General features: G+C 37.8%; 4 protein-coding genes across 64 annotated transcripts; 1 reads left to right on the top strand and 3 right to left on the bottom strand.

Annotated features, from left to right (window-relative positions):
* Window positions 1-113,477: 113,477 nt before the first annotated feature.
* LOC310892792 (uncharacterized protein) lies at window positions 113,478-445,562 on the bottom strand. 50 transcript variants are annotated; one of them, XR_014578431.1, is made up of 7 exons: window positions 429,475-430,103; window positions 429,291-429,382; window positions 428,878-428,967; window positions 427,090-427,206; window positions 348,346-348,469; window positions 334,374-334,431; window positions 332,999-333,732 (listed from the first exon to the last, which is right to left on the bottom strand). XR_014578431.1 is itself a non-coding variant. In XM_083821026.1 (5 exons), exons 1-5 carry the CDS (start codon window positions 445,111-445,113, stop codon window positions 344,313-344,315), a joined length of 768 nt encoding a protein of 255 aa, XP_083677152.1. In that variant the 5' UTR covers window positions 445,114-445,562; the 3' UTR covers window positions 340,904-344,312. The 50 variants fall into 50 exon arrangements, 12 of the variants coding, with proteins under 12 accessions (XP_083677146.1, XP_083677145.1, XP_083677147.1 ...); XR_014578428.1 differs by lacking the exons at window positions 332,999-333,732; window positions 334,374-334,431; window positions 428,878-428,967; window positions 429,291-429,382; window positions 429,475-430,103 and adding exons at window positions 340,904-344,347; window positions 346,028-346,083; window positions 346,200-346,239; window positions 444,570-445,562; XR_014578414.1 differs by lacking the exons at window positions 428,878-428,967; window positions 429,291-429,382; window positions 429,475-430,103 and adding an exon at window positions 444,570-445,562.
* A 43,054-nt stretch (window positions 445,563-488,616) lies between these two features.
* LIPI (lipase I) lies at window positions 488,617-510,791 on the bottom strand. Its single transcript, XM_083836493.1, has 10 exons — window positions 510,592-510,791; window positions 507,291-507,667; window positions 506,031-506,139; window positions 503,367-503,468; window positions 501,863-501,952; window positions 500,706-500,873; window positions 499,003-499,095; window positions 496,094-496,205; window positions 495,552-495,725; window positions 488,617-491,392 (listed from the first exon to the last, which is right to left on the bottom strand). Exons 1-10 carry the CDS (start codon window positions 510,668-510,670, stop codon window positions 491,305-491,307), a joined length of 1,392 nt encoding a protein of 463 aa, XP_083692619.1. The 5' UTR covers window positions 510,671-510,791; the 3' UTR covers window positions 488,617-491,304.
* A 4,529-nt stretch (window positions 510,792-515,320) lies between these two features.
* LOC310895701 (multidrug resistance-associated protein 1-like) lies at window positions 515,321-565,597 on the top strand. Of its 12 annotated transcripts, none has more exons than XM_083827311.1 (32): window positions 515,325-516,155; window positions 517,712-518,018; window positions 519,807-519,953; window positions 520,826-520,904; window positions 521,584-521,677; window positions 530,091-530,152; window positions 532,548-532,689; window positions 533,126-533,289; window positions 534,342-534,519; window positions 536,262-536,516; window positions 538,036-538,101; window positions 538,727-538,864; window positions 540,261-540,407; window positions 541,155-541,239; window positions 541,353-541,419; window positions 542,705-542,831; window positions 544,287-544,463; window positions 544,849-545,016; window positions 546,086-546,272; window positions 549,042-549,111; window positions 550,096-550,153; window positions 551,247-551,466; window positions 551,941-552,095; window positions 553,214-553,369; window positions 554,357-554,556; window positions 555,393-555,519; window positions 556,919-557,020; window positions 557,912-558,055; window positions 559,163-559,321; window positions 560,306-560,472; window positions 561,426-561,620; window positions 562,112-562,516. In XM_083827311.1, exons 5-32 carry the CDS (start codon window positions 521,633-521,635, stop codon window positions 562,221-562,223), a joined length of 3,873 nt encoding a protein of 1,290 aa, XP_083683437.1. In that variant the 5' UTR covers window positions 515,325-516,155; window positions 517,712-518,018; window positions 519,807-519,953; window positions 520,826-520,904; window positions 521,584-521,632; the 3' UTR covers window positions 562,224-562,516. The 12 variants fall into 12 exon arrangements, with proteins under 12 accessions (XP_083683431.1, XP_083683427.1, XP_083683437.1 ...); XM_083827310.1 differs by having other exon boundaries at window positions 519,807-519,969; XM_083827305.1 differs by lacking the exons at window positions 517,712-518,018; window positions 562,112-562,516 and adding an exon at window positions 564,875-565,597 and having other exon boundaries at window positions 515,321-516,155; window positions 519,807-519,969.
* HSPA13 (heat shock protein family A (Hsp70) member 13) lies at window positions 565,019-572,658 on the bottom strand. The gene is made up of 5 exons (XM_083827379.1): window positions 572,501-572,658; window positions 571,932-572,272; window positions 570,788-571,001; window positions 570,078-570,245; window positions 565,019-568,551 (listed from the first exon to the last, which is right to left on the bottom strand). The coding sequence occupies exons 1-5, from the start codon at window positions 572,523-572,525 to the stop codon at window positions 567,881-567,883; spliced, it is 1,419 nt and encodes a 472-aa protein (XP_083683505.1). The 5' UTR covers window positions 572,526-572,658; the 3' UTR covers window positions 565,019-567,880.
* Between the last annotated feature and the right edge of the window lie 4,058 nt (window positions 572,659-576,716).

Raw genomic sequence — 576,716 nt, 5'->3', positions numbered from 1 at the left:
ACTGAAGATCAACAGGCTTCTGTGGGATTTGTTAAACCGGGCATTTTTGCTGGAGGTAATGAATCAGAGATGGATGGGGGTACAGAGGTAGGCACTGAGTATAGTGGTAGAGAAACCTGTTAGAATCAATTCCGAAACAGACAAAGAACTATTCTGGAGCAAAGAGAATAAAGAGTGTTAGGATCATATGTGTATCTGCTAGAGATGGAGGGGAAGTGATGGTGAATGAAATCAACACACTTGAAAAAGTGCTGTTCCAAAAACCACCAGGAAGATCAACTTTCTCATCTCTGTGTGTGTGCATGTATGAATCAAAATGGCCACAGCTAATTCCGAAGACCTGTACTGAGAAAAAAAAAAAAAAAAGTCTAACCAACGATCTGCATCTGTAAACTTGAGCTTGAGAACTGTGTGCCGAAGTATCAATATGAATTTTCAACTTTCTGTGAATAGGTGATAGAAGGAGAAATTGGATTACTCTTTTAAGTAGAAGGAATTACATCTCATACATTCTGAGAGACACTCTTCAGTTACCTCATTTATTCATTCTTGCTAGTTCACATTGTCCCCCTTCCTGCTTGGCTATCTAGGGACCTGTTCAGATTTCACACTGAAGGATCAATTCACACAGCAATGAAATACCACTGTCTCTTGGGGGGAGAATGACATCTGTTAAATAGCACCCAACAACATTACACAACAGTTTATAGCATCAAATGTAGAACAATTATGAATTTAATTAGAACCAGAGTGGGATTTTAATGAGAAAGAATGCAATTAACACATGATGAAAATTTAGGGCTGGATTCCTTTATACTCACCCTGAGTTCTTTTACTACATAAGTATTTCCAAGAGTTTTATTGCAAGAAAGGGAGTATAACCTACTCCTGAATAGTCAAGGACCTGGCCTCTCATTCCCCTGAAAATAACTGTATCCTCAGCTTCTTTGTGCTACTAGTATGTTACAGAGAGAGTTTGTTAACAATCTGGAAACTCAAACACCATCAGCTGAACTGATGTTTCGATTTTTTGTTTTGATACTAAAAATACCTATTTACCACATGTTCAGCTGAACAGGTTACATCACATTATACAATGGCATGTGGGTTTGGATAAAAAATGATGTATGACTTAGGCCTGGAACCTAACTAGAATGACAAAGAAAGATCTCCAAGTGTCTGTGTAATATTCATATATAAAGTAATAATAACTGGCTGGAAGAGGGGGATAAATTAATTGTTATTTTCTTCTATAGTGCTTTAGGCAATAGCCTGCTTAACTGCTTGTGAATAACTGTCAACTGCTGTAATATTCTGACAACTGTTTTCAAAGTCAGTAACAGAGAAACTACAGCATTGCCATATTGATAATTAGGAATTTTCTTTTGCAAGTTGGCATTAAAATCTAATCGGAAACAGTTTGAACCAAAACATAGGATTGATTTTTGTGTATGACCGAGATATTTTTGTATCAGGAACTACACAAGCAATTAAAAGAGAAAGAGTCTTTAATTTTTCTTTAAAAAAAAGTTAAAAGTTTTCTTTAATTACTAAAACCAAAGCTAAGTAACAGGGCTAGAAAGATTCTGTAGTACTCCAGCAGTCATTTAGTCTCCTTCATGCTTTTTGAGGCTCAAGCTTGGAAAAACTGGTATGTTTCCATGTAGAAAAATACAATTGTAGAGTCATCTAGGTTGGAAAAGACCTCTAAGATCATCAAGTCCAACCATTCACCTAGCACTGCCAAGGCTACCACTAAAACATACACCTAGGCACCACATCCATATGTCTTTTGAATAGCTCCAGGGATGGTACCTGGCATTCTGGATGGTATTGAGGTTGGTACCCTCCTACCCTCAAGCAGAACAACACTCCCAACCAACTTGGTGTTGTCTGAAAATTTCCTGAGGGTGCACTCGATCCCCTTGTCTAGATCATTGATATAAAAAGAACTGACCCCAGTACTAAGCACTAGGGGACACCACTTTTGGCTGGCCTCCAACTGGATTTAACTCCATACACCACAACCCTTTGGGCCTGGCCACCCAGCCAGTTTTTTACCCAGCAAAACATATGCCTGTTCAATTCTTGAACAGTTCCTCCAGAAGAATGCTGTTGGAAATGGTGTCTGGAGCTTTACTATAAAGTCTATAGAGAATATCCATACCTTTTCCCCATCCACTAAGCATGCCACCTTGTCATAGAAGAAAATCAGTTTAGTCAAGCAGGACCTGCTTTTTGTAAACCCATTCTGAGTGAGCCTGATCACCTGGCTGTCCTGTATGTGCTGCATGATGGCACTCAAGATAATCTTCTCCATAACCTTCCCTTGCACCGAAATCAGACTGATAGACCTGTGGTTCCCTGCGTCCTCCTTCCAGCCCTTCTTATAGATGGGCATCACCTTTGATAGCCACCAGTCAACTGGGACCTCCCCTAATAGCCAGGACTGCTGACAGACGATGGAAAGCAGCTTGGCAAGCACTTCTTCCAGCTTCCTCAGTACTCTTGGGTGGATCCCATCTGGCCCCATAGACCTGTGTACATGTACATGGTGTAGCAGGTCGCTAATTATTTCCTCATGGATTATGAAGGCTTCGTTCTGCTCCCCATTCCTATCTACCAACTCAGGCGGCTGGGTACCTGGAGAACAATGGGTCTTACTACTAAAAACAGAGGCAAAGAAGGCTTAAGTACCCCTGCCTTTTCTTCATCTCATAGCAAGGCTGTAATTTCTGAAACAGTATATTTGCACAAATTTAAAAAACAAACAAACAAACAACAACAACAAAAAAAAACCACTGAGAAACAACAGCCTAACTATTCCCCCTAGCTGCAGGAACTTTTTTATGAAGGAGAAATGATTACTAGTGTTCCTCCGCCTTGGAAGAAAGATAGACCAGCCAAAGGGCAACAACAAGAATATTTTTAAGTGCTATGAAACACTTTCCCCACACACCCATGATTTAATATGTAGCACTCAAACACTCCAGTACAGACTTAAAATACCATTTTATACCAGTGGAAATGGCTAAATGCAATTTAATGCACATTTGTTCAGAGTTGTCATGGATTCTGTTAAAATTCATACTGGGTATTTAGAAAAAAAAATCATAAGCTATAAAAAATGAACACAGACAACTGTTCATCACTATAATATTTGCCTGTCACTGAGCAAAAGCGAAATTTGCATAATGATATCCACAGTTTGCTGTATGATGTTAAGCTTTTGAGTTTTTCTTTCTCAAGCTGTAGGAAGCATTGCCTACAATGAGTTTTTCCATTTTTTTTTCCTTAAATTCATTCTGGCTATGGTCAAGGGGCAAATTCCATATTATTACCATCTTATATAGTTGTCATTTTGATAGTTCATGTAAAAATGTTAAACAATAAAAAGACAATAAAGAATGCTAACCTTTTAAGCTACTGGTTGTTTTGAGCCTTATTGCAATAACAAAAATACATAAACAAATGTAGATTGTCTTTTCACATTTCAGCAAATGGTTGTAGAGTTATTTCATCATTTTCCAGGAATCTGATCATGCTTGGCTGAGTCTTCTGGAGTTAAATCAAATTCTCTGTTTAGTATCATATCAAAATAGATACACGTCCAACCAATCTGATGATAGGATATATATGCCCGATAAAAGGTGAATAAGACGTGCAAGGCAGTCTCTTTTAGCTCTTAGGTAACACTGGACTGTTCAGTGTCATTTTTGTTGTTTTGCTGGTATGCCTGTCAACCTAAATTTTTTTTCAGTCTGACAAGTTTCCCAAAATAGTATCTCTCACAGTACATTGATCTGACTTCCTCTCCCTCACCTAAGTGAAATGGTATACTCCTTTTAACTAACAGAAAAGCTAGTAACACCATGATCCAATCCAGGGTAAGCAGAAATATAATATATTTGATCCTGTTGTTGTACAATACAGACTCAACTTGGTTGCTGTGTTTCTTCTTTCTCACCACAACACTGATAGAGATAAAAATTTCTCTCTAAATTTAATACTAAATATTTTCTTTTAGATTTATTAGTACTAACTATAGATCACCAATTGTAATATGGTAAAAAGAAACACACTATTTCCTGAAAGGGAGAAAACATTCTAAAGAATTTAACACCAAGAAGCTTCTGGCAAAGATGAATTAATGTTAGGCTAGTCTGGCAGACTGCAGATATTAATTGTCTGTGTTAACTTATCCACATGGCTTCAGTTTTTGTCCTGTCCTCATGAAAGCTGAGATGAATAATATAAGATCATTCACCCCATTCAAATCAATCCTCACTTCATATATGTGAGAAAGCAAAAGACTATAGCTTTTGCTAAGAATCAGTCTAAATTCTCCTAGCCCTACATTGTTTATGTGAATTTCAGTGTAGTCATCAGGATCTGGAAGAAAAATACAGTAAAGCCTCTCCACTTTTTCCTTCCCAACAGTAGCTAGGAGAAGTAACTCCAGAATGCATGTACCTAAATGTCACCTTCTGAGATTTCCAAGACAATTTTAGAGAATTTTAGTATATTCAGGAAAGAGTGCTGGCGGATGATCTGAGGCATATACAAGCTTTCAGGCTTCCAGGGTTCATTCATCACTGGAGTCAAAGGATCCTTGCCTGGAGAGAGCACAGGCAGGGCAGTCAACCCTAAAACTAAGGGAGAGCAGGGCAGAATTGTTTGCAATACTGAGGAAATAATATTTGGTATGTGTTAGGGAAGCAACCAATATATCGTGACAGTGAGTTGAGGGTGACGAAAAGGAGGGAAAAGATGTCTTTAGAATTGAAAATATCTACAGTGATTCCAAAGGTGTAAAATACTTTCCTGGTGGGGAGGAAAAAATAATAAAAGAAGCTGCATACTGTATGTTGGCAAGCTCCCTAAAGCCACTGGCTCCTGAACATTCAATCACTGTGCTTGTTCTTAATAACAGATACCACTCATCTAAAAATAAAGACTAAGAAAAAACAAAAGTAAAGAATTTTGGCACTAAGACATTCTCCAAGTGTGAGAATTGCAGCTACTAAAATGGAACAATCAGATTAAGTTTTTTTCATTAAGGCCTCTGTCACTGCTTTTGAATGTGAAGTGAAATCAAAGCCATAAGAATTGTTAAGGGTCAGCAAGAAGGAAGGAAAAGAGGTGGGAGTAGGGCTAAGTGCCAAGAACATCTTTAAATGCATGATCCTCTTTCTAAGAACATGGGTTATTAACAAAAGAGAAAGACAGACATGGCTTAAACAACATAACGTTCTTAGAGGAAATCCTACAAACACAGATAATTATATATTTGATTTAGTTCTCCAAGCTGCAATTTTAGTGCTTTTATTATTCTAAAGCACAATACATCATCAGATACTTTCCACATTATAGTAATTCTCCAAATTACAGCCTACAAGCCAGAATCGGGGATTTGGTCTAAGTAGCAGAGTGGTAACTGCAGGAAATGCTGTGATGGATGTCAAGTGTTACAAGGTTCACATTACTGAACTAGACAGCACAAAGATGTTGTTACAGAAAAAGAGATGTTGTTACAGTTCTAAAACTTTAATCTGTCCACCTCCTACTGTTTGGAACTGAACAACCCTTTGAATTTTACAATAATAATATGATCACGTTGTTTTTTGTTTGTTTTGTTTTGTGTTTTTTTTTTTTTTTCTTCCTTTTGCTTTCCTCCCTTCTTCTCCCCAACTCTTTTTTATCTAGCTGTAACGAAGCCTGGGTGCCAGCTGGCTGGCAGGTTACTGGCTTTCTTAGAAAAATTGGCCAAAGATTCCTGGTGGAATGCTTTAATAAGTTGTGCTTGGGTCTCCAGTTACTTTTTAGACACTTTAGACTCAACGATGACTTCATATGCAGGATAGGGAAGTGCTCTTGATGATGTCATTGAAGGCATAGCAAATACCCATGTCTCTACCAGTGAACAAAAGGGTTTTTAAAAGAAAGGGTCAAATCTTTGCTAACTTTGCTCTGCAAGACAACGAAGTTATTCAGTGAGAAAATTTAACTCCAAATGTTTTCCTATACTACAGAGAAAAGTCCTCAACTTCACTGAAAATTCAAACAAATAAAAGGCTCAAGTCGAGGGGTGAAAAGTAAAACTAAAGAAAAACAAAATAATTTCTAATTGAGGAGGTAAATATTTCTAATTGTTATAGCTCACTGCCTCTTATTAGGGATTTCTTATTATGTCACACTAGTCTTGAAGTCAGTGTTCAGCTGCAGGCTGATTCAATCCTGCTTCTAAGTCTCTCAAAGAGGTGCACAAACCACGTATTATCAACCCTGAAATGCAACCATATAAGAGGAGAGCAGGAAACACAAGAGTAATTTGGCAGAGAGTAAGTTGTCTTTTGCTGAGAGCCAAGGATGGAGATGCGAGCTCCTGCACACTAACCCAGAATGCAGAAGACCTTCAGCGACAAACAGGAGTGATTTTACTCTTGTGTGAGAAAAACGCCTCACACAGAAATAATAAATGAGCACAAATACATAAGATGAAAGAACTCTCCAAAAACATACCATGGTTTCTGATGGCAACATCCAAACCAACCAACCAAACCAAACCAAAGAAAAACCCACAACATAGAAAGGAGAAGTTTGCTCTGGCCAGGAGCAGGTGGCTGCAATTTCTGATCCAATTTCCACAAAATCACAAGGATTTAGATGTTGTGCTTCCCTTACCCCTCTTTTATAAAATCTGGATACAAATTTAAAAGGTTTCTAACCCAAACGCAAAACCTAATTCTTCCCTCTGATAAACTTCTGAACCCAATAAAGCGGCAGTTAAACAAAGAAGATTTTGAGGAGAAACCAGAACAGGGAAGATGAAGAAAACTGCCCTGAAAATAGGAAGAATCCTAATTCTTACATACTGAGACAAACAGCTTGAATCCCTTCTGCTTGCTGCAATAGGGATGTCATAGCAGGCACTAATGACTACTTTGCAGCGCAAGAGAATGTCTCGGGGATCTGGCGTTTCAAGTGTCAACTACAGCACTACAGACACCTGAGCTTTGCCCTCAAAATATATCATAAGTACTGTGTTTGAAATGTTCCCTGTGAATCAAAATGAAAGACAAACCTTTATACCCATGACTTTTCACCAATTAATATCCCATCATACAATTTGCTTCCTCACCATGGGCATGAAAAGGCATGAACTGACTTCAATATATTACCAGTGGAAGATTGAGAATAAGATCAGAGATGGGACTAGAGACTTACCAACATGTCAGACTGGTAAGGATGAGGAGTATCAAATTCTGAAGCAGCTTCTCACCGTGGGGCTGTACCAGGATCAGGTGCCCAGCGGGGTGCTGTGGGGCCACTGAGCGAGGCAATGCTGGGGCTGTCCCATGCCGGCCCCAGCTGGCTCCAATGGCCCCACCGCAGTGCATGGCCAGGCCCTGCAGCCAAGATGGCGGCACCTTGCCTTGGGGGCAGCCTAGGGAAGGGAGGGCAAAAGACCCCTGACAAAGACAGGAGGCGCGAACAGAAGGAACAACAGAGGGAACAAGGGAATAATAACAAGGCAGGGGAGTAGGAGGTGCTCCAGGTGTGAGCAGGCACACCCTGTGGCCCATGAAGGAGCCATGCCAGAGGAGGTGGTTCCCTGTGAGGACACTGCTCATGGATGAGACCATGCTGGAGCAGGCATTCCCTGAAGGGACTGAAGCCTTTGGAGGAGCCACACCACCACGTAGGAAAAGAATGAGAAATGAGGAGTAACAGAGAAAAATCACTACAGGCTGACCCAGACCTCCTGTTCTGCTTATAGCCTCACTGGTGGGGCCAAGAGAAACCAATTGTGATAGCAATGTCAGAGGAGAGATGCTTGGAATGAAGTAGTAAAGTGAAACTAGAAAGGAGGGAGAAAAGGAGTTTGTAGTGAAGTTGAGCCTGTGAAAGTAGGAGGAAAGGTGCTTCAGTGTTTGTCTTTGTTTCCCAATACCCAAATAAGTATTTATTTATGCTAACTGGCAACAAAGTAATCTAGATTTCCCAAGTGTGTTTTGCCTTGTGGAAGTACTTCATAAGTGATTTGCCAGTCTTTATTTTAACTTAAGAGTTTTCCTGCTCTTGTTCTTTCTTCCCTATCCCACTGAGAAGGAAGAGTAAGAAAGAGTGAGTGGTTGTGTGGGTACTTGGCTTTTAGATGGGGCAAACCCACCACAGAACAAGCAAAATAACCATGCCAGAGCCTGAAACATCATCTGACTGACTCATCTTTATTTCAGTTAAGCTGACTTCACGGCTCTTGTAACATGATACCTTAACTGCTCTAGCAACTTGCCCTTACTGGAGGAGAAAACAGCAATATGTTTAATAGTAAGGGAGTTTTTCACAAAGTTGCAGTAAGTCTTTGCTATAACCTATTAAATCAGTGTCATTAATTTTTACAATCCTCTTATACTACTCCAAATGCAAATCCCAGCTAGCTTTCTTTATCCTGTTGCTGTCATTGCAAGAGATTGTGTTTGAATAGTATGGCTTTTTCATTACAGTTGAGCATTTCATTTGGTTTCATGCTGGTAAAAAGTGAAACTGTGTTTCTGACATCTATCTGGCCATTAAAATGACTGCCACAGATTCAACATTTAAAGACTGTACAGTGGAAATGAAGCAGAGATAAACAGGAAGACAAGGAGTGAGCACTGTTCAAACCATAATCAGCTTCAAAAGCTAGTAAATATATATATATATATATATAAAAATAAGTAACTTCAAACCTAGGTTGAAAGTCTGTAAGTTTTAGAAAGGAGTATGCAAGGAGGAAAGAATCATATGTAAGCTGAACAAAGCAGTAAAAGTAATAACAACTGGTTTTAGTCCTGGGAGATGTGTATCACTGATGTGTCATTCAGGTTCCTTGCCATAGTTTACAAACTCTCAGAGCAGTCAGTCTCCTGGCTGAAAAAAAAAAAAAAAAAAAAAAAAGCATCTTCAAATCTTCCTCTTGTACTGCTGGATAGAAACTTCGGGTAAACACAGTCATTTTTTAAAAAGCAGTCCTTTTTCATGAAAACAAGAACTGCCAACAGCCATTTTGAGAGTATCTGTCATGTTCTGACAAGATCAAGCTATGCATGAAAATATTATGATCTACTTAAATGTCTTCTGGAATTTCTGACCTCATTACAGAGAGCATACTAATTCACCAATCAGTCCGAAAATTTTCTGTTTTGAACTTACAGTCTTTTGATTTTAGAATACATTCAAACTGTATAGGCTCTAGCGATAATGTTTACATTCTTCTTCTTTGGTGTTCTATCACAAGTTCTGCTTTTAGGACACCAAATAATCTACATGTGGTTTGTTGACATAAAACAGAAATCAGTTTCTGAATCAGGACATTTCACAAACCAGTCCTTTTATTTGCCATATTTTCTTGTTTGAGCAAGTGAAGATACAAATACCAATTCCTCAGCCCTAAGACTACTATGCTCCACATAGCAGAATCAAATAAAAATGTCAAGAAAGAAAGACAGAGAAAAAAGGAATAGTTGGCTCTAACCAATAACACAATTCAGCTGCAGGAGAATGCCTAAGCTTTCTAAGAACTGTGTGGGAAGTTACTTTTAAAGTTAATTCAGGAATGTCCAAGTTCACAAGAAGTAAATTAATTTCTTTTGCAGCTTTAACACAGTAAGCATTTGTCATTACATATTTGTGTGAGATCTGAATTGTCCAACCTAAAAGGGAAAAGATTTATATCCCAACACTAATCTCATGGGCTATGAGGACTAAGAGCTCAATATGTTTGACACAGCAGTGAAAATAATCATCAAACCAGCTCAGATTACTGTCTATCAAGTTTTCTAAACCAAGAAACTGCATTTGTCCTGCATTAATAATCACACCTACTTTTATTAATCCTAAAATCCTATAGGCATGGAAGGCAGTAGCATATGAAGTTTTAAAATCTGCTCAAAAATTCTCAGTCTTCTCTGGGGAAGCAACACAGAAAAAAGCCAAGGAATTTTAACTTACAGAATACAAAAACTTTACACAATTGTGTATAAAAAAAATCGATGAGGTATCAATCCTTCATTTTAAATACAAAACCCACATAGTAAGTTCCATATTTTTCATTTTCAAGGACAACAAGTTAGTAAAATATTTGATCTTAGAACTAAAATCCTATTTTGAGAATGCTTTTCATTACTTTATTGTCAAACTGAAAGGAAATTCAACTGAGATTCAAGAGATATCTGTCCTGAACCCCTCTCTATTATGTATTTCCATTTACAGTGGCTAGATTTGTGGATATCCCTATGTCACAAGCACTCTGGACAAGTGAAATAAGGTGGAATTCAATAATAACAAATGTATCTTATGAAAGACAGTTTAATGCACAAACACAAAAGGAATAGAATAGGAGCAGAGAGCACTGCTGCACAAAAAAAAAAAAAAAAAGATCTGGGTGAATGTTAGATCCACTAGGAACCAACAATGTAATATTTTGGCGAAAAAAAAATCTTGCTAGGACATATTGATAGGAGTGGTAAGACCTCAACTAGAGAACTGTGTTTAGTTTTCAGCATTACACTAGGCAAACTGGAGATAGTCCAGAGAACAGCAATAAAAATGATAAAATGTATAGAAAACATGGCACACAAAAAGGCTGAACGATTGCTTTTGTTTAGTCTAGAAAACAGTATATTTAGAGGGAAAACATAACAGTCCTGAAATAAATCAAATTATTTTCCATATTCACAAGGAGGAAGTCAGGAAGCAGTTGATTTGATCTACAAGAAAAAGAAGAAAAGTCCTTAGCTGTAAAAGACAGTTATGTCCTGTAAAAGTCATCAAGAAAAGTTGTCAAGGGAGGACTTAGAATCTTTGAAGAGTTCAGGAACAAGTCAGTGGCGATATCAACATACTAGATAGGAGCACTGCTACTAACTGGTCTCATTGGTTGTTCAGTCATTGGTCATTGAACCACCGATTGTTGGATGCAGATCATTGTTTTCCTTAGATTCTCTAATGGCTAACTATATTTTTTGCACTAGTCCTGACTTTTTTTTTTTTTTTTTTTTTTTTTCCCAGGGATGACATTCAAATACCTGAATACCAGGAACAGGTATACCTGAATGCTGGCTTCTGAGTCTACATTGTGTTTGGAGAGTTTGGAGCTGCTGCTTCAGCAGAATCTTTTGGTGGGTTCAGTGTCCAGCCCTGAGCTGAAAAGATTCTGTATAGCTTACAGGTGTAAGCAAGGCCAAAATTCAACCCTAACAACGCTGACTACATAACTGGCTGTGAAATCAAATGAGGAAAGAGCTTGTTCACAAGGGTCTGATTCTGACAAGACCACCTTCTTCCTGCTTCTCCAGATTTTTTTTTTTTCCTTTTTTCTCCTTCCCCCCTCCCCCCGAGAGGGGAGGGGTATGAATTTATTTAAAACACTGAAATATTTAAAGACCTCCTGGAAGTGTTCAACTAAAAATCATAAAACTCAAAGTAGAAAAAAAGGAAAAAAAAATAGAAGAAGTATGTGCTGGAATTCAGGTGTGATTTTCCTTTTTTTAGAAACACAAAAATGTTGGTGGCATATGTATGCAAAAATCATAAGCAAATTGCTGTTAATAACGAAATGCTCTGCAAAAGTACAATGGTTCCAGTAAATGTCAGAACACATCTGCTCTATTTAAAAATTAACCACATCATTAAAGTTATACTACTGGTTAATTTCTAAACTGTTTAATTATTAGAGAGCTATCTTTTCAGCTTCCAGGGAAGAATTAGAAATACTGTTCTTTTGTGTTTAAATCTTCCTCTGCCAGGTGCTTTAAAGTTTTAAGAGGAATATAATTTAAGTTATTTGGGAGGTATAAATATAATGGCTCTGATTACTGTAATATAAAGCCAATGAACTTTGTGTCATTACAGATTTTACCTAATCTTATCAAGTGTCTTGAAACAGACTCTTTTTTTCCCCCCACTTTCTAAGGGAGATGACACTAATGGAAAGCTGCCACTTGTGACAGCAGCAAATCTGGCCCACAGTGCTTCTTCAGAATAGTGTTGCATTCGATTTCTTCCTCCTCCACATCATGTGTCTCTCTAGCTCTGGCTCTGACTGAGTCTAACAAGCAACTTTTAAGCTAGAAATGATTAACACAAGACTAACCTAACTTCAGCCTTATTACCTGTTCTTAAATGATTGCAGATTTAAGTTACATGAGGTTTCAGTTTGTTCTGGTTGCCTGTAGTTTAATTTGAGCAATTCTGAATCTATAACGAGTGGAGCCAGAAACATTAGAGACAAGCACTTAAGGGGTTTTCTACGAGCTTTGCTTTATGATTTCCCATAAACATTCCTCTAATAGCTCTTCAATCCACAACACAGTTTTTTTTTTTCCAAGAGACTTGCATATCAGCAGATGCAGGATGATGGTTACACAGAGTCAGAGCAACCTTAATTCAAGTGAATCAAGCCCTTTTAGAGCTAGCCAGGTATTCTAATAAAATTTTACTTGGCTATTTGCACAAATACATTCAAACAGTTAATTGCCTAATTTAATGCACATAGTAAACAGACATTACTCGCAACTGACAGCACCAGGTGGACTGAACATTTGTCATTCAAACCAGCCATACAGAATGAAACTGAAATGCAGAAATAAATGTATGAGAAGAGATAGCGTGGGGAAAAAAATGTTTCTTAATTATGCAGTGTCCACTTTCCGTAACAGATTGTCCTCCTAATTCACCCTAGCTCAATCAACCTGCCAGTTTGCTTTGGAAACAAACCAGCAGCTGCACACCCAGAGCTCTGCTTATCTCGTGTACAGGTGTTCTTGTTTGCATATTTTAGTTATCCAGTGGTTCATTCCTGGGTCAGAGGTTGTGCACTGGAGGAATCAAAAAAAAATCCTTATTTCACAGAAAGAAAATATTCTGTCTGTTGTGAAGAGTGACTGCAGCTACAGGTCAAAGGACTAGAGATTGTTTTAAACTATTCACCATAAACTTTGTAAATAATGAAGTAACATTAGAGACAGCTTCCTGAAAGCATCTGACCCAGTTATGCAGCTGGTACTACACTGGCTGTGATGTTGCCGTTCAAGGTACAGTGAAAGAAGAAATTGCAGGCTCTAAGGCTGTGTTCGGAGGTGAAGGTACAGGCCCTGCTCAGCATCACCAAAATGTTTAGAGAGACTGAAACATGCATGTTAGTATGTATTGCTATTAGTATTGCTAAAGTATTAACCATAACAAAACCACGTGTAGGTTAACGAGGTCCTAGCTAGATAGAAGAGCAGTAACAATTTGCTATAAATGATACTGAAACAAATCCTACCCAAATGTGGAGCTGAATTTTCATGAGATGAAATATTTTTCATTACTCAGAACCGCAGTTGGCTGCAGGGGACATTAGCCTTGCCCTCAGAAACAGCTCAGCCAGTGGTTAAGTTAAAGCATGGCAGTTGTACTACAGATCTCAAAAATATCAACCCTTAGAGAAGAAAACAAAGGGCTGATTAATTTTAGAAAAAAAAAATCTTAAATTTACGTGATCTTACCTAGACACCACAATTCTTACTTCAAGATTAGTGACTTAAACAGGTCACCTCTTGAGATAAAGCTAGAATACAAACTTTCATTTTGTCTTGTTACAAGCGAGTAGCATGTTTTGCCAGAGCTCCTATGAATATGTTTTGTTTTAGCCTGTATTAGAGGTGGTTTAATGAAATTTACTCTCCTTTATTTGTCCTAGTTATATGTTGAAAGACATAGTTATCTTTATTTTCAGTCCAATAAAATTGTAAGTACTTGAAGAACAGAAATGAACATTTTCAAAAATAATTATCTTACATATCTTATTATATTCTTATTTAAAATCAATGTTCAAATATTCCTTGAAGGATTATATTTAGTTACATTCATAGATTTCTAAAGCATAAAATTAAAGGTTCATAATCTGATATTCATTCATGTTTGACAGAAGTTGCTAATTTAATTCAGATAAACATCAGTTTAGAGGAAAGTCTCTTATATTTCAAGTTCATAATAAATCAGTCTTCTGACAGAAGATTTATTTCAGCACTCTGATATGTAGGTGTACCTTTTCAGAACTTAATTCAGTGCTCTGCTGGAGCAAATACAATCTGTGGTGGCTGAAGTGACTGTTCAAACCCCAGCCAACTGAAGTACTTGTTAAGGTGCCATCCCCCATCCCCTATTTCTTGACATGCTTCCAGCCCTCTCTGGGAGTTTCTCAGCACTGGCAGAAGTTGGGGCTGCTCTGCACCTCCCCAGCCATGCTTTTATCATGGGCAGGAATTGTCCACACCAGGAGGGTATTGAGATGCATAGGCGCAGTGCAGTAGGATGCACAGAAGATAAGAGGAGGAAAAGTGTTTTTTGTTTAGTCCAAAAGTTTTCCATATATTCTTGTAGCTGGACATTGCCATTAAAATCTAGGCAACTGAAGGCTGGATTTGAATTAAAGGGCTTTCAGCGGTAAGTATTATGCTTTTCTTATGTCTGTGCTTGCTTGGAAGTCCTACTTCCAGGTAAGATTGGGACTCTCACTGGGACTGTCTCTACAATTCTACAATAAAAATAGAACAATAACATGGATATTTTGAAAACAATTAAAATTAATCATTCAACCTCTCTAACTTCTCAGGTGGCTTGTATGACTGAAACCTTTACTCCTGGATTCAGTCACCTCATGCTTTGCACAGGCATTCTGTTTGTGCTCATTGGCTGTCCATATCCTGTGGTCCCCAGATTGAGATCTGTATCCTATTGTAGCACACTACTTAAATAAGCGCACAGTTCCTGCCCTACATTAGATCTTCCCTCACTAGTGAAGGAGGTCTCCAAGCAGTGAATTAAAGAGCTTTACTAAAGATCTACATGGATGACAAAGAATAGCCATATATTGAGAACGTAGAAATGAGGATAGCAAAGAAGAATATTGAATGGCAAATAATCACAGAATCACACAGAATCACAGAATCGTCTAGGTTGGAAGAGACCTCCAAGATCATCTAGTCCAACCTCTGACCTAACATTAACAAGTCCTCCACTAAACCATATCACTAAGGGCTACATCTAAACGTCTTTTAAAGACCTCCAGGGATGGCGACTCAACCACCTCCCTGGGCAGCCCATTCCAATGCCTAACAACCCTTTCAGTAAAGAAGTTCTTCCTAACATCCAACCTAAACCTCCCCTGGCGCAACTTTAGCCCATTCCCCCTCGTCCTGTCACCAGGCACGTGGGAGTATAGACCAACCCCCACCTCTCTACAGCCTCCTTTAAGGTACCTATAGAGAGCGATGAGGTCTCCCCTGAGCCTCCTCTTCTCCAGGCTAAACAACCCCAGCTCCCTCAGCCGCTCCTCGTAAGACTTGTTCTCCAGACCCCTCACCAGCTTCGTTGCCCTTCTCTGGACTCTCTCGAGCACCTTCATGTCCTTCTTGTAGCGAGGGGCCCAAAACTGAACACAGTACTCGAGGTGCGGCCTCACCAGAGCCGAGTACAGGGGGACAATCACCTCCTTAGACCTGCTGGCCACACTGCTTCTTATGCAAGCCAGGATGCTGTTGGCCTTCTTGGCCACCTGAGCACACTGCTGGCTCATATTCAGCTGCCTATCAACCAGTACTCCCAGGTCCTTCTCCGCCAGGCAGCTTTCCAACCACTCATCTCCCAGCCTGTAGCGCTGCTTGGGGTTGTTATGCCCCAGATGCAGGACCCGGCAGTTGGCCTTGTTGAACTTCATGCAGTTGACCTCAGCCCATCGGTCCAGCCTATCCAGATCCTCCTGCAGAGCCTTCCTTCCCTCGAGCAGATCGACACACGCACCTAACTTGGTGTCATCTGCAAACTTACTGAGGGTGCACTCGATCCCCTCATCCAGGTCATCGATAAAGATATTAAAGAGGACCGGCCCCAGCACTGAGCCCTGGGGGACTCCACTAGTAACCGGCCTCCAACTGGATTTGGCTCCATTCACCACAACTCTTTGGGCCCGGCCATCCAGCCAGTTTTTAACCCAACAAAGCGTACGCCAGTCGAAGCCACGAGCAGCCAGTTTCTTGAGGAGAATGTTGTGGGTCCTTCAAGAAACATCACATTTCTAAAACTACAAACAAGAAGCAGAAATGACTTGTGGTAGGAAATTGAAAGGAAAATGAATGGAAAGAAGGGCAGGAGAACAATTCTGGGTGGACTTTTCAACTATTTGAAGACGAATAGTGAAAAATATCTGATCAGCCTGAATCGTAAAAAGCTGGTATCCTGGAAGGATATAATTTTTCACCTAGATGAGAATAAGATCAGGATATTTAAGTTTAAACAGCATAGTACAGAATGAGGCCAGCTTGGCATGTTTAGTAGCAATCTGTCTCATAGGCAAACTGCAATTTGGAAAAAGCTACTCTGGACCTACTTTAGTTTAAGACTCAGTGTTAATCCATTTGTTTCTAAGACGAGAACCAAGCTGTTTTATTTCACATCTAATCCAAACCACAGAGCTGTTAAGCCAATACAAAGAGAGCTAGAAAAAAAACTCATTTATATTCATTTTTTTCTCCATACCTGCCAATGTGCTTATAAAATATTCACATGCACATACACACATGTACAGATATCTACTGTTTATACACGGGCATATGGTCTATGTGCCTATGCAGCTGTGCACACATATACATGTCTCTCTGGAATACTGCATGTGTCTAACAATAGCTGTGCAGTTTGGCTTTTTAGTTTGTTAGTTAAAAGGAAGCTATTTCTTACCTATTTAAAGTTATACTTGGGATGTAGATATGTTACAAAAAGTAAAAAAAAAAAAAAAAAGAATTATTATTAAGTGAACATCTGGGAGCTTTTCTTTGTGTTTTCATAATCTTTTTCCTTTTACTATTTGCTCAACTTGCAATTTTGTTTTACATGAAATTAAATATTTGCCTAAATATTTGCCTAAATATATATAATTTAAATTTGGTCTTATACTTATCCTGTACATTTTCTTCACAAGTGCAGAGTTACTTGCTGGAAACCACTAGCATAAAAGGGATCCCATATAAGGCCAAAACTGGAGATAAGGTTGAAATCTATTGTCATTGATAGCTGAAACTTGGATTCTGGAGGATAAATATTGCTTGGCAGTCTCTTGGTGGGAAGAAAGGTGCAAAAAGGAGGAGTGAAACTGTTCCCTTCTATTTGTTCAGGTTATACAATGTTGAATTTTCAGACTGGAAAATACAGAGAGAAAAAGAGTGTTTTTAGTGAATTAACAGTTAAAATTAAAATTTTAGTTTTTAGTAATTTAAACCCTTTTTTTTTTTTTTTTTCAAAATGCTATTTAAACAAAACCAATATGCTAAAGGTGGGTTCCACCCTTTGAGAGTGCATAACTAAGCCCACAGACTGGTTACCTTCTCACACACTAGGATAAACTTAAGATAGAGTGCAAGACTGTAAGTTCCTTTCTACTTAAAACCAATCTCTCCTTTGTAAATATAGATTTGTTTTAACAAAGGCTTCTTTCAATAATATAAATAGTGATAAAAATAATGGAGCCACCAGTGTTCAGTGTTGACTTGGTTCAATATCTGGGACAAGTATCCCCTCAGGTAAAGCTGGTAAGCCTTCTGAAGTTAGCTATTACATTATAAATCTCATCACTCATAAAATGCATTATTCCATTCATTACCCATGCCAGCATGCAGTCCACCTTCACACCTCAAGCTGGTGAGCTAGCATCAAGTATTCTTGAATAGAATTTAAGTGCAAAGGATTTAGTTTGCTTTGCTTAGCCTGTTGGAGTTATCTACATGACTTCCCATCCTCAGTTGCATACATGGATTGAAAAACCTTCCATATGGCTTGGAGAATAAACTGTTATCTTTGTACTTTCCAATATGCTACTTTGGAATATCTTGTTTTAAAGTTGTGGTTTCTAAAGAATTTTCTAAAGAAAACTGAATTATAGAAAGACTTTTCACAGATTTTTTGAGACTACATCCCTCTCTGCAGTGCTGAGGATACAGTATCAAACTGATACTGAATATGGCCTGAGAAAGAGTGATTTTTTTCTGAAGTTTCTATCCAGTTAGCTCTTTCTGATACAGACCTGGAGATATTTCTTCTCAAAATGGTAAGGAAGATACGTATTGTGCACTGCTCATGGGTTCAAGTACAGCTCCATGGTCTTTATAGTTACTAACAGAATCAAATTAATTCATTTAAGGGAATATTTAGTAGGTGAGCCACCCTACAGAGTGACTGCTTCCAGTCTCATGACAGATGAAAATTTGCTTAATTTCCCTCCTTGAAGATCTATTCTTGGGAGCAAGGACAAGTACATGAGGCCAGCAAGATCATCAGTAACCTTCTTCCTTGTGATGGCATTGATGAATCACCATCCAATAGTTTGAGTGGGTTTCTTAGAGGAATTTTTAGGACAGGGAATCACTGACAGCAGAAGCAGCCACGAGTGCATCTGTTCTCTCCCTTTGTTCTGTTTGACTCCATGCTTGCTACATGACATTTTTTAGATCAGTTCTTCAATGGGAAACACAAATGGGTGGCAACTGACAGTAATTATGTTGTGGTACTCATTAAATTCTTAGCCATAAAGGAAGTGGTGATACATTGAGATGTTTTCAAAGAAAGTATGTTGACATACAGCTCTGCAGAACATGCAGAAAGAAATGCTGGGCCAAACAAGAGTGAGCACAGTCTGGTAAACTCATGAGATTTTCAGGCACAGCTTTTGTTCCCTAAGTCTGCAAGAACAGAAATTCTACAGATGTTATCTTGCTTCAACAAATGAAAGCTTTAAGAAAATGCCAGAAGGGAATGTGCTTATCTTGGTCTTTTAATGCAGAATTTTAGTATCCCTAGTATAAATCCTGTGCAGGTTTGAAGTAAAGAATAAATTTATTTAAAATGAGACTTCCTCAAATCTGTGATAGCAGCAAAGACAGTGAAATTAAAATGGGTTTGCAAGTATTTCATTCAGTACTCAAAGTGGAATGTTTTATTACAATTTCAGTTATGTTTCAAGGTTTAAAAGACTGTTAAAATATGCTAATTGAGATGTTCAGAATAACAGAAGTTTCAATGGCGAAATCTCCTCTTTCTTTGAAAACTACTTAGAGTAAAGCAATATTTGGTTTCTCCTGATGTGGTTTTAGATAGTTAATATCAAATGCTAAATTAAACGTCAATAATCCTTAAGGAGCCCATCTTAGTCACACTTTTTTTAATCAAGGTTTACAATGTGATCTTAAGGTCCATTTATTCACAGAATATAATGAGAACTGTACAGATCGCATGCATTTCCAGGCAGAGTTCATTACCGGGGTTTCAGTTATGCTTATTTAAGCCATATTTTAAATGCTTTATATGAAGATTTCAATTCCAAGAAAGCACATAGAAGAAATAAGGGAGCGTGCAAGCTAAAGGATTTTTCAGTTGCAGCTTTCACAAATTAAACAGAACCAACAAACAAATCCCGAACCACACAAGTTAATAAACCATCAGCAGTTTATATTTTAAAATATTTTCTAGAAGAATGCCAGAAAGGAAAATTCAGGTTTTCACTGTGTAATATGTGAGTCAGTTAATGATCCATATTTTGAGTAGAAGATCACTTTTGAATGATGATTCATTAGTGTTATCTCAGAGAAGGAGGTTATTGAAAATTTGATACTGCATATCCATTGTCCTAATCATTATTGTCAGAAAGTCTATTAAAGATCATAGGTCATGGATCTAAGATTAAGTAAGCTGTAAAAAAGAAAAAAAAAAAAAAAAGAACAAGTTACAAGGACGGATATTCTTATAGATTAAGATTCGCACTAAAATGCAATGTATCAATTTTGCTACGATAGTATTTGGTAAAATAAAGCTACACTCTTCAATGAAACATTTCTCAGTTAAAATGAAAAAGAGTTGGGAGTCAGAATACTAAAACCCTCACAACTCTGACTGCCGTTTGTCCTGCTGTAGGTGAATCAGCCTCCAAAACACATTTTGCCTAAAGATCATGCTGAAGTACTCGACAAGGTAACGAGATAAACATTCTTTTTCTCTTTTGGCCTTGAAACACTCTAGTGTTTGGAAAACTCCACTCACTTTTCTTAACATTTCACCAAGTGGGAAGTTTGGAACTGCATGGCTAAATGGCATTTCAGAGCCACCACCGTGAAAAGAAATGCTGTTTGCTGGTACGAGGGAAGGGGCTGTACACTGAGTTCCAGGCTGCGTGAAGGAGAGCCTGACCCTAAGGACCAGCAAGCTGTACCAGATTTTATCTTGGCTGCTACAAGTGCAAGCCAAATCACACCGTCACTTCATGCAATAACCTTAGCCTGGGTCAGCAGACGTAGCAGGAATGGGACGTTCCCAGAAGCATCTCGGCAGGAATTAATTCAAAAACCTACTGTTACTGGGCACATCTTTCATACACATGCCTTTCTTTTAACTTTCAAAACTGGACTGTACAAATTAATGGAAGCATGCCGTGTTTTGGGGGATATTCTGAAGAAAGGCATTATCCCAGTGGCATTGTTCAAACTTCCTTTGTAAAGGTCACTATTCACACATACCTTGCTTTTTCCAAAACACTTAAGCTTAATGTAAAGTATGTTGAAGGCAAAAAAAAATCATAATAATAAATAAACGAGGTTTTATTGTTTTATTTTAAACACAATGAAAGGAATAAAATTATGATGTCTTTTTGTGTCTGTTAAGACAGAGATGATAAAGGAAACTATGCTTAATTCCAGACTAAAACCCAGAAGATCACCCTCTTCATTTTTCTATTTCAGCCATTAACCTATGTCACTTATTTAACCCACTTAGTATGGGACTCAAACTCAGCACATACCCTTTGGCACAAGCTGAATTCACAGAGAAGATTTTCTACCAATGCTTCTATGACAGCCTTGTTATGCCCTTCCTTCTTGGGATTCCCCACAGTTTCCTTTCATCTCCCAATCTTCTCACATCATTCCTCTCCACTATTTCCCTTACTAATTTCTCTTCCTTAAAATTCAGGAAGAAATTTGAGCTATCATCTCACTTCACCAGTGGTTGGCTCTTTTGGAAACGAGTGTGTAACCATGTGTCCAGAGAGAAGGAGTAATGGGATGCTAAGCTGTGACTCAGCTGGGCTGTAAACAGGCAAGGCAGAGAGAGTGGCTGAAGTGACAGCGCTGATATCCCTGAATGAGGCATTTTCACATTACAGCCCTGAGATTCTGCATAAGCATATACAAATTACAAATGTTACACAGTCACATTACTGGCATTAAAGACTGCAGCTGTTGTCTCAGTGTACACAAGGCGGTAAGAAATTCACTAACGGTATTAAAGTGCTTGAGTATGAACCAATTCAGTCTTTGAAAGGAACTGTGACAAGTTTCAACTAGAGAGGAGGCTTAACCACCAAAAATTCAAATAAGATCTAGCATATGTCATTGTACAGTGCTGTAAAAATGTTGTTACAGAACCCTGTTTTTCTGTATTCAGTGAGATAAAGTAGCTCATCAAAGTGCCAAAAGCCAGCAGCAAAGGTAGGAAGAGTAGAGGGCGCTGGAGACAAAGAAACCCAGGGAGGCTCAAACACATTCTGAAGGGCTGGAGAGGTAGAAGTAGTGGGGAAACCACCCCTTTTCTTTTTAGCAGTAGCAAGCCATTACATCAGCCTACCTGCAATCACATCTTAAGGGGGCTGAAAGGAGGTTGTATAATGTATAATCGTGTATTGCAGTCATCAAATATTACTGTTTGGGGAGCTATTAGTATTGTCCACTTGGATACGTGTTATGACATTATTAGGAAATTTCCATTTGAGCCCTAGTGGGACTGTAGGGAGACTTGCAGAGGTCTGACATGCTACGAGGTGCCAGTGACAGGAGCCATGCTGAACCCCACAGACATTTTGGATCCAGGGGGTTCTTACAAGACCACAGAGCATTCAAGTGAGGCTGGACCGAGATGCATAGCTCATGCAAAGTTAAGAAGTTTTTTCTCCTACTAATGAGTTTTAGAAGTACTTTGGAAACTAGTCTAGGGTCTCTGCTGCTGATTTCTCCCTCTTAGGTGTCACAAAGGTTACTGTTCTTCACCCGAGATGGGTGCCTCCAGCACTAGACTTGGGAATGCCAACTGTAATTAAAGACTTGGAAAAACAATGCCTTTAATGGCTTATTCAGGGTGACAAGTGTTGTCTTACCTTGCGAAGTCTATCAGCTTCATAGGCGTAGCTTTCCATTTGGCTTTCCCTTGCTGCATCATTTGATATTAGCTCTCTTTTGCAGGTTTTTGAAACCAACATTTAAGATATGCACTTGGTAATCTTCTTTTGAAATCATAATAAAATGTCACTCTAATTTATTCTCTGGGAATATTTTGCTAGCTTCTTGTATTAATTCCCCTCAAAGCTAATTTAGATGCTTGTTGTCTGTGTATTCTGCATCTGTCTATATTAATAATTATGCAAGTGTCTGAACAAATTAAGACATTTTACAGCATTTAAACATCTCAAAGATCTTACATTTTCTGTGAAAACGGAGAGGTTGTACTATAATTAATGGATGTTTTCCCATTAATCTCTGAATTGTTTTGGCAGCTAATGCCTAAAAACAGCAGCTACCTGGCAAGGACAGAATATCTGTCAGACCATGAAGGGTGCCTGCACTCACTGGAGAGATAAATGGGAATGCTGAAATAGAGTTAAGCCCAGAGAATGAAGCTCATCCTCAGACAGACTTGCCAAGCCTGTTTCATTATAGCTTATAGCTTTCATTGTGGCTTAGTGAATACTGTTAAGTATTCTGTCAAAATAAACATACTTTTCCAGACAAGTAGCACTGCAAAACCCTAAGGTGCCACCACTAATACTGTCACTTGTTTACTGTTTTTTCATGTAAGAAATACAAGTATAATAACAAAAAAGACAAGGTCCAAGTTTTATTAAAATGTAGTTTTTAATCCCAAAAGTTTAGGGACTTTATTTTTGTTGTTCTGTGCATTTTCTGTCCAGACATAAAGAAAAAAAAAAAAAGATTTCTTAAGGTATATCATTTATAAAGCATTTTCTTTTCTTCTCTTTTGAGGACAGAAACATATTGGTACTTTAAGTTCCTGTGATTCTGATGTTATTCTATAAAATCATAATTCATACTTATCACTAAGGACACATAACCTAGAAGGTCTTCCTGATTATAATTTTAATTTCAAAAACAACTTTAGCAACAACCATTTTATTTCTAGAATAAAAAATTATAGTGTCTGAGTTTATTTCAGAAGAAAAATTGAAAATCAAAATCAGAAGACTTTCTTATAAATACAATTTTAAATTATTTTCTTAACTACTTATTTAAAACTTATTGTTTTAGTTTCTTACTTATTTACTTAAAATATATTATTTTGTCAGTAGACCAGATCATGTTTATAGCATAATTGGAAAAAAAAATCATTACCTGAAATTAAGAAGTTTAATACTTAAAGGAAGGTATTACAAATATTTTCTTAGAGGAAAAGGAGAAAAATGGAAATCAAAACCATGACAGAGTTTTAAATTGTGTATTATCATATATTTTTCATTTTTTTAAGAAACATTCGACATTAAAAAACGGAAAACTTTCATGTCTACATATTACACTATGATGAGAACTGACAAAAACTGACTTCAGTTTTTGCTCTATGGAAAACAACATAACACCTCCAAAACATCAGATTGTTTCTATGCAGATTTAGTATCATGCTGGGTAGGTTTATTTTGCCTGAACTTTATTCAGGCCTAATTGGAGCTGGGGAAGCATGTTTTCTGGTTCCACTGTTATTTTTTCTCTGATCTTACCATAATGATTTATATTTGAGGGAAAATAAAACCACAGATTCTACTCATATGAATCTTGAGCATGCCACTGTGCACATTTGCAATCATATTTTTCCAATCATACTTAAATGATCTTTAGCTGTAATGCAATACACCAAGAACAGCTGCCCTGAGAGATTCCATTCCCATACTCATGTATTTACAATCCATATGCTTAATTGGATTTCATTTAACAACTGTATTAATGGACTTAGTTACTAAATATTTGTGGATCATCTGTTTTTTCATTATATGCTAAATGAAGCTTAGTTGTAAAAGTTGTAAACCTTAGATTCTTAATCCAAGATCAACTCTTCCAGCTCTACAGAAGTATTAGTTGCATTCTCTTCTGTAAGGATCATCCTGAGATCTGACTAGAGACAACAGTCCTTTGCCTTTGATTATTCTCCCTCCTCACTTCCAAGGAACTTCAGATGCCTTTTTTTTTTTCCACCAGAAGTCAGTGAAAGTTTTATTGCTTACCTTGCGTTCACTAGAAAGCGTACTAATTAGCAAGTCTAGTATTGCCTTTTCCCTAATACAGATTTGCAACAGTAAAGTGGCCTTTTGAACTGATGAATAGGCATAATAAAATCACCAGAAGAGAATGAACTGGTATGAATGAACTGGAATGAACCTAAGAGATCTTTTTCATCTCTAATTTCTATGAGAAAAAATACAAAAAGTATATTAACCTCATCTACAAAGTTCTCTGTCAAATAATGATCCTATTATAAGGTCATTACAGAAAATATTGAGACACATTGCAGCACTGCTTGCAAAATTACACAATAAGCTCTTTGCATTTGCCCGTTATATTGAACAGTACATTGTATAGAAGTATTTGTATTTAAACAGTTCACTCAAGAAGGCTCTATGAACACACTAAGTGCTTTGAAAGCCATTATGAAAATCACTCTCATTATATACCATGTAGTAACCTCAGACCTATCAAGATCAAGCATAGACTTTTTCCAAAAGAGATTATAAACAAAAATGAAGAATACCACTGAAGCTTATTTTAGTCAATATTTTGGAGATTAAAAAAGAGAACCCTATATGGATCAAATGATGGTCCTTAAAAGAAAAATAGAAAGCAATCATTGAATTGCATCCTGCGAGTGGAAATTGGGCCAAAATTGATCTGGATAGTCAAATTTATTATTATGCACTGAATGTACAATGAAATGTGATTAAAGCAAGTGTGCCATCAGTCCCTCTTGCAAGATCAAGCACAGAACAGAACAGCCTTGATGAAAGGAATCAATAGCATTGAAAGCAAAATTGGAGGGCTGTCAAATCATCTTAATTCCTATTTTCTGAATGAGTGGAGTGGGATCGCTTCATGCACATGCTAATAACGAAATTAGTGTGCTTTTGACTCTGTATAGAGTCAAGCTTCTATAAAACTTAAATAGTATTGCTAAAAAGAAGAAAAAAAATATCCCACAGAAAACTAGGAAATACCACAAAACACGTATGTTCCACTTTGAATTCTTAATTTACACAGCTGCATTTCGCTTATATTTGTAGTCATTAGGATATGCAAGGTACAAATTCATCTCTCTTAATATACTTGTTGGCTAGCAATCTTTCTTTTCCCCATGACTGGAAGGACAATCTACTCAATAGGCACACATACATACATGCAAATCACATAGCAAGGCTCAATCTGCATGTCTCTTCAAAATCCATTACTCCAAGAAGTAAAGATTTCCTTTGATATATTTCTCTCAAAATCTCCTCAGAAAGGAGTGATGGTGGTTTCTGGGTCAGCTTAAGCTCACCTTAAACTGAACTGCCCCCTCATACTATCCCCCACATCACCTTTCTTCTCAACTTCCTTCATGTACAGCAAATCAGTAGAGCTTGGTGATGTGGCTGAAGACTGTGGTGTTAAGGTTATGTGGCCATGTGCAACTACAGTTAGAGAAAAATTCAAGGCAGAGTGATAAATATACAGCTACTTCAGCAATTGTCTAAGTGCTTTTCTGGTTGTTTGTATCCCTTTTAGAAGATTTTTGGTGCCACCCTGAGTGGCTGTTCAGCTTTGTATGGTGTGCATGCAGGACCCTCATGAAGGTTGCCATAGGGAAGTTCTGAGGAAAGGAGATTCTCAGCAGTTACAGGTTCTTCCCTCTACCATTTTTTTTAAAAGGCAAATGTAAAGTAACATAGTTCCATTTCCAGGTTTGACTAGTGTTGTATTTTAAGACATACAGGCTTTGAGAAATGTATTCTTTATGTATAAGAAATCAGCCATGGTTGCAACACAGGCAAGTTTCAGGGCAAAACACAAAGAATAGCTCAGGAAGAGGGTTTCTTCCCATTTATCGCCAATACTACATAGTCACCCATCTTTAGAATAAATAAACAAATAAATAATTAAAATCACAACAAATGAATAATTAAATCACCCTGTTATAAAGGCATAGCAGCAAAAGAATAATGATTTGTTCTTTCTAGGTACTATATTTCTCTAATTGGTAGAAAGGTACACAAATGTTTCAACATTAGTTGAAACAACTAATCAACCCCAATAGTTGATCAACCCCAACTTTAAACACTACTAATGATGGGGCATCCAAAACTTCTCTGGGCAACTTGTTCCAGTGTCTCACTGCCCATCATAAAAAATTTCTTCCTTATTAGAAGAAATTGCTTGATGTTTCAAAACAGGAGGCATTTTACAGTAGTCCAGAAGATAACAAAAGGACCTTGCGTGCACAAAGTAACAGTTACAGAAGACAATACGGACTCTTGATTCTCCTTTTTGAAAAATTATAGGTTTAGTTTCTACTTAAAAGTGTGCCAAATTTAAACCTATTATTAACATACATTAACCGCCTTTGGTTTATATTTCTGCTGTTTCTTTTGGACTACTTGTTAGGTAGGCTTGTGAGTAACATAACAATGAACTTTAACACACAATGTTTCTTTACATCAGGAAACTGACTTTCTTAGAGTCTGAAAAAAATTCCGGAATGCTATTTCTGCCCCTACGGTACAGGAATTAATGTGTCAGAGCGCTGAGCACTATTACAGTCTAGCAGAGGGGGTCAATGCTGTCAATGCTAAGCTTTTCTCATGCTAAACCAGGCGAATGGACAGACTGTATTGCAATTTCTGAGACAATGTCGCCCTACTGCAAACCTGGAAACTTTTTAAAAAACACCTGGAGTACCTTTAGAGTTACCTTTCAGTCTTGGTCACCACCATGATGTCCCTGATGTTTTCTGTGAGCCAGGTGCTTGGTTTTTATTTGTTGTTCCTCTGTAATAACAGGTTGCTGGGTATAGCTAATAATGTATGACACTGTTATCTGTCTGAATATGCTGTCTGAATTTTTAGGCTGTCAGGAAGCACAGGGATTTATTTATTTATTTTAAAATAAGATATAGAAGCAAATAGTCTTACATTTGTTGCATTTACAGTATAGCAGTGCACTTCTGACCCATTCAGCTGTCTCCATGTGGGCGTTTAGTGACAAAGCCAACTTGTCAACTACCATGCTTTCAGGACTCACTTTGTACTCTTTTTCATAAATAAAAGAAAATTATCTTGTATAGCATTAAACGTGCATTACCTCTTGTGCAAGTCCTTCCTTAACAGTGTTCTCAAATGCTGGTGATCTGTATATAAACCTGCATAAAAAGGTCCTCCATTCCACCCACAGTTTATACAGAAGCAAAGATTTCTTTTTCTCTTAGTTTCTATAAATATTATCGATTCCAGTAGAGTGTAAATATTTTCTCCAAAGACTTTAGCTGATAGGACTCAAAGCCTGAGCTATTAGAAACCACTGTTGATAGCATAGGGTCTATGAGTATATGGGAAATCTCTAACTGGCTTCCAAACTGCCAGTATCTGGGATTTCACAGTCTCACATAGACAAAATAAATCATTCTAGAAGTTACAGAGATCATGCTTAGCTAGGAAAACATTTTCTGCATCATGAGGAGAAAAACGTCCTGCATAATTCTAACAATTCCTTGGGTAAAGATTTTTGGTAACTGAATTGACCCAATGGATCAGAACTTAAACCTGCTAGAAAGTACTCTTGACAAAAAAAAAAAAAATCTTTCTCTTTTTCTGCAGGCTGTATCAAATATATCAGGTGAGTTATCTAAAACACAGAATCGCTATTTGAATAATCCCTGGTTATTGAAGAACTATAGACACTGTTCCTCCAAAACAGTAACCATATGTGATTCCTTGAATCACAACTTCAAAAGTAAGAGCCTATCATGATCATTAACAGACATCTGTTAAGCTTCCATGTCCCTTAATAGTATTATTATTTTTTTAATTTAATGTGCCAATTTTCAGTAGAAAAATCTTTTTACTATAATGTTCAACAATATTTAGACTTGTAAGCAGATAGCTTTTAACTGCTTTGATGTTCTTTTCCTTCCTTACGTTTGGTTAAAAATTTCTGTTGTTAGTATTACCATTGCTTGCCATTCAATGGTAATATTGAATATAATTATATTTCAATATTTCAATTATTGAAATATACTAATTCAATTGAATATTATTCAATTATTGAAGAATAACTGAATATCATCGAGCCATTAATTCTCTTCACTAATTTAATTATAAAGTGCTTCTCTAAACCATAGTTTTAAAGCATCAAAAATAAGCATAATGAAAGTGACAGGTGAAGTAGTTTCTTTTGTCCAAAGTCGAATAATCAAAAAAAAAAAAATCAAAAAAGAATCAACTTTGTGGTCAAATCTTTCTACTGAATCAAATAACTCCTTGACTGCATCTCTTGCAATAGTTGAAATGAAAGGCTGCCTTTCAGTAATTACTGGTGGTACTGAAGTAGTGTACCCTTTAACTATATGCATGCTTATTGCTGCAGACTGATACTGATGTCTGCAGAAGCAATGCTATTCACAACACAAATTTCAATCCATATGCAAGATAATCGTATTCATATTTCCATATAGGCACTGACAAATACAAATGTTTCCTCTAACTAGTTCACTAGATGTAACTTGGGCTCAGTAAACAGAAAATCTCTAGAACATTGGAAATCAACAGATACAGATAATATGGAGGTTGTAGAACCCCTGCCCAATTTAACAGTAATTGGCTATTCTGCTACTGTATCAGAAATAGAAATAACATAAATTTTTGCAGGCTTCCTGTGTTCTCACCTAGGGGCAAAACAGTTTTGCTCTGGGAAAGTAACTTCAGGTTCCAGTTGTTTACACAGAGCATTGCTAGAGCCCTGGGGAAAATGCTCATTTCCCTCAGCTAGCTTGCAAAAGAATTTCAGTAAAGGCTGCAGTAATTTGCATCAGGTTGACCTCATGGCCCTGTGTTTGCAATATTATAGCTTTTCACTGGTTGTGGGCTAAAAATTGTATTGCTTAAGTGGTTTCAGCAATGCCAACAGTACTACGATTTATCTGTATTTATTTATTTATTCATTCATTCATTCATTCATTCTGCATTGCAAACTCAATCCTCTTTGACTAGCCATGGTTATAACCTCCTGTAATACTATGAATACTAACTGAAGCAGTAAATGCTCTCTGAGGATGGAAAAAATATTTCATGTGTATTCTGATATCTAATAATTTCCTCTGCTATATTTTCAGACACACTGATACTTTTAAAGCAGCTACCTATCATTTTGTTGTTTCACAGTTTTTGTCGTCAAGTCACCTAGCTTTTCCCTACAGATTAAACTGGTAACATTCAGTTACTGCATTTTTGTTAGGCCCCCAGAATTTCTGAGCCATGAACTAAGCACCATATTACATAACAGCATGGGAAATAGTATAAAATTCATGCTAGTCTTCGGTTACAGAGAGTCTTTCATTCTCTCATAAAGCTCACTGTAATTAACTATGGGCCTATACTTGCTGGTCAAGTGTACAGGTGAGCACTCAGAGCTCCTAAGTGCAAAGGAGCAGGAAGGACAGTGGAAGACAGTGGTTGCGACTGCAGTGAAAAACAGCAAAACCAATGCCTAGACAAGGATTTCTAATTCCCCTTTTATTTCAGAACATCTGAACATTCCAGTTATCTAGAGCCAATAATACACTACAGCACATGTTGCATTAAGAAATAAACAAAACAAAACAAAACAAAAAAACACCTTTTAAAACATTTAAGGCCTTTTAAGAGTCAAGACCTTCCCATATTTCCAACAAATTTTAAGTTATTATACTATTACTTTGCCTTGGTCCTTACGTATGGCTGAAAAAACAGTTTATTAAAGTATCACTTTAATAAACTACCCCACTTTGCATATAAGGAAAGTAATGCACAGCATGTCATACAAGCTGCCTCACTGACTTCTTCAGAAATGATCAGTAGCAGAACTGATTATGCTATTTATTCATGTCTTCAACATCTTAGTTCCCAATTCAGTACTTTACTGACTGAAAACAATTTCATTAACTGAAAGCACTGACTTCTTAATGTATCCTACGACTTTTCCTTTTAACTGGCCAGAAACTGTCTGCTTTGACCCACTTGCATTACTGCTAAATCTACTGAATACTCTGGAAATTGATGCATGCATCCAAACTTGTATTTATGCTAAAGTATGAGCATGATGAAAACAGCTACAATAACCATAAACCAGAATATTGGTATGAAACAAGTCACAGTGGCTACATTTAAGGTTTTAACTGTTCAAAAAGAAGATATGACAACAAAAAATATACAAATCCAAATATTTGTGTAAAAAATACAGAAGTACATAAAAGAATTTTAAGAGATTTACTGGTCAATCTTTTTGCTATTTCAGTTCCTGTTACTTAGCTATGCCTCAAATCACTCTATTTATTTAATAATTTACTTCACAGAAAAAGCCTTTGGGAGCACCACTCGTCTGTTCTCACCAAACCTGTCCACCAACCTGCACATTAAACAAGCATGTATCAGCAAAAACAGGCTTACTTTGTTAAAATTGTTAATCCAATTAACCCACAGAATTCTCAAGAAGATGAGAAAAAACTCAAACTTGTATATATTTTGCAGTCTTTCAGTCAATATTCTGAATTGCTCTAAGTACCAAGCCTGTGTCATGTCTTGCCAAGCTTTGCTCTACCATGGGGCTTCATAGTTAACATATTTTATATAGGAATTACATTGGCAACACACAAAGTTAAAATGACCATTTATATTGTAATTCTAAGAGGCAGCTAATATGATGTTCTGATAAAAATAGCTGTGTGTGTTTAAAAGACCTGTACATGAAAGAAAAAGAAACTATACTAGGAATCCAGATTTTCTTTTGTACTTATTTTTCAGTATCTTGCTCCTGAAAGCATTATACTGCTTTAACTGATTAAACTAGATCATTGGTAATACATATATCTGTGAGTATCATCATTATCATAAAATCATGGAATGGTTTTGGTTGGTTTTACCTTAAAGATCATCTAATTCCATCCCCCCTGCCATGGGCAGGGACACCTCCCACTAGATCAGGTTGGCCAAGGCCTCATCCAGCCTGGCTTTGAACTCCTCCAGGTATGGGGCATCCACAGCTTCTCTGGGCATCCTCTTCCAGTGCCTTGCTACCCTTTCAGTAATCCAAGACAATCATTCTTGGAGCTTCCTTAGTTTCATCAACAGGAAAAAGATCCAGGATCAGCCAAACTGCTATTCTTTGGTAAGTTTATGAAAGATTTGAATTAACTAAGTACACCGGCAGAGGAAAACTAATTTGAAGCAACTGAAGAAATAGACTTGGCTTTCATAGTAAAGAAAAGATCTAACTACCATGAAAAATATCGTCATGGTTTTCATTCTTGCAGTTACTTAAGCAGATATTATGGAAATCTTGAGAGACATTGTAATTTCCTTATCTATAGTCTCATGTGTGTGAGCCAGCCTCCTTGCTATTTAGGTTAAGTTTACATACCAGAGAATGCAGCTATTCACATATAATAATATTTATTTTCACTGTTCTACTTCCTTGTATTTATCATCATATCATTTTTCATTGCTGCTTGCTCTTAGCCTCACTGGTTGCACTTAGGATTAAAAAGTAAGGGATTCCTTAGGACAGAGATTTTGCTCATATCCAGTGTGTTGGGTCAAAAATAAATCCCATAGTTTAGTAATGATGTAACCCAGTTTAAGATCTTTTCTATGGTTTTCCTGTATTAGCCAAAACAAACAAGCCCAGATTAGAAGTTCTTCACAAAAACAGTGACTCTGTCTCCACTAGTACCCTCACCTAAGCTAGCTGATAACTTAATGCTACTGTTAATTGGTGAACATTCCAAAATATTTCAGTACAAGTTTAAATATGAGGCATTAATTGTGATTTGTCCCATATGGGAGTTGTCTCAGGGCCACAAGAGGAGAGAGAGAAATGAAAAGGCTTCTCTTCCATTCAAAATATGACCTCTCTTGGCTTATTTGGGCTCTTGATGTAACAGGCACTGAACTAGCTAATTAGCTTGGCACTGTTTCAGACAGTTGGATTACAGTCAGTGATAAAGTGCAGCAGAAGGCACCTCTTGGCACTAGTCACTATAACTCATCGTTTTCCACCCGCAACTCCAGTGGAGGGAAATTTTCAGTGAGGTTTGAACTGGAGAATTGCTTCAGAGTCAAGGGAAACTATTTCATTTATCAAAGCCACATTTAACTATGTGCTTATACAGCAAGCATAGAACAATATATCTAATACAAATAAATCACAGGACTGGGCCATGCTACTGTTAGTTACTCCCCCAGAGGTAAATATTTTTCCACTACTTGTAGAAAAGAAAGTTTCACAAACAAAAAGTTGCACAAGAATCCACAGATATAGTTTCAATTCATATCCTTTTAACTAGGACTTTCAAGAGCTTCCTTTACTTTATGTCACAGAACATGAATTTCATATGGATGTGTTTTAAACTAACTGGGGAACACACTTATGCTCCTTAAGTGATATTGGTAGCCAAAGTGCATGGAAATGTTTCAAAACAAAGAGAACAGAGTACTCAGGTAAAACACCAACATGAAATGTCTCTACATCTAATAAGTATAAATAATAGTGATGTTCACAAATGGTTTGGTTATTAAAAGAAATAAAAGTTACAACTATAGTCTCTTTGCTGACTTCATTGTAATATATTTCCTTGCAGAGACAAAATTTTAGAGTATTTTTTAAACAGTGCTTGAAATTTAACAACAGCAAGCCCTTTAGGTAAGCAGCAGTTACATGTAGTATCCCTGTATGCTTTACAAGACTTGTATTCATTTAAAATAGTTATGAACGTTATCAATATAATCACCACAACAACAGAGCAATGGAGCTTATTTAGTTATTTCATAGGGTTGAGTCTACTTTAACATTCTCAGGTTCATATACATATTCCTTCTAAATTGCCTGAGCAGCATTCTATCCCCCCACTCCCCTCACTTTTTCTTTTCTTTTTCACAGCCCTCCCACTCTATATCCTCCTTTGAAAAATGTTATCAGCATTAATATCATTTACTTATTTGCAGATTTTGTGCATACAACAACAAGAACATTGAAGAAAATTTTCCCACATCTGGGAGCATGATTTTCAACCTAACTTTGTAACTATATAGTCCCTAAAATATATAAAGAGATTTAAAATGTTCATATTGGAATACAACTGTCTCAGGCTTGCATCATTTCTAGTCCACACTACGTTCTGTATGATGTGAATGGATTTGCAGAGTTTTCTTTTCTGGTCTCATTACAGTCTTTGTCACTAAGAATGAGGTATCCAAATTTTAATGCCTCATATATTTTGGCAGCTGTAGTGATGTGCTATACTACTTTGACCTTTTTGATTGGCTTGCCATTTCAGTTCTTCCTATTTACAGCTTCATTAACCTGTGGGGGAGAGGTGGACTGGCTACCCAATCAACGGATGGTATATTGAAAAGGTCAGCGTGGTCCAGTTTATTTATAATACTTTCACAAACCACGGGCACATCAAAGATATAGAGTTCCCCATTTGGGATGGCAAAGTTGCAGCGGTAGAAAAAGTGAAGTGACATGAATTCATTCTGAATCCCAGACATTAGGAAAATGAAAGGAAGCAGAAAAAAATCCAACTCCATTACAGCGAAATACCACATTTGTCTACTTCTTAGCAGAAAACATTTTATCTCAACAAGATGACATTACCCAGATGAGTTCTACAATTATTACCATTTTGAATTAGTCATGAAGTCAACTTTAAGAACATTTCATTGCCTGTTTAATATTATCCTGGGAAGAAAGAATGAAAACTGAATGAACAGGGAACTTTTGTACAGGGAACTGTTATACAGGAAATTTCTGAAGACTGCCAACATTCTTTTCTATAGACTTCATTAAACTTCATCTTCTATATGAGAAAACATTAGTAATAGGTATATAATTAGCACCACTTTAAGATAAATAATTCAAAAATGGTTCAAACAAATTTCTATTTAGAGCACAAAGAGATACGACAAAATTTAGACTAAACATCAAGTTTGATAACAGCGGGCATTGTGCTGTAGGAGGTTCTGTCTTTCAGATAAGAAGAAAAACTAAACTAAAGGCCACTTATGATCACTGAGATTGTTTAGCCATGTTAATCTGAGTGACCTGGCTAGATTCCAGCTTCTGTAATTACAGGTCTCAGCAGTACCTAATTTTCCCTAAACCTAATTGTTTTGGGGCAGTGGCAGGCTGGGCGGAAAGATAACCTCTTTGCTTAGTGTCTGTGCACTCCTACATGAAGTGGAATAGCATTTTTGTGGTGAAAAGATGAGGAAATTATTTTACATGTGGAATTTTGAACACTAGTTATAAAGCTACCTGGGAAAGTAACATACAACAGAGAAATTTTAGAAAGCATGATTATTCCAACTTTCATGTGAATGAATAAATAAGCCAGGTCCAACTCATATCTTGTCTGCCTTTCTTGCAAGAGACTACTTCTCTGTCCAGAGCTAGAAAAAAAATTTAATTCATTAAATAAATGAATGAAATAGGAAATGCTTCATTTAGCTACTTAAGTTTATAAGGTTGCCATTGTATACATTTTTTTTTTCCTGCTATAACACTTTTTGCACACCTTCTCCAGTCTTTTCCACTACCCACAGTCACTATTGGTAAATGTCCAATGTCTGATGTTATTTATTTATTTACCTTTTATTTTTTTATTTGAATTATAGTAGCATTTAGGAAACAATTAAGTTCACAGCCATGTTGTAGCATACATGTGATCTCCTGCACCTGAAGAACTCAGTGAAAGAATTCCAATGTTTATATTTCTCTTCCTATTAAACACATTGAGAATAAAGTCTAGGTCTTAGCCATTTGGATACTGTTTAATGTGCTTATACAGTGGTGATTACCTTTTCCTTTTCTCAGAGAAACCAAGTCATCCTTTCATAAGAAAGTTCCACATTTGACGATGGAAAAAGACCATGTGTGCTGTGGAGGAGCAGAGCACAATAAAAATTAACTAATCTTAGGAGAGTGAGATTATCAGTGCAAACTATGAATAAAATATTAGGTTGTATTTGTATATCCTTTATATATATACACACGTGGATTTGAACACAAATCTTGTCCTTGCATGAATTCCTTTAGATGTGTTCCTAACATAAAAGAGTTTTGAGAAATGTTACACTAGGTGGTCATTTTCACCTTGTTTACCACAAAATTAAACTGCAAAACTAATCAGAAGGATTTCCTCCAAAGAAATACTGTGAAATATTGGTAAATTGGTAATATGTTAAATTTCTGTAGGCCAGTAATTTTTCTTGCCTTTCTCTACATAAATATCTAATAGGTAAATCAACACAGCTTTATTGAAGTCTGTGTTGATTTAAACCATCTGAATTTCTTGCTCAGTACTGAGAAGAGATTATTTGTTACTGCAAGCAAAGCATATGTAAAATGTAGGATTTTTTATCTTTAGAGGTTTGGCTGGAAATGTTGTTCTTGGGGGCATGAAGAAAACTGAAAATAAACATTTTGAACATGAAAAAAAATTCCTCAGATTTTATCACTTCTGAAGAAAAAAGTTGATTGATTTATATAATTTAATTTAATTGTGCACCCACGGTTTTATTTGTGCTGCTGCATATCAAACACACTCTCTTCCATTATAAACTAAGTCAAATCCTTGTTTTTATTAATTTATATGATGTATTAGATAATGCCAACAAAATTAAGATTATTATTTTTATTTAATATCATGTTCTTCACTAGAAATGAATGGGATAGACCAGAAACTCACAAACCTACTCAAGTATCTAGACTCCAAATAGTAGCCAGCAGCACTGGATTCAAAACAAAAGGCAAGAAAAAACATTACCAAAATAAATCCACGATAATTATAATTGTCAATAACAACTATATATTTTCTTCAGCTCTGCAAAAAGCAGGTAGCCAGTTGCAAAGGACACCAAAGCGGTCTTTGTTTTTTATCCTTATAACTGCTTTGTCTAGCCATACAGATGTTCAATATTTTTTGCAGGATAAGGATCAAATTAAAAAGAAAACACCAAAACATTTCCAGGAAAATAAATCAAATGTATACAGCAAACAATCATTCAGGAATTCAGCAATACCCTGGTGCGTTTTACCTACTTGATACAAGAACAGATTTTCAAAGTATGAAAATTACATTTTATTCTTGATTAGATAAATATCTAAACTCTAATGGTCTATAAATAAATGTAGATTTTATATAGCAAATAAAATATATTTTTATATATTTATTAAACATAAATATATATAATAGAAGTGACACATTTTTCCCCAAGATTTTTATCTTTATGTTTATAAAGACAGTAGAAATATCTCTTCATTTAACTTAATATTGTAGTAGCTACTGTTGTCAAAATACCTGTTTTGACTGTTTCAACAAAGATGTACAAATGTGATGGGAGCAGGGATGATGTTTGTAGGGATAACTGTATCCCAAGAATAACCTTTTCGGTCCAAGGAACCATGAACAACACAAAAACAAACAAACAAACAAACAAACAAAAAAACCCCTGCAAATCTAAATTCTTGGAAGAGGAATCCATTGCCATTAACTTACTCCCATTCCTGCATTCCTGGGCCAGTGTGGCCCATGTACATTTATATAATAGAATCATAGAATGGTTTGGGTTGGAAGGGACCTTAAAGATCATCTAGTTCCAATCCCCCTGACATGGCAGGGACACCTCCCATCTGACCAGGTTGCTCAAAGCTCCATCCAACCTGGCCTGGAACACTTCCAAGGATGGAGCATTCACAGCTTCTCTGGGCAATCTGTTCCAGTGCATCACCACCCTCTGAGTGAACAATTTCTTCCGAATATCTAATCTAAATCTTTTAGTTTAAAACCATCATTACGCTCCTTGACAAAGAATCCCTCCCCAGCTTTCCTGTAGGCCCACTTTAGGTACTGGCAGGCTGCTATAAGGTCTCCGTGGAGCCTTCTCTTCTCCAGGCTGAACAACCCCAGCTCCCTCACCCTGTCTTCGCAGGAGAGGTGCTCCAGCCCCTTGTGGCCCTCCTCTGGACTTGCTCCAACAGCTCCATGTCCTTCTAGTGCTGGGGGCCCCAGAGCTGAATGCAGTGCTCCAGGTGGGGTCTCACGAGGGCAGAGCAGATGGGGAGAATCACTTCCCTCACCCTGCTGGCCACGCTGCTTTTGATGAAGCCCAGGATATGGTCGGTTTTTTGGGCTACAAGCACATATATAGAAAAGCACCTATTGCCACATCGATAAACATTCTTTGGAACAACTCTGCTTTTCAGAATGGGGAAATGGTGCCAGTAGTATCTCAGCACTTCTGTTTCCAACCAATTTTAAACAACCAAAACCCAAACAACCAAAACCCAAACAAACAAACAAAAAACCCACAAGACAGTTTCATGGGACAGAGAATTCATTTGTTAATATTCATATTATCAGGAAGATAGGCTGTAAATTATATTTCCATACAGATACAAGTATAGTTAATCATATTTTTATATATGCATACAGTTATACATTATTTATATTCAGTTAATTATATATTTGTATGTAAATAAATGTATGTAAGTACAAGCACACTTTTTACCTAAAGTTATTCTGAAAGAGTTAGAGACTCATAAGTGAAACAGACAGATAGAATTATTTCACTTAATTTCAAATAACATTTTTTTCTTAAAGTTCCAGTTTACTAGGTAGGATTTTAAGGTCTAAGATGTACTTTAAAATAAAAAGAATAAAAAATATGTCCACTGCTATTCCTCCTTCTCTCCCATTCCCCAGTTCCAGAATAGTCCAAGAAGATCTGAGATGTAGAATGTGAGTTAAATAAATTAAAATATTTGCTTGATATGCCACAGATGTAGGAAACCAAAGGTTAAGCTCCCTTGTCCCTCCTTTTTCTTTAAGCTATGTGACTCCACAATACAGACAGAGTCAGTAAATTTATTCCACTTGCCATCCACCACAAAGGGCACAATCCCAATCTGCAATACAGAAAATGAGATTCGCATTCATACTTCAAGTTAGGCACGTGTAGGGACCTGAATGTGATTTACACATCCCAGGTACCTGACAACTCTTTCTTTCTCTGTCCTACTCTTCCCTACGCCATCCCTTAAAGATGCCAAGACAATAAATGTTAAATATTAGTGTATCTAGATGATTTAAAGAGGCCAAAACTTTTAGAAAATGCATCACAATTTAGGTAAATCATAGCTGTCGAGGGGAGAGATGTTTGCCGCAATTTTCAGTGCATCCAAGGATGTCAGGAAGCATATGAGAGCCAGAGAGAAGACACCTCTTAGTGGCACTTCAATTGCAACTTCTGAAACAAGAATAACCAGGACAAGGAAAATACTCTGTGTCAGCCAGCCTAAACTTACTCAGGTATCTCAGAAAGACAAGTTATGGTATCACTTGTTCATTCTGTTGAAATGTCACTTCTACCTGAAGACAATTTTTAACATTTCTGTAGAAATGAAAATAGTATAAAAAGAGACAGTTACTTGCTAAGGATAAAAAGATTTCTTCCTGGCCCATATAGGTGACTGAAATTAGCCATGGCGCATTAGTTCCACTAAACCTGTACACTTGTTTGATGTGAAGCTTCCTTTATGTTTTATGAACCCCCCAAAAGCAAGGCCAGGAATACTGTTCACTCAGTGGCCCATGAATAAAGAAAATGAACATGGCCATTCAGATTTTGAAGTTGGGGAGAACAACACAAGGAAACCTTTACCACATAAATGCACTTTTTTTTGTACACTCTCTCACATTTTGATGTGAGAGAGTCATCAAAACATACAGTATTAAAACTGACTTTATAAGAACCAGTCTTTTCAGCATGAGTCAGATCAGAACTTATAAGCAATTTTGCTTGCTTAATTGTTAAGTTCCCCATCCCTGATGTATTTTTACTTTTTTTTAAAGAAAACATACAAGTATTTTTCCATAATGATAACCTTCATTGTGTTGTCTGCAAATGCATATAGATAGTTTCATAACTCCTCTGACATCAACATGAAATTTTTCCCATAGAGAAGAATAAAGTAAGAATTACTAGAGCAATCAACTGAAAATCAGATAAAAATAATCATTCAAAATGAAAAATCCAATTAAGTTTAAGCAAAAACAAAACAAAAAACACCATCACCAACAAAAAACTCTTAATTGTTAAAAGAGTAAATGTTTCCTTTAAGTATGCCTATATGTTTCCAAGGCAATTTTAATAGTTAATATTTATAGGAGATAAAGGATGAGACAGAGCTCAGATGGTACAAGGTAGGGTGGCCAGCAGGAAAGGATTTGTGAAATAAAGCATTGTGCCTAAGGCTTTAAAGTGCACACCATAAGCATTTCAGGGCATTTTCCTGAGAAGAGCTCTAGTCTAGTCCTGTGGATCTTGTGGCACTTGTGGCCCAGTTCGTGTACTTCAAGACTGCTTTGGAAAGGGAGCTGAAGCACAGTAAGGGAGGAAACAGGGATCGTACATGGATGAGAAATGGCACATGCTCGTCTCTCTTCCACAGTGATGATGAAGTTAGTTGACAGGTTTGTCCAACAGCCATTGCCATGTTCTTTCAATTTCAATCATGTATATTTAATTGCTCCTAAAACATAACTCCTAAAATGCCTCATCATAGTTATACCACACTGTTTCTTTTTCCTTTGCTGAAGAGTTGAGTGCAACCTGAGGATACTGTGAGCTTTTGGATAGGCGACAGAAGCAGAATGCATTTCATACAATCCACATCAAAGTAAAATGTTGTGGGAGTTTGTCTTAACTGAAACATTTCATCAGTTCATTTATTGGAAGATGATTTTACTTGAAAGAATGAAATGTAATCACTGCTTCAATAGTTTGTCTTTAGGCCAAAGAATGATCTCTGCACTGAGTGGGCACAGCACTTCACATAGTTTATGATTAAATGATAATGGCAGCATTTCAACAAAAGCAATGTTAGCTGCTTATAGCAAAAGCAGAATCATATAAGAGGTGGAAATTGTGCTGGATCATGCTATGATTCCCAAACAATGAAGAGCATTTTGCTCATTCTGCCTCTCTATCACAGAGATGAAGTGAGAGAGTACTCAGCATCCGTCTTCCCACTTCTATGCTAAATTTTGTTTGTATCTCTTATTGATTTTGCTGTTTTGTACTTGCTCTTTGTATAAACATCATCTGGAAAGGGCAGGTGTTGTTTGGAATTTGTTAAAATATAGATGTCCCCAACATTAATAATAGCATGCCTGAAGTAGCCAAGAGAGTTAGAGTATTTTTACATCAAACTATGATAAAAAGTGCATCTTTGCAGGATTTCAGTGGGAGATCATACAATATTTTCTATTTCTATTGTATTTCACTTTATATTTGCATGTCCACATGAACATGAAAATCAAATCAAATTTTAGAGAAATAGGAGAATAACTATGCCTGAAACTGCACAAATGCTGCACGTGAAAGGCAGCATGAATTTGCGTTACCCACATTTGCAAGTAGATTCAGGAGTTCTGTACAACTCTACAAAGAACAAAGTGCTCATAATACTAAAGAAGTAAGAAAATCATGCCACAGATTTCACTCAAAAAGTGCACTTCATTTCATTTTAGACCTTTTCAGGCTTAAAAAAACACAAACAAAAAACATAAACAAGCAAACAAACAACAAAAAAAAACGGGTATTTTTCTGAATAATGCTCCACAGCTAAATTTTCAAGATGAGTCTATCCACAATATAACAGGCATTTACCAAAAAACTTTGGGGAGAAAGAAGCAAAGAGCGTCAAAAAACCTCTCCACAGATCTATTACTCTTCAAGCAAAGGCAGTCTAATTGTGAGACATTTACCACTACTTCCTTCACAGTCAGCAAATTTTGTTTCTCAAGCAAAGAAGCAAAACCAGGAGTCAGGAGCAGAACTCACTTTCATATTCATATAAATAGTATTTTAGAATAAACTCAATTGCAACATCAAATTTCTCTCCTTTACTCTTTGGTAGCTGAATAAAGACATGCTGAGATCTCGGCTTCATACAAAATTTTATGAAAGGCAAAGAAATAATCATCTAAGAATTAATAGACATCCCCAGTGATGCCTTACAAAGGCAAATAATGACTAAACCACTTATTTATGTGCAGTTTGTGATTTTACAATGCAAACAAATGTGAACTTATAGAAAAAAGATTGCAATGGAGCAATAAACTGACAAGATTTTTTTTTTCAGTGTAATCATGCTGTACACAACAGGGAGATATTATTTGCCCAGATTACATAGTTATTTCTAGTGCCTCCTGCCCCACCAAGTGGACTAATAGTGTTATTTTTTATCATAAATTTGTATATTCTTTTTCTTTGAGGACTAAATGAAGTATATGTTCCCATAGCAACAAAAACTAATTCTTTCCAAATTTAGGTTTGAGCCTTTAACACTGAATTCCATGGAATCTTACTCTTTTATGAATCTTTGAAATGTGCTATTATAGAAGCACAGTTTTAATCTACAAAGCTCAAAGATGGAGGGGGAAACATCAGTATTCTACACATGGCATAATATGCACATCCATAAATGTATTGTAAACTTCAATTTCTTAATACATCTTCTGAAAAATCTGTTCAATATGTTTACTGCTGCTTATTTTAACATTTTTGTTCCAAAACATAATGTATGTTAGTTTACAGTTGCCTAACAGAGACCCTTGTAAAATGCAATATACAGTGAATTCCAGCTTGTTACAAGGACAGATATTAGAAATATTTAATTTAGACAATAATTAAATACAGTCTCATTGCATGAAATTAATTAGAGAAGACTTCCCAGGACAAGAGCAACGGGGCAAAACAAACACCAACTCAGGTCCAAAACGTTAAAGAAGACAAACTACAGGATGTCTAGGACTGGGTAAGTTCTAGGTGTAGAAAAACTGCCATCAGTTCATCAAGAATTATTCATCAACCATTAACTCATGGCTTCCTTTTAAAAAGGTATGGTCCACACACACCCTCTCTCCCAAAGCGAGTCAGATTTCTTTCTCTTGTGGGTGCATGTTTGCATTCATTCTTCTCATAGGAAGTCTGTCTCATGGTTTGTCATCTCCCACCCACATATTTATACCAAGTTTACAAAGACTAAGGTACCTCTTTAAAACAAATTACTGAATTCTTGGCTGCATTTATAATGTTTTATTATAAAATCTTAAAATAGCTCAGAAAAAGACTAAAGAAGGCTCAAAGATAGCCTTAATTTAGAACTACACAAGTCAGAAAAAAATATCATTGTAGAAGCTGAAAGGAAGGTTAAACCAGACTAAGCCCCCATTCTTTGGCTACGGCGTTCTCATTAATTTTCCATAACCAAGCAATTTTCACTACATTCGTAACAGATAATGTCCTCCTATCTCTCTCTTGTATTACAGTGAGTTTCATAATACATCAGTTTAACACAGCATCTGTATTAAAGCTTCATGATCTCTCAGAAGAAACATCTCCTCTATGCCATTTACATTGTAATGCCCATCCTTTCCAGGGGCACCCAAAATCACTACACTTCTATCTAATGACCCCTGTCCACTGATATTTGAAATATTAATGTCACTAAAAAGCATCATAATATTTTGAAAATTATACATTTTAATCGAAGATGAAAGTATCTGTTAAATATTCTGGTAAGGTGCTAGTGCCATTGTGCCTCAGTTTCTGGACGTTAACACATTAATCACCAGTAACTTGGAAACTGCTTTACTTTACTTTCATTGGGACTTCAGTCTGTTTTTGCTTAGTTTGGCTTAACCCAGGAAGTGACAGATCTGGTAACAGCACCAAAGCTGCACAACAGCAGTAGATAATGGTGACAGATGTAGCTTCGCGCAACAAGGAAAAGACAAAATAGCACAGTCCACAGGAGAAAAACACTAACAGCAGGCTGCTTCACATATTTCTCTGAAATAACAAAAATATATATTTTTTCCTGATTAGAAGGAATGAAGAGTAGAGGCATAGCCTAGTCAGCATAAAATATGGAGCAGAATTCCCTTTGTGAGGCATTCTGTCTACAGAGATGGTATTTTTCCAGCAAAGCATCTAACCAAATTTACTGAACTGCAGACCAAATGGCCGTGTCATTTATGAGGTCCTGAGATTTTCCACAGCCATGGAAAAAGAGTGTAATAAAAATTGTGTTTATTGCAGTTCTGTAGAAGCAAAAAAACCACCATCTTCAAGATGTTTTCATATTCTGTATCTCACACCCGAAAAAAGAAGACAGTTTGAAAGCTCACCATGCCCCTAATAAAAATAATTATTGAGACATATAAAAAAGTAATTTCAGATTACAGAAATACTCTTTAAAACAAAATCTTTTCTCCTCTTTAAGATATGAAAGTCTTAGTCGTTCTGATTATAAGACTACTGCATTGTAATCTTATTCTAATCTTACATTATTCTAGCTATTCTGTTCATATAGCTCTTATATGAAGATCTGAAATATTAGAGATGATGGGCCCCGTACTAATGTCAAGCATCTAGATAAAACCCACCATTAATCACATAGCAAGGCTCCAATGTTTTTTTACAAGGTATTCCTCGATATATGCTTGCATTTCAGAGACCAATATGGGTATATGTATGCAACATAAGCCTTGAGGACAACCAGGATGTCTTCCAGGGTCATTTGATTTTTAAATACCTACACTAAGTTAGTCTCCTGGAATTAAAACCACGAATGGCCATTTCATAGCATCAGCTGCTTTAGCCGACAGCACTCAAATCTTTCTTACATATCACAGGGTAGCAAATCATGAAATAGGGACTGTTATATACTGAAAGCATTTTTGAGGAGTTAGCAATTCCTTAAGACCTGAAAATCAATATAATCCAAACTATTTCCTTAGTTACATTTCAGGTCTTCTGTGCCAATTAAACTTTCCAGAAAAACCATATAGAATTGCAAAGATATATTGCAGAAGCCTCTCATATTTTTATTCCCTTTTCAACATTCAGTCCTGAATTATGCATTTAATGCAAACTCTGAAACTCTTTAAATATCTCATCATCTTTTATTTAGAGATAGCTTAACTTGAAAAGTCCTGTTAGGAGGATTTGTTTTACATTTTTAAAGGGCAATGTTTCCTTTATAACCAAGCCTTAAATGGTCTTACTTAAAAGCAATCTTAGATTCTTTCAGGGGATTTTATTGGATTTGCACTAGTGGTAGTAAAAGCAATTTATAAATGCCTAAATAGTAGTAATACATTTTGTTCATCAGAGTTTGCCTCAGTATTAATAATTCTTCAAGCTAAAAAACATATAAAGCCCCCCAAACTTCAACAACCCACCATAAACATTTTTTTTTCTATGAATTTTTTTTTCCTTTCCATATACAATATTTCCAGAGATGATCAATATGGCAATTTCCTGCCAACCCAGAAGGCTAATTACCATTCATTTTCAGAGACTGTCAAGGCATAAGTATTAAAATGTTCTGAAAGTAAGTTACACAGACTCATTAAAGAGCCATGGAACATGTTTCTTTGTCTTTTCATTGGTAAAACAGGCACATCATTATATTTTATACGAATAAGCTGGGTGGTAGTATTAGTGAAATCCAAGTAGCTGTGGTGTAAAGGCGGTGAGTCTAAGAGTATATGGCCAAAAGCAGCCATCATATCATCATGAATATATTTTGTTTTGTGTATTTCTGACTAATTGTTCAGCTTAAAACAAGTTCTGCAGTGGATCTCTGTAGCAGGACAGATGCCTCTCCAATGAGCATATTCAGGATATCCCTTCCCACACTACTTATAGTTTAAGAGTTTACCTGTGGGACTATTTCTTAGTGCCTCTTAAGCATGAATAAAATAAAACTGTTCCTTCTGCAGTAAAATCATATGGAATGCACATGTTCATCAGTTTATTCTCCCAAATCAGATGGTCTGTGCTAAATCTGTGGATTTTTATTAGAAATCTAGGCCACCTGTGCAATCCTGCATGTGTTAGAACCACTCCTCACTGCTGGGGTAGCAGCAGATTTTTCTTCCCTTTATTGCAGAAGTTTCCTTAATAGAAAGGCTCATCTTCTGATAGCAACTGCTTAGCATTTGTGTGTTAGATATCCCATCCTTGAAAGAAAAAGGCGGCTAGTCCCATGGAAGAGAGATGTGTTACAGAAAGGATTTGGCTGGGAGGAGGTTGACAAGGCAAGGAAAGAACTTGTGTTGTGAATTCCCAATGAAGGTCTTTTTTAGGCTTCCTTTGAGGATCGGAAATGAGAAATAGGAGATGATTTAGCAGTTCACTCCTGGCAGCTAAGCACTTCGGTGCATCTTAGATTCTTGTGGAGTTTCTTCTGGTACACAAGTTTTCTTGGTGTCATGTATGCAGTTATCATGAAGGAATATGATCTGCTGGATTAAGCGCATTACATGCTTTTATCCTAAAATCTCAGATGCTGATAGCTCTGACATGGCAGATATTCAGACTACACTCAGGCACAGTCTAAATCCACTACGTATATTTTAGATAGCAAACTAGAAATTACATTTCCAGAAGAAAATACAACTTCCAACGTCAGAAATCTTGCATAGCTTTCTTAAAGAACTTCTTTATATCACTCAGATGTGTAGCCCATTAGAAAGCAGTAAAATGAAAGGCAAGATTTACCAAGATTAGAGAGATGGCAGATCTCTGGTTTGAAACTAGCAGTTTGGATCACTGAGAGAAAATATTTGATGAATTGGCAGGAGAAAAGTTTGAAGGAATGCTTATTTGGACTGATGGGAAGAACACTTACAGATTTTCTCAGATGAGTATTAAATCAAACTTTGCATTTAATTCTTGGTTTAAGATTTTACTTACGTGGTGTGTTCCCACTACATTGAGGAGCTTCTGAAGTGTCAGAGTCTATGCTGGATTAAACCAAGAATTAAATTTCTCCAAAATATATATGTAAACTTGCATTCTAATTATTTTGCAGTGATGTTCATCTGTTGAAAAAGATATGTTCATTTTTTACAATTAATTGTTACTTTATCTAGAAAAGAGATTAAGTTAAATTTAAATCTCAATTCCCACTAAAAAAATACCATGGGAGCATCCCAGCACAAACAAACAAACAAACAATAAGCTTGTCTTTATTATTTATAATTCTAACCAGAAGTTCAGTAGTTTTCTGAGTCTCTGTGACGCATCCTAAACCCCTTTACAGCAAAAGGGCCTCCTAAAGAGCTTCTTCAAGAGGAGCTGAAAACCCTGCTCACCTCACAGTAGCTACTTTACTGTCCTTTATAGGCTTAGGGTCACAGTTTACTGAGTATCTGGGAGCTGCTTACCTTGTACTTTAAGTGTTGAAAAAAAATTAAAATTAAGAAATGTGCCTCTCCCTTCCACAAAGATAAACAAGCTAAACCCATCTTCACTGAATCAAGTGCAGTCATGTACACTCATGTGAATCTTGCACATCCATTTGTATCCAGAAGAAAAAAAAAAAGGCAGAGGAAGAATTACTGTGAAATGCTATTGCTATACCTGTAATATTGGCATAGGTGTTAACAGCAGCCTGACCTGACACCTCAGACATTCATTTCCAACAAAGTACCATACAATTTAAGGTGTAGGGTTGACAACATCAAGACTTTCAAAATTCTAATAGCAGTAACATTTTGACAGATAGGAGATATTTCACTATGTGATAATACATGTAGGAGGGGTCATTGTTTTTTCGTTTGTGAAGTGAAATCCAGTTCAGTACACACTACTGATCCCAGTCAGTGCACCTGAGTTGGGATATAGTGAACCCCTCTCAGTGGTACCAAACACACTGAGAACACTTTAAAATATCCTTCAGGTCAGAGGAAATATGGCTAGAACTGACATCTACTGAACCCTGGTGAACTAGTCACATTGTACTTGCTTAAAAAGAGGAGTTATTCCAAAGATGAAAGCACGTTCAGTGTGGTCTGTGAAACATTTCTGGAAAAGATGGGAGAAAAATAATAATAAAAAAGAGAACTTCATGAAAAAATTCTCCAATCATTTGAACCATGTGTGTGTGTATTTCTATATATACATATGTGAGTATAAAAATATGAGCCAATGATATCTATGGAAAGGTAAAGCTTAGTGCCAGTACCTTCTGTCATGACAGTTTGTCAGGTGATGAGTTGCTATTCGGAGCAGTTCAGCTAGCCTAATCCCAGTCCCATGTGCTCAGGAGGAAAGGATTTTAGGTTACACTTATTCCCAGTTGGTAGCTGACCATCTGCTGTGGTCAAGGTAAGCCTCTGAGTTTCTGCTGGGAAGAGCCCTCAGATCACTGCTCCTCAGCTTGCCAGCTAAGGATCTGACTCTTGTTGTGAGCCCCTTGTTGCCTAACTATCGTAGTGACCCTTGGCAAGCAGCAAGTCTCTCACCATGCTTACTGAATAAGGTTTATGTTATCGTGAAGTGTTAAATTCCCATGGATGAATTAATTCTGAAAATTAATCTGCCTGATTACCTGAAAAACTTTTCTACACTTTCCTATGCTTTTTCTCTAGCTGGAAAGCCAAAAAAAAAAAAAGGGGGGGGGGGGAAATAGTTTAAGAGTTCTGCCTCCTTGCTTTTCTTTTGTGTGGAATTACCCAAAAGCAAGGATTTGAAATATGAAACCAGACGGTTGTTTTCTCCATCCTAAAAAATACTGGGTTTGGATTCAAACTCCAACAGTTAAGTTTGAAGTAAACTGATTTTTCGTGTGTGCTTTGCAGTAAAAATTGCCATAAGATAAAAAAGATTTTTCCTAAAAGATTACAATAGAAAGAAAAACAAAATCAGTAAAATATTACTGTCAGCAAAAGTCTAGTGACAAATTAGTGTTATCAGTTTATTCTTGCTAATTTAGCACAAAAAGAAATCACTTTAGTAGCAATACCTTTTCCTAGTAAAAAAAAGACATTATTTTAAGCCATACTTTTAAAACATGTAACACATTTCTGGCAAGCATATGGGCTTTGATTGTCAAACATATGCCATAAATTCATAGGCAGAGTCAGGGCAAATCATTTGACCTTCTTGTGGCTCAGACAATCCAGCTGTAAAATTACATGAAAGCAGAACAGAAAAATAGATGCTGCTGCATCCAGTTTGAGCTTTCTTGAACAAAAATCTTAAGAGAGCAGAATTAATGTCTTGTATAAACTGAAATATTTGATGCTTATTGGCAATCTGTAAACTAAAATGAAAAACATGAAAAATTGTGTAACTGCTGCATGTATTATATTCAATTTCCAAATTTATAAATTCATTACATGTTTGCAGAGACAGGCAGTAGCTACCTGAGAACTGAGCCTACTGGCCCCTGGCTAGGAAGGTTTGCTTGGCATGAGTTGGGTACCACTGTCTAAACCATCTGTCAAATCCACTCTGGGCCTGAGAGAGCTTATAGGGGCATCCAGAGAGAAGGCCAGGCCAAAGCACATGACATATGCACTGATTTAGTTCATTTTTCTAGGCAGCCAGCCACCCTAGAAGCTCTAGCTGGCATTTGAAAATTCACTTTCCTCTCATCAAGGCATACATACATACTTTTTGCTCGTATCTGTGTTGCCAGCTTATGTTGGGCTCCAGAGTGCTGGCAGCTGATAAAAACTAACGTACTGTACTGCCTTATCCATCAGGCTCTGTCTTCCCTGGAGGCATCAGTCATACCTATGCCATCCTGGGTGTGCGTTGTTTGCACTAGGTCTGCAGGTGGTGGAGCCCTTACAAAACTGAGCACCAGAGTTTGCTCTCAGGTAGACAGGTAGAAAGTGAGCAGTGGTAGTTGCAGGTACCCATATGGGAACTTGACTTTCCACCTTGCTCTTTATGGATTTATTATGAAGTTTATTCTAGGAAAATATCTAAAAATCCTAAGGTAAGTTACACGCATAAATACACAGACAGAAAAGCAGAATGAACACCCACAACTAACGGCTGCTTACTTCTTGACCTTGGGAACACACACTACTCCTACCACTACAGCACCTACATTTTATTTCAAAAACAAGTGATACAAGCATACCCGTGTTTGCACCTTTTCTGCTGACCTCACTTTTAGGAGGGGGAAATTTTATTTTTATTATTTTCAAGACCATAATTTGAAACAAGCAGATACACAAAAAAAAAACACTAAGTGTTTCATCTACAGAAGAATGAAATTAAGTCTGTTACCTGTTTTTGTTTGTTTGTTTGTTTTCTATCCTATTCAGCTATTGACTACATAAAGTAGTCAATGAATTTAGCCTGTGCTGGAAGCCATTTTTGCCTCCCTTGTGTTTCTAAACCAGAAACTATTCCTTGTTTAGTAAATGAATTGCCTTTCTCTGGCCCAGTGGTAGAGGATGCTTCGTAAGCCAAGGAGTCATAAACCAGGTTCTGATGTTGCTGTAGCTATTTTAGAGCACTCAGTACATTTGGTCCTCGTGGATGACTCTGGGTCTAGGACATAATTAAATATAACTGATCCAGTACAGTAATACAAGCTTCAACTCAATTTTTGAATGATGCCCACCTGTGTCAACACGTGTATTTCTCATTACAAACAGTATTTCTCATTACAAACAGTAAGGGAATGCTAGTACTTAGTGTACTATATTTCTGACGGCAGCAAGAAAAACAATTTCTTTCTAAATATATTACCTCTGTTTTTCCCCTACAGAACTAAAGCTGATGGAAATAGGTTTCTCCTATAAACACTTCCTCATACCTTTGGAGCTGTTTATGAGGAAGGAGTTATTATATTAATTATCCTGTCATTCCAAAATTTAATTCATGTAGCAATATCCAATATCATGTCCTAAGGGCATATTATATTTCCAGATAAAGACTTTTTATTATTATTTCAAAAAAAAAAACACCTTTATATTTAACATATTTGAATGAGTTCTTGTCATTTTATCTGATTTGGTTCTTTCATGGAACTAATCCATCATTGGTTACTGAGATAGCTTTTTCAATTGAACACTGCTTTGTGAGGGAATGTATGCGTATTTTATATCTTCTTGAAAACAGAGTTTACAGAATACTGTGAATTCCCTAGAAAGCAAGCTGTAGAGAGACAAAGCCAAATCCTTTGTTAATAAATGTCACAGTTTAATCAAAAAATAAAATAAAGGAAGGAAAATTACAAGCTATATAACAGCAACCAATTCCACTAGAAGGGCAAAGAACACATTATGTTTCACTGATGAGACAAAAATTATGTGTTTGTTCTTGCCTGTTTGTATTATACAAAACCTTACAAACCAACTTTATCTACATCCATGTATGATGTTACAAAATTAGTTTTGAAAAAAAAAAAAAGATCTAAGACTAGATATTCAAAGATACCTTTTACAGAGTCAATAAACAAAAAGACAGCACTACTTATTTTTCAGAAAACTTATTACTTATTTTTTCAGAAAAAGAAGACTGCAAAAGTTTCAAACAGGATTAAATTCATCTTTAATTCCCTAACACTTTGAGCATTATGGATAGTTAATACTTGCATGTTTCTAGCTATCTGTGAATTTTAATTAAACATGAATGTTTCTGTTAAATGGAGTGGAACTTCATTTGATATCCTAGCACAAACCTAAACTCTTAAACATCAGGTTAAATGTCTCAAGTAGTTCAAGGGTTCTCTAAGTAGAGGACAATAGAATTTAAAATCTTTGTAGCAATATTTCAGTAACAGGGACAGGTTGTTCAAATGGCAGACAGACTAGAGTAATGAAATTCTACTTCACGTAACATATAGCTATCTCTTTAGGGGGTATTCTTGGATACCTTGTTCTAGTTCAGCCATTTCAGCCTTAGTATCTTAGTTCAAATACTTATCTGAATACAGTGTGTTTGTGTAAGTTCTGAGGCACTACTTTAAAGCCCTTTCCCACAAGCCTTCACTGTTCTCATCAAAACATCTTCAGTCCCAAAAGATGTCACACAAGTCATCTCTTTGGAGGGCCAAGAAACAGCTTGTAGCTAAGAAGCCTAAATAAGTCTCAAAAGAGATCTGCCATAGCAAAACATGGATGAGCTTCACAGACTATAAGGCCACAAGGAACCAAGTGGAGAGTTTGCCCGCATCTTTCTCCAGAATAGACATTACAAAATAGCTAGTGTGCAAGGCAGGGATTGCTCCTTTTACTTGTATCTCCTGAGGTAGGGTAGAAGACAAGCTAAACAGATAAAGTGAAAAAACAATATGCTTCTTAAAGTTTTATCCATTAGGAAGTGGTGGTCATCTATAGAAAGCATATTCAGGTACTCCTTTCTGCTAGAGGAGGTAGAAAGGAGATACATAGCCCTTCAATAGTAGAAAAGCCATGGGTTTGTAGCAAAATGAGTTACATGGAAGAGAACCAGGACAAGCCTTTTCTATCATCTCTATTTTAGAGTAAAACATAAAGTGATTGTCATTAATGTATTTTTTAGTCCTGGAAAAGATAGTCAATAAAAAAATAGAAAATAAATAAATAAATCAGGAAGTAATAATACAAATAAATTGCTGATTTCATCAACTACGGCAGCAACCTTCAGTAAGCCTTGGATACCCATATGAGAGAAAGGAAAAGATGGAGAGTGACAAAGACCTCAGAAGAATCATTTTTGATATTGCATGCAAGGTTCCTTTAGGAATCTCCAAAAATTTCCATCTGAGGAGCAGCTCTTTTTTCTCAAACTCTTTACTTCCTTATGATCAAGCTGTTGTTTTGCACGTTCCCAGTTGTCTTGCAGGACAAAATGCTTCTAGTTTTTCTCCTAAATTTTAGCAAAACTTTTAGCAAAACTTTTAATTTATTATTAAGTTATTCTCAGAATATGTTACTGTACAATATTATAACCATTTTTCAGCCACCAAAAAAAAGAAAAAAGAAGTAGACCGATTTTAATGGCTAAGAGTTCATGTTGCTTTGTTTTTCCTTTTAATCAAAAGTGAAGTTTTTGGCAAAAGTAAATACAAATAAAAGATCCAAAACCTTTCATTTGAACTTATGATTGATTCCCATTAGATCAATAGTTAATAAAATCAGACACAGTCAGTATCAGTTCCTGAAGAAAGTGTAGATCAAAGCCTTCCTACATTTATAAAACATTGAGCTACATAATACTCCTGAAATGAGCAGTTTTTTGTCAGGAAGATAAGTTAATTGCTATTCTGATCTTTCACTTTTAATGCTGACCTGAGGCAAATAGGAAGGACAATGGTTCTGGAAATAAGTGTGCAACAAGATCTTAAAAATTTTATCATCTCCACTAGTCACCTTCATTCTTAGTCAAATAGCCTGCAACAGAATTAAGACTGTCTGTGGCTATCAAGTGTACTGAGACAATGTCAAAGGCCTCTTTTATTATTTATATATTTTTGTTCAATTTTGCGGATGTTTGTTTTGCTGAGACCTAACTGATCTCACTAGAAACTGTTCCATTTATCCAAATGCTGCAAAGTTCAAAGACCACACACACGTGAGGGGTGGCAATCAGCCAGCTGAGGAGAGTTTTGTGCCCAATCGATACCCTTGGCCCTGTCCAGCATGCTCCAACAAGCAGGATAAGCGTCATCTCCCCTTCCCCCATGCCCATTAAACGTACTTGCAAAATGTCACATACTGCGTACTCCAGAGATGGAACTGTTATCACAGCACAGGTCAGTAAACTATTGATGGGACTAAGCTATATCTACTGATGTTCAGGGAAAGACGTGTGGCAGTTTGATCTAGCAAGGGGACTATTTTGTATGCCAAACACATAAAAAAGTGCCAAACACATTCTCTGTGTTGTCTTTCTGGTTCACTTTACAATGCTTCAATGTCAAAGCTTCAGCAAACATGGGATTATCCTATAGGGATGTCTGCAGTAGATGTTTAAAAAAAGGAAAGAGAAGATATTTTTTGTATGCTGTAATGTTCTAAAGAATTAACTTGTAGTTTGTCACTCCTTAAAGCGCAGGAGCCTTCATGCTGCTGCAACTTCACCACATACACAAAACAATGACTTGCGATGACTAGATAGCTAAGTTTACTAATGTTCTAATTGTGTCACTGTGAATTAGATGTACAGTAGTTTAAATTGCTTTGATAATGCCTGTAGGGTGACTACTAGCAATGAAAGCAATATCAGGCCAGACATTTGGGTCACAGTGAGTCAACCTTTCCTAACAAAGCTGGACTTCCTTCATCTGATTTTAGCTTTGTCATAACATAAGTTTTAGATCAGAAGCTAGACATGTTTGGAGGAAAATACCAAAAGCATTGAGCATGTCCATATAGTATAGATTTATATAGTGTACAATTTATTTTTATTTTTATTTTATTTTTTTCCCTACCTATGTATGTCTGATTCTGCTTGTGTATTCAGTGTACTGCTCAACTATGGATAGAAACTACTTGACACTGCAGACTTACAGAATACATCCCACCACTGCAACATAATACAAGCTTGCAAGAAAATCCCCTTATCTCTTCATGGATGGACAAGGGTTAGTTAAAATGGAAGCTCATATTCTTGCTCTTGTTACTTTAATAGAGTAAGCAAAAATCATTCTGACATATTTCTGAGAAATGGGTCAACACTGAATATTTTGCTGCTCAAAAATTAATAATGCAGCATAGGTAGTCAAGGGACAATCTATGTTATCCTTGTAGACATTAAGAAGTCTACCCACCACATACCACAAGGAATTATCTTCCTTCCAAAACTCACTCCTCAGGGCAAAACAATTTTGCCACCCTCCTCATCAAATAAGTTTTCTGCAAATGCTACAGTCAGGACTTCTAAAACATGTACTATCTATACTATACATATCTTACACTTACATGCACATGTGTTAGTATGCATGTGTGCATGTATATGCATATGCACGTACTCACACTGTACATAAGCATTTCTACTATATATTTATGATAAAGACTAAAGAAAAATATGTTCTTTACGATATTTCCACTGGTTAGTGAAACTCAGCCTCCAAAGCTTGTTCACCTGTGCTGGCATGACACTGATCAGGCACTCCAGAAACAGCTCCTTGGAATGCGTATTCAGTCTGTGTAAAACCATACAGATGTAATATTAGCAGATCTGCTAATGAAAAGATAGTAGCAGATGGTATACTCCAAGCAGATGCAAGAGCTATACCTTCTCAGCTTATAGAACATAAGCCAATTTGAAAGCAGAAGTCCTGTGAATATATAAGTACAATCCTGAGCCTGAAATAATAAGCCTTCTGGATATTTGGAATGTATAAATTTCAGCTGCACCATGATTGCTACATAGTTTTTATTGCGTTGTGCAGCTTAATCTGTAACTAGAACTGATGTTGTGTCTATTTGTAGTCTCCCATATAGATGTACATCATAAAGCCTATGACAGCAAAACAAACAGGGCAGTACTAGGACATGATGATACATTCTACTGTTTTGTTGGTACTCTCTTCTCCAGGTGACACACTTCACCTGTAGCAACTAGTTTTTTTCCAGAAGATACTCAGGGAGAATTCTGGGGACTCTCATAGGTCAAGAACCACTCTTGAGAGGCCAAGAGACCAGGCCACTCTGCTCTAGGGGGAAGGGAGCATGGGAGGAAAGGAAGGAGATTAACCATATGGAAAAAGCTATGCTATGCCTTTTATCTGTAGGGCCAGATGCAAGGATCATCTCCATCTATTTGCTATAATAAACATAGACTCTGAGGTCTACCTTTCAGACTCTGACACAGCACTTACAGTGAAAGTATGAAGAATATGAAGATTCAGCAGTATGACAGTTTGCTTCCTTAAGAATGCAATATTTGAAACAGCTACTCAAGTGAGTACTCATGTAACTGTGCCAAAGGAAATAAATGAGAAAGAGTTATTTAAGAGAGCTACAGGTTCAGGTCATTATTCTGCTCTTGGATCCCAACTTCCCAACTGTACATTATTTTGCTGCTCTGGTTCTGAACCACAGGTGTCTCAGCTACTATCCTATATAAGATGAAGCTTACAAAATGACCCATAGAAAAAGAAACTAGTGAGTTGTTTTATTGAATTTGAACAGATGGTTAAAAAGGGACATGATGAAAACATTTAAATGCTCAAAAGGATATTGATTAAATATGAACCAGATACTTTTGAAGTCTTTGGGTAACGCAGGCTCATTTATTTATTTATTTATTTATATATAGTTTAGGGAATACAGAGAAAATAAATTCAATCAGAATATATCTGATTGAAAGAGTGGAAAACATTAAACTTAACTCAAATAGAGACAGGTAGAAAGAGCTTGCATGATATTGGAAATTTGCTGACTCAACAAAATTTAATAATAGTAAATTTGCCTACTGCCAGACACCACACCTGGAAATCAAGTACTGTGATCCAGAACATAAATCCCTCTGTATGAGCAATCAAATGGCAATGGTAAGAAATGTCCTAGACAGTAGTAACAAAATTGGACAGATGTTTTACTGAAAAGACAACCTCAGGATTTTGTTGGAAAGTAGAGAAGTAGCCTTTTCTGTGGCTCAGAAGATTTTTCACAATTACGTTTTTTCTGTTCTCAACCTTTTTTTCCCATCTGTTTCATTGGAATATCTAAATATATGTCAATGCCTCAAATATCTGGCTAACTGACATTTTGGAGTAGGTATGTGTCTAACTCAGAATAACTGCATAATTCTTCCTTGAAACTGAAAGCCTGCTCCCTAATTACTTAAACTAAAAAACTCAGCAAGAGCATGTTATCAAAATTATTATAAGCTCAAATATATAGCTCTGTTCAGATATCTTGGTTGATACAGAGAATATGTCACCTTTTGATGGAGAAGAGAAGATGGATCTAAATGTAGTTTACAAAGAAAAAAAAATATTGCAACATCTACTTGGGGAACCAAAAAAAAAAAAAAAAGAATGGAAAGTTAAAATGCCTGTATTAAATTCTGAACCACAAATAATTTGAGAACTGTTGAACTGTTTAGACATGAATTATGATGGATTTGTACCTTTGAACTATTTAGTATATGATGACCATAGGCTGTTACATACGTAAGGGAACCCTTATGATAAACAAGATAATTTATCAAACTCTGTCTTCAAGCTACAAGTTTGATATGCTTCTTTAAATAATTGCGAAGTAGACCTAGGCAATGAGGTTATGCACAACTCTTTGCGGGCTTGTAGGAAAAGGCCTCAGAGGCAGAGAAGGAAAGAATCACGACAATATACAGTAAAAGCTATGTAATCAATATGCTAAAAGGAGTTTTGAACTTGCTAATTGTCCATCACTTGGTACAATGCAATTATGATGTCTAAGAAGATTTCACTGGCAATTTTTGGTCCAACTGGTGCAAATTTGCATCTTGCATAGGGATTATCTCTAATTTCAGTGAGTATTTGGTATCACACTGCTCTGTGCTTCATTTCATATCAGAGGCCTGCACAGGGCTGCAAAAACCAGGATACAATTTATACACTTGCCATCTGTGCAGGGTATGACTATCATAAAAAATGCACAAACACCTTCTGGGGTGAGATTTCTTGGTGGATATAACATAAGTGATAGATGTTTAAATGTACACTTTAGTCTACATGGGTGTAATCCAGGACTGCATGAAGTCAGTTACAGAGTAATCATATTTTGCCAGGCCCTTATATTTAGCTAAAATTTTGCCCAGTCCAGTGATTTGGAGCCTCTATTCCCAGCCAGGCCCTTCTGTTCACTCCCTGCCTTTTATCAGCAATTGTCAGGACAAGTGTCTAAAAAATAAGATAAAAAAATGAAAAGAAAAAAAAAATCCCAGCAACCAGTAACAAAAACAACAAAAATCCACATCATAAGAATTCACTACAGAGTATATTTCCATATCAGCGTTAATCGTTAATTACATGAATATTGACCATGTTCCACTTCAAGGGGAAAAGGAGAAAGAAAGAACTAACTGTGCTGAGTACCTGGTCTTCTGCTGATCTTAATGCGGAGCTAACCAGAAATATATTAAAAAAAAAAAAAAAAAAGGACACTCAATTCCTCACAATTCCTCAGCATCTGGGGGTGTGTCACGGGCTCACTATTTGCACTCTTTGGAGAGATTGAGAAGAGATGTGCTGAGGCAGTTTACCTTGCTCATCTTCCCTGAAACATCCATATACCAGTGTTCACCACCCAGCCAGAATATGTGCTGTATGACTACAGCAGGACTGCTCCAGTGTCAGAAAGTGGAGTGTCTTCTGTAATTACCAGATAACTTTTCTTTGATAGCATGCCAAAAAAATAATAACTTTGCTATGGCGAAATGTAAAACTCTGACAAAAGGAGGCATCTATCTGTTTCCACAAGTCCCATGATTATTAGTTTGGCCCTAATTAACAGTAGCTTTCTAAAGTGAGAAGTAATTGCTGGCACACATAATGTAGACTTCAATAACTAAAATGAGCAATAACGAATATTCACTTTGAAGCTTGCCTGACAGACTGCTTAGACTACAAAACGTTATAGAAGTACCTTGAATATAACTGATAGATGGGATTCCTTTGCTGTCCTCCACTTTCCATCAGCATTTAAGCACTATCACTTTTAACGCTTCAGGTCTGGCGCTTTGTCTCTTAAAGTCAGAGATTTATAGCGAGTGAGAAATGTCCATATTAAAAAGGTAAAAGGAGATTCTGATTATATCTTTTTCTGACCATTATAATTAATAGCTGGATCTTCAGTTGTAACTAACTGAATGGAGGTCAGTGTGTTGCTATGGTAATGTCCTAGCCAAGCAATTTTACCCATTTTCCAGTCTACTGCCCCTTTGCCTAACTGCAAGTTATAAAATGTTTTAATTGCAAAATTTGCAAATGATGCAACATCTGGGCTTCAGATTTACATATAAAAGAAGAAGATTAATGGGATTATTAATATATCTGTGCAAACCCTTGAAGTGCTGAGTATAATTACTGTAGACCAGCATTTTCACTGATCGTCTGTGTGACGTGTTAGAAATCCATGCAGTTCATGAAGAAAATTGCAGATGTGTATTTTTCTTCCTCTATACCACTAATAAGTAGAAGTGCCATTCTGCAGCTGCCTTGGAATAATAAAGAAATATTTTTAGTCACTGCAACAAACCAAACCAATAATATAACTTTTTTACTTGTATTATTTTTTCATTTGATTAGGTTAGAAAACATGAATGTTAGTCACATTAGTGAATTCTTAAAATTCTGGTTAGCTTTTCTGACCTCCTTTTTCCAAAAGCAGATACCAATAAATAGCAAGCAAACAGCCCTTCACTCTATGTATATATAAATGTAGTAAAAATGAAACAGTTTGCTTCTTAGTAATCAAAATCTAAGGATTTCCTGAAAAACTCACCAACATATACAAGTGCTCAACTCCTACAGGAGTTGCATAACATAGCTCAAGTCCTACAGGAGATGCATGAGTAAAACAAAATTCTTTAAAAACAAAACACTTCTTTTTCAATAGTCAATTAAAAAAGTGTAAAATTCAAGGTTCTGCAACAGCTTCAGTTTTTGGGTACTGCGCTCTCAGATCTATTTAAAGGATAGCTGGAGGTGACGTTGTGCTGATACGCAAAATTTATAATTGTCTGTAATAGATTTGTTTTGGAATTACCATATACTTTGGGAAGACTTTTTCCACATTTACTGACACCAAAACTTTACGGCTCAGAGCAATATTTCTATCCAATGTAAAGATCATTTTTTAAAATATTTTTCACTCATATGACTTTGCATAAATGCCTTCTAGTACAAACTCTTCAAAATGCAAGAGCTAGTCATTTTTATTGAAGTAAATTAAGAGTCACTTCTGAGAAGTTTGAGGTGGCCTCAGAAGTAAGTTATCATAAACTACTTTTGTCTTGGCAAAGCTTCTTTGTGAGAAAAAGTCTCACACATAATTACTCTGTTCCAGCATCTTCAAAAGAGATGCTTTCACCCTCCTGAGTAGAGAAGTCTCTCACATATTTCTTTGACAAATTTTCAGGGTATAGTAAACTCAAAATAACATTTTTTCCTGTGTTTGCAACAGAGATCCTTAATAACATGTACACCCAATAAAATAGTAGAACGATTTGACATTTTATGAAATGTCCCACTGATGTAGATTTTAGTCACACCTTTTGGAGATTTCCACCAATTTCAATATATTGGTACCATACTTGCTTTAATTAGATCCATGAAATGCATTTTCTTTCACACAGTCCTTGGCAACATAGCGAAACTATTCTCTTCAAAATCGTTGAAAATTATGTGGATAGGTACAAAGTTCAGGAAAAGAAATTGGATGAATATTGGGTGAAACAGAAGAGAGTGAGATCATTGAATTAATAAAGATGAATGAAAATGATTAGAGTAACTGTTTGTAAAAAATAGTGATAAAAATAATTGCCAGAAGTCCTAGGAGTTGTCTAACGTGACGTAAATAATCCTGTACCTGCTCACAGTCTTGAAAAAACTTATGAGGGAAGAAACTTATGCCTAGGTAGCCTCCAATTAATCTGCATGTCTTTTTCCAGCTAAATTCCTTTATGTGTTGTACAATACAACACGAAATCTAAATGCTGTTGCTACAACTAGATTGTATGAGTCTTATTTATAACATATCTAGAGATATAAATGTTCTTAATTGTCTACAAAAAAAATAAAGATGTGGTACCTGTCTCAAAAACCACAAAACCCGCTTTGAATATGACCGGATAAGACACATCCTCTTCAATATCAAAAGGCCAGCCATGATATGTCACAGCAGATGGAACAAATATAGCAGATAAAAAAAAAAAATAATAAAAATAAAACACCAAAAGAAATCCAGCTCTGAGGCATGCCTTTTTCTCTTGTGCATCTCTCAGTGCATATTGCTTTTTACATAGAACTCAAAGCAAAACACAGAACATAATTATCAATTATTTATTATTTTGCTAGACTTTTAAATGAGAAAATAGAAGCCTACTCAGAAACAAGAGCCCAGACCCCATGCGGATTTGTCTGTACTAAAAATTGAATCTTCTCACTGAGAACGTGATGGACTGAGTAGCTTCTACTTACCTCTACCTCAACGTGGAGGATTATGACAGGTTCCCTATCCTGCTAATTATCAAGTCAGAAATAATTATGGAATTAATAAGCTCTAATTATAATCAAAACAGCTCTAAAATTAAACCAAACTAAAAAAAAAAAAAAGACAGAGAAAGAAACCAGGAAAAAACAGTGTAGAAATCTGCAGTATACAGTCATAGAGAATTTAGTCCTCTACTACTGTATTTTAAGTTTCTAATGCTTGTTAAGATTATTTGTTATTTGTTGGTTGAAACATCAACATAAAGAACCAACCTTGGAAGAAGTATGGCATAAATATCTAATAGTTTCCACACACAAAACTTTCTCTATTCTCACCAAAAAATGCTCTCTTCTGCTAAATTTGAAGTTTGTTATCTATAAGTAGATGCAGTGTAGGTTGTTTCAGTTAAATGAAACAACTTAAAGGACAGGAGGAGGTGTGTGTGCAGGGGGAGGGAGATAGAAATCAGGTATGCACAACACTGATACTGTTTATATGGTATTTAGGTACTCAAGCTTTTTGATTTATCATACTACTTTTGAAACCACTTTAAAATTACATATCATAAATGAATCTAATGAATCTTAATCGTATGGACCAAAGATTTTCTAGGTAAGAAAGAAATAATGTTTCATAGATGATTTTTTTCATATTCTCTTACAATGTTTTTGTTGTTATTGTGTTTTTTGTTTGTTTGTTTGTTTTTTTAACACGAATAATTACAAAAGAGAATGATTAATAAAATGTCACTGTTCTCCCACTGGCATTTCTGGCCTTATCAAAAGTGTTTTTTTTTTTTTTTTTTTTCATAATAGATTGACTCACATTTCAAGTGTGAAGCAACACTTGAAATTATCCATGCACATACTGATACACGTCCATATGTTTTTCCATCATTCTTTAAACAATAAACCAAGGGCAAAAAAATTATAGACTAGGAAAACTTCTAGAGTAATTCTAATGTGTATATTCCAGCAAGTTTTTGTTCCATGTCATTTGACATCATTAGATAACATGTAGTATATAAAACATATTTCAGAAACCATATTCAGCAGCACACAGTGACATTAAAAAAAAAAAAAGCATGAAATGCAGTAGAAGATGCAAGAAAGCTAATCATGTTGCTCCCTGTTTAGTTGAGCCTTAGGATTCTTTCTGTTATATTAATAATTGCTTACTTCATACTGTCTAGCATGAATTGAAAGTTACAGGATGAAGAAGTCCAACAGAAAAAAAAGGACAAAAACCTCTACCCTATGACATATTACAACAAGGATTTTGAAAGCAACCTCAGGTAAGCAATAGATGCAGACTGGCTTTAGAGTCTAATGGGAATGAAACATAAACTTGTCTGCTTACATTTATCCAATACTGTATTTACCAGGTAGGGAAAGTGTGATTTTTAATGATTTAGTGGTAAACATCAAAAAATTAACATTCATTTACTAGAGGAACAGCTGGCAGTACAGTATCACAACCAATACACTCATAATTCATTTTATTTTTAATCAGGCTATTTAATTTCAAGAGAACAGAAACAAACCAAGACTAAAATTAAATAGTAAATTAAAAGTTGAGAACATGGTCCATACATCAGTGTCCTGTGTATTAATTAGGAGAATGCATTTACTCTTAAGAGGCCTCACAACAGATTACAATACTTCTTTAATCTCATTTCTCATCCTGGTTTTCTGGAAGAGCATTTCCTAATCATAGTTCGCAGTTCAGCAGCTTGGCTGATTTACCAGGAGGCCACAAGCACTGGTTTTCACAGGCATGAAAGCAAACCCACCAGTGAGGTATTTGAGGCACACACTTCCACCCTCCATAGGTTAGAGAGAACTTGTCCTTTGGCCATGAACATGTTTGAAGGCAGCAGTGCTGTCCCAGCCCCATGCCCTTGGCCTCCTTTTTTCCCCTCACCTCCTGCTTCTCCCTTCTGATTTTGTGCAGGCCCAGCACAGCTCTCATCAAGGCTGCAGCACCAAGAAGGGGGAGAGGAAGGGAACGACCGGACCCTGTGTGGCTGCGTGACTGAGCCCCACCCAGCCTGGCTTCCAGCAGCTCACACTGAATTAGCTAGGAACCATACCTGTACAGCATATTCACGGTCTGGCCCTTGAGATGCAGAGAGCAAGTTCAGCTACAAGACTTTGGGGAAGGTTCATCATTAATTCTGTCTTTCAGTTCTTGCCTGCAGAGCTACTTTATCTTTGTCCCATGGTAAAACAGAGGAGGTAGGACTCCAGGTGTTGGCAGGTTTCTAAAGGTTAGGAGATTTCTGTCTAGTTAAACATACAGAATTCATTTTCTTTCTGTGACCCTTTAGTATGTCTTAAGCTCCTTCTGCGGCCTTTCTCATACTGTCCTAATTAAGCTTCTGGTTGTGCTGCATCTCCTGTGATGAATTCATTCTCTAGGGTGCTGATCCCAGCAAATTCAAATTTTACCTGTGCTGGCATATATATCTTACAAAGCAACATGTGCTTTCTATTCTACCTGACTGTACATTATTTAAAAGAAAAGTTGCTGCAGGAGCTAATAGTCCTGTAAAAATGGGATTCTTTGCAAAATCAGAAAAAAATACCCATCAGTGTTTTAAGGGTAGTATAGTCTAGTTCAGGAGTTAGAAAGAATTGAGTTGAGAAGGAATCACAGTGTTTGAAGACTAGAAACAGAAATAGCTGGAAAAAAATCCAAATAGATTGTTTAAAGCAAGAATGATGATTCGGGACAATTTCTGTTTTTTTCCATCAGTTTGTTCATTTCTGTCCAGTTATTTCACAAGGAAAGAACCAGCTACTACCAACGATGTAAGTGAAAAGGCTCTTAGCTAGCCGCTAAAAAAATTGCCGTGGCTTTCACATAAGAGAATCTGCTCTCGTGTGCAGTTGTGAACATTAACTGACAAAAAAATAAAGAGAATAAAATACACATAAGACTTCTGTAGTCACACTAGGATAGGCAGCAGCAATATCTTCTGAACCACTGACTGAAAAGAATGGGAATTATGAAATCTTTCTGAAAAATGTTAGCTCTTTATATTTAAGATGGACTATATCTCATCTGAATAGTCATTTACTGGAAAGCTGTCAGCCGTGATTCAAGAGTTTCCAGAACAGGTCATGTAGAATACAAGCAGGAAAAAAGACACAAAGAAAACTCAAAACAGATCTCCTGCTTCTCAGCAAGGCTACTTGAAGCAGTTCTTTACTGAGAAATACTGGAGCGAAGAACAGATTTGAAATATCTTAATCTTTAGTTTATTAGACTCTTTTTCTATGCATCACAGTGCTACCCTTATACTCTGCAACTGGCCTATATACAGCAATCACTTTAAAGTAAAAAACAGAAATGCATGCTCAACAAATCAGAACAAGAAATAAGATATCTCCCCATTGCAGCTAACAAAAGACTTGTGAACTCTCACACTGGCCACAAAATACTGGCCTTTCCACAACCTAAGCCACAGACATTCAAAACTCACATTGCTACAAAAGCACATGAAGGGAAAGAGGACAGAGTAGTTTTGCAAGTTAAGGATTAACTGAAGAGAGAGTTTCTATTCTATTCTATTCTATTCTAGGATGAAGAATAATTTTTATAAACCTTTAGAGAGAACTGTTGAAGACAAGAAAATACATTCTGGATTTTCAGAAATAACAAGCAAGCAAGCAAACAAACAAAAAAGTAGTTGTCCTGGTTTTGGCTGGGATAGGGTTAGGTTTCTTCCTAGTAGCTGGTACGGTGCTATGTTTTGGATTTAGGATGAGAATAACGCTGATAACACACTGATGTTTAGTTGTTACAGAGCAGTGCTCACACAGAGCCAAGGACATTTCTGCTCCTGGTGCTGCCCTGCCAGTGAGGAGGCTGGGGGTGCACCAGGAAGTGGGAAAGGACTCAGCCAGGACAGCTGGCCTGGGCTGGCCACTTATTATTATTATTGCTATTATATTATCTTTGTTATTATCCCTTCCTTTTTCTGTCCTATTAAACTGTCTTTATCTCAGCCCACAAGTTCTTACTTTTTTTTTTTTTTTTCCAATTCTCTTCCCTTTCTCACTGGAGTGGGGGGAGCGACCATACAGCTGTGGTGCTTGCCAGGTTAAACCGCAACAACAGTCTAGCAAATCTCCTGTGTGGTAGCTTAAAATTGTCATTTATAAAACTAGATTTTTCCACCAAAGTGTGGTGAGACAGACTATATCTATACTTAGATTGTCATGTCTGCTTCACTTTTATATTCTTTTTTTTTTTTTTTTTTTTTTCCTAAGAAGGCAGACGTGGTGAAACCAGAGAGCATACATGCATGGTCTAGGACAAAACCAGTGTGATCTCATTTATAATTGGGTGTACCAGTACACCTATATCTCTACATGCATGCTCATATGCCCATATTTGCATGTATGCCAGGTAAATTACCATTTTTTTCCTCTATATAAGTAGTTTGTTATGTTTGTAAAGGATATATTTGTATATATTCCACATTTGCACTTAACAAGCAATGTATTGAGACAATGGACAGAGAATTGCCTCACTGTGTCACTGTGAGACCCAGTATTGTGGTCTCCCACAACAGATGATGGAAAGGATTATGCTACAAAATGCTTGAACTATGTACATAGTCGTCTAGACTTTTTTTAAAGACAATGGAGGCATTTAAAAGGGGGTAAGATGATCTTGTACATCTGGAACGGCCTATTAATCCTAGTTGATGAGAAATGAACTATAGTTAACTATCTCAGACACAGGCACACAGATTTTAGACCTGTAAAATTAGGAAAGAGGAGTCCTACCCGAGACCGTCAGGTATAGTCAGCTCTATTATATACTTTTTCTACTCCACAGTGTATATTAAAGTTTGGTCATACTCCTTTCCCTAAAGGTAGAGTGCAAAATTGGTTTGTTTTAAATCCCTAGTGAGACTCCAGTTACAAGTAATTAAAGTTCATGTTACAATCTCATAAATGATAATGAACTTTGAAGACAGAAGAAAATTAAGCAATATTGGGAATGCAATAATCAGACTGCTTGTAAAATTTATGACATGGAAAAGAAAAAGTAGGCCATAGTATGACATCAGGTGTCCATAAAATTGAAACATCCCAAATTGTTTTTGGGGAGGAGGTAAGAAGAAAGCTGGTTTTTAAGTCTTGCACACTCCACCATGCAGCATAGCACAAGCAGCACACAGAAATATGACCTCAACATAAAGACTGCACCTGAACAGATATTTTCTTTATTATTACAAAATATCTATGGTGGGATTACTTAATAAAAAAAAAAAATCTAGATTGGGTTTTCTTCCTTTCTTCCTCCGTCCTTTCTTTATTCCTTCCTTCTTGTTTACTCAGAAGCACTATTGAGGAGTCAGCAATATTTTGAGATGGGAGATCTCTAGGTTTACCTTTAGTTGAAGATAATTCTGCACTCAAGTGCTGTAATATATTTCATACATTATTTCTTCAAAGAGCATATTCTCAAAACATTCTCTTCAGTTACAGCTTCTCTAGTCCTTTTTTTGAATAAAAACCCATTCTCGAAAGGGTTCTTAGTGAATGCAGTTATGCAATTATATTTGATATCTGATCAACTGCCTCTTCTATTTCTTAATCTCAAATACACATTCTAGTTACTGTCATTTGACAGTTTATCTACATCATTCTTTTCCAGTGTGGATTAAAATATTTCAATTTTAATATATATTTAATTCCATTGAGAGATCCATTTGAGATGGTGGTGAACATTACTTTTTTTCTCTTCAGCCAGGTATTATTTGAATATTGCGCCGTGAAAGAAAACATCTCTCTCAAGTTTTTTTCTTGCTCCCTGCTTTCGGCCTGACAATTTAGTCACGCACAGTCCTCAATAAATATTTCTCTATAAAATAAGAACTCAGATCTCTCTCTAACCACCCTATTACAGTGCAGCAGACTTGCTTATTTCACACCTGGAGACACCTGATAGAATAACTGGCTTCATGGCTAAATGCTTCATTAACTATTACAATTAAAGTTTACTGAGCAGACTTACGATCACCAAGAAGAATTAGCTTCCAAGCTGAAAATAAGTAAACTTGCAAACCTCACAGCTTTTCTTGCCATCTAATTTCTAGCCTTAGAGAGCAGACATTGCAACTCCTATGATACGATTGAAAAACACCTACCATTGACCTTAATGGAAAAGAACAGAAGAAACATGTTGTTAGCCAAAGGAAAAGTGAACTCTGTCATATGTAGGTTTTAATATTTAATGAATCTATATGGCTGCAATCCATTATGTGACAATTTAATTATATGGCAAAAAGGTTTGATAAGTAATATTGTGGTACGACATCTAATTCATTATTTAACGAAAAAATCAATACTTTCATAAATCATAGTTCTATGCACACACACATTCACATACACACTAGGTTTTTCACAGAGGCAGAAATCCAGACTCCATAGGCCATTTATTTTCTGGTCAGGACAAGTTCAAACTGAAGTTTAATCAGGTCTGGATGGGAATAAATTTAATATATTTTTAAAAGCCCATAGATCAGAAATGGTTGCTGTTAGACATTTTTCCTCTGATAGCTTCCTGAAAATGTACAAATAGAATGACTATCTTCTGTATTTAACAGACCAAGATGAAATACCAAATTTCACTATTCTTAATCACACCAATCTGCTGTTAAAGTCAGTGGGATCATTGAGGCGAGTACTCAGGCAGTCAACTAAGTGTTTTCAGGATTAGTGCTAAAGTTTAGACATAACATTGCAATCAATAACAGGCAACAAAGGAAGTCCCCCTGAATGAAGAGCCATGGTAATTAATTAACAGCCAAGGACTGCTTCTTACTCTGCAAACCATTCAGATAAAGGCAAAGTCAGGAGAGTCACTCCTGTGGCTTTGAAAAATTTTGACATGAGAAAATAAACAGAATGAGGAAGTCAACCTGCTTGAGCAGATGTGGGATACTAGGCACATGGCAAGGGAGAAGGGGATGCACCAGAGAGTGCAGTGAAGTTCAAAGTCCTGCATTCAAGAGCAAGGAGTAGGTAGAAGTGAGTGAAGAGGGCAGAGTGAAAGGAAATCTGGGGATTAGACACATGAAGAAGAATCAGCAATTAGCACATTTATGAGGTCACATTGTGTGGTTCACATAATTATTTTATTAAGACTGAACAACAACAACAACAACAAAGCCTCTTCCCCAATCACTCAAACTCTCCCCACACTTCTGTAATGTCTTGTATTGGTATCTGCTTATTTGTCATATTGTACCTGACATTTTGTGACTCCGGTCTATACGGCAAGGCTTAAAGGCACAATGCTTTCAAAACAGTCCTAGTTAAAAATGTTAAATTTGGGGAAAATATTGCTTTAAGATTTAGACCCAGTTCCTCTAGAGAGTTCTATTTGCAGGTGATCTTTGAACTTGGATACTGATAATTCACACTCTAGTGTTTTCAGGATATTTGTTTCTTAAACAAATGTTAAAAAAATGACCACTTTCTTACAGATGTCAAGTCTATTGTTTATATCAAATATATTTAACAAACACTTTAGAGCTGCCTAGTTTGATGCTAATGTACTGAAACTTTTTGTTTCATTATGACAGTATTGTCACTTTAATGCCTGTTTGTAACAGTGTGTCCCCCCCCCTTTTTTATTTTTTCCATTTTTTTTTGACAAATGCAAATAGGGAGTTCCTTCTCCCCTCATGAACTTCTGCAATTATGTTTTCATTATTTTATATCTTTGTATAGGTTGCTTGGGATTACAGAATGCTGTTTTTTTGTTTTTGTTTTTAAGTGAGGTCAAGGAATATGTTGGACTATGTAACAACAAATTAATGAATGAATGTCTGTTTCTCAAAGATTTTCTGAAGAAGCTACCCCGCTGCAAATATAAATATATTCACACACACACACACAAACAAGCCAAGTTCACAATAACAGAAGAGAAAAATATAACATTCACTATTCTTTAGTGTGTGAATTCTGAACAAAGCTGAATTCTGAACAAATCTTTACAAGCAATATTCTTCTGTAAAATGGAAACTCTGGAAAGATAATATTCTTGTTGAAAGCAAAATTATTCTCAGTCACCTATGTGCAGCCTGATTCAGCCTTTTCCCCCTATCCTGAATTATCCATAATGGCATCTGCATTTTGATTTAAGTACCTTTTTCAGGATATCACAGCCTAAAAGTAGTCCAAATGGAGTACTTACTACTGTAAGGATTTTAAATTATTGAAACAGGAGTTAACTGCTTCCTTGATAAGGATATTAATTGTGCAGAGCGCATGCAGTTTACCACAGGCCTATTTGGTTGAAATGTACACAGAAATGCTACAGTGATTCCTGCTTCCAGTCAGTATCACCACGTTATCCCATTGTATCCATGCCTTCAATGCCAGGAAGTAAAAAATCAGTAGTACTATTAAATGAAATAACTCTCCTCTAGCTTGTGGTTGGCGCTTTAAAACCAAATTATGCTGTTGTCACAGTGTATAAAATGTCAAATGAACTAATTCAGTAAGATATTTTTTTCTTTTTTACTTGATTATAAGTAAGAGAGGAAAATAAAAAATGATTTTCTAAATATAGGTTGCTGGATCTTTTGTGTTTAAAAATAAAACATTTGTATTTGGGAATACCCAAATACTTCAGATTTATGTATTGTTTCCTGAATATTTTTTAAACATGATTTTTTTTTTTCAGAGTTTTTAGGCCTAAGATTTTTCTTTTAGCCTTTAACCTACTTTGAATTTGGTAATAATATTTTTAAGTTTTCTAATGAATTCTCCTTTACAGCTTAGAATGTCGTTCATATGACAATAAAAAAAATCATTGGAAATTTATTGCAGTGAAATATTTATTTCAAAAGTTCGGTCTTTTCATAATCGCCATTTTCTGTTTGTAAGCTGTTAGTTCTGATTATTTCTTTGTTTATTAATTGATCTTGATCAGCTAAATTGCATGGTTCCTAGTATATGTCTGCAGCTCTATAGTTTAATTAGAAAAACAAAACTTACCACAGACAAAGGTGTCATGATAGTTTGCCACTGAAACTGTATCTCACATCCATAATTGGAAAGTTTTGATCTCTTTGCCATTGAAATAAAAGATGCGGGAAAGCTGCTTTTACATCTAAACAAATTGTCTTATGTCATGTACGTAACTAAATATGCTTCAATAGCATACTTCACACTGGTAGAAGCCATTTCCTTTTGCACCATATCTTGTTCAAAGTAATTATCAACAAACACCCTAACACCCTTCTGTGTATGTATTATGATGTTTAAAATTGAATTATTACCTAGATAACAAGTGATTAGTTCCCATTCCAGAACAATGGCATAGTTGCACTGTATTGTTTAAGGACAGCATATTGTTTTCCTGCAATCCAGGTGTTAGTGGCTGAGGAAGCAAGAGAAAGGGCAGTAATTGTCATCACACTGATTGACTGAATAGTGAATGCCATTACTAACAGCACTAGACTTATTTGTTAGTCTGGAAGTGAAAGCATTTTGAACCATACATCACATGAAAGGAAAAGACGAGGCCAATAGAAATGTTTTTCCATGCACCTCCAGTACTAACCACGTAAGTTATATATCAGGGAGAATAAACTGGCAAATGACACTGACAGCATAGATTTTTTTAAGAAAAAGAACAAAAAGAAGAGAGGCAAAACATTAAACGCACAATCAGATCTTTCAGGAAATGAAAAGTCAAATTCAAATTCTGAAGTATCCTTCTTGTGGAAGAAATTGATTTGTCCACATAAGCTTCTCCAGTCAATCAATACACCCAAAAGTAAAAACATTTACTGAATTGAGCACACTGAACTAGTGGAGCTTTGTGCTTCTGTACTTTGTTACTTCTGGAGGAGAGTTGAGTCTGGCCCACGTTCTGATCCCACTGACATACAAAAGGACCCAAGACACAAAGAACTAGATGTGACTCAACAAAAATCACAGCTGAGGTTAACACTTAGGGTGGGCTCACAGCTCCATTCACAATCAGTGAGGATTAATTCTCCCCTGAGTAGTTTACAATCCGTCTTAATATTATGGGTGACATGGGAAGAAAAGTGTTATTTTAATAAATGTTACATGAAGATTATATGTTATTCCTAAACAGAAATGTGTACTTTCCTGGGTTTGGCTGTTGGAATAACTGATCTTCACCAATGCCATTGCTAATCAGTTTAGCTGAATGTAGTTATGAAAGCTTTCCCTTCTCTCTCTCTCTCTAAAGAATATTATTGGGACCCTACCCCTATATCAGGTTTGAATAATCTGAGGTAATTTTGCATTATACTATATACAGATATATCCATAGATCCTTAGTGTCTGGTGAAGATTGGTATTAAAAGAACCTTTGTCACATTTGCAACTAGAAATAAAACAATCAAAGCCTTTCTGTTGTATTTGAACAATACTCCATTGATCATCTAGAACAACTTCAGAATCAATCTACTGACCTGAAACATCCATAAGTACTTGTGGGGGGAGGGAGGGGGTGGTGCTGACCCTTAAGATACTGATCTATTTCAAAAGTCCCTGATTCTCTGAGAGAGAAAATCTGGGTATACAGCACTAGAGAAAACAACATGTGCTTGCATTGGAAGGCTTCCTTTAAAGAAGTGCTGAGCATGCCTTTCTTCACCTGTGATACCATGTGTGACTGTAACATAGGACAAGTTTTTTGACCCACAATTAGTTGTTGCATTTCTAGATGATTTGATCCCACTACTGCATTTTTTACTCATTTCAATAGAATGTAAATTTTTGCTCTTTACAGAAAATGTCTGATTTTTATATTGAAATTTTTTGCTTCTCATTTGTAACCTTTCAAAATATATCTCTTCCTGCTTAAAATATACTCACCATGAATCTTGGCGGCCTGCTCCTTCACATAATGCAGGACTCTAACATGAAGCTGTTGATCAATCAGAGACCAATTATTCCAGGTATTCTATCAGATTTATAACTGGTTAAGGAAACAATTTTGTGGACAATATTCTATTTGTATGCTTAGCATGTGAATATTCATTTATATTCTGAATGGACAGTCTGGGTGCATTTCATTATTTCCTAGGCTAAATATTTATTGTGCTTAATTTGGCAAAGAGTCATATTTTGAAAATTCTGTTTCTATTTATCAGCTTTTGAAAACAATGTGTGGTCATAAATAAACTGTGCAAATTTGGCATGACAAAATTGCTGTTTTACTCAGCTCTGTGTCTGTAAGATGGGAAGGTGCATTATCCCTCACAAAGAAAAATGACAGAATATTCTTCAAAGACAAGTATTGGAAAGATGGAGATGTATTTAAATGTACTGTCTCCATCTTCACACACTGTGGTAATGAATATATTAGCACCCAATACGAAAATAAAAGCAACAGATACATATTAATGATGTTCAAATGCAGTAACTAAAAACTATAACTCATGTTTGGTACTTCATTTAGCATTGGTCCTCAGCAATTCCATATCATAAACATGGTAATAAAATGATATTAGATTTGTTTCTGTTTAGTTTTTAAAGACAGGCAATACATATCTACTTTCCAACAGTTAACATTTTATTATCTCTTTTATTACTTGTCCCTGAGTGCCTTACTCTTATTCTTCAACCTGCTTTGCCATAAGGAATAGATAGGAAACAGTACATGGCAACTTTATTTGTGTCATAAAAATGTAGTAGCAATGAAACAAAACATAAAACCAATTAAAATTTTGCTTATGATCACAGGACACTATTTTGGTAATTTCATTTGGACCATCATGGCAGGATTAGAAATGGTGAAAGCAACAGTGTTTAAATTAACTTCACTGAGACTGCAAAGGACACTAGATATTTAATTTGGGATTTAAATCCTCAATGTGCAGCTGACAAGCTGACCAATATGAAGGACTTTCTTGAAAATTACTGTATGTATCAAAGTTTTAAATTATTCATATGAAGAAATGAAATGATCAACAAAACCACTGGATAATTAATGAAGTTGTCATCTTGACAAGATAATAATAAGCTTCTCTTCGATAAATTGTCAGTGATTCCTTTGCACTAATCACAAAAGCAATTCTACTGTATGGTTACAAGCTAGTAGAATAAAAATAACAAAACTTAAAAGCCATTAGTTGAATTTTGCTGATTGCTCAATGATTTTATAGGATTGCATGAAAGTGGTTACCAAGTCAATATGTAGCTGGCATGGGCGTGAATTTACTATACAAAAGCTATCACAGAGTAAGGTAATTGGAAAATATTTTTTCCTGATAATATTTTTTAAGAAAAAATTCCTAAGAATCATCAGCAGCATTAACAAGATGCTTATACCTACTATATCTAGTACCACTGTAATGAGGTGAAGTGAACTGTATATTACTTATTCTTTAATTAAAGTTTCTGTTATTTTAACCATACAGAATCACAGTAATAATGCTAGACTGGATAGATGAAGACAAAGAGCATTAGCATAATGCACAGGCAGTCAGAGACTGCAATACAGCCCCATTACAACTCATCTGTACTGCTCTGTCTGAGCCTCCTGCATCTCCCAATCCTACTGATAGCAATATATTAAAGCTCCTTCAAATCTTCTGCAGAATATGCTAGGAAAAGGAATTTGCACCTTCAGGAGGAATCTTGACAGACACAGGGGGGTGAGACTTTGTGTAAAATCTCCATCAGCACCTGGAATAAGCAGAAGTGGCTGAAAAACAACAAAATAATGTTGGATCTCTTTCCAGATGCATAAAAATGGTGGTAGAAAAGCTTTATGTTTTCTTCCCTTTCTTGGTGTAAGAGCTGCCAATCAAATGAGAGCAAGCGATTTTTGTGTAATACATTCATTTTGAAAGTTATTAAAAAAAGTAGAGGCTTTCACAGGGATAGAGCAGATCAATGGAAGAAAAACCTATTGGAAAATTAAGTTAAGAAATCCTCAGTAGGATTTGGGTATTTTTGTGTTTGCGTTAACGAGCTGTGCACCTTTACTTTTCAAAGATCTAGTATCTACGTTTCCTCAGAGTTTCTGAAATAAATGCATGTTGAAGATTGAAACTTCCCTCAAAATAAACCCCCTATAATTCAGACCTTGTCTTCTTTATTGTTTCTTCTTGCTCATATTCATAGAGTAATATCACAATGTCATTTGTGGCTCTGCTTTTCTAACAGTCTAAGCAGCATATAGAGCTGGATAATTTCATCCCAAGAACCATCTCTTTGAAAAAGTTAGGTTGCCACCTTATTTTGTTAAAATGCCAAAGCAATAAACCTCCAGACTGTTTAGAACATCATTCCCACCCACAACTGTAAGTAAGACTCAGCAATATTGGTAGAATATGTGAAATATCCTGTACTGTCCTTCTTCCCCATTCTTTGGTAAATTTCTCTGTTCACGCTCAACCAACGTTAGGAGCTTTCCATACATGTAGGGAGCATCATATGTTTCTTAATTGCCTACTTTGTTACTGGTTCTGTGGGGTAATGACCCAGGCCCGAGCAGCTGCCTGCCCTTTCATGATGGCAGCCATCCTGGATGCGGGCAGCCAGGCACCTCTTGTGTCAAGCATCGTTGGGGCAAGAGGCAATCTGCGTCCCTTCGCAAAGCCAAATGACCACACAGCATTAACTAGGAGGAAATTGCTCCCTGAAGAGCTGAGCTCTGGGGTCAGCAGAAGCCTCTGAGGCTCAGCACACCCTTCTCCTCCTGTCTGCTGGTGCAGCAGAGCCCAGCGGCGGCACGCTTCTTCGTTTGCAGGCTGGTATGGCACGATGCAGGCACTGGCTGCGCTTCTTTGGCTGGTCTCTCTTGTTCTCAGTCACACTGTGCCTCTTTGTGTTCATCACGGGGAACTGAAGAAAGCAGCCACAGCTCAAAGCAGTTTTGACATCAGAGGCTGACACGATATCCACTTCAGGTGTGTGGGACTGATTCCTGCTCATGTAACCCAAAGGTCAGCCTTTTGGTTTCAGCGGAGTGACAATACGCAGGATTGAAGCAGTGATTGAAACAATCTCTATGTCTTTAAACAATAAACGAAAAGAGATAAGAAATGGTCCCAAAATTCAATCACTTGACTGTGGACACCTATAACCATAGAAAATCTGAAAGCCGTAAACCCTCTGGGCATTGGTATTTCCAGTTTGGTAATGGATGCAATAGATAGGAGGGTTTAGAGGGAGGGGGGTGAGGGGAAAGCATACTCTAAATATTTCCCAGGAAGAAAACCTAAAACTTTACAACCTTTTGTTTAAAGATAGTTTTTTTAAAACTGCAGCTTTATGCTTTTCTCATTGATGAAAGCAGTGCCAAGATTTAAACTCCTTACAATAAAACACCCACAATGGAGTCAGAATAGCAGAACCCATGCTTCAATCTCTGTAGACATTCCAGACATTGCATGCTCTCCCAGGAACATCTGCTACTTTCTTCTGGGTACAAACGTGTTGTTTGTAACTTGTCTTCCACCTGCCCAGGGGCAGTGATGCTTTTCCCTTCCCTTTTAACTCTTAAAGGGCAAGTTTCATCATCTTTTCTAGACCAGTCTAATAACTGCACCATATGCAATCAATCTAACTGTAGCTAATCATGTGAGCAGTTACAGACCCCATGAATTTATGTGCTGTTTATTGGTGCTTTGTGCAGCAGAATACTATGCAGACTATTTTAAAGACTCACATAGCATAACCATAACGTTACAACAAGGAAAATCCCAAACCATTTCTGGGTAGTCTTGGAGACTGAAAGAAAATCAGCTTCCCGTCAAGAGTGGCTCTGACTGGAGAGAGAAGCGCCAGGAAGGCTGCTGCTACATACACATATGAGGAACTCTGTGCCAAGTCCCCAGCAATGCTTTAGGAATAGGTCTGGGATCACAGACATATTTAGCATCCTACCTGGGAAGCTGCCATATACAGATTAACAGCTGTGATCCTGCTATACCAAAAATAAATAATGTGGGGAAATTTTGTAGCTGCTTTATGGAGAGGATTCTCTTTCTAGGTATATCTGCTCAGTATCTATTCTTGCTACAGGATCTTTTTGGGCTTTGAAATGAGTCCATTACCAGATTCTAAAGCAACATTTTATTTATTTATTTATTTTCTAAGCATACTATAAAAATACTGTTGGCTATATGCATTTATGATGATTATTCTTCTGAAACTGGAACATGCACATATACTACAATGCATTTACAGTGAGGTTAAAAAATCTTAGCAACATCATTGTGTCAGTCCTTTGTGCTATCAGATAGTCTAGCTGCAATTTAGAAATCGAGTTAAAGTACCTTTTGCTTGGGTATTTCTTTAGGTTTATTTGTGAAAACATATTCTAAGCATGCTTGCTAAATGTGATAACTTGGCATTGCATTGGCAAATCTGGTTCCATACCATTTGGGTCCCAGATTTCACAACACCTTACACTCTGTTCTTACGAGAAGCCGAAGGCAGTGTTTTTGTCAAGTAAGAGGGAATGATACGCTGTGAGACAGATGGCGGAGAATTCATAGCTGGCTAGCTGGCTAGCTGGCTGTTGTTTTTTATTATTTTTTTGGAGATAGATTGTGGGGATGAGGGTATGGGGTCTGTTTTTTTTTTTTTTTTTTTTAAGGAATGCAGAGGTCTAACAAAACCCGCCATTTCAAGTTTTATTTATTTCTTATATACAACAATAGTTTCCTGATTGCCATGAGACAGCAAGCTAAAGTGTGAAAATACTGCAGCAGCTGTGGTGGCAACACATGTCATTTCTGTGCATACGCTGAGATTTTTCTCATGAGACTCTTAAACATATGCAATGAAGCATTCAATACACGCAGTTAATATCTAACAGTAATTCCTGCATGTGTTTGTGTACTATATTGACAATGTCTGGAATGACTGCCAGCTTTTAAGGATAAAAGATAGGCATGACCACATCCTGCTAAGATTGCTATATCCCAATCAAAAGACTGATATGTCCCAATCAAAATAGACTGATTTTGTTTGTATAGTCATCGTTTGGTGTTCCTTATGGAGGAAGTAATTAATACAACCAGGCAAGTCTAGGACTGTCTCATGGGACAAAAAATCCTTCTGTAACTTGATTTGACTAACTTTTTTTTTCTAGCTATAATTCTTCAGTAAATTCCCCACCTTCTCCTCCTTGTATGTTTATTAAAAAAAAAAAAAGATAAACAAAAGAATGAACTAAAACATCAATTACATTGTCAGTGTGACTGCAAATTTTATGTTGCAAATTTGTCCTTCTGTGCTTTAAGCCAATTCCTGCTGGAAAAGGGCAGCTGATCATAGACATTCAGCAAGTGCCATTTGTATGTTTTTTCACTCCAACACGTGCTAGTGAGATAGATGATTAAAATCCTCCAAAGCCTTGTGCTCTGCCTAGACCTAGACTCAAATTCTGCTTTTGTTCTTTATTTTCAGGGAATTTCAGAATAAAACCAGAACAGTTGTGGATGAAAGAAATGAAAGCTGAGCTGGGTGTGGAGGGGCACTCTCTTTTTGGCAGGTAAAAGAGAGGATGAGGGATAACAACACAGGTCGCAGCACACACAGAACATTTCAATTCTCAGGGAGTGACCATTTCACTGAACTCAGGATGTGGCTCTAGCTTCAAGTGTTTTGAATCTCTTTTTAGCAATCTACTGGTAGCCTCTGTTCTGTGCTAAACCGATCTTTTTTTCTTATCTGTGTAAAAAATCAGATCCTGAGTTTAAAATGAAAATAAAAAAAAAAAAATCAAAGCTCCATCACTTAGATTTATCTGCATAAAAAAAGATACAGCTCCTGTCTCTGCTCAGAGATTTTGCTCTTTACAAGTACACTCTCATGCCTGCAGCTACACAGGTCCCACCCCATCCAGAGTTAAACCAATGCCTGTTATTTTTTTTTTTTTTAACTTCAGCTGAGTTTAAAACAGATAGAAAATTATTGCTTGAGTTTATACATGCCACCATATTTTTGAATTTACTTCTCATGTAAGGTTTAATCCATTTAATTGTCTTAAATCATTCAGTAGCTTCTCTGCCTCCCCACTCCTTTTTGAAAGAGAAAAAAGAATAAGTATTCAAAGTTAGCAATTATAAAAAATCCTGAGATATTTCCCCTGAACCAAAGAGCAGGTGAGTAACTGCTAAATCTAAGAATAATGTACTGTAATGGAACTGAACTTTCCTCTTTCTGATTTAAATTTGTAAAAGTCCACATGTAATATAAATGCTTATCATCTGTATTGAATTGATGCCAGTCCATTCACACCAAAAAACATACAGACACTTTGCTCACACTTCCAGCATCCCCTACAGATATGCACATTTCTTACAAATGAAAAAAAATCAAATTTTGTTATTAAATAACCAAACATGGATTGTCACAATCTAGAAAACGGTAGGTGTTTTAATAAACATCTTTAATATTTGGCCTTAATCTTGGCCCATGTAATAGACCCACATGCATCTGTTTTGAGAACCATGGAAGTCAGGCAGGCTCAGAGCAAGGTTAAATGCAGAGCTGGTCATTGCTGACTGGTTCAGGGTGTAAGACTTAAGAATTCAGTGCTAATTCACACTGAATACCATTATTATAGCTACCCTTATGCAATAAAAAATACATTTCTCTTATTATATAGTATGTTTGCCAATCATCTGTGAATTGATGGAGGCTATTTAGGGGAAAAAAAAAAAAAGAGTGAAGGGAAACAGAGCTGTCTAAGAATGCTGATTTAGTAAAGCCATAAAAATAATAGGCCAAGTTTTCTGTTTTTTTCTGATTTTTGGAGCTCGAAAAGCTCCCCTTGGTTTCAGTGGAGCAACACTGATTTTCATTTGCTATATATCCATTCCCTAATCATACACAAATCTTCTGTTATTCATCTGCATTTCTATCTTTTAAAGCTGAGTTGGGTTCAAAAACCAAACCAAACCCAATGCAAAGAAATTCTACTGAAGCCACTGAAAGTGCAATTCCCACTTTAATGTTAAATCTGTTTATCATTAAAAATATAAATGCTGTCAATAATTTTTACGATAAGGTTGAATTTGTATAACAATACATGTTCTTAAACATTTTCTGGTATAATTCATCTGCCTAGAATGATGTTTTAACTTTTTTATTATTCATATTTGTAGATAAGTAATAGATGAATAGATAGAAAAGGGTATTCATAAAATCTGTAATTTTACCCATGTAGTTCTGGGGGATTAGTGGGCAGTTAAAGAATAAATAATGTTCTTTCTTGGCACTTCAGTCTTGGAAGGAAATAAAACATTTCAACATAAGGATGCCAAAACAAACATCACAATCAAAACTGACAGTGGTTGTATAATCATTCCGCATATTTTATTGGCACAATACATTTCTGAGGGGTTTGCGAGGAATGCAGCTCGATGACAAACTGAGCTTTGCCTATGAAAAATCAATTATTTTGATTGGATTTTTAAAATGCATTTCAATATGGAACCACTGCACATCACTTATGATGCTTGAAATGCACCAGAGCACAGCATTTCCCATTTAGCAAGCCAAGAATATATCTTATGAACTGTAGAAAGTATTTCACCGCATATGCAACTACAGTTTTCAGCTGGGAGAAAGAGGATCATTGATCTGATTCACAGCCATCTCCTTGGAGCAATTCCATCCTTCGTGAAAGGTTCTTTCCCAAGGCTGCACATCACCTAGAGCTCACAAGTGTTCCAAAATCAGGGTCTTAATTCTGCGTACACATGCCTAAGTGCTAATTTTCCTGACAGCAATCCTATTGAAATAATTGATTAATCATACAAAGATTTTTCTTTCACTGACACTAGACATAACCCATGCAGGATTCTGCACGAATAAGATCAAGGTGTAAATAATTTGCAGTGGGATACATTTCATTTTCGACAGGGATTTAAGATTAAGGATATGCTGAGTCCACATAAAAAAAATAGGAGAGGACTAATTAAGGTCAAGTTCTGAAATACCCATCCTGAAGTATATATAGGAATTGAAATAAGATGTCATAGGCACTATTTGATAGTCAATAAAAGTCACAAGTTTAGCATTCCAATTCTGCAGCTCACTGTCTTCAACTCCTTGATATTAGTGCAATAAATCTTGCAGGTATTAAAATATATGTAAATGTGGCCCTATTTTCTTCATATGTATAACACCCTTGAAGTTCACATTTTCAAGCTCACTGAAATCATTAGAGGTAGGTAGTTACTGAAAGAACAGTTTTTCACATTGTTACAGGCCCTTAGAGATTTCGGAAAAATACCAGGTTCTGAAAGACTCCTGACAAAACCACTGGAACCTAGTTTGTGAAAGAAACTGGCAGAATGAAGTCCAATCCCCTGTTATTTCAGGTGGTCATATCATGAAATCTGTTCAAAAATAGGATTAATCTCCATCTTAAAACTAATTAACTTTTTGCCCCCATGACTCCCAGTGGGAGGCTGTATCTTCCAGCATCTCATGATTCTGCCAGTTAAACAATTGTTCATTTTCAATCTACATTTATCTGCAGACAACTTATACCTATTTCTCCAGTGATAGTTTCCCCTAGCTCTTTTTCCATTTTGTTTTTCCTGCTGCGGCATTTATAGGCAGCAATACTAAAGCCTCAGGTTTTTTCTTTCTAAGACAATATCCTTTATTTTCCTCTCATAGAATACTTCCTATCCCTAGTCACTCTAGTAGCTTTATTCCTATAGTCTGAGTCTCCTTTTCTGAAACTTGGTGAAGAGCACTGTACATTGGATTCCAGTAAGAGTCTACCAGTGCCCTGTACAATGGCTTTGTCTCTAACAGTCTGATACTTAGCCACATCCTAGGGTCTATTTCCCCCTCTCACATTGCTATCTCAAATATTCTGATGTTGCTCAGGGGAGTCAGGGACTTCTCTTCCTCACATATTTTCTTTTCATCACTGATCATGCTGGTCTTTCTATGTAATAACTTTGTCAACAGCAAATTTGGCAAGTACATTTCAATTTTTAATATTGAAAATATTAAAATATTTAATATCACTGAACCTAATTCCTGAAGAACTCCACAAATGAATGTGACTCTTCGTTCTAATTTCCCCTTTAATATTTGCCTTTCATTCAGTTTCTAACTGCTTTACAGTTGCTCTACTAAATCCCTGTCTTCTCATGCTTCACTAATTACGTTTTATCAAATGCCTTAGTGAATCCAAATAAAGGATGCAAGCATGTAATAGAACTTCTCCATTTATAAAATCATTACATACAGTACAGCTGCATAATATTTACTGTATTTCTCTTTAATTCTCTGTATTTTTTAATCTGTATTTGTTCCAGAACCTTACCTATACTGAGATGAAACCAGCAGACCTGTTTACTTTCATGTCTCTCCTACTGAGGTCTTGGCACTTTGTAGTTCATTTGTTCTCAAAAGTTAATTTCCTTCATTTTTCGAATTTCGCTTCTCTGAAAGTATTTATCTTTCCATTTAATTTTGGCTGAATAAATTAGTGACTGCTCAATTAGATACTACAGAGGCAACAGTAATTGGCAGTATTTAAAAAACAAAATCTTTAAAACTGATTGACAATTTAGTGAAGAAATCTGTTGGCTGCCACATGCAAGAATAACTGGGTTATCATTACTTTTAATAGTAGTATGCAATGTATTTCTGGGAAGTCAAGACATTTCACTGACACATTGGAATGAAACAGTTCCTAATATTTATCCTACTAATAACACTACAGATGATTCACGTCTGTGCTCAGATCTGTCCTGGGAGAAATACCAAAAACTTTCCTCCCACTATACTTCCACAAAGCAATCAACGTATAAGAGATTCCATTTTATTCAACCTTCCTAGTACTCTAGAATCAGTAATAAATTAAATTTTTACTCCAATACATTTATTTATTTCAGTCTTCCTTATACTCAACAGCACATCACACACCATATCTTTATTTTCCCTAAAGATATCCCCACCACACAGCATGACTGTGGTAAATCTGACTTTTTCTGCTCTTCAGAGTTGAAATCTGTTAGTCTGTTCCTAGGTCAATTACTAAGACAACTCAGCTGCACAACAACCCTTGGCTGTTTTTCACAGGAAGGGGGAAAAAAAATAGTTACTCTGAGAGTACCAGAATTAATGAAGCCCCGTTACCTAAGGATTTTTGCCTTTTTCTTTGCCCCTCCCGCCCCCTTCTCCCTTACTATCTCCCTGCTGAGAACTGAAAGCCAACTAAAAAAGGACTGTAGCCACAAGGGCACAGACAAACAAACAAGACAGCCTCCCACACAACACATCCCATTCTCTAGTTCACTCAGAGTATGGACATAACAGTTCTTCAACACAAAGCTAACCTCTCTCTTCTGATCTCATCTAAAATCCTGCATCATAAGTTCAAGTTTTGGCCTTCTGCTTTTCAGGCTTTGAGCAGAACATATTTCTGTTGTTTTTCTGACCCAGACTTCTAGAGGAAGTAGGCAGAGCACTTCAGCTCTGTTTTATTTATCCAACTACTGATCTAGTAAATTTAGCACTTTTTTTCTTATACTCATTTTCTGTTCTTGCATCCTAAACTAGATGAAAACATTATGCAGCCACTACTGAATTTCTCAACTCATTCCTTAAATTAAAGCTCTTATCAACATCAAAAAATTTGGCAGCAATGCTAAATCTTTAGACCTCTATCAGAAATTATCAGTTTAATTGGAGATTAAGAGATCTTCTAAGAGAATATAGTGCCACTGGGATTTACCTGTGAGAATTAATTATATTACAAATTGTGTTAAATGACATCAGGAGTCCTAAATTTTATATTTCTATGTTGAAAAAAATAGTAACACCAAAATACTTCATTCTTATAAGTTCTCAAGTGAATAAGAAGAGATAGGAAGCTCAGACGCATGTTAAAAGTGTATCTTCAGGAGAAAACATATAGGAGAAACTGTTTCTGAAGGTTACTTTCTTAATGACCTCTGAAGCATGTTTGCTGCTCAATGCAGAGTTAAGTAAATGCCATCTAGAAAATGGAACTGTTACAGAAAAAACATACAGTGAGACAGATGCACACTAGGTATTAATACTACCCCCCTATTTATAGCTTTAGAGGTAAGATCTCCCACGTAGGATAAACATGCCTCATCTTTGCTGAGTGCAGCAAAGACCACTCATTTAGCATATAGATATGGGAAGGGCTCCTGTAAGGACGGTCTCATTGCTTCTACCAGCTTTGCACTGAACTTCTCAGGGGTTCTTTGAAAGCACTAATTCTGATAGCAGACATATATTCTGCTAGATATCCGTTGAGAAAGAATGAATGAGCTGTTTAAAGACAGTATCATTTGAAGATGCTCATGTTTACAGGCCCCAGGGCTTGTGCAAGGACTGCAGAGGGACACCCTGTGCAGCTAATATGAACTTATTTTCATCATTTGTAAAAGGAAAATACGTACTAACTCTTTGAGAACGGCTGACTACCAGCTCGGAAGTGATGGAGTAATTTGAGTACTAAATACTCCACATAATTACACAAAATGTGAAAAGCAGGCTGGAGAAATGAAAAGAAAATATGGAATTTGATGCTGAAACCTGTTTGACATATTTTGAAAATGAACAGGGGCTGCACAGACCACACTGCTCCCAGAAGGTAAAATTGCAGTCAGGAATAACTGTATATGTGAAGAGACTTGTCCCTCACTAAGATTACCATCAAGCTTTCTCTGTTCAATGTGGTATTTGGGCCTGGTATGAAGATCATGTAGCTTGTATATCTTCAGAGACTACCCATATCCCAATATATGTTGCAGCATATCTACCACATTCTGATTGCAAATTGTCAATTTTGACACTCTAAAGGGGAGGAAAAATGTTACATTATATGTAACACTGACTGAGACACTTGTGTTTTAATCTGCACACATATTCTTACCAAATGATTCTTGTAAAATAAGGAAGACATTTATTCTGTCCTTTATTCATACATATATATTCATATATATTGCAAAGCTGCTAAAGCAATGGCATTTTATGATTATTCAGGCCATGTTATAAGTGGAAGTCATTTAAAATTTCTGGGTGCAAAAAGAGTAAAAGGAATCACTGAATCATAGAACCATACAACGGCTTGAGTTGGAAGGGACCTTAAAGATCACATAGTCCCAAAACCCCTGCCATGGGCAGGGCACCTCCCACCAGACCAGGCTGCCCAGGGCCTTGTCCAATCTGGCCTTGAACACCTCCAGGGATGGGGCATCCACAGCTTCTCTGGGCAACCTGTGCCAGTGCCTCAACCCCCTCTGACTGAAGAATTTCCTCTTAATATCTAATCTAAATCTCTCCTCTTCTGGTTTAAAACCATTTCTCCTTGTCCTATCATTATCTGCCCATGTAAAAAGTTGCTCTCCATCTTTTTTACAAGCCCTTTTTAAGTACTGAAAGGCTGCAACGAGGTCTCCCCAGACCATTCTCTTCTTCAGGCTGAACATCCCCGAACAGAACTTCCTTCTGCTGTATCAACTGCACCATTCAGCTTGGCATCATCTGCAAACTTGCTGGGGGTGCAGTTATGAAAATATATTTTCTTGTAACAAACTAATTAAATGTTTTATGTATTAGAATTTCTGTAAGGATACAAAAAAAGAACGCATCTGAAAAGTATAAGAACATTGTTTCCCTTTCCAGCTGGTCACCCTGGCACATAGGCAACAGGTCTGAATCCTTTGCAGTCAAGCAGTAACTCTGCTGAAAGAAGTATTATAACTCAACCGGGATTATTCCTCTTTAGAGAAGAGCCCTGGGTCATATCCTAGAGGAACTCCTTCCATTTAACAACTGGTAGATAAGAAAGGATGCCATGAGGAATCACTGAGATATAAGTAAGCTAACCCCTGCTGAAATAAATGGCCAGACTGACTTATGTCACTCTAGAGAGCTGTCATGATATGACTGTACCATCCTCAATGGGCTCTGCAGTTAAAGATACTGTCTAATGATGTGTGTCACCACATAATGATAATGGTCTTCATGGAGTTTCTCTTTAATGATGTGTATTACTTTGTAATGATAATGGTCTTCTTGGAGATAGTCTATAACTTTAATATCACAACCCCACTGAGGAGCCTATACTCAAAACATTACGACTCTTGTCCATGACCTCTGTTAGCAGCCCGTTAGTCAGCGGGTAGTCATAAGACGACAGAAAAAGCCTTCAAAGAGAAAAATAGAATTAGAGGGCATAAGCCTTCCAAGTTGATGGAGAAAATATTGTACAGAACAAAGATGCATACACATATATAAATTTGTATATAAATAGCACAACCTGTTTTTCCTCCATTTCCTCCATTATGCTTGCTTATTCTTCCTCAAAAAGTATTTGAAGAATTTTATTTTTCTTCACCACAGCAAAAAATTAGAGTTTGCAGCTGGGAGATGAAAGCAAATTTATATGTGCCTCCCAGGAAACCTGACCTTTTGTTTGTTGGAAAATCATAAAGTGTCACAAGAGATATTTTGTGCTGATTTCTCTCCTCTTCTGTCATTCATTGAACATTTTGGCCATATGTGAAGCAAGGCTCAATAGTTCCTAGTACTTTTTGTAGACTTCTAGCATCAAAAAATGCACAAAATAATTGTAATTAGCAGAACTCTTAGCCAGTATGATAATAAGATGGATTGCATCGCCCACAAAGACTCCCAAGTGTGTTTAATTTGACATGATTCATCTCCTATCATTATCTTGAAAAAAAAAAAAAATTCAATTCAAGGACACACACACAAATAACAACCATTCAAATCAGAACAGATAGCTAGACAAGAGAAAAAGTTTTGTAATTGAGCATTTCCTAAAATCCAACTTCAAAACTGAAATCTGCCCAACTTACCCTTAAATCCCAATTTTTATTTTCCAATGTTTGTAGGTGTCTGGCCTCTGGTAACAAACTGAACAATTATTATAATGCCTGGAAAATTATTTCATAGCATTTTTATACCAACCACATAGACGAAAAAAGCTGGACAATGTGCCTATAATAAATGAACTGAAGAACATAAGAAGTGACCTTAACTCTTGGCTTTGCCGCAATTCAGAAATAGTGTAGTCTTCTAGTCACACATTTTCATGCGAGAAAAGAAAATATCTGTCTCCCTCAAAATAGATATTGTACCATGTTTTAATTAGAAACTAAGAAGACAGGCACTGAAAACTAATTAAATGGGCAAAGACACTACAACTAATGTAGCTACTTTAATACCTTTACAGGCAAACCAAAATAAATTGGGCATCATCTTCACCATATTCATTTGGGTTTATGTGACAAGATTGTGGTAGCAGGGGGCTGCAGAAGTAGTCTTTGTGAGCAGAGCCCAGCAGCTGCCGCAGGTCAGCTCAGGGCAGGTCAGCTCCAAAAGAGACCCGCAGCTGGCCAGAGCTGAGCCAGGGAGCAACGCTGGTTGGGCCTCTGGGAGAGCAGATTTAAGGAAGGGGAAAATAAACTGCTGCCCAACAGCAGCTGGGAGAGAGGAGTGAGAACCAGCCCTGCAGACCCCAAGGTCAGGGCAGAAGGAGGGCAGGAGGTGCTCCAGGAACGCAGCAGAGGTTCTCCTGTGGCCTGTGGAGAGGCCCCTGGTGGAGCAGGCTGTCCCCTTGCAGCCCATGGGTCCCACATGGAGCAGATCTCCACACTGCAGCCCATGGAGGAGCCCCCGGTGGAGCAGGTGGATGTGGCCTGGAGGAGGCTGCGGCCCATGGAGAGCCCCTGCAGGAGCAGGCCCCGGGCCGGAGCTGCAGCCCGTGGAGAGGAGCCCACGCAGGAGCAGGGGGTCTGGGGGGAGCTGACTAATGTATCTGAGATGCCTACCTTAGGACTACACAAGACCTTAAATGAACAATGTGATTTTATTTTATAAATCTATTATCATATCTATTTTACTTACGGGAAATTCACTTGAAACTTTACTTTCTTTCCTGATAATACAGAAAACTAATTGAGGGGCTGAAAAGTTACTTGTACTCCAGTCATTTCTATGCAACTTCCTCTGAAAGTTTCAAACGGAATTGAGAATGAAGTTCCAGATAGACATAAACTTAAGACTGTGCCTCAAGATTCTAGATATGACAGCTAGAAAAATAGCAGTATTACTTGTAAACTAAGCAAATTCAGTAAGGAATTACTGACAAATAGCTGCGTATCATTTAATTTTTACATATTCATTCTCCAGAACTTTATAAAATGATTTCACTTATGATGACAAGAATGAAACTGTACCATTTTGCACAGCTGTTGCCAATGAAATGTCAACAGAGTGTAACAAATCCAGCATTATTTATTCCAAAAATTCAATATTGCTGCAATGTAGAAACTTTAACTTAAACACCCACAGAAGAAAATAAAATCTATCGTAACTATTTCTCTTCTGGTTTTGGTTTATCCTTTGTAGGAAAACCAAATGCATAATCACATCACTCTATCAGAGATATTCTCCAATATTCACTGTAAACTATTCAGGAAAAGCACTCTAAAGAGGATTTCATTATCCAGATAGCTTATTTTCTAAACTTTAACAGAAGCCATAATCAGTGGATGAGATATCAGGTTTCTAAACTGCATGTTAATTTTGAAGAACTATCATGGCTGTGATTGAATGCCAACTAATTTTGATAGATTTTGGAGAAGATTTTAAGCGACATTATAAGCAGTTCTACATAAAATACATCATACTTCATACACTTCCAAATGAGCCCTTATTGCTGTAAGCAAATAGCTTCTAAAATAGAGATGGTTAAAGTAAGAATTTTATATTTTATCCTGTTACCTCCTAGTACCTATTTTAATGCACATCACAAGAGGGAGCTATGTTTTGTAAAAATCCAGTGTTGCTTTGATGCTCTCTAAAACATAATCAGTGTGTCAAAATACTTTCAGAGTTTCCCAAGCAGAACAGAGGTTCAGTCTTATTCTCTGTCAGGTCAGAGTCAATATGTGCTCAAGGATATGAAGGGCACAATGCCATTTCATGCTGTTTTCTTAAGATTAGATAGACATCTATATAGAAGCAATAATAGTTATTAACACCTGTGAAAAACATCACTGCTTAAAGGATGCCTTTTTCCGGGTGGTGGCAATTAGCTTTTCCAGCAAGCAAGCTGAGTCACTGAGAGGTGCAATTTTTAATGCCCGTGGGAGGGTGAGGGGAGCTTGATCTGCATTCCTCACTTGCCCATTTCTGCAGAAAGAGCAGTTGGCCAGGGCCACTGCAAGAAGTCAGAGCAGCTCCTTCTCTTCCTGTTTTCGCAGTTCTGCCTCTCCTGCTAGGGCTCTGCAGGTACATGAAGGTCACTAGCTGATGCTCGCCACACCTGGAGAAAAGCATTCAACCTTGTAACGAAGCAGACAGCACTTCCATAACTTCTCTGGAGGGCACACAGTCACAACAAGGGAAGTTAGAGCAGAAAGAGCCTATTTGTTTCAGGGTCAATCTACTTCATCTCCCTACCCAAGCAATAACTTAGCTCCCACATTTCATCCTGCTACTCAGAAGGACTCCAAGAGGATTCTCCAGTAAAGCACTGCTTAATCCTCCTAATTTTTTGGGACAAAAGTCCTTCTGTAGCCAGACAGGTGAGACAGGAACTGCACTGGGCTAAGAAAAGGCAGATTAGACACAGTGGACCAGAAAGGCAGGGTAACAGTTGTTTGACAGCATACAAGCCTAGATGATGATTCTGATGTGCTTTTATTTTTGCAGGCCAGCAAGGCTGCTGAAAACATATCTGATTGTGTTGACATAGTTTAAATGGTTACACATACCCTATTTATGTGAAAACTAAACAAAGTTTTCAACACCTTTATATAAGTACATATCTGTGATGTATGTTCACTTCTATCCATGCAATAAGCTAAAATGGTTCATCACTTTTTTAACAAGGAATGTCATTACTTTTTTTTTTTTCTTCTTACTTTTATGTATCAATTTATATTTTGGTGTAATAAATACAACTTATGCCAAAATAACTCCACATGGAAGAGGTTGTCGTTACAATATCACTGTCTAGATCCTTATCAGTGTAACACAGATCAAGGCTTTGGTCAACAATAGTTTGGTCCATATATGTTCTCAACCCAGACAATTTCTTCTCAGGTCTCAGAAAGAGAGAGCCCCTTTCTGACCTCCACATTCCCATTCCTGGGCTAGGTATTGCAAAAGTGTTTCTTTAAGCTTCCTCCCACTATTAGCCCCTACTGTGCTCATTAAAGTGACTAAGAAGTATTATTTATTTGCAGACAGGCTTGTGCTTTTTGTTGGTTTACCCTCAGATTTGATTACATCCTATTAAATGTTTAGAGGAAACAATAAAATCTCTCACATGAGTCTCCATTGGGATTAAGTGTCACTGCGCAAACAGAAAGAAGGTACTTACTCCCAAAAATGCGAACCAACCCCTGCTTCACAGCAACTAAAAACTACTTTTCCTCTTTCTTTTTTTTTTTTCTCCTGCTCTATGTGCTACTGTTTTATTGAGATTTTTGTTTCACACCATGTAACTGACAGAAAGGAATAAAACATATGGAACTTGCCAGAAATCAGCACAAATACACTAGAATAAAATTGGCATAGAGCACTGAAAAATCAAATCCCATGAACAGACATGAGCTGCCATATGATAGACTAGAAACAGGTTCAAATTTAAATCAACAACTTAAACTATGTTCGAATACTACAGTCTTTCAATGTTAAGGAAGGGCGAAGTTAGAATTCATTCTCTTTATGTTACATCCAGAACAATTGATTGCGTCCTCTACAAAGGAATAGCATGTATCTTAAAGCTCTAGCATCTGAACAGTTCTGAAAAGTGATCTAAAACAACTTTCTCTCTTTCCATTTTTCCCTCAACAAAAAACATGTCAGACTACAAGGAAGATACTGCATTTGTGCATGTTCCCTGTACATAATAAAATAAAAATAAAATAAAATACTGGAGACATATTTTACAGAAATTACAATGTGGTTTCTATGAATTTCTACTTTTTCAGAAAGATGAACTCTACTGTAGATACTGTTATAGGCATCATAATCGGTATCTACAAGTTATACTTGTGCACAGGGTAGAAGTAATTTTTGAAACCCTATGTTAATAGTACCAGCACTATTGCACTATCTTTCAGGTATTCAGTAAGCCACAATCTGTTTTGGAGAAATACGTGCTAAAAAGAGCAAAACAGAAAGTTATTACTAAGAAAATTAGTAATAATTTCTTACAAACCCCTGAGAAAAATTTTAAGTTTTCATCTAAAATTTATAGTTCCACAAATATAGATGAAGACTTTTTCCCTCACAGATGGAAAGAATTAAAAGAAGGAAGTCAGACTAAGCCAACAATTAAAACAGCGTTAGCAGTAAATTAACAGTTTGCTCAGTAATGAAAACCATCAATTGCCAACTGTAATGAAATGCATTATTAAAAACATAACAATGCTGCAAAAAGACATAATCTAAAGGAGTTATGCAGTGTGGGAAATAATTAAGTCAGAGTAACAGCAGCAATACAAAACAAGCGAGACCTACCATTCTCGGCTCACGAGCTGTGGACCACCTGGAAAGGGAACACACACCGACTTCTTTTTCTACTTGTTGTCTGTGTGAATTCAAGATGTGCATTTCTGGGGTAGCTTGCAGGGTGGTGGGCAATCCAGCCACTGGAGGCAGCGACTGGATGATGGCTAAACTTTTGCAACCACAGTACAAATTGTGGAACTGAGGCCAAGAGACAAACTTTTCCCCATCAGTCCTGTGTGCTGTAGACCACAGTGGCCTCTACTCTACCAGAGTCCCAAAACTCAGAAATTTCTTTTTCCAATGGGCTAACATCTTCCCCACTGAGAAAGTTTCAGATAGGGGGCAGGTGTGGCTTACAGGCTTCTGTTAATCAGAGCTCGTTAAAACACACATTCACCTTCCTTTCCTACTCTTCACACATTCTAACTAAATCACAGCAACAAAAAGCTATTGAATTAAAGTGGATCATTGAGCAAAGCTATATTAAATGCCATTCAAGCCATGTTGCTATAATCATGATTATGGTAAGGCTGGTGCCCTTTGCATAGGAGTGGATGTTGAAAGCAGATGTTGGGAAGGAAGTGGTGTAGGAGGTAGCATGAGTCTCGCTTGAATAGAGCACCTGAACAGGTAGCCATGTTAACAGGCTATGGAGTGGAACAGGACACAAAAGAGAGCCAGCTCAAAATTAAAAGGGGGATCAATAGGGGGAATGAAGGAGGACAGAAATCTGAGACACTGACTGCAGTTTGTGTGAGGAATTATAAGTAAGGGAAATGAAAGAAAAAGAGAGCAAATGAAAAGAACCTGGAAAAGGGAAATGCTTTAACATAGTAAAGGTAATAAGCCCAAATAATGAAGACTCTAAAAATGTTTGGCTGGAATCTGTATATATGTATAATATGCAATTTGAGACAGTTACATACCAAAAGATTTAATTAAAGAACACAGCTCTGATAATGACTGCATATTTTCATCAATGAGGGTAAGTCACAGTCTGCTTATATTGATCTATTGTCTTAAGTATGGTCTAGTAAGCCTAACTTTGTAAGACGTTACTGAAAAATCAAACAGTGAAGTGTCACATTGAATCTAGGTGATCAATTCCCCACTAAACACCGAAGGGCAGTTGCAGTCTACAACCAAGTTCAGCCTGAAGCCAGATGAGAAATATATGAGGGCAGAAAGAGTGGGGAAAAGAAACAAACAAATTAACAAAACCAACAAACAAAAAAAAAACACACTAAAAGATATGCTGCCTGAAATAGGGATAGGTGGACAGTTTTATAGGCAGATTGCATCACCCAAATATAACATTTTGAGAAGTGGTAAATAAATAAATAAATAAATTTACAGGTAGCTCACTACTACCATTTTCCCAGGTGTATAGTCTTTCTCAAATATACATTATTAAAGGCATGTTTTGTCTAAATAAATCACTTAGTGCCCAAATAACCCTCAGTAAAGTAAGGTATTAACTGCTGGTCTCAGAGGAAGGTATTAACTATAAATTAAGCCAGCTGATACAATTCTGGTTAGCACTCAGCCTCAAGAGCAGCGTGGAAGAACAGATTCTGTGATCCCATGCTGGTTGTGTTGGTGGTCAAGGACTCTTCAGCATGAGGAAGGCAAGGCAGTTCAGAGACACCAGCTACCTGGACAACACTAAGAAAGAGCATACCATCTACATAAATTCAGAATCACGTCAGTACAAACATGCTGCTCTATTAACTCCCTTACTACACAGACGACCCACCTTAGCCTCAATAATTTCTTTCCAAGAGAGAAGGCAAAGATTCAGTGCATGAAGGTATGTACTAATACCGGTTTAAGCTGCACTGGCAACTTGCCCACCACACAGGAGAAATTAATAATCTGTGAAAATAAAGGGGTAATATTGTGTAGTTTCAAAGGGGAATATATCAAAAATGCTTCAGATTATTAATGCACTAATATAAACAAGCCACTAGTTAGTACAGTTAATAATCCATGACAAGTTTGCTTTAAATGAATGGGATATCTAAATTCGGTGTTATTTATTAGGCAATATCATTTTTTCTAGGCATTTATCCATCAAATATGGCGCCCTTATTGCACATGCATTATGCAATGTGTCAAATTAAAATATTGCTTATAAAAACAAACATCAGTTACTGAAATGATCCAAATGCTACCTTAGAATGTTATTTAGGGAAGCTAATAAATACCTTTAAAAAATCTTTTGCATAGAGAAAGTGAGAAAGCATATAATAATAATTTTGGGGGTCTTGCCTCCTTGCTAGTCCTTTCCTCAAGTAAACAATGATACGGAGAACTAAAAGTGTAAAGAAAAAGAAGTCTCATGGGAGCTAACAAACCAAAGACCACATTAGTAATTATGGCATCTGTCTTACAATGGGAAAAAGAATGCAGTAACAAGCAAAATGACCTCTGCAGCAATTAGAATGCAGAAAGTCATGAATGGAGAATGGATTATTTTTCTGGTTTGATTTGATTCCACATAATTATTTGACTTGTATTTTGCTACTGTTTTCAGTTGGAGCAGGCTCTGTCTCTGTAAATGCCCACTCATTAAGAACTGAAACCTGTAAAATGCTGAAAATGATTCATCCCCACAGGACTCAGAGGGAAATGAAGACAGTCGGTGACCTCATGACTTTTCAGGGAGAAAGAGATCAGGATCAAGTCTTTGAAACGGGTTAGAGGAGAGGCAAATTACTGTACATTCATAGCAGCAAATTAATCTTCCTACAAGCTAGGCACCATGGTATGTGTTTTTGATGGGGTGGTGTTTGTTTTTTGACTTTTCTGTACAGAGAAGACTCTAAAAATGCAAAGTTAAGTAAATTCTTTTAACATGAAATGCTGAGTTAATCACCTTGGCAAGGGCAATCCATCAGTGTCCACATGCAGCAGGGAAAAAAAAACAGAAGAGACTGAAACATAGCGCCCTCCATGAAACAGAAGCCTTCCTGCTTCCTTGACATGGTGGTGCTGCCCAGTGGTGTCAAATGGCACTAGGTGTGCAGCATTTGTTCAGGAATTGTTAGTTTTCCATCTGTTTGCTTTTACCATACTCAAGGGATTCAATTACACACCTACTGCCTTTGAAACTAATCCAGAAACCCAGACAATGTTCTAGGTCTGGAGAGCCTTCATGTTTCATGTTGAAGCTGGAAAACTGTGCAGAAAAAGATTCTTCTGCTTCATCTGGGGCCACATAGGGGAGTCAAGCCTGATTTGGTGGTGTTACAGGCATAAAGAGACCTCTGAAACTAGTATCCGGTTCTTAAAATTTCTGGTGTATTTCTTCTTCCCATTGGGGAAGGCAGAAGGAATTTCTCATATCACATTAAGCTTAGTGGGGAGTATAAAAAAATGAACAAAAATGAAAGAGGTATTATGGAGGCATAAACTGAGAAATGTGCATGGTGAGTTTATTGCATATATGCCAGTTGCTACTAGGATTACTAAATATATTTAACTGTATTAAACAAAAGTATTTATGCTGGGAAATTGTACAGTTTCTGAGCCAGGTAAAATGGTTTTCTTTGAAGTCATATGATTTATAGAAAAAGCACTCGCTTCACTTAAATATATATATATATATATATATATAAGTATAACAGTGGGGAGACTATTTTTTTCCTAAATTCCATTTTCCCTGAAATGGTTTCAGAATATAGTTGTATTTGAAAAAAAAAAAAGGGGGGGGGGGGATATGAATGAACAAGCAATGAGTGGTATAACTGAAGAAAAAGGAATGCTCTATTGCCAGAAGGATTATAAATATGTTACTTTAAAACAACAAAGTAATAGACCAAGCACAGGCTGGGTTATGGCACCAGTATAGATAACTAAACATGCAAAGCTTCAACAGTAGCAACTGTAATTTTGTGACTGTTTCCAAGACAGCTGCCAAACTGTTGACTAGCAGAATGTCATCCAATATTGCATCAGGACTGAAAACACATTGGCTTAAATTTTTAGAAATATTTGCACAACTCCATTTTACATTTCTGCTCTTAGTTGTTTTATGTGCAACCAGATTAACTGAAAAAGCCAACAAACAAGCTCTTTACATGCAGATTGCAATAAGCCTTTAAAATGACTTAAAGAATATAGTTGCATACACTAAACATGTTTGGATACAAGCTAAGCAAGAGATATAACAAGTATTTCTGGTCTAATATCTCAAATTCCAGAACAACATCTGGTCTACATAAGATTGCCTGGTAGACTGTTTATTGTGCTGGTCTTTAGATTAAGTAATTGGTTGTTAGATTGAAAACAGAAATAACCTTTGATTTTCTGGCATTTATCCTGCTTTAAACACAATCGGGGAGTAGTTAATGAAGATACACATTTCATATTGATAGAAAGCCATATCAAAAAATCCAGAACACATTAAAAGACTCAGTGGATATGCATATTTGAAACAGAGCATATGGATTTAGCCACAGTTCTCATTAAAATTAGCTGCAGGCAGGCTCCTAAAAATCATAGCATACTGTAGGAAAATCACTGTAAATCACTCAGAGCAAAGTCCTGCAGTCAAATAGGTATTTCCAAGATTACTAAATAAAACTAAATACTATTTTGAAAAATTGAAAAAAAGCATAGCTCCATTGACAGTATAACTCTATTGATTTTAGTGAGCTATGTGAATTTACACCATTTGAAGACTTTTCCTTTCCAGGAACAAATGTGAGCAAGCATATGAGGTTATGAATATTTTATTAATATGAAAGTCAAATCAAATCCGTTGAAAATTACTGATGAGGAATATTCCTTACATAAACCAAAGTGACAGAAAACCCTGCCTTGCTATCACTGTTCTTCAAGTGAGAACAAGATTTCTGTGTTAAATATTTCTCAGGGATTATCTCAAATCCCTATTTTCTTGCATATAGCTGCCAGGAAATCTGTACTGCACTTTTCTACCCTTATTTATTCAATCTAATGCAATGCAGAACACTACTATAGAGCCATACTTCATATTTTAGAAAGGTATGGACGGTTCAGTAGGCAATGTACACTCTGTGAGAAAGCACATGGCTTTCTCCATCTGAAAGATATGTGACCACAAAGAGCACACTGGAAAGGACAGAAATTACTTCCATCCTTCCTCACAGTCCTATTACTTTAAAAGATGTTTTGTAGAGGAAATACTCCAAAATTTTCATCAGTGGTACCACACTCTTATGGGCATTTCTTCTATGTAAAACATTTAGAAAAGATTAAGAAGGAACATGTTTCACAGAGGCTGAAAACCATCAGGGAGATTCTAGTACCACAATATACTGGGAATATAGTTGATAATAATTCAGAAGTTTGTTTGACTGTTTTAGTGATCATATGCTCAACCCAAGTTAATTTTATCTGAAGATAGATTTTCTACATACCATACCACAGAATATGTATTTGTTTCTTACAGTTAGAAAATAACACAAATAACAGTTCAAAAATAAGGCACAACAAGGGTCAGCAATGTTTTCTAATAGCAAATATTTTGCAAATAATTACTAATAACAAGTATTTACCAATAGCAAATTGCTGAAAAATAAATAAAAAAATTACTTATATCCTGCTAGTAGCAATAAATAACCTATGTCTCCTAACCAACTCTTATAATTTCCCTATGAATTACTCCTTTTTTCATCCCACAGTCGTTTTCATAAACTACACACAGTCTTTTCCAAAACAAATAAAAAAAATACAGATACAGTAATTTCCTTTTGCATGTGCATAGCAGGTGCAATTAAAAGATTGCCCTTTAAACCACTGGCCCAAGATGACACGTGGCTATTTAGGGTGAGCACTGCACAGAACTGTCTGGCAGAATGTTAATAAACTGCACCTGGATGCATTTCAAATGTGATTTAAAACACTTACTTTACAGAGAGAAAAATGGGGTCGGATAGTTTTATATACTGATGTGGATAGGTGTGAAAACACTTGGCATTCTCAGAATCTTTGTTCTGTGTGCTCAGCTCTGCTTCTCTGGCTGTCAACTTGAGGGCTGTATGGAAAGATCAATGCAGATACATCCAACTCTGACAAGAGCTTCACTGGTATTAGCTTACTTTCCTCATAAAACAACAACAACAACAACAACAAAAGATGCCTTCCTCATTTATCAGTCCATTGGTTTCAGTGGCATTGGTTCAGTCTTCCCAAAGGTGGTATCTTAGGAGAATCTGATCCTTGTCATTGAGAGGGTTTTATAATGTTCTGGCAGTATGCATTTGCTCTAAATCAATCTCAACTTGTCATCGGAGCTTCCTCTTCTGGCAAATCTTTATATGACTGAACAACTCTCCTAGTCATGTGTAACATACCAATACCACAGTCATACTATGATTTCTAAATCAGACTTCTAAATTTCTAAATCATACCTTCTAAATCATACCAATACCAACCAATAAAATACTAGCAGATTCTGATGGCACCGTTGTATCCCACATCTGTGAAAATGATCTTGTTCATTGCTCTGCCTGGCCTAGCAGACTAAAGCAGCTTTCTCTGCTGCTTCTCTCTCCCCAGCAAATATGCCACATTTTGGGCAACACATGCCTTCTGCCTTCTCCATGGCAGAAAGCAAGCTCTGATTCTCTCCTTGCCACTTCTCTTTCCTGGCCTGGTGTCAGGAGCAGAGAATTGCATACAAATGAATTTCCTGAGAGTTTGTAGCTTCTGGAGGATTTTCTAGTCAGGGTAAGTGCTAGCAGTAGAATATGTTGAGAGAAAGGGGTGTTGCAGAAGAGTATAAATTAGTGCAGCTCATGTTAAAGATCATTTCAGTAGCCCTAAAATGGTGCAAGATCTTTTCTACTTTCATTTTTTAAATTCTCCAATTATGTCTTATAGAATTTGAATTTTACCCTGCAAATAAATCTATCTCTTTTGTTTTTAATCACTTGAAAAGTCAGCTTTGTGTTTCTACTCTACCTGGTCTGTAAGCAGGATTTGGAAGCACTACCAGTTGTCTTCCAGTCTTGCTATACTCATTTTCTCCCTTTATTGTATTTATATTAACTAAACCCATCATTCCAAAACAGATTGAGATTCTATCTCATTCATTTTGTTCAACTGGTTGACATTCAAGACTATATCAATAGATTAAGAACGAAAAACTTTTCCTAGAATATGTGACTTTATTCCTTGGGAAGGTGGCTTAAACTCAGAGCAACTTTTTTCTCCCTTGACAGAATACTAAAAATCTATCTTTCACTGGATTATTTAGAATAAGACTTTCCAGTGCATAATACATTGCAATAACGAAGGGAAGCCTTGAAGGTCTAGCTGCCTTACTATAAATTTTTATTGATACATTTAAAATGTATATCAAATATCAGGATCTCATAGAACTTTTTTACTTCACTGTCACATCTTAACCTTAAAGCTTCTTAATAATACACTTTGCCTTTTACCCTCTGCATTTGCTGGTGGCAATTTACTGTCAGATTTTTCAAGATCTAAAATTGTAGATAGGCATTAATTAAAAATGAATGGGGTAACAGCTATGGGAAATATCATTAAGGTCTTTTTTTTTTTTTTTTTAATGCCTTAATGTGCCTGAACGTTAAAAGCTTAAAAATGTACCAGGTTTCTAACACTACTAAATTTTTGTAGTATTTTTGCATTTACTCATTCTGATCATAAACTTGGCACGACTAGGCCAGTATTCCTTACAGTGCTGACATAAGACATTCAGACTTCCTGCTAAAGTGCTGGATATGACCTTAAGCACCTTTTGAAAGGTAACTGAAAAGACCTACTAATGTATATATAAAAGCTCTTTCATATCTCACCTTAAACCTTTAGAGGGCAGTGCTCCCTTTGGTTACTTAGAGATATTCTAGGAAGAACATTACACTTCCACTACCTGTTAGAGATAAAAGAAATAACAGAAAAAAATCAAAGGAAAAGAACAATTCTTGCTTTGATGATGTGGGTAAGGGAACCAATGCATCATGTGCCACACAGTGGGTGAACCCTTTACACTCTTAAGGTCAGTAGGGCTAGAAGTCTTGGTAGCATGGGTTTGACATTGACACTCTATTGGCTGCTGAGAGAAGGACTCCTATAACCAAAAGGGCACAGGAAAGTAGTCATAAAAATGGAATGTATTACACTCCTATTGCAGTTCAATCACATTTTTATGCAAACACTAAAACACTGTCAAGGCCAGTGTAACTTCTATTGGAGGTATCAGTATACCTTGGAGAATCAATACTGTCTGCAGAGATACAGCTGTTTTTCCTCAAAGATTTACAAAGCCTGCCTCAGAGTGCTATGCAGGGCAACAATGCAAGATTAGAAGTGGAAGAAAGGCCAAGAATTCATCTACTGGAGGGCCTGCATTCTCTTCTTTTACATATTTCACCCGCTAGTACTAACAGTAAACATTATGAACAAGTTTTCAGCTATGATCAGATTTATTATTAAACAAACAAACAAAATGGTCAAGAGGCAGAAAACTGTACTGAGCCATGTAGATATTCTGATGACCTAAGAAGCACCTGTCGTATGAGAAGAGACTGAGAGCCTGGAGCAGCGAAGGCTCAGGGGAGTCTGATCCAGGTGTATAAATACCTGACGGGAGAGCCAGACTCTTGTCAGTGGTAGCCTGCAACAGGGCAAGAGGCAATGGGCAGAAACTGAAAAACAGGAAATTCCACTTAAAGATAAGAAAACACTTTTTTACTGGGAGTATGATTGACTACGGGAAGAGGTTGCCTGGAGAAGTGGTGGAGTTCCCCTACTTGGAGATACTCAAAGCTGACTGGACATGGCCCTGAGCAATCTCCTCTAGCTGTCCCTGCTTGGAGCTGCAGCCTGGACAAGGGGATCTTCAAAGATATATTCCTGCTTCAGCTGGTCTGTGGTAACAACATAAACTGATATGTTCTGGCTTCAACCTATCTGACTGTCTGTCCTGTCTTTAACAACAATCAGCCATGGATGCCAAAAGAAAAAGTAAAAGCAACAGATCAAACATATTTATTTTGAACCCATTTATATTTTTTGTTACCAAGAATATTTTCCCTGACAAAAAAATAAATAAAAAAAAAATCTGTAATTAGTTACAGGTTATAGTTAAAAATAACAACAACAAAAAAAAGTATAGAAGTTCATTACATTATAGCCCTATTACTGTAAGAGGAGATAAACAGCAATAATTACTAATTCACCACCTCCACGTCATTCATGATACTGCAGACACCGACAGACTGCTCGCTGGGTGTTGAAGGGTCCTCCTCTGTTATTCTGGTTAGCCTCTCCCCACACATGTATAAAGATTCTTCAGATGTTTCACCTGATGTGCAAAAGGAACTCGTGGGAACTTCCTGAAGTTCCTTCCTTTGCAGTGAAAACAAATGCAAGGAATTAGTCTTGCCCTCATCCATACAGGGCTGTCTGTCTGCTGGCAGCCCCACCACCTTAGAGATCACCAGTGGCCCCAGGGAAGGGCTGTGGGACACTGTGGGTCAGGGAAGGAGGCACCGCAACACCCTGGCAGCCCTATGGTCCCCACCCATGCTTGATCCTTATACCATCATTCCTGAAGTATTATCTGACCAACAATCTACCTAATTTTAGCATCTTTGAAAAGGGTTTTACGCCATTAACAAGCTACTTTTTTTTTTTTTTCCATAGATACAGCATATAATAAATGTCCTGAAGTTATTGTTTTTTCCTTTTGCTGACACCTGACACCAGGAACATTTTGAATTCTGTTTTTGTAATGGGTTCAGCTGAAGGGTGGAATCTGGTTGACTTCTTTGGATTTGACAGCAACTACATCACATCTTTGCAGTGTGTTACTTATAAATGGCAACTGGACATTGTAATACTTTAAATATAACTTTCAACAGGATTCAGATAGAACAGCACCCATTCTCTTAAAAATAGCTAAGTAGCACAAAAATACTTCCCTTTTCCTATTGTTCACGTGAACTATACAAAATAACTTGGACACACAATAGTCCACAATTTTTGCTGCTAAAATGTTCTTTCGCCGTCACTTATTTATTTTTCCAGGTATCTGTGCCTGGTGATCCAGGCTGAAGGGGATTCACGGGGTCTAAACTGTGTGTGTCAACATATGAGATGGTCATCTAAACCTGGTTTGTATTCGGTGGGGGGAAACAGGCACATCTGGAGTGTCTGTTCCAAGATAGGAGGAAGTGCATGAGCAGGTGGTCAGATACTTGCAAAGAAAGTGACTCTTTCCCTCCTCTAGCTGTAAAACCAGGACTAGATGAGTGATTCAGGTGTAGACAACTACATTCTTGAGCTCTTAAGTCAGGTGAGATAGACCTCAACAGAAAGCATATGCACTAGTGGATCTCAGGATCAGGTACAAAGGTACAAGTTATGTTCTTTATATGTTGTAGCATATAACCTTTTTCTTTTTGTCACTTGATATGTATATGTAAACTGAATTTATCATATGCTAATTTAATCATATGCTAGCCATTATCTACTGCCACTTACAACATAAGAACATAACATTTATAGTTTTCACATTTAGGATCATAGGGTAACTCATAGTGGAAGGGACTTCTGGAAGTCATCTAGTCTGACCTCCTGTTCAAATCAGGATGGCACTGGAATTAAATGAAACACCTTATCCATATTACTTAGTAGGTAAGCATTATCCTCACCAGACTTATTGAATGTAACTTCACAACCTTGATCCTAAAAGCATTTGTACCGTGATTGCTTTCACATTTGGACTGACATCTTTACTTTTTAGACATCCTTTGAATGTCCTTCCTCAGGTTAATAGATATTATGGGTGATCGCTCAATGATTTTATCAACAGTCATCAAAGGAAAGCTATTTTACTGGCATAACTTGTGTCCAAAGAGCTTTTTAAAAATCTTGAAAAGGTTCTACTAATGTTTAATTTGATAAGTAGCCACTAGCTATGACCTTGCATTCAGTCACAGAAATTCACATGTAAGATCAAAACTTATTTTTAATGAAAATCTTCTTAACTAAGTACAGTTAGATCCTTGGGTTTTATGAGAAGCATGATTTTAAGCATCTATGGTAATATGACCATTACTTTGATTTTATTTTTTTTTTAATTCTTTTGAAGATTTGTGATTGTTATTTGTTATAACAGGCTTGGTTCAAAACAAGTGAAAGCAAGGCAGTATGCTCCAAACCACAGCACATTTTAACTCATTGTGCTCATTGTGAGAACACTGAAAACAATCCATTTATTCATTAAGGAGTGCCAAAAATAACTCTACGGTTTCTCTTTCACTTTTATACATAGATTTCCTTCTTTCATGTTAATCATTTCTTTTAACACTTTGCAAATTGCAAAAGAAATTTAAAATATCTCAAATTATTAGTTGTTTACTGCATTCTCAAAATATAAATGAAAACACAATACCAATATCACTGTGTAGCAAGTCTCATATGATGAGATTGGGGCATTTGAATCATCTGTAATATGCCCTGGCATTTTGATTAATATCATGAATGTTAAAGTAATTTCAAGTTATGGCAATACTTGTATACAGATACATATCCAGATTCATGAAGACAAGGGTTATTTTAAGCATTTATTGTTTAAATGTGTAGTTGAAAGTCTTAATCATTATTCTAAATTAGCATGATAATAGTTGAATTTGCTTAGTGTATTTCTCGACTGAGCCTCAAAGGTGTATCCATTTATAAACTTTCAGGATTCCATTTCATTATTAAATGACTGACATTTGAATAAGAGGCTAAAATATTAAACCATAGCAAAAATTGAAACAAAATTGGTAACACTGACTTCCACTATAAATCCTGTCCCCAGGGTCTCTTTGAAGAGTACTGTAGCTGTTGTCTTCTAAGTGTTTACTGAAAAGATTTTATAGTAATGCAACAAATGAAATCCCATAGACAGCATCCTATTTCACACAAATACTAAAAAAATGATATGAAAATTTCCAGTGTCATAGTTTATGGTGATCTTGTCCTGAATAAACTCATAAACACTTTATTCTGTCATTCAGTTTATATGTTGCTGTCTCACATTTGGATTGATGGTTGACAGCAATGATGTATAAATTATGCATGCCAATTTAGTGAACACCATTAAACCAAAAGAGTATGGGTAATTTCAATAATTATACATATAAATAGTATTATTAGCTCTGTCAAACTCAGTACCTGGATAGTATGTCAGTATATGATATCCACTAGGGATTTTAAAGGTTCAAGATTTTTCATGAGAAAAATGAGAGGTTCCAACTTCCATTTCTGTGCAGCTGGTATCTATAATCTGCAATCTGACATCATGCTTAAGTATCAAAGCTTTGATGTTGGCTGGTCTGTCCAGATCCATGATATATTTTCCAGAGGAAGAAGGTAGCAACTGAAAAAATAATTATTTCAAGTAATTATTATACAACACCAGTGGCATTATATACTACAATTATCAAAGAGTTAGACAACCTTTTTCTCTTTTATTATAACTTTCTTTCAGGTACTACTTATCTAACAAAGCTCTTCTCAAGTGACATGGCTGGGAATGGATGCTTTCCAGTTACAAATTAAAACCTCTACTCTATTGTTGTTTACCAGCTTTACTTCAGTGCTGCCTTTAAGCTCTTGCATGGTAGATGTTCTACAAGCACATAATAAGTGACAGCCAAGGAAAGCTTCTGGTTTAAAGAGACAGGTCAAATAAAGGATTGGACAAACACCTGCAAACATTTTTGTTTTCATCAGTTAGTTCAATGTTTGGGATGCTTCAGAAGCACTGCACAAGCAAAGTAGAGTCAGACAATGCACATGCAATTCAATGTTTGTCTGGTATTTCCAAACGTCTTACAAATACTGTTGCTAAACTATAAGAATTCTACTTTCAAAAGCAGTAGGTTGCCACACAAGTGGCAGAAATAGCAGGTATGCCAAATTATTTTTTTAGTTTCAAAACTTGACAACTTAGACACTGAGAGATTAAGTGATTGACTTTTCACTCGCAGTGAATCAGCCTGGCCACTGGAAATAATGGTACGTAACAGATCAAATATAAGTAATATTGTGGTTATTAATCTCTGAGTTTAAAAAAAAATAAAATAAAACCTTCTGCAATTTTAATCCTTGAGCAACGTTCTCCAGTTTCTAATTGCATATTTAAATAAATGCTCTACCAATGCAGCATTCTTATTTTGTCTTACAATATCCAGTAGAACAAATATTTACATTATTTACTACAACAAAAAACATGCTTTTGGCCTTTTTTCCTTTTCTTTTTCTTCTTCCTTATCCTATCAATGCCTTAGTTTCATCTTCGTTCAATTTTAAGACAACTAGTAGGTACTAAGAACTCAGATAATAATTCAGAAATATGAAACATTAAGCATAGAAACTGAAGGAAAAATTATGGAATGTAACGTAAAACCTATAAAGGGAAGTTATTTTACAATATAATGGCCATGAGTGCTCTGTTATAAAATAATATAACTTATAAAATAATATAACTTATAATATAAATAATAATATATATAAAATAATATAAAAAAATAGCAACAAGTGGGAAAAAATTCCACGTAACTTGCAGACTGTCTTGTGGCTCTTGTTCTAATAAGAATGCATGAGGGAAGCACAGGAAGCTTTCTTTTTGGTTCCTTCTGTTTATACCTGACTCTTGTAGAAAAACAGAGGATTGCTTACTTTATGTGACCCTGAGGGGAAAACATGGTAGTCAATGAATGGATTCACTTCCTTTTTCTTCCAGCAATCCTCTGAAGTGTCTTCACTTAGCTGCCTAAATAATTCTTTAGTTATCCCATGCATTGGTAAACTCTGGGCAGCACAGAACTTCTCAAATTACCCATAGATGATGCTCTCTAGTGGTACTCAAGCAGACAAAGAAAAAAAATTCCTTTTTTTTTGTGTGTGTGTGTGTGTCATTATCTCACTAATTCCTTGGCTGGATTATACTGTCAGACAGGATGTGTTAATGAATTAAAATTAAGCAAATTTTACCACCTACTGTCAACTGATAGCAATCACTCATAATTAGTATAGCAAATGCCTTCATGCACTTGCACCATGGATATACCATACACAGCTGAACCAAATCAGCTAAACTCTCCAGCCACAAGGACTATGCTGTGTAACACCAGTTCTGGATTTCGCCCTGCTATTTGGATTTTGTCCTGCGTGTCATGACACATGTTCTGACCAAGACAGTTTGCACTTGCAGAACCATCTCCCAGATCTACTCTAGAAGGACAGAAACAATTTAAGGCAAAGTTTCTGCATCCAAAGGATCTCTTTGCAACATGCCAAAGCACTAGGTTAGAAGTAGTCCATCAGAGCCATTCTCACCAAGCTCTGCCCTCCATTCCCTCTCCAAGGATACCATTAAACACTGTACTGACCAGTAACAAGCTTTATAAGGTAGTGCTGTAGTCAGGAAATACTTCCATCTCTAGCTGCATGTTACACAAGTTATTATTTAGAACCAGCAAAGGAACAGACAAATTTGAAAACAGATCTGCTGGAACTATCACCTACAAGATTCATGGTTCCTGAGAGGCTGGTCATACCCCTCAACCCCTCAACCCCCTCAACCCCTCAACCACAGAGATACTTGCTTGACATGTAAGCAAGTGAAGAATCACGCCTAGGTTTCTATAAATCACACGAAAGACTCAAGCAACTTATTAGACTATAGCTTTGTCCTACCACTATTGAAAAACATGGCATAGCAACTGTTATTATCTGCCTACTTCTTTCTAGCTATATAAAACTAAGTTTTACTTGAATATTCCTGTAGTCACTTGTAGTACAATCAAATCACAGTAACAGTTTTACTTCAGTTTACAGTCAGTTTCAATTGGTTTCCTTAAGATTTCTCTCTGGATATGAATAATAACGATACTATACTGGATTTTAGTATAGTACTAACCATACTATAATAGTATATTATAGTATATACTATAATAAATATACTACTTGTATGCCTAATTTACTTCACTGGAACCTCACAACCAGGAACATGGTCAGGAGTAAAAATTGAATACATACAGCTGACAGACTGCTCTCCACCTCCCTATACACAATTACTAGCGTGGTTGTAGATCACTGCCCATTCTGTCCCTTCACAGCAGGAAGGTTTCTAAATGCTATTATCTGTTGAGAAGATGAGTACAATAACTCCACATGTAACTATCTGAATGCAAACACTCCTGCTTATAAGCATAACCACTTTTATAGTAAACTTGATCCAGCCAGGGCTGGGGCCATAAACTGCAAAATATTTACTGTGTTATAGAAGCAACTTGGGGAATGAGCAGCAGATCAGACAGGGAGGGCAGCACAGTATTTTTGCATGTTTATTCTTCACCATTTTGCAAGTTTGCATGATTATTTTACACATTTATAACTATCTATCTTCAGAAATGTTCTCTTTGGAAATGAAAATTTAAATTAGAAGAAAAAAAATCACACGTATGCACAGATTATTTAATGTCAGTTTTTCAGGTTACTCTAGAAATACTCCCACAGAAAAACACCAAGATGTCTGTGACCATTTGGAAGCCACTCAAGTTGACAAATTCCTGGACTGTTTTTCTGAAATGCTCAGTCTTCGATGACTTCCACGGTTCCTTGTGCCTTCTCTTGTGCAATGAGTGCTTCGGAATGAACCCCTATTGACTGTTTAACTCTACTGAAATATTTGTTTGGCGGAAAAGCCAGTAGCAGCAACACATCCCTGAATGACCAGTTTGGGAGGGTAAGAAATAACACTGGCTGTGAGATCCTACTTTTTCGAGGAGCTGGAGTCCAACTCTAATTTATATATATATATATATATTTTTTTCCCCCTATGGGCTTCTATTTAGCTGTACATTTAGGCTGCTGTTTTGACCTTTTTGTTCCCAGATATGAAAAGAAATAGTTATTTTACATTGCACAACTATTTTGAATCAAAAGCACTGACTGGAGTAGAAGAGGTTAAACAGGCCTGGAACCATAGTGGTATATGAAAAGACAAAAACTGCCTAATAACTTAATACACAGTTACCTTGTGGAATAAAACCTGACCCACATCTCCTCTCAGCAGCCCCATACTGGACCTGAACTGAATGACTTTAAAGAAACCTGAATAGGACTTTACAAGAGTTCTTGCCTCATGCACCAAGGAAAAAGTGATAGGGGGAAGAATAAGAAGGCAATTAAATAACCTTAAGCAAAATGGATGAGCCATGTGCAGCTGCAGGTTAAGTAAGGGGTTAAAGCTGCTTCCAATAGCCAGAGGCTCCATACCTGCTGACAGTATCTAGTTGTCAGGATCTTCTCTCACACCCATATTTATCAAGGAAAAATGGGAGAATGCATCTCATTCCTCTAGGAAAAAGCATACATATCTGTTTGTGCATACACACATATGTACATGTATGTATAAATAGATATATATATATACATATATATACACTTACATACACATGCAGGGAGGTAGCCTTGGGTGTGAAGCAGAAAGACAGCTTTAGGCTACTGAAGCATCTGTGCCTGACCTGCGCTTTTGCATTAGTTTCTTTCATTTTTACAACCAGGATTATATTTCCAGCCAGCATACCTCAAAGCTGACAGTTACTTACACAGAAATGTGAAAGACTAACTACACTGTCAATAAATGGACTGCACTAGTTCTACCATTTTTTGTTTATTTATTATACTGAATGTTGTTCCCCAAAGCATATTTAAACACCTCTGACCGGGATATTTGCATGCTCATTTTACTTTATACAAGTGCAGTATGTTTTCTGGTGCACATTTACAAGAAATCAGGTAAAGAAGATAAATTAGAAGCAATAAAATAACGCCAATGACCCCAGCTATCTTCCAGCCTCGCAAAAGACAATAAAAGGAACTCCCTTTGCTCCACCAAGTATATTTAAGAAAGTGGCAGGGTCATGGCAAGGCCGAACTACAGATTCCTCAGTTGCCATCTGCAGATTTACACCTTGCAGCTATTTTTTACTGTGTGTCCTGTAATCATTTTCACGGAACTAGTGAAAGTCACTACCCAAATAGTATTTGCACTTAAAGACCATCAGAGAAGGAAAAAAAAATGCTCACAAAAGGATAGACTAAGAAGAGAAAATATCCTCAGAAACAGGAAAGACTAATAGAAACACTTGCTAGAATTTTGCAATAGGGACCAAAATTGACCTGGGAGAATACTTTTAACTGACTCTGAACTGTTGTAGAACAGTTCACTTGATTTAGAAAAGAAATTAAATCTCAGATGACACAAAACCTGCTATAAATGTTTATAACCTGGAAAACTTCTTCTTGAAGGACTTGAATCAATGTTGCCAATCCCTTTCCTCCCATGCATCCAGCTGCCATAGCAAGCAGAATGCAGCAGCTTCCTCCTCTCAAAAACAAAACAAACAAACAAAACCCACAAAAAAACCAAACAACCAAACAAGAAAAAAGCCACCAAACACAACCATTCCAAGAGAAATTACAGTTGAAATTTAGTCAATGGAAAAGAGACCTTTTCATTTTTAGGAATACAAGATTTACAAGAGCTTTTGTTGTTGTTGTTGTTGTTGTTGTTTTTTGTTTTTTGTTTGTTTGTTTTTAAAGAACATACGGCTTTCCACTTGGTTGCAAAAAGAGGGAAAAATCTGGGAAAGAATATTTTATATGCACGAAATTACAGATGGAAAATACTTATTAGATCATTTGGCTCACTCATTTGCCAGTGTAGGATTGTTCTCTACTGTAACCTAACAGCAATTCTATTAAACTCATCCACTTAGTCACAGTAGCCAGAGCTTACAATTCCTGGGAGTGTTAGCATTGGTGGGAAAAATTGTTCCCTCGGTCATCTTTATCAACTGTTTTCCAAAGCAGATACAGACAGGAGTTGAACCATAGTGGTGGTGTATAACGGCACTAGAAAAACAAGAAAGATATTTTTGTTTTTTAAACTGTGTTTTTAACAGGATGCAAAAACACTCCACAGACCATGCAAAATGCAGGCACAGAATACCTGGGTTAACACACAGCCTGTTGTAGTTGGTGCACAAGGTGCATGTTGTGCAGATAAACTGAAACTGTAAAATGAGAAGCAAGAAAATAATATAAAAAGGATTAAGTAGATCATTTTTGCTTTTCACTTTCAGGGGGCTCTTTAGTTGCACAAGGTAGGTGCTTCCCTTAAACCTCTTGATTGCTTCATTAAAATTCTCCCCTATAACTCTCTCTTGCCATGAAAACGGCAAGGCACCTAATGCAACTGCCTGTCATCTCAACTAACATTATCCCACTGTTTATCTTGGTTCCCTCTTTGATTACTTCCTTCTTTATTTATTGTCTTACCATTTTTTCAGCCTTCCAGAGAGGAGGTGGCCTTCTAGGCCACCTTTTGATTCTCTGTGCAGACACCTGAAAATAATGTTCCGGCTAATCACTACAGTGTCTAATGACTAGAGTAACATGATATTTTAGGACAAGACTGAAGAAATTTTAGCCAATGAAGTAAGCATGCCTCCAGACCCTAGAAAATGTGATTTTGTATGCTGCAGGTACGACAAAGTCAAGGCAATCAAGAGTAGATGTTCACCAATCTCTGTCGACCAGCCTTTCAGTCAGACGAGGATTAAGCTGCTGCTGCCTGACCAGCTCTGCTCTCCAGAAGGAGCATTCTGTGTAGTGATACCTGCCACATTTTGACATGATATATCTGGAGACGACTCTGACCTCAGAGCAGTATTTTATGACCCAAACTAGGCAAAGAGAGTTTCCTCTTAAGTACATAAAAGTTGGATATTTCTCAGGCAAAACAATGGTCATAGCACTACTTTTCATGACTGAGGACAGACAGAATCTCACAGTAAACTTACATGAGATTAGGAACCTTGTTATGAATTTTGTGCCTTGCCTCTAAATTAAAATAAAATTTAAAAAAAGTATTAATTGATTTTCTTGCTTCTAGTTATTTGTAAAGCATATTATTATGACATTTGAATTAATCAAGTAATTTTTCTACTTAGATTGAATGTACCTAATTCTTTTTCTAGATCAGATACAACAACTGAGTTACATAAGTGGAGACTGAAAAATCTATCTCAATGAGAAGGAAAACAAACACAAATGGGAAACAGGTCATCACTTTGCTGTTAAATCCTCCTCTCTCCTGATCTTCAGCAAAAACCTGAACAACATAAAAGCTGCTTCAAGTTTTTATGAGACTCATGGCAGAACAGCACATGGCACCATAGTAAAACTGATTCATCTTGACCTCTCCTTTCATGACTAGATATGAAAATAGATTCTAATAAACCTCCAGCATATATCCATATTTATGCTGCATGCTTTCTGAAGCAATACACAGAGATGCTTCAGATAGCTACTACAATGAGATTAAAAGCGATACTTCAATTATATTTCAAGAGTATATGTGATCACATTTTGAATCTTTTGGCTCTTCACTTATCTTACATTAATAGCTTTATATCACTGATAAATTACTTTTTCACTCAAATACTGTTATGCATACATTAAATGTGAAACAAGATCACAGTATTTTTGCATAGCCTTGTAACCAAAAGGCAAGTACTGTGTGATGCAGTATCAGTGCAAAGTAACTAATGACGTGTATCTCTCTACCCTTCACATACATCTCTGACAGATTTGTATTCCTTCCGACACCAGAATTTTATTTGGTTCTCATTTTGGGTTCATTCTCAAGATGCAATGACAGCCAGCAATTCTATTGCCTGGTATATCCATGGTCCTTATCTTGGCCCCAGGACTACAGCTCCTTCATACAATGTGCTCTGCTTCTCTGCTCCAGTTAAAAACAAAGACTAGAAATAGCAAATCATTCATACAGAACTAAATAAACTGTGAGAGCACACGTTCATCATCACCCTCAACAAAAGCCCAAAATGCTCAGTGTGGCCCCACGCTTCCTTCTCACCCCCTTGGAGGTAGGGAGCTGTTAAGCTGCTATATACACAGCCCGCAGGCATGGAGGAAACTGAATATCGACAGAGCTCGAGGCTTCTTCCCTCCTCCTGGAGCAGCTCAAAGAGAGTACTGTGGATTCTCCCTTGCTCAAAGAAGACTGACATAAAGAGCATCAGTAGAGAAGTGGGGGCAGGAGGGGCTATAAGCATCAAATACTCACTCTTCTGTCTGTAGAATAGAAAGTGCACGAATAGCAAAGAAACAGAAGTGGAATATAATAAACCACTATCAAAATGTCAAAGGAGTAAGTAGGGCTCAGATGACTTTATATCAGATCATGTAGGCAACTTGGCAACCTAGAAATATCCAGGAAGCACAAAGGGAATGGGAGTGCTATAAACTACAAATTGGCACATAGTCTCAAGATATACTCACAGCTCCTTTTACACAGAGAGAAGCTCTCTAAGATAATTGCAGGCACCACGTGCCTGCTTACTTCTTGCTCTGTATTAGAGAGAAAGACAGGATTTCAGAACAGTCCAAGTGTTCATATGAAATCTCTCACATAAGTTAGTTCTTTAAAGTCCTACTACTCCTGCACTTAGAGCCAAAGAGAGCTGCGCTTTTATCCACTGAATCATGTTTTCCAGTGATTGTCTCCGGGCTAATCCATCCTTTCAGCATATATCTGCATACATTAGGAAATGTAGCACGTATGCTAATTCTCTATCATCAAGACCCTAGCTAGGTTGCTATCATCCAGTAATCCCCATTAAACGCTTTTTCATGGGTTCAGGAAAGCCTCTAAATCAAACATTTTAAGCATACAACAGACTCCACATTAGTTTTGCCTATGCATCATTAGCTCTTCTACCCTTGCAGCCACACCAATGAGCTAGGAAATTAAAACTGAGAAAATCAGAGGAGAAACAAAATGAGGTGGGGTGAGAGGGAGAAAAAAGTTTACATTTTTGGTAGAACAAAGGTCTTGAAAGCAAGTGCTCCTTTTTTGCCATGGGAAGTTCAATAAAGAAGACCAACAACAAAAAAAAAATCCCTAATAAAATTTGTCAAACAATAGCAAGAAGAGACAAGATAGATGTTTCCAAGTTATATTTGCTTCTAATTCCTCCTCAGTGTTTGGTAAACTGTATGCATGCACTTAACTTTATATTACATCAGTGAACATGGATTTTGAAAGCATTTGTAGAAACGGGTCCTTACTGTGTCCTGCTTTTAAATGACTTCCAAGTACTTTCTGATATATAAAATACAAATATTGCAACCTAGAATTGCTCTAGTTTGAAAAGAAAAAGATTAAGACTAGAAAGTTGCTAAGTATTCTGTACAATATCTTTTACACTACGATTATGAAGTCTTTTGCCATCAAAACAGAGCAAGAGGACCAAACAGCCATCCTGCCACTCATGCCTGACAGAGAGGGCTTTATTGAAAAGAGAGACAAGATAGATATTTGCTGTGTTTAAGGAAGTAGGTTCTTTCTCAACTCCTGATCAGCAAATGCCAGCAGATACTTTCTGAAGACAACTGATGTCAGCAAAAGACAATTTCCATTATATAACAAAAGAAGGAACAAGCCTGCTTTCCAGCTCCTCAAAACCACAAATCTTTGGTCCTCCCAGCATTACTTTCATGTCCCTCACCATGGCGGATGGGGCTCACATCAAGCTGGACCTGTGAGACCTGTTTAATTTTTTATCCCTCTCTGCAGGAGAACATCAATGTGTGACAGCTTCTGGGGAGCAGATGCCTGTTTGCACATATTAAGAATGACACAGGGTAGGAGGCTGTAATTCTCCCACCATAATGCATAAATTCCACTTTCTAATTATCTAAAGCCATTGAATCATGGAGCAACTACATTTGAGACACAAACTGTTACAGAATCAAGTTAACGCAAGCTTAAGGGGCTATAACGATGCATAAATTTTATTAGAAAAACAGATTATATGTAGGACCATGACACCACTTTATAAGCTATGCTATTTGGATCTGAAGTGATAAAATACTTCACTGTCATGTATTGCAAGTCCATTGTGTAGCAATTTTTTTTTGTGTCTTTTCCCCTTATATCCTTACTCCCTAATCTGTACAAATCCTATTGAATTCTATCAGTGTCATTTGGATTGTTTGATCTTAAATTCATTTTATGACACAAGTAAATTTATATTCTGCTCTTGATCCCATCTTATGAGTCATTTGTAAGAAATGATAGTGGTCCTAAAAGTAATCCCTGTGGTATGGCTATTAGTGCTTTTCTTACTTGAGAATGTTTCATTAATCGTACCACTCTCTCTCTTTTTTGCCAGGGACCTTTTTTGGTTTCCATTGCTATCTGTCACTTTAATCCTAAAATGGTTTGAAATGGCTTGCCTTTTTCTTTATTTTCTTAAGTACTACTGAGTATTGCTCACAATATTGTCTTCTGCACACTTCTAAATACAGTGGAAATGAAAATTAGTAAATTAGTGGGTTTTGTTTGTTTGTTTGTTGATTTTTTTTTTTTAGGTGGGAAGACTGCTGCTCTTCCCTTTTACATCATTTCCATCCAAAAAAATTTCAATATTGTTTTTTTTTTCAAAACCAAACACATATTAACCAGCCATCAGATTACTTTTTAGACACAGCTCCTCTTAAAAAGACCAGAAATTATACTCAGTTCATCATTCATTACATGTAACCTCAGTCTCTTAGCACAGAATTCTTTCCATGAAAAGTGTTAGGGAATATTTGTAGCAATAAGAAAAAAGGGATTTTTTTCCCCTTGTAGCATTTAACTTTAGTTCCAAATCGTTATGTCTGCACGGAAATCTTCTGAAGTCAGTAAGACTTCATGTGGCTACAAATATTCCTTCATATGGAGGTAATTTATATTGACTGCTTTTAGAAGAGTAACAGCTGTGTGTGAGAAGAATTCTTTCGAAACAAATTAATTGCGATCTTCAACTTTACACATTCTCCATGGGTGGTGCTGACCTGCCAACGGGAGAGTTTAATGTTGCTTTTATACAATTTTGCCATGAGGAGCTTCCAAGATTGCATCAAAAATATAACATATGATGTAAAGCCCACAGTCAATATAGAATCACTTATCTTTTTTTTTTTTTTTTCAGTTATCTTTAAAAAGAAAAAAAATCTTCATTTTGGCAGAATTTATTTGGGAACAAAATTGATTTCATACAATTTTATCACTGCGTCTCACTTAATCTAGATACTTTACCATCAGCTCCCTGTCTCTGAACTTACAGCCACTGAACGTTTCTAAGGTTAGCAGTTTAGGAGTAAGATGACATAGTCTTCTTTCACTTAAATTTTGTCTTGACACCTGGTGAACCTTTCTGTGCTTTCCATAAAAATCCCTCAACTTTAGCCATTTCATTGTACTGGGATTTCCTTGATAATAATGAAAGTGGTGTTTTAATACTTCTGAAGACAAAAGGAGGTTGGAAAGCTGGACTAGTTCCCATGTTTGGTCCTAGAACAGAGGGAAAGTTATTAGAGATGGAAAAGGTAAAGCATTTGTAACTGCTCACAGATAATCTGAACACTGGATGGCATGACACTGACTGGTCATTCCACATTTAAAACCACCACAACAAAATTAACTCTTCCCTGAACACCAAGGCCTACTTACCCAAACTTTGTTTGTTTTTGTGGCTTGACTCCATTATGTCAGTCAACATGGCCCAAACGTTAAAAAAAGGCCTTCTCAGTGAAGCTTACATCCAGGCTTAATCCTTTTAGTCCCACTGGGTTTTTATTTAAGTTGTCTTCTTCCCCAAAGAAGACTAAATGGTCTAGCAGAGGCCTCTGTAAATGTCACCTCTTCCATCTAGATGCTTTTTCTTCACCAGTGATACCACTGTGATGTTGGTAGCAACCTCTGCCAGTCGTCTTCCTGTGGAACCTGTACCTCTATGGCTGTGTGACCCACTTATAATATCCATGTTACACCTTTAATGCTATATTAGCCTATGGCAGCTGGTGACATTTTAGAAAGAATTGCTTTAATGAAGTGAAATAAGTAAATACATATTTCTAGGCACAACAGAGACATCTGAATTAACTGGAAAGGGATGAAGTTAGTATGTGTATAGGAAAAATAAAAGGTTAAATACATCTTCAATCTTTCTATATGCTGTTTAGTGCAGTTAAATAAGATTTCTGTTCATAGTCATATATTTACACACATTTTCAATGGAACATTGAAATTATGGAACATTCTATTACTAGTTAAATGTATCTGTCATTCTCTTTCTTTCTTAACTCTCAGATAGAAAGATTTTCCAGAAACAAGAAACCGATGGGCTGCTATGTGTGTACACTAGTATCTGCTGAATGGGCACTGACCTGCCAGGCTGCCTGGGCCTGCTCTAACAGATACTTAAAAGCCTCAAACTGGCAGCACAGCCAGGCAAATCCCTTTCTGAAAACAAATGGGGTACATCCCAAAGAGAAACATCATCATCCTCGGTGCTGCGGAGGACAATGTTTCCAATATGACTGTATTTTCCCTGTCTTACCGTTTCACAGAAATCAACAGCATTACACTTGTAAAGTTTGGTATATTTATGTTTTTAATTATTTTTAACTTCTGTAAGCTTTGTGGGCCACCTTTTTAGCTTCTTTTAATGCACAAAAAAAAAAAAAAAAAAGTTTTGTAAAACAATGTTAGTAATCAGATGAGATTGTCATATCTGGATGAACACCAGCATGCAGCTACAAAGGTGCACCTATTTTGATCGTAGCTGCCACATTGCACATGGTACTCTTTATGATATACTGCCTTCAATCTTAGGTTTTATTTTTTTCACCTTCTGTTTCTTTTCTTTCCTGCTGTGTTTTTTTATTCATTACTGTTGGCAGGCTTGCCTTCATTTTATTTTTTTCCTCCTGCTGAGGTGCAGTAAAATAAATTAGTTTAATACATTTTATAAAGGTAGTTGATTTAATTTTCCCTTTGGTATGTCTGAAGACACAGCTGCTTTAATAAATTGATATTAAGACAGTTGGGTTTAAATGGTTCACGATTTTCTACCTGCTGTGGAAGACGCCAAGTACTTTAGTCAAATATTTTTAAAAGTGCTGGAAATAATTTTTTTCCTCATATTGCTGCCCTGAAGATACACATTTGTCAAACTAAGGATTTATTTCTTCAGAATACAGGGAAACAAAGTAGTTTGGCTGGTTTGATTGCTTTGATTCTAAGCTGTTCAAAGCTTAGAAATAAATTCCAACTGGAAAATACAGTCATACTCTCAGAAACAAAGATTTTCGCATAAAATAACTATATCTAGGCCTACTTAAGATTTTTATAAGGGTGAGTTTTCTTCTGTCTGTGTTTTTACCTACTGGAATATTATATGCATCTAGATCACAAACAGTGAACAGCAACACAAAGAAGTATACAGAAATCCAGGTCTTATTCCAATGGAGATTTACATGTTTAGGTTATAAAAGTAAGTAATTCAGAGCTTTTTAGGTGTTCAGGCAAGACTCTTAGTCAACTAGCTCTGGGTAGCAGATGCTCAGTCACCACTCAAATACCCACAGCAAACAATGTTTTCAACAACAGTGCTACAAATGGAACAGATACAAGAGGTCAGATACCCATTTGGGATAAATACTCACAGCTTCTTGGCTTTAATGTGTCCAAGAACAATTAGTTTCCATTAGTGTTTGTCCTGGAGAGAGAAGCAAGTGTGCCACAAGTATTCTACACAGTATTCTACAGTATTCTACACAGAAATTAACTACTTTTGTAACATGACACAAGATAAGTCTTTTTATAGTACCATAAGAAAAAGCCGAGAAAAGTGTATGGTCTTTTTGAGTACTTTAATCTCAAGTTCTCACATTTGTGTACATTTAGAATAAAAATACACAAATATAGCACAGAGAATACTATGCTTTCTTTTGACTAAACAGGAGTATGTTCTGAGTCATTTAATAGCCTCATTACTGTTCTTTTTGTGGTGAAAATAAAGCCATTCATGTGGAAAAACAGAGTGTGGGAGCTTAGGTATACGATATTTCTGCTCAAACTGATCTACAGACAATATATTCTAGTGATGAGCTAAACTGATGTTGGCAGCCTGTATCCATGCTCCACCAGCATTTAAAAGTTGAAATCAATAACACAAGGGTCCATGAAGAACTATAATCAAGCAGAGGAAAAGAAAGGGGGGAAAAGAGAGAAAGAAATCAATTTCAGTAGCTTCACTGATATTTTTTTTCAATATTCTAAAATAATGTAAAATATCAGAGGATAAATAAAACAAAAGCCTGATAGAAAAATCCTAGAATTGAAATTTTCCTGAGAGAAATACACAGGTAAATTTAATTAAATGTGGTTTAGCATTTAAGACCATCAGAGAAGTGTTTATTTGGATCATTCTTCCAACAATTAAATCTAAGACACTTGAACGTATTTACAGCTGAAGAGTGGCTATGTAGAAATCCAAGCCATAAATTAATTGGGATGCAGTTTGAGGGACAAGGTCTAGCAGCAATTAACCAGCATCACCAGAGTTCAGTTCTCATGCTTCTGTCTATGCCACTTTCGTTGGGTAAATAATGAGTGCATTACATAAAAATGCAAAATCATGATCAGCTACTAATGGCCAAATACTGATAAACATTATTCATATATAAGCATACAAATATCATTGGATGACTAAGTGTAGTCTAAACTCTCTGTACTTAATGATTTTACTACAGCCCTTTTTATGTCAAATAAATAATTCTAAATGTTTGTGTACAAATATACGTCTCATATTCTTATGTACTTGTTTTAAATTCTATAGGAAGAAAGTTATGCCTTGACAAAGGATTTAACATGGCATAGTGACATAGGAGTTACTTCAGCTTCTTTCAGAAAAATGGAATAATTTTCTTTCCTGAACATGATTTCTCTTCCGCAGTAACAACCTCCTGAGATGCTTCTCTGCTGCCAACACCACCAAGACATAAAGTTGAAAACTATGCTCCAAATTTTTCTATGCCATCTGTCACAGAGGCCCTTTTTTGACCTTCCCTCTCTGTCACGACAAATACATTGCACTGAATAACCATTCTGTCTGGTCAAAGTTTCTAGATTCCTTATTTTTTAAAGGGCAAATATTTACCCCATCATAGCTATCATCTTCACACCACATGTCCCTGATCACTCTGGCAATGGGACCTGTGATGCCCAGGACCTTTGTTGCTCTCCATGGCCCAGCAGGTTAAGGTCCACCTGTGAAATAACCTGGCATGGACTGCTATGTTTTTAAAACTCTACTGGATTTGTGTACAGAGAAGAGGTTTGAAAACTGTTAACATAAGCAGAAGATAAACACCGCTTTAGTCAATTAAAAGCATATAAATATAATTTACCATCATTAAGTGTAAACCTAACTATCTAACAAAAATATGTCAACAAAGCAGATAAGATTTTATTTTTTTTAGCAGCAATGCCTGCTGTCTCCTGCTGCAAGCACATTGCTGATGTTCCAGCTATTCACCTCTTCCCTGTTTTGTTCTCCCCTCTACCACTTGTCGTACAAAGAGTGAAAAGAAATTGCTTTCTGGCTTTTAGAGGTGACCAAAAGAAGCCTCAGAGGCATGTAATTAACACAATCTATTAATGGCACAAAAAGTGCACTGCTGATGGAGTCTAGCTTCCCCACAAGCAATCAGATTGCCACTACTTCCTATCAAGAAGACAATGTAAAGATAAAAATTAAATAACAAGTTAAAAAAAAATAAAAATAAATAATTCTGAATGGGTAAGATCATCTCTTTTCTCATAACATTATTTTTCAAAGCAATGTATTTTTCCACCACTGCCCCTCCCATAATAGCTGTTCTGTTACTCTGATTTAACACAGTATCCCTGGGCTTTAGTGATAGCTTGATGGCTGGACTGCAGTTTAGTTTTAAACTGTATAAGCGGTGTAAATAATAAGAAAAATAAGGTCTTCTGGGAAACTGACATCCCAGAGTGCTTTACTGAAAATCAGATAGTTCAGTTTTCCTTTTGTGAACCCAAGAAAAAGGGCTGATTATGTTTTTCTAATCTGTTCTTTTCTCTAAAGACAGTCAAGGTCTTTTTAGGTAAGTGTTTCAACATAGAACAAAATTACCTTAGGTGAACAACAAAAAATATGCAAATTACAGTGGTATTAGCAAAGCTTTTGACACCAAAGTAATTAAATGCTTCTTTTTTTTTTTAAAAAATGTGCAAGTGCAAAGTCAAATCTAAGACAATCTTCCTTATTTACTCCAGTTGTTTTTTTTTTTTTAAAAAAAGAACTATAAATTGTACATATGACTGTTTTGTAATTCATTGGTCACTTTTTGTTCTTCTTTTTGTTCTTCATTCCTGCTAGTATCAGGAAGAAAAGAGTCCAAGTTTAAAGTGGGTAACATTTTAAACAATTCAAAATGCAATTTAGCTCAGTTTTTATCCATACCATAAAAGTAGAAAACAAATTGTGAAGTTTGTCATTCATTCTTCTTTTTGCTTAAAGAAAGACTTAGAGATCACACTTGGTATGACAACCAGAGACACAGAAGCAAATTATAAAATTCAGAGACAGGTCCAGTTTCAGATAATACTTCATCTTGCATCATCAGTTTCTATAAGTATTTATAGCGAAACATTTGCTTATGAAACACAATAATTCATTTTTCCATCTATCTTCTTATTTCACTGGAAATAATTACAAAAGGTATTTTGAGATCCCTAGGAGAACACTGGGAAATCTTCCTGCTGACTTTTGTTCACACCTTAGGAGTATTATAAGCACAGATCATAAGATGGTTTAAATGCTATTTGTGGAGGATGCTCAGACGTAGCATATAAACCAGTAACTATACGAATATTCATAATATTGATAAATAATGAAATTAAAGACATTAGGCAAAACAAGTTATTTTTATTAGTATCCAGTTTTTATATTCATTATGGCAATGTATTTGTCTTTTTTTTTTTTTTTTACCCCTCCTTTCATTGTAAGTAGATGAATACTCTTGTTCAGCAACAAGAAGCTGGCCAACAGTCACACTGGATGGCCAAGAGACAATATTAGACATTATCATTCTCATTACATAGTGATCGTTTTCCCTATTTCTCACTGCTTTTGTACAGAAAATATTTACCCATATAAGGCCTGATACTTCACAGGCAGTAAAAGAGCTTACAAAAAGCTACTAGTTTTCTTAGCACTGTAACTCTGCAATGGCAATATTCATCTTTTATTCATTAATTTTTAAACAACCTCATCTATAAACACCTAACTCCTACATAGGTGTTTCCTATATGACTTTTCACTTGCATTTTTTTTTGGATTATGACTGAAGTAAAGACAGTTGGCTTGGAGAGGTTTTTACATGTTATAAATCAGATAATGGTATAATTTGAGGATTTGCTTCCTTCCAGTGCAGCTAATACCACTTAACCCAGGCATACGGGTACATTTTCTTTCTCCCTGCCCCAGGCAGAAACAAACTGAAGATGAATTCCCTGTTTAACATACAGAAATAGGGAAATTTGCTGCTAATTACAGTGGTTAGAATTCCTGGTGGGTAGCGTGGCTGTCTCCCAGCTGCACTCAATTCCACAGACAATTCTCTTAGGTTGTTAAGTTACTCTGCTCTTTTTCAGCAAAATTCTTAACAAAATTACCAGCAGCTTTTATCAAGCTGATATTGTAATTACTTTTGGGAAACAAATGGTGTCTGAGGAAAAGAAAACCACATTTCCATGCTTAATTTGGTAATGGGAAATTTGGAGAAAGCGAGAGAGCTCTTAATAAATTCTCATCTTTTTCTCAAGTGGGATGAAATAGGACACTAAAAGCTCATTGATGAGGGTACTATTAAGAAGCAAAACTGTGACCTTAAATCCTAGTACCTTTACTCTTATGAGTCCTGAGTAAGTTTGACCACTCAAAAAAAAGAAAGAAAACACTCAGAAAGACAGCTGGATCTGGGGTAGAAGATTGTATGTGCTCAACTGTACTCTTCTAACATCTCACTGCACCACAGTCTTTTCTCTCTCTTCCTTGTAGAAGCAAATTACTTCTCCTCTTTTCATGTAGAAGCTCCCATTATGGCTGAAAAACTGTTAAAGATAACAAATAAAAAGAATAGAGTCTGAACTCCTATCATAACTATGCCCTCTCTTCTTATTCTAACTGTAGGGAGTGTGAGGAATTAATTCCTTGTTTTCTCACAGGCTTGAACAACAATTAAGGAGGAGAACTGCATAGTTAGCCTGTGAGATTCAAGCGCATGAGCAAGAAAGCCACAATCCCACTACAAAGTATAGCAGAGGAATTCTGCTTGACCACGCATCCTTGGAGCAGAAAATCTATAAATCTTTGCTTCCCTTCTCTCAGCTTTGAAAACCTACATATCCTGTTATATATGAAATTTGTAATCATTTCCATAACCATCACCTCCACTTCTCAATACTTAATGTAGAATCAATTAGAGGATAGTATCCTTACAATTTTTTTATTATTACAGTTTGAACTCCAAAATCCTGAGTAGTCAATGCACATAACAATAATAGATGAAGTATATAAAAAAAAAAAAAGCAGAACTTCTGCAAGTAATTGTTGCATTGTAAGCTTATTAAGTGGCAACTGTATGTTTAAAGTGGGTCCAAGTAGAGCACTGTCTTCTCCCACTGACAGTAATACTCTGCTTCCCATTTATTTAATATGAGCCCAGCCCATCATTGAGCGTTTTTTTGTTGTTGTTGTTGTTGTTGTTTTTTTTTACAAAAGATATTCACAAATTAACTCTGGATGCTTGAAGAGAACTTAGTGAATCTAAGAACATAGTGAAATTTTAAAATCAACTCAAGCTTTAAGCTTTCTCACTTAAGAAAGATGATGGTAAGTAAGTGTCAAATACCAGTTACTAGTCCTCCCTAGTATATATGTAAAATTCTGACCTCATCAGAGCTATGCTGATTCACAACAGCTGGGAGACTGGCATTTTCTGTTTTTAAGAGTTACACTGGGAGTTCTCTGGTAATAACAACTGCATCTCACTGGTAGTGCTAAAATTAAAGTGGGACCACATGTGAGCTCTGGGAAAGTATTGACCTTACATTTTCTAGTTCACAACTCTTTAAAAATGCTTTTAAATGTGCCGAAATATGACATTTCTCTACAATATTTTCCAAGATTCCTTTCAACGCATGTAGGATACAACTAAATGATTAAAATGAGCAACAGAAATTACCAGCAATAAACTGATCAATTTTAAGGGGACCATCATATTTGGTGCAAAATGCCTCTTTTTGTTATAAGCCAACTATTATTTTTTAAACACATTGCTTTGGTAAACACATAAGGATGTGTTATTTGAGTAGGCATTACAGTGAATCATTCTTGAAGTATTTTCCTTTAAAAAAAAATCACGTTTATCACCAAAAGTGTTTAACATCCTGCTTTGTATTCTATGTTATTAGAAGAATCTTGTGAGAATGAACAATTTGGAAATAAAAGAAGTAAACTCAAGCCTCTGTACTTGTGTGTTATTTCATAGTTTTAGTGTAGTTAGTGGCATCAATGCACTACTACCTACCACCACATAAGAAATGCACACTTGTGAATTCAGGACCTTTTGACTTTCAGGACCTTTTGAGGAGAAATAAGGACTTTGAGTTGATTTACATAGTCTACTGTAGCATTCAGCAAAATAAAAATCACTCGCATGCACTGTCATTTCTCAATACATTCTAGCTACTTTAGATACTACAGCAATCTGTTCATGGAGAAGAGCTTGAATCCATGTCCTTACCACTTGTCTCTGGAGAAGTGGAATTGTACATGTGGATAAAGAGAACAAAAGTCATTCTCTATTTTGCAGGCACAGTAGAATTTGCTTCAGATTCCAGTCAAGAACAATTATTTTGCTTTACTACTGTTATAAACATAACTGCCCTATCCCTTAAGATCACCATATATTGTTTATATTTACATTTAAAACAAATCATAGTGATATAAATATGAGTGAAGAACTGAGTATAATGTTTCTTTGCATGAGTATGGGTGAGAGGAAAGGGCCAGAACTGTAAAGAAACTCATCAATTTGCAGAATTTTTATAGCGTACTTACTGTCTGTGTAGCCAAACACTGTATGGCTTGTTCTACAAAGAACTGAACTGCTCAGTGGACACAACATTTCCACTATGATCTGAGTGTTGCTCATTTCACTGCTCAGGGTGTTTCTGAGTACTGAGCTGTTGATGTTTCTCCCATTTCAGCGATCACAAAACTGAATCCTTGCCTCTCCCAGGTGACTATTTTTTGAAAATTAAAGATCTGAATACCTCTTGTGAAAAGAGGACAGTATTTCCACAGAATTTCAGCTAACGTGTCAAATAAATTCATTTCATGAACCAAAGCTTGAAGAACTGCTAATGTCATGATTACCTATGGCCTTTCATCAGAGTATGATAATATCATTCTCTAATTACTTTCTGACACTCTCTGAGGGATGAAAGGTGCTATCTAAAAACAATTTTATTCCACCTTTAAAGTGGAAGTGAGAGTTCTGTAAGTCAGTGTTCAAGCAAGTAAAGTGTGATCTTAAGATATTCTTTGTTATTCTCAGTATGTTTGAAGATCCTCTTTACATGTTCCCTTTTTCTTACTAATTTTCAGAACATCTTACTGTATAGAATAACATTGGCATGCTTAAAACTGAATCACATAACAAAGACAGAATTATCTAGAAAATAGAACCACTATTCAGAATAGTTTCCCAATTAACTGCTTCTACTTTATTAGAAATAAGAAAACTGTAGATATAAAATCGAAACATTCGTCATAGCAATAATCACAAGAGAGGAAAGTGGAAGAGAGGTTAATAAGCTGTATTTGAAGTTACTTTAGCACACATTCTAGATGTAATTTAGAAGACCAGATTTAGGAGCTTTCATTGCCTAGGCAGTCAGTGGTGAAAGAAAAGGGTCTCCAAGAGAACCCAGAACCCAGAAGACTGTAATGTATTCTTTTGTAAATCTCAAAGCCCTCCCATTCCACCAAAATGATATTGCTAAAGACTCTTTTAATCATAGTCTGTTGTCCACAATTATGAGAGTAAGTTTTTTATTAATAAATGTGTTAAAATTAATGTTTTAAATATGCCACATTTCTATATTCTAATTATTGTCCTTATTGAATTCCTAGGAAATGATTGTTTTTTTCTCCCTACCACAATGCTACACATTAGAATATTCCTGTGATTGAATTGAGAGAGGAGAAACTGAAAACTCCCTACTGAGGCAAGCAAGGTGACTCCAACTGACTTTAATGGCGTTGGGATCAACCATCAATACACGACTTTGCAGGCATTCAATATATGGATTTATTATAAACTGTGATCTAATTTCATTAATGCTAGTATTTTATTCCAGGTTATTTAAAATTACTTGTAATTATGGTAAAATGCACCAAATTGTTTTCTTGGCTTTCAGATAGAGGTATAGTCATTAGTGGTAGATTTCACCAAACAGCCAGATACGAGCTGCAGCAAGCCAAAGACATCCGTTTTATGTGCTTTTCAGGCACTTTTAACACTGAGAAAAGGAGAAAAGGTGATTGATTTCCAGAATATGAAATGCTATTAAGGAGATTCTGATCTTCATCATGTGACTTATTTCACATGACATTAAAACAAATAATCCAATCATACTGGAGCTCTAACAGCAATCATGTGATGTCCATCACAGTAGATGTGAGGTTCCTATCCCCATAGCAACATCTGTAATGCTTATGCTAATCACTTTAAATTAACCTTGATATGAAAAAACGCCCTAGGGATAATGCTATTGTTGTGGCAGTTCAGATGAGTAGCATGATTTTCTAATAAAACTCAACAGCAAAAATGAGAGTGATAATAAGATGTCCTGTTAGGACATTTTTTTAAATACGTTTCGGTTAGACCAAGACATAAGTACTGGCATCAGGATAATCATAGTATCATATAAGTATCATAGATAATGAGCTGCCTTATTGATTACTGCCCTTTTATAACCCACAGTGGTTTATTCAGAGAGTGTACACAAACTGAACAATTTAATAGAATAGGAATAGGAAGCTGGCAGAGTATCTTAAAACTTACTTTAATGGTTTGCCTCTTAAATTACAGCAAAATAAGAACAAAAGTGTCTTCTGGTTTCCTTTGGTAATATTCTCACATTACGAACTCTAAGGTAAAACACTGTGGAACTTCACTCCTTGGCACAAGAAGTTGTCAGCTTTTGAGCTGAGCTTCCAAGGAGAGAAGTCATTGATTTAAAAGAGCAGAGCATGAGTCTTAAGAAGGTGCTTTTTACTCCTTCAGTTAAAGAACATTGGACTCTAATGAAAACTTTAAAATGAGAAGTCTTTATACAAATACAGGGCTCAGGCAGCTTTGCTACCAAACCCAGCTGGGGGAGCTGTTGGGGCCTCTGAGAAGCTGGGCCCCATCCTCAGCCCAGCCCAGCCCATGGGCTGCCTTCCTTGTTTTTCCATCCTGCTTTGCAGTTATATTTCAGTGTTTATTTTACATGCATTTATTGTTACTACATAAAGTTTACAAGTCTTTATTTCACTAGAGGTTTAAAAAGATGGTGCTGTGGTACCCAACTGTAACTACTCTTAATTAGAGAAGGAAAGTACCAGCATCATTTGTCTACCAGAGTAATAGTTACATTTCTTTCCATGAGAAAATACACATGCTTAGAAATACCAGCTGTATTAGTTTAACAGGAGAGTCCAATATAACCTAGGTAAGTACAACAATTATGGCAACCCAAAGTTAAAACTGTTCTTTTCAGTTCTTCCTCCATATTGCTAGCCTTGGAGCAAGCAAGGCTATTTAACAACTTTATTTCTACCCCAATAATTCCAGGCTGTGTAATTAAAATTGATTTTCTGTTAGCTCATGAAGATCCAGTGTTGGCTCTTTTTTCTCTGTTCTAAAGCCAGCAAACACTGCAGAGACTTCCCATAAACTTAACTGGACATTAAGTCAACACCTAAATGCACCACTGACAATGACAGGAAATGGAGACCGCAGCATTTTGGCTGTCAGTAGGGAATCTCAGAATAAGAAAGCAATGCCAAAATATTTTTATATTCCAGTACTGAGAAAGCAATAGGCACAGTGTGAGCTGGAGTTATTTGTTGTTAACGAACCATCTCTGTTTCTTAAAACACAAACTTCTGTAGAGAAATTACACAATCGGCAGCAATGCCCTGGAACTGCCGCCTGAGTAAACCTGAATTGCCAGCCAACCCCCCTCTCATGCTTTTCTCCTGCTGTGCCAGGAGACTATTGAAATGACTGAACTCCATGCTGCCCTGCCTCAGATCCATGACACATGAGAAACTTCACATTTTCGCTATGTCCAGTCTTTCTGCATCATGCAAGGAGTCTCAACAAACAGACCTTTCCACCCATTAAAGGAGCGACACTGGAGTGTACAGGGAATTTCATTCATATGCAGCTGAGCTAGGAGTCTTCTGGGCATGAAAGTGGTTGTATACTGAGATTTTGGACCACCATAAAGAAATTAACCACAGTTTTCCACATTTTCTTCACAACCTCCTGGAATACTCCATGTGCCTTGACAATGATCACACACAGAACTGATAACTACTGATGTCGGTGAGGATTTTTCAATGAAAAGGACGCTACCTGCTTTATTTTCTAAAAATGTCTAAAATTTCTGGACTGAACTTTTGATAAGGTTTCACTGTTTTCATGTACTGAAAAAAAAAAAACACAGGTTTTAAATTAGACACTGTTCCCTGGGTATGAAAAATGATAAATCTTTTGGTTTCATCCGTCTTACCTTCCATTCCTCAGGGGGAAACAAACAAACAAACAAACAAAAACAACACTTACTAATATCTACCAGAATAATTATTAATCTTAAAAGAAAAAAATTAAGTTTGTTTTTGGTTCTTAATACATACTCATAAAAGATCACGGATTTGATATAGAAAGCCAAGCTCTCAGATTTAAACTGTAAGCTACTTGGATACAAGACTTGGTCACATTTATCCGTAAAGCACCAGACATACTTCCCATGTTCAATAAACACCAAAGTAGTAATAGGATCTTTTGGAGGATTTGCAAGATATTTTTTTTTTCTGTTTTTTTTTTTTTCCCTATCAGCTTAAGACAAATGAAAACTAGAATAACTGAATTGCTTCCAAATAACAAAGTGCATGAAGTGCATGTTCAGACAACAAAACACACACATTTGAATAAAAATTTTTTAAACCCAAAGGTGTTTTCTAGCTTTTTTGAACTCCTTCCTCCATGCAGGGACCAATTCCAGTCCCACAGAAGACTGTGGAAAAGACTCTGAATGGGGCCTGCATCTAAAACAGATAAAGAACAACCGTCTTATTTGACCAGATTAGAACTTTGCAGGTGTTGATATGGTTTGTAAAATACAAATAAATCAAACTCTTGTTCTTAAAGTTTGTCAGCTTTTTGTAGCGCTTTTGCTTCTTCAAGCATGCAAAGCAATCGTCTTTTCCTCCTTTTCCATTACCTACAACACACATTCTCTGATAGATGACCTTTTAAAATTACTGATAATGCCACCATGGCTATTGTGACCTGCCAGAGGGACTGTCTAATTTGACAGGAATGAGAGATTTGCCATCACTGACAAAGTAAATACATTTTGAGAGAAAAACATGAATGTATGTTTACTTTGGCTTCAGGCAGACTCTCTAACACTTCAGATGAACACTATACGAAGCACTACTGAGTCCTTTTAGTGGAGTTTTTATTAATAAGTCCTTCCTGAGACTATTATGTCATGGAAAACTTGCCTGTGCCCTGAACAAATGCCAGTTACAAGTCACAAAGTTTTAAGCAAAAACAATATTTTTTTTTAAGAGCCATCTCTGATTTGTGTATATGTTCCCACAGACTCCAATACCAGAACTGTTTTTTTGCTGGGTGATCAGTGAACCGTTTGCAGGTCAACAGTTATGAAGCATTAGTGTTTGCAGAAACAGTCTGTAGGAGAAAACATTACCATATGCACTGCCAGTGGAAGAGTGAGATAAAAGTACATGCAGGTGAAAAAGTAGGACAGGAGTGGGTGAAAAACAGGACAAAAAAACATGGACAGCAACTTCATACTGATATAACTGAAGATGAAATCTAATCAGTCAAGGTTTTGTTTGTTTGTTTGTTTGTTTTCCCCTGTTTTTCTTAATTCCATGAAAGTAACGGGCTGGTAAATGATCCTGATAGAGGAAATAAGTGGTTAAAAGTCTGTCAAGAGTACCCAGTGAACAAAGTAAATAGTTTATCAGGCCAATTTTTAATAAATAAATACAACAGAAGATGAAATCTCAGAGGCTTTTATATGCAGTGAATCATTTCAGTTTTAGTGTACCTTATAAACCCTTTCCTGAAATGGGACTAGTTCATACTGAGAAATTCGAAGTTTCGGATTATTACGGTAGGAGAGATGAAATATAAAGGAATAGCCTCAGCCTCACTTCGAGTCTGTCTTTACAGTTACTAGCCAAATCATTCACTTCTCCATGCTGTTGCTTCCTGAAGTAAGCTTTACTGCATCAGCTTTGCACCACCCAAGGCTAATCTTTCGGACAGATGAAGCTTTTTTACTTAATATGTACTAATAAAACTGTTCAAAGTCATGCTCAAGCATTAGAAAATCTGGTGAAGATTTTATTCCTAGATCAAACAAATTGATACTGCATGCCAATTATTAATGCTTTGTTCTTAACTCTACATGGTGCATAATAATCACATATGCTATTGCTCAGTCTTTTGTCACAGCAAAAAATGGGTCAGAAATAGTACAGCTAGGACTGACAATACATTTGTCTGTGTCACCTTCACACCATATGTATGATCTTATTATTACTTATTCTACTTTAATAATTCTTGCTGAACTCCTTTCTGCAGATGTTGCAATTACTTCCAGAAGAAGAGTACAGATCTTTATGCTCTCCAGACTCCCCCCTCTAGGCCCCAAATGACAACAGTCACTAAGTACATGCCAGAACGTTAATTTTATCCCTAATGTGAGCCCCAACACATATGTTTCTTTAGCATCACTTCTCTACAGATGCAGTGATCAAAAGAGAATCTCAATCTCTAAGACCAACTTCCTTTCTTAAAGAAAATCAGCCAGGAAGGCAGATGATGGGATTATCAAAGGAATCAATAACCAGGTCTCCAAAATGCTTGAGTTATTTTCTTTTGATATGCTAGTGTGGACAAAATAAAGGCCATATGAGATGGTTTAGCTATTTATCGGCTGTTTGTAAGACAAGAATAACATTTTATTTCTAAACTGTTACTCACTGAAAAAAAAAAGAAGTTTATTTTATGTGGTAAATACTTTTAATTATTATACTATTATTATTATACTATTTAATATATATATAATATACTATTATTATACTATTATATATTATTATTATACTATTTAATTAATAGTATTAATTAATTAATTTAACCAACCCCCATTTTTTCCATTTTTTTCATTAAAAACTAAGAATTAACTCAAGAAAATAAGTTCTCAAACATAATCAAATAAGACACGTGAATGCCATTCCTCACCTGCTTTTGTATAGTTAATAGCAATGTAATTACCCATAAAATTTGGGACCTATATATTTTATAAACACACATTCTAGCCAACTCGCAGGCTTTTCAAAGAGTTGACCACCTGAAGAATTCTCTGTGAAGTCTTTCCTTTTTTTTTTTTTTGTTTTTGTTTTTGTTTTTTGAGAATATTGTCAGAAAAGACACAGTACAGTATAGATTACACTCATCCATAGACAACAGTTATTAAATGTACACACACACATATAATATATGAATGGAAAGGTGAACAAGAAAGGGTAAACATATTTTTCTACATCTTTAGGATGTTTGAATTAAAGAAAAAAGTCATCCTTAGAACTGGAGCAACTAGATTTTTAATTTACATGCAATATTAACATCCAGTCACTGTAAGAATATTTGAGATAATGGGAAACATAGTTCTCATTAGAGTTCTATTTCATACTGCAATAGAATAATAAAAAATAACTAATATAGTCTTTGGATACGATTTCCAAAAGTGTTTGAGCAGTGGCTTAACTTCCAAATGAGAGAGTGACTTTAGGAGAAGGTAGTTAGGTCAAACCTTGGAAAAATCCACTTATGCCACCCTTTTTTACCTTCTCTCAGCCAGATTCAGGGAATTAAATCCTGTTCCTATGGGAAATTTGCCAATGACTACAGTAGACAAAAAATTGACTCTACCATAGTCCATCTATGTTGAGAGAAATAATGAGACAAATATAAGGAAACTCCAGATATTTTAATATTTAATCTCTTCAGGAAAGATTGAGAAAACCAGGGCAAAAACTATTAAACTAATTTCTTGGAGACTGAAGATTTTACTGAATCAAATGATTTAAGAAAACAGAAGTTTTATTTTCTTTTCCTACTTATATTTCAATTTTTGTTGTTGTAGATTTGCTTTGTCTTTTTTTTTCCCTCCCATACAGGGGAAAACAATAATAGGAGGAGAAATATTTGAGTGGTTGATTTAATCTGTTTTACCTCTGGTGTCTCAACAGAAAGGGTACTGCAAGGAGGCTCATGGAGTCTGAATAAAACTGTCACAAGGAGGGATGTGATGAGAAGAATAATGAAGACCACTTCAGGAATATTTCACTTTTGGCTGTTTGATGGTATAAAACAGTACATTGTCAGAAAAGGATGGATAAAACTACTAAATAGCAGAGGTGAAAGAACTGCTGAAAAGGAGGCTTATACCTGGAACTCTCTCGAAGACACCTTTTTGGTGGAAAAAGAAATCAAAGCTTTGAGAAAAAAAAAAAATCCTGACATTTAAAATTTAGAGATGCTCCTCCAGGGGAAGAAATAAATTGGTCTGAGACACTGACAGCCAGTCTCTGATATTCCCTGTCCCCTAGGCTCAGGTATCACAGAGCCACCTACCCAAGAGCAGGTATCCAGAGGGATCTGGGTGAGGAGGGAGTCACGTACTCCCACCTGGCTGATGCACTCTAAGAGGCCCACCTCTGGGGAGTTCACCAGGCACATGCAGGGGGTATGAGGTAGCACCATCACTTTAATCAAGAAAACTGTTTAAAACTATGATAATTTAACCCTCACTGAAAAGAGAATTCTTTACATAAAATAGGAGATGTTCTAACAGCATACTACAAGATGGGTAAAAATCAGCTTGAGAGATAACTAGAGGTGATGAAAGCTTTTAGAAATTGCCAGTAGCCAAAGGAAGAAAGCACTTACAACAAAGCCAGGCCTGCTCACTGCTCTAGCTTTGCTGACAGGATCAAGTTGTAATCAGTCAGTTCCCTTACTACTGCACATCTAAAACAGAGATGCAAGGAGTCTGAATGTGCGAAAGATGGTTTATGAAATGCTCTAAAGTTTGATAGTATATAGTTGACTAATTGACTTTTAGTAAACTGATAGAAAATGCAAACACATTAAAGGAAAAAGGACAAAGTACTAAGTAATCAACAGACATGAACAGTTCCCAATATCTTAATCTCATTTCAGATCAGGTGGAACCCAATAGTCTTTCTCAAACAGAATTGATTTGAGTTGGACTAAATACTTTTTGCATGTTCTAAATCTACAGTATGACATACCATGAATTCAAGAAAACTCTAAATGCATAAATGGTTTGCTTGCATGGATCCTTACTGCAACATTGTGTGGTCTTTTTATGCAGTACTGAGGGCTCATAGAATAATTTAGGTTGGAAAAGACTTTCAAGATCAAGTCCAATCACCAGCTTGACCTACTGAGTCCCATCACTAAACCATGTCCCTTACTGCCTTGTTTGTACGTCTCTTAAATACCTCCAGGGGTGGGGACTCTATCACTTTCCTGGACAGCTCATTCCAATGCCTGATTACCCTGACAAATAATTTTATTTTTATTTTTATTTTTATTTGCTAACCAAACGCTGTATCAGGGAGCCTCACTTTCATCATCTGTCTCAGTTATAACTAGACTATTGTACACTTCTCTTAAATCAAGAACTGGACAAGAATAGGAATTTCTTTCTTACACTCCTGATTTGGGACATAAAGTCCCAATAGGCTTTTTTAAACAAAGGAAAGGTTCAGAATGCTTGTATGTCAGATCACTTCGTTCTGAATCAATTTAGAACCACTTGTTGAACATCAAGGGCTTGATGCTTAAGCTTCTTCATATGCCAAGCTCTTTGATCAAATTACATCTCCTATGCTGCATAAAATGATGCTTATGGCAGGTTAATTTCTCTCAGCAAGAAGACAGATATAGCATAGCCAGAAATGTATGCAGAATAGGATATGGGGCTCCTAAACTGCAGCTCATTGAAGAGCTGTGGCAGCTCCAACAGGTAAAAACAGTAAGTGAAACTGACACAGACAGAATATTTAACTTAAGTTTCCACAACAGAAAACAAAACAATCATGGCAAAACATTTTTTTTTCCTCAGAAAGCATCAACTTAAAAAGGAAACCACATATTCATAGTAGAAGAAAAACAAGTTCTCAGTAGTCCTACTAATGACATAATAAATAAAACTGTAAAATGCTATGTCACACTGTTGTTAGAATACAGGTACGTATCTGCATCCTATCAGATGTGCATGCTACTGACCTTCCTACACAGTCCCAGTTTCCATTAGGATTAATGAACACAGTTTATTGATATATTTTATTTCCTAGTGGTAGACTATAAATACAGTAATAGGTATTCTGACTTCTTATTTCATGTGGCTGCGATTATAAATGATCAATGAGCTTTTTTGTGTACTGACTGCTAACTTAAATTTGAGAAATCACTCGGAAATATACAGGCAGAACCACCAAAAAATAAATGACTAACTACAATATTTCTGTTGCTACTTTCAGATTTGTAACATATTCATTATAAATCTCTTTAAGGCTGCAAAAGTATTAACACCATTTTTAAGTGATTTGTTTAGTTAATTTAGGTTGTGAATTCTGTAAATGCCAGAGGAACATGACCCTTGATCTGTCTATCAAAAGACATTAGCTCTGGGAACACACCTTGCTGGCCTAATTCCAGGTGAAAATTATGGAATATATTTTAGCAGACAGACACACTCTAGGTCTGGAAAAAAATTCTTTTTTTTTTTTTTTTCATATAGCTTCATACATCTATTACTTATACTCCTAATCGGTTTATGTCATTTTCTCCTTCATATTATACTTTTTTTTTTTTTCATCTTCCTTAACTTCAGAGTACCAGTTCAACATTTGCCTTCTAGCCATGACCTTAATTGTCCATTTCAGATTGTGGGAATGTTTGTAATGCAATAATGCTCTGCCTCCTTTGTCCTTCTACCCAAGAACCTACCTAAGGATTGTGGAATCTCCAACTGGTGAGTTAAACTTTAGTTTAGTTAAACTTTAGGCTATCTTAAGACACCACAGGTCTGATGAAATAGTAGAGATAAGAGTCGGAAACATGTTTTATAGAAAAATACATATTAATCTGATGGAAAGAATTTCTATGTGTTTAGTAGGTGTCATGGTTCAAAAAAAAAAAAAAAACAAACAAAACAAAACAGAGGAAATCATACTTTTTCTCTCTCTCTTTTTAACATCATCATGACAGAATGACAACCACACAATTTCTCTTAAATCTGAGAACACCTTGGACCAAGCAAGACTCCAGTACAATGAAAGACAACCTTTCCATGTTACTCCCATGCTTAACAAAAAGAAACCTGAAGTGAAATCAGCAGAAGACTCTCCATTGCCTCAGTAGACCATGCAAGATGGCCACACAAACACCATTTTTATTTGTTTGTTACTGTAGTAAAAGATTATTTTATGTGTAGAGGAGGAAGAAGGAACTTGCCGAGGCGACCGGCTCTGGGGCAGACGCGTGCTGCAGCGGAGCGCGGGATCGGGACAGGCAGGGCTATTTTTCGGGCATCGAGCCTACGTGAGGGAGCCGCCAGCCACCGGCAGCCCTCGTGAGGGAGGCTGACGAGGCGTAGGTGGAGCCAGCAGCGTCAGCGACAGCTCCTCCCCCCGGCCGTTCAAAGGCAGCCCTTAGGGAGCGCGAGCGACCAGGAGCGCGGCGACCAGGGCCGGCAAACAGGGAGTGACGCGGGGGGAGTGACGCGGCAGTTAGCGAGGCAGTTAGCGCGGGCAGGAAGGGCGGAGCGCTCACACCCGCCCGTAGGGACAACTCCTCCAACGGCACTCTCCCGTCAGCTGGGCTGCGATGGTCTCCACCAGGCACGGTGCTTTCTCTAGGAAGTCAGTACACACCCAGACCGACTGCCCGTCCAAACGTGCGGCAGTTCAGGTCTCCGGATGCGGGGAGTGTCTGAGCCTCTTGCTGCCATCGGCGGGAGGCAGAGAGACTGCTTGCGTGAGGTGCGAGCAGGTGGACGACCTGGTCCGCATGGTGGTGGAACTCAAGGAGGAGGTGCAGAGGTTGAGGGATATCAGGGAGTGCGAGCGGGAGATAGACTGGTGGAGCGACTCCCTGCAGGACCGGAGGGAGAGGGACCAGGGTGAGACGCCCCAAAGGGGGGTGGACCCCCTGCCCTGTCGCCATCGGGCAGAGGGAGGGGACCTGCGAGTTGAGGAGGAATGGAGACAGGTCCCTGCTCGACCTCGCAGGAGATGCCCTCCCCTTCCGGTGCCGCCTTCCCAGGTGCCCTTGAACAATAGGTTTGAGGCCCTGGAGCTTGAGAGACCGGTGGGTGAGGATGAGGTAGGAAGCCTACCCAGGAGGATGCCTGAGGTGAGGAAGTTGACTCCACGCCTCAGGACTGCCTCCACCAAGAAAGAAAGAAGGGTGATTGTTGTGGGCGACTCCCTCCTCAGGGGAACGGAGGGCCCTATTTGTCGGCCTGACCCCACACATAGGGAAGTCTGCTGCCTCCCTGGGGCCAGGGTCAGAGACGTTACCAGGAAGCTTCCAAACCTGGTTCGCCCGTCTGACTATTACCCGCTTTTGATAGTCCAGGCTGGCAGTGACGATGTTGAAAAGAGAAGCCTCAAGGCTATCAAACAGGACTATAGGGGGCTGGGACGATTGGTGGAGGGAGCGGGAGTGCAGGTGGTGTTTTCGTCTATCCCTACGGGGGAAGGGAGAGGCACGGAGAGGACACGGAAAGCTCACGTGGTTAATAGGTGGCTCAGAAGCTGGTGCCAGCACAGAAATTTTGGTTTTTTTCACCATGGGGAGCTTTACTTGGCACCCGGCCTGATGGCCCCAGACGGGTCCCTATCTCCAAGGGGAAAACGGATCCTAGGCCAGGAGCTGGCGTGGCTCATAGAGAGCACTTTAAACTAGGTAAGAAGGGGGACAGGGCTTAAACAAGGCTTGTTGGAGCTGTGCTGGGGGAAACAATGGCTAGGCCAGGGAAGAAGGCGATGGCCCAGCTGAAGTGCATCTACACTAATGCACGCAGCATGGGTAACAAACAGGAGGAGCTGGAAGCCATCGTGCAGCAGGCAGGCTACGACTTGGTTGCCATCACGGAGACGTGGTGGGACCGCTCCCACGACTGGAGTGCTGCAATGCCTGGCTATCGGCTCTTCAGGAGGGACAGGCAGCACAGAGGGGGTGGTGGCGTGGCTCTCTACATTAGAGAATCTTTTGATGTTGTGGAACTCCAGGCTGGGAATGATAAGGTTGAATCCCTGTGGGTTAGGATCCGCGGGAAGGCCGGCAAGGCTAGCATCCTGGTCGGGGTCTGTTATAGACCGCCGAACCAGGATGAGGAGACGGATGAGGAGTTTTATAGGCAACTGACAGAAGTTGCAAAATCGTCGGCGCTTGTCCTCGTGGGGGACTTCAACTTCCCGGACATATCCTGAAAACACAACACGGCACAGAGAAAGCAGTCTAGGAGGTTTCTGGAGAGCGTGGGAGATAGCTTCCTGACGCAGCTGGTCAGTGAACCTACCAGGGGTGGTGCCCCGCTAGACCTTCTCTTCACAAACAGAGAAGGACTGGTGGGAGATGTGGTGGTTGGAATCTGTCTTGGGCAGAGTGACCACGAAATGGTAGAGTTCTCTATTCTTGGCGAGGCCAGGAAGGGGACCAGTAAAACTGCTGTATTGGACTTCTGGAGGGCTGACTTTGAGCTGCTCAGGATGCTGGTTGGCCGAGTCCCTTGGGAGGCGGTTCTGAAGGGCAGAGGAGTCCAGGAAGGCTGGGCGCTCCTCAAGAAGGAAATCGTGATGGCACAGGAGCAGTCCGTCCCCACGTGCCCAAAGACGAGCCGGCGTGGAAGAAGACCGGCCTGGCTCAACAGAGAGTTGCAGCTTGTGCTTAGCAGAAAAAAGAGGGTTTATAATCTTTGGAAAAAAGGGCGGGCCACTGAGGGGGACTACAAGGATGTAGCGAGGCTGTGCAGGGGGAAAATTAGAAAGGCCAAAGCTCATCTGGAGCTCAATCTGGCTACTGCCGTTAAAGACAACAAAAAATCCTTTTACAAATATATCAACGCGAAACGGAGGACTAAGGAGAATCTCCATCCTTTACTGGATGCGAGGGGAAACCTAGTTACTAAGGATGAGGAAAAGGCTGAGGTGCTTAATGCCGCCTTTGCCTCAGTCTTCAGCGGCAATACCAGTTGTTCTCTGGATACCCAGTGCCCTGAGCTGGTAGAAGGGGATGGGGAGCAGGATGTGGCCTTCGCTATCCATGAGGAAATGGTTGGCGACCTGCTACAGAGCTTGGATGTGCGCAAGTCGATGGGGCCGGATGGGATACACCCGAGGGTACTGAAAGAACTGGCGGAGGAGCTGGCCGAGCCGCTTTCCATCATTTATCGGCAGTCCTGGCTATCTGGGGAGGTCCCAGCTGACTGGCGGCTAGCCAATGTGACGCCCATCTATAAGAAGGGCCGCAGGGCAGACCCGGGGAACTATAGGCCTGTCAGTTTGACCTCAGTGCCAGGAAAGCTCATGGAGCAGATTATCTTGAGGGTCATCACGCAGCACTTGCAGGGCAAGCAGGCGATCAGGCCCAGTCAGCATGGGTTTATGAAAGGCAGGTCCTGCTTGACGAACCTGATCTCCTTCTATGACAAAGTGACGCGCTTGGTGGATGAGGGAAAGGCTGTGGATGTGGTTTACCTTGACCTCAGTAAGGCTTTTGACACCGTTCCCCACAACATTCTCCTCAAGAAACTGGCTGCTCGGGGCTTGGACTGGCGTACGCTTCGCTGGGTTAGAAACTGGCTGGATAGGCGGGCCCAGAGAGTCGTGGTGAATGGAGTCAAATCTGGTTGGAGGCTGGTCACTAGTGGGGTCCCCCAGGGCTCGGTACTGGGGCCGGTCCTCTTTAATATCTTTATCGATGATCTGGATGAGGGCATCCAGTGCACCCTCAGTAAGTTTGCAGATGACACCAAGCTAAGTGCGTGTGTCGATCTGCTCGAGGGCAGGAAGGCTCTGCAGGAGGATCTGGATAGGCTGGAGTGATGGGCTGAGGTCAACTGTATAAAGTTCAACAAGGCCAAGTGCCGGGTCCTGCACCTGGGGCGCAACAACCCCAAGCAGAGCTACAGGCTGGGAGATGAGTGGCTGGAAAGCTGCCTGGCCGAGAAGGACCTGGGAGTATTGGTTGATAGTCGGCTGAATATGAGCCAGCAGTGTGCCCAGGTGGCCAAGAAGGCCAACAGCATCCTGGCCTGCATAAGAAACAGTGTGGCCAGCAGGTCTAGGGAAGTGATTGTGCCCCTGTACTCGGCTCTGGTGAGGCCGCACCTTGAGTACTGTGTTCAGTTTTGGGCCCCTCGCTACAGGAAGGACATGGACGTGCTCGAGCGAGTCCAGAGAAGGGCGACCAAGCTGGTGAGGGGTCTGGAGAACAAGTCTTACGAGGAGCGGCTGAGGGAGCTGGGCTTGTTCAGCCTGGAGAAGAGGAGGCTCAGGGGCGACCTTATCGCTCTCTACAGTTACCTTAAAGGCGGCTGTAGAGAGGTGGGGGTTGGTCTGTTCTCCCACGTGCCTGGTGACAGGACGAGGGGGAATGGGCGAAAGTTGCGACAGGGGAGTTTTAGGTTGGATGTTAGGAAGTACTTCTTTACCGAAAGGGTTATTAAGCATTGGAACGGGCTGCCCAGGGAGGTGGTGGAGTCACCATCCCTGGAGGTCTTTAAAAGACGTTTAGATGTAGAGCTTAGCGATATGGTTTAGTGGAGTACTTAGTGTTAGGTCGGAGGTTTGACTCAATGATCTTGAGGTCTCTTCCAACCTAGAAATCTGTGATACTGTGATACTGTGAAGGAAGAGTTTCAACTTTATGAACTAAAGTAAAGATTTTGGAAGCTGCATAAATACAGATATCTGACCTTATTTTTATTTAATATAAGCATAAACTTAATCTCATAAATGCACTAAATGGAGAAAAAAAAAAAAAGCTTTGATCTTAAAACATGCTAGATGCCTCACAGCTTTTACTGATTTTTAATGTTTTTTTCCCAAATTTTAGCCATTCTGTAAGTTGTATGAATATAATATAAGAATGCAACACTAGACTTTCCATTTTGAAAAAAAATAAATGCATAAAAGTCATATTTGGACTTCTAAAATTTGTTGTCCTGATCTTCAAAGATGTTAAACACATATTTATTCACCTTGGAGCAACATGGCAAAGTCAGAATTAGCTGTGAATAATAAGCATTTATGAAGAACAGACTACTTATTTATATGCCTAGAAATAGATGGTGATTTAAATTAAATGTAGGTACCAACATTTGAAAATGTTGGCCCTGGATCACAAACATGAAAAAGACTATAGGGATGCCATTAACTGGATTGATCTCTGGTGTGCATAATTGGCACTAAAACCAAAGAAGCCAACAACTGCACCTTTGGAATTTTAATTTAGTAAGGACAGTATATGATGGTTTTGTTATGAATCTGTGATTATTATGAAAACACTGATTGCATGGCCTGTTTCCTTAGAAACTAATCAAAAGGTGACACGTTCTGTTGACTTTCGATTATACATTCATAACATCATCTTTCAATTCTGTGTCATAAAGAATTTATGTAGGACATTAATCATGCAAGACCATTAAATTGTTATCTCATTTCAGTGATAATTGTTTACTGCTATAAATGGTTCATGTTTTGTTCCAACAGTTGGACTGTGACTAAAATGTATCCTCAAAGCAGTGTTGGCAAATATTAACTTCTTTGGAGAGAAGGAGCTATGGAAGTAGGGGAGTCTTATTATTGCATATGAGAAAATATGACTTATATAAACTGTGTAACTCAATCACAAAGTGGGCCAAATGAAGCAGTGGCAATAAGAAACCTAACCTGCTTGGCGCTTTGTGTATCTAATCAAGAGTGCTTAGGAAAAGAGTTTTGCAAGATCCTCTTATTAATAGTGTAGTTGGCCTCTTTCCCAAAATATAATGAAGAGGGTATAAAATGTCTTCCTTTTTATAATTGCTTAAAACAACATAATATGTAAGCTGAAATGTAATAAAACTGAACTATGAAATACAGTATGCACTTATAGGGAAACTACAGACAGCAAAAAAATGCCAAGCATTAACAGAAAGGAACGTCCATAAAAAAACAACAAACTTGCTCACCGGCATAACTCATCTAATCAGAATTATGCTGTGCAATGCAATGATTTGTCACCTGCTTTTAGATTTCCCTATTGACTCCTGTGTGAAATAAGAATGGGATCAATATAGAGCGGTCCTTTAATCCCATGGGTGCCATCACTAATGCTGCTGTCTGTTACTGCTTTCTAAATGGAACTGAACAATATATTTTTCTGTAGCAAAGTGTCTACTTTATGAGCATAATAAATAGCAATGGCCCTTTAATGACAACTTTAGCTTTGGCCATTATGGTACATTTTAAGTGCTTAAAAACACTAATGGGAGCTATACAGTGTTAATTATACTTAAGATATGAGTGCTGTACACAAGAACTACTGCAACATTAAGTAAAACACTTCTGCTAATCCTAATTATAGCCTGTATAGAAGAGATAAGAGAAATCAAGTGCTCCTTCTACTGCAAGTTCTTAAAATAGCAGAGACAGGAAGGACAAATTGGCTGGAAAAACACTGGAAGCACCTTCTAGTGTAGAACTTGATCCTTCTTTGTACCGTTTACATAAGTAGCTACTTGCATGAGTTTTGCTGTGCAGAAGCATATATACATATGTACATATATATCCTGTCCCTGTAATCAGTCCTGTCGAAGGCTAATCAAAGCCTTGTGCCCTGTCAAAGCAGCTGGTCTCTGTATAAACATGGATCAACACACAAGCATTAATCTGAAAGAGCAGACTGGAGAGTTGAAGAATACAGGCATGAAGGGCAGATTGGGACAGTCAAGGTTCATCCTGTCTGTGTGTTTAACTCTGGTGTCCAAGTTAGGAGGGAAATTCTTGGGCCAGTTTTATACCCATTAGATTGCTGAGGATGATGCATATTTTCCTGCAGCAGCTATTTGTGCCTGCTTATTTCCACAGACTACAGAAAAAAATCCAAGGTACCTATGCTTCAATTTAGGAAACAATAAAATCCCTAAAACTAGGGATTCATTACCTAAAACTAGGGATTAATTTGGCCTAACTGCTTGCAATAAATAGTGCTCACATTTTAGGTGATGATAAGAACTTCCTACTGGCTATGAAAGCCAGGGACTGCATATTTAATCTTTTTTGAAGTATTTCAGCAGGGGTAGAGAGAAAGAAGAAGTAAGAAAATCTTGACAATTACAAGTAAAATCAATTCAGGTAAAGTTCATCATAAATACTTCACACTTGGGCTTTAGTCTTAATGCTGTGCAAGTTTAAATTTGTGTGCTAGCACTAGCCTTTTCCTGTCTGGGTTTATGGATGGCCCGAGTGATTCTCAACGATATCTAAAAAGAAAGATTGACTTACAAAGAGCCACGCTTTTAGATGCCTGCTCCGTGCTTCTTCACAGATCCTCTCTGGCACTTCACACCGTAACAGTCAACAGTGTTCCTCCAAGTGGCTACACAACCAGTCCTAAAAGTCTGTATCCAAGAGGAGTGACTGTTACCTTTAACTACATACGGTAGATATGAGAACGCATGATCTCTGCTTGCTGTCAGGATTATGGAGGAATAGGAGAGTAACTGTACAATGGCTGACTGGCATCATCACAGTTGTTAACATTTTTTGAAGTGTGGCACATACCTGTTTGTGTAAGGTGTTCGGTCCTGGCCTAGAACTTATTACAACAGATGATGAACCAGTTTGACTCCTGTTATAAGTAATCTCGGCAAACGTAAAACAACAGATAAGGCCAACTTAATTATAGTGACATACTGTGCTAACACTTTTAGAGATGCATATGAAGTGATTTACATCCACTGAAAGAAATAAATACAAGTGTTAGTGGAAAAAGGTAACAAACCCATCCTCACAGAGCTAACGTCCATTTATTTAGCCATTTATACATCCAGGGATGTATAAATGAATGACGTAGCTGTACAAAGAAGATTACAAAGCAGCCCTTTTTTAGAAGTTCATGGATATCTAATAAAAATTATTGAAAAAATACAGTAAAGCAACATGTTCAATGAAAGTACTTTAAAAAGTATTTTTTCTTCCGTATGATACAGTTAGGTGGTTTAAAGATTCAGTTTGCTTCTTTTCAGCCAGTAGAGGATTCAATTCACATAGGAAAGAGCACAGACCTAGAAACCTCTTATTCTTCTTACAATATTCTGAGTCTTCAGTTCCTTCCTAAGTTACAACAGCTTGCAAACCTATCAGAAGATGAAGTGATGAGACTTCAGCATATTGCAGTAGTTCTGAAAGGAACACCAGAAAACCCAAGCTGTCTCCTCACTATATCCTTCAAATATTTCTTTTGCAAGCTCCATTTATATTTTGAATTTTGCTAAATACTGCAACTTGTTTACTACATCAATGCTCAGCACTTAAAGTCATCTTCAGGATAACAGGGAAGTCCCTGTTAGCCTCCTCCTTTTAGAAAAGGCTCACAGAAGCTGTCAGCAGCTCAGTCATCGGGATGAACTGTGACTTTTGTGTCCAAAATGAAAAGAAAGAAATAAATCACTTTATGAAATAGGCAACCCACTCTGGCTGTCCCTGTTGAGCAGTGGGGTTGGACCAGACGACCTCCAGAGGTCCCTCCCTTAACCTTAACCATTCTGTGATTCGGTGATTCCATGAAAGCAACTGTGTTGCTTGAAGTGAGGTCAGTCAGTTTTTCATGGCTAGAGCTAAATGTTCTGTCTAGAACTTTGCCAACACTTGCTAAAAGGCAATATATTTAATAAATAATTCATAAATTTAACCATTAAATTAAAACTAGTTCAAGAAACTTCAGATATATGTACATTTAAAAAAAATAGAGAGGGGAGGGAAAGGGGAAGGGGAAGGGAAGGGTAGGGGAAGGGGAAGGAGAAGGGGAAGGGAGGGGAGGGGGGAGGGGAGGGGAGGGGAGGGAAGGGAGGGAAGGGAAGGGAAGGGAAGGGAAGGGAAGGGAAGGGAAGGGAAGGGAAGGGAAGGGAAGGGAAGGGAAGGGAAGGGAAGGGAAGGGAAGGGAAGGGAAGGGAAGGGAAGGGAAGGGAAGGGAAGAGGTGTGCTGATATCTATTTACTGTGGAAATAGACTGGTTTCCCATTTCATACACTTTCTTATTTATCCTACTGCTCACACTCAGACACAGCTATGTGGATGTTTGCAACATTACAGATTTTAAGGAAAATATAAGCACGGCCTAAGAGAACAATGGTCATACTCTGATGTTTTGGTAGGTTTGAGGCTGCCAGACATTAAGTCTTCACATCCAAACAGTCACAGCCTAATAGTAAAACAACATGCAGCAAGGAAAGAAACAGAAAAGTACTGGTAGTACTAAGTAGGACAGAGACAATAAAGGTGCACATTTTTGTTCTCAGTCTTGGTAACTATGATTGTGACCTATTGGGTAAGGCATGGAGAGTTTTACAGAGGATGTGTTACAAATATTAATTAAAGCTTTTAGAACATTTTGAATACAAAGCCTTTTGAAGATAGAAGGTGCTAAAACATGTTATTATTCTAAATAATAATAAAATATGTTCCAATATCCTGCAGAGACTGTATTGCATCAGCCTTGATTCAACACTGAAAAACAATGCACCTGTTTAGCATCTTACAGCATTATTCACATTGAGTATTCAGAAGAAAAGTTCTTTGAAGAATCCTTATCAACTCAAAATGAGTCTTTTATAAACTGCAAAGCTGTAAAAGCTGTTCTTTCTTTACCATCTTTATAGATTTATTTTTCAATTACACTGTCTTTCTCTTCAGACAGTAAGAGATTTCCTTTTTGTGCTGGAGCTGTAGCACAGGAAAAGATGCATATATTTTGACCATTGCAATTTGGTGTTCCACACTGCCTTCAAAAAATGTCAAAAATCATCCTCATAATTTGTAATCCACCTGGGATTATTTGGGTAGAACCTTCTTGAGACATATTTTATTACTGGTCTACTATTTTTTTTGGTACTATTTCTACAAGAATGCCAATATTTATTTGGCCATGGTTAGGTAACTCCTCTTATAAATTTGGAGAATATATGCCCCTTCCCTAAATCAACATTGACAGTAGATAATACTTAAAGAGAACTAACATCACCAGCTTTCAGTGTAGAGCATATTCAGGAGGCCTAGTGCAGAATGCAAAGGATTCAGATTAATTAGCATACAAAACTACTCTTGCCACTTTGCTCCTTTATTTCTAATAGAACTCATTATTGTGCCATCATATTTCAGAAGTAGTGATGCAGAAGCTGGATTTGACAATGATTCAGGAACGAGCCAGCCAGCAAATTATCTGCAGGGACTCACAGACCTTTCTATAATATCTGCCCACCTGGGCATCACTCCAACTAACTGCATTTTTATGTCACTCAAGAGTGCTGCCCACAAGTCAGAGTGCCAGATGATCTGTATTGCAAATGATGCAAATTGTTTCATTCATAAGAGACAGAATTCATCCCAATAAAGTCAGAGGCAGTGAGGGAGTGGGGACAGCCCCAGCTCCCACCTGCACACACAGACCAGCTTCAATGGGGCTGGAGGAAAAGCAGACAGGGGCCAGGGCACACTGGACCCTGCCCACAGGACCCTAGGGGTTATCCTTTTCTATACAGGGCTCATCGGAACAGGGAGCTTCCTCATAAGTTACACATGCTGAGCTGCAGCATTAAGTTATTGGGCACACTGCGGATGTGTGGGGGTACAGATGCACCACCTCATTTTCTAGGGGTTATCCCAGTTTAAGAGGCTTCTCATATCCATGGTCCTTCCAGCCTCAGTTTTCACTCTCAGTCTAGGGTTTCAATTCATCACCCTTTAAGCTGTGTCTAACCATTTGCGATGCTGACCAGTTAACTGAACAATGCTGTGAGTGAAAAGGCAGATATTCATTTATATTCTGAAGGATTACTTCTATACAGATCGCTTCAGTTGCAAACTGGCACAACCAAGAGAATGGTGAACTGCCTAGTCTGAAGGATCATCAGGAGAGAGGCAGGATGCTGGCTCATGCTGGCTTTCCACTTACAGAAAATGCCCATGAAGTCAGTACCTTTAGGGTGGCATACCAAGGAAGTGAGAGAGGCAGAAGCTAGAAGTGGCATATTGGAAGACGAGACTGAGATCACAGAAACTGGTCTCATTTGTGCACTCTTGTAAATAATAATGTGCCCAAAATATTCTTATCTTCTATTATCAATTTGCTTTGCTTGATAGCACAGCTGAGAGTCAGTAATATGTAGCACCTTGTTTAACCATAACTTATTGAAATGGCTAGTAACATAATAATTTTCTCCATCTGATCCACACTACCATACCGGTTTTGGTGTCAGTACCTTGGGAAAAAAAAAATACTCTCTTTCATTTGCTGTAGTTCATATACTTTATATTACACCATAACATTGCAGGCTTAGTAACATGCAGTCCCGTGCACAGTATCACAACAAGTAAAGTTCTACTGCTAATATATTTTAAGCGTAGCCTTCCTGGAGAATATATTTCATTTGGAATATATAAGATACGGTCTCAAATTGTATACAAGTAGTTCAATTCCTCTGACCAGGCAGAGCATGGAGATTCATCTCTCATTTTTCTAAAATAATTCTGCTGTGTGGAAATGCTGGCACATTTATAGTTTAGGATGGAAGTGTATTCTATGTGAAATACAATCTGTGAAAATGTTAATACAGATTTTAGTTAATATAGTTTTCAATAGGGTTAGTGATGTCTACCTTTTTTCACCAGGCAAGAAAAGAAAAAAAAAAAAAAAAAAGTGGTAGCTTATCCCACCAAGCTATCATTTGGCTGCAAAAAAACAACAGCAAATAAACATTAAATAATATATGAAATGCATGAACAATTATTACTTTATTAATAAGAAACAACACTCTTCTGAAAGAGCTGTCTTAAAGCACACAAGAAAAAATGCTTTTTACTGGCTTCCCTACAAGATTGGTCTTTTGTGCTTGCAAGTAATGGGTACAGTAATTTTGATACTTCTGGATATTAATGGCACTATGTTCTTACTTTTCTGGCCTAAATTTAAACGCTTTTGAGGTACTATATATTGAGACTCTGCTTTGTCAACACTAAATTTGGCTCCTTAAGTATAGAGAATGAGGACAGGATTTCTTCATTCTATATGGGACCCAAGACACAAAATGGGATAACACTTAAAGCTTGCATTTAAAAATCATAGAATCATTAAGGTTGGAAAAGACTTCCCAGATCATCTGGTCTAAACATCCCTCTACCACCAATGTCACCCACTAAACCATGTCCCTAAGCACTACGTCCAACCTTTCCTTGAACACCCCAGGGACAGTGACTCCACCACCTCCCTGGGAACCCGTTCTAATGCCCGATTACTCTTTCTGAGAAGAAATGTCTCCTAATTTCCAATCTGAATCTCCCCAGTGCAACTTGAAGCCATTCTCTCTAGTCCTATCACTAGTTATCTGTGAGAAGAGGCCAACCCCCAGCTCCCTACAACTTCCTTTCAGGTAGTTGTAGATGGCAATAATTACTCATATGTGTACTAAGCATGTTACAGCAAAGAGTAACAAGTACTACATATTGGTATAATATATTATGGCTAATGTATGATTAGCTAAAAGTCTTTAACATTTAGAAGATTTATTAATATACTTTTGAAATGTACTATGATGTTCAAAGCTTCAGAACTGCTAAGTGCAGAGTTGGGACCATAGATTAAAGTCACATGAAAATCAATGACAACAGTTCTCATGGATCTGAAAGCAATTGAACTGTCCACCTTTTCTAGGTTGTAAGGGAAAACAAACAAAGATTGATTCATCATTTAAACTTTCCTTACCATAAGTCAATATATTTGTGCTTGAAGATGTGCTACTGAGGTTGATCATAGACTGTTCCCTGTCCAGATGCCCAGGGAAAATGTTGCATTGTTGTCTACTGAAATTTCAGTCTGGATTATATGGAATTGGCTAACTGACCAAATTTGTTTTCTAGGGTGCAGCTGTAACAGAGTCAATGTCTACAAACTAGTTGGACTTGCTCTTTCTCACTCAAAAAGGTAATTACAAGGCATGATTATTTCGTGTTATTTCTATTCATACAACTGGAAATTGATGTTTTTCTTTTCACAGTTTTACAGGTGGAATGAAGACAACTTTTTGTTTGAGCAAGATCAGAGGCTTGTAGTTGCTAGAGCTCTCATCTTGTATAATACAGCTAATGTCTTCCAGCTAATCTACCTGCATTTTAATTTGTTGGCATTAGTTTATATTTCATTTTCCCCATTATGTTAGGATGCGCCACTGTGTCCAAAGAGTGATACCGGCTTCCAAAGATTTCTTCAGTAACTCTTGCAAATCTCCTAAAAATCTGATATCTGTATCTTATAACAAAGATCATAGACAATATCCTTGTGCTGTGTTTTTTTTTTATTGTTGTTGTTTATGCATTCATAGCTACATAGCCAAGGAATTTCTTGCTTTGTCTAGTCCCATCATGCATCTTGCAAGGGAACTGACCATTTTTTTCCATAGTGGGTAATTATTTACTGTTTGCTATGTAGTCTTTTTTTTTTTTTTTTTCCTCCAGTTCCATTACATACTATGTCATTAAACCTTGTTGTATTGCTCTATTCCAGCTGAAGTACAAGTCTCATAACAAAAAAATATACATACAGTGCTCCCATCCTGGATAACATTGGGTCCATTCTGCAAAAATATACCCTGTGCTAAAGGTTAGGGAGCTATTGAGAGCCCCAAGTTGGTAAATGGATACACTACATTGATGAATGGATACACGACAAGAACAGGCTACTCTGAATCTTGGTTACGGGGAACACCTGAGAGATGTGCTATTGGTCCTACCTAACATCACTAAATATTCACTAAATAATTCACAGATAGACTTTTCAGGAAAGCTAAAATAGGCACAGTTATTCTGATACCTGCTTACTTCTTGAAACACACCTTTATCTTCTCTTTTTTATATTTTATCATTCTTCTTCCCACCATTTTAGCTACAAATTCCATTTGTAATACATTTCAAACACATCTGAATACTTATCGCCACAAAAAACACTGCTTTAAAGTTGTTGTCGTTGTTTCTTTCCTAAGGCTATGTTGAAGTAGCCACACCAGTAAATTAGATCTAAGGCATTTCTGTCATGGGAAGGATATTTAACATAGTGAGGATTTTGCTAGTTTTATAGTTTTAACAGACTCCAGCTCACCAAACCAGAGCAAGTTAAAATGAGGAAGCCATATGGAAGCTCTGAAGGCACTAGGAGGACATTGTTCACCCCAGCAGTTACCCTTCTGGTACCCTTCCAAACCTTCAAAGGTAAGCTATATCATGCAAAGCATTGTTGGTATCTTTAAGGTCATGAGTGCTCTCTCAGTTCTCTCTCACTCTAAAATTCTCATGGCATTTTTGCTCCTAAGTCATTAAGAAACATTTGTAAGGGGAATGTAAACCCCACAATGTTTTTATAATTTGCATAATGGTACCTTGCATGTCATAGAGAGTTTCCATTTTTCCCTTTATTATTGATTACATGCAAAGTATATATTTTTTTTGCTTCCTATTCCAGGTCACTTGCAGGTAGCACAGCTATCGGGTGATTTGGCCCACTATTGAGTTAAGCTAAATTTCTCTGTATATTTTATTTATATGCATCAGAAACAACTACAAAAGTAATTGCATATGTTCATATAGTAAAACTGTCTTTAGTCTGTGCAAAGAATGAAGCCTTGCCAAAGTTTTTTTTTTTTTTTTTTTTTTTTTCAAAATATTCATTGTAAAGCTTATCTATACAGGCACAGACCCAAGACAGAAATACACACTATATCTGCCAGACCATGCAAAAAGCACTATCATAATTCTTATATTTCAGTACTTTTGTTTACTACATGAATTCTGCTAAAGTACAAACAGTAATGGTAGAGGATGGACGGATTGATGGATGGATGGATGATGAGTCTATAGATGGACAGCTAGTGGATAATGGGTAATACTGGTCCATAATGGAACTTAGACAGCATTTTAATAAACCCACAGTACACAGAACCTGCACATTTCCAGAGAAAGAGAAGAAAACAATCAGCTGGCATATTGTCACAAGTCTGTTGAGGTGGAACTGAATGGAATGATATAACCGTCATGCACTGGGCATACTATGACAGGTTATAGACAGTTGATAAAATGAAATTTTAAATAAAGGTGCAACCTTGTTCTATTGTATCCTGCAATTAAAGCCATTAGGCAAAGGAAAAACCATTTTGGTTTCCACCTTTATGGTTCTGGAATGTATCTCTTCATTGTGCTGATAAAATCTAATGTGTTATATATTTCACCGTGACAAAATATAATTGATGTCATGAACAGTTTTAAATTATTGCTTGTATAATGTATGCTTTTAGCAGAACTGTATTTATTATTTTAAATTTTCTGAAACTTGTTCTAAATTACCATGAAATGCATCAGGGTGGAAGAAAAAGATTTGTCAATGACAGGACCAGTTATTTGAAAGACTTTAACTTTCAAGTCAATTTCACAATACTTTCAGCTCCTTTTTTTTTTTTTTTTTTTTTTTAGGGGGAAGGGAAAAATAATGAAGAAGGGAAGAGAAAAAGAGAAATACCATAAATTTCTTAAACTAGTTAAAAAGGAACAATAAACAGAATGTTTTATGTAATAGCGATAAAAATTTAGATGAATGTAATTTCATGAAAGCTGCATTTTTAAAACAGAGAAAGAAGTAGAAAAGAGTTTCATCACCAATATCAATATGAAAAAGTCAAGGCACTGCAAACCTAATTAGACAATGCTATCTTCTATATTCATAGATGTGCCTAGCAATGATACATTATCACTCAAGCTTTAGCACTGGGTCATTAACTGTGCAGAAATGTTACATGCATTTGTGTATACAAGATTAAGTGCTATACATTCTTGCAATGTTCCATATTCTATTAGATCATTTTTAGCCACTCTTTTATCTCTCTGTCACTTTCAATGAACTGTAAATTTGGTAGCATGTTTACAGATATTTTTCTTTCACTGACTAAACTATCAAAAGCCTGTATGATGATTATATCATTTCCTTGGTCCCTTAGGAGCATAATGTACAATGTGCTATGTCCTAAAAGTGCATTTGTGTGGAATGCCTAATCAACATATTTTGCACAGTACTTTTGTCTCCTTTAGAAAGGCACCCCATATTTCTCATGCTCATTACTCTAGAGTATAATAAAATAGGACAGAAATTCATCAATGATCATTGTCACATGGAACAGTATTTCAGAGTAGGCCTGACTGAAAAAGCAAATGAGGGGTAAGTGTTAAATGAGAGACGATGACAAAATTATTCCCCAAATCCTGTAAATGCATTAAGAATTACAGCGAGCATTTTAGAGATGAATGACTATATGTTATATCCAGAGCATAAACTTTGGTGTCCTAATCGGTACAATTGTACCACGTTATACTGGCTTCCAGTTTAACAGAAGAGCCATAGGCTATGCCATGATTTACAAAACAAAATGAAAAATATTTACAAAGCGCATGAATTAAGTATGCTTTACTGCCAGTCCTAATGTTTTGATGACTCCTGAGCAAGTCTGAAATGAAAAACAATGCCAAACAGCTATACAGAGAGCAAACTGCCCTCTGCATATTGCTCACTATTAACAATAGCCTTTTCCTGGAATTTCTCACTTTGCCCCAGGGTATTCCATGTGGAGACAATCCCAAACAGATTTAGGTTCACACTTTAGTGCCTCTGCAGTTAAGAGACAGTAACACCAAATGAAGAATAAGACATTTATCCCATCTTAAAAAAATAAAAGAAAAAAAAAAGCCCTGCCTAACCTAGCCAAAACAATTGGATTCTTGACAGTGTGAACCAGCATTTTCATACAGTGTCAAGTGAAACCAAATACTTTTCCACATAGATCACTTTTCTTATTAGCGACTGATCACAGGACCAACCACAATTCATTATCTGGAAAACAGATAATGAAAGGTATTAGACTACTCAAAGCTTCTGTTTAATCAAATATAAAGCTGGGAATTATAGAATGATAATTATACTGCCATTCAGATTCACAGGTCACCACAGAAGTCTCCAGAGATCACACGGATAGCCCTTCTTCTAGCAAAAAGTAAGAAAAAAAAGAATTTAGTGACCACTGGAAAGATTTTAGGGCTAAATGTAGCCCCCCCAGCTATGGTGCAGAATAATGAGAAAACTCTGAATAAATGGGGAGAACAGCAAGAAATATTATCTGTCCAGTACAGGTTCAACAAGTTAGTAAGAGGACAGGTACTCTTTATTAGGAAAATATTTATATTTTAATATTTTATATTTATCAAAACATAAAGATGTTTAATGACATTTAGTTAGGCAACAGCAAAGAAGCTCATTGCTGCTTGCACATACATTATGAGTATCTTCAGCATCCTCTTCTATGAATAAAATGCAATATAATGGTGTCTGTACACATTTAAGACACCTTTTTAACTTACCCTTTGGGTTTTAAAAATCCTGTTAATCTTTTTGAAACATTTTACAAGATTTTTTTTAATTCTGAAAAGTAATTGTTAGTGTTAATGAATCACTGACTACTTACTATGGTCATTAAACTTTAAGGGTTAACATAAGATAAGCTCTGTGCCCCAAAGACACTGTAGTTACACAGTGAACTGAGTATCAGAGATTTATGTTCTATGTGACAAACCAAGGACTTGCAGAGAAATGCTGAAGGAAAAAAAAAAAAGTAATTTCATTAATCACTTTAAACACCAGAGCTCACCATCTTAAGCTGAATGTTTTGACGTATAACTTACTGTAATCATGCAGAAAAGGAACAACAGAAGGTAACAAAAAAGATTCCTATGGTGAAATTGATAAATGGAATAAAACTGATTAAAATACTGAGTTTAAAAGTATGTTATAATTTCAAACTTTTGTTTTAAAATGTATAAAATTCAAACCCATTTTTCTAGGCATACTTCAAAAGGACCTTAGATCCCTACAGTTTCCATTAAACCTGCATTGCCCTGAGCAATGGTCTTAATACTTGGCACACGCAGTAGTTAGAGTTCCAGCTGGGATGCAACTTGACATATTTAACATCAGGAAGTCTTTTCCTGTTTCTCTGTGAACAGACACTATGTCCATTCCTTTCATTTCAACAGTTGTCCTAAATTCCTTGTAATTGTGACTAACTCTGCAGTATTAGGTCTGCATGTTCCTGGTGATAAAGTTAAATCACCCTATTTGCGAAAACTACTTTTTCCTTAGTGAAAGAAATATGCACTCTCTGTTATGTGTAGGTAGACATATACAGAAGTGTTTGGAAAAGGTAAAAGAAGCAGTATAGCTGTGCCACAAACAACTAGGTCAACAAAAGGGGAAAAAAAGGTAGGGGGAGATAAAATTATCTTGCCCCTACTCCCCCCTCAAATAAAAAATAAAATAAAATAAAAATCTAATGCAGATAAGAACTGCATTCCCTTGCAGGGAATGGCTATTGTACAAACAGAAGAATATTTCAATGAGCATGAAGGTGAAAATACTTCCAGATTCTTTGGCAGAACATGCTAAATTTAGGTCGGAAATTTAAATCAGAGAGAAAGACATTGCTTTTTAACTTCCAAAATTGTTTTTATTTTGTAAGTACAAAAGGAAAACTTTTGGAGAAGAATATCACAGAAAGGGAAGAAAACAAATTCTTTCCCCCAAATATTTCCATTCTTTCCAGGACAAATCTTTGGCCCTTGAACAGTCTTGGGGTTTATGAGCATTTCTAGCATTGTTGCCATGCTAAAGCCATATTAACAGACTGGCAGTGATACTGTGTAACCCTGGGAAAGAGAGGAAATCCAGCTGCTGAGAAAACAAACCAGATGGCTACTGCCCATTTGGGCATAGCAGGGCTGGCAGCCCTGGGAGCCAACAACATGTCCGTTCCTCTTGGGCTGTCTGTAAGCTGCTTGTTCACCTTGTGGCTCACATTCAACAGAAGAGATTTTGGTATGAACCCTGTGGCTTCAGGTGACTGGACATTTGTGTGTGGTTAATATCAATGGAAAAATAATTCAACAGAAAAACCTACTTGCATTGAATTTGTTCTGATGTAGATCAGATTTTCTAAACGTTAAACAATGTATCAGAACTATTTTTGGCATCTGCAGTCTCAGGATTATAAACCGAAGAAAAACAGATGTTCAATTTCTTTTTTTTTTAGCATCTCAATGGACCAGGTAATTCTTAAGGTTTTGAGTATTAAATTATGAAAAGATTTATAAACAATTCAGGGAGTTCTAAAATCCCATTAACACTTCTTTGCTTATGAGGAAATCTAGTTTTCATCCCCTTAGACTCATGATATGGTGCCAAAGAGAAAAAGTATCTGTGAATGTAACAGACATAGCTTCTGTCTCACATTAAATATTTCAAAATATAAGTTACCAGTGAAAGGCACGGTAAGTTTGTTTGGTATCACTGCATTTCTCTATAACAATGAGAAGATGCACTCTCCTCATCATGGAGAAATCATGAGAATAAACACCACACAAAGTCAACTCTAATGAAAAAGCAGTATCAGGAGACTGACAAAAGTGGCTGTATTTCCATCAGTAGAAAAATCAAGGAATTTCAACAGGACATATAGTCACGGATTACCTGAGAGAAAACTGGGCTCGGAGTGGGAGATACCTCACCTTCCTATCCTTATGTAGCTGTGCTGGGTGCAGGTGCCCAGGTGCTGGCAGTGGGTGCTGTGTGGCCGCTGCATGAGGCGATGCCGGGCCTGCCCGATGCTGGCCCCAGCCGGCCCCAACGGCCCCACCGCAGGGCACAGCCGGGCCCCGCAGCCAAGATGGCGGCACCTCATCTCTGGGAAAATGGATTTAAGAAAGGGCAAAATGCTGCACAGAGAAGGGAACAACACAGGGAACACCAAGGTCAGAGGAGGAGGAGATGTCCCAAGGCAGAGCAGGGGGAAAGCTTGAGAAAGCCAAGTGGTGAAGAGAAACTGCTCTGTACTGACCACAACCATTCCCTGATTCTCCCTGCACTGCTCTGGGCAGGTAAAGCAGCCAGGAGTGACACTGAGCATGGGAAAGGGGGCAGGAAATGTGTTGTTTCACTGTTTGTCTTTGTTCCTCACTACCCAAATATATTTTAAATGACAGTAAATTAAATTAATTTTCCCCAAGCTGTGTCAGTTTTGCCCACATCAGTAACTGGTAAGTGACCTCCTTGTCTTCATCATGTCCCTTAATGTTTCTCATCCTATTTTCTCCTCCATCCCACTGTGAAGGGGGAGTGACAGAGTGGCTGGGTAGCTACTTGGCTGTTAGCCACCACAGTTGCTTTGACAAGGTATGTGCAACATTATGAAGATGCTGGAGCTGGTGCTAAACTCATCATGTAGAGATTGGTGTCCAACATGTAAGACTTCAGTCATTGAGTCATATGATGGAAACAAATCTCTACCATGGTGGGTTGTGTTACCTGACTCTGCATGTGCAAAGGATGATTGTGCTTCTCTACCTGGAATTGCTTCTTCCAACAGTATTCCCCTGAATGAGAAACCTTCAACGAATTACGTCCTGACTGAAGCACTGCATAGCCTGAAGATGCCTCATTCTATTTGCCTTCATGCCGGACACTGACTGATGGTGGATCTGTGTTGGGCAGTGCTGGCATCTACCACTGGGGAATCACATGGAGGAGAGAAAAAGCATCAGAAGCCCGCAGCATACAGAAAGTGAAAAGTGAAGCAGGGTGAGGTGAGTATGTCTCACACAGATATCAGTTTAGGCAATAACTATTCAAAGCCTTGACAAAGCCTGAGTCAAATTCTTCAAAGATAGTCACATCCCTGCTGCCAAAGTTTTGCTGTTTTCCTAGGTCTGTGCTGGAACTGAACAGACAGCATACACCACTAAAATATATTAGACCTGCTAATTCCTTGTATTTATTCATTTATTTATTTTTCACACTGCTACATGCAGGGTCTTGGAAATACTTCACAAAATATAATAAATTCTATTTTCTGAAGAGCACAGCTGATTTCTCCATTGCCTTGTATTTCCTATGATTGAGTACGTTTAAAATACTCCCAAATCAAGCATTTTACAGATAGAAAAGTCTTAAAAGCTTGAAAGACCATAAAGCCTGAGAAATGATAGAAAAATCAATTCAAATGATTGAGAATTCATGGCTTGAGAATGTAAACTTTAAAGATATCAACTGTAAGGAAAGTTCTGCTTATATGTCCAAGGCACAAAGCCAGGCGGTTGTGCAAACTGCAAGTCTTCTGAACTCCAAAAGGAACTTGAACCAAAGTACAATTCTGAGTGCATGAATTTTCAGCACAAAGTGAAAACTCCTAAATGAAGAAGTTAGGACTCAAAAATAAATGATCTGTCTAGGTTTATCCAAGTAAATAGGTTTATGGATTCTCACTACATTTATAATTCATTGGGATTTTAACATTTTCAGCAGTTCATTTCAAAAGCTCCTGCTATTTTGAAGGACCAGACAAACAAAATCCTCTTAAATAAGAAGAAACCTGCTTTTTAACACTTGAGTCTAAAATTACTATGTGAAACTATTTATTTTTTTTCTGCATTAGCTATAATACAACAAATTTCCTCAATTTACTTGCATGGATTTGAGTTTGGAGATTTGCTAAGTTTTTAAGCGGATCTTAAGTACAGGAAAGATTTTCCAAGTTCACAGATTTGACATACTGCCATGCTTTGCAAAAGAAATGATAATATCTTCAGTATGTATACTTAATAATGCTGCACATTTTATGGACATTGTAGTTTTAACATTTAGCCATAGGTATTTCCATGGGTTACACTAACCCTAAATCTAGATAGGGACTAAGTCACAGTACCTCCAGTTTCTACTGTCAAAAAGTGTTGAGTATCTTTATCTTGCTGTATATTTTCTGATGTGCATATTCACAATAGTGTATGTAAATGTACTTTGATTAAAAATTAGTGTAATATAGTAAGTCAGACTGTTTTGATTTCTCACAAATACAGCATCTCTTCCTTCATAGGCTGCAATACATTGCAGTAATAAGGATATAATCCTGAATAGCAATTAATTGGTAAAAAGCAAAAAGGAAAAAGAAGTCTGCAGTTATCTGGGCTTTATGGACCTATTTTTCTGTAGCTATCAAATTATTCATTTCCCAAACAGGTAAAAAGGCCTAAGTTGACAAGAACTAACGGTCCATCTAGTGTAAAATCTTGTCTAAAGCAGTAACCACTCAAAATACTGAGGATGAGTATATGATATAGGGCAATTAAAAGTTGGTATTTTCAAAATCATGGCAGTTGGTGGACATGCTCACTAGAAATTGCACCTAGCCGTCTCTTTTAAGAGCCATCCCAATGCCTAAGAAAGCTTGTTTTTTTCTTAGTCCAGTGATGAGCAGCTAGGGCTTCATCTTTCTCATATATAAGCCTTGACCTGGACTTAAGTCTCTTTCTGTCTCTCGGCAGTGAGGCTAGGGAGCATACATTAGTAACCATCAGCGAACACATACCTAAAACCAAATTGTGCTTGTATTGACCTATAAAACAAACAAACAAACAATCTACATAACTTCTCTGTTGAGGAGAGGTAAAATAAGAAATTAAGTTAAATTCCTTTTGGCTATTTAAACTGGTAGCCTTCCTTTCATTTCAGCCTTTATTTAGCTGGCATGCAGAAACTCCTTTTATGTTGAGTCATGAGGAGGTTGACCCTTTTTCATATATCCAGGATATGTACTTCAAATGCTACTATCACCATGGTATACATGTACATTTTAAAACACATTTCATCCTGTACATTCACCACTGCAAATACTAGTATTCAAGGACATTGCATGGCTTTGAAACCACCTGAACGATTTGCTTCTAGATATAACCTTACTCTTCATGTTTCCTTCTGAGAAGCAATTGTAACCATTCCTTGAGATTTTTGCAAAGGATTTTCAAAAGAAGACTCCTAGTTATTTAGGATTAAATCCAAGTATTTGGGCCCAATTCTCACTTACACTTCAAGTGGATGATTTAAACTCGCAATCCTTTGCTCTGTTCAGGCAATATAAGTGGGCCTTTGTGTAAATGAGAATCAGCTTCATATTTTTTATAATGATGTGTTATGCGTTACATTCTGACATTTTAGATTTCTGTACTGAACAAAGAGGCTTTCTCTTCTTTCCTTTTAATCTGGTATGTGAAGCAATATGTGAAAACATGGACAATGTTTATGAAAAATTTAACAACTGCAGCTTTTTATGACAAATAACATGCTATAGTTGAAAAGCAGGTACGTGGCATGACTTTTACTTTACTGACATGCATTTCCAGTGCCATATGCTACAGAGTGCTGCAAAACATACTGCTTTCTTTCAGGACATTACCTTGTTTTGATGGCAAACATGACTTGACAGATGCCTCAGCAGAGGAATTGCATGATATCTGACCTTTTTGTAATATGTCATTTCTAGAAAGCCTTGGTGCAGGTGCTCCATCACAGGGCACATAACAGAGATACAAAACAGAAAATGACATGATTCAAAACCTTTTACCTGTTTTTTGACTTCCCTGTATTATATTTGTTTTAGAGCATGTCATTTATTTGTCTTTGTAAAATGAGACTCCAAATCTCAGGATCTAAGGTTTAGGATCCCATTTAGATCTATTCTACTCCAGGAAATAACTCTTTTGGTTTGTTTATAGTTACCTAATGATTTAATTCAGGCAATGCTGGGCTTGAGTCTCAATAACTATGCTTCAGACAGACATAGATAACTTTAAGCACCTTCAAAGGCAACCATCTTGGAACTGTTCAAGGTCCTGTCTGCCTGCTGTACATAAATGCAGTACAAAAAAAAAAAAAAAAAAAAGTATGTCACATCTCCAAAAGACATGGTATGAGGGGCATAGCAATACTGTAATGTACTATGACCAGACATCTCCACACACCTTAACCTAAACCTTGCTTAAACAGCATTGATCAAGACAATTAAAGACACACTTTAGGCTACACCTTCACCATTCACATCCCCAAAGTAGATTAGCTCTTCTCTGGGGTACATTTCTGGCTCTCTTGAAATAAAGTTATGTTGTTATAAAGAAGTTTAGGACTGCAAGAATAAACCCATTCTCACTGATAGCTGGGCACACATTGGCTTAAATTCTGTTCATACAATGTATAAATTCAAGGCATTGAAGAGAGAATAATTACATGGTTTTGTTTTACCACAGAAAATAGATAATTATGGGTAATTCAAGGCTCAATTATGTTGTGGGATAATTAATATTCAAAGTAAGAAACACTGCATGGAGATTATGGGGTAATCTGAAAGGAATTCACACAATTTACTCTAGTGTACTCTATTTACTCACTATTTGTTATACATATGCCTTGGTCAGAGCTTAAAATATTCTTAAAAATGTGGCACACTTTTCTTACTATTTAGAAGCAGGAATAGAGGAAAACAATCCATAGATAATAGCTCTTCTATAATTCTGGGTTCCCAATTTAGCTAAATGAAATTAAATCTTTTTATTTTATATGTAATAGTGTTAGATTAAGTATGTCACCCCTATGTCACCCAAAAATGCTCCTGACAACATATATTAAAAAATAATAAATGCTGACTCAGTGTTGGCCTTGTAAAACTTTCAAGTTCAAGAAATGCATACTACGACTATTCCTGGAGCATGGATGTGTGTGCCCTGTAACATGGTCCACCACCTTGACCCATGAAAGAAAAAAAGTAATAATATTCTGGAGAAATCAAGCTATGGATTGGTAGCTGACTTGTATCTGGAACATTCACCAGGGTTTCCAGAACTGGCATTAAAGATATAAAGACTGTTATTTCAGGTATAGAATAGAAAGATCACAGAAGAAAAATCACTAGAAGGCTGTGCACAGATATAGTCTACAGAAAGGTACCTATGTAGTCACTTCAATATGAGTCGTAAGAAAATGAGTGTAAGTCATGCTCGTTTAGGTTTAGGCTTTGGCTAGATTGTTTAGAGCTGTCTCTTACATTAGCAAAAAAGACTGTAGGAAAGGTGATTATTTCCAGCCCTTGAAAGTATCAGATAAGTATCTAAAAAAAAAACAGGAACTCCAATAGCTTTGCTGGAAATAATGTGTTAATTCTAAGTAGCCAGTGGAATACACAGAAAATATATATACAAACAGTATGGTTTTATCTGAACACAATCTAATTTGTGCAAATTAAATACTATATGGCCTATGCTGATTCTATTTGATGATGTACTTCAATTTTTCTGTAACAAAGTTGAAGGGAAGGTTATCAAGCTTCTTGTTTAAAGAGCTGTTTATTATAGAGCCTTTTAAAGTGAAAGGTTTTATCATGATGTAGTAACACAAACATTTAAAATGCATGTCCATTGCATTGGAATTATTATTATTGTCATCATTATCATAATTTTAAGAAAGGGTAGGTCTGTGTACATGTCAAGCTGTTTAGTCCAGTTGAGTACACATTCCTGGGTCTACAGATGATGGAAGTTACTCAGTAGGCCTGGTTCTATAGCTCCCTGATTGCTGGTTAGTTAACTGTTTTTTTTCTTTTTTTTTTTTTCCTATGATATCATTCACAGGCTAGCAGGAAATTAAACAGTGCCTTGTGACACTCAGGATCTGGGACACAACTGTTTATACCTTCTTACTATTGGAGGATCCCTGGTGTGATTTTGGCCCAGGCCAGCTTGTACTCTCCCAACTGCTCTAGTGTACAAGTCTGGAGTTAACTTGGGACAGGTACAGCTCAACAAACAGTTTTCATGCAGCTAGCCTCTTGTGGAACCTAAAGACGGGTAAGTAGGAGAGATGGAGGTTGTTTCTCATCAGTTAGCCTCAGGAATCAGACCATCATGTTTGTAGCCATGTTTAATTTACCGATATAAACCACACTATTAAGACAGAGAAATGTTTCCATAGCATTAGGACAGAGTTTTGGATCAGAAATTTTTGGACCTAAATCTTGGAGGCAATCAAGACCTAAATTTAATTTGCACTTCTTTGACAGGGAATTACAAATCTCTCAAAGTTCAGAAAACTATGTCACATGGGGTGCCTCTTGGTTTCCCACACAGATGGGAAATCCTTGAGGATCTGGTGAAAAAATAGCCTGCAGAATGTGGAGCCAATCACAGAAGTGAACTTGTTATATTTAATTAACCTCATAGTCGTATTGAGAAAGTTAATGGTATTTTAATAAATTGCCATTGTACTCATGCTGTTTTAAAATGATAGTATATAGCACCCTAAGATATATCTGAGAAGAGACCCTCAATAGAGTCGACTCATTAACAGCACTGTCATGGAGTGAAGAATGGCGGCCTTTAATTATATAACCACATGTAGCGTTCTGACAGTTTGTTACGCACATGATAAACCAAAGACTTACATTTTTCTTTTTCAATCCAAATTTCAAGGCAATTTTTAACAACCTACTGTAAGTACACTGTGTATTGAAAAACTGTTAATGTGTCTACATTAAAATGACAATATGTACCACATGCAATGTCTTCATCCCTAGGGTATCCAGTTGGCTCATCTCAATTCCTCAGTGTATGAAAATTAAAAGTTGATAAAAGAAGGTTTGCACATTTCCACATAGATGAAAGTAACCTATGCAGAGACCACTGGGGTTAATAATAAAAGACCCTCACACTATAACTCTGGAACTCACAGAAATAAATGGTTATTGCTTCAGTGGAGCAAATGGCACTGCTGTGGAGTATTTATGCAGTTTCCTGCAACACACAGAATTTCTAGAAAGAAATTAACTTCACAAACTGATCTATGTTGCTCATACATTATTACAGGATTGCAAAGGAAGCAATATTTTATGAGTCTGTATGATATTAATAAATTGTTGCTTTCTATCCCTTCTTATTGCCCCTTTTTTCCCATAAACAAGAGATAGAACTGTCTGAAAACATCATCCAGGAGATACAAAGCATAGCTGTATGACCTCAGTGTGATGGAGCAGCTTGTATATCACTGGGCCAGAAGTGTGCTGTAGTCTGTGCCAGCACCTCAGCCACGGCATTTACCTGAATAATGCATGCAGATCTGCCATTTGTGGCTTAGGCAAGAGACAAAAATGTGGTGTTTGATGACAGCACATCTGTAATAATCTGTGGCAAATACTGTCCCCTGAGCCAGCTGTGCTATCCAGACATTCACATATGGTGGTGGTATTTTAGTGAGAGCAAAACATTCCTTGTGATTGTGCGTGTGGGTGATGAGCAAAGGGAGGATTGGGTGTTGCTGTTCAGTCTGTCAATACTCTTTCTCATCATTGCTCAGTAAGGTATGAGTTGCTGATCCAAATTCAGCCATGATTATTAGACTCTTAAAAAGTCTGGCTGGCTTGGCCTATGCTAAAAATGGAAGAGACGGAAAGGCAACCTTCAGAAAGGTTGAACTGTGTTGTGTATATCTGACATACTTGGGCTGCGTTTGCCTGTCCTGATCCAACTACAACTGAACCTGATAAAATCTCCTTGCCACTAACCCAGAAACAGAGGTAGTGACCCTTCACAGCAGCAGCACGACTTGTGTAGTTTCCTTCTAACTTGAGTCTATTAAAGTGATCCAGGCTGGCTCACACACTTCTAAATAGAAATATCTTTTTCACTGTGAAAGAACTGGATTTGGAACAGCACCTAAACCAACATGCCTGGAGATGGGATGAGCTTGGTGGTAGGAAGGGGACGTTCTCAGGAGCTGTCACTCATGCCTCCCAGGAGGGCAGCTGCTGAGGGAGCCTATTTACCAGCTTGACAACACATTCCAGAGCACACCTTGAGCCTGCACTCTTAATGCCTGACACTGAAAATTAGCCTTGCAAAATTATAGCTTAAATTGCATTTCTCTCAAATCAGCAGAATCAAACAAATTCAGTAAATCTCATCCATTCTATTGGTTTGATTTGATTGCTTACTTTTCTTGCAAAAAAACTTCTGAGTTGACCTGGAGCTTTCTACTCACACATATCCTTCAAATCGCCAGCCCTCATCATTATGAACTGACTCGGGCAAAGATCTGAGGGAGACTTTATGAAAAAAAAAATATCTTTTGGTTTATATATTTTCCATCTAACATCATCAATTCACTTTGAGAAAGAAGACAGTATGAGATCTTTTGTTTTATACAGACTTCTATACAGACTCCAGCCAACAGGGCATAAGACAAACCCATTGAAAAAAAAAGAAAAAAAAAAGAGGGAGAGAGAGAGAGATCAGAGACACAAACAAACAGGGAATATGTGTGCCACTCAGAGAAAAATGTCTTTATCTCTTGGTGAGCTTGTCTGCAAAACACTTACATGCACAGCACTTCCCTGTCCATCTATGAGAGAGACAAGTAATTCCCATAATCTTATGTTTCGGACCAAGTAACTATTGAAAAAAATCTTATTGAAAGACTATACTGAAAAAATAAACTGTGAACTGTTCTCATGACAGTTTGTGCGGGCTTTCAAGTATTTCTTAGTGCAGGCACGAATACTTTTTGTTATTTTGTCTGCCAACTTTTCCCATAAAGTCAGCACTCCTACATCCTGATGAGCTGTAGGAGCTCATGGATTAGCTTAATGCTCGAGAATCTGTATCTCACATTGCATGCTTGCTTTTTTGGCACTTTTTTGACTCTGGAGTAAAGGCAATGACCTATCTTACACATCACGTGATGGAAATCAAGAAAGAGCTTGTGCTTGACCCAGATGGAAACCAGCCAAATGCCTCACTCAGAGCCCTTCACTGAGCCCCTTCCACCTCACTGAAGCCATGGGGAGGGTGAGCACCTGGGTGGAGGGAGCTGGCAAGCCTGGAACTCATCATAGCTGGCAGGGGGGGCACTGCTTCCCAACAGCAAGCTTCCAATGAAGATCACATTAAAGGTCTCTTGGGCACTATTTTGCAAGTTTTCAGAAAACATCTCATTAAATACCTTTATCTTAAAAAGGAAAAAAGAAAGAAACAAACAAATAAAAATGAATAAACCACATCACTCAGCTTTCACTGGCTCATGGTAGCAGACACATTTGACTACAAATATACTCTGTTTAATAGAGATTAATCTTTTTTGTCAGTTTTAAGTGTCTTCAGATTGAGGAAGCAAGAAGGCCCAAGCCTTCAGCAGCAATTACTAGATTACTCTGCTTGTGTCTTTCAGAAAAAAAAAAAAAAAATGAGTGGCAGATTTTCATTTTCTGTTTTGTAATACACAACCCCCCAAAATTGCTATAAGTAAATACAGTATAATGCCTTTTGCCATGAAAAGGTATTTTATTTTATATAATTTTAACAGAATTTCTTTCATGATGACTTGTGATGGGTTATTTTTGTTTTCATCATACCATTAGTAAAAAGTGATACCTCTTTAGCTCTAATTAGGCCACTATCATAGAGCCCATTAATAATTCAATAACCCCTTTATCTATTTTCTTCCCCTTCAGAGCTCTTCAATCAGGGCTTATGCAGCAGGTTGCATTTGCTTTGAAAATCCATTAGCCTTCCGCCTCACTTGTGGGTTTTCCAAGGGACACAAATGGACAGACACGTAATTTTATTTATTTATTTGTTGTGCTTTTTGTTTTAGGCTATATGTAAAATGATGGTGGCAGTGGTGGGGGGCAGGGGGAAGGGGCACATAATAATCTCTGGTGTCACAGCCTTACAGCTTAATTTGTCATCATATTTTTCACATGCAAGATTCTGACAGCATCGATCACCTGAATCTGTTAAACAATTTTTTCATGAAGCTGACACACTGCCCCAGTGCTTGCATCTATCAACATCTCCCTGATTTATTGGCTTCATAACAGGAAATCATTTGGTAGCCTGGCTCTATTTTGCCTGAACACTGACCTGTGACCTTAATTTGCTGCCTTTTGAAGTTCTTTGTTCTCCCTTAACAGGTAGCTCACTAATCAGCAGAAGCAGCTTTATAAACTTATATAAATATTTAACTGAGATCTAGGAATATTAATGTTTAAATTAGTTCTTGTTGGAAAAGTATAAATAACCCAGACTAAACAGAACTATTGAAATCAAAGGCGTGCTAGCAGAAAGGATGGGATTTGGCACATGTTTAATATTTCATGTCTGTCTCTGTTCCTATTTCAAAATATTGACAAAGAGCTGTTATGATTTTCTGAAATAAAAGAAAGACTTCCCTCACTGTGAGTCTTGAAAACAAAATTTAGAAAGCAAAAACAGTAATTTTCTTTAATAGGTGCTGAAAATGAGGCAGTGTCGTTAGTTCAGGGGCAGGGATCTCAGATTACGGTAAAAGTTTGCTACTTCACCAGGACAGAAGCCTAACTTGGAACATATCCTTAAGTTTTATTTAAATAAAGAAAATCATGCAAAATGCTCTGCTTTAAGAATATCCTAAGTCTTAGCTGTCCATCCACTGACCAGCACTGCACATAAAAATTGCAAGCATTTTAGAAGAAATCAATTATTCTAGCATTTGATGTGAGACTTTATAAAAGCATAAAATGTATCAAAGTACTTTTCTTGCTAAACACTGGCATTCACTATCACTTAACCATGGTTAGGGAACTTCATCTAATATGTAATGTGACTTTTCAGTTGGAAATCATACTCACTTTGTGAAAAGAAAATCAGCAGTTTTCTTCAACCATTTGGAGAACAAATACTAGTGCTTTGAAGTCCTTGAAAAAGCACTCTACTGAGAGCAGCTCAAGAAGGTAATTTACAGTGGGGTTAATGGGTAGAATAAACACTCTAGACCCACTCCTGTGAGAATGCTTCTTCATTTCAAGACTTTTTTTTTTTTTTTTCCCATCTCTTCTTCCCCTGCTTCCTATCCTAATTTCAAGTGGAGGCATAGCACAACATAACAACCTGGGTTAACCATGGGAGCCAACACTATTCACTAACTATAGGAAAGGGACAGAGAAAGAGAGTGTTTTTCCCCCTTACATATATGAAGGAGTGGAAGAACCCGTCTAGTTACCAAGTTAGGCCTTAGAACACTTGCTAATGTCCATGAGAAGCAGATGTTTGTAGGAAGGCTACTTGGTCAGGAATGAAAAGACAGAAAAGTAGTTTAAAAGAGTAGAACCACGTTCACCACATCAGCGCAGAAGAATAAGCCATAAGCTTCGTATTGGACCATGAAGATCGTGTAGCAGATTTAGCCCTCTGAGAAGTAGGTAGTCTGTGAAACAATGAATGCCAATAAAGTGAAAAACTGAGCAAAAAAATTCAGCCTCTGTTTTAAGATGAAATTAAATTCTTGTAAATCACTGAGGAAGAAAGTATTTGGTTCTTATGTGTGCTCTAGTTTCAACAACACAGAATTATTCACTAACAACTTTGCATATATTAATTCATGCATGATAACAATTCACTTAATTCTTTCAGTAGGTTGGGATTTATATGTTTTAATTCTGAAGACAAAGGATACCTACATGCACTTTAAAGGTTTGATAAGCTGGATAACAATATATACTGTTTTCAATAACTTGAATATATTTCCAGTGCAAAACTTATTTACAGTGCTTCAATTTTAATGAGTTTAGATCATATAAGTATGGGAAGGAAACAACAAAGCCTAGTCTGGGCATCCATGTATTAGGGCACTTAAAGGAAAAAAAAAAAAAAAGCAACGAACCTTCTAACATTAACATCTTCAGAATTCTTCTTAGTTTATTTCTGTATTATAAAAGTATCATTTTCATGGTCTCTTGTCAGTCAAATTAAGAGCACATTATTTAACATGTGTCCTCTAGACAGCAAAAATAAGTGAAAACATCTTGATTCGCTTCTTTTAGTGTATGTCAATTGTGTGCATAATATTTGAAGGTTAATAGTGTGACCGTGATGTACCAAACCATGCAAACAATATCTTTCTAACAATGGACAATTTCCTTGTGAAATGGATTGGAAAGAATGTGATAGCATACAGAAGACTATATTAAAATGATGGCCCTTCAATCTGATGAACGGTGGAAATGTTACTTGCTCAAAGGCACCATTAAAATTAGAAACCTCTATCTATACATTGTCTTAATAACAGCTATACATGTTTGCACACACACTGAAGTGTATATTATTCTGTTTGTGAACTTGATTATAGTGTACTTATAGGATCTGCTTAGATAAGAACACAGAATTGGAAAAGCATTTGAATTCTTGCATTAAGAATGCTGCAGTCATTCAAACGCATTTTGTAAACAAACAAAAACCCTATGTCAAATAAGATACCCTGTAAGATCACCATTCTTAATAAAAATGTTATTAACAAATGAAATCTCCAGTACTTAAATGACAAAATATTGCTGCAAGATAGTCTTAATTGAGATCCCATCCTCTGCACAGTTTTTCTGTACTTAATGGAATCAGAAATATTTTAAGATTAATTAGGAAATATAAGAAGCATATTTGCTTCCCTAAGTATAATTTTTCTGATATCAAAAAAAAAGTACAAATATTTCTGAGGAGACTCATGGAGAATCAGTGTTGTACTGCTGAGGAAAAAAAAAAACACGTGCTTTTATTTATTCTAATGCATCTTCACTTAAGTTAGAGCTCTCTGTATATGTAACTGGGAAGTGACATAGAATCTACCTTGTCCTACTGAATATGTAATTGCATCTTCCTAAATACAGCAATATGAAATGATGCTCTTTAAATGCGGAGGCTCACTCAAAGTAAAATTTTACCTAACTTCTACATTAAAACATCATTCCACCAGTTGGCTGATAAATTCTTATAATCTCTAAAGGCTATGCTCCTCATATGAGGGAAATCAAGATGAAGGTCCAAACATGAATGCATAAATCGAAGAGAATTTAAATTTTTAATTATTTAAAAAATTAAGATTTTGTCTATCAACTAAATGCCAAGAAAAAGTATCATCTTTATTTACAAGGAAGTGCATCAAGCGGTGGTCTCATGAGAAAAGAAGCCCATGTCTTTCAAAATAGCTCTCTGAAATATTCCACTGCAGAAGTAAACATGCTTAAGCACAGACACTTGTGGGTGGCTGGAAATAGAAATTTTGCTGCTGATGGACACAATAGTCAATATATGTTCCAAACTGACATTCAGAGTGCTATAATTCTGTCCCAGAATTGCCTAGGACTTTCACATTGTTAATCACCTGGAAGTCACCCAGTGATTTCTAAAAGGACAACTAAATGCTAATGTTGACTAAGACATCAGCTGAGGAAACATCCAGATGAATTTGAGATTTTAAAATGAAACATCAATTAAAAAAAAAAAAAGAATTAAAAAAAAAAACCAACACTCAAAGCTTTTATACAGTTTCCCAGATGAACGTAGACAGTCCATATGTTGCAAAAGCAGTATTAACATCTAGAAGCAGCATTTTTATGTTATTTAATTTTTTGACGACAACTGAAATTAAGGCAGTGTGTGTCTTTAAAAGAGCAGAGATATACAAACACAGGGCCCAGGGCTCACAGTCCCATAAGTGCTGTTCCCCTGAAGGCATCTACCTTGGAGAGGTGACAGAAGTGCTTCTGTCATCAGGCGCTGAAGGGAACCAGAGTGAAATCTTCACCTTATGTTGTAAATGGGCTCTCCAAGGGTTGCCTGTACTTATGGGCTTTGCCAAATGTACAGATTATTAAAAGTGCTTCCAAAGAGAAGAATGGACACACTTAGCAAGGTGAATGGAGACTGGTATATTCCAAGCACTGGAAGCAGGGGGAGCAGTGAGTGGGAGAATAGCTAGAGAGTGTTTTACATTACCTTTCTAAAGCATAAACTTGAACTGTATGTGAAAGAGCAAAAGCTGCCTAACAATTTAGGAAGGAAAGAACTGTGATCACAGCAATGCATCTGATAATGATGTCAAAATTTGGATGTGTAAGAAGGGAGAACATTTGAAGCAGTGAAGATGAAATGAAAACCTACTGTAAAAGAAGGCTGAGATTTCAGCAGCAAAGATAAAAAAAGAATAAGAGAACTTGTGTACGGGGGAGGAAGAAAATGACAGGAGTTTGTGACGAAACAGAAAGCAAAGCAGAAAAATGTAAGTTTTTAGGTAAACTAACCAGTGAACAATAGTCATAAGATTGCTTAGCTTTAGTTTGTTATTGCTTTCAGATGCAGAAAGGACCAATTTTTACTCAAACAAAAAGTTTGTATCTTTCAGAGTGGAAAAGACCCATGAAATATCTGTAGTATTCAGAAACTAAAAAGAAGAGAAGTGGAAGGGAATTAATCTATTGAGTATTGACACCTGAGGGGTGGTTCACTCACAGACTTCAGTGATGCCAGGCTGGCGCACATCATGCTTTGTTTCCCTCATGTCCCCCTAGTAAATCCTAACTTTTATTGTGGATTAGACCTTATTTAATGACGGTAATATAAGGTCACTCTACAGAACTCTTTTAACTATGCTCAAAGACCAGAGCATACAAGATTTGATGTTCCCAAACTGCTGCATGTGGTTGGAGTGTTCATGAATAATGAGATTTTATGCTGCAAAACATAGCACAACACAAGTGATACGGATTACGTGCTTGCTGTGCCCTTGGCTCTGAACCAGTTCAGATGATCCTGTTCCAGCAGGGTCTTTCCTGTTCTTTTCTTTTCCTGTTTTAGTACAATGGATCATGTAAATCCCTTTATATTCTGCCTAGTAAAATTCCTTCTTCCTAGGAGGTACTTACCAAATGCATCCGGGGGAATGGAAAAGCAGACACAAAGACATGTCACTGAGACAAAGAAATTGAAGACTTTTTGAGGAATTCAGAATAGACTGTGTAAGGTTTTTGCAACCCAGAAAGCTGCTAAATGTTACTGGAGAGAAAGTAAATCAAAAGGATAGGACTTTTTTTCTTTTCTTTTTTTTTCTTTTCTTTTTTTTTTTTTTTCTGAAATGAAACAGCATGCAGGAAGATATTAATTTGCTAAAAACATTTTAATTTATACTCTTTCACTCAGATCTGAATTTTACCCTGATTTCCTGCTTGAAAAATGCTGTTTTATTTTGTGTTTAAGTAAAATCTTAACATAGAGTTTGAAAGCTATTTTAATGTTTTTAGAATTCCTCTGATAGCAAAGATGTAAAGGTCCATCCACTTTATAGCTGGGGCCCACAGAATACCCAGTCAGAGCAGCACAGGCTATGACAGCATTAACAAGTGATGCCAAGCAATGGAAGCCCTAAAGACAACTCCACAATGCAAATAAAAAACTGTTAAGCCAGATACCAGAAAACAAACAAACAAACAAAAGCCCTCAAATGTAAACTCCTGAACCAAACTGAGATGTTAATGTAGCTGCACCCATCAATACCATCTAGCGTCCTTCTAGTAGGAATTTCTGTTGTGCTACAGCAGGAGCTGATGTTCCAGAAATAAAATAACATTAGCTATGCCTCAGTGCAAGACTGACCTAAGTATGAATCAGTCAATACTAAAAGGAAAAGACAATTCAAACTGAAAATATATGAATTCCATGAAAGTGCTTTAGGTCTGTAACTAGTAAGATAAGAAAGGAAAATCCTAAAAAAACAAACTAGCAAACAAAACCCACCACCAAATAAAATTTGTTTTTGAATGCATTTTTGTCATTGAAAATACTAGAAATAAGAATTTAACATTTTGCTCACAAATCATAACTATTAGTGGCAATAAATGCTTAAATTCTAATTTTATCAAGAGAAAAAAAAAAGAATTTAAACATTAATAAGAAATGTTATCTTGTGCATTAGTGCTGATTAATGCACAGTTCACATGTGATGCAAAAACAAGGCAAACATCTAGAGTGGGTGTTAATCAGCACCACAGCGAAGTCTATCCTTATTGCTTAAATAATTTATTTTCAGGTCTCAAAATGAGATGAGGTGAGAAACTAGACCAATTCCTTGCCATGCTCCATTTACAACAACACAAAGTTTTAACCCTTAAACTAGTCCACAAGTCTGCCGCAGAAACAGCACTTAAAAACAAACAAAAATTTATGCAATATTCCTATAAAAGTCACAACGAACGCAAAGTGGTAACAAAGTAAATGAAATCCCTAGAAGAAACAAGCTTCTTTGACTTACTGTGCAATGCCTGTAAAGAGGCAAGCTAATTTATGGGAACTGGCATCTGAGATTAAGAGTGAGATGCTAGAAAAAGTTGGATGGATGGACTAGATAAATGGCTGACCTCAGAGTATGCTATATCTGGTGTAAATACACAAACTTTCGAGTACATTAGCTTTCAGATCTGAGGAAACAGATCAGAAAAGCAAAGTAACATTGCTATGCCTTCCAGCATCTAACAAACCACGTAATTACAAACAGATCAGAAATCAAAGTAAAGACAATTTGTAAGAGTAGATAATATTGCAGCAAGCCAGGTATTAGGGACTTGTTGGAAGACAGATATATTCTTTGCTAACTTGTATACCATTATATAGAAATTTGTCTTTAAAAGAAATCCCTCAACGTTATGTACTACACTTACTTCTTAATTATTGAACGCTCTCCTTTGTGAATATTACATTTACCCTGATTAAATTAAGATTATGTCATCATTATGGCATCACTAAACTGTGACCTGAGTTTTTTCTGCACAGCTTGAAAGGAATCAGCACTAGTCTTCTCTGCAATCTCATCTGTTCAGATGATTTGACATGTCCTTGTGCAAATCACAACTGAAAAAAAAACCTGTATGTCAGCAATGTAGAGCAACATCGGAAATTCTTCAGTCTAGACTCAGTTCTAACTTTTTTGTTCTATCTTTGGCATGGTTACCACTATTTAGAGAACCTTAACATTTAAATATATTTTATTTGGAAAGGTAGTTGTTAAGTAGCATCAGTAGAAGCATTTGCCTCCGTTTAGAAACTTGGTTTTAAACAATTGCAATTAGAATCATAGAATCATTTAATACAATCTATGCAATAGATTGCATATATATATATATCAGAGACATGTTAATATTTTTAGAGTTTTAACAGTGAAATATTCTGACTTGCCAGAAATGATTATGTAACTTCTCTTTGTGCTGCCAAAGTTGAAAAGGCAGCACACATTGGGTAAAAATGTACTTTTTCTGTATGGAATATGCACCAATGACCAAAGATTCTACCAGCACATCTATATGCCTTACTTTACCTTTGCTTGACAGCCACTTTCCTCATTTCTTCTTCTTAAACTTCATGGTCCTTCCATCAAACCTACTTCTCTGTAACACAATTCAACATCGAGCTATCTTTCAGCTTTTACACTCTTTACCTCACCTCAACACCATGGACTCCACTTAGGTATGTTCTTTTGCAAGGAGTTAAAGAGAATGGCCAAGAGCTGTGAGCTGCAGCCCCACGGAACAGAAGATTGCTTTTCATCAGCCGAATAATGATCACAGTGAAGGAGCAGCTACAGCATGCTCAGTTTATTTCTGGGTATTGCTGCCTGGAACGCACTCCTACACATCTTCACCATAGCATATATACATATATATATATTATCAAAAGAAAATTTGACAGTCACTAAGGATACATCTGAACTGACAACAAGTTACATTTGTCGTTTAGGATGCCTTTTTTTAAGCCCACTAAAGGATTTATATTTCCCCATTTAGTACTGTCACACAGGTCAAGCAAATCATTCAAATCTAATTTTGCTCTTACACTGACACTGTAGTGATATTAACATCATGCTTGAGATTCTGCAGAAACAAGATGTCTTGGAGCTCCCAGGAAGATATTCTATTTCAAATCTCCAGATTATCTAATACTATATGTACTACTTCTACCAAAATATTAAGCCATACATCACTGTTCATAGCTTTGTGGAATTTTCTATATTGCTTCTCTTCATTTCAATTACTTGTCTTTGACCTGATCTTTGACAGACCAGAAAAGGTGGTTAATTGAAATTTTTGCATATTCATTAAGTTGTAAGAGTAAACTGCAATTCTGGCAAGACCCATTCTGCTTTCATAGTGTGAACAGAATTGAAAAGCTATATTGCGCTCAATTTTGAGAAAAGTTCACCTCAGAAAGTGTATTTATCTGTTCCCAAAGAACTTCAAATTGATGTGAGATACATGCACATATTTAGAGGGATTTTTCCTTTTGAGTATGTGGGCAAAAACTGTTCAAGAACATGGTTTCATTCATGGGAAAATCATGTGGGTCCCTTCATTAGAAAGATGGCTCACGATCCAACCTGTAACTGCAAGATTCCACTTCTGCCTTTAACATTTGAGAGTCAACTAGAACTTTGTTCTTTGCTACGCTATCATTTGAGTCTCAAGGATATACATTTCACTGCTGATGTAAAAAACTAAGTGCAGTCAAAAGTTCCCATAAAAAAAAAAAGCCCCCAAACAAAACAAAACAAAACAAAAATCCAGAAATAGGCATCAACAACAACTGCTGTTGAGACTAGAGAAGGCAAGGCGTATTTCAACCTCTGAATGAAGTAAGAATGCCTCCTAATCCTGAGGCTGCTACAAAACTTCAAGCCCACAAAAATCTGTCCCTCTCTGCTCTCCTTTCCTTTCTCTGTGCTCTCTCCAGGGACAACGCTGATGCATGCAGGAGCTAACTAATTGCTGGTTTGGGCTTGATTTTGCTTGAAACTTAGCGAATAATCATACACTACAAACACCAAATAGCCAACCAGAGCCTTATGTAACTCTTCCTATCAGCCACTTCCTTTCATATATCTATTGGAGTATGACATCTGCAAGTAAAGCCTATATAAATTGCACAGATACGACTGGCCAATAGATCTAGAGAGCCCCACCTTCACCTAGAAAAACCTAATAGATGCGATAACAAACACTCTGCAATGGTAGAACTCAACAAGATAATACTGAATTGCACCTTCACAAAAATCTGTGAAATCCAAAGAGGAAATATCAGAAACTAGTAACTTATTCTTTGTAGCTGTAGCTATCTGTGGCTACAAGTTTAATGCCTTGTACTACAAACATATTTACAAAACATGTACAGTGATCATTCCAAGAAATGCTTTGTAAAATTCCTGTATTAATAAAGCCTGTCTAGCAACCTAATCCATAATGTGCATAATGAATAATAATGGCAGTCATCAATCAGCACACATAACTGTTAGCATAGTGCACAATGTACTTCACATAGCTGCTATACTAAGCGCACAGAAACACAAATAAATCTCAATGAATTTATAAACAAAGGCACACAGTGGAATTTTGAAATTGTCTCCCTTTTTCTCCTCCTCATATTGAACACACATGGCTTTTAAAAGACAGTTATTTAATAAATTACATAGGCTGAGCTTCTTCTGTGTGTGTCCATGTGTATCCACAATTAATGCCACAGAACTACTGAGTCACCAGTGTTAGGGCTGATGAACAAAAAGTGGGTCACTCTGTCCATCCCCCTGCCAGCAAAAGACTACAGTTTCTGGCATGTGGCACAGCCCAATCTGAGATGTCAGCCTTTTAGCATCATCGGCACCCCTGTTCAGAGAGAACTCCACAAGTTAATAAATCTAATTATCTAAAGGTACTCATTAAGATGCAGGCTGTAAGATTATCATTTTTTAATCTCTTGTCATTATTACTATTAACTAGTCCCTATAACATGATTTTTTTTCTCTTTTTTGATGTTTGGACTCCACAAATGGGTGTATACTGTTATCAAGCCTTGTCATGTTTTGGCCAAAATGTGTCTTTAGGCTCTTTGAACTTTGTCTTTAGAAGGAATCCTATTAGCTTTGTGATCACTCACACTGCTGTGATCTTTGAGTTTGTCAATATTTTTTTTGATTACAGCCTTTGCTGATAAGACATTTGAACTTAGATGCTGCACAAAACCTTTCAATACAGGAAAAAGCCTGCAGTATGCAGCAGAATTGTTTCCTACAGTCCAAACAGCTAACATCATTCATTACAGGAGAGGGCTGCTGTGATATTTGTTTGAGCAATAGATTAATGAGAGCAAGAAAGAACACTTTGGGGATAAGGAAGTCTTTGCATAAGAAAGAGCTGATATTTCAGTTACGTGGAATTTTGTTTCCAAAAAGGTGACCTAGCCTAGGGTTTCTTTTTTAGGTCCAACTGCAGCATGTAAGAGTGGATTTTAATATAATGTTATGTATTGTACTTGCACCTTCATTAAAAGCATTGCTAGAATGTTCTTGCTTTTAAATTTTTATTTAATATTTCAATAAGGCAAACTCATTTTGATAAGGCATACAACAACTGAGCTACATAATGTAGCAATGTAGCATCACCTGAAATCCCTCAAGCTTACTGGTATATACCATTCACATACAAAACACCATTTTTGTTAGTACTCCTTGTGTTTATTGTGGTTTTTTGTTTGTTTGTTTGTTTTGTTTTTCCCCTTCTATTTGTAATTGTGATTTCACTTTCACAACAAAAATAACTTTTTCACCTTCACTTATTACTTTTACAGAGGTGATAAATCTCTAAGAAAGACAAAGAAATGATACCAGGGCTCCAGAGGCTGGAAAGCCAAGACCAGGCTAGGAAATTTTAAGGTACAGTACATTTTTTTTCAGTAGGTGTTATAGCTAGTTTGGAAACTAACATTTCTAAATAGCCATGTACAAAGTTGCTGCCTTGACTTGCGCTAAGCAGAAAGCAGAAAGTGGTGCACCTGCCCATGCTATCCAAATGTTATTGAAATTTTTGAATTTTGTTTCCTAAGAATCTCATCTCCCATTTGTGCAGTGGTGAAAGCAGATTCTCTGAAAGGCTACCTAGGGTGGGACACAAGTTGACTGCTGCTTTGAAAGGTGTTTGTCTTTCAACTGAGCACACTCAGAGGCCTGTAGGGTCATATGCAAGGTTTTTCTCAAATATAAACTACAACGGGGAAATTTTTAAAAGGGAGAAAATTCAGAATAAGAACAGAAATAACATTATTTTTTTTTAATACATCTGGTCCCTCCCCATTATGGCCATGAAGGACATTTTATTTCAGTTAGGTTTCATCTTAGCCCAGCAAGTCAACAAATGTCTACTACAATTGCTCATCATTCTTTGCCCTAATAACCTCTGAGGACCATGGGTCCTGCCAGGTGAGTGTGCTGCTTGGAGAGTTCCCGCATTCAGCCTCTGCACTCTGTAGTGCTGTGTCCTGTGCTTTTGGGCTCCCAGGACAGGGAAAAACTTTTTTTTTTTTTTTTTTTTCCTGAATATGATTCACCTGACATAGCACAGACTAGCTAGGACCAGGGAAGCAACTGGCTTTCCTCCTTGCTCTACAGCCACCTACCCTTAATGAAACGCAACCACCATACCATACACACAAAGAAACAGATGCCATCTGCTACATATATCGTAAATCTTTCTTGGATTGCTAGCACCACTTAAGATAATTAATTAAAAAGCACTAGGGATAATTATTTAAAAATAAATTAATTCTAAATCATTATTTAAACATCATGTTAACAGATTTCCATTTAAAATAGTCATGAAATTTTGGAATCTTTATTTATTTATTTATTTATTTATTATTCCAACCAGTTAACTTTTTTTTAAGTACATAATAGTTGTCTCATTTGAATAAACTGTTTTTTTTTTTTTAATTATTGACAACCTCTCTTCTCTCTATAAATGGGAACTGATCGTTTTTCATTCATCAGAATAATTATTTTATTTAAAAGAGGATACAATTTAAATAATTTGCCAGAGAAGTAGTTGCAGATGAGCTTCTTAAAAATATCATATTTTCAATAATTAATTTTTATATAAAAATAATATATATTTTTTTCAAAATTGTGATTATAGCATTTATTTTCTGTATAAAAAATGGTCTGAAAGATTTTACAATTAATTTTGTTTGTTTTTTATAAATTCCAAACATATCCTTGGCATCTGACTTAAAACCAGTTTTCTTTGATAGAACTGGTTGCTTTTAAGATGGAGCATTAACACACTGAATGCTAAACCTTAAGAAAATTTCCTTCCTGCTCTAATTCCTTAAATTTCCTTAAGAAATTTCTAAATTTCCTTAAAAAAAATTCCTTCCTGCTCTAAGGAACCTGCTTTGGCAGGGGGGTTGGACCAATTGATCTTTCGAGGTCCTTTCCAACCCCTTCGATTCTGTGATTCTGTGAAATACATTGCACATAGGACTAAATAGAAAAAATCACTGAGGCCTGTGATCTCATTTCAGGCTTGCTTGCTAGGTTGTCCTGTTATGTCTCAATGGAAATACTGCTACAATTAACCTCCTTTGCACACACAAAATTTTATGAGAGGAAATGCTATTCAATTTTTTATTTTTTTCACAGCATTATAGTGGCCTATATATACAATCTAAATTAATAAAGTAATTTCATTTTGTAATTTTGAAATGTCTTTAATTGCTATACTGAAAACAAATACTATAAATTAAAGAGCATAAGCAATTTAAAGTGAAATTTATCCCTCCTTCTTAAATACTAGAATATTGTTCTTAGGATTTACTCATTAAAAAGTTATGCATCATTTACAGGTCCTTGCTTTTTTTGACTTAAGGTGCAAACCAGCACCGTGCTCACTGTGTGAACTTCTGCTGTCCATTAAAGAACCTTTCACCCCATGAGTAAGTGGTTTCATGCTGTGCCCCGAAGGTTTCTTCAAACTAAAAAAGTATGTTTTGCTAGAGGAAGGTATGAAAAGAAAAGAAAGTGGGCCTGGCCATAAGAGAAATGACACAGCTGCAGCCTGTGGCCTCACTACTTATGCTATTTCATATGAGTGCTGACTGAACTAAGCAATATTCAGTTAATAACTACATGTCATGGGAGATTGAATACAAATGTTTACATGACACCAAAATGCAAGAGTTATTCATAAAAGAACATAGTATGTTACCATTCAGGATTGGTGAAACAGTGTAGCTGCCCTCAAATTTCTGACTGAGATATATGTCTGGTTTTGTTTGTTTGTTTTGTTTTGTTTTGTTTTTTCAGAAGTTTGATCTGGAGATCAAACAGATCCCAAATGAACAAATGTTAACATGAGTACAGACAGTGAAATAGTGCATGTGAAATGGTGTATGCAATGGAACTATCACCTAAGCTACCAAATAGCTAAAACTGATAGTTTTTTTGAAGCTGAAAAAGTAATATCCATGGAGATAAGAGTGGCTATCTTTAAAAGTACCCCTGTAAGAGTATGCTCTTGTATATAGAGAGTATATGTATAAGTGTATGCTACTTACTGTATGTTTGGTAAGTTCCCAGAGGCTATGACAGAGCAGTTCAGGGCACTGATGTGAAAATGGAAGTAGATGATATATACATACCCAAACCCACTTCCACACTACATGAAGCACAATGTGTTCACTACAGAATATTTCCCAAATATATCGTGAAAAAGAGTTATTTCTAACTAAAGCTCAAGTAGATGTCCTTATTGTCTTATTCAAACATGGGATATTATTCTGTTCTGTCACAAGCCAGGGATAAGTCCCAAACCTATATAAAACAGTAAACTAGAAAACAGTGACCCAAAAATCTAAACAGTATTCTTTAGAAAGACAAAAGATGAACAAAGCTTCACAACAGAGAGAAAGCCTCATGTACAAGTGATTCAGATACTTCAAAAAATGTTATTCCCTGAACAAGATATTTTTGTGCTGATCAAATCTGTAAAGTGGAGTTCATTTGTAATGCTCCTGTTCTCTCAGTCCTCAGGCACAAGGAAGGAAATCTGACAGTTTGAAAAGAGATGAATGTGCATACTCCAACCTTCAGTAGTCATCTCATCTAATACCCTGACCTCTGAAAGAAAATTGATTAGAAAACAGAAAAAAAAAAAAAAAGAAAAAAAAAAAACACGACCGAAGTAATACATGGGTGTCTAAATGCAACTCTCCTCCCTTGGGATCTTTGGGTCTATTGCCATGAGAACAAATGAGTTACCATGGAATCAATGGAATCAACATTTAAAAATCTACAAGCTGAAAACATCTTGGAAAACTTTGCTCAATGTAAAATGAATTTCTTAAGCAAAAGGTTTGACTACATTTTACAGTTGTTGACAATTAATATTAGCTATTATATCACAGTTTAATGTAGAGCTTGGTCAGATAGTAGTTGAGATTTGAGCCAGATTATGCATTTCCATACCAAGTATTAGCCTAAAATAAACATATTTAATAGCTTGAGAGAATCCAGATTTAACAGGTTATATATGGAAAAAGTTCAGTATTTACAGATAAGAGAAATATCCAACAGAAGTTAAGGGAATTTTACTTGGCAGATTACGTTCATCTGTGGAAATGTTAACTTCTAATTTATCAAGCAGAAGGAAAGACATCATACTTTATTGGATTTCTGCTTCTGTTTCCAATCCGTCTGATGGTTTAATTTCTCTGACTCATAAATGTAGATTCTTATTTAAGGTATACCATGAAGCAGTGTTAATATCCAGAAAGCTTCTTTTTATTTTGTGCATCTTCTACACTATCTGCAAACCCAATCCTAACCATAGCAGAGATCAAGCACTGATTTGGTTTATATACTATGTCAATAAAATATCAGTGATAAAAATAACAATGTGTTGAAGCGCTCACTGCTGGCAAATGCTTCCCAGGAACTGTGGCTACTCGTGTTCTTTGTCCTCCGATGATTTGGAGGAGAAATGAAACGGCTCCCTCTGTCTTCCAGAGAGGGCTCTACAGGGGCTGGCAGAGTATCTGTGGTGACCACAGCACAGAGTCTACAGAAAAATCATAGGTGCAAACTCTGATTCTGGAAGCTATATATATATTATAACTTTATTGCTCTTGCTTTAAGACATTCCTTACACACCTGAGGTTCACATCAATAAAATAATGTCCATTTTTTGAAGCATGGAATAGCATCTGCAGAATGTTCACACCTAGATATATGCCAATATTACTTTACATTGCAGAAGATATATGTATATGTTTGTTTTGGGTTTGTATGAAAGAGGTTCTGTTTTACGTATTTGCTAACCAGTATTAAGAGTTAAAGGTCTTTCAGCTGAACATCTTTCATTTTGTAATTATTTTCCCTTCAATCAGGCTGGCTTTTTGAAGTTAACTGGGGAACAAAGAAAGGAGATCAGAATGACACTGCTCCTTCAACCCGTTTTTCCCCCTGAACTGAGGAGACCTACTGCAGTTAGCAACCAGACAGCAAAGAGCAGTTCTTGCAGCAGAGTCCAGGGCAGCTCAAGATATGTAGGAACAGATCTTAATGACAGTGTCTGAATCATGGTTAGCTTCACCCCTGGTAACATGCCTATATATGGAGCCTGTGTAGTTTCTTTAAAGGATTATCAAACTTTGAAGAAAGTTTGACTCTGTTGGACCTCAGGATTTGTAAATAAGGAGATAGTGAAGTAGGTGCCACTTGCAGAGAGGTTTATTTGGACATGACAATGAAGGGAGGAGTATGTAAATGGAAACTAATTTAATCTCTGAACAGGAGATGAGAACAGAAAACAGAGTAATGGTCAAAGGTTAGGGTTGTGCAATGGAAAGGAAAATTAGAAAAAGAAGCAACAAAAGAAAAGAACCTGAAGTCTAAGCAGAAGAGAAAATCTCAAAATGGCAGAAATATAGGACACCACCCAGGGAAAGCCAGAGATACTCATAGGTTATAAAGGACTAGAGGGGTTATTTAGCATATGAAAACTGAAAATGTAATTCCTATAAATTTTCCAGGATTTTGCTCCTTATCTTCTGGGTACACATGCCTGATCAGTAGATTTGAAGGGCATAAAGACCCTTATCAGTGCTCCTAGCATACCAAAAATTTTCTGTAACTCATCAAATGCTTTATTTGCTCCTTCATAAAATTCTAAGACGTCCTCTTGTTTTGAAGACCTCTTTAAGCAAATATCAATTTTAAAAAATTCAGTTTGATTACATTTTATTGTGATATCATTTGTTGTCTTTACAATCAACAACGCCTAAGTTCAAAAGCTTGCTTTGTGTTAACTTCAAAAAAAGTTGGGTTACTAAACTTGCACTGAGTTCTTTCTTCCCCAATTCAATGACAGAAATTTCTAAATAAAATAATTCAGGAATCAATTACTCAGGTCAGTTTCCTCTAAGATTGTTAATTAGATTTAATTACATTTACAACATAAAGTTGAAGTGGAGTTTATGATATGAAAGTGTTAGCAAATTTGTATCTGTTTCTTTTCAAGGATACCACTGGTTCATTTCAGAGTCTGCATAAGCTCAAGAGAGTTTTAGCAGCTTCATTAGAAACAGAACTGGTTACCTAAGCTTTATGTTTACCTATAGCCCTTGATTGTTCTCTAGTTTGATTATGGGATTTTGGAATACGTTTGGAAAGCAGTACTAATAAAACACTTTACTGCACTTAAGGTACTAAGCTAACAGAACAGTTTTTTTCTATTTTGAATGCAATGCCATGAATACCAATAGATATTGACCAGATCATTAAAAATAGAAGGTGTAACTAAGATGACTAGAGGAAAATGAGTGTTCTTAGATATAAAAAAAATAGTACTTACGACTCATTTGCTGCCTGAAGTGTCTCATATGTTATAAAGGATTATGGATGGTTTTTTATAGATGTGTCTACGCTCCTTACTATAGTACCAAAAACATTATGAGGACAATTAAAGCAACACTTGCAAACATCCAATTTTAAATACTTGCAATTTTTATTTTTATTTTTTATTTTTTTTTACCTTCTCCCCAGAGCAGATAATATTTTATTTCATTTTTATCATGAACATTCTCTGGCAACAAAGAAATGTGGTTTGGTATTCACCCTGGAATTTAGAAGATAATTAAGGTGGCCTGAAAGCATTGAGTATATTTTCCTGACTTGATATTCACTGTGTCTATGTTTAAAATCTGGATCTGAAGTGCCCATGTTGCTAAAATTATATGCTACAATAGTCTATATTCATCTGAAGCGTACAATTTTCCTAAGTTTAAATGATAAGCTTTCTATGCAGCTGGACACTGCTATAGTTCAGCTGATCTCTGTAATGAAAGTGTGCATAGGTATATAAGTCATTATCTTTCAGCGAAGGGCAGCCTCTTAACTAATGCATAGTGAATGTTTTGGGAAAAAAAATATGTTATAATAACACCTGCACTATCAGGTCTCAGTAGCAAAGAGATTACAAAGAGATAGATATACAGCTAAAGTACATTTAGAAGATAGTTTATTTCAAGTTTATCTTTTGTGTATGTTTGTAGGACAGTACCTACATTTGCACTTTATAGTGAATATTAAATATTATTGAAAAATAATGAAATTTTCAAATTCATTCAATAATGAATATTGAAAAATTAGTGAATATTAAAATTACTTAAAATATTGGCTTGACCTAGAGTTTTGAGAGTCAGATGCAGGGCACAAGATTTGCTTGGCTTGGATCCTGCTGTCATGTTCCATGTTCAACAAAGTTCCAAGTTTGCTTCCTCTGTGGTGACTTCGTCTAGTCATTCCCTTTATAACAGTTTCAGTCCGACCCAGGCCTTTTTATTCTACAAACAATATTGTTCCTCATCAAAATTCTGCTTTCATTTACAGGGTTATCAATTTATTTATGGTTATATACAATAGCATAAAACCCGAAAATTTGCACTGGAACTAAACAAAAGTAACACACCACTAGGGAAAGTAAAGAAGATGAAGGGAAAATAAATAAACAAACAAGCAAACAAACAAAAGCCCTACAGTGACTCTGCTGGTAGATACAAATAATTAGAATATTCAAATATTCAAGATATGGAACAAAAGGAGTGCTTAAAGTGCTTTTTTGTTTTGTTTTGTTTGTGTGTGTGTGTGTAGGTAACACCTATCCACCTTCACAACTATTCAAAGTCTGAATTATGTCATGAAAATTCTCAGCATGCTATTAGAGATTAATTGTAGGTTACAGAATCACAGAATCATCTAGGTTGGAAGAGACCTCCAGGATCACCTAGTCCAACCTCAGACCTAACACTAACAAGTCCTACACTAAACCATATCACTAAGGGCTACATCTAAACGTCTTTTAAAGACCTCCAGGGTCTCAACCACTTCCCTGGGCAGTCCATTCCAATGCCTAACAACCCTTTCAGTAAAGAAGTTCTTCCTAATATCCAACCTAAACCTCCACTGGCGCAACTTTCGCCCATTCCCCCTCGTCCTGTCATCAGGCACTTGGGAGAATAGACCAACCCCCCACCTCGCTACAGCCTCCTTTAAGGTACCTGTAGAGAGCGATGAGGTCTCCCCTGAGCCTCCTCTTCTCCAGGCTGAACAACCCCAGCTCCCTCAGCCGCTCCTCGTAAGACTTGTTCTCCAGACCCCTCACCAGCTTCATCACCTTTCTCTGGACTCTCTCGAGCACCTCGATGTCCTTCTTGTAGTGAGGGGCCCAAAACTGAACACAGTACTCAAGGTGCGGCCTCACCAGAGCCGAGTACAGGGGGACAATCACTTCCGTAGTCCTGCTGGCCACACTGTTTCTTATGCAAGCCAGGATGCTGTTGGCCTTCTTGGCCACCTGAGCACACTGCTGGCTCATATTCATCGGTTATTACCTTTTCTATGATTTTTACTTATATGCACTCAACTTAATCAATACTGATTTACTAGAAAAAAATGGTGATTTCAGAATTCTGACTGAAATAAATACCAATATAATTCAATCTATACCCAACTTTTCTCTGGGTCACCTAGTTCAGATATGTGAAAACCTAAATGGAGGAATTTGTTTTTCTGTTTAATTGCCACTGAGTATACTGAAACCTGGCATCTTTAAAAACTACCTTTAGAAAACAAAATACACAGTAAATATTGTGCAATGCTTCTAAAAATAAAGCCAACAAATGTCAAGGGAAAGGATAATCCTGCCTCCCAGTCCACCAAGCCCCAAGGAAAACTCATGTCTTAAAGCACATCAAGACTTGTAAACTATTGTTGTGTAGATATTGTCATTTTAACATATACATTGCCTTACAAATTGATAATGAAAATTGAGCAGTAAAAATGTAAACAAAAGCTATCCTGTAATATTACAAGGGCTCAGTAATTTTCTAGCAATTCCCATACAACAGTGTTGAGCGTGAGATTTAGTTTTATTCCATTACTCTGGTGATAAAGGTGTGCATTACAGTCAAAATGCTTAAAGTCTTCATGTATTTCTTTATTCATAGATTAACTCCTATGTAATTGTGTTGAATGAGGCTTGAGTGAAAACTGCAAAAAAGTTTGCAATGTTAGATATGTCATATATGGTTTGAAAAAGTATTGTATATGAAGCTTCTAATGAAATAATGTGCAGTTAATACGGTCCAGGAAAAAAAAAATGCATTGGAATTCTGTATGAATTCAGCAACCTTTAAAATGTTCAGATACTTATCTAAGCCTTGATTGACACTTTAAGACTTGATGACACTGAGGCTTGAGCCTGTAAAATTCTAACAGCACTCAAGGTTAAAGTTAATACCCTTTACGTTACTTGGTGACTCTTGAAACCTGTAATGGTGTAACTTTGAAAATATTTCCTGTTTATAAAGAAGAAATAAATTACTGCTCCTGAAAGTCAACCTTCTTTTGTTTTGTTTGATTCTTGTGTCATACTCCACTGGCTAAAAAGATTTGGCATCCATTTTATAAACAAATTTTCTGGGGTTAAATTTTGGTTTTGGTTTACCAAAAGAGAGTTGTGTAAAAGTTGTGTAGAGACTGTAAAAGCAGTCATTCTTCTTGTATATTAGCTTAAAACATATGGATTTGAATTTGTGTAAGGCTCCCTGTGGAGCCTTATAAACAAATAATCCAATCCCTTTGGATTTGTTTAAGGATCCCTGATTCCAAAGAGGACACTAATATCAATCTTGGAAGTAATTGTGTTTAAAGATATTCTGATCAATGCATAAACTAATACATTTATAACCATAATCAACTTAGTAGTCTAAACAAAATCTTGGTTTAAGGATGACCAGGAGATACTCAGAAGAAACTAAGGATATATACCCTGCCCATCACTCCCTTCCAACAAATCCTGGAAACGAATGTGGTTCCTTCTTCAGTGTGCAAGACTGCTGATGGGAAGGATGCCCAAACACATGTGCTGGCCAACATGGAAGAAGGCTTCTCGCTGGACAGCATGGAATAAGGCTTCTCACTGGCCCATGGTTTTTTGGAATCAACCTGAAGACACTTTGCACCAGCTTAAGAGAGACCTTTCTATACATAAAAAGCAGGCCAGTTCTTACAGGATACACACTTCCTAACATATTCAGCCAATATGAAAAGCAATAGATTCGATTTTCATCACCAAAATTGCAACTGTCATATTTTTAGCTGTAATTACATTTCATGCCATATAACCAATTATTTTTATAGCAACAGATAACAACAATTCTTTGGACATATCTTGGGATTTTCTTTCCAAATAATTCTTTAGCAAGTGTATTTTTCTTTTAAATATCTTCTGTGACATATTTCAACATTCTGGACTTCATGAAATCATTACTGTTAGGTTAATCAAAGAGGAAATGACTCTGTGCTGGAATACAGACTGTATTTAAAAAAAAAAAAAAAAGATCTAATTTATTTAAATATCTTAATGAGCATACAGGACAAAATATTTGAATATTCTAACAAGAAAACTTTTGTGCTCACTCTCTAAAGTTTATCAGGTACCGGTATATAATGCACACCAGTAACACACTTGTTTTTTTATTATTCCTTTGGACATTATAATGACCAGATTTTTCAAATGATGCAAAATTATAATATATGTGTTTACCTCAAAATGGCCATGATCTGTCTTGGTCATGCAAAATTACACTTAGCAAGTAACAGCAATACAAGTTTCCTCCCAAAATAAATGTTTATAAGTATATATGTCATATCCTACTGATTTTCACACTTCCATAGGATTATCCTTATATTGAAAATATGTCATTGTGATCTATAATTTAGGCATACGTTTGACAAAATATTTGTCTTATAGAAAGCCATATACCTTAACTACTCAAAGAAGTTAGTTAATTCATTGTTAAATATTATTAAGTATAGTTTTCTCTTGGTTACTAGTTATATTAGTATAATAGCACCATTGTAACAGAAAGCAGAATCTGGAGAGCCATGTTGGTGAAAGCATAGGGAAAAAAAATAATGTGAGATAATTCTCTAATAATTTACATGGTTATGATTACAATGCTCTGTTGCAATTGTTTAACTTTGCATATGACAGAAAGAGCCAACATTCCTAGAGCATACATAAAAATAAATTATTGTTATTATTTTTTTCTGTATTCCATAGTTGTAAGAAAGCTTATTTCAGCAGAAACAAAAACATAGCTCTTATCTGTCTTACAGACTAATAACTTTTCATGTTGTCAAGACAGCAAAATAGATATGGATATTCACTTAGATGATGATAACTTTCTATTTGCTCTGTACATAAAAAAAAAATACAACCAAACAAAACACCTGAAAAAAATCTATATTGTCGCTACCCCTGAACCATTAAAATAAACTGTACAGAGAATAACTGTAATCCAAACTGGCATTTTTTCTAGCTCTAATACAGCCCATTGAGGAAATTTATTTTTATTAAACAGCAACTCATTTTTCTACATCTATAGCTTTCTAGTTACTCTCTAAATCTAGACTTTCTTATTCATTATCTATAATGATACATTGATCGATCACAGTACATCTCATGTCTCTTTTATCTAGTTGTTCCATCTCAAGTTGTCATTTTTCAATTCATGGCCTTCTCAGTCCATGAACTTTATCACTTTACTACCATTATTGTTACTCTTGCATAACACTCAGTACTGTGACATTTTATTGACATGAAAGGATTTCATCTTAAATATTGGCAATCCCAACAGACAGAATATAAACCAAAATCAGAGAAGAAAGTGAAACTAGAGAAGCTATTTTTTCTAATTCAATCTCAGAATTATTATTATTTTTTTTCCATATAAATTAATAGTAGTTTGAAGGGGAGGAACAGCCTGAAGAAGAGAAGGCTCCGGGGAGACCTCATTGAAGCCTTTCAATAGGTAAAGAGTGCTTATAAAAACGATGGAAAGCAACTTTTTGCTCAGTCAGATAATGATAGGACAAGGGAGAATGATTTTAAACTACCAGAGAGGAGATTTAAATTAGGGGTTAGGAGGAAATTCTTCACTCAGAGAGTGATGAGACACTGGAGCAGGTTGCCCAGACAAGTTATAGATGCCCCATCCCTGGAAGTGTTGAAGGCCAGGTTGGACAAGGCTCTGGGCAACTTGATCTAGTGGGTGGCATCCCTGCCCATGGCAGGGGAGAACTGGATAATCTTGAAGGTCCCTTCCAACCCAAACCATTCCATGATTCTGTGAACAAAATTGCTGGTATTACTTTATGCCTGTGACTGCATGGCATGCAAGCATATGGAAGACACTGAGATGTGTTTGGGCCATCAGATATATTCGAAAAAACCTGTTCATTGCTCAGTCATTCCAGCTTTGCACCTCATGAAATCATGGCGCTGACAGTTTGGAATGTCTACTTCATTTCACCTTCACAGAAGAAAAAAACAAAACAAAACAAAACAAAACAAAAAACTGAAAATTTACCTAGAGTACCTGTTTCCCAAAAGAAGGGAGAGCTATTTCTTCCCGCTGTCATAAGTATTATTTACTGTCTTCATATATATAAATATATAAAAGTCTTGGATGAATGAGCGCCTATCAAATAACAAAAGGGACCTGACTGTTTTTAGAGCTTGGTTGTGGGAAAGCTCTTTAGAGGGTAGACCTAATTAATGATGTACGTATAAATACAAATGTATGTGTATGCATATTTATAAATACATACCTAATGTTTCTATTCATGGTAGAGAAAAAATTTAGATTGTATTCTGTAATGCATTTCCAAAAGCTGCTCTAAATTCAGCTAGCTATTTTAAAAGGCCACTGTACAGAATCAACTGATTTATATGCTCTGTAGGATGTTTATTTATCGTTAGGAAACACAAAACAGTTTTTATGTGTGTGTATGTGTATGTAAATATATATATAATGCAATTTAAAATGTAAATATATGCACAACACTGTGATGCTGCTTAACACTTATCAATCACATATATAATAAACACATAATATCTGCACTTGTCTGCCGAACTTCTTCCAGGTATAAGTTAAATATTGAGCTTTATGCACTTAGTAAAAGTCTTTTTGTAAATAGCTACAGCAACTGGCCAATTTTAAAAGGTTTTTCCTTTATACATTATTGAATAATTTTCTCTCTTTGCATTTTATACTAGTAACTGCAAATGAGAAACCCCCTCTTAATGTGTTAATACTACACCTCAGGCAGGTAGGTATTGGAATGATAGAAAGAATGAGTCTGGAGCTGGAAAAAAAAATAAAAGAGCACACATGAGCTGGAGGATGACTGATATCAAGTGGGGTGGACATACAGCTCTTAAAGCAGGGAAAAAAGCCGTAAGGCCTGTAGGGGTAGAGAAGACTGTGAGGGGAGTTCACAGTTCGAGGACACTTCTCTTGGCTTCACTCATTTGTAGTCTTCACGTTCACAAACTTTTATTCTAGCCAGTCCCAAAAATAGACCCATCTTCTTACCAGTCTGGTACTTGCGCCAAACACTCCTTGTTTAAAAGTCCCTCTCATAAAATTAAGTCCCTCTCACTTTAAAATGAGTTCCACTCTTCCAGACCCTGTTGTTTGACACTACTCTTGTTAACGTTTACCTGGAAAAGGACATAAAATGAAGACGCTGCAACTACCAACACAGCCATGTGTTACCTCTAAGACAATTCTCAGTCCTTTTGTACAATGTGGCTGGTATAAAAAAAAAAAAAAAAAAACTAATTGTACTGATACAGAGGGAGTCATATCTCCTCACTGAACTTGAACTTCTACAGCATCTTTATGTCTAATTAACAATAATTGTCAGTGATCTCAAGGACACCTCCGTAAGTCATCAGTAAAATTTTCTCCCATGAGATAAACAAACATATAGTACCACTCAGACTTAAATTCAGGAAAAAAAAGCTGTTCTTTGACTGTCTGATATTTCATTGTGAGCATACTCTTTCTTGGGACTCCCCTTGCACTCACAGGTCACTGAGACACTTCTGGAAGCTCCACCCAAACAGCATTTTACTGCCCACGTTTGCTGTGCAGTGCAAATATCCTAGAATTATTCCTGTAATTGTTACTTTTCTAGGGGGCATTAGTGTCTCTCTCTCTGTTTTTTATTCAAGTGTATGTTCAGCGCTGTAATGAAAAGACCTCATCTCATGTGAGACATATGCAAGTTACCCGGTGAACTGTTGCCTTTTTCAATTTGCTATGAGAGCTTTGGAAATTATTTCACATGAAATGATGCAGTTTACCACCAAACGTGGAGCTACTGACTTGGAGAGCGCACAAACATGTTTTGAGTTGAGAACAAAACAGATCATTCAGCTTTCATAGGCATTACAACATCAAGAATTAGAATTAGTAGATAAGAGCAATGCTTGGGGCTCAGAAAAATAGCATGATTATTCATCATTGGTATCCCCAAGAATAAAGCTCTCTGGGAACTTCTAAAAGAGAAAGTTCACTTGCTGGTTTGTTTCAGATACATTGATGGGCACATTAACACAGATAGGTGTTAACATTAACACAGATAGTCACATCAGGTGACTTTCATAGAGTACGAGGGCAATGGTTGTACTTTATTCTTTTCTGGCCAGATAAAAGGTATGATAAGCATTATGTTTAAACTCTGAAAACCCCATCTTGAAGGGGTGGTACGATGTAACCCAGAGAATTCTTGGCCATCCAGAAACAGCTGAAAAAAATGATTCTGTGAAAAGATGTTGTTAAATGTGGAAAAGACTAAGACTGAAATACCCATTATGCTTCCAAATAAAGCACACAGTGACAGTGCTTGAAAAGCGGAAGATGTGTGCAAAGAAAAGAACAGAATGAATAGCTGCATTTTTCAGGATTTCTCTAGAAATCCTGTTAGTATTTGCACACGGCAGAAAATGAAACAATATTTCCTAAAAGTGGGGAAAATGCCACTGTAACAGATGGTAGGAGTGCAGGCATGCAAGAGAACACATCTATGAATTGATGCATGGGCATGTTTTCTGTCCAGGAATGTTGAAACAGCAGCTTTTAGAGAATAACTTCAACTCCTGCATTTAGAGAACTATCATTACCATCCTAGCTTCAAGTTTGCTTAATATAGGCATGGATTTTATTTCTTGAAAGTCTTTGTTATTTTTAGTTATTTTGATAGCTAATGGTTTCACAAACTAATAGTCACATGAAATAAAAGATGCACTTTGATACTTTATTATTATATTTGTTATATATTATTTTAAGACATTTATGTTTAAACACCATTCATTAGGTTTGTATCTGTCAGTATACAGCTGATTTACATGTGAATCAATGAATTTGCACTGATTTCTATGATACTCCAGATCTGAGCATTATTTAAAAATAAAATTCTGACTGTATGTCCTAGAATAAAAAGTGTTGCTGTATATGCGTGAAACACTTAAGGGGACAAATCAACAAATGACTTCATTGTCTCTCACCTAGCATACCCCCATTAAGATAGCTACTCTGCCAGTTCACTCTTGTGAACTTGTGAGCTTCATTAACTTGTGAACTTCATCTTGTGAACAACATGAAGTTTTTTGTTTTGTTTTGTTTTGTTTTGTTTTGTTTTGTTTTGTTTTGTTTGAAGGTATGCATTGCTTTGGCAATCTTCTTTCTACGTCAACCTGTGACTTTTCTGTTCTGTGGAACAGAATGTTACTAGATGTGCTTTAGTGCTCCGATGTAAAAGTATATCTGCTCCAAAAGGGGAAAATCAAACAAACTAAATAAGGTTGTCTGAAATAACTAAGAACATGCTTTTTGAACATATCAAGACTGGTTTAATTACTCACTGTCTTTAGTCAGAAAATACAAAGTTGCTAAAAGAAACAATATGGACTGCAACACAGGTGTGATCTAAGTGCTGAAAAATCAGAAGTGTATTCTGAGAAGGAAGAGTTATAAAAGCCCTTGTGCGCATCCCTCTGAAGAATCTTTACAAGATCTCAACTGGGTAGCATGTTTGAGTTCAGCTGAACAGGCAGCACTTCTTAGGGACTTCAGTAAACTTACTGAAGATCTACCTCCATTGCATATAAAGACTGGCATTACTGTTTTAACTTCAATAACATCCTGCTTGCTTGAGCTACAAAAATTAAAAAAGCTGAAGTGGACCTCATCATTAGGATGAACAGTATGAATATGAAGACAATGTGATCCTAAAACAACAAAGGAAGAAATATGCAGGTTCAAACTCAGTGCTGAGAAAAGAGTTCACTTGTCTCAAAAACTGGAGGTGACTAATTTTTCCAGACTTACTAGTACTTCATGAAGAACACAAGAAAGAATAGAGCAGAAAGGAACATAGCTTTCTTCTGAACAAAAGTGAAATAAAATAACATTTTCTCTGAGACTTATGTGGTAAAATGTCACTACATGCTAATTTCAAGCCCAGCTCTAATTTTATCAGTCCACCTTCTTGAGTAAATACAGACATGGGAAAAAAAAAAAAAAAAAAAGAGGTAGTTATGGGAGAAACAAACAAAATGTCAATGAAATCTCTGGTGTGTATAGTTTCAGTTAAATATGAAAATAAGAGAGTCATGCTTAGCTTCTAGTTAACTCACACCAGTCAAAGGTGTGGCACTAGGATCTTTAAGAAACATTCCCACAACTCACCAAAATGACTAACAAAGGCAACATTAACTCCATGTCTAATAAAAGTACTGCTAAGCAAAGTACATCAAAGAGTAACTTACTGATTGATTTTAAAAGATCTGGAAAATAATCTTTTATTCCTGCATTTAACATGGCCTGGCAGCTTCTATTAACGTTAAAAAATAAATTAATTTAAAAACAGCTGAAAAGACCAAAAAAAGTGAAGGTGAGATATTGGTGAGAAAATGACACTTTAGTTAGCTGACAACAGGGAAACTGTTGTTTAAGGCCTTTTCAGAGTCCTTGGCACACCAGATAAAAATGTGAGGGGTAAAACCATGACCTGTTAGCTGCTAATCTGAATAACCAAATTCTGTCCCCTTGCACAGCGTGAAGCAATCATACAACTAGCAAGTACAAGGGCTGATGTCTGGAAAGAGGGTATTGACCTACTGCATTCTGCATTTCTTTTGGAAGTACTTTGAGATTGACAGTTATTTTAGGAAGAATTATGATTCAGTATTTCTTCATGCACACTGATGGTGATACAGAAATGTAAGAACAATTATCAATCTAAGTAGAATGATCATACTTGAAAAGCAGGTTGAATTAGTAATTAGGATAAAGGAAAATCACCTGGAATATGTAGAAGCAGAGCTTTCAATTAGCCATGGCCTGTTGGTTTAAAAGGAAGACAACACAGCAAATGACAACTGCATATGCAGAACTGATACAAGGGTCACTTTCTGTTCCCAAAGGCCCTTTTATATCTTCTATTGTAGCTGCTTCCTGCTGGAGTGCTTTTGTGTAAACAAAGGTGGCATTTGGTCTTCAAAACAGTAACAATGATGGGTAGCAATCTCTGCCAATTTATGATGATGATAATATTTGAGTCTAGGGAATTTAGGTTCCTGACACAGCTTCAATATCTGCACCTAGCAATTTCACTTTTTTTTTCTCTTTGAGCTTATTGAAGAATCAACCACTGATATCCTTTAACTTCCCCTCTCTATTAAAACTGCAGGCACAGTAGGTGCAACTATTGATCTCAAGCTACCTCAAGATTTCCTCTGTAAAAGTAGCCTTCCTGCTCAGTTTGCAACAGGTCTTTCAACACTGTGAAAGACCTTTCCCCATTAAAAATGAATGAATCTGTTATGATCAGTGACTCCACAATGAATATCAAATGACTCCTCCATTATTAACATGATTACAGAACACTAGAAGTAACTGTTCAGTGCAGTTAACAGGGGTTTAGTTGCATGATCCCTTTTATCTTAGTAGGATTTGTGTGACTGAAACCCCCCAAATCACACTGAATATTTAACCTGAGGTTCAGTGATTTTACAGTTTATCCTATAAAATATATTGGGAATCAATAGGTAAACAATATGTATCACTGTTTCTGAATGTGATCTTTTTGTGTATACCGTGCCTACCATTGCCATCAAAATAATGTGCTCTGAAGATCTATGAGTTAGATATTGTCTTAAGTCTAACAAACAGAACTACTCCTTTGTTGCTTTAAAAAGCCATTCTTTCTAACTTTGTTTTTATTTATTTGTATCTGCTTTCATAATAAATAATGCCACTGATTAAGCAATGAACATCAATCATTTTGCTTAACTAGATATTTCTTAAAGGTCACCCCACTTTGAAACATGGAGCTTTCCCTTGTTCTGTCCATGTGCCCTTGACTAACGGCGCATTTCCCTGCACTCTCTCCATGCACCTTTGGATCCCTGTTCTGTAGTTCTAACTTGCTTCTGGCTTCTACACGAGTTGCATGCCTGTCAAAATGACAAGAAAAATGACTGCATAACCTTTGCTGACGTTCAGCAGTTCCTAGTCTTTCAGTTTTCACCCTGCACTGCACTCCAAGAAGTTTGCTTTAGGTTTACAGTTTCCCAGGAAGAATTTGCAGTGACAGGAGAGAAATGATTGCTCTAGATTACATTGCCAACCGAGCTTTGACAAATGTTACAGAACTGTAACAGATCTTGCCTGAGATAAATACATATCAGTGGATAGTGTGGCTAGTTCTCGCTCATGCAATCTCAATTTTAAATCTGTGTTAAAGAATCAGCTCTAGTAATAGTATAGCAATGGAATATAGTATGGGAATAGGGATTTGATGGTGCAGTATGATAGAAGCATTGATGACAGCAAGGTTGAGAATGATCTGGTGTCTGCATTTGAGGCTTAAGTGTTGTGGGTTAAATGCTGTTTGTCAACAGATTTGCCTGGGTTTAATGGGGCAAGTTACCGAAGGTGAGACACCTGGGTCTCATTCTATCTATGCATTTGCTGTTTGTTTGTAAAATAGGTACGCTGAAAAAGGGAAATAATTTTCTTACATCATGAACAGATTTGAGAGATGGATACACACAAAAATCCTACATCTCAAAGCTATATCTATCTATATCTTACTATATGCTAAAAGTATTTCACATTTCAAAATACTCTCTAGGAGAGCTGCTAGCAGGCTGAGTTAGGGGAGATATTAGTTCTCTCCCTGGCTTAGAGGAAACTATGGATGTATCTCTGTGTCTACAGGACACTTTGCTCACACTTATGGGAAATCTCACTTTTTTCCCCAGACATGGGTGATCATTCTGTAAAGAGTAAAGCAGAAACACAAAGTTATTGTGATTCTTTCCAACCATGCAGGAAGCATATGGCAAACCCAGTAATTCAGTCCACAATGATCCTGTGCTCAGACACAAGGTGATGGTTAGTTACATGCAACAGAACTCTTTTGATGCAAGTTAGTACATTTACTCAGGTAGAGATGACACCATTAGCAATAACTTCTCCATCAACCTTTGATTCTGGACAGGGGTCATGCAGGATAGGATAAGATATTGTACTGAGGGCCTAGCTGTCTTCCTGTTCTCAGATCAACACACACTTTTCGTAAATGTGTATCACCTATCTATCTCTATATTTGCATACTGAAAAACATAGGTATAATTCCTGGAATTTAAATTTAAGTAGATTTTTCTCTAGTTGCTCCAAACAATTTTATGGTTTTCAGAAGGCAAAAAAAACCATACCCCCCCCCAAATGAAAAAAACCCACCCAACCCTCTAGGCAATTATAGTGATGTATCTCTGGGAACATCACAGTTCCTGGCTGACAGAACATATCATTGGTGTATACCAGATATCTTAAAGAGGTCAAGAATAGCATTTCAAAGGGAGAGGAAAAAAACAGAGAATTAGCCAAATTTTGTTTATGTTGACATGTACTCACATAGAAAGCATCTTTGTTTCAATTCCTTTATTGCTTTTACCTCAGTTTTATATTGTACAAGTGTGTCCAAAGGTAATTTGACAGAATATAACTGATTTTTCTTCTGGTGTGAGTATCTTGCTACGGAGAATATGCTCTAGAAATATGGGTACTGAGGGATGGCTTACTACATCTCCAATGTCAGCTACTAAATTTAGCAGGGTGGAAAAAGAGACTTAATAAGTACAAGGTACAAACAGAGAATAATTTAGAAAAAATAGCCACCACTACTACTGTACATGGAGGCCCTAATCTTGAGTCACTTAAAACGATGCTGGATGTACACAGGTTGAGTCTTGCAAACATTTTACATTTTAAACTCCCATCAAGGTTAAAGAGTATTGCACATAGAAGGTGATCATAGGATCTCTTCTTAAAAAATACACAATAAAGAATTACCCTTTAATAATAATATAATGATGATTTAAGCAACCTCACAAGACCTTCTCAACTCTCATTTCTACAGGCCAAATCCTGAGAAGTGCTGAATGCCTGTGGAACACTTAGAAGACACAGGTGCTGAGGCATTACTTATGACATTACCTGGGCTCACCTATAAAAAATGAGTATCAATGAAGTCCAAAAGTACAATTCAGAGGCCTACACTGCTACTACTACATGGTGGGATCCTTTGAAATTATGCAGTTACTGCTGAGATTAGTACCCAGAATACTATCTAGATGTTTGCCAATATGATTGATCACATTTAGAACAATTATGAAAAATATTTAATCCTAACTGAAGTTATGGGTTAAAAGCATCCAACCCCTAAACAAGACTCCTAAACATGAAGTATTATTTTGGGGCATATTTTCAAGGATTTACAATTTCTGAATATTTGTAATTCAGCTCAACTAAAACACTCTAAGCTTTATGAAAACAAGATTATGATCTGGAATCATGATCCAGAAAAGGTGCAAGTATAATATCGATATTTATAACTGGAATGCTCCAAAAGTTTCTTAAACTTTTCAAAAGACAGTAGAACTTCCTATTTCATCATTGAGTATGCCTTCCAGAAACTATGACATTAACTATGGAATATGAGGTTTATTTCATGGCATTGAAAAAGTAAAATAAGGGAAAATTGTGAATACACAATATCAAAGTGTACCTTGTTGTTTTTACAGTGTGCTTATGCTCTATGTATATGATCAATTTAATTTCAAACTTCATATTCACCACCAAAGTAAATTATATTTTTAGAAAAAAAATGTTATGTTCTAGAATATTTTTAAATATTTAATATTTTGTTTTCTAAAGAAAGACTTCATGGATCAAGTCTTGCATGCTGTTTGTATGCAAGTTTCCTACATTTTGCATTGCTGAATAATTGAGAACATTAGCTCCCAAACCATGAAAAATTCATTTTAACATGATGTATTATTAAACAATTTAATTTAAAGTGATCTGAAAAGTTCCACTTTCAGTTATGGTGCTTGAAGATATGTTTAGACAGTGGTTTGGTTTGTATTTTAGCTCTTTGTGTAACTCTTTCTGATCTGGTACACTTCTTAAAGTAGGTCATACTGCATACACATGATAATGGATAAAATGGATAAAAGAAAACCAGTTGACGTAATTTATTTGGATTTCCAGTTTGGATTCCAAATCTTTTTGACAAGGTCTCACATAGAAAACCACTGCAAATTTAAATAGTTGGAGGATAAATTATTTGAAATGATTGAAAACATTTTCATCAGACAGAAAATAATGCACTTTTAAAATTATTATTTTTACTACAGAAAGATATCATTGGTATGTTCCACAGAGTTTCATCTAGTCTTTTAGTTAATATTTACTAATATTTTACTACAATATAATCACAAAAAAAAAAAAGTTGGAAAACAGCAGCTACTATTCTAATTAAAAAATAAATGAATTATCTCAGAAAGGAAAATATTTATTTATATTGCATAAATATTTATTTAGTTTTCATTCACTATGTTTTTCTGGACATTTACCTGCACTTTAATACAAATTGAAAAGTGAGATTTGAGTGATATGGAAACTTCTGTGAGTCAGACTTCTTCCTCATTATTTTATGAAAAGTGGCTGAGTACTGAAGTCTATTCTTACTATGTCAGATGTGGTAATTATGTCATCTGGCCACAAATAGAAATCCTTAAAATACAGGCTAATAATCAAGAACTGCTGATGAATGATGGAAATATTTATAGATGTTGCAAAGTTATGCAGCTTTATCAGGATCAAATATTATTACAGACTTCATGCAAAACTCAAGTTTATAAAAAAGGTCAGTACCGATACAGGGACAGTAACGTATATTTGGATGTAAAAGCCTGGAACTCTTCTCTTCATATCTACATACCTCCATACACAGGAATGAGGTCTGCTAAATATGAAGTCGGAAAAACTTGAAAAAACACCCTGTGTGGTGAATACCATAAAGAATAATGAAAGACCTTGTCAGCCAGTGAATTCTCACTGGAGCAAAACATGATCTCTGCCACACCTAACTCAAATGGACAGTGGCTGAGAGGAGGCAACATGAATAGCCCAGGGCATGTATGAACTCTGCTGCAAAGAATAAATGAAAAGACCAGGATAATTTTGCTTAGAAAGGAGTTTAAGTGCATGGGCAAAACAGAAAGACTTTAAATAATACATAGTGATGAAAGAATGTGAACTGCTGATCTCCTGAATTTGTGGCTCTTAGAAAATGTTTTCCTTTTTAAAGGAAATTTTAATGTTAGATATTCAAGACCACAAATAGACTAAACCAATCTATGTAAATTACAGTCAAATGGTATAATCACCCCCCGTCAGGAAGGAGCTCAGGCAAGATTAAAATATGCACAATGTTAAAATATTTATATAAATAGGTTGGGAAATTTTTCATCAAAAAGCTGATAGCCTATCACAATAACTGCATGAATTAAATCATTAAACAATTTAAAATTTCATGCTTGCATGTCTGCTCAAATTTTGGGCAGGGTGGGGTGTGCTTGGAAGAGGGGGTACCTGTGCTAGTGAGGAGCCCTGCCAGTGGGGCTGTCTCCACAGCAATGTGGCTGATGAGGCTTCAGTGTGAGCTGAAAGCACTGGCAAGTGATCAGGGTTGAGAAAATCACTTTGAGGAAGTTTTGTTGCAAAAACAATGGGGCTGTGAGCCAGAAAACTGCCCCTCAAGGCAGTCCCTTCTTCAGTCAAAGACTGATTTCTCTCAGCTTCATACCTTCTTAAAATAAACATGCTGGCATCAAACACACCCAACTTGTCACTTCTTTCCTCCTAACAGAAATAACTTAGCAGGCCCCAAGCTTTCACTAGCTGCTTGTATTAAAAAGAAGAAGAACATATGGATATAAAATATGTGCTATAGATGGAAAACTGGAGTAGACTAAGTGACTTGTCAAAGGAAAATATCAGAGCACCTCGGGTATTCACAGGAGGTGCTCCTGAGTTTTGTCCCCATTTCTAGGAATGACGAGACCTCAGAATCTGTGAGGGATGGTCATCATTCCCACAACCTCATTCTCCTTTTTTGTGTCTCTGGATTTTCCAGCTTCACCCAACAGAACTGTAAGGCCACAGAAATGGAAGAGCTACAAACCAGATCTTGAGTGCAAATTCTTTTGCCTTTCTTTATACTCTTTCTTCTTTTGCTCTTCAAAAGATGTAGTGATACCCAGAATCTGGGGAAATGTTTCAGTTTAGATGTCTAAAAGTGAGTTTTTGAAGCAGTGGATATGTCTCAAAGCTTAGCAGCTGTATAGCTTCAGTGGGTATTTAGCACCTGCTTCATCTAAGATTCGGGGTCACCTTTCATTTTTTTCCTGTTTTTGACACAGAGATAAAATACAACAGACTAGTCCTGTAAAGAAAATAATGGGCATTAGCCTTATAGTAAAGTGTCAAAGGCCTGTGGTTATAAAAGACAATATGAGTCAAATACACTTTCCATGATTCATGTGTTCATAGCACTGTGTTCCCCAGAAAAGTAAAACAGTTGAAGGGCAGCTCCACACAAGGCAAATTTAGGTTAATCTCACTGCCTGTTTTGCAACTTTGTGTACATATTTACAAGTTACTTAAACATCACTTTAAAATAAAGTCCTGCATTTTGTAAAAATATAGTGAGCTCAATGTTGAACTATTTCCAAAAGCACCTTAGGTACACAAGCCCATGTCTGAGAAAGTATTACATGACATACCCTGGTGTTCTTTGCAAAGGTATACCATTTTCCTAGATTAGATATAACTGAAACTTGTGTTGCTCCAAGTCGTAGTATTCGTATCTATCAGAAGACTCTGCTTCTCCTCTCTTATTTTGTCATAATTTGGTAGCAATACAACCAGATGACACTATATACATATGATGTTTTAAAAGTATGTTATAACAGTAAGATAAAATTACATTTATAAAGTTACTTATTAGTAAAATAGTACAAAATGCCCACTGACACAAATTCTTCACTTAGTACCATGAAAAATAATGGTGTATAATGATGCATGATAAGCCTCCTACTGCCCCAGGCTGTAGTAACTTTCACATTGCCAAAAAAAAAAAAAAAACCAACACAGCACTGCAGCATTTTAATTACATCGCTGTAATCCCTACCACAATATATACTAAAAGTATGAACACAGATACATGCTTTTTCAGAGAAACAAAGCATCCCTTTCTCAAGAAAAGAAAAATCTCCGAATTTAATTCTGTGAGACAAGACAGATTATTTCCTGGTTATTGCCAAGAATCTGTTAGATTATATCCTTATCGACATTTTATATCCTTACTTCACTACATTGTGAAATAAACATAATTTCTAATTTATTCTTGTATTTCATTTGAGAAAACAAGTAGATTGGAGTCTGCTTGCAGTTCGTTATTACCCATAGATGACCTTGCAGGCTTCTGTGTCTGAAAAAGTGTGCTAACATAGTAGGCTGGGATTTATTTTTAGCAATACCATAACACAGCCACAATCTACTGGGAATTCTGGGACTACGAGACAGAAAGCACTCCAGAGTTGAAGGGACTATTGAAACAAAGCTTTACAATCTATTAAGTATTTCCCTTTTGGAGACCTTGTTGGGATCCTCCACAATGAAAAATGCCTCTGTTAAATTTAAGCTGCTTAGCAAGGACTCTACCTTATCTGTCACAGTCTGTCTGTCTAAAACGCTGCAGTAGAGATGCTCTCAGAGCAGGAAATAAATCAAGTGATGATCTGAGAAAGACTTTTCATGAAGGCCTCCAACTCTTCTGTTGTCCCACCTCCTTTTCCTTTGGAATAAAAATCTGTCAGGTAGTGTCCAATCTACAAGGCCTTCAGCTCTCCTCGTAGCATACCCTGAGAAAGGTCATGACCCAGAGACTTGAGAGAAAGAACGTGTCCTTTCAGCAGTCAGATAGCTTTAAAGCTGACAGGCTCTTTAGCAAGTGTGAACACCAGAACTGAGCCAGAGCTTGTCGTTCCAGCTCCTCACCCAGGCATCACCAGAAGCAGTAAGTGTAGCGATGTGCTAATCCTTTATCTACAATCACAGAAACGTTTACATTTCCAAATTTACGCCATCTTCTTAAAGTCCTGATTACTTCCCTTCCCCCCTAAAAACTGCTCCTAAATTGTACCGTAAAAAACCAATACAGTAGAATAGAATATAAAAATAGGCTGTAGCAGCTCAAAAAAAAGACCTATGCAGCCTAGCATCCTCTGTGGGGAAGGCAGCCAGTAATAAGTGCCCACAAGAAAAGATCAAGAGTATAACTTAAACACACACCCAAACACACTCTCCTGGTGTCCAGTAATGTGTGGCTGCAACAAAGCAGCACAGGGACTCATGGCAAAACAACAGGAGGGAAGAAAGAGAAGATGAAGTGAAGAGAAACTTCATAACTTCCACCATGATAGCCACTATACACTGTGTCTTATGGCCCCCAAACCCTTCTTAATACATATTCATATCTTTAGCCAAGAAGAAAAAAAAAAGGTGATTTGCCTACAGTATGGCAGATTTCAGGCAGATTTCCCATCAGGTTTTCCAAATAAGAATTGTTTTGTTTCTCTATAAAGAAACTTTGTGCCATTTATAGAATAACTTAATTTTCCTCCTAAATTCCACCAGTATTAGTTGTAGCATTGTCTTCTGCTTTTTCTTACTTTTTCTACTTTTAATAAGCAAATATGAAAGCTGGGAACTTATTTTTCCAAAAAGATGACTCTTTCTCTCCACCATCCAGAATGGACATTTTCACACATCATATATGAATAGAAGTATGATACATGTCATACAAATCAATGTAAGAAAAAGAGGTTTTCAGGAATGTAGAAGTGTTGAGGTCTATAAGAGTAATATAAGAGCAATATAATAAGTAATATAGTAATAATACTTATATAAAAAGTAATATGAGAGTAATATAATAAGTACAAGCTCTTATAGAGCTTGTACTTATTATATTATTATTATATTATATTACTCCTCCCTAAATATCTTAATGCACAATATATATTATATACTTATATACAGTATATATTATATACCTGTGTTATCAAATGGGATTCACCTTCTCATTTAACATATGACTTTCAGTTATTTAAGTTAGATATCTAAGCTAAATTAGCTTTCTGAGTTTTTTTATTTTTATTTATTTATTTTTTCTTCAGTGGGGGACATCTCTAGATGTGGTTCACCCTGAGACAGGTACAGGGGAGAGGTGAGTGCCCACTGGCATTACAGGGAGCCTAGATGCATTAGACATCTATTTCTCAGATGGTAAAAATCAAAGGAGATCAATACTCCACAGGGTCAGGTAGACAAAGCTTGATGCCTAAAATCCTTGTAGAGTCACAGCCATGGGAAGGTGCGTGTGAGTCAGTGACAGAATGAATTCTAGATGGGATTCTGCCAGGGATTAAAAAAAAGTGTCCGGAAGCTGAGAGAAGTCATACCTAGACCATCCCACAGCATGTTCTTTAATATTAAATATTTGAGCACTTCGCATGAAGACCCTCAGGCATTACCTCTTTCTGGCTTCTGCCTACCACAGGGCAAAAGGAGCCTCAAATCAACTGGCATCACTCACAAACACTGTCGGATTTCCCTCACCTTCCTCGTGTCATCCCTCACTGAATCCACACTGAACAGTGCTGTTGCACTACAATTTATGTAGTGCTTTCTGTAAAACGGAACTAACCCAAACCATAGTTCTAGTTACAATTTATCCCATGAAGTTTAGATTAGCACTGGCTGTAGTACTAACTGCAAATTGCCCAATGAAAAGTGAACGCTGAGAGCACCCCAAGCTACCTCCTTTCCTGGGGAATCTACTTGATGCCAGTCATTCACTAAATATGCAGTCAGAGTGATTAATAAAAGTTCCCAATATTGTTCCTATGTGCCACACTACCACATATCACTGTCAACTATGTATAACACAGAGCTGTATTTTTAATTCTCCAAATTATTAGGAAAAAAAAATGCTGAATCCCAGGTTTCCAGCTGTACAGGATTCTCAAAAGTGATGAGACATATTGAAAAATAATCTCAGTAGCACTTCTCAGAATAAGAAAAGAGCAGTAATGCAATGTTAATCTTAGGCTGGTATCGACCATTCTCTAGCCTTGAAAGTCATCTGACTTAAACTAGACATCCTAAGACCTTCCTATTGTTATAAGCAAATCATTTTCAAATTCTGAGAAACTCACCATTCTCACTAATAAATCTTCCTAAAAATGCACAAGAATAAATATTAATTCTTTACATTTTTATGTACCAAAAACAAGATTTAGGACACAGGCTGAGCTATTTTGGATTCAGCAGGTGTTTCTATTGGAATCAAATTATGAGAGTAGATGCTATTACTTCCTATACAAAATTGCATTAAGAAATTTCCTCCTTTCATTCCATTTTTTTCCTTTTGCATTTTTTTTCAGAGGAAAACTTCTGTTATCTTACAACACAATTTTCCTCATGTTCGGGTGGTATTTTCTGTGTTGCAGTTTGTGCCCATTGTCTCTTGTCCTGTCACTGGGCACCACTGAGCCCATCCTCTTGACACTCTCCCTTCAGATACTCATGGACATTGATCAGATCGCCCCTGAGCCCTCTCTTTTTGAGGCTGAACAGGCCCAACTCTCTCAGTCTCTCCTTATATGAGAGATGCTACAGTCCCTTAATCATTTTTTTTCTGTTCTGGGCCCCTCAGTTCAAGAAGGACAGGGAAGTGCTTGAGAGAGTCCAGTGCAGAGCCATACGTACGATTAAGGGAGTGGAGCACCTCCCTTACGAGGAAAGGGAGGGGGAGCTGGGTCTCTTTAGCTTGGAGAAGAGGAGACTGAGGGGTGACCTTATTAGTGTTTATAAATATGTAAAATGTGAGTGTCGGGAGGACAGAGCCAGGCTCTTCTCAGTGACATCCAATGATAGGACAAGGGGCAATGGCTGCAAGCTGGGACATAGCAGGTTCCGCTTAAATATGAGACAAAACTTTTTTACAGTGAGGGTGACAGAGCACTGGAACAGGCTGCCCAGGGGGGTTGTGGAGTCTCCATCTCTGGAGACATTTAAAACCCACCTGGATGCATTCCTGTGTGACCTGATTTAGGTGTTCCTGCTCCAGCAGGGGGACTGGACTAGATGATCTTTCAAGGTCCCTTCCAATCCCTAATACTCTGTGATTCTGTGAAACCCTTCATTGGACTCGCTCCAGGAGCTTCGTGTCTAGAAACCTCAAAGCTGGAAACCTTCTATTACAATAGCTCTCAGATTTCTATCAACTTCCTCATTCCTTCCCTATAGCAAAGATAAAATGAAGTACAATCACTTTCTCAATTTTGAACACAGTTGTTTACTGTAAGATGAAATAAAATAAATGGCAAGACAGGCTCTGGCCAAATTCAGCTTTGCAAGAAGCAGATACAAATCTAATTGAAATCACTGAACTATTCATATTTTAAGTCCATGGAGAAGAAAATGGAGTAAACTAACCACAGGAATCTTAATTTATTAGAGAGAGCTCACCAATTCCACGTGAAGATTATATAAAGAAATTCTAATTGGCCACAGGACATTTTACTTGCAGACAACATTTTAATTGTTTTGATGTTTACTGTTTAGCCTGATGCAATAAGATCAAGTTTGGAGATTGTTTGGAAGTCTGGAGTCTTCCCAGGTTTAAGTTGTAATACATTTTATGGATACAACTATGAATAAAAGACTGTAATAACTTTCTGACTGAGTCCATTTTTAATGCATTTTTATCTACAAACTTGCACACACACAGAGAAACCTTTATGTATAAATGATGTGATCCTTCAGTGCTACTGGCAGAATGAATACATTGATTCAGTTTTAGCTCTGCAGAGGTTGTGGAAGATGTGATGTACAGATATTGTTTTATATTTTTTCTTGTCTCTGATTCCAAACTATTGTTTCAAACAGTAGTTCCCAAAAAGATTTTACTGGTATAGCAGAGATTAGTTTACAAAGAAGTGGCTCTAAAAGAACTATCACACAAAATTTCATGAATCTTTCACCAATTTGGGAATAACCTACTCAACTCTCCTTTAAAAGGCTATGCTAATCCAAATGTAGGAATTGCTACTTTGTTTGCTACATTACAGACATCTAAATAAAAGAAAAGGCTTGGTTTCTGAGCTATATTGTGAGGATAGCTATTGAACTAAGTAGCTATTGATCTATGTAACACAAAAAAGCTATCATTAGCATGATATCTGGGCATGCATAAAAAAAAAAAAAATTCTGGGTCTTCCCAGTTCTCCCAAATTGGGAACGTAGGTGCATATGAATACCGGAGGCACAGTGGAAGAAGCAAAGCTCTGTGCATATTGCTATTGAGCAATTAATTTATCTATACCTCTTTGGGCTACCAGAATGCCCAGTGAGATATTATATATTTTCACTTATTATGGAAAAGGTAACCATAGTTCCAGGACTTTGACCTCAAAGTGATATCTATAGGTAATTCTCTGCCTTCAGGTCTTCTCCAGAGAATGAGATTCATCTATGTAAAAGCTGAATTATAGTGTTTAGATGAAATGTATTTTCTTGAAAAAGAAGTAAAAAAAAAAAAAAAAGAAAAAAAAAAAAAAGAAAAATGCCATTTTCTTCCAGATGATCTAAAGGTAATGCTTTAAAACTAAGGTCCTCCCTCAAGAGAATCTCAGCTGAAAATACACCGTGTCAAACCACAAATGGCAGTTCTGAGCTGCTGAGGCCTTGACACATCTGTTACAGAGATTTCTCCACAAAGCCAAAAATCTCCATAGAATATGCTTAAGCACATTTTTGAATCTAGCTCTGCGCTGCAGGTTGCTGAGTTTATTTGGGTACCATGTTTGGGAGAGCCTGGTTACTCACTTTGCAGTTCCTTCAGGGGAGGAAAAGGAGGATCTGCTGATTTGCAGTGGGGAACAGATCAGGGGCTGAGATAAACAGCTTTGCCACACAGCTAGTATCCTCAGCAGAGCCATCTTTGGGGCTCTGCTCAAACAGAAATGAAAGAGAACGAATTCTACTGAAGTACTTAACAATTCTGTAAGACCACTTTTCATGTCATATTTTCACACTTGATAGTCAACATTTTCCAAAGCCTTCTAACAGATAGGGGTGCAAATTTCCATAAATGGCCAGTGAGTAACAAAATCTCATGGTATACTAATATACCTAATATTCTAAAATACCAAAAATTGAAGGTTTAATATACTTCTGTGATCTAAAACTACTGCATCTCTGCAGTGTACACTACTTTACAATTTACCATCAAATCTTTCAAACTAATCCCACTGCTCATTTTCTAATGCAGCAAATCCAAAAAATTTTAAATCTTTAAATTTCAAGTGTTACAGGGCAGATCAAAAAACAGAGGAGATATCCCAAGAAATAAAGCATTTCCCAGTGCTCTGTTAGGATCCTTTTTTCCCAAACCATGTTACCCCATCTGTTAATCTAAATGTGCATTTCCATAATTAATAGAACAAACACAACAGATATGTGAACAAAACATACATCTCATGTTTTTTTCATTTCTCATCAATCAGATGTTGAAGAAATTTAGCATACCATAAAATTTGTCTGCATATTTATTAATTTATTAATTTCTAACCTTTGTAAGGTAATATATGAGAATATAAGAATATAAGTAATATGTTTCCATATATAAGCTAAAGGAAAGTTCTGAGACCTTATCTCACTAAATCTCAAAAAAACTCAGCTGAAGACATTGAAAGAAACCACATTTGTGTAGGTCCAAATTCAGGACCTACACTGCCTGCAGAGAAATTGGTGAATAATTTTATTTAGAACAGTTTAGTCATCCAGTCACATAATTTCTCTCACTGTTAGTTCCTTGACTGTAATACCACTAAGCAGCTTTTTACCATATAATTTTCTTTTATTGCCTCGATAAAAATAAAGACTGTCATAATATACTCTTGGTCTCTGAAAATATATGGCATTAAAAGAAAAATAAAAGCCTCATAAACACAGCACAGTGAAGCAGAAGTTTAAGGTCATGATTAGTGAGTGACATTAGTAGGTATACCTTAAAAATCGGTATTTTTACTGCTGAGCAATACATTGTACTCTTCTAAACTCATCACTTTTAAGTTTTAAAATATTACAAAGGAATTAAACTGAATTAGGTTAAATCAATATCCTTTTAATAAGAATTCTTTGTAGTTCTAAATTTCTAAGCTTTACATATTCTAGTAGTTCATGTTAAATGGGGATTTGACATTTTGCCAGTGAAAGTTTCATTAAATCACTAGTAGGAGAATCATGATCATCTCATATTACCTCAGTGCAATGATATAATATGTCTGGCTCTTTTAAAGACGAGAGACAGACAAACTGGAGAAAAGTTTCTACCACACCATAAACAAAGTGTAGATATTTATAGCTTCTTTAAAATGGAATTTCTCAAATACATATTATTTTTTTTCTACTTGCTTTCCTTTTATTAATGTTATTTTTTTTTCTTCCCACATTTGTATAAAATTTTTGACTCAGCTCAGTATTGTACTGATTGTGTTTCCAATTAAGTCAAATTTGAAGGCCAGCATGGAGAGCTTTTTCCTGAGCCTCAATTATTAGCGAAATCTCATTTCATCATCTCAAGTTCATCACTTATTACTTGCTTTTGCTACTAGATGTTTTGTCTTTGAGCTCCAAAATTTTCATGCACAGGAAAAACCTTCTTTGCTACTAACATTCTTGCTTTCTTCTAGCAAGATCCTGTTGTTATAATTCTGAGAGTAGTCCCTCTGGTGGGGATGGCAGCTGAGAACATGGAAGACTGAAGTTGGTATCTTTCCCCTGGTTCTGACTTCCCATACAACCCCAGGACAATCATTCAGTCTCCCCATCTCAGCACATTAAACATTATATGTACCGACAACTTGGAAGAGTTGTGAGGATAAATACAGCAAGAGCATTCAAGGCATGATAAATTTAGATGAAGCTAGCTACAGTTCCTCTGCGTTTATAAAAGGTAAATAAGATATATAGATTGTTGAACAACATGCTGCATATTCCTTCTAAAAGTTAAGCAAATTGCTATATTCTTCCTCTGGCTTCCATTTGAGATAACAAACTGGCAACATCTATGTGTTTCTTTGGATGCAGTTGTAAAATACAGACTGAGTAATGATCATCAGAAAAGGTACTTGGTGAGAGTATGGAAATTAACATTATATGAATCTGTAGATATTAAAAGAAAATGAACTTTAAACTTAAAAAAAAAAAATCTGTTTCCATGGAAAAACCTACATTCTTAGAATTATTTATAAATAATCAGGACATAATGAATACCCTAGCATTCCATCAGAATTTCATGATATTCTAAAATGTAAATCTCAAAATTGTGAATAATTTGTATGTAGGAATATTACTACAAAGTTGTTATTTACAGTGATTTTTGACATATCATTTTGAATCAGAAATGAGATAAATGGTAAACTGTTTTTGCCTTTTTGCAAACAGAAAAGACTTGGATGAATATAAAGTGATCATGAACAGTGTGATCAACTGCTCAAGAGTACATCCATGGAGCTAGCAGAAACATGGACTGTCTGTTCTGCAGGAAATTCAGCCAAAGCAGGTTTGTTTTCATTCCAGGCTTTGGGGATACTATAGGGTATTTCCTGACAGAAAGCATTTTTCAAAGTTAATCAGGATTTTTTCAACAAACGAACATGCATTCAAAACCCAAAGAGGTCTGTTTCTACTCTAGAGGGAAATATTCCTAACCGTATACCCATGCTATCACTAAACATTACTTTGCCAACTAAGAACTTGGTGAAACCTGACTTTCTCTTAGTGGGCATTGATTGTGTTGATATTCCAAACGGAAATATTCCTGTTGACTTCACACATCTAATATCACTTTAAAGTGTAATATTCATTTAGCAACAATGAAAGTTAGAGAATATACCAACCTTTAAAAAAAAAAAAAAAGACTGAAGGTTGACAGGCTCAGTGACTCAAAAATGTAAACTTTACTTCAGGAAGCCTTATCTGTGCTTCCACTTACTTCCACTATGAATTTTTAACAACAGAAACTCCAAGATCCAAGTGTTAGACACTTCAAAACTATGTTCAGTAGACATTGATACTGACAGAACAGGTTTATTTCATAGAATCATAGAAGGTTGTAAAAAAATCTCCAAGCTCATCTGGTCCAATCATCCCCCTACCACCAATATCAGCCACTAAACTAAACCATGTCCCTAAGTAGCACATTCGACCTGTCCTTAAATACCCCCAGGGACAGTGACTCCACCACCTTCCTGGGCAACCTGTTCCAATGCCTATTTCTGAGAAGAAATTTTATCCTAATTTCCAACCTGAACCTCCCCTGGCGCAACTTGAGGCCATTCCCTCTAGTCCTATTGCTAGTTATCTGTGAGAAGAGGTTGACCCCAAGCTCCCCACACCTTCCTTTCAGGTAGTTGTAGAGAGCAGTGAGGTCTCCCCTGAGCCTCCTCTTCTCCAGACTAAACAACCCCAGTTCCCTCAGGCGCTCCTCACAGGACTTGTGTTCCAGGCCCTTCACCAGCTTCGTAGCCCTTCTCTGGACACACTCCAGGGCCTTGATGTCCTTCCTGCACTGAGGGACCCAAAGCTGAACACACTACTCAAGGTGCAGCTTCACCAGAGCTGAGTACAGGGGGATGATCACCTCCCTGGTCCTGCTGGCTACACTATTCAATATTTCTAATTTCTAACACTTCTCATAGACTTTTATACTTTGAATTGAGAATGCCAAAAGAAAAATCAGAGTAAAAAATTCTAAAATTACCAGCAAAGCTTTCATGATTCTTATGCTCAGTTAATTTATACACAGGCAAGCTTCTTATATTTTTAATGAGAAAAAGGAGAGGGAGACTGAAATGTTTGCCAATGTATAATAGTTAAGAAATGTATTTTCAGGCTTATTAATACACATAAGCCCAATCACTCTTCCAAACAATAAGATCTGTACAGGTGTCTAAACAGGATTACTAATAAGCCAGTCAAGTTTATTATTCACCCTTACTGTGTAAAAAAAAAAATGATTTTGTAAGCCATGGAGCTGCAAAAAATTGACACAACACAAAACCTGAGATCCTCAGGAGACTGTTATCCAAATAATCTTACTCTGGAGAAAGACCGTGCAATAATGTAGCTTGGAGGGGTAACATCAATTTTCTAACAAGTAATTAAGATTTGCATTATTAATGCCATGTATATTCTTGCAAATTGTCTGAATATATGCAGATTTAAAAAAAAAAAAAAGACTATGCTGTCATTTTTAAGTCTAATAAAACTACAGATAAGAGCAATGCTGAGCTGACCATCTCAGACAGTTAATTTTAATCATGAATGCTTCTAAACTGACCAGATTTCTGAGTGCAGCTTTAGACTGTTATGTAGAACTGGGGAGCTTAACTTTCTACTGGATGCTTAATACACATGTATTTGAAATAACTTTCAAATAAAGTGAAATTTATTCCATTAAAAAAAAAAATATATATATGTTTAAATCTCTTCTAGATCATCATCAGCTTCATCATATTATTTGGTGTAAACAAGCTAGGAATGGTTCATGTCATTCTTAGTTGAGGCAGAATACAGGCAAATAAATTTTACCCACCTTTGATTCACATAGTCTAACATTTACATGCTTTAACCTAATTAAGATAAACACCAAATTGCTGAGTTGCTGAAAACAACCTTTTAAATCTACCTGTGCACCACCATTTCAGTGGTATTGAAATGGGCTGAAAAGCAACAAACTCCTACCTTATTTTTGGTAAAAGAAAACTTTTGCATCCCTGGAAATTGTACGTGATTTTTTTTTTCTAATAGATTTATCATGATTGATTACATTTTTCAAAGAAAGTGCACATACACACACAAGAAACAGTCACTTTGCTCTTCCCTAGAAAGTAAAAGAACACAGTCTAAGTGAGCAGAATTTTCAAAGCATTTCCTATGTGTCATCCCCCAAAAGTGAATAAGAAAAAAGCAAGCAAAGACAGGCAAAAAAAAGCAAGCAAAGACAGGCAAGGTTGTGGGTGACTATTTTAGAATACAACGCATTCTAAAATTTATACAACTTTTTGCATTCAGTTGATTGAATAAAACTCCTGGAAAGCCTACTTAAAGAACATAGGTGTAAATTTCTGTTTTAAGCCTGTCTAAAGATCAGGCCATGTTTAATTGGTTGCTGAGCTTAAGAGAAGATTTACAAGTCAATTCCCATGCTCTTGTATACATAGATGCATTATATCCATGTATGCATAGATGTATATGGGTAATTTGTTTCTTTGGCAATTGAACTGTATATGGTAACCCACTCTAGCCACTTTTTAGACTGCAGAGCAAAGTAATTAAATTAGATGCCCAGAAAGTCACAATATTTAGTCCTTCATTGCCTTCATATGCATCATTAGAGGCTACAGCAGAAGATAAGGGAGACAGGTTCATGTTCTCTCCTTTCTCAGCAGGCTCAAAGCCATGTCCCCAGCCTTGTAAGACACTGCTCTACCTCCCACACTGTGTTCAGCACTGAAAAAATCACTGCCCAACCTCCCTAAAAAAGTGCCGCAATATAGAATAATATCCAGGATATCTTGGGCCATAAGGAGAGACAGAGTATGAGTATTTTGCAGAGTAGCCAAGCCTACTGACCAGTCTTTTCCTCAAGAGAGGTGAGTTCTTACCTCCAGGGGAAGAATAGAAAGCAAGCAAGTGACATTTCCAGGCAACAGTCATTTGTGCTGTGAAATATTTTCTATAAACTGATAGAAGATCCACAAAACTTCAAGCCTCAGCAGGAATCCTTAAAAGATGAAGAACATTTTGAAACACAGAGGACATGTTTTCCTCTAACCTTTAAACCCATACAAAATGAAAGTATATTTTGCATGCATTTTCTTATTCTCCTGATTATCTAAGTACATTATTTTAATACAAATACATAGTGACAGAGATGAAAGGAAAAAGAGATTAGTGACCAGATCTGTCTGAAAGAATGCTCTAACATTTCTATTTTTACTTGTCTTCAGAACTGTCAAAATAGAAAATACCCCTGGCTTAAAAATGATATATTGCTTTAGTAAACAACTATAATACGAAGTAGAACAAAGTGATATTGGCTTGTATTTTATCTACAGCAATACAAAATGAAGATTCAAAAGCAACTACTTTGGGTAGATGGCACAGATAGTAAGAAACGTCACAGTAAAAAAATAAAAACTTAATAAATGCGTATGTATTGCCAGTGATACAATCTTTCCACAGTTATATTAATATCCACTTCTAGGAATAACATTTTTTCCTATTTTATCACTGTTGGAAGAAAATATCACTGAAAAGCTATGCCATTTGATATGTGCCCAGTTAATCATTGTGTTAGTTAGCTGAACGAAACTTGGAAAGACACTGGAAGTAACATGTTTGAAAACAGAAAAAAACAACCTTCAAACAAATGAAAAACAAAAACTGGAAAAAAAAAAACATGCCTTTGCTCCCCATAATAACAAAAATCTTTGAGATAAAGTTAGTAAGCATTTGCATACTTTGTCACAGCACCTATATCACATCTCACTGCTGCTGCTTTCTACAAAAGACATCAAAACTTCCTTCTTCACAGAATCACAGAATTGTAGGGGTTGGAAGGGACCTCAAGAGATCATCGGGTCCAACCCCACTGCCAAAGTAGGCTCCTTAGAGCAGGTTGCCCAGGTAGGCGTCCAGACGGGCCTTGAATATCTCCAGAGAAGGAGACTCCACAACCTCCCTGGGCAGCCTGTTCCAGTGCTCCATCACCCTCACTGTGAAGAAGTTCTTTCTCATGTTGGTGTGGAACTTCCTGTGCTCCATCTTGTGGCCATTACCCCCTGTCCTGTCCCCACAAACCAATGAAATGAGGTTGGCCAAATCCCTCTGTCTCCCACACTTTAGGTATTTGTAAACATTGATAAGATCCCCTCTCAGTCTTCTCTTCTCAAGGCTGAACAGACCCAGGTCTCTCAGCCTTTCCTCATAGGGAAGATGCTCCAGGCCCCGTATCATCTTTGTGGCCCTCCACTGGACTCTTTCCAGGAGATCCCTGTCTTTTTTGTACCAGGAAGCCCAGACCTGGATGCAGTACTCCAAGTGAGGCCTGACCAGCGCAGAGTAGAGGGGAAGGATCACCTCCCTTGACCTGCTGGCCACACTCTTTTTAATGCACACCAGGATCCCATTGGCCTTCAGAAGTCCTACAGAACTGTGATTCCTAACTTGGAAATTCCAGCCTCAGCTACTGTGTTATTGCCCTGCAACAGTCGTAAACGAATTAATTGTGGCCACAACTGTACTTATTCTCCGCGGTAATACTCCAGTTGAATTAACTGACTTCATATTGTCCAATTTTCTGCTTTTGCAGAAGTGAAGGACATTTTTGGTTGATGGTTAAAAATATGAAGCTAAGAATTTTATAGATAGAACATTTTAAAATATTTATATCACAAATATAAATAAATACTTATAATATATGTAATGCAATAATGCAGGTTTTGTTTTCATATTTACATAAATCTTCCCCAGACAAGAAACAAATGTAGCAAATGAAGTTAAAATCTGATTAGGAAAAATTGTTTTGGTAATCAGTTTGATAGAGAAACATGTTCAGCACTTCCATTAACTAATGATTTTACCATATAGGTTTCAAGTTAGCTCTGCAACATGCCAGAAATATGATGAGGTAAACTAGAAAAGAAATATTAAGAAACTCTAGTCCAAACCCATTCAGTGTTGAGATACATAGACATTGCACTTCTTTTCCAACTTCAAAACTTCATCATCTTTTGCTGAATTGTGTTTGGAATACCATTATATTTATATCAGTTCACTCAATCACAGGTTCATCACAAAAAAATGCAAGTTACTGAGTAACATTATGCTACCTCCAGCAACTTACTCAAAATTCATTAGAAATTTGTATCTTAAAACAGCCTCAGATACTATTGCTTTTAGGGCTTAAAAAGTTAAGCATGTTTTTTTCATCAGAAAGTAAAGCTTGAAAACTTTTACCTAGAGCAGAAACAGGTCTGAAGAAATAGTTTAATCTTAGACGCAATGATCTCCATGTAATAAACATAGAAAAAGGACGTTGTTGCCGGCTGTATGCCACCGATGGTCACATCCCAGCCTTCCAACAACCTTCCAAACTTCAGCAGATCATACCATAAAAAGAAATGCAAAAACTGATCATTCTCTTTTACAGCTCTGTTGGTGTATACCTGCTTCCCTTCTTCCCACCAAGCAGAACCACAGAAACCCAGGGATCCTGCGGAGGTGCACTGCCAGGCTGTAAGACCATCATCAAGCACTTCTTATGCACAGGTCAAATGAAAGAAAAACAAACAAACAAAAAAAAAACCCTCAGAACTCTCTACACTAGCATGAGCTAAAAATGGACGGTGGGATTCAGTACGTGAAGCACATGCATCTAGAACCATTTGGAGATGCTGCATAATGATTTTCAAACAGATTTCTGTAATTATTTAAAATTGGAACAAATGTTCCTAATCTTTTAGAAGCTTACTTCTGTCATAAATGTGAAGAAAGATACCTGAGTTATCTGTCTTAAAAAAAAAAAAAAGTTTTTTTGTGTCAAACTTGGAGAAAGGAATAGTGGCATGTTACTAAACTGAATAACGGAAAGTTAAGCGCTAATTCACAAAACATCAACAATGCATAATTCCTCAGTTTGTTTAAAATTAAATGAGAATGACTGAGATGAAAACCCCTAGGAGGAAACTGGTCCTCAAAATTCTGTTTTTAACATTTCTTAGATTAGGCATTGGAGTCTAATTCACTGCAAAAGCAAAATGTTTACCTTTTTATTGTTTTTATGATCACATAAAATCAATATTTTTTTAATTAGGATTGAATATAAGGGTGGAATAACACCACCATAGGAAGAAAAACAGAAAGATTTGCTGCAGAATTTAACAATTTGATGCATTTAATTTGGACCATGTTTCTCTCCTGGGAGGAAAGGTGGAACAGCACCCGCTCCCATTGCACAGCTCCAACAACAGGTCTGCAAGAGCCTGCGAACTTGCTCACAGCCAGGAGGTTAGCGAAGAAACATTCGTCCAGTGAAAACCTCGTGCAGTCTGTTGTTCAATAAAGATAGTGGGAAGAGCACTTCAGTATGTGCATTGGCCACTTCTGCAGCACAAGATGGCACCCTGGACTCCATAAACCATTTCTTCTCAGGGCTACAAAAATAACTTAGTTACCAAAGATGACAGACCTTAAAGCTGTGGGACATCATGAGTTCTTGATGTACACATAAGGTATAGGTCCTAGATCCAAAGTGATTATTTGTGGTGACAAATCTGAGTTGAATCCATGTTTGCAGGGGCCAGGGGAGCCCAGTTCTGATTTACGTTACTGCAGTTTTGGGAGAAAGAAAATAGATCTGCAACAAAGTCCCATGTAGATTTGACCAAAACACTCAGTACTAAAAAAAAAACACACTCAGTACTAAAAAAAAGTTATTTACATTTTTGGGTGCTAGGGGAACAGAGACCTATGAAAATTTGACCTTTAGCCCCAATTTGATCCTGTGCCTCAATTCCTCATCATTAAAGCCACTTAGGCTACATCAGTATCAGTATATTGTGGACATCAGTAGGAGTTGACCTGCAGATCAATATCACTTCTGTTAAAGTTTCCATATTCACATAAAGTCTATTTTTATTTTTTATTAAACCCATAGTAGCTCTAGTATGGTCCTGTGGACACAATGATCATCAGTGGCTAAAGATCACCTGTGCTCCTGCAACACGTATTTTTTGTCTAGTTTAATCCAAAAGAAATCCACTTAGGGTGTATTTACACTGTTGACTCCCATGGCATTAAGAGGGAAGGCCTAAGGTTCAATTTTATTGCATGGTGCTCTGGTCCTGAGATACTATGCCTGGACCAGAGGTGAAGTGTTCACCAGTGGCCAAGCTAAGGTGCACAGCACGTATGAGTGGAGCACTATCTCCTGGAAGGAAGGACTAGCAAGAAGGACTTTGCACCTCTGGGTGCAGGTGGTGTGCTTTGCAGCAGCATCCCAAGTGGAAGAAAATCCTCCAAAGCACTCCAGGAGTCTGCTTTGTGTCTCCAAGAACAAGCACAATGCCAATTAGCACCAAAAATAACTCATCTGGTACCTGTTAGAGCAGGCAGCCCTGCAGCTGCCACATGTTCTGAACCAGGGCATGGCATGTGGTGACTATCAGAAGACTCACTTCAATAACATTTTCCCAGTTCCAAGTAAAATACTAACATACAGCCTTCCTAAGATTTTGTCCTGCTGTGGAAATACACACAGACTTAAGACAAGTATATCTTTATTCAGACCTCAATATGCAAAGTTGTTGAACCAAGGCAATGAATCCTGACGTTAAGCATATGTGGTTATTGCTATTACTTACTGCAAGATTTGGTGCTATATAATTTACCCAAACAAATAATGGAAACTGTGTCCTGAGAAATTGGTGGTGTCAAGAACAGCTCCTGTAGCCAGGAGGGAAGATTTGTTTATGAATGTTTTTTATGAATGTTTGTTGGTTCAGAATGGAACAATATGCACAGTTTTGGTCTCAAGGATGAAGAGTCATTATTGTCATATGCATAAAGTATGTGAAAATTTCAGAAGTTGAGCATTTATATGTACAAATCCTAAAGAAATTGCTGCTCCCAGACAAAAATCTGTATGTGAAAACCCAACTATCTAAAATTAGGCAATTATATATATTTTTAGCCATCCAAATAAAAGTGAGCTGATTTTCAGACTGAAAAACCACTTTTAACCACAGTCAACAGCAGCTGTAATTGCTGAGATGTTCAGAAAATATAATCCACTCATGTATGCCTCAAAAGGATTTAAGTGTTTAACTTCACTCAAAAAGGTAAAAGGTTCACCTAAAACTTGAAGGGAAGTAAACCCAAAATTACATAGGCAAAGATGAAAACATATGTATATATACAGTACACACATCTTACCTAGAAGGCTAATTTTAGGATAAAAGCAGAGCTCCAAACAGAAATATTGGTTGAGTACAGGTATTTTAAGGTCTCATCCTGTGAACTGTTCTATGCTGATGCCATACGTTAACTTTACAGGGTATGGAACAACTGAATAATTGATAGAAGGCATTCAGCAGGCCAGTAAATTTATAAAATTAAAATCTGTAGTACACTTTTCTACTGGGAACACTAAGTTGAACTGAGGTAAAGATAAAATCTCAGTTTAAAAACTAAAAAGAATATATGTTGAGTTTTGAAGTTATATGATGCTGTACTACACTGATAAGCCTTCAAAAATTAGTGAGAATCAAATACAGGCAGCAGTGTTATTCATCTCTCCATGGACTATTAACGTAGGATTACTGGAGATATACAAGAATATTATTTATTCATCTGCAATGGAAAGTGCCCAAATAAACATAAGTAAGCTTCATATATAGATGGAGTTTATATATATATATATTTTCCATAATTGTGCTCAAAAGAAATTTTTTTTTTGGTTTATTTTAGATAAGATAGGAATAGTAGAATAAAACAGTAGAATTGTTCATAATTTTCTATTGCCAGTTTGCAAGTTAAACTATTAAATATTTGTCAATAAAGTTGGGTGAATTTGCATTTTAACTATCAGTTAATAAAACAGATTTTTAATATCACAGCCTCATTCAATTACAAAGGGAATTAGGCACTTAGGGTTCATCTGTGACCAAAACTATAAATACACATTTTTATTACATTACTGATACTGACTCAGAGAGTCACCAGTGACCAAGCCTCCTCAAAAACCTTTTCCAGCTTGAAACAATTAGTCTTTTAAGTCCGTAGTAACCAATAATACATGCTACTAATGATTTTGTTAAATCATAAATTTTGGGGAGCATATCCATACCTACTGCATATTCCATGAAAATTTTCAAGTAGCTTCAATGAAATTGGAACATTCTGACTTGAAACAGATTAAACATTTATTCCATACTGGAGAAATAAAAACTTCATAAAATGTTTTTAATAAGCATCTTATTTATTTATTTATTTATTTATTTTTCCTAAACACATATTTTGTGCTCTTTTATTAATTTGAGCAATTTTAATGCAGGTTTCATAGGATATGAATCTCAGCATTATATATTCTCTTGGCTCCTGGAGGGATCTGTTTCTATTTTTGTGAGTTATTGGCATAATTAAAACAAACAAACAAAAAACACTTGCGTCTTAAGTTATGTGTTAAACCAAAATTTTACCATTTTTTTCCAGCACGTTGGGGCTCTTTGAAAATTAAAAGATAGTTTCATCTATGTGCTCAGTTTTCTACAGCAGATTTAAATATCAGTTCCATGATTCTTATTTTGTTGGAAGACTGATGTGAATTATATGTGCTTAATGTGTAGTCTTACATCTAAGATTTCATCCATTTGCATTTATAATTAAATAAATACTTCTTGTTTGGAATTTTCACAAGATTGCATTAGAAAGCCATTTAAAAGTCCATTAATTTTTAATATGTAACTCGTTTCCAAAAGTAACACTGAAAGCTGAAAGTGAAGGGTATACATCATAAATGATACTATGGATCATAATCTCAAAACCACTTTGCAACCCTGTGCTCATGAAGTGTCATGCAGTAGTGCCTGTGTGGCTCCCATATTCAGCCATATACTATTCCTAAGCATGGGGACTCAACTACACTTAAATTAAACTAATATGTATGTTTGTGTGAAAATAAAGGAAAATTTCTCTACATGGCAATATATATATATATATATATTTTATAGTTGAGACTCTGAATTAATTTAAATAAGAAATAACACAGGCATATTAAGCTCTCCATATGGGGAACTTAGTTTAAGTATATACATATACATACATGCACTGCATGTATCTTTTATCTTCCATGAATGGTTTTGGCTCCTCTCTCATTTGTTGTGTGCCATTTGTTCCAGGCTTATTATTCCAACTCAGTCTTTTCTTCTAGCTATAACATAAATGAAATCAAAACCAGATTTGAATTAACATCTACTCATACAGACGTGGCAGTTCACAGAAACCCATTAGTTACTGGATATTAAACCTTGTGCAGCTAACAATTATCGGTGGAGCATCAGTACATTTTGACATCTTCAGAAATGTGTACATATGCATAACCACTCTCAAAGTTGATATACTAGTAAATTACAGACATGCCAAGTTTCCTCCTTTAAGGTTTATATACATTCGTGGATGCTAGTGGATGCGCTATAATCACAACAAACTGACCCCAAACCAACTAAAATTAATAGAAACATTGGATTTGGCCCAACTTTCCCCTACTATGTTCTGGAAGAACAAACTTTGGCATCAAAATAAAATAATAAGGACTTCAAAAATGCTAGGGAATTGATATGATGAGAAGGGAGAGGATTATGAGAAAAATAACTTGTGTTAAAATCCCTTCAGTCCATTATCCCTCTTAGACTGAACTAAATTCTTCCAAGATAGCACTCAATAGTCTTTTGATACATTTGAATTTTTACACTCTTTATGCATATAGCACTCCAGCTCTGAAAACGATGCTCATCTGTTGAAATAAATAAATAAAAAAAAGCAACCCACAACTGTCACAGTACCAGTACTAACAGTAAAAGGCAGAAATGCTGCAAGCAAGGAAACATGCTCTTCAAATCACTTGTGTCTTCTTGATTAATAACATGAAGTTACTGAGAAACTCTGTGAACATTCTCTTGCATACGTTACCTATCCATTTTAAGTAGAGTTTGCTCAAATAAACAAATGGATAGCAACATGCCTGGAAGATTTTCGCTTCTACAGGGAAGCTTTTGAACAGCGCTAAGCATTTGCCTTCTGTCTTGAAAGAAATGGAAAGATGACAACTTAGTATTCACAGTAGCATGGATTACCCAATGTCCAAAACTTATTAGAAATTGCTGTGCCTCTGCCTTGAGCTGTCCATTTTATGATTGGCCCATGCTATGTTTGCTACAGCAAACATGAATGTATGGAAACTATTCTTGAGAGCTCAGAAAGACTTTCCATATTAATCCCTTATTTGAAAACACGTACACACATGTAAACACTCCAAATACCCTTATAATACATTTTATTCAAGAGTCAATTCCTTTATCTTTAGAGCTATACCCACAAATATTCATAAGAGATATTGCATTTTAGGAAATGCAACTGTTCTGAGGGCAGAGAAGGTAATAGCTGAATTTAAATTAAATTAAAATAACTGCAGAAACTGTTACATATTTTTTTTATTATTATTCAATCTTTATAATTTTTGTCAGGCAGTATGTTATCTATAATCGACAAAATATGACACATTCTTCTTGAGATAATTTAAATTTTATCACCTCCATTTCCTCCTCCTTTTTCAGCTTTGCCTACATTTGGGATTTATAAATTCATAGAGATAACCAATCACCTTTTCTTACTGTTGGACACATTGTAGATGGTCGACTGAATTATTGCAAGAAAAATAAAATGAACAATCATACCCACTGTTTTTAAATTGGATAGGATTTTGAGTAGCCTATGTTCCAAAATTTTCCACAACAATCATAAGACTGTGTATTTTCAAGCTATAAAAAACATTTCCACAGTTAGAACACATCCTTGTCTAAAGTATGAGAAAACATTCTTTCCATACTGCTGAGTATTTGTGAGGCCTATAATATAAAATAATAAATAAAATTCAAGGTTGGAAGTGAGATCTCCTTAGACTATGCTCCCCAAGTTAGGATTAGTCCATGACTAAGTAAAGGTTGACTCATGGTAGCACAGCTACAAGCAATCCCATGAAGATGCCTGCCCATGGTGGCAAGAAACCATTGTGAGTAAACATTATCCAGGACACTGGTAGCATTTTTTAAAGTGGCTTAGATACTTTTTTTTTTAATTTTTTTTTTTTTACTTTTTTTTTTCTGAGCCAGCCTGCACCAGCAGTGGCAGATTTAAAATAAACTAAGCCCACGCATAAGTAAGCAGGTCAAAAAGATCCCTTAGCATTAGTTTTTAGCAATGGATAATGCTTGGTATGGCTTCATCTACTATTGTCTTGAAATAATACCACCACTATATGTCAGCAACTTCATCTAAGGATAGAAAGAAAAACAAATGGAGTTCACAAACTGTGAAATGAACAATGATGAACAAACCTGTCAGACTATAGCTACAACACACCCATCATACCCGGCACGTTAAAGCACAATAACGCATACAGTTTCTCTGATAAGAGAGAAAGAGAAGGAAGAATATATGGATTTTTTTCCAGTATTCAAGCCCATAAGCTTTCTCCACCTAAAAACAAAATAAAACAAAACAAACAAAAACAAAAATAAAACCTTAATCAAGATTTATTTTCTAAGTCCTTCTATTTAAAAAAACAAACGAACAAACAAAAATACACCTGCTTTATCATGACTTCTTTGGTAAGTTCATACTGCATCTTTTCATATTACTCTATTCTTTTCTTTAGACATCCCTAAAAACTTATTTCCAAACTTTGATATCAATATGAAAAATCAGTAGTGATTTTTCCCTTTTCTGAAACAAACGAACAGCATTTGAATGTCTCCAAAGATACAATACCAAGTCACATTTTTAAAAATAGAAATTTAATGAGATTTCTGTCTCTCTTTCTGGCCATATTCTGTAGATGTGTCTATGCACCTGTATGGCTGCAGTTGGCATGTATATACGTATTTTTGCAGTTTGCATAAATGTACCTCAGAAATCTGACACATGGTGTTCTTCTGGTGCATGCTTAGCTCAACAGTATCACAGATAAAAGGAAAAGTTTTAACATTCAAGGTCCTCAAATCCATGGTGTTTCTAAGTGGTAGAAAGGCCTGCAATTTACCAGCTGTTACTTCCTGCATAAATACAGTTTTGAAATATGTAACACTGTGAGGTAGCATTTGACAGAAACATAATACTCTAGGAAGATTAGAAATATATGAATTCCAAAAGGTCAAGGACTAATCAAGTTGTGAATATAGTAAGAAACTTGTGTTCTTTTGTATTTGACAACTTTTACAGCAGATGAAAGAAATAGGCTCATCTATAAGTGGTTAAGACAGATATGTTGGGCATTTTGCATTTTCACACAGAAAACTGAAATGCAGGTATAAGAAACCACATGATTTCCTTTTGTTGCTTGCATGTTTTCCATATTTCCCATTGTCATAAGAAAAAAAAATCCATTTATTTATGTCATCAGGAAAGGGAAGGGAAGGAATTTTCAGTTTTGGAGTGAAATATTTTGCTTTTTTAAAAAATATTGATACCTTTTTTTTTTTTTTTTTTTTGAGAATAATTCCCTTCTGTTACTGCTGAATAGTATGTGAGCAACTTCAGTGTCATTGATTTGCTACAGGGCATGAAACTCACAGTAAGAAACTATCTGTGGAAAAGGATTGCTATCATGAAAAGGATGTTTGAAAAAAGACTGTATGAAAAATACCAGGGAATAAATGTCAGACTTTCTTTCAGACTTTAACCAATTATTTCAGTGACAATTTTGAAAATTTGGAAGCTAAGATTCAAATAGATTTTGCTACCATATATGTACTATAACTGTTTAATTCATATCATCAATGTTGTCATATTGTATGTGGAGATCACATATAAATATTTAAATTGGGTATTACACTTAGAACTGCTGGCTCCATTCAGAACAGAAATAAAGACATGAAGTCATTACCAACACATTTAACTTCAGCCACTTAAAGACTGGATTATATTATCCAGCATGACAAAATAAAGACTAAAAATGTACTCTACAGGGATAGCTAGTTACTACTGTGGACTGCTTGTTAGAAGGCCTAAGCATGTAGTACTGGGCTTGGGAGGCTCCTGCGTCCTCTGTCTCTTCCCCATCCCCCAGAGTGGGGACATGAAGCACATTTCACAAACGGACATTTTTCCCTAAAGGGCTTACAAAACCCTCCTTTTCTCAGGAAGCCATATTTTCCCTATATTTTTCTTCAATTGTTTTTCGTGTGCAATAGTCAAGAGAGAGGAAAGGGACAGCTGATTCCCACGTATCTCAAAGAGGTATGACATTGTAAATTCCAATTGATACGTGTGATACACTTCACATCAGAAGGTTACACTTACCGTGGGGTCCAAAGAATCCAAGGAGAAGATAAAATTAGTGTGGCTTGTAGAGATCTAAGGTGCTCACGTTAGGATTACTTTGCCCAGCACACGCCTGCAGCAGGAATCCACACCTTCTTGGCTATTCCCATATATAAGACACTACTCCTTACCCTTCCCACAATCTATCATTTTTTATCTGAACTGTTCACTGAATATGGTGGCCTCTGATTAAGAATATAGCAATAGTTCAGATGGAGGTTGTATCACAGCACATTCACAAAAGGGAGTGCCAGATTCTCCAGCAAACTTGTTTAGGTGCTCTGCGAGCACGCATACTTGAAACCCTGACATTCCTAAAACAAAAGTGTTTGCTTTTATATATGAAGTGTCAGAAAATTTTGAGTTCAGTGATCATAGAAAGATTAACTTCACAATATTTTCTATCCATATTTTAACATTGTTTCTCAGGGGAGGCAAAAAGAGAAGGAGAGGAGAGAGGAGAGGGAGGAGAGGGGAGAGGAGAGGAGTTGAGGCGAAGGGAGGGGAGGGGAGATATTAGTCTTGTTGTTTTTATTTTTGGTTTTGTTTTTTGAGATAAATGAAAGAAAGAAACAAGTTCTAAGAGACTTGATCTTGTTGTCAATGAGTCTATAATTAACACGTGCCTGAATGTGAGATCATGAATCTTCATCTTTTTGCAGAGCATGTAAACCACTTTATATGAAGTGGCTTAGGTGACTCCATTATTTTCAGATCATGTCCTTAAAGCAACACCTTTTCCTTTTATTGCATTTCCTCTCTCTTCATCTTACAGCAGCTGTGTACAGCCAAATAATGCCTGACAGAGTTGAAAAGCTGGGGGTGGATTGTTGAGTTTTTTTGAACATCTAAATTCTTGTTTTTCTGACAAGCCTGCTAATCTCGAGTGCTGTTTTTAGATACCAAAATTATATGTTAAAGAACAGACTCAGGATTTCCTTTTCAAATTCCTGTAAAGAGAAGATTGCATACCAAAAGAGAAAGATAGGGGGGGAAAAAAAGAGATAATTTTCATACTGCTTAGTGATAATTTGTATAGTACATGAATTTCAAAAATGAGAGTAATAGTAAGGCCCTCTGGTAATAATGCTGCCTGCTGCAATGGCCAAGTGGTGTACAGGCCCTGTACTCATAGTTTTTCAGGCATGTGTATAGCTTTGTTAATGCATATGTAATTTATTAATGAAGCATATTCCATACTGGTGGTTTCTGTCACAATATGGGCATCCATTAAAAGTTAAAACTGTCATTTTGTATCAGGATAAAGTAGTACTTTTCTGACAAATGTAGAAACTGAAGTAGTCTCCCAGATAAAGGAACAAACAACTCCCCCAAGAAGGGGGAGGAGAGGCAGGGATGATATAGATCCACAACTCCCAAACCACAATCCTTTAAATACAGCTCAGAGAGAGGGAAACTGATGCTCAAATTTTGGCTGGATGGCAATAGGACATTGGCAAAGCGGACCAGAGATACGCCCTACCTTTGAACCATCCCCTCTCTTCTTCTCTTTCCGCACTTGGAAAGGAGCGAGATGGGTAAGAAGGCAATGTGTCTTTTTTTTTTTTTTTTTTCTCTTTGGGGTGTCCCTGCCCACCTTCTCTGAGCAGCAGCAACCAGCTCTGAGTAGCATGAGAACCTAAAACACATCCCCTCCTGTTGCTTTGTGATGCTTTTCTTTTTGTCATCTGTACCTCGAGGAAAGTCACAGATGGTGTTAGCCAGAGGCAGAGCAGAAAGCCATTCGTCTGGTAAGTGGAAATCCCACTTACCAGCCCCAGTAAAGTTCAGTGACATCTGGGATCAGATGAAATGCCACTTAGGTGAAGGGAGGCCCATAGTACAGATATCTGCTGACACAGCTGACAGGAAATCCTGACAGGATTTTGTCAACTTAAAGACAAAGTCTTCATTATCAATTCTGCAATCCTCTTCACACAAAAGTTTGAGATGACAGTGGATTGTGAAGTATAAGCAGATGTAATAAAGAACTACAAGATGCTATTCCCATTTATCTTTTTACTTGTTTTCTGTAACCCAAGCATTTATGCAAGCAGCACGATAAGGAAAATAAAGGGGAACATTTTCACCTAAAATAAAAGGTCTTGAGAGTACCAAAAACATGTTATCAGCCTTATTACATAGATTTTGACCACTGTAGAGTGGCTCCTGGCACAAGACATGAGGGGACAAGCTGATGGCCGCAAAATTCTGTGAAGACAAAACTCAGAAAGAGTGTCTTCCACCTTACGAGAAAACCATTATATTGCTCCTAAAGTCCAACATCCAAACCTGCAAATTCTCATCCTCTGTCCCGCGCTCAACCTGATTATTTTCAGTTTCAAATAACTGAAATACCTCCCAACACATTAAGGATTTTGATAACTGCAGCAGAGATTTATCTCATCCAGCTTTAGACTTGAGTCATCAGAAGAAAACAGGTATTTATAGGGTGCAACTCATCCACCTGTTTTGTCCAATGTGTTAAAAAGGCTTAGTGTTTTCCACTGACTCAGCAGACATGTAGACAACTCTGCTGTAGATACTAAAGTCAGCAAACATAAAGCATAACCCACATACCTAAAGTTAAGTGTTTAAATTTTTATTTACATATCTAATTAGATGTCTCAATTTTCTAAACTGCGAAAACCTGTCGTTTCTTTCTTACTTCACCAAATGCAAAGATGACTTTAGTCTAATTGGCCAACAGTTTTTGCTGTTGCACATTGCTTATCTCAAACAATCCTACTTTTAAACTATACATTTTTGGATGCTGATATCAATTCTATTAGATGTCAATGGAATTCTTAACGGAATCTCAAAAGCCAACTCTGGTGTTGCACACGCTCAATGCTAATATTCAGATATACCTGAAAAATATAGCATTGCTCTTAGAATGAAGAGGATGGATTGCAGTATGAAGTGGGGTAAGTTTAGCTTTTTATGAACAGCTATAATATTTTACTCTATTAGTGAAGATGAATATTATAAAAGAAAGAAAAAAGGGAAGATGCCTTTTATTAACATTTCTAGATTACACTCAGTAGTTATAATCTGCTGGATAAATATAAACTCAAAAATATTCTGTTGCTTGCACCTAAGATATTTGACACTATAATTTGCAGAAAACAATGCAGCTGAAAAATCCCTTACATATGGAAATAACCAATATATATGGTCACAGAATGAGGAGTTTCTCAACGAATTAATATGGTGCACTATATTATTAAACCTGGAAGAAAAAAAATCTCAAATATCTTAGAAATGTTTCGGACTCCACAGTATCTCAAAGTCTAGCCCAGTCCAGTATTATTTATTTAATATTATTGTGAAAATCAGTTGAACTAATATGAAAATTTAAAGGAATTTTATACAAACACTGTATTCATATGCTTTAGAAAAAGTTCAGACATTTGAAAATAATAGCAGAAATGTAGGGGATACTCATAGACCATACTGCAAAGTGTAATATTTGCCTAATTTTGAAGCTACCAAAACTCCCTTATATAAAGACTCACCTCACCACGCCTTTTTCTAATGGTTTTGTTTGGACCTCTATGCATTCCTTGCAGAAACATACTGTAGAAATGTAACTCATGTTATTATCTTAAATTCATCCTTAATAAACAACCTGTCCTCTCATTGGAATTAGGGGATTAATTTAACCCATAAACTTGAAAGTTCTTATCTCTAGAATTGCTCCCACAGACAACACGCATAAAAGCCAGCTACTTGCAACTTGCAGTGAGTTATAAATCTGCCTGCAAACCAGATTCTTTTATACCTAAAAATGAGGCCTGCTGCTCAGAACAAACTGATCAGTCAAGCACAACCGAAACATAAGTTCTTGTACGGCAAAATATAGAAATACAGAAATTAATTAGTTCAAGCAAATTTGTCTAGTTGCTTTTTGAAATCCCCCATGAAAGCACTCCCTACTAACCTGAAAATTTTTCAAAATTTGTGAGGATACAATTTATAGATACATACTGACAACAATTTGTCGGATAAAACTTTTTTTTTTTTTTAATAAATATTTTGTTTTGGGGAAAGGAGGGTGGTGCAGGGTGGTTAAGAATCATTGTAATTCCATGATTCCATGAACCAATATCATGAAATTTAGAAGCACAAAAAACTTAAATTCAAAAAAGCCAAGCAAGTGGAAAGATTCTCTAAGTTTTGGTGTGTCATTTTTTTCTCAAGTAACACTGATTATTTTCAACTTCTTTCAAGAGAAAGACAAGTTGTTAAGAGGAGAGATCAAGTTACCAAAAAAAAAAAAATCAATTTTGTGTTTTATTATTCACACAAGATTATCTGGTATTGGCAGTCAAAGAAAAGCCTTCGACAAATTATAAATTGCATAAATGCGTGTTTCTTTTAAAAAAAATTTTACAATTAAACATATGTCTCAAGTTGGTTCATACTTTTTCCAATATATAAACATTCTTTCTGACCAGTATTTTTCAACATTGAATAGTACTGGTTACCAAAATTGTACAACTGGTCTTTGTAAACTTGTAAACCACAAATACGGCACAGCAGAACTCAATGCAATGCTAACGGAAAATATTGCTGTTGCAATACCAAGTTGGACCATCTTAACTCATGAAGGACAAGATTCTATCACCTTATTTTATGATGAGTAGCATCTTAATGAAGGAAATACTCCTACTGACTTTGCTGGGATTAAACATAAACTGATATGTCTAATGTGAAGAAGGGATTCAGTTACTGGTAAGAGAGACCTGGATCCTGAAGACAGCACAGAAACATCTGACTATTGTGAACACTTCTCCCTCTGAGATATAACAAAAGAATATTCTTTATAAAAGAAGACAAATGCACCAAATTCATTTTTCACCAGAATTTAATAACTATGATTTTATGTTATATTTTACCTTTACATTTACTACAGAGATTATTATTGTTAACTAGAATACTACTTTTTTTTTCATGTGTGTGTGTCAGTTGAAGTAATTTTCATTACCAGCCTATCTAAAATGCAAGTCATTCTATGGAAAATTTAATGTGCATGTGTACATAAATCTACTCAGTCTTCTGCAATAATTTTCTATGAAAAGGATTCAAAAAAATCAATTTACAAAGTAAATAATTGCTGTCTATGTCTCTACAAGACTTTAATTTTACTTGCTTTTTAGCTACAATTTATGAAAAGTAGTGAAGTGTTGGTCCTCTAAAAATCTATTTTCAAAAGATTTAAATGGTGTGCAGCTGAATTTTTCAAGATACTATGGACAGAAAAGATCTGCCTTGTTCTTTAACTTACTATTTTTCAAAGGAGTCAATCCTATTTTACATAAGCCACAAATGTAATAATGGAACCAGAAATTTAAAACAAGTCATAATCGTCATTAATCATGCAAAATTAGATCTTGTCTGTATACATGAAGGAGACTAAATAGGCAATGGTTTGTTTTATTTTTTCACATTATTCAAAAAAAATTTTTTCCATGCTGTATGAACTTCTTCATATAACTTAAAGAATGCTAAATATTGCCTGACCATCCCATGGTGAGCATACCAAAGTTTCATTTTTTTCTGCTCTGTCAAAGGGATAGCCTGTCATTCTGCTTGGGAATTTAACCCACAGGACAGACAGCCTTGCTGTCAACACAAATCTAATGTTTAACTGCAAAAATAACCAAGCCATCCTTTTGGGGAAACTGAAGGACTCTGATGAGTGGGAATTGGGATAAAAGAAGGTGTTCAAGGAGAAGTCCTGGCCAATGCTAAGGCAAAATCCAGAATGAAAGACCCAGAACTGTGCAGTTCTCAGTAAGGTCCTTAGAAAGTATTTTTGCTTTGCTGTCACTCTGCATTTTAGAGGTAGGAATGCTACAGACATTATTATTTGGCTACTAGTAGCTGAAAGATCACAAAGGTAAAGATGTTCATATTTTGAGCTGTCAGCGGAGGAAATTCTATCTCAAACCAAGTACATTTCTGATATATATTACTTAGAACTCATTATCATGTGCAGAAAAGGGAAAAGAAACAAACAAAACCCCACTCTTTTCAGTCTGCATACTTTCTGCACTCTTCCAAGAGGAAGAGAAGTATTGCCTCTGCCCTCCACTCCCCCACACACACTGAAAGGTGGACAGAATTGTAAGCACCAGCATCTACATTATTTGCCTGCTCTTGTAAGGAAATGAAGGTTGTATCCCATTCACGTACAGAATTGTCCACACTAATTCTAGCCTCTTCTTAGAGCTTCAAGGAAGGCAGTGTTTATATACAATACCACTGAGATTTTACAATTTTGTCATCTAATGCCTCTCACCTAAGAAATGTATACTTGGAAAGGGCTGGTAACAGAGAGAACTGCAACCTTTCCTTACTCTACTTTTTTTTTTCTCAGATTAACATTTTCCTTTTATTCCCAGCAAATTTTATATTGTTATTTAGTACCACAGGCATTCACAAACATCTTATACTTACCATTAGCACTGTACTTTTTAGAACTGAAGCTAAAACTAATAAATAAAGCTTTAAATTCATCCTCTGATCTAGTCTTCTTCATGCAGCAGCAAGACAGAACACAGTAAGCAACATCCATTTGCAGAGCTGGAGAATAACTGCATCGATTTACTAGTAAAAAACCCTCCTACTATGGACTAAGTCAATCCCCCACAGGAAAAGCTTACACAGAGAGACACAGGGATATCATAAATTTACAGCCTAGTTTAAGATGATGGAATTTATAATAGATTTTCCATTTATTTAGTGAGAGGACTTTTAAGAAAAACGTTCAAACAGATTGCTTTTCCATTACTCATTCACAAACATCAACTGTGAAAACAAATTCACCCTTTTTTAACTAAAATACTATATAGGTTGAAAATATTCAAACATTGCAATTTGTACACTAAGCTACTAATATGAAAAATTATATTGGATTTCTGTACTTACTCAGACCAATGCTGTTTTATATCTCAGAATGATGTAGAAGTTTTCTGTCGACTACTCCTTAATTTAACAAAGCAAGATTATATATGGAGTGGACTGACAAAATCTTGTTATTTAAGGGATGAAAATCCTCTGGGGCTTGTTCCAGATCTCGATAATGTCCTTGACTGTAGTGTGTGTGGTGGAACCAAGTAAGGTATATAATATATGCATAAGGTATTTCATGAAAAAAAAAATAGGTTATCCCATAAGAAAACAATGTTAAAGCAAGCTGTGTTACTTGGAGAAAATAAATTGTACTCCAAACAGTTTTATCAGATTGATTAAACTAAGGTTGGATTCTTGCTCTGAAATCTCATGTTGAGTTGACATAACTCCTCTAGTTTAGTGATGTATAGGTAACACAGTAGAGGAAAAAAAAAAAAAAAAGTCAGGCTGCCATCTCTTTTTAGAGGACTAAAATGAGGGCAAAGGAAGTTGGTTCAGACCCTTCTCCTCCTCAGCCAATTTGACCACTTGTTCTGCTACACAACCTTCTCTACTAGGGTGCTGTACACGTTTGCAAAGGGAATGACTGAAAATAGTACGGGGAAATGTAATCTCCATCCTTTTCTGCTAAACTCTTTAGTTCTGATTCTTTCCTGAGGCCAAGAGGCTCCCACTGAGTGTCCTCTGGGAAACCAACTCCCTGCTGGCATCCCATTAGCCCTGCTGTCGTGATGGTGCTCAGCGTCACTGCAAACTGCAGCAGGGTCCAGGCAAACTCAGTGTCCCTGTTGTGTCCCAAAAGCTAACCAAAAAATGTTATTCCACTCAGAATCAAGGAATGGAAATGCTTAATTTAAACATAAGCTGATTTCTGAATATTGACAATTTTCCAGCATATAATTCAGTCAGTTAAGTGATTTTATTTCCAATAGACCTCCCTAAAGCTATCTTTTACACATATTGAGAATGTTGCTCAAAGATATCCCTTCAAAGCTGATATGTCAAATTCCAGATGGTTTTGTACATTTTGCTTCAATTTTAATTCAAACGAAGGAAAAAGAAGATGATGGATTGGACTTTCTTTTAATTTTCATTATTGTTTAAAGTGTAACACATGCTCATGATGTTCTTTTTATTTATATTTAGCATTCTTATCCTATTCAAACTTCAGTTTAAAGTAAGCATCATCATTAGAATTACTACATGCTGTGTGTAACTAGCCTGAGAAAAGTTTCCATATGAGGCTATTAGGATCAAGTTCTTTAATATAGACAACATACATGTAAAACATATAACATATGCTTTGGAGAAACTGCAGCATGGCTAGCTAATTGGATCAATAAGCCTTAGCATGAGAAGTTAGGTAAATTGGGCAAATTCCAAATGGGTCCATTGAATACAATGAATTTTTTACTCTCCTATTAATTTGGGGAGCGTAGGTGCACTTTTGAAAGCAAAGTGACACTAGCCTTCACTAAACTATAGGAAATAGCCACATATATATGGATCCAGTAGCACAAGTATGTAAAGATATTTAATATTTGATTATCAAAATCTGTAAACACAGTCTGAAGTGCTTGGCATTTCACAAAACAATTACATGTAATTTGAAAGCAATGGTAAGCATTTACAAAAATTATGCTGAAATGACCTACAGTGGTATTATAACATTTAATTTTTGCCAAAGATAACAAATGAATACAACTGGCTTTCAGGCAGGAAATCTTCTGCTTAAACGAACAGAGAAGTGTTGTACTTTAGTATAAGGTCACCTAGTCTATAATAAAAGTGCAATTCTATTCCTACTTTCATTAGAAATATATTCACTTTGTCCTACAAATTGAATTTCCAATAATTATGTTTCCTGACTTGCTGTAAGAGGTAACTGCTGTGTAGAAACATTCCCTTACAGTGTAAAAGTATATTAAGACTTATTATCTCTTCAGGAACCATGCCAAAATAAATGTTTCTGGACTCTTGCAGTTTTGATGTTACGCCAAAAATAGTTTTAAATGTTGTACAATAAAAACTAATAAAAAAGCAAAAGGCTGTGTGTTAGGACATGTAGGCCAATGAAGGACATGGAGAGGGATTTTAAACGGAAAGCCACAGTTTTCTGGTTTGCCCAGTTAGCAGACACCCAGCTGGATCTGCTTACAAGTTAGTGATCTCCCTGTCCACAGTATTTTGAATTAAACCTTATTTGGCCTTGTTGCAAGGCTCATTTCTGAGTATGACTGATGCTCCCAGCTATGGGAAAGGCCACAGGACATCTCTGCCTGCAAGAAACTTGAATCTTCCTCCTTCTTCTTCCTCACTGGAGGAGAACCTGATCTCCATAGTGAATTTCTACTTTTTTTCTCTCTCACATAGGCAATAATTTGAGACGGACAGAAAACCTTCCAGACCAGGGGCTACTTTAGAAGCAGATTGGACCAGCTCAGTACAAATGACAGTTGTAAATCACAGCTACTTTCTAATTTGTCTGATAAAACCTGCCTAAGTGCAGCTCTGTTCTCTTTCCCATCCCTCTTTCTCCTGCAGTCCCCTGCTCCTTCCCTCCTCCAAAATCCAGCAGGCTGAAAACCAGCCTGTATCACCTTCCTGTCCTCAGAAACAGTTCAACATTAGCTTGGTAAAATATTCCTGACTTGGACCATCCAAGATGTCCTTCAACTAATCCACTGGCCAAGCTGGCAGCACCTTTGAGATCCAGCCTGACACTTCTCAGATGGGGAAGGAGGAGCAGAAATGAAGCTAGATGGTGCCTGGAAGCCAATCCTCCTTTCTCAGACCTCCAGTCTGCAACACAATTTGTCTCTTGTGGCCAAAACACACTAGGACATTTATAAATCCAAACCAAATGTGGTAGTGCATAAAACAGCATTTTTTCTTCTCTCCATTAAGAAAGTATGTCTTAAATAAGCATTTAATCTAGTTAATACTTCTGCCCTCTTATGTGTTTATTATTGAATAGATCACAAACTTCATTTTTTAATTTTTTTTTTTCTTTGACTAAGACTGAAGATCCTAGTTATAAATGATAGTCTGGGGGAAATCCTCAGTCCATTCATTTTTCTTCAATTCTTTTGATATGCTATGAATTAAATATTTCTTATTCTTCTATAATTACATGAATTAAGGCTTCAATAATGTACTTTGTCTCTGAAAATCTTTTGAAGGTCTGGCATCTTTTATCTATATTATTCATTGAATATATCTTAAAAAAAAAAAAGAGCTATGCACAGCTAGTAAAAAAGCAGCTACAGTCTATGGCCCCTTTTATTTACTTGGGAATCAAATACTTTGACTATCCAAAGGACTTTTTTTTTTTTCCATGCTGTTTGGTATCAGTCCTTAGCACAGCTGATACTCCAGCCAGAGATTTTCAAAATGCTGCCTCAGGGATTTAAATGAGGATTATTTTTCTAAGACTTCATTTCCCTCTTTGAATGAGCACCCTCCATGCCATCTATTTTATATTCCACGTTAACAGAGTAGATTTCAAATTCCCTTTGAGTACAAGACAAAAAGATACTACATCTCAATTTACAACATCAGAGTTTTGAAAGTGTGGATGTTAGGAGGAAGCAATGCAATTGCCAGCTTGGCAGTGAAGCCTATCCCTGCAAAGTACTTTGGGATCAGGAAGACTTTCACATGCTTGAGTTATGTTTATTGATAAAACTACACAAGTATATGCTTAATTTAAAGCACGCACTCACAGTTAAGCAGAAGTTTAAATAAACAAAGATGGTATCTTGCTTTGGTGCCCCAAGGATATATTTGCGATGTGCTGACACCTAAAGATGAAGATAAGTGCAAAGTGGGATTTCTTAGGTGAACCTGGTCATTTCTCTGCAATTCAGATCAATGAGAATTATTCATGTATATACTTCTGAAAATTGCACCCATTTGCCACTTTGGGCACTTAAGTAACTTAAGGGAAATGGACACTTCCAGTAATTTCAGTCATCGAGAGTACTCAGCATTAAAGGGTGTTCTTTGGATGTTATAATTCTTCTAAACACTCTGCTAATGGTTTTGGTAGTGAATGTGGTCCTTGTCCAGTGAAGGACTGGAAAGACTGCAGCTCAATTACCTCAGAAAAGCAATTTTCTGACCCATTTTTTTACCTGCATAGTTAACACAGACATTAGATTTAATTTTATTTCTTTAAATGTTTTTAATGTAGCAGCTTATTTTCCGCTGATCCCAAATTACTCAGACACTGCTCAGTATATCAGATACACAACAAAAACTTCTTTTTTTAGAAAGAGATTGCCTTTATGGTGAGTGAATGTGAAACACTGAATAAGCTCAAGGAAAGGACTCTGTATGCTGCTGAGAATGAGGCATTCCTTAACATACCAAAAATGCCAACATTTCCCAAAGATTAGGAAAAAAATCTGTTGTGGGAATGAGAAGATTCCTAACAGAAAAACAAGCTCTAAGTGCTAAAAACTGCCATTTTTGGTGGCAATTCTCAGAAATGATAATACTGTCTTTCTTTCAAATACCATTTTAAGAGGAACACTCTGTGTATCATCTTAGATTTATATTCATACTATTCAGTGACGTGAACCACTTTCTGTCACTTTTGCCATTGCTTACTATGAGATAATATGATTTACAGCCTACTATACTGTTAACTGTGTAACATGTGTACTTTCATTTTATTTCAAGTCTGGAGGGAAAGCATGGTATGTCTTGTTCTGCTATGAGTAAAACAGTTTCTATAGGGAATTAGAAACATTACTATATGATTATAAATAACATTATTTCAAAGTAACTGGATTTATTTTATTTTTCATGTCCCTAATTCACAGTTCTCACATAGTTTTCATATTACATAAGGTTGCACATTAATTATAGAAGCTCAAATAAGATAAAGAAGTGTGGGGGGGGGGAACACTATTGAGAAAAGCAGCCAGAGATGTGAGAAAGATGTTTCCTCCATGGTCATGGTAACTTGGAAGAAAAGAGGAAGAAGATATGACCCATGGGAGAGAAAAATCACAGCAGGTTGTAATGTATATTGTTATTAATATGACTTTTACTGGCATTTCACTCATATTTGAATTTTTCACCATTTGCCCTTGCCCTCTCTTATAAGAATGACTACCAGTCCTACTATTACAATTTTCTAGCTCTGGAATGTGCAATTATATTTTGACACACATCCCTGATCCTTTTAATTATTATTATTTTTTCTAATTGGATGAATTCCTAATATAACCTAAAACTAATGGCTTATAACCGTGCATAGTTTGCTGTTGACTGGATAGCCTAGGTGATCAATAATTTTAATAATCTCTGCTAAATTTGCATGCCACTATTTTATACAATTAAATATAAAATGAAAGAAATGAAACCCACAAATCTCAGTCAACCACTGAAGCTGATTATCTGTTTTCAAAGAGAATGAGCTAGATGCTCAACTAATTTAAATCAGCCTAGCTCACAGATATTTACATCAAGTTCAGAGTCTGCCTCAGTATTTTGAATCCCTTTATCTCCAGTATATAAAATACATTTGAAAAGGGCTTTGTGGGACAAAAACTGTTCTTACATGACCACTAATTACACCAAAGGTCGCAGTAAGTACCAAGGCATATAGCACTACAGCAGGAAAGAAAATCTGCCTCCCTATTTTCATCATTTTCACACTGAAATAAATATTATTTAATATACATTATCAGCACTCATTTAAGGACCATTTATCTTCAGGGTGTAAAGTACAAGCTTACCATAAATTACTGGTTATTCAAATGTGATTTCTGAAATGTGTATTTCTGTAATTCAAAACGTTAAAGAAAATACTAAACCCTTCATAAGAATATTTAAGAGTTCTCCTTAAAAACCTAATTGCTCCCTTTGGAGACATTATAATCTATTGAGTAAATACTTATTTATAGACATTCTAATTGGTGGATTACATTAACAGATATTAGGATATATTTTGAAAGCAAAACATATTGACCTTGTGCAGCCCAATGCTTTCTTATATTTAGCATATTTACTGGCAGGAAATTCTATGATTCTAATTACTAGTGAACTGATTTCTGCAACTACTTCAAGATTGAGTTCACATATTTTTAAAGAAAATATTGGTAAATTGTGTATTTTCCCTAATAAACCATTAGGAACAGTAGCATTTCAGCAATATTTTCAGAAGTCCCTAAAAATTTATTAGCTTAACTCTTTATTTTATCCTTACTTCTGGAAATAAAGTACAACAATAATAAAAATCTATATTATCAAACAAGTTAATCCCTTTAGGAAGACTTGTAATTTTAAAATAGGACGCTGGGACACAAACAGCAGACCCAGATAGTGCAGATAGTTCCCTCACCATTTTTAACATGCTCATTAATGAAGAACAAATATAATGACAGTAGTCAAAGAATCAAGGAAGAGAGAGACAAGTTAAGAAATGAGAGAGAAAAAACAGCAAACAATAGCAACGACAACCAAAAAAAAAACACCTCAGAATAAAATATGAGAAACAAAGAGCATAACCTGTAGTGGGAGGTACATTTTTACCTCTTATTGAGTTTACAGGAGTTTATGCTCAACTTTTTCTCTTTTTTTTCAGATGTTCCATCAACTTCTTTTTTTTTTTTATGGGACGCTTTGTTAGTAATTAATTGTACTTTAGTGAGGAACAACAAGGGAAATAGCAATAAAGAGCCATTATAGGAGCGATTTTTTTTTTTTTTAATTTATTTATTTTTATTGTGCCGTAAGAGATGAAGGCAGTAGAATTTGTCAGATCATCTAATATATTTTTCTCTCAGATCTCTATATACTTACTGAATAAAACTCTTTCCTAGCAAGAGAGTTGTGAGGTTAAATTTACTTCTGCAGAGGAAGGGAAAAAAAGATTATATTGATGGCTGCTGGGAAGGGTAGACCCCCTGTAAGTATGACAAGTGAAAAGTGTCACACAGGAGTCTGGACAGCAGGCTCCATGAAAACTAGTAGAAAAGTCTGCAGAGAGTTGTTTTGTTTTGTTTTTCTGCCTTTCAACAAAGGTAAAAGTTATGGTCAAACAGATTCCACTAGCAAGTGGGAGTTCAAAACTAAAATCCTGGTTAGACTTTCCTATGTGGTAGTAAGCACAGACAGTAGAAGTTATTGCACTTGATCAAAAGGCAAATGTGTTGCTTCCTCCCAGAGACGGTGAATATTCAGCATCATTGTCAAAAAGCCTAAATAAAAGACCTTGTCTTAGTAGTAAAAATAAACCTGTGTTGTTACTACTCACGAAATTTTTGAGTGCAAAACTTGTATGCAAAATTACTATATAGAAGAAAGATGGCTTGTTACACAGCAACATCAGCTATTGCCAGCAATCTTGAAAATCATCTAGGCTTGGCAACGGAGGTAGCAGCTGTACATTGCAACACTGCATAACAGAGAAATAGTAGGTAAGGAAGAACCAAGATGGCCACGTGCGGTAACTAAGATACTGCTCATTCATGCAAGCACCTGCGCAACACGGGCCTTGAGCCCCATGCTCACTTCTGACACTGAGTTACTGAGTGCTCCCAGCCAAAGCATAGCCATTCCCAATTCCTGCTTCTTTCTTTTTCTTTCCTCTTCGCATTCTATGTGCAAGTTGAGGAGCAAAACCACAAACTGTCAAGACAACTTGGGGGCTGCAATCTCACCTTTCTCTTAGATCTTTACTACTTTCTGAAAGCAATCAGGAGAATGTTTTATTACCCCACATCACAGAAGTAGAAGCCTCGCAGCTTCAGATATCACAGCTGTAGTAATCTGGAGCCAGGAATTGCAGATAATATGAAAGTCTGTGAATTTTAGCAATAATTTGATAAGATGATACAAATATCTCCCCTTCCCCACCTGCCCAAATTATTATTTTTTAATATATTCTAAGGGTAGTGTGTCTTCTTTTTGAATAGAGCTACAAGACATATATATTAAAGCATTTAGAAGCTCAAGTCTTGTATGCGTCATACATGTGTCTTGTGGATATGCCATTCATAAACATACATTATCTTTTCACGTACCAAAACAAGAAACAGGTAGGCAACGTGTAAAAGCCATGCTTTACCTACGAATGGGTAGTTTTTATGAACTAATGGAATAATCAGATCCCAAAAGAAATATACCAAAGAAGACCATGTCTTCCACCAAAACTATACAAGAGACTTTGTAGAATTCAACCAGCAGTTGCTTATGAGGTGGTAAAGAAAAAAAAGATATTCACAGGGGAGAAATAAACATGAATATACAGAGGCAAATATTTGCAATTAAAAAGGCAGGAGAGTGGATAGAGGTAGGTAAGACAGACCTTAGACCAAGTGAAGATTTAATTTCCATCTATTGGCACATAATATCTGTTCATTAACTTCAGGAAGCAAAGAATGTTGAACTGCAATGGATGTTGAACTAATTTGTCTTATGAGTTATGGAAGCCACAGATTCTGAGCTTGTTTTTTTCCTCAGGGGTTAGTTATAAAACTTTTAAAGTTTTGATAAACACTCCTGAATTTGTTGCTACTAGACAGTAAAAACATGCTAAGAACTTCTGAAAAGAGAACATTAACAGAAACAAAAAACTGTATCAATCCATAGCTAAAAAAGGCTAGCTGTAAAAAAAACATGATGAACATAACACATGCATGGATACACGCCACTGGGGGAATGAGCAATGCTGCCTTGTACCATGCAGTTGACTTTCATTGTTTGATGCTGCTGCAACTGTTCAGCCTCAACCCATCATTACAGCAACTTTAATTCTGTAATACTTTGTGGTTTTCCTTCTTTCTGAAAATAGTGAAAAAATCATCCACATGGTTCTTTCCAGTTGCCAGCACAGAATTTACTTACCACAATAAGGCATACAAAATTAGACAAAAACAAACAAAAAAGACAAGCAGGAATTGGAGATATTTTCCTGCTTGGGTAAGTCATTTAACTCTGTTGGCCCTTTTTGTTCTTTGTCAAACTCATTTCTCTGTTATTATTTTTAATATGATAAAGGACCAAGGAAACCGGAGAAATTATCATATCATCAGATTCACATATTTGTTATGATTCAAATATAATTGCTAATAATGAAAGTAATTAAAAAAGTTCTGTCTTATTTTCTGGATCTACATTTTAGTGTACATTCATATTTTACATGAAAAATGCCATTAAGGAATATTCAAAATCCCACAGCAAGTGAATTTACATTAATAAGTACTCAACGTACTCTTTTTTTTTTTTGTTAAAATTCAAGATTATTTTAAACAGCTGTGTTATCTTGGCTTCATCTTCCTGTACTTATCCTTTTCTAATGGCTGTTGAAAGAGAAAAAATATGCCCTCTTCCTTTCAGGTCCTCCACAGAAACAAAAATCAGATTTTACAGAATAAAATGCAAAGCAGTATTCCTATCTAGATCATCCTGAAATGCCCATCCTTAGTTTTGTTGTTGTTGTTGTTGTTGTTGTTGTTTTTTACTACTTTCACTTGAATTTTGAAGGAAGGAGGCAAACAGGGCCCATGGGGAAAAAAAGATTCCATTTCCTATCAATCAAAAGGAAACAAAGCACACAGTTTGCTTCAGATTGGTGCATTCTGTACTTTCAAGAATGAACATCTCCTGTGGATGGTGCATACATTTTTTATTGTTTTCTGATGAACTAGTGATACATTGGTATAAAACATCAACAAAAATCCCACCCACTGATGCACTTCTCCTGACACATCGCAGTTTTTGCATGGATGTTGCTTCCTTGTCTCACAGTGCTTGTTTTTGTTCAAAACAAAAAAAAAAACAACTATTGTTTGCAAAAGCAAAACCGTAAAATAAAAAAAAAACAGGATTGCCAGATAACATGTTTAAAAGTAGTGTTAAATGTAACATTGCACACTGCTCAACTTTCTCTCCTGTTTTCAATATATATTGCTGAAAGGTTCTGAGCACTCACTCTTTCAGTTACCCCATTTAAAGTAATAGGACTGCTCAAAAATGATGAATTCTTTTGAAGGCAAGTATAAACAACCTTGGATTCATATACACTGAAACTTGTTATAAGTAACAAATGATTTAGATGGAACACTTTTAGCACTGTCTCACAACAAACATTTATTACAAACATACCACAACAGATGAAGCAGTGCCAGATAGTATACCATCAATCAGAGCAGACCACCAAAACAAATTGTGCCTCATAAACTACTTTAATATGTCATGGAGCTTCCAAATATACATCACCTATCCATTTGTTATGAAGCCTAGGCTACTTTTTCACTGACAAGTCAATGACATTTGGTATTTTCATTTACGTGCAATATCACAATGAATATAAGGACTCTATTCACCCCAAATTAGGTTCCTGCAAGCGAGGGCCTTTAGTGCTCCTCAGGCTTACAGAACTCAGCACCCATGGATCTTGATAATGATGCTTGTCTACGAAGACCCATTTGCCAAGGTACTTTGCACACTTTAGCAGCATCTTGCGAACTATTTCAAGTACTCACACTACAGCTCCCTCTATACCCATGCAAAATTTATGGCCCATACTGATAAGAGAAGGCAGAAGCATAGAAGCTGTTTTAAAGGGCATATAATACATGCTGGAAAACAGATTTTCCAAGTGATTTTGAAGAAGTGATTGAGGGAGATGCCTCTCTTCCAATATCAGTAGAAATGCTTCAAAAATAGTTCTGTAACAGGACAGCAAAAATTTAACTCTTTACATATTTGGTGTGACAGCTTAAAACTTCTGCATTTCTCTTTAAGGTTTGTACTAAGGCAGAGCTGATATACAGAAAGTTTCTTTTGCAGTCTGAGGGTTAATCAAACTATGCAAATCACCAAAAAGAATGTTTCATCCTCCAACTAGATGTCCTTCTACCAGTACAAAGCATGCAGAAATTACAAACATGCCTTAAGAAAAATATCTGAAAGCTGCCTGTGAGGTTATATAGTGAGGTTGAGAACATACATAAATCTCAAACAGTTGTTAAGAAACCTGCGTCAGAATAAAATTGGGCTGTGTGGAGGACTGAGAATTTGGGAGCGAAATTCTTTAATAGAGTTGAAAAAAACAAAAGCAAACAAACAAAAATTAATAACATATTCTCTAGTCAAGCATGTACCCTTGTACCTCAAACTGGCTTGGAAATTATATGTTTCATTTAATTTTTTATGTAAACAATCATATTAGTGCTATTGTGCAAAAGAGATATTACAATCTTCACCCCAGTTATTTTCTTGTGAATTGTTATTTCATGCTTTAAACACAATTCTTCACACATTTGTTACCAGATATTTCTTCTGAACTGAGGTTTTTAACCATCTGAAATTTTAAAGAAATTTGAATTTTTATCAGATTTCTTTAGTCCTGCTTGGAACTCGGTGATACCTCTTGCCCATTTATCTTTAAATATCAAATATTACCATTTAAACTCCATAATGAGACATTGATCTGCATGCTAAGCTTCTGCTGAAATCAATGGCATGTTCAGTGTAAAAATCAATGTTAGGGTATAATCCTAAATAATTGTTCCATACACAAAACTCTGCAATGCTGCCTTGATTTCAGTCTTTCATATGTGGCTACTCAAGACAGAATATTTATCAATATACAACTAGTACAAAGATAATAAACAAACCAGTAAAATTAATGGAAAATGAGGTGATATTGGAGTCTGAATAGCGTAATTAACTAATCAAGACACTTCTAACTCTTTTAGAGAATATTATAGGAATAAATATAAAAGACAAGCAATAATGATTTTCCTAAGTATGCAGTAATAGCTCTGTATATCCTAGACTTATGCCAAAGCCACTACAGAAGTAGTAGGTAGCCGATATCATGACTGAATAACTGTACCATACAGAGATCCAAGAAAATAATCATCTACAAAATGACAAGCCACCGTGAAATTTTGTGTGGTAAAACCTGAACGAATCATAGATGGACAAACAGACAAATAATCTGTTCAGACTGAGTTTCAAAATCATTGCCAACTTTGTGGACGTTTACTGAAAGCATCCCCAGTGGATAGCCATAGCAATTCTGCTTGACAAGAGGTTTTATTATCAACTGGGAACTGCATGGCAAACCACACAGCAGACAGAGGGAGTTCATGTAGCCCTAGTTCAAAAGGAACATAATATATCATGACTCAATAGTGTTTGATTTTTCCCTAGTGTTTTTAAGGCTGGAGAGTTGACCTTCTTCCTCCCTTGGTGCTTGACTGTTGACATCTCAATGTTCTTTCTTGATTAACCAAACCTCATCGTCTACTTTGTTTCTTAAACTAGGTTTTTCAAAGAGAACCACTGGTGCTTAGGAAAAAAAAAAATGAAAAAAAAATGGACAAGACAGCTACATAGAACATTTAGTGAGATAGTTGGCTAAAATCCCACATCAGGCTTGGCAGCTGTGATAATGATGTATAATTTAATTGAAGCTATACTGTGATCCTCAATAGGACTTCAGACCTTTTCCCTTGTTTATGTATTATTCAAGCTAATGGCAACCCTGAAATAGAAAAAGCTTCTTATCTCTTAAAACTTTTATTGCAGTGAGTTCAAAATGCACAAAGCTGAGTGCTGTTCTGTGTGCTTTAATGCAAAGTGAAAGGATGCTGTTTTCAGCCCATTTTAGCGTCACTGTCCTGGCAAAAAGACAGACGTGATTGGATGCCTTAGAAACAAGGGATGCAATGGCATGCATAAGAAATTTAAAGTTTTGAGTTATTTTGGAACTTGGAATGTCTTAGCTCTGTCTAGCCATTATTAAGTTTTTACTTTTTTCGATACAAGTTCATAGAAAAAATATAAATCCCATTAGACAAGACGAAAATCTATAGCAATCAATATAAATAGCATACTCTTTGCATTTTGAACAAGTTAACTGACAGTTCCTGCTACACCTTTAACACTGTTATAAAAGCCTATATCTACAACGTTTCTGAAAACTAAGAGGGTAATTTACTAAAGGATGACAAGCTGCCTATTAGTATTTGTGTGGATTGGTATAAATTTATCCTGCACAATAAGCAGCAAAAAAAAGAGTAATCTTCAAGTTGGTCTTCAGTCTATGCACAACTTCAATGTTAGAGGAATGTATCAGGAATGTCCACAGGAAGCATTTTAATTCTAGCCATTGTTTATATGATAATACAAAATAAGAACCCAATATAACATTATACATATGTGTATGCCCACACAAAGAACAAAGATAGTAAAACAACATAATCCCAAATCACATTTCTGGAAGATGGTGGTCACAAATGTTGATATTGTTCAAATTATTTTTCTTTCTAAATGCATAGAAAGATTTCATTCTGTGGTGACTGTCTACAGCTTTTTGATGATCATATAGATCATCTTGTGATCTTTGCCAATATACAAAGACAATGTATGTTCCATGGAATATATCAGTCATTGCTGTATTTCTACTGAAGTGATTATGAACAGATACATTTAGAGCTAGCAACTGCCTTTGCCATGAATAAAAAGTGTTTACTGCTAAACTGATTTAGGGCCTCAAACTACATTACCTGTAAAATGAAATGACCATGTTGACTGTTTGGAAAGGGCATTGAAAAGACCAATACAGATCCAGCAAATTTGCACACTATACATTATATTGTCCTGTGTCTTCAACACATCTCACTTTTTCTATGAGATGTACTTTTTAGAGCACATGCAAGCTTTTTTAATACAGCTTTTGCTTAAGCTGGGCTTTCAGCAACTTTATGAAGTACCTATAAACATCAGAGAATACATAAAAGACAATACACCTTTCGTAATTCAAGGGTACAATAACTCTTATCAACTGCTCTCTTCCTTTCAGATTAAAGAGCTATAATACACCATCAAAATTCAACAGAAAAAAAAAATAGTCAAGATGCTAAACAATATTTTCATAGAATTTAAATTAAGCAAAACCAAAATAGTATTTGTACTTTTCTTGTGGTTTGTAATACTGTATCTCTACAGAAATAATTCAAGGTAACTTTTGTTAACAGTAACATTTTTCTATTTAAATAGAAGCCTATTTAAGATGATTGAAATAAATTAAGAACTCTCTGATAAATATCTTCTGTAGATAACCATTTGCACTTTAAAAATGAGAAGAAAATTTGCAGATTGAATAAACTGTATGCTGAACATGAAAATGAAAGAAGGAGAAGATAAGAGACAACATAAACAAAAGGAAATATAATAGTACCTGTTAGGTGCCAAGGAACCGCAATGCAGAATAGGTGCTTACGGATTGAAATTCTTTTAGTTTGAGTTTTGAAAATATTCTATTTTTTTCTAGAAAAAGTAAACTGACACCATGTAAAGCAGTGAATCTCTCCTCCTCATAATAATTCATTAATAAAATATCTTCTTGTAAGTGGAAATAGAGACTGTAGATTTCCCTCTTGAAAAGCAAAGAGGTTTAAATTAAGGTCAACATAAATATTATCCAAAAAGCTTTTTCCTCAGAGTACAAAAACTATATCTTTGCCCTGATATACTATGGATTGCCCCTGTATATATACACAATACACAATGCCAGGAAGCTCCATGAACAATTTTAGAAGTTAATTTTGTAACTCTATTACAACTAGATTGTTCAACTACCACAGGCCTCTTTTTTAAAAGAATAAAATGGACATTTTTCCTTCAAAACACACAACTCAACAGCACCAAGGAATTAAGTGAGGTTGATTTTTTTTTTATTTTCCCTATCTCCCTTTTCCTGCTCTTCACCGTTCAAAAGTTGAAATTTCCAACAAATTTTCCAATTAAGAAAAAAAAAAAAGAAATTTTCTGCAAAGTACAGAGTTATTCTTCACTTTTGCTCCAAAGTTACTAGCATGAACCTTACAATTCAGGACTGTCATTTTTTTAAGAACAGAAACCTGATAGTCTTGCAGTGGAGAAAATAAAAATTGAAAATTTAAAAACTGACCATTGTCCAAATTTTCAGTGAAATAGCCTTCCCAATGCTGTGCAACCTTAAATTATTTTAAGTATACATTCATTATTTTTATTATTATTATTAAATGTATTACTAATCTAAGTTTTTTGAAATGACTTTACACATAAATTGAAAAATATTGAATTAAGTGATTCTGGACACTGAAGCAGACAGTAATTCATTAAAACAAGCTCTGGCATACCATATAAAACCACATCAATTCAGGGATAATCAAATGGACAGATAACAACAGCTCATTTACCCCATACTAGACCCATAGCAGAATGATGAGTTTAAAGTAAATAAAGAATGAAGACAAATTCTTAAGCTGTACCAAAATCATTGATGGTATGAAACTAGCTTAACCAGTATGAACTATTATAAAGCAGTGGGAACTTCACCAGTGTCATAATCTTTCCTTTCTTCATCAGTCTTGTGTCTTTTCCACACTCTCATCTTCAGATCAGTCTCTTTCTAGCTGCCTAGATCTGGTATCAGGCAAGCATTACCTGGTGAGAACTGCCATGACTGATTACCAAATAGATGATATTACAGCTAAGACTCAAAAGTAGATTCTCCTCTCTATAATATAATTTGTTATATTTATAATTCCATAAATTTCAGTGGAATTATTTCTGACTATAACAAGTATAAGAAAGATGATACTTATTTTACAGTTGCTACTACCAAGTTCACCCAAATATATAGCACAATGCAGCAGTTCTTCTCTAGCAAGCACAAGAAATAAGACACAATCATATATTTGCAGAAGACACAAGCAGGCGTATTCCCAAAGGGCTATATTCTGGACAGTATGCTAATTTTTAAATCAGAAGTGGCAGATTTGGTATATCAACCATTTTCCAGAAGAAACATAGAAAGGAAGGACTGAAAAATGGACTCTCCCTGCATATTTTCAGGGTATAAGAAGTTCAGAACAGTATCTGTGGTTTCTCATATTAAGTGCTAATTACACCAAGTATGACAATGGAATGCAAATTTCCAACATGTCAGTAAGATTTTAAAATATAATTGAAACAAGCTTTTTAGAATACTCGGTCTAAAATTTGTTTATTGTTTATTTTGATGTGTCTGACATGAGCTTTTACTCGCTAGTTCTTGCAGTACCTTTCTCTAGTACCTCTAAGGACCCCTTATCTTCATGGGAGAAGATATTTAGTGACATATTTAAATTGCATGAAAGCTGGCTCTCAGATTTTCCATCATTGAGCAGACTAAACTCCTTCAATCTCACTCAAAAACATCTTACCCATTTTACAGAATAATTTTGTGGGTTTATTATTATTATTATTTCCTCCCTTTTTTGTATCAAATATTATACAGTCTTCCGTTTCTTCTCTTAATAATGTGATATGCAAGGAGCAAACCATTTACTGCTTTATTCCTCTTCACAAATCTAAGGACCACTTCTGTCTGCTTTTCCACTGTCAATACAATGGACCTACAGTAAGGTTAAATTACTGAGCCAGAGGCAGCAAACTTGGGCAGCGCAATAAACCCGTGCTATTCTTGGTCTAAACTTTCAAAACTGATCACACAAACTTCTAAAACACTCAGGATCTAGCTGCTGACAAGTTAACTAATGCAACATACAATGTTAATGTGAGCACTATCATTTATCCAGCATCCTTTATGGGGAAGTTAATGAAGACCAAGAGCTTCTTATCCCTTTGCACCACTGTAACCATAACCTTACTTGGTTATATAGACACAAGGATTGTATCAATGAAGTCTCAGCATAAATTGCGCTAACACAGAAACTTCATGCATGCCTATACCTTGAAGGAAATCAGGAGGCTGCAAAGACAGTTGGTATTCAGAGGACACAGAAGTCTGGAGGAAAGAGGATCCTTAGTCATACCAAAGAGCTGATTTTTATGAAGGCTGAGAAAAACTCTCTCTGGTAGCTTCTGCTGAGTGATCATCATCTCTGGCAATAAAACTGAATTTTGTATCTCCATTTTTTTTCTTTTCATTTCGTCATTTATGTTTCCTTATACAAGGAAACACAGTAATGGAAAACACAGGTTTTGAGGGAAAACCTTGGAAAACAGGGAAACATTTTTGATGTTCCTGAGTTACTGTGGTTCACTTATTTGTCCAATACCCATATGCAGCCATGAATTTATTTTAATATGCAGCTAGCTTAAGAGAATGAAGTTTCAAAACTAGGAAGAAGAAATCTGTCCTAGGATGAGAGCTAACACAACAATTTAGCTGAGAACAAGATTTTATGATTCAGATATATAAGACTGAAAAGGTGATTTCTTTGGAGGTGCTCTCATTATTGAGCTCTAAAATAGAAAAAGCTTTCCATAGTTGGCAATTTGAATATCTTTTACCAAAACTAAGTCATCTGTAAAAACACTGCACACACACTGATTTTGAATGTATTAAACAAAATAATTTTTCATGGAGGTATCTAGTAATGACCCTTGAAAATAGTAATGCACTCTAAGTACTCTTTAGATCATGCTTTGAAGTAAAAACATCAATAGTGTTTAACTCATGAACATCATTGGCTTTCAAAATTGCCAGAAAGGGAACAGCAAAACAACTTTTTCTCAGATGGACTGATATATATTGAAGCCTGTTCATCATTTGAATCTCTGATCTGTGCTCTTTCAACAAGTAACAGGCAATTTACATGAGTACATTTTATTTGTGGACCTAATTAAGAGAGTTTTCTTGTGCTTACTAGCTTTTTAATGTCAATGATACTTTATGGTGGTTGCAAAACCTACTTTAGGAAAAAAAAAATAAATGCAAATAACCAAAGGAGGGGGATGTGTGCATCTCTATGGGGATGACCAGTATTTAAATATTCCTTCTGTTTTATAACTATTTGATCAACATACTTTTTAATATGATAGCAAACATTTCAAGCAAGGCTTTGAGTACAGGATGTGGACATAGGATTCAAAGGAATGTGCCACCTTATTAAATCTTATTCTTTTACGGTTTTTGCTCTCTTCTGGCTAATCCTGACCAGGAGGCTGAAGTTATATATCAGCTTGAACTAGCCTAAATGTAGCCATGATTGCAACCTCTTTTCTTCTATTGTGGCCATAGCCCTAGGTGTCCCTGTGACCCGATACTGTGAGTCAAGGAATCCCAACAGCTAGACAAACACTATCCACACCTACATGGTTAATTGTTGGCAGGATCAGCAGGTGGGGGTGCCAGTAGATGTCCTCAAGCATTAGCTCTGGTGGAGGTGGTGGTGGGAGCCCCTGCAGCCAGAACTGGCAGAGGTTGAAGATGACTGTGGAAACCCAGCTCAGACCGACTTCATCTGCCAAAGGATGGCAGCCCCTTCTCAATGATGGTTGGAATCACTCTTCTAACTTCCAGCCTACATTTATTCATTATCATTTGGTTTTGTGCCAACAGAACTGTCTATTCTTAGACTGATGTTACATCTTATTTGTTCTCTCATGACCTGAATGACCCAATCATTTTCCCTCCCAGCCTTCCAGCTGGGAAGGAAAAACTCGCAAACTTTGTTTTCCATTCCCTTAGTATACGTTGTCTCCAGCAGTATGAGTTTGCATACAGGTTACCAGCCTTCTATATGGTATTTCAAATGTCTTCAAAGAGATAAAAAATAGATAAGCAGGGGTTGGATGCTCCAAGACAGAACAGCAGAATACTTTCAAATTCAGATTGCACTCTGAAGAAGGTGTAAAAGAAGGAGCAAAAATTTGTTTGTTACTGTGGAACAGGGGATATAAATCTAGACTTTAAAGCAAATAGAAGACTCTTTTTAAAAAAAAAAAAAAAGTTCATTTCACAGTCACTCAATATCCAAATATTTAATGTCTTACAGAATAAGAAATACTGTTCATCATACGTGCAGTTTATCCTTGAAATTTCGTTAAATTATTTAAATTAGACAAATTGTAAACTATGGTAAATGGTTACACCCTAAATTACATACACAAAACAGTGAATCCTACCAGCATGTCTGACAGTGTTGAAAGTCACAACCATCATATAAAAAGCTTCATCTCATCATGTCTGACCAGACCCCTTGTGCCTCACGATAGCTCACACAGAAGCCCAGGCTACCTGGGTCCACCTCTCCTCTCTACTTCCTACTCCTCAAAGACCCTAGCCTCCATCACTCTGTCCTCATCGCCCTGCAGCCAAACTCTATCCTCGTCACCTTGCAGGTGAAAACAGCTTCCCTGTGACAAAAACAGTCTCTGTGAGTTTCCCTGCAGGGGAAGTCAATAGTATTGTTGAGAGGCTGCAAAGAAGAGATCTATGTCTATAAAAATTCACTGTTTTCTTGACGTGTTGGACTTTGTGACCATCCAGAGACACTTCATTATAAATGCAGCAAATCTCAAGGCCCTATTTCCCCCAACTCAGTGTGCGTGCACTGTGAAGTTGTTGTTCTGCATGCATAACATCTATGTACCTGAGATGTCTGGTTATTCAAAGCTACCGCAGGCACCTAGCACCTAGACCTTTAACATCTCCAACTCTCATACTCTAGCCACTACTCCAATAATCCAGTGCTTTACCTCCACATTTGGTAGGTCTGAAAGGTGGCTGATTTCTGTACAAAAGGGAAGGTCAGTTTATAGAATTTTTCTTTTGTGACCTAATCTCTGAATTACGCTTTTAAAAAAATTTAAACCAGTGTTCATGGGTTACATTCATCCTAAACAATATGTGCTGATCAGTATGAAAGGAGGATAACATGAATCTCACATACACGTTTGCATCACCCCTACCAGTAAGACCTAGCAAGTGACAATTCTAGGGTTCTTGCACTGGTATCTTTTGCCATAAAAATGATTAAACTGCTGTTGAGCTGAAATTGGAACTGAAATATAACGTTGGATCACTTACATAATAAACTTTGATTTAATCATGAAAGATTCAAAGCTTCATTTCCACACAGACAAAAACGAGAGGTTCTGTGTCCTCTTCCGGATCTGTGGTGTGTTGTACTCTCATTGCATTTTGTTTTTCCTCTAATTTGATTGTAAGCAAATACAAACATACTTTTAGTTCTAAACATAGAAATTCTTCTGATGAAGCACAAGGAAGACCTGAGCAAACAACTCTCTGAGGAAAAGGTAAAATTAATTCACCCAACCCAAGTTCTGGTCCCTTCATGTTGAAGCCTTTCCATCTCTGACTACTCTTCCCACCCCTGAAGGCCTTTTCATCCCTCAGGAGGTGCTGATGGCATTGTCAGTGTATTGCTCTTACGCTGGGGCATCCTGGGCCACACACACTGTCCCCCGGTTCTCTCCCCCTGAGGCTCACCTCCCCGTGGAGGACCATCCCTCAGTGGCTCCGCCTTCAGCCTTTTGGCTGGGCTGGGAGCTGGCCCTCCAGAAATACCTGGTCCTGCTACAAGGTCAGGTCAGGGCCCCGGGACAGCACAGCTATCTCCAGGCTGAAAAAGTAAGGTCTTTCCAAAATGAGTAAGGGGTTAATGTCTTCCAGGAGACAGACATTTGCATAATGTTCTCCCTCTTCTCTGAACTCTTTCTGTCATGCAGCTTTCAAGTGGAGTTGTAAAATACACTGATATTTACCAGAAGACAAGCATCATCCATGATTTTCTTTTCCCCGCTCATTTTGCTGTTTTACAGCTGAAGTAATATTCAACAACTATACACAGTGGTTTCTGTGTACGGCGCTAGTTTGCCCTTGTGAACTCTTGAGCAAGGCTGAAAACCTAGCAGTAATGGGCCCTTTGGCAAGAGCTGGGAAAATCATGTTCTTTAGTCCCATTCACATTGGTGTGCGGTGCTTATCAGATGTGACACACCACTTACAGATGCAGGGGATGTTTGATATTGCCAGAAGATCAGTAAATGTGAGTCACTGCCATAATTTTCCTCAGTCAGGAATTAATACTACCATGTTATTAGTATGAAGGAAGTGCTGGGAAGGTTCCCAAACATGACACAAATGGACAGTTTTCTTCCCAGTCTCCAAATTCTCCCAGATGCCACTGAACAGACACAAAACATATCCATGGGCATACAAATGGATGCATTTAAAACTTTTTTTTCTCCCTATAGTATGTGATAGAGTGAAAATACTGGAAACAAATTCAGGAGGGGATAGGTATTAGCGACGCTTGAAACCTGCTTTCCAATTTAAGGTAAAATCAAAAGAGTACTTAATCTTCTTTTCCCAGTTTTTTGTTCTCCATATTATAAATCCTTCTTAAAAACTTGAACCATGGCGTGTTATTTTGACTCAAAGGGAAAAAGCAAATCCACTTGATGTGTACTTTCAGCTTCTGCTTTCAGACTGCAGTTTATCTTGAACATTAGTTTATAAATCTCAGTTTAAGATACATTTAAGCACTACATTCCAATGACTTATTCTGAAAGTTTTTCTGGAGTACAGACTTAAAAACAGCTAGAAAAAGAAAATGCTATCTTTCCATTCCTCTAGGCCTACATACATATACAACTAATCTCAATCCCTGACACTTGCCATCGCAACTAAATCAGGAAGCGATTTCTACCCATAATGGTGTTTATTTTAATAGCATGCGGGTGGATATGTTTTAGGGTAAATTCCAAGGAGAAATATAGAGGTGAATGGAGTTGTTCTCCTGATTAATAATAAAGAGAACTACACAATAAGACCATCAAAATGACTTATCGAGACTTGCAATTTCAGTGATGAAGTTTTTTAAATTATACAGGAAGAATTTTGAGATTCACTTGCCTATACTTGTACTGATCATGAGGAAGGCCTATGCAGACATTGAAGACCAACACTTTCCACAGGTGTCCATACTTTGCAGCACTCTTGAAACAAGATGCGATACAGAAAAACCTATGATGATGGCTTGGATTAGCGAATGCTGCCCATCAGGGAAAACTTCAGTATAGCTATACTATGATTTATACTGTGCATTTCCAGATGCATGCATCCACCTTTCCCCTCTGAACAATATAGTCGAACAATGTAGTTGCTAGTTGGTGTGCAGGTGCCCAGATCTCCTGAACCTCTTAAAAAATCTATTCCCATTCTGGGACAGGCTTTCCAGTGTGCTCCAGAGGAGAAGTACGGACGCAGAAATTTCACCAAGCAACACCACAAATTCCACATGTACGCCACAGGAAAAAACAAAAACAAAAACAAAAAAAAAACCTCATGTTAACACAAAGCAGAAGCTGATCCTCGGTGCTGAATAGAGAGGGAGGTACATATCATGCTTTGGAGGTCAAAAACGCTCAGACTACATGACACCAAAGCACACATTCTGGCAGATCCCAAACATAAAACTTTCATTGAAAACCATGCATCATATTCAAGCAATACAACTCTAGCAATGCCATCTATGTACAAAAACATTACTGTACAGCAGATAAGCCTAGTTTTTGGCTGATTCAAGAGCTGCGAGTAAACAAGACAAATTGCTTCTCAGTCTCCTTGGAAAAGGTACCTTCTCTATTTTTTGCTTCAGGTGCAAACAGCACGTTTAAGAAAAGCAAAGCCCCATATTAAGGTATTATTTTCCACAGCGAGATTCAGGGATTATTTTCTACCCATGACAAAAATTCTTCAGTAGGGTGCTTGGCCTCTGCTGCAGAGCAGGTAAGGGACTGAAACAATACACCCCTCATTTACCAAAGTTAATTGAAAGTGGGAGAAAAGGAGAAAAAGTTAACAGCATTTCTGAAATCCCAGGAACTTGACAGTGACATACATTCCTATCTCATGTGCCTCTGAGAAGAGGTCATGCTGCCTAGAGTAAATAACAGCTTGTAATTTGCAAGGAGGATACCCAGCAGCAGCACCGTGAGATACATGTGATAATGTGATTTACAGGACCAGCAAATAATTTGCAGACGTACTGTGCTGCATTAACAGTCCAGGTTAAGAGTGTGCTGCAACTTTTCCCTCGAAGGTACAGAAGGTGAAAGATTTGTGATATCTTTAAATGCAACAAAGGGAAGTACAGAGGGAGGAGGGAGGAGACTCCTGCTGAGATGTTGTGATAAATTATTAAAACTTCTTTTTAATGTTGATGCTACTCTTTAACCTCAGATCACAATACTGACAGCAGAGACAAACTGAAAGTGCTATTAAAGCTGTGATAAACAAACCACGCTGTGGCAATACTTGTAAGAAAAAAAAAAAATCCTGGGGTGCATCCAATCAGTAACATCAAGAAGCAACCAGGGAGAAAACATCAAGCTATCTACAAACCACGGTCCCTCAGTCCAAATATTTATGAGATAACATTTATGCTCACTGAGTTATTTGATTATGAGACCTCGATAACCCATGTTTTCCATAAACAAATGTCACGCAAGGAAGCAAAACAAAGTGAACTTTATGAAAAGGCACATTTAGTGAACTGTTCACAGCACATATAAGGTAAATCTTCCCAGCAGTTCTTAGAAGAGGAAAATGGATTGCTCCCTTCAAAAATCATAAGTGTTTTCTCAGCACAGCATTTTTTTCGATAAAGTTAATGCAATTTATCTTTATTAACACATCAACACTGATATAGCCAGTCAGCCAATTAGTGCTGCTGGCAGTGCACTTCACAATATTCATGTAGTCTAAAAAAAAAATGTCTGTCTAGTCATTTTTACCACACACACTAACAATTCTGCACTCAAAATCAGTTGCTTGTTTGCTTTCTCTCCTCTTCTTTTAAAGCACTATAACACCCTATGCTGGGGGGGAACATTTCTTGCAACAAAACTACAAGCATCTGTCCCAGAGTCTCCATAATGAAAGTAACAATCTAAATTCCCATAGTACAAAAGAAAAAAAAAAAAGAAAAAAGAAAAAAAAAAAACACCAAAACCACCAGTTACTAAAGGGCAGGCATTTGTTTGTATAAAGGCCTTAAATGTTATTCTGTTAATAATAAAATGCAAAGTAAAATTCCTGCAAGGAATATATGCCTTACCGAGTCAGCCAAGCAAACTAACAAGAAAACAAATTAAAATCCATGCTCCCTTTTCAGTACCCTATTTCAAGTCCACACAGTAACCTGAAATCTTAGTCATTCACAACAGCATAGGTATTTACCTTAGAGCATCCTTAAGTCAGCTTCGTAAAATCTTACCCAAATATCCATTATAAAACTTTTTCTTTCCACTTACCCCCCTTCCAGTGTTTGCCTTTGGTCCTGCTAAGCTTGCTCAGGGTTGGTCCAGAGAAGAGCAACATCAAAATGAAAAGAAGTTCAAGCATAGTGATTTTCCCCTGTTTCACTGATGATAACATTTCCACAAGTTATTTTCCAAAAAAAAATATCTTACATCTTCTCCCCCACTTTCTGCATACTCTGCTTGCTTAAGGAGGAGTTATTAATCACAGGAAAATCAGAGCAAGGAGTAGCTTTGCTATCCTTAGATGTTGAAGTAATATCTCAGTGATGTAGCCCTGAGGAAAGCCACATTTCTCACTGATCTGGTTTCTCCCACACAACATGCAGCCAGCACCGCTGCTACTATAGTAGCTATAAAATAATTTCTGCTCTCACTTTGGTTTCTGTGGGAATATATTCCTCAGCTTGCAGAGTGAGCTTGATTGAAAATGATAAAAACAGTAATGCTCGTGTCCAGCAAAAAAGAGAAAAGATGTCAGGATTGTGAAAAAAGATGAGAAGCAGTTGTACTGACAGCTTTAAGCCTGACTGTCTGATCCTAATAGCCGTGCAACCAACCAAATTGCTCTTTTAAGAGTAATAAGGCTTCAGTGAAAGCTGGTGTCACTGCCACTTGGGTAGGTAGTGCAGGGCTCAAAAATCACCAAGGAACCTGCTCGAGATAACGACTGCCACAGTCCTGGCTCAGAGCAGCGAGGGCTGAGCAGAATACAGTATGCACAGAGAGCATTTAATCTCTATTGTGTGCAGCAGATTTCCTGCCTTACACTGTGCAACTGCTTAGGACTTTTGACTGCAGTTTATCAATGTTTTTGCTTATACTTTAAACAACAGTGCAAGCTTTGATACACTAATCATTTATAGCATTTCTGAAGTAATTGCAGCACAGAAAACTGGGTGCTTTCACACACCCCCTCCCCTTTTTTTCTTAAAGTAGCAAACAGGAAGAACAGATCCTTAGCTCTAGAGCAGTAATCTTTTCAGTGCACAGAGCAGCTATGAATTTTATATTTTCACACTGTCTGTCCTTAGGTTCCCATAAATCCTGGGGCTAAGGGTGTGGAGAGAGAGGGAAATAGAAAGGGGACTTTCAGAAGTACAGATTTTTGAAATAATATATTCCGGCACAATTTTGCATTTAATATTTGTTGATACTGCCACAGCAAGAGCACAGCTACCTACATCTCTGGATGTCTGTTCATATTTAAGTATGTCAAAACTGGATCAGTAAACACAACACTTTCTGCACAACATTTAGGATTTTCACAGGAGGCATTCGGATTCACAACATTCAGACTTCATGGAGTAAACAGTTTTGAGATGTCCAGTATGCCCAGTAACTTAAATTCATCTAACAGCTTGGCATTTAGTTGTGTCCATATAAGCATTTAGTACTCAAATCAATGAGCCACAAACCCTGTGTTGTAGATTTATATAAATAAAAAATCAATGTCCTTAGAATGACAAAGCAACTATGGCCATAAATTCCCTGAAGTTATCACGTTTTTAACCAGGGACATGATGCCCTTTTCAGTGCAACATTAAAAAGATGATATTAATAAATCTGAAGCTTTGCTTGTTTGTCTGAATAAAGAATGATATTTTGACTGGCGGAGACAACCATGAACTTCTAATACAAATACAAACAGAATGGAACATCACAAACAAGGAAATACTAGGACTCCGCCACTAACACATCAACTGTGAAAGATCTTTTATTTTCTCTTTAAGTTCTAAAATATATTTATGGGCTAGTTAGAGGACTTAACGTTTGCATTTAGACAGAGAACAAATGCATGCTAATGTACAATGATTTTTTATCCCTCTGTGCATTAATTTTTAAAAGTTGTAAGACATCTTACCAGACGCTGGGTCTGATATACCAAGGCTGATATTTATGGCTCTTAGTTGCCAAAAATTAGGTCAGTATCTACCATGTAGAGGCACTAAGCTGAAGCTTCTTAAGTTAAAATTCTCAATCAAGTCATTCTTAATCACCAGTCTCATAGCTAATAATTAAAACACCATTTCTTCTATTTCTCTCCCAACTGTTAGTGAAACAAGGCACATGTTTGTGTTCATTTTGATTGCCTCTATAACATTCCTCTAAACCTAGAACAATATTGCCATGATGAAGCATTAAAAAAAAATAAATCAAGAGTTCGTATTACTAGGTTTGAAACTTTTTGTCTAGATAACCAAACAGCCTTAAACTAAAAATAAACAAACCCCTCATGTATCCGTATGCAAATTCATTAACTTGGATTTTGAATCAGAAAGGAAAAACCTACAATGCCCAAAACATATGATAGTATCAATCAAGTCCTAACAAGATCGTTCTCTTGCCTGTCTCTGCAGCCTTCTGTCACTTCTGCCTCCTTCTGTACTTTCTTCACACCATCTTGCTTTGAAATTTTGTAGTCCCCTGTAAAAGTTACTGACCTATTTCTAAACCTACCCATATGAAAGCCAGTTTCTGTGGGGAAACCTGTTTCCAATGGTGGTGGGCATCCTTAAAATTATCCCCTTAGTTCCTATACTGCAGAAGAATTCAACTTGTCCAGACTGGGTATCTTGCATTTTCAACACTAATGAAAGTATTGGCTGTTGGAAGGATTGTGAGTTTCAGTCAGCTTCCCACCAGCTCTGACACATGCCTCGAGCAGCCTTAGCAGGATCAGGTATAGCTTGAGCAGCAGGTCAAGTGATGTGGCAGGAGAAGGCAAGGGCTACCCAATACAAGAGCAAAAGGGATGCCATCACAGCTGCTGGTCATGGGCTTGTCTGGTTCAGTTTATTGCCTAGAGAGCCCAGACTTCCACTCTGCTGATGGTTTTCTGCCTTATTTTACAAAAGGTAAGTCATTAAATCCACTTTGTTTATATTAAGAGTGAGCGGGCAGACCTTCAGGGAGACACAGAAAAAGCGTTGTCACTTCTTATGAAATTTAGTATGGTTTTTAAGGTCCTCATTTCTAGGTTCATAAGAATTTCAGTTTTCCAGAGTTGAAATGCCTCCAGAGAAAAGATATAGTTTCATGAAAGATTATACAAACGTTATAGGTTGAAACATCAGAAAGACAAATAAAATGAACCCAACATTTATTTTTCCTTCAAGTATCAGAATTTTTAAGTCAACATCATGTTTTAGAGATGTAAAAGAACTGATTTGTAATTCTATTTCATGCTCTGAATTTGCAATACTGGAAAGAAAGATAAAAGTAAGCTACTACCTTCATGTCTGTTACCATTACAGGAAAAACTCCGATGAGAACTACAAGGGGCAAACCATCTCATTAGAGCTGTATGTCCATGATTTCCAAACAGTCCTTGCCAAGATCCCTTACACCCTCCAAGGGACTTCACAACAGCTTACACTGGTCACAAGTATGTACAACTTTTTAAGCACAAAAGAACTCTTACATTAAGAGAGACCAAACGCCTATCTAGTCTAGTATCTATTCTTCAGTAGTGTTCAGCTGCAGATTCTTATGGGAAAAATACAATAATTTAAGAAAGCATTAATGGAGGTTACCATTTGTGCAGCTTTCTACTCTCATGAAAGGCTTTAAGACTTCTGAACTAGAGACTCCATCACAGCTATAAAGTTTCATTAGACAATGACAGACCTATACTTCTTGACTTTGTTTAGTTCCTTTTCAGAGTCATTTAAGTTTTTCTCCACCCCACCAACACTGACCCTGAGTCCCTCGCAATGAGTTCTACATATTTAATAACTTGTGGCCTGTAAAACACATTTCCTCTTGCTTCTTTGGAAAGTATACTCGATAATTTTATTGAGATATTTTTGGTTTTCCATCATGAAAACTATAAATCATTACTTCTGTTCATCTTTCCCCATATTATGCTTTTCCATCATATCCTCTCTTCAGACAACTTATTCCAGTTAGAAGAGTCCTACCCTACTCTCCCCATACTAAAGATTTTCCATACTTATAATCATCCTTACTGCCTTTATCTCAAGGATATCCAGTTCTAGTTTGCTCATTACATGATGAAGTCAAAAGAAAAGCCTGCAGTATTTAAGATGCATTATCAGTCGCATATTCTTTCCCTCATTCTGCTCATGGAGCCAAAGGGCAGCAACTAATGTCAAGCTGGAGTTACGTTTATAAAAGTCTACAAAATTAATAGATACAGTGATTCTTTTAAGTAACAATTTTAAGATGTATCCTCAGTGGAAGCATACATCAACCTAAATAACCAACGATCATAGGGATGTTCAGAAAGAAAAAAAAAAATGCCAAGTTGGTTTAATCTGCAGTTGTTGTATCTGGTTATTTTAGTCACCCTTCCTTGCCATATTATTTTTTTACTAATTACTACTTGGTAGAAAATACTACTGGTATAAGCTCTTGGTTAAAACCTGCAAGCCTGAATAAACAGCAACAATAACTTCACTGAAGTTTAAATATCAGAGCCCCCAGGCAAGACGCTCTTTTAAGGATGGTATCTTGAAGAAGTCTGCAGCTCACAACGTATAAGAAGGATAGATAGAAGCCTTGACTGCTTACTTGTTAAAATACTCTCTAGCTCTTTATATTTGCCAGCCAGATTCCATTTAGCTATGGGGATAAGATCCTTCATTACTTGCAAGGAATAACACTGAGACCAAAACCAGTATTTAACAGCACGGGCATTTTTCGTGTTTGGATTTCCTAGCACTTTTTAGTTGTAGTATTGTCTAACATTGAAACATACTAAGGAAGAGCCTTCATTCTTCCCATTTCATAGTGCTGGAAAATCTAAATAAAAGTGTAAAGAGATTGCAGAAAAGTTTTGAGTGTTTAGAGAATTAGGATTAAGATGAGAAGGACTGGAAACAGAAAGCGATATGGACCTCCCCTCCAAGAAGTTACAACTACTGTATTTTGTCCTACATATCTCTGTTCCCATTCTCCCACAGATTCCATACAGACAGTTTTTGGCAGTATATAAATGCCCATGACTTAATCAACTTTGTAAAAGGAATATAATCAACACTAAATGCTACAAGATGGAAATATTGCATCCTACATTTGTAGGCATGAAGAATATTTTTCCACTGTCTGCCTCACCATACACAGAGGCACAAGTTGCCATAAGCCATAATTAATTCAGTTCTTTTTAGGCATGAAAATTGTTTTGATTTTAAATACTTTTAGCTTAGGGCATTCTAAATATCTGTGGAAATCTCCTGGGGATTTCTATTAGACACAGACACCAATGGAAACAACATTTTTGGATACTTGCAATATACTACATTGCCAAAGAAATAAACTGCCTTTTTAAAAGAAAAATCTATTTGAAATTCTGTCCAGTTCATGTGCTTTCCAATAAACCAGTACTTGCCCCCCCAAAATCCCAAACAATTATGGCCTTATTTACCTCTTTTATAGTATTGAAAAATTCCTAGTATATTTGCTATTTTACTGCAACCCATTTGGTCTCACTGTACAGAACTGGGAAGCTTATGCAAAATACAACTATGAAATCACCTGTAACAACACACAGGAGCACATGCTACTTATCCAACGAGAAAGGGAAAATTCAAATAGAATAATTAAGGGCAAAGCAACTTGCAGCTGAAGAAGATAACAGGATAAGTTTTCGCAAAACTTAAGTAGAGTAATAGTTCTGCTTTGAAAGTACTTGAACTATCATACCAAAACACCTTTCTTCTGTAGGCCTATTTCTGTGTAATGGTTATGAAGACGAGATAGAAAAGTTGAAAAGTACTAGTTCATGCGTATGGGAATTATAGCCTGCCTACTCTGACTTAAAGGCTCTGATTTGTCAATAAACAAATTCTGTTTTTTTGCTCACAAGGAAAAATAAGTCAGGCTCACATTTCATTTTAAAATAAAGCCTTAAATCCAGGAGCCTTGAAGCTTTTCATGTGTTTCCCAGTTTACAGTCTTCTGTGGGATTATTTAAGACCCATTCATTTTAAATCATACTATGCACAATTTTGAAACCACAAACTACTGAGCTGTTCCTGTCTCCCTGCTTCCAATTAATTTTTGAAGCACTTTGCATTGCAATGACCAACAGCCCCATTAGGTAGACTCAACTAACATCAGCCAATCAAATATCTCTGGATGTAATCTGCAGAAATTAAACATGGAAAATACAAGGTAAATAGCAGACTATTTTGCATAATAAAGATGAAGGAGGAAAAGTGTTTGTTTTTTTTTTTGTTGTTTTGTTTTTTTAATAGAATTAGAGAATTAGATAGGAATTGGAAAGTAAGATCAGAAAGGAGGGCCAAGACGTAGCAGAGATCATTCAGGAAATACTGCTGGTGACAAGAGATAACGTCTGCTTTCTCTGAACAAATATCGATCCGGTACATTTTATGTTTCAGATGCCTCCAGTGTTGCTGAAGGTGTCAGGTTTCAGGTGACTTGAAACAATGAAACCCTGACTAATTGCAGTTATTAAAGATAGTAGCTTGTTTTTCCTTTTATGCGGTACTGAAGTTTCCCTGAGGACATAACCAAGACAAAAGATGTAGCAGTGATTCTACACTTTTGTCTGGCTTCTGATGTGCTCAAGTGAAGAATCTCATTTGTAAGCTGAGAGCCTAGATAAAATCAAAAGTACAAACAATTACCAGACAAGGGTGTAACATGCCAGTATAAAAAATGTACAGAAATGCCACACTGCTCATACACCTGCAGCTTGAAATACTGAAGTAGCTGTCTGCAGACATCCAAATCTGCAATTCACTGGCAAAAGAATGAAGATGGTTGGGACGGCTGGGCTGAATTGTTTGCTTGCCACAGTCAAGCCTACAACAAGCATGGCAGAAAGGAAAATGGCAACAGCGATACACCTGTTTCCATCCTTCATTAAATTTTTGGAACACAAAACCAAAACAGAGGGTTGTTGTAGCTCTAAGAATCCATAAGTGTCCTCCCAAGGCAGCAAGCACTGTATAATCTGCCTTTATTTGAAATACTGAGACCACCACTACACAAACTACTACTAAGCAAATATCTGCTGTTGCACTTAAAATGCATTTGGATTTAATTGCAATTTATGTTTTCAAACTGTTTTTGCATACAGTGGTGCAAAACCAAATATTCATTAAGGATAAGTTCAAGTTCCACATTCATCCTTTCTCTTTTGATTTTTTTAACGATAAAAATATTGAGAAATATACACCTCTATTCTGCAAAATACGGCCCCAAAGCCTTTTTTGCTGGTGGTGTAAAATACTTACACTACAGTATCAATGGGCTACATATGCCCAGCTGTGCTGGAGGTGAACCCAAACTATGTGACTATCCACAGTACCTACACACATTGGATGTGGGTGGTTTTGTTTCTGGAAGATTCTGTGCAGGGAAGCAGAACTGGATCAGCATTCACAGTTGAGATGTGGACACAGCAATCTTGAGACACTTACCACGGTAGGTATCTGCCAATCACAGGCAGTCCTGAATTCATTCAGCTAGGTCTGCTGCCCTTAGTAATAAAGGCATTTATTTCTATTAGCACTGCAGAGCCAACACCAACAAAACAACACAGACTGCATTCAAATGCAGCTCGCGCATCACTCATTGTTTGATAATTACATTCCAGTGCAAACGCCAAAGTCATTTTTTATCCCAAGCAACCCCACTGGACTATAACCAAGGCCAGAGGGTACATACAATGAGATTATATAGGTATAAATGAGGGCATCATTTGACCTGCAAAAATTTTTATTAATGGTGCTGATTCACAATGGAAAAATCTTAATAAGGCTATAATCCTAGCCCCAGTCTATTCTCTATGATATTGGAAAATATAACTTACTATTCATGAACTGAGAAAAAATGATATGCAAGTCATTCTGAGGTGAGTTTATCCCCAATCCCACCCTTCCATGACAATTGTTAGAGTATCCCACTTTTGACCGAAGGAACACTTTAAAAGCATGGCTTTGTAACAAAAGCATAATCTCTTCTTACGATGGCTTTTGTCATGACAGTTAGCTGCCTTTCCCTCTCACTCAGTACGTAAGAACGATTCTCCCTTTAACCAATTAAAATTACTAAACAACCACATGAATGTTTGACTGAAGGTGGCTCGCAGATGAGTTGTACAAAACCAGTGCATGTCAAAAGATCAGACATGGAGGCAGAACACTGTTACTGCTGTTACAGGGTCAAACACCTGGAGCAAAACTAAAGTTGGGTTATTTCTCTCTACCTGGCTGTTCTGTGCTGCAGGCTCAGTAAAGGTGGCCTTATAAGCATGGCTGAATAAAACAATTTATAATAAGGTTTTTGCCTACAGTGTTGTAAGGTTGTGTTATAGGAACACAGTAGGAAGAAATGTGATCTTTCATTCGTTTCACTTCAGTGACTAGGGCCAGATGACAGTGGATAATCAGCATGGGCTGTAATTTTTCATAGCACTATAACATGTAGCAGCTTCCTAAGACAAATAGGCACAACAGCAGAGCACTGCCCAAGGAAGCAGAACAAGTCAGTCTCTAAGGTCCAGGTGTTCACACACGTGTGCATGCATTTGCACACGTACGGCAGTGTGCCAAATGTACGCTGAACACGCCTTACTCAGAGGTTGAACAAAACTATAAAAAGGCATCTAAATTATGTGAATAAATGCAACACACTTCAGTACCTTTTCCTGGCACATTGCTTTTATTAAGGTCATTGCCTATATGTTTAACAGCTAATAATTTTGTTCTTTCCCTCAGCACGGCAAATTCTGCCCTTTGCAGCGACAGTCACCATAGCTCCAAACAACACATTACAGATGTACCCAAAGGGAGGAAACTGTTTTAAAAGGGAGAGATGCAGTGCAAATGACTGGAAACATCATCCCACATCTGAGAAGAGTTTTCACTACAGAATAGTTCCTGAATGCTAGAGGCCTCTAAACTTTACAATACCGAGATTATAACCCAGACTGTGCACCTTCTGCATTATGCAGTAATTTCTAGTGGGGTCTTGCCACCCTGATCCACTCTGCAGTCACCAACCAAAACATGGATGCTGCCTGCAACACGAAGCAAAGGATGCTCTACTGTATGCTATCATGTTGTAACAACACGTCTTCCCTTTTCTGTTACGTTATGAACAGCGGTACTAAGTCAGAAATGCTCAATTCTTATAATGCTGGAACTCTTCTAAATTCCTGGTCAGTCAGAATCATCTGGTTATACCTGCATAAAAATTTAATCAGTGAAGCTGTACAGTTGATCTGATATCAAGATTTAGGCAGAGACAGGCCCTGCTTTTCATCTGAGGCACTTAAATTGCACCAATGTATTCTGTTTCTTCACCTTGTCCCTCTCACTCTGCCAGGAGCCCCAGATCATTGTCCTGGCTGATAGCCTTGAAAGCCACCTGAAATCTATGAAGGCAAATGGAATGCTCTTGCTGACTTCCATGAAATGTAGATCACTCACACAATCTTCAGCTTAAAAGTCAGTGTAATTTACACTACTAATTGAACAATTAGAAGTCCATCCATCTGAGCTCACATTGAAAAAAACAGTTTTTCTCCTCCAAGTTGAGTTAGCCTTATCAGATGTGGCTGCATAAAGCTTCCCTATAACTCTGAAATTAATTGTCATATGCTCTCTCCCAGCTTTTCCCACATCTGCCTTTAGCAATTTAAGTCTCATTCCCTCTGTGAAACAGGCAATAAATCACATCCACAGTATTGAGTGAAAAATAAATCATAAACTTTGGAAAACAACCAGAAGTTTGTAAAATAATTTTAAGAGGGATTGTCTTTCATTTGTAAAGTAAGGGAAAACTGAGTGTTGGGAAGGGGTTGGTGTTGTGTATGTGATCAAAGGCTCCTTAAATAGGTCCAAGTAAGGCTTTGCATGTTGTTTTTTGTTTGTTTGTTTGTTTGTTTTATACCTTTAAAACTATAAGAAAACTCTGATATGCCTAATTAGTCCTCAAGGAGGAACACACCTGTTGAGCAATAATGTCTTTTAAATTCAAGTATAACTGGCCAGAGCTTTTCCTGCATCAAAAATCTGAAGCTATGACTCCACATTCTTGTTCCTTCAAAACATGAGACCATCAGAAACCCATATCCAAATACTCACAGAGAATGATTTTCCCTCATCCTGACATTTCTTTAACAACTTCCATAAACAAAAAGCACAGTGCATCATTCCATCACTAGATTGGTACAGTAATGTTTCAAGTCTGAGAGGAAACCTCTAATCCTTAAGCTTCATGAAATGTACTGACTGCTCCTATAGATTTCTTCTAATTATTATATCTTTTCTTGTATCTTCCTATGTCTTTTAAGATATTGGAACATATGTTTTATAATTCTGAAATTAACCATTTTTTTCCAAAACATAAAGTCAGAAGACTTATCACATTTTTACCAAAAATGGTATTTCAAGAAAGATAGTTTGGAGCCAGGAAGTTATCAGAAGAACATATTATCCAAAGAACAGTTTTGCTTTTTAAGATCACCTTTGTGTTTCCAAAGGGGTGAGGGTGGGGGGAATTCAAACATTAGAAACAAAAGAAGTTACCATTTTCTAAAATCACTTATGAAAAAATGAATGTGGTTTCATTTAATAAAACTAACTGGAGTCTAAACAAGACTGATATTCAGAAAGATGTTCCATCTACAGCATAGATTGTTTTATTTATATAATTCATATTTGTTGTAGATATAGTTTTCATCTCATACCATCAGAATTACTGAGTGAAAAATACAATCTCTAGCTTTACAATAAATACTTTTGAGTTTGAGCATCATCTTTCAAAAGGTATTTGCAACTGTTATTCTCACTTAGCCATCCTTTTAGAATGTCTGTAAGGCTAAAGATAGAAGCAACAATTTTTCTAAGATTATTTAAAAATTTAGAAGTCAGTAGAGTGCTGTGCTTAAAAATTCTACTTGCATTTTATCTGTCACTGAGTTTGCCCTAATTGTCCACTATTGTGATAATGTCTGAGTTGAATACTGTATGTCTGTATGTATGTTAGCACCCAGCAATTAACTCAGCAATAATTATATACTATTTCTGACCTCTTTGTGTAGCTAGCAGAGTATTTTTTTTGGTTTTGTGTGTTGCTTTTTTTTTTAAATACATCTTCAACTTTAAGTAATTCACAAAAGTAGAAAAACAGAGTTTAAGAAATATAGGAAACAATTATTAACTTTTCTACTAATGCCTTATACGTTTATAAACTGGAAGGATTTGCATCTACATTGTGATTTACATGCATTAAGTTTGAATTATAACACCATTCCTTGACAACCTTTGTTCTTTCTGCTGCTCATTGAATGATTTCATAACTGATCCTGTAATTTCTATGACACTGATTTTTATTTTTATTTTAAGGAACTATTTATTAAATGCATTTCTATAAGTAGGCAAAGTGTTTAAAGGTTTTTGATCTTGCACTAGCTTTCTTCACTGAAATACCTTTCCTCATTGTAATGTTATCAAATAACAGAGACATAATGCTATCTATCTCAAGCAATTCGTGCAATTGTTGAAGAAAACACAGGTAACATTTCTCAGTACTGCATTGGTTTGGTTGCTTACTTATTCATCTCATTTTAGCGTTTTCTGAAATGAGAGATGTTTCATGATTAGAAATATTTATAAACGAAGAGATCTAATTTCTCCCACTGGTATATGCACAGAAGACTCATTGAAGTTAAATGTCAAAAAGAATAAATTTAAAATACTGATTCTAGCAAAATCGTAAAAACGTATATATTTGCATCTCTCTACATGCAAGCCATGTGTAGTTCATTAACATTATATGTCAGCAAGGTTGCAGGTCAGTTTAGAAATCCAATTGCAAATCAAGGGAAAACTACTTTCAAATGACATCTGGCTTGACCTTTAAACCCTCATAATCTAGAGCAAATCAGATCGTTAAATTATAAACCAAAATTAAATTTATGATTAATAGAGTTCAGAAAATGAATTGTAATGGATAACTGGGCTTTATCCGGTCCATGGAATATTCATGAGCAGATCACAGCTCCATGGGTTTTCTTGATACGTTTTTAAAAAGACCTCAAAGCTTCTCATCCATGGGTTCACATCAAAGCTGAAGTTCAGATGTAGTAAGAGAGCTCCTACTGCTATGTTATCTGCTTGCTGAACAGAGAAGCAAAGAAGGACGTCTAACTCAGAGTGGAAGTCAATTCAGGTTTCAGTCTTAATGGAGGCAAAGACAAAAAAGTGGTCTGCTGGACCAGTTGTCAGACCCATGGCTTGGCACTGTTTCAGATATGTACATGGGTGGGGTCTGTGAATTACCTACTTGATTTGTGTGACCTACATACTGTAGATGAGGTTTACATCTGTTTCAGCGCTCCTCACAACACACAAAAAACTTAGTTCTTTTTTCTGTGAGGAACAGGATTTTGCTGACCAGATATGAGGCAACAAGTAGGCAATTCTTAGGTGAGCTCCCAGGCTTCTCACTTTTAGAGCAAGTGCAAGTGAAACAAGAAGAAACCTTGATCAATATGTGTGCCAACTAGAATTTATAGTTACAACACGGTACTCTGCTAACTTATCAGAATTAGCCGTAGTCCTTTACAATAATTACCCTACATCAGAGCATGGGCAGTACTGAAAAATAACATGACTGAATTTTTTAAATGATGATTCCACTTTTCATATGAGAAAACAGCAGCAACAAAAAGCCAGTATGATATTGTAGAGCAGATTATGTACCGATCTGAGATGATAATTCAAAAACTTTTATGCTGCACCTATAGGACTTCCAGATGCAGAGTCTGGGTAACCTATATGCAAATAAAAACTTATTACTATGTGGCTGCTTCAGAAAATGGAGTTATGATGTAGACCGTACTCTAATGCAAGTTGTAAGCAGATGTTTCCTGTAGGCTTGCATTCAAGATAACTGTAGAAATACTTTAATAAGTATAAAAACGTTGTCAGACTTTGGCTCTTGTATTGTTGTCATAGCAGATGTCCTTTTATTCTTTATGTTAATCTATCTGTATACTTACATAGCTTTTATCACCGTAGTACATGCACAATTTCTAATCTCTTAAGGATTTTTTTTCTTACAATATGTGAAAGAATGGACAGTTTACAAACAATTGAAACAAAAACTAAACTTGGAGACTTGGATGCTTTTGTGGCTGAATTCATGATTTACCATGAAGAAACCAATCTCCCTTAACAATTGCAATGGATTTTACTCAAAGCCATATATGGCTTTCATTTAAGGATGCAGATTATCAAGTACATGACAAGCACAAGTCAGATCTGTCAGGTCAACCATGAGTAATTTAAGAATGAGTTTATACCCACTGTTGAAGTGACCTGTTTTAGGACTCATGCTTTAGATCAGCTCAGAGCCTGAGATATAATGATATTGCCACCTTATCCTTCACAGCAGAGTGCTCTAATTTCAGGACTACTTAGGGAAGCTTGCAGTACTCAGACAACACAAAACCTTTTCAAATAGTTAATTTAAGTCTTTGGCATATTTACCCTACAGTACATAGTATCAACATTTTCTACATAAGAAATTGCTGCAGCAATCTTACAGAATTTCAGGGCTAGAAAAACACAAAGAAATCACTACACAGTGCATGGACTCCTTCCCATCCCTGGAGTCCTTGAAACAGTAGTAGTGCATGGCTAAAATATCATAAAGTGTAGTTTGGAGTAGATAGAATAATAGGTCAGATAAACTTCTGTCATGTGTCAACTCTTCTATCCAGAGTTTTTTATTCATTTTTCAAGTAGAGGAATTTCAAAAGATGCTTTTATTTTTGATCAAATACTATTTCATACATTTATTACGAATAAAAACATTTTCTTGTTACATAGACTATTTTTTTTCTTACCTATCAGAGATTAAATTTACTTTAACACGTAATAGCATAACCCCCTACACAGTGTTAAGCTAAGTATCCACACCAAGATTTTTTTTCTCTATTCTTTCCTTATTTTTTATTTTCTGAGGAAGGAAATGAATTAAGTAGTTCAAATATCCTAAAATAATAAGTATTATAATAACTTCTAACATTCCTGTGTAGTGATATGCAATAATATTTGGCTTCCCTATACATTTGAAAATGAATGCATATTTAAGTGAGCATTCCTTAAAAGCCCACAAGAATACCGGGCCTTAGCTGCCTAATTTAATGCTAAGCTTCTGTGTTAAAAGGCAAGAAAAGGAAGTGGGTTTTATGAGCTGTGATGGTTCAGGGGAATACTGCAATGCAATGAAGCTAACAGCTGTCCCACTCCGTTCCTTCCTGCCGAGCAGTATCGAGGGCAATGAGCTGTAACAGGTTTGGATATGCTCCCAGTTGACCCTACCAGGGCTGCACTCATGGGCAGCAACAAAAGAGAACAACCAAATGTGACAGCACAGGGGCCACAGGAGAAGGTGCTGAGGGCAAGATCTGGCTGCTGATCCACGCACTTGCTCACGACAAGAATACCAGACAAAAATAAGATAAGGGAATTTGAGCAAGCCAAAAGGAAGCAAAGGATTTCACCAGGTTAGACTTGCAGCTCCTGCATTCCTCTAGAGTCTATTCTGGCTGACACCATGCAGTCTACCTCAGAAGATGTCCAAGCACAATCAAGCCTTAGAACAAGAATAAGTGCAATTAATAATGAACATAAGCAAGACCTAGTAGTCTTAGTGTATTTATTCAGCACTAATATCCATTATTAAACTGAAAATTTGTATACAGGAAAATTAAAATATCCCACAAATGACCAGATATGTTGCTTCCATCATTAGCAAAAACTCACCAGCATATTCTTTTTTTGTTTAAACCTAGAATTCATTTAAATACATTCATTTTTCTATTCCTGTACAAAGGATTTTTATTTTTTTTCTTACAGCACACTCTTTCCTGTGAAGAAGAAACTGGAGGCCTTGGTTTGTTTGCAATATATTTTAAATAACAGCAGGAATGATGATTATTATTATTTACACTTACAACAGTAATCACAGTTTAGCAAATCAGACTAGTGCTATATTGTGCAAAACAGCAGAAAATCAGAAAAAACAAGACTCCACCCCAAAACGCAGGCAGTTTTAGACATTTGCATGCAAGGTCTAAATTAGGACCCTGGCAGCCCAAATTTCCTTTTGTAATCAATGGTGAGAGGAGGACCCTGCTGGGGCATATTCAGCTTTCCAGCAGGCTGAGCTGCTCCGTGCCAGCCTCTCTCAGTGATCACAAGGCAGCAGTTCCTAAGCCATTTTTTAGCAGAGCAGGATGCTTTTTGTCTTTTCTCTACTCGTACCATTCCCTGCTGTCCCAAACTCCCTCTACCCTTTTAGCCCTGTTTTCAGACTAAAGCTCCATGCTAGGCACTGTATTTACAACATCAGACCAGGCCAGCCTCTCCTGCCCATCCATAAACACTTCAGGTTGCTGTTTTCCTTGCTCCTCCTTCCTCTGCTCTTCTTCCCCTTCTTCCGTACCCACAAAGGGCAGCAACCACATTTCCCATTGCAACTCTTTATCCCAGACTAACACGCCTGGCAGAGCTGGCTGTGTAGGGAGGAGGAGTGCATCGTGGAGGAAAGCATCAGAGCCGTGTCCCCCTGAGGAGCCGCAGCCTTTTGGAGAGGGCACAGTGCTCCTTGGGGGACTAGCACTGCTGGTCTAGACAGGGGGGTGTTACACAAGGAAGCACGGGCGCTGATCAGAGGGCTGAACGAACGATGTGAGCATATGTCTCCTAATGCTAATTAATTATCCTATGGGTTAAAGGGGACATTGAAATACTAATACTAAATGAGATTGGAAACATACTTCCTGTGAGTTTAATTAGGGCAGTACCTCTCTGATTTCAAATAGTACAACATAATTCCAGAGGACCCTTCCTATCCTCACAAAGGTCAAATGCCATAATTTAATCTGCCACAGTAAAATAATTAATACATTAATGACGTCTTTCTCAACAATGGGCTAACCACAAATTCAACTTTATAAATAGCAACATCAAATCAGTTCACGCAGCTGAATCCTTCTCTTACCAAAAAATAAAAAAATAAAAAAAAAAAATCACTTGTCTACACTGATTTTATGCAGACACTCATTAGTTTTGCTTCCAGGTAGGGTGGATTGTCAAGTGCTCTTTCTTTTCTTTGAACTGGTGAATACTTTTATTCAGCAGAATAAAAAGGTTCAGCTATGCATGAATTATCCCAATTTTCAGTCACATCACTTACTGCAATTAAACTATAACTGTTGTTTTTTTCTTTAAATTAAAATTAACAGATTCCAAAGGAGGCGTTTTAACTATGACTATAACCGTGACTTGCTATCTCAGAACTTTTCCATTTTCTTGTACACTTTTACGAACAGATTGTATTTAATTCTCCATAAGTGCGATTATTTGACGATAACCCCATTAAAGGTATTATGAGGTAAGACTTTCTTACAGAAAAACAATGCCTGGATTTTTTGAAAAAGAAAAGCAGTTCACATTTAAATACTCGAATCTCTTGTAGCAAAGTTGTTCCCATTTATTAAACTGCCCCTTTTAGAATGGTCACTGTCAGCCAGAAAATCACATTAAGTTCAAGAACAATTGTAATTAGCATTGTCAATCAAAATGGTAGAATAATAGGCACATTAACACAATAACACGTTGATGTATGAAGAAGTGAAGTTCTTGCTGCCTAAGGTAATGCTGTAGTCTGAAAAGAATAATTGCCAACTACTTCAAAGTGCGATAGTGAATTAAGTTTGTTTATAGCATAATTAGAGAGCAAAAATGAAGATATGCATGTGCCAGATTTCAAATTGGCTATTTTCTACCTGCAGTGCTTAGAATGTTCAAATGTCTTCTGTAATGCATTGTACCTTATTATTTTCAGGCACTATATCAAGTTGCATCATGTCACATCCCATTATATTAAATGATATAACAACTCTGTTGAGTTCACCCGGAGGTATCACAATGCTAAAAACGTAAATTAAAGAAAATTAAACTTAGCAGAAGAGTTAATGAAATAAAACTTGGAAAAAAAATCTCAAAGTGTATGTTATATAATTAATATAGTTTCTTGGTGTTTATTCTTTGATCACATTCTTTCCTAGGTATAAGAATGATTCAGAGAGGCCCTCAAGAATTAGACACATACCAAAAAATAAGCCAAGGAGAGTTGCAGGACTAAATTCAAGATATTTTTTGAAAATCTAAGTTTTCTATACTAATTACTGCTTTCAAGAACCCTTTTTTAAAATAAGATATATTTGAAAAATGAGATTCCCAGGTTAGTGTACGGAGAATTCTTGTTGAAACTTGTTCTCTAGTCCTACAATATCTTTCAGAAGGTTTTTTTCCTTTCCTTTCACAGCACCTTTGAAGCAACTTGCTAGGCAGAAAAGACTGTTATCTGTCACCTTCACAATCTCCAAAGAGAGTTAATTATTTTAAATTAGTATTTTGCGTTATGCACAAATACAAGACTTCTATTAACTTTAGCTGCGAGAAAAATGTTAAAGAACCAACATCCCCCCAATAGTGAGAATATCTCAGAAATCACTATAAAAACAACTGACAGACTGAAAAATCACTTAAGAAGCTGATTTGAAAGTAAATGTTAAGTCTATATAAGTAAGAAATTTAGCAGCAAATGCAACCAAAGCTTTTATTTTTTTTTTTTTTTAAATCGAACATCACCATTATTAGAAGAATGTGCTGTATAGTTCTTACATAGATAAGGAGTCTGAATCACTGCTTTTAATGCAATGGACAACACAATCATGGACAACATACCATGACAATATAAATAATATATTTTAACATGTAGTAATATAGAAGTCAAGTCTGGTTTAGTTTTCAAGAGCAGTTTTATAATCCTGTTATTTTGAGGCCTTGAACCAAGACAAAGATCCACCTGGATCCCCACCACAACCCTAAAGATGACTTAGAATCTGTTGTTACCAAAAGGAGGAAAAAAAAAAAAAAAGGAAGATTCAGGAGAGAAAGTGAAGTCAACCAGCATGAAAATAAATACCTGATTACTGAAACACTGAGATAGCAGCAGGCAGAAAGGAAGCTGTAGTGAAGGTTCAGCTGTTCTCCAGAATGCACCCACAGCCACATTAATTTTGAAATCTTTTGAAATACTGTTCCATATTCCCATGCAATCTAGCAGCAGTTGTGAAAACATCTTTCAATCATTTATAATAGCTTTAAAATTATATAGCACCTTTCATCTAAATGGAGCTGAAAATGTGCTTCTAGCTTTATTCACTAATTTTAGAATTTATAGGTCTTAAAACAAAGAACTCCGTTAGCTAACTTATAAATAGGCTAATTATCATAATGTGACCTAACTACTCTAAGTTGCCTAGACAGCAAAACATACAACTTGAAAACTGCAAAATCACCTGATTCTTTCCTTTATGAGAATCTGCTCAGTTACTTACAGAAATATGAGAGGAGCAACATATAGTAGATTTCCAAAAGAGGCCTTGTTATAGTCAAGTGTAAACTCCAAATTAAAAGGAAATTGTTCTGATTCATCAGAAGTGCAGGTTGTAAGAAGACGTGACCTATCTGGTAACAGCAGCAGAAACCAAGAGGAGAGTGGGAACCAACCTGCTACTTTCACAGCCTGCTGTCACCTTCAGAAAGTGGAAGCACCATTAATAAGCACCCATGTTTGCCCCACAGTTCAGACCATTTATGACTGTATGAGCTGTACCTCCAGTCTGTCCTCAAGTGACATCCCCAGGGAGGATGAAAGCATAGTTTATCAAGGTGAAAGACAAGAGGCTTGGCCCAGGCCTAAGGACATCAGTCCTGGAGCCTCCCAACCAATCTGTAGGCCAGTGGGGGCTTTGGGTAGGCAAGAGCTCCCATGCTCCCCTCAGCCCCCGTACTGATGTTCCAGCTTGGTTCCCAGCCAGTGAAAGGTCCCTGGCTGGCCATTGGGACCCACTTGCTGGCTGGTGGGAACCACCCTGGCTCTACCACTAGCAACTGACTTGGCTTCTGTTGTAGGGAGCACCAACACCTGGAGGCAACGATGACGCTCTAGCAACTGCATCATACTCTATCTTACATTACTATTAACGGTTAACATATCGAAAGTGCCAAGGTATCAAAAGGATTATAAATTTTAAGAATTTAGTCTTTGTGGCCCTCAGATGTTTTTGAAAATCCTTACTCTTCACTTTTAATATATCTTTACCGAAGTCAGTTTCATATTCTCCTCCTGTTGCATTTATCATCTCAACAGGAAACACAACTAAAACAGGAACTGTTGTTTTTATTACCTGTGTTCAAAAAGTCCAGCTCTACTGAGCTTTCCATTGCTAATAAACTACATATCTAAATAAAATCTCTTCAACAACTCTTTTTCATTCTTTGAATGCATCCTTAGAATCAGACAAATAAGTCAATAAAATACAGAATAACTATATGCTTCTGAGTAAGTCTTAGCACCGGCGTGGCTCTTGTGCTCTATTTTCTTTTCACAGTATGCATATTGTTTTGAAATATGAAATGTAAAATTAAGTCAGTAACAGCAGTACTTTACACAATACTAATTCAGTTAGAGGTATTAGGATCCAGGATTGGTATGCAGCTGAGCACAGAAACTATTACATTAAATGCTAGCAGAGACCGTACAAGCTTAAATGAGTCTATGACTATAAATGCAGAATGTGCAAATTAATGTCTGTCTGAGCTAAATTAAAATACAGCCTTGATTTTCTGCAAGATACAACATTTGGCTTAATACAAAAATGTTTTAAATTGTCAAGTTAGAATTGGCTATGGAAGCAAGAAAAGAGCACTGACCAAAGCAAGACCTGTTAAAAATAAAAAATAAAAAAATAAAAAAATAATAAAAAAAAGAAATTCAAGGTATGTGAAGGGTTGAAAAGTAATAAGGTCTGAATGACTTAGTGATGGCTGTCATAAAAATCTGGCAGGGTATTCTATTTACAATATGTAATAAAACTGTCAAACATAGAATTTATAAAAGCATTTGCCCTCGAAAACTAAATCTTTTTGCCAAGGGCAAGTTAATAACCTCTAGAGTTCATTTGAATATATAGGCAAAGAGATGTTTTGACTAATAGAGCATCACAAGGTGAGCACTAGGCAGACTAATAGATGTTGTGACAATGGGATGATCAACAGAAGACAACATCCTGCTGGAATACACCTGAAAAATCTTGTGAACTTTATATTAATCACGACCTGTCACTAATGAGTGCAGGCTGTGCATGTATGTGTAAATGTGTGGGTTTTACTGATTGTGGATTTACACACACAGCAACCTCATGTTAGTTGACACTAAAATAATTCCTCAGATGTTCAGAGAAGATGTTGACTTATGATGTAGAAAAATGAATGCTCAGCTATTGCTCAAGATTATGTGGGGCTTACTGGTTTGAAAGATTTAAGTCACCAACAGATCAGTCAACTTCCAGGATTTTTTCCTCATAAAAATCCTTGCTTGCAAATTAATGTTTTCTTTTTAAATTGAAACCTCAAAAATATAGCTAAATTTAACTTGGAACAGTGTCCTACATTACAAATTATGAATCATCCAGGAAAATGGCTGATACTTAGCCAGAGCACAAAACTGTCTGCAAGTTCAAAGGGAATGAGCAACAAGTAATTCCCATCTTTGTTAGAGGTAAAAAACACATTCAGTACGATGATAATCCCCATTTTAGAAAAATATATTTATTTTAGCCCAAGAAGTAGGGACATTTTTCTGCCCTAAGCTCTGTGTTGTCATACACTATTTATACCTGAGCTAGCTAATTTAAAGCTAGCTTTGGTGATCTCTAAAATACTCTGCAGTCACTGCCATGACTGAAACCTAGACACACTGTGTAACAAGCTATGTTAGTCCCCCTAATATATTGGCAGTCAAGCTTTGCTGGAAAATAAATAAATAAATAAATAAATAAAGCAGAATAGATTCCATTAGACCTACAGGAATTAAAAGCCTACTGCCAGGTATTTCTGTGCAAGGCATTTGGTGCTTCTGCACAAGGAAAAGAGTCCAACTAAATTAGATGAGCTTTAGATTAGGCTTTAGAGCCATTATCCCCATAGACTTGCTGAGGCAGCAACTAGGAAGGGCTATCCACACAACAGACAGGGAATTTTCCTGTCCACCTAATGAAGTGCTCTTGCTGTGTCCTCGTGGTGGTGCAGATTCTGCTGATTGCAACTTGTACTGGAACAATGTTATTTTACCTGAAACCATAAAACTTTTGCATCAGAAACCAATACAAAAGTTTACCTATCTTTCCAAAATGTCTTTAACATATCATGAAGCAGCCACAAAACCAGAATGAGACGGTTCCAGAATGAGTGCTTCAGTCCCAGAAATTGAAATTATTTGAATTACACATTACTTGTACTTTTTTGCCATTCACTGATAATCAGATGCTAGATGAGTATTTGCTTTTGAAATGATAGTAATAATCTGCCCGTCACTTTTACTCTGAGAGAAATAAGGACAGATTTTATTTTATTCTTTTACTTTCTTACTGGCATGCCATTGCATGAGGGGCTCTTAGAGAGGAGTATGTCAAATTTACTTTTTTTTTTTTTTTTTTTCTGGAAAAGTGGCAATACATGTGGCTGTTCAAATCTCCTGCATATCCACCTTCAGCATCTCACCTAGCTCTTTTCCTGGAAACGTAATTGTCCAGGAGAGTTAATGGTAACAGAGGAAGAGGCAATGTCTCAGCGTGATAAGGCAGTCCTAAAGAAGTCATGATTTGACACAGAAACATTAAGCAGTACACTCATTTGTGAAGTGATGCTGAGTGATGATTCTGTTATTATCAGGTTGTAACACATGCTCAGGTCAGCAGCATATGTATTGCATCCTCGGTTTCAAAATTATTTTTTTGGAAGAAGATCAGTGCTCAATTTCTGAAAGCCAAAACTTCAGCTATCTGAGTTAGAGAAGCTGGGCCAGGTTAGAGGAGATTAGAAGTAACGTCTGTTGTGGCATGTCTGCTGCCTCCTCTCAGATGTCTGGTTACACACCCTGCCACACAGGTGTAGGAGGAAGCACAGCTGATGCTAGAGGCAACTCCGTGGTCTCTGCCCTTGCTATGTCTTTGTAGCTCCACACAAGCCCATCCACATGCACTTCTTTAAAGAAGGACATGTAATTTTGCTACCAGCCAGTATTAACTGAGGGATAGTTCCCATTAACTCGACAGAGCCCTAGCTCTGCACCTGACAGCTAGCGGCGCTGACCACACAACACTGCTTTACACATGCTTTATATTACAGGTGCTGTTGTGGCAGCATCAGTGATGAGGTGTGTGTGACCACCTTTTGGCCGCTTGTTGATCATCAATCATCCTGTTGTAGCCTGCTTTCAACCTGCTGCTTTTGGCCTACTGCCTTGTTATCTCATGGTTTCCTTCCTCCACCGAGCATGCTAGCTGTGGTTGCAGAAAATTACCCTTATTTTTCTCTACTCAGGGGCTATGGACCTCTCTACTGGCTGTCTATGCTGGCCATGCGCTTCTCACACAGATTACGGATCTGACTACAGAAAAGTAGAGGGCTGTGGGAATACAAAAATAGCCTGGTATCTAATATAACAATAAGAGTAGCAACAACAATGCACTGAATGAATTCGTGTAGGAAGTGACTTAAGGTCTTCTAGAATGGAAAAAGAATATGAACTTCGGACTTATTTTGGATTTATAACAATTTAGCAGAACTGTACTTACTACATGGACATGCCCTTGATGATCCAAACAACTGGACTGAGCTAAATGTAATTTATTCATGAGTATGAATGAATGAGGTTAATGATTTCTTGTCATATCACATAAGTACCCTAAACTGTTCCAGAAACATGCCTATAATGTAATGGATATTGGGGGATCATTACAATAGACAGACTAGTTGCTACAGTAACCAACCATTACACAAAGCAGTACAAACATCTGTTTTTTGCTGTGGAAATGCAATGTCCCACAGACATACTGCCAAGAAGCAAGTGTTGCATACCGCTCACCCTATTCTGCTATTAAGGGTTCTAATCACAGTAAACAAAGAAACTAGCTCAAAATTAAAATAAAATAAACCAAAACAAAATAAAACACCATTAACATTCAGCATTGGTCCAAAGGTCTAAGGTTGTAGTATGGCAGCATCATAGAATGGCTTGGGTTAGAGAAGCCTTAAAGATTATCTAACTCCAACCCTCCTGCCAGGGACACCTCCCACCAGATCTGGTTGCTCAAAGCCCCATCCAAACTGGCCTCAAACAATTCCAGGGAGGGGGCACCCACAATCCTCCTGGGCAACCTCTCTCATCCAGAAAGCTCTCTCATCCACAATCTGGGATTAGATTGGGCAATCATCACCCAAAAGTCATCAGAACCAGCTAAAAAGGTATGTTCAATCAACTTTTCTATCCAATAGACAGGCTATAGCCAAACTCAAATATTATGACTCCTTGCTTGTATTTTAATGTCATTTAAAAACCATTGTATTTACCTGTTCTCCAGCATCATATAGCTTTACACTAATATGACTTTCCACTTTTATTTATTTATTGGTAGGAAGCTCTGTATTAAATATTACTTCCAAAGCATGTATTATTTAAATGAAACTGTAAACTACTACAAATATAGCAATATCTACTGTCTTTTCCTTTTCAGAGATTACTTCAGTGTCATTTCTAGACAATATGGGAAATCATAACAAGCTTTTATTTAATCTGTAGTACTCGGGCAAGAAAGAATTTTCTTAAATTCCCTCAAATCCCAAACCTGCAAATTTAATTTCTATGTTTCATACTCTCTCACTTTTTGGTACTTGGTACTACAATTTCTGAATCCAAATTGCCTTTTGCTGATTTCCTAGCATAAATGCCAAAAAAAAAGAAAGAAACGTACAAGATATGGTTCTTCTAACAGGATGCTTCTGGTTCTTGAGGAGACAATAAGAGGTATTTCTGTCACCCCCTCTCATTCTTTGTTTCTGCTCTGCATTTAAAGCACTGAAATGCAGGCAAATACTTTGTTTCATGCAAAATGCAAAACCTTCCCTCAAGCAGGGCTGGATACATGGATGAGTGACTCTCTTGCTTACTTCTGTTTCTCTGATTCAGATACTTTTCAAGGTCCTGTTTACATTCCCTTATAGTTGCATACCAGAATCCCCTTTGGTTTCAGTGGGAGCTGAATGGTGCAATATGATTACTCTTTATTTGAATTTTTGACCAAGGAAATGAAATTCCAAGCATGACCTTGAACTCACATTTTTCCATATCGGAGAAGCGCCTGGGCCCAAACAGACTGACAAGTTGTTCAGGATTTTTTTTTAATAACTTCATTACTCAATATGCTCTTCTGAAATGAAGTTTAAGCCATCCAGCAAAGGCAAAATGTAATAAAAGTCTCATAAATCATTTAATGAAGGGCATATGTATAGGTTCTAGCTACATTAAAAAAATAGTAGGCTGTGAGACACAAAAGTCTTATTGCACAATATGTGCTTGTTCATTGGTTTTGGAAAACTACATTAACCTTTTTTATTCTCATTATATTGTGATTTGTCTTATTTCCTAAGATCACAAGGAATGACACAATTGGATTTTACCATGCCTTGTCCAGCATTTCAAAAGTATTCAAGATCATTACAAATTAAATGACACAATAACATGGTCAATATTGCATTTGTTGCTTCACAGCTGTTAGAACGTGTGCCTCTGACCTCAAACAGAAGAGATCTAGCCAATCTCAGCAGCACCCATTGGAAACAGTCTGCCATTATGATGACTGCACGTTATTTCAACATACATGGATTATTACTAAAATATATTTTGGTGCTCTGACCTCCTATCACCTAGAACCAGTCTTTTCTTCCAAAAAAAAAAAGTAAAAATAAAAAAAATAATTTAAAAAATGATAATAGTTACAAACTATTAGCTGATTCTCTTGGGTGCTGATTTGGATTGTTTCCTTTACCACATACATTCTCAGAAGTATTGCATATGATCTAAGTCAGAATCCTGGTTTTCCAAAAGAGTCCTATTAAATTATATTTGAAGAGTCAATACACAATATTTTAATTTATTTACTTTTTTTTTTTCAGTAAAATATAAAACAATTTTCAATGTGTTAACACCAACGTTACATCTTTAAATATCAGCTCATCTCTGGAAGGAAAGTACGAACTATATGTGCTATGAAAACAGCCACCATAACAAAGGCCTCACTTTGTCCCTGGGATTGGAACCATTGGACATGATGGGGTTATTTATCTGAATAAAATTATGCATGAGTTTACCTAAAAACCTGAGCTAGAGGGCTGCAGAATTAAGTAGCTTCCTGATAGCTCTAGGCTGGAGCTTGAAGGAATGACCCTGAACTTCTGGAGTTGCACGGACTTCTGTTCTTTACCCCTGAGTTGCCAAATATTGCCACAAACCAACACATCAGAACTCACTGAAATGTTAAACTCTCAAAAGCCAATATTTCATGAGTGTCCATGACACAAAAGTATTAATAAGCCTAGAAAAAAAAAGAGAGGTAATGCAAATATTCCTTATTATCCTATCGGAAAAACAAAACAAAATTAAAAAAAAACAGATTGACATATCATGTCTTTTGAACATAACTTCTGGAACCATTTTCATTATTCATTTTAGGATAAAAAATGTATTATGTGATACAAGTATGTATAGGCACAGACACCTACCCATCCATGGAATCTTCCTTGTAGTTACTGCTGCAATAATGTGACATGTTGTACTAAATCAGTACTTGTATTCTTCTATACCCCACAGATTTTATCAATATGGCATGTGACAGTTCTAGCACCTCTTAAATAGCCTTCTAATCTTTTTGTGCTTTGAAACACACATGAAAACTTAATTATGTGCAATTCTTCTATCAAAGTTGTCCTGATCTACTACAGCCAATAATATAATATTGTAAAAGGAGAAAAAAATAACCTACAAGATGAGTATTCAGGCAATCATTTTTCCTCTGCAATGTTTAATCATTATTTTTAACTCTCATAACTGACATTGAATAGAAAGCAGTCACATCACCTAGAATCATGCAGTTAATAAAAATGCAAAGGTTAGAATTGTAACTGACCAAGTAAACATCTAACCTTATGAAAACCTACTGTCACAGAAAACACGCTTGCAAGAATTTAGTCTCGTCTGAGAGATGCACTTTATGATAGGATCCATTTTAAGTTCCTCTTTGATGAGCATTCCACAGTATTTATCTTAAGTGTAAAACCTACAGAAATCGATGGCTTCAGAAGTTTCTATTTTTATTTCAAATCTAAACTCTTCTTAAAAGTGATATTTACACCGAAGCAGCCACTTTAAGCAAAATATACCAATAAATGGGATTACAAGGTTTTGATAATAACTTCCGTATCCTGCTCAAAGCCAATGCAAAGGGTCCGTGAATGTGACCAACGGGAAACAGGAAAAAGGTTATATTAACAAAGACAACTGTGCATGCGTACCCTCATACGCAGTCTTTCACATTAGTATATGCTGATGTTACGCTTATAGCAGGGACAGAGTTTGTATTGTCATACTGTCACATTTCACCTTTCTTCAACTAAGGAGAAGCAGCACCTTCTCTCTTTATGTCAGGCAAGTATAAGAAAAGATGGAGACTTTGTATATTCAAGAAAACAAGGGATTTAAATTCTCTGCTCTAAGTAGAAGCTGATTTGCATCAGTTTTCTACAGACAAATTGCCCATCAGAAAAAAAATTTAAAAAAATGGTATTCTTTGTGTAAACCTCACAACGCTGATAACCAAATTTCATTTCCCAATGCACAACCTCAAACTGCAATGGCCAGGCTGTGGCATGTGTGTATTCAGCAGCACCGCCAGCAACCAGCAGAAAGGAGTGAAGTTGCCCCATGCCCTCCTCTAACAGCAAAACATCTGCATCAACAAGGGCCAAGAGTAATCAGGTGGCAGCTGCATAAGGTAATGACTGGCCAAGGCATGGCAATATCCCACATAAAGAAAAGTTTTACCTTGTGTGTCATAAAACAGTAATGCCTGACACTGTGTGTTTTTCTCTAATGCAAGAAAATGAGGCAGAGTATGCAGATGATCACACAGGTATCTCTAATAAATGTCTCCCTATATATATATATATATATATATATATTTGGTGTCACACTAAGAACTTAGGTGCAAAGAGAACAGAGTAAAATCTGCTCTCTCGATTATTAAAGATTTATATGAAGAGTGTGGGAGATTTGCTTGCCTCTCTCACCAGTAAAATATTACAGCATAATATTGGATCTAGAATTCCTGCACAGGGCCACCCTTCCCTGCATTTTTAGAAGTCTGGACAAAGTATTTTATTCCAAGTCATGATAAGAGAAACCAAGCAACTCTACAGCAAAACAGAAGCTACGATCTGAGGCAGAGAAAGTTGAGTAGAGAAAAAAGCAAGTTCCTCATTTTGTACAGAACTCAGCAAACAAATACTGTTTATACTGCTAATGCTCTTTGATGTTTTCCTCTTCACAAGAAAGTAACCTTGTCATTGTGAATCAGTGAACACTACATGAGAACATGATTTCCACTGACTTTTTCATTTTAAGAAGATGCCCACTAATACTCCATATGTAAAATAATTCATTTCTCTAATACCAGTTATAAGATTTCTGTATGGAATGATGGTTCAAACTAAAATACCTTAAATACCTCTAGTTAGTCACCAGTCACTTTCTGTAATATTTTATACTGTAGAGAACGTTTTTAAGCATGTAACTTCATAATATCAGTGATAGATATTGGTATGGCATCCATCTCAAGTACCAGATTTCTTACACTTCCTATATCCTTCAATAATGAATTAACTTCTTGCTTAATGAGTAAAAGTTTAATTAATTTACTGAAAACAGGCATAACTAACCATTCCTTTAATTAAGAAAATTCATTAGAATCCACCATTATCTTTGAAACTGTTTGAAGTTTAAGATGTTATAACATTACTTTATAAATGTTACATTAATAAAGTTTAAGAAAAATGACACCGTATTAAGTTTAAAATGACAAAAGTAATTTCAGGATTTCTTTTATGTGATGGACACAGTATCCTACCCTCTTACATTTCCCAAGAGACATCTGGACTCAATGCCTCCCAGATTAATACCATTAATTAAAACCAAGTACTATTTACCAATCATGAGTTTGGGTGGATTCTGTTTTGTTTTGTTTTCCCCAAAGGTTTTCATTTGCAGAAAAGAATGGGGAGGGGAGAATAAAAGTCAGTTGCATATGTAAAGTAAAGTAAAAATTAAGCACATTGACTTTGATGAATGTCACTTCATTTTAATGAGCATGAACACATTTCACATTCTTTAATTTTCTTTAGCAACTCAGATTTCATGCTGCCCAGTTTGTCTCCTCCCTTTCCCATATACCTTCATCTCCTCCTAACATGACAAAGGGACTTAAGAAAAGCAAATGAGGATTCCTGTTACGTATGTGTATTTAAACTTGAGGTTAGCTTTACATCACCCACCATAAGGTCATAAATTTTGCCAATCTGCTGACATTTCAGAGTAGTATGTAGCTGTGGTTCTACTAAAGTTGTATGCTTTGTTTTGTAGTGTAAATATAAGCAGTTTAAGTCAAAACAAAAGCTTAAGATTTTAAACTGTGAAAATTTTCCAGAGCTATAAAGATAATAATTTTGTCCACCTAACTACTCTTCAGAATCCTGTTATCTTCCAGTTACACTTGAACTGCAAAGCTCCTGCTCTGTTAATATGGAAAAGAAATTCCTTTGCCTTGGATCTTGAAAAAGAGATTCTATTTTAGAAGGCAAAGAGATTTTGCTCAACTTTTAAATGTTCACAGAGATGTTCCCAAAAAAACGGTGTCAAATATGATATAGTTAAAAGCACCATGATGGAGTAATTTATTATTCAGAAATAGATTTTAAATGACACTAAATGCCAGTTTCTGTTACAGAATGTAAGATGCTTCATCTGTTAAAATACTGGGTGAAAAGAAAAAAACAAAAAACACTTCTGTATGATAACATGGTTTAATAACATTCCCTGAATTGTGCATACAGGCCTGTTCACATGCTGTTGGGAAATATTCAAAAATATGCAAAAACTATCTGGAAGAGGAGTCAAAAGTGAAATTACAAAGTTATCTGAAGTTAGACAACTATACTTAGTGTCTGTACATACTCTGTATAATTAACTATCTGTAAATCATAACAGAAAGTTCCAAGTTTCTGGTTAATTCAGCATTAATGTAGCTGATGAAAATCACTGGAGATTATATAAAGCTGAACATTTGAGAAAAAATGTTCAGTAGTGAAGTCTGCAGTTATTTATTTTTCAGTCTTTGATGGAAGAAAACATATTCGATGTTGGGATTTGTTAGGAAAGCAGAGAGCCATTGTACTACTCCACGATTTCCACTGACTTAAAGAGTCAGTGATAGTGCAACCATATCTCAAATACAGGGTGTCTCTCTTTTCTCTCCACTTTAAGAGGATGCATATACAGAAAACATACACGAAAGATAATAAGGATGATGAAAACGAATCCTTATGAATGCAAAAACTACTGTGAGAAGGATTATATATATATATATATATATATATAAAGGGAATCTTTAGCCTGGAAAGTAGACTGAGATACATAGTTTATGGCAGTCAAGTCACAGATGGCAAGGACAAGGACAGCAATTGTTCATCAAGTTTTTCCTTCCCTATAGAATAAGGGGTGTTAGACGAAACTACCAAAAACCACATTCAAAAACAAAGATAGAGTTCTTTGCACACTGAAGAGCTCAGTTGTGCCCTGGCTGGCTGTTCAGTATTACTGAATTTTATTTAATGTCTAAAAGTAACTGAAGACATTCTTAGAAGAATACATCAAAGGATAGGTATTTAAATTCCTGACCTGCAAATTGTTAGTGATTGTGAGAAAAATCTGGAAAGGTATTTTTATACATGCTATTATCAGAAAAACAGGATAACATGCCAGATAAATCTGTGACTAGACCTAGTGTTCTGTGTGTCATAGTATTAATACTAACAATACCCATAAATGAAATGAACTTAGTAACTATAGTTTAATTTATTCATGAAAATTTGTTGCATCAACATTCAGTGATCTGAAATTGTCACTATAACATGCGAGGAAGCGCTGAACAACTCAAATTTAGGATCAGCCAAAATCTTTGACACAGAGAGGCTGCAATGAGCAATTTCTATTTTTATTTTTTTCTGAGGGAATATTTGCAATCTAGTGCAATCTCAAGCACTAGATTGGACATCCACTGAAGCATCAATTACTTACTTTTTTTTTTTTAATATGAATTCCAATAAAATAAGAACTTCTTGAAAGTAAAAAGCAAAAAACCAACTGTCCAGATGTGTAATATTAACAAGTATAACCTCAGGAATTATCTTGGTCCTGGATTTCTCCCCCTCCCCCCACCCCCCTTTTCACTTTAAAGCATAATGTAATGCCCATAAATCCATTTGGAGTCATGTTTCTTTACCAAAAGATCTGCATCTGCATGAGTTCCATAGGTTGCCATGCTATTTGGTGGGATTAATGACAAAAAAAAAAAACCATGCATGTATAATCAGGGTAATGTGGTAGTACATCTCAGCTTCTGCAGGTCATCATTTATAATTTATGCAATTTGTTCCCTCTTTTTTAATGGCAACATTTTTCATTCAAAGTTGTGTTTCCCTCAGCTGCAAAATGGAGAGTCATTCATTTAATGTATGCAGATAGAAAACAGAAAAGAAGGTCAGACAAATTGCAGCCTTGTATTTTGCAAGAAAACTATAATTCTACACCTTTTTTGAACAAAACACTCAGAAATATACTTCCAAATACTATTTAAACTACAGCAAAAATAGGATTGTGAAAATATTTATCCTATCATTATGTTGAAATAGCTTGAAAAAATAGGGCAATTTTCTTAAAAGTATATGATCACCCAGTGTCTTTTCTGCTTATTTAGCACTAATTTTGGTCTGAAAAGAGAGAAGCAAAATAAAAAAGCTGCGTTGAAAGTAAACAACACAAAGACCAAAAGATCATTTTGATGTGAAAGTGAAAATTCTCAAATCTACTTGTATTTACCATTATAAAAAATATTTTGCAGAAAAATATTAAGTTTTCAATACTAACAAAAAATTAATGACATTAATATAGCAGCAACTATTTCATGAACAAGTTTTTTCCTCCCTTAATGAATTTTTAAGACTCTCCTTCCAAGTGATGTGGAAAGACAGTTCGATATTACCTAAATACACTAAATATCAAAATGCTTGCTTTGATTTTATATTTACATCTATATAAAATACAGGGGATGATTTTACTTTCAGCCTGTATGCCATTAAAGATGATAAATACCTTTTTTAAAAAAAATAGTCTTTAAGCGTTTTAAAGACTATCAGAACTGTCAACTGGCAAAGAAATCGAGTTGGATGCCTACTTCTTACGTTAATATTAGAACATTGTGGAGCAAAGGATATCCATTTCTCTAAAGCACTTTTTAATATGATTGGTTAAAAGTTTTAAACAGAATCTGGACACTTCCATTTCACCAAAAAATAATTAACTCCAGTTTTATAAATAAATTAGTAAATCCAGATATTTATTCATGAATACAAACCAGAGAAGAATGACTCCCCCTGCATCCCTTCACCCTGTTCCCCAACTGTGAGTCTTTCCATGTGACTTCGTATTCAGTAGAACATACTGAATGCACTACAGGACTGTCATCATCTAGAGCCAAGTTCCTCAGTTGTCTCTGCACTGAGTGTTGTTACAAACATAGCTTTGTTGTCTATGCTGAGTGGATGAGCTTTCAGAAATCCAGAGTTTTGGTGATGCTTAGTGACCTTTTGAAAGAAAGGCATATACACTCCTTCAGTGGAAAAGTTCCTTACTTTTTGGTATATCCTATTTAATTACAATGAGATAAAGCAACAAAAGTAAGAAAAGAATACCATGAAAGATGCGTGTTCATTAGACAAAATAAGTTTCTGCACTCCTATTTTTAGAAAAGAATGCATGCTTAAATTTACGGTCTTTAAGAAAGTGGTATCTCTGTACTGTAAAAACTGTTAAGCATTAAAAGTAAAACAAAAACTCTACTGCTTTTGTTTTAAGCTCAATAGAATTTGCATGTTTATTAGCATAGCACTATGACTGCTAGTCAGCAAAACACTGCTTCTGTCAAAATTTTGGATACCAGCCTTTCAAATTTCAGTGGGTACTGTTAATATTCATGACCTGTGACATTTTTGGATGATAGGGCTTGAGTAGTGGTGAATGTGATTGTAAAGTAGCTTCATTTAAAGGTCAAGGTTAAATTGCTGAGTAGAACAGGATGCTGCTAAGCTGGAATTCAACATTTTCATAGTGAGAAAAGACCTTTCACCCATTCCTCACTGTATTTAATTTACTGAAAAAGTGCAGTTCAGCTCAGTTTGCCAAGTGATTCAGATGAACAAAAACAGAAGAAAAATGATAAGAACGTTCAAGATTTTCTAGGATGAAGTATCTCAATAGGCACATGGACTCCAGTGGGCTAGTCACAGAAAGGCTATAAAGGTGCTGTAACAACATGGTCTGGTAATCACTGAAAATACAACCCGGGTAAGTTAAGTTCTGTTTCTGCCTGCTTTAAGGTGAGATACTAAAACAAAATTGCCCAGCTCTCAAGTGAATGTAGTTTTCTAAACACCATCACCTGTGGCAGTCAGTCATATAATGCAATGGTGCAACAATAAATTTCTAAGTATTCCTCCTATTGTATTTTATGAAAAATCTTCATATCAGACTTCAAAGAGTTTAGCTGCTGGAATAAAAGTATCTTTCTCTTCCACCAATGAGTTCATAAATCAAAATCACCAGGAGCATACTGAAGAATGAGCTTTAGCAAACACCTCCACCTTCAATATTGTATGATGTTTGAAAGGAATATTATCATGCACAGAATTTTGTTTTGTTTTCTGGTGTTCTATTGAAAATTTCATTACGCTATGGTACTTTTCAGAATAGATCAAGACTGACTATCTCATTCAAATAGATAATCTGGCTTGCTATTCATGAATGGAGTGAGATAGTTTTTCTCTACTACCTTATTAGTATATATTTAAGGAATCTGGTATAAAATAGTGGTTTTGTTTGTTTGTTTGTTTGTTTGCTTGCTTTTGAAACAGGTATAATTGCAGGGTATTAGAAGGGTCCTTCCTTAAGAGAACAGGATACTTGTGTTGAAATGCCTGGATCTGAAGGGATCCTGAGTTTTCAATATTCCAAATTCAAAAAAACAGCAGAGCCATTAACATTGCTGTCAGGCAGCAAGCAGATAACATCCTGTGAAAAAAGCTCATCTCTTGCTGAGTATAATGTATGTGTTCTGGACTAGAAGATAAAAAATGTGTAGTAGCAGATTGATGGAGTGAATGTCAGAATTCATTTGCTTCACCATGGGCAGAATTGCTGAACTGTTGGAAGAAGCAATTCTGAAGTCAAGTCTCTAATGGACCCTGAACTACAGTGGCAGTTGGACTAGTAACAGATTTTCAGGGTTCTTGGGCACAATGCAACTGAGCTCCCAGCTCCTCCCTCTTCAGAGGGGAAAAGTGGACTGTGAATAACTGAAACAGGATCAGGCAGATGCGGACACCAGTGGCGGGGAAGAGAGAAAGAAGAGAAGCCTCCATTTGTGCTTTCTTAAAAAGTTGTAATATCTTTAATTAAATTTAACAAGTAACTGATAACATGGAAATAATCTATGGAGATTGATTTGATACGACTGATTGATGTTTGAATCTGCTGATTGAGATCAATGTTTGATTAAATGTTCATGATGTTATTTGTAGGTTGCTTTGAGCACCTTAACAGTAGGATCAATTCATTAACTATATTAATGAGGCTACAAAACAGGATGAACACAGTTCATTTGAGAAGAGATTAAAGCAGCAAAATATTTGTTTACCCTTTGTAGAAGCTTTTAAAATACTTTTTTAAGGATTCTGATTTATTACATTATTTTTTGTGGTTTAGTTCTACACATAAAATACATGTATGTTGTTTTGAAAGTAAATCATGACTAGAGTGCTAAACTATAAAATAACATCAAATTGTCTATGCACAATGTTCTATAGATGTTTGGCAATCTCTTTATGAAGCATGCCTTCTTAACCTATTTCAATTACAGAGTATACTTATATTATACTTCTGTGAAGCTTAGCACGATTTTTGCTTTCCTACTGTTTGTATGTCTGAAGAGGATGCCTACGGAAATTAAACACATTCTTTGAATTCATTGTTCACAAGTACAGATAAAACAAAACCAAATAAATGATTAAAAACTTCTACTTTTTATTTTTTTTAATGTGCAACCCCAGATAAAAGTTCATCTGTAAGTATCACTATATAATCTGTAGATTTTCTCCTTCTACCTTACAAAAGTGGTGTTTTGTTTTGAATAAACATTGATGGGGACTTTGCAAATTCTCTGCTGTTGTAGACTTACTTGTTCAGCACTGATCCTCAGAAAATGTGTATGACTTTTTTTTTTTATTATTATAACACCCCTTAGGAAATGTTTTCTAAGAGTAAAAATCTTTCTCAGAGAAAACAGCACCACATGACCCGCTGATTAAAGTTATTTGACATTCTGGTGTTACACAGCTGGTCAAAATAGACATTCAGAAATATGATCTCTCCCCTTGAACCAGGTACATGAAATGTTTCAATATGAAAGTTTTCAATGCATGTTTGTATTATATCCACTATTATGCCTAAAGAATGAAAAATACACATATATCTTGTTTCTTGCCAGTATGCTAATAAGGAAGCAAGATGGATAGGTGTCAGTTGTTGTGTTACCGTGTTTTTGTCATTTATTTGACTAAGTATTATAGCTTAGACTATCCTTGTTTGGTTTGTCTTCAGGAAATATGCAGTTAGTAACACAGAGCACTAACCTAGTTGTTTTTTTATCTCAGGGAACTAGCCAATCATGTGACTGACATTTTATTTGGTTTAGTCAGATTTCTATTTCATTTGTTGTTTTATTAACTAATTATGTCCCAACCAAGGGACTACCTATATAAACTACACAAAGGGTTGTGGGTTTTTGTTTGTTTGTTTTGTTGTTGTTGTTTTAAATGCATCATAGCTTAAATTTCATTGAAGATTTACCATTTACCTACAAGCTCCCAGTTACTTACTGGTAGTATAAGTTTTATTATTTTTCTTGCTTTGTAGCTAGTTCTTTTCCTTCTCCTCTCTTCTCCCGAGCAAAATGTCATGATTTCAAATCAATATATTTTGGAGTCATTCTGCCATGACATGTCAGCAAATGACAGTTTAGCATGTCACTTAAGCTTTACTGACAGGTTTCCTGGGCTGCAGCACTGGTTTAATATGAGAAAATTTTAATTCAGCTTTGTAGCATCACTGCCTAATGCTTTGGGCCCCAGCCAACAATACAGGTCTACTGTTTGAAAGGTTCTATTCAAAAAGTAATTTACTATCAAAGAGACTTATTTTATACATGTGAACTTACTATAGAGAAATTTTAATTACTTAACATATTTCTAACACAAGGAACATCTTTTTTGATCGAATGTTGCGGCCAGTGCTTTCTAACAGATCGTGAAATTTGACACAACTCGTCTTTTCCAACTTCCTCACAGGTATTTCGGAGATCTATACTTTCAGAAAAAGTCTCAAATTTTGATTTAGCAGTTATGTCATCATAACATTTGCCTTTTCTCCATTTCATGAGTTATCAAACACAATTTTTATTGATGCATCTATAAACATCCAGTGCCAACAAATCACAAAAATCCATCAACGGTTCATTTGTATTTGATACCTGATCATTATCTCATTTTGCATCATTTTCTATTAAAGAATAAATTAGAAATGATCAGGTATCCTGCATGACATCCTGATAGATTTTTAGATAAAGTTTGACACCAATATTTTTATGCTAGAAAAATGATGATAAAAAACAAAATCTATGAATGCATTCATTCCTCCCAGAACTGAGGCAATTATTAGAGAGAACGTGTCAAAACTTGATGAATCCTTTGCTTAAATTTGCAGATTATTTATTGTATATTTACCATACAATGCTAGGTCTCTTATCTAAATATTTACATCGTTATTAGCATTTAAGCGTAGAACAGTCTCAATAGCTTTCAGGCAACTGCTCACAATGCTTGAAATTAAATATTTTGTGTCTTTACAAAAGGCAAAGGCATACCATCCTAGCTTCTGAGATAATCAACGCTGCTAACAGACAACTTGTGACTTGCTATCTGCTTGTAATAACATAAATCTGTCTGAAGGATCCAAAGATTTGCTATTTCCATTTCTTTTTGAAATTGGAGGTACGTCTCCCTTCCATCTTTTAAGAAAGCTCATCTTTACTATTTGTAATGGTTATCCTCAAACTGCTTTTCTAAAACCGTGGTTTTGTTGTCAAGCACTGCATTTTAGAATCAATCCCAGATTCAAATACAGAGCTGGCAAAATTTACCTACAAGTTCAGATTTCGGGCATCTTCAAATTTGCCTAGTTTTCTTAAGTGTACTAGTGTACTGCAATAGTTTAGAAACAGATACGTACTTTAAACCACCAATCTTTAAATAAGAAGCTATAGACAGAAGATTACTATTCAAAATACTATTTAAATATCTGTGTGGAAGTTTAGAATAATTTTATTCTAATAAAACTTCAAGTCAACACTGAAGTTAAGAGTAAGATTTTTTTTTTTATTTTTTTTTTTACTATCCTTAGTCTTTCACTTGTTATGTGAACCTTGGGTATCATTTCTACTGTCTTCTCTTTACCATAGTCTAGAGAGACACTAAAAGTCCAAATGACACAATAAATCAATATGTATTTCTAACAATTGTATTAGGCAGTTATTACATAATGTTATAACAACTTAATTAAATGGAAGGAAATAGGAATACAAATCATTATTTAGTTTCCTAATGGGACAGAAAGTATAACAAGTCAGTTTGTTTTCTAACTGGAAACAAAACACATGAAAAAATCGCACTCTTTCTACACTCTACTTAAGAACGAATCATAAGTCCAGTAGGGGAAAAAATCTCATATTAATTGACCTATATTACATTTTTATAGTTGGAGCCCCAACCCACTACTTCCCCTAGCATGAAGGCAATTTATTTAAGGCAATTCATTATCTTTACCATCCAAACTAAATCCCTGTTTTATGTTATTGAAAAAAAAAATTAGTCAAAGATTCATAGATCCACTTAATCATAGAAGCAATACATTTGATAATATATAGGGCATTATTCTTAACAGGTTTAGTCCTGAACTCACAAACATTAAAACCTGTGAATTTTCATTTATTTTAGTGAAACTATTCACATAAATTAACAGGAACATTTTTGTGTTTGCACTGTTTCAATTCCACCTTCATATATGCAATATTCTTGGTGTCAACCACCTAATTTTTATCGCATTTTCTGAGGAAAGGGGAAAGATAAGCAGCTCCCTCCCCCACAATAACTGAACCAATTTTGGAGTGACAGTGCAAGAGCTTTATGCCAATACATGACAAACCTGAAAATGTCTACTGTAAAAACATTTTCATTTCTGTCAATTTAGCATGTATCTTAAGTGGAACTGAGTGAAAATTAAACATAAAAATAAAAAAATAAAAATCATCAATATATTTTAAGACAGGCATGCTGTGAAGCTGTCAAACAAATTATGTTAATTACAGACCATCTCTAATTTTTAGAGCAGAGATTTCTTGTACATCTTCTATACACACTTTGCTTAGTTACATCAAAGGGTAATCACAGAACTAAATAGTAAAAAATATTTCAGGAAAGAGTAAAATTGGGATATGGTGTGAAATATAACTATATTTCTATTAGCATCAATGAAGCACAGAATTTGGTTAGAGTGCTGAACTGGCTTTACAATTGCTCCTGCTTTCCTCTTTTCTGTAACTTCTCTCTTCCTTACTCTCCTGTCACTGCATCGCAGACCTATGCCTCCAAGTCACCCAAAACGCACTTCAGTGTGCATGCACAGTGACTGAATTTAGCCCCAGCCCTTTGAAGTTTTAGCTAGGGTTAATTTCAGGACTATACATAATAACCGCACCCCCCAATTTGATTTGATTTGATAAAGCAAATCAGCACATATTTCTGGCTCATTTGTCAATTCTCAGAAAGTGTTAAAGCCACACACAGAAGATATATAAAAATAAAGACAGGAATGCAGTAATTCTTAAATTTCCTGGACAGGGGGAAAGCAAGCACAGAATAGCAAAGCAGGCATCTGCAGTGGGCACGCTCCTCCTGTGCCAAAGGACACGCATACAGCCGCAAGCAAGTGCAGCTCACTCAGCCAGCCCCAATTCCTCCTTGGCCTATTCCTCCTCCACATCTGCAGAGGGAGGGCAATGAGCATGGTGTCTGCCAGGGTTAACAAATACCCATCTATTTTAGGTAGTTCTGTTCCTGGCATTATGTGTAATGACATCCATGGTAAGCATAGTAGTGCATGTGGGATAGCATAAAAGCTAAATATAATCTTGTATATCGTATATAATAAATTTTACTTTCAAGAAAAATCAACCCTAAAACATCTGTTAGCAGCTTACTAACATGCACCCTGTGGTATTCATTAGTGCAACAATAAAAGAATACCGTACCAAGAACCAAGTGATATGCATAAGTACGTTTGGCTTTATAACTAAAAATCACAAAACTAAAAAACAAAACAAAACAAACACAATGTATTTTGCATCCTTCAGCTCCCCAGCAGATTAAAAGCCTGCCTGAAATCCATTTGAAATTGCATTAACACAGCAGACTTCACAACAGCAGAACAAAGAAGGGCCTTTTCAGCTTGGAGGGCCACGTCCTCAAGGATTGAATATCGGTACAGATCTGCTATGTCAATAGAGCTATCCTGATTTATACCAACTGAAGATTTGACTCAGCATGTACAGAATTAGCTAACCTGCTCCCTGTTGCTGGTGAACTAAGAGAATAATTCTTGGCTCATTTCAACGAATGCTTTTCTTAGTATGACTCCTTAAGTCCTTTTAAAATAGATCTTGCTTTGATTCTGCTATGGGAAATTTCGTTTGACCTATAAAGAAAGTGCACTGACCTCAGACTAAATCTTCTTGTTCCTAATAGGAAACATCAACTGCATCACTCAACAACTGAAAGGCATTTGCTCCATTGTACATAATCCTATTGTTCAGTTGACTAGAGGGGTAATAGATTTTTTTTTTTTTTCATGTTTCCTACAGTATCTAACTGTTCTGGTAGCTCACAAGGAAAGAACTAATTTAGAAAATAAGTAGGGCATGATAATTTCATAAAAAATCTGTTTTCCTTTAGCTATATTTTTTCAACATAGCAATGCCCACAATATTAAATTCATTTTACCCCACTTCTTAAAGCAAAAGAAACAAGTATATATATACACACACGCACTGTAATGAAATCCTTATGCAAACTGTAGAGTCCATACAATTACATTCCAAATTTTGGAAGGGCCTCCCTGCCAATCTTTCCCACTGATCCAGTTCCTCAGCTTTAATAGGTTTCAAGTTTATAACCTCATCAAAGGAGCTTTTTGGGTGGGGACGAACCTTTTGTCTTTAATGCAACATAAACCTTCTAGTATGTCTTTCCTACACAAAATTTTGGAATTGTCCCCTAAGAATACAGCCAAGTCCACAGAGTGAGTACGCCTACATGTCTACAGCTTGTCTCTGTTTTGGTGTACAGTGGGAAGGAGAGAGGTTCAGGTTTCTTCCAGTGTGCCACGGTTCCAAGACCACAGCCCCTCATTTTGTTCTTACTGGGAACTGAGCCTGCGCCAGCTGCAAACCACCCTTGGTATCCACTCAGCGTGTGCAGAGCGCTAGCTGCTGGAGGACCTTGCGTCCACATGCAGAGCTTCAACCTGTTTCCACCTGAAGGAAATACATCTCATGTGCACTCAGAGTATGCTCTGTTGAGTGCTGCAAGGCTTCAAGGTCAAATACAAAGCAAATCTGCACACCCCAGCAAACCAAACTGCTAATGTAGACACACTTTTCATACACCAGTGAATGGATTCAAGTCCAATGGTTTATGATGCTAAAGAGCACAGAAAAGAAGTGCTGATAGAGCAGCACTACAGGTGTTCAATGGCTTATTAGATAATAATAATAATAAGCTAACATTTAATTTTATTTTTTTACTCTTAGCTATATACGTTCAAATATAGGGTACAAAAGACCTTATATGTAAAGAAGCACATTGTAAATAACTTTTCACTGCTCCATATTTGCTAGCACCTTAGTTAACCAGCTTACTATTCTTCCCACAGCAGGTTGATAAATGTTGAACAAATTCTGGCTACCAGAAGCTAGAGTTGTAACCTCTGATCACAGTTAAGACATGTCTCAAAAAGCTCACTATCATCCCTTCCTGGCAGACTGGAAACTTAGATTATAAAGAAATAAACCTTAGTACCTCACCGTATGTCTTTGCCTCATGTATTTATGGATAAATGATATCCTTGTCAGTAATTCTGTTTCACTCTTTGCTCTAAAGGGAAAATTCTCTACAGAAGGTCACAAAAGGTAGCAGGCAATGTCACCTTGTACTTTGGAAGCACTTCCAAAAGGAAAGTCAAGGTTCTGTTCAATTACTCCCTCCTCTCAACCATTCTGAGCACATCAGCATGAGAAGGAAAGAGGTGGGCAGAGATTTTTTCCTTCCCCCTAATCCTTTCCCCTTACTGATTGCCACAAGGTGGCAGAATCCATAAAGGAGAGGAAATTAGGGTGCTGGTATACCTTACATTTTGGAACTGGCATATAGACGCATCTATCTGCTAATTAGAAAACAAACAAATGTAGAAATACATGTTGTTAATTTGATCAGTGTACATTAAATTATTTACTTGTTCACTGAATACTACTATATATGTTGATATATATATATATAAAATATAGTAGAGTCTTCACAATGAGATCTCACTACAGCAGGGGTTTCTTGAATCTTTGATGAGAAGTGGAGAGAAACTGTGTGTGAGAACAACCCAACACTGTTCTATTATTATCTGATACTTTTTATATTTCTATCAATGCAAAAGTGGCAGATCAATGAGATTATACAGCAGCTATGATTGAAAACAGTGTAGGACTTCAGTGTTATAGTTAACACCATGCTACTTTATAATCAAATTATATTAGACATTATACACCTTATTTTAGCAAGCTTTTTTCAGATTTAAAGATGTTTAAAATTGCTTATTTGAGGACACACAACAAACTACAAAATATGCGTAAGAACTAATACATATGAAGTCTAATTCTGTCTGTTTTCCTTCTAAGGAGGCAGCAATGTGCTGACCTACCCATAAAATCTGAAAGAATCACCAAACAGTAAATGCTTCCCCACTTGCTCCTCCTTTATTTACTGCAAGGCATTTAGATCACATTTTTGTGGTGTATATTCTCATCAAGATATACTCTACAGGGGTGAAAAAGAAACTGTTCCTTCAAATCTGCTGTCTTTCATTACATTCTATAATAGCAAAGGTCCAAAGACATAGTATGTAACTGTATCTCCAGTGAATTACTTGAACCCCTCCACACACACACACCATTTTTCTCTACTCAGACATCCTTCAAAAGCACTAATTCCCTGTGTACTACAGCAAAATTCAAGCTATAAGTGTTCATCATTTAAGCTTTAAAAAGTGCAATGTAAACACCTGTTTAAGTTGATAGCCATCTGCTTTCTTACAAAATCAAAATCTTAATAACATGGAATTAACAGAAGAAAAGCGAGACCTGAACTCTGAGCAGTATACAGTAAGCTCAGAGTTACCAAAAAAAGAAATATATATATATATATATTTTTTTTTTTTTCAATGAATCATTCACATCCTCCATTATTTTCTGCCCATCTATCTGGACTGATACCCCATCAACATCCAGTTGCTCCTTATGGGACTTTGACAAGTGAAAGACAATTGAAGATTATTTAGGATTTTGCCCACACTAAAGGAATTTTAGGAAAGCATTGATTTGCCTTTTCTGGATGGAGAGGCATATGTGAAATAAATTGGATCAGATGACAGAATGCATAAAAATCATAGCAAACTTCCAATACTATCCCTAATTTATGCTAACATTGGTCATTAGAGAACTGAAAGACACTAGTAACATTCCCATCAGGAGAGGAGAAATTTCCTCTGTTAAGTTAGGTGGCTTTATATTAAGACAATTAGAGATCGTTGAACTGAAGCAAAGTATTTTCTTTTGAAAATACTCAAATTGCTTTTGCTCCAATACAAAATCTTAATTTGGGTACTTGACTCCCCCCGGTTGTCATCTAGGTTCCTTCATCCAGCTAAGTCTAAACTCTCCATTACCCAAAGTAACAATAAGCAGCCCATAAATGTGGAATATAGAAATGAATACGATGCATCTAAACACATATCCCCAAAAATACTTTAAGCAAATTGATTTTTTCAATTTAAAATACCTACTGCAAAATAACCTTCCTTACCCTAGCAGCGTCTCAGTGAAGAAAAATATATAATTTATATTATATAAAATATATATAAAATAATATATATAATATATAATTATATAATATATAATTATATATATAATTATAATATTATATATATATTATATATATATATAAATATATAATTATTGCATTCTAAACTAATGTGTAGCTTTTCAGTGGAAAATATATTCCTAAATTATCTATATAATTTTGTTTAATTTACGTGCCAGCTGAATTTCTCTGTGTCCTAATCTGTTGGGTTTGTGATCTACACTTAGCCATTAACACCATTTAACAGTTGTTAAATAGTATAATCACCTGTTGTTATCTTGATGTAGATTCAATTCCAGTGTTAATTGCTTTCAATGTGCTGCTCATAAACCCATCCCTTGCTATATTCTCTGTGCTGTAGTTGGAAGGGAGGTAAAGTGAAATGGACTGTACGCACCTCAGTAGGAAAATTTAATTTAATGGAAAAAGCTATATATGTAGAAGAGTTATGAATTGAATATTGATGCAGTCCAATTTTGAAACATCACAAGAATTACAAGGCCAGTTTAGGGTGACCTTTGAGAACAGGAGCTTGGTTTCAAGCCAGCAATAAAATTGCCCATCTGCTTTTCAGTGATCATACTGCCTATAAGCAGGTGAGCACACCTTCATGCCTAGAACATTTCAGACAGAAATGTTTAAATTTGCTTGACAGAAATTAACAGGCTAAACTAGAAATATAACTAGTCTTGTATTATTTCCTTCCATTTCTTTAAAGCTTGTCAACACCAGCAAGTTGTTATACTTACTGTTGGGTAGTCTAATGGTGGAGTCTCCAGGCAAGTCTGTGTCATGACTGGTACCTGCGCTAGCACTGCAACAGCAAAACTACTCCAGGGAAGAGCAGGACTACCAGGTCAACTCTAAATCTTTATTTTCCCCATGCCTTTCTAATACAACACAGCTGGACAATTGTTCTTTTTCTCTTGGCTACTATGCAGGAAGTAACAGCCCTTCATTAAAGCTCGATTTGTTGGTAGTTTGTTTCATTTGGGGGGGCGGGGGGAGAGGGCGGACAGCAGTGGCTGGGAACAGACTACCTGCTCTTCCTTCATGGTCTTGAGAAACTACTACAGCCACCGCACTTCCCAGTTTTGCCATCAAGGAGTTTTGATGCAGGAGGATAGAAAAATGCAGTCTATGTCCAAAAGATTGAAAGAAGCACTGACAGTCTCTCAGGACATAAATCTTCCAACCCAGTTACACTCACCCCTGGCCCTCTACTCCACACATCACGTCATTCCCTCCAGAGGACAATTTTATCTCTTAGTTAAGTTAAAGTTTGTTTCTGTAGAATCTCACCTTTAAATCACTGGACTAGAAGTGGGGATTTAAAGTGAGTGGTCACAACATCATTTTCTAAGACAAAAGTCTTCTTAAATTTTCAGAGAGATTAATCATTTTGTGTATATAGCTATGATTACACAATATAATGAAATATTTGGAAGTTTACACTTCCAGTGCTCACATCTGTGCCATTCCTGTCAATTTTCTGATCCTTATGTAGAAATCAGATTTAATCACAGCAGAATTAACTATTAAAAGCACATCCCTTGACAAAATACAGTTCGGGAAATTTTCCTTTTTTAAACAGAAAAAAAAAAAAACATAGACATGTTGATTATATGCATAAAAAAAAACATACTAAGAAACATACCAACACAATTTCTAAAAAAAAAAAAAAGTTAATTAAAAAAAAAACTGCCAATACCTCCTAGCATACCTTTGCCAAATTAAAAACATATGCAGAAAAAAGAATAAAAAAAAATGAAAAAAAGCGTTTCCATATATAAGCTACTCAAGTAATTTCTCAATTGCTATAAAGAAAAGGACAATTTCTACTTTCCCTTGTCATGTTCTTATTTTCTATGATAAACAGAGCATTCAAACTTAAAGGATAAAATCTTGAATGAACAACAATACAAATAAAATATTCCTGCAAAATTAAGAACTAACAAGCAAAACAATTCTCAAATTTATTCAATAAATACTTTATGAAAATTATTCCCATTGCTTAGTTATTGTTGCTGCTGAGTATTATTTCCATCTCTGTAGTTTTCCATGACTTTAAAACAAAGAAATAGGTTTCTGGACTAAACAAGAAATAGATCAGACCTCACAGAGAAAAGTAATTTCATAAAAAAGTTTCATTTATTTGAAGTTTTTCCTACTTGAGGAAGAGTAAAAATATTTGAGAAGCCTCACTAAAAGCAAAACTAAACATCTGGAGAAAGCAGACTTTGTCAGAAGTATATTCTGCTGAAATTCTGTCGGATTTGTAGTAGAGAATTCTCCCTTGCTCTAATAGAATTTAAAGAATATATGTGAAAACAGAACATATGCAATTGCTGTAAAGAAATATTTGTCATATGTATTGAGCACTATTAATATACCTAAATTCTAACACTGTCAGAATTGCATTCCTCTGCATATAGAAAATTATTATATTATCTTTCCTTATAAAGCAGGAGCACAGCACTTGTGACTATCAATTCAATGGAAGTCCAATCATAGTAACATGCTATAAAAAGATCTAGGAGGGAACAGTAAGAATAAGATTTGCCTGGAATTTCTCATCGGTTATATTTTTTTCAGTGCAAAACTGAACTTATGATTAAACTAAAAATCTCTTTTCAACATCTGCACAGCTGTATGTCAGACAATACACTTAAACCTGTCAAATTCATAAATCTTTCTAAGAGAAAAATTCATTTCCAAAACACTTTGAGGATAATAATCCAATAATCCAATGTCCTCTTTTGAGGACAATATTTGTAAATAAATGCAATTAACGTGTATGTGCACATATGTGCCATGTCATTCTTATACCAAATATCTAAAAAAGAAGGAAAGAAGGACAGAGACAGAAAGAAGGACAGAGGCAGAAAAACACTTTCGCTGGACTGGCATCTATAATTTTCCATAATATATGTATGCTATTAAAATTATGATCATCTGTAAATATCTTCTAAATAGCTACATTTGCCAGACCAATAAAAATGGGGTATCATCATAATTAAGTGTCTAGCCCCATGTTAAACACATACAACTCAAAGTATCTATATATTGATTTTAGATAATTTACAGCTCTAGGTAATTGCAAACCTAGATTCCAAGTTGCCAATAATAGCAGAGTAATGAATTTTAAATTTCTTGTATAATCAAACTACCTTTTGCTTTAGCTTCAATTCCAGACATTAAGGTAACCCCCAAAATACGTTTTTAATTGTTCCATATTGCATGAAGAGAACAGACTTCATTACTTTTCAAACTAGTGTGTCAATATTTATTTAAAATAAGTTTACAGTTGTCAAGACAGTCGTTGAAGAAGAGTCCAGAACTCAGAAACTGTAAACCTTATTGCTCAGTGTAGGTGCTCTTGTTAGTGATTTCCTGGACTCCTGCAGAAATTCCAGTTTCATTAGGAGGGCCCAGCAATGAGATGGGATGCTGTGATGAGACAAGAAATACAAGAAATACATTCACAGAAATACTGAAGGGAAACAAGCACTGTTTGAAAGTGCAAATGGTTTTAATTATCCTGTGAGTCTTTTTTTTTTTTTTTTCCCACTAAAGATTTACTGTCCATCGCCTGAAAGCAAATACAAAGAAACAGTACATAACAAGCTGAAGTATTGTCTTGTTTCTCACACAAATCAGCACCATTTACTATGGGTAGAGGGCTGAAATCAGAAGTAAAAGGTGCAAAAGGGAAGAAAAAGAAGAAAAAAAAAAAAGCACCCCCTTTCATTTGAAGTATATTGATATCTCAGTAAAGAATTATTCCCAACAACCTCAATGTAAAATATGCGATCCCATTAACACGATTTACTTTATATGGGTAATCAATAAGTTATCTATCAAAACACAGTTTTACTGCATTCAGTCCAAAATATTACTCAGTTGCATACTACTATATTTCTTCTAAAATGTTGCAGAACCGAAGTCATTACACGTACATGTCACCTATCAGACAACAAAAAGTAGATAACATGTCTAATATAAAAGGAAACAATGTTGAAATTCTTGTCCAGATTTTAAATCAATACATTCAAATACCAAAAGAACAGATTTGTTACACTGCTTGCAGAACAACAAAGGACCTATAACCTTAAAATCCTTGGCCATAACAACCCATTCCACTAGGAATGACACTCCCTTTCAGAAATTTTTGTAAGAAGCCATGACCGTGTTGTTTGCTGTGGGGCCTCCATGCTGCACTTGGACAATGCCAGTACAATGGAAAGCAACAGGAAATTATCACACAAGCATGATCATGTATATACATTTTTTTACAAATGTTGATTTATCTTTCCTTTTTTCCTCCACCTTCACCACCATATTTTTTTAAATAATTTATATTCTCCTGTTCCTCAAACACACACACAAAAACCTAAAGCCCTTCTAATTTAAATGGAGTTTCAGTTCTTGTGTAAAGGAGAATGGCCGACCAGCACTGTTAAACAGTCTTTATATTGCACAGATGTGGATGGCATTTTATAACACCTTCTTTATGAGACTGTTGATTGAAAATTTTATGACCTGAGTACTGTTTCTTGTTACATTATTAGAGCTTATTGTTGATTTATTTTCATATAGTGTTGCCAAACTACATTTTAGGTGTATTAAATTCATGTTTTCATTCCTTTTCAACTGTGGTCTTCTGATTATACCACATAGATGCACTATTACATACAAACTGTTGGACCTCAGCCCCCAAAACACCACAGGGTTTTTAAAGGTTTTCCATCAAGCTGAGAGTGAAAGGCAGACACAAGCAAAATGGAGCAGTACTACTGTCAGACACTGGCAGCGCAGAGAAACACAGACAGATAGATAACAGATAGTAAGGTACTAAGTACCCTACAATTTATTGAAGCAAATAGAGGAGAGTTGAGTGGCAAATTACCTACACTGTTCACAAACCAGCAGGCTACCCTGTTTGCCAGCCATCCAAATTGTTTCTGGGTAATTTGGCACATTTCTACTTTGTTGTGCTATTTCTTATGGAATGACTTCAAGTTTTGATAATTCCCTGTTGTGCGAGATCTTTCCAAACAGTAGCAAAACTTCTGAGAATGATGGTAAGAACAGTGAAATACATGGAAATTATTAGCTAATCATTGAAAGTAATATGAAATCAGACAGATATGGAGCTATTGTAAGGGAATTAAAAATATATTAAATACCAAATTAAAAACAAACAACAAAAAAAAAGCAATTTCTTCCTAACACAGCTGAGGAGAGTACTGCCTTTAAGAACAGAGTATAAGAAATTAGTCAAGAAAGTGATATGACAAACAAATACTTATTTTGCATACTGAGTAAGTGTGAAGCAAATCAAAGATCCATGGAAGAAAAAAAATACAAGTTACTTTTGAAGTGTTGTCTTCTTTCCTCTTGAAAACATAAAAGGTAATTTCTTTAAAATTATAGCAAGGACACTGTTGTTCACAAAGTCAAACATGCAGGAAAAGGAATTCAATAGCAATTTTAGACCTGCTGATAATTCTCAGCACCAACCTAATACAGGGTTTTAGTCTGAGAAATGAAAGTAGACTATAGTAAAATTATATGATTGATTCCTTTCTGTGCCTAATATCGTGCATATATACACACACATTACATACGTACACGTGCTCTGTATGTGTATATATTCTAGTTAGTTAAGCCTCTTCATAGCAAAGAAAGATATAGAGTCTTACCAACTGCTGAGACAGGAAAGTGGCAGTGATTGTAGCATGCTGTGAGAGATCAAGGGGTCTAACAAAGGCAGGAAAACATAACAGAACAGGGAACCTAAGTTACCCCCCACCTGGGCTGAGCAATTGTCGCATTCAGTTGTGATTCTGGGACTGAATTTCTAGCTGTTATCAATGAGAACTACACGAAGCAAGCAGTCCAGGACACCGCAAGAGGAAAATAAACTCCAGGCACTGGTCCAAGGCAGCATGTAGGACCCGGCTTAAAACACACCTGAAGAGCCACTCAGTACCCATGACGATGTATGTACCTGGAGCACCTGCTTACATGAGCAACAACCTAAATAAACTACAGTGGTGCTTAATTTAAAATGAGAAAATGTACTAAATAAATAACGGCTCTTTCAAAAAGAAGAAAGGCCATGTAAAAGTTTAAGATACTCAGACACAGAACAGAGTGTATTTATGGACACGACAGCATAGGTCCAATGGAAATGCATTCCACCTGTCTAAAAAGGTTTACAATGACGATAAAAGATACTCTTTCCAGAAAACCACGTAAAAAAGCTTTAAGAAGACATATTTTGCAGCAGATGAAGTTATGTCTAAATCAAGTAATAGAGGAATACAACTGTTGACAGCTAAAATGTAAACACTGGGCTAGCCCAAAGGGATCTGAGAGAAGCAACTTGGAAAAGACATGGAAATTAATAAACAATCATTTTTCTCACACATCAGGAACACAACCTTGCTAGAGTCTGGAGGGTGAACAGATGATGAAATTAAAAAAAAAATAAATAAATTCTCAGAGAAGAGGAGCTGGCCAAGCCGCTTTCCATCATTTATCGGCAGTCCTGGCTATCAGGGAAGGTCCCAGTGGACTGGCGGCTACCGAATGTGACGCCCATCTACAAGAAGGGCCGGAAGGTAGACCCGGGGAACTATAGGCCTGTTAGTTTGACGTCAGTGCCAGGGAAGCTCATGGAGCAGATTATCTTGAGTGTCATCACGTGGCACTTGCAGGGCAACCAGGCGATCAGGCCCAGTCAGCATGGGTTTATGAAGGGCAGGTCCTGCTTGACAAACCTGATCTCCTTCTACGACAAAGTGACATGCTTAGTGGATGAGGGAAAGGCTGTGGATGTGGTCTACCTTGACTTCAGTAAGGCTTTTGACACCGTTTCCCACAACATTCTCCTCAAAAAACTGGCTGCTCATGGCTTGGACTGGCGTACGCTTCGTTGGGTTAAAAACTGGCTGGATAGCCAGGCCCAAAGAGTTGTGGTGAATGGAGTCAAATCCAGTTGGAGGCCAGTTACTAGTGGAGTCCCCCAGGGCTCAGTACTGGGGCCAGTCCTCTTCAATATCTTTATCGATGATCTGGATGAGGGGACTGAGTGCACCCTCAGTAAGTTTGCAGACAACACCAAGTTAGGTGCATGTGTCGATCTGCTCAAGGGTAGGAAGGTTCTGCAGGAGGATCTGGATAGGCTGGACCGATGGGCTGAGGTCAACTGCATGAAGTTCAACAAGGCCAAGTGCCGGGTCCTGCACCTGGGGCGCAACAACCCCAAGCAGCGCTACAGGCTTGGAGATGAGTGGTTGGAAAGCTGCCTGGCGGAGAAGGACCTGGGAGTACTGGTTGATAGTCGGCTGAATATGAGCCAGCAGTGTGCTCAGGTGGCCAAGAAGGCCAACAGCATCCTGGCTTGTATAAGAAGCAGTGTGGCCAGCAGGTCTAGGGAAGTGATTGTCCCCCTGTACTCGGCTCTGGTGAGGCCGCACCTCGAGTACTGCGTTCAGTTTTGGGCCCCTCGCTACAAGAAGGACATGGAGGTGCTCGAGAGAGTCCAGAGAAGGGCGACGAGGCTGGTGAGGGGTCTGGAGAACAAGTCTTACGAGGAGCGGCTGAGGGAGCTGGGATTGTTCAGCCTGGAGAAGAGGAAGCTCAGGGGCGACCTTATCGCTCTCTACAGGTACCTTAAAGGAGGCTGTAGAGAGGTGGAGGTTGGTCTATTCTCCCACGTGCCTGGTGACAGGACAAGGGGGAATGGGCTAAAGTTGTGCCACAGGAGGTTTAGGTTGGATATTAGGAAGAACTTCTTTACTGAAAGGGTTGTTAGGCATTGGAATAGGCTGCCCAGGGAAGTGGTTGAGTCACCATCCCTGGAGGTCTTTAAGAGACGTTTAGATGTTGAGCTTAGTGATATGGTTTAGTGGAGGACTTGTTAGTATTAGGTAAGAGGTTGGACTGGGTGATCTTGGAGGTCTCTTCCAACCTAGACGATTCTGTGATTCTGTGATCCTTATGGGTCCCTTTCAACTCGGGATATTCTATGAGTCTATGAAAGTTGAATTAGCTGCTCTCAAAAGTCATTGGCTTTGAACTGGAAGTTGAATCATTCATATCCAAAAAAAAAAAAAAAAAGTGTCTTTTTTTTTTTCATTGAGAACCTTTAAAACACTTTCTTTTAGCATTCCCAAATCAAACATTTCAACTCTATCAAATTAAAACTTTCTCTTTCCCAAGCAGTTCATCATTACACAGCATCTTCACTTCTATCAGAGCTTCATGGTAATTCAAAAGCCTCTTGTCCATATCCTTGACTGATGAGGCAGCCCTGCCATTTTCCTAGGCTCTAAAGCCAGCCAGCAGGATTTGCTGCCACATTGGACAAATTAGCCAAAGTGCAAGTGACAGCACATGAGGCTCCTATTTATACAGACAGTTTTTGTCCTTTCCAAAGGATCATTTCATTCCATTATTTGGAGGGGCAGGAGGGAGAGAATGTTTCAAGTGTTAGCCACTTCAACCACTCCTCTAGATCAAATAAGCCCTTTTGTTATAGTATTTCCCATGGTCACATTTTCTTGGCATTTCTTAGTAGACTTCGTGCTCTACATACATGTAGAATCTAAAACTGGCACAAGACCGTTTCACCTCTGTAGTTGTGAACCAATGAGAACAATTATTTCTTGTCAGATACAGCTAATGAATGATCCTGACTCCAAAATTATCTATCACTTTTGCACAAGCATGACATTGCTTGTGGGGTTGTTCCCACAGCTTCCCCTGCCCAGGAAACGTTATGGATAACAATTACAATTAAGTGATTGAAAATAGTAACAATGAAACAAATAGCCCCAAACTGTGCTTATTCTAAACCTGTTTGCTAAAGAGGAAGCTGGCCATCAATGAGATTAAGCAGAAACCAGGGAATTGCAAAGAGACTTTTGGAACAAAACATGAGTACAGCACTGTGTACATCCTCATTAGCTGGATTTTTAATTTATTCTTTTACAGATATTTTTTTTTTAAATCATTTTTAGAAAGGTTATTTTAGAGCCCAGTCTTCTCTTTCATGGTGTATGCAGCCACTCTTTACCTTTATTCCATTTGTTCCATTAATAATCTTTTATCCCATTTTACTATCTAAGCTTTTAGCAAAGACATTCAATAATATGAGATCCAAGAAAGAACCAACCTGAATACCCCTTATAATTCTTTCAATATAAATTCAAAATATTGATAAACATTCCCTAATAAGTTTTTCATTAAGTTATTGAAACATATATTAATCTATTTTTCTGGGAACAATGAGACAATGCTTGTTAAGAATCTTCTGCCATTTCAAATATTTCAGCAAGTGTCAGAAACACAACTAAATTGATAACAAGACGGACTGTTATAATTTTCACATTCCCATTGGACCTAAGATTTCCAGCTAGAGGTTAAGATCCTAATATTTTAAGTGTTATACACGTATAGAGCAAACAAGAGGAAAAAAAAAAAAAAAAGGACAAGGCATGGATACAGAAAGATGCACAGGAAAAAAGAAAGAGCAATTATCCATGTAACAGGCAGCTGTTGCACTGCCTGAATAATGTAACAGTTGTGAAGCCTGTTGAAATACAGGAAAATGATGGAATACCAGCCACAAAACCTGGATATTGGTATTATTCTCACATTTACCATGTAAGCATAACATATCTAAACTACTCTAAAGAATTTAAATGTTTGTTTTTTTTTATTTATATTTTTGTTAATTACTTTCAGATACTTTCCATCTTTAGATAACTTGGATTTGAATAAAATATTTCAGAAAATACTTAAAATACAACAGATGCATTTAGAATAGGTTAAAGAAGGATATTTTCATCTTCTTTTTGAATTCCTTCTCATTTTGGCTTGCTTTTAACTTGTTTGATATTCTGGCTCTGAAAAAAAAAAAAAAAATCCTTGCCCTGAGCATAAGAGCTTTGCCCCCTGTTTCTCTCAAAGATGAGATTATGAAAAACAGATGATATCATTTATGCTACTGATCCTGGCAACTCTACAGAAGTCAGAATACTAAAATATTTTCCATAGAAAACAGACTGAAGCATTGTATCTGCCTTTTTCTGTGTAAACTAAGTATTGTATTGTATAGTGTCTTTCAGAAAGAGGTAATCCAAATCACTTTTCAGATTTCATCTCCAAAACCACAGTAGATTTGGAAGAAGGAAAGAGCACTGTTTTTCCTACCAATTTCTCTGTATGGGTGGTAGTGAGTCCTTGATTCTCATTAACATGTTTACAGGATTAACTGTTTATGCGTTGCATTACAAATTTCACATACGCAACAGAGGAGATACAATTTTCTGTTATTGACTTGTCTACATTTCATGAATGGGTTTGCTTACAGTCAAGTAAAACACTAAACTTCTCACCTGCAGCAAAGTGGCTCTCCAAGAGCATGCTAATGCAGCAGTGACCAAACTGTCTCAGATAGCTCAGTTCTCAGGCAGAAATAAGGTAATATTTCTAAGTCAACTTGGGCTGGAAGTTTACAAGTGTTTACCCAGACTTGACAGAAACCTCACCTAGAAGAGATTTTTGCCCTAGATCAGTATTTCTCTGTTTATGCCCTACAGGAGAGAAGCTGTTTAAAGGATGAGCTCTCACAAGTGTCTGCATAGCTCATGGTGTGAGCTGATAGATCACAGAAGCCATGCTGACACTAGAGAAGAGAGCAAATCTATTCACAGGGCAGACTGCTGTTCAAACCACTGCCCTGCCCATCCTCACCCTGCAGTTCACTGCTCCATTGACCGGTGGGAGTTGGATAGCCCATGCATCTGCTGATCCTCAGATCACTGCACAAACCAAATAAAAAGTTTTTCTCTCTTTTCCTGCATTGTCTCCATCAAACAAAAAAAATCAAACAAACAAACAAAAAAAAGTTATCTTTTTCATGCTGTTAATTTCAGAGATCCACAGACAGGAAAGCACAAAAATCTATGATGAGTAGTTGACAGCACCTTCTGACACAGCCCCATTGGAAAAGCCAATGCATTATCCATCCATCTACACCCTGAAGAGCTCCCAGTGGATAAAAGCAAATTCAAAAGCACTCAGTTCAAAGAAAGCAAAAGCCTATACCCACCACAGTTCAAACCTCCCATTTCAATTCAGGACTCCCACCTCACACTTATAATCTGTTTGGAAGCTGTCCGTTGCAATCCAAGCCTTTCTAACTCTTATTAGGGCAATTAGCCTATGTTACTGCAAAATTAATCATCTTTAAAGACAGGAGGCAGGGTAGGGGCAAGAAGGTGGGAAAAATCAACAAAGAAAGTAGTTGGAATTACTCTAACAATCTGAGAACATTCACAATGCATTTCTAATATGGACTGCTAGCTTTTTATTCTTTGTGTTCTTATTCCATCTTAGCATTACCAATGAACTTTACAATTTACGGCTTCCTTCTAAGTCTCATTTAGTTGCTGTTATTTGTATTCTGAAGCATTGTAAGTGCCCTGCCAAACTCTAACTGCAATTAGTCTTTCATTTAATCATTAGGATTTTTCTCCGAGTTGTCATTGGCTGCCCTTTCAGCCATCTGAGGGTATTGCTACATATCAGGCTTGAACTTTCATCATTTCAAATAAACATAGTTTGAGTGAAACTAGATTTCTGATGTACCCACAAGACTGAACTTAGTCTTCCATGTAACTTCATTAAAAGGAAGTATCAGCAGTTCATATGCTTAAACTATTACTTTCTTCCTTTGGACCATATTCAAGAATTTCTGTATAGAGCTCTGCACATTTTTTGGTGACTAATCTTGGTGGAAGGCTTACATACCAAGCTTGTATCTGGGTGTTGGCGGAAAACACATCAGTTTTGGGTTGGACAACGTTCTGTCCCTCAGCCGCAAGAGCTAATTTGGCACTTGTTTATAGAGATTTGCTTCATATGCCCTGTTTCTCCTGCTCTGCACCAGAAGCTTTCTTTACATCAAGAACAGATGAATTCTCAGCAAGTGTAAAATCAATGCAAATTTCAAAGATAAATGCTGCAGACTTCTAGCTATGCCTAATCAATAGAAACATCAAAAATAGTTTGGAGTTATCAGGTATACCCAAGGCTGCTGTTCTCACAATAATCAAGTATCACCCCCTCAAAACCACTTCCCCTCTTTTTTTTTTTTTTTTTGACATCTCTTAGCATTTGACAGAAATTGAGTCCTATCCTGTATACCAGCACACACACAAAGCCACTGTATGTATGACTGGGTTTCTATTGCAATTTCTTCTCAAAGGGGAAAGGGTGGTTAAAAATCATAGCACTGGTGTCAAGATGTATATGTACATAATGAATTTTATAAAAATACATTATTTCTTAATTTTTTCTATAAGGGTAAGCTAGATTTATAAACTATCAGATAAATTGCTAATAATGAGCAATTTAGTTGAAATTATTTATAATTCATGGCATGACAATTTGTGGCTTTTGTAACTTATTCAGATCCTTTGTTTTACTAAAAACAGTGTTATTACAAATATACACTGAGTTTAACCAACCAATGGCATACATTAAGGAGGGTACAGAATATATTACTGCCATTCTTGAGAAGACTTCCATTATAGTTTCTCCCATTCTGGTGCTTATCTGGGACAGCAGTTCAGCTAATAGATGCAACAGAACTATCCAAAGTACTTTTATTAAGGATTATTTTTAATAAAGATTAAACTGTCTCTTTTACTGCTAGGGTAGCACACTCTTCAGAAAAATGACATTATAAACTCCTCGCTTCATATTTCTTACTCCACAAAACCACTGATTGACTACCACATTTCACAGTTCTGTTACACTGTCAAGCAGTTTTCACTTTATAGTTCTCCTGAATGCTATTACCTACATTTATATGTTTCTATTACTTGGACTTGGCTCCCTCTTTGCTCTGAAGCTGTAGATTTCACTTGCTGGAATATCTGGTCCAGTTCTAGCTGGTTCACCTTTGGAAAAAAAGTAATCTTAAAGGACTTATTTGGCTAGAACATATTGCAATACTACCAAAAAAGGACGTCAAAAATTTAGAGTTTTCAAGTACTAACAAGCTAGTGGAGGTACAATAATCTAGTTCAGCTTTACTAGTAAAATTAATATGCCCTTTGCCTATTGCTTAAATACAACACTATGTCACAGCACGTTAAATAACTACTTAAGAAATCACATTTTCCAATTAGCTTTTTAGATAGGAAAAATAGTCATAATATTTTCTAAAGAGGAAAAAAACTGTTTCTTTGTGGATTTTTTTTTTTAACTTTCATGCTGTAATTTGCAGCTGACATTGCCTTTTTTTTTATATATATAATTTACATTTGTTCAGCTTGTAGATCAATTTCAAGGGGGTGGGGGGCTGAAATCCATGTCATTCAGCCATTTGCTGGTGGATTTCACAGCTATTTTAACAATTTATTTGATCTTCTCTTTGAGTCACGAATCTGAAGTTACTTCAAAACCTCAGCTTCTCAAAAAGTAATATACCAGCTCATAAATGCCAAAGGAAAAATCTGTCACTGCTGAACATACATTTCAAACCTTCGTACAAGTTTCATCCATTTAGTTTATCTGGTAAAAAACACTGGGAGAACAGTCATCTCATGTAACTTAGGCTACTGAATTAGAGCTACATAGATTTACACTTGGTACATATTCAGCTAAATAAAAAAAAAAAAAACTTACAGAGAAAATCATGTGTTGTTAAAAACAAACAAAAATCAATGATGTGCCTGATGCAGCTCATTAACTTTTTTTGAGCTATTACATATTCCAATTATAATAAAAGACTAAGAGAATATGCCTTGGAGTTGATGCACCCACTAAGGGGTCCAAAGAGCTGTTCTCTTTTACAGACGCCCAGAACAAATGCCCTTACAGAATTCTGTGCATGCATGTGCTACAGCATTGCTTTAAAGCAAAAAAAACAATTACCTTTACCCAATGACACATACCTTCAAAAGGAATATACATTATAAACTTACAGTTTCATTTTATGCCTTGGGACCTTGCTTTCTTTCCGTTTGCCTTTACACATACATACAATGCATCTGCACACAGACGTACACATATATGTATGCTGGCATCTTTATATTTTGAACGTTCTTACCCATAGCTTGGTAACAAGGTCATGTAAACCTAATGTAACACTCTAGAAGTAGGAAAAGGAGCAAAATGTAGATGATGTGGAAACTTAAATGAACATATCTTTTATTTTAAGGAACAAAAAAAATCTAAGGCTAATATGAAAAATAAATACTACGTATGTCTGTACATAGTGCAAACCAGGGGTTTCAGTTTGATTTCACTATATTCAGCCCCCTCCTCCCATCATCTGAAAATCTAGTATTCTAAATAGTACGTACACATCACAATAACTTGGATGCAAAGTTACTGATGTGTAAAATCACTGGCGCATCAGTGAAATGAAAAAGCAAAATCACATACAACTGTACAAACAAATGAAGAGAAGCTCATTGAGGTCCATCCTGGTAAGTCTTCAGCCCCAACAGATGTATAAAATAGATCCCTTATTGCAAAGATAGCCTAGAAAAAGTTTTTGTTATTGTACAGCAGCATATTTCCAATAAGGTTGTCTGCCTCATTCAAATAACAAATCCATTTTTGTCAATCTTTTAAATTTTTTCTCTTTGGCATATGGAATAGTTGCAATTCATCACCTTTACTTAGTTATCTGACACGCACATTGATCTATCCTGATCTCCCAGCTAGGATCTCTCTTCTCTACTGTAACAAAAGAATAATGGACAAAGCTGCTGAAAACTCGATTACAGCTGAAATTAGAGAAAGAGAGAGAAAATTTATATTGCTCCTTTACTGACCTGCTGCATATAATGAATGGCATCAATAAATCCAAGGAAAGAAGTGATAGAAGTGATAGACTCTCTCCAACATGGGATTCACAAGCTATACAAGTTATGCAGCTTCTAATAAAATCATTCACTAACTCAAATCCACTACCACAAAACAAAGTCAGTAGATCATGTGTATGATGATTGTGCAAAGTTTCATGTCTCTCAAAAATAAAGCATTTCTGAAGAGGTATCCCTACAAGGTCCTGACTGCAGTTCTCAAGTATTTCACATAGGAGATACACTACAGTAATGCTGTAAGAAGCATTTCCAGCCATAATGAAGATTTAACGTTACTTTAACAGCTATATATCTCTGCAATTCCTGTCTGCCCATTGTGCAGCTCACTAGTAAGACCAGCCCCCCAGCTGGACAAAGCCTTGAGCTCCAGAGCCCCTCTTAGACTTAACTAATCAAAATAAATCTGTGGGCTTTTAAAATAAAACAACAAGCAAGACTTTAGTAGACTGTTAACTACCATAACTACCATTTCAATGCACACAAACTCACAGAACCAGGGCAGGCCCTTGTTTCCAACTACTCACATGTTTTCTGAGTTTTATCAAACCCTGCCTAGGCCTTTTCCTTTCAAGTTCCTCTGCCCAGCTTCTCTGTGGCGTGAGGGGCTGCTCCTCATCCCTTTCAGTACTTTCTCTGCCCTGACACCTTAGGCTCCTGCCTGTTTAACCCTGCGGTCCCTCTTTCCCTGGAGCTGCCTCCTTTACTTTCCAAGGCAAGGAGCAGTCTTCCCCATCCCGTGGAAACAATCCTCTCCAGTGGTTCAGCCAAATCATTTCTTAAACTAGTAACACAAACTTAAAATAAACAGATGCAAGAGATGTCTATCATATAGGGTTGAAGCATTTCAGACCATGAATCAGAATTTGTCTGGGAAAGCCTTGATGCCAAGGTTTGTAGCATCTTTTTACTGAGCAGGAGTTCTCTGCCCAAGCCTAGTGCTATTCATCCAGTTCATAGCCTGATCCAGGCAGGTATCTCTTCTATGGGGATATCCCGACAAGCTGAAGACTGCAAATAGATGCTGCATGACGAAATCGGCATTTTGCACCACTAAGTAAGGCTATGCAACGGGAAGGGACTGCTGTCAGCCCTCTACTGTTGCTGTAAAGAGTAAGGTATAAATAGCCCACCCTGATGCTGCAGAGTGCACACAATTTTATTTTTCCTGCAGTTCTCTCCGTCTCTTCATCTCAGGACAGTGGCTTTTTTACATGGCTTTTACATGGCTCCATCGGTTTCTAAAATCTTCTAAGTCAGTATTTTATATTCCTTGTCTCCAAAGATACTGTCATGAGCCTAACAGAACTAGCACTTAGTCACATTGTCCATTTTCCATTCTACTTTCCCTTTTCACCTTTCAAAAACACTGTTGCATTTACTGCTAACACTGTGAGGGACCCTTTATCATTATTATTCCATAGAGTTTGACTGCCTGTAGGCTGCCTAAGGGCTAGACTGTCAGGTTGCCTGGGTTATCCTTTCTTCCAGAATACAGTTAAATCAGAAGTACATTATAAAGGAAGTGCTAAATATTTTGAATAGACAGAATTAAAAGTGGATGCACAGGGCTATAAGAAAACATTTTACCTTGGGGTATAAGCAAGTACCAAAGTTGCTGCTAAAGACCCTTTTCTCCTCAAAATGGAGCAAATGGCCTTTTATGAATTGCAAGCAGAAGAAATCCTCGCAGGCACCTTCATAAGCAAGAGTGGCAAATGTCCATGGGGTGGACACAGATCTCCTGACACTGCCAATGATCTGCATTCATGGCAATATGCTACCATACAATGGAAATCCTTCCTAGCAAAGTAGCAAAGTATATGTTGAGGCTCCTTATGCGTGCATGCGTTTGTGTCTGCACACTTAACACTGGGGGACTAGGTCAATATTGCTGTGTCCTGCTAGGAAAGGTTTTAAGAGTCAGTCACCCATTAGGAACCACCCAGCCTCCAACTGTTTCATTATTCATTTTGTATCCCATTTCAATCAATACCCAGAAATGCCCTGTATGTGTTAATCCATTCAGATGGCAGTCACAATGTTCTTGTCAGTATGTAGGTTGATGCATAAGATTCAATGGATAGAGGCATTTCACCTTGAACTGTGCACACCAACTCCACCCAGGGGGAAGCAGTTGAAAAAGAGCTGGAGTTCTAGCTGTTGGTAAACTGAACTTTTATTTCATTTAACCCAGAAACAGAGAAAACTACAGGATAAAACACATGAAACTAACAGACATATTCCATTCTGCAGCTATGGTTATTTTCATACCTACTGTTAGTAATCCACTTTTGCTGTGAAATGGAAGTTTGTCAGCTGTCACAGATGTGTGAGATGTATTTTTTTTTCTTGCAGCTTTATGTCTTGTCTGTGCTTGTGATGCTACACTCTTTAATTATATAATTATGGAATTCTTTTTTAATGGTTGCCTCATCTACCAATGGGAATAAAATTGTCTTAGAGTAAATCAGAGCTGTGTAGCAGTAAAAACAAACCACCAACATTCTTTGCTGTTAAGGATGATGGTTATTCCTGATGAGGATGACAGTTACAAGCAAAGAGAAACTAAAATGGAAGAAAGGAGTGGGAAAAATATGACTACAGTTCAGTTCAAAGTGAAGGATGCTTTTGAGAACTGGATTCTACTCTGTCATCCTTAGAGACTGCTGTGTAAATTTAGGAAAGTCACTGAAATAAACTGAAAAATTGGCTACTATTTGTTCATTTGCTTAGAGGACAACACAAAACCTTGATATGCAGCTGCTGAATTTTCTCAACAGAAAGTTATGTTAATGCAAGCTGATTTTTTAATTGATGTGTAGGGTGTTGACAATGTGAAGTAAAGTGAGATGTGGTCACATTTTTGGTGATTCCAGAATGGGGGTCCAAATAATTAAAAAAAATCTGCTTGTGTTCTTATTGCTTCACATAACTGACAGCAAAACACAAATAATTATACTAGTTTGACATATAAAGTTGTTATAACAATGAGTGAATATATTTTGAAGTGGTCATATATTAGACACCAGACACAGTACCAAAGACTCCTGAAGAAATTCAGAATTCCACCTTGAGAGAAGGATGTAAAGAGCAGACTAGAAATAAAAACATATTGACGTAGGAAGGATAAACAAGAATTATCAAAGAGCTTCCTCTTAAATCTACGTTATACCTCAAGTAATGTAAAAGAAAAAATATACTTGTTGAAAATTGTATCATAACATAAATACTTCAGGAAACCTTAAGTCTAGCTTTGCCTTTTGAGCACGCAAATTTGCATTTTGTGTACAACTGAATAAGAGCATTCCCAGTGGAAAAGGCATGGAATCTTGATTGTATGAAGCCGCCAGGAGCCGGCAGCCCTCGCGAGGGAGGCTGACGAGGTGTAGGCGGAGCCAGCAGCACCCCCTCCCCAGCCGTTCAAAAGCAGCCCATAGGGAGCGCGAGTGACCAGGACGGGCAACAGGGCGTGGTACGTCAGAAGGGCAGGGCATGGCAGTTTGTTTGGCAGTTCGTGCAGGCAGGGCGAGCAGGGAGGGCCCCTCGCCGCTCTTTTGCAGTGGTCTTTCCCTTCGGTACCTGTAACCTTCCTGTGAGGAACCTGGCCATGGTATCAACCAGGCAGAAAACCATGGCCTCCGCAGCTCCTGCAGCCTCTCCAGCCGCAGTCACCCATGTGGCTACTCAGACGGAGGGCTCGGGGAAACACACCGCCATCCAGGTCTTGGGCTGCAGGGTGCGCCCGAGTCCTCTGTCCGTATCCGACAGCAGCAGCGAGCAGTATGCCTGTGGGAGGTGTGCCCAGATTGAAGAGCTGCTCAAACAGGTAGCGGAGCTTCGGGAAGAGGTGAGCAGGCTCAGGAGCATCAGGGAGTCAGAGAGGGAAACTGACTGGTGGAAGTGTACTCTACCCTCTCTGAGGCAGACTCACGAGCCTGCCATAATAGCACAGGTGTCTCATGCTACGCAGAAGACAAAAGTTCCCTCATCCCACCAGGCAGTAGGGCAAGACCTAGGCCAAGGGGGGGAATGGTGGCAGGTTCGTGTTCGGGGTGGTAGGCAAGCCCTGTCCCTGACCACCTCACCTTCCCATCTACTCTTATATAACAGGTATGAGGGTCTAGAACATGACAATCAGAACAACGAAGTAGACGAAAGCCTGTCCCAGTTGGAGAGGATGCCTAAGGCAAGGCAACCTATTCCCTGCATTGCTACATCAACTGTCAGAAAAGAAAGAAGGGTTATTGTCATGGGGGACTCCCTTTTGAAAGGGACAGAGGGCCCAATATGCCGACCAGACCCAACCCACAGGGAAGTCTGTTGCCTCCCTGGGGCTCGGGTGAGAGACTTCACTAGGAAAGTCAAGTGCCTGGTACGGCCCACCAACTACTACCCGCTACTGGTCTTTCAGGCTGGTAATGACGAGGTAGCAACGAGAAGTCCGAGAGTGATCAAAAGGGACTTTAGGGCGACTACTTAAAGGATCAGGGGCACAGGTTGTGTCTGACTCTGTCCTTCCGATAGGGGGGAATCGATGCTAACAAGCAGACTCATCACATTAACACTTGGCTTCGGGACTGGTGCAACCGCCAGAATTTCAGGTTTTTCGATCACGGGAAGTTCTACGTGACACCGGGCCTGCTGGCACCAGATGGGATGCACCTCTCTCAGAGAGGGGTGAGGATTTTTGCTCAGGAGTTGGCAGGGCTGATAGATAGGGCTTTAAACTAGAGTCGAAGGGGGAAGGGGATAAAACCAGGCACGCTGGTGATGAGGATGAGCTAAGGGATGGTGCGCTAGAATCAGAGGGACTGTGTCCTAGTGAGGTCCTTCGGTCAGCTCCACAAGGTGCTGCGTGTAGGGAGGTGCATTTGAAGTGCTTCTGCACAAACGCACGCAGTATGAGGAATAAAATGGATGAGCTAGAAGTCTTGGCCCAGTCCCGCAGCTACGATGTCATCGGCATAAGCGAAACCTGGTGGGATGAGTCCTGTGGCTGGTGTGTTGCAATAGATGGTTACAGGCTCTTCAGGAGGGACAGGCAGGGTAGGCGAGGTGGCGGGGTGGCAATGTATGTGAAGTATGGGCTGGACTGTGTGGAAATTCAAGTTGGCAATGGCAAAGCTGAGAGCCTCTGGGTAAGGATTAAGGGACGAACAAATAAAGGGAATGTTGTTGTGGGAGTCTATTACAGACCACCTGGCCAGGACAACAACGCCGATGAATTATTCTTTGCAGAACTAAGAGATGCCTCAAGATCAACTCCCCTTGTCCTTATGGGGGATTTCAACTTGCCAGACGTCAACTGGGATCACCACACGGCTGACATGAGCAAGTCCAGGAGGTCCATAAAGCACCTAGATGATAAATTCTTGGTGCAGGTGCTAAGAGAGCCAACTAGGAAAGGTGCCCTCCTAGATCTGTTGCTGGACAACAGAGAGGGTCTTGTGGGGGACGTGGCAATTGGCGGCCGTCTCGGTCATAGTGACCATGAAGTGGTTGAGTTTAGAATTTATGGTGACAGAAGGAAAACTGCCACCAAAACTTCAGCCCTGGATATGGGGAAAGCAGACTTCAGGCTGCTCAGGGAACTCTTCAACAAGGTCCCCTGGGAAACTGCTTTTGAAGGCACTGGCGTCCACCAGTGCTGGTCAATCTATAAGCACTGCCTCCTAAAAGCACAAGATCAGGCGATTCCAATATATCGGAAGTCAGGCAGGCGGGGCAGAAGGCCAGCCTGGCTGACCAGGGATCTTCTGCTGGAGCTTAGGCGAAAAAAGAAAGTGTACGGCTGCTGGAAGGAGGGTCAGGCAATGAGGAAGGAATACAGGGGTGCTGTTTGTGTTTGTAGGGAGAAAATTTGTGTGGCCAAAGCCCAACTAGAGTTGAAGCTGGCCATGTCTGTGGGAGACAATAAAAAAGTTCTTTTTAGATATGTGAACAGAAAAAGGAGAACCAAAGAAAACATAGGTCCGCTACTAGATGGGGAAGGTCTCCTCACAGACAATGACATAGGCAAAGCAGAGATGTTTAACGCCTTCTTTGCCTCTGTCTTCAACACTGATGATGGGCTTCGGGACCCAGAGTACCCTGAGCTGGAGGACCATGACGGTGGGAAGGACAAACTCCCAACCGACCCTGAACGTGTGCGGGATTTGCTGCTCCACCTGGATCCATACAAGTCCATGGGTCCGGACAGAATTCATCCCAGGGTGCTTAAAGAGCTGGCTGACGTCATCACAGGACCTCTCTCAATTATTTTTCAACGATCTTGGGAATCTGGAGAGGTCCCAGTAGACTGGAAGGTGGCAAATGTTGTGCCAATTTTCAAGAAGGGTAAGGAAGAAGACCCTAGCAATTACAGGCCTGTCAGTCTCACGTCAGTGCCTGGTAAAATTATGGAAAGGATGATCCTTGAGGTTATTGAAGCACACCTGGGGGACAATGCAGTCATTGGTCCCAGCCAACATGGGTTCATGGGGGGTAGGTCCTGCCTAACAAATTTGATTTCTTTTTATGATAAGATCACCCATCAAGGGAAACCAGCTGATGTGATCTTTTTGGACTTCAGCAAAGCTTTTGACGCGGTTTCCCATAGGATCCTACTGGACAAAATGTCCAGCATACAGCTAAACAAAAACATCATACGATGGGTGAGCAATTGGCTGACGGGCAGGGCTCAAAGGGTTGTGGTAAATGGGGCCACATCTGGCTGGCGGATGGTCACTAGTGGGGTCCCTCAAGGCTCCATTTTAGGGCCAGTCCTCTTCAATGTTTTTATAAATGATTTGGATGTAGAACTAGAAGGTGTTTTGAGCAAATTTGCCGATGACACCTGTTGAGGTTTAACCCGGCCAGCAGCTAAACACCACACAGCCGTTCGCTCACCCTCCCCCCTCCCTCTCTGGGATGGGGGAGAGAAACAGGAAAGTGAAGCCTGTGAGTTGAGATAAAGACAGTTTATTAAGACAGGAAAATAATAACAATAATAATAATAATAATAGTAGTACTAATAATAATGTGTACGAAACAAGTGATGCACAGTGCAATTGCTCACCACCTGTTGACCAATGCCCAGCCTATTCCTGAGCAGCCGCCCCCCCCACCCCACCCCCCCTCTCGGCTAGCCACCTCTATATATTGTTTAGCATGACGTCAGATGGTATGGAATACCCGTTTGGCCAGTTTGGGTCAGCTGTCCTGGGTCTGTCCCCTCCCAGCTCCTGTTGCACCCCTAGCCTGCTCGCTGGCAGGACAGAGCAAGAAGCTGAAAAGTCCTTGGCTTGGTGTAAGCACTGCTCTGCAACAATTAAAACATCAGCATGTTATCAGCGCTCTTCTCATCCTAATCCAAAACATAGCACCCTACCAGCTACTAGGAGGAAAATTAACTCTGCCCTAACTGAAACCAGGACAACGCCAAACTTGGAGGAGTTGTGGACTCGGATGAGGGTGGAAAGGCCTTGCAGAGAGATCTGGACAGACTGGAGAGCTGGGCGATCACCAACCACATGAAGTTTAACAAAAGCAATTGCCAAGTCCTGCACCTGGGATGGGGCAACCCTGGCTATATGTACAGACTGGGCAACGAGATGCAGGAGAGCAGCCCCACAGAGAAGGATCTGGGGGTTGTGGTTGACAGCAAGCTGAATATGAGCCAGCAGTGTGCCCTGGCAGCCAGGAGGACCAACCGTATCCTGGGATGCATCAAGCACGGCATTGCTAGTCGGTCGAGGGAAGTGATTGTCCTGCTCTACTCTGCGCTGGTGCGGCCTCACCTCGAGTACTGTGTGCAGTTCTGGGCACCACAGTACAAAAAGGACATTAAACTGTTGGAGAGTGTCCAGAGGAGGGCGACGAAGATGGTGAAGGGCCTAGAGGGGAAGACATATGAGGAGTGGCTGAGGTCACTGGGCCTGTTCAGCCTGGAGAAGAGGCTGAGGGGGGACCTCATCGCAGTTTACAACTTCCTCGCGAGGGGGAGTGGAGAGGCAGGTGACCTATTCTCCGTTATCACCAGTGATAGGACTCGCGGGAACGGTGTTAGGCTGAGGCAGGGGAGGTTTAGGCTGGACATCAGGAAGAGGTTCTTCACCGAGAGGGTGGTTGCACACTGGAACAGGCTCCCCAGGGAAGTAGTCACTGCACGAAGCCTGTCTGAATTTAAGAAGCGATTGGACTGTGCACTTAGTCACATGGTCTAAACTTTTGGGCAGACCTGTGCAGTGCCAGGAGTTGGACTTGATGATCCTTATGGGTCCCTTCCAACTGGGGATATTCTATGATTCTATGAATTTGTTTTGCTTTAGGTACTAGTTACCTGTAACCACACTACACGGACAGTACAAAGCATATTTTCTTCTGCTGTTCAATGAAATGTATAATTGCCTATATGCAAGGTGTCTAAGTACAGGACTACCTTTTTCATTTATCTAACTGTTCTTGTTTGTGCTCTTTACTCATTGCCATTTTGGTATGGTGGTAGAGGGTGGCAGCTGAGCTGTCCTTGAAACAGGAAGATGTTTCTTGTAAATTCATCCAAGAGGCGAAGTTTTAATAGATTAATTAAACTTGTCAAACTCTTTAAAAGCATTTTTCCCCAAAGTAATTTATCACCTATGAAGTAATGAACTAAAGTGCAGTAGCTAATTACCTGCAGAACATGAGAAATACAGAGCATTCCACTGTAGGGTTACCCTGTTGCATTAGCCTGTGAATCTGAAAAATAACCTATCATAATGTAAGAGATGCATTAAGGAGAGATCTTTAACTAAGGCAAGCTCTTCCAAAAATAATCATAGTAGAAGTTTTTTTTTTTTTTAGTAGACACCCAAGTATTTTCTAACACTATACCATTTATAATTTAATCTAAACGTTATTGCTTGTGAGAAGCACTCTGATAGCTTTGTAATTTCATCTACAGTAGATATATAGAAATGTCAGGTTATATATCTGTGTCTCCTGCACCTTGGTTCTAGCCCTAACACCCTTTGAGGAACCATAATCCATTTTGTTTCTGAATGCATTCATTGTTACCTTTTTATTCAGCCTATTCCTGGAAAGAAAACTTGACCATAGAAAATCAAAACATAGCCAGAGTACCTGTGCTATTTGAGAGTGGCATATTTGAGCTATAAAACCTTGCCCCACAGAAAACAGAAAATCAACCAAACTGAAAAATTGCCACCAAAAAATGCAGAATACAGTCTTCTTACCAATCCTCTCACCAACTGAACTCATTTAAGCCAGCCATACTGTTTCAGCGACCAGTATAGTTGACAGCGTTAAGATGTCAGCATGGAGCACACAGCTAAGTTCTCCTACCACATGAATATTTAGGATTTGCAAGTGGTTCAAGGTAACAAAGAGGCTTAAAGCTAAAAAGACAAGTGTGACTCAATAAGGATTTGGTTAAAGAGTAAAATCAGGACTCATCTGTCTATCACTTGCTTCTCATTAAGTATAATGTTAAAAGATGTGCATGTAACATAGGTGTTGTGGTTTAACCCGGCTGGCAGCTAAACACCACACAGCCGTTCGCTCACCCTCCCCCCTCCCTCTCTGGGATGGGGGAGAGAAACGGGAAAGTGAAGCCTGTGAGTTGAGATAAAGACAGTTTATTAAGACAGGAAAATAATAATAACAATAATAATAATAATAGTGATAATGGTAATAGTATTAACAATAATAATGTGTAAGAAACAAGTGATGCACAATGCAATTGCTCACCACCCGCTGACCGATGCCCAGCCTATTCCCGAGCAGCCGGCCCCCCCACCCCGGCCAGCCACCCCTATATATTGTTTAGCATGACATCAGATGGTATGGAATACCCCTTTGGCCAGTTTGGGTCAGCTGTCCTGGGTCTGTCCCCTCCCAGCTCCTGCTGCACCCCCAGCCTGCTCGCTGGCAGGACAGAGCAAGAAGCCGAAAAGTCCTTGGCCTGGTGTAAACACTGCTCTGCAACAATTAAAACATCAGCATGTTATCAGCGCTCTTCTCATCCTAATCCAAAACATAGCACCCTACCAGCTACTATGAGCTACTTAACTCTGTCCTAACTGGAACCAGGACAGATATCCACCCCTTATTCCATACCATTTATGTCATGCTCAGGTTACACTCTGTCCAATACATTCTAATTAATCACCATTTTCATCTATGATATATAGCAATCATGGTAGTGATGACATACATTATTATATAATAATTAACATACTACAATTCAACTCATGGGCTATTCTCACCCAGTATCAAATCCCCTTGAGGTACACACCGGACCTCCCCATTCTTTTGCATTACCCACCAAGTGCATCCAGGTCCCTGAGCAAAAGCAATTCCACGAATGGGTTTGCCTTTTCCTGAGGCAGGAGTAGCCCAGACTGTTTTACCCAGCATGTTTCTTACGTGCACTACAGGAACTTTATCCCCTTCTACAGTGCGTAACAGGTTTGATTGGGCAGGTCCAGCTCGGTTGGCAGATCCCCTGGTATTGACTAACCAGGTGGCCTTTGCCAAATGTGTATCCCAATTTTTGAATGTCCCAGCACCCATTGCTTTCAGTGTAGTCTTCAACAGTCCATTGTATCGTTCAACTTTTCCAGAGGCTGGTGCATGATAGGGGATGTGATACACCCACTCAATACCATGTTCTTTGGCCCAAGTGTCTATAAGGTTGTTTCGGAAATGAGTCCCGTTGTCTGACTCAATTCTCTCTGGGGTGCCATGTCGCCATAAGACTTGCTTTTCAAGGCCCAGGATAGTGTTCCGGGCGGTGGCATGGGGCACAGGATATGTTTCCAGCCATCCGGTGGTTGCTTCCACCATTGTAAGTACGTGGCGCTTGCCGTTGCGGGTTTGAGGGAGTGTGATGTAATCAATCTGCCAGGCCTCTCCATATTTATATTTCAGCCATCGTCCTCCATACCAAAGAGGTTTTGACCGTTTGGCTTGCTTGATTGCAGCACATGTTTCACAGTCATGAATAACCTGTGCTATAGTGTCCATGGTCAGGTCCACCCCTCGATCACGAGCCCATCTGTAGGTTGCATCTCTACCTTGATGGCCTGAGGTGTCATGGGCCCATCGGGCTATAAATAATTCACCTTTATGTTGCCAGTCCAGGTCCACCTGAGCCACTTCAATCTTAGCAGCCTGATCCACCTGCTGGTTGTTTTGGTGTTCTTCAGTAGCCCGATTCTTGGGCACATGAGCATCTACATGGCGTACCTTTACAACCAGGTTCTCTACCCGGGCAGCAATATCTTGCCACAATGCCGCAGCCCAGATGGGCTTGCCCCTGCGCTGCCAGTTGTTCTGCTTCCATTGCTGTAACCACCCCCACAGGGCATTTGCTACCATCCATGAATCAGTATAGAGATAGAGAACTGGCCACTTTTCTCGTTCAGCAATATCTAAAGCCAGCTGAATGGCTTTTACTTCTGCAAACTGACTCGATTCACCTTCTCCCTCAGCAGCTTCTGCAACTCGTCGTGTAGGACTCCATACAGCAGCTTTCCATCTCCGATGCTTTCCCACAATACGACAGGACCCGTCAGTGAACAAGGCATATTTCTTCTCATTTTCTGGTAGCTTGTTGTACAGGGGGGCTTCTTCAGCACGAACCACCTCCTCCTCTGGTGATATCCCAAAGTATTTGCCTTCTGGCCAGTCCATAATCACCTCCAAGATTCCTGGGCGACTGGGGTTTCCTATTCGAGCCCGCTGAGTAATCAGTGCAACCCACTTGCTCCATGTAGCATCAGTTGCATGATGCGTAGAGGGGACCCTTCCTTTGAACATCCAGCCTAGTACCGGCAGTCGGGGTGCCAGGAGGAGCTGCGCTTCAGTACCGACCACTTCCGAAGCAGATCGAACTCCTTCATATGCTGCCAATATCTCCTTTTCAGTTGGAGTATAGCGGGCTTCAGATCCTCTGTATCCCCGACTCCAAAACCCCAGGGGTCGACCTCGAGTTTCCCCAGGTTCTTTCTGCCAGAGGCTCCAGGTGGGACCATTCTCTCCGGCTGCGGTGTAGAGCACATTCTTTACATCTGGTCCTGTTCGGACTGGCCCGAGGGCTACTGCATGAACTATTTCCTGCTTAATTTGTTCAAAGGCTTGTCGTTGCTCAGGGCCCCATTCAAAAGCATTCTTCTTACGGGTTACTTGGTAGAGCGGGTTTACAATCAGACTGTAATTTGGAATATGCATTCTCCAAAACCCCACGACACCTAGGAAAGTTTGTGTTTCTTTTTTGCTAGTTGGTGGAGACATAGCTGTTATTTTGTTGATCACATCCATTGGGATTTGACGGCGTCCATCTTGCCATTTTATTCCTAAAAACTGGATCTCTCGTGCAGGTCCTTTAACTTTATTCTGTTTTATGGCAAAACCAGCCTTCAGAAGGATTTGGACTATTTTCTTCCCTTTCTCGAAAACTTCTTCTGCAGTGTCACCCCACACAATGATGTCATCGATGTACTGCAGGTGTTCAGGAGCTTCCCCCTGCTCCAGCGCAGACTGGATCAGTCCATGGCAAATGGTAGGGCTGTGTTTCCACCCCTGGGGCAGCCGATTCCAAGTATATTGGACTCCCCTCCAAGTGAAAGCAAACTGTGGCCTGCACTGTGCTGCTAGAGGGATGGAGAAAAATGCATTAGCGATATCAATTGTGGCATACCACTTGGCTGCCTTTGATTCCAGTTCATACTGGAGTTCTAGCATGTCCGGCACTGCAGCACTCAGTGGTGGCGTGACTTCGTTCAGGCCACGATAGTCCACTGTTAGTCTCCACTCACCATTAGACTTTCGCACTGGCCATATGGGACTATTAAAAGGTGAATGAGTCTTGCTGATCACTCCTTGGCTCTCCAGTTGACGAATTAGCTTATGGATGGGACTCAGGGAGTCTCGGTTGGTGCGATATTGCCGCCGGTGCACCGTTGTGGTAGCGATCGGCACTTGCTGTTCTTCAACCCTCAGCAACCCCACAACAGAAGGGTCCTCTGAGAGACCAGGCAAGGTAGACAACTGTTTAATGTCCTCTGTCTCCAAAGCAGCTATGCCAAAAGCCCAGCGGAACCCTTTTGGGTCCTTGAAATATCCTCTTCTAAGATAGTCTATGCCAAGGATGCACGGAGCATCTGGGCCAGTCACAATACGGTGCTTTTGCCACTCATTACCGGTTAGACTCACTTCAGCCTCCAATACAGTTAACTGCTGGGATCCCCCCGTCACACCATAAATACAGATGGGCTCTGGCCCTTTATAGCTTGATGGCATTAGAGTACATTGTGCACCGGTGTCTACCAAAGCCTTATACTTCTGTGCGTCTGACGTGCCAGGCCATCGAATCCACACAGTCCAATAAACTCGATTGTCCCTTTCCTCCCCCTGGCTGGAGGCAGGGCCCCTCTAGTCCTGGTCAGAATCTTCATTTCTGTGTTTAAAGGACTGCCTGCTGGAAGTTGGAGCAGCAAACCTTTCAGAGAACTCCTTTTTCCCAATTGTTTTCCTTTGCAATTCACGTACCCGTGCCTCTAGGGTCGCAGTAGATTTTCCATCCCATTTTCTCATGTCCTCTCCATGGTCACGTAGGTAAAACCACAGGGTGGCGCGGTGTGTGTGCCCACCATATTGTCTTCCTTGCATAGATGAACGTTTACCCCTAATAGCTGAGACACTGGTTTGTACAGGTGGGGAGGAAAATAAACTCTCTTTAAGTTGGTGGATCTCTTCAGAAAGTTTCTCCAAGGTATTCTCTTTTAGCTGGTGGACACTGGTTCGTTCAGGTGAAGGGGAAGATAATCTTTCTTCAAGTTGGTGGATCTTTTCAGAAAGTTTCTCCAAAGCATTCTCTTTTAGCTGGTGGACACTGGTTCGTTCAGGTGAAGGGGAAGATAATCTTTCTTCAAGTTGGTGGATCTTTTCAGAAAGTTTCTCCAAAGCATTCTCTTTTAGCTGGTGGACACTGGTTCGTTCAGGTGAAGGGGAAGATAATCTTTCTTCAAGTTGGTGGATCTTTTCAGAAAGTTTCTCTAAAGCATTCTCTTTTAGCTGGTGGACACTGGTTCGTTCAGGTGGAGGGGAAGATAAATTCTCTTTAAGTTGGTGGACCTCTTCAGAGAGTTTCTCCACAGCTGAGACACAGGCCTTTAGGGAAGAGGAGAGATTTCCTTCGTACTGCCGGAGTATTTTAGTCACTTCATTCACTGTGGGATTCTCCTCCGTTTTCCAGGCTAGCATTGCCAATGAGCTGGCATATGATGATGGGGCACTCTGTACAAACTTCCGCCACATGGGTAGTGTACACCGGACTGCATCTGGATCTGCGGATGTTTGTGCGTCGTCTAGGTCCTTATAAATTACTTCCCGTACGGCCAATTCCCTCAGGTACTGAATTCCCCTCTCCATGGTGGTCCATTTGCTTGGTAAACATACAAGTTCTTCCTTGAAGAGATACCTTTCCTTCACAGCTGACAGGAGACGCCTCCAGAGGCTGCGAGATTGTGCTCCATCTCCAATTGCTTTGTCAATGCATGCGTCCCTAGCAAGGGATCCCAGCCGCCTGGCTTCCTTGCCCTCCAATTCCACATAATTGGCTCCCGTGTCCCAGCACCGGAGCAGCCAGGTGACAAGCTGCTCGCCTATACAGCGACCAAAATCTTTTCGCACATCTCGTAGCTCACGCTGGTATAGAGTCCGGGTAATTACTGTTGATTTTTCGACATCCTCATCCTCATCTTCAGTCTTCTGCACCTTTGATGGCCGGTGTAGAGTCCGGGTAGTTACTGTTGATTTTCCGACATCCTCATCCTCATCTTCAGTCTCCTGCACCTTTGATGGCTGGTATGGAGTCCGGGTAGTTACTGTTGATTTTTCGCCATCCTCATCCTCATCTTCAGTCTCCTGCACCTTTGATGGCCCAGCCTCGTCTTCACTACGCCCAGACTTAGCAGAAGACTGTCTGCGTTTTAAACGACCTGAGCCTCTATACCATTTTTTCACCTTGTCTACAGGGGCAACTTGCACTGCTACAGCTCGTTTCTCTGACCCAGCCACAGGGTCTGCCACAGGGGTTGGAATACCCTCTGCGGGGTCAACTTGCACTGCTACAGCTCGCTTCTCTGACCCAGACGCAGGGTCTGCCACAGGGGTTGGAACTGGAGCGGCTGCAGGAGCTGGAGCTGGAGTAGCTGCAGGAGCTGGAACTGGAGCGGCTGCAGGAGCTGGAGCGGCTGCAGGAGCTGGAGCTGGAGCGGCTGCAGGAGCTGGAGCTGGAGCGGCTGCAGGAGCTGCAGCTGGAACGGCTGCAGGAGCTGGAGCTAGGTTGCTAATAGCATCAATTGCAGCTCGATAGGCACAAGCCAGACCCCAGCACGCTACAGTGATTTGTGTCACTTTGGAACTGCCAGAGTCATGACACCTTTTTTTCAAGCATTCTGCCAGCTTTTTAGGATTTTGCAGTTGTTCAGGGGTGAATGTCCAAAACACTGGAGGTGACCACTGCTCTAGAAACCTGCCCATATCCTCCCACACTCCCTGCCACTCGCAACTATCCCGCCTCAAGACAGATCTCCGGATGAGATTCCTAAGTAGTTGTTTAACCCTCCACAAAATCTGAAGCGCATTCAGGAGACATAACAACAAGAGCAGGCTGGTCTGAGTATCCCAAGGATATTCAACATCTCGGAGAACCACCGTAACTAACTCGGGGGATAAGAGGGTGGTGGTGAAGGAGAAAGGGAGAGTGAACAGGTAGGGAAACATGTCTTCCCCTGTCCCCTTCACAGATTGGCTCCCTAACGAAAACAGGCAATAGGTGTAATTGCTAATAGTTTCCGAGATATGGGTTCCAAAGTATAGAGTCGATGTCAGTGCTGAGTACAAATACCAGGTTAAAGTCATGACCAGATATCTCACCATTTCATAAGCCATTGCTACACCGCACAGTACCATAACAATCTTAAACCAGGGCCCGGAAAGGATAAACAGTGCAACAGGGAGCACATACAGAAAGTAACGCACCATAAAACTCAATTTGGAATACAGGTACAGCAGACTGGAGATTAAGGCAATCAACATCGTGACTAGCAACTATTAAGCAGGTCCAATACTTATACCAATTTTAGTTTAACACACTCTGGTCAGATTTGTCGATATCTCAACCCTTCGGGCCCCACGTTGGGCGCCAAAAAGACTGTTGTGGTTTAACCCGGCTGGCAGCTAAACACCACACAGCCGTTCGCTCACCCTCCCCCCTCCCTCTCTGGGATGGGGGAGAGAAACGGGAAAGTGAAGCCTGTGAGTTGAGATAAAGACAGTTTATTAAGACAGGAAAATAATAATAACAATAATAATAATAATAGTGATAATGGTAATAGTATTAACAATAATAATGTGTAAGAAACAAGTGATGCACAATGCAATTGCTCACCACCCGCTGACCGATGCCCAGCCTATTCCCGAGCAGCCGGCCCCCCCACCCCGGCCAGCCACCCCTATATATTGTTTAGCATGACGTCAGATGGTATGGAATACCCCTTTGGCCAGTTTGGGTCAGCTGTCCTGGGTCTGTCCCCTCCCAGCTCCTGCTGCACCCCCAGCCTGCTCGCTGGCAGGACAGAGCAAGAAGCCGAAAAGTCCTTGGCCTGGTGTAAACACTGCTCTGCAACAATTAAAACATCAGCATGTTATCAGCGCTCTTCTCATCCTAATCCAAAACATAGCACCCTACCAGCTACTATGAGCTACTTAACTCTGTCCTAACTGGAACCAGGACAATAGGGCTGGCACTATGAAATAAGAACATCCGTCACTTTACGTATTTTTGCTGTGATGTGAATTAGCAATCAAATGAAAATTAAGTCTATTAGAGATTTTACTTTTTAGCTTACTTTTCAGTAATTATGTCAAAGGTGCTGTGCTTTTTTTTTCCTAAAAGAATTTTTTTACTGATGCTCGGCCTGCTCATGTAACTGACACATGTTTTACCTGGGCCAATAAAAAAGGTTGCTCCTAAAGACGGTGCTTCATTTTTCATGTTTTTCTACATGCCTAATTTCATTATTAACAAATTAGACAACAAGACAAACTTTAAAATTTGATATAAGCTTCTGCTCTACCTTACAGAATGTACTTGTGGAAGCTTTTTATTTAAATGTGTATTTTACCCAGTATCCAGTACAGAATAGTAATGCTCAAATGATACATATATATACATATATATATTTTTTTCACTATGTTCCATCGCATACCTACTCAAACTGGTATTTCCTCGCATTTCCAACTAGTTTATGTTGCCTTTTTTTCATTCTATATGTTTACCCATGCTTTGCTGTGTGATGGCAAATTTCCCACATTCCTTAAGCCCCAAACCATTGTGGGAGAAAAAAAAAAAATCAGCTTGAAAATTGCTTCTTAATAAGGATTGGTTATGACTGCTGTCAATGCCAGGAACAAAACAGCACAATAAAGGGCCATTCTGCTAGGTCATCCCTGGGAAAGTTCAAGGCCAGGTTGGATGGAGCTTTGAGCAACCTGGTCTAGTGGGAGGTATGCCTAGTTTCTGATTGCGAGTTTAAGAGATTTTAAGTTTAAACGTTTATCCACCAAGCCAGGTGTATCTATCCCTAAAATAATCTGGAATTGTAGGTGCCTAGGACAAACAAGGAAGATAAAGGAGGAGGGTAACAGAAAGGACAGCAAACCATCCATTAATCAGCTTGCTATACACTTGCCTTATAACTGAAATCAGGCAATAAACCCTAGAAAAATTTAAAATAGACTGAAATGGTAGTGTATTTGTAAGGTGATTGCACAAAGAAAGAAAGACAGGTCCATTGCACTGCAGTTGTATAGAAGATCTGTTTATATTGGAAGATCTTAAAGTGACTGTTTTTTATACAACTTAATGTTGTTGCTGAAATATTAGAAATGTTACTGTAGATTAAAAAAAAAGTTGGAAGGGTGTCTTTACAAGGCACAGATTTTAGCACAAAATGCTCTTCCAGACAAAATGTAGTAAGTAGAAATATACATTAAGAAATAAGATCAGAGTTTACAGCTTCTTTTGGACTGCCTAGGAAATTAAGGAAAACCTTTTTACAGACAATTTACTCTCTTGCTTTTGAAGATTTTTCTTCCTTCTGTTATTCAAGTAAAACAGGATCTCGGCATGTTCTTTATCTAAGAAAAATGTATTTACATCACTGTACTTGCTTTCATTAAATGGATTCCCTATTTTTTAAATCTCTTCTCACAAAGAATGAGTAAAAGTAAATTAACCTTTTTCAGCTATACCTGAAAGCATTTGGTCATTCTTGAATTTAGAAAATACAGTCCAAAATCTGTCCTGCTTTTACAAGGCTTGAGCCTAATGGGAGAGAGAAGGAGGTCACGAAATAGCTGTGCTTTTCCATGCAAGCCTGCAGAGACTTGATCTGTCCTCAGCATTCAGATCTCCAAGTGCACAGAGATTTACCCTTATCAGCATTCCTCACAGATAATCAAATTCAAATCACCTTTTGTAATTACATTATTAAACAGTGTAACCTATTTTCTTTCTCCTCTCCCATCACCACACCGACTGGGTTGCCAATGTGAGCACCTCCTTAATGGGGACTTTTCCCTATTCATAGCTATCATACTCTCAACAGTTATTCTTATAGACAAACTAAGTAGTTTCATTTGGAGTTGTGTTAGGAAGAAGTTGGCAGGACTAGATGATGTGGAAGCATGCAAAACATTGCATGTCACTATCCCTCAATGGAGATACAGATACTTAAATCTTTTGCAAGACAATCTGTTTTTTCAAATTGGGAAAGATAAATGCATACCCAGCTGTGGCAGTTCTGCTGTTAGTCACCATGACTTGTACTTAGCGTACACACTAGCTGTACCTTCACATACAGCTTCCAGAACACTAATTCTCCTTTTTAGATAAAACCTCAAAGTTGAGCGATTTCTATTCTGTTGCATCTGACATGTCTTCTTCCTAAACAGCTAATGAATCACATTAACGTGATGAAAATTACAGGGATGATGTGTGCACACAGAGCTACTTGTGAACAAGGACAACTGATAGTATTCAGTATGCAGCAGCTCAAATGTGCATAGTTTTTATAATTCTGCATTTCATGAACCTTCACCAAAATAATTTACAAACACATCCACTAATATAAATATGTATATTTTGTAGTTACAGCTAAACATTGAATAAACACACAAAGCCAATGTGCGAAACATTTAAACAAACAACACAAAATGTGAGTACAAAAACAAATTTCCATATTAGTATTTTAGGATCAAATTTCGATGCGCCTGATACTCAGAATTTTATAAGGTTAATTTTATTCCCTTACACCTGCATTGAATTCTAGAAATTCATTTTACAATATATCAGCTTAAATTCATACCTCAGTGAAGGTTCTATCTGTTCTATCAAAACAAAGTAATTTTTAAGCAGCTGGTAGAAGTTACAAGCCATCTACTGCAACCATGACAAAAAGATTCAGGACATAAACATTCTTTCTGTCACTCTCTACTCTCTGTCAAGGAAAGCATTTTATGCTTGCAGCATTCCCACAACAAAATACTAGAAAATGCTGTAAACGTGCAATAACAGAAAAATGCCTTGGTACTAACGCATGGAAAGCTATTGGCAGTACAGAGCTTGGGTTCAGACCCTGCCCAACCAAGACTTTCTTTGCACCAATAACCAGAGCATGACAGCATGTACAACTAAGCACATCTTTAGGCATGGACAACCTTCGATAGTTCTGCTCTGGCACCTCACACAGAGCTCCAGCTCTGTAACAGAGGCCAGGCTGGGGGAATAATGTGTGCCAGCTGTGGGGCTGGAGTATGTATAATGCAGTTACCCTTCGCGCTATGTAAGAAATGGTGAAAAATCAGCCATTAGACAACAGCTGTTACATTGGTCCTGCAGGAAGTGTTTGCAGAGTTCATTATGTCAGTCTGGAGCTATTGCAATTTATTTTATACAGAGCTCCTGAAAAGTAAACTGCTTTTTAAACAACTTAATACCTATTTAAAGGAGCTAGCTAGCTATCATTCTTGAGTAATTGCAGAGGTGTTCTTTTTAGGCTTGTCCATCACCCCTTTTCATTGAGGTTGGACTATGTAAATTTTACTTCATAAAACACTTGCAAAAATAAAAAGTCCCTGGAAAAAAACAGAAGGGATGCAGTCTCTTCCTATAATGGAGATGGCTATTTTAAATTTCATTTGCGATGTTATCTCTGAACTGTATTTATATGTTATAATTGTTATCATTATTCTGTATAACTAAGTATATTTTGTATTTTATATTACATGCATTTTACATAACTATATTTTATATGCTGTACAGTATAACATGTTATATAATACTTATATTCATACTTCATAACAATTTATATATTTTTAAAAGTCATGTTAATAAATAAATGCAAACATCTAAATCCAAACAACTAAAGATATGTATCAACATACACCATGGCCAACAACAAAGGCAGAATAAATAGCTTCGAAGCAGGAAGGAATTCCTTCTAGGAGTTGTGCTGGGTGGGGAAAGGACTGTTTTCTATTAGGTCTAACAGCAGGATTTGTTATCATTTAAATACACGCTCTAATACACTTAGTGTTTTGTGCTACGTTTAGCAAGATTAAGTGATCATACAATGTTTCATCTCAAATCTTTATTGGAAATCAGATGACAAGCCTCATTTCTTGCCAAAACATTGTCCCATAGTTCATGCGTGATGTTAATTCCATCTGAATGAGTAAATCTGTTTACCCAGGCATAATAAGAAAAGTGCTATTTATCAATTAAAGGATTCTCTTAGGAACACCTTTTTTTTTTTTTTTTTTCTGGGCTTCTATCATTTTTCTAAACAGGTGCCAATTTTAGCAAAAACCTAGATTATGAAGTTCTAAGGCACTACTGAGATCTTTGATGTGGACAAAACTGGAAACATTGATATTTACACAGTCCAGGATTTAAAAATCAAAATATTTCATAGAAAGAACCAAGTTTTGTAAGTATTAATTACAAAGGATCTTTTGTTTCTTAAATTTCTAAATGGAGGCTAGCAGGTAGAAAGACTAGCAACATAAAAGGACTGAAAGCTTCAGAGTACAACTGGATGATGTATGTACTAAACCAGAAAATAATACAAGCCTCCCAATATGTGGATACATGCCAGCTCCTAAATTATATCAAGAGACATCGTAGGTGGGAATAGGACTCTATTTTTCAGATCATGCCTGTTGAAAAGAAATTCTACAACTATGACACCAGGAAATGTTTCATTACTTTTAGTGTCTCTTTAGGTAATGCATCTTGGGAACGAGTTTCTACCCAACAGACAAAATGCTACAGAACTGCCTTGGCTGTAACCATACTTGTAATGGTAAAGGAGGATCTTCAGATTCTAATCTGGATATAAGATTTTTTTCCAGACTATTATCCTGCTGTATATTATGATCTGTTTGCTTACTGATTTTTATGCCGATATATTGAAAGATTTACTCACACCATTAAGTTACACAAACACATGTGGGAGCCAGCAACATTGGGGTCTTTGGAAAAAAAGAGCATCCAAAACCAACATTAGCTAGGGTATTTTTGTCACCACTTTAAATGAGGACATTAGTTACAGATAAGCATTATTTAGATGTCTTTCATACAAGTGATATTAGATGAGCTAAGTAATTTTGTTCTGTGCAGAGAAGAGCAGGGCAAAAAAAAAAATACGCTATGCTCACTTAAAATATAATTCAGGTTAGTGTAATTCAACTTCAGGTGATGTCATTATGGGCTTAGACTCTGTCTACCACTTAGCAGATCTAAATACAAACCTCCCTTTTTCCCAAGGACAAGCCTAAGCCAACATGTTGGGTGCTGATATCCATGCCAGGGTGCTGTTATCAGTGCTTTAAACTTGGTTCACATTCCTGCTTTTAATGAAGGTAAAGTGCATTTAAATTTGAATATCAAATATTTGAGAAGGATTTCCTAATCCCTAGTACTTAGTTTATTCAGAGTGCATTTTCAGGATAGTCATCTGAAAAACAGATTTCAGCCACCACTGGAATATTCACTTACTATGCAAAGGAAAATGACAAGCGTTCAGAAATAACAAACAGCCTGATGATTCTAGTATCCTCTTTGGGAGAAAGAGGGATGCAGTATCAAATTCCCAACAGCAGAGAAAGTAATGTAATTTGGTTTCTCACACTCTTGGTGAGTATGCTAATTTCCAGACTACTGCATAAAAGGGAAATGACACAGCATGCTTGTGAACTTAGCCCACTCTTGTGCACCAGATGAAACACACAATGTGTCAGGTAGAATTCTGCTTGTAATGAAGAAACATTTTTCTCATTTAATCAAAACCCCAAACATTATTTACTACAGTTCAGAGCACACTTTTCCCTATTCATGTTGTTTCCCTAAAAATATAAATTATTCAGGTTTTGTTTTTACACCACATGAATTGGATGCTTGATCTCTGAGTCTGGCCTCAAACGCCAAACAAGACAGAACAAACCAAAGCTCCAAGTGATGAGGAAGGAACCCTTTAAAAGTAGCTACCTCAGAAACAGCTGGTATTCTGGCCTCACCTTGGCTGAGTTTCTCTCTGAAAAGCAGGCACAGCACTAGGAGACATCCTGTTATTTTCAGCCTTTCTTGCAGACTGAACAGACCTCCTGGTAACACTCATTTACCAGTCTATAAGCCTCTGGGTCCTTTAACAGGTTTCCTGCTAACAGCTTGGAGAACTCTTCAGAGATGGCTTATTTTTCAAGGTATTTTCCCGTAGCCTTTTCTATTATATTTTTTTAATTAAATAAATTATATTAATCAGAGCTATAAAGTGTTCTTTGAGGAGTTTTATGACCACTTCAATCATGAAATTATGTTCTTCATTTAACAGCAAGATTTCTCCCAATAGTGTTACATTTTCAGTATTATTCTTACTGTTACGTTATTTGTTAAACAATATTTTCAGCTTGTCCATTAAATTTCTCTCAATAAACTAGTGTCTAGTTTGAATAAGTTGTGCTGTCCTTTTCTGGAAAAAGCTTCTTTTCTTGAGGACCTACGATGGAGAAGTGCTTGGGTTAAACGTATAACTTTCCCTGCTTCAAACCATTTGTAACCCCAATCCATAGCCTGCAGAAGAACATGATGAAAAACTCATCTCTCATACAAGAAGCAGTTCCTCCAGAGCACCTTCCTACAGACAATTTCCCCTATGGTCTGTTTCAGAAGGTAAATCAAAATTGTTCTCTGTGTCCCTAAAAGTCACCTTGGGCAGACCTCAAGCTAAATATTATCATTCCCCTCCTTATAACCTGCTGCTCTCCTCCCCCCATGGGTCTTCTCCTCTTCTGCCCGTGCAACAACCTAGTGCGTTTTTGTCCTATGCATTTACCTGGCTGTGCCAGTACTCTGCTGAGATGTCTAGAACGTTCCCTTTGCCTATGCCTGCATCTTGATTTTTTCCTCATTTTAAGTTTGTGACAGTCACTTATTTTGTAAGTCACATACATTTGTTATGGAAAACAACAGTACTAAGTAATTTGCTTTTTTAAAACCTGAGTAGAAAGCCCAATGGGTCTCTCAAGGAAAAGGAAAGTTATAGCAAGTTATTTTTATTACAATTCTGTTTATTTGCAAAGAATTTTAGTTCCTAATCTCTGATGAATTTAAATAAGAGCAGCTAGCCCTTTCTTCAAAATCACTTATTCACTGACTCTGCCTCACACTTTTACCAGACCATGTTACAAAATAAAACATATTTCATATGAGGCTTCACCAAGTCCAGAAGATCAAGAGAGCTGCCTGATATGAATGCAATTTATCTGCCTAAAAAATGAAAGGATGGCATTTCCCTTTTTAAATGATGTTTAGTTTGTGGAACCTTAACAATCCAAGACCCATTCCTGCAGCACAGTTGCCTAAAGAGTTATTTCACATTAGATTTGCACATAAACATGTTAAGTAGCAGACATGAAAACAGAATATATTACCTTCAGCTGATTCCATTTTAAATTTTGAATCTACACAGAATTAAGAATGAATTTACAAGTCAAAATATCTATCCTAGAAAACAAAATAGTTTGAGTTCCTGAAGACAAAGCAACCACCAACTGTATGTTTTTTAAAAGGATTCTTTATTTTGTAAGACTTCTTTTGAAAGCACAATTTAATATGCAGAGAAAGCACAAAATAGAAAGGTTACAATCAAGCTAAAGTATTTAGAAACATCAGGAATAATATTTTTATTTACTTAGATAATTTCTAAAGTCTAAATTGGTACCAAACTTGCAATTTTAATTTCTCTAAATTTGCAATTGAATTTGCTTTCTCCCTAACCAAATCCTTACAATTCCTCAAATTTAAAAATAATTTTTTTCATTACTGGCTTTTTAACAGGAAGGTATCTTGCACAAAGCTGCCCAAGGGATGAGTCAGCAGAGAGTTACCTTATGCATAACAGATAACTGATTTTTCTTTCACTGAGACTGGAACAACACTCCAGTGGAGAAGCAAGCATGCTCCTGCATGCTTCTTGAAGCTTTCTGCCTCAGTCTGTCAAGTCTCAAGTGGCTACCTGATGAACCATTATACACAGGAAGACTGAAATGCAACAACCCTTTCAACCAACAAAAAGATCTCAATTTAGTTAACTTCAATTTACGTGTAAGTAGGGCCCATAATATAATATCAGACTGCATAGATTATGATGCATTTTTCTAAGGACCCTTATAAATATTGATTTTCCAATTTAAAACTTCATTTTAGAATTTCCCTAGAATACCATCTTCTAAGATATTTCTCCCAGCTCCCTCAGCCATCAAGCATTTAAATGAGAAGCGATTGTTCTTCCTGAAACAAGACAATGCAAAAGCCGTCAAAATCAGTTTTCATCTTCTGCACAATTTACTTTTTTCCCCCCTTGTAATGTGCAAACTATAGAAAAATAAACAAAGTACTCTTCAAGTTAGAATTGATTTCTTAAAACCAAGAAGTACACTGTAGATAACATTTCACCGGGCAGCAACAAGGCTATTCCTTTCTATTAGAAGTACAAAATTATGAGTATAAATATCCCTCCTAAGACCACATTTGCTGTTTGACTGCATCTGCAGAGCCTTTTGTTCGTACAAAGAAATCTGCTATGTCGCAGCAGAGTGATGAAAAGCATGGTATATTTGGCAATGAGGGTGCTGAACAATGACACCTTGCAAATTTAGCTGTGCTAACGAAAGACATTATCACCATCAGATGTCTTCTCCCCCCTCCCCTTTCTTTCTCTCCTCCCACCCTTCTGCAAGATGTTGAAGTCCCCAAAGAGTAACTCAGTGGCAGTGAGCACATTGCACACCTTGCCTACACTGGTACAAAACCTTGAGTCATGTCCAACTTCCTTCCACAAACAACTTCAAAGACAGTAATTTGCCCTGCAGCAGGAGAGGTGCAGGGCGCACGGCCTGTTCCACTGGCAGGGTTGGGACACTGAGCCATACCTCTCAGGGTATCTGGTGCAGCTGTCCCCAGGCCTTCATCCCATAGACCAGCTTTCCACTGAAAATTTGCAAGGACAAAGGAAGATCAGCTTTAAGATGTCTTCTACGTGCAGTCCATTTTCATGAAACAGAATGAATATTATTTTCTTTCCCCCATGAACATTCCTCAAATAAATATTTGATTTTGTAACAGGCCATACTGACAAGAACACACGATACAGGAATTTTAATACTAACGACTTCCTGGTATACATTAACACATACCAGAGTATTTCCTTACTCATAACCCTGATGAAATCAAAGCTAATCACATCTGAGTGTCATTTCTGTTATCAGCAAAAATGTTTCGTCTGTTATACTCTACTAGACTATATCATGACTTTTTGCACTTTATAAAAAGAAACATCTCTATAAATAGAATTAAAATGTCCTTGTAAGGTTTTAATGAAAACAGTACCAATGGTGAAAATTGCGTACTACCTAAATTACAGAGCTGTCACTTTTGCTATGCAGATTTTGCAAAATCTCAAGCAAGGTAAACTTCTACATGAAACAGAGTTTATTTTCTTCCAAAAATAAACTTCCATGAACACTTGCTTACCAAATATCTTGTCAGATTTATATGTAATATTAAAGAAACACTGTAGTATACGCTTGATCAGAGACTGTTAATCAACAAATGTATTAAAAAACATCAGAAGCGTGTTTTTCAATAACTCACCTAGAGGGACTGTTGTACCCCTAAAAAGGTATCAACAGAAGAGCAACAGCCAAGGCACTGAACTAGATGGCCCCTTAACAATTCACAAATGTAATGAAGACAAGGACTAACCAAAAGGGAATAAAATAAGCTTTTCATAAATATTTGTTTCTCGTATCTTAACAAACGTTCCCCCTTCTCTTCTGGGAAGAACCAGTTTTGTAAAACAGCTTTTCATAAGGCTTTGTATTAGTTGTTTGGATCCCTCAAGTAGCGAAGAGACTGCATCTGCTAGAGATTCCCCTGAAGTTCATTTTAAAATTGAAAATATGTTTACTATTGAATCGAAATAATGTCATGGGGCTTAGAGCAAAGATTTATCTATTATCTCCAATGGATGCAATCCTGAGTAGCACTTTATTTGTTTCACATCATTCACGTACCTTATGTCACTTACTGCCTGAGAGAGAAGCAGAACCTTATTTAAAAGATCTCAGTCTCTCATCCACAAACCATGCTTTCAAGAAACCACAGCCTAATAAGTACATATATACCTATATATCAGCTAAATATGCATTGTTCTTACCTAGCGAGTTTGAAACACTGCCAAATACTCTGCAAGATCAGGAACCAGGTCACTGAAATTCTCGTTTTTATGCCTTTTTTTTTTCAGGGGGAGATTTTTCCAGTCTTCATACATCAGAGATGGGACTGAAAAATGTGTCAACTAACTTAAAAAAAATCTATAACACAGCAAGAAGACCCTGATTTGCTAATAGACAGGGAGAGGAACACATTACTGTCTCTTTCCAGGCTGTGCTTCCTTGGCAGCTGAAGGCAGGCTAACAGCCGCTGCTGCAGTCCCGCCTTTCTATCACTTCCTGGCACTTGTCAGCTTCTGTGATGAGCTCTTTCAATTTGCTAAGCCAAACAGCTAACAAAAACATTAGCTGAGGTTAGATTTCTGGCGGTTTGGTGAACTGAAATGGTTTACTCTAGGTCAGAATATAGGACAGAGTGAAAGGAGCACAGGTTGCATTAAAAGTCAGCATTTGTTTTTGCTTCTGCCATTTGTGGGGTGATGGGTCAAGGTGTGAATTAGCACAGAGAGTTTGCAGGTGAAATGGGATGGGAGGAACCCATAGCACAGACAACGTGACATAATGACGAGAATTGCTGTTCCTCAGCTATGCTTTTGGTTTTGCTTTTTTGTTTGGTTGTAGGGTTTTCTTTTTTTTCTTAAATAAATAAAATAAAATAAAATAAAATAAATAAAATAAAATAAAATAAAATAAAATAAAATAAAATAAAATAAAATAAAATAAAATAAAATAAAATAAAATAAAATAAAATAAAATAAAATAAAAGGAAGAATGTTCAGGTGCAAAAACTTCAGCTGCTTTGACAATTCTAGATTTAACAAATTTAGCCTGACTAATTTCAGGCAGCACTTTTAGGGTTGACTTGGAGTTTAATAACCTGTTGGAACTGGGGTATTGCAAACACCTGTTGTGAGGGGCTGTACAAGAGCAGTTAATCTTACAGCAGGCCATGACTTCCTAATCTGATGCTCATGACACAGCTCAAGAGATATTCAGATATTGTGTAGGTAAGTGCAAGTAGTTGGTTAAAGAGGTTTTTGGTTGCTTAGTGCATCTTCTCCCCCCCTCCACCAAGTTCCTTTTACTGTAAATGCCCCTCGCTTTCAGTACTAGTTGAAGTTTTGTTAGGTGTGGAGAAAAAACAGATACAAAAAAATAAGATCAAGATCATCTCCCCACAGACTTTTGTGGACATTGCCCTCAATACAAGTCTCCCTATAGAGAGATGTTACAAATGAATTCATGTGTGTCACGTTCATTACATGCCCAAACACATCACACATTCCTCTACCTCCAATACCAAAAGGATTATTACTCTACATGGAAAATTATTTTTAAAAAAAGCGATCTGCTTCTGACTTCTTCCACAACTTCAGTCTACCAACACTCGGGGTTACGCCACAGCATCCCAAACGGCAACACCTAGCCACAGGATCAAAACTAAATATGTTTGGGTTGTGTCCATGTTTTGTATAGAGGCTCTTCAGCCCCATGCAGCACTACTCACATCCACTGAGCTAAGCTCCTGGACCCTCTCCTCCTCACGCTGTTCAGACACTATAGCAGCAGCCACACTGACCCCAGGAACAGCCCCAGACCATGCTAACAACCAAAAAGATTCTCAGGCAGTCTCTGGAGAAATAAAAGTAGGCCTGAACCAAAACTCAGACCATGCATCATCGCAACAATTTAACAACAGTTCAGCAAAATGAACAAGTCACATGCCAATGCTCATACTACACTTTAACCCAATTTAGTTTGCTAATGCAGACATAGCCTTAGTATCTACATCGTAACAAAGAAGTACAGATCAATTTTTACATTTTTTTTTTCTTTTAATCCTTTTAGCACCTCCTACTCTCCACCCCCTTGCCACCCTCTCAGGGGGGTGAAAACAATGGGTCAGCCTGGTGCTTTTATATGCAGCACAATGTAGACTTCTTATATTACACAGGAATGAAACACACTAATGTCTCACCAAAACAGTGAAAGGTTCTACAGCACCTGGCAATAATTTCAGGAACCAAGATCCACAGAGTGAATTTATTACCAACATTTAAGAGCATACCAACAGCAATGGCTACTTTCAAGTACATACTTTGAAGCAATACTCTTGAGCCTCACAAAGACTGTTGGCTTTGATTTCCTAATAGACATACCCATACATCCATGTGTATAATATTTGATCTACAGAAATTTTAGAGCCTACTTTGCTGAAAACAGAGATCAATATGAAGCTAGCACTTGAGAAGCTGGTCACAGAACAGATAACCTTAGAGAAGAAAAGAGCTCTTTGTAACAAAAGGGAATTAAAAGAAAAGAACAATATACTACATTCAGTAGAAAAGAAAACCACCAGTAGACTACATGGCTATGAAAAAACATTAGAAGTTTTTATCTTACGTATTTACTGTTCCATTATATTAAGATAATCATTCATGGTCTTTGGGAAACTTCCCATCCATATGCAACAAGTTTCAAGTTTGTCTTTTGATACCATCTGATCAACACACTCTAATAGAATTAATAGGTTGTTCAGAAAAATAGTTGAAAATGGCAAGAAAAAAACAGGGATAGGATTAAGACTGTCAATTTTAGTACTAGGTGTCCTATAAAGAGGTATTCTTTTTTTGCTGGACATGACTAGCATCAGCTCAGTGATAAAAATCAAACCGTTCACCTCCCCCTTTCACTGCTCAGCCCAACATCTTTTCCCTCATCAGGCTTATCCTTACCACCATCAATAATAATTTTCTGCACAGCAGAAGTATCACTAGGCTTGTAGTCACTGCCAGGCTCCTCTGGCAGAAAAATCGCTCTCTGACTCATTCTAACAGCTTCAGAGAGGTTGTGACAAGCATGGCAGTGATATGTTGACAAACCATTTTGAAACTTTAAGAGCTGGTTATAGACATACACTAAAAGAAAAAGTAATTTACTTGTTTTAAAAATACAGATTTTATTTTTTTTAAAGAAAGAAATATTATTCCCACTCAAGTCAGTAGACAGAGAAAAAAAGAAAAAAACACTCTTTCCACCTGTAAGAAAGAAAGGATGAAGAAACTACATGATGGAATAATTCAGTAGAATCTCATATAATAATGTGTCTTGAAGTAAATGTTTTTTCTCATTAATACTATTTTCATCGTAGGTAGGGAGGAAAGTGCAAAATGTAATTTTAATGAAAAACTATTTGTTTGAGCATTCCAGGCTGAGTAGAGAATGGTTTTCTAACTCTGTAATGAAAAATATTCCATTGACTAGGATTTCAGCTACCACGTATCAGGATGCTGGCTGGGTACAGAAGCCAACACAGGTTCACGGCAAGGAACTGAATAGGCTACAACAGGCTTGGTGGTATACATCATACAGAGGAGATAAAATAAAGATGATTTATATCCCCAGCGTTCAGATGAGCGCCACCAGTAAGTTTCAGTTTGGGAGTATACATACACCACTGTATATCCATCCTTATGCCCCTTAGGCTAAAACTGAAAAAGCTGCTTCATTTCTTCCAAAAGGAAAAATAAATAAATAAATAAATAAAAAAGTACAAAGATACGCTAAGACACAAGATCTATTTCCGTCCTGCATGTTGCACATTTCTGAAGAACAACTGCAAGCCCATATGATCACAGCCCTTCGCTAACAATGCCTTATGGCAGCAGATAGGACTTTGTAGAGTACAGAAGACTGTAACAAGGCTTTGGAGAATGCTCGCTGGGATAATTATGGGCTCAGACAACAAAGGAACTGTATAAAAGCTGTAGCAAGAGTCAAATATGAAGGGTTCAGGTGAGGTTTTACTACTGCCAGAATTCATCAAAAAAGACAAACACAAGAGGAAAGTCTCTACATATTCGTATAGATATTTAAAGTAGTGGATTCACTTCTATCTCACAGATTTTTTCTTGCAAAAATATTAAGGGAAACAAAACCACCCACAAGTGTCTAAACATACCCAATCTATACAAGAACTTCCTTCCCTTTTGTTTGAAGAATGCAGCACTAAAGATGGCCTGAAGATATTTTTTTAAATGATGAAATATTCTCAAATTGTATTTTATTTTAATGATACAAATATTTCCAAGCTACAGAATTTTTATATAATTTTTCCTTCTCTCATTCTCACTATATAAATTTTTAGCATCCTCATGGAAATGGTATAGACCATCCAGAAACTCATTATACCACAATTAAAAACAGTTTTATTATCTATTTCTTGCCATATGCTCAAGTAATTATAATCAGTGTTAAAATCTTGTAATTATAGTTTGCACAAAATTAACTGTATGACAGACTTTTTTATGCCTCATATTTTAGTAATACTAGTTATTAATTATTTGCATTTCTGCAATGCCTATAGGCTATTTCGGTAGGAAAATACATATAGTAAAAAGATCATGATGGACATCTTTTAAAAAGTGTGTTGTATTTTTTTAAAATTAATTCAGTCTAATCTAAGATCAGAGAAACCAAGCTGTGAGATTACTGACATCACTAGTAAAGGGCAAAGTTAAACCAAGTTCACTTGTAGATCTTTTTTCCGTATTTCCATGCTTTGACAAATTTAATTCAGATTATTCTTAATTCTGATTGTATTATATCATACCTTGAAAGAATTAGACCATTAAGGTTATTTTCTTGAACTTCTACCTGTTGTCCTTGTCCTTAGATCTGTTGGCACCTATTCCAGAATAAATAAAATGCTTCCCCTCCTGCATTTCCTTGTATTTTTATTTTTAAATCCATACTTTTTTTTTTTTTGTAAGAGATGCAATTGTAAATTGCATCAACACCCCCTTCCCAGTATGCACCACTTAATACCCAAATTATATTCTTGAGAAACTAAGGGTATTTATATTAGAGATATATATATATATATAGTGCTGCACTGTGCCATATCAACAAAATAAAATGGCATTAACATAGTTGTAAAACATTTTTTTTTTATTTTACCTCTGAACAAACAGAATTGGCATGGATTCCATAGGAGAAGCAAGAATTCACTTACCTTTCTGAACTCAAATTACACAGTTCATTGTTACAAAGGCTTTAACAAAGACAAAGCACAAGTGACCAGCATGAAGTAGGTCCTTGTTTCCTTTACATCAGCGCCTGTGCAGAGAAATCCTTAGAACATTCACATTTAGGTTTCAGTATTGTTGTTTCACGAAAATGTTGTAGCTGTCATTGTGTAGGACATGTTTTTAACAGCAACACAGGCAGCATTAAGAAATTAGATCCCTCGGGTTTCTGTTTTTTTTTTTTGTTTATTTATTTATTTTCTTAAAAATAAAAAAAACAACTGAAATTGCTCAAACTACTTTTGTCTTCTTTGTTTTAAATAACAATTGAACAGGAAAACTACCTACAGAAATTGTGCTGGTATGATTTTTTTAAACTATTTAATAAAAATCATCTAAACGCAAATGCATAAAAAGGCAGTAGCAAAAATTGAATACCATAAATTCCTCAGACTCTTGAAGAAGAAAGCTCTCTACACTTTCAAGAATGAAATAGCATTTTTATTTTTAGGAAACCTTCCCATACATTGTCTGCACATTGACCCTTTGGTTCTTGCACATTTTCCTGTTAATTTTCATTAGGAATGTTTCCAGCTGATATAACTCTGGCATACACTTAAAGTTTCAATTATATACACATAAAGTCCATCACCACATAATGGAATAACATTTAAAAAATAGAACAACCTGCAAGTATTCCCTTCTGAAATGAGAAAATTAGCTAAAGCATAATGAATTCACTGAATCTTTGGTACCTCTGAAGTAGCTCTATTACCAACACCTGTTCTCAATGACATAAAAGAAGTTTTAGTGATTATCTGATTGTGTAATCAGATTGAACTCTGAACTGATAGGACTTCTCAGAAACAATGTTCTTTTTCAGGCTTCATAAAAAGATCTCCCAAAGACAGCGTAAAAACCGCAGACCATCAGCTAAAATATAAATTCCAAGTCAAACGTTCCCCAAATCTTTATCATAACAATCTATTATCTATCCCTATGCACACACACTGAAGAGACACCAGAAACTTCAGACTACCACTTAGTTCACTGTTTATGAGATACAGAATACATTAGCCTGATCTTATGGTTACCTTGTAATGAACTTCTCCATTTTTATTCTGAAATTAATAATTATTTCACTATTCCATATATTTAAGCTCAAAATTTTCAGAGAGTCTCTCAATTTTTTATTTGCTATACTTCCATTTTTCCTTTGGAATACACTTTAGAAGCAGAACAAATGCTCAACACTGCAAAATGGGACTAGAGAGACACTTCTAAATAAAGCGACATGTAATACTATAATAAATAGCAAATAGGAAGAGCATCCCAGTCAGGAACACAATTGCGTTAGGGATATATTAAGAAACACCACTGCATCATTACATGTTATTACTCTGAGATGGCCCCCTGTCATTATGGTTGGGTCCACTGCACTCTTGCGCTAGAGCAGGGTTTACTATGGCATTCACTTCCCACATACAATTTCTCTCAAGAATTTCACCTTCTAGGTTTTGTTATTTAATTCCCAGAGTCACAGAGACAGCTCTGAAAATTTCTAGCAGACATTTAGCACTGCATCTCCTAGCATTGAGCTGAATTAAAAACAGTGAGCTGCCTACATCCCCAATCAGATTCCACTGTTTTAGAGGTTGACATTTCTCCTGAATAAGTCTGTAAGCTGGATGACAGACATTTGGGAGTTTTCCGTCTTCTTGCCTATGTAGAACTTACCCTCTGGATACTTGCTGCCCTCCCCCTTCAGTGAGCTCTACCTCACGATGTCAGGCTGAGGAGCAGCCAAAGCTGGAGTCTGAACTGCACCCCAGAAAGAAGAAAGGCAGAAAACAGCTGCTACGTCCAGGTCCTGCTGCTGCAGAGCACGCTGGCTTCAGCTGCAGAATGGCCTTGTTGTACACACAGGGCTTTCACCATGCAGAATAAATAAATACTATGGTCCCTCTTAAACAGTTTCCACCATGCTCTAGCACATACCTATACCTTTTACAGCCAGAAGTTAATTATACTCTCACCTACTAGGCATTACTGAAACTGAAGTGAACGCTGGAGAAATTAACAGGTTGATCCTTCATGATGCTATCAAAGCAAGCAAGTTATGCTGCAGGTAGTGACATGCTGGCTAAGACACTGTGTTAGGGCTGCAGGCAGATGACTGGGCTGCTATTGAGACCTTGCCCTGGGGCCAGGCTAACAGGGTGTGAGAAATTGCTGGATGTGGCATGAGAAAATTCAAGGAGGTGACAGCTCATAATGTGAGAAGCTGACAAAAGTTACAGACAGCAACGTGAGGAGCTGGCCTTCGCGGGTGGTTAGAGGGTTGCAACAAGAAAAACAACCAAAGTGCACAGACAGTTGAAGAGGGGGCATTGGAGAGCTTTAGGGGCTGACCGAGCATCTTGTCCTCATCTTTCTGATGGCAGAACCAACATCTTCCCAATCATTTTCTAATACATTGCAGTATCCTATCCACATAAGATTTAATCATCTGCTAAATGCTTTTTTTTTTTCTTTAGGAGGGAAAGTGAGGTTACTACAGTTAGTTTACAAATTACTACTCTGACATTAAAAAAAAAAAAAAACAAACAACAATTAGATTTTCCATAGTAGGCTGATTTAACATTCAGAATATTTTTCTTGCTTCAGTTTATGACAGAAATGCACTCTACAGTCTTGTCATTCAATGCAAAACAGATTAATTTACTGATTTAGTTTCATTATCATTCATGGGGTTATACAACAATAAGAATACGACATGAATTATACACTAGCTAATCAAATACCTGATCAATTAAACTGTGATTTAAATTAGGATTTGCGAATTTTTGGAAATATACTCCCTCTAAGAATACATACTTCTAATACCTTTTTTTAGACTACCTCTAAATAAGTTATTGCTATATTTAACAGGTAACGTGTATGACATGGATCCTACCGTTGGCAATTTTTTTTCCCTGTTAAGCATCCATAGATATGAAAAATCTTCTGATTCACTGTAAAAGATGCAAGGAATTACTGTGTTGTTTTCTGTTGCAGACACTCTCAGAATGACCCTTTCATTCTAGAGTTAACCTATCTGAATTACACACCCATTAAATTAAATGAATTGTCAAAGCAGAATCTGACAATCCTGTACAAAAAGCTATTCATCAGAAGATTTGTAATGTAACTGTTAAGAGAACAATGAGAACTTAAAGTAGCAATATTAAGGTCTGTAAAAGCAGTGCCAATTAGTGCTGTAATTTTTCTAATGTCATACTGTTGTTGCAGCTCCTAATAGTGCTCTTCATTTAGCACATTTAGGTAGGACATGGGCTTAAGCTGAAAGCTTTATGGCAAAAATCATGAACTTTGAAATAATTCGAAGTATCTTTTATTCTGTTTGTATTTTTAAAGATTAATTACTCCTATAACTTGCAAATTCAAATATAGTATCTTAAGCATACAGGCAGAAACCTTTCACAGCTGAAGTATCCTTCAATACCCAGCTACTATATAGCCGATTCCCATGAACATAGCTCTTTAGAAATTCTCGAAGCTTCTTCCTTCTCCGCTCCCAAACTGCTTCAAGTACTGCAAAGACTGTCTCCTACTGCCAAAGTGAATTCTGCTTGTAGAAATAACCTAATACAGGATTAGAAAAACATTAGGAATTAGGGCAGTTTTTTTTTTCCTGATACAAAAAACACATTCTACTTTTTGGTTTCTTTGAAACCTGGAAGCTACAAGCAGCTAGAAAAATGAACTCTTATCTATATTGTTGCTCTCAGCTTCTTTGCATTTCAGACATCTGAAATATCATATTTCTTATTCCCTATTTTGTTGCCAGCCTGAAATGAAGTCCTTGGTCCTCCAGCTGTACAGCCTGTTGGTATTCAGCACCTGTACCTTTATGAGTCAGTCACTGTGGTGCTTCCAAGGTCATGGACAAGGTGACATTTTCTTGTCACACATACATGTGCAGTACCTCTGAACATCTATGATCTCAACTGTAGTACTGCTTTTGCATCCCTTTGTCCTTCAGGAGATTCTAACCAACTGATGCCAAAAACTAAAATATGATTTTACCTAATAAAAGCTAAGGCCACATGACTAAATGTAAAATCTTATTCCTATTGAAAACACTCCTACATTACCATGGAGTTCTTCAAAGAGTTACTTAGGAGGAACTAAAGAACATGAGAGCAACTCTCGTTAGTCCTGACTATGGTTTGCATGTACCTGCACATGGAAATGATAGTCCTCATCAGCATTACTAACGAATTGCTCCCTTTGGGCTGAAGAAGCAAGATAACCTCAAATTTCCTAAAGGAAAGTCAGGACAACAGCCCTCTCTCAGTTCACATCAAGGATGATATACTGTGTGCCTGGTACACAAGCAATGATGCACAGAGAGGGAGGATGGGGAAATATTCCTTAAGGTTTAATCAGGTCACCTTTTTCTTCCTGATGTTAGTTCATTAATTTCTGCATCTCTTCAAATCTGTCACTACAGAATTTTCTTCTCAACTGTTGATTTGTTTAATGAACACAGATATGTATAAACCATTTTTGTTTAGCTAAATTTGTCTGGAATATTCATGGTTTAATATAAATCTCAGGTGACTTAATGGTTGGTTGCTAGATCACACATTAAGATGTCCTATAATCGCTAAGCATATGTAAAATAAAGTCATCCAGCTAAACTCTAGCCTCTACATAGTAAAGCTGCTTTGGTAAGCTCAAGTTCAAACCAAACAAAAATAAAATGTCAGTCCACTAAATAAACAATGAAAAAAAAAAAAGGCTTAATCAAATTCCTGATCGTTTCATCGATGTTTTTCAGATTTTTCATTCTGAGAAAGAAAATATTTAATTTCATGTAAAAGCAAAAGAAAATACAAAGTATATCTTGTTTCATATAGAACTCATGAAACCTCTCCCCAAAAACGACACAAGATGTTGTTGATTTCACAACAGATTTCAACCCATGTTAATAGGATGATTTAGTAAATATATTAACAGAGTAGGCTTTTAAACATCAGTTAGAAGCAAATATCCTTCTTTTTCTATTCTTCATTCTGCAGGAAATCTGCATCCCTATATTATTTTCAGTTTCTGTATTTTTTCCCATGAAAATAACATTTGATTTCTTTTAATTCTTGGTTTGTTTAGTGAAAAAGAGAAACAGGAATTACTTTTGATTTCAATAAATCAGTAAAAAAACTTGCTAGCTTTCTGCATAATTTAATATAGAATATTTATAGCTTCAAATGAATTAATCACACAAGCAAATTACAGACATCATTAGTCAATTATGCATACCACCACAGGGCGTGCAAATGCAAGACTCCAATCATACAAGATGTCTTCAAGTGTTACTGAAAAGAACATTATAAACCATGGGTTAGAGTCATACTTGCCATGAATATATGTAATTCCTCTAAGTTTATAGGATTGTTTCTCGGTAGAATGAAATCAGAATTTATCCACTTACCTCTAAGCTCTTTAATGATTCCATTCCTTACAGATCTGATCTGTTTGCAGAATGTAAGCACAATTAGCTCCTCAGCTACAGATTGTTTGGGGGTTTTGGGCAATAGAAGCCTTATCTGTACATTTGTTTAAATAATTATTCCTTCAAATGCTGAATATTTCAATGCAATAGCAATTCTTTAGAGAAAAGCATGTGTGGGGTGTGCGTCTCAAAGCAGATTCTCTAAGTTACCCATTAGAACTAAGAACTCATGTTTAGATGTGTATAATTAAAATTTTTATTTAAAGAAAAGAATTAGAGCTTTGTTGCTACATTAAAATTGAAAGGTTTTTATGCACACAAGACACTTATCCTTTCTGTAGCATAGCTACACTAACTAGAAGTACTGTATATGCATATATACAATTGGTCACTTGGGGTCAGTGATTCATTTTTATCAACACCAGGAGGCAGGAGAAGGACTTTGGGGCATGCTGACACAATCCAGAGAGCTGCAGAGCAGAGATCTCATCCATTTCTGAGGACGGTACAGATACATGGGATGACAGCAGCATAGGACAGCAATTCTGCATTGGGTCTCAAAAATGAGGCTGCTTGCCTCTGGCACAGCCTTACACTGATACAGACATACTCCTCCTGAAGCTAGTGGTGCTTTTTCTGCAGTCAAATTGTTTTTCTGCATCCTTTTAACAGCACCTGCAGTTAGGTGTCCTACCACAGCAACTGTGCAGAGAGCAACATGTACACAACGCCCCTACGTGAATGTAGTACAGAATGCATGCTCTACTAAACTTGTCAACAGCAAGGGTATAGAGGGCTTTATGAAGCACATTATACACAAATATCAACTAACTAACAAGCAAGAAAATACAATCCACCTCTGTGAAAGAAAACCACCAGACAAAAGCTGCACTTGGCTGCAAAGCAGCACAACAATTAGATGATGGCAGAAAGTGACAGATGAGTAGAAACTAAATGAGACTACAGAATTTAGATTAATTTCTTTATACTCCTTTCCCCTCCTTTTTGGCCTTAATGTCATCATCTTCATCCTCACAATCATGTAATGAAGTCTTTCTCCAAGTGATCAAAACACTGTCTCCATGGGAAAGATGCTGGATCTAAACATTAATAAACTCCCATCACGAAGCTGAAATAATCAGGTTGGTACTGGTTCAGAAAGGCTAAGCATTAGGTAAACAAGACAATACTCATTCTTCATATATTTTTCATTTAGCTGTTTTCATCAATACTTGCATAATGGCTTTTATTATGAATCTGTTTAGCAACATACTAATGTCTTATCTCTCCTGTAGAGAGCAAGAGCTCTATCGTTGCAAAAGCTCTCATCACATAACCTCCCTTCATTATTCCTCAAAAGCTCTGCTGTCCCGAGTGAAGTCAAACAAATCTGTTAAATGATGTTAAGGTCAAAACACCTTGAGGCCACTTCTAAGTAAGTCCTCTAGACTCCATTTCTCTTATGATCTCTTCAATAACTAAAGCTGTGCACCATTATCCTCTTGAAAAACACAACTAGAGTCGGAGAGCTGTGTTCCAGATGTGACCTCTTTGTGCAGGAGCATGTAGCGGTACAGCCCAATTCACATTCCTTACATTTCCCTACACCATTTCAAGAAGTGTGACTGCAAGTAACCACAGCCCATCATTATCTTATCTGAACTCAGGCTCAGAGCTTCTCACTCATCTTTTATTCTGAAATCAGTCTTCCCACATTATTTTCAAAGATTATCCATCCAGCCATATTTCTTATTCAAGCGGTAGTTTCAGGACCATGCTTCACAAGCTTTAACAAACAACTTCTAATTTTCAATAACAATCTTATGCTGGCTCTGATGAGTTCTTCAGTTTTCTTCCTGGTTCACGCAAGGAACTGGTTTGCCCACATGTCCCCTCTAAAGGACAGACTTGAAGGTTGTCAAAATAAACAACTAAAGCCTTGGTTGAAGGCAGTTAGTAACAGTTGGGAAGGATCACACTGCAAATAATTTTTGACTAGTCAATGCCTTGCCACCATACTCTGCATCAACTCTACTGAAAACTGAACTTTCTCTACATATTTCATATGCCATATAAAGACTTTGACAGTGTCCAAAACATCACAGCAGGCACCACATGAACTCACGGAAAGATAATCTTTGCTGCTGGGAGCTCATGATCTAAATTGATTCATTACTTCTGAAACCAGAGGAAAAATTCCTGTTGGTAGTAGCTTACTGGGTCCATCTGAAGCATTCCAAGTGATTCTGCTAAAAAAAAAAAAAACAGGAAAAAAAAAAAAAGAAAAAGTCTTGTTCAGAGAATCAGGGAATATTCCTACTCCCGGTCACAACCATGCTTTTTTGCACAAAGATGTGTAAGTAGTCTCAACCTGTAGCAAGGCAATCAGAACTGAAGGACTGCTCAGAGGTGGAACAGATAACTGCCTTTCTACACATCACTTATTAGCAAATTAGGGGCGGGGAGAAGGATAAGGGAGAGGGTCTCTGAATTTTTTTCAGATGCCTGGCATTGCAAGAAAGTAAGAAATGGAAACAAAACCTCTGTGGCACCTCCAGAAACTTGCAACCAGAGATGTGTTTTCCATCTACATTGATGTAATTCTCTCTTAACCTTTTATGTTGTTCCCATTACTCAAAATTGGATGAGTTGTAACATTGATGTGTTTTGTGGCTACTGTGTTATGTTGAAGCCAAAGCACAGAAGAAGCCAATGAGATTAAATTCAGATCTGCATTTAATCAAATTCACCACAGTTTACATATTTTTTATTTTTTTTTACCAACTTGCTGTGTTTTCTCCTGCTTTCTTCAGATAAATTTCATTCTTAAATTTCCTTTTTCCTATTATTTATAATGTCAGCTATATTTTTCCAGTCATATTGCTAAATTTACAAAGAGAAAATAGTGAAGTGAGAAGCTGTCTGACCAGTTCAGCTTTTGTATGAAGTATAATCATCAAAATTGCTTAAATTGTGTGCTTTTGCTCTAGTACCTATGAAAGCAACTATGCATTACAAGGGAGTTCTCATTTCCTTTGATCACTCCTCCTTGTGAATTGAGTCTTTTAGGCATGTCAGAGTAACCAGACAGAATTTACTTTTATTCACATACTTTCCACCACAATGTAGCACGCACACTCCACTGTATTTGAAAGCAATACTACGAAAGCAAAGTTTCAAAGTATTTCCTCTCATTTCATGCATGAGTCAATAAATCACTTAACATTAAAAATTAGTCAGCCTGTGTTGCAAAGTAAGAGAAGCTAAACAGCTCTGCAACAATAAGTGTTAAAAATGAACTTGTTAAAGTTCACAGGAACAAAAAATTAAAGATTGATAGCAGTACTAGTTCTGAGACCCTGCACATATCTACCAGCTTAGAGCACAGCTTAAAACAGTCTGTGTAAATTAAATTAGCATAAGAGCTGTGACTTAATTATTTCATGAGGTGTTTTCACATTCATTATTCAAACTGAGGTAAATATACTAAAAAGACATGAAGAAACAAAGAGGGCATATATCTTAGGTTTGCATTATATGCTATTATTGCTATAGGCTGTTTCATATGAGTTTTGTGTCTTAACATGGTTTGGACATGTTAAAAAGCACAAAGTTAAGAAATAGCTTGATATGACATTCATTTGGAGTGGTGGAATTTACCTTGATGCAGATGGAAAGTCACTTAGTCTATTAAAAAACAATTAACATGGACAGATTAGCAAAGATGCTCAACCAGCTCATCCTCACTCCGTATCTCAATGATTAAATAGATTTTACCCAGCTGACTTTGTTTAAAGCAAAAATGTTGACAGAAGGAAATAAAAGTAATAAATCTATTAGTTGGGGAAGGGAAATGAGGAAAAACGACTATAGACAAACTCATTTGTGAAAGGTTCCACCAGACTGCAGCCAGCCTTCATTTTCGCAATTGCAAAAGACTGTATTTGTAAACCTAAGCACTTCTTGATTTTGACCACATAATTCAATCTGCCTGTTTTCTAGGGCCCTGTGCTGAAAGCTGAGATGTATGGAAATTCTGAGTTCATCTTTAACAGCGAAGACCTTGAAATGCTCGCTTAAATATCATAAGAGTTAATTTTTTGAAACCAGTGTTTAACTTTAGAAAGTGACCAGGAGATGGCAGCAGTACCCACCAAATTTATTTACGTGGCTGAAATTACAGCATATTAAATTCAAAACAAATATGGAACATACATGAATTAGAAATATGAAATCGTAAATCCTACAGACTCTCTTAAAACATGATACTTCATCAGGGACTGTATTATATGCATATTTCTATTTTACTTGCTTTGTGATCATTTGCTTCTGGGTCACCTTCAGAAATGAATTAAAAATTGATATATTTTCATATGCCATGCCATATTCTTCTTAAGCCAGAAATCAATGATTTATTTCCTTATTTACAGGTTCAGTAATAATACAGTGCAGAACAGAGTGATCTGTGTGTAGTGGTGGATAAAACTTTAAAAATGTGATTTACAGCTGTAAGGGAATGACCACAAGTCAAGGATATGGATAGGGTATGAATCCCAGGTATGAGGGTGTTACTAGTCCAAAGGAACAAGGACAGGAAAGAAGGGGGGAGGGCGGAGTGTTCACTATTGGAAATTAGGATGAAAGATCTAGGGTGAGAAGAGGGAAGACAAAAAGAGAACAAAGAAGGCACTCTGTAAGCTCTCTAAAAGATAAAAGGTCACATAAATCCCAAAAAGCTGCTTCAAGTCATGACCAGCATGCAAACGTGTGAACAAGAAATAAAATTAAGAAATTTAAGAAAAATTAAGAAAATTAATTAAGAGAATTAAGAAAATTAAGAAAAATTTAAGAAAAAAGTAAAATGGATTTTAAGGTGAAGTTCATTAGTGAGTATTGCTGGAGGAGAAAATGTTATTGGAATTGAGAGGACACTCAAAGCTGTTCTACATGTGAAAAAGTTATAATTTCATCTACTTTCAGAAGCTTCTTCATTATACCACTGCAAGCCTGTCAGCTATTATAATCACTAACGCAAGAATTCTCTGACAGTAACAACGTTCCTGTTAATAAATTTGATTCAGTTCCAACCAACATTTTATACTCTAAGTGAAATAAATATTATCCTCATTTAACAGTCAAAGAAACTCCATCTCAGAGTTGCTCATTATTTCAGGGCAGGTCTGGAAACAGTATGAATCCCTAAGTCGCTCCTACATGTTTTCTACCAAAACATACTGATATCTAGTGGAAAGGGCATGAAACCCCATTGTAATGATGCAACTTTTCCTGACGTCCATTCAGAGAAGACAGATAGATCCCTGGACTTGAAGATACCCCTGAGACTTCTAGACCTAACAGAAGCTGTACAGTGTAAAAATAAATACTGATGTTTCAACCATTTTCTGGAGGAAAATTAAATACATTTTGAATTTATATTCTCCACAATAGACAAAGCACACCTTGTAGGGTTAGTCATCACCACAGTGAGGCAAGGCAAACTCCTCAGTTTTGTTGAAATTGAACCGTGACACATCCTGCAGTGGGGACCAGGACAATCCAACTGGTGGAAGAACTCACAGGGAAGTACCACAGAGCTGGGCTCAATGCTCGTGTCAGTAAGTGGAGATGAAGTCGAACAGGAGATACAGCTGGCACCAGTCTCTGGCCCAGGCCAGGCTTTTTCCCAGATAGACACTTTTTTCCCCTATCCTCAGCAGTCTGCTGACATAGGTGGCTGCCAAGTGCACCTACATGTAGGTGGAACACTGCCTACCACAATAGACCAATACCTAGAGCATAGCCACATAAATCCAAGGAGTCACACTGAGGCATATTAATAAGGGCTGGAAAATTCTGCTTCTCAGGCAGTGTAAGTACTGACTAGCAGTATCTTAGGTATCATCATCCAACAGTGGCTTAGAAGCATGCCGTGAGTGCAGAGCTTTTACTGGCCTCTGTCCAGCTTGAGGAGGCTGTCCACCCTGGCCATATTGAATGGGAGCACTTACAGAGCTCCTACACACATAAGTGGAGGGACAAACAATATTCAGCTGCACCTAGTCATTCTGCAAATATTGGCCAGCAGTTCCACATGATCTTATTTTCTACATACGTAGATTAGCAGAGCACTTCAGTTACACCAGAAATACAGGAGCTTCTTCACAGTACGAACAAAATGCTGGGAATATATAATGCACCTGTTTACTTGTGCTGCAAAGCATTTTTGGAGGAACAGAAGTATAACTGATCAAGGGACTTTTTCTTCTTCTAATCCTAGACAGAAAACACTGGCTCCTTTCTAAGGCTGGCTGTTAGGAAGTTAGGTTTTCTGTGGAACAAAAAGCTGTCCAGCCAGAAAAATGTAACTTTCAACCACGATGTCCATCTTCAGTTTGCTCTCCAAATTATTCTTATAATCCTTTACATCACACCACCATGAGAGACTGTATTATAATTTTTGTAAGCCTAATCAGACCAAAACAGATATAGAAGGTGGTGTACAAAGAGATCAAATAATACATCTGACTTGGTGTAAGTTCCACATGCAGCATTCCCATACTATGATTATCGAATAGTACAAAAGAAGGTTGCTTTTTAATGCAGAAGAGCAGGAATTCTGCAGTCTGTATGAACCAATATATTTACTCGGGTATAACTTTTTAAATAACCTAAATGGTTGTTCCCTTTTTCCCAGAGATCACTTAACTTGGAGGGAATGGCTACAGATTCCTTACAATAAAGAGAAAATTTCCACACTTGCAACCAAACTATTAAGACAAGACAAAACAGAACCATTCATCCTGTTAAGAAGGTATCCAACTCAGTGATGGAATGAAATCTTCAGTAGAGATCTCTTCCTACAATCCTTTTCTCTTCCCAGGAAGGGGGATGAGGGGGAAGGCTGTTCTGCTTTAAAAAACACCCAAAAAACAGAAACACAGCCCAAACCAGAAGCCTCCATGGTGAGCTGTAGTTCACAACACCTTCCCTAAGATGACAAACAAATCCAAACCCCAAAGGCAGCACCCAGCTCATAGTTAAGGGATAGTTGTCCAATGTTTTCCCATGGATAACATCGTCTTTGTTTAACTTAGCATCTTGCCTCTGCTGATGCTGTATGATTGCTCAAAACATGCTTTTAATGTCAGCCTCTTTTACCAACCCAGATTTCCTCCCAGTAGATTCATAACTGGTGTTTCAGTTCTGTAGGTTCTAGAAAAGATGAACCACAGTGGACACTGGAGAAGATACAGCTGGAAGTTTTCTGTATGCTACTTGCAGAAACAAAAAATTAAATTGCCAGAAAATCCAGTGTATACTGTTTCAGCTCCTTTTCTGGAAGAAAAATATTTTGGCTCCTTAATTTAGGTAACTACTAAAAATATGAATGTAGTTGAGAACAGGGAAAGCAACCTTTAACAACCAGATAATCCAATATTCTTCAAAATGTAGTTAGCATGAGCTGGATGTGTCTGTCAGCTGTTGAAAGGTTTAGGCATACTCAGAGAGCACACCCAAAGAACAATTATCTTCAGGATGACATATCAGTGGTCTTATGTATTTGCTAAGAGTGCTAGACCTCCAGATACCACTGAAAAATAAAAAAAAAAGCTTCCACATCTTGCTATCAAGGTTTTATTATTATTTTTAAATTAGAGGGTGCCTAATCTGTCATATCTGATGAGCCTGAAAGCTTGTCACATCAATTCTTTACTAGTCAAATGAAGCAAATGAAGGGCACGTTATAAGATAGTCCAGAAAATCATCAACATTCTGACAAAAAATAAAAAAGAAAATCAGTTTTTAAGACCTCTCTTTCTCTGGCCTCAAAAGGAGCCACTCCATTATTCTGGCAGAGAGAGAGACCAGAAGAGTAGACAGCTGGCTGACATGCAGTCCAGATAACAGGAGGGTCATGCTGTTTTGGCAGGTGGCAGCATTCTGAAGAATGGGCAGAATTTACAAACACTGCTTCTTCACATGAATGCATCTGCCAGCCCACTGGTAGAGCAATGCATCTTTCTGTACGTGTCAGACTCCGCTCAGTTCATCTGGTACCCTCCTTGCAAAACAAGTTCACATAACTAAGATATCATGTGGCACTTCTGCAAGGCAAAAATATCGCATGCATTATTTCAAGACTGATCTGATGCGTATTTGGGACAATCCATAAAACCTGCTCAGCATTCCAGGTAATGGAAGGGGAAGCAACCTAACAGACAGCTCCAGCTGTGCAAAAGGATATCAATCAATGTGCAAGCAAAGTGCAAGGTCCCAGTCTTATATAGCAAGTCAGAGGGGTCTCTATCTGCTTTTCATGTGCATGAGTGGTAAGCTACTTTTCTCAGAATGCCATTTTTTTTTCCAATATGAGCAAAACTTTTCCGTTTTTGCCTCGTTTTTCTTTTCACTCATCTCCCTGCCTCACACACCTTTGCAAAATCCTATGTTTTAGAATTATCTTATACACCAATGCTGTGAAGAAACAAGAACACTGAGATTTTTTGCACTCTCTTGACAGAAATACAACTTCAAAGTTAATCTTCTGTAATGCATTTCACTATGTCCTCATCAGTAGAGGACAGTCACATGATTTCTGATCTGGTGTTATTTGGTATCTTAGATTTAGGTCAATATTTTTCATTCATAAGTCTTTATTGAAAACTCAGTTATCTCCCACTAAAATAATTTGACAGTTCACAGAATCAGAGAATTGTAGGGGGTGGAAGGGACCTCAAGAGATCATCAGGTCCAACCCCTCTGCTAAAGCAGGCTCCCTAGAGCAGGTTGCCCAGGTAGGCATCTAGACGGGCCTTCAATGTCTCCAGAGGAGACGACTCCACAACCTCCCTGGGCAGCCTGTTCCAGTGCTCCATCACCCTCACCGTGAAGAAGTTCTTTCGTATGTTGTTGCAGAACTTCCCGTGATCATTTATCAGTTTATCATGTTACTTTAAAAAAAAGCGATTACTCAAAAAAAAAAAAAAGCTTTAATAAGCATCACTGCTGTCAAAAAAGGCTAAAACACAAGTTCAAGAAACAGTTCTCTTGGTGAGTTGTCATATCAGTGCAGTTGAATTAATATTGATGTTGAAATTCTACATCCATGGCAAATGATGTATGTGTCTCTCTATATAAAACCAACACCTGTTTCACTTTTAAACTTAATTTTCTGTTCACCTGTCTCCTGTTACGTATGATAGCAGAATTTCAGCAGACCAGTTTGCCATTCTTATTCGGTTATTTGCAGAAAGATCTTCCAACCAGTATAGGAACAGAAGCTTTATTGCTGACTGCCTTAATTTTAAATCTATAAGTGAAATTTTAAACATCTGTAATTTAACTTACTGAAAATTATTTCTATCCCCTCAAAGAGCTAACATCTATTCTTCATCTCTTCAGAAAGGGATGCTTTCTCCGTTTGCTTTCCTGAGGGATTATAAAACCATATATTAACATATTCTTGACCACATGATAATAAGAATCATCTACTGCATTCCCAATAAACATTCGTAACTGGGGTTGAGGGACAGGAACGATTTTATTTATTTTTTCTTGTTTTTATCTTTCAAACATAATACTATTAACTTTTTCAAGATAGTTTCTCAAATGCCCTGGTGCCTAAGTTTCAAAATGCATGATAGCAGTCAACAGTTTGAATTATGGGTTTTTCTGGCGGGTGGTGGGGCTGTTTGTTCATTCATTTTTTCCTTACCTCTAAGAATCTTTGGAGCAGTATTCAAACTAAGAGTAAACTAAAGTTAGGTTTTTTTCATCAAAATTACAGTATAATGCAATTATCAAGGTGGGTTTTTTTTTTTTTTTTGGGGGGGTCTGTGGAACAACAGAAAAGATTACTGCATGTATCCAGTAGAAGTTTCCCCCTCTAGTATATAAACTATTTTCTGTATTAATATGCAAATACATTCCTATGTTTGGACATTTAAAAACTTTAGAATCATGAAGGCAAATTTTTACTTAAATTTCTATCTTAAAAACATTTTTTCTTTCATTCCATCTTTCACTCTCCTTTCAATAACGAGCAAGGCATGCATGTATCCTGAGCATCTTTTGCTAACGTGACACAGATACAAGAAGCCAAAGAGCAGACAAAGCAACAGAAATGGAAAAAATAACTACACCAGAAACCTAACAAGAAGTTGATAGCTAGTTGTTTTTCTTTTCTTAAGTAAAATAACAAGTATTTGAGTTATTCAAATGTGACAGGTAAGTGATAAGAGAAAATGATAAGAGAAAAGGTGTGTGCAACAAAACTTTCTTTGAGCTTTCTTTGCTGGGAGGCAACTGCAGTAATAACCAAGTGACTCAACCTCCTGCTAAAAAGGCTATTTCCATCTCTGCTTTTCAAAAGGATCCTTTTGCAGAAAATCCACACATCATTCAGCTTTACTGAATGTTGAAATGAAAAATAGATGCCTACTGTCACACAGCTATATTGATTATGAGTGAAAATGTGATCATTTTGCATTAACTTGCCCCACAGCACTGGAATTCCATCAAAGCATCAGAAGGAAATTAATGTTTTCATATAGTGCCTAAGAAAAATATGAGATGTTGTTCACTTTGCCCTCTAGACAAAGAGGTATATGCCAGTAGCTGAGAGGTAATAGCTTTGAGAACAGAACATGAATGCTAGACTTTTATTAAAATCATTATTTAATGTGCAAAAAAATAATGAAGCCATAGCCGTGGCATTTAAAACAAGCAATTTGTAGTCATTACATCTTAGATCATGAGGCTTATTTTGTAAAAAGACAGTCTCTTGAATTAAAAATTCATCAACTCCCCCAGATTATGTAGTCCTTTAAATGATGCCATTTCATACAGATTTATTCTAGCTAAACAAAGACCTAGTAAAGTGGCACACACAAAACATCTGTTTCACGGTTTTCTCTCCCAAAGGACCTTTCTTCTCCTTAGACTGTTGGAAATCTCACACTAGAGTTGACTAACGCATAGATATTTTAATAATTTTTCCTTCCAGGGACATTTGAGATCTTAACTCGCCATGATCTTCAACTACACTGTACAGTAAACTGAAAAAAATAATTTAAAAATCCAAGTTTATTCTCATTAGAATGGCAGACCACACAGAGAATAAGAGTGAAGATACTGGATATTAACAGGCTCAGACAGATACCCTTAATTGATTAACATTTAATCTATTATGACAAATAGATTCCTTTTTGATTGAAAAATAGGCAGTAAAAACCTGTTCCTCTCCAGGAATAATCCTGCTTAGAACTTGTGTAGCAAAGTGATGAAGCCCTATGTAACTGATGTTTGTTATTCTGCTTTATTTCAAAAAGCGTTAGGCTTCATTCTCGTTAAGCATGAAGTGACTTTTATTAAGTCATACAACAACATAGCACATGTAGATTTTAATGTTTTATATAATAAATCTTTTGGAAAAATCACTATAGCCTGACAAGAAGTTACAAGGTAGAACATTTGTTTTGTCTTACTAGTGAGAGACTTTACTGTGTAACTTTGAGAAATTTAAATGAAATGTACACGTGTTAACAGCAGGAGAACAAAAATGCACCGCACATTTTGACTGCTTCCTGCTTCAAGACTTCTTTAATTATCCTTTGAGCTATAGCAGTGTCATCCCTTTTGAAAAGGGCATTGAAAGAGTCTCAGTTCCTCCCATAAATTAATTTAACGTATGGACTTGAATCGGCATGTAACACCACCTGTAATTTAATTTTTGTATGCTGAATAGGTATGCTGATTTCAACCCCACTTCTCTTTTCAACAGAAACCGTACATTTAAATTAACTTGTTTCAGAGTACGTCCCCTGTCTTCCAAATATCTATATTCAAAACACCTCTCCCATGGAGCATTCCACTTATAACAACAACTTGTTTTTTTTCCTATAAGCTTCTTGTGATCTCTACACCTACTAAATAAGATTTTGAGCACGGGATAGCAAGGGTCTAACTGTTTTATTAAGGGACTAAAACACAAGATGCATTACTACACTTTCCCTCTTAATAAAAAGCTTGCTCGTTAGCTTTATCTGCCAACAACTGTCTCTCCAAGATTCAGAGACTTATCCCCAGATGCCTTTGGTACATAAAGATTAAGTGAATACCTTTGGTTGGGTTAACAGAAGTTTCACAGAACCCTACAATGTTTCAGGAAACTTCCCAGGAAGCCTAGATCTATATGCAAAGCCAACAGACCTCACATTCACTGAATTGCTGTTTTCCAGAGATTTATGCAAAACTGTAGAATTTATTTAAAAAGTATTTTCCAATTTAAAGACAGAAGACTGTGGGAATCTTCAAGATATCTCCAATATATGCAGTCTGTATGATGTACAAATTTAATCAGAACAAGCCTCAAACCACCAGAAGTACAACAGCTTGCTTGTAACAATAACCATTTCAGGAACTTGAAAATAAAGGATGGCCATCATGACAGGTGGTTGACTGAAAAGATAATAAAATCAGGTGCTTTGTTTAGGTTACTGATAAGTTTTTAATAATCAAATTGTACTTTTGGATGGATATTGGTATTATGTAAAATCAATTTGGTATATATAATGAAACATACCACTTAAAGCAAAAATGAAAGTTAAGAAATTTAAAGTCTCTAAATGGAAAGAGAATCTCATAGTTACTGCACATTACTTCAATTTGAAAAAATTGACAATGAAGTCCCCATAACCCTGCACAAACTCGGAAGTGCTATTGTATAGGCATCGCTGACCATTAATTCCTTACTTCATTAGTTTGTTACTCAAAGTTGGCATCTTTAAAGCAAATATGAATATAATCTCTACCCATTACAGAGAAATTAAGAGAACAGCCAACGAACCTCAATGCTTCAGGAAATGAAGCCCTAATTAGAGGCTGTTGAAGAGTTTCAAGTCTGGACAACATTCCTCCTCAAATTGTTGTTATTTATTCTGACATTAGTGGTAGCTTTGTCTCCAAATTTCTGAATTTATCTGCAGAGTTGAGAAAACATGCTGAATGTGAAAGCATTATCTGTATGATTAAAAAGGGAGCTTTCTCAACTGGAAGAGCTTGATGCCTTTTCAGGGAGAACAGGCAGGCTTCTGTCATCTTCAGAACAGTTTTGCCTGCCAGCTACTGTTTCACCACAACTTAAGTTGAATACTTATATTCAAACCCAAAGCATCCTTCCTCAATAACTCTCCATCCTCTATGGATGTTTAACAAGGCTCTGAATCCTCCAGTGTAAGAATGTATTTCAAGCTTCATATGCTCTTCATCTTATTCACCTGCTTCTCTCACCTGCAGTTATATGACCCCAGGCTAAGGCAGGCAGGCTTTGTATGACAGGGTCACTGCTCTTTTAAAAGAAGCATCTTTACATGTAATGCAAACAGCACACAGATGAAGGTCTGCTTCCTTACTGCCAACAGTTTCTTGATGATTTGCACTGTTTACTTTCTTTAATGCCTAAATTCAAGCTAAATATTAAAATTATGTTCTTTCTTGCAAATTCAATGTGGGAATTCTAAGCTAGTAAGCACAAAAAATATTAAAGGAGTTGAGCATTCAAATGAAAAATAAAATTATTTTTAAAAGTCATGAAAAGTTGTTTATTCAGTAAAAGCAAACAGTGGATTGTCAGGCAGGCTTTTTTTAATCCTCAGTACATTCTTTCTTCTACATTGTGCTCACCTTTTCTCCCAAAGCCCAGCAAACATTTGAAATGATTATGTATTCAAGAATGGTCTATTTGCTGAAAGAAAGACAAATACTTCTTTAGCTTGAAACTCAATTTGTGGTTGAATGACTAATGTCATCTAGGTCTTGCAATTACATAAGTTTGGATGTCACCCTGGGGGTTTGGGTTGTCATGCCATTGCAAGTACACACATTTCTTCTCCATTCAGTACACAACAGGGTATGTTTCCCTAGACAGAGTACAGGCTCCCTCTATAGTTACAGTCTAGCAATCAACATTGTCAGGTCTGGCTGGTACAGCTTTCTTTTAAATAGTTTCTTTATTGTAAAAGGAAACAAAGAGCAGCCATTCCTGCATAACCTGTTGCATCATCTCTTCCAGCAACAGTTAACATTGGCTGATGCTCAATCACGCTTACTTTTTCAGAGGTACTTAAGTTGCTAAAAATAACCCTAAAGTATACAACAAAAAGTGATTAACAAAATACAGGATTTATATTTGGTAACTTTGATCAAGTTTTGCTTCACATTAACATTTCAGGTGAAGTCAACTTCATCATTCTCATCAATACAGTACAAATATCAGTCTTAATTAACAAGCTGTTCATACCTTTTGTTCTCTTTCCTCCAAGTTATTTTTATATATCAGCCCAGTTGTTCTGGACAGATGAGCCATATTTAAGTTCCCGACCTCTGAACTTCAAATGTTTGGCTAGCATGCTGGATATGTAAATGAAAGTGCTGGATTAGCATGTGCTTCTGACAGCTACGCTCACAGGGAGGGATATGCTGAAGACTAGGAGAAGCAGTGAAGAAAGTTTCCTCATCTGCATCTCATCTACCCTTGACAGCCTGAGTGCTTCTACTCCACCTTATGGCAAAGTCACACAGGCCAGTTTAAATCCCTACACTCAGCTGTTGACCTTTGCTCCACGATGGACCAAAAGCATTTGCTCAGCTAGGGACACTTAAGAAGGTGTTTTAGAAACAGACCCTTATTCCTGTGGGCAATGACATGCACCTTGATGAAAGCTCATGTGAGATCACTTTTAGTTCCTTCCAGGGAAGAGTCAAAGAGATTCAAGTACCTAAAAGGGCCTTTAAAATAATATGTCTAACTTCACTGGATCTCAGTGAGAAACCAACAAATAAACTTGAGATGTATCAAAGAGCAGAAACTCCGATTGCCTCAGTACCTACTTCCCTCCCAGCCTGCAGCAAGTGGAGTATTGCAGAGCTACACAGATTTCCCACCAAAGTAATTTCTGCCCCATCTCAAGTACTGAGGGCCTCTTCCTAAGCATCTGCCATGGATTGGGCTCTGAGGCTGCTAAGCCTCCAGCGATGACCTTCCCAATCTGGTGGAATGCTCCTGGGGCCACATCCAGAAATAACCCATCCCTCTGTGACATCTCTGAGCTTCACAAGCCTCGTTCACTGCAGCATGAACCCTCATGCTACCATCCATTTACTTTTAGCACTTACACTTTGTCATCTGCTACCTCAGCTGGTACATCCCTATCACAGTGTCTCACAGCAGATACCTGAACAGACTCCTTCCAGCACAATAGGTCTTTTACAGTTAAGGCATCCTCAGTGTTGTATCCATAAGACACAAGAAGCTAACTTATGGTTCTGCTCCAGTTTGCGGGCCTGCTTGAGGTTACACATTCATGAGTAAGACATTTTTCAAACCTTGATTAACCCCTCACGAGTGAGCTTTCTGTACCCCAGGAACACCACCAACACCAGCAAGTCACGTGCAGACAGAGGGGCTGGCAGGAAAAAATTTCTAGATCCTCAGTAATACTGCTAAAGACTGAAAATTAAATATATTTATATATATAAATATTTTACAACTGCCATTTCATTTGCCCGCTCACAAGTGAAAATAATAATTGCTAGAACTTTAATACTAATTGTTATTTTGTATTTACTGGGGGCACCTAGTTCCCTACAGCTTGGTGTATTTTCCTGGATGGTGCTAAAATTCACAAAAGCCAGAAGCTTGTCTGTGTTCCAATTCACCCCCAACAAGAAAAATAAAGTTCCTTGAAGGGTATCAATCTATTTCTTAACAAAAGTAGGATGTAAACCACTGTAGTATCATCAGCAAGTCTTTCTGCCTTCTGCTGTCTTGCAGGAATTGTAAGTATATCCCCCTTGTTATACATGTATGTTGCAGTTACCTTAAAAAGCCATTTAAAAATACAAAGCTAAACAAAATAACACTAATAATAATAAATATCAAAGTGCAAAATCTGATCTCAAAGTGTGAATGTTGTCAATGAATTATAATATCTGCCAAACAGCTTCGCTAATACAGTCACTTCAGTTTTCTTGTCATCTTCCACAGGACACAACTCAGCAAATAAGCAGCAAAGGGTATCCAACAAGACAACCTTAGCCATTTTTATGGCAAAATGCCTACCTAAAAAGGGGAAAAAGCTTATATTAGCATCCAAACAACAACAACAACAAATAAAAAAAAAAAAGAGCTGGTCAGCACTCAGCAGTCTCAGCCTCAACATTGCTCCATTGGTTGTGTTTGTTACTTCTGCAATAGACAGAAGTTTAATCTTTACTCACAAAGCATGGCATTTTTGCAGATCACACAAAGCTGGAGAGAGCAGTTGACTCACAGGAGGGGTGTGCCATTCAGAGGGGCCCCAAGAGGCTAAAGGAGTCAGGCGACGCAAACCTTATCAAGTTCAACAAGGAGTGCAAAGCCTGCGCTTGTGGAGGAATAAAGCCCCATGTACCTGCACAGGCTGGGGGCAAACCAGCTGGAAAGCAGATGGGCAGAGAAGGCCCTGGTGCTCCTGGTGGCACCAGGCTGACCATAAGCCAGGAATACTCCTTTGCAGCAAAGAATGCCAAACATTCCTTGGGGCTGATTCCTTGGGGCTGCATTAAGCAGAGTATAGCCATCAGGTCAAGGGAGGTGATTCTTCCCTTCTGCTCAGCTCCAGTGAGGAACATCTGGACTGCTGTGCTCCCCAGTACAAAGAGAAACAGGAACATACTGGGATGAGACCAGGGAAGGGCCACAAAGATGATTAAAGGACTGAAACATCTTACTGGCTGAGAGCTGGGGACTGTACAGCCTGGAACTGAGAAGTCCCAGGGGCATCTTATCCACCCGTAATAAATACCTGAGAGTAAAGAAAAGGGAGTCAAACTCTTTTCAGGGGTGCCAAGTGACAGGACAAGAAGCAACAGGCAGAAAATGAAATAAAGGAAATTTCACCTAAAAATAAGAAAGCATTTTTATACTGTGCATTTGGCCAGACACTATCACAAGGGCTGCAGAGTCTCCATCCTTGCTGATATTCAAAACCCAGCTGGACACAGCTCTGGCAACCCTGGCTCTGAGCATGGGCTTGGACTAGACGATCTCGAGAAACACCTTCTTGCCTCAGAAATCAGACCAACACAGCATGGTTATCTGTCTCAGTTTAGCCTGTTTCTGCCATCCTGACAATGATTACTGTAAGCTATGCTTACTGTGAGTGAGACATCAAAAGTTGGTTGAAGAAAACAAAAAATGTGTTTGCACACCACAAAAAAAAAGTCAATGAGGCCACTTCTATGAGACAATACCTAGAATTAGGCAACAGAGAATTTTTCTTTCTCCAACAGGAGTAAGTGGACTCTTCATCCAAAACAGGAGAAACAGTTGTTCATTGCTTGAACATCTTAATATTTCCAGTTTTAGGGAAATAAATGAACAAATCCCTAATGTGTTAATATTCCTAAGAATCACAAGCTCATCTAAAATATTTCTCCACATCGACTAGGAATGAACAAGCCTTAGGAAATTCCTGCTGAAGCAGTAAGCTGCACCATCCAACCAGACCAGTCTACAACTTGGCATCTAAAGTACAACAAAACAAAGAAGTACTTTGAACTCCTGTCAGAAACAGCTTAACAATTGTATTTCTGAGACAAAAAAGAAAGGTAGTCTTACACCCATGAGCCCGTGCTTGTATACTACCCACTAGTACAAGTCCTTGATTGAATAAGGTTCTGTATTCAATCCATGAATAACATTCATGTTTTACATATGAAATTATTCCCTTTCTACTAGTAGCATCGCTAGAAATATTATTGACACTTACATCATAGCACCTCTGTTTTCTGTATTTCAGAAACCATCTCATGACAGCAAAGTCGGCATCATCCACATAATCACTCTTCCAGTCATCACCTAATTTCCCTTAGATAACATTGCAAGTCTTGCAGATGAAGTTATCAGCATACAACATAAATACAAGAAGCCCCTAAAAACATATTGCATTGTAGCAAACAGTTGTAAGCTAGATTTGACAGGAGAAATATTGGCTGTTCTGATGTCTGGAAATGTATTCAGTAGTCTTCCTTGATGATTAATATTTCCCACATGTAAAAAGCTTGCATAAAAGACCAAGCAACAGCTGTAATTTACTGAAGGAGGTAGGACAGCTCAGCAGTAGAAGCCATCCAGGTTGTAAAATGACAGTGTATTAGTAGTTCCCATCCATTTAATTACAGTTTAAACTTTCCGATCTGACACAGTAATAAATTGAAAAATGCTGCATTACTGGCTATTTTTTTTTTGTCCTTCTCGAAGACAGATGTTGTACATGGTATACTGTGGACCTTTTCCATCTCTTCTTTTCTTTCTAGTTATTGCCTGGCTAACAGGATGTTTCATTTTAATGAAAAATACATTAGTGCATTAAGATAAGGTCATCAGTTGTTAAGTTAAATGCAATTTCTGTAATAAAATTAATTGTATAGCCCACATAAAATTCTTTATGTGGGTTAAACACTTTTAATTACTACCTGAATTTCATTCAACTGAATGTATAAGTGGAGTATTCCCCTATAAAAAGAATGCATACACTGTAAAATGTCTTTACAGTTCTTTATGACATGCCTTCTCTATGTTATACTATAACACAGTAAGTGGCCATTAATGTTAAAGGCTATATAAGTCTCTTGAGCAAGTCTGAGGGGAAGGAGGCAGGTGAAAGAACTAGAAGGCTATGCAGCCCATGAAAACCCATGGGTTTGAGGGTGGCCCTTTACCCACTAGAGGTCTCCCGCAACCTTCTGTGCAAATCCCAGATTCAGGTTCCAACAAGAGGACAACATTGCTTATTCTACATACACAAACAACACAGGAGTAGTATTAGTTTTGAAGGAGACTAAAGGCTCATTCCCATGCAAGAAGAAGGAAAGCATACTCGTATTATCTAGGGAACAGGGGTGTCCAGCTCCTAATAGAGGGCAGCAAATCCCGCTTCTCAACCCAGGTGAGAGCTTTCAAGACAGCAAACACGGGCCTGAAGCAGCTAATTTTGACCAGCCTTATTTGAACGGCAACCCAAAACCATGGTGAGCCAAGAGCCAAGGTATTAGGTGTGTAGGTGCACATTTGCCTGCAGATGTTTGCCAAAATATGCGAGTTGTTACTTCACTTTACTGCAGAAAAAAGTAATGTTTCTATACTTAACTGTTATTTCTGTTTTGCACAGTGGCTCGCAATGTGGACAAAATACGAAATAAAATACATTTGCACTTCTGTCCTTATTTAGCTATATACAAGCCTATTTTTTTTTTCTAGATACTAGAAAAGTATCCAAGCAACAGGTATCACGGAGACATAGAATACTTTAGGTTAGAAAAAACTGACCCTCTGGTCCAACCCTCTGCTCACAGCAAGTCATCCAACTAGCTGAGGTTGCTCAAGGCTGTGTAAAGTTTGTCTTGGAATATTTTTAAGAATGGGGAATCCACAGCATGTCTGGACACTCTGGCATATAACATTGTAAAATGGAAAACATTTCATGCAGTTACTTGTAAATCCTGCTCTATTTCATGTATATATCATACATTATCCTCACTGTAGCTGAACTTTGAGCACAGGCAGGCCATCTCTCAGATTAGTGTAGTAACCTTGGGCTATTAAAAATGTGCTCAATAATATTTTAAAACTTGCATGAAGTGGAACAGCTCACACTTGAAAGATGACATCAGGACGACCATCTCAATAGTTATGAACTTATTCTGAAATGCAGGACAAAACACTAAAATTCTCCATCCCATTCAAAAGCAGGGATTCAAGCCTTGATCTTCTACATCCTTGATAGCTTAGATGGTTGTTAAAGGACTTAATCTATTACGTTTCAGGAATGGTGCATTGTCCCTTTTTAAAATCCATACAGCATGAAGTAGTTTGTATAGAATAAGGGACTTTTTTTAACTATTTTTTTTTAATTCATCTCCCGAACCTCCAAAATAATCAAATATTAATTCACCTCATTTTACATTTAACAACATAATGATAGGCTCTGGGACTTGACCCATGGATTTATGGTTTAATTCAAGGTACATCCTTCCTCTAGAATATTGTTATGCCTACAACTCAATGTACATTATTCAATCCACTGATTTATGAAAACAATACTCCTATACTAGAGTGTTTTTCCATATTTCAAAATCAGATTAAATTTGGCATTTTATGGTCTCTTCATTTTAACTGAACTGGATTGTGTCAACAAAAAATATCTTCCTACATAGAAAAGAGAATTATTTTAATTAAAGGAAGCTTTGAAAATACTTCCTTATTGTAGACTCAGATCCAATCATTATATTAACTGATTGTATAATATTCTATAACAGAAAAAGTTAATACAAGCATCTTTTTCTAGATTGTTCTTCATTGTGCTAAGAGAAGTGTACTTTACCTAAAAAAAAAAGACAAAAAAAGCACCCACTTTAATTTGTTTCAGATTTTTTACACATTGGGGTCATTTTTGGAAGCTCTTCTTCCTTCCTTCACTCATTAAGTCAAAAATCAAGTGTACAAGTTTGTGGTACTAGTTCTGAAATTTTAACTACATTGCTAAGTTAAAAACTAATGAAATAAAATTTCATAGCAGCAGCAGCAGCCAGCACAGATTATTTTCTATTTGAAAAATATCAGTCCTAGAGGATTTCATTAAATTGTTTAAACCTAACAGGTGTTTCAAGAATTATTCATGTTTATAGGCAAGTCTAACAAGATTGTTACACATTCAAAAGATTTTTAAAACTCCACCCACATCCTTTTGGCTGCAATACATTCTCATTCCCTTACCAAATTACTGTCATTTGGCTACTTCCTTTTGGTCTCTTGCCCAGAATAATTTATCCAAACAAAATTTCACAGGTGCAAGATTTACAGAGCAAAATATATTTTAGACATTTTTAATAATCTGCAAGCTTTCTGCCCATAGTGTTCTTTAATAAAGTTTGAATCTCCATACATTTTTGCCAAGGCTGTTCAGTTATACTTAGATCTGAAAACTTTGGATGTTTTATCAACTATACCAATTTCTCTTGCTCATTGTAAAATTACACTGATCCACAAAAAAAAAAAAAAAAAAAAAAAAAGACCTATAAGAATTCTGTAATATGCTCTCCTTTTTAAAAATAATTTATTTTTGCTTGTGACTGAAATGGCTAGTACCATGAAAGTATTGTAGTGTTTTCCAAAACATCGGAAACTATTTCAAAAGCATACTAGTAAAGACAGAGGTTCGCAGACAGCTTCTACATTAACAGATTATATTCACTCTACCATTAGTGAAATTTGCATATGAACATGCAGACTTGTGTGAGCAGAAGCAGGGAGGCCTTGGCCTGATTGAAAATCCCAACTTTTTTTCCCCCTAATCCGTTGCCACCCCTTCTCCAGCCTAAAACGTTTCAAGGCTTTCAAAGTCAAGCTGCATTGTTCTCACCGTGAAGGACAATGCAATGAATATGAACCTAAATATATTTCAAGTGAAATTGTATTTGTTTTCATATATATTCTTTCCTTCGGATTTTTGACACTCCAGGATTTGCAAGATTGCCGAGGACCTCAGCCCTGTGTTTAGTTTTCAAAAAAGCATCTCTGACTACAGGTTCCATTTTAAACAGAAACCAGCTCTGAGCTCTGGAGGAAGCTATCCTGTGCTTCACACAGCAATGCTTCCTAGCTTTTATTACACCCAAAATGATACAGAACCTGAAGACACCAACACTGTAGCAAGCCTTCTCAAGAATCAAGTGACACAGGTGAAAAGTTATGTGCACCAGCACCACCTAGCGATAGCTACAATGCTAAGGCTCAACTGTGCTTAGCAGTTTTCTAAGTGTCTTTTTGTGTGTTCATTAAGTAGCACAGAAAACCATAAAGTACTTTAGGCTGTGTAAACCCAACACCCTGTAATTGCCCAGCATTGGCAACCGTGAAACTCACTATTGCCACTGCCAGTACCACAACACAAAGCCTGTGGCCTGTTCTCATAAGCTTGTGTCTGAGGCTTGCATTGCTTAAATTTGACTTGGGTGGAGCTTCGTTTTTGCTCAATTTAGATATAAATAACAATGCCTCTTCTCATCAGCTGGCTACAGCTTTATTCTACTTTTGCTTCCCACTGCAGGGTACAAAACCAGATTTATACAGGTGTAGTCACAAGCAGTTATTTTGCTCAGAATGAGATATTTGTGACCAACACAAAAAGCCTAGTATCTAACAGACATAAACACACACTAAAAATAGTATATTCAGTTGCAAAAGTTGCAAACAAGCGTATGAAAATGTATGAAACATTAACAAACATACAAATGACCAAGTGGGTCCTATAGTGAGTGTCCTACCACTTCCCACCAGATTGAACCCACAGAGCTGATTTCACATTTCACTTCTAAAGAAATTTGATTCAGGCATCAGATCAAAAACGCTACCAAAAGTTTCTGAGAGCAAAAATCCTGTGAGAAGGCCTGCTGTCATCACCACTGACTACTACAGGAATATCAGTTTCCTTGGGTACCTGCTACATACCTAGGAGGGATATTTCTAGAAGTACCTGCCAAAGTTTGAGAGTACAGGGCTACAGGCTGGGTTTGGAGCCCCAGAAGTGCTTAGCACAGTCTGCCTGCCCACTGCATCTTCAGCAGATACAAATGCTCAAAAACAAAACAAAACAAAAAAAAACCTTCCAACAAAATTCCAACCAGGGCTATCCCGCTGCTGATCTCATGCGGTTGACAGACCTGCTGTAAATTGATAAATTAGTTTTTTGGGAAGGTAATAGATTTCTCCAGAGATATGACAGATTGCTCTCTTCTTCAGCTTCCCATATATTTATGAACATATTTGTTCAGGACAGGACTACAAACCTAAGCTCATGATGAACTGTGTTAATTTTCTAGTCTCAAAAGAGCAGCAAAGCAGCAAACCTGGTCACTGTCTTTGATCTTCTTTACTTGTAGACAAGCTGTAAGAGATTAAGCTCATTTCCCATTACTTAACCACTTAAAGTGATACTCTAAGATTCCCCAAGGGTAAATGCATTAGCTACTGATCGGTCAGGGCTTTTTATTTTATTTTTTATTATTTTAAGGAGATTGTTAGATTTATAGAATACTGTTAGCTTAGATGGTCTGGATTAGAATTTCAGAAAATCCTTTGATAATTTAGTGGCATAAAAATATCCTGCTTCTATCAATGTGTGGAGAGAATTCATATGGCTACTTTAAGTACCATTTAAACTGATCATTTTTATGATTGTTTTTTCTTCTCGAATTTTAGATTATGTAAATAAGAATAGTCAGCAAGTTGAATTAAATTCTTTGATTAATGTTGTGCTGTACAGTAATAACTTAAGATAAAGGGGTGCAAAGCTTCGCACCATTTCCCTACATACTCTATGTCTGCTGTATCCTAGCTCCAGTTGTATTAAGCTCCAGAGTTTCTCAGTCTAGGAAATAATTGATTCCTCAAGAATACTGCCTGCATAGTTCCCAAAATACCTGTATATATATTCAACCTAACTGCATTTATATATTTATAGAACTGTTACATTCTTCCCAGAAAAGCCATATGAAGGCTAAGGAAAAGGAGGAAGTAAAGAAGTTGGGTTTTTTGTTTGTTTGTTTTTCTTTTTTCTTGTTGCTGTCGTCATCATCACCCACCCTCCCCTCTGCCCCAATCCTAGACAGTGACAAGCATATAATATAGCACTGGCAAATATACAGGATTACTGCTAGACTCCCATTAAAGGCACTCTAACATCTTCATCTAGTCAAATATGTTCTCCAAATAAGATTATGTTATACAGAGCAAATGAATGTTATATTGCTGATTATAGCATGAAACCATAGTTGTGTTTTTTTGTTTGTTTGTTTTTAACCTGAGAAGTCTGCAATGGTTCAGGATAGTAATTGAAGTTGCACATTTTGCATTAAGTGACCTTCTTTCAAGGTCTTACAGAATAATTCATCTCTAAAATGACCATTCTATGATAAACAAAAAACTACCACACAAAAGGTCAGTACTGGTTAGATCGTGTAAACGTTTGTAAGACCATTCTTAAAAATCACAATATTCAAGCATTTCCAACAGCCTTTCAAGTAGATCTTCTTTTAACTCAAGAAAACTTTCTTGCTAATACCCCTAAAGAAGTCTTCTTTGAGAGGTGTGACTCGATAATCACTAAAACATACCCATGCAAATCCCAGGCTTAGTGCTTGTAATGATATGGTACAAAAACTGGCACAGCAATTCCCCTTTCCTATTCTTAGGGAGATCACACCTAAGAGAAAGTCTTAGTAAGAGGAGCCATTGCCTTTGTCCTTCATAAATGTAACACTGAAACTGAGAGTCACAAGCACTCAGGGAACTGTTACTGGATCTAAACTGGAAATATAGTCATGTCTGAAAAAAATATTTTAAAAAAGACTTTAAACCATATCAATATTATTCATTTAAGTTTCATTATTTCCAGGGGAACTCAGATATTTTCTGAAAACATACACAACACATTTATCTTGTGCAGCACTGAATAACTGTCTGAATTTAGGTCTTAGGGAGCAAAGAGGGAGGGGAAGTGAAGAGAGGGTGGGAAGGGAAGAGAGAGGGAATAAGCTTGAGAGTAAGTCTTACAACTAAGAGTTCCCACACCTCTAATTAAATTAGGACCATCATATTTCATTTATCCCTGTTAGTAAGATGAGTGGAAGTCACAACTGCCATCTGCATAAGAAAGAAGTCATCAAGTTAACAACGTGGTAAGTTATTGTCAATTTGCTCTTCAACATGGAGCAAAAGGAAAAAACTGCATCAAGGTAAATAAAATGAATTATTACTAACTGTAAGCAATCTTACCTTTAGGACAGGATGTAATAGGTTTGAAGCAGTAAAGGAACCAGTAAAAACAATAAAAGTGGGCATAAAAATTACTAACCTTCTCGGTCCAAATAAATGAAAGCAGGTAGTAAAGAAGGTATCAATAGTTCGGAGCAACACAATGCCTTATAATAAGGACTATGCAGTGTAAACATCTGAAGTCTAAGCAAACTTTTAGCTCTGTTACTATTTCTAAAAGGATTGAGTTGTCATTATTTTGCCAGTTATTTCTGTGAAAGTACTGCAAACAGCCTCCCTGTCCTACTTCATTGATTTTACAAAAACAAACAAAAAAAAAAAAAAAAAAAAAAAAAAAAACAGATGATTTAAGAAAGCAGAACACCATAACCTTCAGGAAAGATCAAAATATTTCAGCTGTCAGCTAAGTTCACTGTTTTTCTCTGTCACCCATTTCGCACAGCCCCTCCCATACCTTGAGTCAGGCCAGCTCTTCCTCCCAGCTCCCAAGTGAGGGTGAGGGAAAGCAGGAGCACAAGAGCCCTGCCCAGCAGCTGTGCCTCTGGCTCCCAGCATGGCCATGACAACCCAGAGAAATTGCAGCTTAAACCTACTGCAGGAACAACTGCTTTTGAAGTCCTAGAACTGACTCAGAATCAGGCTTAAAATACAACATGTTGCCGTGCCCTATTAATCATTTAGCTTTCCTTTGTTTTACCCTTCAATTTCTTTAATCTAGACAATATTGTTAAAATGAATTAAAAAAAAAAAAAGATTTGCATCATAGTAAAGAAGTTTCTAGACTGATAAAATGAAGTTTGCATGAGTTGTTACAACAAAACCATATTCCAAAAAAAATCATGAACAGCAGTAAGGAACTATGAAGAGGTCCACAGTACGTGTATTTAACTTCCTAATTGGGCCATAAAAGTGCAAATTTAATAAGGCCATTTCTAAACCAATAATAGCAAAATTGGAACATTATTTGATTTTTGAGGCAAGGCAAGTTTATAAAAGCCGATGTGATTATAATGATGCTGGAAAGAGCAGTTGTCTGAAATCATTTGGGACACTCTTGGAGGTCAGGGGACAGTTTGTAAGTGTACAAACTTGCATCAACCTTGAAATTTAAAGCCAATCACCAGAAGTGTACCAATACTGTGTTCTGTCAAAGGAAGTTAGTAGTCGAGTACAGGAGTAACCCGTTACTACATCTGTAGTATTTGCCTCCACTAGGGGAATTGAAGTCTGCTGCGTTTCAAGTGGTCTCCTATTTGTTTGCTAGGTTTTATTTCTTTCTTTTCTGAGAGCTGGCTTTTCAGTCTCTTGACCAGTAAGTTGAATTAGAAAAAGGCTTCAGGAATCAAAAAAAAAAAAAAAAAATTGTGAGAAATCTTATTTTCTTTACATAAAAGATCAAATAAGAATGCCTTTCTGTTCCAGAAATCAGATATGATTTAAAAGGATTCCTCGCTCCCCAGCAGGAGGAAACTGTTCCAAACCTCTACAAGAGAGACCAGCACAACTTCTCGACGCTGTGATCCTCATTTTTATTCTGGATTTAGACAGGGGACTAAAATTTCCAAGTGTTCAGTTAACCATGCTGGTAACAACCCTTGAGTTATTCTGAAGTAAAGCTCTCTTATTTGGCCTAATGTTGCGAGTCTTCTTCCTGACTAACTCCCATGAAAACTGCTAAGCATACCAGAGACATCAGAGCAGCAATAGTCAGAAATGGCAAAGTTCTCACATTTACTGTGAGAAAAACAAAATAAGATGCTTCTTTTCAAGATGGATGGATGCAGGAAGGAGAAAAAGCAGCACCACACCAGAGACAGAGTTTAATATAGAACTGAACCTCAACAAAATGTTTCCCTTCAGTTCAATATACAAAAATTAAGTCTTTCATTTTGTATGATGCAAAAAGTTTGACTCATCTCTGAAAATGTTGAAAACAGATTTACATTAAATTTTATTTTTCTTTCACAAATCAAAATAACCCTTTTATTTTTCAACACAGGTGGCATAGAAGACCAATGATTATTGCTTTGGTCTCTTAAATTTCTCCCTTGAAGAAAAATTCAGATTTTGGTCTGTATCTATGGAATTTTTTCATAGTATAGTGCTTGTTTTCTAATATGTACTTAGTCATAAAAATCAGTCTTAACACAATTCTTCTGAGCTTTATAATTCTAATTCTGTGTAAGAAACATTAATTTGATAGTTTTGACTCAGCTGATGGGTTTACTCAAGTAGATATTACTGCACAATTATTTTTGTACTTCCTCATCTGCCTGCTTCTCTCCCTGTTCTGACTATAAACTTAGATTGCGGGCTAGGCCAGGGATCTTTTGTTTGCTTTGTTAGAATTTTGAGTGATATATAAATATATATATATATGTATTTACTTATTTAATCACAAACCTGCCCCCTGTTTTGGATTCTTTGGATAAGAAGAGTTCACAGAAGTAATAACTGCCATTTTAGAGTTAACTGTAATGCTTGTCTACAATAACTCATAACGTGAAGGAGAGTAGACAAATACAAAGCATACTTCAAGTACGAGAATTAATAATCAAGAGGATTAAAAATTAACCTGTGACTGCTTTTGTCATTCATCTAAGCTTTTTATTTCACCTTCCTTTACCACATACGACATTAATTGCCTCAGTACTTCAAGTTATTTGTGTATAATTGCAGGTACCCAGGAATACCTGTATTTCATAGATAGCCCAGCTTCCCTCATAGATAGGGTTCATAGATAGCCTTGAGCATCAGCAACTCCAACAACTTCAAAAAGTTAAGACAAAAAGAAGGGGTTGTTATAGATTACCCTATTCCTTGTTCATTTACTTACCTTCCCACTTCAGTTCTTGTGTTCATGTCACTACTATTCAACCAAATTAAAAGACAAAGTCAGCAGTAGACATGAACTATTTCACCTGAAGATCTTAACTGATTTGTTTTCTGCTCCTGCATTCAGTCTGTGCATCTGCTATAGAAGAATACAGTACTCAGAATACTTGAAAAAGTTGTCCATTATCAGACTACAGTGTAAGGCATTTTGATCAAGATCCCAACTAATCAGTTTACTTTCAAAATGTTAATAAATTTCCCTTTTCAGAAGAGCTCTCATTATGCTTGGGTTTAAGATTTTAGATGATACACTATTAACACTTTTTGAAATGCAATTGGTTTATTGTTTTCAGTTACTGAATTTATCACATTATCCAATAAATATGATTCATCATAATATTCTATAAATATTGCAACAAATTATTAAAGCAATAAAATCTCATGGCAGAAATTTAATGAGATCACATCACATTTGTGTTAAAGCCAAGTGATAAATTGTGACATCTGCAGTGGCTGTCACCACCTTAAAAAAGGAAGCATCTACACATTCAAATCTTGGATTCTCCTAGCACAAAGTCTAAACCTTCATTTGGAGCTACTAGACAGAGAAAGTGCAACGGAAAGCATTAAACGTTAGTAGTGTGCAACTGTGTTTTCCTCGAGTAATGGATACCAATCTTGTCTGGATTTAGTGTGAAATTCAAATATACAAAAGTTCAGCAATATTCTGTAGACCTATATTTACAGATTTATTTGGCTCATTTCCTTCTTAATTCAACAGATTTCAAATAATTAATTCAGGCAGTTTCTATTAAAATACTTTTGTAGTACTATAATTCCTTAATTTTCTACCAGATAGAGCCAATATAGCCTACTGAAAAGCTAATAACTGTTGTCTTATTGCCAAGCAAATAAAAAATATTTGATTGGAAACAGACAACAGGAAAGGATGACAGAAGTCTGGAAAGGAATTTATATTCATATGTATTATATTAGATGATAGTTGTAGGAACTGCTTATGGGGCTAGCTACTCTTTTTGTAGAAGTATACACAGGCAAACATGCAATTACTTACTGCAGATAAGCTTAACAATAAATTGATATTTATTGTTCTGACATGCAATTGGGAATTTCTTCCCCCACTCTCCTACCCCCCAGTTTTACATGCGCAACCAAGGTAGGTTGGGTCTCTCAGATTTACTCAATTTTATAAATGGAACAAAAGAAGATTTATTAGGTCTTGCCATTATTCAGCCTGAGTACTACATATTTTATTATTAAACATTCCCCTGTTCTCCTAATTGTCTCCTAGGAGAGTTCAAAATTCCAGTGATTCATTCAGAATCTGTTCCTACTCATTAAAATTAAGTCACCCAATCAAAGAGCAGTAAGCAAGGCAAGTGAATTACAAACCCAGCCCTCACAAACTGAATGGCTTTTAAAAAACAGACTAAAATCCATTCATAGATTAATCAACAAGTCTTAAATTCACCACAAGCCACACATCTTCACTTGATTAGATCAACAGCAAACTATTACATCCTCTGTCAACCAAATTCTGGTACAAAATTTAGCACATACAATTTAGAAGCTCATTGCAATACTCAAACAGGTGTTAGTTTTACACACACTATGACAGCTCTTTAATGTCTCAAGGACTACTATTTTAAAAATAAACAATCACAACCATGAGCCAGTTATGAAATGGCAGAGAAGAGCTTTCTGAAATATACACATTTGATCATGTTAGAAAGAGAATGTAATGAAATACACATTCTAATATGCAACTGCAAATTCTAAATCAATGTTTGCTGCACTTATTAATTTAATTATAAATTTTCACATGTCTATTAATATTTGCAGCTTTATCCTATTCCTTTATCATGCTAACACTGCAGCATATTTTTGTGCATCACAGCAACTGCTAGCCAGCCCTGTCCTCAATGCTTTCAACAGCTCAGTAACTCTTCAGTTTGGGTTATCAGAATAAACCATTACCTTCTGTCACAAGAAATTTTTTGTACCACAGTAAAGACCAAAAACATTTCATTCAGAAGCAGGCTTATCTTACAATATCCTTAAGAAGACCTAATTATAACCAAGGGCACCTAAAACTAGAAATTTAATAATAAAAACAAAAAAAAAAAACAAAAAAAACTGAGGTTGGCTTATACCCTCCAACACAAACTTACACCCACTTGTGCTTTCCTTCTCAGGGCACAACCTAAAATCTGCAAAAAGACCTAGTCCTTGCGTTTACCTGCACATCTATTGGGTTTCGTTTTTTAATGTTACCACCCCGTGGACATCCGTGGCAAAGGCAAAACTCTTCACAAAATCTATTAGGGAAACACGTTGGAAATTCAAAGAACAACATTTTATAGTTTAAGAATCTAGAAATCAGAGCTTTAGATAAATTTATGTGAACAATCCCAGTTTCAGAATAAGCATTTCATTATCATAGAACAGTTTGGACGGGACCTTAAAGACCATCCAGTTCCAGCCCCCCTGCCATGGGCAGGGACACCTCCCACTAGACCGGGTTGCCCAAAGCCCCATCCAGCCTGGCCTTGAACACTTCCAGGGATGGGGCATCCACAGCTTCTCTGGGCAACCTGTTCCAGTGCCTCACCACTCTGAGTGAAGAATTTCTTCCTTGTATCTAATCTAAACCTACCCTCTTTTAGTTTAAAATCATTAGCCTTTGTCCTATCACTGCACTCCCTGACTAAGAGTCCCTCTGTTCAATATCTATGGTTCTGTAGGAATCCGATGTGTTGACTTAAATCAAGTGATTTTTTTTTTTTTTAACGTTAGTTGAAACATCCTGTTTAAATACATCAGCAGCATAAGGGAGACTAAGGAAAATGTGGGTGTGCTGCTAAATGAAGTGGGTGCCTTGGTTAACGGCAGATACAGAGAAGTCTGAGTTACTGAAGGCCTTCTTTGCTTCAGTCTTCACTGCTAAGGCTAGCCCCCACACGCTACTGAGCCCAGAAACAAGAGAGAAAACCTGGAGAGAGGAAGACTTTCCCCTGGTTGAAGAGGATTGGGTTAGAGGCTATTTAGGCAAGCTAGACACCCACAAATCTATGGACCCTGAAGGTATGCACCCAAGGGTGCTGAAGGAACTGACAGGCATTATTGCTAAGCCACTCTCTATCATCTTTGAAAGGTCTTGTAGAAACAGGAGAGGTGCCTGAGGACTGGAAGAAAGCCAGCATTACTCTAGTCTTCAAAAAGGGTGACCCAGGAAACTACAGGCCACTCAGTCTCACCTCCATCCCCAGAAAGATGATGAAGCAGCTCATGCCATCTCTAAGCACGTGGAGGAAAAGGTGGTGATCAGAAGCAGTCAACACAGATTCAACAAGGGGAAGTTGTGTTTAACCAACCTTATAGCCTTCTACAATGAAATGACTGGCTGGATAGAGGAGGAGCAGTGGATGTTGTTTACCTTGACTTCAGCAAGGCTTTTGACACTGTCTCCCATAACATCCTCCTGGTCAAGCTCGGAAGTGTGGGATCCATGAGTGGACAGTGGGTTGACTGAGAACTGGCTAGATGGCCAAGCTCAGAGGGTTGTGCTCAACAGTGCTGAGCCTAGTTGGAGGCCCGTGGCTAATGGTGTCCCTCAGGGGTCAGTACTGGGTCCAGTGATATTCAACTTATCCACGACCTTGATGAAGGGACAGGGTGCACCCTCAGCAAGTCTGCAAACAATACGAAGCTTGGTGAAGTGGCTGACACACCAGAGGCCTGTGCTCCATTCAGAGGAACCTGGACAGGCTGAAGAGTTGGGTGGAGAAGAACCTCATGAGTTTCAACAAGGGCAAGCGCACCGTCCTGTACCTGGGGAGGAACAACTCCAGGCACCAGCACAGGTTGAGAGCTGGCCTGCCAGAGAGCAGCTCCGTGGAGAGGGACCTTGGGGGTCACGGTGGACAAGTTAACCATGAGCCAGCAGTGTGACCTTGTGGCCAAGAAGGCCAATGGAATCCTAGCCTGCATCTGAAAGAGTGCCGAGGCAATCGGCTCCAGGGCAGACGCGTTCTGCAGCGGAGCAGGGAATTGAGACAGACAGGGTTTTCTTTGGCATTGAGGCCACTCGAAGCAGCCGAGGGATCCGCCAGGAGCCGGCAGCCCTCGCGAGGGAGGCTGACGAGGTGTAGGCGGAGCCAGCAGCACCCCCTCCCCAGCCGTTCAAAAGCAGCCCATAGGGAGCGCGAGTGACCAGGACGGGCAACAGGGCGTGGTACGTCAGAAGGGCAGGGCATGGCAGTTTGTTTGGCAGTTCGTGCAGGCAGGGCGAGCAGGGAGGGCCCCTCGCCGCTCTTTTGCAGTGGTCTTTCCCTTCGGTACCTGTAACCTTCCTGTGAGGAACCTGGCCATGGTATCAACCAGGCAGAAAACCATGGCCTCCGCAGCTCCTGCAGCCTCTCCAGCCGCAGTCACCCATGTGGCTACTCAGACGGAGGGCTCGGGGAAACACACCGCCATCCAGGTCTTGGGCTGCAGGGTGCGCCCGAGTCCTCTGTCCGTATCCGACAGCAGCAGCGAGCAGTATGCCTGTGGGAGGTGTGCCCAGATTGAAGAGCTGCTCAAACAGGTAGCGGAGCTTCGGGAAGAGGTGAGCAGGCTCAGGAGCATCAGGGAGTCAGAGAGGGAAACTGACTGGTGGAAGTGTACTCTACCCTCTCTGAGGCAGACTCACGAGCCTGCCATAATAGCACAGGTGTCTCATGCTACGCAGAAGACAAAAGTTCCCTCATCCCACCAGGCAGTAGGGCAAGACCTAGGCCAAGGGGGGGAATGGTGGCAGGTTCGTGTTCGGGGTGGTAGGCAAGCCCTGTCCCTGACCACCTCACCTTCCCATCTACTCTTATATAACAGGTATGAGGGTCTAGAACATGACAATCAGAACAACGAAGTAGACGAAAGCCTGTCCCAGTTGGAGAGGATGCCTAAGGCAAGGCAACCTATTCCCTGCATTGCTACATCAACTGTCAGAAAAGAAAGAAGGGTTATTGTCATGGGGGACTCCCTTTTGAAAGGGACAGAGGGCCCAATATGCCGACCAGACCCAACCCACAGGGAAGTCTGTTGCCTCCCTGGGGCTCGGGTGAGAGACTTCGCTAGGAAAGTCAAGTGCCTGGTACGGCCCACCAACTACTACCCGCTACTGGTCTTTCAGGCTGGTAATGACGAGGTAGCAACGAGAAGTCCGAGAGTGATCAAAAGGGACTTTAGGGCGACTACTTAAAGGATCAGGGGCACAGGTTGTGTCTGACTCTGTCCTTCCGATAGGGGGGATCGATGCTAACAAGCAGACTCATCACATTAACACTTGGCTTCGGGACTGGTGCAACCGCCAGAATTTCAGGTTTTTCGATCACGGGAAGTTCTACGCGACACCGGGCCTGCTGGCACCAGATGGGATGCACCTCTCTCAGAGAGGGGTGAGGATTTTTGCTCAGGAGTTGGCAGGGCTGATAGATAGGGCTTTAAACTAGAGTCGAAGGGGGAAGGGGATAAAACCAGGCACGCTGGTGATGAGGATGAGCTAAGGGATGGTGCGCTAGAATCAGAGGGACTGTGTCCTAGTGAGGTCCTTCGGTCAGCTCCACAAGGTGCTGCGTGTAGGGAGGTGCATTTGAAGTGCTTCTGCACAAACGCACGCAGTATGAGGAATAAAATGGATGAGCTAGAAGTCTTGGCCCAGTCCCGCAGCTACGATGTCATCGGCATAAGCGAAACCTGGTGGGATGAGTCCTGTGGCTGGTGTGTTGCAATAGATGGTTACAGGCTCTTCAGGAGGGACAGGCAGGGTAGGCGAGGTGGCGGGGTGGCAATGTATGTGAAGTATGGGCTGGACTGTGTGGAAATTCAAGTTGGCAATGGCAAAGCTGAGAGCCTCTGGGTAAGGATTAAGGGACGAACAAATAAAGGGAATGTTGTTGTGGGAGTCTATTACAGACCACCTGGCCAGGACAACAACGCCGATGAATTATTCTTTGCAGAACTAAGAGATGCCTCAAGATCAACTCCCCTTGTCCTTATGGGGGATTTCAACTTGCCAGACGTCAACTGGGATCACCACACGGCTGACATGAGCAAGTCCAGGAGGTCCATAAAGCACCTAGATGATAACTTCTTGGTGCAGGTGCTAAGAGAGCCAACTAGGAAAGGTGCCCTCCTAGATCTGTTGCTGGACAACAGAGAGGGTCTTGTGGGGGACGTGGCAATTGGCGGCCGTCTCGGTCATAGTGACCATGAAGTGGTTGAGTTTAGAATTTATGGTGACAGAAGGAAAACTGCCACCAAAACTTCAGCCCTGGATATGGGGAAAGCAGACTTCAGGCTGCTCAGGGAACTCTTCAACAAGGTCCCCTGGGAAACTGCTTTTGAAGGCACTGGCGTCCACCAGTGCTGGTCAATCTATAAGCACTGCCTCCTAAAAGCACAAGATCAGGCGATTCCAAAATATCGGAAGTCAGGCAGGCGGGGCAGAAGGCCAGCCTGGCTGACCAGGGATCTTCTGCTGGAGCTTAGGCGAAAAAAGAAAGTGTACGGCTGCTGGAAGGAGGGTCAGGCAATGAGGAAGGAATACAGGGATGCTGTTTGTGTTTGTAGGGAGAAAATTTGTGTGGCCAAAGCCCAACTAGAGTTGAAGCTGGCCATGTCTGTGGGAGACAATAAAAAAGTTCTTTTTAGATATGTGAACAGAAAAAGGAGAACCAAAGAAAACATAGGTCCGCTACTAGATGGGGAAGGTCTCCTCACAGACAATGACATAGGCAAAGCAGAGATGTTTAACGCCTTCTTTGCCTCTGTCTTCAACACTGATGATGGGCTTCGGGACCCAGAGTACCCTGAGCTGGAGGACCATGACGGTGGGAAGGACAAACTCCCAACCGACCCTGAACGTGTGCGGGATTTGCTGCTCCACCTGGATCCATACAAGTCCATGGGTCCGGACAGAATTCATCCCAGGGTGCTTAAAGAGCTGGCTGACGTCATCACAGGACCTCTCTCAATTATTTTTCAACGATCTTGGGAATCTGGAGAGGTCCCAGTAGACTGGAAGGTGGCAAATGTTGTGCCAATTTTCAAGAAGGGTAAGGAAGAAGACCCTAGCAATTACAGGCCTGTCAGTCTCACGTCAGTGCCTGGTAAAATTATGGAAAGGATGATCCTTGAGGTTATTGAAGCACACCTGGGGGACAATGCAGTCATTGGTCCCAGCCAACATGGGTTCATGGGGGGTAGGTCCTGCCTAACAAATTTGATTTCTTTTTATGATAAGATCACCCATCAAGGGAAACCAGCTGATGTGATCTTTTTGGACTTCAGCAAAGCTTTTGACGCGGTTTCCCATAGGATCCTACTGGACAAAATGTCCAGCATACAGCTAAACAAAAACATCATACGATGGGTGAGCAATTGGCTGACGGGCAGGGCTCAAAGGGTTGTGGTAAATGGGGCCACATCTGGCTGGCGGATGGTCACTAGTGGGGTCCCTCAAGGCTCCATTTTAGGGCCAGTCCTCTTCAATGTTTTTATAAATGATTTGGATGTAGAACTAGAAGGTGTTTTGAGCAAATTTGCCGATGACACCTGTTGAGGTTTAACCCGGCCAGCAGCTAAACACCACACAGCCGTTCGCTCACCCTCCCCCCTCCCTCTCTGGGATGGGGGAGAGAAACAGGAAAGTGAAGCCTGTGAGTTGAGATAAAGACAGTTTATTAAGACAGGAAAATAATAACAATAATAATAATAATAATAGTAGTACTAATAATAATGTGTACGAAACAAGTGATGCACAGTGCAATTGCTCACCACCTGTTGACCAATGCCCAGCCTATTCCTGAGCAGCCGCCCCCCCCACCCCACCCCCCCTCTCGGCTAGCCACCTCTATATATTGTTTAGCATGACGTCAGATGGTATGGAATACCCGTTTGGCCAGTTTGGGTCAGCTGTCCTGGGTCTGTCCCCTCCCAGCTCCTGTTGCACCCCTAGCCTGCTCGCTGGCAGGACAGAGCAAGAAGCTGAAAAGTCCTTGGCTTGGTGTAAGCACTGCTCTGCAACAATTAAAACATCAGCATGTTATCAGCGCTCTTCTCATCCTAATCCAAAACATAGCACCCTACCAGCTACTAGGAGGAAAATTAACTCTGCCCTAACTGAAACCAGGACAACGCCAAACTTGGAGGAGTTGTGGACTCGGATGAGGGTGGAAAGGCCTTGCAGAGAGATCTGGACAGATTGGAGAGCTGGGCGATCACCAACCACATGAAGTTTAACAAAAGCAATTGCCAAGTCCTGCACCTGGGATGGGGCAACCCTGGCTATATGTACAGACTGGGCAACGAGATGCAGGAGAGCAGCCCCACAGAGAAGGATCTGGGGGTTGTGGTTGACAGCAAGCTGAATATGAGCCAGCAGTGTGCCCTGGCAGCCAGGAGGACCAACCGTATCCTGGGATGCATCAAGCACGGCATTGCTAGTCGGTCGAGGGAAGTGATTGTCCTGCTCTACTCTGCGCTGGTGCGGCCTCACCTCGAGTACTGTGTGCAGTTCTGGGCACCACAGTACAAAAAGGACATTAAACTGTTGGAGAGTGTCCAGAGGAGGGCGACGAAGATGGTGAAGGGCCTAGAGGGGAAGACATATGAGGAGTGGCTGAGGTCACTGGGCCTGTTCAGCCTGGAGAAGAGGAGGCTGAGGGGGGACCTCATCGCAGTCTAAAACTTCCTCGCGAGGGGGAGTGGAGAGGCAGGTGACCTATTCTCCGTTATCACCAGTGATAGGACCCGCGGGAACGGTGTTAAGCTGAGGCAGGGGAAGTTTAGGCTGAACATCAGGAAGAGGTTCTTCACCGAGAGGGTGGTTGCACACTGGAACAGGCTCCCCAGTGAAGTAGTCACTGCACGAAGCCTGTCTGAATTTAAGAAGCGATTGGACTGTGCACTTAGTCACATGGTCTAAACTTTTGGGCAGACCTGTGCGGTGCCAGGAGTTGGAATTGATGATCCTTATGGGTCCCTTCCAACTCGGGATATTCTATGAGTGTGGACAGCAGGTCGAGAGAGGCAATCCTCCCCTTCTACTCAGCTCTGGTGAGGCCACACCTGAAATATTGCGTGCAGTTCTGGGCTCCCCAGTAGAAGAGGGACGTACAACTTCTAGAGAGGGTCTACCATAGAGCCATGAAGATGGTTAATGGATCGGAGTGTTTGTCTTATGAGGAAAAACTAAGCAAGCTGGGCTAGTTTAGCCTAGGGAAGTGGAGGTTGAGAGGGGATCTTAACCTCTACAAATACCTGAGAAGACAATGTAAAGAGGATCGGGCCAAACTCTTCTCGGTGGTGGTCAGCGATAGGACAAGGGGTAATCGGTATAAATTGAACGACAGGATGTTTCATCACTATATGAGGAAGAACTTTACGGTTCGGGTGACAGGGAACTGGAACAAGCTGTCCAGAGAGGGTGTGGGTCTCTCTCTCTTGTCTGGAGATATTCAAAACGTGCCTGGATGCCATCCTATTTAACATACTCTAGATGACCCTGCTTGAGCAAGGGGGTTGGACTAGATCTCTGGAGGTCCCTTCCAACCTCAAACATTCAGTGATCCTGAACCTACAGTAGAGACATTATTTGCAGGAACACCTCCAGCATGAAGTTCATTGTCTCACCTGCATCAGTTTTTTCAACAACTGTTCTTATGGGCATAAATGATTTTTCCCCCTCTTAAATTGCCATCAAGAAAAAAATAAATAAAATTAAAATAAAATTAAAAAAAAAAGAAAACCTATCTTGACCTTACAGTTTCTTCCACTCATTCAAAGAGTAAATCTCCCTATTCTATACACAGGGCCATGAACTCTCTATGCTCATGCTTTTTTTCCTTTCCTTTTCAGTATGCAGAGGGAATTGACAAACTCAGTCTTGTTTTCAGCAGTTCCAAAAGAAGCGTAATCTCTCAGTCTAGTTATACAATGTATTGTAAAAACCTAGCAATGAAGACATTCATTTAAGTGCTATAGCTAGTCATTTTGTTAGGCATAAAAAAACTGTACTCAATGTATCTTTAGACTAGTTCCCATACCATTATTTACTGTTATTACAGATTATCTTGCAAATTTTAATGCTGAGATACTTGTTTCCAGCTGCTGTGATCCTAATTACAACAGGAAGGAGATGGTGGGGAACCCACACAAACCTACATCTAAATTTCACTCTGGTACGGCTGTATAGGTACCAGGAATAAAGCCAACACTATCCTAACTACCATCTAGACCTCCATAAAAGGTCTAATGCAGAAAACTGAATTATATCATTTTATTTCGCACTTTTCTAGTTTTGCAGCATTTGTAATACGGAATAATATAAATAATGAGCATCCTGATAGCCTGTACAGTCCTCTTAAGTGTGGGACAACAGGGTTTCCCTGAGTAAAGCAGAAGCAAACTGAAAAACACTTTTCAGCCAAGGATTAGGGCATTCACCTGCAAGGTGGGAGGAGATTCAAACAAAATCAGTGATGTCTTGCACATCCCTGCATAACTGCTCTAAACGCTTTATTCCCTTACTAGGCAAAATCAGAATAAAGCCATTTTTATCCGTTCCCATTTCCTTTGTTTCTCTCTGAAATTCCTGATCAACAACATGCCACCACATTAGGACTATGCTTTTTTGTTGTGTCTAAAGTACAATTTATTTTCACATACTATACAGAACCAATCATTTCAGGCTGGCTTCACCCAACAATTTTAAAGTTTTCTGTCCACCTGGTAATCTTAAAAATGAGTTATTCTTACAGCCTGAATGAACCTCTCCATCAATATCCTACACAAGTTCTATCTTCACAAGTTCTACAAAGTTAAGTGATAGTCTTTTGTGTTTCATTTGTATATGTTTACAAGGATGTGGACCATTAATGAAATAATGAAGTGTTGTCAAATACTTCTACTTCCTTCATTAACACAAAAATATCCAGTGCCATCTGCAAAGCTAGACCAGAACACTTTATATTTTACAACATCAAAAGTTCATATAATTTTAGGAAATTTGTATAGAAAAAGGAATACAGCAAATTCTCAAAAATCAGAAGTACTAATGAAGTACCATGAAAGCGTTGCCAGATTTCTTGGCTGAAATCAGCTAAGGACTGGATCTCTTCTCATGCATTTTCATCTACTGGACACTTTTAGATATCTGTCTAATTCCCCAATCATCAAGAAGGTGCACCGACTCTCAGCTTTTCCAAGCTGTAACTTCAATTACATTAGTCGGTGGAAAAAAAAATAAACTTTCATAGACTACAGCAATAATATGAAAGAGGATGGAGATAAAGGAAGTGTAATGATGGTAGACTAGTAAAAGGACTAACTATGAATTAGCCTAAAAACCACCTCTTCTCATTTCCAATTTCATTTATTCAAAATTTCCATTATTGTTTTTCTTTAACGTCATCAGTAAATAGCATTCTGATACTCAAAATCAGATGAGGCCCACAAGTTCATTTCCTATATCATTCACATAAGGCATTCATTATTCTACCTATTTTATCACCCTTTTCCATTGATACATAACAGAAATACTCATTCACATCACTAACAAATAGTACCTATTAAGTAAGACTAAGTCTGTTGCTTAATCCAAATTAACAGAGAGCCAAACCTTTCTTCCACTCAGCTGGAAGAATCTAATACACAGGGAAAAAGAGGATGCATGAATAAAAGCTTCAGGGATTTGAGCCTCTTAACCCAGACATCTACTGGCAACGTATCTGAATTTGGATCAACAAGCATAACAAAGCCTAGCAAAAACTGGTCATCAGTAGCAGATTTTAAAAAAAGTTACACATTCTTCAAACAAAAAGGTTATGAAATTCTAGAAAGTGTTTTTATCTCCATTACAGAAAATGCCATGTACCTCAGAACTCTGCAAATGTTTTATAGTAGTTTTAATAACAGTGTATTTCACATAGTAACACTGCATTATATAGAAAATAGTTTTTTGCTGATTTCTTTAATCATTGTAATAGTATCTATACTGTACACAGCCATATGGCTCTATCCAGAACCAAGCTTACTGTGTACGATATTATATATAATACAACACACTGTACAATATTTAGTGTGCTGATCTGATTGACTTTGGAGTAAACAGCATCCAGGAAAATGGAAAAAAAAAAGGTAAAGAAGCTGTTGAGCTGAGCAGGTGATTAGACAAAAGATAGAACTTTAGTGTTCCCAGGAAAAACGTTATAAAAGAACACTATCAAATTGAACTGTTACTTCAACAAGGAGAGGAGAAAGATAAAGGACACTTGGTGAATATTAGCAAAAAGCTAGTTTTATTGGTAGACAGAAGTGATCTACAGTTGTGCATAATAGGCTCCCAGCTCTATAAATCTGCTCTGCTCTGCAGCAGTTTCCTGAGAACGTGATATATTTCAAAGAAGCTCCATCTAAATGTCACCCTGAAAGCTTGCTGTGCTGAGGACCATTCTAAATGTCAGAACAGTCTCATGCGACCTATGACTGAATTTAGGATTAGTCTACATCATGTTTTCCTAAAATGAATTTTTAACACTGTTATGCATCTGGAATTTGGATTTTGATCTGTGCTGTTATCCAGTCTCCTTGCCTTCAAAAGCTCAGGCTTTTGTCAGTTTACCTTAGTTTCCAGGCTCAATGCACTTGGGAAGAGCAGAGAGCAATCATACAGTGCAATGCATTCCTAACACATCCTTTGAAATAATCTGAGTCTTGACTGCATTTTGGATTTTTAGCTTCACACAGATAAAAATTCTTTTCTTTTACGCTGTTTATATTATTAGGAACTTCAGAGTCTGGCCATGCTTCAATGAAGCTGAAACATGCAACAGTGATGCACGTAAGCATGCTACAGTGGTTTAAAATGATTCAAGTTTTCTCCTCAGCAAAACACGGATTGTGAAGAGCATGAAGTGGCTACAGACACTATGGTCAGGAAAGGCACTCACATTCTCAAGAGCTGTTTCCCCTTTCTCTGCTTTGTTTGGCTTTTCCAAACACTTTCCTACAAGACCACCTGTCTTTTAGAGGCCAGTGGGTAACAGTCCTGTTCGGTTGTCAAAATATGGAAGAAATGTGACAGCAAAATGCTGTCTCTGGTCTCAGAGTCTAAGGTTAATCTACCTGAAACATGCCAGCCATCACTAAAAGATGTTAGGCTTCTAGAGTTTTAATAAAAAATAAGCACTCATGAAGGATCTATACTGGTTCTGAGAAAGCATACATCTACGTAGAGGAGAGAGGTTCTGTGAGCGACTTCACTGAAGAAAGTGTTCTCATGACCCAGATTAGATACAAGAGGAACCACATTATCAAGAATTGTTGTGAAGTTCCTTACTATAGAAAAACATTTAATCATTTTTTTGCATCTTGCTAACAGACAATCCAATTTCAAAATAGAAGGCAGGGAAATACTCATTAGCTCCACTGTCCACAGTACAAAATATGAAGAGATATAAAAAAGCTGGATCTCTACAGCTCTCATAACACAAGTAACACAGTCTTTAAACACATTTGGGGAAAAAAGTTATTGAAATTCATTAGACATCTGAAACGTGACCTAACAGAGATGAAGAGGCTATTCCTGCATCAAAATGAAAGCACAAGCATATCAAATGGAAAAACAAGATTTCTGAAAACAAGTAGGGAATTAAAGATTGAAATTCTTAAAATTTCACAATTTGTACTCAGATGAAGGAAATGCATACTTGAGCTTACAGAAGAATACCACCTTTTTCAACTGATTTATTAAATGATTAGTGCAATGTTCACTCTTTTGTTGGGATAATAACTAGCACTCACTCACTCTTTTTTGTCAACTCATCCTATGTTAGTTCTTGGAAAACTCAAAGCAGGAGAAAACCTTTGACAGAGAAATGGATTCTTTGGTAGAAGAATGCAAATAGAATACAAATTCTAATAAACATTTTCTGGGTTTTGGTACTGCTCAAATCTTTCTTGTGAAATTGTGTGTTTTAGTAAGAAATTAAGCTAAAACTTCTCTTTTGAGAAAGATGATTCTCTTTTAGAAGGCATTTCACAAAACTTCTAGTTTTGCTATGACTATTCTACCACTATCCATATTCTGACTGAAATTTATTATACAGTTTAAGAAAAGCTTAAAGAAACCTTACAGATACAAAAAAAGATTAATTCCTACAAAAATGCATTTAGATTGCAAAAATATCTTATTACATAATTTATTACCATCTAACTAAAGAATAACTCTTGGGCACATATTTGAAGGAGCACAGTTGAGGATTATGCTAGGTAGAGCTTCAGCAGCAACTTGTGATCGCTGAACCGCATAAATATCATGTTCTCAGAATAAATTCATAAGAACAGAACTACAGTTAAGAAAACAAACAGTGCAAAACTATAGTATTGTAATCTGAACTTAATTGCTGTATAAAAATCTTCTAAATAAAACACCAAAATAAGGCCTTAATAGGACTTAATGTAGTCATAAGCCATATATGCTGGCCCTCTGAAATGAGGCTGATTTTGTCTTAAAGACTATACATGTCATTCTCATAACAGTTTGGATGGCAAAATTGAATCAGGTGGCTGCTTCTTATCTCATAATGCTAACAGTAGTCCCTACCACTTATCACGGTAATCAAAGGTAGCCCTCAAACTAGCAAGGGTATATAGAAAGGTTAATAGCACAATCATCTAAATGTACAGTTAGTACTCTGCCAAATTCACTGCATTAGATTTTATTTAGTGTTACTCAACTGCATCCTGCATTACCAAGTGTAGAATAAATTGCACTTTTATAGTACACTGTAATTGTTTTCATGACTATTTATTAGAAATAAGTACTTTTACTGTTTTCAGACAAAATATATAAAAATTACTCCAAAATGCACGTGTTGTTAGCCCCTTACCTTTGTTATAACATACCTAGTAATAAAACATTTGAAAAAGTTTAAAAACTTGCTTTGCTTGTTTCTATTGGACATGGGGATTGGATCAAAATGGTAGGCAATTCCACAAATTTGACCTTCCAAATTGATTGTGTTAATATAGAAATACTACATGTGATTTTTCAAGAAGCTTTTAAGATTTTTTTTAAGATTTCTTTTTTTGTAATAAAATGTCAAGTTGCTATGTTTTATATATACTGACCATGCAACAAGTAGTATCAGATAACTTGATAACTTGAGTGAGAGCAGATGCCCCAGTAGCCATGGTGGCAGGGGAAGCCAGGCCCATCTCACATCCCAATTTTGGGCACCCCACACCTTGGCCCTGCCCACCATGGGGCTGCGGCTGCTTCAGGGCATTGAGAGGGCCCAGTAGCCCCGCATCATAGCATCTCAGTAGCCTACTGCTTCATTTGTACATGCTGCCTGTCACAAAGTATACTTCTTCAATAATGGCAAGGAAAACATCTCCCAAGGGCAGGACTTGGCTTTTTAACCTGCTTCTGAAACAAAGTGCATCTACCAATGTCTTCTGTGCCCTCTCCCAGCCCCACAGGGTACCTCAGAGAAGCCCATGGATTACCCCTTTCGTCAGGGACTTGGTACAGAGCTGTCCTACCTCACTGCTTCTGCTCAGCTGGACCCCTTGCAGCCACCAGAAGCTCCCCTCCTGTTCCAGCCCAGCCCACCTGGCACAGCCATGGCACCACAGCCCTGCAACCCAGCAGAGCTCCTACTGCCTCGGGGGTCTCCAGAGCTGTGCTGCTCCCTTTACACCTGGGTAAGGAAAAGGGATTTAATCTCAAACTCTTCTTCTAAAAATAAGGGCAGTCTTTATCTTCCACCTTTGCTTTTCTCATACATTTCCACACTCCCTCAACTTCCTTCTGTATTCCTCACAGCCTTTTCTCTTATCTAATGTTTTATACCTCTCAACCCCCCCCCCCCGCCCCTTATCTGTGATTGCATTTTGTACATACTTGTTTATCTACCTTGGGCTTTTTTTCCTCTGCTCAGCTCATACTGTATTTATTGCCATATGACACACATAACCTGTGGGCAGCCACATTCATCTTTCAACACTTTCCATTTCCCTTCTGTGTTCCTCCTATTTTTTTACTCTGTTTGATTTCAGCCAGCATTTCACACGTTCTGACCAACCTTTGATATTCTCCTTTGTCTAATTCTTTATAGTCCTAATAGAAGATCAAAATAGATCACAGCTACCATTTACATACTAGTATCCCTCCTCCGCCTTCAAAATGCATGCACAGTGCTTTCATTGTGCCCCCTTAATGCCCAGCTGCACTGTGAAGTATGTAGGCAGACAACAGTAAGAGCAGACTTCTACCTGGCAAACATTTGTGATGCAGAGGAAATACTACTTGGACAAGTTTACACAGACTACTGTAGACAGTGCAGATATGGTGACCAGGGAAAAACAGCAGATAAGAAAATAGAAACCAACAGATGAGCCCAAGAAAGTAAAAAGAAGAAAAGTAAAAGTGAATACAAAGAATAAAACAGAAAAGCAAGAAGAAATAGAACAGACTCAGCAATATTATCCCACAAGAACATGTTTCTACCTTAAAGCTAAACAAACCAACCAAAAAAAAAAAACACGCACAAGAAAAAACACCACCTCAACTCCATACAAAAAAAAAGTGTAGAAAATTTGGGTAGTTCTAAAACATTTTGGATTATGTATTTTAAAATTTGGTCATAACCCCAAATATGTGCCCACCCAAGCTATTGCAATACCTTGTGCTAATGACAACTCCGGATCATTAGGCATTGTTTTATATCACGCATTTTGCCCTGTTACTGTACGCTGCCGGCTCTTCCAGGGAGACCTGCCTCTGACCAACAAGGTGCTCAGGTTTCTCCAGCCACCACCTGGCCACCACCACAGCTATCACCCAGCATCTGAGCATCTGTTCTCTGAAGCTGACCCAACCACAACATGCAACTCTCCAGCAGCCAAAAGTCCCCAGACTAGCAACTCTGGCTCCCCTTTTAAAGGTGGCACATACTCTTACTAGACCCTTACTCTTAAAGGTCTTTTACACCAATTCCTATTTATTTATCGAGCTTGATCGTATACTCAGATGATAATCAGGCATACGGGAGTATGTGTAACAATTCATAGGCTGTTCTTATTACTGTTGAAGTGGGGGGTGAGTAATGAAAAAAGTGTAATTGATTTTATGGTTTATTCAAGTACTGTTCTTGCTTCTGCTTTTAATTTTGTTCCAGTCTGCCAACATTACCCGTGTCAGTGTTAAAATACCAGATCAAGGTAATTGGCAGCACAAAAATCTGACATTGGAATTTTCACCAATTAACAAGTTAACAGTTAATTAGGCTTAAACAACAAGTGAAAAATCTCATTATCTCTGATGCTCCCACTACCTGAATTTCTTAATTACACCATAGTAGCCTACTTGCAAGGAGCAGGGCAGGTAAAAAGGTATGAGACGGGTCAGATTGGAAAGCTCAGGATCTGCAAAAGACAGATGCCAACAGCATGATTGTCAATAATATAACAGAATTCATGCTGGCAGTCCTTCAAGGAAAAGCTTCCACCTGAGGTTCCCCTCCCCAGGTGCTAGTCAGTGTTTTCTTGCATTTATTAAGCCAAGAGCCATCTAAGAGCAAGCACATAAGGCAACAGCTATGTGAGAAAGTTATATGCAACCAGAAGCAGCAGTATCTAGAGATATCTAGGTGGATATATCATAATGTGCCAAATATCTGTAGCAATAATTTAAGAAAGTGTGTATTTTTTCAGCAGAAGTCAGAAAAAGGCTAAATGAATGCAAGTGATAAACATTCAGAAAAAAATAATTATCAGAAAAAAAGTTACTTATCAGATTTTTTTTTTAATTTTTTTTTTTTTTACTAAGGGGTTGAATAGTTGTCTTTGTCAAATCAACAAAACTAGTGTGATTTTAAGTTTGTGAAATCTTTCATTAAATGAATTAAGATAATCACTGGGGTGAGTTGATAAAAATAGCCAAGTCAGCACTTCACACAAGCCATAGCAAATGATACATAGCAGCAGACTTAATCTAAACAGGAAAATCATCTGTTTTCTATTGGGTTTAAGCCATCTGAAAAGCAAGGCTGGAGAAGACTGAAACAAATGCTTTGCTCTAACCATGACAATGGCTCAAGCTGGAAACCAGAAGACTATTGGAGAAACAGTATTATGAACCAGCAGTAAGTGGGACACGGAGCAAATAAATAAAAAGACAGGAACACCAAACTATGTTAATGTATAGAGAATTAAGAAAGGGGTATGTTCAAGAAGGAAACTGGTATCTTTTGCCAGGGAAATCTTTTTCAATCCTGCATCAGGCACTTCTTGTATACAGAATGCACGAAGTACTATAACACAGCTATAGATCTGAGTACACATTTGGACCAAATCACCGACTACTTCCATCACTCATTGCTATAATGAAAACAGCCTCAATTCATTTTTAGAAGCACACAGAATCCTTTGTTTCACTCTGCAATTTGGACATTTCCACCCCTCACCCCAGAAGTGCTGGGGACATCTTCCAAATTCCAGCAAATGAAGGCTGCATCTAAGGTGTTCTCTTTTCTTCTCTTTCCAAAGAGATGATGGGTTTGATACCAAAGACTAAATATTTATTTTTACAAATTTGGTAACTTTTTTGTAATACAAGCAAAATCTCAGTAGTCTATGTACAGTTCTTTAGAGATATTGTAGTAACAAACTAAACAATCATCCATCGAGGATTTCCAGATTAAATAAGACTGCGTTTGTCCATCTGAAGTTTTTCTGTCTGTGCTCCTTAAATATTTTTGCATTGTTGGGAAGGGTTCGAGCACACTTCCATTTTCAGAGTCAGCTTAGCATTATTAAACAGGTATAACACAGTCAAAAAGTGGTAGTGTTCATATCCTATGGTATATTTGTCTGTTCCTCTCTTTAAATAAACAGCTAAATATCTCAAAATTTACAGTCATTCAGAGGCTGTGTTCCTGTGTTTTTCAATCTCACCAGTACAGCATAGAACAGAAAAGGAGGAAAGAGACCCCCCAACATGAAGGCAAGGTGAATCAAGACTTTAGGAATCTAGCTCAAGTATAACAGTTTGGGCTGCAATTAGATTAGACCACTATTACCTGAGAGGGTGGCACCATAATGAGTTGTTTTTATCATATTTTTACCTTCAAGAGGGAAAAGAAAGGATTTGCTTTGCCATAACTGACACACAAGGTTATCATTAGTATTTAAGCAAAATGCCTCTTCAGCAAATCAGAACAGCAGCTTTTTTACTGTAATCCCTTTCTGCTACCATCAGCATGCAAAGAACATCTTTGTATGGATTTGAAATTACACAAATCCACTGAAATTTATAGATCTAGTGGCATGTTCTTTGAATTAAAACTGCAGGCATAATTACATGTTCATCTCCAGAGGTCCCACAAGTAATGCACAGTGTTGAGACAGCAAGCATCATACTCAACCAGTCAAAGTGAGAGACAAGAGAATAAAACAGTCTTAGCTCTAGATTAATTTTGAACTTCATTTTGGAGAAAACTTCTGCCTTAATTACAGACTTGCTTTTCAATTAATCAGGGTAATTGAATCATGACTTCTTAAAAGCTTCTAGCTTAACATCTCCCAAAGTAGAAGCTTTTGCTTTTCTCTTTTTTCTTTTCTTTTCTTGCCAATGTTAAACCTTGAAAAACTTCTGGTTTCATATTCTGCTGGGTAATGGCACTGCATAATGTATCTTTCTTGTAAGGACTTGTGACTGAAGTATAATTTAACTCTGTTTGTTTTCCTGCTCCGATTGTTCCAAATAAAATAATTAAACTGCAGATGGCAAAAGAAAATATCCTCTTCTTGATCATTCTAAACTGACAGAAGCAAGCTGCATGGAAGCAGAAATTTCTCTACTTAAAACTTATTTTATATTTTTAAATCAGACATTAACAGTAACATTAATATATATATATTTTTTCCCTTAACATATTTCAGTCACATACAGCAAGGTTTTTCAACTCCATATTAAGTAAAATGAAATGCTTCCATCCAGTGGTTATCCCCAGCATTGCAGACATAAGATCAGAAAGTAAAACAAAAATCTTTGCACTGAAGTAATTGTAAAAATGACCTAACAGCATAGAAAGAGCAGAATTTAAACAATAAATATTTAATACAGCAGCACTGCCAGATCACAATTATAAGATGTCTATTTGTAGAACACATAATTGAAAACATTTATCTAATACCAGCATTCTGAATTAAAATGGAATTTACTGGATTTCATAATTACTTTGTACAAAAATGAGTACTGCCATATTGTGAGATTATAAATAACTCCATCTTAAAAACCTGTCTTCTGTCCTGTTACTTATCACATGCAGCACCCAGAGCATCCAATACAGAGCTCACTATGCTAGGAAAAATACAAAGGCACAAACAAAGAGCTTCTCTCTTAGGAGCTTTCAGCATTGTTTATATTTCCCAAATGTTTCAACTGAAAGCGTCACCTCCAGATGTATTGGTCACAGATGACTGACAGCACTTTCTGTAGCACAGATACAACCGGGGAAAGTGCACCCCCCTTTCTTTTTTTTTTTTTTTAAACCATTACTCTGACCACCGTTCTTGCAGCATTTGAAAAAAAATGCTACCAACACGTCAATGGACTCTATTTGGCATCTTGAATGAGAGCAAATATTTCTCATGCACATAATGCAGGTAGTCACATAAAGAACCGGTGGATTTTGCTAACTTGCCCTCAAATTAGAAATGCACCACAGGAGCTAACTATGAGGCACGGCAGCCATGCCATGTTCTACAAGCTAAGTAAAGCACTGCACGTTTTTATGTCATGTCAGCAACTTCACCACTGTATTCATAAATAGTAGCTGCTGTTAACTCTTTCTGGGGTTCTGAATAACCTTCCTCTGACAGCAACAGTTTCTGCTTGCCCTGCTACAGGTCATTAAGATGAGTCAAATTCACAAGACACACAGATCATGACCTTGTCATATCCACTCATTCAAAAGACAGCTTCAGTTAGAGGAAAAAAGCAGTACATGAACTGCTATTTTCATGTTCCCTATGTACTAGCATAGTGTCTTTGTTACTAAACAGGCATAATGCTCCCCACCCACGACTGCTCTGCACTATTACAGCAACCCATATGGTACCATTCATCTCTTCTCCCTGTCCTCCCCTTTTCTTGTGCTGTTCCAAGCTGAAATACATGAGATCCATGCACAGAATGAATTATGAATTAAGGCTTTCTTTATTCATAAACACTCACTCCTCCCTATAAGCCCAGCTACTAACCTTAAAAGCTATTTCGCTAATGAGAGATCAGCAAGCAAAGTTCCCCTAGTAGTGTAATGGTGCTAGCGCTTTTATACCAGCAGCTCAGCTTTCTGAGCAGTGAAGAGCTTTCTGAACAGCTTCTGCCTGGCTTTTGAAAAGCCCAAAAGGTATTTCTTTCAGAAGATAAACATCAAATAAACAGCACAGTCTGCCACTAACTGAGATCTTTGACCCACAAGCTAGCCATATTTTACATCAGGAAGTACAGCTTTTAAAAAATTGGTCAAGTTCAGCCACTGGGAGGAGTATATCAGTGCAGGTTTGTGCAGAAGTGAGATGGAGAGAGCAGACCAAATTGCTGAAGAAAGAAAATTGTACCGCAAAAGCCATTAAAAATTTACTAGTTATTTTCTTTAAGATGAGGAGCTTGAATGGGTTTTGGACAAAGACTATCCCTATCCCAACACATCCAAAGCCCTAAGAACAAGGCAGGGGAAAAATGTATTCTTGATTTTTCAGGATTGAAGGAGAAATGTCTCAGAATGTAGATCATCCTGGTAGCAGCACAACCATCCTAGGAGGTGCTGCTATGACAAGTTTTCTTGACCAGATCACCCTGACTCCACCACTCCCATGGGGCCGTCACGGCTCTGGAATACAGGGTCTGACCTCTCTGCAAATGGCAGGCACCACACGCTTCCCAGGCACTCTTTGCATTTCTCATCTCATCATACCAGGTCCCCAGTGTAGCATCTGGGCATCTTAGTACCTCGCAGATACATATGACAAGCCTGTCTACTGAGTGGAGCATTAGGCACAGAGACATTAAAGGTCTAACAGAGGGCATCCATTAAAACACTCATTGCTGGTAAGCCTTAGTATTTGGTGAGTGCCTTGTAGACAACTCTGAAAAATTAAACGTTCTGACATTCAAAAAAGAAAAACAAACAGAGCCACAGACCTTAGTAACCACTACTCTGAGTAGGATCCTAACAGGTATAGCTAATAGGAACCTATAATAAGAGCAGCAGTTTTTGTCCTCCCCAGACATTAGATCCCATTCCTGTCTCTGGAATTCTGACCTACAGGAATGAACCTCAGATATTAGGCACATAAACACTTCAAAAGCTAAAAAAGTACCAACACTTTAAATATATAAACAGGGTGAAAGAGAAATAGAATACATTAATACTACCAGCACGGTATAAACAACGACAAAAATAAACTCAACAGCCCTTGAAATAGGGGCTGAAACTTAAGATTTCCTAACAAAAAAGTAAGCAAGCCATGTAGATTATCCTATCTACTTGATATCACAGCCCAATAAATATTTTTAATTACTTTATATGAAGTAATATAATAACTTATAACTTCATATGAAGTAGAATAGTTTTAAGAACTATTCTACGTGTGAGGTAATTGTGGAGTCCTTCTGGAGCAATATCCTAAGAGAGCTCTCATTTTTGGTCTTCACAAGTAATACAAGAGGTGAGTGAATTCTGGACTCCAGTTGTCTGTGCACAATCAATAAGTCTTGTCAAGCAAGCTTGAAGTTTAACTACTTACAATGTTGTATATATAAATGTTGAAGCTTTCAATTCAGATGTAATTTTGTATGTTTCAATAGATGCAGAGAGGGATTATTTCCCAAAGGCTTTCAAATATGAGTTATTGATCGGTTAGTAATGAATTGGTACTCTAAGGCAAAAGCATAGTTCAGATTTATCATTTTATGAACTTCATGTGATCTGGAATGTACTATCCTGTCAAAAGTAGATCAGGTATTCCAAGGTACTCTTCCCCCTCTTCCAACCACAAACAAAAATACCCTAATTCATTAGCTGTCCGTAGTACGTCAGCGTACCTCTAATTCCTAAGAAAAGAATCAAAATTAAGTAGAAAAGAAAGAGGTATCTGGAAATCATTACAGTCAAATATATACTGGAAATGAAAGAAGAGCTGAAAATCTAGATGGAAAGATTTTGTGTTTGTGGTGGCACAACATAAGTAAGTATCCATTTCATATTTAAACTTTAAAATTTATATTGTTTATTTATAGACAGTGGTTTGAATGTTTATTCTTTCAGTAACAAACAATATTCTTATTTCTCTTTGGATTAAAAAAATCCACCAATCTACCTCTCAACAGCATTTATGTAACGAATTATGTGTCTCTAATAAATACTTCTGCTCAATAGCTGTTCTATGACAAAATTCCTTGTTCATCCCCAGAATTTGCTATTATTCCTTAATCTTAAGTATTTCAGAGACAAGTGACAAGTTTCACTTAATTCTTTCATATTAAAACTTGAGTAGACAAAAAAAATATTAAAACTGACAAAAAGATGTATTATAAAATTATTACCATATAAACAGTATCTCTGAAGTCCTAATCCATTTAAGAGTCTGAGGAGCACGTATTCTTGCTCCCTTATAATTTTATAGATCATCACTGTTTATGCTATATATATTAAATACTTAGTAATATAAACACTAAAGCTTCAAAAACTCCAGCTAAGAAGAAAATAAAGAACATGGAGTCAAGAACATGGAGCATATTCTAGGTTGTGGATGAATATGTGCTCTTTTAGCAACTGACTTTTCAAACAATTCATATCCCCCACCATACCGTCTTCCACCCCATAACTCAAATGTCACAGTCACATAGTTTTCCCTTTCTAAATTTCATTTTTCCAATTCTCTACTTCTTATTAAAACTCCAAGATCTCCTTCTACTCCAACCTTACCCCCACTCTTTCAACACATCACCTTGATCTTCTATTAGAGGTTTTTAGTTCAACATCCTACCCTCCTCAGTCTAGCCACCTTACGTCCATCATTTTCATCTTCACTAATACTTAAGTTTTGTTCCCTAAGCATCAGCTAACTTCGGTGCTTCCTTCAAAGAACACTACTCCCAGCTTCAGTTTCCCAAGTGTTCCCATCTATCCAGACCTCCCCTAAAATCAAGAGAATATTTCACCTGGACCCTGGCTGCTATACCACTATGTTATCTTCTTATCCCAAGTACTTTCGACAGAGTACATTATGGCTCACATTCTTTATGTCTGAGTATGGTACAACTCAGAATCAAACTCATTACCAAGTCAGCTTTTCTTCTGTCAAGATCTGTTTCAGCTAGCCTGCATTCAGCTTGGGATATCTCACACTTGGCTAAGTGTTCACAGAAGCAAGCAAGCAAGCAAGCAACAACAAAAAATTACCTTCTCCAGCTTACTGCTTAAGTCAAATATTAGTTAATATTTCTAATTTCATCTTTGAACTGAAAAAAAAAAAAAGGAAATTACCCCCCAAACACATTTATGAATACAGAATAAACTTGAGATAATCTTCCAAAGACAAGCATTTTCATATTCAATATATGAATATATATTAACAAAACACATAAAACTTGAATTTCACTTACTAATTTTAATGAGGAAACCACAAGTCTCACAGAACATACCACTACATAAGGAAAAACGCCCATTCATCTGCATAGCAGTAAATGTGATATTATGCTTTCTCCCAAATGCAATTGGAAACATGACAAAGCATCACTATGATGCTGACAGGCCTCAGAAAAGAAACACTTTTAAAAGAAAACAGTGGGGAGCATATCCTCAGATATACCCTGTTTTACCTGCATACCTGAGAAGTCTGAAAGACAATAAGGCAGCTAATCAGAATATTTGTTCTAGTTAGATTCCAGGGGCTGAAGCTGATTTGTTGAGCTCCTCAAGTAGCACACAACATATGTAAGTAGCCACCTCTGTTAAGGCTACACCCTTAATGCAATACACCCATTAATCTGTATTTAAATAGCAAATGTGGTTGGGGTAGCAGAAATTGCCTGCCAGGCCGTGATCAACTCTGCCAGCTGACTACTGCCATTGTCTCCTTCCATAGCAAGACATGTTTCAGTCTGTATAACCTCATCTCCTCCTGGAATTTTGTACTGGCTTTGCTCAACTACCTCAGCAGCAACTGGAATGTGAGCTTCCTCAGGTGCCTTCCCTACTCGAACTGTTCACCCATATAGCCACCACATGGTGGCACATGCCCAAAGGGTGCCTCCTATTTCTAGTGTACCTCCTCGGAGTATATCCATGCCAATTATATACTCCTCAACTTCAGCAATCATGACTTGATAGTTCCATGATATTGTCAGCTATTTCCATACATGATTCTGTACTGACCCCAGGGTGATGACAAGGGTACCAACGAGAAATGCAGTGCTTTCCCCAGTCACTGGTTTCCTGGAGGAAGGAGTCGGCAGGCACAATGCTTAAACGGGTGTCCCTGTTGAGGCAACGTTGTCCTCAGCAGTGTGTCTGACTCTCCTCTGGGGGAGTCCCAGTTTTATCCCCTCCTACCCAGTAGCTATTCTGACACACGGGGCCAACATGTCACAAAAGCCACCAGGCTCCTCCTTGGTAACATGTCTACAAATGTTCATGGAAGTGCCCCATCTGAGCTGGGGGCTGCACCGGCTCCATGAGGGTCATTACTTCATCATAGTCTTCCTCTGCTGCCCTTTGGCCAGCTTTTCCTGATGCAAGTGTCATGGGCACAAGCCAAGCCGCAAAGTTTTACCAGCCTTTCCACAGTCTCGTCAGCATTGTCTCAAACCTTGGTTAGTTCCACATTTTTCTCTCTTCCCCTGCATACATGCCCAGAAACCTACACCGCCCCGTGCCAGGCACTTGAGGACGAGCTGTTCCACAATAGATCAAACAACACAATCGCAGCCATAAGATCACTATGCTCTTACACATGCCACTGCGTGGTCTGTTGTTGGAACATGCTGACATTCCACAACCTGTATTACACACTGTTGAAACAGAAAATCTATTACTGATCACAACAGGGACAATATACATGGAACACAGCATGCAATGCATAGGAAAGTTACACATAAAAAGCAACCAAATAACTGTAGTTTTTGTAGCCACAGCTACCCCCATGTCCCATCTCAGAATAGGTTCCATCATCATTCATCTTCAGTTGTTTGGTTAATTCTTCTAATTCCTGGACCTTTGCAGGTACCGACTGGGAATGGTCACTCAGGTTCATACAACGCTGTTCTGCAGCATAGCAAGACGAGCCCATAGTATCCTGGCCTGTGACATTAGCCAGGGTCACCCATATGTTCTGTTGAGGCTCTGAGATGATCCATGCTGACCGGGACTTGGTCTGTACCTTATTCAGTTTTACTCAACAAAAGCTTAGACAGGTTCATTCCCCAGGGTCCCACTCCAGGTTTGTAACTAGAGCCTGGACCCAGGGACCACACCCCTCCTCCTCTCCCCTCTGTCTCCTATGTCAATTTGCTAACTCAACCGTGAATTGCTCTGCCAAGATCACACACTTGCCCTCCATACTACCCTTCTGTTTAGTTATTACCAACAGCACCCATTGCCGCAGAATATTAGCACTCTCATGCTCTGGCAACTGTTGCTCTAACGCAGCTATTCTCTCTATCAATTCTCTGTTGGTACCCACCTGAACCTTATAGGCAAGTAAAAGGGTCCCGCACACTCATCCTGCCCAATACAGCCAGTCTTTATCTTTTGTGTGTGCATGTGGTTTCTGCCAATTGTTCCCAATACTTTAAAATCTCCATTGGTTCAGTTCCTGTCCAAGGTTCGGGACAGACCCAGCTGCAAGTTTTCCATTTATTCCATTATCCATCCCAGATACTCAGTTTGGGGAGCTGCAGCTTCTCTGCCCTCCTTTGGTTTCATGGCTTAAACAAGTAAGCCTATACCTAACCCTATATATTTGCTAACAAACACCACGATAATAGTACACCACAGGCATCCCCTGCTCAGCAAACAGTACGCTCACAGCACACACTCAAAGCACCAGGTCTCAAGCAAAAGCAAAATTTTCTGGGAACACCTAACTCACTACTCAACAGGTCCCCTCCCACTTACAGGTGGCAGCACAGCCCTAGAGCAGCTGTGCTCTCCACTGACCGTGTCCCTTTAAGTGTTTGCTCCTTGCTAGATACCCCAGACCTCCATCCTCATCACTGGTTTACGTTCTAGTTAGTTTGCAGGGTCTGAAGCTGATTGGTTCTGCTCAGTAAGGAGCAAACAAGATATCTATCTATATAAAGTAAGCAAGCTTTACTGTAAGCTTTTTACATCCATACTGACCCCAGGGCGATGACAAGGGTACCAACGAGAAATGTGGTGCTTTCCCCAATCACTGGTTTCCTGGCAGAAGGAGTTGGCAGGCACAATGCTTAAATAGGCATCCCCCCTGTTGAGGCAACGTTGTCCTCAGCAGTGCATCTCCCTCTCCTCTGGGGGAGTCCCAATTTTATCCCCTCCTACCCAGTAGCTATTATGACATGTGGGACCAACATGTGTCACAAGGGCTACCGGGCTCCTCCTTGGTAACATGTCTACAAATGCATATGTAAGTGCCCCATCTGAGCTGGGAGCTGCACCGCCTCCACAAGGGTCATTATTTCATCATCATCTTCCTCTGCTGCCCCTTTCTTTTCCTGATGCAAGTGTCGTGGGCACAAGCCAAGCCAGTCTCGCCAGCATTGTCTCAAACCTCAGTTAGTTCCACATTTTTCTCTCCTTTCCTCTGCATACATGCCCAGCAACTTACATGCCCTGTGCCAGGCGCTTGAGGATGAGCTGTTCCACAACAGACCAAACGACATAATCATAGTCAAAAGATCACTATGCTCTTACGCTATGTCCAACTGCAGGTGAAATCACAGGCATCAAACCCATGTGATGGAATCAGCCTAAAAACACATGTAGACGACGCATTCCATAAGGAATGGAAAGTGCAATAGCAAAAACCAGTGGCAGGGGCAGAGAGGAAGATCAGGACTAGGGCTTTGAATTCAGAAGCTAGTGGGAGGGAAGTTGCCTCTCTCAAAAGGAGATTTTTCTCCTCTTCACCAGGAGGCAAAGAGAAGCATTTCCAGGACAGCTGCCTGCCCAGCAGGGCAAACCATGTGCTCCTCACCATGAGCTCCTGTCCTCCCCATTCCAATCCTCACTCCCTTGATTTTTAAGCTATTTTCCCCACTTTGAGTGAAGTGTCTCATCTCCATAAGCAGAAGAGCCTCCAAGCACTCACTCCACCAGACGGCTGTGTGATCCCAGTGTCTCTGCCTGGTACACAGCAAAAATCTTGCTGCTCATCACTGTCATGCAGCTGTGACAGGCATTGGCTCCAGAGCAGGGCCTTGGGAAAAATCAAAGCTCGTAAAGGAGTGTCAACCAGTAAAACAGAGGCATGTTGATACAGCATATCCATGCCAGCTGCCTGCCTTTGGGCACTGCAGAAGTAACAGCTAGCGTTACCTTCAATAAATTCCACCAACTGCTCTGGTAAGTTTCTGAATCTCAGGGGACTTTACCCATGGCAGTGTTAGGCAGGGCCAAAAGTGATTAATATGAAGTTTCATCATCACAGTATCAAAGCATCTTGCAAACTCACCATTTAAAATAAGATTCTGAGTAATTTAAAAGTTACTCAAAGCACGGCTGTTTGGAAAAACAAGTCAGAGAAAGTAGCTTTTACATTCTACAGATATTGCAATGGGAACAGCTGTTCCACTCTTCTGCTTTGCTCAGCAGTTTAGATTTCAACTCAAATACAACAATCCAATATTTATTTTAAGGACTTCAAGCCAAAAGGTTCATAAAGCATTGTTTTGTACCTGCACAACCTACAACTTGAAAACACCATGTGTTTTTTGTCAGACAGGTCAACATTTTCAAGCCTGAATTCAGAGAAGTGGAAAAGAGTTCAATCAATTTATCACAAAGTTACTCCATCTAAAAAAAAAAACTGAATCCCAAGTCATGCAGCAAGTTTTTTCCAGTAATAAGCTTAATTCTCAAAACTCCAGACTTTCATTTTTTTTTTTTCCCCTTAAGAAGTATAAAAAATTGGCTGAGAAAGCTGTCCTAATTAATATTCAGTTCAGCGATTAAGCACTCTCCCAAGTGACCTATATGTGTAATAGCATCAAGTACCACCTGCTCAAACTGTTGTTTTGCAGAGAAATATTAATCCCTTGTACCTTCTGTTACCAAGCTTGGATGCCATCTGAAATTCAAAAGGGAATGATTCATTGTAAATGCTTTGTAAACTCACTGAAATTTATACAAAAAAAGAAGTAGCAATATGTACAAATAATTTAAAATGGTATAGTACAAGAAGCAGTTTATAGAATTTCAGATAATCTCTCCCTTTTGAAGTTAATTTCATAAAATATCATGTATCAACAAACATTCATTACCACAAATGAAATTATTTGGCTTTTTTCTTTTCAATAAATATTGTATTTTTTCTTTTCTACAGAGAAATGCAAGGAATATAGCTACCAAATTGCTTGCATCTGTTCCTTAAAGAAGAGGTGTTAAGATAATATTTGATAAAAACCTATCGCTTCAGAAGTATTAGCATGTAAGGGTGTACATGTTCCCTTTGCACGTTTGAGTTTCTTACTAGCACAACATACATGAACATAAATAGAATATTTTTATATGAGCCATTGCTGCAGAAATTTGTGTATATCTGACACCTTTATGCCTAACATGGAAGCAAAACTGCAAACAAGACTTAGGACAACACATTTGTACTGCCTGACGGCAGGCAAGTGGAAGGGAAAAGCAGCAGTCAGATAATTGGCAGCATAACAAATCCAAAGGTCAACATCTGACTTCAATGACTTCAAGAGTCTTCCTTTTTCAGATAAGACCTTTTTTTTAAAAAAAAAAAAGTGTCCTCATATGCTTTCTGTCTTGGGACTACATATGTGAGAGAGACCTTTAGACCTCAGCTTCATTCTACATTGGTAAGCAACTATCTTACAGAGAGATCTGAAGGCAGATAACAAAGTTTGAGTAAAAAAAAAATTTTGCAAGCAACTTGGGCAGCTCTTTATGTGGAGAAAAAATAATAATAATAAAAAAGATTTCTTTAAGTTATTCTCAGCATAATTCCTAAACATTATTGTACAATAACACATTTTTCCCTTGCCCTGGGAAAACTAGTGTCAACCTGATGCAAGTGAACTGTACATAATTTGTGCATAAACAATTATCAAAGACAAATTCTACAATTGTATTGGAATTATGTGGCAAGGTTTTGGTAACAGGAGAGTTGAAGGGGCGGCCTCTGCAAGCAGAGCCCAGCAGCTGCCCCATATCAGCCAGAGCCAGCTCCAGCCAGTGGATGCACAGTGGAGGTGGATGTGGCATGGAGGACTCTGAGGCCCGTGGAGAGCCCCTGCAGGAGCAGGCCCCGGGCCGGAGCTGCAGCCCGTGGAGAGGAGCCCACGCAGGAGCAGGGGTCTGGGGGGAGCTTCCGCCCGTGGGGAACCCATGCTGGAGCAGTTTGCTCCTGGGGAATGGACCCCGTGGTACGGAGCCACGTGGGAGCAGTTATTGAAGAGCTGCTGCCTGTGGGAAGGCCCCACAGGGTCAGTTCAGGAAGGATGGCATCCCATGGGACGGACCCGACATGGAGCAGGGGCAGAGAATGACCAAAAAGGAGTGGCGGAGACGAAGTGTCAGGACTGACTTCATCCCCTGTTCTCCTGCACTCCTCGGAGACAAGGTGTAAGCCAAGCGTAGATGGAGGAGGGAAAGGTGTTGTTAGCTTTTAGTTCTCACTGCTCCAGTCTCTTATCAATAGGCAATAAACTACATTAATCTCCCTTACGCTGAGTTTGTTTTGCCCATGAGTGTCAAGAACAAGTCCTCAAAGACAGATGAAGCCTACAAAACACTCACAGGGTTTGAGCAGCTGGCCTTAGAGTTCTGAAGTCAAACTGAGCATGCCTTCTAGAATATGTGTTAACACGACTTTCATTTCTCAGTCCCCATCTGTAAAATGGCCTGCACTGTACTTCCACATCTTATTGAAATCTTATGAAAGAAACACATTAAAGGTGTAACAGATGCCAGTATTATAGTAATAGGCACAAAGCAAGTACCAAAGACATTTTATATAAATGAAATATATCACATGAAGTATTTTGTTTTCACAGCTGTACCCCTGTTACACCTAATCTTTGGTAACCAGTGATAAAAGCCATAGAAAAATCTTGAAAAGCAAAACAATGAAAGCAAAGAATTCTGAGTGCCTCAACTAATGTGATTATTAACTTCCCACGATCTAACTAGACCATATTGACTTATGTATTCATAAGGCTCTCATTTAATTTCTGTGATTACTATAGAACACTGTAAGCTGGTTGTAAAACACATGAAAAATAAAACCATCCAACAGATTTTTGGAGGCAGATATTCAGATATGTTTTTATGATTTTGAATAAAAGCAACTGAATAAAATTATTGGTATCTATAATTTATTTATTTTTGGAAGACATCAGTGCGAATTATAGAGCTCTCAAAGGTTAATGGCAGCTAGATCCTCAACTGTTTCACCTCTTCTGAGCCATGAATGGTGAGGACCTTGTATGTTTGCACAAACTAAATATATAAGGAAGCCATAGGCTTTCACTTGGCAAGGGACAACTTGATTGAGATGACTGATGGGGTGAATACTCCCAGCTGCTTGCCCTTTCTTTGCTAAGCAAATGGACAAAGGGCTCAATAAATAGCTTGCATTTCCTCAGCTTATATCTCAAGCATTCAAGGTAAACCAGACCAGATTCAGTTTGACTTCTATATTTTAAGCCATGAGAGTTGAGAGAAGTGATGAGGCCTTATTGCCCACAGTCAACCAGCAGAAGGGACCGTGTTACCCAGATTTGTTCCACTAAAGGCATTGATTTCAGTAGTGTAATTTCTATGTTCTTAAAAATGTCTCAGTTTGTATGTTTTTTGCTATTAAGAAATACAATCCTCATATATATAAATACATTAATATATAATGTATTATTAATTATATTAATAATTAAATAATTATTAATTATTTATATATATAAATATATATATAAAAATAGTACAGCACATTCTGATTTCCGTATTAGAATAGTTGTGTTTATTTTCACAGTAGATAACACAATATCAAGTCTCAAGGCAGTACTGCCTTGTGGAAGGAGACAAAGAATCTATCTGAAGAAATCTTTAAACACAACACTTATGAAATATACCTCTTAGCTCAGAGAAAAAAAAGTACGTGTTAAATATTTACTCAACAGGTTAAAATTAGTTTTGTACCCAACATATACAAAGTATGTAATCTGACCTTTCAAAGCTATTTTAATAAGAACTAGAAGTTGTAAGCCAACAGTTCAATAGAATAAGATTTAGAGAGCTGGAAAAGAAATCTAAACAGTTTGTTTGTATTTGTTTACACTACTGCATTATTTTATTTTTAGTTTTGTCTGAGAAGCTTGCTCTAACTCATTTGATGTTTAATAGCTGTCTGCTAATAAAAATCTCATTTTATTTTTATTTTTATTTTTTTTTTTACAAATATTAATTCAAGCAAGAGGTTTTGCTTTCATTAAAATTTTCTGCTCTTTGCACTTCCAACAACCAAAACAGAAATATGAATGCAAATTGATTTGAAAATTTAGCTAAAATGGGAATTTCTGAAGTGTTTTGCCAATACTGATAACAAGATAGTTCTGCTCTATTCAAATATTTCTATAATAGCTCACTATTTGCCACCCACACACATGAAGCTTGTCATAACTACTCAAAGGGGGTATCACCGAACTCCCGTACAGTGCAAATACTTAAATATTTTTATCACTTATCTGAAAAGCACAGACCTATCTTAGGGATAATATCAGGTGTAGTAGACAATATAATTCTAACATTACCATTCAGAAGTACAATTTTGCTATATTTATATTTCAGTTGTAGCAATGGACCTCGGAGGAGCATTCCTGTGAACAAGCATTCAAATACTAGTGTCATCCTTGCCCATCTAGTAGAGAGTAGTAGAACAAGACACTCACTAATGAATTAGGAAAAAACAAACAAAAAAAAAAAACTTTCCCTCCCTCACCCTCTGGGTATCATGAAAAGCAAGCTTTTTAGTCAGTAGAACAAAGAAATTACATAAATGCAAACAGACACTACAAAATTATATCACAGAATCATCTAGGTTGGAAAAAACCCCCAAGATCACCGAGTCCAACCTCTGACCTAACACTAACAAGTCCTCTACTAAACCATATCACTAAGTGCTACATCTAAACGCCTTTTAAAGACCTCCAGGGATGGTGACTCAACCACTTCCCTGGGCAGCCCATTCCAATGCCTAACAACCCTTTCAGTAAAGAAGTTCTTCCTAATATCCAACCTACACCTCCCCTGGTGCAATCAAGCCCAACTGCAAATAGCATACTTGAACAAAAGCTGAAATTTCTTCAGAAGTGCTCTGCATCAGGAGGGGGAAGAAGAGTGCCATTCACTAGCTTTTGTAAAGAAATTAACATACAGGAGAATGTTAGAAACTGAAGAATGTATTTTCTCTACAGCTAGTGAATGACAGCTTGCTTTCTCCCTTCAAATATAAAGTATGCATATGGTAACAAATATGCCTATTATTAAAGTAGTACCTTAGATCTAAGATTACAAAGGTAAGATGCACATACTTCACATAATGATACTTTCCTACATGAAAAATATATTCAGTGTTTTTGAATTCCACAGCACAAAATAATTTCTCTGTTAATATGATACAATGCCTACGGAATACTGACACTATCATTGGTCATGGGATTTAGCAGCACTGCCTTGGGATGATCAGAAAGGTATGACTGACTTGAATTTATCCTATACTAATAAATTTTACATCTTAATATGTTCAATCACATATAATGAATACAAGGGAAGGCACTGTGACAATCTCTCAAAAGCCTTTCAAGCCAAGGCCACGTTGTTAACCTAATTTTTATTTTGCAGTCTAATAGCCTTAAAGTAAGTTTATGTTAATATTAACTGAGAAGGTCCCAGTGAAGTCAAATAAAGACACCCCTTAATTTAATCGGCTTTTTCTTTTTCCATGTCTGATATACAATCTTTAGGATCCCAACATTAAAGGTGTTCCCTCTTATTTTTCCTTTAGCAAAATAGGTCCTTAAAATGACCCAATTAGCCATTTTTAGTTTTATGATTACAAGTGTTCTGAGTAAGACCGAACAAGTTAAATTTTTTTTAAAAAGACCACTAATATGGATTTTAGCACAAAAAACATTTTCTAAGTTTACCTCCATTTTTTTTCTATATGGTTATAAAACAGTTTCATAACACTTTTGTACTTTCCAAGCAATGCAGTGATATAATTCTTATGACAAAAAAAAAAGAGGAGAAAAACATGTGCTCTGGTGTTACTTATTCCAGCTGCCATTACAGCATACATGAAGAGAAGAGCTAACTTCAAGTATATTTAACTAATATTCCACATTATTGCACACAATTTTCCTGCCAACAGATTTTTTCTCCCAATTACAGCTCTACTTTCACTTATTGCTTAAAGTTTATAACTAACTCAATATCCAAATATGTCAAATAACATATCACCATTTCTCAATCACTTCACTTTACAAATTATGTGGACCACCAGTTGCCATTCCACACTGATCTCTATCTAAGGCCTTTTTCGCTTTCCCTCTTTCTGCAAAGGAAGCAAGTAACTTCATCTGCACTCAACTTTAGGAGTAACCTGTGCATCATAACTTAAAGTGCTTATCTGCTGTAGATCATTTTAGTTTTCATCTCTGTTTCTAATTGTCTGTAGGAAAGAAGTATTTCACAGATTCACAGATTCACAGATTTTTCTAGGTTGGAAGAGACCTCAAGATCATCGAGTCCAACCTCCGACCTAACACTAAGTACTCCACTAAACCATATCCCCAAGCTCTACATCTAAACGTCTTTTAAAGACCTCCAGGGATGGTGACTCCACCACCTCCCTGGGCAGCCCGTTCCAATGCTTAATAACCCTTTCGGTAAAGAAGTACTTCCTAACATCCAACCTAAAACTCCCCTGTCGCAACTTTAGCCCATTCCCCCTCGTCCTGTCACCAGGCATGTGGGAGAATAGACCAACCCCCACCTCTCTACAGCCTCCTTTCAGGTAACTGTAGAGAGCGATGAGGTCGCCCCTGAGCCTCCTCTTCTCCAGGCTGAACAAGCCCAGCTCCCTCAGCCGCTCCTCGTAAGACTTGTTCTCCAGACCCCTCACCAGCTTGGTCGCCCTTCTCTGGACTCGCTCGAGCACGTCCATGTCCTTCCTGTAGCGAGGGGCCCAAAACTGAACACAGTACTCGAGGTGCGGCCTCACCAGAGCCGAGTACAGGGGCACAATCACTTCCCTCGACCTGCTGGCCACACTGCTTCTTATACAGGCCAGGATGCCGTTGGCCTTCTTGGCCACCTGGGCACACTGCTGGCTCATATTCAGCCGACTATCCACCAATACTCCCAGGTCCTTCTCGGCCAGGCAGCTTTCCAGCCACTCATCTCCCAGCCTGTAGCTCTGCTTGGGGTTGTTGCAGCCCAGGTGCAGGACCCGGCACTTGACCTTGTTGAACTTCATGCAGTTGACCTCAGCCCATCGCTCCAGCCTATGCAGATCCTCCTGCAGAGCCTTCCTGCCCTCGAGCAGATCGACACACGCACTTAGCTTGGTGTCATCTGCAAACTTACTGAGGGTGCACTGGACGCCCTCATCCAGATCATCAATAAAGATATTAAAGAGGACCGGCCCCAGTACCGAGCCCTGGGGGACTCCACTAGTGACCGGCCTCCAGCCAGATTTGACTCCATTCACCACAACTCTCTGGGCCCGGCCATCCAGCCAGTTTCTAACCCAGCGAAGCGTACGCCAGTCCAAGCCCCGAGCAGCCAGTTTCTTGAGGAGAATGTTGTGGGGAACGGTGTCAAAAGCCTTACTGAGGTCAAGGTAGACCACGTCCACAGCCTTTCCCTCATCCACCAAGCGCGTCACTTGGTCATAGAAGGAGATCAGGTTCGTCAAGCAGGACCTGCCTTTCATAAACCCATGCTGACTGGGCCTGATCGCCTGCTTGCCCTGCAAGTGCCGCGTGATGACCCTCAAGATAATCTGCTCCATGAGCTTCCCCGGCACTGAGGTCAAACTGACAGGCCTATAGTTCCCCGGGTCTGCCCTGCGGCCCTTCTTATAGATAGGCGTCACATTGGCTAGCCGCCAGTCAACCGGGACCTCCCCCGATAGCCAGGACTGCCGATAAATGATGGAAAGCGGCTCGGCCAGCTCCTCCGCCAGTTCTCTCAGTACCCTCGGGTGGATCCCATCCGGCCCCATCGACTTGCGCACATCCAAGCTCCGTAGCAGGTCGCCAACCATTTCCTCATGGATAGCGAATCCATTTCCTCATGGATTTGCTTAAAGCCAGAGTACCAATTTAAAGCAGTAGGAGCCATTTCACAATGGATTAGTCTGCACAGCTGGATTTATGTATCTACTTCTCTTAAGAGTTTTAAATGGCTGCCCATCAATTCTGCATCCAAGCACCTGCTGCATGTAAACCAGCAACTGAGAACTGCAAGGATGATACTGCCATATTCACCGTGCAACTACTAGGAACCACACTTCCGTTCAGAGATACTGAGCTGCAGTCTTCATGATTACTAGTGGTAAAATGATCTGGTTTGACTGAACCATCTCCAAAGCAGGGCAAATAGTACAATATATAGCCTTTCTAGCATTGAAGGTGATCTTTGGAGGATGTGTTTTGACATTGGAAAGTATTTCAATCAAAACACACGCTAGATGAAACCAATTTTATCACTCTTAGAGTAACCCTTGAACATCACTTATAATGGTCACAAGGACCTCTTTTCTACTTTAATCTAAAATTCCAGGTAATGCACATATTAGGAGTGCATTAAAATGCTCTTAACCTGACTGGATTTTTAAAGGGGATGAAAGGTGAATAAATGGCTAAGTGTTACAAAGAAGTCTGAAAATTGAAATTTCCATTTCTGAATTATTTATGAAAAGTAGCGTAGGAAACACGTTGAATAGCGTTTCTTATTAACTTGTGAAATTAATGTTGCCAGCAATTTTCACAATACATGTTCAAGCTTACCTTTCCATCAAGGAAACTTCTCACACATTTTCCACAGCTGTAATGCCAGACAAAAATATAATATTTAACACCACAAAATATCCTTTTTTTTTTTCTATTCATTACAGTTGGATAGAACTCAGCAGGGATACAGGTCCCTGTGTTATGATGAGTGCTTCTCTGCACTGCCACTGGAGAAACCAGTCCTTGGGACTCTCAGGAAGATCCTTGCCCAGAGACCCTTGGGGTGTTATACCAGGTGTAGTAGCTCTTAGTGGAATTTTCAGGGCTTCTGACTGCATGGCTTACTGAAATTATGAGTCAGGAATGTTAATGATTTCAAACTCCTTCAAAACTGGAGCTATAGAATTTCCCCCATTGAATGGGAAAAGACAATAAAGAATTATAAATAGACAAAACAATAGGAAACATGCTAAATTTAGTAAAACAATAGTCTGGTTATGGCAAAAAAAGCACCTGAATTACAAATAAATCCTGATCTATCAGAAGTGAAATTCATTGATTTATATATATACATATATATATATATTTTGCTAAAGACAGTGAAACCTGAAAAACTGTTGCAGACAGCAAAATGCTATGAGGATGACAAAGGTGTGATAGAATAGATGCTGATGATATATACAGTACATAAACACCGCACTGTTGAGAGAACATAAAATGTTAGTGAGACAAAAATAGGTAAAGTAGATATATTGCCACAGACTGAAGAATGGAGAGCATGGTTAAGAGGATGTGCTTGGGTCAGCAATAATTTTCAAATGGATTACAAAAATCCTTTCTGTGTCTGTCAAGAGTCAAATCATAGATTTCCAAGGAAAGATTTGGTCAGAAAAGGCCTCTGGAGTAGTCTAATAGAATAACAGGGAAATAATTAGACATTCTACTGAAAAAAAAAAAAAAGGAAAAAAGGGAAAAAAGAAAACTTCCCAAGTTTAAGAAAAATGCTATTTTTAAATATTTTATCTGGCAATACACTACCAGATGGCAACACCACTGAAAGTTATTTTTAATTATCAGCTGGAAACAGCTAGATTCTCCACAACATACTAGCGATTCTCATAAACAAAGAACTGTAGGGAAGAAAATACTGCAGTTTGTAGACCACGTAGCAAACAGTTTTAGATCAAGCATTCAGAATAAAAAGTTTACTCACTGTTCTAATAGTAAGTGATTGGGGGAAAAGTTGCAGGTACTAAAATGTAAATAAAAAACTTTATCGAGAATTTACAGAACTTGGGGTGAGTCTATGTGGGAATGAAAGCACACAAGCTGTGTTCTATTTCGCTTTTGAGTATGTAAAGCCTTACTTTGTAAAAGTACGGGAAAAAGTGATCATTATGTCATTAGAAAAAGTAAAATCTGGGCCTTGCTCAAATGCAAGATGTAAGTAGAATCAGATCCTTAGCTATTTATGATTTTTCATTAAGTTGCCTCCCACACAATACTGAACTGATTATATAAAACTTTAGTTTGCTTTCTCATGACATCCTGCTATCAGCCATCATCATATAAGACCAAGTTATAGCTACTAAAATAAGCCTTATACATCGTGACGTATCAGGAGATATGCATAGCAAGAATGACTGGAAAAAGAACGCAGGATTTAGGATATATGTATTCCATTCTCCTCAAGAACAGTTTTTGTCTTAGTCAAAGGTAAAATACCCTCTGAATTCTGTCTTGCTTTATTGTGGACTTAGATGTGTAGAAGACTATTTTCTACTGCATTTCAAGTAGAAAGGAAGTACCTCTGGGCACCCACAGTAGAAGAGAGAGGAGAACAGAGCACATGAGGGAAAGGCTTTAGAGTTGCACGTTTATTATCAACTAGTGCAACAAACTAAGTAAAAGCTGAGTTAATTAAATGTATTTTCAATATTTGCAGCAAAAGATTTCTAAGTTAAAGTACCTCAGTAATTAGCTCAGATGAAATTTAATTACTCATAGAATTACCATTGTCTTCATTAGTAACTGGCCCTTTGCTATGGATTATCACAAATCTTTTTCCATACTGTATCTAATTGAAAGTAAACAAGCCAAACCTTGGTGTAAACCCATTCAACATACACAAATTAAGCCAGTATTTATGCTAGATCTTATTTTCTCTGAACTCCAATATCCATTTACAGTGCCTAATAAAGAATCAAATGCGACAGTAATGCTTGGCTGGTCCCCTGCCAAAATGCTTAATGCTGAGTCCCTGCCTAACTTAAGTGTAGAAATTGATATAGCAGATCCTCCAGCTCCCAATCTGAGGCAGCTACTTTCCCCTAATCGAAAGCTTCATGTTATGAATTAAACATTAATACATTTTCAAGACATCTACGTGAGCGAGAAAGAAGGTAGTCAGGAGGGCAGCTCCACAGGGGCACTGGATGCACAGCATCATGTCAACCTAGCCGTGCCAACAGCCCGTGATACCCCAGGGGAAACCCCACACACACAGGACATCCCTGCAGGGCTGCAGCAAGAGTTAAGCCACTGTCACACGCCTTCGGTCTCCTCAAAGAGGGGCAGTGCTGGACTGCTGCCAGTCAGATGCTGCTGTAGAGGTATTTCTTCCAGTGTCTTCACATCTCTTTAATCCCCCCAAAATGAAACAGCAAGCAGTCCGTACAGCCATGAATGGAAGGAAGCCACATGTAATTGCTGGAGATGCTAGCTGCATGGAGTGATGGCAACATCTCAGTCATGGGTACCACAACACAATAAGCAAGATGCTTCTGTATAAGGAGGCAGCCCCACCACCCAAGGCCAGGTCAGACAGGGTTGGTTTGAAACCACTCTGTGGGACAAAAATACTGTACCTTATACACATCACGGGCAAGTTGCTGTAATAGGTACTGCAGACACTTTTAAGCAGCGGCATTTCCTCTGTCCCTATTAACATCATGCATTTGGAAGGCAGGGCACAGCATTTAATACCTTCCCAGAACTGTGAGCAAGATAGTTACTAGAACTCTCTTATTACAATGACTTACAGAATAGATAGATGTAACAGGTACTTGCATATTATTTTCCATAGAAAGGTTACTAAATTCTCCACACTGTATTCCTACACATCACGAATTTACTTAGTAATATAGGTACGCAAACTAAGAACTTACATAAAGAATATTTAAATAAATGAAATTCTTCCTGTTACCTGGAGCTACCAATACCATTTACAGCATGCATGCAAAACAGTAAGAAGAATATTATTATATGTAAGATTTGTTAGCATGATACCAAGAAAATCTTCTGTAAAGATAGGCCCTGCAGCCAGCCTCCAAACAGCACATGCAATGACTTATTTCAGTTTATATCCAAAATATTACCACCAAGGCAAAAGTTAGCACTAAACTGTATATTATCATAGTTACAGAACTCCTTTTGCCCTGTAAAAGGGGAGAGTGAGTGGTGGTCAAATAGTTCCTTATACGTGCAAGAAAGATGAAAGCTGTTTGCACAATTCACTGGTTGTTGTGTCCATCTGCTCACATCTACAAACAAATAGATTAATAGGTATCATATTAGATGTAACAAAAAGTCAATATAGAAGTCTTGGGGGGGGGGGGGGGGGGAGGTGGAATGGTAAGAAAAACACTTATGGTATGTTGGCTCTAAGCCAGCAAGGAAGGCTGAAGTTGCATCTTATTGACAGAAGAGTTATAAATCCATATTGCATCCCCTTCTCCCTGAAGGCATCTTCAAGGCCTTCTTACTACTGCCTTGAAAGAGGAAAATACTAGACATTAAAGTGTCATCAGCTCTGGAAATCAAAGATGCTGTCAGACAATCTAGTGTTTTACACTCCAAATGTGAGTACCCACTGGAGATTAGCAGAAAAGTAGATCGCTTGCAAGGGATTAGTGAAAAGTGTTTAAACTTTATCTAATTTATATAGATCATAAATACAAATTAACCTAAGCTACACAGGAATTTATGGATGTGAAGATTGCACAGGAAAGTTTTAGGTGTTAAGTTGAAAAAGGTTTTTGAAAAAATTCACAATCCTTAACATACATATTCCCCGCTACAAACCTGACTAACTCCTGTCTTCATTCACTTACATGGTACTTGCAACTTCCTTTTGTATTAATTTGATTTTTTTCCCCATCCTCATTCTTGGATCAAAGTGATTATTACCTCTCAATAAGCTAGGCTAACCTAATACAAGTGCTCTAATGGAAGTATCTATTTTAACCTATGACAGTTATTACTATGAAAACAAGCAGTAAGAAGAATTAGAATCATTTGTTCTCAGGCTTTTATGGTGTGAGAAGACTGCTGCCTTCAGAAAGCTTGTAAAGCTTTCTTACAGAAATGCTTTCTGGGCTTTTCTATATAATTTAATTAGAATGCTTCATTTCCCAGTATAACATTTGCAAGAATCACCTCTCCAAGAATCACCTCATCTAAACAACTAATCGCAATATTTTCACAATAAATATATTACTTGTATCCAGTTTCACTGGAGAAAAACATATCACACACCTCAAGGTAAATAAACATTTAAATACAAACAAATGAAAAGAAACATTTTAAATGCTATTATTTAGTTTATTTGGGAAGTCTGAGAATTAATACAGGGTTCTTATCAAATCTAGAAAATGCTGAGGAACACAGAGTGTCTGTTCTTTTTTTTTTTTCCTTTTACTGAAAGAAAATAATATTTCATATTTATGTAATCTGTCATCAGAAAGTCCCAGGCCTTTGCAGTGAATGACCTTGTAAAGAAGCAAAGAATCTACCGGGATTCAAGAATGGTAAGATTTACGAGCTGACTGCGGTATAAAGCATAAATCACAACATTATTTTCACTCAGTTGATATGAAGAAAGACTGCACACAACGTAGATGGGCCAGAAGTGGTTAGAAGTTTCTCCATTGGATTATATTCCTATTAGATCTGTAGTCAAATTTAAACACTTAAAATTAATCCAAATTATTTGCTTGCTTTCTTAATTAGAATAAACCTGCCCAAAAAAAAGTATAGATGTCTTGAGAGCTCACAAAGCTAAAGCTCATTGTAGTTTGGTTATATTGGCCCTGTGCACACGATGCCCCTCATCACACACCTACCCTGAAGGTTATTTATTTTCAGCTTGAGAGTACAGAATCATGAAATTAACTCTTTAAAAGGGTCCAGATGAAGGAAAACAAAATGTTTCATATAAAAAGATAACAAGATAAATCAAATAGCCGAAACAACAAAATCACATAGAAGGAACAGGTTAATCAACTGTACAAGAATGTTAATGGCTATTGAAGTTGGATTTTACACTCAAGCCATGAAAAATATCAACCCTTAACACAAAAACAAATGTAAATAGGGTAAATAAGAAACTTTTTGCATACAGTTTAAACTTTTTGTCTTGTGTCTGTAAAACTTATATCAAACAAAACCTCCATCAGATAAGGTGCCAATTCAGCAAAATAGTTTTATTTCATAAATTTGAATAGAGCATCTCACTCCCCTGTTTTGCTGAAGAGTAGCAGGCACAATAATCTCCAAGAGCAGCATATTTAACTACATGGAAAGCCAAAATAAAGCATTCCTCATAACAAGCATCTTACTCTTTTATAGACCTTGTATGTTTGAGTACTTGGGGGGGGGGGGGGGTGAGGGATGTGTAAACAGTGCAGCCATTGAGTTTCAAGTTGGAGATAATGACAGTGAGACCTGCCGGATGAAGTTAGAAGTTTCACATGAAAACTTTTCATATTTACGCTTATTTTAAAACATGTATAATTTTAAACCCATGCCATGTACAGTGTACTTGAAGTACAGCACGTTTTCTGATTTATAAATGCTATAGCACTTAAGCTCATTCTCCAACTGACGGATAGCACAATGAAACAACCAACATAGACTGATCTTGCTTTTCATGTGCATGCATAAATTAATATCATAGAATCATAGAATATCCTGAGTTGGAAGGGACCCATAAGGATCATCAAGTCCAACTCCTGGCACCGCACAGGTCTGCCCAAAAGTTTAGACCATGTGACTAAGTGCACAGTCCAATCGCTTCTTAAATTCAGACAGGCTTCGTGCAGTGACTACTTCACTGGGGAGCCTGTTCCAGTGTGCAACCACCCTCTCGGTGAAGAACCTCTTCCTGATGTTCAGCCTAAACTTCCCCTGCCTCAGCTTAACACCGTTCCCGCGGGTCCTATCACTGGTGATAACGGAGAATAGGTCACCTGCCTCTCCACTCCCCCTCGCGAGGAAGTTTTAGACTGCGATGAGGTCCCCCCTCAGCCTCCTCTTCTCCAGGCTGAACAGGCCCAGTGACCTCAGCCGCTCCTCATACGTCTTCCCCTCTAGGCCCTTCACCATCTTCGTCGCCCTCCTCTGGACACTCTCCAACAGTTTAATGTCCTTTTTGTACTGTGGTGCCCAGAACTTCACGCAGTACTCGAGGTGAGGCCGCACCAGCGCAGAGTAGAGCAGGACAATCACTTCCCTCGACTGACTAGCAATGCCGTGCTTGATGCATCCCAGGATACGGTTGGCCCTCCTGGCTGCCAGGGCACACTGCTGGCTCATATTCAGCTTGCTGTCAACCACAACCCCCAGATCCTTCTCTGCGGGGCTGCTCTCCAGCATCTCATCGTCCAGTCTGTACGTATAGCCAGGGTTGCCCCATCCCAGGTGCAGGACTTGGCAATTGCTTTTGTTAAACTTCATGTGGTTGGTGATCGCCCAGCTCTCCAGTCTGTCCAGATCTCTCTGCAAGGCCTTTCCTCCCTCATCCGAGTCCACAACTCCTCCCAGTTTGGTGTCGTCGGCAAATTTGCTCAAAACACCTTCTAGTCCTACATCCAAATCATTTATAAAAACATTGAAGAGGACTGGCCCTAAAATGGAGCCTTGAGGGACCCCACTAGTGACCATCCGCCAGCCAGATGTGGCCCCATTTACCACAACCCTTTGAGCCCTGCCCGTCAGCCAATTGCTCACCCATCATATGATGTTTTTGTTTAGCTGTATGCTGGACATTATCCTTATCCATGTATTTTTAATGCTATGATCTTGCAACTATGAAGCATACTCCTGAAGCACTGAAACATCATTTAACAAGATGGAAAATCTGCGAGTTACATTTATCTCATCCAGAAATGAGCTGTCAAAGTTAAATTGTCATGTAATTAATTGTGCATTTACTGGTAATTTTGGAACTGTGAATGAAAGGCTGTACTGAAATAGCAAGTCATTGCACACTTTCATCTAATACATTCGAGACAATTCTTTGAATACCGCTGTCTCTGAATAGAGTGCTAACAAGATCCTCCCTCTAATGAACTGTTACCTAATAAGTATAACAATATAATTTTCTTTAATAAAAATATTTCTTAGATGGCCATCATTGGATGGATTCCATAACTGGTGATGAGATAAAAACTCGACCTTCAAGAAATAATTTACCTCCAGAGAGAGCACTGAAATGGCCTAAGAAGGAGTTGGTGCAAACTTTAATGGATTTACATGCAAATATGGCATAGGACAACCTGCCTTTACATGCCTGCAGTTCAGTAGTCTCCAATTCTTCTCCTTTTATTCAAAAGGGATCTAGAAGGGCTACTGATAGCCTTTTAACCTCATTTCACTCTACCCCAGTGATACTACTTTCCTACTCTGCCTCTCTCTCCCCGTCCCTTCTTTATTTTCACACCATTTGTTAGTTACTGAACATGTTTTATTCCGATGCTTTGGCAGACTGTTTGCCTCAGGTTTTTGCTTTGAGAAATTGTGATTTGTCATACCAGTTACCAATAGGCAATACAGCTTTTGAGTTACCTCTTCGGCCTTTTCAGTCAAGCTTTGCCATTCCAAAACCTTTGCTGGGCTGTATTCATCCTGCAAGAGTGAGGCTCTAAAACCAGAACAAGTGGCAAAAGAAAAAAATGGATATATAATTCCCAAGCATCAGTCAGTATAGGAGCTGACACCGTGGAAATAGGCAAACTCTGAACTTATAGCAAGGTAGTTATTAGGGTTAGAAGCTATGACAGGCTTGGTATTTTTACTTTAATAAAGCTTTCACGGGACTCGTTTACTCATTTGTGTTTTTAAAAAGGCTAAAAGTGACCTTACCATCAGAGGTAGGTGTTTATTTAGCAAGTAAACCTAAACAGCAGCTGAAAACTGAAAGTAACCTTCCTGAAAAACAAATCTATTTCAGTTATCCAACATATTAAACAAGCTTCTTTGAACTATGAGCTTCACGACAGAATATCCTTTTAGATGTTCACTTCAGCTTACCAAGACCTGATGGTTTATGGGTATGGTAACTTTTTAAAATAAATTACGTACAGGAGAAAAGACAAATCAATCCTGAAATACTTGAATTTAAAATGCAATACAAATAAAACTCCGAGCTGTATTTCAATAAATATACATTAGGACACTTAGTACTTGTACAGGTTCCAGGATAAAGTGTTTTATACCACATGCATTGTATCATTCTCTTCACTGCCAATTTTAATTATTCTTTATGAATCTTACTACAACAGTGACTGCCAAGAGTATTTTTGAATCATATATTTTTGTTAAAATATCAAGAACACCATTTTTGAAGGAAAGACTTACACATTAAAAAATGTATTTAAAATAAAATAATCTAAATTACTACAGAAATCAGTCAAATATCTCTAAATGCCTTTACACTTCCACAGTAAGGATACAGAAGACAGGGCCAGCACAGTCATCACTCAGTTCCTCCATCACATCTACTAGATGTGATCCATCTGCTAACTAACCATCTACTAGAGCTCCACAGTGAGGAAGCTCTAAGAACAGAGGAGAAACAGCATTGCAACACAACATGCCTGTAGAGTTTTGGTTGTCCTATCTCCCGTTATTCTTACTAGACCACCTGGACATAGTGGACAAGCAGAGATTGCTAAAGCCTGCCATCCAAATCTAAATTTGGATCAAAGCACAAGTCTCTCAGACTAGGTGCAGAATCCCAAGTGAGTGCTCTCCAGCTCTCTGTAATAGGATGCTTCACAGGAGAACTGTATGAATTAGTTTTATTTTGCTGGAATGAGCATCAGTTTCATTTAAAGGAGATGAAGTGATTACCTTGAAACAATTTAATGTATTCTACAACACATTCTGATAATCTTTGGAGAGACATTAAAAGTACATATATTTTTCATTTGCACCTACTTATGTAGGAGGGGATATGAACTGTAGCTGGTGATTTGATTTAAATGAAAGTTTTACAGTATATTTAAGCGCAGTTTGTGGTTTAAGCTAGAACTACAGAGTGATTCAGAAATGAGTATAGCAGTTCCTCCAAGTAACCTCTCCCCCCAGTTCTTCCTATCCCAAGTATTTGCTTTCCAGAAAAATGTTTCCTGCATAAGTAACAGAATATGGTGCAAGGACTCATGCTTTTTTGTGGCTTTTGCAGGCACTGGCTTTGTCCCACAGATCTTCCCTTCTGATAGTCCTATTAATAGGAAATTAATTAGATAAAACATACATGCATTCTCCAAAGCACAATACATTCCTAAAACGTATAGCACATATTCATACATATACACATACAGACATGTTCTAATATGTCTGTAAGCACATGTATAGTTTTTAAACAAGCAATTGTAACTTCCCCCATTTACGGTGCCAGCCAAGTGGGCAAGTTTTCTATTTCAGAGTGCCGATGTATCGAGAGGTTCAAAAATGAGGAACAGCAATTCAACTTAACCTGGTCCAGGAACGCTGCAAACCTATATAGTCCTTTTCTCCCACACACTTCTTTCCTCCCAGTACGTGAAGATGTTTAGGCAGTATTTACTGCTTCTAATGAGAGGAAGGAAAGTTATCTAGCAATTCAAGAGGAATCACAGCAGAACTCCTCCTCCCCCCCCATTGCCCAACCACAACAGCCTTCTCACTGTGCTCCCAGGGAAGGATCAGCAGATCAGCTCCAGCAGCGGCTGCTCTTCTTGTGTCTGTAATACACCATCTACCGCTACTCTGGCCCTGCTGATAGTGGAAACTGCACACTTTTCATCTCAGCAAATTTTGGATGGGATTTCAGACACTAGGGCGGGGGGTGGGAAGAGGGTGGCACTGGTATAGTCTGAGGAAATCCCTCATGCTGAATATCAGAAGTCTGCTGGAAACAATCCAGGTATGAGAATCCTTTCAAGGGGAATGCTGCGAGCAATATTAAGTGAAGCTTACCTAGCAGCTGATGCTCTCTCTAATTGACTTGATCTGATGACCTTGCCATAAGTTGGGAGAAACATCTGTTTGAGATGTTGTTGAAGTTATATTGCTTAAGTACAAACAGTAACTTCTTGCAGACAATTACGGGGCTAAGATTTTGCTGAAATCAGTAACTTTATAGTTGCAGGGAGTTGCATTATATTCCTGGTTTGTTGGGAAGCATTTCGTTCATCTTATTTTTAGAAGAGAAATTAATTTTGTAGATATATATTTTCACATAATCATGGTGAAGGACCAGGTTGAAACGGACCTCTGAAGTCATATGGATCAAACCTCCTGCTCAAAACAGGGCCAACATTACTATTAGATAGGGTTGCCTAGGGCCTTGTGCTATCAAGGCCTGAATATCTCCATGGATGGTTGTTCCCAGACCTCTCTGGGTAACCCATGTCAGTGCTTGACCATACACTCAGTAAATAATCCCCTCCTTGTCTCTGACTGTGAGTTTTCTTCCTGCACTTCATGACTGCTGCTTTTGTGAATTTTTGATGAAAGTCTCCCTGTGCCTTCCTCTACACCTTTGTGCTGACCCCCTAATGATCTGTGACCCTCCACTGCAAATTTTGCCAACATCTTATTTTGATGGGCCCAGAACCTGATACAGTATCCCAGATACAGCTGCATAAGTGCCTACTACAGGAGCCCAACTGTTACCACCTGCCCACCTACCACGTTCTTGCTAATGCCACAGATGATGTAGCTCATTTGCATTATCTCCAGGGCATGCTGCTGACTCATATTTGTTACTGCCCACCAATGTATCCATGACCTTTCGCCAAGAGCTACATTATCCCTACGCTATACACTGTAAGAGGTACCTACAGATTACCTGTGGCTTTGCACATAATAGTTTTTGAAAGACTAGTTTGAAAGGATGACTTAAGACAAAAGGTTTTTAGTGAAAATTAACACAAAAACAAAAGCCTGCCAGCCATCTCACATGTGGCAACCAGAACAAATCTCATTTCTTCCTCTGTGCATGCACAGATCTCATGCACCAGTAGGTGATGCCACAGGCTTTGGAGGGGCTGAGTGACCAGTTGGCCAGAAAAGCTCCCTGCACACAAAGCAGGTCCAGGCAGCAGCATCATCTGGGTCCTACTCAGTGTCACCATGGAGCTGCCTATCTTCACATCAGGAGACAGGAGCTCGGTTACGCACGTATACTTAGCAGATTTGGCCATGCTAGAGGCAAGCTGTGACACTGCAGTGTCAGTTTGCGACATCAGGATCAGCTGAAGTGTGAAATTGAAACCAATTTTGGGACTCTTACTTCCTACATAGAGACTTAACCCATCTTTTTCTCCTTCTTTAAAACCAAAGCCACTAGCCACTATATAAATGTAGTGTTATATGTGCATACACATACACACCATACATATATAAAATATTGATTCCTTTTATTAACTTGTCAGACAAGCAGACAGTGAGAGGAAGTTACTTAGAGATGTTTTAGCCCAGTGATATGCAGTGGTTGGAAATAGGTACCGTTTCTAGTGGTTATTTTCAGTACATCAGACAGATGTACAGATCAATACTAATTAGTTTAATAGCAATTCCAAAGCTTAGATTTTCAATTTCTAAGTAGTTAGAATTGTTACTGTATTTCAGCATCCTATCTATAGTCAAAACTATTTAATAAAGCTAGATCCATGAAAAAGTCTCTTTAATCTATCATCTATCAAGGCCTTCCTTCCCACAAACAATCCACAATAATCTCAAGACTGAGAAATGAGCTTGTTATTCATCGTTTTTGGAGTATGTTTGGGGAATATGGGGGAAAAACATATGGGGCGCACATGGTTTTTCTCAGTAGCACAGATAAAAAGATGGAAGGGAGATAATTTGAATGCTTATGTTCAGCTTTAAGCATCAACCTTGTGACTCTGAAGCCCAACAAAGACATTCTTTTACTGTTTCTGAGGGTATACTGACGTATCCTGCAAATTTCAAGTTAAATGCAACACTGAGAGTAACCTGCTTTGTCATTGGATATAGTTACCAAATACAAGAGGACAACAAAAACACCCCCCGGGACATCATTTCAATTTAAAAGTTAAGATAATTTTCTCCAAATAGAACTGTGCTGGGAGGAGGAAAGAAGTGTCTGCAGTCAGGGGCCAGAGATCAACCCACCAGCGACACCCATTACTTTCTAGTACATGCAGTCTGGGCTCTGAAGCCTCTCTGCTTTAGCATATTGCACAGCCTTTATTATTGATCATTAAAGAAAACAACCTGTCGATGCTTTACACTGACAACTCTGAAAAAAATAGATTCAGAAGGATTTTTTCTGCATACAGAAAAAGACACTTAGAAGCATACACCCAAGATTACCAGCATTACTACTGCACTCTTCAGAGAGCACAGATGCTTTTTCATTTAGCATCTCCAGAGTTTCAAAGACAGCACCTACCTACTCTACACAGCCATGAAATTTTACATATTATGAAACATTCACTTCTTTTGTAAATCTACAAATTATTAGGTTTTATTATTCATCTTCTGTCTTAAGACAGCATATCAACATTAATACTGTGAGAGAAATCATATGATTGGAAGTCTTTTAGGTTACTTGAACAAACAATTGAGCAATTACTGTTGTATGATATTCTCAAAGTTTGCCAAGAAAAGAAACAAGTTTAGATGCTTCAAAACATTCTTCAGATTTCTTATGGTTCAATGTTAAAGAGAGAAAGTGTTTTTTAATTACTTATGAGTATAAAATATATGCTGGGGTTCTCCTGGAGACAGACAAATGAAGCTGTAATATTCAGGTAAGGGAGAAAAGCAGAGTGAATGTAAAATGCTGGAAGCAACATATTTGATTAATGTGCGAGAGCTCAGAAAAAAATGAGTCTCTTCCATACTTCAATCTGCATTTGAAACTTTCACTGGGTAAAATGAAGTAGTTAATGGTATACAATGTGTAAAGAGACCAAGACATGAGCATTCCTCTTCAGCTTCCTGGACCTCAAAAAACATAATAGCTTGGGTAATGTGTAGAAAGAGGCAGGAATAACTGTTGAAAAACAGAGGGTTTTTAATTTGAGTTTACTATTCCAATTGGAAACGGCAGTAGGACAAGTGTTCGAAGCTCTCTAACTTCCATAGCAACCCATTCACACTGAATTTATGTGACTCAGAAGCTGAGTTCTTTAAATGCAGCCATATGGCTTTAAAACCTTTTTGATTTGGTGCCCAGATACAGGATAATTATTTCTTCATTTTATTGTCCTGGTAGACTCTGAATATTCACACATCACAATTTTACTCAAATTACTTGAGTTCTCCTTTACTTTTCAGTTTCCTGCAAGGCTTTACATTTTTTTTTCTTTTACTTCAAACAAAAATGTAAAATAGAAATCCACAGCAAAATTCAAAGATACGTCTGGTAACTTAAAGAAATTTCATATCTTCTAAACACCCTGTACATATCATTATACTGAGAAAGTATGTTACCTGCTTTTAATTTACTACTTAATTGCTAGAGGATTAAGGATTCACATTTCACTTGAAGGTTTAAGTAGTCATCAGCAGTTGCAGTATGTATTATCAAAAGGATATACTAAACTTCTATCACAGCACAGTATAAGTCTACCAACACTGAAACATAGCCAGCTTTGTAACTTTGGGCCTAATTAAATGAATTTCTTAATATACACAAGCCACAAAAACAACCTAACCATATGATTTCGAATTAAAACAAAATAGCATTGCTCAAGTTTCACATCTTTTGTCCCCATCAAGAAGTTATTGCCACTTTTTTACATTAACAGAGAAGATAACATTTTAGATAATTTAAACCTTAAATGCAATAAAGCTGTGTTTTGTTAATTACAGAAAACAAACAGGAGACATGACCAAACTTCTCCTCCACGAGAGGTGTAGTAGTACTAACCTAGCATTTTCTAATCCATTGCTTTGTTTCAAGGCAACACTTGCCAGCTTGGAATTTATGTCAATGCTCATATGACCAAGACTAAACATGTGCGTAAGCATCTACTCATACAAAACCATAAGATCAACTCAAATGTGCAATACCCAATGCCTCTCATCATCCAGAAATTCTAAATATGTTCAGAAGCCTGTAAAGTACCTTTCACAGTACAAGTGAACACAAAACAAATTCTTTAAAGTTACTGTTTCAGCATTTCTTTCCAATGTGCACAGCAGAAATAGCTTCACCATTCATCACTATTTCATAAAACAAACATGTACCATACTTGCATTTTAATACAATACCACAATAATTCTTCAAATACTTTTTTTTTTTTTTTTCAAGCCAGCGACTACAGTATGAGAGCTTTTTTAAAGGAACAAAGTCTTTAAAACAACAACTCACTTTTTTCTACACAATTTACATCACAGAAAACCTTTTTGCATGCCTGGTGATTAGCTGCAAAATCTTCATAACTTATCCCACAGATATGCTGCATGGGTTCTTTGGTCAGCTTTTAATATCTGCGGAGATAACATCAATTTCCATGCATTTGAGTTTCAGCAGAAGTTTCCTACTGAACTGCAACACAATGTTTACAGACAATTTCTATGCCTAGATCTGCACAAAATGTAAACACCATTATCATTCCAGCAGTCAAGAACTACCACTTCTGTCCAAACTGCACAGTAGAAAGGATCCACCATTGGTCACATACACTACCTGGCATCATTCTTGTACTAAAATAAGTAAGATAAACTGTAGCTGGAAAAAGCACAGCATTTTTCCCCACTTGGGAGAGTGAACTAAATGCATGACAATCTCAGCTCTCCTGTAACATTTCCTGAAGTTGGTCTGACATATATCAACAAGAAATGGCTATCTACTTCCCTTTAATTTCAGTACCTTTGAATTATCACTTAGTTTCCTCCCACCCTGTTCAACACAAAACAAATGACAAAAAAACACCAGAAAATGCTTGCATATTAAGTATGTCTCCCGTTACCTCCCTCAGTACCAGACCTTTGATACAGTCTAAGTTCATCAGAACTTAGTTTCAGAAACCAAGTTTCATCAGAAACATGCAATAATGCTTCATTATGTAAACAAAAACACTAAGCTTGATTTTTTTTTTTGCCTCTCTGCATTCTTGCAGCTGTTATTATGCGCTGCCATCAGTAAGATGGAAACACAACATGGAAAATATTTATAGCATGCAACAGATATTTTGAATATTACATGTTCATTGCAGATATCACAGCTAAGTAATGCAAAGTGTCTGTCTATAATCTCTTCAGCAACAATTTTTCCACACCTAAACAATCAGAGACACACTCCAGTCACAGAGCACAAGAAAACAGATTCAAGCATCTGGATAGTCTCATCAGGCACTAAGACAACATTTTCCAAACAGCACTTGACTTTTCAACTGAAATATTTCAGATTGACGTTATTATTCCCTGTCAAGCATAACACACAACTTCAGTACTTCATCACAAACCCTTGTTTCTCCAAGAAATCCTATGCAATATTAAGTAAATAAAATATTGCTGACAAAAAAAAAAAAAAAAAAAGAGAACCTTTTTAACAAACAGCTCAGTATTAAAAGATCTTCACTTACCTTGTCCTTGTCCACTGATCTGGTAACTCCACAGCAGCAGAATTGTTGATAATATCCAGTGTGTCCACCCAGTTAATCTGACACATCGTGGTCGTCCAGCCATTGCATTACTGGATGCTATATAAAGAAAAAATATTGGATGTTTAGTTATAACAGGAAATATACCTCACGGTGGAGGGAGACTGGGGGATGTAACACAGAAAAAACACCACAAGTTTCCTCAGTATGCATCCATCATTACTTTAATAAACACCTACCTGTAAAAATGCTTTTTAATTCAGAACCTCCCTTCCTCTGTTTGTTCAAGACTGATCTCATAGGCTATTACAAAATGGAAGTAAGTTGCTTTGAAAATGCTTGCATCTACCTTTTATACAGAGGTTTTAAGTTTAGCAAAAACAACAGCAAACACCAACAACAAAAATCAAACAACAGGTTCCAATCTTGCCCAGTTTAGGAGCCCTGAACAACAAGAGCTTCACTGAATCACACTTAAAAGCTTTTCTGTGTAGTACAGCATTGTTCCAAGACAAGGCTGCAATGTAGAACATTACCTTTGAGATTCTTCCCTTCCCACTTACTCTCACACATAGATGGAAGAAAGGCAATAGAAACTACAAGAGTTTTCTTGCTTGGGTTGTTTATTTTACTCTCTCCCCCCTTCCCCTTTATTGTGACACAAAAACCTCCACTTTCTCATTTAGTCAGTTGTCCAGTTACTAGCCCAGGTCAGTCTGTTTTCTCATGTAGTTCAGGTAGCTGTTCAGGTAGCTGTTCAGGATTATTTTTTTTTTTTTTTAACCTACAAACTGGCTACTGAAACCAGTTCTGCAGAGAAGAAAAAATCCTCAATGTTGCAAGCACCTTGATTTTCTCACTATGAGCTTGTTTTAAACTCTACTAGAACAGGTGCTATTTCAGCAAAACAGCGCCCTCCCTCGCAAGCACGTGATAGATTCTCCCCTTCCCTTCTAATTAAGGCATATAGAGAGAAAAGGGGAAGGGATGCTACAAAACATTGTTTGGCGTTGCCTTTTTAACTCTGAGAGGAAAGGAGGGGCAAATAAACTAAAAATGATAGTCCCAAAGAAAATATCTAGAACAATTAGTATGAATAATTTCCCTAAAAAGTTGGGGGGGGGGGGGGGGGGGGAAGGAAGGTGTTGTTTGTTTTGTTTTATTGTTTTGTTTTTTAAGACCCTGCAAGTTCAAAAAAGCAGGTTTGTAGAAGCAGTATCTTAGAAAATAGTTTGAGGACAGAATATTCATGAAATAGAATAACAGATACGTTTGTAATTCTCACTGTAAGCAAACAGATGGTATTCAATTAGTTATTTACCTACTTTACTAATATTAATTAAAATCTGTAAGATAATTTTTAATTTCACTGTCTACAGAAAGCTAGAGTTTCACAAAAATTTGACATTTGTATCTACAGCCCTGTTAATTGCAACATGAATATCACAACTAAGAAAGCATTAGGATAGTATATATGAACCCCTCAGGGAACCACCTAGTGTTTAAGGAGAAGTTTTTACTTCAAGATTCATAACTAGTGAATAGAGGAAGACAACTGTTCTTTGCTTATCTTGTGAAAGATAATAAAAAATTACACTTAACAATAAAATAAAAAAAAAACAAAAACATAAAACAACAAAAAGATCAAATACATGTTGAATTAATGAGTAATTTAACACAACTTAATGCAGCTGTGCACATACAGAAAAAAATGTAAAAAATACAACTACATTTGCCAGATAAACAGCCAAGAGAAAATGGTAAGAGTACCTTCTTGCCATTTGTTGACAATTAGCTGTAACTAATTTAGAGTGAGCCAGGTGCAGTCAGTTGGCAGGAAATCAGCTAACATGGATAAATCTGTCATACAAAGGAGTGTAGCAAAGTCTGAAATTAGTTGTAGATAAGGCTTTTGCTGAAGCAGTATGGGTGTGAAAGACTATGACATTTTCACTTGTGTTATCAGAGATTTATTGCTGACTCTATTACAATCCAAAAATAAAAGCTAAAAATAAATGAACATAAAATGTCCTTTAAAGTATTTGGAATCTTCTAATCATTGGGATTCGCTGTTGTCTAAAGAAATACCAATGATATATTAAAACTTTAGTTATTATAGTTTGGAAATTCAAAGCAAAAATAAATAATAATAATGTATTTTTACTGAATAAGTATATACGTACCTGAAGCCAGATTCTGATCTTCCTTAAATGCATGAAAATCCCTGGCACAGGCAAGCACCTTTAGATCCACGTAACCAAAAGCATAACCTGATCTGATGCATTTAAAAATAAATTTATCACTGAGGTATTACGTTGCCTGTTATAAAGACTGTATCTTCTAACCTCATTTCTGTTAGTGCATTACCAAGTCCATTATATATACAAGATCCCTCTGAGGGCCATCTGTGGAACCAGATATTGTCCGATGAGGACCTCACTGCAGTATCAGGATTGTTTATGCAGTTTAATGAAGAATAATGATAAGATTTTTCCTATTTAAATTTAGAAGCAATATAAGAATGGTGTAGCAACATCTGTATCACATTAGAAGTTTTTAGTACTATTATAGCTGGGGTAGAGCACCCCAGATTCTCATGTCTAACTGGTAGCCACTGCTTCCGTGCTTAGCAGGTGAGAAGTAATGAACTCCCACCTAAGACCTCTAAGAAGCTAGGTGGAGGGAAACCGAACAGGTAATCAGATACACCTGTCAGTTTGGAGACATCTGTGGCTCAAGTTAGATATTAAAAGGGTTCACAAGCTAAGTACCTTACTAAATCATTACTAAATCATTAATTCAGTAACTTACAGGGTTTGCTTTCAGAGCCTTTCAAAACCTAAGTGTCCTGGTTTCAGCTAGGTTCGGGCTAAATTTCCTTCTAGTAGTTGGCATGGTGCTGTGTTTTGGATTTAGGAACCCACAAGCTTTTCTTTTTAATTTTTTTTTCCTCACTTCTCTTCCCCATCCCACTGGGGAGGGTGAGCAAATGGCTGTGTGGTGCTTAGCTGCTGGCCAGGTTAAACCACACAAGCTATTTGGCTCCAACATGGGACTCAAACCCCCAAGCCTGAGGTTGAGTCTCGCACTCTACTGACTGAGCTAGTTGGCATGTTGGCATAGTGGTTAGTACCCCCGCCTGGGTTCTATTCCCCAACAGGGAGCCCCAAGAGCACCTTCCCCAGCACATTTTTTACGTGCACTACACAGGGACTTTATCCCCTTCTACAGTACGTAACAGGTTTGATTGGGCAGGTCCAGCTCAGTTGGCAGATCCCCTAGCATTGACTAACCAGGTGGCCTTTGCCAAATGCATATCCCAATTTTTGAGTGTCCCAGCAACCTTCGCCTTCAGTGTAGTCTTTAACAGTCCATTGTATCGCTCGATTTTCCCAGAGTCTGGTGCATGATAGGGGATGTGATACACCCACTCAATACCATGCTCTTTGGCCCAAGTGTCTATAAGGTTGTTTCAGAAATGAGTCCCATTGTCTGACTCAATTCTCTCTGGGGTGCCATGTCACCATAGGACTTGCTTTTCAAGGCCCAGGATAGTGTTCCGGGTGGTGGCATGGGGCACAGGATATGTTTCCAGCCATCCGGTGGTTGCTTCCACCATTGTAAGTACGTGGCGCTTGCCGTTGCGGGTTTGAGGGAGTATGATGTAATCAGTCTGCCAGGCCTCTCCATATTTATATTTCAGCCATCGTCCTCCATACCAAAGAGGCTTTGACTGTTTGGTCTGCTTGATTGCAGCACATGGTTCACAATCATGAATAACCTGTGCTATAGTGTCCATGGTCAGGTCCACCCCTCGATCATCAGCCCATCTGTATGTTGCACCCCTGCCTTGATGGCCTGAGGTGTCACAGGCCCACTGAGCTATAAATGATTCACCCTTATGTTGCCAGTTCAGGTCCACCTGAGCTACTTCAATCTTAGCAGCCTGATCCACCTGCTGGTTGTTTCAATGTTCTTCAGTGGTCTGATTCTTGGGTACATGAGCATTTACATGGCATACTTTTACAACCAGGTTCTCTACCCAGGCAGCAATATCTTGCCACAATGCAGCAACCCAGATGGGTTTGCCCCTGTGCTGCCAGTTGTTCTGCTTCCATTGCTGCAACCACCCCCACAGGGCATTTGCTACCATCCGTGTGTGAGAAACAAAGTTGTGTTTTTGCAGTAGAATGTGTTTTTGCAGTGGAAAACTCCACTAACCTTGCATATTCAAAAGTGATTGTGCAGGCATGACAGTGGCATAGCAGTGAGGAGTATGTTAAGCAGATAAGGGGAAGGTCCCACTGTCCCAAAATAAGGAGGGTAGCTAAGAAAAAACAGGATGAGCAGTACAAAATGAGTAAAACCAAAAAATCACAGGCCCTCTAGTCACAAGAGAAGGAGGAGGAAAAAAAAAGGAAAAGAAGAAATTAATGGTTGATCAAATAAAATTGTACATATATGGTATAGTAATAAGCATCGAGTAGTTTGTGAACCTGTAGTACTCAGCCAATGAGGAAACAGGGGAGGAATCAGGTGTCGGGTAATAGGGAATATAAGGTTACGATATACTTTTACTGTGCTCTCCTATTTGCAGGACACCCACCATTGCAATCGTGAATAAAATAGCTTCACAGAAGATCCTGTCTGAAAAAAAAATGAGATTTTTCTCACAATTTTGGTGCTTCTCTGGGATCTTGTCGCCTACCAGAGAGTTATTGCCACCACAGACAGGAAGGTGCACCCCGCTGATTTCAGCGAGCCTGTTGGGGGTGGTGAGTTGGGGGTATGGCTGGCAAAGGACCGAGACTCTTAAACTGAAGACAGGCTCTGTGAAGCACTGAGGGACTGGAGACTCTTGTTTGGAGCGTGAATGAGATGCACTTTTAGCGTGAAGTGAGTGTGGAGTCCCGATCCGCGGTTCCGTAGTCCTGCGAGGGGCACAGCTGGAGACGGACGAAGCAAAAGATGGAAGGGCGAAAGGGAGTCTCAGTGAATTAGGAGCTGGAGCAGTGAGAAACAGAGAAACAAGCGGGGGGCACCTTCCCCCATCCACTCTCTTCCACCTCTTCCCTGCCCTGAGTGGGGCGGGAGCACCGGGAGTGGAGGCTGCAGTCGGCCCATGGTGCTTTGTTCCCACCTCTCCTTCACGGTCGCTCTCTCCCCTCATCTGGCATAGGGTCCCTCCCGCGGGGTGCTGACCTTCCTGGGCTGGTCCTGTGTGGTTTTCTCCACGGGCAGCTGCTTTCTGGGAGCTGTTCCAGGTGTGGGTCTGTGCTGCGGGTTCTATCCATCAGGAGCGGGTTGCTCCGGCTTGGGACCCCGATGGGCAGCAGATCCCCCCCATTCACCTCCTCCTGCATGGGCTCCTCTCCACGGGCTGCAGCATAGAGATCTGTTCTGCCGTGGTACACCATGGGCTGCGGGGGGGGGACAACCTGCTCCACCATGGGTCTCTCTGTGGGCTGCGGGGGACTTCAGCTCCAGCACCTGGAGCATCTCCTGCCCTCCTTCTGCACTGACATTGGGGTCTGCAGGGAGATTTCTCACTCCTTGCTCCCCCAGCTGCTGCTGTACATTAGTTTTGTTTTGTTTTGTTTTTCCTTTTCTTGGATGTGCTCTCACAGAGGCAAAAACTGCATTGCTCATGGCTCAGCCCTGGGCAGCTGTGGGCCCCTTTGGAGCCAGCTGAAACTGGCCCTTATCTAACATGAGGTAGCTGCTGGATTCTTCTCACAGAGGCCACCACTGCACATAAACCCAATACACGGAGACAGCTAGGTCATTGCTGGCCTGTAATGTATCGGGGCTTAAATTAACTAATGAAAACCTTAATGTGATGGTGGTAGAAGAGACTGAGATGCCAGTGCTACATTTTGGGGACACCAAGCTGAGACTAGGGATAGAATGATCACTGGGCAATTATTGTATGTACCCGAGGCAGGGACTAACTTGTTGGGAAGGTAGTTGATGATGAAATTCAAATAGTAAATTGTTAGACTGGAATAACGGTGTTATTAAAGTGGTGCTCTCAGACCCTGAGAGCAAAGATATATTTGCCTTTGAGTGGAAAGACCCTGAAATGGAGCAGAAGCAACAATATAGATGGTCAGTTTTATCTCAGGGGTTTACAGGGCCACCGAATTTCATAGAATTACAGAATTGTAGGGGTTGGAAGGGACCTCAAGAGATCATCGGGTCCAACCCCACTGCCAAAGCAGGTTCCCTAGAACAGGTTGCCCAGGTAGGCGTCCAGACGGGCCTTGAATATCTCCAGAGGAGACAACTCCACAACCTCCCTGGGCAGCCTGTTCCAGTGCTCCGTCACCCTCACTGTGAAGAAGTTCTTTCGCATGTTGTTGCGGAACTTCCTGTGATCCATTTTTTGGCCATTGCCCCCTGTCCTGTCCCCACAAACCACTGAAAAGAGCTTGGCCAAATCCCACTGTCTCCCACACTTAAGGTATTTATAAACATTGATAAGATCCCCTCAGTCTTCTCAAGGCTGAACAGACCCAGGTCTCTCAGCCTTTCCTCATAGGGAAGATGCTCCAGGCCCCGTATCATCTTTGTGGCCCTCTGCTGGACTCTTTCCAGGAGATCCCTGTCTTTTTTGTGCCAGGGAGCCCAGAACTGGACACAGTACTCCAGGTGAGGCCTGACCAGAGCAGAATAGAGGGGGAGAATCACCTCCCTTGACCTGCTGGCCACGCTCTTTTTTAATGCACGCCAGGATCCATTTGCCTTCTTGGCCACTAGGGCACACTGCTGGCATGTGGCCAACCTGTCGTCCACCAGTATCCCCAGGTCCTTCTCCACAGAGCTCCTCTCCAGCAGGTCATCCCCCAGCCTGTACTGTACTTTATTTGGGCAAGTGCTAGAACAAATTTTGGAGTAATTCCAACCTCCAGAGGAGGTGTTACTGTTACAATATGTGGATGATCTTTTATTGTCAGGACAGGAGAAAACAGTTGTGAAGGAAGCCACTAATAAGCTATTAAACTTTCTGGGAAAACAGGGCTTGAGAGTATCAAAAAATAATTTACAGTATGTGGAAAGAGAAATCAAATATTTAGAGCATCTAGTGTCTGAAAGTACCCACTGGAAAAGCAGATATTTAGTGAAAAAGAGAGAGAGGTTTTTAAGGAATTAGGAGCCACGGAGTCTGAAGGAAAATGGATACTTCCTGATGATGAATAAAGTGCTAATGAGGCAAATATTAACTGTTTTACATAAAGGCAGTCATTGGGGAATTTAATCAATGTGTTACACTGTACTATGGAAATATGTATGTGTACGAACATATATACTCTGGCTAAACAAGTATGCAGGAGTTGTGCCAAAAGGTAAATAAGAAAATTACCCACAGTCAGCCCAAAGGGGGGCGAGAACCAGGAATTCAACCCTTCCTCAATGTACAAGTAGATTTTATAGAACTCCCTTGAGTAGGTATATTTAAATACTTATTAGTCTTAGTCAATCATTTGTCAGGGTGGGTGGAAGCTTTCCCTTCAGCGTCTGCTACTGCGAGCATGGTAGATAAAGTAATTCTAGAAGAGATAATTCCCAGGTATGGAATCATTGAGAATATTGACTCTGATCAAGGAAGTCACTTTACGTGCCAATATTGCAAGAGCTAATGCAGACTCTAGGAATTAAATGAGAATTTCACACCCCTTGGCATCCTTCCAGTTCTGGAAGAGTGGAACGGATCACACAGTAAAGAAGCAATTAACTAAGTTCTGGAAACTCAGCTCCCCTGAACAAAGTGTTTACCACTTCTACAAACTCGAACAGCACCAAAAGAAAGATGTGGGAGTTTTACCATATGAAATATTATTTGGATTGCCGTACCTGGGCAGAGGGGAATTACCTCAATTCAAGACAAGAGATGCTTTTCTTAAAAACTACATACTCGGGCTGTTGTCCTCTTTGTCATCTCTCAGGACCCATGGATTGTTAGTTCAGACCCCACCCTTGGAAGTCCCGATTCATCTGTTCCGAGCAGGAGATTGGGTTCTGATACAGACATGGAGAGAATCGAAGCTCTCTGAGTGGGACAGACTGTTCCAAGTGCTCCTGACTACTGAGATAGCAGTAAGAACGGCTGAGAAAGGGTGGAATCATTATACCCAGGTAGAAGCATCAGTTAACCCTGAAACCTGAGAGACTGCCTTAACAAAGACTTTTAAGGTTAGAACTGTTAAAACTAACTATTGTAAAATTATAACTACTCATAGAAGAATTCTTAATGAATTATGGATAAAAGGGATTGAATTACACAGAATCAGAGTGTTTCCAGGGAACACTCCCTGGAAGTGGGAGAAAAGGAAAGGGGGTGGGAGGGGTATTCAATCCCCACCAGAAGAATCCTTATTAGTTTGTGATTTTTATTGTTTTTATTATTATTATTTTAATTATTAGAGGGGTATATATGGAGATGTATTTTAAGAGATGATGTATTTTAAGCTTATTTTAGAAATACCTGTTCTCAATGGATTAATGATAGGATGGGGGGAAAATCAACATTTCCAATCAATCCAGAACATCTCTCGAGTTCTCTCTCAAAATAATTGTTGGATTTGCTCCCAGATGCCTAGAAACACTGAAGAGGCCTTGTCTCTGATTGCTATTCCATTACCCGCAGCAACTGTGTCTGGATTCTCTACATTTCTAAAAAACGACGGATCATACTCAGTCCTGGGAGGAAACAGACTTAGAAGCAGAGCTCCCTACACATAATCCTGGCTACAATATAACTTGTTATCAAAGGTGCCTTCTAAACAACATTGACAGAAATTCAGGGGGCAATAGTACTGACCCTGTGTGTGGAATTATCCATGAAGAAGGGAATTATCCATACTGTACCGAATATGGTATTTACAGGAATGCTAATATACGTTTCTATGATTCTATGATAATGCACACCAGATACAACAGGGGAATCCTGTAAACGGATGACCTGTCCCGAATGGCAAGGGATGGTATTGGCTATGTGGCAGTGAAGCCAAGAAGGTGTTGTCCCTAGGATGGAAGGGAGCTTGCACCATGGGGGCAATAATTCCAAATCATAGAATCATAGAAACACAAGGTTGGAAAGCACCTACAAGATCATCTAGTCCAACCATCCTCCTATCATCAATTCTACCCACTAAGCTACTAAATCATATCTCATAGTGCCTCGTCCAGGCGCTTCTTGAACACTGCCAGGGACGGTGATTCCACCACCTCCCTGGGCAGGCCGTTCCAGTGCCTGACCACTCTTTGAGAGAAAAGGTTTTTCCTGATATCTAATCTAAATCTTCCCTGGTGCAACTTGTGGCCATTTCCTCAAGTCCTATTATTAGTTATCTGAGAGAAGAGGCTGACCCCCTCCTCATCTCAACCTCCTTTCAGGAAGTTGTAGAGTGCAATGAGGTCTCCCCTGAGCCTCCTCTTCTCCAGACTAAACAACTCCAGCTCCTTCAGCTGCTCCTTACAGGACTTGTGTTCCAAGCCCTTCACCAATTTTGTTGCCCTTCTCTGGACACTGGTGAAGATGCACTTCAGATGAGACATCTGCCTCATCCGCAGCTTCAGCATTGTTCCCCTAGGCTCTTCTCTGGTGAGCACTGTTTTACCCCCTTCCCCCGTCATAGCTAGTTTAAAGCTCTCTTGACAAGTCCTGCTAGCTCCTGTGCTAGGATTCATTTCCCCCTTTGAGACAGGTGAGTTCCATCCATCAACAACAGGACAGGGGTCGAGTAAACTGCCCCGTGGTCAAAGAACCCAAAGCTCCTGTCTCGACACCAGCCTCTCAGCCAATTACTCATTACCTGAGTCTTCCTGGCCTAAAGGAGTCAATGTCCTCCCTGAAGCTGTTTTAAGGCTGAGGGTGATATGAGTCTACGAATAGTCGGCGCAGAGCCCCGCACCCTCCCACACCAGCCGCACACCGGTGCACACCCGCTGGTCACCCCTCCCTGCTCGCAGTGGGCACCGCGCGGCACCACCCTCCCGGGGGCTGTTCCTAGGCAGAGGGCCTGGGTGCAGGCAGCGTGGCCCTGACAACGCCCGCTCCCTGTCAGCCTCTCTGGCGGGAGCTGGCAGGTGCGGGCTGGTGGCGCTGCTGTCCTGGGCCGCCCCTGGTGAAGCGAGGGCCCGAGGTCCCCCTGTAACACCTGGTTGGTCGCTGCGGCTGTGGCTGCGCCGGCTCTGAGGCAGCTGGCCTCGACTACTGAGCATGTAGTCATGAGCAATGTAGTACCCGAGCAATGTAACTATTATGGAAGACCCACAGAGCCAAAACCCCCCTGAGACCCCACACAGAATAAAGAGGACAACCACTAAGCTACGGGCGCCTCCTCAGTTCTCTCCCTCATCCCACAGGGGAGGGGATTGAGGGTGAGCGAATGGCTGTGCAGTGCTTAGCTGCTGGCTGGGTTAAACCACTACACTAAGTACCTATTGATTCCTCTATACTCTCTGATTGAAATTTAAAGTGAAAAATGTCTGTATTTTTTAAATCTGTTTGTTTATTTGTTTTTCCATCAGATTAATGCTATGAAGAAAACAATACATGTATAGTGCTAAGAGAAATAAAAATGGCCAACAGGCATACTGTAACTATGAATTAATGATACCTGAATGAAGGCCAATATGTTTTAACTTAGGTATTTAGCCTTAAGAAATCAAACTTAGCTTCAAATCTTTTGTGTATGGAAAATTCTCAGTTTCATTTTTGTGACACACTCTGGATTCTCATGGCAACTTCGGTAAAATTGGAAAGTTTGGGGTTTGTTTTTCTTCGTCCCAAACAGAAAAAAAAAAAAAAAAAAAGGCAATAGAAAGTTTAATTCTTGGATGGCTTTAGCTTTTAAGATTTTTCTTGAAATTGTTCAAATTATAGTAACTGATAGAGGATTTGATTGCATCACCATAGAGAGAAGCTAGTTGTAGGAACTGTAAGAAGAGGTTCTGTTGCCACCAACCACTCAAAAAAATTATTTCACAAATGACCAAATAAAAATCTTTGTTGTTGTAGCGGTTTATCTTCTGGTGTTGCTGCCTCCAGGGTTCACATTTTCAAGCCTTTCTGAAAACTGCAGCAAAATTCAGTCTAAGAAGCTGAGAATGTTAGGGCAATGCATTTATCATTAAAACAGAACTTTGGAAAAAAAAATAGAAAATAACAAAGAAACAAAACTAGAAACCTCTTAAATCAGGTATGTACTTTCTTGAAAGAAAATGAAATGCTGCACGGTGAAATGTGAACATCTGGCTTAGCTCTTTTTTTTTTTCCAAGACCAAAAAACCTTTCAAACATATATGTATAAGATGTTATACAATATCAACAGGATTTGTTTAAGTTTGAAATAGTCAGCTCTACTAAACTTGCAGAAGTCTTCCTGCAAGCCTATTTATTTATAAACCTTAATTTTCACATTCAAAACATCCCTGCATACAGTCTCCTACAGGTTATGGTTAGAATATATCACATGAATAGCTTTGGCACAGGAGAGAAGGACTCCTAAGTCATTTAGTCCTCCACATTCCGCCCTGGACTGTACCCAGCCCTGCTTTCCCCCTGCTGAAACAGGAACAGAGCTCTCATTACCTATTACCAGCCAGTGGCATCTATCACCAGAAAACACCATTTACCAGCATGTTCTTGCCGTGATGTAAGTTTACACAGGAGCACATTACTTTGTGTGGCTGTATAGATATTTCTCAACAACTGCAAGGTGTTCCCCACCACCACACAAAGTCTGACCCAGTGTATTCCAAGCGGCATAAGCTTTGCTGAACGAGGACATTACATCAGCTTTGTATCAATCCTAAAAGAAGAGTATCCACTTTCAGTTATCACTATTATTTTGGTCTTTAAGCATTTCTGATTCATGCAAGAGAACAAAAGAAAGGAGTAAATAAAACTGTGACCAATAAGCATAAGTTGCTTAATTACAATCATTCATACAATCCACTTTTGCATTAATAGAACAAAATCAATATAATTGACATTTGTTCCCTAAAACCATTTGTTTTGTTTTTCTTTGCAATCTCATCCACTAAGAAATTAACTTACAATGCATTAAGAAATTCCAGATAACTGGCTCTGTCATAACAGCATGAAGGATAAGGAAAAACTGAGTAGAAGAGTAATATATTTTTCACAAAATATTGGATCCCATGAACAAGTTAATGATGTTTGCAAGGGAAAAAATGTGAGAACCAAAAGTTTTCAAGTTGCTGAATGATAATAATGGTGTCATCTATTGTGCATCCATCACACTGAAGTGCTTGACACATATTTTGGACTGTTTTCATGCATTTTCTTTATGATGACTAATAGTGGCATTGCACCATCTGAAATAGCAGCCCATCACACAGAGAAATGTATATTAAATTAAATTCACATGATAACAACTTTGATCTCAGAAGCACATGGAGAAAATACCCAAGGGTTGGAACTAAAGATTGTGAGAAATACCCATTTCTAAGATGAGGGTCCATAACAAACAGAGAATAGAGAACAAGGAGTAAGGACAAAATGCACTGCCTGAACACAAGTGCCCTTCTTGAGCAACCATTATTCTGATATCTTTTCCCCTTATCGTGGAAAGAAAGCAAAGTTAGCATGGAGACACTTCACTAGTGGCTTTTTTTCTGGTGAGACTGAAAGTTGGACTTCCAAGACTCTCAAGGTGACCCAAGCAATGCAAAGATGTTTCAGAACGAGTATGCTTAAATGGAGAGATTTTACTTTGCTGCTTAGGAGGATATACAATTACTATGGCTCAGATGATAAACTCTAATTTCATCTCTTTGGAGGTGGAATTTTACAAGGGAAATCAAGAATTTTTGGGGTACGCTCTTTCCTCTGACTCAGCCAGAACACATAAGGAAAAAAATCCCTACCCCCATCAGAAGAATGGGCATAGTGATGATGTATACGAGTATCATAAAGTATATTTAATGACTAGAAATGATTCTTAAATATTGGGATGTGTCATACACAAATAGAAATGGTAAACTGTTGCTAGAACTTGCTTGGGAAAACTTGCAGCCCTGCGCATTCCTGGAAGCACAGAAACAGAGCCACACTACAGCTTCCCAACACTAGAGCAGGGCTGCACAAATGAATTGTTCAGTCTCCTGCAGCAGTCAGGCTTGCAGGTTGTAATGGAGTGTACCTAAGGGATTAGAGATGGCAGTCTGATTTGTGGATCAGCTCAGCTACATATAAGTAGTGTGGTAAAGTCTGACCAGGTTCATCAAAGTCTGCCACCTTTCTTAACAGCAAAAATATGAATAATTAAGCCTCAGTTGTACTGTTTGATATGTTGTTATTACCAAATCTGCCTGAGAGCAAGTTCAGTCCCTACTGGTTTTTCCTTTTCATTTTTTTTTCTTAAAGTTATAAATGGACATAATAATGTTGCACAACTGTTTAGAAAAATTGTAAGCTGAACTACTGAATGCATTCCAGTGAAGAGATTTGATCATGACTTAATAACTTACTATATGTTTTTTACATTATTATCATTATCAATGAATGTTGGCATAATAACACTAGTATATCCCCCCACCTAAAATAATCTTGACAGACTTGAAAAAAATTCCAGGCCAGAGTAAAATTGAAGAATGAGAACAGTCAAAAATTCACCTAATTTTTTTGAATGGAAGCACGAACAGAGATGGGAACAATTGGTTAATTTTTTCCAGTTATGTTTGTATGTAAAATCCAAGTAGCCCTAAACCCCAGTGGAATAAGATAGTTTATGTTCCACCCACACCAGTAATATCATACCTTCATGTATTCAGAAAGTGCATAATTTACCAAAAAGTGTTTTGAGAGCAGTCTAGCAGTTTTCAATATTCAATATTTCTTGGAATTGCACATATTTTTAAAGGATAAATCTCCAAAGTTTACCTGTCTGGGCTTGTTAAGGATAAAAAGCATGGTAGCTAATAAATTTTAAAATCCTCTAGAAATTATTTGAATGATTTTCCTATGCATAATAATGTTAAAACTAACAATTTAAAAGACCTGAAACTTCAGGACTAAAAATATCCATCTCTAAGGCCAGATGCTTGCTGTCTGTGAGCTGCAAAGTTTGCTTTTTTTTTTTTTTTTCTCTGAACAGGATTCCAGAGAATTTGGCACATTAGATCTATCTCTCATCCAGTATTTTATAATTTTATATATCTAATTCTAGTCTCTAGCTATTGTATTTCTGTGACAGAAACATCTTGTTTATGGAGTGGACAGGGAAGGAAATGTTTCTGCAGCCATTGTTTTGGATCTGTTTCTGGGGGGCATTTGCCTTATGTTTAAAATAAAAACTTAAGCATTCTTGGAGGCCTTGGGTTTTAGAAGCTGTCATAATGAAGGAAGTAAAGCTACTTTCCACATCATTGTTTAAATTGGTAAGAATGGGAGAAAACATTACACTGAAAATCAGCGTAGTCTACTCCGAATTTAATACCATGGTTTCCCCATAGCATCCTAAATTCTAGAGGACCAGCCATGATCTGAATCAAACCCCATGAAACTGTGAGGTGCCAGGTAGAGCTGGTTAAGAAATTCTGCTGATTGAGAGAAGGCCAGCAGACAAAAGAGGAAAAAATGAAAGGAAAAAAAAAAGTAATCAATGCTTGAGCATCAGTACAGTGTAATAAAAGCAATAGCTCATTTTGACACCTTGACTGAGTTTATTTTGGCTAATATTAGCATTATTTTTCCCCTTGCACCTAAATTTAACCCCCTAGTGTCCAGTTACACTTTTCCATGTTGTCCAGTATAGGTGACTTCTGCCTTGTCTCCGGTTACAGCCACATTTCTTGTCTCTCTTTCACAAAAACTGCTACTCTTCTTTGTAAAGTACTTTTCTCTAAAGTTAAAGTAAGTTAAGTATGCAAATATGCATTAGTAGGATATTAGAGACTAATTAAATACTGCAACTGTGATATCCGGATAAGTAGGTGTGCAGGCTCCAGTTAATTCCAAAGGTGCAGACTACTTTCTCCTTCTCACAAAATAGTTCATCAGTAGAGGCTTCGTAAGTGGTCATCTATTGTTCCTCGTAATTTCTAGCTGACCCTGGAACAGATTTTAGACCCTCCAACTACTCCAGCTACAAAGTTAAACAGCTAAGCCCTTGAGCTGTAGGTATTCCTAAGCATTTTCAATGAGCTAAACCATTAATCTATTTCCCACATTCATTAAGATCAGTTCTTCCACAGAAAGCCCCAAATATTCCAAGGGAATTGATGTCAGATAAACCTTTTCTCCACTGCTCAGCTAACTGACAAAGAAAAACACCAGCTCAAAACATTCTTTAAACAGATGACTTGGCTTCCAGTTCTATAGGTACATTAGGCAATTTCAATTTCTACTTGTAAAAGAGCCTGATGACCTCTCTCAGTTGTGAAACTGTGTTAATTTTAGCACATATAAGAAGTAGTCAATGAAGGACAAAATAAAGTAATAGCATCCACCCAGTACTTGAACTCGCATAAAAATTTACATCAGAAATATAAACTTAATCCTAGTCTAGTTTAGTAAAACCTTATTAAGAAATAGTGTAATCCATCAAGTTATTTCTTTTCTTTGTGATTTCTACATGTGATTAGATAAAGGATAGTTGTTGTTATTGTTGTTGTTTTCCACAATTATTCTGAAGTTTCTTTATAACCTGTTTAATTTAGGAATTATGCAATAAAGGAATCATGAGTATAGACATTTTTCTCTGTGTTAATGTGGAGAGTTCTACTGACTTCATCACAGATATATCTCATTCATTCTGAAGTCAGAGAAAGTTGTGTAACTGAAATTCATCAATTCTCAGAGAAACAGTACACTGTGAATAATCTGTCAGGAGTTTGAGCAACATGTAGATCAGGTGGCAGTCCTCTACAAACATGTAAAGGTTATTTAAGAGAAGAAAAACACACATATACATCTAATTTCTGCATGTTAATTAAAAAGAAACCTGTAAGCCTGTTGTTTTTTGCTTACTTTAATAGTAAGAGACTTCAGCTGCACATAGGTTTTTAATGCTAAGGAAGACTGACAATTCAACATACATTATAACTGTTAGTTATATCAACGTCCTTATGAAAACACTGTGTCTCTATGAATCATTCTTATTTCTCTGACATGTTTTAGATGGAGTCTTGGATGGGCAAACACCTTCTGCTTGCATTGAGCTTGATCTGCAGTAGAGTACACCTACTTCTCACTGCCCAGAATGAGACGTGAGAAAAGTGAATCAATCCCTTTCATAAATTTGTCTCTGTACTTCTGGATTACACTGTGTGTAGTGACCAAAAGCAACCACCTGTACACTTGCTATCTCCAGCTACATCAAAATGCCTGAGAAGCCGAGTAACTATGTAACACATACCAGTCATACACGAGTACCTGGAATGTAATATGTGACATGTAACTCAACAATTAACTTCCATTAATCTCCATAATGTTAGGGATAAAATACAGTTGATTTTCCACGAGTATTTTAATTCATTAACTACACATATTGTAGGTCAAATCTGAAATAAATGACCCCTTATCAACAACTTTAAGTAATGAGACATATCTTTGTCTTGCAGGATAGTTATTTCCCTGGATTTACAGCTGGTACCCTGGCTATTCTTGACCCAAGATTTTACAGTTAAATTAAGAAATTATTTCTGCAATCCTAAAGGCCTACGTAAGTTTCCGTCTTGAGTATTAATGTTCTTTCTTGACCATAAATTCTTTATCTATAAAGATATGTTTGCAATGGATACCTTTCCTCTTATCCATAGGAAACGTTATCCGAAGTTATGGAAACTGCAAATGAAAGGCTCCTGCTGTGTTGTTTGCAGACAGCTTGAATTTACAAGGTTGGGTTTTCTGTGGTGAAATATGCCTATGCTGAAGTACCATCAAGGTCATTTGCATTTGTATTACTTTCCCCAAAGCTAATTACAACTATTTTTATTGCCTAACTTTTTCTTACTATTAACATCAACATAATTGAATATACTATGCTAGTCCCAGACTAATAAAGGAAGTCTGCAATTTCCAATTTACATACTGCACTCTAATACCTTTTATGAGCTAATCTGTTTTGTATATTGTAATACGTAATTTTAAATAAAAGACTCGGACGTTTTTACGCACTATCCTTAAAACGAGATGAAGGACCAAAACTCCTACTGCCCCTCTCCAGACGAGCACTTGACCAATTCCTCCCTGAGCTTTGCCACGAAGGGAAGCGCAGAGCAGCCAAACGGGGTGCACAAGGCGCCAGATGCCGCCCCCCCGTCCCGGCAGCTGTTTCGCCTCCATCGCTCCCCGCCCTGCCCTGTCTCTTCCAAGGGAAACGAGCCTCCTGAGCTACTTTCCTGGCAGTACCTTCCTCCTCTTCCTCCTCCTCTTCCTCCTTCTGCCGCCCCTTCCCCTCCCCGCGCCGTGGGGCAGCTCCAGCTCTTACCTGGGCATCCCCGCAGGCAGCCGGGAACCCACCAGCCCCAGAACGCGGTGCCGGGGGGCGCCGGCCGAAGTTTATCCGGGAAGGGCGGCGGGCAAGTCCTCCCAAAATTAAAGCACCCGCCCCAAGCCCACGGGGTCCGCGGTGGGCAGCTGCCGCCGTGCAGGCAAAGCAAGCCCGCTCGCTCTGTCGAAACGGGAGAAAGGAGAAAGAGGGGGGCGGTGAGAGGACGGCTTGTGGCGGTACAGCCCTTGCATCCGAAGGGAGGAGTTAGCGGCACGGCCGGCCGTGCTCCCGGGGAAGGGGATCCTGCCCTCCCGCAGGATGCACCGCGGGAGGCGGCTGCGGCACCACGGACAGCGGCCGAGGAGTCCCCCGGGACCCCGGGACTACCCCCGGGCATCCCTCCCGGGAACCGGCCGGGGGGCTCCCGACAGACACCCCCGGCTGCCCGAAGAACTGGCCAGAGCTCAGCAAGAGCGGCGCTCACCAATTGCATCTCATTGCGCAGAGGTCTAATGCACAAGCGCCGGCTGGTAAATTTCATTAAGCTGATCCTACGGCTGAAGACATTGAGATAGGGAGGTTATGAAATGGGTGATGTCACGTACATACAGCCAGATCTATAGCAAACGCCACAGCGGGGTACGCCTGACCCATGGGATCACCTTCCTCCTCATTTCCTTCCCCCCTCCTTGTTCTGTGGGTGTAAGTGCAGTGCCTCAGTGGCACCTTATTTAGCTTGGCTGTCAACTCTGGAAGCTTTCATGGGCCTCACCCAAATAGTGAAGTATGATTTGAGGTCCTCCACATTTAGAAAATTGCTATAGTGAATGTAATACCTCAAAACAGAGAAGCATGGTTTAGTGAGGAAGAGTCAATACGGACCGTGAGTGTAGAACTAGTCCTTTTGTATAAGCAGAGATGAGTGTTAAACAAATGGGATAAGCATTGACATCTTAGGATCTCCAGGTTTCCACCTGGGAGAGACTGGACCTTTTGTAAATCTCAGAAGAAAAAAAAAAATCCAGAAATGAAATACTTATTATTACCTCTGGTGTTCATACAATATTATACAAGTGTTTTAGGTGTTGTAGAATATGTGTTACTACAGGAGCAGAGCTAAGTTATTCTGGAAAATATAAATTGATATATGAAATTGAGAAAGGAAATTTCCATTACTAATTATTCATACAAACAGTAAACAAACAGAAACCACATCTTGCTGGTTTAGAGACTGGAAAAAAAAAATTAAAGGAAGGCTTGGGGAAAGATCATCAATGATCAAGAAAGACATGAGGAAGGAAAGGTGAATCTTAAAAACAGTACTGCCTGTCTCCAGTTCATCAAAATGTATATGATCTATTTATGTGCGTGCTTTCTCTAAATGCATGTACGACATGAGAATACAAACTACAGCTGTGGAAATGGAAAGGCTGATTGGATGGAAAACCTGTGAAAAAATACTCAAATTTCTAAATAAGTACTTAACTCTTTGTGACAGCTCATACATTTTCTACCCAAAGTAAAGGGGCTATGAGAACTGAAAGGCTGAGCTGATTTTTTAATAATTATTACGATTATTAGCATTAAATAGATTAAAGGAATCATTTAATATATACCAATATCTACACACAGTCAAAAAATTGCTCAAAAACATTTTTAGCCCAGCTTAGCAAGAAATAAAACACAGAATGGAAAATATCCAAGTCCCCCCAGCCTTCCCAAGTTTTTTACTGCTTAAAGTATATTCTAAAATTCCTTCTTGTTCCACTGAGCTTTTTTTTTCATTAGATACGAAATTTTATATATATATACACACAAACATATACATGTACATATACATACATATATACATATATATACATACATGTCAAAACCTAATGCCAGTAATTTATGACACTTTGAAAAAAGGAGCAACAGTAGAGGAAAGATAGATCTTGAAAACACAGGATTTGAGATGTAGACAATAATATAAGGTTATAAAAGTGTTTACAGAGCAGTAACACTTAAAATCTCCTCATGCAAGCTTTCCCAACAACAGCCTGAAAGCAGGTGTGCCAATTAGTCTGGTCACAGATTGTGCAGTGAAGACAGAGGCCTCTTTAGTGAAAGTGTCTTGGAGCATATCCAGTAGCAGTACATGACAGTGGACATGACACTGTCAAAATCAAGGCTGCTGTGGCTTCAGATTCATAAGTCACCTTGCTATACAGATGGTCTGAGAGATGAAGCATGGAGGAAGAACACTAAAATGCTAGTGGCAGAAGTCATGAACTGATTGTGGCAAACTGCATGAAGCAACATATGACATAGCTTGCTGTGGCAGAGAAGAGTTCCTTTGCATCCCTGTGCTTACCACAAATTCCCAATCAGACGGCTTGTTTAGAGCAGTGAACAGTTTGGTACACTCAGTTTTCAGGATAATCAAATCCTTATGGTTAACATTTGACAGTGCAGGTGAGATTGCTCTAATGTGGACTGAGCTCTTGGCATCTGTGGTCTCAATGTAGTTTCTACAGGAAAAAAATTTTGCTCAGGTAGCACAGATTAAAATTAACTAATGGTCAAACAGTTATACTCAGAAATTATTAGGGACTGAGTAATGATCATCTTAGGTCAGAATTAGAATTGCTACATGAACTACACATTATCTTCAGACTTCATGCAAGGGATCTTCCTTGGTTCTCTGCACTTGTACTATAGAGCAGGCAGGGGTCTATTATGTTAGACAAGAGATAAATATGGAACAGCAACAGCAAAAGGCTTCCTTCACTGAAGAGTTACAGTCTAGTAAGGTAAAAATCTTGATAAGAATAATGTGCGCACTGTGTGGGCAGCATAAGTTTTATGTGTTCTTAATTATTTATTCCTTTGCTTCCAAGTGCTTTGGTTTATAAATGATATGATGTGTACATGCAGTGTTGATAGTCAGATAACTTAATTGTTTTGGTAGTATAAAAACGCATATGATGTAATGTCAATAGACTACACCTTGTGTGCATTACAGAGCTTTTCCATGTTGATGCTTATCCTCTAGCGACAAAGCTAATGATTCCTAATATGTATACAGGGTAAGAAAGAGGCTGCTGTGATAGACACTTAATAAACGGTTAAACAGATTGGTGGGAGAGCCAAGAATAAAACCCAAAATCAAATCTTGGCTTTGAACTGGTTTTGGAATGATATAAACAGATGCAAAAGATTTGAATGCACATAAAATAAGAAAAGAAAAAAGCCTGAGGGCAAAATTACCAAAGTAATGCAGCTATTTGCCCGTACGTACGAACTTAGCTTCCTTTCTTCAGACAGACCATCCTAAAAATATGCTCCAAACAATGTTTGGAAAATAGGGGATGTTTCCAGTAGTAATCCAGGCTCAAAAATATTAGTTAATTACTGTAAGGCACAGTGAATTTCCTTTTGTAGGTGTTTCAGTAACATAGTCTGAAGTAGCTAATTAAAAAATAAACATCCAAGTGGGTATTCACACCTTCTAGCTGATGTCATCTGAATTATGCCCTAGGAAAAGCTTCTTTCCACTGACTCACGGAAAATCTACATTTCTGATCATTTCACCTGAACAGTTTAAAGTAGATGGTTTGCATCCTTTACTATCATCTATTTGTGCTGAAGCAAAATAGAACAGGAAATACATGAAACAGAAAGAAAGAAGAAAGAAAGGAGAAAGAAAAAGAAAGAAAGAAAGAAAGAAAGAAAGAAAGAAAGAAAGAAAGAAAGAAAGAAAGAAAGAAAGAAAGAAAGAAAGAAAGAGAAAGAAAGAAAGAAAGAAAGAAAGAAAGAAAGAAAGAAAGAAAGAAAGAAAGAAAGAAAAAGAAAGAAAGAAAGAAAGAAAAAGAAAGAAAGAAAGAAAGAAAGAAAGAAAGAAAGAAAGAAAGAAAGAAAGAAAGAAAGAAAGAAAGAAAGAAAGAAAGAAAGAAAGAAAGAAAGAAAGAAAGAAAGAAAAGAAAAAGAAAGAAAGAAAGAAGAACCCTGGACAGCTATTCTAATTGTGGTCCAGCCACCCAGGATCAGGAGCATTTATTGCTCAGGTCCTCTTAGAAGATTACTGTTAGGTAGCAAGAGGAGCAGGAAATCACCTCCTGTAGTCAAAATAGGAAAAGCAGCTAGAGCAACTGTCTTTCCTCTCAATAAGCTGATACATATCTATCTGCATAAATCTCAAAAAGCCTGAGCTTCATGTATGAACATTTGGCACACTGAAATGAATTTGGATTTTGGCAGCGATTTCAGCAGGATCAGAATTTTATTAAACAGTTTTTAGTAGGGATGACATAGGAATGTGTCAACAGAACGGGAAGAAGTTTTACAATAGGTTGTATATGTAACGTCTCTAATTAAGCCTCTAAAGAAAGAAATCTATGCAAGTCACTACCATCGTTGCTGTGATTCACATTTTCTTTTTAGTTGTATGTCTACTAACCCCTTCCTTTCCCTCCAATTAATCAGATTTACATTCTACCAGCCCAAAGTAGGGCATCTGACACTCCTAATAGTAAACTGATGGGATGGATAAGAGCAAAACCATTATTTGTGATATCACAGACACATCAGTATAAAATAAAGCGTTTGATTACCAGGAGGAACTAAGAGGTCATTTACCTTTTTTCCAATTACTTAGCTTAAGAGTTGAGACTTTGAATGATAATTTGATTTGAGTTGTGTCAAAAGCAGTTACACTACTAATAACAGTACTGCCTAATTACCAATATCATCGTGCTTTTGGGTGAAAATTAACCTCATAAAACCCTTATGGTGTAGAAGGTTAAGTACTTGGATTACTTTGTACTTAGAATCTGACCCAGAATCTCAGTTTCATGATGCCAGACCAATTTGTAATTGATTTTATATCACCATTGATTATTACAACAATGTAAGACTTCATCCAACTGAGTTATAGAGGGGAAAAAAATCTATCACAAAGATATAGAAGCATCCATCAAAGATACATTTAGAGCAAATGGACAACGCACTTTTTTTTTTGAGTTGTAATTGTATTCAAGGGAATGACATTTAGCAGCCATCGACTGTAGGTTATTGAAATATTCTGTGACCTTGGCTCCACTTTCAAATGGAAAGCAAAACCACAAATAAAAGTGCAGGGAATAAAGAAATTGAATTTTGGTCTCAATTACTTGTTTTGAAAATGTTCAATAGTAAGATAATGATCTTAATTACTCTCACAACTACCAATTTTGGAATCAGTGCTTAACCAAAAACCACATGCTGAATAACCCTATAATCTGTAAATGGACAGGGTTCATTGCAGATGGAACCTACCTACATATACACGAGTGCTTACTAGAGCACAACATTTATTTTGGTAAGAGCATGATTTTCTTGCCAAAACAAATGTACCAGTATACTCCTTGGAGTGTATAAGCCTAAGGAACATACATGCAACATATTATAGTTTATTTCATCATAACTACATAAGATGATAAAGCTAATAATTATTAAAAATATATTATTTATATATTTAAAATTATAAACTATGATGGTGAAGTTGCAGCCACATTGGGTAGGCATTTTCCACCCTACTACATCCTAGTACTTAAAGCTGTAAGGTTATGTTAACCAGTAAGACCTTTTTTATTCATGTTACTATTTCCTTTAATGCAAAAGAAAATATTTTTTTTCCTTTCATTTCAGAAAGGACAGAAAAGTGTAGAAGTTGAAAGTCAGGCCACAAAGTTCTAGTTTATTGAAGAGTTATTTATTTACAAATTGTGTCTGTATAATGAATTTAGCTGTTAAGTAAAGAAGTAGTAAGAGAGGAGAGAGAGAGAACAGAAGCTCTTTGCCTGACAGCAGTTGTCAGAGCAGCACTCGTGATTATCGTAATGGGTTCACTTGTCAAATGCCTTTCATACCAAAAAGCTGTTAAATGTGAAGTTGAGGCTGTGGATTTTTTTTCCAAAGAACAAGCACTCCTTTCCCCCACCCCTCAACCCCCCTAATGAACATTAAAAGCATTTTAGTGCTTGAAGGAATCTTATTTCCAGGGGGATATCACAGCATCTACCTGTTTTTTGTTGGTTCTGAACACTTTGTTCATAACTACAAACAATGAGTCAGCATGTAAGATTTCTTTTAGAATTTACTAGTAACAAAGATATAATTTTATCTCTTTTGACCAGTAGCATTCATAAATAAGCTCTATTTCTCACTTCGCATTCCCTAAAGAGAATGAACATTCTACCAACTGAATTGATAGCTTTTGCTTATCTTTTCAGTTTTTTAGTGGCAAAGATTCTTTAAAAAATCAAAGATTAGTACTGTTTCTGTATCAGTCAGTAACCTGACCCTAAGACTACACAGTGACTACATGAATCTATGGACTCACCCCCACTGTAAATAAATAAATAACCCTTCATCTACTGCCTCAGAGTCAAAAGCTTTGAAGAGCAGAAAAGAAAACAAGCGTTTGGTTCCTTTCAAAGAACACTTCTCCCATGCCTTCTGCAGGGCATGGCTGTCACAAGCATGGCTGTTGCAGGTTGAATGGCAGAGCACAGTACTGTAGCAAATGCAAGTGGCTGTTGCAGTGCAAGGGAAGGAATCTTGGGGCTTCCCCCTGTCTTCTTGTGCTGTAAAAAAAAAAAAAAAAAAATCTAGAGGGAACAGATAGACAAGTGGTGAAAATTATAACTACTGAAAAGACTGATGATTGGTCTTAATAAACGAGTTGTTTAGGCAGCTACTCCACCCTTACAATGGTGGAAGGGGAGCAGTTTTAGCCTTTTAGCCATCAAAGTAGAGCTGAAAATATGAGGATGCATCAAGAGGAGAAAGGAAGGAAGCTATGTTACTTCTGATGTTTTCCAGTAAGCAATGCTCAGTGAAGGCAGTTATTCACTGGGTATGCAGTAGCCCAATTGTCAGTGGATCAGGAAACATATCATCCCAAAATATGATTGGGACCATGATATTTAATGATAATTACAAATATATATATATGCATCTGTTTTTCCTCACCTCTTTATTTTATTTTATTTTTTTTTAAGGGGTGTTTTGAAACCACGACAATGTTGCTAGGACAAGATTTAGACACAAAAATCTATAAACAAGATTCAAAGGAGGGTTGAAATTGCTTTTTTTTTTTTAATTATTATTTTTTCAGACTACTACTAGATGCACCACTTACACTTCCAGATATGCTAAAATAAATTCTAGAAGATGGAGTGTTGTTTGCTTTTGATATTAGGTTGGGGAAGTTGACTTATTTCCTTTGCCCTTTGGTGTAGGCAAGTCATTTCACACATGTATATGATAGCTATCTTGTTTTAAGGACAGGAAAGAATAATGTTTGTGTGCCTCATAGATTTGAAAGAAATATATTTTTCTTTGCTGTGTATGAAGAGAACAAACTTCCAATTACATGTTGGAGCACAGATGAGTATAGGATTCTGTATCTCAGCATTGCTTGAGCTTTATTGGCAAATACTCATGGAATCATAGAATGGTTTGAGTTGGAGGGGACCTTAAAGGTCAGCCAGTTCCAACCCCCGTGCCATGGGCACGAACACTTTCCACAAGACCAGGTTGCTGAAAGCCCCATCTAATGTTGTCGTAAACACCTCCAGGGATGGGGCATCCACAGCTTCTCTGGGCAACCTATTCCAGTGCCTCACCACCCTCACTGTAAAGAATTTCTTCCATGTCTAAATCTACCCCCTTTTAGTTTAAAACCATTACCCCTTGTACTATCACTACACTCCCTGACAAAGAGTCCTTCCCCAGCTTTCTTGTAGACCCCTTTCACAGTATCACAGATTTCTAGGTTGGAAGAGACCTCAAGATCATCGAGTCCAACCTCCGACCTAACACTAAGTACTCCACTAAACCATATCGCTAAGCTCTACATCTAAACGTCTTTTAAAGACCTCCAGGGATGGTGACTCCACCACCTCCCTGGGCAGCCCATTCCAATGCTTAATAACCCTTTCGGTAAAGAAGTACTTCCTAACATCCAACCTAAAACTCCCCTGTCGCAACTTTCGCCCATTCCCCCTCGTCCTGTCACCAGGCACGTAGGAGAACAGACCAACCCCCACCTCTTTACAGCCTCCTTTAAGGTAACTGTAGAGAGCGATAAGGTCGCCCCTGAGCCTCCTCTTTTCCAGGCTGAACAAGCCCAGCTCCCTCAGCCGCTCCTCGTAAGACTTGTTCTCCAGACCCCTCACCAGCTTGGTCGCCCTTCTCTGGACTCGCTCGAGCACGTCCATGTCCTTCCTGTAGCGAGGGGCCCAAAACTGAACACAGTACTCGAGGTGCGGCCTCACCAGAGCCGAGTACAGGGGCACAATCACTTCCCTAGACCTGCTGGCCACACTGCTTCTTATGCAGGCCAGGATGCTGTTGGCCTTCTTGGCCACCTGGGCACACTGCTGGCTCATATTCAGCCGACTATCAACCAATACTCCCAGGTCCCTCTCGGCCAGGCAGCTTTCCAGCCACTCATCTCCCAGCCTGTAGCTCTGCTTGGGGTAACTCTGCTTTTAGGTACTGGAAGGCCACTATAAGGTCTCCCCAGAGCCTTCTCTTCTGCAAGCTGAACAACCTCATCTTCTTCACAGGAGAGGTGCTCTAGCCCTTTGATCATCCTTGTGGTCCCCCTCTGGTCTTGCTCTGCTAGATCCATGTCCTTCTTGTGCTGGGGACCCCACAGCTGAATGTAGTACTGCAGGTGCGGTCTCGTGAAAGCAGAGTAGAGGGGGAGAGTCACCTCCCTCACCCTGCTGGCCACACTCCTTTTGAAACAGCCCGGGATATGGTTGACTTTCTGGGCTGCAAGCACATATTGCCAGCTCTTGTTGAGCTTCTCATCAACCAACACCCCCAGCTCCTTCTCATCAGAGCTGCTCTCAATCTGTTCTCCACCCAGCCTGCATTTGTTCTTGGGATTGCCCCAGTCCAGATGCAGGACCTTGTGCATGAGGTTTACAAAGGCCCACCACCTCCCGAGTCTGTCCAGGTCCCCCTGGATGACATCCCTTCCCTTCAGCACATCAATTGCACCCCACAGATTGGTGTTATTGGCAAACTTGCTGAGAGTGCATTCAATCCCACTGCCCATGTTGTTGACAAAGATGTTAAACAGTGCTGGTCACAATACTGACCCCTGAGGAACGCCACTGATCACTGATCTCCACTTGGACACTGAGACGTTGACCGCAATACTTTGAGTGTGACTATCCAGCCAATTCCCTACCCACTGGGTGGTCCATCCATCAAATCCATGTCTCTCCAATTTAAAGACAAGGATATCATGGGAGACAGTGTCAAATGCTATAATAATTATAATTATTGTTCTCAGCTTACCTAAGTTAATAAAGATCCAATCTATGAGGTATTTCTGAAATATATTTTTTTGGCTTTTAAACCATAAAAGCACCTGCAACTCACTTGAATCCTTAGAGACATGCAACTGTCTGCTAGCACACTATAGACAAATTCTAAGTGGGGTATTCCATTACAGATACTGCAGTCTACCAGCCTGCTTTCAGAATTAAAAAGGACAATAAATAAACATTTTAAAGGATAATGAAGAGAAGGAAGAGAATATAATGGGGAAAAAATCCCCCCAAAAGTGAAGCTAGATTTTCAATGATTTTTATAAACCATTTTCAGGTCAAGGTAACAAAAAGAATGAGATAGCATATTCGGAAAGAAAAAAAAAAAAAAAACCTCAGTTCTTTGCTACTGTTCCCCAAGAGATGTACTCAAATATAATTAATATCTTTCTGATAGACAGTGAGTTGGAAATATGGCATCACAGTTATTGGTTATGTCCTTTATTAGAAAGACAAGTGATTACTCCAGGTTTCCTATTATACATATTGAAGAAAGAAAAGTTGCAAAAAGGATTAATTCTGCAAAATAGCACAAAAAGTAGGGAAAAATCAATAGCAACAGGCATCTGGGGAATAGAATTAAAAAAAAAATAAATCACAAGTGCTGGAATAGTTACTTGTGAATGACAGATGAAAAGCATAAATAGATAGAAAGCTTTGAAGAAGGTACCATAGGAATAGATGAATATATACTCCAAAAATATTAATGTTTTGTGTATTGCAGACAAAACCAATAGAACCAGTCATCACAAAATGGAAAATAACATTGCAGCCCATAACACTTGGTAACGATCTTGATAGGAAGAAGCTAACTGCAAAGAAATTACATCTCACTTAATTAGGTAGGATTTTGTTCAGCTTTGAAAGTATTTTCTTGATCCAGTATATTAAATATAGCTCATTACCTATAAACTGCTCATAACTTAAAAACATGCCTTCTTCTGAACCAAATGGAAGCAGTAGTTAATACTATATTTTTTGTATTTGTTAACTGTTTTTTATCAACTGAATTGCATCACTGAGAAAAAAAAAAAAAAACATTGAGAAAGAACTAGTTAGAAAGTTACCCACACACACTTTCTAATTTGAAAATGGTGATTCAAAATGGTTCCTCTTATGCAACTTCCTGGAAATTTTTATGGATAAAACTTTTTCAAATTCCCAAGAAAATTTCTACTACCAAGCATGAATATAGCAGTTAGGGTAAAGGAGATTACAAAAAGGAGAAGACCAATTCATTTGCTCTGCTTAGATTTGACCAAGCAATGTACCTTCCATTCTGTATGTCAGGAGAAAGATCCCTAAGAACAAGTGGTCATTATTTTATGAAAAGTTTTCCTACCATTTTATTCCTGTTCCTGATTCCAGTTGTTTTGTAGGACTGTCATTTCCCAAACTAATACAGAAGAGGCAGTACCATGTGTTTGTTGGTAATGAAGTTTTAAATAGATATAAATTCCAGGTAATGGATTCATCCAATAAAATTCCATGAGATAGCTTTTTTTTTTTTTTTGGTAACTGACATCTGTGTAGTGTGTATTTCACATCCTGTTATATATACTCTTGTACTCACAATGTTAAAAGCAGACAAGCACATATATAGCAGCTCTTTCTTTCTGACAGTTTCCTTCTGATGCACATCAAAGGACATTAAAATATATGTAGAAATCACATAAATGACTGATTTCTGTGCTGTGGTGTCTCGAGTCTTGCCTTGATGTTAACAGAAACACAGGCAGTGTGCTATTCTCATATTGAACTAGCCCAGCTGAGACAGGTATCACTAGATTAACAGGCAGGCTACCTGAACAAAATGTCCTGAGAAGGATTTTGTTCCATAGCTCCTATGCTCTGTTTCTGTCTTGGGACAGATGAGTTGGACAGCCATGAATATAAAAAAGCAGATGAAGGAAACAGAATTGGGAGTTCACATTTTGCTCTCAGCAAAGGATAGAGCATAACTGAGCATATCTTGGAGACTGAACCAGAAAACAAGTGTTCATCCTCTATTGTTCTTTGGTACTTTAAAAAAAAAAAAAAAAAAAAAAAAAAAAGGTTATTACATCTTCAGCCCTACTCAGCAGACACTTAGCTAGCTTTGGATGATCTGGTACCTCACAATCTACCTAGTGTATTTTTGAGAAATTTGACTTTATTCCATTCTCCTTTCTTAGCTAAGCAAAAAGAAAAAACAAGGATATTTAGACTTCACTCTTTCTTCCTGTGAGCATATACCTATAAAAGTTTAAAGTTGGAATAATCTTTACGGAAACTTTGTGAAAATAGCCACAGATTTCCAGACTGAACGGGGAAAATGTGAATATTATTTCCCCATTTTTCTAATCTACAAGAAGCTATTCTCACATCTGGTTTTCATCTTCTAACTTTGGTTTATACCTGTACTAATAGCACTAACTATAGCTGTTCTTCAGCTATGTTGTAAAAGTCTACTTCCCTTGTGTCAAAAATAATTCTATGCTGCCTCAGGCATTTTTTCTAAACTTTCCTTTCACAGAGCAGTGTTTGAGAAGTCATTTAACTCTCCTTTTCTTGATAAGTTCTCAGTTGTACTTTTGATATATTTTACTCAGGGTTTCTCTGACCAAAGGATGGACACCTCTCTCTTCCAATTAGTTAATGGTTTTCTACTTTCTGCTGCTGTAGTTTCCCTCTCACTTGTCATCCTCCTTGACCTCAGAGCAGCTGGAACTCTGCAATTAGACTAGACAGGCTCATGCAACTCAGCTACAGAGAAGCTGCTATAGTACTTCTGCTATTTGTGTCCAAAAACATGCCTGGATTCTTATTTTATTGTATAAATTGTAGTAATGACAGGTGTGTATGGACATGACCATTTCCAATACATATGAAAGCATGAAAATAATGCAAAGCAGAACAAGTAGGAGACAGGCACACTTGTTTTTGTAAACACAGAGACTACATATAAGCCCTCCTAAAAGCTGAATTCAAAACAGTGTTCATTACCCCAGGAACAGTGCCACAAAAGGAGAGCTAACACAGACAGAATGGTAATATAGTCTAGTGATTAGGAACAGCTTATTATTAAGGATTCTGTAATTGAGATTATGTCTGGTAAGGAACTAATCTTTCCATTTCAAGTATGGTATAATTTTAATGCAATGGCAAGGCTACTAGTAATGCTAGTATTCTAGTGTGGAAAAAAAGGATTTTACACAGATTGTCATACCTCTATTTTACCTTCTGTCTTTAGTGAAGCAATATTAAATGAGGTTGAACCAAATATGCTCTCTTATCCTCACTGCTTATATTTTACAAATATTTTAAAGAGATACGAGTTTTGGTAGCAACTACTCATAAAGAATCATTTTCTCCATTTCATTAGCCCAGTGTTGAAAAAGTAGAGTGAAGGCCATGTACCGAAAAAGTCTTCTGAAATGATAGGTAGTAAAAGAAACAGAAGTTAAAAGTGTCAGCTGAAAATGCAACTGAATGAGATGATACAAATGAATTGCTATTCAGCAAGTACCCATCACCTACATGAAGGTATGCCAATGTCTATACGGCTGAAAAATAAATAAATAAATACATACATACATAAATACAGCAGTAGTAGAGGAAGTAATTGTTACTTCTATTATATGCATCTATCTTCTTAATACATGCTGAGAAAGGAAAACCTATCACTTTTTTTATAGAAGACATATATTATGTTATGTTAGTTTTTTTTTTCTTTTTCTTAAAGAGTTGTGGAATTAAGTCTTGCACTCTTAGCAATGGTTCATCTTCCACTTCAGTGACTCTCTGCTATTAAAGTAAGGGCAAGATCACCGAGATGTTTGTGCTCTAGCACTTTTTTATTCAAGTTTCAGCTCCTGTGACTGTGACATTGCAGTTTCGTATACATGAGGGTCAAATATAGGCTGCTTGAGCTCTTTCCAAACATTCAGGAACCCACCCACCATCCATACCTCCTCTTAATCTCTTGCATTTATTTAGACAATGAAGAATCCACATCTTAAATCGGGAAACTGAACTCTGAAGAGTTGATGTGAATGAATATAGAAAAATATTTAGGTCAGATTTTTCGACTCAGAAGGTCTAACTGATGTACTCTGAATACCAATGAATAATGAAGCTTCTACTTCTATGATGCCATTACTTTCATTATTACACTAATGTAAAATAATTTCCATGATTTTGCTGATGTAACACAATACTTTGTTAATGTTAAGGATTTCAGCCCTGACAGATATGTGTCATTAAGCAAGAAAGTGAAAGAGTCACTAAGGTATAGTGAAAGGTAACAATAAATAAATAAATAATAGCCAAAGCTGTCATGGAACACAGAACTTCTCACAGATAATCTGTCATTTAAAAACACCAACTGATCTGAATAAAAACGAAGAAAACAAAGAAGGACATTCTCCATTCTCCAGTTGTCAGCCATACTGGCAATGATATTCACTCAAAAGACCAAATTCTAGAAGTTTGTAGGTGAGTTTGATAAAAAACTCACCATAGATGCCCATCTCCTTTTTCCTCCCCTCCCCTCCCCTCCCCTCCCCTCCCCTCCCCTCCCCTCCCCTCCCCTTCCCTTCCCTCCCCTTCCCTTCCCTCCCCTCCCCTCCCCTCCCCTCCCCTCCCCTCCCCTCCCCTCCCCTCCCCTCCCGTCCCTCCCCTCCCCTCCCCTCCCCTCCCCTCCCCTCCCCTCCCCTCCCCTCCCCTCCCCTCCCCTTCCCTTCCCTTCCCTTCCCTTCCCTTCCCTTCCCTTCCCTTCCCTTCCCTTCCCTTCCCTTCCCTTCCCTTCCCTTCCCTTCCCTTCCCTTCCCTTCCCTTCCCTTCCCTTCCCTTCCCTTCCCTTCCCTTCCCTTCCCCTCCCCTCCCTTCCCTTCCCCTCCCTTCCCTTCCATTTCCATTCCTGGAGGAATTATTCAGATATTTGGAGAAAGAACAGGATCATTGCAGATATTCCAGACAAGATTGTCTGTAACCACTTATTGGCACAATATCTTCCAAAAGGTCATTGATTATTACCAACTGTGTCTATTAAAATTCAATTTAGTATGACATTTTAAGAAGCGTATTGGGTGATAAATTGCTAGATTTAAAGTGTTTTTCCAAAGAAGAGAAGGTAGCTACAAGGGTGGATATGCATTGCAGACCAGTAAGATTGCAATAAACTAGAGTACACTATCAATCTGGTGAATTGATGCAGGGTTTTTCATCCATTGCGTTTGTGTAATAGAGACTGCAGTTGTCACAGGAAAAGTATAGCATTACCAGACTTGATAACTATTACAGTGATAAATACTAATGGATAAGACAATTCTTGAGATGCACACAGCAGAGTTGATATCTAATTTATTGCAGCTGGGCCTAAAAAATATCTTTCTTTTGTCCTTTTTTCCAATGGACCCTGTCATCAATGACCACTGACATAAATGTGGGCCTGAAGAAGGGATTTAGGTGAAGTCTCTTAGGATTCTTTCCTCACCACCCTGTCCTGCAACAGACCCCTAGAGCCCATGCTGCCAGCAGTGGGGAAGCCCAATGCTTGTGCTTATTATGAAAATGGAGAATCATTTTGAAAGAATGGGTTATCTAAACAGTCCTTCTATCATTCTCAGTGATCAACAGCTTCTCTGATACGCTCGTGTTTTCCCCAGCTACACCAAAAACAAAACAAAACAAAACAAACAAAAAAAAAAACAGTAGTAACTCATCAGAGAAGTTACTTTTATTTTTTTTTTAAACCCATCTGTTGATATACAAGTAGCTCCAGGAACAACAAAGATCATGAAAACAAGTGTCATACAGTTTTCCATATTTGAACTCTCTGGTGTGTAACAACATCTGAACAGGAATAACCCTTCCTGTGAATGCATCGGTAATATCTTTGTCCCTTGTGAGTTCTCTGGTACTTAATAAGGATTGAGCTCACCCCCCATCCTTTCTTTCCTTTGAGATGAGCTAGTAGTATCTGTCTCTCCTGCAGCATCTACTGTCACAAAATGCATAAGCTACTGTCTCTAAGAATGTTGTATCTTTGTACCAGAAGAGTTAAATATCAAACTGAATGGTTGGAAAGAGAAACAGCCCAACATCATAACCTGCATCTTCATAGGAAACAAGGTTGCTTACTGCCTATAGGAAGGTAGCCCTCCAAATAACTAAAGGATATGTGGGTAAGTTTTACATCTTTGCTATTTAATTGTAAGAATGTTACTAATATACATTTTACTGGTGTAGAAACTTTAGCAATGAGGGAGTAAAAAAGCAAACATTTCCTGAACATCACTTCTCACTAATGGCAGCATAAATCTGCAGTTACTCGGTTGACTTCAATGAATCTACTTTACATTTACACTGCTGTAGCCAAGCATTAAATTCGTCCTAGTGATTTATTCCACAGATGAGATAGATCTAGGCTGGACTCAGTTCTGCACTTAGAAAATGTTCCATAATTGAAAAATTCCTAGTAATTGAAGATAAAGTTCATGGTTAAGGAGTGTTTCCAGAGCTAAAATTTTTAAATGTTTCAGGGATTGCATTACTATGAAGAGCCAGAGATATGCAGTCACCTATGACTTAAAGTCTGTGTGTTGCAGATATGAAAGGGCTCTTAGGACTTGGCTGTAGAGTATTTCTATAAAGCTGATTGCTCCTCACATTTCAGCAAAGGATTCAGCTTCATGTTGCATAATTCCTATATCCGTAATACAGCTTCATACAGCAAAACAAAAATTATAACCTAAGAGACAGAGTTGGTGAAGGAAATTAAATAAATCCAGAACATAAATCAATTAATCACTGTACTCTAATCTTGAGATACAAATACTTAAACCACTTTCATCATAATTACATAGATATTATGGATGTAAAGAAAACAGAGATAGACTCTTCTCAGTCATATCCATGGCATGACAAGAAGCAATGGGCACCAGAAATTGAAATTCAGAAGATTCCACCTAAATATAAATAGAATCCTCTAACTGAGGACAGTTTAAGATTTCTGTTAATTTCTGCAAATTACTCAGTTATATGAAGCAGCATTTGAACTTATACAGAAATCGGATCATATACCAAAATCTATCTACATCATAGTTCATCAGGTTTGTGTGTGTGTGTGTGTGTGTGTCATTGTTGATGTTTTATTAAGATTCATCTGTCTTTAGAAAATTAACTCTTGCTCCACAGCTCTTATTCTTCCTCTACAGAGAAAGCAGATGAACAATCATTGGCTGCTAATGATGGCAATTGATATCACAGGATCAAGGTCATTTGTATGGAACCCTTCACCTCTGCCCCAAGAACTGCATTTTAATTTATTGAATGTGGTTTATTATTTAAAGAAAGTTGAACTGGGAACAGGGAAAAAGTCTTGAACATTGTCTCCTCTCACTAAAGTCAAAGGAGATTTTCTGCGTTGTCCAACATTGGACTGATCTGAAACTTATTATTATTATTTTTTAAGTGTCTGATTGCAATCACAGCTTTGGATAAGGCTCCCATGTTCAAAACCATGAAAGAACCAGGAAAACAAAAAATGAAAACAAACACACACACACAACAAGATAAATTAGATGTTTTCCCCCTCAACTGACTACAGTCTCCACCCTTTTCAGTAGTTGTGCAATAGATGCTCTGTAACAAAGTTCAGAAGAAATTTACATACCCATCTGGGTAAAATATAAAATTCATTAACACCTTATCTTGTAGACGAAAATTGCAAATTTAAAACCTTTCTTCTTGTGAAAAACTGGAGACTTTTTTTTTTTTTTTTGTCAGTAGTGTGAATTGATGTTTCCCATCTTTTACTTCAAGTGTTTGGTGGGAAATGTACAATTTGCACTTCAAAGACTCACTCCAGATTAGTTGTGTGCTTTGCTGCTGCAGGAAAGTCTTATAATTGTATCATTAAAGTCGATAGATTTCTATATATTTAAAGTGACAGGCTTCCATTTGTTTAATTCTGTAGGAAGCATTAGATTGCATATTGTTCAGTGTGGCATTTCAGCATATTTCAATCTCTGATCTAGTTATTTAATCACAGAAATGATGAACTGAGTATCTATTACAGTATGAAGTCTCATGTGTGTGTGAAATAATTTAACAAAAAATCTTAAAACAGGACACAAAAATAAGCCACGGTCAATGGCCCAAAATAATCCACTCAAAATAGTTCCTCCTGCTTCAAGCCATTACTCAATTATACAGTTTATCTTTTAAATCCATGTGGTACCAGACCAAACCCTAACAGCTTTACTCATCCAATATTCCTGATGGAGAATATCCTATCATGAAGATTTCAGATAAGAAGCTGTCAGACTACCCATCAAGTCCCTGTTGCCATCAAAGATGAGTTCTGCTCTGTTTACAGTGAAACTCTGCAATAGCACAGAGGCTCTGAAACCCTCTTTCTTCTGATTCATATCATATGTAGAGAACATATCTTCATGAAAGGATTTGGAAAGCTAATGTGCTTTCACTTTAGCTTAAGCTAAAGTACTATCACAGCAAGTAGCTTACATGGCCTTGCTCTCAGCTGCTAAATCTCTGCCAGAGCTCAAAGCCAGATCATTCACACCGTGCCATGTGCCATTCCCAACACTGCTGCACTGATGTATGTGGCAGGAACTAAACATCACCTGTATGGCTCCAGGTGCCTGGGACAGAGAACTCTTCACCATTTGGTAGCGGCCATCTTCCCTCCACATGGAAATATATATTAAATAAATAAATAAACATGACACACTGCTACCTAGGAGGAAGGGGCAAGCTGATTATATCCATCTGAAATTATCAAACCGTTGGGGGAATTATTTGCAAGAAACTCTGTGACATCATGTTTCAAGGGCACAGTACAAAGCACTATGTATTGCACTATGCTAGGCACCATGAGCGCAGGGAACAGCTGGGGCCTGTGGGCCCTCCCTCCCTAACCAGCCTGTCCCACAGCCCAACTGAGGTCAGCTGGGCCAGTAACGGTGCCTGGGGTGTGCCACAGCCTCGCCATCCCCAGGTACTACCACAGGCCCTGGGCCTGTCTGGCAAGGAGCAGGCTCAGGGGTGTGACCAGCTCAGTGGGGCCTGGGGCCAGGCCCAAAGGCAAGGCCAGGACTGGTGGAAGCCCCAAAGGAGGCGTCTCCCTGCCTGCCCGCCATCCCCGAGGCTGTGCCCATTGCCACAGGGCTGCCTCCCTTGGGCATTGTGACACTGATCTGTCACCCAAGTGGAACTAGCCAATGTACAGTGTTTTATTAGGCTTTTTTAGCTTTGATTCTGTGTTGTCAGTGACCACTTAATGCTACTGTCCTCCCCAACACAGCATTCAGTTAACAGAAGTAGTGAGGAATTAGAGCCCTCCCAGTTCAGCATTGCTGATTTAAATGCAGTCACTCCCTTTTCTGAGGTGGGAAAGGCCACAGGTCTGATTTTCCTATTGTGCCAATGATTTTCCTTCTAGTAAAAACTGCGAACAAAGAAGTTACACAAGCAGAAGGAGAGGACCAACCCCATGTTTTTATTTCCATTACTTGATAACTCCAGTGTAACAAAAAGTGAAATACCTGCTTCAGCGACTCCAGGTTGCCAAGCACTTCAGCCATGGGGAGAGCAGTTGGGGTTGAGAGGTCGGACCCCAAGGCCCAGGTGTGACAGGCACCCCTCAGGTGGGAGGCAGTGTGTCCTTACCCGTCCTCTGCTAGGGTTGGTGAGGCTGTGGCATGTGAACGTGTAGCACCAGGTCCTGACTCTTACTGGTTCTGCACTGGGCATCTCTAGGCAGACCCAGATTGCTCAAAAAGAGGATGTGCATTCCCCTCAAATTATCCACAAGGCCTCTACTTTTTATCTGCAAAATCAAGTGTTTTGATTCCAGCAGTGTCCTTGGTCAGCAGATGGCCCACGAAAATATTTCCCCTGGATGATATGAATGATCAAGTAACAAGAAAGCTGGAAAGTGTGTGGGAGGAAGAGGAAGACAAGCTCTCTTCACAGGCCTTGTTTTGGGATAAGTGATGTATGTTAATACTGTGTCTAGATACATTATAAGCTTGGTAAGTATAGAAGGCAGAAAATGCAGAGGTCTTGTGTAAGGTAAAGGTTTTAACTTGGCATCAAGTCTAGCACAGCTTGGGCTGACTTGGAAATCTTGCTAGTACTTCTAATTATAAAACAAACAAACAGAAATCTCTGAGAAATCTAGTACTTAAACATTGTTAGCTAATTGATTATTAAGGGTAAAATAAATGTTGTGGAGAATACCTTAAGAGCACAAAGCTTTTTTTTTTTTTTTTTTAATACTAAGAACTCTATCTTCTATACTTTTGCATTCTAAATGTCTAAATAGCAAGTGCTTTACAAGTTTTAATGCATTTATAACATTTCTGAGAGACAGAGGAATACCATTGTTTTCTATTTTACAGATGAAGAATGGAGACAGAGGATTTGGAATGCTTTATTAATGACCATGAGTTGGAATTGTCGTTTCTGGGTTGTTAGGCCACTGCGCTATATCAGGCAATACTTTCTACTGATTTTTTTCCTCTGATTATGGATAATTCTAGATAGAAACATCAATAACATTTCATAAAAAAAAAAAAAGTTAGGGTACCCTTCTCTCTTTCCTTGGGAGACCAATAGTGAGATCTCCCCCTCTTCTTTAAAAAAGGCTAGGAAATAAATAAATAAATAAATAAATAAATAAATAAATAAATCATAGACATCTGAACTGCTTTCAGGAGATTCTGCTCCTTATCAACTTAGCCCAGAGCAGAAAAATCTGTTCTGAGAATTTTGGTCTCTGATGGGCCTCCTAAGCCAAAAAATACCAGCAACGATATAGAGCAAGAGGTTTTGCTCTATATCTCCAACGTGGTTTTAATCTAGTCTCCTCACTCAGCTAGGCAGAGAAACTTTTGGACATGGGGATACAGTACCCACAGGACTAGTAGAGTGAAAATCTTTTCCCAGTGCTGAGCAAACAGGATGATATCCCAGATATAAGTACCACTAAAATCAGATTAAAGACTACCAACACCTTGCTATAGCTCTACTTAGGCTTATGCTTTAAGATAAATTAATAGAAGCCTATCAATCTCACTCTCCCATATGCCATATAATTTTTTTTCCCCAGTAACTGCAGCTCTGCAGAGTCTTTTGCTGATATATAGGATTTCTAGGTATATTGTTAGCTGGTTGAAATAAAGCTATGTTTGATATGAAAATTAGTAAAACTAGGATGAGGGCCTGAAACAAATGATGATCTTCATATGGCCTGTTAGGCACTAGTGTAGAAGCCATCAGGAGACAGCATGTAGGTAGCCAGGCACTAATGTTATAAAAAATGACAGCCCCTTTGCAAGAGAGACAGAAAACATCCATCTAAATTGCACCTTCTCCCTTGAAAACACAACACCTGGCCTGTTTTTCGACTCAGTCAAATCAGAGAGCAAATACATTCATTCACAAAAGAAGGCAAACAGGTTACAGCTTATAACATTTAGCTATTCACATATACAGTATACGCTCATTCATAAATACTGTTAGTATCCTTGCCTCTATTCCCTGAATATATATTCATCTTGATCCCATAAGAAAAAACATCTCTTGTAACAAGAAGAATCTCAGCAGCTCTAAGTCACATAGTGTTTTGGCTGCCAACAGGGGTCACCATGAGGAAGGAAGAGAATCAGTGGAGGTTCTTTCTGTAGGATTTACCACAGAACTGTCTTGGGGAACAGCCTGAAGAAGGTGCTACAAACCCTTTGTTACTTATGATTTCCATGGCCCAACTGTTTCAAGCCATCACTAGTAAAGGAAATGTGGTGCCATCAGTAGCTGTGGGGAGAATCAGAATTATCTCCCCAAAATGCTGCAGGTTTTTTTCCTGGCCTTCTATAAATGAGCCTGAATCCCTCCCTCCTTCCAAACACATACTTCTTTCCAGAATACAACAGATTTTTTTTTTTCCTCTATAGAATAAAACAATGTAAGATTATACAAATGAAACATTGCTGACTTTTCCACTGCCTTTTGCTGCAGCATTTTCTATTGAATGGTATTCTCCACAGACACATATACCTGCATATTTATAGCTTATCTACATAGATCACGTTTCTCCTGTGCACCTAAATTCTGGACTTTTCTCCAACTCTACTGAAGTCTTTATAATCTTTTCTTCTCCTCTGTAGGTTAAAATATGTTTTTGTTTGTTTGTTTTTTAAAGTTTGTCTTTCTAATAGATAAGACAAAAGCATAAAAATTTAAGGAATCAATTGCATTATTTCTGACTTGAACTTATGTGGTTAAACTCTTTGTATTCATAAACCTGTACTGCTTATAAATTCTTGATATAAGTGGATGTAATCAGAGTTAGTCATTGCTTGCATTGATAATTTTTATACTTCAACTTTAAAAATATATATATTATAATGATCAGTCTCTTGGAATTTGTTTTATATTTTTCAATCCTTTTGTTTTTACACACTGTATAGCTCTAATAAGATAAAAGGAATATATAATGTGAAAATGTTTTCTGCTTTCATCCTCTTTCAAGAATTAAAACTCCTCCGATGTATTATAGATAACTGAAAATTTAAAATTATGGGCTCATTTTTAACTTAAAAAAGAAAACTCTTTCAGTGCAATTCAATCCGGGAAGTCTGAAAGATAAGAAGAGCTGTTTTACAGCATTCAGATAAGGTCCTTTGCAGTGCTTTGCAATCAGGCAAGATTCCTATTCATTTTAATAGAAATTTGCAGCAGGGTACAGGGCTTTGATATTGAAAACTTTCATATATGGAAAGCATGGATATAGGAAAAGAGGTTTTTTATTAAACAAGTAAAATATCTAATAAGGAATCTGACTGGAAAGAGTGAAATACAGGGAGGATACTGTCATCTCCACTAGCTGCATTGCCCTGGATTTGTAATGTTATATAAAACCCTAATTTATACAATTAAACAAGATTATTTCAATGGATAATGGACAAATGATAGACATCTGCACAATGAAGTACATTGAACTGGAAAATTCAAGATCACTGTTGAATGTTCTTGTTCATGAATACACATAGTTATATCACGACAGTTTTTTTGCTGAAAAACTTCTTAAACATACGTAGATACATAAATCATACATACAATACATAAATGTATGTATATTTATATTGGCTTCAATAAGAATTTATAGTTTTGAAATTAGAATTTGCTCTCGGTAATTTTTTTAATTTGTCCCAGAAAATGCTGAAATATCATGACAGACTGAAATTCAAATCTTATGTTTTGTTTCTAGTTTGTGTTCTTTTCCCATCATTAAATGACATCTGAGTAGCAGTTACTCCTACTGACATGTCATAATAACTGAAATATTCTGTTATTCATATTTTCTTTCTAAAATCAACATGAACAATTGAATGGTACCTTGATATGGAAAAAAAAAAAATCTGTTGCAAAAAAAAAATAAAAATTCAGCATAGGAACCTCAGAAGACAAGAAAATCTATTATAATCTTTGGAAATATGCCTCCTGTGTCTGCTGTAATGAAAACACTGTGAGAGGCACATACCCAGGCATCTTTGTATTGATTCACAAAACTCCTACTATTTACCACATAGTTGTAATGATTTCAAAGAAAACCTGAAATAAAGGTGTGCTAAAGGTGTGCTTTCAGAGATGTTTCTTTCTTGCAGTAAAACCAGACCATTCCCATCCTCTGCTTTATTTCATTTTCCCTGAGCTATCCCATACAACTGTTTGGAAATCAGTGTGATAGGATTGATTTCTGCCATTTTCTGAGCTAAAAATACTTCAGAAATGTATTTTAGCTTATTTCTACCATGAAGGGGATAGTCTGTTTTTTTTGTTTTTCCATTGATCTTATATTTTCCTCTTTAATGGTATGCTGGTAGAAATGAGAGAGCAATAAATTATGATGAAGGAAAGGGAGATGGGATGTTTCAGGTCAGCTTGTCAGTTTAGGAAAATACAGCCAGATTACAAAGTTTAAGGGCTGAAGAGACTGACCTGCAGAAAGCTGACATAACTGGTAAGACTGCAAACTGCTCCAGTCACAACAGAGATTTCCTAACTCAAATCAGGCTTACAGTCTACTCAACAGCTGTGGTAGCATGACCTTGTACTAGCTATATTTGGGACAGGTAACTGTAGCCACAGCAGCTAGGGGGTCCACTGAACTAGAATGACCGTGAGCATCTTCTATGAACTACGTCTGGAAATAAACACGGATCTGAAAAAGCTCTTTTCTTTTCTGCTTTAGTTGCTATTAATTTCAAGACAGTCTATTTCCTGACCTAGTTCATCCATATTGTGGATAAGATTTCCAGCTCCCTTCATTTTTAATTACTCAAAAATCACAAACTATTTATTGAGGAAAAAAAAAAAAGTGACTGTACATACTTCTAAATAAGCACACATCCACAAATCTTCAAAATGCTCAGGTTGGAATACTTCACAACATAAGCATATCATACCGAGTAGATAATTACTGGCTTTCTTACTCTTCTTGCCATTCTGCAATTTGCATTTCATTTTGCCAAACTGATAAGCAAGAAAATATGGAAAAAGAGTGACAAAGAAAGCGAACTTGAAGTGCCACCCTTAACAAATTAAAAGACAGTAAAGATAGTTTTAATGATATTCTCTGGAATGACTTCAGTGTCAAAGCATATTGAAAAAAAATTATGAAGTGCTTCAGAATAGGCACGTAATAGACATTTAAAGCCCTAAAATTTCCAATATGCAAGCATATAATTAGGACAGTGCTATATAATAAACACCAATTAAGCCAGAACAATCACAAGGGGAATAACAAAATGAACACTAAAGCAGGAATAGTAAAACCATCTGCACACTGAAAAATACCATGAATTCAAAACAGTCTGTGCATAACTGAATACCTGAAAAAACTATTTATTACCAAACTTGGTAGAGTAGGAAAAGGATGCCATAACAAAAAAATTCTTACATAACTGTCAAACTGATATTAAATTAATATATATGCAATACATAAGAATTTGCTTCACAAAAGACACTGCAAAAGAAAAAAAGTGAGAGTAAGAGAACCTGCAATCAACTGGTTACAACGTGAAGTTTAGGTCTGCTCACTGGCACATTGAGCTTGCCACATTAGCAAGAACAATAGGGTTTTACTCGTCTATGGAGATTTACTGAGGATCTTCGTTTAGTGGCTCACCTCATCATAGGCACATAAAACATGGAAAGCAACAGCCCACACCTGCAACAATTATTTCACCTTCTTTCTAACTAGTATCAATCCATCTCCTTCACATTCCTTTTTGATAACATATTGTATTCCTAATTATCATATCTAAAACACAGAAGTGTCTTTCATTTTCTCCTATATGGACTTCTTGCTTCCTTTGTCCATTAAATAAAGATTTTATTCTCACGACGACTTAAATCTAATTTCATGAGGAACTACGTCAGTGGTAAAATTCACATCAACTGGTATCTGCGCCAAAGAAGTACCCAAAAAAGCTATATATAACCCACTAGCTGTCACAGGAAACAAAACCCTAACCATGAAGGAAAAATGTGTGAATAAACTGATGGCTTTTCACAGATGAGTTATTTGAGGAACAGTACTTCTGTTTCATCTGGCATCAGAATTGCAACCTGACATACAACCTTTGGGTGCCTGTCAATGCAGGTAGCCAACAAACAAGCAAATTCCCCTCCCAGAGCTCTGCAAAGTGATGGCATCAACAATAATGACAAGAAGGAAGAAGATACAGAAGAGGTAAGAAGGACAAGATGCAAGGGATGTAGTTTAGTTAGCATGCGGTCTCTCTAAATCTGGGAATATTTCTCAGCAATGAATTCTTCCTCCTTTGATCACTCCATCCTATTTGGGAGGGTGCTCATCAGCCCCCTGACATGGTGGCAACACACCAGTGGCTCCTTGGCTACAAATGAAAGAAGAGCTGATGACTATTATTTGTTACCCCGCAGTCTCAAGGAGAATTGGTACTCTGATGCCCTTCTCTTGTTCTTGCCAACCCATTTCCAGCCTGGTTTATCAGATAACCAAACCCTTGTAATTCGCCTTTCACTGCAGATACAGCTGGAGAAAAAGCAAAACAAAGCAAAACAAATAAACTTACTTCACCAGCCCATACGTGCATGAAGGGAAAATTTCACTCTTGCTCCCTTTCAGTCTTCCCCGAAGTACAACAGTCAGCGCAGATCCTAAAACACAATCTTCTTCTGATCCACCAGGTGGAGAGGGAGGACTGAAACCAGCATTTGGCACTGAATGAATGTCAGGGCCAAAAGGAATGGGGTGTAGTTATTATTCCATCCCCGCCATGCACATGATGCAAATTTCTCCAGTTTCTGAATAATATTCTCAGCTGATGATCCTCACTTTCCAGGTGCAACAACAGATTCAGGAGTGACCTCTCTGCAGAAACACCTAGACTTTTCAAAACCAGAACCTCAATTTTTGTGCTATAGTAATAAAAAGACATCTACATGAGATGCTGGACATAGCCTGGGAAATAGGAGATCTTGCCTCGAAAGCAAATTGGTTTTAATTCTTTACATTCATGTCCCTTCTGGACCCTTCTAAATTTTTGCCTCTGTGTTGTTTAACGCTAAATGATAAATTAAATATTAGAGTTCTGTAGTTTTTGACAATACATTGTAAAAGCCATCAGAGAAAATAAAATATTATACTCAACAATATTGATCAGTGTAAATTATGCATGACTCATTTTGAATTACTTCTATAACCCAATATTCTCCTCTTGCTAGTGGGAATAAATTAATTATAACATTAGGAGCCATCGTACAAAGGTTAAAAACAGGCATGCATGCATTCAATCTACAGAAAACTAAAAAGTTTAGGTTAATGAAATGTCTGAGGAAAAGAGTCTCATTAATTAGCAGGTTCACAGCATTCTTCACAGCTATATTTTAGAGATGCCAAACTGTAATATATTAATGCTGTAGGCAAAAGCTGCATCTCCATCTAGAGAATCATTTCAAGCTTATTTTATTCAATCTTGGATTTTTTTTTTCAACTGATTTGAATGCTATAAAGCACTGACTCTTCTTCAAAGTATTTCATGAGACAGAAATGAAGTGGAATGTTTATGGCCCTGTACATAATGAGATAAAGCTACTGAAAGAACTCTAGTTATATTTATTTTTTTAATGAATTTCATATTCAAAGTTTCATTAACACGCTACCTGAAATACGTGTTTATAGATTTGTTTCCTTTGTCAGTATAATTTTTTTATTTTTTTTTTTTTTTTTGGTGGGGGGAGGAAGGGGAAGGAGGAGGAGGAGTGTTCATCCAAACCCACTGGATCAGCAGGATTCTTTCCATTGACTCTGGTGAATACTTTAAGACCTAGTTACCAGGAAAGAAGTGCAGCACTTTGCAACCTAAAAGACTTGGAGCCTTCTGTATAATATGCAGAAAAGGCATGGATTGAGAAGTATTGGAGCTAGCTTATGACAATGTCCAACCCTCAGTTGTGACCTGAAAGCCATTTGTGAATAGATTTTGTAATGATTCATTTTTTTTTCTCCTTTCAGTCTGCCTTTTGGAGAATGTCAATAATGTTACTGTTCATTGGGATTGTTTTTGTGAGATGGGCACCTGTATTTTTTAAGCAGGAAATTTATTCTGTCACTGTGCATCACCTCTAAGAACCAAGCAGTTAAGTAGCATATGTGGTCCTGTGAGTTGTTTTTGTTAGGAAGAAAAATTGCTCCTGGAGGGAGGAGCAGGAATGGGTGAGCTGCCAGGCTCACAAACAGTTCCAGGGATGGGGACTTCTTGTTCTGTGCTTGAGTGGGCAGGAGAAGGAGGAGCTGCCCACTGAGCCAAGTTTTGGGTGGCATGGCTCCCAGTAAAGAGTGTACCAGGGTAGAGAGCAGAGCTTACTGGAGGCAGCATTTCTTCAGCTGACAGACAGTTCAGAATCAAGCTCTAACTTTAAAACTCAATCATCTGAACTGGAACTGAGCCCATCTGGCTCATGGCTCATTTCAAAGCTGGATGCAGCTATGTCTATGAACAAAGCCCCACCTTGGTGGACGGGTGCTTTCTTAACAATTCAACGTTCTTTTTCTAGATAACACTGCACTCTAAAATCTCCCCCACTGTTACTCAACTTGTTCCATAACTTTTTGTTGTTGTTTTTGTTGTCATTATTTTAACTTTCTCTCCTTCTGAATTTTTATTTTATTTTTTTAATTCTGTCACTTCACATTGCTGATCAGGTTGAATATTTACATTTTTTTCTGGCTCCATTCTTTGAGACAGGTCACCACTCTCCTGCTGGCTGTTACACTGCCCTCAAATCTTCAAGATTCCTAACCTATCCCATTAAAGATGACACACGCAGTTTAGCTGGAGCAATTTAAACAGTAGGCCTTCTATCAGTTAAAATACACTGAGGTAGACTGGGTAGCAGTTATATCTGTAAGAAAGGCAAAAGGCTGTAGAGTTACCAGCAGATATCTGCCGTCTTTCTCATTGACTGTGTGTGTATTGTCCACATTGTTCTGCATTTAGTCTACCAGTCCTCAGGGAAATACTTCAGTCATCTGGGTAGGTTAGCTTATTTTCAAGTCTTAACACCTACTTGAACATATTGGGTGAAGCCTTTATTATTTCCAGTAAAGAGGTTTATCTCCCGCTGACCTCTCCAAGCCTACTCACCACTCAAAAAAATGAAAAAGAAAGCCAAGAACCCACAATCGTTTTGTGTGGGCTGCTGAAGAGCTGGGGGAAGCTTTATCAGCAGTAACTTGGGCTTCATTTCATCCAGTGATGCTCCTTTTCTTTCCTCAGTTCATAACATATAATGAAATATATATTCTTCAAAGAGCAACCAGACAGATAGTAAGAGCAGGAAAAAAATAAGTTAGATTCAGAAGATATAAATATATATATATATATATATATATACTCTGTTTGATTGCAGAAGACCAGAAGACAGGGCAGATGGACCAGATAAAGTATAAATCAGCACAAGTCCTTCACTTGATAGAGCTAAACTCTACACCATCTGACAACCTGACCTGTTTTTACGTTTGTTTAAAAATTGGTTCTAGTTTAAGACGTTTTGTAGAAGTATTTTTTTCCTCATTACTTCCTCAAAGTAAATCTGGCAATTTTGCTGACCAGAACAGTTTTTCTCCTCTTTAGTTCAGGAAGAATGGAACACAAAAAAAAAAAAAAAGAGAAAGGGCAAAAAAAAATGTGGGTTTTTATTAGATCTTTAGTAGATCAAAATATCAATTATCATGAGTGTTCTAGGGATCCTATGGGTAAGTTAACAATAACCTATATGAGGGCTGAAGATTTTATTGCATACATATATGTAAAGTATAAAAGTCTAATACCTCTAATTAAACTGGACTCAGAAGGAGACAGATCTTAACAGAGAAGCAGAGTCATACCGTTTCTGGAAATTTTCCAGTTTATATGTGTCTCTTCAATAATGTGGACCTACCAGAATCCCATGTGTTTTGCTAGTCAAAACATTGGGGAATATCCAAAATTCAGCTATCTTAAAATACCATAATATGCACTATATATACCACAACACCTTCAAAACCATAAGCACAGAGCCTGATGCGTTTCATACAGCCCTCTGTTCCTTTAAGGAAAATCAACTGAAAATCAAATGCTTTAAATTAAAAGAATTGTTTTGAATAAGAACTGAAAAGCCAATGCCCCATCTGCTCTGCATCCACGGTGAAGGTGTCTTGCTATATCTTATAGGAATAGGGGTGTGTCTTGGCATTCAATACATGACAATGCATGCACCTCATGTTGAGCAGTATGCCATGCTATGATTAACTCTTTGCCTTCCCCTGAGGTTTTCCTGGAGGGTGGAAACTACAGACTAAAAACATCCATGAGCATGGAGTAGACGGGTGATACGGAGAAGACTGGTAAAGCCTTTAGACACCCTTTGCTCCTTCCTTCTGTTGTGTGTTTCTTAATGGTAACAAAGGCATAGCTTTGCATAGTATGCACAAACTAAATCTTTTATGATACTTTTGAGCACTACAGAAATCTTTGATCTTTGAGCAAAAAGTACTTAATTGCTTGAGACTGCAATCAGGGTCCTGTTTATGTGCTTGCTTAATTCTCATCTTAATCAGTCACTCAAATCACCTGGAGTTTAAGTGTTTTACTGACCCAAGCTCTAAAAACATCTTTAACTGAAGTTGAGTACTCACTCAGCCAAGTACCTAGCCTCATATTTCCAATCAAGATAGCCTTCCAAACCATAAGGATATCTGGGGACATTTTTTAACATTTGACACACAATAAAAAAATATCCATTGACTTGCATACCTAGCAGGTGGGGTTCCCATTGTTAGAACTCAGCACATGTATATTCTGCAAATACTGTTTGGTTTGTTTTTACATCCATCTTGAAGATTAATAACAACATAAACTCCACTTCACTTTTCACCTATCTTAACTCACTATTTCTCAGTCTTTTCCTGAAGAACCCATTTTGAGGCTGTACAAGGGACTTGAAGCTACAGAATTACATTAATATATATTCAGGCATGGGATTGGTGATTGTTCAGATTCTTCTTTCACTTCCTTCATTTCCAGTGTTGTAATTTATTTCACCGGAGATATTTCTGATGTATATTTTAAAAACAGAGAAGTTTGAGGTACCTAGCATTGGCTTGACCAGTGTCTGACTATTTTGACATGCTGAGATGGCCAAACTAAGCTTGTTTTGATATCATACATTTCTTAATTACAACTATCCAAGTTTTTTTATTTCATTCTTGAAAATCACTTGCCACTTTCTCTTGCCCATCAGAAGGCCACAAAAATCTACTTTGATTAATGAAATTTTATTCCTAATTTTCAAGGAAAATGTTCTGAGTTTTAACATCAAGGCAGTTCAATTAGACTTCCAGTTTCTGCAAAGCAAAAAATGTATTTTAAGAAATTATTTCAGTTCTAAATGCAATAAACTCCCTTTTAACACAGGAAACAAACAAACAAACAAACAAAAACTAATACCACTATTTGCAGGAGCTAGTATTAGTCAGTTCTTAATACAAACAAAAACAATCACTCCAGCCTAATTCTCCTAATTTCAAAATTTCTCCTAATTTTAAAACAAACAAAAAGAAAATGGATAGATGAATTGTGCTCCATGGCTCAATAGTAACTGCATTACAGTCCATTTTTGGACTTCCCAAGGGAACAGAGGCTCCAAGGCCATGTGGGCTACATTATACTGGTGTAAATCCCTGTATGTTCAGGGAGCTCTACTGGTTTAAGCTTTATCTACAACACTGATTGTAGTCTTCCTCTTTGGCCTGTATCCATCATTTACATTTTACCTTTTCTACATAAGGCAAATGAGTACCTACAGGTAGATGAGGTAGGAGCTCCCTCCACTCCAGCTCTGAGCTGCTAGCCATGAGATAGCTCTTGTTGTCAAGTCACTTGGCAACAATGGCTGAGTTAATTAGCTTTGCTGAGACTGGACATATTAATTTGGGTTTTAGGGAAAGGTCTTAATGCAGAAAAGTTCCAATAGATACTGATACATAATTCATGTGTGTGTCATATTTGTGTTCAGTTTTTACAAAGTATACCTTCTTATATTGGTGATGATCTTCTTAAAACCTTGCCTGGGGAGTTTGGAATTTTCTGTTCCATTGCCCTGAACTTCTCAAGGCTAAATTACTCACAAAGACACAGCTGCAAGGCTACTCTTTTCACTCAGGAATCAGAAGTTAAAACAAACACATCATAATATTTTGTATCAGTTCACAAATTATGTTAATTGAAATTTTAGGGTTTCTCTTTTTCCCCTACAGTGATATATTCACTGGAATAGTTATGGGCTAATTGTAGCTGGAGTTTACTGACTGCCACAAGATTTGTAAAAAATCAGTTTAGTCTGCCAATTGTTTATGATATAAATTTCACTATGTGAAACAGTCTTCTTGACTAAATATTGTATTTGAATAAATACTGAGACAGATTGATATGCTTAAGAACACATTAATAAATTACAATCCATTCAATTTACTTGTGCTTTTTTGTTTCTTAATCTAAATAATGGGTTACCTCTCTGCAACAATATTTAGAGCAAGTGCAGTTTGTCCTTGATACCCAAAGTATTCAAAGGCAAAGTTTGGTTGCCTTTAACCAAAAAAAAAAAAAAAAAAAGATCAGATTTCCCTTTGCTGACTCATCTTAAAAACATTTCAAACTCCATTGTCTGAACATAACAGAAAAATACTACTACTACAAAGCTAAGCCTCTGTCCTTTGAAGATCAGGTAGCACAAAAGAGAAGCATTCTCGAAGTGATCAAGTTTTGTGCATGTTGCAGTTTCCTCAACAAGGTTAACCCCACATTGGCATGCTTAGCTATAGTGAAAGGAATAATTTGTTTTCTGTATTGTTGCTATGTTATAGTTTATGTGAAAAGGCTGCCCTCTTCTGACAACTTTTTTGTTTCTTCTAAAATCTTAATATCTTTTTCTCATCTCCAGTTATACTTTATCATTTGTTTACCTGTACATTTTATTGGTGGGACCATTGTCTCTTTCCTTACAATTGTATTCAGAACAATGTAAGAAATGTGGAAATAAGAAGAGTAAATATACTATGCAGTTAATATGTAAACGGTATGTGATTGATAAACATGGTAAAAATCACTGCTTCTCCCCCCTCTCCCCCCACCAATTACTCAACCAAGTGGGCAGGAAGCACGTGAATATCTGGTATTCTGGAGCATGGAAGAAATACTAACTGCCACAGATATCACACTTTCACTTTTTAAACTTGTCACCTTCTCATTTTCAGATGCACACACAGTATGGATACACAGTGTGTTTGGTCACTATTTGCCTAAGCCTTTGAGTTTGAACAAGGACTGTGCTTTTGACACAACCTTCCCTACTTACCACAGTCTCATTTGCATCACAGATCCATATCTCAGCACAGAGTCAGTTGCTTTCAAAAGAAATTGAACTGAAAGTTGCCTTCTAGGAGTACACCTAATGCACTCTGATCAGTATTGGCAAGTCAGTGAGTGGAACCAGAAGAGATTTTGAGGAATAGCTCAAGCATACAGCAAAGGTATGGCGAGCAATCAAGTCTCACATCAACTGCTACCCATCCCCTCCTTCCTGACCACGGTAGCTGACGGCCACAGCCACTGTCTCCAGCTGCACTGAGGTTGCAGCAAGTGAGGTACCTGAAGGCTGAGCATATTTAAAAACTACCATGTTACTTTTTTTAGGGCATAAAGCTCTTTATTAATGTTTCTCTCCTACACTCCTACAGTACACAGAAGGATGCAGAGGTCGAAATTGAAAAGGGAATTTGATGTCACAGTGCAGAGCCTCTTTGGCAGTGGCAGTGAATCCAGAGCTCTGTGGCAGTAGATATATAGACTTCTTTCTTGTGAGAAAGGACAAACCAGTTGGAATTCAGAACAACTAAACACAGACTTTTAACTGTAAGCCCATTTACCTCATTGATAAGTTAATGTAAAAAAAATATGTATTAACAGTCCCTAAAGTAAGGATGGACCCAAGAGTCCCTCTTCAATTGAATACTCCCCTTGATGGGCGTACCTTTGCTTTCTCTAGCCCAGTTAATCATGGTCCCTATCTACACACCAATGAAACATCAAGAGGAGGGGGTAAGAGCTCCCAGCCCAGGACAGCTTAGAGCATGAGGGCAAAAGCACTCCCTTGGGAATCCAGAGATGTAGGCCTAAATCTCCTGAATGCCATGGCTGACTAACTTGTAGTCCAAATGTTTTTTTAACCCTAAATTGTACTTGCTAGGAAGCAGCAGCATATCATTTTCCTTACACTTTTTTTAACAGAAGGCAGAGTCTGTCTCAACTTTTTGTGTGGACTTTAGTTCAAAGCATTAGATGTGCACCAGGTATGCCCACCAGACTGAAGGGAGAGGTGTGTGAATGCCTAGACTTCAGATATTGATTAGCTAGGAGGCAATGTCAAACTGTTCAGCACTAAGACTGATGCACAAATCTGGATATGCTCAGAAGAAACATTGCAAATGTCAACGTGAAAAAAGAGACAGGAACCCTGATAGCTGACAAATGCAGAGGGTAACTCTGGATTTAGCATAAATCCTGATTAAGTACCTCTTTAGGTCTTTACATCTGATTCCTTCTTTTCTCATTCACATCATTTGCCATCCAAACAGTAATGGCTTGTGTGATTGTTAATTACCCTGAAATGCTCCTTTAGAAGTAACTCGTAACTATTTACAACATTCACATAAAAAGAACAGAGCTTTTTTTACAGAGCTTTCTTCTTCCTAAAAAGTTACCTGCACTCCCTTCAGCCTCTCCTTACTAAATTGCTTTCCACTTAGCTGCATATAAAGCTAGCCTGTAATTCCACCAACATACATCTGCACTTTACCTTGTACAAATAAGGAATCTCAATGTGAAATCAATCCTTAAGTTATCTGAGGTAGAGACCATAAAAAACAGTCTTAACTGTGTATAGCATAGCTGAAATCAATACAACCTTCCCAAATTGAACTGGCAAATGGTCTTGTTCTACATATCTTTAATCTGGACCATTTCAACCTGTTGTGAGTTAAATAAATGATGTAGTGAACATCTCCTGCATTTTATGTTGTCTATCCTCTAAGCTACTGCTTACTCCAGTGCCTACCAGTACTTAATGAATTTCTTGATATATCCTTACTGTCATGACACTTGAAATAGCATGGTTAAAAGAAAAGATGGATTTATCAAATACAAATCAGGTCTTACACAAACACAGGAAAAAATGTGCTTATATTAGCTTTATAAACCTGTCACTCAACAATTTCATCTTCCTGTGAATAAGCATTAAATAAAAATACTACATTAAAAGTTCCAAACTTGTTGCATTTGAATTAAATAATTTAGAATTTATTACTGTAAGTATATACTAGCAAGATCCCTTTGGTATTACTACAATGATCTTGTTAATTACAGAACCTACGTTTACTCATGAGATACATCTTTTTTCATGTGTATAGAGATTGTTCCTTATGGTTAAAAACACTAGCTACAAGTAAACTACTAAGATAACAATTTATCTTTACAAATTGGGATTATTTTTTTTTATTTTTTTTTGACTGGAAAAAAGTCCCTCAAGGGTCAATATGGCATCCAGTATTGTTTAACTTATTCATTAATGGCTTGGACAAAGGGATAGAAAGCCTTCTCAGCAAGTTTGCTGATGATACAAAACTGGGAGAGAAGTTCAATACCCCAGAGTGCTGTGCTGCCATTCAGAAGGATCTTGACAGGTAGAGAGATGTGCAGAGAGGAACTTCTTGAAATTCTACAAAGGCAAGTGCAGGGCCCTGCACTTGGAGAGGAGTAACCCCATGCACCAGTACAAGCTGGGGGCTGACCTGCCCGAGAGTAGCTCTGCGGAGAAGGACCTGGAAGTCCTGGCAGACAAAGGCTCGACCATGAGTCAGCAATGTGCCCTTGTGGCCAAGAAGACCAATAGGATCCTGGGGTACATTCGGAAGAGTGTTGCCAGCAGGTCAAGGGAGGTGATCCTCCCCCTCTACTCAGCCCTGGTGAGGCCACACCTGGAGTACTATGTCCAGTTCTGGGCTCCCCAGTACAAGAGGGACATGGAGCTACTGGAGCAAGTCCAGTGCAGGGCTACTAAAATGATTTAGGGGCTGGAGAATCTCTCATATGAGGAGAGGCTGAGGGAGCTGGGCCTGTTCAGCCTGGAGAAGAGAAGACTGAGAGGGGATCTTATCAACGTGCATAAGTATCTGAAGGGAGGGTGTCAAGAAGATGGATGGGGCCAAGCTCTTCTCAGTGGTGCCCAGCAACAGGACAAAAGGCAATGGGCACAAACTGCAACACAGAAAATTCCACCTGAACATGAGGAAAATCTTCTTTACTGTGAGGGTGACAGAGCACTGGAACAGATTGCTCAGAGACATTGTGGAGTCTCCTTCTCTGGAGATATTCAAAAGCTGTCTGGACACAATCCTGGGTGATATGCTTTAGGGGACCCTCCTTGAGCAGGGAATTTGGACTAGATGATACCCAGAGCTCCCTTCCAACCTCAATCATTCCATTATTCTGTGAAAACATATGTCCACTTTTTTTTTTTTTTGGTATTAAAATGAAAAGTGTTGGTGGATATTTTGTAATCTGACAGAGAATTCAAACAGTACTGTAATCAGTCCAACTGCTCTTTTGCTCTGATGCAGAACTGAGTTATCATTACCACTTGCTTCAGAACAGGAAACCTCGGAAGATTTTTATTTTCTGCCTGACTGTGACATCCTCTGCTGAGCTTAAGAGAGCTGACAGAATTAGTACAAAGTAGCATGTGGCAGTTGGCCATAAACAGCAATGCATTTCCGAACAATTACAGCACATTTTTGCTGGTGCTGGGAGACACAAGGATGGAGTCCAAATGCTTAGCCACTTGAGAAGGGCAATTATGCACTGGAAATGCTCTGTCTGGAACAGTCCCTCTTACAAAATGGAAATTACAAACTAAACTGGAAAGACAGAATTAAAACCAAAAGAGTTTCTTTGTCTCATGTGGATTACTGGAACCTCCTGGTCAACCCCACCACTCCTTTCCTCTTCACCCAAAACTTGCCCCAAACAAGGCAGCAAATCACTGTTTCTTTCTTACCAAAACTTACATAGGTATGGTCCTCACTATACCTTATATAGGTATGTTTAAAATGTGTGAAAATTGCCTTTATAATGTATCACTCTTAACACCAGTAGTCATACCCTTATGTCTCCTTGCATCTTCAGCAGCACCTTTCTTGACATTTATTCCATATATTCATAATGGGAAAATTCTAGAAAAGTATCTCAGTTGTCCTGGTTCCAGTTAGGACAGAGTTAATTTTCCCTCATAGTAGCTGGTAGGGTGCTATGTTTTGGATTAGGATGAGAAGAGCGCTGATAACATGCTGATGTTTTAATTGTTGTCGATGTTTTAATTGTTGATGTTTAATTGTTACAGCTGACCCAAACTGGCCAAAGGGGTATTCCATACCATCTGACGTCATGCTAAACAATATATAGGGGTGGCTGGCCGGGGTGGGGGGCTGGCTGCTCAGGGATAGGCTGGGCATCGGTCAGCGGGTGGTGAGCAATTGCGTTGTGCATCACTTGTTTTCTTACACATTATTATTATTATTACTACTATCATTATCACTATTATTATTATTATTGTTATTATTATATTCCTGTCTTAATAAACTGTCTTTATCTCAACTCACCGGCTTCACTTTCCCGTTTCTCTCCCCCATCCCAGAGAGGGAGGGGGGAGGATGAGCGAACGGCTGTGTGGTGTTTAGCTGCCAGCCGGGTTAAACCACAACAGTCCTTTTGGCGCCCAACGTGGGGCTCGAAGGGTTGAGATATCGACAAATTTGACCAGAGTGTGTTAAACTAAAATTGGTATAAGTATTGGACCTGCTTAATAGTTGCTAGTCACGATGTTGATTGCCTTAATCTCCAGTCTGCTGTACCTGTATTCCAAATTGAGTTTTATAGTGCGTTACTTTCTGTATGTGCTCCCTGTTGCACTGTTTATCCTTTCCGGGCCCTGGTTTAAGATTGTTATGGTACTGTGCGGTGTAACAATGGCTTATGAAATGATGAAATATCTGGTCATGACTTTAACCTGGTATTTGTACTCAGCACTGACGTCGACTCTATACTTTGGAAACCATATCTCGGAAACTATTAGCAATTACACCTATTGCCTGTTTTCGTTAGGGAGCCAATCTGTGAAGGGGACAGGGGAAGACATGTTTCCCTACCTGTTCACTCTCCCTTTCTCCTTCACCACCACCCTCTTATCCCCCGAGGTAGTTACGGTGGTTCTCCAAGATGTTGAATATCCTTGGGATACTCAGACCAGCCTGCTCTTGTTGTTATGTCTCCTGAATGCGCTTCAGGTTTTGTGGAGGGTTAAACAACTACTTAGGAATCTCATCCGGAGATCTGTCTTGAGGCGGGATAGTTGCGAGTGGCAGGGAGTGTGGGAGGATATGGGCAGGTTTCTAGAGCAGTGGTCACCTCCAGTGTTTTGGACATTCACCCCTGAACAACTGCAAAATCCTAAAAAGCTGGCAGAATGCTTGAAAAAAAGGTGTCATGACTCTGGCAGTTCCAAAGTGACACAAATCACTGTAGCGTGCTGGGGTCTGGCTTGTGCCTATCGAGCCGCAATTGATGCTACTAGCAACCTAGCTCCAGCCCCTGCAGCTGCTCCAGCTCCAGCTCCTGCAGCCACTCCAGCTCCTGCAGCCGCTCCAGCTCCAGCTCCTGCAGCCACTCCAGCCCCTGCAGCAGCTCCAGCTCCTGCAGCTGCTCCCACTCCTGTGTCTGGGTCAGAGAAACGAGCTGTAGCAGTGCAAGTTGACCCCGCAGAGGGTATTCCAACCCCTGTGGCAGACCCTGTGTCTGGGTTAGAGAAACGAGCTGTAGCAGTGCAAGTTGCCCCTGTAGACAAGGTGAAGAAATGGTATAGAGGCTCAGGTCGTTTAGAACGCAGACAGTCTTCTGCTAAGTCTGGGCATAGTGAAGACGAGGCTGGGCCATCAAAGGTGCAGGAGACTGAAGATGAGGATGGGGATGTCGAAAAATCAACAGTAACTACCCGGACTCTATACCAGCGTGAGCTACGAGATGTGCGAAAAGATTTTGGTCGCTGTATAGGTGAGCAGCTTGTCACCTGGCTGCTCCGGTGCTGGGACACGGGAGCCAATTATGTGGAATTAGAGGGCAAGGAAGCCAGGTGGCTGGGATCCCTTGCTAGGGACGCATGCATTGACAAAGCAATTGGAGATGGAGCACAATCTCGCAGCCTCTGGAGGCGTCTCCTGTCAGCTGTGCAGGAAAGGTATCCCTTCAAGGAAGAACTTGTATGTCTACCAGGCAAATGGACCACCATGGAGAAGGGAATTCCGTACCTGAGGGAATTGGCCGTACGGGAAGTCATTTATAAGGACCTAGACGATGCACAAACATCCGCAGATCCAGATGCAGTCCGGTGTACACCACCCATGTGGTGGAAGTTTGTACGGAGTGCACCATCATCATATGCCAGCTCATTGGCAATACTAGCCTCGAAAGCGGAGGAGAATCCCCCAGTGAATGACGTGGCTAAATTACTCCGGCAGTACGAAGGAAATCTCTCCTCTTCCCTACAGGCCTGTGTCTCGGCTGTGGAGAAACTCTCTGAAGAGGTCCACCAACTTAAAGAGAATTTATCTTCCCCTCCACCCGAACAAACCAGTGTCCACCAGCTAAAAGAGAATGCTTTGGAGAAACTTTCTGAAAAGATCCACCAACTTGAAGAAAGATTATCTTCCCCTCCACCTGAACGAACCAGTGTCCACCAGCTAAAAGAGAATACTTTTGAGAAACTTTCTGAAAAGATCCACCAACTTGAAGAGAGATTATTTTCCTCCCCACCTGTACAAACCAGTGTCTCAGCTATTAGGGGTAAACGTTCATCTATGCAGGGAAGACAATATGGTGGGCACACACACCGCGCCACCCTGTGGTTTTACCTACGTGACCATGGAGAGGACATGAGAAAATGGGATGGAAAATCTACTGCGACCCTAGAGGCACGGGTACGTGAATTGCAAAGGAAAACAATTGGGAAAAAGGAGTTCTCTGAAAAGTTTGCTGTTCCATCTTCCAGCAGGCAGTCCTTTAAACACAGAAATGAAGATTCTGACCAGGACTAGAGGGGCCCTGCCTCCAGCCAGGGGGAGGAAAGGGACAATCGAGTTTATTGGACTGTGTGGATTCGATGGCCTGGCACGTCAGACGCACAGAAGGCTTTGGTAGACACCGGTGCACAATGTACTCTAATGCCATCAAGCTATAAAGGGCCAGAGCCCATCTGTATTTATGGTGTGACGGGGGGATCCCAGCAGTTAACTGTATTGGAGGCTGAAGTGAGTCTAACCGGTAATGAGTGGCAAAAGCACCGTATTGTGACTGGCCCAGATGCTCCGTGCATCCTTGGCATAGACTATCTTAGAAAAGGATATTTCAAGGACCCAAAAGGGTTCCGCTGGGCTTTTGGCATAGCTGCCTTGGAGACAGAGGACATTAAACAGTTGTCTACCTTGCCTGGTCTCTCAGAGGACCCTTCTGTTGTGGGGTTGCTGAGGGTTGAAGAACAGCAAGTGCCGATCGCTACCACAACTGTGCACCGGCGGCAATATCGCACCAACCGAGACTCCCTGAGTCCCATCCATAAGCTAATTCGTCAACTGGAGAGCCAAGGAGTGATCAGCAAGACTCATTCACCTTTTAATAGTCCCATATGGCCAGTGCGAAAGTCTAATGGTGAGTGGAGACTAACAGTGGACTATCGTGGCCTGAACGAAGTCACGCCACCACTGAGTGCTGCAGTGCCGGACATGCTAGAACTCCAGTATGAACTGGAATCAAAGGCAGCCAAGTGGTATGCCACAATTGATATCGCTAATGCATTTTTCTCCATCCCTCTAGCAGCACAGTGCAGGCCACAGTTTGCTTTCACTTGGAGGGGAGTCCAATATACTTGGAATTGGCTGCCCCAGGGGTGGAAACACAGCCCTACCATTTGCCATGGACTGATCCAGTCTGCGCTGGAGCAGGGGGAAGCTCCTGAACACCTGCAGTACATCGATGACATCATTGTGTGGGGTGACACTGCAGAAGAAGTTTTCGAGAAAGGGAAGAAAATAGTCCAAATCCTTCTGAAGGCCGGTTTTGCCATAAAACAGAATAAAGTTAAAGGACCTGCACGAGAGATCCAGTTTTTAGGAATAAAATGGCAAGATGGACGTCGTCAAATCCCAATGGATGTGATCAACAAGATAACAGCTATGTCTCCACCAACTAGCAAAAAAGAAACACAAACTTTCCTAGGTGTCGTGGGGTTTTGGAGAATGCATATTCCAAATTACAGTCTGATTGTAAACCCGCTCTACCAAGTAACCCGTAAGAAGAATGCTTTTGAATGGGGCCCTGAGCAACGACAAGCCTTTGAACAAATTAAGCAGGAAATAGTTCATGCAGTAGCCCTCGGGCCAGTCCGAACAGGACCAGATGTAAAGAATGTGCTCTACACCGCAGCCGGGGAGAATGGTCCCACCTGGAGCCTCTGGCAGAAAGAACCTGGGGAAACTCGAGGTCGACCCCTGGGGTTTTGGAGTCGGGGATACAGAGGATCTGAAGCCCGCTATACTCCAACTGAAAAGGAGATATTGGCAGCATATGAAGGAGTTCGATCTGCTTCGGAAGTGGTCGGTACTGAAGCGCAGCTCCTCCTGGCACCCCGACTGCCGGTACTAGGCTGGATGTTCAAAGGAAGGGTCCCCTCTACACATCATGCAACTGATGCTACATGGAGCAAGTGGGTTGCACTGATTACTCAGCGGGCTCGAATAGGAAACCCCAGTCGCCCAGGAATCTTGGAGGTGATTATGGACTGGCCAGAAGGCAAATACTTTGGGATATCACCAGAGGAGGAGGTGGTTCATGCTGAAGAAGCCCCACTGTACAACAAGCTACCGGAAAATGAGAAGAAATATGCCTTGTTCACTGATGGGTCCTGTCGTATTGTGGGAAAGCATCGGAGATGGAAAGCTGCTGTATGGAGTCCTACACGACGAGTTGCAGAAGCTGCTGAGGGAGAAGGTGAATCGAGTCAGTTTGCAGAAGTGAAAGCCATTCAGCTGGCTTTAGATATTGCTGAATGAGAAAAGTGGCCAGTTCTCTATCTCTATACTGATTCATGGATGGTAGCAAATGCCCTGTGGGGGTGGTTACAGCAATGGAAGCAGAACAACTGGCAGCGCAGGGGCAAGCCCATCTGGGCTGCGGCATTGTGGCAAGATATTGCTGCCCAGGTAGAGAACCTGGTTGTAAAGGTACGCCATGTAGATGCTCATGTGCCCAAGAATCGGGCTACTGAAGAACATCAAAACAACCAGCAGGTGGATCAGGCTGCTAAGATTGAAGTGGCTCAGGTGGACCTGGACTGGCAACATAAAGGTGAATTATTTATAGCCCGATGGGCCCATGACACCTCAGGCCATCAAGGTAGAGATGCAACCTACAGATGGGCTCGTGATCGAGGGGTGGACCTGACCATGGACACTATAGCACAAGTTATCCATGACTGTGAAACATGTGCTGCAGTCAAGCAAGCCAAACGGTCAAAACCTCTTTGGTATGGAGGACGATGGCTGAAATATAAATATGGAGAGGCCTGGCAGATTGATTACATCACACTCCCTCAAACCCGCAACGGCAAGCGCCACGTACTTACAATGGTGGAAGCAACCACCGGATGGCTGGAAACATATCCTGTGCCCCATGCCACCACCCGGAACACTATCCTGGGCCTTGAAAAGCAAGTCCTATGGTGACATGGCACCCCAGAGAGAATTGAGTCAGACAACGGGACTCATTTCCGAAACAACCTTATAGACACTTGGGCCAAAGAACATGGTATTGAGTGGGTGTATCACATCCCCTATCATGCACCAGCCTCTGGAAAAGTTGAACGATACAATGGACTGTTGAAGACTACACTGAAAGCAATGGGTGCTGGGACATTCAAAAATTGGGATACACATTTGGCAAAGGCCACCTGGTTAGTCAATACCAGGGGATCTGCCAACCGAGCTGGACCTGCCCAATCAAACCTGTTACGCACTGTAGAAGGGGATAAAGTTCCTGTAGTGCACGTAAGAAACATGCTGGGTAAAACAGTCTGGGCTACTCCTGCCTCAGGAAAAGGCAAACCCATTCGTGGAATTGCTTTTGCTCAGGGACCTGGATGCACTTGGTGGGTAATGCAAAAGAATGGGGAGGTCCGGTGTGTACCTCAAGGGGATTTGATACTGGGTGAGAATAGCCCATGAGTTGAATTGTAGTATGTTAATTATTATATAATACTGTATGTCATCACTACCATGATTGCTATATATCATAGATGAAAATGGTGATTAATTAGAATGTATTGGACAGAGTGTAACCTGAGCATGACATAAATGGTATGGAATAAGGGGTGGATATCTGTCCTGGTTCCAGTTAGGACAGAGTTAATTTTCCTCATAGTAGCTGGTAGGGTGCTATGTTTTGGATTAGGATGAGAAGAGCGCTGATAACATGCTGATGTTTTAATTGTTGCAGAGCAGTGTTTACACCAGGCCAAGAACTTTTCGGCTTCTCGCTCTGTGCTGCCAGCGAGCAGGCTGGGGGTGCAGCAGGAGCTGGGAGGGGACAGACCCAGGACAGCTGACCCAAACTGGCCAAAGGGGTATTCCATACCATCTGACGTCATGCTAAACAATATATAGGGGTGGCTGGCCGGGGTGGGGGGCCGGCTGCTCGGGGATAGGCTGGGCATTGGTCAGCGGGTGGTGAGCAATTGCATTGTGCATCACTTGTTTTCTTACACATTATTATTATTAATACTATTATCATTATCACTATTATTATTATTATTGTTATTATTATATTCCTGTCTTAATAAACTGTCTTTATCTCAACTCACCGGCTTCACTTTCCCGTTTCTCTCCCCCATCCCAGAGAGGGAGGGGGGAGGATGAGCGAACGGCTGTGTGGTGTTTAGCTGCCAGCCGGGTTAAACCACAACACTCCTTGCATCTTCAGCAGCACCTTTCTTGACATTTATTCCATATATTCATAATGGGAAAATTCTAGAAAAGTATCTCAGTTTTCAATTCTTCATATTTTCCTACTCATGTCTTATGCGCTACCTCACAATTCAATATAACATGACTGCTTGTGTAGGCACCATTTTGCCAGTACGTTTATATGATAGGTAAAGGATGCATGGGGCTAGTAGCCTGCTCTATATATGAGTTATGACTACTGCCTAAAAGCAACTTCTCCTTTCCAAGGGCTGCAACACCAGAGTTCTGTGGGAAAGGAATTCGCAGGGAGCTTTGTGCTGTTTCACACGTCCCTGAGTTAGAGATAGTGAGGAAAACAGCGGTAGAACCAAAAACTTGAGCAAGGTCGAGATAAAGTAAATTGGCTACAGTGTTAAAGATGAGCTTTGGGCAGTGGCCAATTGCTGGCTGGCTCAAGGCCCGTGTCTGAGGGTCTCTAACCAATTGTAAGACAGATTTGGGCGCGTGGACAGCGCGTGGGGCTATGGGGAAAGTATATGTAGTAGTGAAAAAGGGCAATAAAGGACTCCTGTTCAAAAGCCATCAGGAGTCCGTGTCTTGCATCCCTTCAGAGTTCCACCCTACTTTGGGAAGCAAGTAAAAGGCAAAGGATATAATTTATAGTGAAAATGCCAACCCCAGCAAATACTGAAAAGGCAGATTTTTATGTATCTTTGTCTTATAGAGTAAGCTGTTGAAAATTAAGCTCATATGGTTAAACAATGTAAAAAATAGAGGGGAAAATACCCAACCATTTGACAACTATGTCAATAATAGCTGTAGTGGTAAACAAGTACTCAGTATCATTACTGGAAAGGGCAGTACATCTACCCTTAATGCTGCCAATTTAGAGACAATACAATTTCATTAATTTTTCCAGATAGTAACTTGCAAATGACTATCTCAAGCAAAATAGAGGTTTATAGTCAAAATTATATTCATACTCAGTACTTCAGTTCTTATCAACAGGACATAAAAACAAAGCAAAAAATAATAATAATAATAATAAAAAAAAACAAGAATATAAAACATTACATAAATAGTTGAAATGCCTTATCTCAGAGTACATCTGATACATTTCTCTGCCTGAACATCTATGTCACCCATTGAAAGATTATTTTTTGAGACATTTGAAATTTACTCTCAGGTCTCTATGCTTCCTTTTAAGAGACATAAGAAACAGGTATTTGAAGGTAAGGCGATAAAGCAAAGGAAGCTCAGAGACTTGTAAAGGGAAACCTAGGGGAGGTGAAAGCACTGCTGTGCAAAAGCCTACAGAATGAAAACAAGCAGACAAGCAGAATAGCAAGACCAAAAAAAAAAAAAAAGAGGGAGACTGAGATGATGAAATACAGAAAAACACACACACACAAAAACCCCACACTTCCCTCCATACACATGTACATAAGTATACTAATGTGGAATATATAATATAGATGGTTTATCTTTTTTTTTTTTTTTTTAAAAGTCCCCGAGCAAGTCTGCCCACAGCCAAACTCAGTTGTTTCTTCTGTTTAACTTCCAAACTACTCTGGCTTGTGAGCATCCCATATTTTCTTTGGTTAACCCATTTAAAAAACAAAAAAACAAAAAAAAAAAACACCAAAAACACTTGAATAACAGACCGTCTTCACAAATAGACTTGCTTGGCTGAAGAATTCCAAAATTCTTTTAAAAAATAATAAAAAGCAAAAATTTGACAGTAGCTCTACAGAGCATATAATTTTTTTTCATCATTTTCTCTTGTATATAAATATCCTGTGATCTGTTTGGCTTACAACAGTAGTAAAACAACAACAAAAACCTACCCAACCAACCAACCAAAAAAAAAAAAAAAACCAAACACAAATTGCTATCACTAATTCTAATTTTAAATCTAAACAAAATGCCATGATGATGTATCATGTAAGAACATAAAAATAAAAATTAAAAAAAGTTACAGAACAACAACTTAGAATATGCTAACACAGCTTCAATCCTAGACAGCCCAAAACAAATGGTTTGCTTATCTGTTTAGGTCCATACTTTGTGCGAATCACTATGGTATCTGAATGATGTTTTTAACCCATCAGCCATTTCCTTCACAGTAAGGGACCTGATGAAGCAAGATGCTTTCATTAAAAGTGGTCCGTTCCTAGACTTAAGGTATTTAAAGTGCTTGCTAGTTCAGAATTCAAATGTGTTCTGTGTGAACGTACGTGCATGTAAAGTGAAAATGTGGTTTCTACTGAAATTAAAAGATTTAGATGTCCTTTATGCATCACAGCTCAAATACCATAAAACTTAATTTGAATACCCCTGCAATTAAAAAAAAAAAAAAAAAAAAAAAAGTTGTTTTCCCTCCTGTGAATGAATGATGGTAGATTGTTCCGGTTTGGTTTTACATGCATGAACCCACAGTCCTTCATGAAGTAAGGGAGAGTGTGTGCAAACACAGATACATCTGGCAGCACTGTCTCCCATATTCCTTCTAACCTAGTTGTTGACTTTCAATACAACTTACAGTTCATAGGTTTTGGACATCCCACACTATTGACATTCAGATGAAATTGGCCACTAGGTTCAACCAACTGTTGCTATCAAGAGCAAGGACAGTGTAGGCATGGGAAAGGAAGGAAAAGGATAATGTGCATAGGACTCATTCACACAAGAAACACGGTTAAATACATATTAAAAGAATTAGAAAGAAAAAAGTTTAAAGAAAAAGAATGCACATATCTTTTCTTCAATCAGTACCATCAGAAAGGCAATCTGGCATTGGAAAACTTTTCTGAACTGGCGGAAGAAATCTTTATGTAGGATTTATTCCTGTTCACATTCCAGTAAGTGAAAAGCTGTCATCAAGTACATGAGCAGCAGTTCTAATTGCAAGAGGCCCAAACTGAAACACAATATAAATGCACATATTTCATCTTCAAATTATTCTCTTCAGAACAGACTTTAGAATTACTTCATATCTGAAACATCACTGCCCTGTCGATAGCTTTAACAGAAAAAATCTGAGTGGGTGCAATAGTATTCATCTCAGATGAGGATACAGATAATTAATTTAAACAGCAAAGTTACATATTTGTTCACAAAACTTATTGTTCTAGTTCTTAGAAACTGAGACAGTACATAATGAGAAAATATGAATTCATTTATCCAATGAACATAGCACAGAAAAACTGCTATATATTAGATCTGTAGATCATATGTACAGTATATTAAATTCACTTAGTAGACAGGTAATTATGTTTCAATGTAAAAACCATTATAAATAATAAATAATTAAATATATGTATGACTTGATTAATAATGTGCTGAGATTATGCAGATAATTCATCTTTAATTCAGTAGTTGCCTCACTGCTAACAAATAATAACTAATAGATCATTGTATGTTTTCTATGATGCATTGATTTTATTCAAATTTCCTGAATACATAGGCACCAGAACTTTTCAATGAATTTCACCCTAAGGCACTCAGAGGAAGTAATGCATATTACCATACAGACTCTTGAAAATAAATCTAGGTTATCTCATTTCCCTTCTCATTGCGATCTTTATCCTGAGGAAGAATCAAATGTCACTGCCATAGAGAAATTAAGTTAGTAGAAGCTCTCTCTTCATGTACTGTTCTCTGGACAGGGGATGGGTTTGAAGGTCAATTCAGTGTTCTCCATCAGTACAAAATCATATCTGCACAGCTGTACCCTATGAAAGTAGAAACAAAATAAATATATATGTATATGTGCAAAACAGAAAATTTAAGATTAATAGAAAAATGTTTTAGTATCTGAATTATTAAACCTTCAGTATTTACTACCTCTCAGAAACAGTACTCAGGACAACAACAAATGTCTTCTTGTCTAAGTTTACACCCTACTTTATGCATCACTAGAGTAGTTTTGCCAGATTGCAAACAACCAGGTCATTAGATGGATGGTGTACAGTGGCTTAAGAAGAGTACCACATCAGTCTGAACTATGAAGACGCTGTAATTCAGCCACTAAAGCTATTAATCTGTATTAAAATTAGTTCTTTAGAACAATGTTCCAAGTGCAGCCCAATTCCTGTTAACACTCAGTCTGAACAATTTATTTTGAATTTCCTAGGTAGGAAAGTTCCTCTCCTTCATTCCAAAGACAGAAGCAAAATACTGCATCTTAATAACTTCTCTCTCTCTTTATTATTTATTTATTTATTTATTTTTCTGCAATGAGAGCATGTATAAGAAGTTCCATGCAGGAGTGTAATTTATCATCTCAATGCCTAGAAAACTCAGAACTGCACAATACCACAGGAACATATGCAGATGTCACAAAAGGAGCCTCTCACACACAAAATTTTACTTTTTGATGTCAACAAAGAAACTAGCTGTGTGCTTTTAGTGCAGAGACGGGTCACAGCTCTGCCCTTTATGTGCTATAGAAGATGGTGAGAGCTGGATGGGACAAACAAGTGACTGATGCAGCCTTTCCTCTGATGGCACTTCTAAGGGCATACAAACTATGTTACTTATCCTCTACATTGCTCTGAACTGGCTAAACAACACAATTCACCTCAGACTGGGAATTAGGTACAGTGAAACACCTAAGGGAAAATAAAGGGCTGAGAAGGAACATCCCACAAGGCACCTTTGTTTTCATAAGTGTGAGATTTCCAAACAGTTATGAATCCACCTACCTGGATGTGAAAGGACTGACAGATTCCTATATAAGAATTTGAGGCTCTTCAAAGGCCCCACAAAAGCTAAAACAGTAGATTTTGCAACTAAGATCAGGAGAAATTCTGTATATTCTGTATAATGCAAAACGTAGAATTTAACACAGTCCTTCATCCACAATTTGTTTTGATTTGAATGTAATGGTTTACTCTTACATTATTTTTGTACAGGGAGAAAAAAGCACAGAAACTGACAACATTGTAAAAATCCTCACAAAAGACTGTGAAAGAATTCACAGGACAAATCTGCAAACAGAACAATATAAGATTATTATATGTATATATTTCTTGAATTTACTTTCAGTTTACAGTGCTGTATTTCAGTACATTTGCAACAGTAATCACCATGCAACAGCAGAGTATGTTAGCACAGCCTATTCTCCAACAGAAGAAATCACCTGGGAAGGATCCTGTCTTATCACAGAGGATACAACAGTTAGACATGATGATAAATACTAGAAATAAAAACATTGTTTCCAATATTTTGTATCTCATTTGAAGTGAAATCCACCTAAGTTTGTGATTATTAAGAACCAGGCATGTCTCCCAGGAGTGTAGACCTGAGAGAGGAGAGGGTTCTCCAGTTCACTGAGAAGTAGCAAAAGGCAAATAATTTTTTTGTGAAGTGAGGCAATCATAAACTTTCATCCCATGTGGCTTCTCTTCCATCTACTAAAAAGCAAGGGCATGCCATGCTCTCTTGTTCAACAGAGATATTAATAAGGTCTTCTTTTTTTTACTCTTCCTGTTCTTGCTTTGATTAAAAATAAATAAATAAATAAATAAGTTGGCGGGACTAAGTATCTGTGAAACATTCACCTTCCTCATCAGTTGCGTCTGAGCTGAGTGACAGATTCAAAAGCTTTCTGGGAGAACTGACACCTGGATGAACACAAGTTATAAAAGCTTTCTGTTTTTATGCACGAGCTGGAATGATTTATCTTAGAGATCAGAAGAGTCTGAAAATTATATGTACCCTTTAGCACTCCTACACTCCCACACCAGCTGTGTGAATAATGGGTCAGTAAACAATTTTCAGTGATATTCCCCAGACTCCCACCATCCACTATTAATCCAAATCTGGGGAGAGTGAGACTCCCATTGTCTTTTATCCCTGCACCTGTCTCCTGGTTTTTACCTATTATTTTGTTATATGAATAATTTAAATATTTAAAGTAGTTTCTAGTTAATTATCCTGTACTCAAGTAATTGGTGTAATTATGTATAACTAAATAAGGTAAATATAGGTAGTCATAATTACAATGAGCAGTTACGTAATTATACCAACCAATGGTGCTGTAACATCTGCATTTAAATTACCTTCACATGCTGATTCAACACACTTTTTTCCATCACTATCTTAAAGTATCTAATGCCTGTATGACTGCCATCTGATGAGATTCCATAAGAAGAACTTTAGGGGATTCTATATTAAAACAAATCAAGTGCATCTTACTTTAAAACTAACAACAGTCAGAGTAACAGGCATGAAAACTCAAAACAATAAGGATTGTTCAATGAAAGCATTCACTATTTGCTAGATTATTAATCTGAAAAAGTTCTGAATAATGATAGGCTTCCATGAAATGCCTCCTTTGATTTATCACCATTGGGTTGGGAAAAAAAAAAGTCACAATATGATTTAGAGCTTTGACTATCTCTCATCACCAAATGCTTTTAAATAAAATCATTCCAGTTCACCTGAGAGCTTGAAATTTATGGTCTTCAACAAGTTAACAAAGTCTAATGCATATATATTTGGAAGTACTATTTTGATTACCAAGTGTTCTGTTTCTTTCTAAATCTCTCCCACCTGTCTTCTCCTCTTTCTCAGTAAATATGAAATAACAGATTAATTTAACAAGATTTCTTAATTGTTACAAATTATCATACCTGATTCCTTCCGGACTATTATCATATACCAAATCAGAAAGTCTCAATTGCTGTTTCTTAAGTTAAAAAAATATACAGACTTAAGACTTACTCATATTATAACATTGTTCCCACTCATTAGTTATTTGATTACCATGAATAGAATAGAATAGAATAGAATAGAATAGAATAGAATAGAATAGAATAGAATAGAATAGAATAGAATAGAATAGAATAGAATAGAATAGTTCAGTTGGAAGGGACCCACAAAGATCATCAAGTTAAACTGCCTGACCACTTCAGGGCTAACCAGAAGTTAAAGCATGTGAATGAGGGCAGTGTCCAAATGCCTCTTGAACACTGACACACATAGGGCATCAACAACCTTGCTAGGAAGCCTGTCCCAGTGCTTAACCACCCACACAATAAAGAATTTTTTCCTAATATCCAGTATGAACCTTCCCCGGTGCAGACTTTATTTTAAAATCACACTTCGCTGAATCTGCTATTCATGCAAAGCAAATATATGTAATAACTCTAAAATAAAGTATTGTTGCTACTCCAGGGTATTTCTTAACTTTTATATGTAAAATGTTATTTTCACAAGATGAAAATGTAAAATTTAATTGCTAATGCTATATTAGAGGTAACTTTGGAGATGTAAAAAATCAACATATAGCAGCACTGCCGAAGTATTTCAATAAATAAATAAATAATAGAAGTGTAATAACAACACTTGGTATAATAAATGCAGATTATTTCATTTTAAGTGTAGGAAAGCACAGACTGTATGTTTTGCTCTTGGAGGGTCTTCATCAGCAGCAACAGGACCAAATGCCTATTTCAGTCATAGAAGTGCTCCATTCCACGTCTAAGAAAAGCTGTGTGCAGACACATAATTATAAGCAGAAAAGTACTTCATAACATTCATCTTCAGGAAGAGAACTTCTCCCTGCAATCACTGCAGCTGTAAGTCAGGCTGACCTACGTAAGTGGTCCTTGAGAGCTCCTTCAGAGCAGACTGCAGCAGCAGTCTGCTGTAAAAAGGAGCATGTATGACTTTTACATGCACAAGAGTACATTTGAGGGTGCTGTGCACTAAGTGTTAATGTACAAAACAGCTCTTCCACATGATGAACTTTATCCTAGATAGGATTAGAAGAATATTCATGCATTTATGAATATGTGATAAAAAAATCGATAGAGGCAAGTACAAATTTCTGAGGAAACATCCTGAGCAGTTTAGTTCACACACAACTTTGTAACAAACACTTACCTTTCTGGGTTATTAAGAGATTTCAGCCTCATCTGAAGAATCCTAAGCTTGTATTTTGGACCTATTAAAGTCTTCGTAGAAAAGGTCAAGGAAATTTTTGATATTTTGTCAAAATCCCGGTAAAATCCAGTCAATATTTTGACTCTCTTATATTGCTGAAATGTTGCAACTTCACTAGAAAAAAATATGATTTTTAGTCAGAGTTTTTTTATCTGAGAAATATTCATGATTTCCAAGAGTTATTACTAAGAACAGAAATCTTGCAAGATGGATCAGCTGAGAACATTCAGGACAAGGACACTGAGAACTGAATTCAAACGAGTAGCAGACAAGGACATGGGCTAGTTTGGAAAGGGAGGGAAAATCATTTCAGGTTGAGAAGCATTGCCTCTCACACTGAGCCATATCAGATCCAGGAAAAGGAGCTGTGACTAAGACTTAACCTCTTGACTTAGTTGACAAGTCTTAAGCAAGGCTTAGGAAACTCAGGAAATTAGTTCTACACAGAGATAAAAAAGATTTACAGACAAAGCATGACGTACCTATTCACCTCTGATTCTATTGTGTTTCCAGCATAATCAGTTATCTTAACTTTAATGAAACCTCTCCTAATGCTTTTATTCCAGGTAATAATATACAGTAAGTAGTTATACACTGCAAAAACAAATAGGAAATAGTAAGATTTAAGGAATGAACCTCAACAGGATACAGTTATTATCAGCACCCTTCTAAAAGTATTCACTTGGTGATGGTAATAATAGTGACCCTTTACTTCCAAGTAACCAGCTAAAGCCAGAACAAAATGGCTATTGACAAAAAGAAGCTTCCACAAAATGGCTGTTTGGAGGTCTCTGTAGTTAACGTACATTTTTTTCCAGTTCTTACATGGAAACGACTTGCATCAGAAAACTGCCATCAGAGTTAACATGAGGAGTTTGACCTGCCTAAGGAAACAATGCAAAATTAAGCCCTAACTGGCACCTTCAGTTCTTGGCAAGCTCTGGAAAGTGGGGATATTTGAGCTACTATTGTGGTGAAACTATCACGCTATCCACAAAAGTGACACATCCAGAAAACAGGTGAGGTACATTGGCAGGAAGAGGGAGGAACAGTGTTCATGCAAGTTTTATGGACAGGCAAGCCAGGCAGTTAGCTAGCTGAGCAGATGAGTCAGGAGCTAACAGCTGAAGAGAGACATTATTCTGTGTCTTGATTGCCCAGCCTGAGCAGTTGCAGCAGTACACGTTCTCCGAGCACCCCTCTCTCAGAGGAAGCCAATAGGCCCAAACCTGCTTTTAAGGGGATAGACCACATGAGTACTAGAAAAACTGTGGGGGTGACTGAGGAGAGGAGGCTGACTCCTTTTCCATGCTCCAGTCCCTTCTGCCCTTCCATGGGAGGGCTCATGGCCTTGGAAAAACACACCGGCTGCCAGGGACTGGTACCTCAGAGCACCAGCCCACTTGTTGGAGGGAGGACAGCATGCAGCAGGCCTGCTCTGCCATGCCCTGTGAAACCCTGACCTGGCCTCCCACTGCCCTTCTGCAACCACCACCTATACTGTGACTGTGCTATGGCTTTCCAGAGGAAATACAGCATTACTACTATGAAAATTAGGAAGCCAATTCAAACCCTTCTGTCTTTTTTTCTGGCATGTTTCTCTTTAACAGTCTCTCCTAAACGGCAAAGCCTCACCTTGAATGAAAAACTTGTCCTACTCAGGTTTACAGTTTTATTTAGTTCAAGGCTTTTTTATTTTTCTATTTCCTCATGTTTTCAAACATCTATGAATTAAAATAAGGCTTAGTTAATAAACACCCTCTTTTTCAGACTGGTTTATTAGACTTATTTTTCTTCTTAACTTTGCATATTTTCCCTGAAATTCATCCTGTCATTACAAATCTTCTTACTCCTTTCCATGTATCTCCTCCTATGTTTGGTAATAATCCCTCTGTTTTCTTTCTTCTACCACCCCTGTCCCAGACTACTACATATAATCTTTTTTACTTCTACATACTATTTCCACCAGGAAAGAATCAGGATTCTGCCTGAAAGAATCAGGATTTTCAATAAATGCCCAGACTTCAATATGTGTGAGAGTGAAAGCAAAGCCATATTTTTCTCCAGGAGGATTGAAATGAGGAGACCTAGTAACCTATGCAGCCCTGAAAGCATGGAAGAGCAAAGTCCAAGCAGACCTGATGGGGAGAGGAGCAGTGGTAGCAGGTGTTGAGTGGAAATACCACCGGGAAAAGAAAGATCTATTTTTCTTCTCTGGGTCAGGAAGGAGAAGGGGGAGAAGATTTGACTTGGGCAGTTTAGAGAAAAAGGGTTGGGAAGACTCTGGAGTATGTAAAGGGCACTCAAATAGGCACTGTAACATTAAAGTCAATATACTTGAAATGCAGTTAGCAACCCATATGATCATTCTTCTTCATCTGCTACTATGGAATACATATATGTAAGCAAATTTAAATTTGTGCCTTAGGCTTTGCTCCCCAAGTCTTTTTCTCTGCACACCAAGACCACTTCATTTTGTTAGTCAGCTGCACCAATAACCCTAGCACTAAGTTATATAAAATCTGTAACACCTTTGTTAACCTCTTCTGGGCCCTTGGAAGAAACAGTGATTTAAGCAAGCACAATTACCACAGTCACAAGAAATAATTCAGTCCCTGGTCACAAAGCTTGCTGAGAAAATGGAAAACGCTAATGGGAAAACTTGATTTCACTTGAATTCCTTGTAAGCCTATCCCTATACCCCAAACCAAAGAATTTGTAATATCACTAATTAAAAGGGTTTCTTGATAAAAACATATGAAATCAGAAACAGGATGAGAATCTAAGCTAGACCTCCAAATGGAGAGGTAAATTGTTGTAGCTAAAGCCCACACCAGAAGAGTTCATCCCCATATAGCATAACCCTGATAAAGTCAGATAGGTTTTTCCTCCTCTGTTTTCTCATGGATCTTTAAAAGCTGGAGTAGCTTTAGTTCACTGCAGGTCACTCACCTCCCTGGGGAGGAACATACAAGCGTTTCTTTTCCTTCCTCCGCCCAAGGAACTCCTACCAATTTTTACTCTCTGAAAATGGCAGGAACAATCCCATCTGAGCAGATTCTCTCAGCTTTTTCCCTGTCACTTCATTCTCATTTTTTGTCTTTCTTATTATTCTGTCAGTCAGTCCATTTCATTACTTTTAAAGTCACATTTCTTTCTCAGTTAACATATTGCTTACTCTTCTGCCATAATCACTCTTTTCCTTCCACCCAGTCTGCAAACTGACACTTCACTCACGGTTTGTTCTTTTTCTGTTGCAGCTAACAATAACTTTCTACTTTTAACACATGTTCCCTTCAAGTCAGCTAACAAATAACAACTATAATATTTCATAAAGAGTTTGTTATGTATATATGTATACATATGTGTGTGTGTGTATTCAGTCACTTACTGCAGAATGGGTCGTTGTCTGAAGTATCAAAATAAGCTTTTGTTGGTGAATTCTTCAGTATTAAATGCTTTTTCCAGCTATCAGCATAATAACCTGAAATTCAAAGTTTAAACATTTTATTTCAGACATAGAGCAGTATCACAATACACATACAATTACATAAAAGCAAGTTACCCAAAGTGACAGACGTGAGTTTAGTTTTCTTAAACATCCACTTAGAAAGTCAATGGCTTGGAAAATGCAGGAATACCATAAGCATAACAGAACAGAACAGCATAACATATATATGTATTTCATTTTTCTAATATATTAGTGTCACTACAAGTAATATAATCAAATAGTTAGAATGTTTTTAGTCTAGAGTACTAACTCTGGAAAACAGTGCCAATAAAATCCTGCAGAGGTAATAAAAACAAAACCAAAAAACTAGCTCACATATTTGCAGAGAACAATTACAGAACAGCTTCACGTTTAGTAAAATGTCTTCCTTTCTTTCTTGAATCATTACAGTAAGCATTTTTAAATCCTGTTTAAATTCTATAATTGTGGATATGATTTCATAAAACATTTGATGCTCATTAAACCTCGTAAGTTCTTGGATGCAATGTATTATTTATTTTTATGTAATTATGCTTTTTGTCTTTGGGTCTTGATAAAGGTCCTTATTTCTAAAATGGCTGATACTATACTGTCCCTCTTGACTTCTTTACCTACACTGGACAATGAGGGCTAGTTCCAGGCTGCATAGCTGGCACTGCAAGACAGCAGGTGGGAAAGCTTGCAGCAGAAGGATGCTGTTTCTCCTCCAAGTTCCCAGTTTCAGCTGCCTCCCATTTCCTTATAGACTTTACGGTTATTAAAATAAAAATTAAAAATGAGGGCAGCTGATTGGCAGCTGATTGGTCATCTCCACCTCTAGCTCAGGCATTCTGTGTAAGTGCATCAGGCATGACTAATAAGCATTCTGGGGAAGTCCCTGGGTCTTCCTGCCCTATTAGAAGGTCCTGTTATAGCTGGTTCTTATTATAAAATAGTATACAGATACATCTATTTATGTTTTTTCTTCAATGTAGACCTAACTAATATAACTATTCAAGGACATACATCAGAAGACAAGGTATGAATTGAAAGTTAACTTCTATTTAAATATTCTAAATATTTCATTTTTATGAAAACCCTGCTCTGCCAACTGGGAAATGCTCACGTTATTGAAGCTGCTTTCAGACTGTCCCTAGATCTTCTCTAAAAGTAATAAAGGCCCAAACAACTAACAATCTCTACAAATATGAGCTTGATTCCAAAAGAAGAGCCAGAGACTCCATGAAGTTGCTATAAACATTACTACTCTTAATCAAAAACCACCAGTACTCCAGGAATGATAGCACACTACGAAAGCCTAAAGAGATGGGCTTAAGTAGAAGCAATTTCTCTCTATAGAGGAAATGTATTCTGAATCCATTTCAGACTAGAAAGCCTAATAATCAAATATTAGGAACATTCAGCACCCTATCTAACAGAGCTAACTATAAAGCAGACAAAGCCTTAAGCTTTGAACTGTTTAAAACAGTATGCAGCTCTACCCTCAGTCAGTCTCATCAGATGCCTTAGCAAGATGCTACAGATCCCTGGAGCAGGCCCAGAAGGAGCAAGTCTGAACTTCTCAAAAACTTCATCCATCCCAGAGCAGATATGGTAACTCTTACCCATTACTGGACATGACATTGGTTGGAAAGCTTCACAATCAACACATTTTCCTCTCTTATAATCTGAGTAAGAGTCACAAGGATATGCTATTATGTTGCACTTTCTTTTCAAAGATGATAAGAAGAGGAAGACAGATCTTTGATGGTCACATTTAAAATACTGCAATCCTTCAGGAAAGAAAAAATGAAATATACAAAGAATATGTCATTATGTTTCTTCAGGAAAGAAAAGATGTTACTCAAATAATCTCATTTAACTAAATCATTCTTTGTTAGCCATGTCTTTATGCCCTGTTTAGTTGACCACTGAATGTACAAAACGGATGCACACACAAGAAGAAGAAAATGAAGACTGTTTTGAATATTACAGGTATAGAGAAAAATATTCAGGTTTTTATATGCAAGAAATAGTCTGTCTACTACGTCCTATCAAATTTAGACAATTTTTATTATCAGGCATGAGCCTGCATTACAATTGGCTTTGTTGCCACAAATGACACAGTTGATCCTGTGTAATATTTAAGTAGAAAAACTACTGTGAGCACTACTTCATATATATATATAATCCATATGTTTATATAAATACCAAAAAAAATATTCAAAATTATTAAAAAAAAAAAAAAACAACAATGGGTAGCAACTTTGCCTAAGATTTATGGAAGTTGAAATAAGCAAAATTCTGCAGCAAAAGATCATGCAATAAAAATGTTTTCGTTCTGAAGAAAACAGGTCTAAAAGACCTGTTCAAAACCTAGTACATCACTGCCAATCAGGTAGAAACTTAAGACATATAGTGGAGACTTTAAACCCTTGTCTTCCATGTCATCTGAGAGTGGTGCTGTTCAAATCACTTACATCTTCCCTACATCTTTTCCTATACCTGGCCATATATAAACACAGGAAAATATTGATCACTACATGCAGATTATATATACAGTAATAATGGTATGATGGAATATGTATGCATATGGGAAGATCTTTATTAAAAACAAAATGCCCAATATCTTTGGTTTTCCTTATTGCTGAATGAGAAGGCGAAAGAAATACAGTGACCTCAGACCCAATATTACTGTGAATGGGAAGTGCCCATTGAATTCAGGTCATTTTTGATTTGATCTCAGACTCTTTTCTCATTAACTGAACACATTTTTATTTACCACTGAATACTGTTTGTGGGCAACCAGGCTGATCCATTCCTCCATTTGGATAGAAATCAATGGTTCCTAAAGGTTTCTTGAAACCTAGTACTAAAAACATCACAAATTAAACAACAACAAAAACATAAGCAGAATTATCCAGTGAATAATTTATCATTGGATTGCACTACAAAATAACATGGATCTTTTAAAGAAAATATTTGCAAATATATTGTTCTTTTGTTCTTTAAGTGGAATTCATGTTGAGTTAAAATTCACATTTTTTTTCTTTTTAAGAAAGTTATTCAAATTAATTTGCAATCTACAAGTGTGTGCATGACTCTTATTTCCGCAAAAGAAAAAGGATAGGACAGAAGCAATTCTTTACTACTGCAGCTGAAACATTATTTGCATGAAGAAATTTATGAAATTCATGTTTTCTCTAGCAATGAAAATTCTTTCCCAATGTTTAACTACAGTAAGATTTCCCATTTTTTTGCAAATGACATTGGATTCTGAACTACACTAAAAAAATCTTTATTTCTCATGTTCCATAAAAAAAAAAAAAGACTGATTTCAGTAAGATTTAGCTCAATCTGACCAACCTTCCTTTCTACCTTCCTTACCTTTATTCACATAATGGGAATGTTGCAAACATTGGTATTTTACCACTTCACATATAAATTTGTATAATAAAATGATAAGTTTTAATATTGTTAAAGAAACTGATATGAAACTACACAAATAATGGGCCACATGTGGTAGATTTGAAAGGTTTCCTAATATTTTGAGAAGAAAATTAAACCAGACTACAGTATGAAGAAATCAGACTACAATGTCCTTCAACCTTACAGTAATGTGATTCCATACATAATTTTAGGCAGTGGATCTGAACAGTGTACTAATGTGTTACAGCTGAGACTGCTTATCTGAGAACAGGCTTTAATTCAGTGATATACACATGCTTACAACCTCTGTGTTCATACACACTAGCACAGTGAAAGAATGTTTACGTGATACTATTTTGCAAAGAATAGTATCAGAAATTAATGCAATAGACACGTTTTATCCAATGTGTAGACTTCTTGGTTTTGTATTCAGAAATAATATACTATAACAAACAAGGCATAAATTATTATATTTGCATGGCATTAAGTGGACTCATGTCTTTATGTTTATGTACACATGCCTTCAGTTAGCTGTTGGATGTGAAAGTTGCTTCAGTATTTTGAGGTTCAGTTATGAAGCTAACTCATTCAATAACAGGACTACTCATGTCAGAACAGAACAAAACAGGTCATCATTTCTTAAATAATCATCAAAGTTGAGTTTCAATTTCTTGATGAACAAGCTTATATAAAACATGATTTCAAAAGCATGCACTGTTAGGAAGCAACAGCACAGCAATCCACCCATTAAAACTACTGCAACGCCATATGCATGTTCCTGAAACAGCTTATCCCATCTCTTTCCCTTTTCTGCCTTTCCTCTAGCTGAAATAGGGAAGTTAAAGCTATGGTATTACCATCAGTATCTGTATGAATTACGTCAACGAATTTTGCATCAGTGCGATCTAATCTGCCCTCTGGTGGTTCTCGAGTGAATGAAGGGCCTGCTGGATCAAGACCTAAATGAAAATGACATTAGCATTACAAATCCTGAGGTCTGTTTCTAGTTATATACAAGATTGACACGTGAGCATTATTCATCAATGACTTACCCCTTTTCATGAGGTAATAATAAGAATAAAAACAAAACAATTATTCACAAGCTTCTATTCTTCAACTTGCTAGGCTAAGTAAAGCAAGGATTCCTAGTACAAGACCAAGCCATATGTTTGAATTTCTCCCTCTCCTATTAAGTTTCTCTCTCTCCTGTTAAGTTGTGCTCATCTCCACATTATCCAGAACAACTATAAGCCAACTATATTAGGAATCAAATCAAATTAATTCATTTTCTTTTTTTCCCCCAGAAAATACTATTCCTATTATTTACTTCATAAAAATAAAATATGAAATGTAGCTGCTCTCACCACCAGAACCCAGGATAGAGACATCTTGGATGGGAGATGATTTCAAACAAGCCTTGATCATTTTACCAATTGGTGTTGGAATTAATTATAGAAAAAAGTTCTTAAAGGAAAAGAAGTGAAATACTAGTTTTTTACACAATTTCACCTGAAGCAGGTTTGGAAATATTATACTCAAATTGAAACTGAGCTATGACAAAAGAGTTTTCAGCTGAGATCCAGAAAAAGCACTTGATATCTAAGAGGAGAGAATTTGGGTGGTAAAGTATTTGAAGCATAAGCATTGCTTATTCTCCTTCCTTTTAGCAATAGAGAATTATTGTTGTGCAACCCTGAAGCCTAACAGTTTTCAAGATAGTAATTACTGTCCTTCACAGGAAAGAAAAGTCGTTAGTTGAGGTTTGCTCTGTTCCTATTTTCTTGACAACAAAAGCAGAGACAAAGGGAAGAAGGTGGCAAAAAAAGCAGCAAAGATGGAAAATGTAATTGTCAAGACAAAACGTATCCCTACGCTTGACTCCTAATTTCATTCTCACTAATTGTGAGATGGGTCTAGCACATGACCTTAGTTTATTCAAGACCCAGCAAATTTGTATTATGATTTAACTGGCAGATGTGCTTTAAGAACTGGTCTAGAAAGTTTTCTCTCAAGATCAAGATAACCAAGATCCAAACTACCACAGAGGCTCATGGAATGCCAGGATTAAACATTCATAGTATCCCAGGTGACAAAGTTTATTGTTTCCATCTATTAATCAGTTTTATGTTTCAGAAGTCTCCATTTTTTATTTATTTATTTTTAATCTAGTTTTTCCAACACCAGTTTGGGCCACTTTCTTATAGTTTTACACCCAACTTGTTGGAAAGAAACAGTATCAAAACAGTCAAGAGATTATGAGCCTTGTGAGTTTGGACTATCTAGTCTTTGCCTTCATCTGTATTTGAAATGACAGGAAGGTGATTGGAATGTTTCATACAATTCCATTTACCCTTGCACATCTGAGTTCAGAAATGACATAGATCTACTAGCTCACAATTAATATAAGAAGTCAGAAAGGCGGCAGACTTGTTGGCCTAGTATTGCCATCAAGATTGTCCCCAACCTGTGAAGGAAAAAAAAAAATACTCCAAGGAATTGTGTAAAGTGGAAATTAATATTTATAACCAAGGGAATATAGCTTATCAACTTTTAGAAAAGGCCATGGCTTTCAGATTACTGTAGTAAAAGGGGAGGAGTATCTAATTCCCTTTCATAGAACTGGCTACTGGCTTCTATTACATTTGGAAAACAAAACAAAATAAAACAAATCACTTTAGTACCACAAAGAGATGGTTAGGAGCTATGAATCTCAAGGTGTTTCCTTTCAGCCTGAAAACAGCTGCTCACTTAAATCTTAGAAAGTAACAGAGCCTTCTTACCACCTTTTCTAGTAGTTAGCTAAATCAGCTTCCTCCTCAGCATGCTAGCTGCAGTGAATTTAGCTCTTGCACAATAATTATCAGGAGCCTGTGTACCCAAATTAGCACTGTGGATTCTGCCCTAGGAACTAGCATTGAAAAGTTATTCTTAAACTTCATGTGCCTGAAGGATGTACCCAAATGAGGGTATTCAAATTTTCACTGTATACACCACTCCCACAATTGACAATGATGATTTGCAACAAATATTAGGTAAGATCTGCAGTATCCATACACAGGCTGCACACCTGATTTAAGCTTCCTGTAGCAGGTTGCCCAATATAGTAAAGCCCACACCATGCTCAGATAATTCAAAGTGAAACTAAATGCTTGTGCCTAATTCCTGTGTTCTGACCAAAAGCTTTTGAACCTCCCTTAAGAGGGACCTCATTTTCTTCATCAACCAGACTGAAACTCAGATAGCACATCACTTAAGTGGCATCTGGATGCAGCATTTAGTTTTCTTTTGAAAGACAAGAGGTAAACACTGGAAAAATGGGAAAATTCACCAGTAACTTAACTCCTCAAAGAATAATTTTGCAATTTTCTGAACTTACATCAATGACTAATTTTTCTTCTTGTATGTTTCTAAATAATCAGTTCTTATTTGTTGATATTTCAATACCAGCATCTATGTGATCTGTAGCAATATCAACAAAGCAGGGTACACTAGAATACAGGTATCAGGATTAAAAGCCTTACCCGTAATTCTGCCAAGTTTGCCATCATACTTATGGCCAACAAAACCAGCAATATGAGCCCCAAGACTGACTCCAATCATGTGCATAGAGTCAAGAGAAGCTCCATCTGCCTATCAGAAAAAAAAATACAAAACAAGACGCACACGGAGTTAACAAAGCAGACATCAGCAGACTGTTTTAGTATTCACATTTGGTTAATACTCCAGGCTATATATTGTAATTCTGTAACTTTAAAAACAAATGGAAGTTCCAAACTTATTTTCAGTTTGACTTTCTGTAATAGTTATATATCATAGTAAGTATGAAATTATTTGACTATAAAAATGTAAAAAGGAACCTTGAGTCACATTTCTTCCAAATTGTCACACCAGTTTATTTGAAAAAGGAGAGTATAGAGATGGAAGAGGAAGACATTTACCAGATACAAGAAAGACGAACCAAAACTATGAACAAGGGGGGCAGGGAAAATCTCTTCGTACCTTATTTTTCCAGTATAGTAAATTAAAACCATAATACCATTAACAAACCACAGAACAAGTGAATAATGGTGCCAAATACACACCTGCAGGAAAGTCTTAACAGGCCTATTCTAGAAGGCTAACCGTATTTAAAAAAAAAAAAAAAAAAAGCTCAAATTCCACAAAAACATTTTATTACAACAAAGCATTAGGAATGCAGAGAAGAAAACTTGGGTGATAAAAACTCAAGTAATAACGAAAAAAAATGATACGATTACATTTTGTGTTGATTTGATTAAGGATATAAATCTACAGCCCAGTGAAGAATACATCAGCAACTCTTTCAGCAGCTACCTGTAGAATCAGGAAGTTTATATAAATTTGTGACAAATATTTATATATGTTGGTGATTTCTTTTTTATTCAAGATCCTTAACTATAGTAATTTAAGATTGGAAAGAGTAGTGTGATGTTTTTATTTATTGCTGCATACTATTTGAATAATTCTTACTTCTTTTCCCCACTGGTGCATTCACTTTTTCCAGAAGACTTAAAATTTCCATCTGGCTAAAGAAATGAGATGCAGTCTTATACATATTTCAGTGAAAGGGAAATGAGAACTCAGGTGAGGTTAAAGATATGTAGCAATTACTGCATGCAAAATTAGTAAATACTTTGTTAAAGAAATATCACTTGATATTCTCATGGGGCTCCTCTTTAGACATAACTATATTTTAAATATTCATTCCCAACTGAACTATGCTATTTAAACTTGTTCAGAACAGATACAACTCTCTGCCTTACCAGCATCTGGTCAACATAGTTCTTCAGTGTTTCTGCAACTTTTCTGCAGTTTTCAACAGCAGTTGTATAAATCACAGTTGTTGCACCACGATTCCAGTCAACTATAATGAGATTAATATCCCCAGAAGACAGTAAGAGCTCCTTTATATCACCTAGCCATGCTGGTGGAGACCCTGTTGGTCTGAAGCCATGAATAACAAAGACAGTTTTCTTGGAGGTATTAAGGTACTCAGATGCAGTAACATTATGTTCAATAAGTCTCTCAGAACAATTCGGATTTTCCCTTGTGTACAGCAGTAGCTGGACATGGAGTTCTGTTCCAGATAAAGCATTGCCTATATTAAGGTCTGTAAATTCAGGGCATTTTTCCTCCTCATCTGGAAAAGATGAAAATGTTATTAGACAGTAATTTGATGAGTCAGACCAAACAAAATATCACCTCTTCACTTTTCTTTCCACATTTATCCGTGGAAAGTGAAGAACCTGAATTTTATTTACTCCAGATCTTTGGAATGAGGTGCCAGAAGGTGTGCTGAATGAGTAGGAGCCACAGTTAAATTAATGACTTTGTAGATATTACTGTGATCCTTTGAATAATTCAAATATGAAACTAACCTTTCTAATTATTTCTGAACCATATATTTTCTCCATAATAAATAAAAATTAGCAACCAATGTTGATAAAATCATTCACTTAACCATCAAATTTAGGTTCTCAGAATTTTTTCACAACCAGCGTGTGTTGTATAAACAGGAACACCACTGTGGTTGGTTCTTCCTCTTTTCAGCCTGGGTGTCAAAGCTGCTAATCCTTATGCCTTATTGTTCAATCTAGCAATAAGAAACAGTTATCTGACACTAGGGGATGACCCAGAATCCATCCCCAATTTTGGATCACCATAAGGACAGCATTACCAAGAAACAAAGAAACAAGAAACAAAGGATACTGTCCTGAGTTTGAAAAACTTAGCTGTATATAGAGGACACAAGAAAACCTGCAATATTTAGCATTTCTGTAGTCGGACAAAACAAGGTTAAGCTTTAGATCAGTCAGGATCAATAGGAGGATGGCAATTTCCAAGAGTCTACAAAGGCTTAGTTTTCCCCCAAACATCAAAAGGTAAGGCATTAAAAAGTAACCTTCAGCTACTGACATCATAATGTGTGGAAAGTGGTTTCAGGATTCTAGGCATAACTCCTTTGCCTGTCATAGTTTTTCTGTACGACCTGTTCACCTTCTCTATGGTTTAGGTGTTTCATGAGCAAAGGTATTTGGGCCAATCTGTTGAGTTCTAGTGGTTTTAGTGGGCTACTTTAACTTTACATAATTCTTTTTTTTTTTTTTTTAATATTTGATGGCGCTTGTGTCAACTTTCCTGCCATTAACAATTTTGTAAAACAAGTCAATCAACTTCTAGAAAGCAAAATTAGGAAGAAGAATAATGCCTACTCAGTTCCCTAAAAAAAAAAAAAAAAAAAAAAAAAAAAGAGTAACCTGAAATTTCTCAGTATTTTTGAGTTATAGAAGAGGCAGTTCTAGCTCTTCTCCTTTTCCCAGCATCTGGTTAGCAGGCAGAACCAAATTCACCACATTTGCAAATCTGAGGAAGACGAAGAACCCTCTACAGTTTGTAAAGGCTTGCAAAGCAAGCATGGGGTTAAAAGGTATCTGAAAAATGTGTTTGATATCATAGCAGAGGTCTAAATGAAACCAAACAAAGTGAACTGCAAAATTTAAGATGCAATAAAGATAAAGTGAAAACACTAATTAGCTTAGGGAACTAGACCAATAATCTCTTGGTCAAACCATGTATTTACAATGATTAGACCAGTCAGCACTGGACTGGATATCAGGAAAAATAACGGGTATTTGCAACCCAGAGTAGAGTTGAAGTTACAGCATATTAGAAATGGCCTGAAACTTCCTGTCGAATGAAAAAAAAAAAAATTCATGCCTATCATTACCTTAGCATAAATTACAATAACTTCAAGTATTGTGTCTGGGAAAAGTTAAAATTACTTGTATTTCAAAATAAATATCACAGTTCTCTTAATTTAGATATTGAACAATTTAAGTTACTTTTATTGTGATTACTGGACAGGTTATTAACTAATGACTGATACAGGAAGGCAACTCAGTTTCGTTGCTGAGACTTATACAAGTTCAGAAATCAAACACTGGTCAGCTGCAGTTTTCTTGAATTTAGTGGAAACTTGATTACACTTGATTACAGTTTTGCTGTTCAGATTCATAGCTATAACACAGCTCTTTTATTTTTGCCTAAAAGTGTTCTTATGTTTTGATTCCTTACCATGTCATTTGACTGGGAGAAATAACAATTCATTTTTGTAAAGTCAATGGAATGACACTGACATAAAACAGAGTCTGATCCACTGAAGGGAGAAAACTATCACAAGAAATATATTTTAACTGATGAAACCTATTTACTTGCTACAAAACATCAAACAGAAAAAATCATTTACTAAAGGCTATGAAATAAGAGCAGAATTGTTCTTTGAAAAGTAAATTTAAAAAAAAAAAAGTCATTGTGAAATTAGATCAGTCCTAGAAATAAATATGTAGATTTAATAGTTTAAGTTGTTAAGCAATGAATCATTAAGGAGAATTTTTTCATACTCCTCTTTCTCTTTGACACCTGGAAGGAATGCCCAGGTGCCCTTTGTGCGCACTTGTGAGAGTACTCAAGTACACTGTTCTGTACAGTCAGAAAATACAAACAGGGGTTGGGCAGTTATATATGCAGTTTAATTCAGTTAATATACAATCTCAACTTTCCTGTGTGTGCTTGTAAGCATCATAACTGTCTTTTGTGGTCAAAAAGGGGGAAATCTTAAGTGTACACTGCCTTTTCATATCTAAATTATACTACTTAAAATATAACACGTAACTTGAAATGCTGTCAAACTATCAAATTGGCAAAAAATAATTTCAAATTTATAAAAATAAGTGCTTAATAAATATAAATAGTGCTTAATACACTAAAACTATCTTATAATTGCCTCTTTACTTTGTACAAAGTGCACATACCTGAGTGTGTCTCTGTCCAAAGTACAGCAAAAGATAAAGTATCAGGCTTTGTTCTATTTACTTTACAATGGGAACCTTTGGCTCAGTTTCAAAGCAATCAAATTCTCTTTACTAACCATCTGCTTCATTACGCACAGTTTTCACGAGATTTAATCTTTTGGCCAAATTACATAAAGAAATATTAGTTTTTTTATACTTGAATAAAGCCATGAGACTATATCACAGAAGGAAAAAAAAAAAAAGTAGTTCTTACCTGATTTCACCCCATATACCAAACAGATGAAGAAACACAATTTCAACATACAGAAACGGAGAAAAGTAATACGTAACATCCACAAACAAGTGGCAAATTAAGTGCTTCCTTATAGCATACCAGAATTCTAAGTTAACTGAATGCCCCTGATGAAGTAGGTGACATGTAGAGTAGGAAGCAGAAAACAAAACTCTATTTAAGCTTCTGCAATTCATGACTCCTCCTATTGAATGACTTCAGTAGGTAGGGTGATCTCTGGGTTTTCAGGGTTGGGACTGTTTTTTAATCTATTTCCCTCTCTCTTCAGTTATCACCAAGTTTACACGTAAGCAGTTGACATTATGTATTACAGACAACTCCATTAGGAAGCAAAGTAGCTAGGTGTACAACACTTTCAGAGATCCACCATGTCTGTTTTTTGTGTGTTTTTTTGTTTTTTTGTTTGTTTGTTTGTTTTAAAGTGTGTCATTCAATTGTAATTAGGGGCACTGAAATGGGCAAAAGAAATGTGCAACAAAAAGTCACTTGGGTGACAGAATAAGTTTTATGTAAGAACTTGAAAATAATCATAGAATTATAGAACAGTACACACTGAGTTGGAAGACACCCACAGGGACTATTGAGTCCAACTCCTGGCTCCACAAAGAACCACCCCACAATCAGACCATGTGTCTGAGAGCATTGTCCAAACACTTCTTGAAATCTGGCGGGCTTAGTGCCATGACCACTTCCCTGGGGAGCCTGTTCCAGTACACAACCACCCTTTCAGAGAAGTGCCTTTCCCTAGCACCCAGCCTGACCCTCCCCTGTCCCAGCTCCATGCCATTCTCTCAGGTCCTGTCGCTGTCCCCAGAGAGCAGAGCTCAGCACCTGCCCCTCCGTTCCCCTCGTGAGGAAGCTGCAGGCCACCATAAGGCCTTCCCTCAGCCTGCTCTGCTCTGGGCTGAACAAACCCAGGGACCTCAGCCACTCCTCAGACATCTCTAGATCCTTCACTTCCTTCAGAGACTTCCTTTGGATGCTCTCTAATATTTTTATGTCTTTCTTATATTGTGGTGCCCAGAAGTGCACATAGTGTTCAAAGTGAAGACACACCAGAGCAGAGTAAGACAATCTCCTCCCTCGACCAGCTAGCAATGCCGTGCCTGGTGCACCCCAGGGTACAGTCATCCCTCCTGGCTGCCAAGGCATGCTGCTAACTCACATTCAGCTTGGTGTTGACCGAAACCCCCAGATTCCTTTCTGTGGGACAGCTCTCCAGTCTCTCTTCCCCACATCTGTATGTATATCCAAGGTTGCCCTTTCCCAGGTGCATAATCCAGCACTTAGTCTTGTTGAACTTCATGGAGTTGATGATTGGCCCATCTCTCATCATGATCTCTCTACAAGAGGATCTCCACAATTGAGGGAGTCAACAGCTCTGCCCAATTGCCATACACAAAATTACTTAGTATAAATTTAAGTCCTGCATTCAAGTCATTTATGAACATTGAAGAGAACCAGCCCTAAAATGGAGGCCCCACTAGTGGGAACCCTGCTAGTGACTGGCCGCCAGCTTTATGCCACCCCATTTACCATAAACCCTTGAACCCAACACATCAGCCACCTGTTCACCTATTGTATTATGTATTTATCTAGCTGTATGGTGGGCATTTTGTCAAGAAGCATACCGTAAGAAACAATATTGAACGCTTTGCCAAAATCCAAAAAGATTACATCAACTGTCTTCCCTTGGCCAACTAGATGGGTAACCTTGTCATAAAAAGAAATTAAGTTAGTGAAACAGGGCTTCTCCCTCATGAGCCCGTGTTGTCTATGGCCAATGACTGCATTGTCTTTCAGGTGTTTTTCAACCTGTAATTCTGAGAACTATATCTCCATGCATTAATTTTTACACATAATTACCTTCAGAGCCTTTTCCAAGAAGTCATTCTCCAATCTAAATCCAGAGGAGGTCTATGAAAGCATTTCTGTAGGAAAGAAATGGAGAATACAGCCCCAGGCTTATGACAATGACTTGCTGTGTATTTGGGGTATGTCACTGAACTTCATTCTGTCTGTGTTCCCGAACTCTAAAACAAATGAAGGAACATCTACCACTGTGAAGCTCATTTATTTACAAACCATTTCACTGCGTAGGTACAAGAGGACAAACTTAACTTTCTTGGACTTCACGGTAAGGCAAAGAGGCAGATAAGACTCTGAATTACTGAAATGAGAAGTCTGGATGCTTGGTTTGTCTATATGTAGCTCCCAATTATTTCCACTGTAGGAGAAAGAAAGATGTCAGAACCACCCAAATATGAGGGAGACATGTCCCAGAAATGTTTGCTGTGTAGTATATCTTATAGTGCTTCTAAACATATGATCTAGGTATAATTATTTTTCTTCAAGAACAGTTAGCAGGGGGGGTTCAGTATTAGCTTTCAAGCAGTAAGTCTCTTCAGGTAGTTTTACAACCATGAACAGCTCTACAAAGCTGTGCTACAAAAGTTATCATCTTCTTTCTGCAGCTGATAGACTTTAAGAAGACTCTTCAAAGTCTTTACCCCTTTGAATTCAGCTACAAGAAGAAGACAATGCAGTACATCTGCTCATTTGAAATTCAACCCAGCTTAAACAGTGTCTTTCGATTATTTTTGCTCCCATTTCTCAATTTGTCAGTCTATTTTGAGCAATGTTCATTAAGGTAACTCTTGTTATTTCTTTGCATTCCTTCTTCATCTCAAATCTTTAACACTTTGTCCAACTATTATTATAAAAGCACAGACCTACTGGTATTAAATATTATTTAGAAGAAGTAATGCTATACTGTAAATTTGGCTCCTTTCCCCTACTTTTTAATATTGATCAATGTTACAACAAAAACTTAGTGATTATTCATATACAAGTTAAAGCATGGAGAGCTCAACACCACTGAAAATGCCTAGTACTGGAACCAGTAATGAACTCTAGCAAAACATCTCCTGTATTTATCTAAGAACCTGTCACTTATCTTAGAAGAAAATCTTACATATGCATTTATACATATATCTAATGCCACTAGCTGTAAATAAATTGCTCACCCTTGCTATTTTACATATGAACAAGGAAAAGAAAGGAAATTTTTAGTTCCTTCTAAAGTGAAAACCAATAATCCCAACTAACATGTAAGTACTGTACCCATGTTGATATAGTCTATGATATATCACCTATGTTGATATAATAATACATGTAAAAAAAAAAAAAACACCACCAACAAAACAGTTTTAAAGCCCTCTGAAATCAGGGTTAGGAAAGGTTTCCAGCACCAACTGAACACCCAGAAAATTTTGTGGTATTGATCAGCTTGTTGAACAAGTGCTCATGGGACTCACCACTGTCACATAAGGTGACACAACAGTGTCATGCCACTTGGAAATTCATAAATCTTAACTACAGTTCCTGTTTACAGTGTAGTTTCCACTGACATCCCAGTGTCAGGTAAATCTATCAAGGGGATTGTGAGTTTTGGATACACATTCACAAACAGATGTGAGAACCTCAAAGTTCAGGTATTACCTGTCCCTCTTCTCTGCATATTGTTATGTCCCGTGCTTTTCTCAGAAGGTTACACTTTTCTTGCACTGAAATTCAGTTACCTGCTGCTGAAGTGGCTTGTGCAACCACTGGAGGATCACTGCAGTACCTCTCAAGTACTCTGTGTTTTGCAGTGCTCAGAAATGTATGGGTAGCACCTCTAGAATGAACCACAATTCATTTGGGAGAGCCCTCAGTCCATCAGCTTTTATAAAAACCCAAAAGACTGGCCAAGTATTCAAGTTAAAAAATATATAAAACCTTAATTTTATTGCAGTGCAAGATTATTGTGATTTCCAGGTATCAGAACAGCAGTCTTACACTTCAGTTTACCGCCAAAAGTTTCTGATAGAATAACAGTTAAAGATACTACAGAATCCTTGCATGGTTTTCAAAATTAATATCAAGTTCTTACACAAGTCTTGATATCCTGATCTGCGGTCACATGTATTTCCCCTTCTAATCTTCTCTCTACCCCAACGATTTCCTAATCTTGGAAAATCCCATTCTTATAAGAATTCTCATTTCTCTTTTGAATCAAGCCACTTCTCCAGAACAATTACTGACTCCTCTCTAACTGCTAGCTTTTGAGCACTACTTCCTTCCAGGCAAGACGAAATCAAATTGCTGTTCCGCAATGCACTGTGTTTAAGTATGGGGAAAAAAAAAAAAAAAGCCATCTAAAGATTACAAAGTGAAAAACCCTGACTGTATGGAAAACAATTAAATCTGATTGTTAGTTCTACATTGAGACTTGTAATTCCTGTAAAATGATTTTTAAATAGGTGCAAGAAAAACATGCAGTTATTTACTCGTTTTTAGCTGAAACTTGACAGGTCTGCAACTAAGCCTCCATGAGAAAATAATAGGCAGAGGGAAAACACATGATCTATGCTAGGGAAAAAATAAGAAATATTTCAAAAGATTCCTTACATTTCTGTCATTGACCTCTGGAAATGTGCCTCTTTGTAAAATAACACTTTAAAATATATACATTGAATGTTATGCAACACCTATGTGCTTGAAACCTGAATGTAGTAATCACTTAACAGTGGACTAGCGTGCAGGTGTAACTGCAGCTTTAAAGATAGCAGTCATCTTCCAGTTCTTTTCACTTATTGAGGAAAGTACAACCTTTGACTCTTCACATGTAAATTTTATTAGTAACTATTACAATGCTTGAGGGTTTTAAAGGGGAGGGTGTCAAGAGGGTGGAGTCTTTTCAGTTGCGCCTGGCGACAGGACGAGAAGCAAGGGGCACAAACTGAAGCACAGGAGGTTCTGGCTCAATATGAGGGGGCACTTCTTTACTGTGAGGGTGACAGAGTGCTGGGACAGGTTGCCCAGAGAGGTCGTAGAATCTCCTTCTCTGGAGATATCCAAAACCCGCCTGGATGCCATCCTGCACAGTGTGCTGTAGGTGACCCTGACTGGCAGGGGAGTTGGACCAGATGATCTTCAGAGGTCCCTTCCAACCTCGGCCATTCTGTGACTGAAGGGGTTTCGAACCCTTTGCCGCTCGTTCGTGCTGCTGCAGCTGCAGTACCCACCGGTTCCACAGGATGGCGACCAGAGAACAAAGCTCTCTGCGTCTGTTTCACCTCGTTCTTCAGCGCCGCTTTACCCTTCATGCAGAACATATAACAAAACATTCCAGCGGCACGCTTCCTCCTGGCTCCGTGCGCCTGTACAATACACATTGCCAACGGCAGGGCTGAAAACAGTGTTTTCCTCGGGTCAGCTGTGAAAACTCGGAGAATAAAACCCGCAGGGCGCCTCCTCACGCTGATGCCCCTCCCGCAGCCGCCGCGTTGCTGGGACATCAGGCCCGCCCCGACGCCGCCGGATAGCGGCGCCGCCATGTCGGGGCTGGGGCTGGGACCGGGACCAGGGCCGCCATGTCGGGGCCGTGTCCGGGGCGGGCCGGGGAGGCGGACAGGACGCTGTTCGTGGGCAACCTGGAGAGCCGAGTGCGGGAGGAGATCCTCTACGAGCTCTTCCTGCAGGTGGCGGCGGGCCCCGGGCGGTGGGGAGCGGGGGGGCCCGGTGGCTCCGCGGGCGGCTCCGTGTTTCTTGCTGGTGTGCGGGGGGTTTCGGGGGGTTGCGGCCGCGCCGAGCCGAGCTGCTCCTCTCTCGGCTCTCCTCTTTTCCAGCTTTTCTCTGGGGTTTTTCTCGCCTTGAAATGCTTGTGCAAGCTTTCGCTCCAGAAAGGGGCCCCGAGTTAGTGAGGAAGTTAACCAGGTTAAAAACCCAAGGAAAATAAAATCTTTTATACTTTTTCTATACTGAATAAGATTTTTTTTTGGATCAAGAATTTTATTTAGAAAAATTAGCGCAAAAGCTGACAATGTGTCGAGCAAGGCTGCAGCTGTAAACAGAGTGGGACAGGCAGTAGGAGTAGTCTGCAGGTGGGTTGTGAGACTTCCACCTACATAACCTTTATAACAAAATGCTTTGTGTTTTAATGCTTGAGAAGATGCTAATTCTGTCAGTGGGGTCACCACCCCCTGCCTCCGTTTTCTTGCCATACACCCCAGGAACTGGAAGGCTTGCTGGAAGACAGCAAATGTGGCTGAGCCAGGCTTATTAACCTGAAAGGAGTAAGGAAAAGGCAGGGAGCATCATACAAATAACACAAGCATCAAATTGCAAGGTGAATTGATAGTAGTCGGTGACAATGAGGTATTTCTCCAGGCCTGATACAGTCACACATATGATGCTCAGCCTGGACAGTTCAGCCAACAGCATGGTGATATACTTGCATCCAATAATTACACCTGGTCTCAGAAGGAGCCTTGTTTCCTTCGGGTGTGTTTGCAGAACAGAGTACAAAAATAGAGGTGGGCAGAATAATCTGTTCTTCTGCTATGTCATTTACTAATTAGAACTACTGCTCACTGTCTTTATTCCACTGATTAATCTGATATTCATCTTGTTCACCTAAGCAAGGTATCAGCACGCTACTCTGTGTGCATTGGAAGGCATTTTTGTTTGTTATGTTCTAGCCTTGTGCTGTTTTAGGTGGTTCCATTTCTTCCTAACTTCTCCCTAAAATTATCTAAGAAACAGTTGTTTCTTTATTTCTTATTTTCTACACAGTATTCCTACCTGTTTCCAATAGTATTCTGTTGTTTAGCTTTAAAAGTTAAGTTAGGAAGGCTTGTCTTACCAGAGGATATTAGTAACACCATGCAATTCCCAGCATAAAAGTGATGAAAACAAGTGGTTGTTCTCAGAATGCAGTTTTGTATGAATCTTCTGCATAATCTGCTTCGGTCATGCAACTGCTGACTTCTGTCTGGGTTTTCACATCATCCGAACTAACACCTGCTTAACTTTTTCCTTCTCTTCATCACGTTCTCATTCAAGTTGCTCTGTCTTTGCTGCAACAGCACATGCTTCCCGTTGCAGTATTGTCCTTTCTTAGGCAGCATGTAGTTCAACCTTCCTGCAGTGGTACAGCCCTAAAAATGCACTCCTGAGCTGTAGCTTTTCCCCATCAAATTAGGAGAAAATATCTATAATTATTTCTAAACTATTAATATTTTTTATTTATGAACAGGAAGACTACAGAATTAAAAGACTGATCTGCAAAGCATTTGAGCATGTTACTTGTAGTTCTTGAAGAACCAGATTCTCCTCATTAGGCAAATAATCAGAAGACTGGATATACGCTGTTTTTAGAAAAACTGCAGTGTAGTGCAGAACAACAACAAAAAATGCCTTAAAGAGCCAACTCAAGCAAAAACGAGCATGTTCAGAATCTCACTGAAATCCCCTTTAAAAAAAAAAAATAAAGACGCCAAACTTGAAGATACTTGGAAAGACAAAATCAACATATTGAAGATGGCCTGCGCAGGACAATCTAGGTAGTATCCATTGCTCTATAGCCTGATCATCTTTCTGCATCAATAATAAAAACTGGTACATTACTTTTGATCCTTAATATTTATTGTCTGTATGACTCTCCTCCTTTCACGAGGGCTGGCGGGGGGGGGGGGGGAAGAGGGAAAATAATACTCATGTTTCATCAAGAGCATCTTATTTAAGTGAGGAGTAATTTATACACAGCTTGCAAAAGCATACAGCAATCAGACATTATTATCACAGATGACAGTCCTTAGTATCCTCAGTCTGACATAAGAAAGGGTATAATAAGGAAGATGGCTCCAAATCATCACTCTAAACGCTCACAGCAGAAAAATTGCAGATTTGTTGTTTGACAATAATCATTGAAAGTGCAGAATATTAAAGTAGATCACTTTCTATGGCTTATTTTCTTCATCTGAGCATATGCCGTGTGTTTATTATGAATGTTGAACTGTTTATGCACACTTAATTGCTGTGAAGCTGTTATAACAAATTAACTTGTGCTTGCCTAAAGCTGCAGATGACTTCTGAGTGACTTTTACTGGAAAGTGCGCATCGTATCACTAGTAGTAGTGTAAGCCAGTTCTGCTTTTTTTATTCAGAACAATAAATTATCCATCTACTACAGTAACATAGACAACGTTTGGTAATTTTGTCACTGCATCTGATGGGATTTTTTGTCACTTTAAGACACCTCATTTCATACCTGGATATTATATCCTCTTAAAGATAAGTTGTTGCCATCCTTAACATTCCAGATCTGTGGCAGGAGACTTGTTGGCCATTTGTTTTCACTCTGCTAAATCAGCCTTACAGTTTGTTTTAATAAGAAATTGTTAATTCCATGACTGATATGCTCATTCAGCCTTGCATAGGGAAGATTTAGTATTTACTATGAAAATTACAGTTTCCTTGCAAGTGGAACCAGTATTTATGCAATATCACTGCTGTAGTTTGGTTCTTTTAGAAGGACTATGCAAGGATTACTATGCAGGCAGAGATGAAACTTCTTTTCAGTGAAGATACAGAATATCCTGAGTTGGGAGGGACCCCCTAGGATCATCCAACTTCAACTCCTGCCTCCAAACAGGAGGCACATAAGGGTGTGGTTTGGGGTTTGTTTCTTTTTTGGTCAGGAACACTATGCTATCTCCCATGAGATGGTAGAGTCTCTTGATTCCTTGCCATGCATTTGTGATGAAGGTTACATAGTACAGAAAATTGTGTTTTGTGGTGGTTTCAGAAACACTAGTCTCTATTAAGGTGTGCTTTCCTACAGTTTTGGTGCTTCCTGCTTTAGGAATTTAAGGAAAATAGAAATATATTACTGGATTTCATAGCTTTTACATAACTGATATTATCAATTTGTTCAGTTGTGTTAGCTGCGCAAAAGAAGCTCTGTAATAATTGTACTAGCAGCTGTACATGCATAAGGTAACCTTTGCTATAGATACAGTAACTTAGTAGTTACTAAGTTCCTTGCGGCTGTCATCACTGTTTTTTAAAAATAATCTAAAAATCGGATTATTAAAGACTAAACAGCATCGATGGAGTGATGGCTCGTTCTCTTTTTAATATTTTTAGAGATGATTTTTTGTTTTATAGGGAAAGCTTAGAATTTGAGCATGGGGAATGCAGAGAGATTTTTAAAATTAAGTAGAGAACCTTATACTAAGAAACTTGCACTGTTTCTGACTATGGCAAAATGTACATTATTATGACAGGTTTTTGTTTTTTTTTTTTCAAATACTTAAGTTCTGTGAGAAAATAATGTAAATTTCTTTCAGGCTGGACCATTAACCAAAGTGACAATTTGTAAGGACAAAGAAGGAAAGCCGAAGTCTTTTGGATTTGTCTGCTTTAAGCATAAAGAATCCGTGCCTTACGCAATAGCTTTGCTGAATGGAATCCGTTTGTATGGAAGACCAATTAAAGTACGGTATCGGTTTGGTAGGTGTACTGGTCACAATGATTACATAAGTCTTTGTAAAAATTAAATTGTTTTCCTAAATGACTATTTTTTAATCCTGCAGTCTTTCAGAAAGATGACAATTTATAGCTGAATCTATTGCAGTCTATTTTTAAGGAACAAAATCTTTTTGTGGTTTTTGCATAGCAAAGTATTCACCGTTTTATTTTTTGTTTACTAAGAAAAGACAATGGGTTGGTTCACAACAACACAACTTGCAAGCCAGCAAAGACCACGCTGTATGGAATACAGAAACAACTCTGGTGTGGCCACAGTTGTCATGACACATTACATTTAGTAAGAGCAGCAACACTCAAGCTGTTTGGTGACTTTTATACACAGAGTTATTAGTTTTAAGTGGAAGAGATTGTAGGTAGAAAAACAGTCAAATCAAAGTTTTATTCTTCATTTTATGTTTATGAAAGTAAACCTTCTAGAAAGTTAATGATTAGGCAGTATTTGCAACCCAGACATTAAGGAGTTGTGTTCCCGCTATGCACTGTGTCGCTCTTTACTTAGAAGGCTGTACAGAGCAGTTGCTGGTTGTATGTAAAGTGGCTGAGCTTCCTAAAATCAGAAGCAATGAGAACAATTTTCTTTGTGATTAGTTCAACAATCCTGATTTGTGCTTCTGTAAGTGACTGAGTATAAATGATAAACATTTTCAAGCAGTAAATTGATGCTGTAGGTTGTCAGCCATAAATTGACACGTCACCATTACATGCTAACTTTGATATACTGGTGCACTACAGATAACACAGAACTCTTTCTGTGTCTTTAAGTTGTGAATCAAATAGTCATAACTGAATAGTCATTACAGTATTGTCTTATTTACAGGGAGTTCACACTCATCAGAACTAAACAGCCCGACACACGGTTTCGAGAACTATGTTGACTTATATTCACCTTCATATAGGTAACAAAGATCTATAAATTAATTGTATGATTATAATTAAAAGAAATCTTGTTAAGAAAGTGAGTTGATGTGGTAGAACAATGAGCAGTTGCACACTTTAATTGCATCCTTACTCACAGCGGGTTTTAGTTAATGTTTGGTTGTTCAGCTTGCCAGATGTTCAGTTAGTTGAATGTCCAATCCTATTTGGTTTTGCAAGATACAGGCACATTTAAGTATAGTGTTCGTACTGGCAGTGTTTGTAGTTCTTAGGGAAAAAGAAAATCTGGCAATAGAAATAATCGTTTCAAACCCCATTGAGTTTATATCTGTAGTTTTGTGTGTGTGTATATACAAGCAACTGTCACGCACATATGACCACACAGGTAGAAACCTGTTATAATGGAACTCTGGACACACCAGTTTCAATGTTGAAAAATTATGAATTTGGAATGTTAAAAACAAGTGTGACAGAACTCCCATGGTAAAATCCAGGACTCTGAATCTGCGCTTCAGTATGTCAGGGTTACTTGTTGAGTCTTTGGATGTGTTTTCCTTGTTTTATTAGTCTTTCATGTAAGTCCAGATGTTAATATCTGCATTGGATATACTCATTATAGCCTAAGAATTACATCTCAGTAGTCTACTAGGCAGTATTTGGTGGAAGTCTGGTCTCTGTACATTTGCTTGTTTTTCCTAGGTATCAAGAACCTTATGGAAATGTGCCATTTCCTGTTACTCCTTTTCCAATGAACAGTAGTTTACCTCAGGAATACTCAGTCTTTCAAAAGATGGTGAGTTTGTGTTAAAAGTTATAAATGTGGGAACTTTTTTTTGAACCTGACGGTATTCTGCATTTTGGCAAACAAGCGTGCTTATTTAATGACTCAAAATTTGGGTTAGGCTGCTAATTTGACTATTAGGTCTGTTTCTCACTTAAGGGATCTACCTAACCAAACTGTTTTCTTACTGCAGGAATGTCTTAAAGGTTTAGCTTAGGGAGGCTAAAAAGTCAGTCTACAGAAGGAGCTCATTGCTGTACTATGTTTCAAATCAAATCCCCTTGGTGAGACAAGATAACCTAGTAAAATTACAACCATGAAAGCAATAGGTTTTTCATAAATGGCTAATTCAGTTGGTGGCCACTTAGCTCTTCTACTTATTTCAGATATGCCCAGCAGAAGTTTGAAATGTAGTTCTGTTCTAAAACTGAACTAAAACTCCTCCAACAAACCACCACTGCCATTATGAGAAATGTTTAAGTTAGGGCAACAGCAATTTAAGGGTTTCTGGCCTGAACCTTTTCATGCCTCTGCAGTTCTCACATTGAATTCTCTTTCATTGCAGTAGGCAGTGAGAATCATATTCCATTTCTGTCTATCAGACTCAGGTGCACGGGTCTATTGTCCTAATCTGAGATATTCCCCAAATCAAGTGAACTGATCTCTTCAGATGGGCCAAGACCCATGGGCCAAGCCCTACTCATGAAGCATATCATGGAAATTCTGAATCTGATGAGTATGAGTTGGTAGGACTGAAGAAATCCAGCATGTAACGTGAGGTACAGACTGTGGACAGTCCAAGTGCCACCCAGTCTGACCAGGGAATGGCCCTGCCCGTTGTAACCGTAGAAGGGGTGAACTCTGGATAGATTATACCTGATAGCTGCAATCTGATCAGGAAGATGGAGAGGGTCTCTGTTCCTTGCCACACAGATCTTTCTGGTGGTGGCCTGCCTCCCCACTTCATGGGCTTAGTCCTCAGAAGATGTGGTGCTTGCACAAACTTTCCCATCCCCTCCGTTGTGGTTGGATGCTTTGGAGGGTACCATTGCCCCCACTGTGCTCACTGTCAAACCCATTTCTCAGTAACAGTGCAGTACACAAATGTTGAGAGACCAAACTCTCAGCAGACCTGCACGCACCACCAACTTAATTCCATTTTCTACTTGCTAGAAGAGACAAACAGTATCACAGCATGTCTTCAATGATTGCTTGTTGCAGCTTCAGCAGGAAGCAATCTGCATGAATGTATGCCTTCATGCATCTACCTCACCTTTATGTGAGTGTGTCAGGCTTACTCGGGAGTCTCTTTTGCACGCAAGAACATACTCAGACATGCTTCCCATACTTTTTCGGGTTACTACCAGTCAGTAGAAAGCTGCTTGCCCTCTTCTGACCTTTGTAATTCTATTTCTGTATTTGGACTGTGTATTTTATATGAGAGACTCTCGGGATACTTCAGAGAACGTATCAAGAAGCTGTGCACTTATTGTGGTGTTCCAAGTGCTTTAATCTATGGATTCACTATACCTTGCTGGAACTTGTTTCAACAGTAACTTCAAAATTAGTTGAATCAAACCAGACTAAAAGAAAAAAAAAAGAAAAAATCAGATGTGCGTGTCTTTTTATTAACAATAGGTATTGTAGTTACAAATATTTATAAAATGCATAGATGAAGAAAATAAAGGAATGCTGTGTTTGGTCACCAAAGACTTAACAAAGACTCAGCAAAGACTTAATGGGCAGTTTAATCTTAAATCAGATTGTCTGTTTTTCAACTATACTAGTTGAGCTAATAAAATAAATGTTTTGCTTTCAAATTTTGTGTTTATTTACTATATGTAAGTTGCTGTCAATATTTTCATTGTAGAAACTGTAATGCATGTGAAATTAAGCTTTTCAGAACTTCCTCTTAACAGTATTAACAATTCATTTCCCCAGATGAACCACTTTTTAGCACAGCAGTATACAGTTCACAGCCCAGTGAGTCAACTATTTCCTTACTATCAGATGACTCCGCCACTGCCTTCAAATTTATCCGTTCCTCCTTATCAGAATCAAGCTGCAAATTTTAAGTCTGGACAGAGTTCCTTTGAATTGGCCTTGCCGCATTCAAGTGATTGTGAAGTGTACCAGGTGGATGAAAGCACTTCTAAAAGAAAGAGAGAACAGCAAAGCTGTGACAGTGACACTAGTACTGAAGATGACCAAATGAAACAAAGAGAGTGTAACCAAAAATACAAGAAGTGCAAAGCCAAGAAAAAGAGGCATTAATACTGTGTAACTGGGTTAATTTTTTAACTATATTTGCTATTTTTATTTAAGAGAAATTCTCTCATCCTTGCACTTTATTAAAAAAAGGAATGCTCAAGATTCATATTAATTTTGAAATGTATTATGCATAAATTATGCTGATATACTTTATCTAATCTCAACCAAATTAAAGAAGAAAGTACTTTAAGCTATGGGAAACATTTAAAAAGTTAAATTTTTCCTATTGAAGGAAAAAAGTAGTTAGTTTTGTTGGTTTTTTTCTAAGAATTGTGAAAGGCAATTATTTCACTACTGTGGAAACTTTATGAAAATATATAATTTCAGCCACTCATAAAGCATATGTATCATTTCCATGATTTATGGAATTTATTTTTGGGACTGGTGTAAGAACTTTCTGGAGCAGTTGAAGAACTGAGCAGGCTAGAAATAAGTGTCATACTAGAGATGTGCTCATCACTGAAGTATCAGCACCTATAACTTCTACTCTTTTCTGATTTAGGTCTGCTGTTATGTTCCAATAGGATCACTTTGTATACTTACTGGAACTGTGGTGTGTTTTTTTCCCCACAGTATTAAATGTGAGGTAAAGTACGGGCATTTGCACTAACCACAAGACTTACATAATGTGTCAATACTTGAATGTATGTACTTTATGGCCACAATATGTACTGACTAGAACTATATACATATATATATATGCATATTTCTATGATCTTATTCTCTAGTGGTTTATTTGCTTATTTGAGACTCTATTTGTTAATTGTAACAAATAGATAAAAAACCTAACAGAGTATCTCCGTTACAGTTCTAATTGGTACCATAAAAGTCAACTGAGTTAATACTGCCTCTTAAGAAGAAAAGTTCCTACCTTGTTTGCGGAGGAAGAATAAACTCTCATACAATGGTGAATCAAAATAGTGACCTATTTTCTATCTTTTCACAACTTTAATTATTCACAGCTGCCATCAATAACCTACAGACAGAGAGGTATTTTTCTATATTAGACCAAGTAAAGGTGAAACGCTTTCATGATCCTTTTATGAGAAAGCAAAACACTTCATTTTCAGCTATTAATTGCTTAAAGTCTTCTATTGAGACTGGATGTAGGCTCCAAACAGTAAACTGAGTTTAATAAAACCAAAATCCTTTTTCCTTGGATATAATGTTGGGTTGCTCAAAAGGAATGCTTTTCATCCTCACAACAACAGTATTGAGAAAGAATATCCAAGTTTACTGGTTTATAGTTGATAAGTTTTACAAGTCCAAATGAGTTTAAGAGGTGGAAGAAAACACAGCTTGCAACCATTCCTATTTTTTCTAATACTCTAAATCACAGCTAATGAATTAAATTTCTCAAGGATGCCACTTCTAACTTCCTAAAGGGATTACTTCTTGAGCTAAGGAGACTATTGCTATAATATGTATGCATATATGGCACCCTTGAAATGTAATTAGCAGCAATTCAACAATCTCTGGAAGGAACTTATATAACAGGTTTGTGCCTTAAATAAGATTTATGCCTTATGTATTAAGAAACTTGTTAAGCCTGCCCAATCGCTTGCTTTTCCCTTCCACACTTCCATAAAAAACACTTGTCCCTTTATCTTTTTTCTCTCACCAGTAGCTCTAGGGCTAAGCTATGTAGATGTAATCTAACTTATGTTGAAATATATTGCTGACGTTATACCAGTAAGTCACTGATCGCAAAACTTGCCACTGGTTTTCTTTAAGTCCATGTTAAAGAAATGTAAATGTGATCACTTAGAAGAAGAAGATGTTGACATCAGCTTAATTTAGAAGTGAAGTTCATCAGACAAAAGAGAAAACAGATGCCCTGGCCAGAGTTGGACAAGATAAAAGAGAAGCTTAGTCTATGCTGACATGTCCTTACCAGACTTGCCCTTGAACAGGTATCTAAGATCATCTGTTCTGTGCAATTATACTCTGTAAAAGGAATAGGGCTAATAAAATACCAGTATGATTTGTTTAAAGAAGTATTTTTCTTAGGCTTTTTCTTCCCAGTCTTTTTTTCCTGAGTGAGGTGTAGATTTTAGCACCTTTCAATAACCACTGAAAACTCTTTGGTGTATTTGAAGAAGAAAAGCTGGACCTGTAGGGATGTGCTACAATTACTTTAGCCATAAATAAATTCTTCTCATACATCCATTAACTTCATCAGGACCTCACTTTAGTTAAGGCACTGCTGATATTTTCATTACTGATATTGCTGATATTTTCAAACTTTGGGCTGCTCAGGGAACTAGTTAGCAAGGTCCCCATGGAAACTGCATTTGAAGTCATGGGCATCCATCAGTGCTGGTCGGTCTTTAAGCACTGCCTCCTAAAAGCACAGGATTGGGCAATTCCAAAATACGGGAAGTCAAGCAGGCAGGGCAGTAGGCCAGCTTGGCTGACCAGGGATCTTCTAGATCGAGCTGGCAAATGTACCAATTTTCAAGAAGGGCAAGAAAGAAGACTGGTAACTACAGGCCTGTCAGTCTCACGTCAGTGCCTGGTAAAATTATGGAGAAGATTATCTTGGGAGTTACTGAGACGCAGCTGGGGGACAATGCAGTCATAGGTCACAGCCAACGTGGGTTCACGTTGGGTAGGTCCTGCCTAACAAATTTGATTTCCTTTTATGATAAGATAACCTATCCCATCGATCAAGGAAAGCCAGTTAATGTAATCTTTTTGGATTTCAGTAAAGCTTTTGATACAGTTTCTCATAGAATCCTACAGGACAAAATGTCCAGCATACAGCTAGATAAAAGCATCATACGATGGGTATACAAATGGCTGATGGGTAAGGCTCAAAGGGTTATGGTAAATGGGGTTACATCAGGCTGGCGGCCAGTCACCAGTGGGGTCCCCCAGGGCTCCATTTTAGGGCCAGTTCTTTTCAATGTTTTAATAAACGATTTGGATGTAGGACTAAAAGGTGTTTTGAGTAAATTTGCTGATTTGATGATACTAAACTGGGAGGAGTTGTGGACTCGGATGAGGGTGGAAAGGCCTTGCAGAGAGATCTGGACAGATTGGAGAGCTGGGCGATCACCAACCACATGAAGTTTAACAAAAGCAAGTGCCAGGTCCTGCACCTGGGAAGGGGCAACCTGGGCTATACATACAGACTGGGCGACGAGACGCTGGAGAGCAGCCCCGCAGAGAGGGATCTAGGGGTTTTGGTTGATAGCAAGTTGAATATGAGCCAGTGTTAGCGTTCATGAAAACACATAATCCACAAAGTGATTATATGAAGGTGCTTTATTAGGCGCCGGAAGTTAGGGGCATGCCTGCCCAAATCTAACTTCGTCTGATTTGTTCTCTTAGTTCTCTTTTATTTCCTAAGATATTACATATGCATTAGGTTTCACAACTCATCTATGCATATTCATTTCCTAACTCCGCCTAGCCTCGCTTCGTATGCTAATTATCTTATCAGTCCTTCTGCGCTTGCGTACTACTCTCTGGTGGTCGTGTGGGTGGTCGTCGAGATGAAGTAAGATGTCTTCATCAGAGTTGAACTTTTTAACCTTTCCTTCTCACGCATGCTCTCTGAGCCCTTGGTCTCAGTCCAAACCGCAAGGTTGGTTTGATCCAGTTCCCAGGGTCCAAGAAGCCCCAGTTATCTAGATGTCTTGCAAATTGAGCATTCTTTTAATCCTCCTTACTCCTCATCATGAATTGGTGCATTCTCATGTTACCCTTGCACATATATTTTGTATCTTCCAAGCGCAGCCTCGGAACAGTAAATCGCAAATGTAACATATTAAACAATATTGTATTATTTCTTCTTCTATTACTAACACCAGCAGTGTGCCCTGGCAGCCAGGAGGGCCAGCCGTACCCTGGGATGCATCAAGCACGGCATTGCTAGTCGGTCGAGGGAAGTGATTGTCCTGCTCTACTCTGCGCTGGTGCGGCCTCACCTCGAGTACTGCGTGCAGTTCTGGGCACCACAGTACAAAAAGGACATTAAACTGTTGAAGAGTGTCCAGAGGAGGGCAACAAAGATGGTGAAGGGACTAGAGGGGAGGAGCGGCTGAGGTCACTTGGCCTGTTCAGCCTGGAAAAGAGGAGGGTGAGGGGAGACTTCATCCCGGTCTACAGCTTCCTCATGAGGGGGAATGGAGGGGCAGGCGCCGATCTATTCTCCTTAATCACCAGTGATAGGAGCCGCGGGAACGGTGTCAAGCTGAGGCAGGGGAGGTTTAGGCTGGACATCAGGAAGAGGTTCTTCACTGAGAGGGTGGTCACACACTGGAGCAGGCTCCCCAGGGATGTAGTCACGGCACCAGGCCTGTCAGAGTTTAAGAAGCGTTTGGACCGTGCTCTTAGTCATATGGTCTGAATTTTTGGGTAGACCGGTGTGGTGGCAGAGTTGGACTCGATGATCCTTATGGGTCCCTTCCAACCCGGGATATTCTATGTTTCTGTGATTACGCTCTCGCCGTATCTTGCGGCACAAGATAGAGGCCGCCACCAGCTCTGCGGCCGTGCAGCGGGGCTGACGGGGCTGCCCTGCCGCGAGCCCCCGGGCCCAGCGAGCAAGCCGCACCCCGCCGGCCCCCAGCCCCGAGCAGGGCGGAGGCGGCGGAGGCAGCAGCGCCCGCCTTGTCCCCGCCCGGTGTGTGCGGGGGGGCCCGGCCATGGCCGGCAGTTACGAGCGCCTGAGCCCGAGCGGCGAGAAGGTGGGGGCGGCCGGGCGGTGAGGGGGGGGAGGGAGGCCGGGCCCAGCCGGGTCGGGGAGGCAATGCCGGGCCGGTTCAGCCCAGCCCAGCCGCGGGGGAGCTGCCGCAGTGGGACAAGGGAGAGGCAGCGAGAGGGAGAGTCGTGAGGAAGGCGGCGGAGGGGCGTAGTCGTGACGGGGTTTCATGCAGGTGTCCCCGCAGGCCCGTGTTAACACGCAGTTATTAAGGACTGTCGTGTGTTGCAGGAGAACAGGCGTCCTGGGGCGTATCCTTCGAATTCATACGGGATCTCTAGGCCGGGGATTTGCTCAATAGTTCTTTCTTTTTTTTTTCTTTTTTTTTAATCTTTCTTAAGGAAGTAGGAGCTTTGCCAGGGATAGAAATAGGAGCAGGATTTGACCAGAAAATGTTCGTGCCCATGGCTTATTCAATAGTAAGAGACGGCATTTCAAACAAGCAATGCTGCACGGATATAAAATCCAGAAGTTGCTATGATCTGTGGCAAATGTTTACATCTGGTAGTGAATGGCAAGTAGGTGCACAAGGAGATGCGTTTGATACAGAAGGAGCATGTACATTTTCCTTACGTACTTGTTTCCTGGATTATCATTCAGTCCTTTTTCACTGAAAGTACAAGAAAAATTGTATTTACCACATTTTTTCAATATAGGATCTCAGAGCACCGGCAGCATACATTTTTGGTAGGTGGTTTCTTCACACCACCTACCGAAAAGAACTATAACTGCATCTTCTGTTAGAAATGAGTTTAAGGTGTTGCTGAATTACTGACTGACGGAAGTTACACCCTGGGGGTGCTAAAGTCTTTCTTGGGTGTGGATACAAATTCCTCAGGCAGTTCGGGACAGTTCATACTTGCTTTCCTGTATTGCACTTATCTCCAGTAGGATATGAACAGGCAGCAGTACATAATCCTCATACTTTTCTCTCCACCTTCACCTGTACAGTACGCTTTAGAAGTACTTCATTCTTAGTGTCTGAAAGGAGGTTGCTTTTCTTTAGATATTAGCAGTTCATCACTTCCAGTAGCCAGGTTTTCAAATAGGGGAAAAATAAAACAAGATTTTAACTCCCAAAATTTAAGGAACACTTGCTTATATTGGGCATGGTTTACTGTTGGTGTAATACTCTAGAGAGTGTGTAAACAGTGCAAAATCAAGCTAAAGTGATGGTTAATTATACTCTCACTGCAAGTGAGTTGTGAAATTTATTAAGTCATGAAACTGAAGATCTCTCATTTGTCATGCCTTGTGTTAGAATGTATTGATGGGAGCAGGAACCAAAAAAAAAATAAAAAAATGTTAAGTATTAGCAGTGTTGTAGCTCAGAATTAAGTAGCTCCTAAGAATTATTAAGGAATACTAAGAGGGAAAAAAAATCTTTAATCTTTCAAGCAACATTCTTTTTTTTTCTTTTTTCCTTTTTTTTTTTTTTAACAGAAATGCAGCCCCGAGGAAAATGTTTTTTGCGTCAGTAAATTAACATATTCCTGGTTTAGCAGGTAAGAATTTAATAAGTAGCTTGTTAATATTTATTTATTTATTTATTATTTCTTTTTTGTAAAGTTTGGCAATAGACAAAAAATAAAGTAAGGTTTTCTTTGTGCTTGTTATAGTGACATAACAATTTGCTAGATCTCCAGGAACAAATACTCAGTGGTATATTTAAGGTATTTTCAAAGTAGCTGACTTCATACTTGTCTTCCTCCCTCGTTTATGTCAGGCCGTACAGCATTACAGTAGATCACCTGTTCAGGAAGACCAGTAAAGTTCCCCTGCTTCTTAAGAATTTTTCCACTCAAAAATAGGAACTGAAAGTTCAGCTGTATCAAGTCATGCAGCTTCCAGTCAATATTTTGGATGGTATTTCAAATAATCTCATGTGTTATGAATGAGTAATAGTCACAAGATATAACTTCTTTTTTTTTTCCCAAATCATTTAAGCCAGACCTATATGAACATTTTAAGTGAGAAAAAATATTTTAGGAGTATTATAACTACTGCTTGCTGTATTCAATATTACTATTTTTAAGCAAAAACTGAAAATGGTATCTGCACTTAATAAGCTGAGACAAAACAATCAGATTGTTTAAAGCACTGAGAGTATTTGGTTAACTTCAACAGGGCTGGAGTTCAAGAGTACACCATCATTTTCAGAGTAGCTGTGGTTTTCACCAATCCTTCTATACCATACCGAAGTATGCAGTACACTGAGTGCAGTACATTCATATGATTTTTATTTGTTCGTTATGTCACAGTGTTAACCCAAATGTCCAACGTGGGACTTTTTTTTTTTTTTTTTTTTTTTTTTAAGAAAACGTTGTGTTTTTTAAACAGTTCCACAATGTTTAACAAAAAGAAGGGAGTGGGCTGGGGTGTTAAGATTTCAGTTCTGCTCAGTTAGAGCCTGCTTTACTATGAAATAGGTTAAGGAATGCAATTAAACTAATACTGTAAATATTAGATATGGTCCCTCTTCCCAAACAGAAGCAAACAGGAGTAATAAATTGTTAAACTCACCTTCAGTGCTTGCAATCTAAATGAAGAAGTCTCAAATTAATTGTTATATACTAAACACATAATGCCATATTATGTTTCCTTAGAATTCAGGCAATCTGGAGATTGCACTGAGAAGGGCATTTGGTAAATCTGTTTACCAAATAGGTGGAGGCAGCAGTGTTTTTTAGCATTGAGATGAATGGGCAATGTCAGTCTGCATAACTCAAGTATTAATTGGTCTGCTTTCCTCATCTTCCCAAAAGCTGGTGCTCATAGTACAAGGCTGTGTTTTTGCCTTAATTTATCAAGTGTAGGACAAATTCGCTTTGTCTTTAATGTTACAGCTTCAGTAGAAAGGAAGCCCATATGGATAGTGAGGTCCACCCCCACTAGGATTTTGTTACTTCCAACAAAAAGTTTCTGAATCTTACTCTGTGTCCTGTGCTAAGCACAATGGCACACACATTAACATGAAGCCCAGCACTGGCACTGCACTGGAAGCACACTCTAGAGAACATGGACACTGCATCTGCATTTCAGCCCTCAGGGAGGGAAATCCCCACCACCCTAAAAGCATTACAGCTGCCACTGACAGGAAACACTCCCGTGTCCATGCATGTGTCTCTTGCTGCTTCCTAGATGTTTGGGGCTTTCTTTAAGGTGAGTAAGATTGTCCACATTAGTCCTGCTGCATTTTTTCCATCTCAGAAATGGGATGGCAAGTTCTCTGAAATCTGTCCTGCCCGTCAAAAGATACAGATCAGCTGTTATTCTTTGAAATGGAATTCTTGTAGCTTGTTCATCAGCCCTATTTTGCCACTTTTACGACTGATTTCATATCTTTCTAACAATTAAGTGAGTAACAGCACTTTGGTGAAACAAAATTTTAATATATAAAGATCTGCAGTAAGGAAACTTCCATCATACTTGTGCTGAACCCCAGTAGTTTAAGGTTGTTACTGTGGTTAGAAGTGAGTCACAACATAATGCAATCTGAGAATTAAAAAATAAATAAATAAGATTTATTTCCCAATTATAATAGTAACTGTAATGGTGCTACACAGGTTTGTTTGTGAAATACGGTATTTTCCTGTGGAGAAATGTGGGATCAGCAATGTAGACAGACTTTGAAGTACAAAGTTTACCCAGAATTTGCTGTTCTGATGTGACAGTCTGTTTGGGCCCTTCTTACTTCAGGTAAATTTCAATATACTTGAAGTGACTATAAGTATGTTCCAGTATTAGGCTGTAGCCTTTATAAGATTACATAAATTATTTTGAATGTGGAGTTTATTTATATACCCAAAATGATATCCTTAACTTTTTGAGTTCGTATTTCTGTTTGTTTTGTTTGCTGTATTTCATGCTCTCTAAATTCATTGTTTGTTTGTTTTTCAGAGTAATATCTATAGGCTATAAAAAACCATTGGAGAGGGATGACCTGTTTGAGCTGAATGAAAGTGATTCACCATACAGCGTGTGTCCTAACTTTGAAAAGCAATGGAGGAAAGAAATCCAAAAGTCTACTGCAGGATTGACGGTAGTGATAATTAAGAACAGCTAACACCTTTTTTTTTCAACCTTAGACATAAAGTTCTTAAAAGTCTGCTATAAATGAAAGTTCGTTTCAATTTTTGTTCAAGCTTTCCTCTGGCTTTCTGATGCAAGTTTTTTGACCTGTGACAATCATTTGAGGATTAAATTATTTTCTGATTTTGTAGGGTTTCTAGGCAACCCTAGAAACAATATTTATCCTTTCCTAAAAGATTTCTAGCCAGACTAAATAAAACCACAGGTCATTTCTTACCGCAAAGTTTTTCTACTGACCTGACTGTCTGAAATGTGCTTCTTCAGAACACAAGTACAAAAATGACTTTAAATAGATACTTCAATGTTACATGGTATATTTGTAGGTGGGGTAGAGGGGAGAAATAATTTTCTTTGTTAATTATCTACATATTTTTGTAATCTTGCAGGCTTCTTACATCAAAAGAATGCTATGCAAAAGAAAGACATCAAGTTTCCATAAACAATCTTTGATTTTGCCACTATGGCAAACATTTAAATTTTTATTGATTAAAGTTGCATTTCTAAAAGTTGCAGCTGACATTCTGCCTTTCATGAGTTCACAAATAATGAAGTAAGTTTTTATTCTGTTTTACCTCATGTTTAAAGATGATTAATAATAATAAAGGGTTACCAGTATCAAAACCAAACTAAGCAATGGCTTAGATGTGTAAAGATGGGGTGGTTTAGGTGTTTTTTGTGGATTTATATATATATTTTTTCAGTGATTATCTGTAAATGATCTAATGAAGGAAAACTCAAAGTGATCAGGAGTTTCTTGGCTGACAGACTGAGATAAAAGCAATAGAAACTCATTTCCACAATATTTAATTAAGTATTGAATATACTTAAACATAAAACCAAATGTAAAAAAAAAAAAAAAAAGTGAAGTGCCGAGATGTTTAACTTTCCAGCTTTTTGTTAATATTTTTGTGTCTCTACTTTTAACAAAAAATTTAAATGTGCAACAATGTCTACAGTTCCAACATTTCCGGGAAAACTGTGGTAACTCTCTTATAATGTTATCAATACCATAAGGTGGATGGATATTGTGCTTAACACAAAAGTACAAAGAATGTATTGTGTGCTTTTATAAAGAAAAGTAATAATGAACAGAATTATTGTTAAGCTCCATACCCTGCGTCAGTGAAATTCTATTGTATTCTGGGATGCTGAACAAAACTGTTGACTTCAAACCTGTTTGAAGATCTGTTTGAAGATATCACAGTTGCTGGTTATTTAAGATAAACTTTTTCTAACGCCAACATAAGAATTAATTTTCCTTCAGATTTTCTTTCTCACTTTTGTAGTTGGTAGTTGCAGCCTTTGTGACTACATCTAATTAAAATGCTCTTTTTTTCTTTTGTGCCATTTATTTGTACTGCATTGTTAGTGAAGTCAGCATTAGCCAATTAATTTTTAGAATAGTGTTTGATAGTTTTTTCTAGGCTAACATATAGTAAAACACTATTTTTAACGTGGTTTGTCTTCATGACATTGGACCATACCTGGATGAAAAATGGATTTAATTAAGCAAGTTGCCAGTATGTCAGTTTAGTGAACTTTCTATTGTCAGATGTTGACTGTGTGCACAGAATCTAAAATTTTATTTTGCTTCATTTTCAGATCAATGATAACTCTAAGTGAAAATCACCCTAGTTCATATGGAAGTGGATATGGCTACGTTATTGCCTTCTTTTTTGTAGCTCTCTCTCAAACTCTCCTACATCAGCTATACCAGCGTAACAATATGCTTACTGCAGTCAAAATCAAGACTGCCGTTGTTGGCCTGATATACAAAAAGGTAATAACGCATTCTGCTTTTCTTTCAAAACAAAAGTTTAAAATAAGCTTCTCAGCATGATAAAAACCCAAGAAACTATAAACTGGTGACAGGCTTACAGATTGCCTTTATATTCTGATGATTGTTTCTGTGTAATAATTTGTAATTTCAACAGTGTTATCTTCGAATGCTCCAATCACACAGTTAAATTTTTTTTAAGCAACCTGTTATAAACTGAGCTCTTCCTATTTTTATTAGATTTAGTTTGGATATAAGGAAGAAATCTTTCACAGTGAGGGTGGTGAGACACTGGAATAGGTTGTCCAAGGAATTTGTGTATGAGCCGTCACTGGAAGTGTTCAACATTGGGTTGGATGGGGCTTTGAGCAACTGGATCTAGAGAAAGACGTCCCTGCCATGGGCAGGTTGGACTTGATAATTCTCATGGGTCCTCTTCAACCCAAATGATTCTAAGATTATGGGATAATTTCCCCAAATTTACTAAATGACATAGGAAAATATTTCAGGCTGGAATTACAGAGAAAAAGCAAGGATGTATGCAATCACAACTTTTACTGCATAGTAGTAGTGAATATAACAAACTAAAGTTTGCCACTTTGTCTCCTCTGGAGGTTGAAATTTTTCTCCTTGATTTAAGTGAAACTGATTTTGAGTTGATTTGAATGTGCAGTAGGTTAACTGCTGTGTAAATCTATGTATAACTTATATTACCCGCAATATTTCTTATTAAAGTTGAGATTATTACTAACTGTGAGAGAGGCAGGTGCTCGTAACGTAATATTGAAAGTATCTGTGTGTGACCTACAAAACATTACAATGTTTACCATACTGTCACTGTATAGCATATGAGATGAAGCTGGTTTCTCAGTGCTGCGCCTTTAATTCACTCTGTTACAAACACAACACTTTGGTATTTTTACTGCAGTATTTGACAATGAAACAAACGTTAAGGAAGACAAGACGTAATCTCAATCTGAAGTAAATTAGTCTCTGTTGCCAATTTAAAATACAATCTTTTTTTCCTTAAGATATTCAAATAAACCTTTCGGCATAGCCTTTTCAGGTATTTTCTGAACCACTACACAGTATTTCACTTGTCGGCTGCAACTCAGAGAAACAGAGGAATTCTTTCTCTCATGTCATGTATGAAGGTGTGTCAATACATCAAGTCATGAACAGGGGAATATAGTGTGAGGCTGCAACTAGAGTGGGTATGTCATCTGGCAAGTTTCCACAGCTACAGGTCACAGAGATAGCTTGGTCCTCTGTCTGAATAGAGTCAGTGAATATCAGATCAGGTTGTGCTTTGCACGTGGAATGGATGGTGGAGTGAGTTGCTGCAGCACTGTCTAGTTCTGTGCAGGAATTCTAAGTGCTACAGTGGAAAAATGTGAGTCACTGTGAGAGAGCATGTATGTGTGTGACCTCTCTGGGTAACTATCAGTCCCCAGACACTTGGACATGTGGTGCCAGCCTGCCACACTCGTATTATACGTGCGCTTGCTGTGAAGCCTGCCGTTCTTGCTTCCTGCACTGGGAAGTAAGCTAGCCCAAAGCTGAGCCTTTCTGAGCTCTCTTTGTGCTATGGTGTCATCTTTATTTACTGTGAGGAGTTGCAAGTTTGTTTCACTGAGCTCGGCTTTGCTTTACTATTGTCCCTTCTTTTAGCTTTTCCTGGGACGTTAAACCCATCAAAATTGTTGATTTTTGCAACTTTTACCCTCTCTGTTTTCCGGTTGCAGGCCTTAACTTTAGCAAATTCCTCACGACGAAACTATACAACTGGGGAAATTGTGAACCTGATGTCAGCAGATGTTCAGCAACTCATGGAGCTAACTGTAAACATCAACCTGTTGTGGTCAGCACCTTTTCAGATCATCATGGCTGTTTTCTTTCTTTGGAAAGAACTCGGCCCCTCTGCTCTAGCAGGTGTAGCGGTGCTTCTTTTGGTTATACCTATAAACGCACTTATTGCAGCCAAAGTAAAAAGTCTGAAGGTGAGACATTTAAATAGGCATGGTAAGGAGAGGTTTAATTGTCATAATGCAGAAATGAAGGGGGGAGGAAGGGTTAAAATTATGCAGGTATAGGAATTATATTGGTACATCAAAATTAAAACCAAAACAATAAACAACCCGAGTTGTAGCTTCTTTCCACTAGGGGGGAAAGTGGGGGAGCATAACTTTAGTAAGAAAGCAGTATGTTTCATAGCTAAGCTACTATTTAGATTGCATACCTAAATTTTCATTGTACTGAAACAATACATTTGTATTAGTAAAAATTACTACATGACTCAGTTTAGAAGCAGTTACGTTTTTGCATATTACACGAGTTAATTCTATTAAATAAGGGATTTTTCAGGATTATGGCCCTCTTCCACTTCTATTATTCAGACTAAGCAGCTCTCTCAACCTCAGGAGAATATGTTATGTTTATGAGAATTCCCACAGAGGTACTACATGTGTTCCTGCTTCTTTCCTGCTTCTCTGATGCTACGATTCTCTTGCACTGCATTGCTTATTACTATAACTGACAATTTCACGAGGTCTGCTGGAACAAACACTACAGTCCTAAGGTTTGCATTGCTATCAAAGGCAAATACCTGTCTGACTTATTTTGCCTGTGGTAGTGCAGCATGCAGTGAAGATTCTTCACAGATCCATAGATTTTTTTTGTAAGGCTGTGATAGTATAGAGGCATCACAGTAAGAAAAGCCCTCACCTCTTTTGCAGATGCAGCAGGTACATATGCTCTTAGATTCCTACTAAGATATGAGAGAGAAAAGAAGTACTGAAGGGTTTTCCTGAACACCCTGAGAACTGGAAGCTTGTTAGGTCGTTCCAGTACCTAAGGGACCTACAGGAAAGCTAGGGAGTGTCTTTATAAGGAAGTGTAGTGATAGGACAGGGAGGCCTAGGACATGAGATAGGAGATAGGACAAGGAAAGGACGGCTTTAAACTAAAAGAGGGTAAGTTAGATTTGATATTAGGAAGAAATTATGTATGATTAAGGTGGTGAGGTACTGGAACAGGCTGCCCAGAGAAGCTGTGGATGCCCCATCCCTGGTGGTGTTCAAGGACAGGGTGGATGGGGCTTTGGGCAACCTGGTCTGGTGGGAGGTGACCCTGCCAATAGAAGGGGGGGGGTATAGAACTAGGTGATCTTTGAGGTCTCTTCCAACCCAAACCATTCTATGGCTCTATGATTTTTATTCAATATGAAGGAAATAATGGTAGTAGAGAAGAGATTAAAAAAAATAAAAAAAAATAAAAAAAAGAATTGAAATGTCCTCCTTAATATATATTTTAGGGGGAAAATGTTATAATGTATTTAATAATCCTTATTTTAAGTAATGGATTATATGACTTACGTATATAGCTGAAAATGATATAATTGCAGTGCTAGTGTGTTTTTCAGCAAGGCAAAAGTAGTGTAAAAGATAATTATTGCCCAAATATACTGCATATTTTCTTTTTTATCACTGAAAAATGAAAATGTTGCTGTCTTTCAACCAGAAGAGTCAAATGAGATATTCAGATCAACGAGTCAAGCTACTAAGTGAAATGTTACATGGAATAAAGGTAATGCCACAACTAATGAGGTGTGGTTTTTGTTTTGGTCTGGTTTTGTTAACTTGTGAGGACTGAAAAAAAGTTATTTAAAAAACTAGGGTTCTGTGAGTAATCTTTCAGCCAATATTGATAGAAGCTTAAAAAGAGGACATTTTAACATAATGTACTTAAAGTTTTTTTGAAATATATTTAATGGTTTAATGTTATTTGAAAAACTTTATCTGTGATGCATTAATTTGACTACTACATTTTTATTAGAATGTAAAATGTGCTAGTAGATGTCTGAAAACCTTTAGCAGACTAAAATTTTGGTATATAAAGAAAACACTTTTAAAAGTTGACTAGTTTTATTTGTTATTTATACAACTCTGAAATAAACTAACTCATCATTTATGATGCATAGGAATATGTTGAAATTTGTAGAATTAAGGGGGACTAGAGGATGTCTTCCATAAGAATAAGCTAAGTTTCAGCTACCTTAGCTCATACTTTGATTTGTAAAACATTAAAGTTTTTATAGTTTGGTGTTGCTGTATATTTGAAAATGACATTTGGAGCTTAAGCTTATTTTGTGAAGCATGATCGCTATTTTTTTTCTTTTATTCAAATACTTCTTTTTGTTTGATTTGTCTAGATCCTCAAACTTCATGCATGGGAACCTGCATATCAAAGGAAGGTCACGAACATTAGAGAACGTGAAGTGGGTGTTCTGAAGTCATCTGGCTATCTGACGACTTACTCCATGCTAACATTGACATGTATTCCTTTCATGGTTCGTTTCATAAAAATATTAATTCATGCAAGACTTTCTCTTGTATTTCCAGTTGCTTTAGTATCTCACAATGTTTGCTCACAAACATTGCCTCACAGTATCTTAGAAAGATTATTAAAGCAATATATCTGAAGTCACAGGTTCTAATGTTAATTATATGACTGGAGAGGGACAAGACAAAGAGGTTATGGATTGAGTAAGCTTTTAGAGACTTCTGTTAGAAAGTGGAAAATCAAATCTATGTCTCCTGAATCTCATTTCACTGTTTTAATTGTACTATTTCTGTTGCATAGAAATAACTATCTTCTTTATACTCCTTCTGTTTTAAGGGAGTGTATTTTCAATCTGAAATTTTTAGCAAACCCTTCTCAAATACTGAACCTCTAAATAAATGGAAAAGAAAAAAAAAAGCAAACAAAAAACACAACAACAACAAAAACAACAAAAAGACAACCATAAGCTGAATTCATCCCAGCTTTGTTTCGGTGGAATTGTATCAGGAAGCTGTTCATGTCTTTGGATCTTTAAATCTCTCTGTTAAACTTCATTGGAAAGTAAATGGATCAAACTGAAATTTTCATTAGGGATAAATGACCACTCTTAACTGTAGTTACACAGACTGGAATATTCTGATGCTTAACTCACAATATGTGATTAGTGAGGATGAATATTCCTTAGGAATAGTGAGAGAGAGCATTAAGGCCATCCAGTTTGTAACCTTGATAACTGAAATACTTGAAGCAGTGGGTGAGAAAAAATCACAAAGTTAAAATTAAGTCCAGTGAAATAATCAACTTATTATTTAGGACTTCCTTATGACTCCTAGTTTAGGACTCCTGTTTTAGTTCAAAACTCCTCCCAAACTCAAGAAATGGCACATGAGACCCCATAGGACAGGTTCTTAACTTTAAGCTTTTCTGGGTAATTCTGAAGGCTCGAGTATCTGCTGTGTAGGAGCCCATCTTATTCTCTGATGACTATACATTACATTTTTGGAAAAAAAAAATCCAGGTGGTAAAAATAAAGATATCTGCAGTAAACAATTTTACTTTATGACCAATATCATAGAGACAGCAAAAAGAAAAAAATGTGAATTTGCTGAAATGTCAGCACGAAATGTCATGTCTAAGTGTTTTCAAAATGAAGAAATCAATTCCTGAGATAGGAAAGTTATTTCATAGTTTCATGCACGTCCAGTTGGGTCAGCCACAGTAGCCAAGTATTTCTGCACTCAACATTGCAGCCATGAAATAATTCCCAAGTGCAGCAAATGCAGAGAAGTCCCTGTTTATATGTGAACAGAAATGGAATTCCACGTCTTTGAAATGCAAAAAAAAAAATAATAGATTTTATTTATAATGTGATTTTACTTCTTTTCATTTTTTGATTTTAAAAGGTCTCATTGGCTACATTTGGAGTCTTCTTTTATCTGGATAAAGACAATGTTTTAACAGCAACTAAAGTTTTTACATCTATTACTTTATTTAACATTTTGCGACTGCCTTTGTTTGATTTACCATCTGTGATCTCTGCTGTGGTCCAGGTAAGCATATTTTGACTAAGGACAGTAAAAGGCCGATGTTTGTTCTGTCTTCTTGTTCTTCTGTGGTGTTTCATCTATATCTAGGAATGATTAAGTCATTAAGTTATTTGAAGTTACACTTTGCTAAGATGAAGCTGCACAGTATATTTACAGAAGGGGAAGCACGAAGGCTTTTTAAAGGATGCCTCACAGTTTTTTAACTGGAATGCCTCACAGTTTTTTGACTGGAATGATAATGGGGTGGAATACTTGATTGCAGCTGAGCTTTCCGTTTCTGGCTTTTCTTCCTTGAGTGAGCTAAAATCATCTTCTGCTTTTACTCTCAATTTCTCCGCTTCACAGTTCCAGTGAAGAGAAAAGTGGGACCAGTTTGGGCCGCACCTTTTTAAATAACTCAAACATTGTTATATGTTGGAGCCCTTGGTACCAAGTAGGGGAGCCCCAGCATGGCCTCTGCATTTCTGTATTTCACTAGTCACTGCTGAAAGAATTAGAGAAAAAAGAGGAAAGAATTAAAGAAAAAAGAAAAAAGAATGTTATAGTTACCTAGCAGTGTAGATCCTGGGGGAGAGGGAGGTGAACACTTGCTTATGGCTTTATTTACCCTGAACACCAATTTTTGTCTACCTTTAATTAAGACAAGGAGTATGTCTTTTCATACTGTCTAGAGGGTTTCGTTGTTGTTGTTGTTTTAAGTATTATTTAAGAATTTAGGTAGCACAGGTATGCTGTATGTTCATCTTGCAGACCAAGGTTTCTCTGAGACGTTTAGAGGATTTTCTGTGTGCTGAGGATCTTAACCCTGAGGATGTTAATACAAGCTACAGTGGAAGTAAGCTGCAGTTACTCATTTTTAATTGGTCATTAGTTTAAATGGGTGATCATTAAGAACCTCAACTGAGGGGATAGATTAGCAACTGTGCTCTTTTTTCTTTACTACAACAGATCATGCTGTTGGGTTTATTGGTGCTTCTTTCCGCTGGGAGAAAAATGGCCTGCCAATCTTAAAAAAGTAAGATATTTATTCATTATTTTTATAAGCTCTTTTAGCAGAGTGTGACATCTATAAAGATTTTCAGGATTAGGACTAGTTCATGATGGAGACACCAGAGAGAACATACACTGTTATTTGTAGAGTATCCCATGTGATCACTGTGTTCTGGAAAGTCAAATCTGACCTGGCCTCCCTCATGCTCTAAGAGGAACCACATAGCATATGGTTCTCCAACACAGCACTCCTATCACTTCACCCTTCAGTTTGCACAAGGAAGGTTTAACTTTCTTTGGAAAGAACAAACAAACAAAGTTTGCTTTTCTTACAATGGTCTCTCTTGCCTGAAAATGCTCATTTTTTTGTATGTCATTTCTTAACGAGGTATTTTTTAGGTATAAATTCAGATATTTTTAAACTGCTACACAGTGAGTTCATTGCAGGGTTAGTAAGGAAATGGAGTAACCATGCTCTGGAGTAGAATGAAGAACCTACTTGATAAGCTCTGTTCAATTTTACTAGGGCAGCTGAAGCGGTTACCACCCACCCAATCTAACCCTCTCACCATGCTGTCTACTCTGTTCATCTCAGGGATAGAGGGGATCATTTGCCATGACATGGCATTGGGTGTCCACATCTCAGCCACCATAGCCTGCAGTATAATATCCAGGCATAAACTAGCTTCGATAGACTTCATTAAAGCCTGGTATAGTCTCTGTGTACAGTCTTTCTCAACTTTATTTGTGCTTCAAACTCTAATCTGAAGGGGCTACACTTATTTTACCATAGGGCCTTCAGTTTAGAACATGCTTAGATCCAGATAGCTGGAGTACAGGTAGAGCAAGTGGCTCTCCATGTATGCAGAAGTTTATGAGATCAGATTGTACATGTTTTGACAGCAAAATTTGTGGAGGATGAAGAGCACACATTTTTACTCAGATATTTTTCACGTTGCGTACAGTAGGTTCTACATGAGAAGTCTAGCTGTTGATTGTCAGAGCAAGGTAAAAAGCAAACTACAGGCCTGAGACGAGTAAGCGCATGTGCTGGTTAGATGTTCTCCCATTTGATTGCATTGTGACCAGATGAAAACACAACCCCTTAATCTGCAGACCAGCAAATTTATTCTTAAAGTCATTAATGCATGTTTCTGAAGGGTATATAGTCAAAAGGCATGCAAACTGAAATACTAATTTCTCATTGTCCTGAAGGTAAAATAGAGTATTTCTTTCTTACAGTGACCACAACCCATACATAATGCAGTATTTACAAAGAGGGTAACTAATTTCTGTGTCAATATTTCCAGCTTGAGTGTCAGCATTCCTGAAGGCTCTTTAGTTGCTGTTGTGGGACACGTTGGATCTGGAAAGTCATCTTTTCTTTCTGCTATTCTTGGAGAAATGGAGAAACTTGAAGGAACAGTTCAGAGAAGAGTAAGATTGTCTATCTGTCCCTCCATGCCCCCACCCCGACCCTCTCACCAGTAAATAAATTAAGCAAAATTGCTTTTGGAAGTGCCATTTTATCTTTTCATCTATTTATGATTGTAATAATGCTGATAAGTGAAGTTTCAGCACTTAACTTCTTGAATCTTTAATCTTCAAAGACAAATAACATGATGGCATTTTGTAAACTGTATAACTATTTTTATTTGGTTTCAACCAAAGTGATTGCAAAGCCATTCTCATATTTAAGAATACATGTAATTCAGTGCAAAACTCAGAAATGTTTAAGTCATATGTTGAACCTAAACGTCGAATGTTTGCTGGCTGTGAACAGCTGTATGGACACTATCTATTTAGAGTTGTGATAAACTCTGCAGAATACAGTCATATCTCTTGCAGTGGCTTATTGGTAGAGAAGATGCAGGATGTAGATACAGAGGGAAAAATGTAGCTTTAGGCAGAAATAGAAGTAAGGTGCTGGCTTTCCCAGTGATAGAAAATCCCGTAGTTTAACTTACCTTGTAGTTACATAGGACAGTGAAAGTCCCCATCACAAAAAAAAAAAAAAAAAAGAGCTTAGGGAAGGTTTTTATGCATTACAGATATGCAGGAAGTTAAATTCTGATTTCAGAATACAGTAATATTTTTCAATTTATATTGCTTGAGCCAAAAAATGTCAATGTATAGCCATGGTATCAGCTAATCTGTTTGCAAGTAGATGTGGTAACACTAAAACATTTATCAGCCTTGAAAATCGGTGTAGAACAAGAACCTTCACTCCTGTGGAAATCTAGTGCAGTATCCTCTCACTGAAGAGGACAGAAAATGAGGCTGAAGTGTTCTGAATCTGAGAGTAGTAACTAAATGGGAAAAAGAGCCGCTGTGTAAAATTTAATAATGAAGACATACCTAGAAAACGTATGTAGACTGTAAATTTGTTGTAAAATTAATAGATTTTTACAGGACATACAGCTTATGTAAGAAAAGATCTAGGAGCATTACCGGTGATGATTGCTATCCTGTAATCTTAATTTTTAGGGGTTTATATATTCCACAGAAAGTTAGGTAAAAATACAGTCAGACTGTATGTTGACACATACCTAATGTAGAGCCATTTTGCTGCATGTAAATATTACCTTTAAAAGATGTCACTTTTTGTCAAAGAGATCTTTCACTGAAGGACTTCACTCAATATATGTCCCAGCTCTGTTAGTTTTATTTGAAGTATGTGCTCTTATAGTAATTATCGGCAAGCTGTTGTACAGGAATATTAAATCAATTGTTTTTTGTTACTCAAAATTTTAACACTTTAATAATGCTTATGTTACGGAAGTAATGTCCTGTTATTTTGAGATAAATCTAGAATAGCAAGCGAATATTAAAATGCTATTTTTGGTGTTCAGAAAGCCCAAGTAAAAAATGTTTCCAATTCTTTTTATTTAGGGTTCAGTGGCATACGTTGCTCAGCAAGCTTGGATTCAAAATGACAGTTTACAGGAGAATATTCTCTTCGGTGCAAATCTAAACAGGTCATACTACGAGCTTGTTTTAGAGTCTTGTGCTTTACTGCCAGATTTGGCACAGTTACCAAAGGGAGATCAAACAGAGATTGGAGAAAGGGTGAGAATTTGAAGTGTCAGAATTGATATAATAAGTTGTTGCTTTATTATTTTTATATATTTATAATTAATATTTATATTAATATAAATATAATGATACATATCATGTATATATAATTAAATATTAATATTGCCCGTATGCCTGTAAATAATAATTAATTCTCCACAGTGTATTGTATTTGCCCATTTTGAAATGAGAAGTTAATCAACAAGGGGCAAACTTTGCTCTAATTACTTAAAAATATAACTTTTAACTTTTCTACTTCTATAAATATTATAAAATTTACTTTGGTTACCTGAAAAATGCGATGATGAAATTGACTGTGATATGCTGGACTTCTGTAGTATTTTGTATTAAAATGTGGATTTTGGTTTTTTTTTCTTAGGGCATCAATATAAGTGGAGGGCAGAAGCAGAGAGTGAGTCTTGCTAGAGCTGTGTATAGCAATGCTGACTTGTATCTTCTGGATGACCCCCTTTCTGCTGTAGATGTGCATGTTGGGAAACATCTTTTTGAGAAGTTAATTGGGCCTTCAGGCCTCTTAAAAAATAAGGTAAAGTAGGGAGGCTGCTTTTCAATTTGGGGATTAACTGCTTTGTACAATGCAACAGACACAATGTCTCAGTCATTCTGCAAAAGTTCATCCCTTACCTAATATGTTGATGAAAAATATTCTGAATAAAGAGGCTAAATAAAAAGCACAGCTGAATCTACCAGTTTGAAGTCTATCAGGTGGCCGTAGCGTAGGCAGAAGACAAGATTGAGAGTTGGCCTGACCTTGAGGTCTGAAAAAGTCACATAATACTTGGTCATTTCTACTTCGCTGGCAGTTGGTGAGGCATGCTGTGATGTGCATATACGAGGCAGGGTGGAGCCCTTTGTGGTCACTCTTGATGCTTCACTGCCATAAATAAGTTATAGCCAGCATAAGTTAAAGAAAGAAGGGCTTCTTGTTGACTAGGGAAATTCCCAAAGGGAAAGTGGAATGAGGGGGAATAAGTCCTCCCATCTGTTAATGTGGGAAGGCAAGATGGATGTTAAAATATTCTCTCTTCAGTGCTATGAGTTAGTGCAGATTAATCCTGCTGATGACTGCAAAACACATGTATTATTGTGAAATACTTACTTATTATTAATAGTTTACTTACTATGAAGTAAATGTCTTTCACTTCCCTCTCTCCCTTCTTCCTTTTCTTAATTTAAGTGCTCTGTAGGTGATAGGTATCTAGCAGTAGAAAGAACTCTAGTAATGGTAGACTTCTAGGCAAATTTAATGGTAAGACTGTTAAACTGCTGTACTGTAATATGTAACAGCTGTATTATCGACCTCTTCTCTTTATGATCTAATCTAAACCACCCCTGAACAGAAGACAAACATTAAGAAACAGGTAAGTACAAGTAATATCAAATAGCTGTAAGCATAAACAGTTTGACATTACAGTTGGCAATTTAAGGAGAAATGTAATAAAGTAGGCAATAAACAACAGTAATAGTAATAAAGTAGACAAATAAGCAAAATCCCAGAAGATTTCCAACTGATCATTCCAGCTACCATAATAAAATGCCTACTCTTAATACATGCTTTGATTTTATATGGTGAAATAGAAAACGCTGTATTTCAGACTCGTGTATTGGTGACACACAACCTAATGCTCCTGCCTCATGCTGATCTTATAATAGTGATGGAAGAGGGCAAAATAAGTGAAATGGGGACCTACCAGGAACTCATATCAAAGAAGACTAATTTTGTTGAGCTTATTCACGTCTTTGGTGCAGAGAATAGAAGTGAAGAGACAACCCCAAAGGAAGGTGAGAAAACTTGTGTACTATGTTTATTTAGCATTTTTCCTTTTCATTCAAGCTTCCTAAAATATTCCTCCGTCCCTTCCTTACAATTTCTGGGAAATATAGAGTATTCCCATCTACGTTTTGACTATAAACTAAAATAAAATTTAGGCTTTAGTGCCCTGACATCAAATGTTTTACTCTTTCAACTAAAGTATGTATTACCAAGCTGCCTTATGCAGCTGTTTTCTAATCTACATACCGATGGATTACCTTGGAAAGTTACTTGATTCTGTTAACGTTTTACTATTCAATAAATAACTAATGGACATTTCAAATTCTTCAAGTATATCCTTTATATTGGATGCTTCCCATTTCCTTCACCTTAGACTGCTGTAATCACGGCAGAAGGCATAGGAGAAGACTGTCCATTTGGAGGATAAAAAATAAATGAAGCTGTTTGTACTCTAAAAAGATACTTCCAGCAAACTAAACAAAAATTACATAGTACCTTGAAAAAGCATACTTACAAACTATCTGCTTGTTTTGGAACTCACTTCTGTACCTGAGCTGTTCCATATGTGCTCTTTATTGAGCTGTGGAAAAGAAATAGGTACATATTCAATGCAGTCTGTTTGACTTGATTTCGTCACGTACTTTAGAAGGAGATGAATTGTGAATATTTAATTTTGAGAGAATGCATCTCTCCACATAACACAGAAGAGGACTCTTAACAGCTAAATGCCTGCAGATGGTTATAGTGCTGCTTTCCATTTAGCATAGCAACTCTAATTTGAGTTTGTAGTGCACAGCACAGTTAGGTGGGCTTAATTCAGGCCCTACACTGAAGCAAGCACTCTCAAGTATTTGCTGGGGGTTGATGGGGAGGAGGGGAAAAACAGAACCGCAAATTTGTAAAAGGGTAGTCTTAGGTTAGCTGTAGGGCTGATGGTGTGAGGAAACATGCATTATTCATGAAGGATGAATAAAGACTCAAGGGAAGGGGAGCCAAAGTTACAAGGAGGAGAAACAATACACAGTGCGTTGTGATACAAAATTATACAACGGGGTACATGCAGCAGGATAGATGGATGTAGAAATCATATAACTCTGTCTTAAAAGGTCTGTTGACTTAAATTACATTAGGTATGAAAAAGAAAAAAAAAACCATTCTTGAAAAAGTGTTGTTTCGTTTTGTTAACACACAAAGAACAGAGAGTTCAGTTTTCCAACTAAGATGCATGAATATTTTGAGATAAACGCTAGCATTAATATTGGTAGGGAGTTATAAAATAGTATTTTCAGTAAGAACAGAATTCCAAAGGGACTCTGCAAAGTTTCTCTGCTAGTATAGTTGCTTCTGCTTCAGTGAAAATACCATAGCAGAAAATACAGAATAGCACTTCCTTTCTGAAGGTTTAGACAGTATTTCTTAAGTACTGGTAACTCAGAGTTCCTCCATTCATACAGTCAAGCAAACCATAGGGTGTGGTGGTTTTACCCTGCTACGCAGCTGAACTCCACCACAACTGCTCTCTCACTCTGCCTCCTCAAATGAAAAGAGGGAGAAAATATGATGGAAAGGGGTCAAGGGTTGAGATAAGGACAGGAAGATCACTCAACAATTATAGTCACAGGAAAAACAGACTCAGCATAAGGGAGATTAATGTAATTTATTGCCTTTCACTAGCAGACTAGAGCAGTGAGAAACTAAAACCAAACTAAAACCACCTTCCCCCCAATCCACCCTCTTCTACTTCCTACCCCCCGAGCAGCGCAGGGTAATGGGGAATGGGGGCTGTGGTCAGTCCCTGATACTTTGTGTCCGCCGCTCCTTCTTGGTCACTCTCTGCCTCTGCTCCACGTGGGGTCCCTCCCATGGGATGCCGTCCTTCCCAAACTGATCCTGCGGGGGCTGCCCACAGGCAGCAGCTCTTGAAGAACTGCTCCCACCTGGGTCCTTACCACGGGGTCCATCCCCCAGGAGCAAACTCCTCCAGCACGGGTCCCCCACAGGCGGCAGCTCCCCCCAGACCCCCTGCTCCTGCATGGGTTCCTCTCCATGGGCCACAGCCTCCTCCAGGCCACATCCACCTGCTCCACCGGGGGCTCCTCCACAGGCTGCAGCATGGAGATCTGCTCCATGTGGGACCCATGGGCTGCAGGGGGACAGCCTGCTCCACCAGGGGCCTCTCCACAGGCCACAGGGGAACTGCTGCTGCGTGCCTGGAGCACCTCTTGCCCTCCTCCTGCACTGACCTTGGGGTCTGCAGGGCTGCTTCTCACTTCTCTTTCAACTGCTGTCTCAGCAGTTTTTTCCCTTTTTCAATCTGCTCTCCCAGAGGTCCACCCAGCGTCGCTCCCCAGCTCAGCTCTCGCCAGCGGTGGGTCTCTAGGAGCTGGCTGTAGCTGGCCCTGGTCTGACGTGGGGCAGCTGCTGGGCTCTGCTCACAGAGACCACCTCTTCAGCCCCACAGTTACCAAAACCTTGCCACATACACTCAATACATAATATTGCAAAATATATATATATATTTTAATATGCTTTCCAACTTCTTCCACATTGGGAGGAAGATTTACTTTTTGTTGCTGTTCTAGTATTTGGTCATAAATGTCTCTGTTTAGTGTAGTAGCTGTATCAAGACTAAAGTGACTTAGACAATTCATAACTTAAAATGCGCCTGTTCATCATTTTGTCCACTTTTTATTTCTAAGTTCTTTCACTGTGCCCATCCGCTCATGGTATAATGACTGAAAATATTTTTTCTGGTTTTTTTTTTTTTGCTGTTATAGTGATTTCTTCAAAAGAAGAGTGCCAACTAGAGAGAAGTCTGAAACAAAGAGAATTGCAGAAACTCAAACAGTAAGTGTAAAAAAGCAGTAGCCATTGCCTATTTGATGCAATGCCAGAGCAACCCTAAGTGCTTATACTGAAGGCTTTGGTGGTACTCCGCTGTGTAAACATGGGTTAAGACTGAATGCCTTTTAGCAGTTGGCTGCATAGTATGTATCTGGAGCTCATCTTCTGGTTTAGTTGTATACAAAAGAAGTATAGTTAATGTACTAGATTATGTTATTATTACATATACTAATGTACATGAGTTCGAGGGATCTGGTTTGTGTGCTGCTTCTCTCTGTGAACCAAAGCGTATTAAGTGGGAGTGAAGGGGAGTTTCAGAAATTTCTGATGTCGTTGCACCCACAGTTCCCTGGCAGCAGCTTGACTTCCTGATGTATTAACAAGCCACTTATATTCTTTGTTTTTCCCCTGTAGCATTATTTTTTTTCCCACCTTTAAGAAAACTTCTGATCTCTCAAGTAAGGGGACAAACTCCTTTGTAATGCAATTTTGTAATTTTTAATGCACTATAGTGGCACATCTCCAGTGGCAGAGGATAGTTCTAAGTTCGCTGCAGTAGAACAGGCTCTACCTAGCAAATTCAGACAATGCAGGTCACTTAAGCCTAACCACCTTGGTCCAGAAGTAGTAGAAATGGATAAGGCAAATAGCAAGACCTATTCCTTGGCCCAGACAAGGACTGAGACCCAAGTTGTACCGTAGTTGCATGCCTCAGAAAAGGACAATCTGACATTTCTAGCTGCAGAGTCAGTCAGGGCAAGCTGAATTTTATCTACCTGTAATAATACAAGAAATTAAAAGGCCATACCTAGTACTGTCTTCTGACCATAAAGTTATTCTAACAGAAAAATAGAACATCAGAGGGCAGTTCCATATCTCCATAAGAAAAGAATTACAAGATTTCGTAGTATATATTTCTGCTTAGACATAAATGGATGTACTCTTTGTATGATTCACAAGATTTGACGGTGTGTTTCTTGTTTGCAGTTCTTTTGATCAGTGGAAAATACTCACAAGCAATAAAGAAAAAGTTGCCACTGGTGGTGTAAGTGTCAATAATAGAAAAGACTTCAGCATGTTGTTGTTGTCGTTGTTGAGTGGATGGTAGTTTTTTGTGTTTTTTTTTTTTACACATAAAAATATATTTTATTTTTCAGTTCCATTTCTCTGTTTCTTGTTAAGGTTGCCTGACCTCTAATTACTGGTTTTAAAATGAATTTTATATTTTTTACCAGATTTGAAGTGTTTAGCTTGAGATTTTATTATCTGCTACAGGCTACATTTTCATTTCACATCTTGGTTCAGTCTGTTTTATGTATTTCAGAAAGAAGAATCTTAAAAAAGCTTTTATCCCCATTAGGAAAATAATCTGTCTGTCTCATCTTTAGGAAGTTTAGATATCTGTGTGCTGGAGCAGAGATTAGAAATTTTGCATGGTAATACTGCTGCAGTATTGTTTTATGTTAGAAATGCACTTTCTGCATTCCCCATTATTTTTTTTTTCCAGTCGCTAGGGAGAAGGAAAAGAACAAGTGAGATAGAATGTGGGGAAGGTCAGAAGTTCCAGGGAAGCAACATGGGAATTAAAATAAGAATGGGAATGTGGAGGAAGACTGAGTTTCCAGGAAGCGGTAGAGATAAGCACCTGGGGAAATAAACAAATGGACAAAATTCCCTTGTCTCGAATAGCCCATGGTGTCAATTCTAAAGTTTCTAACTCCAACAATGGAGTAATATTTGCTTTAAACAAGCTGCCCAGGTATTGCATACTCAGTTTTTTTTTGTTTGTTTATTTCCTGTTTTTTTTGTTGTTGGTGGTGGTGGTTATTTTTAGTTTGTTTGTTTGTTTGTTAGTGATCTGCATATCAAAGATTTTCTTGTGACACTGGCAAGTGTCACAAGCAAGGTTGCCTAGGATACGTATGATTAAAAATCAGAATGCAAAATCAGACAAAACCTTTTTACAGTATGATTTTATATACCTTAGTTATCAGATTGAATTAAGAAATTCTGTAGACTTAATCTAAATCTAATATATTCAGTTCCCATTGTATAATGTGTATTTGACTTCAACAGTGGTATTGATTTTGAGTAACTCCTTGTATTCTTCTTACCATTAATTCTTTTTTATTATTTAGATGAAGCTGTCAGTTGTTTTAAAATATCTCCAGGCCTTCAACTGGCAATGGATATGGCTGACCATAGCTGCTTATTTAGGACAAAATGCACTAGCCATTGGACAAAATCTGTGGCTTAGCACTTGGACTGCAGAGACAGCAAAAGCTAGTGATTTCACAGAATGGAAACAGTCACAAAACTACAAACTTGGTATTTATGCGCTTTTGGGATTCTTACAAGGTAAGCACGAACATTTATGACTGTTTGCCCACCGTTTGCTGACATTGATCTATCTAAATGTTTATTACTAAAGAAATAATCTGGCTGTTCCATAAACAGAATTATGTGCAACAGTCTAATTGTTTAACAAGGGAGAAGAATAGTAGAAGAATGTAATTTTTTACAGCAATGTAAAAGAAAATGCTATTTAATTTATGATACTTCTGTGAGTTCAGTAGCATCCATGTGTGACCTAATGAAGTTATGTTAGCATCTCAGGGATAGAGGCATGCTTGCTTGAAACTTAATTGCAGGAAGGACATACATTTTACCACTTTGTAAGAAGTATCAACAAAATGCAAATACATCAAATTATGAAAATTAGGATATGAAGTATAAATTGGTCACCATGGTAGAAAACAGGGACGGAAATAATCTCCATCTCCTCTCCCTCTCATACCATTCATACTGTCTTTTAATTTATCCATTCCCAAGGTCTTCTTGTTTGCTGTGGAGCCTATGTGCTCACCAGGGGCTCTCTTTGTGCTTCTCGGAAGTTACATCACCAGCTGTTAGACAGCGTATTGCACCTTCCTCTTCAGCATTTTGAAACTAATCCTGTAGGTCAGATCATCAATAGATTCACAAAGGTAAAGGGAAAACTGATGTATTTTCTGTTTTAAGAAAATGAAGCTTGAGTGACTACAGATTTAATCCTACTTAGTATTGTTGAAAAATGAAAGATATCAAAATAAATGAATGCATTATCTAGCAGTTGAAAGCTGCTTCAGTGCGTAAGAATGGCAGAACTGTCTCTGGTTATTTTCTTACAAAATTACCAAAACTTATTGTTAGCAAAAGTTGCGTGGACCCTATCTACAATCATTAGGAGGCCATTCATCAAATACTACTCTGGCAGAGTAACAAGTTTTCCAGACCTAAACCTGATCTGTTTTTGTTGTTGTTGTTGTTTTTTTAATACAAGCTGTTTGATATTTTATTGCAAATCAGAATCAAATGATATTGCCAAAAACAATTAATACATCAAATTGACATTCTCTGGGGTATATAGACTTACAGTAAATGTGTTTTCTGTTTTTGTAGAGCTTTGACTTGAGTTGGAACCTCTGATACACCAACAGATGTTATTTACTGTGACTTTAATACTTCCGAGTCTTGTCATAACTAGGTTGTTGCAACGCATTACAGATTACTTCAAGTGCAGTCAGTAACTGTCAAAGGCTGTATTTTTTAGATGAGACTAAGGCTTGTTGCGTAATACACTAAAATATCAGTTGATGTAGATTTCAGTTAAGCCCCTAGTCTTTTGTAGCATTTTATTATAAACTGGATTTGAAAAAGCTTTACTGTATACAGTAAGAGATTAATAATATTTCAGTACACATCAGAATTATTAACAGGAGTACATAGAAGAGTTAGGATTTGAACTCATGGCCTGATTTCCAGTCCGAAATGATTTACATAAGCTAAATAGTAGCAAGTAGCAAAATAGCAAGAGCAGTCACTTCTTGACTTCATGCACCCCATGTCTGGTCTCTGACATGCCATGAGTACTCTATCTACTTCGCTTTTAGACAAAAAATAATGATATATGAATAAATTTCATTAGGATGTAATCAGTTGGGGGGCAATCCTACCAACTTTTATTTTGAATATTTTGGTTTGATTCTGATTTTAAAGGATAGTTTCTTGAAGTCTGCAGTGTAATTTACTCAGAAAATCTTGATTCTTCTATGCGTTGTTACAGGACTTATTTATAGTAGACATACGTTTCCATTACTACTTACGAACTTGGCTGAATTGTACACTGGATGTTATTGGAACCATTCTAGTTATCACATTCGCCTCACCACTATTCATAGTGGCAGTTATTCCCCTGGGATACTTGTATTTTACTATCCAAGTAAGTTCATTAAATTTTATAAGGATTTCTAGATGTATGTGCATAAAATGTTCAAAACAATCAAGGGTACTGACCTAAATTATTACTTGCAGTGGAAAAAAATCTATAGAATACATCTGAACTTGCTTTCAGAAAAAAAAAAATCTTCATGCTTCTTCGAAGGAAATTAGTACACTTCTTGAACATATCCTGTAATACTTGTGAACTTTTAACAATTTATATTTTTCTTATATTTTTCCTTTCTTAGCAAGACACAGTATTGATGTAGCTCCCATTAAGAAATTGATGATACTACCTGAAAAAATGGGCATATGTTACAGAGAAAGCTGAAAGCTGAAGAATAACTCTGAGCAGTATACGTAAAAATAGAATGATGCCTAAACTACGTGTGATATTTTTTGGCAGAAGTGTCACTTATGCTACTAAGAAGCCAAAAGATAAAGTCTCAGAAAGACTAATGTTTACATTCCTGCTTCTTGATGTTCAAAGTACAGTACGTAATTAAGACCTTAAAGATTTTAAAAATAACAATATAGATGAAGGAAAAGAGTGCCTGGATTCAGCCTCTGCTGAGGAATTTACATACAGACATTATTATGTTAAAGAAATAAAGGACAATTTTAATTTGAGTAAGAAAGAGGGCAATCTGATTTAAAAGTTTCTATAGAAATTTTAGTTGGTTGCTACATACCTCTTGTAGTATAGCACATTTTCTATAGAATTTGGAAATTATGTTCTCTTACTTCAGTCTACCCAGGAATATATATTGCAGTTATGTTGGCATTATAATGTTGGTGTGTCCGAAGACACAGATTCTTTTTCTATGTAGAGATTTTCAACTTCATATTCAAAATTTACAGGAATTATTTAACAGATCTAAAAGAACTGGAAATAAATATGGCAAATATTTCAAATATTGTAAGATAAAGCAAAATTATGTAAAAGAAACTGTAGCAACGTAAAACTTTTTTTGTACTGTTTTATTAGCGATACTACATAGCAAGTTCACGACAAATTCGACGTCTAGCAGGAGCGTCACATTCTCCAGTGATCTCCCACTTCAGTGAGACTGTCCTAGGAAGATCAACAATTAGAGCATTTGGCCACCAGGAGAGATTCATTAGAAAAAACTATGACGTTGTGTATGAGAATTTAGTTTACTTCTACAACAATGTCATCTCAAACAGGTACTTTACAGCAGGTATGCATCTCTGACTGAGACCTTTGCATGTAGAATTCCAAAGCTATGTGGTACCTTTAGTCAGAGTAAACTCACTTGAAAAACCAAAGGAAAGAGCAATTTATCCAGCACTCTTTGTAATGAACGCAGAGATTTTGTGTAAGCACTGGGATGATTTCTTCTTTATGTCCCAGAAGCTAGCAGGTTTATAAAAAACTGTGTATGTATTGTCTAGGACGAGTGTTTCCGAAACCACCACCACAACAAAAAGTTTACTGATAGGTCATGGGCATGGACTGTGTACTAACTACATTGCAACTATAACTGTTGCTATGTACAACAAGCCTACAAGCTTCTTGCAAGCATATGAACAAATCTAATTTGTATTTCAGTAGTTCACATGGTAGAAAGCTGGTCTATACCTAGAGCATAAGTTGATACTGGGAGTGGAATCCTTGTTTTTAGGGAAATACATGCAGTTCGCCTCCCTCATTTGTGATTCAGTTCTAGGTAGAGATTAGTAAGGAGAAGCTTTTCAGTTCTGGTTTTCACTCATATACCAGAATCTTTTCCAGATAGGAAGAGTAGGAAAGTCATATGAGTAGTGAAGAGAGCACTAGCCATTAGTGGAGAGACTGCCATTTTTCTTAGCTGTTTTACAAATTGTAGACATCATATTCCCTTCCCTGTCCATCTGTAAAATGGGAATGGTGGTACTTACCTGTTCTCCAAAGCAGGTTGAGAGATTGATCTCAAAGAGCCACTATATTAGCAATATATTCACTACACTGCTAAAAAAATGCATAGGTAACTCACTTTTTTCCTTTGCTTTGATTACCGCAGGTGGCTGTCTGTCAGGCTTGAATTTCTAGGCAATCTAATGGTGTTCTTTGCTGCACTGTTTGTAGTACTGGCTGGAAATACAGTGAGTTCTTCTACAGTGGGTTTATCAATATCATATGCTCTGAATGTAAGTAATTTTTCTCTTTTTTACTTTTTTTGCTGCTGTCACATTGCATATGAAAAGGGAATAACACAGTGAAGTTGAGTAGATGAATATATATGTATACAGTGGCAACAGCAAAACTAAAACCATGAGTAGAACAGAGCTTTCCTTTAAGTCCCATTAATTCTGAGAAGCTTCACATTAATTATTTTTCCATTTCTGAATTTAGATTAAATAATAATTATTAAAGAATATTTAAAAATCAAATTATATATGGCTTACTTTTAAGTGTTAAATTAAACCACCAAGAATAAGAAGCCTAGTGATTTTCAAATATATTTCGTATTTGATTTCTTGTTCTTGCTCACTTACTGAATATTGTGTGGGAATGCTTACTTAAAAGTTTGTTAAAATCGTTTACTTTTTGCACTGTGCTTGTGAAAATAATATGTGAGAGCTACATTAGGAATTTGACCTGTAGTAAGGTAAACTGATAAGTTGCTAGTTAAAATAAGCCTTAAGACATATATATTCAAACTAAGCATCTTTAATCTTGTGATGCTTGGAACCCTATTGGAGTCCAGATTCTCACTGTTGTGCTTCAGAAACACAGCTGACAGATACTAAATGAGAGAGAGAAGGAGACAGAATAAATTACCCATCATCCACATAATGCCAAATTCACAAGAGTTCCCTTGTCCGTTGTTCTCTCTCTGTCATCACTGAGTATATGATGATATAAAGGAGATTATTCAATGACAGGTACTGCATAGTGTTTCGCTTTCATCTGATGTCAAATTGACACCATTCTCTATTTAGTTACGTAAGGCATCTCAAAACAGTTTAATGTAAAATAAATAAATAAATGCATCTTTTGGCTCACTTTTTTTCCTATAGAATTGGGAGTATCTGGTGACAGAATTGTTACCTACTCCATTATATAGAATTGGTACCAATTAGGTCTGCAGAAGCATTCCCCATGTTTGAAGACAACAAATTTGGCGTGCACAATAGACCAGATCTGTATCTCCACTATAGATTCTTCACTCCATGTTACTGGCTTACTTTATCTAGGAAACTGTGCAATAATGTACCCACAATATGAAACATACATATTCTTCCTTTCAACATATTATGCAGTTACTGTGCACTTGCTGTTGATCTTGAAGTAGTTTCAGATCTCTGGAGCTGTTATGTTAGTGAAAATTATAGTAGCCATTGGGTGTATATATATACATTCAGATCAGTGCTTTTCAAGGTGATAATTCCTTTGGCATGCCACTATTTTCTGTATACTTTTTGGCTTCTGTGATTAAGCATCCAGCCTAGGAAATTATTCAATTGGGATTAAATTTTGAAATCTCTAGGCTGTATTATAGTATAATTAAATTTTTACATTCTACAATGCAACTTTGTTCCCCAGATAATTCAGAGTCTCAATTTTTGGGTGCGTAAAGCATGTGAAATCGAGACCAATGCAGTTTCAATTGAAAGGATTTGTGAATATGCAAACATGGATAAAGAGGTGAGCACTCTCATTGGAATGGTAAATAAATATTTGTGTGCATAGAAAAAAACTTAGATTGAATTTAATATTGGTGAATGGTAATATCAGGTTATAATTTGTTATTACATACTTTGTCATTTTTTACATTAATATGCATATTCTTCATTACATATGTAGTCATAGCAGCTTTATTGTTTTTATTTTGACCAGTAAATCGCTTGGCATCCTTCTTAGTAGTAGATTTTATAGTAAAACTAATGGAGCTGCATCTCAGGTCAACGTTTTATGCTATGTGCAACCACAAGGAGCATTTTAAGAGGAACAGACAAGGAAGAGAGGCCTTCCAGATCTCTTAACTATTATTCACCTCATTACTGGAGAGGCATTTGTTTTTCAAAGCACTTGGCCTTGGTTATTGTACTTTTCTGAAAGTGGCGCCCATATTGGAGAAATAAGAGCCTTGGTCTTCTTGGAAACAAGTCTGTCTTCTAGGTCTTCATTTTCTTTTACCCTTCCCTATGTTTCTGCTTCTTTACTTTTGTTCATATCTCTGTTCTCTCTTACTCCATAAAAGAAAATGTTTCTCATTAAATATGTATTTGAAATATCTGGGAAATTAGGCATCAGATTAAATTCAGGTCCATGCCCGTCAAATGATGGAACAGATAATAGACTATTAGCAACTATGCAGTTAAACTTTAAAATGAGTGCGTATGATTCAAAAAAACCAAGTTGGAATGTTGTTGCTGCCCAGCATCTGTTAAAGAAATTTTTTCTTCCCTTATATCACATTGGAATTATCACAAACCTACTGGGATTTCTAGAGATGTATATAATTTTCCTACTGTTTTCACTGACTTGTGACACATTTACTGTCATAAACTGAAATTACAATGGTTTTAATTCCAGGAACCATGGATAACATCAAAAAGGCCACCAGTAGGGTGGCCTGATAGAGGAATAATACAGTTTGTTAACTACAAAGCTCAGTACAGGAAGGATCTTGGTTTAGCCCTGAATGACATCTCCTTTCAGACACGGAGTAAAGAGAAGGTATTGTATATAATAAGAAATAAATCCAAAGTACAAACTTCTGTTTCTGAACTTTCTACTTCAAAAATATTTCATATGAAGAGACTCCAATACTACATATAGCAAGATTATGTTGAACAAGGAAAAAGGTTAAGTAGACAAGACACTAAAGAAATAATGCATGAAAAAAGGAAAAGTACTCTTCTCCTACTCTGTAGAAATTCTTATCCCTGTAGGAAACTGAGATGATGTTTTCTTCCCTGTCCCTCCCTCCATACTTTGGGAAAAAATGTTTTTGAATCTGAGATAAATGTTTATTTAACTGTTATTCACTTGGAAAAAAAAAAGAATAGTGGAAAAATACTACAGTTAAAACACTTTTAGAGCTTATGCTATTTTATTATATGCCAATCTGTTGCTTGTTTTTAAGATTAGTCCTGAACTGTTCTAGATCCTTTTCCAAGCCTTTGTGGCTGCAGAGGTGAAGACAGTAAATCATCATGGGCAACTGATGCTATTCATGAGAGTGGCAGCCCAACAGTGCTACGTAGTGTTAGAGTAAGGCAGTTTAGTAGAGTTAGATAACGGAAGATGTAAACTAATTTGGTTCCATGCTGTTTCAGTGCTTGTACGAAAAGGTGCTCCCTTGAGTAGGTGATCCTCACGTGAACCTTCTGAGGAGAGCCTTACTCTAAGAAAAGTCAATAATCACATTCCCAATTAGATTTTCCAACTGAATTTGGCAGTTTTAAGGAAGATCCAAATTTGAAATTAAAACTCGTCCACTGTGCTGAATATTTATGTAGAAAAATATATGCTCCCAGATTGGTGTTGATCAGCTCTGGTTTGGGAACAAGGTAGTTTTGAGTCATTGGTTGGAGCTGAGGAGCGCTAAACAGAAGGTAAGGGATAAGGAAAGGCTTCCCACTGAACCAGGCATGGGCTGGATTGTCAGTCAGGTGTTCCAGAAGTGAGTTTTAAACAGTTTTATCCAATTAAAATATTGCTTGTTGGTAAAAGAAACTGAAGTTTTGTACTGGAAGTTAAAACTGAATTTGCTAGTCACTTTTCATATACAATGCACTGCATAGAAAGTTATAATCTTTATCAGAAAACTTTCCATTTCAGGTTGGAATTGTTGGAAGAACCGGAGCTGGTAAATCAACGCTCACAAATTCCTTATTTAGAGTTATAGAGGGATCTGGAGGCAAAATAATTATAGATGGAATTGATATATCAACTATTGGACTCCATGACCTACGTAGAAATCTTAACATTATTCCACAGGTGAGATGTGTTTTAGAGATTACTGTGGTTTTTATTATTATTATTATTTTACTAACAAGATATTTCAGGGTGTATTTTGTTTGCTTGTTTGAAGAATATGCACAAGATCTCATACCATTGTAATAGTCCTTTTTGGCCACTTAGCTCTCAAAAGTATCGCTGTTCTGCTTGCATGTAACTTGCTAGTGAATGTTGTTGGCCTTTTGCAATCTACCTACTGGGTTACAATGCACTGACTGCACTCACTTGAGAAGTCTGTTCGCTGCCTCTAAAAACACCAGTTCTGTTTATAAATCTGTGCAGCTATTTGCATATTGCCTAGTACTTATATTTGCCCATTTAAGAAAAAGGCTTTTGTGTGCACCCAGAAAAGTTTCAGACTTGATTAAGACTGTAGAGACAAGCATTCAGTAATTATGGAGTACTGGAGGTAACTCATACCCTCAGTTGTGCTTTCCTGGCATCTTCTAGTCCACATATACTTTTCCAGATATCCCCTGATGTATTCAGTGCACAGAAGCTAGTGAATGTGCATTCATGCAATAATTGCTTTTGTTCTCATTGCTAAATACTTGGCCTTTTCTGCAGGTAAACTAAGAAAATTTCACTTAAAAACATGGCCTTCACATTTTTCTTAATTGTGTTCATGAATGTAGTATCCAGTGCTTAACAAACCCGACAATACCAATATTTTCATACGTTGTTTCAGTTGCCAGATGCTGAGCAGGTCCTCAGTTAGCCGTTGAATGGGTAGCACAGAGTATGTGTATGAAGTCTGTTGCTCTTTACATTAATATAGAGCTTAGCATGCTGAGACCCAACATGATTTTGTATTTCCATCCATCAACTGCAAAACATTACAATTTCCCTCACAAAGCTTCTTTTCCAATTTATTCATGCCAGTTTCCTATATTAATGTCAGGATACAACATACTCTTTTAGGTTTGTGATGGAACAGTGCACTCAAATTTTGCTATTATTTAGGACCCCGTCTTGTTTTCTGGGACGCTGCAGTCAAACTTGGATCCACTTGGAAAGCACTCTGATCTTGAACTATGGGAGGCACTGGAACTGTGTCACTTAAAGGCTTTTGTTGAGTCACTCCCAAAGAAGCTCCTTCATGAGATTTCAGAAGGTGGTGAAAACCTCAGGTATATAAATAAGCAAGTGCTGTTGTAGTTACTCACCGAACTTGCAAAATTCTGTTTTTCTTACGGACAATTTACTACAGAAATTATCAGTACAAAAATTACAATTCTCCATTTGTTCAATTTGTACAGTTCTCCAATTGTTCAAGTAGTAAGGGTTTCCTTGATGTAACCAGCTGGTCACAACTGTATGAAGTCTTATGGCCTGTGCTGAAGGGAAGCAGAGGAGGTAGCCTAGTTTCATCTCAACTATATGAATGGGTGCAAAGGGACAGGGGCTTCATACACCACCAAGTTAGATTTAGATACAATAGGATCCATTCATTTAAAAAAAAAACAAAAAAAAAACTGCAGAGAGCTTGACCGTTTGCTTTATTTGCTTAGGCAAAGCAACTCATTTTTTTCCTTGTAGAACATTACACCATAGATATCTACGGGAAGTGACACTGGAAACAGAAGGACTCTGAGAGACAAATAGCAAAGCTTTCAGCAGCAAAGGGACAGGCCATAATTTAAATAGAACGTATTAACAATTAACTTGAATTTTTAGGATGGATCTTTTTTTTAAAAAAAGTATCTAGAAGGCATACACCAGAAGTAACATACAGCAATATCCAAACTTCAAACGTTATTAAGTGGTTTAGCATTCAATCCAGCCTATTCAAAGTCCCCATTATGATATGAGTATCAAAGTTGAGGGCAAGACTAGGTTTAAAATTTGCACCTGAGCTTCTACTTCTGCTCAAAACTTCCAAAACGAGGAGAACATTTTTCTCCAGTCTTTGTACAAGTATAAAGCGTTGTTGAGGACAGTAGAACAGATAGGCTCCGTGCTAGTTTCAGCTTTATGTCAACAGTATCTGCTCCAATGTCTAGGGCTAAGTAGTGAGGAAACAACATCCGTCTCCCCTTTCTCAAAGTGCCTGACCTGACCTTCTCAAATGTATTTTTAACAGTGTTGGCCAGAGACAGCTGGTCTGTCTGGCCCGTGTTTTGCTACGAAAGACAAAGATCCTGGTCCTCGATGAAGCAACAGCTTCTGTTGACATGGAAACAGATAACTTGGTGCAGTCCACCATCAAAAGAGAATTTTATAACTGCACGATATTAACTATAGCACACAGGTTACACACAGTCATGGATTCAGAGAGGTAAGTTTTGATATGCCATTTAAGAAATGTCTACTTTTAAATGCGTGTTTTCAGACCTACAAAATTTTACTCTAGCACTTTTTACCTTAGTATCAGTACAATCCAAGGTACCACAAAAGACTTGCTGTCAATATTAATTAAATATTGATAACCTGTGTTCTGTTTCCCCACTGTAATTACAGAACGATTTTTTTTTCTGATTAGATGCATGTATAAGCTACTATTGTGACCACTTAGTTCTCTAGAAAAAAGGGACTACACTGTAGAATTTTTACCAACTTTTTTTTTTAAACCAGCTAAGCAAACATTCCCTTTTCAAAAGGCTTTCTTAATATAGGCATTCCTAGCTTGAGAAACCAATGAATTACCTAATGCAATGATACTTCTTGCAAATAAGAGTTCCAGTTAATATGTATTTGTAGTAGGGCTGGAAAATATGGTTGAATAGCACCTTTTTTTTCTTCTGTAATCTTCATGCTTTCGTATTGTAGAGTGCTTGTTCTGGATGCAGGAAGGATTCTAGAATATGATACACCAAATAATTTGTTACAACGAAAAGGTGCCTTTTCTGAAATGGTTGCAAAGGCTGGAATAACAAGATAAAGAAAACTAATGAAGATAAGAATTCCTTATACTGATAAACGCTCAAAAGATATTTGGCATTCCCGATGTGATGAAATAATTAACTTCCTTGTAAGCTCTTGACAAGATTGCTTTTTGCTACAACTCTTTTTGCTACAACTGTAATCTGTATATATTGATCAGCTTTCTGAAATTAATTTTGTTTTTATACAAATCACTTTTTTGATCATCTTGGCACTGGACCAACAGAATGAAGCAGTAATTTTCATGGCATATTTTAAATATTGCACTAGTAAAGGTGGATTTAAAATAAATCTTGCTGTTCACAGTGTTTTAATTAAGAAATAGTGCTTAATTAAATTGCTTGGATGTTATGCCCATTTAGTTAATACATTTTATATGATTGTGAATATATAAAAAAATTGTGTGACCAGAGAGACAGATGCCCCTTGATGCTGGTTTTTAGGACATACATATTTATTTGCTTTGGTAATAGCACATAATTTTGCTATAATTTTGGTAATAATTTTATTTGCTTATACTTTGGTAATTCTTGAGGCAACAAACTTGCCATGGCAAGTTGATTTTTATGTTGATTTTGTGATTTTTGAATAACTGAAAAACAATTTCAAACAGCTGAAAAACATGTAAAAATAATTGAGCATTACAAAACCAGATTGTGAAAGAATCCCATGAAATTGGGGTCAGGTGCAGCTATTTGCTAGTAGATCTTAATGCAAATGTCAATGCTATTTAATGCTGCACAAAAGGTTATGCATATTTACTCAAAGTGTCAGTTAACCATGCCTGTGCTTCTGTAGGCCCTGTGAATATTACCTTTTTTACTACACATCCTAAGAATCTCCAAATTGAATACCAGTGGTGGGGAGGAATGGGTTAAAAGCAGAAGAGGATGGGATGAGAACTGCAAACTGGTGAGGAACATTGAAAACATGCTCAAGTGACCTTGCAGCTGTGATGACAAAGCTTGGAGAGTAGGAAAACGCATCATACCTACTGCTTTTAATCCTGTGTCTTTGACAACCAACGCATCCACATACAGATAACACAGGTGTTTTGTAGACTCGGTGGCACCCTATCGGACATGCTTGAGCTCTCTGCCTTGGGACAGAGATCAAAGCATAGTGAAGATCAGAGCACGGTGGTAAACTACACCTGTGCAAACCCTTGATACATAAACAGGCATCAACAGCAGGCCTATGATCCTCTAGCGTGGACCAAGCTTAGCGGTGCCTGCATCCCTGTGTGTGTGTGCTTCGGGGATCCCCCACAGCTGGCTAAGTAACAAGTGTACTCTTTGCATTTCAACCCTGGGGTCTGTGGGCATCCTTGCTGCCTGCCGGTGCTGACTCACACCACCAACTGAAGTAAGCAAACCCAAGTTTGCAGTTTTAGAAAGGTGGTGAGAAAGGAGGGAGACTTTCTGAAGAGATTTCCTCAAAGATGTGGTTCTACTACAGTGAAGGTAAAAAAACATCTCTGTGCCTTCCTGACAGCAAAACAAAACAAAGTCTTCCTACATTTAAGACAGTACTATGTAGTTTAATTGGCTACAAAACACAACTAACTATACTACAGCTTGCACAAAGCTATTAGAATATAATGATTTTAGAACCCATTAGGAACAACCCAAACCAGGTAATTACAGTTTTCTGACAGTTCCAGAGAGACAAAGTTTCTCAGGAGAGAGAACAGCTGCTTGCTTTTCACCTTCTTTTCCTCTTTTCTCCACCTGAGGCCAGCAGTGGCTTTACAATAGAGCAGAACCTTCCATCCAGACATTTAATTTCTTTGGCCACATTTGAAGTGCCATGGGCAGGCTCTTCTTGGGTCCTCATCTCTTACCCACCTTCACACTCCCCACCAAACCCACCCTTTTCTGGAAGAATAAGAGGAGGAACTGGAAAGGACCAAAGTGGGTACTATTCATCAACAGGTCAGCATATTTTAGGCTTTATGCTAGGATAGGTAAAAGCTTCAGCACTCAGAAACCAACTCCTTTCACAAGGTGCACAGAAAATAGTCTGAGGGACTATTACCACACATCGGTATGTGGTAATTTTACTTACTTAGGTGGACAGAAGAGATTTATATACTTTCTGGTGGACTGGTATTTGGAGAAAGCTGCAGAATGAATAATTGCTAAGTCTGAGAGAAAACAGCTTTAGGGTAGGCAGGAAAAGTCAATTTGCAGCAGGAGCATCACCCAGTATCTGCGGTCTCTACTGTCATCACAAGTCTGATGTCAAAGACAGAGACTAAATCTACGAAAAGGAGGGATCACGTGGCTCTGGTGGACGTTCCCTATGTCCAGTCTGCAGCTGCTGACGAACACAGGGAAGGTCTGTTCCTGCCCAGTGTCCTGTGATCCAGGAGGCAAGATACAAGGAACATAAGAGTAGGAATGGTGTGAGCTGCTGCCACTCCCACAGGAACAAGATCATCATCACTGCTTGGCCCCCTCTTCTCCTTTGACTAGGGTTTCGTGACGTATTAGCATTTCTGCATCCCTCCCAGTCACTCCTTGCTTTCCCCTGTACCAACATGCAATCTTTTTTCTCAGTTCTGTTCATCCACCCAGAATTGCAGCTTCAGGAGCCAGAGATTTTTCCTTCCCACCCTAGTTCCTAATACTCTTTGTCTCTTCCTAGAAAAGGATCTGTCACTCCAGGCCTTAGAAACCCTTTGACAAATTGGAAGATTATAATCTCATCCTCTAAGCTCCAAAGGAATTCAAGGAAGAAATAGAAAAATAGTGCTGTTAAAGTATTTCGCCGATAAATTGAGACAACAGATTGAAAGGACAGAAAATGCTTTTAATAAAAACATTTTAAAAGGTTACTTGTAAAATGCATTTCATTGTCTGCACTTAGAAACAATTCAGGAACATACAATTAGTGAGGCATCTTATGCTTTCAGAATTTCAACTCACAATACAAGCTTTAGCTATATAGATTTGTTATACATCTAACACCACAGGCAACCATATTCAGAATTAAAGGACAGTTTGTAGAAACATTTCAGCCTTCAAATACCAATTTGTTTAAACAGAGACTTTTGATAAGCAGTATGTGTGCATACCTGGAAATGTCCGTTTAGTACAGTGTTCTACTTATCTAAAATGTGATGGTTTGTGCCAAAATACAGTACTAAGATCAAATAAATAACTTGACCACAGAATTCAGAAAAGTTATCTAATAAATAAGGATGCATTGTGAGATATCCAATGTACAGTAACTTATTTACTAAAAAAGTCTGTATCAAAATCTGAACGAATAAATACCCTTTTGTGAAATTTTCACAAGTAAACAACTTACCCTTCCCTTGCAATTCCCAGATTAACACCGGAGGTTGCTTTTAATTATTAAACTCCTCCATACTGAAGGACTATGCTAAAGAAAAAGAGTACTTCATTTATTTGCATTTAAGAGCTTAACAGTTTAAAGTTACTCCCACACTTCTGCATAACTTGTCCCGAAATTGCAAAAATCTTTTAGTTTTAGCTCAACTGCAATGTTTCAATGCACTGCATAAAATGAACAGCTGCATTAAAAACCAACAACAAAAAAACCTACTGAACACCTACTAAAACTCCAGTACACTTTGACATGAATTTTTAGCAGGATAGAAAAAAGGCCACAATGACTCCAAATACTTTGGAATATATGTTCAATTATGTATATACACGTGTATGTCTGCAACGCAAAGGCCCCAAACAGCAACTGCATGTGAGAACTATTGTATATTGGCATTCATCCATGATTTCACTGAAGAGACTTCTTTCAACTCAGGAGTTTTAGTTATATTCACCATCCCTTAGGACCCACTTTTTTTTTTTAATAACTGTACAAATTTTCTTTTGAATACATTATCACAGTACTGGATGTCCCATACAGATGTAAAGGCAGGGTCACTTTCAAATAGATACAAAGGAAGAAAAAAATCCTCAAAAATTCACTTTGGTTTTCAACTCAGTGAAATTAAACAGATGTTAGCAATATAGTGTGGGAGTCTTCTGTGAAGTTAAATAATACTGAAGGAATTGTTGCATGCAACTAAGATTCAATTTAAGAAGTTTTTAATAGGATTACTTCAAACATATGTTTAGAGTATAGCTACTCAATTATGCTGATGCAACCATTTGAAAAGGCAGTGCCGTAAATCAGATCTACCGCCAGGAGAACAATAAACCTATTTTAAAATGGTTCTAAGTTAAGCTACAGATCTAAGCCCCACAGTTCATATCTTGGCACACTTAACACAATTATTTTGAAGCATTAAAAAAATGCTTAGATCACCTGTCATTAGACCTTACCTGATTAAGACTGTGTTGATGGATGAAGAGAAGTCTTACCTGAATGAAGTGTTTTCACTGCAGAGTTCTAAACATAAATTCATCTGGCCCTTTCAGTATTAACTCTTCATAAAAAGCAGAACTGTCACCAAGTTTCTTTTGTATCAACTTTTTTTTTCTTCCTCATGCATTTGCTAGATAGGTGGGTGGCAAAATATTTGCTGCTACCTCAAATCCTGAGTTACAGGCTCTGCTTCCTTCCCAAAAGAACAGCTACAATCTCTAATCTACGTTCAGTTTAGAGTGGGGATATGACAAAACTTAAACCAAAGATACTATCTATCCAAAGTATAGACTTGGATGATTTTTCACTTACTAAAGGAACTAGACTTCATCCACGTGGTCCCTTCTGCCCCACACTTTCTCTCTGACAACAGCACAGCTGGGAGGTACTCAAGGGGAAAGACATCACACACCAGGAAGTATGCAACAATGAAATTCATGTTGGTCAAATTTAAGGGAATATATACAGATGTAACTTTTAAGATACCTAAAAATAAAATTACTACAATTTTCAAATAAGATGGGGAGAGGTATAAGGAGTTGATGATATGCACTTGTTCCCTGTTGAGAACGTAAGTGGTATGACAGCAGCACCTATGTGTTAACCATCAAGAACAGATCACAAAGTTAGCCCTTGGAGACACACTTAAGTAACTGTAACATTAGCAAGAGCTAAATTTCTTAGCATGGCGTGACTGAAACATGAGGCAGTAACTTGCCACTTGATTTCAGTAATACCATTATGCTGTTATGAACAGCAGAAGAATCAACTGAGTGTGTAAATCTCATTCAAGCTGCAATATGCCTTTTAGAAAGGTTCCTAAATGCTCAGATGACTCAATTTAATAAATAAATTTAAGCTCAAGAGTACTAGTGCTATGTGCGTTAACACTGCTTCACATTCTTCCAAAGTAAATATATTTGATGTGGGAACACCTACAGCATAATGCCGTATTATTTCTAAGCTTTGGTCACACTCTCTTTATATTCAGTTTTTCAACAAACACCTCTTTAGGATTTGCTAATAAAATTTAGCAAGAAAATGTGGGTGTGTCATCATTAGCATTTTCATCCTACATCCAGTCTATAAGCAGACACAGGACGCTTCAGAACTTTGAAAACCACTCGTACCTTTAAAGTAACATCTAGTTTTAACACAGGCATCCAGCAGCACGAACTGGAAGTGATTAAAAAAAATGAATATTTATGGCTAAGATTAGGCTCCACTGCCAGTCAGATAAGTACGCACCATCAAGGTATGCTTTTTGAGAGATGGAATGCAACGGGAAAGAGTTTATCTTCAGTTAAAATTAGTCTTCCGTAAATGCTTATTAGGAATTTCTATAGCACTGACTTGGAGAGGCCAGGACCCGCCAACAATTCCTGCTTGGATAGCTACACCCATTACAACCGCTAGATCAGGGTCTACAGAGGTGTTAGGTTCCTTCCCAAAGAAATCCCGTATAACTTTGCGTATTTTAGGAATCCGGGTGGAGCCCCCAACTAACACAATTTCATCCACTTCGGTTTTGTGTAGGTGCCCTTCCTTCAACACCTGTTCAATGGGCACAAGAATCTTCTCAAAAAGGTCCTCATTCAATACTTCAAATAGTTTCCTAGAGATTTCTCTTTCAAACACAACTTTGACAAAGTTGTTTTTTCCATTTGAAACATCTCCAAGATCTTCCAGGTCTTTTGTTTTCTGTGAAGGCTTGTCTTTACGAACAGCATTTTGTTTTACCTCACCTTCTGGAAGTTCTTTTGTAAGCTTTGTTTCTGGCATAGTCAACAACACCCTTAGCGTAGATGCCTCATGAACTGTCAAGTTTAATTTAACTGCTTCCACAGCCTGTCTGAGGCGATGTATTTCTTCTTTTCTTGATGGCAGAGAACCATATTTTTGATGGAGCTGATCGTATAAATGCTGCATCAACCTCTGATTAAAATCCTGTCCTCCGAGTTTGTTGTTACCTAAAACACCAGAACAGAGAGCACCAGACACATTACCTTCAAAACTTCAGCAAGCAGCATGCATCTTCTTGTACTGGGAGATGGCACTCAAGGGCTAAAACGATGATACTAAGACCATAAGCACTGAGCAAGAGCTCAGAGAACTGGGGAAATAGACATAATTAACGTTCTACTGAAGGATACATGATGGATAATCATTTGCAGATTTTTTTTTATTTATCAGCTACTATGGAATCTATCCCTGTCAACATTTTTCCCTGGAACTGCCCTGTTAAGCTGTAACAGAGAAAAAAAAGTGGTTGTTACCTCAATGGGAGTGTTCTCTGTAGACAAAAATATGTAACAAGAAAAGTCTGTAGCTGGTAGCCTATCACTGAAGTGCAATATCTCACAGTAAATTGTTTTCCCAGTTAAAACTTCTAGAATGCTTAAATTTCTCTGCCCAAAATTGACTTTTCTATTAGAAGCTAGCAGAGTGCAGCATTATAGGAGTTAGTTTTAACATTTTCAAGTTACTCAGTGGCTTCATGCATTCACATGAAAAACAAGGCACTATTAAAGTAGATGGATATACTCTGAAAAAAGCAGAAAAAATGATAAAATGCAAGCAGTGAGCTTCAAGCTCTATTTAGAAGTATATCTTATATTAGCCTTCAGAGAGAGAGTATTCTGTATAGCCAATTTCCTTCTGAAAGATTATTTTCACACCACATTTCCAAAACCTTTCAAATAATTGTTCGTGTTTTCCATTAAACAGATTTTTAAAAATACCCTGCCAGTTTTCATCTGTGTTGAATAGGACTCTCAAAGTTTCCACCTTTTTGTTATGATTGAAAAGAGGAATTCACTTAATGGACATCCATCCAAATGGATCAGAATGAAGTAGCTGAGTATTTCTTGCTGTTCCGCTCTTACTGGACAGTGCAGCAGCTGACATTAAAACTTGTTCATTTAAGGCAACACTGAAAGTAGCACTGCATCTCAGACCTGTCTGAATCCAGGTCACCCACAAAGCATTTGTCTATTCACTCCAGTTTTACTAAATATTGCTTGCTTCCAGAAACCTTTGCCAAACAATGAATCACTTTGGCATATGTGTATTAAAAAAACACTTACTTCTGGGTTAACAGAACACAGTTTCCAAAGCCTGCACAACTATGCTGGAGCTAAACGCAGAACAAGGACATTCCAAAGCACCCATCAACAATTCAGTAAACACTCTCAACTCAGACAAAGGTAACAGAAAGCTTTAGAACAAAGCAGTTTGTAATACACACCAGCACTTGTACTAGTAGGCACAAAAATCAACAGCCACAGATAAAATTAATCTACAATGTATTACTTTGAGCCAGCTAAAAACTGAATCTCTCTTAACTGGTGAAAGCAGTTGCAAACCTAGTTTTGTGTGAAGGGCAGTCGAGAACCCTTTGTGAGAGTGCTGTGTTTTAAATAACTTCCCTAATGGTGAATTCAGGTGCAGCTTTCTCTTCCCACTACCCCTTGTGAAAGTAAACCATTTTTCTCACCTGCCATGGCTCTTGTGAGGAACATCCCTCCCTGCTTGTTCAACAGAGACACATCCAAAGTTCCTCCACCCAAATCCACCACCAGAACGTTAAACACATCAGCTTTGTGCAGTCCGTAAGCCATAGCTGCAGCTGTGGGTTCATTGATTACTCTCAAGATTTCTAGCCCTAAAAAGAGCAAAGCAACAGTCACATAGACTAGAAAAACATAGTTTTCACATCATAACATTTACCATTAGTTACTTTGTACTAAACATAAGTGAAACGTGAAGATAAGATAGTTCATCAAGTATTAGTGCTTAGAAAACTCTTTTCCTTATTTAAGCCTGAAGTAATACTACTTCAGTGTCAGGATGAAGGCATGAATCATGATCTTCCCAAACATGTTTTCTCCAGAGAAACCTTGCTAAGTAGATTTATTTCAGAACTTTTTATTTTTGTATAAGTTATGTCTAAGGGTGCTCTGTACATTCTATTTAGAGATTACCAAAAATACTATTTTCCTTGAGTAAGATCAGTTCTTCTAGCTATCTATATTTGCATTAGTCTTCTGCATCTGTTGGTACTCAAGAGTTCTCTGCTGTTCCTCACAATTGCTAGTAGTCATTAAAAAACAAGAAAAAAATCCATAGTCTTTACTGTTAGTGAAATAAATTTAAAGATAACCTTAAGGCTCCACAAAAGAAAATGCTGGGATAAAGAGACATCACCTGCAAGGTTAGCTGCCTTAACGGTAGCATTCCGTTGCCTTTCATCAAACTCTGCTGGCACAGAGATGACTGCCTTCAAAATGGGCATGCCAAGATTGTCTTCTGCCATTCTCTTCAATTTCAGTAGCAGCTGAGAGCCAATATGCTCTGGAGTGACATGAAAGGTTTCATTAGTTGTCACAGAAAATTCAGCTGATCCGCCATTGTTGAAAATCTAGGAGGAAAAAGCAACACAGCCCATTGGTAAGAAGTCCTTCTTACGCCCTTTCCCCCACTCCCACCAAACATTAGATTCCCATACAGTCTGTTTATTCTGGAAAAATATCAATGTGCTTCTGCCACTTCTTGAATCACTTTTATTCTTTGATTGTGAGTACTATGCAAAACCTACAACATAAAGGGTCGGAGTATATCCAGAGTACTGACAACTCCTTTGACCAGGTAAAATGCATTAAAAAAAAAGTTAAGACCTAGCAACTGCATAATCAACTTTAATGCTATGTGACAACAACGCATTCAATGATGAAAGTAATGCTTTTTAATCATTAAATTTACTGATAAAGCTTCCCACAAGTTCTTTGTTGTGAAAGGAAGCAAGGTATTGGAACAGTTCCTCTTAAGAATACAGACTGCTTGCAGTAGCTGAAAATTAGTCTCTTTACAGAAAAGACTTCACCATAACACCGTGCTAAATTAATACAGTATTCTTTTTTAGATAGCAGCTCTCAAGATCTGTTGCTTGTCAATTTAGCACTGAAAAGTACTAGGGAAAAATGCAGACAGAGAATATGTTGACTTTTAGGCTTCTTTTCCCCCCCTTATATCAGAATAAAATGAAGGTTCATTAAAGAACAGTTAGAATTTCAAGTTTAAGTTTATATTTTAAGACAAAGGAGAGTTACCCAGAAACACATTTCACAGTAGAGAATAGGGTCCTCTGGAAAATCACTGTCAACTCTCATGTAGCAGTACGCAACATACCCAGAGAAGGGAGGAGTAAACACTGGTGGAAGTCTTATGGTTTCCAGGCCTATCAGATTTAGCCAAATGACACGGGGTCAGAGAAGCTGGTCACTCGTTGGTTACTGACTGAAGTTTTCTACACATTACTGCTTGCAGACAAGCGATGAAGATGGCTGCTTACCTTAAACGGATACCTACTGCTTTCGCTTTTCAGTTCTTCTGCAGTGAAAATCTTCCCGATGAATCTCTTTGCATCATATATAGTGTTCTGAGGATTCGAATCTGCCAGTTCCAGGCCATCATACCCTACGTGCACATCCCCGTCAGTGAAGGACACTATGCTGGGTATGCTGTAGTGCCCGTTTTCATCTGCAATAACCTTCACCTGCCCCGTCCCAGGAAGAAAGACACCGACAGAGCAGTAAGTCGTGCCAAGATCAATCCCGATTACTTTTGGCGTAGGCATCGGTAAATACTGCTGGGCTAGATAGCCAGCTAACAGGAGCGCCAGGACAGCCGAGCCTGAAACACAGGGTTTTTTTTTAAAAAAAAAAAAAACAGGGTTAGAGTCCAGGTCAACACATTACACATTACGTTTCATGCAGTTTTATTTCACGCCCCCAGTTTTATTATTTTATTATTTATTTAGTATTACCAGTTTTATTCAAAGTCCCCGGGAGCACTTCCCACAGCCCCGAACCCCTCCCGTGAGCCACTAAACCAGCCCAGCCGCCCGGCCCCAGCCCGTACCCAGCACTGCCATCTGCCCCGCCATCGCCGGCTGCCGCACCGCCCGCCAACGCCGACTGCTGACGAATCCTTCCGGGCCGCGCCGTACACCGGGACTTGTAGTCCGCGCGTCTCGTACGCCCAGCCGATATATACCCGCTGTCCGGCGCAGCGGAACTACAGCACCCAGGAGGCGCTGGGGCGCGCCTCTTTCCGGCGGGCACGGGCCGATGGGAGCTGACTCTCCTCGGCGGCAGCGGAGGGGAGGAGCAAGGAGCTAGCGAGGGTGGCCCTGCCCACGCTTGCGCGGCCCGGCTGGGTCGCGGTGCCTGCTGGGAGTGGTAGTTCCGCAGGCGGGCGGGCCTGCAGTCGTGCGAGAACCTAGTGATTGATCCAAGAAGTGGATCTGTGCCTGAACTCCCCGTCTTCTATTCTTAAATAATGTATAAAGTGTCTGCTTCTTCTCAGCTCTGCTAAGCTCTGGTCTCATAAGAGGCGATAGATCCTCAGGTACCTTCAGAGCAGGTCTCTGCTCAGGCAGAAACAAATGGCAAGAACCGGGCATTTTCCTCAGGCAGCTTAAGTTGGGTGTTTCCTAACTGGAAATATCCATAAACGAACAGCTGGTAGCAAACTGCACGCTGGGGGAATACTTAGACCAAGTTCTGTTGCACTCGCCATCTCTAGTGCCTCTAGGGATGGGAAGGTGCATAACCTAAAACAATTCCCAGGAGCTTACTTCTTACAAGCATCTATGTACCAAAAGTGGCACCACTTCAACTTAATAGTAAAAAACATGTACATCCAGTGTTTATTGTTAACATAGTTACAGTGATATGGCTTGCTCTGTGCATGAGAAGGTGGAAACTCCTTGGTGAGGGAAGAGAAAGTTAACCCATCTTGGTGACTCATGATCTGGCTGGTTTTCTAATTATGCATCTAATGACTTTTCCAGACATTTGGAGTTTAATATTTCAATCAGCACGTTTAAGTGTCACCGTTGTGAAAGTGGCCATTCTGAAGTTATTTAAGTGGGGGAAAACTTGTAAAGATTGCTCACAGCATTTCTTCACTCGTATGACTCAATAGCTGGCACTTTGTATTTTATGCAACTGCTGATGGTAAGCAGGCAAAATGAATGGATTTAGTGAAAACAGGGCATATGCTGAAACTGGGGGTTGCTGATAATTTTGATATTTGGTAGTAACCAGTGCTTTAGTACATAGGGACCATCTGAAATCTCATACTTCTGAAGGCTACTATGTACAGGTGTTTGTTAAAAATACTGTGACAAAACCTCATTTTGGAGATTTCATCCTTTCTAAAGCATAGGCTAGGCTTTGTTTTTATCCTCAAGGTTAAAACTGAGAGGCATTGGGTTCACTTGATCAGGTATATGCTGCAGGACAGAATTCACACTCCCTCTCCTACATCCTTCCATTCCGTTTGTTCAGAGTAAAGCTGCCCAGTCAATGCAGTGTGTCAGTCAAAGCTTCCCTACGTACTCCAGCTCCCCGGAGGCCTCTCTGTTCCCTGCAGAATTACACAGCACAGGCCACCTGCCTAGGAGTCAAACCAAGGAGAGCCTCGCTGCTCACTGCAGCAAACATATTGCACCAGAAACTTACTCAGGAAACACCTTCCTCCCTGTAGCTGTTTTCAGCTTTTGTGTAATTGAAGACTGGATCCAGCCTACTTACTCTGTAGTCCCTTGACTGCAACATTTGATCTTCAGCATTAGTGGTCAGACGAAGTCCCGAAGTGCCTCATTTTTCTCCTACATCTTTTCCATGACATATCAGGGCCTGCTCATGGATATTCCTGCATCTACAGAAAGATGCCTGACTTCTCATGCATCTGCAAAATAGGCAAAAATAGTCCTAGAGAGTTTGTGTTTGTTTTCTGGGGCATTACCAGAGTGTCTTCTGGATCAAGTCCTTAGTATCAATTATATTAAAACCAGCTTTTTTATTATTATTATTTATTTATGTATTTATTTATTTATTATTATTTTATTATTTACCCTCATCGAGCTCTTGTACAGAAGGGTGAAATCTGTTTTCATTTTCTTCCCTTCTCTCAGCACAAGCTGCACTCAGTGTTGTTCAGAAGCAGAAGAGCACATTCAGTGTTTCATAAGACATTTTTTTTTGATTTTGCACAGTAATTTCCTTTCATTTTTCATTGGCTTGGAGGGATAGGCTAATTCAATTAGAAGGGGAAGGCTGTGGGTAGTCTCTGCCCTTCTGACTACGTAGTGAGGAACATAAGCATGGATGGGGGGAAAAAACAAAGGCAGGCCTGTTTGTTTGTTTGTTTGTTTGTTTGTTTTCTAAAATGTTGTGTTTTAGCCATATCCCTGTAATGGAAGGTAGGGCCTGTGCTGTAGTGTTTGACATACTCACCTGACAGTGGGCAATACAAGCTCAGACCCCTACAACTGCCTTTAAAAAGCCTGTCACTGTGATAAAGCTAGCTTCCCTGGATGTGGCAGAATTAGGCTGGATCTACGGTGACTTGCACTACTACGACTGAATGGTATCTTTGCTGGTATCTGGTATCTTTGCTGATTTGGTTGTCTGTGCTGGCTCTGCTGCTGCACTGATAAACCCTTGTGACCACGCACCTGGCCCTCAACATTACCTGCCACTGATTTGAGCAGAAGGTAGACATGTAACTACCTACCTCAGGGTCTAGGCCAAGTGCCTTCTTACGCTTATCAGTACATCTATTCACTCTGATAGTAAGCTTTTTAAAGCATTTCAAAAGGTTTGGGGGCATTAATTTCCTTCAAGGGGGTAATGCTTTTCTCTGGTGCTTTGATAGGTGGAGGTAAACATGTTTATATCTACAAGTAGCTTGAGGGAGAGAATTATTCTTACAATGTATGAGCAGAGGTTGGTTTGACAACAGTCTCCCATCAGATAGGAACAGGTATCTGCGGTAAAAAAAAAAAGTTACACTGGGGAGCATTGCTGAAAACATAGACCTGTGATGTGTTAAACACAGTTCAAGTATTCGTTGTGAGTGGAATCAAATAAAGCTTGTTTTCATTTCTAGAATGTTTTGCATCAGCTGTATTCCTGCACCTTGAGAAAAGGGAAATGAGTTTGCAAAGCATCCTCTTTTCTGCTGTTGCACAGAACAGGGCTTCCTCTTCCTAGGGTTGACTCAGCGAGTGCTTTCTTCACTGTCTAAAATCATTCTCAAGCCAGTGTCCAAAACCAAAACACAGGGTGCTGGGGTATGATCAAAACACGGTTTGATCCCAGCAGCACAGTATGATCAAGCTGTGTGTTCCCACTGTGAAGCAGGAAAGGGAAGAGGGATTTGGATCCACTTTACAAGTAGCCAATGTTTCCTTGAGAAAGGAGGCAAGTTATTTAGATGCTAAAATCTGAAATAACATTTTCATTTTTTTACTTAAGTAAAAGTGGGTTCTTAGCCTTGGTGCAATCACATAAGCAAAATTACAGAAATGCAGAGAACTTCACTGGTGGCTCCTCTACCTAATTAAAACATCGATTTTCTCCTGCTGTATCTGGTTGGGAAAGGGAAGGTTTTCATCAGTGTCCAGTCTTCCTGTGACAGACAGTTCAATGCCAGGCAGTTGGAAGAGAAGTATAACCTTCAATTGAGATGCAAAAGTTTCCATTTAAATTCCCGAGTGTAGCTTAAAGATTTCTTGCTCCTGCTGCCTGGCTGTTGTGAAGAAGGTGTGCAGGGAATCCTTAATTAGTCAGGAACCAGCTCTCCAGCTGCAGGCACCTCAAGTTGCTTAGGGCTACTAGGAGGATCAATAGCCAAAAAGCGGAGTGAGACAATGGCGTCAAGCTTCCAGCAGATGTCCCTGCTATGCAATAATGCTCTTTATATTTGACAGTAACCCGCAGATTCATATAAAGCATATTAACCTTTTGCAGTCGTTATCCAAATTCTTGTAAAGGCATAAGTCATGAAAATGGTGCCTCATTTTTCAATGCAGTTTGTTTAATTCTCTTAACATCTCCATTTCACTGAACCCTTGTGAAATCATTTTGAGGTTAACAATGAAATTATTATTTCCCCTTTCATTAATACAGTTGCAGTGATAACAGCATAACGTAACCCAGCAGCTGTCCAGTCTACAAGTGAGATGAGATTTTCACAGGTCTCTCTCCCACTTCTCTACTCGAATTTCAGTTGGTCTGCACGCTGATAATGACTTGCTATGATGTGGAAAAAAAAGTGCAGAGAT

This window comes from Anser anser (assembly GCF_964211835.1).
Source record: "Anser anser genome assembly, chromosome: 1".
In the NCBI taxonomy this organism is placed as follows: domain Eukaryota; kingdom Metazoa; phylum Chordata; class Aves; order Anseriformes; family Anatidae; genus Anser; species Anser anser.
Note: the sequence above shows the minus strand (reverse complement) of the source record. Positions and strands in the feature narration are given on the sequence as shown.

What these genes read in the sequence shown, in the direction of transcription:
- LOC310892792 (XM_083821016.1), bottom strand. Translation starts at nt 445,113, where the DNA reads ATGAAATTTACCAGCCGGCGCTTGTGCATTAGACCTCTGCGCAATGAG. An exon ending in CTGCCTGCGGGGATGCCCAG is followed by an intron (nt 427,207 to 444,569) that starts GTAAGAGCTGGA and finishes TTCTTTATATAG; the next exon opens with CATCCAGTAATGCAATGGCT. An exon ending in GATCAGTGGACAAGGACAAG is followed by an intron (nt 420,747 to 427,089) that starts GTAAGTGAAGAT and finishes TCCTATTAATAG; the next exon opens with GACTATCAGAAGGGAAGATC.
- HSPA13 (XM_083827379.1), bottom strand. Translation starts at nt 572,525, where the DNA reads ATGGCGGGGCAGATGGCAGTGCTGG. An exon ending in TAAGGCAGCTAACCTTGCAG is followed by an intron (nt 570,246 to 570,787) that starts GTGATGTCTCTT and finishes TGCTCTTTTTAG; the next exon opens with GGCTAGAAATCTTGAGAGTA. An exon ending in CCTCACAAGAGCCATGGCAG is followed by an intron (nt 568,552 to 570,077) that starts GTGAGAAAAATG and finishes CTGGTGTTTTAG; the next exon opens with GTAACAACAAACTCGGAGGA.
- LOC310895701 (XM_083827301.1), top strand. Translation starts at nt 516,048, where the DNA reads ATGTCGGGGCCGTGTCCGGGGCGGGCCGGGGAGGCGGACAGGACGCTG. An exon ending in TAATACAAGCTACAGTGGAA is followed by an intron (nt 541,240 to 541,352) that starts GTAAGCTGCAGT and finishes TTACTACAACAG; the next exon opens with ATCATGCTGTTGGGTTTATT. An exon ending in ATGCAAACATGGATAAAGAG is followed by an intron (nt 557,021 to 557,911) that starts GTGAGCACTCTC and finishes TTTTAATTCCAG; the next exon opens with GAACCATGGATAACATCAAA.
- LIPI (XM_083836493.1), bottom strand. Translation starts at nt 510,670, where the DNA reads ATGTTACGTATTACTTTTCTCCGTTTCTGTATGTTGAAATTGTGTTTC. An exon ending in CCCACAAACAGTATTCAGTG is followed by an intron (nt 500,874 to 501,862) that starts GTAAATAAAAAT and finishes TCTTTCCTGAAG; the next exon opens with GATTGCAGTATTTTAAATGT. An exon ending in AGACAACGACCCATTCTGCA is followed by an intron (nt 496,206 to 499,002) that starts GTAAGTGACTGA and finishes TTGTTTTTGCAG; the next exon opens with TGTATAACTACTTACTGTAT.